The 557,617-nt window shown below is 39.1% G+C and overlaps 10 protein-coding genes and 2 long non-coding RNA genes across 25 annotated transcripts; 5 read left to right on the forward strand and 7 right to left on the reverse strand.

The window, feature by feature from the left end:
* Positions 1–14,556: 14,556 nt before the first annotated feature.
* RCL1 (RNA terminal phosphate cyclase like 1) lies at positions 14,557–47,763 on the reverse strand. Its single transcript, XM_071425091.1, has 9 exons — positions 47,418–47,763; positions 44,663–44,734; positions 43,688–43,863; positions 37,550–37,624; positions 36,179–36,303; positions 33,569–33,694; positions 31,894–32,050; positions 22,319–22,422; positions 14,557–16,183 (listed from the first exon to the last, which is right to left on the reverse strand). The coding sequence occupies exons 1-9, from the start codon at positions 47,563–47,565 to the stop codon at positions 16,033–16,035; spliced, it is 1,134 nt and encodes a 377-aa protein (XP_071281192.1). The 5' UTR covers positions 47,566–47,763; the 3' UTR covers positions 14,557–16,032.
* Positions 47,764–56,770: 9,007 nt separating this feature from the next.
* Positions 56,771–69,481, forward strand: AK3 (adenylate kinase 3). 4 transcript variants are annotated; one of them, XM_071425096.1, is made up of 6 exons: positions 56,771–56,914; positions 57,326–57,636; positions 61,818–61,937; positions 64,822–64,994; positions 66,664–66,782; positions 67,550–69,116. In XM_071425096.1, exons 2-6 carry the CDS (start codon positions 57,489–57,491, stop codon positions 67,653–67,655), a joined length of 666 nt encoding a protein of 221 aa, XP_071281197.1. In that variant the 5' UTR covers positions 56,771–56,914; positions 57,326–57,488; the 3' UTR covers positions 67,656–69,116. The 4 variants fall into 4 exon arrangements, with proteins under 4 accessions (XP_071281197.1, XP_071281195.1, XP_071281196.1 ...); XM_071425094.1 differs by lacking the exon at positions 67,550–69,116 and adding an exon at positions 69,128–69,481 and having other exon boundaries at positions 56,776–56,914; XM_071425095.1 differs by lacking the exons at positions 56,771–56,914; positions 67,550–69,116 and adding an exon at positions 69,128–69,481 and having other exon boundaries at positions 57,299–57,636.
* A 3,190-nt stretch (positions 69,482–72,671) lies between these two features.
* On the reverse strand, positions 72,672–81,888 carry CDC37L1 (cell division cycle 37 like 1, HSP90 cochaperone). The gene is made up of 7 exons (XM_071425093.1): positions 81,670–81,888; positions 80,100–80,381; positions 77,707–77,797; positions 75,637–75,752; positions 75,247–75,369; positions 74,229–74,384; positions 72,672–73,288 (listed from the first exon to the last, which is right to left on the reverse strand). The coding sequence occupies exons 1-7, from the start codon at positions 81,772–81,774 to the stop codon at positions 73,187–73,189; spliced, it is 975 nt and encodes a 324-aa protein (XP_071281194.1). The 5' UTR covers positions 81,775–81,888; the 3' UTR covers positions 72,672–73,186.
* Positions 81,889–95,152: 13,264 nt separating this feature from the next.
* On the reverse strand, positions 95,153–98,294 carry LOC139589058 (C-type lectin domain family 2 member B-like). Of its 2 annotated transcripts, XM_071425103.1 has the most exons (6): positions 98,109–98,294; positions 97,341–97,439; positions 96,884–97,024; positions 96,290–96,444; positions 95,963–96,072; positions 95,153–95,549 (listed from the first exon to the last, which is right to left on the reverse strand). In XM_071425103.1, exons 1-6 carry the CDS (start codon positions 98,176–98,178, stop codon positions 95,381–95,383), a joined length of 744 nt encoding a protein of 247 aa, XP_071281204.1. In that variant the 5' UTR covers positions 98,179–98,294; the 3' UTR covers positions 95,153–95,380. The 2 variants fall into 2 exon arrangements, with proteins under 2 accessions (XP_071281204.1, XP_071281205.1); XM_071425104.1 differs by lacking the exon at positions 96,884–97,024.
* A 2,371-nt stretch (positions 98,295–100,665) lies between these two features.
* On the forward strand, positions 100,666–103,663 carry LOC139589061 (C-type lectin domain family 2 member B-like). The gene is made up of 5 exons (XM_071425110.1): positions 100,666–100,723; positions 101,639–101,737; positions 102,428–102,600; positions 102,944–103,050; positions 103,450–103,663. Exons 1-5 carry the CDS (start codon positions 100,666–100,668, stop codon positions 103,661–103,663), a joined length of 651 nt encoding a protein of 216 aa, XP_071281211.1.
* Positions 103,664–104,046: 383 nt separating this feature from the next.
* On the reverse strand, positions 104,047–106,573 carry LOC139589059 (butyrophilin subfamily 2 member A2-like). 3 transcript variants are annotated; one of them, XM_071425105.1, is made up of 3 exons: positions 106,428–106,573; positions 105,303–105,405; positions 104,047–104,976 (listed from the first exon to the last, which is right to left on the reverse strand). In XM_071425105.1, exons 2-3 carry the CDS (start codon positions 105,376–105,378, stop codon positions 104,468–104,470), a joined length of 585 nt encoding a protein of 194 aa, XP_071281206.1. In that variant the 5' UTR covers positions 105,379–105,405; positions 106,428–106,573; the 3' UTR covers positions 104,047–104,467. The 3 variants fall into 3 exon arrangements, with proteins under 3 accessions (XP_071281206.1, XP_071281207.1, XP_071281208.1); XM_071425106.1 differs by having other exon boundaries at positions 106,422–106,556; XM_071425107.1 differs by lacking the exon at positions 106,428–106,573 and adding an exon at positions 106,272–106,404.
* A 12,174-nt stretch (positions 106,574–118,747) lies between these two features.
* LOC139589056 (glutamine-rich protein 2-like) lies at positions 118,748–125,459 on the reverse strand. Of its 3 annotated transcripts, none has more exons than XM_071425098.1 (17): positions 124,913–125,456; positions 124,513–124,599; positions 124,193–124,297; positions 123,666–123,768; positions 123,474–123,580; positions 123,256–123,347; positions 122,985–123,093; positions 122,655–122,822; positions 122,286–122,408; positions 122,017–122,079; positions 121,510–121,674; positions 121,211–121,329; positions 120,490–120,555; positions 120,058–120,159; positions 119,535–119,631; positions 119,292–119,364; positions 118,748–118,948 (listed from the first exon to the last, which is right to left on the reverse strand). In XM_071425098.1, the coding sequence occupies exons 1-17, from the start codon at positions 125,252–125,254 to the stop codon at positions 118,899–118,901; spliced, it is 1,971 nt and encodes a 656-aa protein (XP_071281199.1). In that variant the 5' UTR covers positions 125,255–125,456; the 3' UTR covers positions 118,748–118,898. The 3 variants fall into 3 exon arrangements, with proteins under 3 accessions (XP_071281199.1, XP_071281201.1, XP_071281202.1); XM_071425100.1 differs by having other exon boundaries at positions 123,474–123,577; positions 124,913–125,455; XM_071425101.1 differs by lacking the exon at positions 121,510–121,674 and having other exon boundaries at positions 124,913–125,459.
* A 2,768-nt stretch (positions 125,460–128,227) lies between these two features.
* Positions 128,228–179,035, reverse strand: SLC1A1 (solute carrier family 1 member 1). The gene is made up of 12 exons (XM_071425102.1): positions 178,723–179,035; positions 165,275–165,415; positions 148,804–148,896; positions 147,108–147,222; positions 145,234–145,276; positions 142,998–143,105; positions 141,514–141,698; positions 139,399–139,506; positions 134,570–134,692; positions 133,850–134,044; positions 133,223–133,357; positions 128,228–130,343 (listed from the first exon to the last, which is right to left on the reverse strand). The coding sequence occupies exons 1-12, from the start codon at positions 178,811–178,813 to the stop codon at positions 130,097–130,099; spliced, it is 1,584 nt and encodes a 527-aa protein (XP_071281203.1). The 5' UTR covers positions 178,814–179,035; the 3' UTR covers positions 128,228–130,096.
* Positions 179,036–187,469: 8,434 nt separating this feature from the next.
* On the forward strand, positions 187,470–200,235 carry LOC139589064 (uncharacterized). Its single transcript, XR_011678926.1, has 3 exons — positions 187,470–187,576; positions 199,061–199,140; positions 199,873–200,235. It is a non-coding gene; the product is annotated as an uncharacterized lncRNA (long non-coding RNA).
* Positions 198,796–230,707, reverse strand: LOC139589063 (uncharacterized). Its single transcript, XR_011678925.1, has 5 exons — positions 230,390–230,707; positions 214,515–214,671; positions 212,715–212,897; positions 201,102–201,143; positions 198,796–199,110 (listed from the first exon to the last, which is right to left on the reverse strand). It is a non-coding gene; the product is annotated as an uncharacterized lncRNA (long non-coding RNA).
* Positions 229,956–385,858, forward strand: GLIS3 (GLIS family zinc finger 3). Of its 3 annotated transcripts, none has more exons than XM_071425112.1 (10): positions 229,956–230,286; positions 266,306–266,513; positions 270,962–272,078; positions 341,454–341,615; positions 343,031–343,141; positions 358,475–358,616; positions 366,023–366,182; positions 373,600–373,778; positions 380,211–380,390; positions 381,590–385,858. In XM_071425112.1, exons 2-10 carry the CDS (start codon positions 266,383–266,385, stop codon positions 381,724–381,726), a joined length of 2,319 nt encoding a protein of 772 aa, XP_071281213.1. In that variant the 5' UTR covers positions 229,956–230,286; positions 266,306–266,382; the 3' UTR covers positions 381,727–385,858. The 3 variants fall into 3 exon arrangements, with proteins under 3 accessions (XP_071281213.1, XP_071281214.1, XP_071281212.1); XM_071425113.1 differs by having other exon boundaries at positions 366,026–366,182; XM_071425111.1 differs by having other exon boundaries at positions 229,980–230,108.
* A 56,552-nt stretch (positions 385,859–442,410) lies between these two features.
* On the forward strand, positions 442,411–551,265 carry RFX3 (regulatory factor X3). Of its 4 annotated transcripts, XM_071425115.1 has the most exons (18): positions 442,411–442,811; positions 492,089–492,278; positions 493,576–493,700; positions 501,918–502,015; positions 510,574–510,832; positions 523,108–523,182; positions 527,213–527,394; positions 527,955–528,074; positions 530,556–530,677; positions 531,915–532,027; positions 532,819–532,934; positions 533,513–533,667; positions 538,056–538,153; positions 538,424–538,573; positions 540,056–540,264; positions 541,234–541,387; positions 543,468–543,510; positions 544,416–551,265. In XM_071425115.1, the coding sequence occupies exons 3-18, from the start codon at positions 493,584–493,586 to the stop codon at positions 544,652–544,654; spliced, it is 2,250 nt and encodes a 749-aa protein (XP_071281216.1). In that variant the 5' UTR covers positions 442,411–442,811; positions 492,089–492,278; positions 493,576–493,583; the 3' UTR covers positions 544,655–551,265. The 4 variants fall into 4 exon arrangements, with proteins under 4 accessions (XP_071281216.1, XP_071281215.1, XP_071281218.1 ...); XM_071425114.1 differs by lacking the exon at positions 492,089–492,278 and having other exon boundaries at positions 442,412–442,811; XM_071425116.1 differs by lacking the exons at positions 442,411–442,811; positions 492,089–492,278 and adding an exon at positions 442,824–443,118.
* Positions 551,266–557,617: the final 6,352 nt, after the last annotated feature.

A 557,617-nucleotide genomic window follows, 5' to 3' on the forward strand; every position in this document is an offset into this window, starting at 1 on the left:
GGTCCTTTAAGGACAAAATCTAGGCCATTTCAGAACTGGAAATTATATCAGTGGCTACGTTGCTTTGTTTTTATTGAATGTGCAGTGTAAAGAATACCTGGTGATTTTGAAATAAAGTCAATTACAGCATGTTTTCTTCGATAATACCTAGTCTTTCATCTCAAATAAAGTTTCAGTGGTATTACGTTCTCTAATAATTTGCTTTTCATGTTTAATGTCTCTCCTCAGTTTACAGTATGGAAAACTCACACAAACATGCTGCAGCGACACTGGAAACTTTTTCAAAGCAGAGAAAAGAAAGAAACCCCAAAATAAAAATATTCTGATGCCTCCTAAACATAATTAACTTATACACCACTGATATCCAGACCACTCAAAAGATAAGGAGAGTACTGTACTACATTGGTTGTGCTCACTGCATGACATAAGACTTTGCTCATCAAGATTTCTGTAGACAGACCCCTGCAAATGCAAAAAATTTAACTTAAATAGATGACAAATCCTTATATTGTTAAGTTTCAGTAGTTTGTCAGGGTCAGGTGTAGTTGGACCTGCAAAATTTCTCAGCTACTGGAGTGATAAAGCACACCATCACTTGCTTAGATTTTGAAAGTCTAATCTGTGTTAGGACTCCAAACTTTATAGCTTATCTAGTGATACCTGGTATTTTTGTTTGTCTTCTATTATAATTAAACGTGTTTTAGTATAACATGGCAAGAAACAGAATTGTCCTATGAAATATCCTTTTTCTCTGGTCTGTTCAGCACTGTTCATAACTTTTCATCAGAGTTCTTGCTACTATATCAATTTTTAACAAATCCTTTAAAAAGCATCTGCACTCAAAAACTGTGAACATCTCAGGCTTGCATCTAACTGCCATTTAAGCACCCCCCTTCCCTTTTTCTAAATGATCATACAGTGTCCATGCATTTGCATGTTAGTATGCTTGGACACCAGTGTCAGTCTGTGGCAGGGAGCTGAAGTACCGTTTTACCTCCACATTGTTCACACATTTCATTTTGCGACTTCACACTCTGTGAATACCCTTGTGTGTAGGGCGTAGTAACACAGGCATAGCCAGAGAATCCAAAAACACGGATGCTAAACAATAAACTTAGTAAATATATGCCCAAATAACCGACAAAATTACCACTAATTATACAAAAAATATTATTTCTACATGTGGTGTAGCAGCTTCAAATTTAGTTTGCTTTTCAAAGCAAGTTATGAACTTGCCTTCTGTGCAAAAGGCTTAATTTTACTTACTTGATTACTTCTGTGTTCCAAATTCTGATATTAGTGTGCTGGCCAGGATACAGGCTTTGTTTCATTTTCATGTTCAAAAAGCTGAAAAGTACAGAAATAGTTCTGTAGTGTTTCCTTCAAAAATTCTCATAGTTGTCCTTTGATTTATCATTTTCATCTGAAATTAAAATCAAAGCATATTCTCTGTTCAAAGGTAGGGAGTTATTTGCAAAACCTTTGCAAATTGTAACACTAAGGAAGTTACTTATTTTAGTCAAATCCATGCATGTATTTCACTTTTCTTTCTACTTTTGTAGCAGGATATGAAATCCGTACTGTTTAGTAAGTACATATGTCATCATGTTTTTTCTTGTTTTCTTTGTGTAGTAGGCTCTGCCTTGGACAAAAATATATTTTGGTTAAAAAATCATGCTTTCCCTTTAAATATATGGTGCAAAGAACAGTCTTAAAAGAAATGTTTTCATTTTTTATAGTCATTCTCTGAAACCTTTTTCCTGAAGTTCTATGAGTGATTACCTCCTTCCTGGAGGAGAATGGAAGAAAAAACACCTGTAAATACAGGTTTGTGTATGACTCAGCTTGCAAAAGGACACACTTCTAATTCAACTCCTTTGGGAAAATATAACTTAGGAAAAGAAGCCATCTCTTGGCTTTGATGGCCCCAACAGGAAGCGCAAGATTGTCCCCTTCCAGACATCTGTTTGATACTGTTCCTCTGAGAGACAGTAGAAAGTACCTAAGAATACCTTCTGTAATGCATTTCTGCAAAGACAGCTTTTGGAGCATATACCTAAGAATGCAAAAGGCACTTCTCCAGGCACTAAATTGTACCTCACTGGAAGATGCACTTTGTCAGCTCCTTCTCCAACAGCCCAATGTGTTCTTGATCGGATACAAAATGCTGCATCATACAAAAATCCCATAGGAAAAAAATTGTAAAAACCCAACAAACATAGAAAAGCCCTACAAGAACAGGCATGAGTTCAGTTGCTGAGCAAGTAAAAAGCACTCAGAGACTACAGTGACTAATGCAGGACGGTGACTTCTATAAACTAGAGGAATGGAAACAGGTAATGCTCCCTGTGTGTCCAAAACCGCCCTGTTTCCTTTCCCAGAAGTTTCCAGAAGTTGGATAAGCTTTCATTTTCCAGCAGCTCTCTGGGATTCCCTCCAAACTATACAAGGAGAAGACAGAGAAGCCTGCTTTGTAGGCCACAGTGATCAGGAATAGTTCTCTGCCTGACAGATTTTATGAGAGATGGGTATGTCAGATGTCCAGTGGCATTAAATCTTGGATTTAAAAGGATTGCATAACAGTATTGCTGCCTTTCTTAATCAACATTGGTAGCATATGCAAAAGTCACACACATGTAGTGCATGAGATTTCCATCTGCACCTTTCAAATTTAATTGTTCCAGTTTTGTGGATTTCAATAGTTTCTGATAGGTTTTCTGCAAATAAAGATCAAATAATTTGGTTGTTTACTGTTTAGTGAAGCTAATTGCCTCATGTGAGTAGTAAGGTCTGCACTGATCTCCATACCACTTGTGGCTCTCTGAAATGTTGAAATCCTTTGAACGCTGTCATCCATGTGGCTCAGTACAGGTTGGTGTGGATCTGATACAGAAATGGAGTAAATTCCTTTCTTGCCAAGTTAGTTGAGTCACAACAGAGCAGCAGCATGGGATTTCCTTTTAAGGAATATGTGCCTTTCTCTTATTAGAGGATAAAACCTAGTGTGCAGCCAACAATTTAGTAGCTGGAAAAAGCAGGCAGGCAAGTAAGCACAAGCAATTGGTTTAACTGTAAAACTTCAAAATAAATTTTTGAAATGCAGTCCACTGATGGGAAATGGCTTGGTATAAATGGTATTACAGGGAACCACAAATTTACTGTCACCCTATGACTTTTTTGCTCAGTAAACATTTAGGTATACTAATACTACACAGTGAGGAAAAGGGTCAGTAAGTCTGAATTTCTACTCAAAATCTGCTAACAGAATGAATAAAATTAATAAAACTGCAGCCTGAGTCTGAAGGAGAACCTTCAATCACTGAAGACTCAGCTTGTCTTGAGTTTGTTTGTGGCTCTGCTGTCAAAAGTCCTATTGATTGCAATACAAATGCTTTGGGAGTCCATCAGTGTGCCAGGACTCCATCAAGTGACTGTTTCCTAACCAACTTTTGCTTGCATAGGTTCTGTTTTGCTTTGTTTTCCCTTTCATCTTTAAAGCAGGGTATCTTCTGTGCTTAACTGGTATCTAAATGCAATAACATGTGCATTTGTCTTAGATTTGCATGGCCAGGTTTTGGTAGTGGGCGAGCTACTGGCTTCTGTTGGAATATGCTGGAAGCATCCTCCATGTCTGCTAGAGCCAGTGTCAGACACCTTCAAGACAGACATGCTGCTGGCCAAGGCTGGGACAATCAGAAATGATGGTAATTCGTTTTGGTAACTTATTTAAGAAGGAAAAAAAGTTATTGGGTAGATGTAATTGCAGCCAGAGAAGAGCAGAGTGAGAGTATGTAAGAGGAACAGCTCTGCAGACAGCCAGGTCAGTGGAGAAGGGGAGACACAAGGCAGACACTGCAGCTGGGATTCCCTCAGAGCACATGGTGCAGCCCATGGTGGGGCAGCTGTGCTCCTGCAGCCCATGGAGATCCACAGGGATGCAGGGATCCATCTGCAGGCTGTGAAGGAGACACCCACCAGAGCAGGTGGATGCCCAAAAGAGGCTGTCACCCTATGGGAGGCATATCCTGGCAGGGACCTGCAGACCCAGGGAGAGAGGAGCCTTCACTGGAGCAGGTTTCCTGGTAGTACTTGTGATCCTGTGAGATCTCATACTGGAGCAGGCTGTGCCTGATGGATTGCACCTGTGGAAGAGTGCAATCTTCCTGTGAGATGAGCTCACACTGGAGAAATTAATAGGGAACTGTCTCCTGTGGGAGGCACCCCCCACTGGAGCATGGGAAAGACTTCTCTCCCTGAGCACTGGGAGAAAAAATGTCTGATGAGCTGACCATAACCCCTGTTCCCTTTCTGCCTGCACCATTGCAGGAGGAAGTAGAGCTAGGAAGGAAGAGAAGTGGGGGAAACTGTTTTTAAGATTTGTTTTACTTCTTGTTATCCTGATCTGATTTTCTTGGTCCTAAATTCAACTAATGACCAAATTCAGTCTGTTTTACCTGAGATGGTAATTGGTTTACCAGTCTCACTGACTTTATCTCAAATCATGAGCCTTTCACTATATTTTCTCTCCCATGTCTAGTTGTGAAGGAGAGTGTTAGAGTAGCTTTGTTGGATACCTGGTATCCAGCCAGGATCAATCCTCTACTGAATTCAAAAGGTTTTCAGTGCGACTGTTATACAAATTGTATTCATATTCATAATAAAGATGAATTAAAGTGCCTTCCTAGGTCTACCTATCAATAGGAAAATAACTTTTGACAAAGAAATTGTCTTTGAAAATCCCATGGGAATAGGGAAGTCTACTAGATTGAAAACCTCTCAAAATATATTTTGAAGGGCCCAGGGTCTGTTTTTTCTTTTGAAAAATCAAACTAAAATCACCTCGGCCTTTCTTATCTTAGGGAAATGTGGGCAACAGCCTGCTTTCCTCATATACACAAACTAGTATTTCTCTATTCATTCTTGGAGTTTCCAGATATTTAAAGGGACTCAGAAATTGACCAAAAGTACTCTAATGCACACTTATAGGTTTCCAGCCCAGTTCACCTTCTTCAGGACTTCATTGTGTACAGTGTTCATGGCTGTGTAATGACCTGGCATCAATTTGTGGAAAGTAAGATTGTTCTTTGAATTGTGTTTTCACATGTATATATATTAGAATTTTTTTCTTCTATCTCAATACATGAATGGAGATTTAGATGAGAACATTTGTTATGGCTTTTTAAAATTAATATTTCTAGAAGTAAATGATGTACTGTTTAATAATGTCTGATTTTAAATGCAATGGACTGCAGCTCCACCCATATTCTTTTATCATGCATTATTATGGCAAGTTAACCTTCCTGAGCTTGTTTGGCAGCAGTTATCTATCTGTGAAAGCCAGGAAGCTTCAAAAGTTAATGTTTATGTAAATTCATTTCCATCAGTAGTGTTTCATCCTGTTGGGTTTGGGGTTTTTCTTTGCGTTACTTAACTGTTTTGTAATTTCATCTGCTTTAGTATGTAGCAGGATGTGAGCGTGATACAGCTAGAAACTAAAAGGACAAAAGACAACACAATGGGGTAACAAAAATCCTGTTATGGTCAACTGTTGAAGTTTTTGAATTTCCTCACTCGAGATCTCAACCTTTATTCTTTTTTTTTTCATTTTGAAATACATTTAAGATACAATTACTAAGCTATACTTGGATGCTATACAGAAATCAATGTCATGAAAGTGAGCAAAGTGTATCTTGCACATTTTCCTAACTGCCTTCTGTGCTCACATCAATCACCAGAGACCTTAATGAGGGTTCTTGGGTTAGGATGGGGAAGAGAAGGCTTCAGGGAGAAGTCTTCAGGGAGACTTTATAGCAGCCTTCCAGTTTTAGCAACCTTCCTGTAAAGGAGTCTTACAGGAAGACCAGAGAAACACTTTTTACATGGGCATGTAGTGACAGGACAAAATGGATTTAAACTGAAGAAAGTAGGTTTCGCTTAGATAATAAGAAGAAATGCTTTATTGTGAGAACACTGAGGTGCTGGAACAGGTTTCCCAGGGAAACTGCAAATGGTCCATCCCTGGAAAATGGAAGATCAAAGTTCAAGATCAAATTGGATGTGACTCTGAGTGACTTAGTATAGTGGAAGATGTCCCTGCCTATGACAGGGGCATTAGAACCAGATGATTTTTAATGTCTCTTCAAACTCAAAGCATTTTATGATTCTGTAAGGGCAAGAAACTTTGATATACACACACAAATATACAAACAATCACTGTGAAGTGATTCTAGAAGTCTCTAAACTACTTACAGTAAACACAAAGTGAAAAATTTGTTTGTAGTTAATTTTTTCACATAGTATTCTCATTTTAATATTTCACAATGAAGTTAAGACACTGAATTTCACTTTTGTTTCTACTCAGTTTTACTTCAGATTAGTACATAGGAGCAGCAAGTTGTGTTTTGATTCATAGTTCTGGAAAAGGATGAGCAGAGCTTAAAATCAGAAACCTATCCAGTCTGAAATACAATTATAAAAATATGCAGTCTGCTGATTCTTCAAATGTGCTTAAGTAATTATTGCTCAAGTGAAAATAGATATGAGACCTATTGCTTTATCAATATTTCTGAAAAAGTTATTTCAGGAAAAAGCTAGATATCAATGTTGGTATCAAATATGCACACTGGCAAAACTGTAATACTAAAATATTTTATGTTAAAAACAAATTATTAGATATCTTAAACATAGTTGTTTTGCTTTTGAAACTTTGGACCAATTTTAGTTAAAACTAGCAAGTGTATAGGGTTTTCACAAAGAAGTGAATTCCTAGTCTAGATTCAAAAAGGTATGGACCTCTGCAAACCAGCTGAGAGAGGCTTGTCCCACATGCCACTGCTTTGATAATACAGTTTTAATTAATTGATTGTGGGATCAAAATTTACATAATTTAACCACTGATTTTCACTATTTCTTTGTATTTACATTGGTACAAAAAACATCAAACCCATGTCAAATTGCTGTTTTCTTCTCCTCCCTTATTTCTGAATTCCAAGATCAGTTAAAGATCTTTCTTTGTAATTAAAGCAATAAATCAAATTCAGCTCTTTAATTTCCTATAGAAAAAGAAGCACCCAGCAACTATTAAGTTTGAAAATATTGATAGCTTGTGCCACTCTTTATAGCGTAATGGAAATAAACTACATATTGGAGCTCTCTGGGACAGCATTTCAGGATCTAGAAATAGCTTCCACTAACTCCTTTTCTTAGAGGAGGAAGATTTTAAGATAAGCAATTCCAGTAAGTATTCCCTGACACTGTGGCACACATACAAAATAAAGCAAAAAAGCTCTCCCTAGGGCAAAGAATACATATCACTTGCCATTAAGCTTCCTCAAAGCTTAGGTTATAAAAGATATTGTCAAGGTAGCTGTACCTCGGGCAGAAACAGGAGTTAACTTGATCCTTCCAGGGAGTAGCTTCGGAGTGTGTCATTCCCAAGATACCTTTCATGTATTTATCTAATTGCTTCAAAGAGCAGAACTAGTTCTCATCTACAGAAATTAAGGAAAGCTAGATGTCGTGGTTTTCAATCAATGCCAAGCAATGTTGAATCTGGCATTCCCAGGACCAGAGAAGCTGCAAGAGTTCCCTGAAGCCCTGGCACTGCCTTCAACACAGCTAGACCTGTGGAGGAAACCCAGTCCTCTGAGATGAGTCACAGGGTGTCCAACCCTCCTGGTTTTGAACCTCTTCTATTCTGCCTCCTCTGCTGCTACAGAATTGAGTCAGCCATAGATGGAAAGCCTAGAGCTACCAAAAAACACAGACAGATATTTTTGGTTACCAGAAATTGTGACAACAGGAGCCAGTTTGTGCTTAAGAGATGTTGCAGCAGGCAACATAAATAAATAATCTACTGACCTATGGAGAGGTTACCACTCAGAAAATGGCAGAGGAAGCAAATTGAAAAGATTTCAAAGGGAATGGCTTTTACTTGGAACTGCCACTGTTCTGCTTACCCTCAAAAGTGAAACTAACAAGCCCCAAACAGAGCTGTTTGAGTTTAATATTTAGCTAGCAGCCGCAGTAACACCAGAAGTGGATTGTCATGAGAGTGGTTGGTGAGATGGAACTACTGAACTATTATGGTTAGCATCTGTGAATTTTTTTATATGAGCTAGTGCTGCAAAAATATGCTGGCAAGGGTTTGGAATGTTTTTTTTAATTCCCAAGAAAATGCTAGTGGGCAAAAGAACAATATTTTAAAATAGCTTTATGCATTTTAAATATAAACAGACAATTGAAACAGTAGCACAGTTACATTAGTTTCTTCAACTGCATGCGTCTATATATTCATGACTTTTATTCCCCACACTGCTTCATTGAAAAGCAAGAAGCTAAAAAGTAGTATCTAATCCTCAAAGCTCCTTCTCTTAAGCTAACCTTGTCTTGGTGCTGGAGATAGTCTTTGCAGTAGCAATGGTAGACACCTTATATGATGAAATGCGGTAAGGACCAGTGGAAAGTTAATGACAGAAACTCCCACAGTATTGATAAGCAAACACAACAGTAGGGTGGCTTCCTTAGCAGAAGGTCTTAAAATAATAAAGTATTTCAATTTCATAAGACAGGAGCTTTATATCAAGATTTTATCTTGTACAATTCAGTTTTAAAGCAGGCCATACATGTTAGTGCCAGTCAGCAAGAAACTTTGATTTTGGGTGTTAGGCTTAAGTTCCTTTCTTGCTGCACTTTTTTCGAAAACTCAGAGGATTCAGCCAGAGGACTATTACTTTTCAAAATGGCAAGCCTTCAAGGAGACCTCTGAGACAGAAAGATGAGGAAAATGCTTTGTTTCTACAGCAGGAACTACTAGGGCAGATTTAGTTAGAAGAAATCCAATCTGTCTCTTCACTCTTCTATTTCAGAAATCTTGGATGAAAATCCCTGTAGTGAGACAGATCAGTGACCAGTGGAAAAAAGAGAGGAAGCTGTCTGGGTGAGTGGCCAGGGGAGAATTCTGTGTGCATAGAGGGAACAGAGAAGTGAAATTATGTAGCAACTCAGAGTCCCACTGCAGCTTAGTGGGGATTATTCTTCCAGCTTGTACAATACAGCAAAGATCATGGATCTAACAGGAGTGAGAAGAGATCAGTGGAGAAAGGGATCTATCACAATGGAAAGCTTTCTCAAGTAAAGCTGGCAAAATTTAGTCTTTAGAGGTAAACAAAATAAACCAAACAAATTCTGTGAAAAAAGCAAAGCCAAGAATGTAAACTTCACCAAAACAAACAAACAAGCCCCACCACCCACAAACCAAAACCAACATTAAAAAAGAGCAGAAATAGAATAGGGAGATTCAGGCTTGTAGAGCCCAAAGAAGCTTATAGCCATCATAAAGTGAGGCAAATGTTTGCACAGATCTGAGGTTCTGTGAATCTTGATATTTTCTAGTACAGCTCTCTGTGGGATAAAAATGAGTAACTTCATTCTTCTCTACCACTGGCACAGAAGAAGTTCTCCAAAACACAGACTTTGGAACAGAGGATAAAAATGCGTGAAGCCAAGAATTACATTGCATGTAATGCAAAAAATGTACCTTTTAATATTTGTATGCCTCTGACTTGGGAATAACAATTCAAATAGTATATTAATTGATTGTTATCAATCAATTAATATACGATTATTGCCTGGAGAAGATATAAGGCAGAGGAAATCAGTGAGAGACTTCCCTGAAATCACACTAAAAGTGTGAAAAGAGAAGTTTCGGACAAGTTCTTTCATAGCAGCTCTTTGAAAGTGATTCAGTGAAGAAATTGCCATGAGCATAAAAATGATTAAGTTTTCACTCCATGTGTCAGGCAAGTGACAATTTTGGTAATTTCTTGTATTTTCCTTACAATGTCTCAATAGCTATTCAACAATTTCAGACAAAAAATTGCTCTTTTCTGTGCAAACTTGTGAGACTGAGAAGGGAAAAGAAAGGTAATAGAATTCTGCAATATCCTTCTCCTTGGCTGTTAGTTATACTCTCTTTTTGCTTCTTACTGTAAATTTCAACTTTTAAAAAAATATGCTAACAATGTTTATTTAACTCTGCAAACTGAAACAGATGTTCATTCTTTATTTGTACTTTAAACTAAAATGAAGAATACCTTTTTAGGCAGCTGGCACACCCAGCCTCTGGTGATGCAGCTTTAGACTAGCCCCCCTCACCCTCTTGTTGAGTAAGAAACTCAACTGTGCCTTGTCTAATAGCCTGCTCTTCTAAGATGCTAGCATGGAAAAAGACAGATCTTTCAGAACAGCTCCTCTCTTTGAATGCATACATCATTGCTTAAAAAGGTCTAGAGCAAGATCTTGACACTGTTTCAAGACAAAACTTGCTGCTGACATTAATGGTGAAGGATGAAGAAACAGTATTTTTACTAACAATCTGACAAACACATTCCAAAAGAAACAGAAATACCTTTTCCTAGTCTGTCTTATTTAGCCCTGACTCACTGTGGATGTGTTATTTGAAAATATATTATGCAGATTACCTATGTCCAAAAAACCAAGTGAAAATAGGAGATAATAAACTTGTGGCATGAATTATTAAGTAGATTTTTACAATCAATCTCAGAAACATTCTGCAATAGAAATTCTTTCCAAGTCACATTCTGAATGTTCAGATGTGTTTCTAAATAAAAATACTTTTATGAATCTCTCAGGAAGCCATGCTGTTTCAGGCACCTTCTGAATGCTGGCACACAAACAAAACAGTATGGCTGTGGTTTTCTTCTCTTTTTTCCCCATTTTCATGATGTTAAAAATAAAAAAGAGTAAATAAACAAAATTCATGCATATTTTGATCTAGATGCATCTTGCAAATTTTTAGCATATTATACAGAATCAAAACTTATTATCAGACACACAAAATTGTTTGTCTTTCTGTGCTGAGGGATGATGATTTAGAACCATAGTCTTAACTTATGGAATATATCCACATTCATCAAAGTTAAGAAAATATACCTAATTTATGCAAAATTTGCGAAAGCAGTTTTTTTTGTTGTCCTTGGAGACAGTTTAGGATTGAAAAAAGATTTAAGTAACTTTCAAGGAGCAACATGGCAGCAGGTTAAAAATGCAGTGGGAAGGGGTAAGGCATTTGTTCTGAAGCATGTAACTTCTGAGGCATCCTGCAAAAATAAGTGCCCTCCTGGGCCTGTTGCATTTTGTAAAATGGGATGTGTCATTGCCATGTAGTGATGATCACTGGAATCAAGCCCTTAATCCTACTAGTTCATCTGTAGTTAAGCACCTTCAAGGCCCTACAGATTTTCACCATGGGATCACTGTTGAAGGAGCACTGATGTTTGTTGTATGAGCAGCACAGCGGAGGCTGCCAGGGAAGCATGGCCAACTGGTACTGAGAAGACGGAGTGACAATGTGGCAAACATACAGCATGAGGACAAATATACAAAGACACAGCCTACCTCTGTGTGCTCAGTTGTGCAGAGCAGTTGCTACTTCAATTTCCATGGGCACCCAGCCACTGCTCACCCTCATGTAAAGAATTTATTTTGGCCTTTGTTTTCTTGTGGCTACACCCTTAATCAATACCACCTTAAACCAGGTTTCTTCTCTGGGTCTCCTTATTGCTACATACACGGAATATTTCTATACTCTCTAATACACAGGGAGCACAGCTCTGGGCACTTTTCTTAGTGTATATACATAATCTTACTATTCCAGGAAAGAGATTAGCACTAACACCTGACATCTATTGCTACAGATTTACTACAAATCATCCTAATAATTCTGTCTTGTAGCAATGCCACAATTCAATTTATATCTAGTCTAAGTGCTATTTGGACATTGTGATGCTGTGACACAGAGCATGACTTGCTTCTGTTACTCATCCAACGCCATCACCACACAATTCAGCCCACACAATCTCTTCCCTGCAGGACTTTCTGTCTTTTTACCCTTCTCACTGACAACAGGTTATAGGTGTTTTTCAGAGCTTGTCAGTGTTGCTCAGAGGCAACAGGCACAAGGAAGACACTATAGTCCCCATCGTCAATGCTCTTTTAAGATACAGCTTACCAGGACCTAAGCAGTAACTGCAAAAGATGCTCCTTCCACATTTTTGTTTAGAGTTGCTGTGATGCAGTTGTGTGTCTCACTTGGGATCCCTTAGGAGCCAAACTAAATAGAAGTGGACACACATAAGACACACAAAATAAAAGCATGGAGATGGCCATACAGTATTAAAAAAAAAAGAAAAGGGGGAAATTAACTCATAGACAAAATTATGCATCCTGAAAATTGGTTTTTCTTGTTTGTCTTTTTTTGCCTCTGTTTTCTCAAGAGTATGATTGAGAAACAGGGAAGTAAATGTCAGAATTTGCAAGCACAGAATTATGCCTCTGTGGATTGAAACAAAATCCGTATCACCCATGGGGAAGAGGAAGAAGAGAGAAAGTATATATGCTCTGGCAGTAACAAAACACCATTTTGAAAACATTACCCAAGACAGCCATGTACTTACTGTTTTGGCCCAGCTAAATTACCTACTGTATGCTTCCCCAGACAGTTATTACACTGGCTTCTAGCCATATGCCTTTGATAAAGTGCACTTGGAATGAAACAATTTTGCTTCCAATATAATCTCTTCTACTCCAGAAACTGTCCTACAGCAACTTGCTACAGCAAGTTAGCATGGATTTTCTGACATAACCACAGAAGGTGCAGTCAAACTACAATCATAACATCATAGAAGAAAGTTTGACAACAGGTATTACAAAATTGGCAGGAGATGCAAGGTAAAGGCATATCTTACAAATACTTTTCACATCACCACTGTGACTGCAACTCTCATGGGACTGCACCTGAAGTGGTGCATTCAGCTCTGGGACTCCAAAATAAGACCTGGACCTCTTGGAGCAAGTCCAGAGGAGGCCCACAGTAAAGATCTGAGGGTTTGAGCACCTCTTCTCACGAGGACAGGCTGTGAGAGTTGGGTTTGTACAGCCTGGATGAGATTCTGTGGAGACCTTATAGCACCTTTAAGTCAGTACCTAATGGAACCTAAAGGAAGGCTGGAAAGGAACTTTTTAAAAGGGCATGTAGTGACAGAACAAGTGGTGATGGCTTTAAGCTAAAGAAGGTATGTTTAGATTAGCTCTTTGAAGAAATTCCTTACTGTGAGGGTAGTGAGCTGCTCTAACAGCAGCTCAGTGCTCAGTGTAGCTGTGGATGCCCAATCCCTGCAAGTGTTCAAGACCAGACTAAATGGGTCCTTGAGCAACCTGGTTGGGGGGATCTAGTTCCACCTAGCAGGTCTCTTCCAACCAAAACCATTTTGATTCTATTATCAGAGCTGTTCACCCAAAGGGATTAACTAAATTACTGATGGATTGTTCAGAGCACAGGATTATTTATGTACAGCTAATCACTTCAAATTTAAGTTACCTGAGTATTACTCTGCTATGGATGGACTGAGATGAAAGATGTGTCTCCTAACTATCATCTTCACCATAAAGTCTGTGGTGACCAACACTATGAATTTTTTTCACCAAAAATGCATTTCCTCTGTCCAGCTCTAAAATTAACTATCTTACTGCTCGTGTGATCAGACCACCAAAGCAGATGTCAGTTGCTGTTTTGCCGATAAACAAGCTTTTATCTGCAGGATTTCCTTCTAATAAGTACTTTTCCCAGAACATGAAGGCCATATAACTTCAAGACAGTTCTAACCTAAAACCTCCTCTGGAATTGTTAATATTTCCCCAAAGAGTGACTGTTCTTGAAAAACTTACCAGTTTCATATACCATTCCTTTTTTCTGTAAGGCAACAAGCAAATTCACAGGATTTGAGTTGTTGCAGCAAGTGTTCTGCTGTAGAGCTATGCAATTTGCAGCAGGGTTAAGGCTTACCAGTCCAATTTTAACACTGAGGTTAAGTACAGGTAATTGTGTAACATAATAACTGCTGCTTGGGCAACTTATTGCCATCTCTATGCCTGGTGCAACTGAACATTTGGAAAAACAGCTGTATAGTTAAGCTTAAAAAGAATAAAGCTTTTAATTTTTGAAATTGTGACAATACTTGCAAATTTTTATTTAAGCAAATTTTGGAAATTGGACCTGTGGCACAAACTTGGATCTTTAATTAATGTAAGCTTTATATTTTTATTCAAGTGGCTTTTAATTTTAGTTTGTACATTTCACCTTTTGGATCAGTAGTGACTTGCATTTTGGGTAATTTTAATTTATGAAATTTCTAGTTTTTTCATTACATAGCAACAGAAGGGAGCAAGGTAAATTCTTTCACGACTATATTCCTTCTTCTAACTTAAAATGTAAAAAATATAATCAAGTTATTTTACTTCACATCCTATTGTTTTATTTAGGATTTCCTTAGCTGCAAGTCAAATTTTGGAAAGCTAATAAATTACAGGAATGGCTTCACCCTTTCCCTTCCTCCCTCTCTGGCAACTCCTAAAGTTATTTTTTTCATGTATCAGTTCAAGATAGCCATTTATGTTATGAAGGGCTTAGGAAAGACTTCCAGGCTTTTTTTTTTTTCCCCAGTTGTTGTCTGTTTTGCTTCAAAGGGAAATAAAACCTTATTTAGGAAAAAAACCAAACTTTATTTTTTCAAATCATGTCTGACAGATTGCAACACAAACAAAGTACAATAAAAAAATTACTCACACGGCCTGCAAAAGTTAACAAGACAGTAATCAAATAATGAACCTCTGTCCAAGTCCTTTTTAGGTCCAATATACATTCTTCATACATTACAGAAGTAATGCCCACTTTACAGTGGCATCAGATAAAGTTTGTGAAACCATTTTAACACAGTCACTGATATCTGCTCTCTCTATATAGCAGCTTTTGACACAGTTTTATATTCCTCCAGACACATGAAGGATAGTCTGAAGTCAAATATAAATTTCTTCCCTTGTGTCAAGAGTTCAGCATTAACTTCCACAGGTTTGCCTGGAATCTACCTGAGGCCTTTCATGAGTAAATATACAACCTGGTAGAAGCTGTTTTGCATCTGTCAAACCATCCCATACAGCATTATTGGCACTTTAAAAAGGGAGCAGATGCACAAAATATGATGTTGGAACTGAATAAATTTTTCTTTCTCAAAGCCTACAGCAATTTTTGCTACTTTTAACAACTAATTGTGAGCCACGTGTATAGCATGCCAAACAAACCTAAAAAGAATATATGTGATAAATCAAAAGATGCCATAGAGGTTTCTCCTCCCATGCCCATCTTTGCAAAAGAGGCTAAAATAAGTCAGTATAGGCTGTGATCTCCTCTACAGTATTCTGACATTAGAAAAATAATAGACAGATATTTTATTCTTCTTTGAAGCTGCAACCCTGAGATGAGCTCAGCTGGTTAAAGCTCAGTGCTAATAATGCCAAGGTCATGGGTTTCATCCCTGTATAGGCTATTCACTTAAGAGTTGGGCTCAGTGATCCTTCTGGGTCCTTTCCAACTCAGACTATTTTGTGATCTGTGAATTTAGTAAATGTAAACAGGAGTGGAGCATTTGACAAATTCTACACACACACAATGTATAAACAAAGAATTGCTGCCATAGCTTTAATTTTCATGCCAATATTATCTCTGCAATTACCTCAATAATCTAATATTTCCATTGTGATCATTTGTTTTGCAATGCAAAGCTTGTTTTTCTTTTCCCTCTCTATCTAAACCTTTCAGAAAAAGCTACGAGTGAAAGCAGTAAATACATAAAACCAGAGCACTCACCTCATTAAGGCCTGAGAGCACAGTGACATGAGGCACTTGTGTCCCATTCAGTGGAATACAGTGCAAAGAGTCCCAAGTCAGCTGAGACTCCAGAGAGCCTCTCCAAGCAGAACAGAATACTGGCATTGCATTTATAATAGCACAGATCTAAATACTCTGAAGTCAGCTTTATTGTTTTTGTGCAGTGAGCTTGGGTAACCCTACGCTGGAATCATCACAGGTCTACCTGTGCCAGAGTAAGTACAGAGACAGGTACGGTTTATTAGATCTTTGCAGCATTTTCTGTCTTTCACAGAGTCTGTACATGTTTTTTATCTTATAGTTTTACTGAGGTTGCAAAATCCAATGCCAACACAGGTCATCAAAACTTTCTCCCCGCCCATGTGCTCTTCCTCAGTGGTCTTTGTTTCAATTTTAAACATGATCTGGAAGAAGCTTCTGAGGTGTCGCAGAAACTCAATTCTGAATGAGAGAAAATAATACTGTTTAAGAAACAAAACAGAACGTCCAATAGCATTATGTACTAACACAGATTCCAGCAATGAGCATGTGAACGAAATAAGAAAATATTACTTAGTACATAGAGAAACAGGGCTACAAGCTCCAAACACTGTTCTCATTGTGTTGTAGAAGTTGCTAGTGACCCTTCCTGAAACCTCTGCACTCTCTGTAGAAGCAGAGAGAGGAATGGCTGGTAACACAGCAAGACAAAATGGTGAGGAAAGAAGAAAGAAAGGAGAGAAATGTAGCTAGGCAGGTTATTTACTCCTGATGCTGACTCTTCATCAGGGCTATATGAACCCCATACCCCATACCAACCCATGATTCTCCTTTCCCCTGCCTAATGTTTAAAGTAGAAATAAAACATAAACAGGCATGGGTGCATACTTTAAGAGAGATCCCAAAGCATGTGTTTGATTTCTGACTGATTACTGACTTCTCCACTTCTCAGTTAAATGTTTCATTAGGATTATATTCAGACTTAGAATTCTTCCTGTTTTCTCATTTTCAGGAAAAAAAAATTCCTTTCATCATTTCAGACAGAAAGGCAACAAAAAACTGAACAATCACATTGATCCTAAACAAACACTGACTGGAGGGCGAGTAACACGAAAAACTATAAAAAAAGAAAAAAACCAAAAACATCCAAGAAAACATTTTTGCTGGCTTCTCCAAAAGAAGGAACATGCAATTGCACCAAAAGACTACAAAAGAAAACTTGTAATTGTTTCTGACAAAAGTTTGGACTCTTCCAGTCATGGCCACAAGCAAGTCTGCAGTCTTGAACAAAGATTTAATCTCCTCCAGCAACTGGTATGCACCTTTCTTAGTTCAAAGAAATGGAATGAGGATATCCAGTTCACACATTAGCTTGTCTGCTCTACATGCTGAAAGCATAACTGCAAGCTAATCACACATACATCATTACAACAAATCAAGAGTAAGTATCCACAAAATGGGAAGAAGGAGAACAAAAGCCTAAGCCTGTCCCCACTGTGGCATCACGAGGCCTCTAAAAGCCTCTTGGCAGCTCCTATCCACAGAAATTGTGAAGGAGTACAAGGAAAATTGCAGGAGCAAATTGCTTTATACACTTCAGCTGGGCATGCTGCTGTTTCTGCACTCAGATATATGCATGGGAGAGGAGGAAAATGGCAGGAGCTAGAAAAAGAGAGGCTGTGCCACCTACACTGGTGCGTGCTTGGGATGATCTCACGTATCTCTGGGGCAATCTGCTAAATACCTCTGCAGGGTGAATGTGGGAACATTGCTCCCAATGTTATGTATCCTTTCTCCTGCACTTTCCTGGACTGATAACTTGCTTCAGCACAGACACCAGCTTTCTCATCTCTCAAATAAACTAACAGTTGAAAGAAAGAACTGAAAAGCACCTTTTCTTCCATGCCTCCCCAGCTGCAAGGTTTCTCATTGCAGCTATAGTAGGCAAATGGGCATATGCTGGCACAAATGCTCCAGTAAAGCTGACAGACCACAAGCTCTGTATCAGCCTTCTCCTTAGCTGGGTCCTTTCACAGGCTCTGGCAGTGTGACAAGAAAGCAGCCAAGCCCAAAACAGGGGAAGTGGACTGCAAGGAGACACTGCAGAATAAACTGTAAAAATGACAGAGGCCATGTGGAGCCAGAGACTCAGGAAAAAATCCTAAAAGGTGATCAGGAAACTCTGCAACATGTTGGTGGGATCAGTTCAGCCCATACCTCTCTGGGCTACCCTGCATCTCTGCATCTTTTTCCTTTTGAATAAAGGCTGAGTGAGAAAAATATCAGCCCCTACATACATGGGAAAGGCTCTCTGGGGTGTGAGCAAGGGGAAGGCTTCCTGGGGACACCAGGGGAAAATGCATAAGCACCAAAAGGCCAGCTTTGTCTTGTAACAGTGGAAGCACAAGTGGTACAAACCCTGAAAATAGAAGAGAAAGAGGCAGGAAAGTAGAGGTTTGTGACAGAAAGCAGCCTTGTATTAGCTCCGAGGTTGGTCTGGGTTGCAAGTGGGCACCTCAAATAATAGCAGAGGGCACTCCAACCACACAGGCACAGGCTGCAGGACTGAGGGAGGGGGTGAAAGGTACAAAGAAGGTTTATTTGGTTGAAAATTTACACTCTGTGTTCAGGCAAGAACAAGGCAGCAGCTGAACAGAGCTGCTTCTTAGGTGCAGGGACAGCTACATGAGCCACACTGGAGGCCTTGTAGCCAAAACCAGCAAGAGTAAAAGGCCTGTTTATCTAAGTGCTGTCTTTTCCCCAAAGCCTGCTAAGAATTACAAACAAGTACACAAGAACTTCACATATTGAGCAAAGCAACCAACTAACAGAGAGAGCAGTGTGAGAGAAGACCTGTGTACCAGCAGTGCATTCTTGGTTCAGCTGCACTGGGGCCTGCACAGGGCTTTGCCTGCTAGCAGCAGCAGCAGCCCCAGCACGGCTCTCCTAAGTCCTGCCACACACCTTCCCTGCAGGAGACAGACTGAGGAGCTGGGAGTGGGCATCCCCAGTCAGGGGAGAAACTGAAAGTGTCAGCTTGGCTGGGCAGAGGCACCCTAACTGCACCTCTTGAAGCCCCTAAACCCTTGCAAAGCCATGGATTGGGGCACTCGAGCTTTTGGGGCACAACAGGCTTTCCTGTTGCTGTCTTTCATGTACCCCTGGCGCATGCTGATCCACCTGCATGCAGACGGGTCTGTCCTGCCAGACTGACCTCTGTGAGTTAGTGGGATGGCCAGCACTCTGCATTTGATTTTAAGCTCAGCTTGACAGAAAGGCACTTGCTTCTGTGAAATACAGACACTAAGAAAGGGGTAACAGCAGCTGCTGGCCCTGCAGACTGTTAGCTCCACTGCCACTCAGGACAGCCCTGCTCATGGTGTTTCATTTCCACTCCCCATAGTTCGCTGAGGCAACAAATGTCTCCTGTGAAAATAAGAAGTTTCCTCATTCTAATGGACATGTTCCAAAGCATTTTGTCCCCATGCGATGCTCTCAGCAGCCAGCTGAACTGTCACATTCATGCTATATTATGCTGGACAGGGAAGCCAGTAATATAGCTTTTAAATAACTTCTGTAGGGTGAAAGTGTTAAATACAGAGATGTCACAGCTCTGAAAGAAAAGAAGGAACAACGACACGGAACATGACAATACTGCAATTTACTTCATAAGCTTGTGTACCCTATGAGTTGCTTGGGAACCAAATTTACCGTCCTTTATAAACAGCCCTAGTTGAGGGCATAAAAAGCCCTAGTTGTTGAATGCATAAAAAGCTGCATTCTATCTGAACAGATCCCATAGGATTGATGAGTCACAGATTCTCACAGAATCATAGATTTTAAAATATGCTGCTTCAGTATGTGTACTCCTGACCTTTATCCCTGCTGTATACACCTAGCTTGGAAGAAGTGACAACCCACCAACTTGAATTCATCCTGCTTACAAAATAAACTAGTGTATTTGCTTGATTTTCACAGAAGAAAAAAAGGGTAAAAAATTTAAAAATACTCACAATGACAAGTGATTGGATTGTCTCATATGCTTAACTGTGCACTTCAAACACTAATATCTACTCTTCTGATACCTTCCACAAGAATACTTACTTTATAGGGGATTACTTCCCCTTTGTGCAATGGGATACTTCCCTGTCTTCCCCTCAAAATCTGATGAATGTTGTTTCCAAGGTATCAGGAGTTGAGAAGAGCAGTTAGGTAATTTTTAGCTCTCATGTGATGGCACCACCATTCTTCAGTTATCACAGTACTGTACCTTTCACGTATACAGCACCGGTACCATGATAACCGAAAAAGGACAGTTCATGCTCTTATTATTTGATGCCATTGCCAGATAAACAAACCTCCCTTCATCTGACTAAAGAATAACTGCTCAGTCTCTAGAAATAACTGTGATCTATTAAATCCCTTGCAAGTCTGAAAAATTAAATTTTTGATAAATTGTTTTGATAAATTTGTTTTGATGAATTTTTTTTGATAATTTGTTTCCCTAACCAGTTTCTCCTAGAACTCAATTAGGCCACTGCTGTGAAAGATAATAAAAGGTGTTTTTATAAATACATTAAAAACTAAAGGAAGGCCATGGAAAATCTCCATGCTTTAGTGGGTGTGGAAGGGAACATTGTAATCAAGGATGAAGAAAAGGCTAAGGTCCTCAAGGTCTTCTTTGCCTCAGTCTTTAACAATAAGACTCATCCTAAGGGCAACCAGCCCCCTAGCTGGGGTACAGGGAGCAGAATAGATCTTCTGCAATACACGATGAAGTACTGAGACATTTAGAATTCTATGGGATTGGATGGAATTCATTCAAGGGTACTGAGGGTGCTGGCAGAAGCATTCACCAAGAAAATCTCCATCATGTAGCATCAGTCCTGGCTAACTGAACAGGTCCCAGAGGACTGGAAGTTGGCCAGTGTGATGCTCATACCAGCAGGGTCAGAAGGGAGGACCCAGGGAACTATAGGAATAGCCCAAGGCTTGGATGAGCACCCTCTTCACTAGGTAAAAACCATTTGTATGGCTGGGCCCAGAGAGTATCGGTGCATGGAGTTACATCCAGCTGGTGGCCAGTGACCAGTGGTGTTCTCCAGGGCTCTCTGGGGCCAGTTCTGTTTAATATCTTCATCAGTGATGTGGATGAGGGGACTGAGTGTCCCCTCAGTCAGTTTGCAGATGACACCAAGCTGGGTGGGAGTGCTGATCTGCTGCAGGGCAGGAAGGCTCTGCAGAGGGATCTGGACAGGCTGGACCATGGGCCCAGGCCAGTGGTGTGAGGTTCAACAAGGCCCAGTGCTGGGTCCTGCCCTTGGGTCACAGCAAGCCCAGGCAGTGCCACAGGCTGGGGCAGAGTGGCTGCAAAGCTGCCACAGGAAAAGGCCCTGGGGGTGCTGGTGACAGCAGCTGAACAGGAGCCAGCAGTGCCCAGGTGGCCAAGAAGGCCAATGGCATCCTGGCCTGTGCCAGCAATGGTGTGGCCAGCAGGAGCAGGGCAGGGATTGTCCCCCTGTACTGGGCACTGGTGAGGCCACACCTCAGATCCTGTGCTCAGTTTTGAGCCCCTCACTCCAAGAAGGACATTGAGATGCTGGAGCATGTCTAGAGAAGGGCAACAGAGCTGGTGAAGGAATACAAGTCCTGTGAGGAACACCCGAGGGAGCTTGAGATGTTTAGCCTGGAAAAAAAAGGAGGCTCAGGGAGACCTTATTGCTCTCTACAATTGCCTGAAAGGAGATTGTACAGACGTGAGGGTTTGGTTTCTTCTCCCAGGCAACAAGTGACAGGATTAGAGGAAATGGCCTCAAGCTGCACCAGTGTAGGTTCAGGTTAGACATCAGGAAGAGTTTTTTCACTGCAAGGGCTGTTAAGAATTGAAATGGGCACCCGTGGTGGTGGTGGAGTCGCAATCTGTGGAAGTGTTAAAGAAACAACCAGATCTAGCACTATAGTCTAGTTGAGAAATAGTGTTCAATCAAAAGTTGGACTTGATCTTAGACATCTTTTCCAACCTTGATGATTCTATGATTCTGTAACCTGTGTTTACAACTAGCAATGTAAGAAATTAATTTCTTTTCTATCCCCTGAACAACTACCAGCTACAGACAAAGCTTTAGTAAAAACTGAGACTGAAGGACCAGATAGGATTCTGCTGCCCAATAAAACCTTAAAATAGCACATAGCTCTGTGAACTGAAGTCTTAAGCTGTTTCATAGGAAGAATCACTGGCTAGCCATTTGAAATACAACATTTAATGACACAGCTACAGAGAGATCACCAGGGAAAATATAGTAGTGTACACTAGGCAATAAAAAGCCAACTGATGTACACATACATTCCACGTCAAGAACCATCAATAAACCCTGTCTCTGCAATTCTCAGAAACAGGAATAATATAGAACAGTAAGGGACTCATCTAACATGTAGAAACAAACCCAAGGCAACTTCACCACTTGTCTCATTTGAAGTCAGGTACAAGTTGTTCTATTTGTTACCATAGGCAAAATCTCCCATATATAAAAATAGCTGTGCAATAAAACTAGTGAATTAAAACAAGACTGTGTAAGTGAACTGAACAAAACAACTTACGTGTATGGAGACAAAGGTCCCAACAGGACTTTGGAAACATCCCGCTGTCCAAGGGTCATAAGGAGCAGAGCAAGGCTCTGATTTGTTGAATCTACACAGCCTCCCTGCAAACCAAAATGTTTTAATAATTAATCTATGTACAAACCAGCAATTGGGATGGGAGGAGAGTAACAAAGGCAAAAGATACACTTAAAAGGATGAAATACCACTCCCAATTTTTAAGAGCCAAGAAGATAAAAATCTAGATTTTTTTAACAATGAAAAATCAATTTCACATGGCTAGGAAAAGAACAGAACTAAAACCCATAAGAAGATCACATTAAATATCCCTCCTAATCCGTTTTAACACCTCAGAATATAAACACTGAAGAATTTCTTTCCAGTAAATTGAAAAGAGGTATTAGTTCTACTTGACATGCATCTGAAGATCCATGAATTCCAGCACTATATTATAATAGTTACATTTGGACAAATAGTTCAGTGTTAGCACGTGGAAAACAGCAAGTTAAAAGTTATTTAGCACTTATTCACAAAAACCCTTGCTGCCAACTTTTATGAGTTTACACCTGTAAAACATTTCCCCTCCATCATTAAAATAGAAGATTTTTTTATTGCTAGTGAAAGAGCCATACATAAAATTAAGCAGAAGCACACACACTCATGTACATATTTGACTGTAGTAAGTCATATGCAAGGTAAATTGTTCTGTATGTGGAAAATATTTACTATGATGCATACATTAATTAGAACTGGAAGACTAGAATTAGAAATAAGAATTGTTTACAAAGCTGGAATATAAATTTAAAGGGATACCTTCAGTCAAAGCTGCTGTAGAGACCAGCCCCATGAAATCTATGAATAGTTTTCTGCTGCATCAGGCCTAATGCTAAGTCTTCAGAATAGGCTCTCATGAAACCAAAACCTTACTTTTTTAAAACCAAATTCTCTAATAAGGTAAACTGACAGCTACCTTTGTTGACAAGGAAGGTAACCTATCATAATTTCAAGACATAACACTATCCAAGAAGGCAAGGGAGAAAATATATTTTGGACTACATAGAGTAAGAGAATCAGCCAATGTGACAACCTCAGCACATCTACTCAGTGAGAGGCAGAAAGGCAGAGCCTTTCTGAGAGGGGATACTGAAGACTTAATTTTCAAGATGGCCTTTCTTCTGTGTGACAAGCTGCAGCTCCATTCTTCTGAAAAAAAGTCTGTGCATTATATGCAAGGAACTATAGCACAGCAAAATAAGTAGCTCTATTGCATTCGCTACCATGACCCAACTCCTAAAACATGCTCTTACAGCAGTGCTTGCCCTCTTAACTATGTGAACTTGACGCACCAAAATGAAGTTCACATAACCTAATGCTGCCTATAGGACTGATAAAAATTTTGCTTTATCTTGAGTGAACAGAGTACTTGCAGAATTTGCTGGTGCAATCTAAAGCCACAGATCTCACCAGCTGTATTTGCCAATGAAACATATACCAAAGCAGATAAGAGTTTGGTAAGGATATTCCTGACACTGGACTTTCTGTAGTTGTAGTTTGATTAGTAATTCAAAATGCTCCTTCTTACTTGGATGAAAACTTCACATTTTCTGAGCTTGTTTTACTTCTCTAGAGGTGAAAACATTATAAAGTATCTACTTTTATAACACAATTTATACAAAAGCTTCAATCAGCATGGAGACAACCATGTCCTAAGAAATAAAACACAATGCATCCATCATGTCCTAACTGCTTACATAAGCTCCCTACATTGCTGCAGTGAGTCAGTCGTCCCCAGTACTGCTGTGCAGTAGCAATCTGCTATGCACATTTGTGGCGCTGTCCCCTTGAGCCACTCTACCATCTCCTGAGGAATTCTCATTAGACACTGACCTTGATTAATGGCTCCTGGGCAGTTAAGCTCCTTTTTAGCTTACCAGAAACAGTCTGCTCCCAGGAACTTCTGCCTAACAAACTGCTGTTTTCTAATGGACAGTCTTGGAACATTATTTTTGTCTAAATCACAGCACAGGTGGAACAATATTATTGTCACTGCACCTTTTGACAAAAATTCCGGTAACAACTGACCCAGATTATGGCCAGAATGGAGAATGACAGAAGGCTAAAGCCAAGCACCTCACAACCCTACTAGCAGCAGTACTAAGCAAGGGTCTTTGAGTTCTCCAAGGCTGCATCAGCACCTCCCTCGAAGTGGTACAGCTCTTGAGGCTCAACAACCCTCAAATCTTCAGTACTTAGAGAACAATCACCAAAAGCTGTTGACAGGGCCTGCGCTGACACACTCAACCCTCAAAGCTTAACCCTTCAAAGTGTTTACAGGTACAAAGCCATCTGACATATTTTACTAAACTTGAGGGGAATTTTCAACCTTTTTATATACATCTTTATGTCTATCTGTGTGCATGTATGAATTGATTTAAATATACTACATCAAGTGTAGTATGAATGTTGCCACCTCTTAATTTTTCAAATAAGTTGCTACTGAGCTTATAGAAAATCTTACTGAATACTTTTGTAAATACTAGTCACAGAATCACAAAATGGTTAAGATTGGAAGGGATCACAGCAGGTCAGCTAGTCCAGCCTCCCTGCTCAAGCAGGATCGCCCCAGAGTACATGGCACAGGATTATATCCAGACTGTTCTTGAGTTTCTCCAGTGCATGAGACTCTACAATCTCTTTGGGCAACCTGTTCCAGTGTGCAATCACCTGCACTGTAGAGGATATCTAAAAATATCTTCCTCATATCTAGGTGGAACTTCCTGTGCATCAGTTTCTGTCTATTGCCTCTTGCCCTAATGCCTGGCACCACCAAGAAGAGCTTGGATCCATCTTCCTGGCACACTCCCTTCATAAGGTCACCACTCAGTCACCTCTTCTCAACACCAAACAGGAGCAGCTCACTTGGCCTTTCCTTTTAAGAGAGATGCTCCAGTCCTTTAATCATCTTTGTCATCTCCTCTAGACTTGCTCCAGGAGCACCATGCCTCTCTTGTCCTGGACACAGCATTCCATATGTAGCCTCACCAGGGCTGAGTAGAGGGGCAGGATCAAGACCCTCAACCTGCTGTCAGTGCTCTTCCTAATGCACCCCAGGGCATCATTGGCCTTCCTGGCCACCAGGACACACTCTGGCTCCTGGACAGCATGTTGTCCCCCAGAATACAGACAGCTATTCCCCAGTGGTTCAGTTCCCAGCCTCTGCTAGTGCCCAGGTTATTCTTCCCTACATGCAGAACCCTGCATTTGCCTTTGCTGAATTTCACAGCTCTTCTCTGCCCACCTCTCCACCCTCTCAAGGCCCTTCTGAAAGGCTGCACGGCCCTCTGGGGTATCAACCACTGCTCCCAGCTCTGTGTCATCAGTGAACTCACTGAGAAAACATTTGTGCATTTGTTCAAGTTATTGGTGGAGAAGTTAAACAATAATGGACCAGTATTGAACTTTGGGGACACCACCAGTGACAGGCCTCCAGTCCGACTCTGCAATACTGATTACAACCTCCTGGGATCTCCCATTCAGCTGGTTCTTAATTCACCTCACTGTCCACTCATCTAATCCACATTTCCAAAATTTGCCTATGAGGATGTTGTAAGAGACAGTGTCAAAAGCCTTGCTGAAGTCAAGGTAGACAATATCCACTGCTTTTCCCTAATCAATTCATCTAGTTGTTTCATTACAGAAGAGAAGCAGGTCAGTCAAGTATGATTTACCTTTAATGAATCCATGCTGACAACTCCTGTTCACTTTCTTGTCCTCCATGTGGATAGAAATGGCCCCCAGAATCATCTTTCCAAGACTTCATATGAGGCTGACTGTCTGGTAGCTTCCTGGGTCCTTCTTTCCCTTTTTATGCCCAGTGTGATGTTTGCTTCCTTCCAGTCCTCAGGCACTTCTCCTGATCACCACAGGATCTCAAAGATGGTTGTAAATTGCCCACCTTGGTGTCTATCAGCTCTCTCAGCACTTGTGGGTCCATCCCATCAGGGCCCATGGACTAGTAAATGCCAGGTTTGCCTGACTCCAGCTTGGTCCTCCTTGGGCAAGGGAAAGTCTCCATTCAAGCCTTCCTTGTCCCCAGTCTCCTGGGTCAGAGATCCCTGAGGGCTGGTCTTGTCAGTGATGACCAATGCAAAGGCAGCATTCACTAACTGCCTCCTCTGGGTCCTCTGTTAACAGGGTCCCACTTCCATTTAGTATCAGGCCCATATTATCCTTTTTCCCTTTGTTAGAGATGTATTTGAAAAATCCTTTCTTGCTGTCCTTGACATTCTTTGCCAAACTTAATTCCAGGTGGACCTTGGCTTCCCTTGTCTCTTTTCTACATACTCTGACAATATCTCTATATGAATTCCAAGTAACCTGGCCCTGCTTCCAGTTCCTGCTTACCCTTGATAATGAGAGTAGTTCTTTATTTATCCATCAGATGTCTTCCCCTTTGCCCAATTTCTTCCACATTTGGAAGCCTTGTTCTTGAGCCTGAAGGAAGTGAACCTTGAATATCGACCAACTCTCTTGGACCCCTCATGGTCTCTTGGACCCTGTGGGGCTTGTTCTCATGGCATTCTCCAGGAAGATCTCCCTGCAGAAGCTAAAGTTAGCTCTCCTGAAGTCCGTGGTTGTGGCTACTTGCTGCCCTGCTTTCTCCTCATCTGGAACTGAGTTCCACACTCTCATGGTCACACCTCCAGCAAAGCCTTATCTGTTTGTTAGTATCAGTTGAGCAGCACACCATTGCCTGGGGGATCCTCCACTACCTGTGTCAGGAAATTGTCATCCCTGCTTTCCAGGAACCTCCTGGGCTGTTTGTGTTTCATTGTGCTGGTTCTGCAGCAGATGTCAGGGGAGTAAAGTCCCCCAAAAGAGCCAGGGCCTGTGACTTTGAGGCTGCTTCAGATGCCTGTAGATGGCCTCATTCACTTTCTCCTGCTGATCGGGCAGCAAATACCCACAACAGCAGCAAAGGGGTCTCCTCCTTCTCCTGCTGATCGGGCAGCAAATACCCCTTACTAGTCTGCTGTTTAATCCTGATCCATAAGCCCATCATCCTCATCAAGAGGACACTGTCAGGGCTGTCTCTCCTGAACACGGTGTAGCCCTTCATGCCAACATTCCAGTCACATGAACTATGCCACCATGTGTCTGTCACTGAAGTAAGATCAAAGCCCTGCGACTGCCTGCAGGTCTTTAGCTCAGCCTGTTTGTTCCCCATACTGTGCGTACTGGTGCTCATGCACCTTACAGAAGTATTTGATTGTGTCAGCCTTCCAGGAGTCAATGATTAAATGCTGCCACGTTCTTCAGACAAATTGTTGATCAAGTCTGAGGCTACATTTTGCAAGGGATACACTTTTGTGACCCAAAGGGAGGACCTCCCTTAACCGTTCTGCAGCCTTATCCTTTTCCATCCTCACCCTTTTTGCATTCCCATTCTCTGTATAAATCATTGTAGATTCCACTCTAACCCAATTTTTCTTTGCGTGCTTCAACTGTGTAATAACCAATAGTGAACCTTGCCATCAAACTTTGCAGCACGTCAACAAATTTATACAAAAACTTGCTTTTGACAATACTTTTGCCCATGATTTAAGTAATCTAAACCACTCATTTGCAACCATTCCTACAAAGGCAGTTCCCAGACAGAGATATTAAGTGATTGCTTGTAATCTAATGACTGAACAGTAACTTCTGCCAAGTGAAGGACTTTACATTCCCAAGGAGGCCAAGTTTTTTTCTATCAATCCACCTGCCACTTATTCAAGAGTCAAAAATTAGAAACAACCCTCGCAAAAGAAATGGGATGGGCAAAGTCAGAGCCAAGGTACATTTGTTCCAAAATAGCTGGTGCTCATTACCAATGTAGAATGCAGCTTCTACACTGTATTAATTCAGTCTATGGTAGTTTCTCCATTATTATTTACACTGACTACAGAGCCAGATCAAGCTAGTTGTGACAATTAGACACAGATCCCTTAAAATCCCATCCATTTTTAAATGTTGTACAAATACTAAAGCTGACATGTACATACAAATATCACAACTCCCCGTATTGGACAAAAGCGTTTCGAAAAGATTTTTTCTTTTGAGCTTGAGCCCGGCTTTGACTAAGTGTTAGTTATATTTTGGGATACACACAATTTCCTCCATTACCTGTGGGTACATATTTGCAGGATTCAGTAATTTGTTACGCAAAAAGTAACAAATTATTGCAGAGGGTTTGTATTTTGGTTTTTGGGGTTTGGGTTTTTCCCCAGAAGAATGGAGCAAAGCCTGACTACACTGAAGTAAGACCATCTTGAAAATTAAGTCATCAATGAAATCCTTCACACACTTTAGCTCTAGTTCAATAAAACAAACAGTTTTAGCCCTCCTGCCCCTTCGAGGTCCCCTAGCAACTCAGCCTTTCTTCATTAAAGAATTCAGCCTTAAATAGGTACACATACTCCCCTACTTTTCATGATTACAAAGAATATAAAAATTAAATCCTTTTCCAGTTCTTCCAGATTTTCCATTCTGCCAATTACTCTCTAAATAAAGCTCCCATAAACAATGTCTTTCAAAGGCAAGAGTTAAAACCCTTACTGGCCTTCTACAATTAAGCTTCAGAAAGAACTGCATATGGATTTGTAATGACAATGCTAGTCAGTCACTCCATTGCCCCCTCTTGCAGAGCCACTGTAATTAAGCCACTGTGCCACTTACTAGTCTATTAGCTCTGACATCTTTCCATCAACAAATGCGCATTAAAAAATCTCTGCTGATTCCAAGAATCATGCAACACAATATCTTTTTGAAGGCTTAGTAAAAGGACTTTTAGCAAAACTCAAATCCTTAGATTTTCTAGGTTTAAACTTTACACAATGGTAAACACTTTACAAAACGTCCCTGAACCCCTTTCAACAGTAACTGCAACTCCAGCAAATTTGTGGGTGATCCCAACACCTAAAGCCTTTAAACAGAGAATTGTCTCCAGTGCTCTCAGGGTGCCCTGGTCTGGTGAACCCTCCCTGGCTCCCACAGCATAGTACCTACTGGTAAAAACACAGATGGTGAAATAATCCCATAAAGAGAAGATCTAAAACCAGGAAAATAAATTCTCCCTTGAGCCCTGTATTCAACAAGTAGCTGGCATAAAAAGATGTGGGACTTAAAGATTGCCTGTTCAGAGTAATCTATTCTTGTTTTTTTAGATTTTTAGTTTCACTTAACATATTACCTAGGCAAAGAAACATAAACAACTAGTACATTAAACCTAAACAGGCACTGTGCACTTTGCAACATGTTTTTATATCCCCTCTGTGTTCAACACTAAATCAAACCGACCTAACAAAAAAACCAAAAAGACCAAACAAACAAAAAATCACCCCAAACAAAAAATAAATGTCCGAAAAGCAAACACCCTAAAAAAGTCCATCCCAAAACAAAAAACAAACTAACCCCCAAAAAATACAAAAGAAAGAAAATGAAGAAGAAACCTCATCTTTCAAAATTCAGGCTAGTACTGTAGGACCACATGTATCAAAGATAAATTCAAGTATGTATTATAAAAACTACATAACAAAACCCATCATATTGCCCATGATGGAGGGAGAGGGGAATTCACTAAATAATGACTAAGCATTGCAGTGAAAAAGTAGCACAACAGCCAAAAATGCTAGCAAACTAGAACTTTCCATAGTAAGCTGCTATAGTGAAGGACAAATAGTCTGTACACTGCTCAGCATTTTTCAGTCTCTCTGGGACAGAAGTCATCCACACATAAGGGAGTCTTCCAGCAGCACCAGCAGTACCATAGCAAGCCACAGCTAACAACCTCACTCACTCAGATTCTGATCTTCAAAGACACTGAAACCTGACAGCCTATTACTTTATGATTCAAAGACTTATCCAACCCTGCTGCCTCCTCAAACATTTTTCCTGTTGTCTTAAGAAACTCACTATCCTTTGCAGAACTTGACTCATCATATTCAAATGGCTGCCATACACTAAAGCAGAAAGTTACTTGCTTTAGGCCTTTTCAGTGCTCTTCATGTCAATTCTCTGACATCTGAGTCTGTGCAAAACATATTATCTGGACAAACTGCCTCACTATTTTTAATCTATCAAGTGCTAAATGGTTTCCAAAGGAAAAAAAAAAAACCTATTGTTGCTGATAAAAAGTATGTGTAAACTGGATTTTTGATGTGTCTGGACATATGACTACCAGAAGATCTTTTCCAAGACATTACACAAACAAATGTACCAAAAGATTTTTGCAGTTCACACCTGAAATAAAAATAACTACATGACATACATAATTGCAGAAAGAGATAGATGTTTCCACCACTAGCTGTGACTACATTCTCCACACAGGCCAGAGTTTCAAGTACAAGGGATCTAGATTGTACCCAGCAACCCAGGAAGAACATTTTGGGCAGTGGCATTTCCATGAGACAAGAAGCCTGGGCAAGAAAAGTCCCTTAGCAACATGATTTATATGCTGAATAACTATAGACAAAATATTAATGGAAGACTGGAAAAAGTGGCCAACTGGTAATTCAAACAGATAAAAGATTTGCAACAGGGAAAAATAAAAATAAAAATAAAATGGGCACAGATGAACAATCTAACACAGGGATGGATGTGATTTATGAAGTTGAGGGGCTTTTTTATATTTAACTGCATTCCCTAAAATAGAATCTCAATAATGGCAGTTTTAACACTTTGGGAAGTCATATAGCTTATTACAGTTCAGAGTAACTACTTGTTTTTTTAAATAATGAGCAAAATTTGTAGATGACTGCCTCCTAAAGGCCAAATATGTTTTATCAATGCTAAAACATAGTTATTTAAACATCTGTGGAGATAAAAAACAAAGCAGCTGGGAAGTTCTTTATTAAATCAGAAACTCATGTTTGCCAAATAATTTGTAACACTGAAAGCTGCTTATCCACTGAAATTCTTGCCACAAATGAAAATAATTTTAATAAAGAAAAAAATCTATTCTGAATAGAACTGTGATGCACTTAGGATTCCTAAGTAAACACCATCCTAGCCTCTTCCAACAACCCATTAAGACAATTCTTCATACAACCAGCAATTCTCAGCACATTTAACTTTGTTGTCATCATCATAACAAAGTGGTCAACACGAAGCCTTGACGAGTTTTTTTCCCCTTCTCCCACTCCTATGTTCTTCCACTCATAATCTCCCATTCCAACCACTAGTTTAGAATCATGGACTATGTCACCCATCCATATTATTTAGAAGAGTAACAGCCAATGTGAAGCTAACTGAATTCTGTTCCAGACAAAAAGCAACAGAAGAAGAATTTGCCACTCCCGTGATTCATAACAACACATATCAGACATTGGAAATAGCATGCCCCAGTAAGTCATTACACTGTTAAAGGAACCATGCAAAATCACTCTTTACCTGGATGAAAAAGACACTGGCAGCATCAGATCCTTTCTCCACTTGGATCTGAGTCTGTCTGAGGGTGTCACCAAACCACCTATCCTTTTACCTATTTTATCATCCCCTTCCCTTACATTTATATACAAAACATATTGGCCACTTACTCTGTAGACCTCCTCAAGCAGCAGCTTAGCACAATTCTGGCCCAGTTCCTCAGGAAGCACAGCTGCTCCCTGGCCCTGAGGGTTTGAAGCTAGCTCAGCACTGAGAATAGTGCCATTGATGGTTTCTGCAGTAAGGCACATGCCAAAACCTGGTGATCTGAAAGAAAGTGAAAAAGTACATTTGATTTAAGGACAAAATTGGAGTAATGAGCCAAGAACTTCAAGTCATAAACAGCTCCTCCCATAGGGTGACAAACGTCCTGTTTGATGCAATAGATTGACGCTGGAAAAAGAAAATTAACAACTGTACTTAAACCCAGGACCACAGTTGCCACAAAACCCTCTATGTTGGCTTTTCCCGGGCCAAACTCTTTAAATATGAAAATGAAAAAGAAAATGAAGAGCCATACAAACCTCTGAAATGTTTGGGGTTTTTTTTAATAGAGGAAGGTACTTTCAGATGTATTTAATTTGTGCTTCATAAATATTTCAGAGGTATCTGGTGTTTCTTCTCTGCAACATTCCAAACCAAAACTACCCTTCTTTACGGCTTTAGCTCTTTCCCCTGGAAGCCGCAATATTTAGCAAAATTAGACTAATTAGTTAGTATCAAGGATACTGCTATCATACTGGATTCATATTTAAGGTGAATGTCACAGTAGCATCAGAAACCCAGACAGCCAGGTTGAAAGTGATTCAGTTCCTCTTACCATGCTATTGTTTACCTCTCTGCATGAACTGCATGTAGTAAAAATAATGTTGCTGCCCCAAATCATTTGACTTTTTAAATTTCATAAACAGATGAAAAACAAAGTTGAGACCCCAAAACTACACAGCTCCCAGAAATATTTTTGCAATTCTGATCCTGTAAGCAGTTTGGAGCCATTAAAGTTACAATCCTGGCATACTAAATGTGATGAAGGATTGGAAAATACAAAAAATACTAAAAGTTTCTTCAATAATTTCTAGGTTCATAAACTTTCTAATCTAACAAAATTTAACAAAATATTTCAAAAAGCAGAAACAGTGAAAGAAAACATGCATGCCTGCATTTGAGCATACAGACAGAAAACTGTCAAATGAGTTATCCAGAATCTTTCAACCCCAAGGAAGAAGACATCAGAGATGACAGAGATGACAGATACCAGCAAAATTGTCTGAATCGCATCCACCACTTCTGTGTTCTGTCACTAAACAAAATCTGTGGAAGTACAATAAATTAATTTTCCAGTCCTCGCTAGTGAGAGGACAGTCCTTCAGCCATTCAGCAGAAGACAACCCATACTGCTTTAACACTTCCTTAAAACACGTCAGTCCCATCCTTAATATTATCATTTCCATCAGAAGGTGTACAGTCAACTTTGAATCTTGGTTTCCTGAACATATCATGACTCCTTGATCTTAATCTCTTCAAAGCAACAGACTTGGAAATGAAGGGAGCTCAAATTGCCTTTAGTGGCAGTAGTGATGTATTTCATTCCTTGCTTAAGAAAACACATCTATCCCTGTTATGTATCTTGTGAATCACCCGTTCTTTCTTTGTGAGAAATATTTATTTCAAATGAACAGAATAGAAGGTTGTGATCTAAAAACTCAGTAAAATTAGATCAGGACACCCTAGCAAATGAACAAATCAGAATAACATGTCTGTTTCCTGTAAATTCTGGATACTCACTTTCCAGAGTTGACCCCCTTCATATGGTCTGTGTAGATATAGATGTCTGGGAGGAATTTATTCAGGATGCCCCTTGCAGATTCCACCATTCTGTTTGCCATCTGTGGTGACACTCGGACAGAGTATCTACATTTCTGAGCTAAGAAATCCATTGTAATCACAAGAAAAAATTGAAAGCAGAGACTGACAAAAGTGAAGAGGCCCCAGTGCATTATTTCAGAAAACATGTGCTTTATACTGCTATTCATGAGCTTTTGTCCATGTGCCTGTACCTAGAGAACTATATGCTTTCTACAGTCTTTTCATTGATATACCTTGAAGTGAAGTACACACAACGTGTGCTGAAGAACAGATTATGACTAAGTAAACATCTATCTTGAAAATGCCATTCATCAAATTTAAATTGCTGTTCTGTCGTCTTGTACTTTTTTATGATGGAGGAAGTCTCACATGCTCTGTTCTTCATAGTTTATTAAAACATGATCCTGAGTGAAGTTTCTGTGAATTAGCAACAAAAAAATCCTGGGAAGATGAATAAGAAATTAAAGACAAATGTTCTAACAAAAAAAAATAAAAAAAATTAAAAGGCTCTAAGAAAAATATCTTTGCTTTCTCCAACTATTTTGCAGTGTTCTGAGGCTATCAAATTCACTAGCTGTCTAGTCATTTAGCATCTGAAAGTTCCAGGAAAGAACCTATCACATTACCACCCACATCGACCCACCTCCTCACAGTCCATAAGAGATGAACAGCCTTTCTGATCTTGTACTCAGGTGCTGCTGCTTCAGAAGAACTCCCAAAAGATCTTCAAAGGTACAAAGCACATTATGCTTTAAATTCCAGCCCAACTATAATGCAGACTCACCCTCTACCCATCTGCACATACATTCACACAGCAATGCAGAGAAATACACTCTCAAAACTCCTAGTTAGCAGGGAGGAATTTTCTTTTCTACAAATTTCTATAGCATCTTCTGTGAAGTACGCAAACTCAAAACTTTAGGACCTTAGAGCAAAATCACTAAAAAATAATCAGAAAACTGTTTGTTCTGCACAGTTGATGCACTCAGTATTTTGGAATATATAAAAGGCTGCTGTAATACAATCTCAATACAATACCTCAGCTGTGAGGAAGATTTACTCAGATGAATCTTGAAGAAACAAAAGAACACATAAAAAAGACATAAGGATTTATCCTTCCAGATGTTTTGTATTCTATTGCCTTGAAGGACCACTTAATAGCTGAACTGAGTCTGCCTCTTACCATGCTTAAAGGCAAACCTATACCCCTGAGAAAAGGCCCAGGAAAGCCTACAGCAAGGTGAAAGTTCAGAATTCAATCAGGTATATCAATCAAAACCTGAGCAAAGGCCCAGAAAAGCTTATAGCAAGGTAGAAGTTCAGAATTCAATCAGATACATCAATCAAAGTGGTCCAGAATGGTGCTGCATATTAATGTCAATTTAGAACAATGGCAGTAAAGTCATGATCATTGCTTCCTCCTCCACACAGAAACATATGTACTTACTACAGAGCAGAATGGAGGCATAAGAAAATTACTTCCTCCACCAATATACCACAACAACTATCACCAAAAGCACAATGAGCTGCTTTCCTTTCTGTTCTACAGCACATGTATCCAGTAACACAGCTCTTGCTTGGCACTGCTGCACCTACCTAAATGCTGCAATTGGACAAGGTAGTCAAAACATCCAGTTTATACACACAGCTGTGATGGCATGCCATAAACTAAAAGAAGAAATAGGCTGCAAATCTACACCTCTGGCAGAAAACGTGACCTCCTTCCTGCTTTCTTTTTGAGTAATCAATGCCAAATCATGTTTGGGACTCTCAAACACAAATTGAACTACATGTTGGCCACTGCTTAAGACAGTTTCATGTAAGGGATTTCTGCCTTCTTTCAATTACAGTAGATTCATGACAGACACCATACAAAGGCCACAAGAGAAAAATAAATTAAATAAGAAATAATCCAAAACATTGGCTAGATTTGCAGTTGTTTGAAAAAGTAAGGAGTTCACAAGAGTATTTTGTGCCCTTATCTCCAGGCGGAATAAAACCTCCTCTACTTCCACCTGCACTGGTACCACAACTTTCTTTCAAAACACACCAAAAAGCTCAGTGTGTGCTGCAAGGTGTAAACTGAACTAAGATTTAACTATCACACTAAACTATCATCCCATCTAACTTCTGCTAAACTAGTAACTGCCGATTTAATGCACAACTGAACTACATTGGTTACTACTGAATTTACGCACCAAGTAAGATTACTTTAAGTGCTCCTACATTATGTGATGGAATTTTAAGTTAAGTATTTTAACTTTTTCTTGCTATTGGAAAGCTTTTAAATAGTGCCATTCAGCTTTGAATTCATTCAATAGCCTACAGATGCTTTTTGAATAGCAATGTTTTGAACACAGGAGTTTTGAGGCACAGTCCTGAATATGACCCCTCTGTGTAATGTTGGCCTGTGTTACCTAGATACATGCTCAGAAAGGTGGGTGCACTTCTACAACTTCCAAATTAGTTCTTTTTAATAAGTAAACCCATTTAAAAGTAGAAAAACAGACAGACAAACAAAAAGGATACGCAGTTCCTCTGATGCGCTTGATTTTTCCAGGGTCTGTGAACTGAACAGGCTGCAAGACCTTTCTCACTGGGCAAGAAAATAGTATCTCTCCACCCCCTTTGGGAGGCATTCCTCTTCGATTGATCTAGAACAAATAATGGAAAAAACCAGGTTAGTAAATAGTACAAAGAATGTACTTATACACCCCAGAACTATGCTTTTATTTCTCAGAGAATAAAATGTTTTAAGTAGGGGCATTTTGTGAATACAGGCAAGAAAACCACATCCTAAAAGCAGAAATGGATTTTGCATCAAAACTAAAAGCAGGCATTGATTTCTTTGTTCCTCTCAAGTAAAGTAAAGCATGGCTTCTCAATAGGAAACAGTGCAAAACCAAACAAAAACATCTTTACTAAAACGACCTTGTCTTAAGTCTTGTCTCTAGTAGCAGATTGCACCTCGCTGCTGAGGAGACAAGAACTATTTGATTTGAGCTCAGCTGATTACAGCATGGTGCTGATAATGCCAAGGTCATGGCTTTGATTCCCATATGGAACATTCACTTAAGATTTGGACTTGATGATCCTTACAGGTCCTTTCCAATACAGAATATTCTGTACGTGAGGGACTAGAATGAACTCATTCCCACTAACAAGTCTGTCTAGCCTGACCCAGTCCCACCATTCCAAGCCAAGGATGGAGCTGGGACATGGGCCAGTGAGTGGGTCTGGGCAGGGAGGCCCACAGCCAGACAGGGCAGGGCTGTGGCTAGCTGAAGGCCAGCCCTGCTGCAGGGTCACAGGAGCAGAGGCTGACAGTGCCAGGACAATGACATGGGCACTTGGGCTGTGGGCAGGATGGGGGTGAAGGGTGAACCTTTGCAGAGCAAGGCACCAGCAGGCCCCAGTAGTGCAGCCAGACCCCTCACACATTTCTCCCACCTAAAAGAAACCCAAATATTGTTTTGTATCCAGATTTACTGGGTCTCTGAAGACTGTAGTCTTCAAGAAAAACTTCTTTCCTCTGTTTTCCAAACTGGAGACAAACCTCAATGACCCAAACACAGATTCAGCTCTCCTACAGGTGAAACAGGTTAATAATATCGTTTTTAATTCTTAGCCCCAAGCATGGGGCAGAATGAACAAGTAGAAATAAAAACATAATAAATGAACTGAAAAGCAACAAAAAGCAAAAAGATTTCTAACTCTTCTTTGGAGACTCAGAAAAGTCACTACTTACTCCTTACCTTATCACTGTGTGGCTCGTAGCCACAATGAATTATCTGTTAGAGACAGAAACCCACAGCAAGAACATGGTCCCACGCTTTTATGAAATTATGCAGGAGCATAATTTCAACACATGCTTGAAAAGAAAGGAACAAACTGTCTTACCTTGATTTCCAGACTTTCACCATCAATTCCAAACTTCTTCAGAAGGGGTAGAGCTGTTGCCTTAAGGACATCAACCTATGTGGAACACAAAATTTTAAGAACAGACTTTCTATAGGAAGTTAGGTTAGTCAGTAATTTAAAAAATCACTGAATTATGAGGTGACTAACAGAGACAAGTCTTCTTCATAGAAGGTATTTTATGGGAAAACATGGAAATGCAGCACAGAGAGCTTAATCTAGTTAGCCTACCACAATACATCGTTATTTAAAAAAAAATTCCTAGAACAAATTACTGGCAGATAGAATTTCCTATTCTGGCTTTCTTCCTCAGCCTGATTTTGAGTACCATTATGTAAAACACAGTACTTATTTCTCTGAACAGTGAAACATTTCTCTGAACATTCCTACATTATTGAGTAAATAATATTCTTCTGTTATTACTAAAAAATTCCTATAGCTAAACAAATTAATGCAAGGACCACTGCATTATTTCAATCATCACTGCAAAAGCATGCCCTTGATTTGGCAGAAAGATCATTCTATCAACAACTTCTTTTTACCTGTTTCTAAGAAACAGAAGCTTACAGGTAGCTTCTATTGAAGCACTTAAAAGAATCTGAAGAGGGTAACACATCATCAGTGTATTCCCTTTTAAGCCAGGTGCTCACCAGGTCCAGGTCTGAACAGAATTATCCTTGCCATTGCTCTTTCTAATTCCTAAGACTACAGGGATTGCCCTCTTTTTCCATCTTCCAAAACTTCAGTAGTGTTGCCAAACATGATATAAATTATTTAGCAGTGCAACAGCACAGGGAGTTACCCAAGACAAATAGCTGTGGAGAGACAGGATCAGGACAGCATGACCAAAGAAAAGATAAACACAGATGAAGGAAACAGTCATGAGGTAGACAGCACTTGAGAAGGCAGACAAAAAGCACCCTCTTTCCCATGCCTTCAGCCAAAATTCATAATTCTTGAATTTCATCTTCTCTGCTTTGAAGAGAGCGCAAGCCACTGACAAAATTGCAGCACATACCTCACCTACAAATCTGTGAACGTTTTGTTGGTGGTACCTGAGGAGCTATGAGTGTATGTTGTAGTTCTCAAATCCTGATCGACAATGTATCTCCTTTTTTACAGAAAGACATTTGGTGGTGTTTTTAGTATCAATATTTGAATGTCTACATTAAAATAAACAAAACTGCAAGCCAAGCCAATGCTTAACTTCTTTTAACTTAAAAAGTTTATGGTTTTTTAAAGCCAGGCTACCTTGCTTTGGCCCTTCAATAGTATTCATTAACTATACAAATTTGACTTTTGGAGTAAAGCCTTTACTAACATGCATGTGCACAAGCATGTGAATACCACTGGCAGAAATCTCAACAAGCTGATCTGGTTCAAATTAAAATTACACAATGTTTCTTTCTCCTTCTCATGAAACAAAACATACCAGTAAAAAATAAAAACTTTACTGTGTAGGTTAAGAACTCAAAAAACTTCAAGACTACTTGTAGTTTTCAGTCCTCAGAAAAATTCCAGGCATAATACTTAGAGGTACCAGACAGACAAATAATAAGACTGACTGTTCCAATTTTGCTGCCTATACAGAGGAGGCAATCAGCAGTATTTGAAGAATGGGAAAAGGCTGTTCTGCCTCCCAGGCAAGCAGGGAGTTGTGCAGGATGTGAAGCAGTTCACTGAAAATTACAAAACAGCAGCTGAACTGAGCTGTAAACCCATTTTTCTATCCTTTTGCCTATCCTCAGCCATAAACCCCATCCCTTAGCTCCCCTTGGAGGGCAGTTATTCCATTTCTAGAACAGACAGCATAACACCAAGTTGCACCTAAACAGATGCATCATACAACTGATGGTATACCTCACCACAAATGACAACATTCTAAGTCACATAAATATTGCTTATTTGCAAAGTTGTGTAAATGCAAATCACTTATCACTTCCCTTTAAATAAATCTACAGTAGCTAAGAAAAAGGTAGAAAAGTAATTTTAAGAATCCCTTATCCAGTCCAAAGATATTAAAAAAAAAAAACAAACACTGAAATAGAGAGCCTGCAGCACATGGATACCTGAGAAAGGGAAAAGCACCAGTTGGCCTGTATATCCATTGGTATTGCACTTACCATTGAGCCCACCTAACATACGGTGTTATGTTTCACAAAAAAGGGCCTAGACTGGGAGAAGGGGAAAATCAGAGTTTAACAGGGAAGCAAGAACCGTGGGAAGAAAACTCAGCAGGAAAAACTGCTTGTTTTCTACAGACAACTGTTGAATTCTGATTAAGTTTGACAATTACTGCTCCTAAGCTAAAATTTCACATACTAGTCTCATGTCAGCATGACAGTCATTTGAACTCAAAGCCCCCATGGTATAGCTGTAAAAAACTTTAACATGTGGAAACACAAACATCAAGAATGATTACTCTCAAACAGGGTACTGCAGCTATATCTAAATGTCAGAATAACAATACATAGAGAAGGAAAGGAAATAGGAGCTATCAATTGCATGCCACCTCCATTCCCTTCAAAAAGGCACCTTACAAAGGGCATCCTCTGTATACATAATCATTAGACAGAGAAACTTTAAACTGCCTTAACCCAGTCCCACATGATTGGTCCCACAAACTACCCAGGGTCAGATCTTGCCAGTGGCAGCACAGGAAAACACATTGCAGGTGTAGACTGCCAATGAATAGTCCAGGCTGGTATTCCAAAGGCTTATCTCTTCCTGACAAGTGAGAGCAAATAGTATTCCTTTCACCCATTCAGGATGTATCACTCACAAAGTAATACTGTGCAGTATTATCATAGAATGTTTTAGGGTTGGAAGGGACCTTAAAGATCACGTAGTTCCACTTGCCCCTGCCATGGGCAGGGACGCCTCCCACTAGACCAGGTCCCTGGCTTTGAACACTGCCAGGGGTTGTGGCATTCACAACTTCTCAGGCTGATTTGTTCCAGTGTCTAATGAGGCACCAAATAATATGGATATTAATAATGTCAGCACAGTCCCACTTGGAACTAGTGCATGTTCAGTGGCCACGGTCCTCTTTAGGAGTTATGCCAGTTGTCAAAGAGCTTTGCATTGGGCCCTGTTGGAGGGCTATAAATGTATGTAAACAAACACCACAGTAAACACATGCTCTTATACTCCAGGAACGCAGCCTGACCTGTGCCTCACTGAACTCAGTTGAAGTTTTCCTTCTACAAGATGTCCTTTAGAAACTCTTCCTCTCACCTGAATCTCTTCTACTCTCCTCACAGCAGGAGAGCCACCATATTCCCTTGCACGCACCTGACAAGGATGTCTCTGGTGAAAACTCAAACGACATAGCAATCACATCCCACAAATACTTCTGTGTAAATGGCTGTGTAAAAGCTAAGATATCAGTGCTGAAAGCAGACTTCACAAAGCCCAGTGGGTCAGCCTACCTGTTCACTGCCACCCTGAGAGAAAGGTCACAGTCCCCTGGTTGCACACATATTCCTGCTACTTGCCTCCCACTGGCTACAGTTCTTCAAAAACTGCTCCAGTGCAGATTCCCCATGAGTTCACAAGTCCTGCCAGCAAACCTGCTCCAGCATAGGCTCCTCTCTCCACAGGCCTGCAGGTCCTGCCAGGATTCTGCTCCAGTGCAGGATTCCCATGGGCTCATAGCCACATTCAGGCATCCACCTGCTCCACCTGCAGGGTGGGGCCCTGCACTGGCTGCAGGTGGTCATATGCTTTGCTGTTGGCATCTATGGGTGGCAGGAGGACAGCTCCCTCACCATGGTCTTCATTATGGGCTACAGGGGAATCTCTGCTCCAGTGCATAGAACTCCTCCCATTTTTCACTGACCCTGCTCTCTCCAGGGCTGTTTCTCTCACGCATTCTCACTCTTCTCTCCAGTTCCAGATTATTCCATTGTTCCACCCCCTCACTCTTCCTCCTTAAAGCTGTTACCTGAGCAGTGCTACCACCATCACTGATGGGCTCAGACTTGGCCAGCAGTGAGTCTGTTTTGGAGCCAGCCAACGTGGCCTCTGCCAGATGAAGGTGAAACTTTGGTCAGCTTCTAACAGAAGCCACAGTCTGTAGCATCCCAGCTCACAAAATCCAGCCATGCAAATCCAATACAACCTACTAGGTTGAAATAGAAAGGTTGCTACATGAAGAGCAGCAGGTAAAACACCTCAGCTTCCACACTGTAGTCACACTAGTTTGCCTTTCCACCTTTGGAAAGCAGGAAGCATACAGATAGATAAATTCAAGCACCTCTTTTTGGGCAAGCATATGTAATAACTGTTCACTGAGTTTATATACACCCTCTGTCTACTGAAAAATAAAAACCAAAATCGATTTAAAATCAACTTTCCATTTATGTAAGCATACAAATAAATTAGGGTAACACTTAAATTTGTGCTTTCAGTCTCAGAAACCAGCAGAGACATATGTTATACCAAACAACTTGTAGAAGTCTTCTAAGTACCTTATTGGTGTGCACCAGGATTAATGTTTACTCAGGCAAGTTAAACAGACATAAGCCAGGGTGAAACCAATTTTAGGACCTGGTATTCAGTTACAACCACTTAACAGCAAGCAAGTATGAGCTGAGTCACAGTAACTGAAGTTGTTACTGTTGTCACTAAGAACTAAAACGTAGTCTCTACTATAGCACAATGAACTTAAGATGTAACTCTTTATATGCATTTGATTTACATTCAGCATACAGAGCTTGGGAGTCAGCTGATGGATGCCAACTCACTTGTCTAAATTTTGGCAACAGCAAGCACCCTTCAAGAACAAAATGGCCTTAATTCTTGCACCCATTTGAACTAAAACAGTTTAATCTCAGGCCCATGCAACTGATGCCCAAAAGGAGGTAATTCCCAGAATCAAGACTCTATTGTTTAGATGAGTGTCCAAATTTACTTGAAAGTAATATGAACATACTACTCTTCATCTCCAGATTACTGCAAGAATTCCTCCATTGTGATTAAACAGTCAACAAAAAAGGACTTCTTTGATTCTTAATACTTACAATAAGTACTTTTAATCACTATGACTGAAAGGGTAGCAAAAAATACTTCCTCTTTTTTTCTAATAGTGCTGTGTACAACCCACTTTGATCATCCCTTGAGTCATGGGGATGTCTCACAGAGCCACAGGTGAGAGAGTAAGATTTTTAAATGAACAGAGAAACACAGCTGAAAAGTCATAAATTCGAGCAGGACTCAGGTGCTCGTGTACTATCTGCAGTTACACTTCACAGGTATTTGTATTCATTTAAACTGGTTACATTTTCAGATTACAATGTGTCCTTAATTTACTCAGAGGAAAACAGGCAGTGTCCAATCACCATTCAAAAAGTAAAGAGTAATGCTGTTCTCTAAAAGTAGAAGTTTATGTTTGGAGTTTTTGGAGAAAAATAAATATAGCGTGTGACCACTAATCATTTCTTCAGCATTCTGATCACGTCTCCCACAGCTCATTTCTGTAACAACACTGGTACAAAACAAAGGACTGCAGATAAGTAATAGAAACTAAGGCAAGCGTTTCATAGCCATTTCACCTACCACACTTTCTGGCATGTTTCTGAAGAACCAGAGAGTTATTTCATATTTTTGGTACTGTAATTGCCTAATCACCATGTGACTCCAGTTTCTAATAGAAAGAAGGCTTGAAGCAGCAGTGGTATGACTATGTCCAGAACCCAACAGAAGAGAAAGATTCCTTCCTTTTTGCACTCATATTTTGAAGACACTTTCTTCTTTATAGAGTAAATACAAATGTGGGGCAAGAGAAATAATCCATTGAAATTCTAAGAGAAGAGAAGAACCAAACCTGTGTTAGGGCCTCACAATGCATTTAAAAGGAGTTTGCAGGGGAAAAGACAGAAGCCACACAGAACTGAAAGTCAGCTCAGTCAGGGGGATTACAAGCTGAAGTTCAGAGTGTGATACACTCTAGTTTAGCAGGTGCTTCTTTGACTCAGTGAGTTTACTAATGCAGCAACAATGGACACTTCTGGATGTGAGGGATGCTAAAAATTCAACATGTTTTAGACACTTCTTCCCAATCTTGTTATTTTAGGGGGACAAAAAATCCTTCTCTGATACTTAAACTTTATTACTTACCGAAGGATCTACTTGATCATTTGTTACTCCCCTCAAGACAATCTTCAATGGGTGCTTCATGAAAGGTGCCAAGCAGAGCAGACTTTCCAAGTAATAGCCAATACCACGGCTGGGGCTGCAGTCATGTTCCAATGAGCCTCCGTACAGGAGACCAGGCTGATAGTACAAGGTCGTACCTGTGGAGCAAACCAAATGAGAGCACTGTAAAACACTGGCCATTAAAACAGCACAAAAATACTTTGTAACAACATATGAGGCAAATTGAAGACAGGAGACTATATGGAAGGCTAAAGCACTTCCAGCACACTATTTACATGTCTGCAGCTAATAAATGGGTCAACACATGAGTATCTGTCTGTCCTGCACACTACTTTCTTCCTTTCCCCTCCCCCTTAAACCAAGGATCTCTTAGCAATCTCCAAAATGCTGATATAAGCAATTATTATTCTCCACAGAAGCTAAACCTTCATCAGTCTTGGCATATTTGATGCTAATTCATTCGCTTTACTTACCAACTAAAGATCATTACAACCCTTAAAAAACCCAAAACCTCACACAGGTGAGTCTGAGGTTTCACATGAAATGCTTTTCACTCTAATCAAACTCTTTTCTAAGCATGAATAAGCAGGCAGTCTGGCTAAGAAGTTTGCCTCTGTAGAGGATAAATCTTCTTTTTCTTCTACAAAAATCAATTCTGGTACAGAGAAACCTTGCCCACTGTGAAATCCTGCATACCTAACAAAATACTAATTTTACTAAATTTCTTGGGCAATAGAGCTTCCTTAGCTCCCTGCGTTATGGTAGAGCATTGACCTTCTGGCATGTGATCAATTAATACAAAACTTGTCAACTTTGTTATTTCTGATCTTCTCAGTCAATCTTACCTGAACACCTACCTCTATCAAGACAAGACTTCCATTCTACTGCAGAAACTGATAAATCCTGGAGACCAAGCAGAAAAAAAACAGATCTCACCTGTTTGGTTTATTTCAATCCTTGAGCCATTGGTCACTTTGTCAATCAGGCGAATAAAACTTGCTTCAAAATCTAAGGAGTAGAGCACAGACAGAATTGTAAAGTTTCTTAGAAGTTCAACACCTTGCCTGTGCTTTTTTTTACCTTTTCCTGCCTTCCATGACAGTAAGGCTACTCTCACTCTTCAAGTTGTGCTGTAATGCCACCACATGTGAAAAGGCAATTCTCTGTAAAAACAGAGATGTTAACGTGAGCCTCCACACTTATAGGCATCTCAAATCAATTGAGATGCCCTCAGATGCAGCAGCTAGACTAGTCATACAGCACATAATAAAAGCGGATGTTTCTGACCACAGTGGCTTGAGGGATTGCTCTTGTCCAGGACAAAACCTTTGACAATTTACATTTTAGTCAGTACAAAGCAAAACAGACAAATCATAGCAAACAGGACCCCATATACTGAAGCTTGACAAGCTAATAACAGCTTCACATTATTCTCTGTAAAAGTGTTAGCTTAAAAGAAGGGGACATTTAGATGTGAAGTGCTGCTGCTGCATATCTGTTCCACAAACAAAATTAGTTGTTTGCAGACTCTAAAATTTTCCATTTCCAAAACAGTTTTGCACATACTTAGGGTAGAGAGCCACAAATCATCCCACTGCCTCTTTTCTTGCTTACTGTGTTCACTATACCGTAGCAGTTTGTGTGGAAATGATTCCTCAGTTTCTCACAATTGTGTGGACTCTCACCCAGAGACAAAGAAAAGGACAAGCAGATTTAACCCAACCTAAGTCCAAAAGTACCAACCAACCATAACCAAAAAGGAAATAACACACACCAAAATAAACAAACAAATAAAACACCCCAAAAAACAAAACGAAACCAAAACAGAAACACCTGAAAAAATTCATCCCAGGAAGAATATGCTAGTATTCTAATGCTAGTATCCCAATACAGTACAGGCTCAGTATCAAGGAAGATAGGTGAATATATGCAGAATTCAAAACCCAGTTAGTTTTAAGAGCCAACAGCATCTGCATAATTGTTTGTAGGCTGCAGAACTCGCTTAGCAATTATCCTGTGTTACTTCTTACACAGTAATCAGGTTTTTCTTTCTACATGTGATTCTAGGATGTAATAGATATTTAAACCACAGAGCTACCTGCAGAATTTACAGTTTGTCAATATTTGCATAATATGATTGATGCCTCAGTCACACAGTACTGGTTCTGCTCTCTTTCTAAACTATGACAGCTTATATGCTTACAAAGTTTATATCACTTTATAAGCACTGGGGCATCTTCCAGTGCAAGAGTGCATGTGAGCACACATTTCACTCTTGGAGAACACCAGCTGCAGAGTTTACAAAAGCTCTAGTCATGAAAAGCAAAAAGAGCTGCATGCTGAATTATCAACACAAATCAGGATTTATTGTTATTATTTTTCTGTTACAGTTATAGTTTACACTTGAACCCATACTTAAAAAGTAAATTCAAACACTCTTTAAAAAAACATGGCAATAGCTACAAACTTCATCACCACCAAATGCTCCACAGTGATAATAAATACTTTGGATCGTGGTAAATGTTAAGTCAAGCACACAAGAATGCTTTGGCAGTTTTTGAGTAGAATTTTTAGCTACACACCCAAGGCTTCTCAGGAGACAGAGAAGTATCTACCCCTGTTCTGAACTTCATAACAGGGGGTTATAAAGTTCAGAACAGGGGTAGATACTCCTTGCCCAAAAAATAACTGTTTCTTCCTCAAACTCTGTCCTATGTTTTATTACTTCAGTTATGATGGAATTCATCCTGGGATGCCAAAGGCTTTATACGAGAATGACGATGATACTCCCTAAGAAAGACTTCCCTTAAACAAAACTGCAGAAATGAGAATAAATTATTTCACCTCTTTCACCTTTCCTGCTTCGGTAAACCCTGACAAAAATCAAAACATAAAACGTGACCTATTCAAAGTGCATGAACGTGAGCTCCCACCCGCACAGGGAGCACACGACGCTTGGGCACGGGCACGCGGCAGGAACGATGGCCCAAGAGACAGGGAATTAATTCTGCAATCCCGACTGCCAAGGCACCGTCACGGGAACGAGAACCAGCTCCGGGGCTGTGGAGAGGCTCCCGCACACGCAGCGAGCCGGTCAGAGCCCCGCCGGGCGCGGAGCGAACGGCGCTGCCCCGTGGGGCGGGACGGGCAGCCCGGCAGAGCAAAACCAGCCCCGTCCCACCGGGGCGGCCCGGCAGGGCAGCGCCAGCCCGGCAGCCAGCCCCGGCCCTTGATGGCCCGCTCTGAAGAAAAGGCGTGACCCGCGAAGGCAGGGCTGCCGAGCCGAGCCGAGCCGGCGGGACGGGGATGGTACTGTCCCGTTCCCCTCTCCCCGCCCGCCGGGCAGCGAGGGAGGCTACGGCAGGAGCCGGCGGGTGTGTGACAGCCCCCCTGCTCCGGCCTGCTTCACTGGCCCTGCCGCTCCCGCGCCTTCTCTCCCCCAAGCCCCGCAACCCACGTGTGACAGCTACACCCGAGATGGCTGCGCGGGCGCTCAGGGGAGAGCGGATCCACGGGAAGACACCGGGACTCAGCTGGGTCCCTACTCCTCGGTGTGGCCCGCCCAGATGCAGCCCGGGCTGTCCCATCTCCCAGTGGGGGTCTGCCCCTGCCCGGCAGCAGGTGCCGGGCACAGCCGGAGCTCCGCCGCCCCCCGACCTCCTGCCCCGCGGCCGCCGGTGCCGCCGCTCACCGCGGAGGCCGGGGTCCTCCTCCTTGGCACGGATCTTGCGGATCTTCAGCGGGCGGCCGCTGAGCGTGGCCAGCACCAGGCGCTGCCGCAGGAAGTTGCATCCCGTGTAGCTGAGGCACTGCGCCTCGCCCGCCGCGCCGCCCGCCATCCCGCTGCCCACGTGGTTGGGAACCGGAAGCGCTGGGACAGCGGCGGGGGCAAAGGGCAGGGGGCGGGCAGGGCTCGCACCGCCCCCCGTGCTCCGCGCTCGGCGGCGGGGCCGTGGCGGCAAGGGCCGGGCTGAGTTTGTCGCGGCACGGGTGGCAGCCTGTGCCTTTTCCTCTGCTCTCCCAGCCTGCGTGTTTTCGGTTGAAACTTAAGGAGTGTGGAACTGTCGGGAGATGTGTCTAACCGGAGCCCGGCCCGCTGCTCCTCCGGGTGAGGTGGGCTCTCCTTCGGCGGGCGGGTAAGGACGGTCCAGAGCGGAACGTGGTGCCCGCACAAGGGTACTGCCCCCACATCCAAATGAGTCGGTTTCTGGGAACATGTTCCTTAGGTAGTACTTTTCAGTAATTTATTTCCTACTTTAAGGAAAACGATGGAGGAATGAGTCCTGCTTGCGGTCCTTGGGACAGCCTGTTTGCTTAATGATAGTGACAGAGTCCCGGTGTCCTGAAGGAGGAGACCGACTAAAGCTTTCAGTCTCTTACTTTAAGAGAAACATCGATTACAGTGGAGGTGTGACAATGTTAATTGTTAGGCTACACTTATGTGCCCATGAAAAGAAGTTTATTGGAATGGAATACTCTAGTTGTAGGGGATGTACAAGAATCATTTAGCCCAACTGCTTCACTTCAGGGCTAACCCAAAGGTAAAGCAGGCTCTTAAGGGCTCTGTCCAAATGCCCCTTACACATTGATAGGGTCAGGGCATCAACAAGCCTATATACACCCTCTCTGTAAAGAAATGCTTCCTAATGGCGAGTCTGAACCTCCCCTGGTGCAGCTTTGAACTATTCCCACACTGGGTCCCAGGGAGAAGAGATCAGCACCTCCCTCCCCACTTCCCCTCCTCAGGAAGCTGTAGAGAGCAAGGAGGTTGCCCCTCAGCTACTTTTCTCCAGACTAGACAAGCCCTAAGCCCTTAGCAGCCCCTCACAGGCCATGGTGTCTAGTCCATCCACCAGACGCCTTCTTGCCCTTCTCCAGACACCTTCCAGGACCTTCCCATGGTTCTGAAATGGTGGAGCCCAGAGCTGCACCCAGCACTGCACAGGAGGCCCTGCCCTAACACTGGACACAGAGGGACAGTCACCCCTTTAGACTACCACGGCTGGTGCACCCAGCATGGGGTTTGCTGTGCCCAGGCTGGCATTTGCTGCACCCAGCATGGGGTTTGCTGCACTCAGGATGGGGTTTGCTGCACTCAGGATGGGGTTTGCTGCTCTCAGGATGGGGTTTGCTGTGCCCAGATGGGGTTTGCTGCACTCAGGATGGGGTTTGCTGCTCTCAGGATGGGGTTTGCTGCTCTCAGGATGGGGTTTGCTGCACTCAGGATGGGGTTTGCTGCTCTCAGGATGGGGTTTGCTGCTCTCAGGATGGGGTTTGCTGCACTCAGGATGGGGTTTGCTGCACTCAGGATGGGGTTTGCTGCTCTTAGGATGGGGTTTGCTGCACTGAGATGGGGTTTGCTGTGCCCAGATGGGGTTTGCTGCACTCAGGATGGGGTTTGCTGTGCCCAGATGGGGTTTGCTGCACTCAGGATGGGGTTTGCTGCTCTCAGGATGGGGTTTGCTGCTCTCAGGATGGGGTTTGCTGTGCCCAGATGGGGTTTGCTGCCCCCCTGGCTGCCAGGGTACACTGGTGGCTGCCACAGAGCCTGCTGCCAACCAGCACCCCTTGAGCCCTCTCTGCAACCCCAGAGCCGCCCCTCTCCCAGTTTAGACTCGTGTGTGGCATTTCTCTATCCCAGGTGCAGAATCTGGCATTTTGATTTGTCATTTTCATGTCACTGGTGATTGCCCAGTGCTCCACTCTGTCCAGATCCCTCTCTCTGTAAGGCCTCTTGTCCTTCATGAGAATCAACAGTACCTTTCACAGCTGTACAGCAAAAGTCAGACAATTTTCCTTACAAATGATAATACTTTTTATTTTACTAAATTGTTTTCCAGAGACTAAAAGTTCTTTTTGAAACCCATTATACACACACTTTACAGAAACTGAAGGAACTAAGCCATCTATTATCAGCTCCTTGCTGACTTTTGTGATCAACATGCATGAGGATTTTTGTTGTGTTGATACACTGGCCTGCAAGCTTTGTATCACAGAAAAGCAGAATGATTTAGTTTGGAAGGGATCTTTAAAGATCATCTAGTCAACCTCATGCTATGGGCAGGGACCAGGTTGCTAAAAGCCCCGTACAACCTTGTTTTCAACACTTAGAGGTCCCCATTGGGCATCCACAACTTCTGTCAGCAACTTGTGCCAGTGCCTCACCATCTTCACTGTAGAAAAATTTTTCCTTATGGCCAGAGTAAATCTACCCTCTTCCAGTTTAAAACTCCTGCCCTTTGTCCTGTCATTATTTCTGGGTAAAAATTCTGTCTCTGTCTCTCTGATAAGCTCCCTTAAATACTGAAAGACAGCAATGAGTGCTCACCAAGGCTCTTTCTTCTCCAGGCTGATCAATCTCAGCTCTTTCAGCCTTTCCTCAAGAAGAAATTATTCCAGCCCACCAATCATTTTTATGGCCTGCATCTACACTGAATCAGGTCCATGTTGCAGAACCAGAGTCAGAATCACAGAATTGTTTAGGTTGGAAAATACCTTTGAGATCATCAAGTCCAACCTATGACCAAACATCACCTTGTTGCCTTGACCATGGCACTGAGTGCCACATTCAGTCTTTTCTTAAAAAAATTCAGGGACAGTGACTCCACCACCTCCCTGGGCAGCACATTCCAATACCCAATCAGCCTTTTTGTGAAGAAATTCTCCTAATATCCAACCTAACTATTCCCTGGCACAGCTTAAGACTGTCCTCTTGTCTTTCCTGAACTGAGGACTCCACAGCTGGATGCAAAAATCCAGATGGGGTCTCACATATGTGGAGTAGAAAAGGGCAATCATGCCCCTTGACCAGATGGACACACTGCTCTTTATGCTCAAGTCCAATTTTTCACATACTGTATCCTAAATTTCTTCTCCACTTAATCCATTTACCACACAGACTGTGCAGATGCTGTGGATTTCCCAGACCCAGGTGCTGAGGCAAAAAATCAAACCCAGAAAAACTGTGCATCTAAATCAAAAGACCACATCTGTGTAGAAACAAAGCCTAAGAAATTTTATTAAAGGAAGCATGTTGAGAAATTTGTGGAAAATGAGGATCAAAAAATGGCAGCAGTTAAACAGCATTTGATCACGTACGTGGTGCCCAAGATTTCTGAGATATGGGAAGAAATATCTAGAGCTATTCATGGTTCATGTGCAGATGAACCTCTCTGTATTTTTAGAAAAAGAGAGTTTGTCATGGACAGTTTAGTGGAATCAAAGAATTGTAGCTTTCTGTGTGTAAGAAATTAGTTGCCAGTTACAGCTCTGATCTAGAATATAACAGAAAATAGGGTGGTGCTTGGGCAGCTTAAATTCTTTTCTGTTATGCACTGAGCAGAACTAGGAGAAAACTGAGTGTAAGGTAAAGAACTACATATCTTCCCAGAGCTAATAAATCTATGTCCAAACTTCACAAAAAATTTTTAAAACTTTCTTGATAAATCAGTGGGTTTTTTTCCTGTTTACAAACAATAAATTCAGTCAAGTCTCTGCATAATTCCTTTGGGTTTCAGAGTTTGGAGGGTATTTTGGAATTCCAGAACAAACAGTGCTAAACTCCATGATTAATGGAGAAGAAGTCTGGCACTTACTGTTTCCTATTTTCAGGGAACAACTTTGTGTTCTTTAATTTCCTTCACTCACAGGCCTTTTAGACATAATTTCAGGGTAGTAGTTAAATAACAGTTTGCTGTGAGGTTGTGGATGTGGCATGTGATAGAAGATGAACACTCCCACTGAAATCAAGTGTCTTCTTCTGTGAAGACAGCTGTGTGAAAGGTTTTCAGGTGCTGCTGCTGGGACTATGTTTTTCACTGCATTGTCTGAACTCTGTGTCTTAGATTTGCATCAAAAATGTCTAGTCAACTGCGTCTACTTTGAATGAACTCTTTTCTGTGGTTCATTTCTCTTCCTTTGTGTACTCCCCTGGGCTCCCACACATGTATTTTTAGTTGTGTCCATCCTGTCCTTCTTGTGTGACTTCCAATTACTTGCTATCATCTGTTAACAATTTGCAAGTATCTGCTTTATGTCAAGGCATGGGAAAACAAAACTGGGAGAACAAAACAGAAAACAGTCTTCCCCAAAAATTTTTCCATTGGTAGTCAGAATTTTCTCATGTAACTGAAATAAGATACCTCTGTAAAAAAATCACTGCCATATATATTCTGCTGGTATAATGTAAGTATCCTTATAATGAGAGCTCTATCTGTCATAAAAATACCCAGTTACATAAAGGAGGGGTTTTGTTTCCCTGGGAATGCTAGTAGCTTGTTGTGCTAGAAGTTCAAGGATTTCTGGGGTCAGGAAAATTATTTTTATCAACTGCCTAGAGGTGGCACGGAGAGACTGAGTGGCACCTCAGAGATATATACATGTCATCATCTGGGCAGCTGTTACAATTTAACCTCAAAATGTAAAGCTATTACTGGCTTACCTTAGTACTCAGGGAAATGTTAATTTTCATTTGATCAGTGGTTGGAGAACATAATAGTTTAATCACTTGGGATAAATAATACAGAAAATGTCATTACAGAAGCTTCAAAAAGAGATCTGCCTTCTGCTAATCTATGGGGGCTCCAAGAATGCAGAAAGATAACACTTTTCTCTGAATTTCTGTTGGTTTACATACCTCCCAAGACTTTTCACAGAGTCTCAGAAACACAGCTATGTAACTTCTCTTTTACTTGAACTTAATTTATTTTCCTATTTATGTTTACTTTGAGAGATTTCTAAACAATCTGTGATGAGTGCTTTTATAGGATTAAAATTACAAACTCCAAATACAGCTCAAAAGAACCACTGAGACAACAGAAATGTTTTCCAAATAATTAAAATTCTGTATTTGATTATTATCCACTTGTGACTTGAACAAAATATTGCCATTGCTCGTAACAGGACATAAGCCTTGTACTGAGTTTCCAAGGCATCAGAACAGAAGCTAGTCAGATTTGCACTGTCTGAATGTTCTTTGAGCTGCTTGCAGCTTTGGTATGCTTCCTTTAATTGTGAGAGCAGTTTTGACAGGTTTTCTATGGGTAATTTATTTTTCTTGTATTTATTTTTTCTTTTCTTGGATGCAGACCTGGACCTGGACACATTTGGTTTAGCAAAAAAGACAAAGAAACTATCTAATAGAGGTGCAAGGTACTATATATATTAAAACTCAGATGTAATGTAGAGCTACAGACTAGTGAAGAAAAAGCAAGGTACAAAAGTGTGTTAGCAAGCATACAAAAACTACTCCAAGTGAGCCCTACAGGGATGAAGAAGAAACTGTCAACAGAAGCCTGGCATTCTTCCTGGTGAGGGAGTCCAGGTGCTGATGACTCACCATAACCCCACCACCCTCACCTGAGTGAGACCACCTTGGGGCCCAGGCAAAAAGGGGAGAGAGGTAAACACAACACCAGGAGAATGGGAAAAACTAAGAAGTGTGTGTGGAGCAATTAATTATTTCTATAATAAAGAATAAAACCTAATAATGGTAAGTTAGCAAAAACTTTCTGTAATAATTAATAATTCTTGAATGACACTGTTAAAGTTTCAAATATGTTAATAGATTTTTCACTTTACAAATAATGTGTGTTTTAGCTTTGTCATAAATAAAGTTTGAGTGTACACAAGCTTGGTGTGCAGGCAATGAATTTCTGTCTGAAGAATACACATTTCCTAGGAAACTAGGAGTTTCCTAGGAGTTTTGGAACAACCCGTGCTATGTATAAGTGTCAATTTGCTATACTCAGCCATCTGGGAGGAATAATTCATTAGGCTTTTTACTAAAGGTAGGAGTGACACCAGAAAAATGATAGTGTTTTAGCCCTCTTTGCAATAAAACACTATTTAAATTCAAATAAAAAATCACAGCTCTACATTTTGGGTTTGTAAAGAGTTATGTCTTTGCTACTTTAGAGGACAGTTCAACAGCAACATTTCATCCTCTGTATTTCAACTTATATCTAATAAAAAAAATCTGCTCCTCAAGTGTTCTTGATGGTATATATTTTTTGAGGGAGAATTTTCAGCTGTGTTGTGTATATATGTTAGCCTTCACTGGATAAGTATTTCATGCATTGTTTTAAAAAACATTATTAATGGGGTATCTTGTTTACAAATACAGCATCGCAGCCTTATCCAGGTAGGAATCCAGATCTGTAGCCCAATCTGTGGACCAAAGCAAGGTCAGACTGGGTTGCTCAGGGCTTTATCTGGTTGTGTCTTAAAAATGTCAGGGAACTGAGTCTACTTAAATTCCACTGCCTGACTGACTGAGTCCTACCACTCATCTTAATAAGCAGCCTGTCCCTGCCTTCTCAGTAACCTTCTCATGGGTGCTAGAAGGCTGCTGTAGGTATTCCTGAACCCCTCTTGTCTCCAGTTTGAACAAACATGGTTCCATCTGTCTGTGGCAGTATCTCTTCTCTATCCCCGATCATCTTGGTCACTCTCTGCTAAACCTGCCCCAACTGATCAATGCCTGGTTTGTACTGGAGGGCCCAGTACTGGCCACAGCACACAGATGTGGGCTAAGAAGTGCCTAATACAAAGGGATTACCGTTTTCCCTGATGCAGTGGCTACCCTCCTGTTAATATGGCTCAGGATGTTAGTGTCCACATGCTGGACGGTGCTTAGCTGGCTGTAGGCCGGTTCTCCCCAGTCTTCTCCAGCAGAGTTTCTTCCTTGCTGGTCAGTTCCCAGCCTGCACTGTTGGAAGCGGTGTCCTGGATGCAGGACTTTGTACCTGCTCTTGCTGAATTTTGTCAGTGTCCTGCTTGGCCCCTTTCCCCATCTGTTGTTGCAGAGCTCCACCTCCTGCCCCTAAGCCCATGTGCTCAGGCCACATGGTTTGGTGTTACTCACAAAACTGATGAGGGTGCGCTCTCTCTCTTCTTCCAGAGTTATTCACAGACACTAGATAGGACAAGGCACCAGGACAGGCCCTGGAAATACATGCTCATTAACAGCTTTTGGTAGGGTACATAACACTAAGCACTACAGTTCTATTCCAGCCAGACTTAAGCCCATCAAATTGTCCACCCCTCCACCAAATGAGGCACAAAAATTATGTGGGAGACCATGTCGTAGTACCATGTCCTGACAGCTAGGGTACTATGACTCCTTCCTCATGCAAGCCACCACTTCATTTTGATACAAAGTACAACACTTGGGAAGTAGTTACCCAACAGCACTAAAAGAATTCTGTATCAAACTCAGAAGAAAGGACTTATATCTCCAAGGAGCATACCTGACAGAAACTCTCCTGATGGTTTAAGGCTTAAAAAGCCTCTTCAAAGCATCTCTTATGTTTGAAAAAATGCTGAGTAATATGAAAGATTATTTATTAGTAAGAACATTTGGATTTGTTTGAAACAAGATTTTGATTACTAGTCAGTCACCATGAGGGTTACTTCTATACTCACTAAGCAAGAGTTTTTAATTAATTAAGAGTTTTTAAAACTCACTAACTTAAGTTTTTAATTTACACCGGTACATTACATGTGTGAAAAAGATTAATCAGAATATAGTGCAAGTTGTGTTACATAAATATTGACTACTCTGTTAAGATGTGCATAATTAAGTCTGAATGAAGATGATGAAATGTCATTTTCCAAACAATGTAATGAGGCTGTTAAAAAAACACTTGCATGTCTATAAATACAGAATAGCTGTATAAAGACTTGTATACAAACTAGTGAACCATTGACCCCATTTCTTCCATTATTTCCTTTTCCACTTCTGAGTATGTCACAACTACTCACAAAACTACTAGAGTGAGGTTTGGACTTCAGGAAAGATAGCCAAGGAAATGGGAACAATAATTTCTTTTACTACCTATTTTCTGTAATCTAAGTACCCACTTCAGTTCTGCAAAGGCCATAGGTTAGTAAGAACCTGTGTGTGTGGGAGAAGTGCCTTTCTATTCTCTTCCACCCCTTCCTCATGAATCTGTTATGAAGTTCAGAGAGGTTCTAAATAGTCTTTAACAAAGGGATTGTCTTAGCATTCCTGTCTAGATTTCTGAGCTGCTCAATAGGCCTGTAGAGAGGCAGAACCTCAGGCTTCCTTTTTAACAGGCAGATAAATTATTGCTGCTTTTTATGCATGGTGGCATTGTAGATTAGATTTAATGATCTCTCTGACAAGTCTAGTTATTTGATGGATATATATTTCATACAATACCTTCCATTTTCCCATATATTTGCTTTAGGAAGATTTAGCAATACATTTTATGGACTTCTGCCATTCAGAAATCTCTGAAGTGTGGAGCTTAAAATGAACTGTTTGGCTTCTAACATTTAATGGGCCTTTGCTGCCAAATTTTGTTTAAGACTGTGGTGCTTTGGCAGACTGACGTGTTGCCCTGGGAACGCTGCTAAAGCCCCAAATGTTTAACTCTTGGTGTCCTAGTACAATCTGGAATAGAGGTACTATCATGTTCATTTTTGAAGGTTCACATTTCTCAGGGTAATGAGACTTATGCTCATAGTAAGCTCTATGAGCTAAGCCAGTGCCTTCCTACTTAATTGTTAAGGCAATTAATTTTATTGACTGAGGAGTTTGGGGGCTACATTCCTATCTCTTTACTGTTTTAAAATACCAAACAGTCATTTGAATATTTTCTTACGGCTTTACTTGGTTCAGTGTAAAACTATTGAAATGAAACAATGTTTTAAACCAGGAAGTTGAATTTAATTGATATTTTGACTCTAGCTCTGCTTTCTGCTCACTTTTCCGTTGTGACCTTTCTGGTACAGTGATTGAGATCCATCAGCATCTCCAGAACCTTTAGCAGAAAGACCCACTTCTCCTGCTGTGGACGTGACTGTGAACACTCAGGATATGGGACAATCTAATGTTTTGGCCAAAATATTGTGTTCTGATGTAACTGAGAATCACCAAATCATATCTGTGGGAAAGGACATCTTGGTGTTTGGAAGAACACTACCCAGAACAAGGACAACCTGCAGTTGTTCACATTCAAGTATCATAAACAAAACTCAGGCCCAGCTCATTAAAACGCAGCTGCCTGCTGCTAGACAGTGAGAGCTTATTTGTGAGAGATCAGCAAGAGCAGGGCTGTTGCATGAGGGTGAGGGAGCACAGCACAGTCAGCCACAGCCTCAGGGCACCTGGGCAGTGCAGTGACAGTGCCAGCAGCCAAGCAGGCATCAGGTGACAGCCAGGTAAGGAGCAAGTCCCAGTTCCGTTTGGGAAGTGGTGGAGTCACCATTTCTGGGGATACTTAAAAGGTGGGCTTGTGTCAGTTTGGGGCATGGTTTAGGGATGGACTGGCAAAGCTGGATTACTTGTTGGGCTCGGTGACCCTTAAGGTCTTTTCCAAACCAAACGACTCTTTGATTCTGTGTGTCTGAGGGAGGGCAGGGGCTGACGGCTTAGGGAGCAGCCAAAAGGGGCCTCCTGGGCAGCGTGGTAGCTGGTCATGGCCGGTTGAACATGATACCTAAATGCGGCCTGATGCGACGCTCTAAGACGCAATTTGCTTCATTTATCTTTTTATTATCGTTATGAATTTATCCCTCCCTCCCCCCGTGCACTTACGTAAAGGATCTTTCCTTCCTGCCCCTGATTGACAGCCAGAGAAGCTGCCGCCGCCGTTCCCGGGAAGGACCGGCCCGGGCCGGCCGGCGGGGCGAGGCGGCGCTCCCCGGGAAGGCGGCGCTCCTGCCGCGATCCTGCCGCGATCCTGCCGCGCCCCTGCGCGTCCGCGGCCGGAGCAGCGGGGACAGCGGGGACAGCATGGTGGCGCGGCCGCTGCTCCGCGCCGTCATCATGGGGCCGCCGGGCTCCGGGAAAGGCACCGTCTCCGCTCGGATTATCAAGCACTTCGGCGTGAAGCACCTCTCCAGCGGCGACCTGCTGAGGGACAACATGCAGAAGAAGACAGGTGGGCGCGGAGACGCGGGTGGGGACGTGTGCGCGGCGGCGACAACCCCTCCTCCTGTCCCCGTCCCGCGGGAACGGTCCCCAGGCAGCCCCGCGTGAGACAGCTCCGCTCCCAAGGGAAGGGACGCACGCTCCCAGCACGCGTTCCTGCCCTTCCCCTCCGAGAAGGGAGGGCGCTTCCTTAATGGGGTTTGCTGCTCTCCACCTCCGTGTGCCCGCCGCGCAGACAGAGGTGGGGTGACTTCACACGGCTTTTCTGGAGGCCAGAGGCCACCGAAGCGGGCCTCATATCGGCAGCCCTGGGTCCTCCACACGCTGATACTTTCCAACCTCTTCATGAAAGAGGACGGGGTTGTCCTGTGTTCGTTGTTTTCTTACACCTCATTGCTTCCTTGTCTTGGCTGCTTTTTGTAATCACCCAGTGGTTTTTGTACGTGTTTCTAGTAGTTCTGATAGCTTCTCATGGTTTCTCCAGCTGGAAGCCTCTTAAAAGGGAAAAATATTCACATCTTCTAACAGTCAGGGCAAGAGGAGGGGTTTTGGACAATCAGACTTTTTTTTGTATGTTCATTGGATGGCTAGAAGTAGGGGTGCCTAGAATTGTTAGCAGCTATTCCAAAATTACGCCTAGTCCTCAGCTGGCAGGCATAACATAGTGGTGCTTTAAAAAAAAAAACCAAAACAACGTGCAAAATTTTCAAACTGCATAGCTTTTAAAATTATTATTGTCTTATGAGTTCATATCATGCTTAGGTTTCAGCAAGGTCTGTGTTTACATACAGTGATGCTTATACTAGATAAATATACGAATTATTCTTGCTGAACAGGTCTAGCTTGGCCTCTGGCCTCAGTTGAGATACCACAGTCCCTCTCTCTGGTGGATTTTTGCAATGATGGAAGGTTCCCTCCTGACTTGCACATCTGTTTTTCTATATGGTGGGGTGAAAAACCTTGTAAGAACCATCTCAGGCTGTGTGTGATGAAGTGAGAGTATTATTATTTCCAACAACTTCAAGCTGTAGAATATTCCATTCACTTGTAAGTATCACTGTAGTATTATGCCAAGGTAACTGGCAGTCTTAGTTTTGGAATACTCATAAGCATGTTTGAAGGTGAAGCAGCTGTGATGTGATTCCCACATCTTCACACAAACTTTGTTTACTCAGTAAGGATAATGACTTTGGTACAGTGACTGACTTTACTATAGTTGATATTTTAGATACTCTAAGTTAAGAATTTGCGAGGAGCACACCTGTGTAGACAGACCTGATCATATTCATGCTATTTCTATTTGGTTTCTATAATATGTTTTTATTTACAGAGGGTCACAAAACTGTTCTGTTATGAACTTTCAGTGGAAGATGTGGTGGGTAGCCATTCCAAGATAACAAAGGAAATGTTATTTTACCAAGTGTTTTGAGGTTTAAAATGTTTACTAAATACTTTCGGTTTTGTGCAAGACCACAGAGTACCAGAATCATGCTAAAGGTTGTGTGGGAAGAGGAAATTTCCAAGTGGAAATACCATATTGCATGAATTGAGGTGGGAGCCTGAAGTGATGCAGAGAAGTGATTACGTAAAGAATTCTAGGTGGGTTGGACAAATGAAGGACTGTGAAGGAGAGCAAACATGTGAAATGGAAGTTTAGCAGAGACATTAAAATCCAAAATAAGGAAAGAAGTAAGTGAATAGCTTAAGAGGTGAAGTTCACTCTAAATTAGCTACTGCAGAATTTACCAGAATCTGCTACAGAGTTTCTCATTCACTAGTAAACCCAGATGAAACTCTACTGTAATTTCATTGAAAGTCAGTCACTAGTTTCAGAAATGGTTCCCAGAGGGTTGAGATGAAGTATGAGGTAGGAGGACTAGGTAGTACACTGAAAATAGGAGAACAACTGAGAGGCAACTCAAACAGCCTAGACAAATTCAGTCAAGGCAAAGATCCAGGAGTTTTGACGACAACAGAAGAGTCCTGCAATTTCCAATTCTTTGGGAAATGAGTTACACTAAGATGGGCAGGTAAAGCCCTTGGAAAATTAGATATAGCTAACAGAAGTTATATGGTGCAAATTTTCTATTTGCTGTTTTGTGAAAATGGGCATTGTTGAAAAGTCCTGTTGAAGATGAGTGTCCTTATCATTCTGCAGTTATTATCATGTTCTTTTGGACAGTGGAGAGTCTGTGACCATTTCTCTAATGCTAAGGTAATTACTGTCTGGTTATGGCTAGAGCTTGACTGCTGTAATGTGGTTAGAACCTGCTGATCCTTTGTAAAGCCATGGGACATGGATACCTGCCATCACCTACAAAGGAAAGAAACCTGTGTTACCTGTAATTCTGAAGATTGCCATGCCTTTAGTGGTTTCAGACCCAACCTGAAGAAACCCAGAACTAAATAAAACCTACAAAACCCCATGAAATCCCACTCCCAATAGCAGGAATGGGGGGGCGGGGGGAACCAGCTCTGAGCTAGTGTATATATATGACTATTTGGGTATGGTTCTGCCTATTTTTTCCCCTCTGTAATAGCGACTTTCTAAATTACCTGAGTTCTGTAAAGGGAGGCAAAAGGCAGCATTTTTCAAGCTCTGTTGGCCTAATAATAGCTTGCCATGTTCTAAACCTTTCTGGGCCCAAAAACTCATGAATCTTTCCAAAGTAAGTTAGAATTGTTCCCTGTGAACCTTGTCTTGCAAATATTTTTTGATCATTGTGACTAAGCAATGCTGCAACATAAATCAGTAGCAGAGCCAAGCATCAAGTACACATTAAACTACCTAGACATGATTTATTCCTTCTCCCAACCCACTTTTTCAGGGTACATGGTTCAAAGCACACTAGAATAATAAAAAAAGGTATGAAGAAGGGAGGTAGGGAAGAGACACTTTGTACACAGACAGACTGTCATCTTCTTTCCAGTTTGTGATGTGCTGGAGGACTCAGGCACCACAGTCTGACTCTTTTCCATATAGTGAGCATGTTTTGAAGTCTGGACAAGGTGCACAGTGCCTATTTCTAAATGGTCTTTGTACTTTTCAAAGCCTGACTACAGATGTGAACAGGCAGTAAGGGAAAATTGTTCCTTTATTATTTTTTTTTCTCATCACCAAATGCAAGTCCTATTTGCATTATTTGGGGGCATGTACTGCTTTTCAGTTGCCTCATCTGAAGAAGGGCCTCTGTCCTGTTGCCCATTTCTTGCACTGAGTGATGTGACTGGCATTTATCATTGCTTTCTGCTCAAAGTGGTCATATCTGCGTGGGTATCTCCATCCATCCCATTTTCTCTTTAGTTTTCTGTAACTAGATCTTAACTGGTTGCAAGTAAAGGCTTCTGCAGACCCACAATAAAACCAGTCTAGCTGCAATTCTGGGTTACGTAACATAATTGGGTAATTGTTTTATAAGTGAAAGATAGGGAAAATTTGTGCCTAGGACACAACGCAGGCAACTGAATTTCTTCCTGGCTATATGCATGATTTGGGTGAACTACAGCATGCTACTGCCTGCCATGTAGGAGCATAGTGTGATAGCTGGAATGACAATGCGTGGATGGAATTTTAGTAAGCCAGTGGGATAAATGACTGGTACTAAATGTTAGTCAGTTCCATGCGAAAATACTAGTGTCTGTGTACTTCCATAAATGGTGTACACTATCTATAAACGCCCTCTTGCCACTCTAGTAATCATAAAAATACATACCTGGCAAGCATGTCCCACTGCATACTGTCAAAGGCATTTATATTTATGTTTGTAATGAAGCCTAAGTGTAAGTTAATAACTAGCCACTAAGCTAAGAAAATAAACTTTCTTTTCATGAAGTCTGAGGGCTGATATATTAATAAACTTGTATCCTTTCTATTTTTTATTTTGAAGACTCTTGGTTAGTGGCCTCTCCTCATTTTAGTTTTTGGAACTTCATATTTCAAATACATACTAGTAAATTTATTCAGAGGGTGTGTGTTTTGCCCTACAGGTGGATCTAATTAATCTGATATGTATTTGTATGGTCAGATCCTAGTTGATCATCTGGATATTTTTTAATTTTGGTAAGCATACTGTCTGTCTTGTTTACAACTTTTCTCTGTCACCCGATCAAAACAATTTTTTTTTCAGGTTTGTGGCTTTTTCTCACTTGCTGGAGGTCAGAGATAGTGTAATGCAACTTTTACTTTTGCAGAAGTGGGAATCCTTGCCAAGTCCTACATTGACCAAGGGCAGCTTATTCCAGATCACATCATGACACAACTAATGCTGAATGAGATAAAAGGTTTAGACCAGTACAACTGGCTATTGGATGGTAAGTTATCATGTTGGATGTCACTATATATGGACAGAAAATCTGCTCTGGAAAACTTGGGACTGCTTTGGTTGCTGGTAGCCAGCTTGTTGTGAAACTTTCAGCAGATAGTCTGCCCCAGTTTCTTTGGCTGACAAATGCTTTGGACGTACCCTGCCCTCAGAACATTACAGGGATATTTAACTCATGTTAAAAAGGGTAGTTCAACACTCCAGAAAAATTTCAAAACTGGCACGCTGGTATTTTTTATGATAATTCATATGGTATTTCCCCATTAAAATAGGCATTGAGAAGTTTCTTTTTAGAATATTTTCTTATTAAAGTCCTTGGGGAATGGAAAACTTTTGAAGGATGAGGCTTTGGAATTATCTAAACAGCAAGGTAGGAATGTGATGCAGTAACAAGATAAGTATGGAAAAGTACTGCAGCAGTGTGGAGTGTAATCAAAACTATTGCTCAACTGCCCTAAGAGGTCTCCTTCATTTGCTGTTTGGTTCTGTTCTCCAGAGTGAACTGTTTTGCAGTTCTGCAGTGTAAGCTCATTGCTTCAGCATTCTTCCTAGAGAGAAAATGCATTTGCTGTTGTCTCATGAACTGGATGGCTCTTGTTATTCCAGCCCCCGAGAGGACAGTTGGATGCCCAGCACAAAAACAGTGTCTAGGCTGGATACGTGTTTTTTCAGACTAGTCACAACCTGCCTCAGTAGATAAAAAAGTTATTGGTGTAGCTTTCTATTTAGAGGGAGTGAAAAATCCACAGTGGCCTCTCTCCCTAAGTGCTTTATTATAGTTATATTTGTATAGTTGCTTCTACATACAGTGATATGTTCTTGTGGCTTTAGTCACAGCTGGGCTCCTTCCTGAGAGAAAGGCTTTATTCCCACAGTGAACAGTACAATGAAACCTACACCATAAAGCAAAGAATGGCAGATATTGGGTTTTTTTCCTTTAGTTTCAGGTCCCATGTACACACAGTTCTAGTCTTGTGGATCTGGATGTGTAGCAGTATAGTAGTATAGTAGTATAGCAGTATAGTAGTAGTAGCTGTGCCCACTGGCAGCTCTCAGCAGGAGGATTGTGTCAAGACCATAAGAGAATAAATCAATTTCTGCAGCATGTTAATGTGCTTCTGCCTTTAAACTTATGCAGCAGAAAGTTTGTCTGCATCAGCATTTGTAATGAAACCCAGTGAATTACTCTAGGGATAACTCTGGCATAATGGGCTTCACAGGAACAACACTGTTCTGTTGAAATATGTTAACCCATAATCTTAAGTTTGGTAACTGCAATGCAGAACAAACAGATGGGGTCAGTTAGCTCAAACCAGAGCTGCTGAACTGATTGCATGTTCACTTAGCCAAACACTCATTTACTGCCTTACAATAGGTTGGTGGCTTCTGGAGTCATAGCAGATGTAGCAGTCTGAGTCGTATGTGTCTGTGGGTGTAATCCATTTAGATTTACATGCTGTATAATCTAGAGCACTTTTCTCTGTGTTCCTGGAATCTTCATAATTCATCACCTCTTGCAGATCTTTTTCTGTATAGAGAGAACACTATGTAGAAAATGTCAGTTCAATTTCAATGAAATGCTTTCCTAAAAGCACTTCAATTTGTTGAGGAATTTTCTCATTACTCAGTCCAAAGCAAACTCAATTTCAGCTGCATAACTTAGAAACATGGTGGCTGCTAATAGTAAGAAAGAACAGCAGTTCTTGAACAGTGTTCAACATCAGTGTTGAAGACCTGGCTCTTCCTCTGCTCTTACCATTTAGAAGCACTTTCATGCAATAATGTGAATGGGTGAGAAATAGGATGAGGGCAGCTCATGACTATGATGCATGCCAGGTGCAAAAGACTTAATGCATAAGCAAGGACTTGGTCTGAGTTAATAAACTCTGTCTTTTTGTAATGTTTTTCCTTACTCATGCAATGGACAGATCAACATTATGCAAGAGTTTCTTAAGTTTGTGCCTATCAGTACTTGCCTTTATGAAGAAGTTTATTTGTACAGTAAATGATGCAAATTAGAAGCTACTGAAGAAAATGAGACTACTCTAGAGCTTTTTGAGGAGAGGAACTGTTCCAGTGAGTATAGGACACAATAGCATGTTCTGCAGTAGCTTTGACCACTGAAGGTCTTTGCTCAATATTTCATTTCAAATTCTTTGTGGAGATGTTGGCTTTCTTGTTCTTTGTCCCCACTGCACCCCTCTTAAGTTCCACTAGATTATCTAATAGTTTAAGGCATAGAATAGGGTGCCACAGAGTTCATGGGGAAAAATTCAGCATCTCTGAAGTGAAGAGACAGGTTCCTGATCAGCCTGAGTGTTCTCACAGTCATCATATCTGAGGACAGTTTGATACACTAAAACTTTCACAAACCTTCTAAATCCTGTACTGCCTCTGGTAAATGGATTTGGCTTACTGCAACTGAATAAAACAGGTTTGTAATGGCCACCACCTTAAGCCAGACTTACACAGCTCTGAAAGTGAGATATATCACAAATGTTTCTAGGTGGTTCTGAGGGAAACTCTTCACTGGAGCTTTTATTATTCCAAATGTGTATACAGTGCTTTTATTCAGTGTAGTGGTATATGGTGTATATATAAATATAGGGTCTTTTTGCACTTATTTTTTGCACTCTTGGGAAGATTATTAGATGAAATGAAGAAATAAAAGCTGGGAGGCATTAAAAAAGTTAAAATGCCATGACACACTGAAAGATATTGGAAAATCTGATGTCTCTTCCATCTTTATAGAACATAACAATGCTTTTTGGTTTTTTTGCTGTGTAACAATTATTTTCTTTAATGACTCAATCCAGGTAATTTTTGCTATAACTCTGCTTTCAGAATTTTATGAAGTTGTTTCCTTTAAAAAGGTTTCCCCAGAACAGTTGCTCAGGCAGAAGCGCTCGATAAAGAATGTCACATAGACACTGTGATTGACCTAGACGTGCCATTTGAGACCATAAAGGGTCGGCTTACAGCACGCTGGATCCACCCTGCCAGTGGCAGAGTCTACAATCTCGAATTCAGTCCTCCCAAAGTGCAGGTAAGCAATATGCATTGGTGTTGGCACTAAATAAGTACTGCATTGTGTTTCCTAGCTGCAGTAAAATATTGTTTGCATAATGTGTTTCAAAACACAGCAGCTCAGAACAAAAAGGCTCATCTCATTTCTTGGGAGTGCAGAATCTCTCTGTAACACTGTGCTGGTATGAGGGTATGTTAGTGACCTGGCAGAACTTTAAGGTGTTGGACAAAGTTATTTGTCCCCTGCAGAGCAGAACACCATGATGTTTTGTAAGCACTTGTTAAAGCTGTTCACTGATCTGGAATACTGTCTGCCTTGTGCACTGGCACAGGATCTGGGCATGGTCTTAGCCTGTTTGCAGCCTGTACAGTCCAAAATGTAGATTTCTTTTCCTTCCTCCAGAGGAGTAATGCTTTATATACAGGAAACACCAAACCAGCAGTCAGAGGAATCCACTTAATGCTTTCCCTGTGTTTATATTTAACCAAGATGGGTATTTTCAAGGGAAGAGCTGCTGTACTGCAAAACTGGATGTAGAAACTTTCAAGTCAGGGAAGCTTTTCAACAGATTAATTTTTAACAGATTTTTATGACTTGAGATATCCTAAAGAGGAGATTGAAGATAAAGACTGTACATTGTTCCCTTAAATTTTTTCAAGAACAATTTGCTTTAGTGCAACTCAGCTAAAACTGTATTTCATCCTTAACTCTAAATAACTTAGCTGTTGTGGCATCACATTTCACTTGGAAGCTCTATTAATTTACATCAGATATAGAGCAGGCCCTGTAGCTTTTGAATTTTAGTGTTGCAGGAAAAGAGGACAGCTTGAAATACCAGGTAAGCACTGGAAGTGAGCAACTGAAAATATTGCCTTTGTTTTCTTTAAAACAAGGTGCTTAAAGTCATGGTTATTTTCAATTGCAGAAGAGCACAGGCAAGATGGAACAGAGAATTCTCAGACTTACCAGAGTAGGCTTCAGCTGCCAGAGCTTTGCTATTTAGGATCTGTCTTACCTTTCACTAATTAGCAGACTTACCACAACACAGTGGACTGCAATACTTAAATTGAAAACATGGAATAGAGCTAAACAGGTGAAATACAGTTGTCTCTATTATCTTAATAAACCTGCAAAATGCTTGCTTACTTAGTAGGAACATTCACACATTAGGTCCCTACCTCTGCAGGGAAAGCTTCAGCTGACTCTCATGCCATTTTTTTGTACAGCTGTTGTTAAATAATAACTCTTCCGTTTTGTAACTTAAAAATCAAATGGCCATTAACTCCTTTGCCCATTTTAGTATTGTCAAATGAAGGTCCAATTGGTCTCTTATTTCTTGTTATACAGGAATATATTACCAACAGTATTGTTTTCTCTTGCATGTGAAGGTTTTGTCTTCATATTCCCCATATTCTATGAATGTTCCAGAGGACAAATTAGTCAAGTTACTATGATCTAATATTCACTGGCAATACTGAGAAAATATTTTTAATTGACAGACTGTTTTACTGGAAAGTCAACAACTTAACATTCCAGACAAGAACACAGGCAGCAGCCTCTCTTTATAAGCAGAAATCTACACCCTGATTAAGTGGAAATTGATCATAATTTAAATAGAAAATGACATAAAGCATGCTTAAAGAGAAGTAAAAAATATACTCTGGTATTTGCTTTTAACCATGATTAGGGAATTGATGACATTACTGGCGAGCCCCTTGTTCAGCGTGATGATGACAAGCCAGAGACTGTCAGCAAGAGGCTCCAGGCTTATGATGCACAAACAAAACCCGTCCTAGAATATTATCGGTAAGTAGTAAAATCTGTTCTTCCACGTTCCAAAATCTTACTGTGCATCAGCATAGTGAGGAACAGATCTCTCTGCTACAGAATATATTATACCACAACAGTGAGTGTGGTGTGAGTAACTGTGTAGCTTTCATGAACTCAGTCAGAAATCAACCCAGCAGAATGAGTATGATTTTCCAGGGCTGCATGAGACCTTCTGGAACCTGTATGGTAAAATAACCTGCCACTGCAGCCAGCCACATTTAGCTTCATAAAGAATGCTATGCATTACTCAATACATCATAGTACTGCTATGAGCAACAACAGCTCTGGTGGGTGAGGTAACAGACAGTTCCTTTTTTTGCAAGAATTTACAATATTTTGTTTTCTGGATGTATAAGTAGAACTCTGCTAATAAGTGCAAGGGGTCAAGAAGCCATACACAAATAGAGAAACTGTTAATGAGGATTTAAATGTGGCTGTTCTAAGAACAGGACTGTGACTGGAACCAACTAGCAAGACTCTTTAGGAATAAGTAGCTAATTCAGAATTGTCATTTGCATTGTGGAGTGGAAATAAATTACTAGTTCTTTTAAGAGTCAAAATTAGACACAATGTTTCTCCTAATGTAAAGCTGCAAGCATCATACTGCTGATATATAGATTCGTAGGTCACCATGTAGAGCTCTACTCTTACCTTGCCTAGACAAAGAAATCAGACTCTTGACAACATCAATGGTTGTCCTTTCTGTATTTCCATATTCACCACCCTTCATTGTATCCTTCCAGGACTGTTGAGCAGAAATCAATGTCCAGCCTGCACTTCTGTGGTGGTTTGACAGGAAATGTGTTTTTTGGGATGCTGTGTTTGGGCCAATGGATATTCAGACTTTAATACTGGCATTTAACATGGCCATTTAGGACATGGACACGCCTCTGAGAACACGGGGTTAAAAGCAGAGCTCTCCCCTGGGAGGGTCCTCTTGGGTTTCCGGCGGGAAAGAGTTCGGGTCTCTCCCCCGGCCCAGCTGCTGGCTGGGCAGGGGGAGGGGAAAGCCATGAGGCCGGGAGAGGTAGGCCTGAGCCCCGGGGTGGAAGGGTGGAAGAGAGAGAGACTGGGAGCCATCGAGCAGCCCCAACTGAGAGACAGAGAGACAGAGACAGAGAGAGAGAGAGAGAGAGAGAGAGAGAGAGAGAGAGAGAGAGAGAGAGAGAGAGAGAGAGAGAGAAAGAGCCGCTGCCTGGGACTGTAACCTTGAGACTGGATAAACATGGGCCTGTGCCGGCAGCACGGCTGGGACGGAGAAGAAGGGGGGGGTTCAGCCGGCCGCTTGTAGGAGCTTTTAACCCCTTTTTGGAAAATGAGAACTTTACAGATCATTGACCTCTCCTAGAAGATAGAGTGGAAGATGAAGAAGGAAATGTGCAAGTGTGAGAGAGGTCTGGGCGAGCGAGAGATAGTGGAAGAATAGAGAAGAACCCTAGTGGGAAGAGATGATGGAGTGGCTTTTGCTGGACTCTTTTTGTACAGCCATGGACAGAACCATGTTCCTTGTGACACAGAGACTGCATTCTAGGGGGAGGCAATGCCTCAGAACCAAGAGGGTTCAGTGTCGGTGCCCCTCGGCCCCAGGGGGTGAAAAAATATGGGGGGGACAGGTGTCCCAAAGGAGAGATTGTGGGGACAGGTGTCCCAAAGGAGAGACTGTGCCTTTTTTTGGATCGGGACAGAGCATCCTTAAAAGACAACCCTAGAAGCAGCTCTGGTCCATGTTCAGTGGTGAGAGCACTGGACATGAAAGGAAGAGGTCACAACGGCAGATGTACTCCGGGCAGTGCCACGAGTGACACGGAAACACACGAGGCTTCAGCTGTGTTTCCAGGGGAAGCCCATGGCACAAGAAGGACTCCTCTCCTCTTGATGAACTGAGGATTGATTGTCTAAAAGGTGCTGCTGGACCGAGAGTTGGTGATTTGAGGATCAAATGTATTGTGTTGGAAATTTGGTGGGGGGAGGAGGAAATGTATTTGTGAGGTTTTCATTTTCCCTGTGTGTGTGTGTGTGTGTGTTCCTTTATTTGTAGTTGTAGAGTAGTTAATAAAGTTCTGTTTTCTTTCCTAAGTAGGAGCCTACTTTGCTTATTCCTGGTCACATCTCACAGGAGCTACCAGGGAGAGGGTATCTTCATGGGGCACTGGCATTGTGCCAGTGTCAAACCATGACAACTTCCAATGCTACAGCTTTCTTGGTGTTACATCACATGCATATTTTCACACTCTTGCCAGGGTAATCTTCAAGTGAGGTGGAGATTTTGGAACAATTAAACAATTTGACATCTGTAATGCTTTTTTCTTTTTCTTCCTTAGGAAAAAAGGGTTATTGAAATCCTTTTCTGGAACAGAAACCAATAAGATCTGGCCACATATCTATGCTTTCCTTCAAACCAAGTTGCCAGATGTGAGCCAGAAAGATGCTACCAACCCCAGGTGAAAATGGGTCAAACTTCTGCTTATCTGTCATAGCTCACTCCCAATTACATGAGATTCTGCAATCAAGGATTTGTCCAAGTAGTCTACCAGACTCATCAATAATTTAAGTCCAATGCTGTCCTTAACTTACACTATGGTAGATTTTGTTGCCTGTGGTTACCACTTTAATGCTGTATTTTTTTATATTAAATATACCTAATTTCAAAAATACAGTAACTGTCTTTAACAAAAGCCAGTACTCTTGTGTCTCTTATTTGGAAAACACATTTGCAATATTGATTGATGAAGGAAACACATTTCAGAATACATATTAATTAGAAAGCACATTGACTGATTTACTCAATCAGTAAATGAAGCAATGACAAGAACATGCAAGCACATTCCTTGAACATGTGCCTAGCTGGAGCTAGCCAGAAGCTGCAAAGAACAATGACCACTGGTCTACAAAGAGTCATTTCAGACCAGAGCTCCTGTGTATGGAAACTGAACTTATGGAAAGGTTAGCTTCGTGTTTGCTTACACAGATGTGACTTGATTTTGCTCACCATAAATTGCACTTGTATCAGGGCAAATTATCTAAGCACGTATTATGTTTCTATTTCTTCCCTCAGAGCAATATTTTGCAGGCATGGGAAATGGAGTTTCAATGATGTGTAACACATTTGGTAAAGCCTCTGTTTTTGTGTGACCCAGCAAGACTTTATCAGTAAAAAGATATTGAACAGATTGTAATCTGGTAAACCTGTAGCTAGATAGCTAGATGATCTTGACCAGTGAATGTCTTTTCTACTATCTTTCAAGACAAGTGCTCACTGATACTAGTGACATGATTTCCAGTGGTCAAAATACTAACGTTGGCATATTACTGTAGCAATTTTTATTGTACCAACTGGACTGGTTTTCATGATGTTCTTGTCTCTGAGCAGCTCTTGTGTTAATTAATTACACAACTGGAAATACAAACGTCCACAGTTCTTAACAGTCCAGGGACTGCAGATACTGCTATTTTTCAGTGAATCCTCCCAGCCCTTTTTTAATGCTTATCAGAGTGGGAGTTTCAGGAGTCAGCAAAATCTGAGGAACAACACTGTCTAGGTAATGTCTGAAGTAGCTGTGTCCTAGTAATGCAGGTTCCAATCTCCTTTAGCAGCGACTGTAAACAGCTACAGAGCTGGGGTGTGGACATACCTTGGACTGCATCTGCACATCCAGTTTTAGCATTATGAATATTGAGACATATTTCAGTCTAAAAAGAGATAGCCATTGTAGAATTTGTGAAGTTTTCCTCCTACTATAAATGAACAATATAAACAGCAGCTACCAGTACAGTTTTCCTTTCATTTAAAGAAAGCTTGCCAAGAAGGTTGACCACTTGTACTGTCCTCTTGAGGAAATGCCTACATACTACAGTGAGAAACCCTGATTAGCTGCTAGTATTCTTACATTTTGATTTCAATAAAAATGTCAATTTTTTTTCACCAGCATACATAAATTTCAGTGAACCAGGAGGAGGAGGGGGGGAGGAAATCTCATTATTTGACATTTATTTCTGCACCATCCAGTTTTACCCCCTTAGAAACTCAAGAAATAAGTTCTACTGTGTAATAGGTTGTTAGATCCACTGCTAAGGGTAGCAAGTCACTGTGCTATATTGCCCTTACTACCCTTGTATACAACATTCAGTTAAAAAACAACCTGAAGTTACTTGTTTTCCTTTAAGTTTCCTTTAATATTTAACTAATTATTAAGGAGGAGGCAGTGTTTACTTTCCCTTTCCTGGAGTATTTGTCAAGTTTAACCAGATGCAGTAGAAATTTGTATTTTTTGTCTCAAATTTGCATGTGGAACTACTCCTTGCTCTTCAGTCTTCAGACTGTTTGCAAAAGAAGGCTAGTGAATAGAAGTCATATGGAAAGCTACTTCTATGAGTGTATTTGTTATTGCATTGGTACTAATATTCTGGTTTATTCTGCAGACTTGGCTGTAGGCAAAACTGAAAAATACTGGAATCTATTTCCCGAATCACATAATAATTAAGGTCGGAAAAAAATTCCAAAACCATTGAGTTCAACCTCTGACCATCACCACCCTGCCAAATAACTCACAGCACTAGATGCCATGTCTAGTCATTTCTTAAACACTCCGAGGGGTGGTGACTCCAACACTTCCATGGGCAGCCCATTCCAATGCTTGGCAACCCTTTCAGTGAAGGAAGTCCTCCTGATGTCCAACCTGAACTGCCCTGACCACAGCTTGAGGCCATTTCCTCTTGTCCTGTTACTTCTTAGCAGGGAGAAGAGCCAAACCCCACCCAGCTATACCCTCCTTTCAGGCAGTTGTAGAGAGTGATAATGTGCCCGAGCCTCCTTTTCACCAGCCTGAACAACCCCAACTCAATCAGCTGCTCCTCACAGAACTTGTGCTCCACAGTTACACCAGCTCCACTGCCCCTCTCCAGACACGCTCCAGCAGCTCCATGTCCTTCCTGGAGTAAAGGGCCCAAAACTGAGCACAGGATTTGAGGTGCAGCTGCACCAGTGCTGAGTACAGGGGGACAATCCCTGCCCTGCTCCTGCTGGCCACACTATTGCTGGCACAGGCCAGGATGCCATTGGCCTTCTTGGCCACCTGGGCTCACATTCAGTCACTGGCCCCAGCACCCCCAGGCCCTTTTCCTGTGAGCAGCTTTCCAGCCACTCTGTATCAGCTTGTGGCACTGCCTGGGGTTGTTCTGCATAAACTAAAAACTGGAGGTAGGCTATGAGCACTGAACTTTTGAAATTAGTATGTCATCCAAACCTACATAAAATCAGGGCAATTCAGTAATGGATGAAGAATATGTACGGATACCATTACCTGAGGCATAAGCTGTCATTGCTAGTCTTCCAATTAAAGTATACATTTTTATAGACAGACCTGCTGTAATAGCAGCAAGTTAGAAAAGCACAGCAGAGTGCTGGAGTGCAAGATTCTGTTGTCTAGAAAATGTATTTGGATTTCCAGCTTCTTAAACAAGAAGCTTTTAATGCTTTTCCACTTAATGTTTGAGTTGACAATGTCAGAAACCCACTTTGGTTGAACAGCATATGAAGTAACGTGCATGACACTTCCCTATGTGACTTGTAACAAAGCTTTTTGTTTAAACTGAGGTCTTAGCCTAACCCTTGTACAAGTTTCCTTCCTCAATGACTTCAACCACAACAAGACTTGGGTTTAAAAAAATAATTCTGAAGTTAGCCTGATGAACAAGAAGAGAATCAGACTCCCAGAAATCATACAACCCAGTATTCATTTGTAGACAAGTGTTGTTATGTTTTAGGATTAAACCAAGTTATGTTTAATGAAAGTACAATATAACATTTATATCCCCTTAGAAGAGGTAGAAAGCCAGTGTTTTAATCTAATCCATTCAGATCAGAAATACTGATACCAGATACTAATTTATTGCTATTAGTGATAACCAAATTTGAGAGCTTCTACTGTCAGCAAGGTAGCATGAATACAGTTGCAATCTCCAATATTCAGAGTAAAACATATCCACATCTGTAGTAAGACAATAGCAGATTCTACCAAGAATCTGCTGCTTCTTGTAAACATTGTATTTGTGCAGATGTTTAATTTCTAAAATCATGAAAGGCAAGGTTAGTAGCAGAAAACACATCCAGTTTCACATTCGGCAATATAAGAACCCTGCTCTTCAAGGACAACTAAAAACCTAGCAGCACATTTCAAACAATATTACAAGGTTTTTCTTAATTACCCACCCTTCAAAGTCCCTCCCCACCCCCCCAAATCAAATCAAAACAACAAAAATCTGACACGAAAAATAAAGTGCAGTACCCAGAAAAATAAGTGTCAAGAAAATAGCCATGTTTGTTTCTTTGGGGAAAAAAAAAAGGGAAATAAAAGAGTACTTGGCCTCAGTCTTAAAAAGTACTAAAATGTGTCCATCATTTTGGATTCTTCTTCATCTCTTTGTATCACAGAGTTGAAACTGCAGTCATCTGTGTTTATGGAACCTTGTAGATCTCCTGTGTTCTGCAACAGATGAAAAACTGACAGCTTAATGCTTCATAATTATATAGATGGAGGGAGAGAGAGAGAGAAACAAAGACTGTTTCCATTGTCCATCTTATGATGAGACAAATTTACAATAGAAAGGAAGTAAGATCTGAAAACATCCTCCACCCCTATTTTGTCACTGTGTCAAGAATTTTTTAAATTTGCTAGCATAGCTTGTATTTGATCTTAATACTTCTAGCACCTAACTGCACATTTATATAAAATTCAGCTGTTTGATCTACCTCCGAGAAGTACTTTAATCAAATTATTTCAAACAAGTACTTTCAATTGTGACTCCTTACTAATACATAATTTTTGACAATCTTTTAAGTTGTTTCTTCATTACAGAATGTGGCCATAACTGGAACTGCAAAAAACACCTAAGCATACCCTTTTATAGGAAGACTTTCCTTAAACTTGACTTCTCTTGCCCAGAGAAGTTGTGAGGTCCCTGGTAGTGTTCAAGGCCTGGCTGGATGGGGCTGTCTGGCCTATGAAAGGTGTCCCTGCCATGGCAGGGAGTTTGGAACTAAATGATTTTTAGGGTCCACTCCAACTCAAACCATTCTATGATTCTGTAACTTACTTGACTGATCCCATGATTTTACACTGCTTGTGGTGATGACTGGGAATACAGTTCTAAGATCTGATCAGATTTATCATGCAGTGTTTATTTTAGGAATGAAAATGTAAAGGCAATGAACAAACATATACTTTTGACCTTTTGCTGATGCTCTGAATTCCAGCAAGTAAAAAGAAAGGCCATAAATGCCTTGTGTATTAATAACACTGCATGATATATCCTAAGCACTAGCAATTCAAGAAATAATCCTCTTTATAGCTCAGAAAGGTACAGCTTCTCTAGTAGGACCTAATCCTGCTTTAGTTAAATTAAATTTTGGAAAAATAAACCTACCTGGAAAAAAGATGTCCATTCTCCCACACAGCCAGGACTGACATTGAGATCATGGAGTAACATGGTTTGAAAGCCATGTGATTGTGACCAGATTCTCACTCTCGCCTTGAATGCCTCAAGTTCACTTTTAAAGGCCTCAAAGTAGCCTTCTCCTGTCTGCAAAGAAAAAAATTAAGTATTTGTTCTTTAGTCATTTGTTCTTTTGAATTGTAAGCTTACACAGTGCTGAAAAAAATCCAGGCAGTAATGACACGTTATACCTTTTGGGGAGTAACAACTGTGAACAACTCAGGGATAGAGTTAGTCAATTTAAAGTTATGTTTCATGCAGATTTCTTTTTAAGACAATCTGTAGCATTTATATGCATAAGTAAAGTAGCTGATTTATCTGAGAACATGTAAAACCAAACCTAATTTGAGCCTGTAATTTATTCCAACTCAGAAGGTATCCTTACAACAGGTGCTTGTTGAAGCCCTTAGATCAAAAGTAAAGCACAAACTAACCCACATTTTAACTACACTAGTTTAGGCAACATTAAGATCCATTAGAGTCTTGAACAACTGAACAGTCTATAGCAAATCACAGTTTCAGTTTTCCCACCTTTTTCCTACGAAGCTCTGGATTGCCCTATTTCAGTCATGAGAAAGGGACACTTTATATAGCTGCCTCACAGTAAGGGGGAGACTTTGAAAACGTGTGTAATTAGTCAATAGTCAGACCAGTTTAAGATCAGTTCGTGTTTGCTGTTCTTACTTAGTTATTACTCGTCTGTGACACACCTGCTGTCCTCCAGCCGCATCTTGCTTTCCACCTACAAGCAAAATCCGCTAAGCTTTCATTAGCGGAACCAGAATTATAACAAAGTGTTCTATCTAGAAAATAATTGCTATCAAAACTCTTTCCCATAAGCCTAAATCAGTCAAAAATTTCTTTAGCCTCACATGGTTGGGAAGAAATCCCTTCTAAAACACTTGTATCGTATCAAGAGTTTCTCACATTATTACCCAAGTTGACTTACTTTGGCTTTTTGGAAAAAGAGACGAAAACATCCTCTTGGATCCACATTGCAGCTTCTGGCAATTTCTATAATAAACTGCATTACAACTGCTTGGTGTGCTACTTGCTCCATCAGAGCTCTTTTCTGAAAAAAAGTTAAAGTCATGATTTAAAGATATATTTCTAAAATTCAGCAGAATTTCCTTTTGTTCCAGTTCCTAAGCAGATGTGAACTGATGCTTACAGAAATAAGAGGACTCATAGTTAGCTATAACTAGACATAAATGTGACAATGCACTATCAATAAAGTAGAGAGGGCTGGAAGAACAGTTAAACAGCTAATGAATTTGGTCACATTTCTACTGTGCAAATAGGAAAATGTGTGCTTCCAAAGATTTAAACATCTTCATACCTGTTCAGCTTCTAGATGAAAACACCACAACATGAGATATCTAGATGTTTCTTCACATACAAGGTATGGGTGATCAGACAAAAACCTTTGACTATCATCCCATCTGCTCAGCATGCCTAATAAGAGAAACACAGTTAAGATATTCTAAACAGATAAATGATTTAATGCAGCAAGGAAATTACCTGTATTGGTACCAAGTATACATAACAACTTGGCAATTTACTAACCTCAGAATAACAGCATGCAGCTAAATTTGGGGGTTTTATTTATACATCTATCAATGCTGAAAGAGCATCACTAGAAGGCATAATTAGTCTTTGAAGATACTAAAAGCAGATTATAACAGTCATGCACTTCTAGTAATGCTGATAATTTATTTTTAATCAGTCCTCACAAGCTAACAAAGTGGTGCAAATATCTGTTAATTACAACACCAAATAGCTTAAAAAGTTTGTGGGCAGATATTTACATTAAGTGATTCTAACAAACACAAATCCTCTAAATGTTTGCAAATAAAAACACAAAGAACAGAACCTGTAATCTGTCAAAAATTAAAGCATATAGTTTGCTAGACTTTTAGAGAATTCAAATTAATTATACAAACACCTTGATCTCAAAAAACAAACCCAGTATTTCCAGTATTGGAAAGTTAATTAGAACTTTGAATGGTAGTATCATGGCACTAGCTTCAAGTAACAAGCCAAATGTAAAAATCAGAACTCAATACTCATAGCACTTCCAGTTGTCCTATCTCTGACAGTCATTATTGGCAACAGGTACCAGATGTACAGCTTCACCCGTCTATCAGCACGTAAGTATAACAGGGCTAAAGATAATTCAATGGTAATGACCTGAGCTAATCTTAATTCTAGCAAACAAATGCTGAAAGAGAAAGCAACAGGTTGTATTTCTTTTAGACTATTTTCAAGTTACTCTGTGCAAGTTCTTCATTGTTTTGAAGCCAGAAGAGGATCCAGAAGCAAGACTCATGCAATATAGCGGAGTCCACACTGCCTCTTGGCAGAGCTAGCATGGAACAAGTGACTTCAGAAAGCATTAATGTACTGTGGCTTTCTACAATGGACTTATGTATCACAAATTAAAATAATAACATGGCTTTGAACTCAGGAAGTATTAAAAAAAATTACCTTCTGTAGTAAGGTTGCTTCTTTAACAGTCTAATTTGAATTTAGACAAAGAGTAATTTTGCCCAACTCTCAGCTAGGAAGCCTACAAGATAGCCTCTTCTTTTTTTACCTGCTGAAATGCACAGCAGGAGAGATATTTTCTAATTCCAATATCATTACACTGAATAGTTAAGGTACTTAAGAGAACCTGTGCCTATTACTACTATTTGCATACTCTTGACAGTGTTGTGCCTTTACTTGATACTTGAAAGGCTTGCTAAGGTTAACAGGGCTCAAAGCCCTTTCTTTAAAACCGCTTTAAGTCCCCCAGAAGCCAAAAAAAAAAAAAACGTAAAAACAACTTTGTAAGAACAACTGAATTCTGCCAATCCAGTCTTATTCTTGATTGTTCCAGAATTCCAAATATGGCAATACTATACTATAGCACGAAACCAGCCCGAATGGCAAGCACTTCAGAGAACCATACAAATTTTAGATTACAAGATCAGCTTTGTGCTCAGTCGAGTTTAACAATTACGATAGAGCTAAAGTGACACCTAGTGGAAAACTAAGTATAGTTTTAAACGCACAATCCTGAGCACACATACTCTCAGTGTAGGTGTTAACAAATATGTCCATTTAATCAGCCATTACCCTTATAAATTAACAGGTAACAGAAAATCATTTAATAAAAGATTTAACTTCATCTCCTTTAAAAAAGGAGAGAGCCATGGATGACCCATCCACTTATATATACATGACTTATATGTCTAGGAATGTCCCCGTCTTTTCCCACTGGTGTGGAATATCCCTGGAGTCCTGATAAAATAAAACTGAACAGTCTGTCATTTAGGTCTTTCATTTATTAGTATTCATTCTGTACAAGAAGGAGCAAACCAAAAAATTCTGTAGGAACCACAAGATGTTGGAAAAGCAGACTCACCGAAGTGTCTAATCTTTTGTTCATGTTTTTGCATAAGTGGTTCAGACACAGACTCATCTTCAATTTCTTTTCTTTTTTGATTAATAAAACTCTGAGGAAGAGAAAGATTGTACTATTACATAAAATCCACACATACTCACATACCGTTTAGTGACATAAAGGAGTTATTATACTTTAACATATTACTATTTAAATGGCTATGTTCTAATTTTAGAGTTGTATCATATTTGAGGAGGATTTTTTTCAGAAAGTGTCTTACCTAGTAACAGAATTTCAAAGTTTCCTTATAATCTCTGAAAAACTTCTGTTTTCATACAGGAACTTACTGATTTGTTAGTAATGAGAATCATGTACATTGCAGTCTGGATCAGGAGAAATTAGGAGATGTGATAGTGATGAGAAACTCATTTTTGCTTTTTTATATTCTTCATGTCTATTTGTAGCTGTGTAGCCTGTTATTGTATAGCTATATAGATTCATAGCTAGAATTTTACCTACTTGGTTAGCAAGAAAGACAAAATACATTCCTAAAACCTCAATCCTTATCTAGTTTCTTCTGAAGCCAAGGACAACACTCTACCATAAAGCAGTGGAGAGGAACTGGGGCTTCAGAAGAGGGCATAGTACCTCAACATCTGTGTTTCTAATTAGACATTCTTGTCAATTATGCTAATTTGCTACCCTTACAAAACTGTAGTTGCTCTAGGTCACATATGCACCTTCAGTGCATTTTTCAGCGTGTATTTTGGGACCCTTCACAAAAAGTTAACCACATTTATCACCTGACTGTGTCTGGCTTGTGACTTTAGGGCTCGGTAAAAGGCAATGATAGCTGTTGAAATTAAATTGTGAAATCAAAGATAAGATCCTACTATTAAAAAAAGCTCATGCTAAATAATTTGTATTACAGTAGACAGTATTAGAGGCAAACTAACACTTTCATATTCTGGGTCGGATTGGACATTTAAAGACCAATGAGTTTCAACCATCCCTGCCCAGGCAAGAACATCTTCCACTGGATTAGGTTGCTCCAAAACCAGTCTAATCTGACCTCTGTTGCTTCTAGGGATTGGGTATCTACAGCTTCCCTGGGTAACTGGTTCCAGCATCCTGATATCATAATAATAAAAAAGAATCTTCCTTACATCCAATCTAAACCTACCATCTTTCAGTTTAAAGCCATTCCCTCTTGTCCTGTCAGCACAGCCTGCGATAAAAAATGTTTTTCTCCCTCTTTCTTATAAGGTCCCTTTAAATACTGAGAGGTCATATGAAGGTAAATTAGGGCTTCCTGGATCCTTCTTTTCTTCAAGCTGAACAACCCCAGCTCTCCCAGCCTTTCCTCATAGGAAAGGTGTTCCAGCCCTCTGATCAGCTCTGTAGTGCTCCTCTGGAGCTGCTCCAACAGGCGTCCTTCTTGTATTGGGGACCCCAGAACTGGGTGCATTACTTTGGGGTGGGTCTCAGCAGAGCAGAGGGGCAGAATCCCCTCCCTGGCCCTGTTGCTCACCCTGCTCTGGATGCAGCCCAGGACACGTGTGGCTCTCTGGGCTGTGAGTGCCCATGGCTGGGTCATGTCCAGCCTCTCAGCCACCAGCACCCTAAGCCCTTCTGGGCAGGGCTGCTGGGATCTGTTCATCCCCAGCCTGTGCTGAGACTGGGGGTTGCCCTGACCCAGGTTCAGCACCTTGCACATGGCCTTGTTAAAACACATGAGATCCCCGTGGACCCACTTCTGCATCTTGTTCAGGTCCTCTGGAAGGTTTCCTTCGCATCTAATACTGCACCACTCAGCTTGATATCATCTGCAAACTTCCTGAAAGTGCACCCAATCTGTCTGTTTAATTTTAATAAAGACAATAAATAACACTGGTCCCAGTACAGACCCCCGAAGGACACCACTGGCCCCTGGTGTCCATTGGACTCCGAGCCATTGACCACTACCCTTTGCATGCCACCAACCAACCACTTCCTTATCCACCTAACAGTTCACTCATCAAATCCGTCTCTCTCCAGTTTAAGAGAAGGATGCTGTATGAGACCACATCCAAGGCTTTGCAGAAGTCCAGATAAATGACATCTGTCACCCTTCACCTGTCCACTGATGCCATCACCTCGTCACTGATAAGGCCACTGAAGAATTGGTCTGGCAGGACCTGCCCTTGGTGCACCTGTGCTGTCCTGAACCACCTCCCTGTCCTACGTGTGCCTGAGCACAGCTCCTAGAAAGGTCTATTCCATGGTATATTCCATGACCTTCCCAGGCACAGGGGTGAGTGACATATTGTGTTTTTGTTCTGTACAAGACACAGAAGACACTCAGAGACTATTAACAACTGGAATGAACAAAACAGGCTAGCACTTGCTTCCACGCACAATGATGTAGGTCATACCTTATTAAAAACTTCTTTACTAACAGGATCTGTGTTCCATAGATTCTGTCGTTCCCTCTGGTTTAGCGCTTCTTCTTTTCTTCTCCACTCTTCCTCCCTCCATCTCAACTCGGCAGCTTCAGTCCTTGCTCGAGCAGATTCCTGATCAGAGGATTCTGAATTATGCAGTGCTAAATTACCAAATTTTTGCTGGGCTTCTGCTAGGTTCCATGTGCATTCTACAGAGTGCTTCACAAACTCTCTTTCTTTTTGGCAGGCTAATTCAATCCCTTGGCTGTATGTCTGTGAGGAAAATCAGACATGGTATTTATGGAGAGAAAATTGTTGATTTACAGTTTCTATAGAAGCAGACTGGCCTAAATCCCAAAGCTAATAATAATGCACCTGGAAGGCACCTTAGATATGCAGCATTATAATAGCAGAAGTGATGAAGCATGGCAATGTACAGCTATGTCTTCTAGAAAGAGATTTCCAATTCAAGTCACCCTAAGTTTATTAAGTGTATTTGCAGAATCATGGATCATGTGCTGCTATCAGTAATAGTCTCCAGACTGCAAAAATACTTTTGACACAGCTGAAATCCCTCTGGCTGTCTTAGGGCTGGAACATTAGCAGCAGCCAAGTGTGAGAATACTCTGAATATACACTTCTGATAAGAAAGTATTGGGCTTACGATGTCAGATCACAACAGTAAAGTAACTGCTGCTCCCTGCATTTCAGTATTAGTACCCAAACAAATGGCCAACATCTTCTCTCGAACTGACACAAGAAGTGGTATTTAAGTTATAAAGCGGCCAAGGCCCAGCACAAACACATGCTCCTTCAGGTCAAATCTGTTGCGGATGTCACCACTCATAACTGGGAGAGAAAAGGGACATCTTAAGCAACCCTATTTATATTATTTCCAGGTGTGTGCTCAGAATTCACACTCACTAATATGCCAAGCCTTTCTCACCAAGAGTGAAGAAAAATGCATCCATATGCATTAGTTCCTCAGCCTTCCACTGCCACGTTATGAAATCTGCAGTGCTGATAGCCTCTGGTAGGGGCACACGAAGGACAATTTGTGAAAGACTATCTGAAGGAAACTTTAACGCAAGTAAATCAAACTTATTGTCCCAACTTTGTCTGAGAACTACAGCATTTTTATTTCTGCAGTAACAAGAAGAAAATTCCACCGTTGGAAAAGTAACGTCATGGCAGCTGCTTGTGAGACCACACAGAACTCCTTACAACGCGTTTATAAATCGCCGCCTCGCCCTGGCCAACAGAGAAAAACACCGCCTACCTATCCGCTCCTTGGGCACGGGGACGCTGGGATAACTCAGCCCAGCTCCTTCCGCATCGCCTGCCCGCGGTGGAGCTGCTACCAGGGCGGCCCGCCAGACCCCACCTGTCCCCACCGGCCCTCGGAGCCCCGGCGGGCGCTCCGGCACGGCCCCGGCTCGGCACGGCGACCCCGCTCCCGCCACCGCCCCTCCGCGGGCCGCGCCGCCCAGCACCGACCCGCACCGCGCCCCCGGGCGCCAGACGCGGGGAGAGGGGCCGGGGCTGCGGGGCACGGGCGTACCTGCACCTCCGGCAAGCGCTGGCGGAAGGCGGCAGCCTGTGTCCGCTCCTCGTCCTCCTCCTCCGGGGCGCCGCCGTCCCGGGAGCGCGGCAGCCACAGCGCCATGCCCGGTGCCGTCCCGGCGGCGCGACCCGTTCGCCGGAACTGGGGTAGCGACACTTCCGCCGATGGCAGCGAGGCCGGGAGCACCCGCCCTCGGCACGTCGGGAGGAGCGAGTGGCGAACGCGCCTCAGGGGCGGTAATATAAAGGCAGCGGGGCCGGCGGGGCGGGCCCTGCCGCGGGTCCGCCTCGGCCCCGGCTCCGCCCCGGCCCCAGCTCCCGCCCTTGCCGTGGGTGGCGCCTCTGTCCGTGCCTCCGCCTTTGTGCCTGCTTCGTCGCGGTCTCTGCCGCTGGCCCTGTCCTGTGCTGTCAGCTGTCCCTATGCCTTTCCCTAATCCTGCCTTTTCCGTGCCTCTGGAAGGCCGCTCACCTTCCTGCAGGCTGCTGCACGGCACTGGCAAACAACCACGTGTGTGTGTGTGTGTGCATATATATACGATCCTTCAGTCCTAAGAGCTCCTGGGGTGCTGTCTAGGGTGTTGTAATAGCTTGGCTCTCATCTGGGAATGGAAGTTAGCGTATAATGAGGCCATACCTTTGTGATAGCGCCGCTGCAGAGATTAAAATGTGCCCTCGTTGTAGCCCTACTTTTTTACCCATGGATTGGCTGTTTAGCTCTTCCTCCAAACAGAAGGTGCTGACTGATTCTTTGGGGGTCGTAGGTGTAAAGTTTGCCAGAAAAATACACCAGGAACTTCAGATTAAATGGGAAGGTAGGGGACCTGTTGCTGTGTGTTGTTTATATAACAAAAGGATTACTGCTGTGGCCAAAGGGATAATACTAGTATGTTGATCGCAACAGTCCTCATCAGATAGAAGAAAAAGAAAATTCTGGTTTTCATTCAATCATTTTCTTGTAATCAAATGTTTCTGTGAAATGCTAAGGCCTATGACATTTAGTCCCTGTTACATGGGACAATAAAAGCCAAAAATACAAAATGAGAGAACTCCCAATGATAGCTCTTAACCTGGCATTTTGAGGTTATCAGTAATAACACCAAGGGCCACTGAGTCCGTTCTGAGATAGGGTCCTGCAGACCTGGACTGGTGCACATGCCTAAGACTAGACCAAGGAGTTTCATGTGAAAGTATTCTTTTCTTTCATAAGGGTACATTTCCCGGTGTGTTTCTGGCTGAGAAACCAAGATATTTCTCAGTTTGTGCATCTTGGATGAACACAAAAAGGCAGAATGAATGCCTTCCCCCTGTTACTCCTCTCTTGTCTCATAAGGTGTGCTTTGAAAAGGTGTCTTTGGTTTGTTGTATGTTTTGGGATAGAAACTGATGTCTCAAGTCTTGTATGAGTTATAATTCAGGTGTAATGTTATTTATCTTTACAAGTGATAAGTTATTCTTGTTTCACATGTATCTCAGCATAATAAGATGCATTATTAGGCCCATTCCTCAAATGGAACTGTACATTTCTTTAAGGTTTTATGATCTGGAATGTTGACATAAGTGATAATGAGAGGTCATCTCCAACATGGACAGTTTTTACCTAATATTAGTAACAGCAATAGTCTATATGAGGGTAATTGAAGTTATTTTGATTCAGATATGATTGATCTGGGATCAATATGATGCCCTAATTATAATATGGCTATCATCTGTTGAGCTTTCTGTCTGTATAGAAGACATGTGATGTAAATGAAGATCTAAATAAATGATGGACGAGTGGTTTTAGTGCACTTTTACATGTCACTCAAACACCTGGAACTGATCCTAAGAGGAGTGTCAGTGTTTTTCCTGTACCTTATTGTATGTTAATGCATGTTGTGTTTCAAGATTGCTTTTTAAAAAATGGTATAAGACAGCATGCCTGTGGCTACTGACAAGCAAGCCCATGCTGAAGCCATTTGCAAAACAGGTATGCAATAAGTTTAGAGGAACAGTATTTTTCTTATCTATTTGATCCAAAGTCTTCTTGATAGTTTTCCAAATTACTCCTACTACCTGTATGTTTCTCAAAAAATGTTTACATCTGGCTCTCATGAGGCTTTTCTTTGAGTAGCATGATTCCTTTTCCTTTCCCCTCTGGTTGTCCTTGACACAAGTGGAAAACCACACATGGAAACTAAACTATTATTCTCATTAAGGCCTTTTCGCAGTCTCAAAACAGATGCAACTCTGAACACATAACTCTTTGATCTCTATGCAATGGAACCCCACAGCCATGTTATGACCAGAAGTGGGAAATATAACCCACTTCCAAAGAGTAGTTTCTTATATGTTTACTTAACGCTAAGTAATTCACATGAAGTAGGTCTTGTTAGATAAGTTCATCTTTTTTCTTACCACACATTAGGGGTTTTTTGTGCCTGTCACCTTCATTAGTAGGTGTTGACAAACAGTGAAGTAGCACATTTTCTTGGAGAAAACATTGCTTAGGTCAGCCCTCTTTAAGAAAGATTTGCTAAAATATTGTCTGAAAACACTGTCGTCATTCAAAGAAGGACGTTAATGCCTTAAAAAAAAAAAAGAGTAGCAAATATTAATAAAACAAGAGGAATGCAGCTGAATGCATCTTCTCTAAATAGGTAGAATGTCTGACTTTTGTGCCCAAATAAAATCAGTGGTAAAATTCCAATTTACTTCAAAGGGGTCAGAATTTCACTCCAAGGTGTGCAAAGAGCATTTGAATAAGACATAATTCATTGTAGCAAAATAGACAAGAGCTAAAGGCAGTCAAATGCATTCGAATTTGTTTCTTAAAAGGTATTTCACACGTGATATCTTAACTGATTTTGTTTTTATAAAACATTCAAACACACTTTACATAATACACAGAAACATAAAGGAAAACTTCCTTACATTTTCTCATTTGCCCATAACCTCTGTGGAGAATTACTGTCCTTTAAGGTGTTTAGAGTTACAGCTTTTAATCTTTTAATTTGGGATGTGTCCTGTAGGATTGGCCAAGAATTCAAGTGTTTTTCAAACATATATTTCCTAATTGTGGTTCTTCTGGTTTACAGTTCAAAGAATTTTACTCAGGGTACTGTAAACCTGATATTTTTTCCCTACAAATTACAGGCTGTTCTGAAGTCGATGCCTATATGAATGAATATGAAATTTCAGCTTTGTTTTTTACAAAACATTGTGTAACTTAAAAAATGTAAATCATATCCTAAAATACATGGTAACATATAATATTAGCTAAGTGTTTTGCTCAGTGGCTGCTTGGCAAAAAATATGAGAATTATTTTGAATAGATATTGAAGTGTTCCTGTGAATGCTGGTTTGTTTAATGAGTGTTATAATTAATTTATTTGCTTCTTACTGTTTTCCCATAGATGTTTGAAGGTGCTTTAGCTCCTGCTGAAGAAAGCAAAATACAGAAAGTGTGATATTTGAATAGGTGATAATTAAAACTGAAAAAGTAGATCCATGTATTCACATAATGAGTCTCTTTCTCTGACTGTCTTTCCAGAGTACATGACCTGGTACATATTGGTCCCCCTTTATGTTGCACTTATTTGAGCCTTTTGAATGTCAGCCTTTATAAGCAAGCTGCCCTCAAATGAATTACATCATTTTTCCATTCTTAGGACAGGCTGTGTTCTGACACCTAGTGTGATACACTGGGCTAACTTGACACTGTGCTTTTCATTTTTCTATCAGCAATTTTGCATTTTGAAGTCTGACAGGTCATGTCACATTTAATGGTTAGGCAGTCTTTTAAAAGTCAAAATCTATTGCTTGTAAGGGGATATAGGAGAGAAAAAAAAATTATTTACAACAATGGCCTGTCTACATTCTGTTTTGCCATTGTAGTAAACTTTCAACAGTCAGTCATACCTACAGAAGCACATGTTTAGTTAAAATATTTTTATTTATTTATAAAATTTTATTTTTATTTATTTATAAAATTTTAATTTAAGGTATTTCCTTAATAGCTATTTAAGCTATTTCTCTTAGCTTTAATTCACTTGCAATTCCTTTGTCTTAAAAGGGTTTCAGGTTTTTGTCCTTCTGGAGCAAGCCATTCCTGTTAAAATCAACAGAAGCTCAAGCAGAAGCCACTGACTATCCCATTATCCTGATGGATTTACAATCCATCAGGTATCAATCACAGAGACCGACTGTCCTGATAGTACTTTTATGTGTGTATCTATTAATAATGAAAATAATATTAGAACAAATACTTAAGGAACCAAAGTAGATAGTAGCTCTGCATCTATCTCCTTTCTCATCTATCATTTATCCACTCTTCTCATTTCTTTGCTGTTCTCCCTCCATTCCTTTCTGTATGCGTAGCTTTTGATTACAGTCCCAGGTGTAAACAGTACATCTATTCTATCATTCAGCCACCCTACTATATTTTATTTTTCATCTATCACTTAATGTAATAAAATTTGAATTAACTCATCTTGTGTCTTCAGGTAATAGGCAAATAAATATAAATATTCTTCTATATGCTAATTGATTTGATACTGTAAAGGATATTAGTATCAGGATGCTAAGGATACTGGTGTTAGTTTTATGTCATGCACCCTAGCTTTCTCTCCCTTATAAATTTAAGGACCTCCTCCACTGGTATTTCTTTCTACTCCATAATTTCTTGTATATTGTGGGTACACATTTGAGTAAAAAAAATTCTTTTCTGATTTGAATATTTTGAATGATTTGTTAAGATCAGTCATGATGCTTTAGTTTCTTCATCCTAATCTTCTTGTTTTTGATAGCAGTCTAGTTTTCTGGTTACATTCAACTAGAACACAAAAATGTAAAGTTCATCTTGTTAGATAGTCATCTTCAGGCTTCATATTGTGTGTTCTTGTAAGATGGGAAAAAGGCAAATGGACATGGGTTGGCAGGTGAGTGCTACTGTTGAGGTCATGGATTATGGAGCATTCATGTATGTTCCAAAACTGCAGGCTATTTACTAAAATTGGTTATTATTCTGTTACATCAAATTAAAAATATACTTTATGTTCCCCATGTTACAAATATTTCCTGTACATTTGGTATTTGTTTTTCAAGATATTTTGCTTGAGATAGTCATCTTTCCCTTTCCTTTTTGCTTTATGCTTTGAAGAGTTGCTGATATATTAAAGGGTAATTTGTGATACTGTTCCTGGTTCAAAAACCTCAGTGATACTGGAGAAGGATGCAAAAACTAAATTGAGATAATCTGTTATTATTATCTCTACATAAAAGCCTAAACAAGGGGAAAAAAAGAGGGTGATCTAGCTTAGTACAGAGAGTGCTCATTTTCTTGTATGATTACTTTCATGCAGGCTTTGTGGGTATCATGCTGATAACTAGGTGTAGTGTATAAAGTTTGTTTGTCCCCTGGGCATAGCATAATTTTTCTGTGTGTCAGGACAGAAAAGACTGATCAGTAATACCTCTAAAAGGGATGAGACTCTTTTAAGTAATGCCAAAGGATTTAGCAATATCATCAACATATTTTTGCCATTTAGAATATCTGTTCTTTATTCTGCATAGTACTGACATACCCTTCATCCATCAAATGCCGTCTGTTTTCATTCTTGTTGTTGTTTGGCTCTGCAAAATTATGGAGCTTTGAGATTTGGCTTACTTATTGTACTGTGGGATATACTATCTTCTTTCAACTTTTTAAATTTAAAAGATATTGACAAAAGCAAAGTCTATTCCTCACAAGAGGAACCAATGCCTACCTATGTCCTTGGTACAGCAGAAGTCAGACCTCATATGGCAAAACTTAGTATTGCCTTCTTTTCAGAGTGCCCAAAGCTCACAAAAGTTTTTCTTGGTTGTTGTAAAGCTGGGATCCATTAGAAAGGCAGAAAAGCAGTGTGACTAAAAAAGATGAAACTTTGCCTACAATCAAACATGGTAGTCTCATTATTAACTTCTACTGAAAATTGTCAGCCTTGTAGCATGGTTTGCAGGGTTTGTTTTTCCTCTGATTAGAAGTGAACATGTCCCCGCTTCTGTAAAGACACAGAACCTGTCTAAGTGAAGGGAGCAGCAGCTTTTTTAGCAGAATATCTATTGTGGCCATCTTAGGGTCACATCTCAGGAAGGCAAAACCCCTGCTATGCTTTCTAAGCCAGATACTTGACAGTGTGCCATATAGCTTTCCTCCTGTGCTGGGAGCTTATGTATTTTCTTTCTCTGGCTGTGCCACCTGTATGGAGCAGCACTGACCTCCTTTACTCAGAACACAGTTAATAGGCTTCTGAAGGGAGAAAAGAGCTAAAGACAAGTGTGGTGTAGGGCTTGACAAGACTTTGCCATGGTAACCCAGGACGATTCACCTCCCTCATCCAAGTACGTACAATCCCAGGTACATCATATCTGGTCATGGTAATCTGGGGTACCTTACTTCTCTCCATCCGCATATGCAGACTCCCTCATATGCTTTGTGTTATAAAACATAAGGCATGTTTTATCTTGTGAAAGTAGCCAGGATCGCTTGCTTCCTTCATCACCTGCACTCAACTTTGCACAGCTACCAGTGTGATGACCAGCTCCCAGTCTTGGAATTCAGACAAAAGCAGTGAGATCCCTGGGGAACAAAACAGAACTTTGCACATACGTGTAAGTAAAGCCAGTTAATCAGTGCAACTTTTATTATCTGCCCCTGCAGTGCTATCCTTTGAGCTGTACTCCCATGCAGTTCCACTGGTCCCCCATTTGATTAGGGTTTGTGTACTGATAATGCCATGCTTTCAGCAAAGCCAAAGTTGTTGACTGTTGTGCCTTGTCCTTGAGAGACTAGCATCACCTTTTTGCTTGTAATGCATGGTTACTTACACCCTCAGTTTGTAGGACACTGCTTGCATGCTGTATGGCTTGTTGGCCAAATTACACAATGTTCATTTACTACATGCTGGCTCTCTGGAGGAAATACATTTTGAAAATTATGGTGATTGTCTTTTAGCACTATTTTATGATGACACATATGCTGAACAAACATTAAAGTGTTGTAATGTCATATCAAAATTTTTTATTTTATTCCTGCAGTAGGTGGATTAGAATATTTAATTCTTTTCCCTGTATGAGACAATTTTTAATTGTACTGAAAACACTGAAAAATCAAGATCAAGATTTAGTAATCTGTGTATAAACATATGCCTTATACATATTTTATAAAATATGCACTAGCATGACATCCTCTATCACAGCTGTGGATATTCTCTACAACCTAAATAAGTAGTCAGCCTTCAAGTCTTGTAGTTGTGTTCATCCCCAACATACTTCTCTTCAATGCTTTGAAAGTTAATGACAGCATCAAACTCCAGGACTGCTCTGCTAAACCAAATCTTTCAAAACCAGTGCAAACGTAAATGGTTTCCCAACCTCTTACCCTCTTCATTTCCTGTTCAGAAAACAAAGTAATCAGCTGCAGCAAAGTAAGAGTTCTGGGGATATATTGAATAAGCCATTTTCTGGAGAAGTAGTTATCTTTTAGTCAAGCAGGCAGAAAACCCCTGATGTTGTTGTATTCTTTCCTATATACAAATACAGGACCAAATGGTTTGGGCTTGCTGTATTTCTCTGGTTTTGTTTGCTGTGTTCAGGAATGCAAACTGAAATGTTCCCTGACAACAGAGAAGGACAGTACGCTGATTTCCAACATCTGCAGGATTCTTAATCCTGCTAAATATGTGCCATTCCTGTACCACGCTTCCTAGGCCCACTAATGTTCCACTACCACCTGCTTCTGAAAGCATCACTATGCGCAAGACAAGCATCATTCTGTCAAGACCATTCACTCATTCATTCACATTTATAAATTTATGAAGTTTTCATTTGCACAGCAATGACAATTCTATATAACAACCCTGACAGCTATTTTTAATAGGTGTCTCTTTCTTCTTTTAGTAGGGGATGACTGTGCATTTTATGAAGGGAGTACAGGAGACTTTCTGTTCCCAGAATGCAAGCTGACTCCTGCCTGTTGTGGTATGGATAGAGAATTAGTGATGACAGTTTCTCCTTATTTTCTGGTAAGTTGCCTGAAACTAGTGCTTATCATACCTGTCTGAAGAAAGGACTGGAGTGGTAGTGGCAATTTTGTGTGGAATGGAGTTTGACTCTCTCTTTGATCCTCTTGAGCAGAGGGGAATGCTCCTGCACACTTTTGAATATAGAAGTGCTGAGAGAATGTTCCAAGTACAGCCATCCTAACAATTAAATTTGTAAGTCACACCCTGTAGGCTGGTAGAAGATCTAATAACAAAACATGTTTAGCTATATGCCTTCATCCACAGCTGGTGTGAAAGCTCCAGTCACTTAAAAGATTTTCAAGATTCTTTGTACCAGTGGCCTTTGGGGATGCCAGATTTCTGTCCATTTTCTTTATCTCATGTACGTGCCTTGTTTTTTTCCCTTTGCCTATTCTAACTCTACTCTTGGGGGTCTTTTATTTTTGTAAGGCCTCCCACTGCCTATTCTTTCTAGGGTTCATTGTTTCCAGAAGGAGAAACAGCAGCCTAGAATAATTATATTTTCATACTTCTCACTACATTATGGATTAGATTATGCAAAAGAAGCAATGAAACTGACTTCAGTTTTATTAATATGAATGTATTTCAGCATACAATAGCTTTGAACAGGGAGGGTCATCTTTCCTGTGAACTCAGTTTTGCACTCATTCATTCATAAGGTTCTTGTGCTTACTCTACAAACTAGTAATGGCATCATTTCACATCACAAAATCAGGTATTATATATAAATTATATAATATATTGCAAGTATAGAAATACTAGACTTAAAAAAAAATCTGTTACAAAGTTCTGCCTAATACAGGAATACTTTCAATACATTTGGAATAGAAATTTAGAAATATATGCTCAGGTTAACTAAACATTACTTTGTACAAATCTTTAACTTGGTCCTTAAGAACCTGATGAAGACAAAGAAGGTGGTGACATATTTTAAAGGAACAGGTGATTCAGGGGTACCCTCAAACTGGCTTAGATCCAGAAGGAGAAATGGCAGCATCACCTCATTTCTCTGGCTGGGTCTGGGCCAGCCAGATGCTGCACTCAAATTACTAATATGTCATCGTATTTCCTTCCAGGTGTACCTTATTTCTTTCCTTCTTTATCACTACTGCTTATATTTTATCCTCTTTGCATAAGGGTAGGGGCAAATGAAGTTTGAAGGTACCATACCATGATTTCTCTGTCATTCTTGTAGAAGAAAGAGACTAGCTTCTAGAAAGGCACAATTCAAAGTCTAAGATAAGTGAACAGCTGTTGTTTTTGTTGTCAGGCATCATTAGTGTCCTTACAGTATTTTTCATGGCATTACCTGCCTTGAAAAGCAAATCTGAATTTCTTTTTCACATCACTTTAGAAAGTGTCCTTTGGGTTAAGCTAGTCCACCTCCACCACTCTACAAAAGGAGCTGCTACTTACACATTAAAGAACTGTATGTATTTTTTGTAGATCAAGGGTTTCTATTCCCCTTTCTTCACAATACTGGCTTTATGAGGAAGTGTCAAAGTCACTACCAAGTGCCTGGGTCAGTGCCTCAAGCGTATGTTTGGAACACGCTGACCTTGTGCATCATGTTCCTCTTCTGGTACACTTTATACCAATTAAAAGAGCAGACTAAAATCAAAGTGCTGCTTTTCATAGGAAAACTCCTTTGCCACTGTTATTTGCTGGTGAATTTGCTGTAAGGCTTCTTTAGCTAAAGTGCCTCCTTTAGTCACTTCTGATTATGCAGTTTCAATGGAGGTTTTGAAGTGTTCTGATTATAAGAGTGATGCATATGCAGTGATTAACAGTTATTATCAAGGGAATAACACCAAAAATAGAGTTCTGCATGAAGACAACTATTGGAGAGCTTCCACTTCAGTACAGAAGGAAAAATTAGGTAAGCATTTATGGTAAGGATGAAGATCTGGTTCCAATTTTTACAACCTGTTACAGAGTCTATTTGAGTCTACATTTACTATTGCATTTGTATCTAGATATCATAGACAAATTTCTGGTGAAAATCAGGTTAATGAGTTAGGAATATTTAGGAAAGGAAAAGATATTCCTGAATTTTAAATTCAAAAGACACAATAAATATTTTTTTTAAGCTTCTCCTTTTATTTTGGACATAAACCAATCCATACATTTAAATATTTGTTAAGGATTTAATGAGCAGGGTTTTTTCATATTTTTGAGCTAGGCCTTCTGCTTCCTTCTGAAATCTCTGGGCCTGTTTGCACTTACTGATAGGCCAAGTAGCCTGAGGCACCTGGTGATATGGCAATGTTTGTCAGTCCCCCTGGTTCTACTTGCATCAATCAAATTCTTTTTTTAGTCATTGAAGTTAGTGGAAAAGGTTTCTGGGGTTTCATCTGTAAGCCTTTGAGTTTAGCCAGTGGGGTGTTCCATCTGAATGTTTCAAAGCACTAAAAATTACTAGGACAGTGTTCTTCTGACTATTTATATATATAGAGGAACATATCTCAAGTGATAAGCATTTCCAATCTAAAATGATAGCTAGCTAAAGTAACTTGGCTTTGCCTAGGTCCTGGTCTTGTATTCCTCAGTATGCATGTTTTACCAACCCTATATTTAAGTCATGTGTATTTTAAGTGCTACCACAAATATGTTGAGCTGTTATGAGTTACATTCTTTAAATCCAGCCATGGAGAATCATGAAATGCTTCAGCTTGAGATGGACCTCTGGAGGCCACTTAGTCCAAACTCCCCCTAAAGCAGGTGCAGTTAGAGTGAACTGCTTGAGGCCTTGTGTGGTTGAGTTTTGAATATTTCCAAGGACAGAGAATTGATAGCTACTCTGAGCTGACCACCACCATGGTAAAAAAAGAGTTTTCCCTCCATCTAATTAAAAGTTACACCATTTATTCTTGCCTGAAAAAAAGCCTGGCTTAATCTTCCCTATATCCTCACATTGGATAGTCACAGACAACCACACAATCTCAGAATAACAGAATTGTTTCTATTGGAAAACATTTCATGAAACCAACTCTCTTGCTCACACAGGGTCAGCTAGAACTAGTTACTCAAAATCATGCCCAGTTGTTCATTGAATGTCTTAACCTTTCTGGGCAATGTGTTTGACCAGCCTCACAGTAGAACAGTGTTTTCTTGTGTTCAGATGGAATTCCATGGTTTTCAATTTGTGCCCATTGCCTCTTGTCTCTGAGCAGCACTGAAAAGAGCCTGGCATTGCACTCTTCATTCCAACCCCTCAAGTATTTATACATGTGGGTAAGGCACCCCCAAGCCTCTCTTCTCCAGGCTGAGCAATCTCAGCTCTTTCAGGCTTTCCTCATTTGGAAGATGTTCCAGTCTCCTAGTCATCTTTGTAGTCCTTCACTGTTCAGTAAGTCCATCTTGTTTTTGTATTGGGGAGCTCATAGCTGGACACAGTGCTCCATGTGTGGCTTTAGAGATGAGTAGAGACAAAAGACCACCTCCCTTCACATTGCTTTCAGTTCCCTTCCTAATGTGGCCTAGGAGGCTGTTGGCTGCCTTTGCCATCAGCTTGCATCACTATCTCATGGTCAGCTTGTTCACCAAAGTCCTCAAATCCTTTTCTGGAGTGCTGTTCTTTAGCCAGCCAGGTCACAGCATGTAACAGTGCTATGTGTTTTTCCTCCCCAGATGCAGACATCTGCATTCATCCTCATTGCTCTTTAAGAGATTTCTCTCAGATATCCTTTTCTGTTGGACCAAGACCCTCTGAATCTTACCTTATCTCTGATCTACAATCACCTTATAGATCAGCTAGTCCTTCTAGTCGTGTACTGTGTACTTGCTGAAAGATGTACTCATGGTTATCAGTGAAGATGTTTAACAGTGCTGGTCCCAAAACTTGGATACGCCACTAATCACTTGTCTCTAAACCAGGGATCGCAGCACTGTGGGCTTGGCAGGTAGGCCATTTTAATACACCTCATTGTATGCTTCTTTAACCTGTATTTTGCCAGCTGTTCTGAGTCTGTTAGGGGAGCCAGTGTCACAAGTCTTACTGAAATTGATGTAAACAGCTTCCACTATTCTCCCATCATCCACCAAAACAGTTACATCATCCACATTGTGGTAAGTTATCGGGTTAGTCAAGCATGGCTTCCTCTTCATAAATCCATGTTGACTACCATGTTGTGCTTCACCTGTTTGGAAAAATGGCTTCTAGGATTAGCTGTTCCTTTATCTGTCCAGAGATTGTGGTGAAGCTGCTCTGCCTGTAGTACCCTTGATGTTTCATGTTGCCACTCTTGAAAATAGAAGTAACATTTTCTTTCCTCCACTCTTCAGGAATCTTTCCCAGTTGACATGACATTTCGAGGTAATAAAGAGTGGACTTGCAGTGGCATCATGCAGCTTCCCCAGCACTTGTGGGTCCAACCTCTTATGCTTCATGAATTTATATATGTACAGTTTGTTGAGGCTCTCTTTAATATATTTTTCCTTTTGTGGAGGGTGAGGTATGTTCCAAACTTTCCTCTGTTTTCTGGGGCTTAGGATTCCTCAAGGACAGTTTTACCAGAAAACACGGAGGCAAAGAAGGTATTGAATATCTCAGACTTTTCCATGTTCTTTGTTATCAGCACCTCTACCCCATCCAGGAAGGGTTTACATTTTCCCTAGCTGTCCTTTTATTCCTTTTGCTATTTGCTACAACTACACATAGAACTCTCTTTTGTTACCCTTCATGTGCAGAAATGTTGCTAGATTCCTCTCCAGGCTGGCCCTGGCTTTCCTGGTGCTATCACAACAGCTCTGTATCCCTCCTGCACAATCTTTCCCAGCTTTCACTGTGTTTCCTTTTGAGTTCAGTAAGGAACATTGTCATTCTAGTCTCTAGCTGCCTTTCATTTCCTACTTGTTGGGATGGAGCTTGTTGATCTTGTAGGAGGTGATTCTTGAATATCAACCAAATCTCCCCTCCCCTTCCCAGAACTTCCTTTCCCGGAACTTCCCTTCCCTTCCCTCCAAATCCGGAGCTGAAGAAGTTTCCCTGCCTCTTGCACACTTCTCTACCATTTGAAGGAGATCAAAGAAAGGGAGGAATTTGGTAAAAACAACAAAACCAACCAAACAAAACCCCAACCCACAATCAAAATAACCTCAAAAACAAACAAATAAACAAAAACCAAAACAGAAAACCTCTCCAAAACAACCGCAACAAATAACCCTAAAACAACGACAACAACAACAACAACAAAACAACTCAGAATAAAAAGAAACCCCTCCAGATCCTCAAAACTTGAGCAAAACCCAGCTGCCTGCATCCACCCAGCTACCTGCATCAGTGTGCTGACAGTCAGCTGTGCTTGGAGAGATGCATACAGGTAATATCTGTCACTCACAAAAGCTTTTTTGAGTTGAAATTTGCAATGTTTATATATGAACTTTGCATGATGTGCCACTTGTGCTCTTGTCTGTGTTATTTCAATAAATTGAAGCAAACCAGTTTGATAAGCTTTTATTGATGCCACAGCTCTATCAACACTGTGCCTGAGACACAGGCCTTTCTGATCCTCCAGCTCAGGGGTTCATCTGTGCCCCCAAAACTGGTAAGAGGATTTGCAAACCCTGAAATCTCCTGCAAAGCTGTAACTGTGAGGATGGGGCTATTCCACCCCAAATATTGGCAGCAATTGTCTTGTGGGATGGGCATTCTGGGGTGTGTGTTTGTCAGATGGAGGCATCGCTTTTCTCTCCATCTTCTGCTGTCACAGAGCAGAGAAGGAAAGGCTTTTTTTTGCAAACCCACTTGTGTTCAGCATCACATCTTTTAACTTCAAAGTCCTTGGCTCTCAGTGTCCCACACCCTTCATCCATCTCGTGCAGAGAGGTGCCAAGCCTGTAAAACAAAAATTGTATTGCTGAAGAGGAGGAAACTCTCCAAATCTTGCAGAAAAGGAGATGTGGGGTGGGGTTGTTCTGCCCTTTTCCTGCACTGTCTCACTGTGCATGCATAATTTCTTGCTGGAGGATGACCAGATTTGAGGAGAGTTGCTGTACCTGCAGTAAGATCTACAAGGGGCATGTGTGGAGCACGAAAAGCTCCACACATTATTGCATGGGTCTGGTGGGAGCTGTGGGGTTACTGTGCTCCGGTACAGTTCCCCAACCTTTGTTCTACAGAACTTTGCTGGGGGGAATATGAGACTCTTGCATAAATTCCAACATCTTGGAGAGATGGGTCAGAGCATGAATTGGGTCTGGAATGGAGCAAAGCTGCTGTTTACACCAACAGACTGTGGATACACTCACATTTTGGGGTTGAAAGGTGTGTTGTCTACCCATTTCCACACCTTCTGATGTGACCTTAATCCAATCCAAACTGGTGGTGGGCTCTTGCCTGAAACAGTCTTGATGTGCTCCTGGAAAACAGAAGTGATCAGTTGCTCCCAAAATCTCTCTCTGGAGGTTTCATGGCAATCAAATTCACAGAGTAAATCTGACTCCCAAATTCATGAGACATGAATTTCCCCCATACTTTGTCCCCAAACCCTCCTGTTGATAGGCACTTTTTTCTTCCCTGCCCACCTAAAAATCAGGACTTTTGTGTCCTTTTTAAGCCTTCTTCTCCCTATTTACCTTTTCTTTCTTGTCCTGGAGCACCACCAACTGGGAGTCCTGGTTCTCACAGCTTTTCATGCCTTGAGTCCAGTTTCCCAATTCCTCAGAAAGCCAGTAGCATCTTTCCCCGTGAAGCTGCCAGTCCTGGGGACACAGCTTGCAGCCAGCGTAGGCTGAAGGGGAGAAAAAGCCATGAGACACTCTGAAGGGCTATCAGGTTATTCCCCAGCCACCAGCTAAAGGTACTGAAGGTACTCCATCCCACACCCCAGCTCTTTCCCCATTGCTGGGTTTTTCACATCGATGTGGTTTTACCAGCCACTGGAGAGAAGGAAGGTTACTGAGGCTGGGTGACCACAAGGACATTATTGGCTGGTGGAGGTGGAGGAAGAGTGGCAAGAAACCTCCTCCCTAGGGCTGATGCTGCTCCTCCATGGAGGAGGGATCAGCAAAAATTGCATGGAAAAGAGGATTCTTCCTTGCAAAACTCCTCTTTGCCAAATAACTCTTGTGGTCTCACAACCCCAAGGGTCTCTCTCCTTGCAGTAGAAGACCCCCACAAAAGTCTCACCTGAACATCTCCCAGCAGAGTCAGATTGAAAGGGGGATTACCTGTGGGGTTGTCCCCTTGGGGCTTGCAGAAATACCGCACCAGGGATGAAAACATGCACTGCTCCACTTGGTTCCTTCCCTGGATCCCAGTGCCTAGCTGTGGAACACTTGTCACCACTGGCTGTGGGAACCCCTGAAAAACTTGGAGCAGTAATCTGAGGTGAGAAGCTGCAGCCGTTTGGGGATAAAAACCACAAACCCTACAAAACCGGGTTTCATTTTCTTATACAGTTGCTTAAGCCAGCCTGAAAAACATGGCTTGTATTCTTCACCCTTGTTTGATAGCTATGGGTATAATCCAGGTTTACTCAGAATGGGCTTATTCTTGATGGGTGATGTCGCATCTCTACAGGACAACCTTGTCCCCTCCAAAGACTGAAATGCTGAAATAAACCCCAATTTCCCCTCCCTGGCTGCTCACTGGAGTGTGAGGTGTAGATAAGAGCTGGTTACTCACCCCGCACAGTCAGCACCACCACCAGGACCAGCAGGATGAGTTGCCCCAGCCCCCCGGCTATGAGAAGGAGCCTGTGCCACCATGGACAGACGGCAGGTGCTGAAAGAGGCCACATTTGCTTTAAAAAATGAAAGATGAAAATACTGGGGGTTTAGAGGGAAAAAAAAAAGCCCCTCTGTCAAGCTGGTGAGTTTGAGCAGAAGTTTACAGCTTCTTTGCTTCCTCCAAAGAAGTAAATCACCACTGATGTGGTCTAGGGTGAGGGTGGTTTCTCAGGTGGAGGAGGGGCTGCAGGAGCCTCAGGAGCATCCTTGGGCACCCAATGATGGATCTTGGGGGATGGGAAACCATTCTGAAATAGGCTTAATTTAGAGCTCCTGCTATAGCTGGGAGTTAATGAGACAAAGGTCACTCCAGCTCTCATCTCCACTAGGATTCCAGACAGGATCTCAGCAGCATTCCTTCCCACCCAGGTGTGTTGGCTCATGTTAGGTTTCTTGGCACCCATTTTGCCCCCCAGGTGAAGAGTCTCAGAAGCCAAATGGCTTCCAGATATCTGCCACCCTCTCTCATCCTTTCCTTTCTCTTATTCCCCCTCTTTTCAAGCCAGGATGCTACCTTAGAAGACATTTAACCCACAACAATGTTCTCCATGGTCTTGGAAACCTTAACATGGAGATGAAGCAAGCAAGCAAACCTAAAAGTAAACAAATCCAAAAATCTTCCCAAAATTTGAAACAAGCATTTTCTCCCCAAAATAGCAGTTACCACGATTCTTCTCAGCAGAAGAACTGTCCCCAGGATGCCTTAAATCAGCATAAACAATTTCCCCAGCCATGGTTGCTCAGAAGGTCCCAGAAGCAGCCCAAAAGTGACACTGTCCTCAGACAACCCCTTGCCTTGTGAACTACGCACTCACAGCTGCATCTGCTCCAGGAAATGGTATTGGCTACGGCTTTTATCTGCTTTTCAGTTTGTACATATGTACATTTATATATGTGTGTGTGTGTGTGTGTGTATTCTACACCCTTCCCTTGTAAATGGAAGTTGGTGAAGAGGGAATGGGTGTCCTGCAGCCAGGAAGAGGCGGCACACCTGGAGGTGTAGAAACATCTGTGGGTTTGGTGGTTGTGTTAAACATCTATGGAAGCAGAATTAATAAATAATCATTTCAAAAAGCCTTTAAATAAGGTTTTTGACTGTGAGGGGGTAGATCAGTGTGACCACAGGCAGGTGGGGAAGAGATAGGTGACATTTGGTGTTTCTTCCCCAGAGTATGGGCTGGGAGTGACTTGAAATGCCTTTTGCTCCATGTGACTTATTCTGCTGGTTTTGATATAGTATTTGGTCTCTGTTTTATCCTGGGGCAAAGAGATCCAATGTGGTCAAGGGTTGCTCAGCTCCTGCCCAGGATGAGGTAAGAATCTGGATTTCCTGCTGCCTGCCTGCTGCTAATGAATTTTATTTTGTTACTTTATTTTATTTTGACTTTTTCACCTGCAAGCCCATCCTCCCACTCCTGATGTATCCTTTTACACCATCTAGACCTGTGTTTCCTCCAGGTTTGGGAGTCTTTGACTTCTGCATGGAACAACCAACAATTTTCAGCCTACAGTAACCTTTCCCCCTCCCTTTTCTTAGGGTTTTTGGTGTAAAGCCCAGCTTTTAGTCAGTGCCACAATATCCCAAAGCAACACCTTTTTACAGAGGCAAAAATGATGTTTTTTTCCTCAGACACCCAAAAAAAAAAGGCACGCAAAATGTAGAAATTTGCCCCAATAGCTATCACCACACAGAAATAGGGTAAATAAGAAGATAAACCCAAAGGCCCCAGTAGGAAAAGCACCGTGTTATTTTATTTTGAAATTATTTTAAAATTTTTAGTTAAAGTAAAAGAAATACTTTTATTTTAAATTTGTGTTTATGTACTTTTTATTTTTGTTTTTTTTTATCGTCTCATGATTATTTTTAGTTTCTTCCCCCCCAGCCTTTTCTTTGTCACAGAAAGTTTTTGTGGTGAGCTGCTATCAGCCAGCCTTCCTGCCCTCTGCAAAGGCAGCTGCTCCAGTGGTGTGTGACCACTGATTACAAAAAACCCCGAAAAAATACAAAATAAATTAGGTTTTAGGGTAAAACCTGCAGCTGGGTAGCTTAATTGCAAGAACAATTATTTTTTTTTATATTTTTACAGTAAAAAACCTTATAAAATGTGCTGAAAGGAACTGTACTTCTCCCTTGTAGAATCCCCGAATGCTGTTCTGGGGTGCCCTGACATCCTGGAACAGAGTGATGTCTGGCCGTGTTTCCTCCAACTGCACACTAAAAAAAGCATTTTTGGACTGTCCATCTCCCTAGCTGAGAAAAATTTCCAGAAATGCTGGGAAAGAAGGTGAAGTGTTGCTGGGTGGAGCTGGAAGGGAACCCCTGGTTCTGCGGGTGGGCAGGTGGCCCTGGGCAGGCAGCCCCTTCTTCATTGCCCTCGAGGAGGCATGGGAAAATCCCTAAGAATACAATAAAATAAACCAAACCAACATTTTTTTAAAAATACTTTGTTTCTCTTCACAGGAGCAGGTTGTACCTCCGCACTGGGCTTGTTCCCGCAGAGCAGACACAGGTGACAGGGTTTGGGATGGCCTGGGGGCTGAGGGGAGGTGGTCTTAAATTTTGACTGGAAGAGAGAATTTCAGTTGCAGGGAGAAGTTTTTAATTGCAGGAGAAAATTTTAATTGAGGGGATTTTAATAGGGGAAGATTATTTTAAATGGGGGGAGAAAACTTTAATTTAGGAGAGAAAACTTTAGTAGAGAAAACCTTAATTTTGGAGAGAAAATATTAACTGAAAAGAAGATATTAATTGAGGGGAGAAGGTATTGATTGGGGGAAAAACTTTAATGGGGAGAAAAATTTACAGGGAGGAAAATTTAATTGCAGCAGAAAATTTTAACTGCAGGGAGAAAATGTTACCTGAGGAGACTTCAATTTTAATTTTTAAGATTTTAATAGGTGGGGAAAACTAATTTGGGATGAAAGTGTGATTGCAGAGAGAAAAATTGACATAGAGGGAGAAAATTTTAGCTGAGGGGAGAAAAGTATAACTAACCAGATAAAACTAATTAGGGGGAGAGGAAATTTTAATTGTAGGGACGAGATTTTAATTGTGTGGGAAAATTTCAGGTGGGGAGAAAAATTTAAATATGGTGCAGGGAGAAAATTTTAAATTGTGAGAAAATTTTAATTGAGCATGGAGAGCCTTTGTGACACCTCTGATAGATGAAACTTTGCTTGGCAGGTGAGGCAAGAGCACCTGTAGAGGTGGAATCCCAAAAATGGAGGAAATAAGAGTTTATTCCGGATTTTTGGGCATGGAAAGGAACAAGCGGGCAGGTAACTGTAAGGCAGTGAACTGTAGAATCACTGGGTTTGGGTTTTATTTTGATACTTCTGTATTTGAGAATCAAACCCAGCTGAAGTAAGGTTGTAGGGTAGAAAAAGCTTTTTCCCTTAAGGGAAAATTTTTGTCACTCAGCAGATAGAATTTTTGCTCTAAACAGACCAATTTCAGACACGATGGGTTATTCAAATTTAGCATTAAACTTTCCTGAGGCTCTTGAGTAACTGATTCTTTTCGGTATATTTTTTTACCCACAAATATTCCATTTTTTGGTTGATTTCCATTTGTTGATTTTAAATTTTTTTAATATATCTTTTTTTTTTTTTAATATTTGGCTTCTGACTTACTTTCTAATATTTTTTCCAGGAAGAAGAGGGGAGAGGAGGGTTTTTCCCATGACATTTGGTTCATATGATGGAAACAAAAAGGGAAAATCTTAAACAAAAAATGGGAGAAGTCCTACTGGATGAAAACACTAAGATTTTTGTATAAAACCCCTAGGAAAGAGAATTTTCTTTGCTCATGGTGAAGGAAAAGTGTATATTCTGGATCACAAGACACAGAAATGGAGGTCATGACCCAAAGTGTCTTAGTTTAGGTGGAGAAAAAACTCCACTGAACTTTAATAATGAGGTAAATCCCAGAAATTAAAGCAGATTTTTAATTATGGTACATTTCATGAGTTTGCATCTGGAGCTGGGGAGGAAACTGTTCCCCAAAGAGCTCCCATAAATAAAAAAATAGCTACTTTTGTTCCACGTGAAGAAGAATATTTGGTGTTTCTCACACAAAATGACCGCAAGTCCAGTGCCATTGTCACGAGGCCAACCCTTGATCCTGGCATGGCCCGTGGCGTGCTGCTGCCCTGGGAGCCCCTGCAGAGGCACTGAAGGTCTGTTCTCCTGCAGGTCACAGCATGGAGATGAAGCCAGAGGCACGTGTCGCCTGCCAGGTGATGCTGGCAGTGCTTTTCACAGCTCTGCTCATCACAGCCATCGCTTTTGCAGGTGAATGTCGAAGTTTTAGTCTCACAGGTAATGTCTCTGAGATATTTTGGCTTGTTGAACTTGTGACAGATTTATTTCCATGTTCCTGCGGAAGAAAAAGCCCACCCAAGTTGCTGTTCTCTCTGTGAGAAGGACATTTTCCAGCAGTCTTTCTACAGAAGAACAAACCCATCCCCATGGTGTGAGAACTGATGTCGTCAAGAAACCCTTAGAAAATCAACAGGAAGAGCCATTTCAGGAGTACAGTCACACAGAAGTATTTTTTTCAGAGAAGAAGGGGCCTGGAGATGTTGGCATGAGTCCCACCAAGTCAAGAAGTGTGCAGGAATAAGAGGACATTTTTCCTGTAATTTTCACTACTTTTGCATTAATGACAGAGAGCAACACCCAAGGCCATGTTTAGGGATAGGGCTACTCTGAAACTCCTCTTTAAAATGTGCTTTTTGAAGTCTGCCACCCTATTTTCTTCTTTGAAGGTGCAGCACCTGTATTTCTTATCCAACATCACAAGCTGGGCCATGATGAGCTTATTTTCTCACAGGATCTCTCCCAGTATCTTAATTTTTCTCTTCTCCTACAGTTGAGGAAGGTGAAGACTTTTGGAAGCCATGGGGTGGAGGATGATCTCTCCACCCCAGAGAGGAAAGGGGAAGGTGCTGCTTGTTAACATTGTTCTATTCTTAATGACAGTGCAAGCTTTTCAGCCTCATGCCCAGCCCTGCTTTCAGTGCCCCTTTGACTGGATCAGGTACCGAGGAAAATGCTACTATTTTTCTGAGGTTGAAGGGAACTGGACATACAGCCAGGACAACTGCTCAGCACTTGGTGCTTCCTTGGCCATGCTGGACAGCACGGAGGACTTGGTAAGGAGACATGAGGAGCTGCTTGGCATGGGGGGAAAAAAACAAAAGCGCTGTATTTGAAACCTTTTGGTTTCTGTGACTGCTCTTCCAGAATCTGTTTTGAAGATCTGGGGTGAGAATTTGGGGAAAAGGCCTTGAGGGTATGTCATCATGGGTCTCTTCAAATTCCTCACCAAAGCCAACTGCTGCAAGGACTGTAGGGATAAACTCCTGTTTCTAGATGACACTTTCTGATAGCAGATTGAAATGTTCAAGCCCCAAAGAAGCCCTAAAGCAGCATAAGCAACTGGCAAAATGGAGGGTTTTGGTTGGAAGAAGGTAAAAATCTTTCCCTCTCTTTCAGAGCTTTGTGATGAGGTACAAAGGCATCTCAGAGCATTGGATTGGCCTTTTGCGGGAGGATGAGGAGCAGCCATGGCTGTGGGTGAATCGCTCACCTCTATCTCACCTGTGAGTCCATGTTTTTCATTATTAAGGTGTTGGTTGGTGTTTCCTCAGCCGCAAAATGTGCATTTCTTCTTGTACTTGAAGTAAATCCAGAGGTAGCAATGGGACAATGTTTGGGAAGGGCAACATTGCATCTGGAACTGCTCTTTGTTTTCCCCTTTGACCTCAAAGATGGGAGTGGTATATTTGGTGAGAAAATCCTAAGTTTGGATTTTTATTTTAAGTTTGTTTCTCTCTTGCAAAGCTTTGGGTTTCATATTGGAAATAGATCAGTGTCAGTGTTTTGGCATGCTGGTGCCCATGAGGATGCCTGAGAACTGAAGCTGAGGGAGGCCTATGTGTTACTTTTCTCCTTTTTCCTGCTGCTCCATCTGAAATGGATTATGTCCTCTGTACTTCCAGGTTTCGGATCCATGGTAGTGGGCTCTGTGCTTACCTGGATGACAATGGGCTCAGCTCCTCCCACTGCAGCACTGAGAGGAGCTGGATTTGTAATAAACATGAGCTGCAGAGCTCAGGCAAGGGCAACAGGATGAGACGGCCTCCAAACCTCTGTGTCAGCTCCTTGGGTGCTGCAGGGAGGCCTTCTCACTCCCAGGTATCTGGTGCACCATAGGGACATGAAAGAAAATCTCAAAAAGATTTTGAAACCCCTGGGCAAGGAGTTAGGCGTTTCCAGAGGCCAACAAAGTGTTTCTGGGACAAGGCAGACTTTGGGGATCCACATGAGATAGTTCTTAAGAATCTGAGGGAGTGGGGTGGGGTGGAAGGGCAGCTCTGGGGGCTCTTTTTCGGTTTGGGGCAACTTGGTGATGGCCTGAATACAGATGCCTTCTACTTCTTAGAGAAAAAGAAATTTATTCTATCTGGAGCATATTTACATGCTAAGTACTTGGAAATCCATCTCAAGTGTAGGGAACAGCAGAGGAAAAGAGTGGGGACAGTGGATGTGAGCACATCCTTGTGATAACAAGGGGATTTAAATGATATAAAACAATAGTAAATGATAAGTTTTAATATGAGGAATAGCTGCTGGTATTAATACAAAGTCTGCAAAAATCAAGATTTTTAATTTTTGCTGGAAGCCCAGCCAATCATAGGCACTGAGGTCAGCAAAAGGAAACTTCCAGAGGAAGCTGTATTTGGGAGAAAAAAATGAAGATTTTAGCTCAAAACAAGCTCATGGAAGTCCAGCTCCTGTTAACAAGCTTTGCATGAATTTAACAACTTAAGATGAGCCGTGCTAAGCTCAGACCCAATATCATGGCACAACCCAAAACAGAGGCATCTAAGATGAAGGAAGGACCATGAACTGACTTAGAAATTACTCCAAGACTTGGAAAATTACAGTTGAGGAGCATCAACCAGCATTTCCAACCACTGTGATGCAACCAGCTTTTGGGAGGATCTTTTCAGGGCATCAGCCCTTGGGGGATAGTTTAATGGTTGAGAGGAGCACGCAAAAGTAGGGGAAGACTCTCTCCCCACTGAAGGAGGCAGGCAAAGTGAAGATGCGTTGGCGTCTGCTGACAGCGTAGAAAGACACCTGTCCCACCTCATAATCCAGGTAGACCCCAATCTCCCCATTGAGGAGTGGGACAGAGGTGTGGGAGGGAGCTGTGAGGGCAACGCAGAGCTCATCATACTTCTGCAAGCCCCAGATTTCAGTGTTGGGCTTGAAGAGGACCCGGCCTTTCCTCTGAACTGACTCACGGGCCACCCCCACGGCCCAGAAGCGCCCATTGGCCTCCACCTCCCAGTAGTGCCGGCCCGAGGTGAAGCCCTCGCTGCCCAGCATGCACGGGTCGGTGTCGAACCGGCCTGGACCCTCGGGCCACTGGCATCGAGGTCTGCCCCAGGTGGCTTCCTTGAGGTCCTCAGAGAGGATCACCTCTGGGCCCACTGTGGCTGGATCCAGGGTTACATCCACTGAAAAGCAAAACAGAGAATGAATCAGAAGCCAAATTTAAGCCTAGAGAAAATACACCCCCAAAATGCCTTCACTGGTGACTTTTCAAAGAGAAAGGGAGAGGAAGGGTGAGGCTGCAGATGTAAGTGTGAAGAGGTGGAAGTAGGAGATGGAGGATATATATCCAGTTGAGGCTGGAGATGGGAGAACAAAGAGATGGAGGTTGGAGATGGAGGCCCTAGGGAGACAGAAGGTGGAGCTGGAGAATCTCCAACCCCATTGAACATCTCAGCCCAGAAAACACAAGGAATGGGTACTTTGCTCCTTTCAAGCCGCCTCTGATTACCTTCAAACTGTTTGGCGGTGTGGTAGTCCAGGGCAAGGTCCCATGTGCATGGCCGTGGTTTGAGGAAGAAAGCCATTGCACCCTCAGAGTCCTTTCTTCCTGACTGGAGGCACAGAACAAGGAAAGAAAGGATAAAATCCAATTATTATCCTTCATCACTCTCTCAGCTTCTGCCCCTTTCTATGTAAAAAAATGTGTTTAAACCACTACATTTAATCAAAGTACTTCAAGAAAATAGCATTATTTTTATTCAACAGTTGCAACAGAGCTTGGTTCATTTATGGGAAGACCCTTGGAGATGGGTTAAATCAATTAATTCCCTAATTACTATGAAGGGAACATGAGTAGCACATTGGGATGAACCCATCTCCATTGTAGATATTATTATACCCCCAAATCTCCATTCCTTGAGCTGGCTGAAGGCTGAATCTATCCATCTTAAATCCATTTCTGCCTCCACCATTCATCAGTCAAATCTGACAAAGTTATTTGACTGAGGAAAGTCCCTAAAATTGAGATAAGCCACCTTCACCTCTCACATCCAGAGAAATCTTGTTAGAGGGGAAGTTTGCTATTGACCTTGGAGAAAATGTGTATGGGGGAGATAAGAGCTGGCACCAAATGGCTTCAAATTCATCCTCTGGAAGTCAGTGTAGGGTTTTGCACACAAACAAGGAATTGCCCACGCTAAAGGGCCCTGGGCATGAGTAGTAAAACCCCAAAATGATTGAATAAACCATGCTGTGACAGTTGAAAACAAACAGGTTGCTTATTTTCCATGTGTTTTTGTCTGCAAATCTGCAGATAAGGGGATTAAAGCAGCGGGTAATGAGTAAAAGTGAGAAAAAGGTGAGAAAATCACCCAAATGGAGATAAAATCAGGAGCCATGCTGTTTCTCATCCAAATTCCCTGGCTGGATTGTTACAGGGAGAAGTAAATTATAATCACGACCCTCCATTGCAAAATACCTTTAGATCCTGAGACCAATGCAAGGGTAAATCCCTTCCCTTCTTGAGTTCATGGGATGGGGAGGGGACTCAAAATCCCCTTTCTCCCCCCCCCCCCCAGACATCAGGGTGATGTAACCCCCCTATCGGCACTGGGATTTTCCCTCTTACTCAAACCTTCTTGGTGTTTTCCTTGCTGTCGCTGGTGCTGTATTCGGGTTCCTCCAGATGGTTTTCTTCTACTGGCTGCTTCTCCACTGAGTTTTTTCTTCTTGGGATTTTTTTCTTCCTCTCTCTGGCACAGGCTCAGCCAAAGCTCAGTCCTGTCTCAGCCTCTGCCAGCTTTTATCAGCCAAGAAGGGAGGAGCCCTCCAATCTCTTGCCTGCAGATGGGGCCATGACGTGCTTGGACACCTGCACCATCTGATTGCCCCTTTTTCCCCCATATCAGGGCCATTTATTTTCTCAACACAGGCACTGGGGAGGAAAGGGAGGAAAATTAAAGCACTGCAAAAAAACCCATTATTGCATGGCACCACAAGGGAAAAATCAGTTAAATTTTGCCCCCCTAGTTCCCCAAATCTGACTCTGGCCCCTTACACATGATGGAGGTGAACAAGGCAAAGTTGGAAGCAGCTTCCAGGTGAGGAATGTGACAGCAATGCCTGGAAATAAGACAAACTTGTGGATATAAAATTTGTTTAAAGACTACTTGTGGGTGATGACGTTTGCTTTTCCAGCTGGGGCAGCTTGTGCTGGGAACTGAACACAGGAACACCCAGGGGCGGTTCAAGGGCAGGCAGCTTCACCCCAGGCCACAGCCAACCCCCAGCACTCTTTTCTCCTTGCCAGGAGGGCAGCATGGCCACAGCAGCCACAGAAAACCCCTCTGCTGACACTGGCCAGAGCTTCATCTCTTGGTGCTGAAGGGACAAAAACCCCTCAGGAGGCAATGGGTGAGACACCACAGGCTGTGGTCATGAAGACTTCTGGAGGACCAGATGAAACCTGTGAGATCACCTTCCTGTGACCCATCAGTCCTTCCCCCTCTCTCTCCCCATGAAAAAAGGTGCAAAGTGAAAATATTTTAATTTGTTCTTGGGAAAGCAAAGCTCTAGTGCCTGCTCCTAGCTGTGGGAAAAACACAAAATTAGTTGATCCCTGCTTTCCAGGGAAGGCAATGAGGGGGCTTTTTTAGGGAGACTATTTGCTTTCCTCCCCTGAATAATGTAAGATTTTGAAGGCAGGATTATACAAACAAGCTGTTTGCTTCACTTGTGGGTTGTTTTGTTGTTTTTGTTTGTTTGTTTGGTTTTGGTTTGGTGGTTTTTTGTGTGTGTGTGTATTCAGGAGAAAATCCAGTCTCATGTGCAATCCTTAAGGAAGGTGTTGGCAGAATTTCTGGACTGGAGAGCAAGTGAAGAGAAGAGACACCAGGACTACCTGATACAGGTTATTCAGCAGTCTGAATGAGTCTTTGGGTATTTATTTTTCCCCAAGCCCCTCTTGAAGAAACAGGTGGGATCATATCCAAGAGGCATCCTGGCACCCTGTAAAGTCCTACATCCAGTTGGAGTGGTTGGTGCAGATCCTGGGCAGGTTTGGCAAGCACCACCTCCATGTGCAGCTGCTTATTATCCACACTTTAAATCAATGTCATGGTGCTGCTTATTTTCATCCCAGACTGAGTCATAAAGGGACATTTGTTAACATGGAATTATCACTCCCCCCTGCTTCTCAGGACCTAGATTGGTTGGACAGAATATAGAGAGGAATGGCAACAGGGGAGGGAAAAGGAGAACCACGACGTGAAGTACATAATTATCCTGCAGTCGCTAATTAGCTGCATCCCCAGCCCTGCCCCAGTGTTACAGCCCCCCTGGCTACAGCAGAAGCACTTTTGTCCTTTAACTCAGTAGGGGAAAATTCAGGTCTGAGGGTTGCATATGGATTTCTTGTCTCCTCCAGGAGATGAGTGAAGCCGAGCGGCGCTGCATCGAGGCTGAGTTTGAGCGGCTGCGCCGCTGCTGGCGGAGCGGGAGCGCACCGAGCTGCGGTGGCTGGCTGAGCTGGACGGCACCTTCACAGCTACCCATGCCAAAAAATCATTGCGGGTGGCCGAGGGGGTTGCACAGCTCCACAGACTCATCGGGCAGCTGGAGGCCAGGTGCTTGTCCCAGGTGAGTGCCTTTCTTACCCAAAAGCTGTCCCAAAGTGCTGCCTATGGGGTCTTGAACTCCCCTTTTTTCTCCCTTTTTCCTTTTAGGATGTTGGGAGGATCGTAAGCAGGTATGTGGCAACTGGTTGCTTCATGTCCCTATCACTCCATCTGTGGAGAGGTGCTTGGCTGCTACATCCATCACATAACATCTGTCCCTCTAATTTCTTTTCCCAGCTTGAGTGAAATGAGGTTCCACCTCTCCTCGGGGCTCCCCAAGCAGCTGGATAAGAGCCTGAGCTCCTGCCACCAAAGCGATGCTCTGTGGAAGGCCCTGGAGAAGTTCAGAGGTATTTGGGTAGATATCGGATATTTTAGGAGAATTCGGAGGCTTTGGGGAGGAATGCAGAGGTATTTGGGATAATTTGGATATGCAGATATGTTCAGATAATTCAGATATTCGTCTGTATTGGGGGGAGGAATTCAGCGTTATTTTGGGAGCAATTCAGTTGCATTTTGGGATAATTTAGTTATCTGGGGAGAAGTCAGAGGCATTTCAGGAGGAAGAGGAGCTTGTCCAAGGGAAGGGCAGCAGAAAGCTCTGCACCTGCTCACTCCCCACCTTCTTCCCTCCTCCCAGACATGGATCCCCCCATGGGTCTCCCCACAGCAAAGATGATGCTGGAGACTGGCATGACTCCTCTCCTACAGCTTTTGGCAGAGAGAAAAAGGGTGTGGTGGGATGAGGAGGAGGAGCAGGATGAGGGCAGAGAGGCCTGCTGAGGCCAGGAGCTGGCCTAGTAGCCGTCAGGGGGTCATTGCCAGGAGATGCAGGATGCGGACACAGTAGATGGACTCTGCAAGATGCCACCTGTGCATCCTTATCCTAGGTGCTGCACATACTCCTAGGGAGAGAAATGGTTTTATGAAAACTCCCCTCCCAGCTGCTATAATTAGTAACCAATCTTCTGTTGCTGCTCATCATGTAGGTCATGAATTAAAGGCGAAAAAAACCCCAACAAACAAAAAAACACCCCCGATTTTTCTTTTGTGCATGCGCGTGAGCGTGTTCGTGTGCGTGTGTGTATGCATAGGCTAGATTTTAAGGTATTTCTTGGTTCCGCTGGGCTAGGGAGAAGGGAGTAGGCGAGTAAGGGGCACACACGGGTCCCGGTTCCCGGGTGCGGAGTGGCGGACCTGTCTCGGGTCCTAAACTATACAGCCTTGACTGAGAACAGCACGTCCCGCTCCTCCCCGCCGCTGGAAGCGGCTGCCGCGGCTCTGGCTGTCGCCTGCCCTCACACGATAAGCGGCCACTCCCCGCGGGACAGCGCCTGTCTCGTCCCGCCGTGCAGCTCTCAGTGGCCATCCCCCGCTGCGGCTCTTTAATTCTATTTATTTTATTCTGCTCTGTACATTCCATTCACATCTCTTCATCTCTCCCCCCCCCCCCCTCCAGTGCGGCCCCTCTGCCGCCGCCCCGCTCGGGGTGCAGCTCCCGGAGCCTGGGCAGCGACCAGGGCGGCTCGCACCGCACCACCCTCTCGGTGCGCCTCTGGTAGAGCTGTCTCACCCTCGGGGCAGCTCTTGTGGTGACTCCGGCACCGGCACGGCTCGGTTCGGCTCCGGTATCGCCGCCTTGTCCCGCGGCGCAGCTCTTTGGGACGCGGGGCAGCGGCCGCCCCGAGGGGCAGCTCACACAGCACCGCCACAGCCACCCAAGGCAGCGGCCACCCCCAGAGGCAGCTTTTTTCTTCGCTTCGCCTCGCCTCGCCCGCTCTCTTCGTGTAGCCCCTTCACCGCCACCTCACCCCGAGGAGAAAATTCCTGGGAAAATATTTATACCTAGCATATTCCCGACTTTTCTTGCTGCTGCAGAATCCTTATGTAGGCTGAGATTCTCCTTCGAAAAGAACAGTAAGTGCCTGAAATAATTAAGAATTAACTAAGGATTAGGTTGGTCTGCTGAAACCAAAGTAATTTTCGGGTGTTTCTTAGCAGTATAATTAAAAAAAAAAAAAAAGAAAAAAGAAAAATGAGGGTTTGTTTGTTTTATTTTGGTCCTTTTTTTTTTTTTTTTTTTTTTTTTTTTTGCCCCGAGACATCCATCTTCGTGTTTTGTCTAGGTTCGGTTTCGCAGTCACGCCCTGTCCCGCTCCACACACGGAGGAGGCAGTGGCGGGACCGCAGAGCGCCGCTGGCCGAGATCCAACAATGACAAGGAGTTTTCCATGCGCCCCCACCCCTCCGGCAGAGGGGCAGAGGCAAACCTGAGGCTATAAACGACGTTTTTCTGCGACTTACAAATGCCCGGTGCGTTTTTTTTTTCTCATAATTTCTCCCTATTTTTTTTTCCCCGTGAAAAAGCCAAAGCTGATCAGTTTTGGGTCACAGCGGATTTTACAACTGTTTGGGAACATCGAACTGCTTTTATTGTTTTATCTACCTCATTCATAACTACAATTCCTGATTAGTATTTTAAACATTATAGGTTTCTTATTATTTTTATAGCTCTATAATAAAATTTGCATTATTTTTAAACATATATATGTCTTATATTAAAATGGGATATAGTATATTGAAACTCCGTTAACGTTATTATAGTTAAAATACACACAGCGGTGGGGTTTTATTTCACCCTAACCCTCCCGCTCCAAGCTGGTATCCACATGAGCTCCAGGGAACTCTGCTCACTCGCCACATTCCTGCTTTAATCCTTGTCTCCTGGAGCCCCCTTCTGGCCTCACTCTCCTTCCCTCGGCGCAGCGGAGGGGTGAGAGTTCCCCGTGTCACTGACTCGTCCTGGGCCCCAGCTGCCGCTGCCTGCGTTCCCTTCTGTCCGTAAACCAGGACTGGCGCTGGCCCGAGGGCCTGTTCCATGCCTGAGGCGGTGGGAATGTCGGACCAGCCCAGGATTGCCTTTGCTTGGGAGGCTCCGGACGCCGGTCCCAGCGTTCCGGCCCGCCGCCGCCTCAGGGGCACCGGGCCAGGCCTCTTTCCGTGCGCGCCTCCCCGAGCGCGTCCTGTAAACAACCACGGCCGCGGGAAAGGCCGTCAGATTTCAGGTTTCCTCCAGGAGGAAACCACCTGTCTGCTGCGCTGCTGCGCCGTCTGCTTGGATTTCTTCCGGGATCCTGTCACGATCCTGAGCTGCGGCCACAATTTCTGCCGGCGCTGCCTGTCGCTGTGCGCGGCGGGCGGCGCTGCGTGCCTGCAGTGCCGGGTGCCGTTCCCGCACGGTGGTGATGCCTCAGGTTTTAGCTTTTAGCTTTTTTCGGGTTCTGTACTGCTTTAGTGTGTAGTTCTGAGCTTCACATTAAGGGATAGTTAGCTGTCTTCACAGAATAGGTGGACAAAACAATTTCTTCTCTAGCTGGGGGCCAAGGAAAACTGATCCAAATCTCAGACCCAAAAGCATAAACAACAGTGGACCGAAGAGAAGAAAACAAGAAGGATGTGGCTTCCAAACTTAGAGCTATAATTGGACAATTAACTCAAACATGCTAATGGACTAGAACTTAAAAAAGTGAGAGATCTCGTGATCGGTCATCCATTTTGTGACTGTTTTGGTTTGATCTTGGGTGTAGCCCTGGCTGGGCTCTTGTACTGCCCAAGGCGTATCCACTGAGGCCTTTTAATAAATACTTTATTCTTTAATTCCGTCTAGCTTCTGTTCTAGGTCAGCCTTCACAAGGCATCAGTGGCTTCTGCCCCAACCTGCAGCTGGCCCAATGTGGTGGCAGCCGTGCAGGAGCTGGCCCCGCTGCTGGCACAGGATCTGTGCCGCAGGCACCTCACTGTCTTCTGTCACTGTGATGGAGTCCTTGTCTGTGCTGCCTGCACGAGCATCATCCCCACCCCACTCTGCTGCTCAAAGAGGCCGCTCGCTGCTACAGGGTGAGTGGATCCCCATCTTAGACACTCTTCCCCTGCCGGAACGACTCTAAGTTCCCTTAAAACTCAGCCCCCAGAATATGTATTTTTAGCAGAGGCAAGGCTTTTCCCTGTCTTTCTAGGGGAAAAAAGCAATGCAAGCATCTAGAAGCCAAAACTGAGCTGAAATGCTGCAATTTGGTGAGGGTTAAGTATGAAACGGTTAAGTATAACGGGTGGACCAAACCAAAATATTGGAGATTCCAAACTCCTGCTCTCACCTGGCACCTGTGCTGTGGAGGGCTCATATTCCACTTCTGGGTGCAGAGGGGAAATAGAGGTCCCCAAAGGGAGTTTTGACCTGGCTGTGGGTGGAAGGAGTAGGGGAAAGGGGATGGAAACTGAAGGGTGGTCAGAACTTTTTAAGATCTGGTGGCAACTTTTTTACAGGAGACCTTGGAGAGGTGGGATATCCAGCCTGTCTGGGAGACTTGTAGTGCCCAAGTATCACTGTGTGTTTGCATAACTGTATGGATAAGGTGAGGGTGTGCATGCAGCATAACTATGAAGTTCATTATAACATGGGTATGAATGTACATATCTGCTTCAGTGCAGCTGCAGAGGAGGGTGAGGATGGGGCCATCTGCACTGGCCATATCCATGGTACTTTAGGGGTTCCAGCTCTCTCTCCTTCTTTTCTTCCCTTCTCCAGGAGTATAAACCCCTTTTCCCTGCAGAAGCAGTTTGAAGCTTCCCAAAAAACCCTGCAAGAGGAGGACAAGTGACATGCTGGGCTGACTGAGGCAGCATAGGAGATAAGACAGGAGATGCTGGTGGGTAGTGCTGCCATCTGGGTGCACCATGGGGGCCACACTGCTTCATTCCCCCTCCAGCATCCTCCTCCTTCTCCTTCATCCCCCAGACTCGAGGCAGGGCTGACAAGCAGAAGCTACAGGCAATGCTGAAGGGGCTCTGCTGGGTGCTGAGTGACCAGGAATCACAATTTCTTTCCTGGTTCCATCGTGTGTGCTGGAGGTTGGAGGAACAGCAACATGGTGAAGCTGCCGAGATGTCATGGATCCAGCAATGCCATGCAGAGCTCCAGGCCAAGTGCCAGCAACCAGATGGTGACCTGCTATGGGTGAGACAAAACTTAGCCCCAGAATCTGTTCCCCCCCTTTTTACTTTTATTTACAGGAAAGCAGCCCTAAGCATCTTTCTCCCTTCCTCTCCAGGATGTCTGAACCACCTTGAACAGGTATTGGAGCCAAAAACATCACCAGTTTTGGCCCCAAGCCCTCCATTTTTCAGATCTTCTCTCCCTGTTCTTTTCCTCTGGGATTTTTGCTTTGGAGCTGGAGGGGGTTGATGGTTAATCCAAAACTTGGTGATGATGGGGGAATCTTCCATCATATCTTGCAGGGGTGGGAGCCTTGCCCACGTGAGTAAAGATGTCCCGGTGGTTTTCTAGCAATGGGGAAAGGAAATTTGGCATTGAACAACCCAATTTACTCCTCTCGAGGTGCACAGAGAGCAAGGTACAGCCATCACTGCTGTTGATGTCAGAGCAGGAAACAGCTTGAGAATTTTACTTGAAAAACCAACATGCTAGCAGAGGCAGTGACAATTTAAAGGTGCTTGGAGGGTAAAAACTGGGAAAAAAAGGAATTAATTAAGCAAAAATGGGAAGGCAGATTTGGCTGGAAAGTGAAAGCATCACAGATGCTCATTTATTTAAAAGAAAATCAGGAATTTATTCCTGATTAGCCTTAAGGGATAGAAGACTGAAGGTGGGAGGTGCAGAATGCTGTTGATGCTTAATTAGCACCCAAATTAGGACACTAATTATGTGTGGAGAGAGGTGATGCCCCGATGAAGGGGGTTGTGTCTCCCACCTCAGGTGGCCTTGCCTTCTCTGTGCAGCAGGGTGGGTATGGGAAAGGTCCAGGGCGAGATCCAGAGGTAAAAATCTTTGGGGTTGTCTTCTTTTTCCAGACGTCTTGGCGTGCCCTCTGGAGGAAGACTCAGAGGGGTACCGGAGAGGTGAGTCTGGCTTCAGGGACTTACTGAACTCCCATTTGGGTTCAGTGCCTGGAGCTGATGCTCTGGTGCAATTTTTGGAGGTGATATTCCAATGCATAGAGGCTCATGAACATCCCTCTCCCTGCCAGCAACCATGACCCTGGATCCAGCCACAGCTCACCCCAAATCCTGGTGTCATTGGATGGCCAGACTGCAGGCCACCAGGAATCACCTCCAGCTCCTCTGCCCTCAGGAATGGAGAGTTTTGAGTCTCTCTGCTGTATTTTGGGTCAGCAGGATGTTGTGTGGGACTGTCACTGCTGGGCCATGAAGATTTGTCCTGCTCCTGACAGGGCACTGGGGGTGGCTTGGGAATTCGTGTCCCATAAAGGCTGCTTTGGTCTCAGCCCCAAATGTGGGGTTTGGGCCATGGGGCAGTGCTGGGGCAGCTGCAGGCTCTCACCTGGCCCAGCCCATGTCTCTCCCCACAGCCACACTGTCCAACACATGGAGTGGTTGTGGATTACGCTGGCGGGCGGGTGGCTTTCTGTGATGCTGATAGTCAGACTGAAGTCTTTGCCTTTCCCCCACCCACTTGAGGTGGGGGAGATGAGGTGAATGACTCTGGCCACTGCTCTGGCTGGGCAAGTGGCCAGCTTTGCTCACACTCTGTCCCTGATTTCCCCAAAAATCCCCTATGAGCCTTGCAAGTGCAAACACTTCCACCACCCCAGCAAACACTCCACTCAACAACAAACAGCCCCACTCTTCCCCCAGACCCATTTAATTTTCCTTATAACATCTAATTTAACAATCACATTTCACTCTTTTGCTTCTCAGTGGGAGAACAGAGGTATTTTCAGTTCCTCAGCTGTTTGTCAGTGGAAGCTTGGACCAGAGAAATAGGGAGAATGTCCCTAAAAGCTTTTCAAAAACTCATCTTGAGGAAGAAAATGGGCTTTTCTCATGCTGCTAGATGTCTCATAATAAGGTTTTGCAAGTGGAAACTTTTCTGCTTAGGATTTGCAGAGAATTTAGGGGAAGTGGGTTAAAACCATGTTTCATGTTTCTGAGGATCACTCAGGATTGGGCCTTTTCAGGGCTTTGTATTCACTATCAGGATGTAAGCAGGGAGAGAGATGACAGACAGAATTTCATCCCCCATTTCACTGCCTGCAAGCGAATAGAAGGGGAACAAAACTAAATGAACTGGTATCTTGAAGCAGCAGAAGGTTGTTGTTAGGGTTCAGCCATGGAATAAAGTGCTGTTATCAGCAAGCCCAGACAGGACTGGGCAGGTCTCTGCCTCTTGCAGTCCCAGTCACTCCTTTGCTGCCAGAATTGCCTCCCCATCCACATGCAGTCTTCAGCTTGGTCTGAGGAAGAGGAGAAACTACCAGGAAAGGCAGCAACTTTTATCTTTGGGACCTAAATTTTAGACAAGGGCCCTGACAAAATACAGGTCACAGCTAAACCCACATTACAGTCCAGTTTTATAATTAGTTTTTTCCCTGTTTGGCTCATGGTGAAGTTGGTCTTTCCTTGAAAGACAAGGTCCAGTGATGTATAAAGCAAAGCACTTCTTTGCAGCATGCTGCTCCAACAGATGAGCTTGCAACACTCCATCCACTTTTTGTCTGAAAAGCTTTATGGATATTTAATTTGAAAGTCCATACAAAAAAACCCAAAACCCCCTGCCTTTTTATGTAACTCAATAGCCCCACAGCTGGCTCTCTGGCATTGGGGTGGCAAGGAAATCAGCCTCTTTTTGCTCAAGGGCAGCTCAACAGCATCCTGTCAGATGGGAGGCAGATGGTTGGGTGTGGAGGGTGCACAGCCCCCACTCCTTGAGCAGAGCCAGCAGATGCACCTTGCAGCCCTGCCACCATGGACCCTTGGACCCCAAAACCCTCCTGGTGTGGCAGGCACACCTCATACCAGCCCATGAAAGAGGGGAGTTGCTGAAAGTTTTGGGTTTTTTTTCCCCACAGGAGTCAAAATTTTTTCCACAAAGCTGGAGCCCAGGGTGCATTTTGCAGGGATTTGGGGCTTGAGGATGAACATTCTCGGGGGGGGGTTTAGCCACTGCCTCCTGCTTCTCCCCATGCTGCTCCTCTTCCACTGACACCTCAGGATCAGACCAAGTGCGAACTGTGCATCCAGGGGAAGTGCAGCAGGCATGGAGGGGCAAACCTGAGTGAGGACTGCAGGCCCTCCACGATGGTGGGAGTGTTAATCTTCTCCTGCTCCTCACTGAGGTCCAATGTAAGCAGAAAGAGGTGGATTTTGGGAGTGGGTTTACAACTGTTTGACTTTTTATCAACTGTTAATAATTTGTTGGTGTTGATGGGTGCTTATAAAAATGGAGATCAAAAGGCAATTTTAAAAATCAGCAGCTTGTTACATCCAGAAGGCAGAAAATACAGCTCTAGTGCAACCGGGGGGGTCTGTGTTTTTAATCCTCTGGTTTTGGGTATGTTTGCTCCATTTTGGGCCTTCTCCCCAAGGGAGCAGCTAGCACTGTGGGAGATGGGGATTTTCCACCTTGAAACAATGCCCAAAGGGAAGAAGTCCCCAAATTAGAGAGGAACTTGTTAAAGAAATGGTGGCCTCTGCACTGCTGCCTTGAGGAGAAAGTGCTCCCCAACCCCTTTGTTTTTTTTGGGGGTTGATAAACGCCCAACTCCTTTGTTTTTGAGAAGACTGTCCCCTTTTAAGTGAAAATAAGACTTGTTGTTTTCAGCACTAGCAGTGGATATGGGGAAGAAACAGCTCCAAAAATATCTGTAAGCCCTTCCAGAATTAACTTATATGCTGCTTGGGTGGGAGGGGAGGCTTTAGTTTTTCATGTGTCACCAGTTTGCCCAGTTCCCCACTCCAGGGGCCTTTTCCCCATTTCTTACCCAGTTTGTTGGGATAAAATTCATAATTTCATTTAATTTTTTCCATTTTATAATTTCTCCTACTCTGAGAAGAGGCTTTTTCTCCCCAGAATGAAGCAAAGCAGGATGTTTCTCCCTCCAAGTCCCTTCATTGCTCAAAATCCCCTCCAAAAACCTACATCTGAGGGCTTACTTAAGCTAAAAGAGGCCTTTTTTAACATAGGATGAAATGCTATAGTGCATTATAGGGCCTCAGCAGCATGAATAGAGCTGATAGCTGAGTTGAGCAAAAAATATCTGAATTTTGGGTAATTTTTAGTTTTTGCCTTCTATTCTGTAAAATTGTCACTCTGTATGCACCCATGCTTTAGACCTGAATTTCCCACATAGAGGAACTTCCCCCTGGAGCTATGGTGAGCCAGCTGTGCTTTGCTGCTCACCCAAATCCTCCACACAAAAACTCACCAAACTCCAAAAAACAAGTATGAACTGAACTTTGTCTTTAAATAAACTGGTTGAGCTCAGTGATTTATTGTGTCACTCATAACCTGGAACTGGTGTCTTAAACAAGGTGGTTTTGAGCTACACTGCAGTGTTGCCCCAGGTGGGACCCTCCAGGGAATGGGGACAGCCAGAGGTGAGGATATTCAGGGAGAAATTGATCTGTGAGAACAAAGACATCTAGGCTGGGGGGTTGAGGACTTAGGGGGAAAGGGACCTCCGTGACTGGCTGGGGACCCAGGGAGGCCAGGGAGCTCTGAGGCACGCAGATGACATGCAGTGTTGCAGGTCAGGCGTGGGTGACGTACCCACGATGAGCTGGGCCCCTACCCAGCTCCATGACCTCTGCTCCCCCTGCACACTTTGGCAGGGTCAGGGCCAGAGTTCACCACTCAAGTCTGTCCTCAACAGCCAGCCCAGGGGAAGAATGAGCTTCTTTATACTGGCACTTTTGTTTGACCAGCAGTGATTGATGTGACTGCTGAAGTGATATAAAATAATGATGCCAAGAAGCAGGAGGACACTGATAGTTCAAAGCAGGTCCAAGCCCACTGTAAAGACCAGATTAATGCTGTAAATGCAGTGTCCTGGGAGGAGCCAGGAAGGTGCACTCTGGTTTCCAGGCCACGAGGAGGTGCTCCAGTTCACTCTTCAGCCAAAGTGTAAATCATGGATGATGATGATACTAAACCCTGCCCTGAGCCTGATGCGGGAGAGGGAGCAATGCTTCTTGGGCTCATCTCAAGTTCCCCCAAGATGTGTGGCGCTGCTGCAACCTTGCCAAAGCTCAGTTCAGGGGCACCAGCAGCATGGGTGGGGGGGCTACACCTTTTGCACCCCCACAGCCCAAGGGTTGGGGCACCCCCAGCCCCTCCACCTGTCTCAGGGACACCCCCCACATACCCACATGACCCAGTCTGGGGCCTCACCCCAAACTCTACTGCTCCTGGTCCCCAGCAAAACTTCGCCCTTCCCTGTGGCACCTGTCCAGCTTTAGGGTAGCAGCTCTGAAGCGAGAGGTTAGTTTTGAAATCAGTGTTGCTTAGAATATCTCAAACACAGCAGGTTAAAATATTTTTATTAACTTGAAAAGAAATCCCTTTGGGCAGCTGTCCTGGTCCTTTATTTCATGCAGGGCTCCGAGCATCCAGTCACATCTAGCTGCCTGGCTACTAGTTCCATCCAGGGGGACTGGATTTGCTGTGCCCAGGATCAGTGTTTGACATCTGAAGCTGGCTGGTCCTCTTCTAAGGTGGTGGGCCCTGGGCACAAAGGACAGAGGTAAGCACCTTGAAGCCCAGGGGCATCTGCATGGCCAGTGACCCTCAGGGACAGGGTACTGCCCCTGCCCTCCAGCATATGGGCTGTTTTCCCACACTGGCCAGTGCCATCTCCACACTGCACTCCATCTTGAACACACCCAAGGACCAGTTGTCCCATCCACCAGTCACCCCCCTCCATCCTGCTTCCACCTCTCCTCAGCCTGCCTCAGACCCCAGACCCTCCCGGCACCTGCCCAGGTGTGCAGACAGAGCCCTGCACACCCATCACCAGCAAACAGCCGGTGCTCTCTCCCCCCAGCACTGGTGCCCTGACAGGCCATACCCAGTTTATCCTGTGCCCTCTTTTCCACCTCATCCACGCAGTCATCTGTGCTCAGCAGCTCAGTCACGCTAGGCTGGGAAGGAGAGAATGGCTGGCTGCAATGTGGGGCTCAATTCAGCATCCCCAAGCAACACTCCCCACCCATCTTTCCTTGAGGAAACTGAGGTAGGGTGGCTTTCAGATGCTCAGCATCTTTCTCCCAGCCTTGTTCCTCCCTGATGTTCTTCCCTTCACCATCCCTACCTTTTTGGAGAGGTGTAGGACATCCTTGAGCGGTGCACTGGATGTGTCCTGACCCTTGCAGCTCTGTGACTTGAGGAACTTGCTATTGACCAGCTTCCTGAGGGATGGAGCATGGAGATGCTTATTGTCCAGCACTGAGCTTCATCCCACTGTGCCAGAGAGGGGGGTAGACGGTGCTCCCTACTGACACGTGTCCCTGCTGACTCCCCAACAACTGCTGTAGGAAACCCATGCCTGTCCCACTGTGCTGAGTCCCCACCAAGCCTGAGGTCAGGCTGAGACAAGATACAACTAATAATATCTGGCTTCAGTGCCACTGAGAGCAGGGCTTGAGCAGTGCAGTAGGGGCTTTAAAAGCCCAGACACCTGGGGCAAGTACAGCTGACCCTCTGCTCCCCTACCCTACCCTGCCCTGCCCAGGCTCCCTGGCCCCCTTTCCCCCCATTCAGGGCAGAGATCTCCCTTGCCAAGGCAGGACTATCCTGCATACCAGAGGCCAGTGATGGGTCCCTATGTCCCCTACCTGTGACTGTGCTGTTGTGATTGCTCCTCTGTGGCACTGGTAGAGGGGTGTGCAGCATGGCTGCAGGGCAGCGATGGAATCAGCGGCAGTGTGTCAATGTGCCTGGGGAGGGCAGGAGCCATGGGTGGGTGACAATGGTGGGTGACAAGGGACAAATAAGGGTCCCTTGTCCCCCCCAGCTTGGGGCAGAGCACCAAAACCCATAGACTTGTACCCCACATCACCACTCTGCCTGCTGCCCTCAGGGAGGTGTTCCTGGAGGGAACAATCCACATCTGAAAGACATGGCTTCAGAGGGGGCTCAGCAGAGTCAGGCCCCCCAGACCCCTCAGCAGAGTCAAACCCCTGTGCCTGAGACAGCAGGGCACAACTACACCCATCCCTGTCTCACCCACGCAGCCCCCCAATGTACCAGTGTTGGGTGCTACTCACGGGCCAGGCACCTGCATGTTGAGCTGCCGGTCACAGGACAGGCACTTGAAAGGGACCAGCAGCTGCCTAAGGGAGAAAGGGCTGGGTGAGCTCCTGACAGGGCTGCAATGCACACAGCCAGCAGCTCACAGGCAGCAACAGGTGCCAGGCACATTGCTGCAGGGAGCCTCAATGTTTGCACAGGGAGCTGTGGCATGTTGGGCCTGGTTTTCTTCCCATCCAAGGGAACAATGAGATAAGCTTGCCTTGGCAGGACTGGAACTGCTGAACTGTGTCTGTGGCCCATAGCTGCCCAGAGCAGGCAGGGATATGATAGGAAGGGGGCAGGCACCCACACTGCCATCCAAACCAGCTCTTCCCCTGGTGTCATCGCCTTGTCAGTGCTCACAACTCCCCTCCATCTTGCCAAGGTGGGCAGGTCATGATTGAGGCCTGTGGCACCATGTGTTGCACCCCTGCCCAGGCAAACAACGCTCTGTTCTCCATCCTTGAACCTCTGCACCCACACTCCAGTTCTGGTTTGCACAAGTCTGTTTTGCAGATGCCCATTCTTGTGCCTCCTTTGATGTGGGGAACCTGATACTTATAGGTGAAGAAGGTGCAGCTGCTTTGTCAGCATCCCTGCGTTTTGTTGGCTACATTGTTCTGATGCCAGGGTACCATACAGGAAGGAATGAGGCCAGTGCTGTTGCCAAAGCCAGTACCATCCCCTTGCACTCACTTCTTAATTCCAGCAGCGTCATCAATCTCTACTGTCAACTCATCCTTGAGATCCTTAATTTTCTTTGCCCAGTTATCCTCTAGCTGCTTCTGGAAAGGCCCAAGCTCCAGGCGATCCAGCTATGGACAGATGCATACCCTTAACCAGCTGCTCCAGGATGGAACATGGTAGTCCACAGGGAAAAGCCAGCAGAGAAGGCTTTTTTTTTTTTCCACAGGGAAACCTCAGAGGGAGGCTGCCTCAGGCTGCAAAGCCCCCAAGGAGCCAGTTTTGTACTGTGAGAATAAGGCACCCCTCACCTTGGAGTCCAGGGCATCACTGAACCGCTGCTGGGCCTCCTGCCAGCGCTGCTCCTGACCTAGCACCCGTCTCAGCAACTCCCGCATCCTCTCCTCCAGATGCTCCATGGTTTCATCAAAATGGGCGCAACTGACTTTGCTGCCCAGGGCAGCTTTGTCCACTTTCTAGCAGGGAGGAAAGGCAGGAGAGGGGTGGGGACAGGGCAGAGGTACAAGAGGCAGGGCCAGCCTCTGTGTGTTGGGGATAGAGGCAGAAACATTCCTGTGAGGCCATCGTGCCCTTTTCAGGGCTGTGTGGCCTGCTTACCCGATCACCCCCATGGGGTCAAAGGGACTTAAAGAGATGGACAGAGTGACCTGGCAAGGGATCTGCAGCCAGTCTAGAAGTGCTCACACCCTCCCCCTTACCCATCCAGCCAGTTTGCCATTGCATGCCCAAAGGGCAAATTGCATTTATCACCCTGCCCAAGATCCCCTGGGCTGAAGATGGACCTCTCAAGACCATACCAGCAGCAACAGGTCCTCCTTGTCTGCTTTCTTCTCGAGACCCTCCAGGGACCGGAACAGAGCCTTCCAATGCAAAAAGCATCTCATGACACCACAGCAGGGTCAGAGCTGTTTTCTGGCCAGCCAGGGCTCCCTGCTCTTTGGGAAAGGCCATTTGAACCAACAAAGGGCTTGCGAGCAGGTGGGCAGGGGATCAGACCTCTGTGTGATCAGACCAGCCTCAGTGTGCCTGGGGGATACTTTGACCCTCTGGGGGTCCAGCCACCAACCTCAATATCTCTCTGATGCTGGCGATGGTCATCCCGGAGGCTCCCCGTGACATAGCCGAGCTGCTCGCAGTCCCCTTCCACCCGCACAACAGTGGCCTGGATGCTCTTTAGCAGCTCCTCCTCCTGCTCCAGGGAGAAGGATGACAAGATAGTGTCATGCAAGGGGTATCTGGCTGCCCTCAAGGACAGATCTGGGTTACTTGGCTATGAGCACTCAGTACCAGCTGGACATTTGTATCAAGGCTTTAATTTCCTGCCATACTGCTGACCTGTCCAAACCAAGCTGGGGGGTAGCAAGGGGCTGCTCTACATTACAGTGAGCACAGACAGAGGGTCCTGATACAGCCCTCCATATTTCCAGCTGCCCACCTGGGTCTTCTCTGGCAGTGACCTCTGCACCTGCTGTGGCACCAGTGAGTCCACCTGCTGCTGGAGCCTTTCACAGCGGTGTAGGAGCTTCCTCACAAGCTTGTTGTCCGTGTGTGACTCTCCCTGCTGCTGCTTCCCAGTCCCCATCATTGCCCTCAACTCATTCAGCTGCAGAAAAGGGAGAAGGAATAGATTTTGAGATAGAATGGATGCAGCCAGCAGAACCTGGTGCCCAGATGGCCCTGACCAGGCAGGGAGTGTGGCCAGGAACCCCACAAGGAGCAGCCTGCCATTCAAGACAACAGTTGGAGTGCTGCCTCCAAACCTCACCTGATCCTGAAGCTGGTCATCTGTAACCACCTGCTGCAGTATGGCCTTGGTAATATTCTGTTCCTGTCTCAGCTCCTTCTGCTCCTGCTTAATCTCCCGCAGTGCAGGCCTAGCCAACAAGATGAGGGCACAAGGCAGGCTGAACCTCCACAAGGCCACTTGGGAGGTGAGCTTTGCTCCCCAAATCTGATGCTCCTGGATTGCCACACTCCATACCTCCCGGCTCCCCTGCAGCCCCGTAGGATACAAAATCCTCTCCCCATCCTCTTACTCCAGCTGTAGGGGGATCTCCTTGGTGCCATCCACGTCGCACTCGGCTACAGTCACAGCCAGCTTTCCAAGGGCATCCTGCAGCTGTCTGATCTGGGAAGGGTGGTAGTGGCAGAGTCAGAGCATGGACTCCATGGTCTCCTTTGCCTGCCTCTTCTCTGCCAACTCCCCCTTAGGGACTGATTCTTGCTGCCCCCTTAGGGACTGATATGGGCTTACCTTCTCCTTCTCACCCTGCAGGTCTCTGACCAGATTCTGCAGGGAGGACATCTGGCCCTGGAGCTCAGATAGGTCTCTGAGGATGCTCTCCATAGTTGGAAGGCCTGCTTGGAAAACAAGCTGTGTCACAGTGGTGCCACTTTGGGCACTGGAGGGTCTCTGTCTGCATCCCAGGGGTGGTGCTCTGCTTACCAGGGCTCTGCCCCAGCTTGTCCATGTCTGAAGTGTAGGGCTTGGCAGAGGCAGGCTGGCCCTGGAGCACCAGTGGCTGGCCAGCAGCATCCTGGAGGTTCCCCTGGAGTGGAGTGAGAAGAGGGACTGCAATCAGAACCCCGAAGCATGCACAACTGAGCTTGTGCCCAAGCCAGAGAGACCCTGGGTGGGCTGTGGCTGCCAAGTACTGGTAGATCTTTACCTTCTTTCTTTCCACATTTTCCCTTTTTTTCAGGTCTGTTTAGTTCAAAATGCCTCAGCAACCCTTTGGCTGAGGCAGGCAGTGACCTCTACTGCCAGGTTGATCTGCAGGCAGAGGTGGGGGTCTCCTAGTGGGCAAGGCTGAGTTTCCATGCTTCCCTCACAGGATACCCTTCCTACTCTTCCCTCCCAGTAACCTTCACAGTGGGTGACACCCATGGACACAGGGCAGGGGTGGCAGGGCAAGATCTTGAGAGGAAGGGAGGCAGGGAGGGCCCAGTTCCCTCCCAAAGGCAGCAGCTCACCTGGCCAAGTGCTTCCTGGATCATCCGGATGCCTTCTCCCATGCGGGACTGTGTGGCCTTCATCTCATTGATCTCCTTACAGAGATCCTTGCAGAGATCTGTGGTCTAGGAGAGGTGGGTAAGGGGGATGAACCTCATGGCAGGGTCCCTGGGGACCTGCAGGACCTTTACCTGCACCTGGGGGCACAGCCAGATAGCTGGGCACTGTGGGTTGCACCCTCCATTCATCTGGCATGGCCAGATGCAGCTGAACCTCCAGTGCACAGAGAGGTCACTGGCTGCTGTCTCCCACCTGCAACATGCTGATGGTGGCAGCTCACCTGGCCAAGTGCCTCCTTGATCCTCTGGATTTCCTTTCCCATGTTGATCTGCATGGCTTTAATCCCAGCCATCTCCTTCTGGGACTCCTGGGGGAGAGCAGTGGCTTAGGAGAGACACGTGATGGGGATGAGCCCCAGGCAAGCAGCTCCCCAGAGACTCCCACGCCTGCCCTGGAGAGCCTATGGCACATCCTGGCTCAGAGGGAAAAGACCCAACATGGGAAGGACCCAAGGCACCCCCAGAGCAGTGTTTCAGACCCAGATTTTCTCTCCAAATCTCCCTCCCTTTCCCACAATGAAAGTCAACATGCTGCTCAGAGCTTGGGCTTCAACCAAACCCTCATATAAGGGCACAGACCCCACGGGAGGGGGCGTCTTGGGGGGTGGGAAAAGCCTCTACCTTGGAGATGCCACTCTCTTTGGCATCAGTCTTCTCCATCTGTCCCATGTCGGCAGCCCCCGAGGTGACAGGAGAGCCGCTTCTGGTCCCCTCCAGCTCATCCTCCCCCGGCGGCTGGGAAGGCTGCCCTGTGTCCCATGCCCAAGCCTCGGCGGGATGGCTCTGCCCCGGGGCGGGCGCGGCTTCCTGGGCCCCCTCCTGGGGGATCACGTCCTGCAGACCCAGCAGGCTCAGGTGTTCCAATATGACCCTCAGCAGTCTGCGGAGCGCCTCCAAGTTGACGTTGACTTCGGGCGTCCCGATGGCTTCATCCAGCAGCTGAAACAGGCTGCCTGAGGCCATGGCTGCTGCCCTGCCCGAAAACACAGCACCTGTCCTTCCTCCGTGCTCGGAAGGAAGCTGCAGCTAGGAATGTGGGCAGCCAGCACCCTCCTTCCTCCTCTTTCTCTGCCTTCCAGAGCCCCAATCGCGGGTCCCTGTGTTTGTGGTGTCGCTTGTTGCCTGGTAACGCCCGGCCCTGGCAGCCGGCTGTCGCGGAGCCATGGAAGATCCCTTACGGAGCAGAAGGGACTTCTTACAGATCATCGAGTCCCATGTTTGCAGCTGTGGTGGGCCAGAGACTCCTGGCTGAAGGGGTCCTCCCTGATGGCCCCTTGTTCTTCAGCCACCCCACCTTGGATTGGGGGAACATGTGGTTAGGAACCCCAAAATTCCCTTGCTCCCCTTGATGTCCATTCCACCTTGGGCTGGGAGGGACAGCAGTGGGGGTTTCCCGACCCCCTCCGTCCCCTCAAGTGTCGCCCCCCCTTGGGCTGCCCCGGTACAGCGCAGTTGAGGGCAGTGATTCAGCTGCCGCCGTGCCTCGAGCCACGGCGCCGAGCACGGGTCATGCTGGAACTCGAGTGCTTCAGAGGAAGTCCTGGACACACACACAAGGACACATGGCCTGAGTTAGGGACCCCCTGCTCAGTCTCAAAATCCCGGAAAGACCCAGGCAGCTGGATGTGGGGGCAGCAAAGAAAGGTGGTTTTGTCCACACCTGCTCCCTCTTTGGGCTCTCAGAGACAGAGGACAGGTAGCACCCCAAAACACAAAACTCCCAGGTATTTGGGGTGCCCACCACAAGCAGGAGGGGACATGTATCTGGGCAGCTCCCCAAAGAGATCCAGATTTTGGTGTGCCCTCCCTGAGATGGTCTCTGGATAGGACCCAGATGCTCAGATGGCCCCCCAGGACAAGGATGGGATGGTGTCTGGGCGACCCCCTGCAACCAGGAGGAGATCCATGTGTCTCGGGTTCCCCCCAAGGCCAGAAGTGGAACACTGGCATCCAGGCTGTCCCCTCACAACCAGAAGAGGACCCAGGCATCATTTGGGTTGCCCTTGGAGTTGCTGTTATCCTGAGGGGACTCCCACTCCAGCATCACATTGAACTCCAAAACCTCCTTCACCTCCAGTACTCAGACATGGAGGGGGACAGCTATTCTGTGGGACAGCCTTTGCTCCATGACCCTTAGGCACCCCAAACAGTCCTCAAAATCAGGCCGTGGCCCACAAATATCCACAAATACTCCCCCAAAATGCCTGGCCTAGCACATCCGGCCTCTAAACCACACCCCAAAACACACTGCTCCTATTGCCCCCAGCACCTCTCATCTCAGTGTGGCCCAGTGGTCCCGGTACCCTCAGCCCAGTGCTGCCAGTACCGCTACACTAGGACTCCCAGTATAGCCCATCTCCGTGCTACCAGTGCCCACTGAGAACACACAATGAGAATGCCCTCCTAGGCTGCCAGCAAGCATGTCCTACCTAGCGCAGCCTGCCCAGCTCCCCCATCCTTGTGCTTCCAGTACGCTCAGTTCCAGAGCTCCCACTAGTCCCTGTGCCACTGGTGACATGCAGTGGGAATGCAGCTGTGCCTAAGATCTGCTTTGACACAACCAGGATTTACAGCTCAAATTTTAAATAAGTCCTCCAGCTCCTCTGGTGAGAAACTTGTGAGTGATTCTAACACTCTGGCCCTGACCCTGTTCAGCAGGTTCCTTTGGGGGGAGTAGAGGGCCATGGAGCTGGGAACAGGGCCATTTCAGTGTGGGGATGTCACCCACCCATGACCGTCGAATGGCATGTCCCCTGAGAGTCTGAAGGTCCCTGACCTCACAGGAACCCTCCTATATGAGCACCCAGAAGTCCCCATCTCCACTGGAGGTCTGCAGCTAGGAGCAGTACCCTGAGATGGGGCTAAGAGTCCGCATAGGTCTGGGGCAGGTCACCAGGCTATGGGTTCTCATGGGTCACCAGGCACGTTTAAGACCTTGACACTGTGAGGGGCAAGTGATGCAGAAGGGGTTTGTGTGGTGATGGCAGGATGAGGCCACAGATCCCGTGGTGTCCCAGTATGGGGGTCCACTGGCTGCCTCCTCCCTGCCCATGCACCACTGGTCAGTTTCTGGTCATATCAGAGAATATTAAAGAACAAGTGAATTGCATATGTCATGGTGGTTTTTATGCAATTTTAGATCTTGTGGATCTGATATAGCTGACCTGCGTGTGTTGACAGACCTGTGTATGTTTATGTGCAAGTGCTTTCCTTGTTCAGAGTTGAGTCAACTAAAAGTCCATGAGTATTTTGACAGGGATGGTGTGTGGGTAACCTGGTCCTCCAGGTCAAATTAAATTAAAGTCACAAACACTATTCAAAATGCAGAGTCCAATCTTGTGCTAAGCTTCTGCAGCCCCAAAACCCCTACAAGAACATAACAACATGGTGTAAAGGGCCAAAATCTGAAGATGCCTTTCTAACACTGATTCTTCGCCACTCTTCAAATCTTCCAGACCAGGAGACTGTGGAAAAGAGGAGACGTTGCTGAAGCAGGGTGTTTCCACATATGTAGAAGGTACATACTTTCAATACTGTGTCAAGAAAAGCATCCTCGGACTTAAGAGGATCTTCAGCATATGCTTTGGTCTCTTGGTTGTAGATGTAGTAGATAAGTAGATGGCAAAACAATACCATCAACACCTGCTCAGTTGAATCTGATCCAGATAAGTAAGTTATAGGTAAACAATCACCTGCTTAGCCTGTGTTTAATAATAGCATACTTCGAATCCAGGTCATCTGTAGTTAGAGGGGTTTCTTGCAATCTCAGCACTCTGCTCTTAAGCTTCTATTTTATTGGAGGAAGAGAGTAATTCTTGCCAAAACTACAGCTAAATCACTAGAGACAATAACATAAACCCTGAATTTCTTGGGGTTTGGTTTTCTTGTTATAGCTAAAGGAACTCTTAAGGAGAAGATAGTAGGCTAAAACAAGAGTAAAGAGAGAAATTATTTATTTATAACACATTAGGAACACTTTTCACAGTACATCATTAACAGGGTGGCTAAATAATAAAGTGATCATAAAAGGGTGACTTAAAAAGCTGGTTAAAGACAAGGCAGAGATTATAGGCTAGTCATGGAAACTGGTAGGCTAATTGGTTTCCTCCCATAAGCAAAGCTGCACAAATAAAGACTGTCTCATACTATTTCTGCAAATGTAAAAGATTGATTTACTCAATCTGTACATTTTCTTTTTATTGTATAAATTTACCAATACTTAGATTAACATTTTCATATAGTTTTTGATGTTAAATTTAAATACAGTATTATGTCTCATTAATTTAAGGTGCAATTTATCAAAATCTACAGTAAATATTTTCTTCTTAATCAGGTCTCTTTGGCACACTTCTGGTCTGTCTAAATACAAAAGTGTAGGATTGAATCGAGTATATAACACTGCAGGTATTTGAAGGGTTTTTTGTTAGCAAATGAATGTGATTTTATGCTTACCACAAGCTTATTCACAAAGAAATAACTATATATGAATTTCAGTTTAAGTTATATATAAAATGGCTAAACTACTTCAATGTGCAAGGCAGAAAAAAAAATTCTTACAGCAACTCCTCCCTTGAGAGAGTTGATTTTTGCACCATGAAAATCTTGTATAAAATGTTATAGAAAATGGAGATTTTTTAATGAGGAAGTTCTCGGTGCTTCTTATCTTCCAGCAAGCCACCTGAGGACATGATTTTCTAGGTCCAGAAATGGTTCATAAGATACAGTTTAGCTGACAGGTTGGCACTATAGTGGTGTTGCAGCTATAAACTTGCATGTTCAACTGACGAACTAAACCAAAGAGCCAAAAAACCCAGCCAGTCTGTGTAAGGAGTTTAGTGAAAGTGGCTTCTTTCTATGAGAAAGGTCTCATTCCTATATTCTTGATATATGTATATATCTATCTGCTTTTATTGCAAGGAAGAAACATTTAGAATTTGCACTCTGCATTTTTGTTTTCATGATCTCTTCTTACTTTTGGGCCGACTAATATTTTGTTAAAATCATAAGTGGACAATAGTAAATGGGATTCTGTTTCTGATGGAAATGTATGAGGAAGCCATCAAAGTTGACCTAAATAGGTAAAGTATAACTTTACAAAAGCTCTTCAAGTGCCAGAAGAGCAAGCTCAGAGCAATTTATTTCACATCTGAAGGCCAATACCAGCACCTGGCATTTATGTGAAAGGTATGAGGAAACAGCTACATAAATACTGGACCTCTTTCAGTGACTAATTATTTCACAATTGAATAAAAACTAAACCCTATTCACAGTAAAATGTACTTATTTCAAGGCCCTTCTGGTCTGTTTTTTTCCTGAATCACGCAAGTAGTATCCCCTCAGCTGCAGAAATTAGCATTTTGGCAAATGATCAAGTTACAGTGCAACCTGTATAGAAGGCAAGGATGTAGAAAGGGATTTCATACAGGTACTTTGTGATGTGGTAATGTGTAAAATGCTGTGCTACTCCTGAGTAAAACACATTTTGGCTGTTCCCAGCTAATGACCCATTTATGAGCATGCTGATTCCAGAGAGGCATTTCACAGCCTCAGGAATAGTATATATTCAAAAAAAAAAAGTACTTTACAACTGCCTTTTTCTTCAGCCTATAAGTAAGGACTAAAAATGGTGAGTTCAACCTGTTGAGGGAGATGATGAGAAGGGGCAGAACTGGTAAGGAGAATCAGAGTCTGTGTGGTAAATCAGATGTAAGTGAGATGTAATTAATTCTCAATTTCCTTTTAGCTTTTTGAGATATTGCATATGGCCATGCTTAGTGCTCCTGTTTTATCTGAAAGCTATTGGATTTAGAACTGGGATGTCTGTGTAAAGGATATAGTATCAGATTTATCTATAGCAAAGCCTCCATTGATGTACGATTTCTTGGCCTGTGTTTCATCATTATCAAGTATTCCTGTTTCCAAGGCAAAAGGATTGACTATGTTGACTTCAGAGGTGACATCCATCTGCTCCAGCTCCTTTTTTGAGAGCTTCTCCACTACTCCTGTACCAAAGGCATCTCCCAAGACATTCACCATTGTTCTGAATCGATCCCTACGGAACAAAAAAGTTGTCAGACACACCATTCAGTTGTTTAGAAAATCCTTTTAGTAAAAGTAAGGTACTCTAGCTCATGCAACATTGTTTTCTTCCCAGTGCAGATTTGGGTAATTATTCAATTAAAAGAAAATAGTCTTTTAAAACAAGAATCAGAATTTTACCCACAGGTATTTGAAGAAGTCTGGCGTAACTTTCATGAGAAATTATTTTGTACAGGACATGCAAAACTGCAAGTCATGTCACTTGTCTGTTAGAGCAGTAATTCCACTGCTGTGGCATAGCCTTACAAAATGTTGGAAGGATCACCTCTCAGGCCCCTGAAGTATGCTACAAAGCTGGCTCCCTTTCGTAATGATAGATTGTGGGGTATAGCAGCAGAGTCTGCATTGTGCCTTTTGTCATTCTAACAGTCATGTCCTCAGCCAGAAGAGCACCTAGCCCAGTATGTCCAGTATTCTGGCCCAAAGCTGAAAAAGGGAAAGGCCTGTCTTCTGCTGGCTTCTCCTTATTTAAGGGCTGAAGGACAAACCTACACTAAAAAAGTCACTTAAAGGAATATCATACTCCTGCACTATTGATTTTTCTCCAGACAGAAATGTGACATGCAGGCCTTAAAAACCTGTTGCTACTTGGCAGAGGAACAACAAATCCTTGCAACGTAATAAAATTTGAAAATCGATGTGAAAGTATGGTATGGAGCGTGGAAGGCCATGCTTCCCTGTTTTTCTTTTCAGCTACCAAGCACTACAAAGGCTCTGTGGCAGAACAAGTTTCTCTTTCTGTGCAGAGACATTGAGGTGGATATATTTACAATATTTCACAATACTTCTGCAAAACTGCTGAATTCTAGTGCTAAAATAGTTTTCCATGTGCAACAAAAATATATGGTAGGGAAAGGAAGAGAAAGCAGTAAAGGTTCTAGTAGGAACTGTGTGACAAGTGAGGAAATCAACACCACTGGAAAATCATCTGTTATAACAGCACTATTCTATTTAATTTAATTTACACAGCAAAACATATCTTAGTCTGAAAAATGCCTTAATTAGAACCAGAAACATCTTGAATTATTTGTATGTTTCCATGTACTAATATTGTGCCTAAAACCCACAAAAGCCACAGACTTCTAAAGTGGAGTAAAAATCAGATCCATAAAGTCATGATTGCTCTGAGAAATAGGGTACTGTTCTCTTTCTCTCTCACTCCCATAAGGTAAGTAGAGGGCATCAAATGAAATTATTAGGGTGTAGATAAAACAAACAAAATTCAATTATATCTCTGCATCATTAGGATGTGGAATTCATCTCCCTAGGACGTGTGGAAACATGGGTCCCAAAGCAATGAGGCATTCATAGAAGAAGACAAAAATCAATTCTAACTCAGGAGCTCTCTGTTCTGCAATTTGCAGGAGGCTGGACAAATACTTTGGATAAAGGAACCATTATACATTTGGGTGTTCTTAGACTCTTCAGATACCTGCTCTGAGCCAGTGGTTTGTACTGATCTGCACAATCCTTAAAAACATTAAATGCCCACTGGGAATAGAAGAGAGCTGGAGAAAACAAAATTACTGTGGAGCACAGCAAACAAAACTATTAGACCCTGTTGCAGACAGCTGACTGGGAAAATTACTTGTGGATAGAACTGGTTCCTTTGGAGAAATTATGCTTATACATAAATTGAATTGATTCTTGGGTCCATACAGTGGACCTGATTTTCTGGAGACTGGCATTTCTCTCTATTTGAAAAATTGAGTTATATAATAAATAAATTAAATATATCTGTGAAATACATAGGTTGCCACCAGAAATCCTTCAATAAAATGACTGGAAAGGCCAGAGGAGGAACAGCAAGGCATTTATCTTGAATGTAAATAAACCTGAAGAAGAAATGCAAATACTATTAAATTATTAAGATCACTGCATTGATACCAGTGAAATGTCATTCATACAAACTGCAGGTGAAAAAGACCTTGGCCTGACCACCAAAGCTCACACAGTTTAGGAGGCAAAAAACCTGAAGTTATACTTGTTAACTTGTGAATCCTCTATATCATGGGACAAAACTGAGTATTGATAGCCTTCTGACCTCCAGAATACACTCTGTGATTCTTCGGGCTTTTGCAAAATTGGCAGAGATACACACCGGTGTAACTTGAACAGAAAAGATTTCTGTTGAAAAGGCTTCTCTCCAGAAAGAGCAGATGAATGTGACTGAGAGGTTTTGAAGTGTTCTGATATGGTTTGGATTAGGCATAAGAATCACTTTCCAAATTTAGATGTGTGCTTGTTGATTGAAGGCTGGGCCCTGGGTGCTCTCAGTGAAGAACAGTCCTAGCAAAGTAGTGCTGGCAGCACAGATCTGTGTACAACCTGCTATATGTGTGCACATGGAATCCAGGGTCAGTTTTGCTTTGTTCATGTTGTGCTCCACTGCCAGTTTATGGATATCATGTGCTTTGCAGCTTGTGGCTACATTTCATTTTTATGAATGATGTATGTGTTTAGCATAATGTAGTGGCATCTCTGACACTCTAGAGACATTTCTTGGTACTATTTAATTTGTCTGTCTTGAGGATGATGCTCATGATTTATTAGTGATGTGACCACTACTTTAAGGCAGACAGCATCTCTGAATGTGAGGTTATTCACTGCCATCCCATGCAGGACTTATCTCACAATCAAAGCCATTACTGCATTTAACTCTGAACAAGCCTGGCCATAAGAATAATCTTTGTCCATTTTCTGCAACTAAATGATTTTATTGCTTTCTTTCTCAGACTCACACATTTCTAGGCAACCTCTGCAAACATTAAAAAAAAAGATAGGGAAAAAGAAAAAGAAAAAAATATTAAATATGAGGTGCCTTAAACTTACAGAAGCCAGTCAACTGCAATGATCAGGGTAACATCCTCGGCAGGCAGGCCAATGGCACTCAGCACAATCACCATGGTAACAAGTCCGGCTTGGGGCACGCCTGCAGCCCCGATGCTGGCTGCTGTAGCTGTGACGCTAAATCCCAAATAAAACCCAGAAAAGGCATTCAGAATACATGTTACTCTGTTTTCTGGCACAAATAGTTTAATTTCACTGCAAGAAAGAAGCCTAAATGTTTCAGATTTCCTCTTGAATAGTATTTACTCAAAGTCTGGTATCAAGCTTATAGGACAAGCTATGTTCTGATGTACTCTTATGGTTACACTGCAGAATAACAGGCAACACATGTCTAGCAAGCAAACTGGATGGATCAAAGGTAGAGGCTGAGTTAGGTTTGCAAGTGTTTGCAGGGAAGAATAATGGCAATTTTCATAACAGTGTTGTATATCCTGATCCATCCTACCTCCCCATCGGGTTGCACTGGCTAGGCCTTGGATCAAGAAATGAGAATATTTGTTATTTCTTATGCTGTGAATGATAGCTTAAACTTTCCCATGGGGTATCTGAATGTACCATTCACAAAAAAGCTCACTTCCCACAAAATGCATGTGATGGCTTTAGTCTTACCTAATGGTAACTATTTGGCCAATATCCAGTTCTAAGTCATTCAGCTGTGCAATAAATATGGCTGCTACTGCTTCATAAAGAGCAGTGCCATCCATGTTGATGGTAGCTCCGACTGGAAGAACGAACCTTGTGATTCTTTTGTCAATCAAGTTTTTTTCTTCTGCACAGCGGAAGGTGACAGGCAAAGTTGCTGAACTGGCACATAATGAAACACATAAAATAAGTGAAAGCAACAACACACCATTTCTATTATGTTTCCTTTTGCTCAGAGCATGATTTGCTCTATGACTCAAAAGGAGATCTAAGGCAGGAAGGAAGGCCGCACCAGGAAAAAGCAAAGCAACTTCTGTTATACCTTCTAAATATTGGAAGAAATAGCTAAGTGTTAGTTCTCAAAACTACATGGTAAATTGCCATGGTATACGTAGTCACAAAAAATGTTCAACTGCTTAAATGCTGTCAAGTCTGTGGCTAATGAACTGAATGGCAAAGAACTGCCTCCTCCAGGGAGAGGCAGACTCTCATTTGGTGTAAGGTTAACACACTCTGTAGTGTCCTTTGGTTATGACAGAAATAACGATGAAAACAGTATTTCAGCCTCCAGGGGACTGAGAACTGTCCAGCTGATATCAGGGCTTTTTAAAAAGTAGCAATAAAAGCAGAGCACAGACCATGCAATACTACTAGGAGCATTACAGAAAAGATACTGTTTTTGTTTACCTGGAAGAGATCATAAGGGCTGTAAGAAGTGCCTGAGCCATCCCCATGGCAAATCGAAAAGGATTTTTCCTTACTATTATTAAGTAGATAAGCGGCAGAACTATACTGGAATGGATTGCAAGTCTGCAAAATAAAATCAACTAGTTAAACAAATAGATCCATCTCATTGTCTTTCTTTACTAAGATGTTGATAATAGGTACCCAGCTCTGTCCTCAAATATAATCATGAAACACTAAAGGTGTTTCACCTAGATGCAAAATTTAGAGAGAATGACACATTAATAAAAAGCAGACTAATGCTGTTCTACACTTCCTTTTGGAGAGAGAGACACCATATATGAATTGTCTCTCCTAAGCTGAGCAAGAATTGACTTGAAAAATTTTTAAACTGATAAAAATTAGAAGCCTAAACTAATACGTAATATTTAAAAGTGATGTGCAGAGGGTGATTTGAAATAACACTAAAACATTTCTCTTTTCTCCCAAATCCTTACAATGCAAACCAGAGACAAATCAGAAAACCAAGTCAAATTATTATTATCAGTTTGTCTGCCCTTATTACAGAACATGTTTTAGAAATAAAGGTAAATATGCTTTCCAGTCAGGGTCAGCTGAAATGCACATTTTTCTGCAGAATCTTCAAATATGGACCTTTAGAAAAATCCACATCTGCTCTGGGCAAAACTGTCTAAGCTCAGGTCTACAATTAAAATGTGGTGAGATATTTGAGACTATTTAAATGAGGTATATGTAGTCTAAGCATTTTTAATGTTGTAAGATGCTGAAATACTATGTTTTGAAACTATTAATTTTTAAAATTAGGTGGGTTGACTCATAGAAGATCAACTCGCTCTCTTGATTTTAGCAGCTCAGATGTATTTGCCTGGGCATTTGTATAGGTCTCAGGGATGAAATCATCTTTCAACCTATGCATTAATTTTGAACACTGTGCAGTAATCCTGAATGCACAGGAATGCAGAGCTTGTGGACATTAAGATAAAAGGTAAACTGACTGCTGTAAGTACGTTTGAAAAAAAATGTATTTGAAGGGTCTGTGAATATTCCCTATGTTCAAAGGCTGCAATTATAGCACATCCGCTTTTCATGAAAAGAAATTATCACATAGCCTGGAAACATAAACCCAAAAACTGTTGTCACCTATGACCTTGGAATTTTTACTCTGTCCTCACAAAATGTTCATGTGCACATTCCTGTGTTGTAATAATGCTTTATGGTTTCAGAGCAGTTGATAAAGATAGCAATAAATAATGGTACCATTTGTTCTGCCAAAACCAGAAAATTAAGAGACCAGTAGTCACAGTACAGAAATCCACAATGGCATCAAAAATCATCCACAAAACCTACATTCTTGTTTCCTTGAAAAATTATCTTTTCAAAAGGAATAGGCATTGAAGTTTTCATTCTGTATGGGAACATATCACAGAATTGTAGAATCATACGACATATTTAGTGGAATGTAAATAATAACACGCAACATGTCTTGATAAAACTTTGTAAATAACTCTAGAAAGAAATCTAGCAATTTATACATGCACCAACACAAGGCATCATTGTATAAATTGCTAGGTTTGTGACATGCCTGAGAACAAACTGAATATAAGAAAAAAATAAAGTGGTATGGGTGCCATTTGCTGTCTTAATAAAATGTTAATGAGAGTAAGCATTTCAAGTATGTCTAAGTCTAAAAGCATACTGACTTAGTTATTTGAAAAATTTAGATCTGCATCTTTTTAGTAGTAGCATGAACATGACATTATTCAAAATATTTTTGTTTATCTGCTTTGCTACTACTGGTTTTCCTGAAAAAAATTTTAAGTAATATTTATTTTTGTTCATAAAATGCAATTATCAGAAAGCAGCAGAATTTTTATACCAAAATCATAATCAGTAATTGAAAACAGAAATTCTAATAGCATTCATTTTTAAGTTAGGAAGAATCATGTCCCTTAGAATCCCAAGCTGCCATTCCATGTAGGAATATCTCTTACAGGGATGTAGCTTCCTTGCTGCATTCGGAAGAGAAAAAGGCACAGGCAAGGAGAGGCAAGGAATTGCTGCAGCTTTTTTCTTTTCCTTTCTTTCTTTTTTTCCTTTTTTTTCCTTCTCCCCGCCCCTTCAGTTTGAGTTCCCTCTGGCACTTAAATTATGTCTCCACTTTGACTTTCTTCTGCTGTAACTTCTAATATGTCCTCATCATTAATCGTGAGAGACTTGAGATACTTAGTGGCAAATTGTACCAAAGACACTGGGGGAAGTCTGTTCCCTCATGGTAACCTGAATGAGACAGAGAGACTGAGATGAGCTGCAAACAATGGTGGATGAGTCCTGGTAGGGCTGAGGCTATGAAAGATCATGAATAATTAAGCTGGGGAGAAGGTGAGCTGGTTAGGGAGATTAAAGGAAAGAAAGCAGAGGATAGGACAAACATCTTTAAAAGGAATACAAGAAACATTTAAGATAACCTGCTATTTTCAGGTTCAAGCTTAAAGAGGGGATGAAAAGCAGTTACAGAAGACACCAGTGAACAGAATACACTGCAGACAGGGTCAAACACGTAAGAATGAAAACCAAAATGATGGTGGGAAGAGCAATTTTTCAGAGACCCAAACAAAGAGCAACATTTCTCCTTTTTCCTGAGAGGTAAGAAAAAGGGTATTCTTTCAGGCTGAAAAATGTAGAACAAGCACCTTTTCCTTGCAGCCTATAGCCTTGTGTGTATGTGTCCATATCTGCTCCTGTGATCTGATTATTACATGCTCTCCCCGATGGTCAGTTTTGCAGAGAATACGCAAAACAGTGCCTTGAGCAGCACTCATGGGAGGCTGCTCTGCAGGAGGCAGAAATGCTGCAGAGATCTTCTACCAGAGCACCCATCAGGGAAAATGGTCATATTTGGAGGAACAGAGAATTTTTCTCTCCAAGGATGCAAATTAGTTCTCACTAATGTTTTTGATGGCACCTGGGGATCTACTTAAAATTGTTGTGCCTGTCAAACAAATGATTACCACCTAAACAGGAGGCTATGCAGTGGCAGGTTACTTTGCAATAAAAGTGCTTTGGAGAAGGCATTGTGTCTTCACACACATCTTAAGGAAGACTTGCCTTGTCACAATACAAATAGTAACGTGTAATCAGTTACTGATAGGTAAATAGTCATAAAACTTGCTATCACATCTAAAACTAAAACTTGCTATCTGATGTAAAACTGAAGTCAAAAGGTAGTAGTAATCCATTCAACATATTCCTCCTCTGAATTAACTGGAGTTAATGACATAGAAAACCAGCAGAAGTAATACACTGTCATTCTGTCAATGATTTCTATCTACCTTGTGGATGGGGTGTCATTTATAATTTCTATAGGAAATATTAGAGTCTTGATTTACCATCTCTTGGTAAATATCAGCTTCTGAAGCATGTAAAAATCTGAGCTATTTTCCAAGTGCAAAGAAATACTCACAAAAACTGCATAATGCATTAGATAAACATAACTTGTACTCATCTCTGTAACATTTTGAAGAAGTAATGAATCAGTGCTATTTCTGGAGCAGTAATTCTTATTTAGAAAGAAATTTTATCTCTGATTTTCAAACAGCTAGTCCAAACATACTGGCTTATGAATAAAACAAAACAACAACCTTGAAATAAATGTGCTTATCTAGCACAGATTAATGCAAAAACCCCAGAGATCCTTCTTGACTATTTATAAAGTAGTTTGCATTTAAGACTAATATATTACCATTCTCTTTGGCTGTCAGAAAGTGTGTGAATGACATTTGAAGAATAGCATGCAAATGCATAATGTGTGGGGAAAGAAACTCTTGAACAATTTCAGACTTAGCCTCTAGACAAAACACATGTAAGTCCTTAGTATACTGAAGGAATTATAGGAGTGGATGCTAAGGTAAAGGACCAAGACTGCCTAGAAGGCTATGCTTCACTGAATTGGAAACAGAAATTTAAGCACATTTCTCTTATTGGGACTGTAATATCCATTTATCTGACAAAAGAGTCCTTTGTAGGATAGTCTTCAGAGATAGATAATAACCTGGTAATATAACCTATCATTGGAGCAGTTAAGTTATTCTAAAGTTCCACTGCTGAAAGGTTCCACATTGTGCAGGTGTAACCTCCTCCACCCAGACTGTTCTAAATAGACAACTGCTAAGAAAAAAGAATAGAAAAAAAGTTCTGATGCTTGGCTATGTTATTCAGATTGCAACTTCTCTTTTTGCAGCCTCACCATCTACCCTAACCTTGGAGGCGGAATTAGCAAACAGTGCAATCCCCAGGGCTTCTCTTGATGTCAGCTGTCTGCTCAGTACTGGGGAGGGAAGGGATCAGTCTCTTTAGCATCCTTTATTGTGCACTGCTCTTACAATGCATCTGTATTCAGCAGGGAGTTCAGTCTGTGCTGCAAAACCTTGGGTCCAAAAATTCCATGGAGGCTCCCAACACAATCCACGTATTTGTATAAGTTCGATAGGCTGGCAAGCCCCAATAAGAAATAATTCATAACTTCACCTTTAATACAACAATATTTTCTTCAGCACAAGCTGTGAAGATGAAACAGTGAATACAATAAAGGAATTTACTTTTGGGTTTTGGTTTTTTTTAGAATGCAAGGCAGTGACTTTTTAAAACAGAACATGCATCCAGCAAAATGTGCATTCAAACCATCCTCACATATCCTCACATAATTTTCACTGATGAGAATTTTTGTCTCTGACCTAGAAGACTGGATGTGGTGGATAATTGAGTGGTAGTCAACTGAGCTCCAAAACTGCATACATCTTTAAGAAATGACATACCCACTTATTACTGTAGCCATATAAAGACCCAATTTACGAAAGATTTCCCAGTCCTCGACTTCTATTATCTTCCCAGCAATTAAAAACACGATACCAATTGGCATATACCTAGAAAGGAAAAATAAAGCTATCAAAAATACATTCTCAGACATACTGCATGCTTACCATGAAATAACTTCTCTCCCAGAGTAATTTTTTTAAAGAGATAAAAAATATGTTTTGATGTCCTATTTCACAACAACAGATTTTTTTTTCTTAAATTATCTTATACATTGGACTTTATTCATTTGCAGCAAGGCTACAACAGAGGTGATGAAAAAAGTCTGGAAAATAAAAGTAAATGTAACTCTACACGTAGTCTAGCTAGTATTGTATAACTTGGTGTCAAAGAATACACAGAATACACAGAAGTCAGGAAGGGGTATGGGCATATACCCTGTTACAGCAAATGTTTGTGTATAGCCACAGGCTCCCTGGGGGTGGAAGTTTGCTGGGTTGAGACCAGTGTCTGTCTAGTCTGCAATCACACACAGATGGGAAAGGTCTCCTGTAGTTACAGGAGCTGCCCTGCAGCACTGGGGGTTATATCTGTGTCACTTGCACAGAATAAACCTGCACAAGGCTGTGGCTCATGGATCTGAACAGCTGCATAGGCTATTGCCTACAGAAAATTCAAGGGAAATATCAGGAATTATGTTAGCACCAGCTCCATTGCATATTTTTTTTGGTTCCAGAGAGCAGGCTGTCAAAGAGACAAGTTATTACTCCAGAGCCTTGAGCAGTATAATTTAATCTATAAATTTGTGAATATATCAAATGTATCCATTTTAAAATAGAAATTATAAATTTATAAAATGTATGTGTGCTATCTCATAAACAAAATTGTATCTTACCCCTGTAGAAAGCAGGTATATCTAGTTCCTCTAAGCACTGAACTTGATGAAAACAGTACTAATTCCTCATACTTTCAGCAGAAAACTCTGTCTTGTTTCAAACAACAGCTCCCACATTTGTAGAAACTCAGGGAGCCTGTAGCCACAGCTTCTGGCACATGCAAGAAAATGGATAATCAATTTATATGTAAATGCCTGTACGGCACGTGCTAAGTCTGGAGTCTCATTGTTGGTAATTTTCTGCAGAATGAGGCAACCCATCTCACAGGGCTTTAACTTAGCTTGGGACTAAACTAGCTGCTTAGCACAGGACCAGTTGCAGAAATTAATTTACCTTTCTTTAAGGAAGCAAGAATTGTGCAAACAGATGTATGTTTTACATACATCTCAGTATGCTGGGATGTAAGAAAAACCCATGGAAAGGTCAGATCTGACATGGTACTGGTATGAAACGTGCACATGAGCAGAGTATTGTAATAAGTGGCACAAGGCACTCTGCATGTAGGATCAAGCTCTGGAAGGAATTGTGTGTATTTATAGTCCTGATCCTGTAACTGTGATTTGCACATATAAAATTCTATTAATAGCTGTGAAGTCCCACCAAACACTATCACACATGTTTCTGTATTTTAAATTTATTTTTCTTGTCTGAGAACATTATGAGAATGTAGTCTCACAAAACCTATAAGCAGGAGGTAAATGATACTAAGTTGTATTTTGCATACCATTTTTATTTTTTCTCTGTGCTGTTTCTTGCATATTAATTCAGATTTCTAAAGGAACTTAGATCCAATACAGACATCCTGTGAACATAATGTCTTTCAGTAAATAATGTTCAAGACTCAGAAGGGCATATGAGTGGTAATGCTTATCCTCAAAAGAGGCCTCAAATGACTAGTGCACTAGTTTTTTATAAACATCTAAAATATGATGTAAATATTGTAATAAAATTTTTAGACATGCAAGAATGTCTAAAATACTCAAGTTTCTTGGGAACCAATAGGACTGCTCCTTTAGTATATATTAAGAAGCCCTGTTTCCAGTTCCCTCAAGAGGATCAAATTCTGTAGAAAGGAAAATTTTTACCAATCCTTCTTTGAAAGCTGCTTTCTGTAAAGCACTATGCAAAAGCAAACATGAGGTTGAGTCTCCTCTTACCTCTTCAGTGACAAAATCCACTTAAAGAAGTTATTGGAAAATGCTAGTATGCCCTTGAACTTACCACATAATTATCTGAACTATTCTCATTGTAGCTTCGTTCAGCGCATTGAAGAAATCCATCAGCACTTGTCCTTTCTCTCCCATTTTCCCAATAACCACTCCAAAAACAAGGCAAAAGACAATCAACCCCAGCGCATTGATGCCGTTGGAATACATCCCCACAATTTTATATTCTTGGGTTTTGTTCTATAAATTGGAATCAAGAGAAAAAAATACTGAAAATAGTGAATTTACTTTAAAGAGTTCTAAAACGAAAAGACATTTAGATTTTTTTGAAAGACATGAAGCTCTTTCCCAGCCACTCTACTGGCTTTCTGAAATTGCCATGTGGGCAAGTTCAGGAATACACTAAACTGAACTTGAATATTTTGTATTTTAAAGCCATGTATGGATCTGACCAAACCTCAGCAGGGAGTAAAGCACCCCTTAATTTGTGCTGTCCTTTCTATAGACTTCTGACTTGAGTATGGCAAGGTCTAAGTATCCACAGTCATGCTTTCAAGATCTACTCCTCTACACTCAAGATTTACTCCCCACTGGAAAGCAAAACACAGATGCAGAATCCTTGCGTTAGTTTCTGAGCAACTCAAGGGTTTGTATCTGGATCTAAGATAAATTCACCACTGCCTAACAACTGGGACATCAGTGTAATTGCATAATTTATAGGAGAATTGTGTGCACATTGCATAAAAATCCTACTAAAGAGGTATTCATACATTCTTCTGTGCAGCCTGAACATATCAACAAAAGCGTGCAATTCTTCACTACATTCTGGTTCAGGATTTAATTAATGTCTCTTCATATAGCCCATCTTCCCATGCTATTATTACTTTGAGATGAAATTTGGAAGGAGTACAATAAAATGTATATTGATTTGGTATTGTTCATAGTTCTGCATTCACATTCTATTGAATTCCTTTCTCCCTCTCCTCCAGAGTAAGTCTAGACTTTATACACCATTAACACCCAAAAGCTTTCTACACCTCTAATGAAAGGCTTTTTAAACCTCTTCACTTTTTTTTCTGTACATTCTTTTTCAGAGTAAAAACTATTAATTAACATATGCTTTATATTGTTTTGTTTTCCATTAAAATATTTCTTATTATTTTCAACTAATTTTCTTTTTTAGTGCTTACAGTTACAGTTATTGCTACTCAAATATCTCAAGGTGATGTACATCTAGTCTTTCCACAGTGAGTGTTGAATTTTTCAGAAAATTTACAATTCATAAGCAGATAAAAGTAATCAATCTTCATCTGTTTTCTTTGGACTGGTCAATTACCCATGGGATCCTCTGATGTTCTTAATCCTACTGGAAGGACCTCTAAGCATTTATTAATTAACTTCTGTAGTCTTGCTAAAATCCATCTATGTGCTATTTCCAATCATTTCTTCATCACTAACCACATGAAATAAACCAAATTTAGTCTGTTCTTTCTTCCTACTTCATATATTATGAAGGAATGAAAGGATAAAAGGTCGTACCTCTGAAGCCTTTGCTGTTGTAGCTGTTGTAGTGGGTTCCTCTCGAAATATGGAGCTATTTTTATCCACAGCAGTTGTAGTTTTAACTTTTTCACGTTTGGTTTTATACTGGAAAGTTTTTAAAGAAAAAAATCCAGAAGAACTTATTTAGAAAAATGAGAAAACTGAAGAACAGACAAAGGCGCAGTAAAAATATGAGAAAAATTAACCAATTGAAGTGAAGGTAGCAAATATAGACAAACACTTTATTTCCCAATTCATGTGAGCCGTCAGGGCTCTGTTCCTCAGAAGCTGTAGATCAAACAAGAGGTTCACAAATAATATCCTATGTATGCTGCTCCCCAGGATCTTGGATACCCCATGGATGTGCTGCAGTCTTGTGGGGCATGAGCTAGAGCTCCTGACAATGGCAAGAATTTTTTGCTGGAACAAACAGTCTGGAGAGAATTGCTGACAGCCATGCCAGGAGAGGCCCTTGGTGATGTGGTCAGCATCACTAATGCCACTATGCTAGGCAAACAGACATTGTTAGTGCTCAAATGGGTTACATATTTCCCTCTCCCCTCATTGCCAGGTCTTCAAGGTCCTGTGCACCAAGCAGACAAACCGAACAGTCTTACTCTTCCGCTCCCTACTAGCCTCCAGATTCCTGGCACAAGGCTGACTACTCCTCTCCTTATTTGTCTTAAATGTTTCAGGCACCCAGCCAGACAAGCGATGTTGATGATGCAGTCACAGAACAGGCAAATGTAACAGCAGCAGGTACACTGTCCATAAAACCAAGCAGGTATAAGTCCTAGTGAGTAACTTGGACCAAAACTGCTGCAGGACAGTGAGACCTGGTGGTCAGGGATGCCTCCATCATTGTCTGCTTCCTCTGAGGACTGAGTGACCAACCTGCATTCTTTTATATGTTTTTCAAACATAGATTATGGTTGTTATATCGATACAGCAAATTAAGTATTAAGATTTGACCAAATATGCAGTGGCTCCAGGTGATTAGATAACAAGTTAAATTGTGCTACTATAAAACTGTTCTACACTGATTCTGTTCACAGAAATCCTGTGCTATTCTAAGTTCTGTGCTATACTAATCATAATCCATTAAGAAAACAAGACTTTAATAGTAACTACAGTTTAATGCCACCAGTATTCTGTCAAGGATTCCTAAAAGAGCCTGCCTGTCCCCTTAGTGTGGGGTGGCCAGTAATGATGACAAAAATTACATGGAGAAGTTTTATAAAGTGAGTTGTGCACAGCAGCATATAAATTTCTGATTTAAATTTCTGGGGGAGGTTAGCTGGTAAGTCTAATATATAGACAGAAGTTTCCTCTTTCATCCTGCAACACTCCCTTTTCCTGAAAGATGTCTCAAATAGACTACTAGTTATATGTGGAGAGCTTTTTGGATAATTGGCTAGCTGAGAAAGGCCACTTTGATGTGATACCGTTGGATAAGGATAGGGGAAACAAGCTGGGGATTAAGTAATAAGTGTCCAATCACTGACAGAGGTCATGGTGACCTTCGCTGAAACGGGAAGATGGGGGAGAAAATCGCTTGCCAGAAAATGAAGATAGCCTAAGTAGAGTTGCTATAAGAATGTAAACATAGAAACAAAATAATCATTAGAGCATAGAAGTAGGTGTGGTTGATCTAAGTGTGCTTTAACCAATAATGAGCTCAGCTTTTGCAATATGTATAAGCTTCATTAACACCAATATAAATATGTGTGAGCTATCAATAAACTTTGGGATTTGCTGTTCACGCATATTGTGTGCTGCAATTCTTCCGCCGTTCACGACAGTTATCATCCTTTTCCTTCAAAGGATTTGGTCTGGCAATTGATATTAGATGTGAGACACTTCAGGGTGAGGGCTAACTTACACAGACTATATCAGACACAGAGGGTTCTTAAGAACTAGGCAACTAATCCTCTTAAGATGATTCTTCTAACTCTTGTTGTCCCAAAACGAAACCTCTTGTCTTACATGCTGCTTGGTTTCTGCATCCAGGTCTTAAACAGTGCTTTTTTGGGACTTAATAGCTGATAGCAGAATGTTTATCATAATGGAAATGGAACCAAGATGCCTTAAACCCCCACCTTTTTATAGGAGATGAAGATATTCCTGGACTTCTCAGAAATAAGTCTTGCCTGACAACTTTTTTGTGACATATGAAAATAATTTGTGGTTAACAGTGAAAACTACAGAAATAAGGAGGGATGTGCAAACTTACCTGTTGGAAACAGGCCTGAACAAGGTTCTCTGGGAACATATTCCTGTTATAAAGCATAGAAGCATTTCAATACAACAGCATACTAAGGAAAAGTTGTTTGCTATAAAAAAATGATAAAATTTGATGCTAAAAAACAGATCATGTTTTGTTTCTTTTAGCAGAAAGAAGTATATTTAGCATCACCAGAGATAGATAGATAGATAGATAGATAGATACATAGATAGATAGATAGACAGACAGATAGATAGATTTTTTTTTTCCAAAGAAATTAAGGGTTTAAGAGTCCCAATGACTGTTTTCCTGCTTGCACTTGTTGAACTTCTGGGCTTATTTTTTAGTATTTGACATTTCTATTGGTAAGATACTAAACCCAGTGTATTTTATCCCTGCTACATTATCTCCTTGACTTGTGTAAGAAATATAGGACACACCATCTTTATAGGTTATGTCAAATATAGGCAGAAAAGAAAAATAAAAAACTTCTTACAAAGGCTGTGCTGTAAGAATAATATATTTGGTATGCTCTATTGTAGTTTTGAATTCAGAAATTAATCTTCGTTAATGGTAAATTCTCCTGTGTTATTCTGGTGTCAAGGACCATTTTCAAACACCAAAAAATTAGGAGATTTAGTGCAATGCAGTTGTGTGACTCGTTTCCAAATGCCAATTTCAGATTCAAACAGTTGCAAAAAGAAAGCATTAATTAGGTATTTGGTAAATATCCAATCCAGTGCAGAAAATGCATTTTATATATATAATACATTTATATACTGAAGTAGAAGTTTTAAAATCTCCCCTAAAGATCCTTCACAAACTCCTGCCTTTGGTTTTCAAGTTTTAAAAGCAAAATCTATTCAAAAGCAAAATCAGTTTGTTTAAGTGTGGGTTTTTCCTTCATCTTTACAAGACTGTCTTGTTTGAATCCTAAATCTATTATTTCTATCCATATTTTTTAATATAAATATATAGGCAATTCTAATTCCTTTAAAAGAGAATTTCAAATATTTTAACTGCTAATTTACAGTCTTCAACTTCTTTGCAAGAAGTTGAGCTATAATCTATAGCATATCCCCAAACTACTAGATATGTGGCAGTTGATTCTTACGTGACAGATTATGTAAAAATTCTACAAAGGCAAAATGGTGGGCAGGAATGGTGACCCAGAATAGAGACTAAATATACCAGAAGAAAAAAAATCAACAGAAATATTTTTGAAGGTACCACCTAGCCTCTAGCCTCTATTGGAAATGCAGCCTTTATTGGAGTTATTTTTCTTCAAATCCCTTATACACAGTAGCTCTGAAAACCTACACCTGTCTTCTGCAGACTTTTCTAGGGGTTTCCTTCTTCTAACCACTTTAAAATATCATTGTCCATGATGCTAATGGGGAAAGACACATTATACAGTTGCCTTAGATACTGGTGATGCAGCAAACTTCTTGACTGTGGAACCCCTGGAAATCTTGGCATACTGCATCTGTTACTCTGCATGCTGCCTTGCAGAGGGGAACCACAGCTCTGCAATTTCAGCTGGTTGTCTGTGCTGGATGACACAGGAGCTGCCAATCAGTAATCCACCAGTAATCCACCAATCCTTTATGCATCTTTTCCTCATAATAGATAAATCTTGCATGTCAGTTTCTGTGAAGGATGGATTTTTCATCACTGGTTTATTAGCTGAAGTCTATGCTGTAAAGAGAACTTCTAAACAAACTGCTTTGAGTAAATTTTAAAATGTCTAATTTGTTGAAATACTACCCTTATTCATCCAAACAGTATCAGAAAGCATTTTATTGTATTACATATCACAACTTAATTTGTGTTGGTTTGAACTTCTGCAAAGGGGATATGGAAACTAAAAATTAAAATCTCACCTGATCAGATCCAGCAAGGCGTCAACAGTATTGACTTCTGGGGTACTGCCCATTCTGTCAATCTCACTTGCTCTTTGAGTCACTCCAGGTTTAATGGTCACAACAAGGATAATCCCTGCAGAAGGAGAAGCAGAGCTCACTGTGCAAGCAGAGGCATTGGTGCATTCTTCCTCAGTATATCCTGTGTATCCAAACTCTTTGTGAACTCAACAAACACTTTCCCTGGGTGCTTCTGATAGTATGTGCAGAAAAGTCTGCAGGTGGTGTCCTTAAATGTGTGGGTTCCCCTAGTACAGGAGCTACTTGCAGGTTTGCCCCTAGACTTCATCACTTTAGCTTTGTTTTTGTATGTATCGTACTACATCACTACTGCTCACCAAGAGGGTAAATAACTTTAGCTGGCTTCAGATGAGTGTGCTGCAACTTTTGCAGAGTGAATATATTTAATTGCTTTTTCCCTTGTCCTTTATGTAGTCTTCTTTTTACTAGCTTTCAGAAATGAATACAAGTGTGCACCCCGGAGTCACAGGGTGTTTCATTAAAGTTAGGTAGCAATATAGTTATGTAAGAGAAGGCCTCAGAAAAAGAAAGAAATAAAAAAAAAGTAGATTAAGAAATATTAGATTTGACCTTTTAAATACTGAAATCAATGACAAAGTTTTCATTTACTTTAGTGGCTCCATTTTAAGAATTTTTGCTATTGTTATTCTCCAAATTCTCAAAATATTTTTTTCTCTTTTTTTTCCCCTTATACAAGTCCAGAGAAAGCCAAAGCAAATGAAACGACTAAATTTCAGTGAAGGGAGAAAGAAGGGAGAAAGAGCTGTTTGGATGACCCTTCAACCAGGCAGGAACAAGTCTTTCTAATGAATAAAAGCATTACTGTATTTGCATAGCTCTGCATTATGAAACAAGTAATGTCATAATGCCATGGAACAACAGAATAGCAAGGACCTTGGGAGATTGTCTGGTTTAACACCTCACCCAAAGTTGGAACAATTTCAAAGTTAGATACATACTAATATTAGTCTTTATATAACATTCCTTATGTATTCACAGAAATTACCAAGACATATGAGATAGATTGTTTTATTTTGTTTCTTATTTAAGAAGGCAGGCTGAGGATGTTTCTTTAAGCAAATACAAAACATGTCAATGTTGCTTGTCAGGAACTTCCTGTAACAGGAGATGAGAATTTTGGAGATCTAGGATTGGAGCCTGGCAGTCACAGAGGGGGAAAAAGCCTTTAAGAAAAGAAACAAGATGACAAAGGAACCAGTATTTTCTGTCATTCTTTCAGGTGTGACACACTACATATTTTCCAATATGAGAATCAGGAACAGGCTATCAGTTTTGCAATTGAGGAAATTCACTTTGTATTTAAGGTTGGTCTTTGACATTCATTCAGCTTTCTCACAGCTGGTCATTTTTTATCTCAGCAGACAGCTCCTAATCTTCCCTGAGCTGAAATATATGGTGAAATTGCCTGTGGCTTCACACTGGATATGAACACAGCCGAACCATGGACAGCAGGACAGCTCCTCTCTGTATCTGACTACAGGTAATGTCAGGTTGTCTGGTATGATTCCCCATCTTATCTCCACATCCTGTCTTGAGAAATTAGTAATGTCACAGTGCAGTACATTTGTAATTAGGCAATGTTGATGATTAAAAAAGTTACAGAATCACAGAGTACCTAATATTACAGCAATGACTGTTGTGCAGAAATAATATACAACTGCTCGCAAACCAATCTTCCCAGAAATGTTGGAATCCAAAGCAGCAACACCTGCAAAAAACAGCCACAGAAACAAAACAATAAAAAACAGTCTTATAAGAATGTTGTCATTTTTGTAGAGAGAAGTAATTACTGTCTCTTACTTCTATGCAGAAAATCTTTCCTTATTCAAGATGTTTCTAAATACTTAATTGACATTTGCCCTTCTGAAAAATATCTGTAGCTGACCAACATATTTGCTTCTGCTTCTTTTCAAAAATCTGTTTTCCCTTTCCCCCCACCTTTTTTCTAGAACAAAGACAATTGAGCTTTCTTGATTCCCTGATGTTTGTGATTAATTAGATTTCTTTGGTTTACAAGAACATGTCACAATTTATTTCCTTATTCTGTTAACTCATAGCTTCCCTTTTTCCAGATCTGTAACATTTTGGCTTTAAAGCTAAAAGCCATGTGAAGAGAGTTGCTCAGGCCTGTTATCCCAGGTGGCTCAAAGGCTTATCAGACAAGTAAGGACCATTTCTGGTCAGTTTGTCTTCATTAACAGGTTTACTGTTTTTAGATTTTTGACTAAAGCTTTTTCTGAAGTTTGGGTGGTCCACACTTTTCCACCTGCATATGTCATTGTCAAGAACTGATGGCAGATTTACTAATGAAGGTAGGGAAAGTGCTGAGACAGGTATTACACTCAGGTCAACTTAGCTCCTGGCAACAATACTAGATGAAACTTCTTGTGAAGTATTTATTAGTTGTTTAAAAGATTTATAAAACTTGTATGTGTAAAATCAGTAACCAGGGCAAAGTGAGCATTTTGACTCCAAAACTTGTCTGTTTATAACAACATTAGTTAATAATTCACTGCTCTCTCTTTATTATATATTTGTGATCCATTAATACTGGTTTATTGAGTCAGTTTATCAAAGACTGGCTGGATTCCTTTGTATACAAAAGGTAAACCATGAGAAGGATATTTAGCCTCAGAGAAGTGTGATTTTGCAGGGAAAAATAGTTTCAAATGTGAAGGAAGAAAAATCAAGAGATCTGACATACATGTAACTTACTGATCTTTGAGCTCAAAAAGGATCTTAGCAAGCACAGTTTAACCATGTGTTGATGTCTCATTCAGAAGTTATACTAACAGCACTGACAACTTGTGCCTAGAGTACTCATATAATGTCTTACTAGTTCTGTTAATTGTTATTCAAAATGCAAACAATACTCAGAGGGAAGAATGAAGGTTTTTTTATTTCATAATCTGATTATCTTGGGGTCTTGCATGGCATAGTGTACCATAAGATTGAGTACAGAAGAACTACACATATATACAGAAATCATAGTGCAAAGATTCTCTCACTTGTAAAGCAAATAAAGATAATCAATGAACTATTCATATGGCAAAGGAATACAGATTAATGCAGAGAAAAACAATGCCACAGCTATTACACAAAACTGTCAGCAGTAAGGATATTGTTTGAGGCACAAATAACAGAATGAACACAGAATCTGAGCCTTGATTTCCATTTCTCACCTTGGGAACTGGGGGGAAAAAAAGGTAGAAAGGAGGACTTTTCCATTGCTGTGGGCTCGGCTGTGGAAATCATGGCAGCAAGAACTCCTGAGAATGGATAGTTTTGGGAGGAAATGGTTAAAACTGGAAAATATGGGGAGCGGGAGGGAATAGTTTAGACCAAAGTGACCTTGCAGCTGGGAATGCTAAAAATGTCAGTGTGGGAAAACTCCATTTATTATGCCTAGTGTTGTTCAGCCTACGCCTCTTTTGAGAAGTGGAATTCCTGTGGAGAGATAACACACTCTCACAGAGATGCAGGAAGTCTTCTGTTACAGCGAGGCAGGCTGCAAGCACTTCCCCCACATTGGCCGCTAGGATGAGCCAAGCCTAAGGGAGCTCTGTCTCCATGTGCCTCGGCCAACCAGCATTGTTGGTGAGGTAATGAAATAAATCTACTCTTTGTGAGGTAATGAAATAAATCTACTCTTTGTGTTTCAGCTGTCACTTGGCGGTTCCCTTGGTTACCTGATTGTGTCAATTCACACCAATAATAACAAATAATGCTTTCTGTGGACAAGCCTATTTTCAAAGGCTGTTCAATGTTGAAACTTCTGCACCTGATAATTTAACTTGGAAGAATTCACATATTTTTTTTAAAAGAGAGCAAGTGGGTATTGCCACCATTCCATATCTTTTAATGAAAAGTTAAAAAAACTTGGAAATAATGGAATTTTATTCTAAAACTTATGCCTTCCTTTTTTTTTTTTCTCTGACAGTCTTGTTGACTTAGTTAAGAGCCGAATAATCATGCAAGGTTATTTCCCTGGAGTAGTCAGTTATAAAGATCCTACAGTAAATATGAAAGGAGATTCCTGTGACAGGAATTCTTCTGGCTCCAAATGAAAGCCCTTTGCAAACTATTATGCTGAGTAGAGTTATAGAGGTATAATAAAGGGTAAACTTTGCCCCTGCCTTTTTAAACTGAGTAATGATCCTGTTAGTGAGCAAGCTGTGCTAGGATCTAGCCTGTCCTTCCATTGTCATGTTGATGCTAGTTGCTGGTAACCATAAAACCACACAAATTATTGACAGACATGGCTGAATAAGTACAACAATGGTCTAGGGATGATAGGTGTGGGATTTGCATTTTTTGAAAGCTGCTGTACTCTGAAACCTGCATTCAGAATGATGTTTCCATTTAGAGACTGAAATAGCATTCACTACAAGTGCCACAGACACAGGTTTACACTGGGTGATGTATACTACTAAGCTCCTTTTTTTTCATGTTAGCTTGTCACACATAAGAAAATATGATATAGAATAATGGACTTCTATCCAGATATGTCCTACTGTCATGAGCAACTGATAACATAATTGATAGCTACTAGCCTTTTTCTCAAGAAAACTGAAATTAAGATTCCCTTTGTAGTTACATGACGGCTTTAGTTTCACCATGTCTTTCAGTTACTTTGGAACTGAAAGAGTTAATAGAAGATGTATTGAAGAAAGCACTAAACCACTACTAACTACAAAGTTAGTAGTATTAAACTACTACACAACACCAGTTTCAGTTCAGAAGAACACTAATTACTCAAACTAAGATGGCACACATGCTGCTTCAAAAGGAAAGTCTGCAGTGTCATTCAAAATTAGATCACAAAAGCAGTGTAATGAGGTTTGGTTATCTACTTCGGATTACAACTAAACTTTTCCAACTAATGTATTTGTTCTTTCTTCCCTCAATCTATCCCCAAATTTAAACATGTTTGAACAGATAAACTGGTAATATAATTTACTGTATAGAGTTTGAACAGGCACGATAGATTCTCCTCCGTCCCATGCCATTACAAAACTGCAGTTATTTCTGATTAGTCCCTTAAGTTTTCCTATAAAATATTTCCTAACTCAGCTGTAGCCACTGAAGCACAAAATGCAATTCTGTGGCTATGATACTAAAAGGCTTAAGAGTGAGATCATCACCAAAGACACTAAACTGATGTTAAAATCTGTTAATCTATCTACTTCTCTGCCCATACGATTTTAGCAGAACAGAGTTAAGGTTTTAATTACTGAAGTAAAATTTTGGAATCAATTGTCTAGTCTGCAATTCACCTCCCACGTTTTCTATGTTACAGTCTCCAGCTTGAAGCTCTTAGTACTCTTCTCTTTTTTTGCTCAATTTTCTCTTCTCTATTTTGTATGACATACACTTGCAAAATAATACAACCTAAAAAATCAGTGAAATGAAGTCTCTCCCTTCTACTCTTTCTTGTATAAGGACCTCAAAACCCTCCTAAAGTGAAATGCTGCACTGCAGGAATTTTTAAAAATTGTACATGTTTAAAACTACTTCCCTGAAATACTACTGGATAAAGCTATCTAAGGGAATAGTCTCATTTAAACAAAACTAAGTTTAAATATGAAACATGGTGTTCCAGAATTTTTCAGGAGTAGCCACTGAACATAAAATATGTCCACTTTAGAGACCTGTAAAGATGCCTATGTACAAATGGCCAAATGGCTTTGGTTTGAGGCACAGCACTGTAATTCCAGAGTTGTTCACTCTGCTCTTGTGAGACCAGTGCTGCGGTCCTGTGAGATCTGGGAGTAAAATGAGTTCTGTGAAGTACTGGAAACAATCACAGGGGTCTTCTGACTTGCCAGATATCATCTTCATAGTTCCCTACGGGATAACACCTACATCCTTAGAATTTCTCATACCATTCTACAGATTGGAATACATGCAACTGTACACACAGATTTATGCTTCCAGGTGCTTTTTTTCAGTACATCATGAGAGATTTAATCATAAATTTGGTGTAGTGGTTGACTCTGTTCAATAGAAATAATCATACCTAGACCCCCTGGTATTTTTTATTGCTGCTCTACAAACTTCAGTGCCATCATCAAGTCCATCTCTTGCAGTACTTAGCTGTTCTCAGACTTCCAAAGATTGGTGGAAGCTGACAGGATCATCACTTTATCTGCACAACACATTGATAATTATGTATAATCCATAAAAGGCTAGGCTGTTTAACTCCTTTTGCAACACAGCCACACTTGAGGATCAAGATGTGAGTTTTCTTGATGCCACTTAGCCAGCTTCTAGCACTGACAGTTGTTCTCCTTAAGTGACTCAGGGCCTGAAGGAAGAGTCTGGCTCAAGGTCCTTCCAAGTTCACGCTACTGACAGCCACATGGTATATTTCTCTATTAGTTTTACAGGCTAATTCAATTCTGATGAAAATCAACTCAAGTATGGTGCATATCAACTGCACACAATTCTCTCAGGGTTCTGATACCCTAATTCCCTATCTAATTCCCAATTGTAATAAAAATATAACAACAGAAGTTCCTGAAGAATAGAACTGTATGGCTTTTAGACCTTTTCAGCTATGACCACAATGCTGATTCAAAGGCAAAACACAGTTCTGAAACTGCTCCAAACTGCCAGCAGCCTTACTGACTAATTGAAGAACTTCTGAGATCACTAGATAAATCACAAAATTATTCTCGACTTCTCCCAGGTGTTCACACTTCATTTCTTCATGTCCATTTTGGCTTTTCTGGCTGCAATATGCGGCATCATATATATATGCGGCTGCAATAAACTACATCATAGAAATTATATGTAAATAAATTATATGTAATTAAATGAAATTAAATTAAATGATGGTGAGCATCCAGGAGAGCAAAAAGTTTTTACAGAATGTTGCATAAGACATAAAAAAATAGAAAACCATAGGCAACTCTTAAAATGCATACAGAGAATTTCAATAGGCAGTCCTTCTAAGGGGATCACAATGTCTTATATAAAAGAAGTAATGTTACTTTATTGCTGTGGTGAACTATGTTATGTGTTGTTGCAAAAAGGTAATATTTATTATTTAAAAGTACTGAGGAGAAAAACCCAAAAGAGTGCTGACACTCTCTTCTGAGAGTTCTCATTTAATTCACTGGTCATCACAAGGCTAGTTAGTGGTCAGGCCATAAAAACAATCTTAGATGCAAGTGAAAGTTCTGAATTAGTTGCCATCTTCTACTTGCAATGGGAAACACTACCAATGCTAAAACAGTATTTGGCCTTTACCTTCAGAAGACCAACGTGCTTTTTATCTGAGGAGTGAACACCAAATTCTAGCTCCAGTGTTGAGCAAGATTATTGCTTGCACAAGCAGTGTATAGCAAGCTTCCAAAGCCAGTTGTCCTCTGTCTTTTTGTTCTTGGCCCAATATTTCCTTTTGTTCTTGGTCTATGCTCACTTTTTGAAGGGAAAATCCTGCATACAATTTGGAAAATAAGTGCAGTGAGGGAATCACGGTGGTGAATTCAGAGCCTGTGCTTTACTGAAGACATTTTTAAGTCATCTATGATTTTTCCCTCTTCCCATTCCAGACTCTGAGCCCTTTCTCTCCCATTTTGCCCTTTTATTTGCATGATGTTGTAGTTAAGCCCTGACTGTCAATAATCTCCTGAAATGTCATTTTCTTCATATTCTCCCTGAAATTTCAGTTTCCAGACTACTTTAACAGCAATTTTTGTTGCTTCTTCCAAAAGATGAATGGTGAATATTTTTCCTTTTTTTCCTGATGCTCTGTGGAATTCTCTGGGAAATGTAATAACATGTTACTTGTGTTTGAACAAGACTATCAGGACTGAGTAAGTAATTCACAACTGTCTACTGAAATACCACCCACACACAAGACTTCAGACAGCACGAGGTACTGTCCACTGCTCATCTGAGACAAAGGACTCAGGTTACTGTTGCCACTAGATCATTCTCAAACATCTTTCACTTGATATGCATCTCATAATTTTGTTTTTTCCTCATGTTTACTGTGTCATGGGGCTTGGAAAGATCTTTTGCAACTAGTCTTTCCCCAGCTAACTGAATAACCTCTTTAGCTAAGTCTCATTAGGAGGACAGTTCCAAGTCATATGTTGGCTGAGAAGATCAGGTAATGAAAAAGCTATGGCAAATGGAAAGTGATTTGCAGTCTCTCAAATGAGATTTTTTATGATCTACTGTCTTTAGTGTTTTTACCAGAAGTCTTCCATTCCTATTCTGTCAATTCTTCTGTAACAGCAGTTATCCCGTCTATTCAAATGTCATTGTTACTTACTGTAAAGGAAAAGGATTTCTATGGCAGCAATTACCTTTTCAATCGACTTGATAGAAATTTCATTATTGCTCTTCTTTAGAACAAGTGATTGTTATCCCACTAGTAAGTTGTGTCAGTGCAACAAAAAAATGTCTTACAAATGAAATGAGAAAAACTAGCACATGACAGGGGCACAGTGTTAGGGAGAGAGTGGGAAAGAGAGATAGATGCATGCAGGTAATGCTTAAGCAATTGTTCTTGCTATTTAAATATCACCAAAAAATTCAAGTCAGAAAATTCTCAATTTTTAATTACATGATCTAATGAGACTTGGATTAACATGTCAAATATTGGTCTCTTAACTTTGGAGAGGCCTTGAAAAAATATTATTTGAAAAAAAATCCCAACAAAGAGACTAAAATGTGGAATATAGCAATAGTTATAACAGCCTAAATACTGAGAGATGTCTTGGTTCATTTAGGATGAGGTTGAAAAAGTAATTGTAATGAACCTTTCTAAATGCCAGACAGGGTGAAATGGCAGATGAACAGTTTATAGCAATGAAAGGGTTAAAGCAATTATAAAACAGAGGGAATTTCTGACCCTGGATATCAGTTTGCTAAGGGACTGTTGTGCTGTCTTCTTGGCAGCTGGCACAATCATTGTATTATGATCTTTCCCTACAGAGCTTATTGGAGACATGTGGAGAAAGAGGGTATTAGTGCTGCCTTCTATTCCTCACTTTTAGGAACATTTTAGTTTTTTCTCTAGAAAGCTCTTAGAGGTTATATAATCTGAAGTTAATGACTTTTCAGGAGAGATGATGTTCCTTGGTTGGAATATAAGAAGAACTTGAAAGGAAGGAAGATGACATATCTATCTGCCAAGATAGACAGGTGGACAGACTAACAAGATTCACTACAGAAATCAGATTCAGTTCAAGGATGCAGCAGAAATATAGCCCCTGCACTGCTGCTGGTGATACATGTATGGAGTGTATACAGAAAACTGTAGTATTGAAATTACTTGAATTCCCTCAAAATTATTGGTGGCAATATGTGTAGGTGGACAAGATTTAACTTCCAAACTATTAAAAAAGCCCTTTAACATGACACTGCATTTTTAATCAATTGTGATATCTGCTCATAGGGAAATGGAGTGTAAAAGGTGAACGAAATCTGGTTCATCTAGTTGTATATTTCCTGAGTATCTAGTTGTATATGTCCTGAACAGTTGTATATGTCCTGAGCTCCACAAGAGAACCACAGAAGACACCAACTGACTTTAGACCCATCTACAGTGGTACCACCAGCAGTGCCCACAGTGATATGGCTAGGACAGGAGGCAGTGACAGCTGGTACCACAAAATGGCTGTTCTCTTGGAGCTGTTTGCCCTTGAGAGCTGGTGGTAATCATGCTCCATGAACCAGAAGTGCACTTCAAAGTTTCATTACTTTAATTTAAAACTTTAAATAATGTAGAGGCTGTCTCAGTTGTATAAGGTACTGATATTGATGGGAAAGGAGTCGATGACTATGACAGAAGTAATCTGAAGAAGAGGGGCACAAAGTCTTGTCCATTAATAACTCATGACTCTGCCATCCTGCCTGCTTCAATGACTGCACATGGACAGCAAGGACAGAACTTCCAACATCCCTCAAGACAGCTGAAGGCAGAACTCATTAGCAGTACTGTAATGTTTTCTGACCTTCACACAATTAATGATACAGAGGGAAGAGGTGAGTCTCCTGTCTGAGCCCAGTTAACTAATTTACTAACACTATACAATGGATCTGATTTTCTTGGAAGCTCTTTTGGCTTAAGAAACAGCAAAGCATACAAAGAACATGCAGGTACTTCAGAAGACAGTCCCTGAGTATGTTAAACTGACCAGTAATTTCCCAAGGACTGTGCTGGTGATGCACAGGGCCTGTTAAGGATGCCTAAGGATGTAAGTAATGGAGCATCTCCCAATAGCTGCGCTTCTTGGACTTGTAGAAATAGAAACTGCTGAGGCAGATTTTTGGTGAAATCATTGCCTTTGTACTATTAGTAGCAAGTGCAAGTAAGAGTGTATATTTAGTATTGGGAAAAATGGAACTGGCATGATGCTTCAGACTGCAGTGGACCTGGAGTCAAAGCAGGCCCTGGAGTAAAGCAAGAGTTTATTTCTACAGTCATGGAAGCTTTATAGTTTTGCCAGACCCACAGCTCAGCAGACATTGTATTTGTAGCTCACTTACAGCTGCCCTGAGAGAGGTAATTGAGACTGTCTTTTTTCCCACTGTTCCTGAAGTATGCCATGTGTACCTGCAAATGCCTCATCAATGGCTTTAAGAAATTTTGGTGTTCCCCATAGCTGAGCCTGCAGAAATTCACAATGCAAGAAACTCCCATGCATCTGTTCTAGTCTCTTTGAAGTTGTCTGTGAAGGCTGAAAGTGCAGGGGAGGTCAGAAACATAAGAAAAAGCTTTATTAATAGTTTGTCAGGGAGGAAAGATAAGAAATGAGGCACAGATTATTGCAGAACTTGAAACAGATGTTGAACAGGTGATAAAATCATGTCATTAATATTGAGATCTGAGACATGGACCTGCTGTGCTATGTGTCACATGTTTTAACACAAAGCTAAAATTTCCGGTATTTATGGGTAACTCTGGAAACATCATCAAAGAAAAGGTCATTTATCACATATGTGATGTGAATTTTTTTGACATAATACATTCTAGCCGTGAAGAAGGATCTGCACATCAAGATCCATGGCTTACAGTTTGAAAATCAATGTGGCAGGCAGCATGATATAACCCCATCTGAGAGGGACCAATTGAAAAGAGATGGGAAGCAGACCCATGCTATTATCATAGTATCTGGATGTCTCTGGGATGTTGCATTAAGATCCAGATCCCCTGACACTAGCTACTAACACAGAACTTAGGTGCAGGAAGTAAGGCCAGACACTTTATGCGGACTGATAAAACTTCAGACTAGGCACGTAAGTTTCCTCAGCTTGTACCCAAGTAGAAGGGAACAACTGTTCAGGAAACTTGACAGTTGTCTCCAACCTAAGTTCTATGGGGATCCTGATAGAAAACAGATTTACAAACTTTTCCTGCTGTTGCATACTGTGTGAATCTCACTTCATGAAAAAGAAAGCTGAGGTGATTAAAGAGGACTAATCTGTTCAGTATGCACCCTTAATGAAATACACTGCACAACTCCAGGGAATTTTCATTCTCAGAATGAAATTAGAGTTGTGAATTTCTAAGACTTTCAAAGATACTTTATATGTCATAAGTACTCCCAAAATGATTAGATTTGTGTCAAAACTCCCATGAAGCACACAAGAGATTTCTCTCAATTCTTTCTCCCTACAGGATACCTAAAAATAACATATTTTTGTATTTGTCTAATATTTCTTCTTTTAGAGAATTACTTCAAAAAGAGTGGATTTTGGGTGTGGAGTATTACACTCAGTACAGCTGTAGTTCTGACATCATAGCAATGATCTTGAGTAACACTCTAGTCTTTTGATTTTCATTTTCAATTTTCCCATGTCACTACAGCAGAAGACAGAAAATACAAATAATTTCTTGACATGAATGATGCATTAGTATGCTATTAACCAATTTGAAGCATAGAAATCTCATAGGTAGACAAAAGAGCTCTATATATTGAACCAAATCATCAGGGGTAGACTTTCAGGTGAGAGTAAAGAATCCATTAAAATTATTATGAGAAGAAGAGAAAAATTAAAATTTTGCTCTGAGTTGGAGTACTACTCAGACTATTCCACCCCCAAAGCAAGGTTCTACTAACGAAGATTTTCAAAACAAATACATGCTCAGTGCTTATGCCAGTTTTCTGCTAGGCTACAATTATGCTTCTAGGCAGGTTAGTGGAAAAATTCCACAAATTGCAACTTGTACGCTAAATAAGTACATAAACAATGCTTTTCATCTCTTATCCTCAAAGGAGCTGAGTTTGTGAATGAAAACCACATTTTACAAAGCCTCCTTCTCTTCAGAGGGAGAATTTTACCTTTTGAATCTCAAAATAGAGGTAAGGGTTTTTCTGCTCTAATTAAAGCTCCAAGGAGAAGGAAGAAGCATGTTCCTAATTTAACTGAGGAAATCAGTGAGGGATTTTTTTTACTAAGATGGAATTTATTCCAACAAATTAAAATTATTTTTACTTCAAATTTTGCAGAAAATCCTGAAATCTCAAGGACTGATTCCAACCTCCACTCTCTTTGCTGTGGCTTGATTTACATCATTATGCACAAATGGATTGGGATCTGGTCATGGGACATGCATTTGTCCACAGCTCCTCATCTCTAAAGCATAAATTGATTCTTCTCAGGGTGTGACATTACCTTTTAAGACATTATGATGCTAAAAAAGAAAACCACAGACTGCATTTTCAAAAATGTCTTGGTGATATATTTTGCATCATAGAATCATAGAATGGTTTGGGTTGGAAGGGAGCTTAAAGATCCTCTAGTTCCAACACAGCTGCCAAGGGCAGGGACACCTTTCACTAGACAGGTTGCTGAGAGCTCCATCCAGCATGACTTTGGACAATTCTGGGGATGGGGCAAACACAATTTCCATGGGTTAACCTGTTCCTGAAAAGTGCCTCACAAACCTCAGAGCAAAGAATTTCTTTTCACTATTAAATCTAAACCTGCTTGTTTTCAGTTTAAAGCCATTGACCCTTGTCTCAGCACTAGATGCCCATGTAAAAAGACCCCTTGCAGCTCTCTTGTAGACTACATTAAGTGTTGGAAAGCTGGAATAAAGTCTCCCTGTCACCTTCTCTTCTGCACATTGAACAAGCCTGTGAACTTGCTGAAGAAGCACTTAGCTCCATCATTAGTCATTGATAAACTGTTAACCAGGACTGGCCCCAGTATTGAATCCTGGGGTACATCACTACTGACTTGTCTCCAACCAGACTTGTGCTGGTGATTGCAACCTTCTGGGTCTGCCCATTCAGACAGGTTTCAATCTGCCTCACTGTGCAATTCTTTAACCTGTATTTTTTCAGTTGATCTGTGGGAATGTTATGTGAGAGTGTCAAAAACCTTACTACTAAAGTCAAGTTAGACCACATGTCCTCTTTGAAATTTTGAATTTTCAGATCAAAAGCAAAATTCACACTTTCAAAAATTACTGTAAAGAAGCAAACAAAGAGGGGAATGAAAAATTTTTGGAAGATCCAGGATTTGTCTTTAGCTATGACTGTAAACAAGACAGCTCACTGTTTGCCTTACTGTTAGTGGAAGGCCACGTATTTCTGCATTTGGCAATGCCTTTCCCAGAATGAGACCCAAAAGCATTTTCCTCCAAAGAAACCTCATCATTCTTGATTAAATGTAGGATATGCAAGGAAAGCACCATAATCTGCATGCTGGCTAGTTGTCTTTGGTGGGACCAGACGTGTTCTGAGGATGTCCACCTCGCTGGAATACATGTATTATGCAGATGCCTATAGGGCCTGTATCTGATGATCACAGCTGTTGGACTTATGTATGTGTTCACATCCTCAGAGGTACTTGGGGCCATAATATATTCAAAGCTACTGCAGGTAAAGGAGTAACAACACTTCAGCTGGTCCAGAATGTATGTCTTTTTAGTTTACAAGTAAAGGGGATGCAATTATCTCACCATGAGAGAAAAACATTGTCATGTTATTGTGCCTTTACTGAAAGTGACGTGTGTGCACCAGAGACAATTACAATGGCTCATTTGGTACATTACTCTAACTAGACTGTGATGCTGAGTTCAAAGGTGTCTAGGAAGTTTTGATGCCTTTTGTAAATTTATGTCATATCAAAATACTAGATTTTGGTTACAGGTAACAGCTTTGTGCACGAATCACCAAGACAAAATTGGCAGCAGTGGCTGATGTATGAGATGGTTACATCGTCACTCAAAGGTACCTGCATGGGCTGGCGAATTTGTCTGAGGGAAATCTTCTGGAGTTCAACAAAAAAAAATGCAGAGCCCTACATTTGGGCAGGAATACTGCAGGGAACCAGTGCATGCTGGAGGCTGACTGGCTAGAACAGCTCTGCAGAGAAGGATGTGGGAGTCCTGGCAGACAACAAGCTGACCATGAGACAGTAAGAACTCACAGCAAAGCTGGCCAACAGACTCCTGGGCAACACTGTGACAAGCACTGTCAGCATGTGGGGGGAGGTGATCTCTCTAAACACATTTGTGAGGCCACACCTGGAGTACTGGGTCTAGTTCTGGGTTCCCCAGTAGAAGAAAGGGATAGAATTACTGGACTTAGTCTAGCAAAGGGCCACAACTATGATGAGGGTTTTGGAGCATCTCTCACATGAGGACAGCTGAGAGAGCAGGGGCTGTTCAGTCTGGAGAGGAGAATGCTCAGAGGGACCTTAGTCATGTGTATAAATTGCTGATGTGTGGGAATGAGTACAGAGCCAGGCTCTTAGCAGTAGTGCCCAGAAACAAGACATGAGACAATAGTCAAAAATTTAAAAACCTATGAGATTTAATCTGAACACGAAGACACTGCTTTAGCTGACCCTATGTGTTGATTTGACACAGCCTGGATTATTAGGTAACAGTGGACGGCCATAGAAGTGGCTTCTGTGAGAAGCTGCTAGAAGCTTCCACCATGCCCGACAGAGGCAATTTCTGATGGCTCTGAAGATGGACATGCTGCCGGCACAATTAGAGAGGTTGGTAACACCTCTGTGATGACATGTTTAAGAAGAAAAGCAAAACAGCATGTGCACAGTTTTTTCCAGTGGTGGCGATGAGCCGTAGCCGCCGCCATCTTGATGCGGCCTGCGGCGGGCCTTGCCTGCCTGGCCGCCCCTAGGCAGCCACGCCGTGGGCAGAAGGGCAGAGGCGGTGGTGGCTTTCCCTTCCCAGACTCTGCATGAAGGGAGATGTTAAATGGTGCCAACGCCATCGCAGCCATCACTGCCCGTGTCATGGCAGCAGGGTCACCTGGCTGGCAGCAGAAACACAACGAGTGACTTCCCAATGTGGAACCTCTCGGCACTGTGGGATCGTGCAGGAATCTCTGAATTGGTAGAACTTGTTGACAATGGTACCTGCACAGAGCAGTTTTTCTTCTTGTCAGAGAAGAGGAGGAAATGAAGACATGTGAGAGAAAACAACATGGTGGCATTGAGGTCAGTGATGCCGCAAGGGGAAGGAGGTGCTCCAAGTGTCAGACGTGAGATGAGGATTGTGGTGAAACAAGCTGTCCCCCCGTGATGCATGAAGTCCATGGGGGATGCAGAGATCCACTCGCAGCCCATGGAAGAAGTGCTCCCGCTGGAATGGGTGGATGCTGGAGGGGGCTGTGATCCATGGGAGACCCGAATAGAGAGGGAGGAACTCCTGCTCCCAGAGATAGAGAGAGGGCCCTTACTTCCAAACTAGAGCAGCCTGTCCTTAGAGGACTGCAGCCTGTGGATATATGACCCACTCCACAGCAGTTTTGGGAAGACTGTTTGCCTGTGGGAGGGACCCCATGGCAAGGCAGAGAAAAGATTCCTCTTCCCGAGCGAACAGAAAATCTCAGGTGATGAACTGACCAGAACCCCCACACCCTGTCTTCCTCCACTGTCAGTGGGAAGGAGGGAGGGGCTGGCAGGGGAAAAGGTGTTTTAAAAGTTTATTTTACTTTTCCTTATCCTCCTCTGACTCTATTAATAATAAATTTATTTTACACCTTCAAATTTGAACCTGGTTTGCCCTTAGAGTATTTTTCTCCCAGTCCTTATCTGAACTCATGAGCCCTTTGTTAATTTTTTTCCCCTCTCCGCTGCCCAACTACAATAGAAGAAGGTGAGTGAATGACTTTTGTGGCTATCTGGTGTTTAGCCAGTATCACCATGACATCCCGCATGGGCATTGGATTAGATAGTTTCAAGAGATCCCTTCCAACCTCAATCACTCTATATGACTCTGTGTAAAAGAAGAGAAATTACTAGTATGCTTCATAATCATTCACAGGTTTACTTGTTCAATTCAAATGTGCATTTCTGATGCTTGGAAGGTTAACATACCTGTTTTATGAGAGGCAATATCTCATTAACATCCTGAGGATGGATACGGGTAAATAGCATCATGCACCGACATTTGTGGTTCATTTGCAAAGCCCTACATACTCTATCGAAGTAGCTTCTGTTTTTATCTATCTTGCTTCCTTTCCCTTGCCTAAAATTCTAATATAGATGTGAAGAAAAATATGCCCTTACTTGCCAAGGAAATTGGATATACCAAGGTCAGAATCAGAGCATCTCATTCTCACCATGAGATGCCGTGATTCTGACCTTGGCATTTCCAATTATACAGTCATTTCTGTATTTGACTGTAATCTGCAATCTGTAAAATCCAAGCTTGTGTTAGCAGTTACAAGTGCAGTTTACTCATACTAGAACATTATACATTTAATGAGCACAATATTTTTTAACAGGATGATTCTTGTTTCTTGTTTCCCCTGTAAGTGCTGGACAGATAGATTTAAAAAATCATTAATTTCATGATTATCCTAATGATCCAATTTATTTCTGAAGACATGAGGCCAACTTCACTCACAAATAAAACCTTGTTCAAAAAAAGAAATGTCCTAATCTTATCTTGGCGGTTACATTTAAACACAATAAATATCCTGGATATTAATTTTCCTGGATAGCCTGACACCGCTGAACCTGAACCAACTAAGGTTCTCCTCACCTTTACACACTAACAATTGTTTATCCTTCCTTCATTCCTTTGGACATAATCCTTGACTATTTTATGACATCATTTCTCACTCTGCCTTTGGCAGCTTTCCATTCTGGATCTTGCAGCTCTTGACATTCTCCATTTCAATTCTAACACTGGGTTCCTCTCATCCTACATTACAGATATGAATATCTAGGCATGAATATGTTGTCAAAACAGAAGTTTTGTGGAGATGAAAAGGGACCAATGTGTCATGATTCCCTGCAAGAAGCTAAAAGAAAACACTCACAATCTTTGCACCCTCAGTAAAGATTTAAAGAATAAAGAGAAGTTTACTTGGCTTTCCCTTTTTTGAAAAAAGTTATTTCTAAGGAAAGGCTATTTGACGTTCAGTTCTGTCTCCTTGCTTTGGGCTTTCTCCACCAAATCTTTCCAAAGTTTTCTCTGTGGGTGAACTGTTAGCAAATTCTAGCATTTAGGGCAGGGTTCCAGCCAACAGCTTGCTTGCTTTTCCCAGAAGATGGAAGCTTTGCTTCTCTCTTCCCTTCCTGGTCACACAGTCTCCCAAGCACTCGCTTGGTTCAAAGGAGTTTTCAGTTTTGGGGAAGTACAAGGGGACTCACAGAAGGGTTCAGTGAATGCTAGACCTCATGCAAGGTACCTCAGGGAAGTTTGCTGAGACCAAGGAAGTATAGATCATGAATGTCCTCTTCGTGATAAAAGGCAATGAGATCAGCTCTCTCTTGCTTGTGAAATGGCATCATGAGACTGCTTACAACAGTTAACTCTACCTCAGAATATGCAGTTGCAGCTTTGGGCTTGCAATGTGCTTAACCCACTTCTGAAAATAGGGAGAGAGACAAGAATCTATAGATTTGCAAAGTTATTAGCTCACAGCTCTATATAATGTTATAGATAATAGAGCTGATCTTTCTAAATCTTTTCTCATTCTCATTATATAAAGAAATAATTTAACCTAAAAGTATGAAATCTCTATTTCTCAGTATAGAGTTCCATCAAGTTGTTTTTAGGGGTTATATCCTTTAGAAAAAAAGCTAACCAATGATAGTCCCACAAGCCAACAGTACATTTTCAGTCATACCTGTGATCATACTTGATATGATTAATGGCAGAATGATGAGTTTGAGCATTCTCATCAGCAATTCCCCAGGAAATGCAAAGTAGACCTTATCCAAGTTAGACAGACTGCCATATTCCCGTACCAGCACGCCAATCCCAATACCTAAAAGGGACATAAAAATGTTACACAAATTAGATGTAGTTTATAATAGAAACATGTGAGACAAGGAGAAAAAATAGCAGAATAAAAAGAGCAAGAAATAAACGTATTTTCACAACTCTGGTACAACTTCTAAATTAGGTAAGATCATATATTTCCTTTTCTAATAAGCAAAGTAATAACACATAATTCTGAAGCAGGATGTCTTTAGGTATGTCTTCGGAAAAATCTGATTAGGTGGTCTGATTATCAGTCCAGTCCAGTACTGACTTTTTACCCACCTTCACTAGTTCTAGAAGACTCATAACTGGCATTAAAAAATCCATAGACTATATAAACACTACCAAACACTAAAGAGAGATGGTGACATAAACACTTCAGATTATTTTTTTTTGGTGAAAATAAGCCTACCCATCAGCAACACTTTGAGTACTTGCTGCTCTACATAATTAGGAAAGCGTGTGACTGTAATCACTAAATTAATTTAATAACTTCTAGGAAACAGAACAACAAAAATATACTCTGCTCATTTCATACTCATTTCACAACACAACCGGCCTAAAAATACCAGATTATAAATTCAATCAGTGATTGAGCCATGGCACAAGGAACCTTTATACATCCTCTTATCTTTGGATTATATGAATTATCAGTTCCCACTTCTGAGACAAATCACAGATAAGACTTCTACCAAAAGAAAAAAAATTATGGGTCAAAAGACAAAATTCTTCAGTTTGACAGTTTTCCATTCCAACATGATTTTCAAATTAAAATGACAGTTACAGGAAATGTGTTGATCGGTGTCTAAAAAGCACTAGAACTGTTGTTTCACATAGAAGCTTGGTAATGCTTCAGTCCCGAATGAAAAGAGATCAAGAGATCCAGTTTCTAACTGGATCCAATGAAAGAACAAGTCAGAATTCTCCATCATCAAAATCAAGCTAAATGAAAATTAAAACAGAGTAAAAACCAAGTCTTTCCTGTTAATAGAGATGGAAAATTAACCAGATAACCTTCCAAGAAAATGAGCTGCTCTAGTCAACTATTAAGATTTCTGATCAAGGTGTCATCTCTGCCAGTGAATACAGACAGTTTGAATTCCTTGGAGCAATCTTAAATCTTAATAGCCTTGAAGATATTTGCAATATTATGCAAATAACCTTGATTAAAGAATGATAAGACACAATGATATCTACTTCTCATCTAGGTACTGAATAAATGAGTTGAAAATATTTACTCTGCACTTTTAGATAAGCCCAAGCAAGATAAAATTAGATTTGTAAAATGGTTACATGAGTTGAAGTTAGTTGCTAAGGCTTTGATCCTGAAGGTACTAGAGTAAATAGCTGAATCCAACCATACAGGTAATTTCCATGTCTTCAGACAATTCACGTAACTTAGGGTAGACATTTGCTTAAATTGCAGCAAGACTGAACTGCATGTTTATGGCAAGTTGTGTAATGCCACTTTACTTTCAGCGGGTATGACTAGGACTTGTTCTAACCATCTGCCTTTCATTCTATATGACTGTCATATTTGACCAGATGGAATTCTGATAATTGTATATTCAGCCAGATTGCTAGCAGGTAGAAAGATTCACCCTTGTTTTAATTCTTGAGGGTTCTATTTTCCACTTCTTTAGATTTCACTACAAAAACTTCCCACATGCTCTCAAAATTATAGCAGGGTTTCCTTAAGATGTTCCATCTATATACTTATACCAGTTCTGTTTGATTTTTTTGTTGAGGATATTATTTATCTAATGACAATAGCTGAGAACAGAGTTTCAACAGTCTCTTGAAATTACATTATTGCTCTCAATTCCTTATTCATGCAATTCCTTTACCAGGCAACACACTTATATCCATATTAACTTCTGTAGTATGCCAAACTACAGTAAAATGCAGCTACTTTTTAACTGCAGATAGATCTAGCATATGCTGCTTGAATATATCATGGGAATATAAGAAATTTTATTTTGTAACAGTAAAAGATAAGATTAGAAATTCAGCAGAATAAACTTGCTGTTGTACAGGAAATGGACATATGTAGAACTTTTTGATCCTCATCTCAATAACCAAGTTTAACTTGGAAATTTCTTCTGGGAATTGCAACACACAAAAAGAAGTGTGGTTCTGTGTCGTTACACATTTCACATGGTAACCACTGCTTTTAACATCACATTGATTATAGCAGCCCAAAGCAGAGACAATGTGTTATAAAAATCTCAATTTCTCTAGATGAATGCTACTGATAACTCCCTTACTTCTGAAATTAAAATCAACAATTACTTTTAACAACCTTAAAATACACTATAGGCTTCAAAGCTACTTCTATATATTAGGATTCCTTTCTGCTTATTTTTTTATTATTATTTTAATTTTAATTTTTTATTATTCTTTAATTTATGGAATAATTTGCTTGCACTTTTTGAAGAGAAAAATGTCATTTTTCCTACTTGCTCTCTTCATCTTTCCTGGAGGAGTTTCAACTACTCCACCTTTCTTCTCATCCATGATAAATTGGTTTTATTTCTTTTCCATCTCTTTTTGCTTTTCCTTCTTGTCCACATGGCTAAGTTAGGTTATGATTTTTACCACAAGAGCAAGCTCAATGACACATTCTGCTTAAGCTCCGGATTTCTGCAGTATTGGGCAGATGTGAAGAATGATGGTGGAATAAATGGTACAATCCCATACCTTTAATTTAAATTTTTAAGGAAAACATATCCTTGTAATGGTGCATAGTACAGCACATGCTGTATAGCATGGTGTCTACATTTCTTCTCCCAGCAGCCACCAAGACAGCAAAGGAAAGGTGCAGTTGGGTCCCTGAGATTGCAAGCACAATGAAGGCCACAGGACAATTCTCACATGGCCTAACTCCTTGTTACTATTCTCCCAGGTAACACATAAGGCTTTTTATAAGCTTGGTAACAGACAGAAAATCCTTCAAAGAAAAGGTGCAAATACAGACAAAGTAAATGAGGGGTGAGGATGAGAGGAGCAAGAGAAGAAAAACAGAGCAGAAGAAAATCACTGAATATAAGCACACCAAGTGAAACCCATTTGCACCCAACTTTCAGGGAGTCCCAGTTTAAAAAGCCAGAGGGAATGCATGTTTCCCCTCTATAGGATCAGCCATTTTTCATTGTGCTACCCAGAAAAAGGGCAGCAGAAAGTGCTGCAAGGGGTTACCTAGCACCTGCAACTGGCTCCACTGTACGACGTAGCACTAGATCCATTACATCTGCCAAGCCTGAGGCTTTACAGGACCTAGGAGATGATGGCTGTATGTAGAAAGGTGGCAGAACCAGTCTTGCCTGTGTATGTATGTTCGGTGAGTCCACCACTGAAATTAGGTAAAATGTGTCTTGGGAGACCATTATGTTGAAGTTTCTGTCTATCTGCAAAACAATTTCTGTGACATCTGGGTATCTGGTGAACGGTAATTTATTGCCATCTGATCTTCATCTGGAGTGTTTCTTTGCATATTGCTATTCTTTCTGAAATGTTATCTAAGGAAAAAGTAAATTCTTTGTATGGGAACGATTATAGGGCTACTACATTTTTCTTCAAGTACCTTGCTGAAGTTCATGGCACAGATTTGGAAATGAGTAAAAAACCTACACACATTCTGTTCAAAACATTGGCATAATCTCCATGCTCAGTTATACTAGCACACATGGGGTGTGTCACAGATTGTCCTACAGCTATTGTAAACTTGTAAAAATATGCTGGCCATTCAGAAGCCCACAAGCAACCCAACATGGAGACCATTTACAATTTTTCAGGAAGTGATAGCTAAACCCTGAACCCTTTTTTGTGAGGTCAACAAAATACAGATTTTGAATTTCAAAACTCAGAAACCCTGACTATCTGAATCTGTTCAGGATATGCAGTATGACATTACAGTACTTATTTGCTTTACATCATTACTATTGTGGGTTAGTTGCTCTTCAGAACCTGATTACATCCCTGATAAGAATATGGTAAGAAAGCATGCCCCTTTACCTTCACAGGTATAACAACTCACAATTTTGAAACAGATAACCTAAGTTCACATATATACATGACTGCTTCTGTTTCTCACTGAAAGAGAATATGAAACAGAAAAAAAAAGTTATCTAACAGGTGGGACTCCCTCATGTTATTTGCATTCATGGCTGAGAACACTGGTTTGGGATGCACAGTTTCTACTGACAGGGAGTTCTCCATCAGTGTGCATGACACTGAAGAAACAACATATCACCTTCACCTCCCACTGACTTTATTATGTGAATGATCCTTAGGAATGAACCATAAAGGCAATGAGAAAAGGAATCCAGCATATATTTTTGTAAAACTAATAATCTGTTTTGTAAAATTATCTGTTCTGTAGCACATGTATTGCTCTGAAAAAAAAAGCTGTGGTATTTATTTTTCCTGTTTTCTTAAAATTTCATAATTTGGAAGCTCCTTCTCACTGAAGAAGTTAGTGATCCTGCTGATGCTGTTAGACAGTGTGGGAATTATAGGAATTTTGCTTTGACACAGCACTGAAAGAAGAAAAAAAGTCACATTGTTCAAACCTGGTATTATTTAATTGTACTGTAGCAATATCTATTGTGCTATTAACTAAGTGATTAGGTTCTTCATAATTTCACATTATATGCTGCACAGATGTGACAGACTAAAACAATTACTTCTATAATTTTGGTGAGTCTTAACTGAATTAACCTCACAGCAGATGATTCATGGAACTGAAAAGGCTAGCAAACAAAGTTCACTGACTTGATTTCAAAAACAATACAAAATATTCAATATAAACATGTCAAACTGCAGCACAGACAGGAAGGAGTTTTGCAGTGTGATACATTCTCAGTCCTTTAGTAATATTTTATAAACCAATTTTTTCTGCTCTCTCCATAGTTTCTCTTATCACTGGCTGGCTCTTAGTGCAAAGAAATATAGTGCCAACTACAGAACACTAAAAGAGAGAGTGTGGAAGAATATATTACAAAGGCTTATAAACATATTATTTCAGCTCTTTTGCATTATTTTTAATACTTTCTAATGTTACACATTTTACTGTTTTACACTCTATCTTCCAATAAACATACTGATGTGGATTGAAAAAAGATGATTCTTGGAAAAACTGCAGGCAACCACTAAGGTATAAGAGTTTCAGGGGAATAATTACATTGTAACTAATCTTAACTCTATGGTTGCTTGTGTTAGCCAGACTACCAGCTTGCTTACAAAGACATGTGAAGAAAAGTTCTCTTAGAAATCTTCCAGAAGAGAGTTTCCGTATCAGCTCTTGATTTACTGAAGAATATTTAGTAGCAATGTATAAGAGAATGCTTGTCCTCTGCCATAGTGAGACCCCCTGATGCTCTCTGATTATCCTGTTGAGGGTCCAGTGGTTGTAAACTCCTTCACACAAGCAACACATTGTCATCTGACTGCAGTGTGAGAAAAGTTCAGGAAGACAGTGACTCCCTGTGATGGACCTTCAGGAATGAAGGCAAGGTGGAATGCTGGCCAGAGGGGTAAAAATCAACTATTCCAGTGTGGGTGTACTCCCTTTACTCACAGTAGGTTTGAAGGCCACCGCAAACAGCAAACACACATAACTCCTGCTACTTTCTGTGCTGCAGGAGCCTGGAACAGGGCTGATAACATAGGGCAGCCTGTAGCAGTCACCACTAACACAGAGCAGCCTCTCTGCTATGCAGCCCTGCACAAGGCACACCTCATCCTTCGTCAAACCAAGAGCAGTTAGTTCACTCACCCAGGAAAAGGGAAATAGTGGCTATTTTCCTGTGACTGAGTGAGCACAGTTCTGCTGAATCTGAACCAGTACTCCCCCAAACATGCAGAGGGCTAACCAGCTTGATTATTTAACAATGTCTCCTACTGGACTCTGGGTTTCCTCTCCTTTAGCCAAACAGTGTAGATGAATTCCACCTGCACATACCTTCCAAATATTTTCCATGTGCAGATGAAACTTCCTTCAGAAAAAGCCAAGAAAAAAATATACTGGTGAAGGAAGAAAAAAACTTTCGACTGTGCTTCATCTATCTAGAACTCTTGTAAAGAATCTACCACTAAAAAATAAACTAAGTCATACCAGAGATAAGATCTTTTTCTTTCACAGTTTTCAAAAACTTGTCAACTTATTATATTTATGAAGTAGTGTGCTTACAATCTTAACATAACAAATTTATTTATTTTATAAGCAAGGTCATGTCATAAACAAACAATCTGGGGAAAATGACAATTTTGTCCCAGCAGCTATGCAACCTATATTTCTTCATGGATTTGGATGTGTCCTGGTGAAAGCACCTGTTCTGTGGGGAAATACCGTGTGAAACTCATTAAGGTTTCAGGAAAAGCAAAATCAGTGTCAAACACACATGATGGAGGACTATAGGGTAATTTAAAAAAATGAAGAGCCTGCCTTTTGAGAGGAGATGAAGGAGCTTAGTTTGTCCACCATGGATGAGTGAGGTAGGAATATAGAAAATGGTTGAATACTAGTGATGGAGTAATATTTTAATTATTGGATGCATAGTGAAACAATACATTTATAGTGGAAATTGTAAGGCTTTCAACCATCAGATTGAAGAATACAGCTTCCTAGGAGGAGGTACAGCATCAAATGGCCTATATAGCTTTAAGATGGAGCATGGCATGTAACAGAATTTTATCTACAATGGTGCAACCCAAAGCAGCAAAGGCTAGATACGATAACCCGGGGGGTATCCTTCTATCTCTCTATTCCTGTGCTTTACAGTAAAATTGAAAGGTGACCTGACAACAGTAACTTGTCTTTCTTCTTTTGCAGACCTTCCTTATGACCCCTTTCATATATCACTTTTAAAACCATTACCCTTCTCCTTCATCTCATCCATCTATGATGTGTGAGCCTTCTTTAATTATGCAGTCATCCAGACATGTATAGGTCTTAGTGCTTCCACAATGTCTCCAAATGCACTACAATTTATAAAGCAGTGCTTTTGTTTAGACCCTTTTTCTCAGTCATTTCAGAAATTCATGTCTCAGTTGTAGCATCCAATGTTTTGCTTATATGGCCTGACACACTACAGTACCATGGGCACTATTAAAATGCCACACACAAAATACCAATAATTTCTCCCCCTTCCTTGTAAAAGCCCACTGATTTTCTGTTCTCTTTCCACAATGTTTTGCTTGCTATCCCAAAGCTGTATAAGCACCTTTGTATATGGATAGCCCAAGAGATATTAGCTCAGTAGAGCACATCAGGAGAAATGCATCTTTACTTAAGACCCCAAAAACACTCAAGAAACTAAATAGTTGGAAGCGGTATAAGAAAGGTGAAAGGCTAGTAACTGTAAATATCTGCCAGATTCTAAACCTTGTTATTACTTCATTCATCAGAGAAAAGGACAGTAAACAGGACATTCTGTTCTAGCTCTCCCCTTGCTGGAAGAGCAATGGAATGATTGTGACTGAGATAAGCAGATGGAAAGCAATTTAGTGGACACTAAAGATAGACAGATAGTAACATGCACTAACATTGTTATTCTGAAACTAATGAAGACTTCAAAGCCTTGAGAAATCAGATATATGATCCAGAAAATTAGCTCAGATTAAGCAAGGCCAGGTTGTTTGCCATTCCAAAAGCATGAAAGGACCACGAAATTTGAGACGCTAATTCCAATACAGCCCTGATCTTCAGATGTGATACAGATGTGTTCTCACTGGACAAGACAATACTGTGGGACTATAAGCACAAATGCCTTGCACAAATCCTATGGGGCATTTGTAGGAAAAAAAAAAGATTTCCCAACAGTGCAACTGATGTTTGCAAGCAGTCTCAACCTGAACATTATCTTTTTAATGGGGTATAGGGTATATAAGATGAAAGTGTCTTTATGCTTTGTTTCTAAAATGTAAGTATACAAGAAAAGAAATTTTCGCAATTACATCTTCCCTTAAATAATACTGGGAAATTGGACACAGTAAATATTTTGCTGATACTAATACTGGTGTTCTTGCTTCAAATGTAAAAATAATACCAGTGGACTTTGGTAGTTTGGGGACTTTTCAGAGTGTAAATTGACATTAGGCTCACCCTTTCCAAAGATTTTAAAATTCAGCTCTAGTGATAGTTTCACTTCACTCAGAAACACAGAGACTGGATTAAAACAAACAATAAAATTGGAAAATTTACATGCCAGAAGAAGAAATAAAAGATGGATTTTCTTTGCTTCAAAACAGCTCAAAAGAGGCATCATGCTTAACTTCAATTACCTTTGAATTCTTTCATTGTCTGACTTCCTGACTTAGAGCATTTTTGATCCTCAGTGGCATGTTAAACTGTCAGATTAAAGTATTTGTCACTACACATTTTACTTTCCATTGCTAAAATTAAATTCAGACATTTTCTCAGAATTGCTGTGTTTTATACATTTCTGAGGACATCCCATCCTATATCAATCTGTTGGCAAGTGTTACAGAGAAACACAGATATAAGAATCATCACTGTCTAGAGAGGCACAGAAAGTCACAAGTATCATCTATGCTGTTCTGAGGCACAGCAAGAAGAAAACAGTTTTCTTTGAAATTTCCATGCTACCACAGTTGATTCAAGATATCTGGTTTTCATTTTTTGTAAATTCCAAATTAATAAAATGCTATGCTTCAGAATTCAAGAAAGAAATTGAATGCTTGGCTTACATCTATACTTGTCAGAAACAAAGCAGTAATTCTTTTGTTTTATTATATTCTCCTTATTCCCCAAGAACTTCTTTCTTGCTGGTTTTGCTAGCGTATTTCAAGAGACTATAAATCTGCTTCATTGTTTGGAACGTTACCACTGTATTGTGCAAGCAAGAAATGGTACTGAAGACAGCCTAAAATAAACTAAGAGGCCACTTTTTGATAAGGGTACAAGGAGGGAGAAATGGAAAATTGTGAAACTTTACTTCTTTACTTCATATCAAGACTGGGCTTTTGCTATTTAAATTGTATTTGCTAGAGACAGAAGCAACTTACTGACAGAGTTAATAGGTTTTTGGGTTTAGAAGCTGCAGTCAACATCTGCAAAAAAACCTCAGGAATATTGAGCTCCCTGGATTCAGGTGGCCTTCTGCATAGGGAAAGGCCATCAACAGAGTGATAGGTTACTAATTGTTCTGTTGTTGTCTTCACCCTATGAAACATTCATTCTTGTACGAATGCACTGGTGGGCTTCCAGTAATGCAGAACTACTGCTATTAAAACCAGCTGTCAAGTCCCCTTGTCAAGTCTGATTACAGAGGGAGCACAGCCCTTCATTTAGCAGGTATGAATGGACCTGATTTGTCTAGAAACAAAGAAATATTCTTAAAGTGAGACATTACTACTTAATATTATAATATAATAACTTCCATTAACATTATAGAGAATAAAGGCATATCAGCTGCTAGGGGGTATCATAAAATACAAGCTAGAAGATTCAGTGGCTAGTGCACTTACCAAATCCTGGTAAATCATTTTAGTCACAACACTCAAAGTTTCTGCAATGCTGGTGTTACAACAGGAGCTATGTGTATTTAAATCTCACTCTCAAAGGCAGGGAGAAAAGGAGGTCTGACGCCAGCCCAAATCTTTCAACAATGGAACTGCACAAGTAAAGCATCTGATCCTGCAGAGACTGAATGAATTCACTTCAGAGGTGGAAAAGTCAGGTGTTTAGGCATGCTCCAGCCTCAATACCTGACCCCCGCCCTCTCTTTTACTCCACCCCTGCCTTGCATCACCGCTTGCTGCAGCTCGCGTTTTTGCGCGTTCTCTGGCCGCCCGGTCCCGGCTGTCGCTGAGCCACCTCGGACAGCTCCCGCCGCCCCTGTGCTGCCCACCCGGCTCCCGGCCAGCACGAAGGTTCCTTTTTCGTGGTGTCTGAGGCATACAGCGTAAGGAGCATGTACATATGTGAAGCAGAGAACGATGGAGAAGGTAATGGCAGAACACAAAAGTGTTTCTCGCTGCCTCTCACTGAGACTGCACTGGCACACCCCTGATGAACAAAGGGCTGAAGAAAGGACACCTGAGATTCACAGTCTCCGGTGCCATTAGCTTTCTCAGTATTGCATTTCTCACATTTCCACATAAATACCTGAACAATTTTAGTGTCCCACACCTGCGCTATTGAGAAAAGCCCAATCCCAAGGCACAGAGAGGTTTAGAGGTATCTTAAGTTCTGAATATGTTTAGGAAGTGACAGACACTCCATTCAGTGATTAAAAAAAAAAATTTGCAAATTTGGGTGAATTGAATCCCTCAGAATAATCTTTCCCAGACATAAAGCTGCTACCAAAAAAAAAAAAAAAGCAGCAAATAGATTCAAAAACTATCACATAATCAGCCTTTTCCTTTCATGACTGGTTTGTCTGCGTTGCAGCAGTGACCTTTTTGAGACAAAGTGATGACAAATAAGAAATACTCTATGAGAAACCTGTGAAGTGTGACTTAAACTCTCTGTATGCAATCGCCCTTTGGACACCTGTTTCAGGGTGAGTAATTTTCAGGGATATTTCCGGTTTATTTTGCCTTGATTGTATAATCTGGAAACAATGTAACTTTCTATAAAACGGGCTGAAGAAGCACTTGAAGCAAATTGACTTGTAAACTACTTTTCTTAACTCAGTTGCTTTGGGCTCAGTAAGGCCAGTAGAAGAAGAAGATGCAAGATACACCTCCTTTTGCAGATATTTGTGTCAGACTGCTGCTCTCCTGGTTACACATCTCTTCACATCAGCTTGGTGGCCTAAAGTTGACTCTCTTCTAAGGCAAGGAAAATAACCACTTGAGCCTCAAATTTTATTTTCTTTGAATATGCATTCAGGTGTTTTCACCCAAAAGACATGACACTCCAGATATTTTGTGTACAGATTGTAAATTACACCCCCCCACACACACATTGCTGTGAAAGAAATTCTGGTACTTTTGAAAAGGGAAAGGACAGGCAAAAAGTTGAATGCTTAAGATAATAATACTCTTGAAGGAAGTAGTGTTTGGAGTTTGGAATTCTGAGGGGTTTCCATTTCTGTCTCTTTTCAGAGCTGCACACAAGTAATCAGGAAAACTTTTCAACTTAGTAAGGGTACTAGAAAAGATAAGTATATTTCAATTGGATGCTGAACATGGCTCTGAGGATGATGAGCAAAAATCATGACTCCATATGATAGTGCAGGAATATCAGGTACTTTGCAAGACAGCTGGACAGCTTTCACAGCATATTTTCACAGCTTGATTCATTTATTACTCCCATCTTCTGAAAAGCCTATATTCTCATTTCAAAATGATGTGCCGCTCTTCTGCTCATAAATGCTAAATTGTTCTTCCAAACTAACTAGATTAACAAACCTCAGACCAATTTCCCAGAGTATATTAAAAAAGAATAAATACGTAAATTTAATTATGAAGGGTTTGTGGACTCTAGGTATATTACAAACTTTCCTCATGCTGTAGTAAAGCAATAATATATAATTTAACTCCATCTTTACAACGGTTTCACTGTTCTTCTTGTGTACCTTACTTCACCTTTGAGAGATACTGGAAATGCTGCAGATACACAGTTCCTTGAAAAGGTAATTTGGTCCAAGGCTCACAGAATTACTATGAAGACTCTCTATGACAGTATTATAGAGCTCCCCTGAGTTATGGACTGTTAATTACAGTGTAGCAGGCAGAGAAGTTGAAGGACACAGCAGGTGTTGGGAGACAGTCCTGTTACTGGGAATTTCTATTGGGTATTAGGGGAATTGGGGTCACTTGTCCCCACAGCTCCTGCATTGTCATAAGTTGTGGCTCTCAGAGAAATTTAATTTCAGAATGTTGCACCTGTGGAATCACATCACAATCTTTAATTCTAACTACAGACACTGAAGATAATAAGAAGGGAATATTTCTTAACCACCTCTGTAAATCGGAAATAAGTACGCCAACTTTTGGAAGAATACCTGACAGGAGTATGTGAAAAAGCAATCGTACACATGCAAACACAGACACATAAACGCATTCCTCCAGTTGTACAGTCAGATTTTCAAAGCAAGGCCCTTAGCACCTGGTATACAAAACTCACAAAAATATTTTTGAACAAAGTGAGAAAAATCCAGGGATCTTTCAAATACTGAATGTATTGTGGAAAACATGTATATGTAAGCACAGTTCTGATTACAGCTTATAAATAACTGGAAGGAATTCCAAAATAATAATTCTCTTCTGAACAAATTTGCACCGAAATAGGCATGGTCAAGCCAAAAGTCAAATTAGCAGAAAAGTCATCTGAAAGAGACAGCAAGTTAAGGAAGTATTTATAGCACCACTTATATACAGGAGAAAAAAGTGAACAAGACTTTCCAAATAATAACCAAGAGAAAATGAAATAAATAGGGCCAAAATGATGCCCTATGGAAAAACCTCTTCATCTAAGTAACATGGTGCATTTTCTTTGCCCTCTTTGCCCACTTATCCTTAATAAGATGGCGTTCAACTCGTTTTTCCTTTAGAAACTTATTGAGGTACAGGGGATAAATCCTGCTATCTTTACAATGATGGCCCTGAAAACCTCTCTGAAAGCCGGATGGCACTGCCAGACGTTTCACCCCCGAAAACCTCTCCAAAAGCTGGGCGGCATTGCCAAACTCTTCCAGCTGCACCGCTAGCTTGGGCCACCAGAAGCAGCCACCTCCATCGCTCTCCGGCCCTACAGCAGCTTCCCTCGGCGGGGCTGCCACCTGCACACCAGCAGTAGGCAGGGGCCGCGTCCCCCCAGAGCTGCAGAGGCCCCCCGGGGCACAGCCCGCCGTGGGGACCGGCAGCACGGAGGGCTCACAGCCCCCGGCGCCCGCGCGCTTCTCCGCACGGCGGTCTCACCCCGCCGATCACCGACCTTTGCCACACGGGCCGGACGGACGCGCGCAGAAGCCGGCCCGGCCAGGAGGGCCCCGGGCCCCCGTTGCCGACCCGGCCGCCCGGGGCTGACAACGCCGCGTCCCCCCGCGCCCAGCCCCGCTCCCGCCCGACCGCCGCGGCACCGCCACACTGCGGGGCTGCTCCCCGCGGCCGCGGCGGTGCCGGGGAAGAGCAGCCCGCCGCCCTCGCCTGCCTTTCGGGTGGGTCGTTAGCACGGCCCCGCGCCGCCCAGCTCTGCCCTGCGGCCGCGCAGCCCCCCTCGCCCCGGCGCGGTCCCCGGTCGGGCGCCGCGCCACTGTACGGCCCGGCAAGGCCGTACCGTGCCGGCAAGGCCGGGCGGGGGGCGGCGGCGCCCCGCTCCCTGTCTGCCCCCGCGCTCACCCGCCAGCACGGCGGCCACCGTGCTCAGCAGCAGCCAGTTCTTCCTCACGAAGCTCGGGCAGAGCAATTCCTTCTTCACCGCCTTCGCCATGGCGGGGGTCGGCGGGGCTGGTGCGGTGCGTGTCGCGTGGAGCCGAGTCGAGTCAAGCCGGGCTGAGCCGAGCCGAGCCGAGCCGTGCGGAGCCGAGCCGAGCCGAGCCGGGCCGGGCTGAGTCGAGCCGAGCCGAGCTGAGCTGAGCCGAGCCGAGCCGAGCCGCCTGCGTGCGCTCCGCGGGGCTGCGCGCTCGCCGCGGGGAGGCGGAGACGTTGCGCTTCACCTGGCAACCGGAGAGCCCGGCCCCCGCCCGCCCCTCGCTCGGCCAGCCCACCTGCCGGCCAGCACACCCAGCTCCTGCTGACAATATTGGGGACAGCAGGTACACAAATGTCTTGTCGGATTTCCCCCCCGGGATTTGACCCTGGTAGGCTTACATACCAAAATAGCCAAGAAGCGTTTATTTCTTGTGCATCTCACTGGCAATGGTCTCCTTCTCCCTCCCCACCATAAAGCTGATTAAAGCATATATAATATTTGGACCCAGTTCTCTGTGGGTGTATGGTTTTCAATATGTCTATAAACGTGCTGATTTTAATTGTCAAACCCGTAACTCAAAGGTAAATGCAAAGAGCAGCCAAGCCCAACCAAAATCTGCCATTGTCTTGCTGAATGACATGAAGGAGAGAGCAGAATGAAAGTTTATTTTATCTTGTTTAATTGCACTTGATATCATCGATTTCTAACCATACACTACTGAGGTTTACTTATTTCTGTCTATAACAACTGGGTAACTAAGGCCTGAAGGAGATCAGCAAAAACTGCAATTGAAACCTTGTCACTTCTGCTCATTCTTCATTCTTTCTTCCCATGAATCTGGCTGTGCTGTGTGACAGCCTGGAGAAAGAGACAAGTACGTACCTATTTAAATCAGGTAAAAGCACTGAAATCCACCTGCATGAGAAGCAAGAGCTGTCATCAATCTCAAGTGTTAAAGCCTAGACCTAGATGCATAAATTCATATAGACATACCTAAAATTGTTCATATTTTTCAGATGTGTAGAACAACTGCAGTAATTTGTTTGCATCTGTCATCAGGAGAATTAATTTAAAAAAATAAGAGGTAGCCCAGTGGTGGACAGGAAACAGATGAGTAAATATATTAGTTTAATTAAGCCATAAAATGTGTCAGACCTCTTAAAAGGAAGGCTGGCATGCATTACAAGCTACAGTAAAGCAAAACAAAAATAATTAATGCAAAGAAATGGTAAGAAACAACATGACTATGCCTAGACTTTGGTATGGAAATATCACAATATATGAGTGCCACTAAAGAGATACATGAAGAAAAAGCACACTGGGTTTCAGGATGGGCAAGATCAGGCATATCTTGTGTAGAAGAGCTCTGACTTTCGATCTCATTGCCACAGGGTATAATTTTTTAAAATTATTATTTCCTCTCATATATACTTAAAGTCTCAGATGTTGCTTTCAGTAAGTCAAATGTCTGATCTGCTCTAGGAGGGGGGGAATTGGTGCCTCTCTAGATAGTAAGAACAAAATGATTTGCAAGACATCTTCAGAATTTAGGCCATCCTTTAATTTTCTATCTATTCACCTTCTCATGTACCCCTTCTTACAACTTACTCTGCTTCTCTTCTGAGCTGTTTTGGTGAGCTAGGGGAAATTATTCCAATTCAGTTCCTGAAGACTAGCTAAAATAAGATTAGAATTTACTTATTTCTCTATTAAGGTTTTGTATTTCTCTTAATATTAAAACATTCAGTATCCTTTTTCACATTAAGGATTTCAGAGTACTTCTTGGTACATCTAGAATTATCTGCAGCATTCTTAGGACAGAAAAATGCCCTTCTGCAGGTACAAAACAATGTGATTGTAGCTGATATATTTCTTCCTGAAGCTTGAAATACCTTAAAAGAGTTGCACAACCTTCGAAAAAACATAAGACAATTATGCTTTACAACTTGTGAAGGCTAGAGACAGATCTTATTTTTGTGTTCTGCAACAGCAAGACTATATATATTGAATAATATTGAAGTCCTCCGTATACCTTTTGCTACAGTACAATGTTCTATTATTTTCTGCTAGTGTTTTGTCCCTAAAAATATATAAGGAAAAAAACATGCCAAAGTTCTAGGCTTTTTTTCCTTAATAATTTTCTTTATTTTTTTAATTTCATCAAAAATAATTCCACAGCCTTGACCTCAAAAAAAACTAAACCCGAACCCACAAAGTTGATAACACAACACCCATTGAAAATTAAAGAAGGGTGTAAAAAAATCAAGCCTATGAAATAGGGATGTTTTCAACATTCTGATGAGCAAGCTGTTTTAAATTTAATTTTCCTATTATAGAATGATGGACATTGGCTTTGATCCTGGATGTGGAGTCAAGCTGGCAGTTTCTGTAAAGGGAGCTATAAATTAAAAAACCCAACCTCACAAAAAAAGTTTCCCAATAAAATGGAAAAAGAAATGTGGCCCAAGCCCATAGATCATTCTTGAAATGTTGAAATTATGCTAAAAACTAATTAATCTATTTGAAAAGACTAAAAGACATAATGCTTTGCAAGACCACATGCTTGTACACCTAGTGAGTGCAACTACTGAGCAAACATAAATCTATATTCTATTTTAAACATTTTTTTATTTTTGTCTGATTTTGAGACATTGTGGAATCATTATGAAATTAATAGAATACATTTGTGAAAAAATATCAATACACTCTACCTGTAAAGATGATAAGAATATAATCTGTAGCTATATTGATCACTGTTGTCAGAGTAGATCATGGTCAGGATTGTATGCATGAAAAAATGCTTTAATTTTTTGTGCTTAATTTTTTTAATGTTAATGAAACATACAGAGGAATCAGTCTTGAAAATGTGAACACTGTCCTGGGAAAAAATGACATATATTGACCGTGTTTGGTTTTTTTTCCTGAAGGCTAAAATAATTCAGATTATTTTGTTGTCGAATTAGGAGTGTACATAAATGCACAAATAACCATTCTATTGACAAATTATTACCACATAGTGTCCTAATACTTACACAGCCATGTCTTAACTTCCAAACTGTATAACTGTCTTAACTACATTTTAAGTGAATTACTTAAGACCAGCGTAGGAATATTTTCAGCATTTTGAGGCATACGAATGTTTCAGTGCTGGGAGATGCTGGGAGAGCAGTCCTACTGGAGCATGTACAGTACAGTGCAGTGCAGAGCAGAGTGTAGCAAGTGGAAGCTTGCCCTTTCATACATCTTAAAAAAGATCTTCAGTGATTCTAATTAAGAAAGGAAAAAATCACTTCAGTTTTACTTATTTAGACCTTCAACTTTTTCTGCATCGGTTAGCTTACTGATATCATTTTTATAAGTTTTGGTGACAGTTGATTTGTTCCATAGGAAAATAATGAAGTGCCTTTTTCTTCTAGTTTATGGTGAGCATATAAAGGAAACTGCATCAACAGGGAATTAAGGAAATTTTGAGTATTATGTTTTTTAAAATGCTTTGATAAAACAACAGTATTTTAAAAATATTTCAAAAAATGTGTGCTAATAATCTACATAAAATACGGGTAGAATAGTTGAGGGTTTTAAATTTGCTTTTTTAATTTAATTTTGCTTTTTTAATTTACTGCCAATCCACAAGGTAGAAACTTTGCAATAGTTTTTTAATAACATAAAGCCATGGGTATATACAAAATCTGAAAACACAAACTGATCAGTTCCTTCTAATATCTCTTTGTCTTAATGAGAAAATAATGCAGTAAAAATTATAGCATTTCTAAGTTACGTGAAGTGCCAAGGCATGTGGAACAAAATGCACAAAGACCTTATATTTCTTATGTCTGTAAATACTTTAGTGCTACTGAGCACCCAAAATCACAGAAGTTTTCCTTATAGCCTGGAACACGTGCCTCCTGACATCTGACCTTGAAGTTTAACTTCCATATATGCTATATAATATAGCATATGTGATAAGAAAAAATATATTATAGGAAAAAAATTCCTCCACTGAGCTTTACTTGACAGATGCACTGATTGTCCCCAAGGGCAGAGCTGATGGGGGGCTGATTTTATATCTGGTGCCATGACACTGGTCTAATAGCAGTAGACTTTTCTTTCACAGTTGCTGTTTAATCCAGTGTAGTTTTAAACTACCAGAACTTTTATTGGTATATTTAATTAATCCAACCCTCTCTTATAATTTTAAAGTCACATATTTTTCTATTTCAGTAGCTGTTTCTGAATGCACAGGGGGATCCATCTAACTACATAGAACTTCCAGAATATTACCAGTAGGTGCTTTATCTTCTTTGCACTCGTTTCTCTACTCTTGCCAAAGATACCCTAAACCTTATCAAATTAGTCATTCTTCATGTTTTCTTCAACTGAGATTTTTTAGAATTGTTGAATTATGCTTAACAGTAGATAAAAAAGTCTGGATTTGAGCTAAAAGTAACAAAGAGAGGACATTGGGAGGGAGTTTTTTTGTTGTTTGGATTTTGGGTTTTTGTTTGCTTGTTTTGGGAGGGTGTCAGTGGTTGTTAGGGTTTTGTTTTGTTTTCCTTAATTAAATGAAATCCTATGCCAGATCAATGAGATTTTTATTGTTGTTGGAGTCAATGGGACCACAAATGGGAGGAAGACAACAGCTGCAGATGGGATTTTTCTTTGCTAGCTTATAGCCCTCTAATATTGAATATCTTTTTTTGCTACCAAAACTCAGTTTTGGTAACTATATGTTCTTTTATTAGCTATTTTTCACTGTTGGTATCAAAACTCATCTGTGTCAAACTAACATAAAAGAATAATGATGAAAAAGTATTAGAATTCCTTGATAATGGTTTACCTGTTAAGCTTTTAAAATCTTGGATGTGGAACTTTACATTCTAGATCACTTCTGGTTTTTTTAGTAAATTGTGTTCCTGGCCTCTGTAAAAATACTGTGTATATTGTCACTTATTTTAATGAAGTTTAGAAGATGTTGTATCCACATCTTACTTGGAGGAATATCTATCAGTGAGAAAGTGTGATTATTTTTTCTTGTTTCAAGCAGTGTAAATATTTCATACTGTGCTTATATGTTCTCCTGGCTGCAGACATTTTATGTTGTAAGAAAGCAGGCAAGCAGAGTGGGAAGGTGGCATCAAATGTGTTTCACAGATCGAGATTTAACTAGTAGTTATGTACTATTAACAGAAGGCTGAAGGAAAGCCAAGCTCTGAAAATCATCACAGGCAGACACGTTTTACAAAGTCACAAATTTCTCATTTTCCTAGAAAGAATGATGGCATATCTGTGAAGTGATCATGAACCAGCAGCGGTGTAAATCCAGGGGCATAGTGTGGTAATGATTTTAAAGATGATTCTTCCTTTTCTTAAAAATTCAGCCACTTAAGAGTCCATGAAAAAATCTAGACCAATATGACTGCAAATAGTTTTCCTTCCTAATTACACAAAATGGGTAAGTATGAACAACAAGGATAAGTATGAAGAACACATATTTCTTACAACACCCTTCTTTAGCCTCATGTGCGAAGGAACTCTGGTAGTAATAAAAAAACTAATTAAATTTGCAGAAAGAGTAAAAATACCTATGTTTCTGCAAAGCATTTAAAAATGTCTGTCAGAGAATATCAGCATGGCAGGGATGAGGTTTGTGTTGAAAGATGATGTCTTCATGGGCAAAATTATTCAGTAAATCTTTGTAGAGTAGACAGACAGATCTACTATCTGGAGTGGAGGTTTACCTTTTCACTTCTGATTTTTGTAATACCTTCTCACCTGCTGACTCAGAAATGAACTCTGCTTAAGGCAAATGACTAAAATAAATTTGAACTAGACTTCATATATATTTCCAAGATTTTTGAGCTGTGGATCAGGCATTATTGTTTTCAGATGTACCTTGATATTGAGTGTTGCACAGGATATATTGTTCTTTGGCACACTAATATGTACAAAGCAATTCCATCTCAGAAGAAGAGTTACTTCACAGCAGCACCTGCATCTGACCTCTAGGCCCATGTGAAAAGGCTGGATCTTTACTGTAGTGGCAATCATGTCTCTCAATCTTGAAAAATTAAGAGGTAAAACTGTGTTGAACAAATACCACTTTATTAGCATAATAATAATTTGTTCCCCAAGTGAAGATGATGATATTTTCTTGCCATATTGGAGTAACATCATTTAACCTCCATACTACACAAAGTACGTATGTATTAATACAAGGTAATGGTGAACAAAGCAAAAATTATAGGATAATATTCTACTGCTGCTCCAGCAACTCTGCAGGATGCCTCATTATGCGATATATGGTACAAGTAGCCACACAAAACATATGTAATTATAAAATTATTGATTCTAGCCGGCAGTTGCTTTTTACCAGTCTTCACAAATGACATAAATGAAATTGAAGGACACTGTTCACCCACACTCCATTTGGAGATTTATTTTAATGAAGACGTAATGAAGCAGAACGTTTTCTGGATAGAAGATAATGATAGCAAATGACAAAATTATTTTGGAACTCAAATCTCTTGGTAGCACATTGAAATGGATGAGTGAGTGAACACTAATTTAGAAAATGTTCAGCAAGTTTGAGGTAATATGTTAACTGAGATAGCCAAAGATCTGAAGAGCAAAGTTGAGAAAGGAATTCAGAATTATTGGCTATGCAACTCAAAAATGAATTACAGGCATACGATTTGACCTTCTGGGACATTTCAAGAGCTTGAAAATACTCAGTGCCCTTGGCATCTTTTCTAGGCAGAACTAAACAGTCATTGTATTCCCAATTTGTTCTGAGGAGTTTTATCACAAGATTTGGAGCTTTAGCATGGTCTGTGTCTAAGCCTCAGCTTTTTTAGTTGCCTGCACACATTAGAATAAAAACATCTAATTGTGAGCTAGGATTCTACTTCAAAAGAATGTAAAAAAAAAAGTGGAAAAATACCATGGTAATGCACTGTAAATGGTTCAAGGAAAGAACTCATCTTTTAAAATATTTTAAAATCTCATTTTATCTGATACCTAGCCTTCTTTCCAGTACTTTCCAGTACCCTACAAGAAAGATGGAGACAGACATTTTACAACAGCATGTTGTGACAGGACAAGATGAATGGCTTCAAACCTCAAGAGAGTAGGTTTATATTAGACATTAGGGTTTTTTACTGTGAGAATGGGAAGACAGTGGAACAGGTCGTCTAGAGAAACAGTTAATGCCCCATCCCTTGAGGTGTTCAAGTCCAGTCTGGAAGGAGTTCTGAGTGACCTGGTCCACTGGAAGGTTTCCCTGTCCATGGCAGGGGAATTGGAATTAGATGATCTTTAAGCTTCCTGCCAAGCAAAACTGTTCTATGATTCTAAATCTAGTCTCTGCAACCATTCACCCTTGTCTTCTCACCACATGCCCTTGTAAAAAGTCCTCTGGCTTTTTTGTAGATCCCTTGTAGATGCTGTAAGACCAATAGAAGTTTTTCCTTGAGCTTTTTCCAGGCTGGAAAACTGAAACTGTCTCAGCATGTCTTCATAAAAGAGGTGCTCCAGCTCTCTGGTCACTATTGTGGCCACTCACTTCAAGAGGTTCATGTCCTTCTTATGTTGGGGACCCCAGAGCTGGATCCAGTACTATAGGCTGGATCACAAGAGTGAAATAGAGGGGCAGAATTACCTCCCTCAACCTGCTTGTCACACTTCTTGTGCTGCAGCCCAGGACATGGTTGGCTTTCTGGGCTGCAAGCCCACTTTGCTAGGTCATGTCAAGCTTCTTATCAAACAAAGCCCTTGTCCTCAGGGCAGCTCTCTATCCATTCATTACTCAGCCTGTGTCCATGTTTGGGATGACCCAGCACAGAGGTAGGCACTTGTATCTACCTTGTTGAACTTCCAGAGGCCCACTTTCCAGCACAGGCTCACCTCTCCAGCCTGTCCAGGTCCCTCTGGATAGCATCCCTGCCCTCCAGTGCATTGGCTGTCTACAGACGGGTGTCATCAGCAAACTTGCTGAGGGTGCTTCCACTGTCCGTGCCACTGCCATGGATACTATATAGCGCTGGTCCCCTGAGGAGCACCATTCATCACTGGTCTCCACTTGGACATCAAGCTGTTCCCACAACTCTCTGAGGGCTACCACCCAGCCAATTCCTTATCCACATAGTGTTCCACCCACCAAATTTGTGTCTCTCCAGTTTAGAGACAAGGATGTCATGTGTGACAGTGTCAAATGCTTTGCACAAGTCCAGGTAAATGATGTCAGTTGTTCCTCCCTCATTCACTGTTGCAGTATGATTTCAGGGTTTCCCCAAAACCCCGGGTTTCTCCTCCCTCCTTTCCCCACCCTGCCCCCTGCCAAGCACTGTCTGTCAATCCTGGAATTCCAGAAGGGCGTCAAGTGATTGGGCAGATTCAAAAGATGCCCTCTACCCTCCAGGGGGCATTGGGTCATCCAGGTGTCCTTTGTCCCTTGAGACCTCCTCTCCCATACCTGGTTGGTGGGCTCCCTATCCCTTCCCTCCTCCCCTCCCCTGGGTAAAAGGGCAAGCAACCATGTGGTCCGGGAGTTCTGTGGGAGGAGTTGCTGGATTCAGAGGCCTGTGGGCCAGAATAAAAACTCTGGATTAAAACTCTCCATCAGAACTGACTCCTTTCCCTTCTCTACTGCCGGCAGAGGGAAACCTGAGGAGTGGACCGTCTACGAGAGGAAGATCCATCCCGCCACCACCGGAGCCCCGGCATGCCTAGACTTATCTCCATGTGCCCAGCTGCAACATCCAGCTAGCCAAAAGTGTCTCTGAGGTGAAACACCACAGTTGCCACCTTTCGGTTCAGCTGCAGGGGTGGACAAGCTCAGGCATGTCCTGTCCACAAAATTGGTAATGCCAATAATCCACCAATGCTATAATCCTTCATAGAAGGCCTCCAAACTTGTTAGGCAAAATTTGCCCTTAGTGAAGCCATGCTGGCCGTTGCAAATCACCTCCCTGTACCTTCATTCCAGAAGGATATGCTACATGACCTTGCCAGGCACTGAGATGAGATTGATAGGCTGATAGATCTCTGGGTGCACCTTATTTCCCTTTTAAAAATCGGGATTATAGTTCTGCTTTACCAGTCAGTGGATTGCCACAACTTCTCGAATATGATACATAACTTAGCCACTTCCTCCATCAATTTCCCCAGGATCTGCAGCTGTACCTCATCAGGGTTATCTCAAAATCCACCTGACCCTTGGAGCTTTTACTCTGTGTATCCTTTCTCCATGCTCTTAAATTTCTTCTAAGGGAGAATTTCTGCAAGAGCTGGGGAACGAAAGCTGTCAAAAGGTATATTAACCCAGGAGAAACACCATGGGTTACCATATCTCCACAAACATAGATGAAGTGCTGGCTGACAAATTACAGCCCTCCCTGAACTGCAATGAAATGTATGCCAAAATTTTAGCTGCAAGAAAAAAGCTGGTGTTATAAAAATGCCCATGATTTGGAGGCAATCTTATTTTGAGACTTGAAGCTTGGCCTTTGAGGTTAGGTTCAAACTGCATGGGAAGTCATAGACCAAATTTTCATGGTTGTAGGAAAGCCTTAGACAGCCAAGCATCTGTCTCAGTGCATTAACTGTAGAAAAAGCCTGCTAGGAGCAAGGAGGGGAAATGAAAGCAGTGTAGTGCAGAGCAGCCAGGTGAATGCTCAGCGAGTGTGGTAAGTAAATCTCATACACAGCTGTTAGTATACAAGAGACAATATTTTAGTGCAAATTATGCAAGCAGTTTGAACAGTAATATGGTCATTATTTCAATATATCATGTGAGGGATGTCGATGATAGTAGTTCATAGGAGACAAAGCACTTACTGTCATTCTTAGTGTCATCTTTTTTAACTTTTGACTAATTTAGTCCTATATGTGCCTTTCAGTAATTCAGTTTGTGCTGGTTCAAAACCCAGGGGAAAAATTAAACCCATTGTAGCTGCCCCCTTTTCCCCCTGTCCCTTCTGATAATGGGGCAAGCTAGGAGAAATTGTAAATTGGAATCACAACTTACTGAAATAATCACAACCATATTAGTAACAAAGAGTGTACAAGAGGCAGAGAGAGAGTTTTACCCACAAAAAGGTATTCACCGAACATCCACCTGGGCACCAATCAGCACACTCTCTAAACACAGGCAAAATAGAGACCATCACCACATGGCACTCAGCAAAACAGAGGCAGCATGCCAGGGCGGCTCCTCCCCAGTCCAGAAACAATGAAAAACAGGGACAAAACAAAATCTGGAAAACTACTTTTTCCAGATAATGATCTGTGGTGCAGAGATGTTGGCTCTGGTGGTGGCAGCAGTACTGGTGCAGGCTCTCTCTCGCTTTCTGCCACCACAGTGGCGGCAGTGCTGTGGGTGCAACAGTGGTGGCAGCAGCAGAGTGGCAGCCAGCAGCTCCTGCGTGCTGGCTCTGATGGCTACAACAGGGTTGGTGCCAGCTCTATCCTGGTGCCTAGTAGCAGTGCAGTCCGGACTCCGCTCTGGCACACGCCCTTCCATGTGCCCTGGCTAAAGATGGTGCCACTTCTGTTTCTCCCCCTAGCGTTTTCCTGTCGAGGCCACACCCCTCCAGCAGTGATGTGGGTGGTGTAGAATACACAGCACTGAAAGCTCCATCCTCTTGTCCCTGTATCCAGGACAGAGTTCTTAGGCCTTAGGATTCTTACTTATGACCAGGGGTGCAACTATTACTGGTAAGGGAACAATTAGAGGAGGTAATTCTAGTTAATTAATTACAGTAGCCAAAGGAGAAGACTTGAGGCTTTGCTTCAGTCTTCCTGGTAATTTGCTTCTTAGAAATTGTTTAGCTGGTGATCAGTAAACTCTATGGTAAGAAATAGAATTAAAACCATAAGAAATCACCTTCTAATTTTTTTTTTTATTTTAGATTTTAAAATGAATTTTTTGGACACAATATTGTCATGGAAATGCTGCTGGGCTTGTGGCAGCTGACTTTTCCAGCCTGACAGAAATTTGTGGTCACCAGTGGTAAGCAGGAATTCAACCTATCCTTCTAGCAAGTTTTATAATTAAGTTTCTGCAGGGCAGTTTAAGCATAATTTCACAGTTCTGATAGAAATGTCCTGTAAGAACAAACAACTATTTCTGAAAATAGCCTTTGGAGAGACAAAATCTCCTGAGAAATAGCTATAGAAACTCTTTGTCATCCAAAAGGACATAAAGTCCCCCTATGCATCAGGACTTAACTGCAGTACAGCAGATTTGCATGGTAAGGTTTTTGACTGATGAAATATGAAAGTATTTTAACAAGTGAGGAGGTTTGTGCTGTGCTAGCAAAAGGACTTCATGGAAATGACCCCACACTGCTGGTCAGTATCAGGAGCTTGCAGAAGGCAGCTCTTTTCTATGGCAGAAGCAGAAAATATTCAAGAAGCAATCTGTACATAAATTCAGATAGATTCAGTCCATCTGTGTGTATATTCATCCCCTTGCTTATGTCCTCTTTTCACCTGCTAAGGAACAGAGAGGAACTGGGGTCAAACATGTAGCGGAATATTGTATTTCAAGTTAGTAGATTCAGTTGTAGGTTCACTTTAGAATTTCCAGAGATGTCTCTAGCTCCCCAGGATCTCTCTATCTGGAGACCATACAAAAAGATGAATGTGATTGTTCTCATGCAATCAACCAGTAGGAAGGAGTCAAACATGTTCTTTGTCAAAGCAGGAGTCGCAACACAGAAATCATGTTGTATAATCTTCACTGTGTCAGCTGACAGTAGGTTACTTCTTTTCATCTAATGTGTCTCTGGGGTATTCCATTTGTGTTGTCCGTAGTCTAAAGAAAATCTGGTTACATTTAAATTCTGCTACTTTCAGATTACGACCACATGCTTTCTTGAAAATGAAAGTACATTCTACATTGAAAACTAAAATATAATAGCAGGGATAGAGTCTGTCGCAGCGCTGATTTTCCTGGTCTCAAATTTTGCGAATGTAAAAGTCAGCAGTGGTTAAATTTACTGTGACACCCTCCCAAGCCAGTGAATAATGTAAGGTTTTTTTTTGGTAGAGTCTGTATGTTGAAAATAACAATCAAAAATTTTCTTCCTTTGAGGTGAAAGATTATGTGGATATTTTGGGGCTGATAATCCTTTCTACCAGCTTGTTATGTTGCCTTTACAGGAAGGTAAGAAGAAACATACAGAGAGATATTTGCCCAGTAAAATGGTGTGTTGGTCACTCAGTTTTCAGCTCTAATGTCATGACATGTCTTCATGAGTTGCAGGAAACAGCAAAGAATTCAACCTGGACAGATCAAGGCACAAAATCTCAGAACATGTGATTTCTGAGTGTATGTGCTGAGAAATACAGAATCACAGAATCAGCTAATTTGAGAAAAAACATTTGAGATCATCCAGTCCAGCCTATGACTAAATGCTACCTTGTCAACCAGACCATGTCACTGAGTGCCACTTTTCTTTCCTTAACCATCCCCAGGGACAGTGAAACCTCCATGTCCCTGGGTAGCCCATTCCAATGTCTATCACCCTTTGTGTGAAGAAATGCCTCCTAATGTCCAACCTAAACCTCCCTTCAAGAAGCTTAAGACTATGTCCTCTTCCAATATTCATAGCTGCCTAGGAGAAAAGGTTGCCTCCCACCTGGCTATAACCTCCTTTCACGGAGTTGTAGAGGACCCCTGATACTCCTCCCCTCCAGGCTAAGTGATCTCAACTCCCTCAGGCACTCCTTACAGGACAAGAATTTCAGATTCCTCACCAATTTCACTGCCCTTCTATGGACTTGTTTCACCACCTCAATGTCCTTCCTGAATTGAAGGGCCAAGAACTGAGCACAAGATTTGAGGTGTGGCCTCACCAGTGCCCAGTACAGGGGGACAATCCCTGCCCTGCTCCTGCTGGCCACACCATTGCTGGCACAGGCCACGATGCCATTGGCCTTCTTGGCCACCTGGGCACTGCTGGCTCCTGTTCAGCTGCTGCCACCAGCACCCCCAGGGCCTTTTCCTGTGGCAGCTTTGCAGCCACTCTGCCCCAGCCTGTGGCACTGCCTGGGCTTGCTGTGACCCAAGGGCAGGACCCAGCACTGGGCCTTGTTGAACCTCACACCACTGGCCTGGGCCCATGGTCCAGCCTGTCCAGATCCCTCTGCAGAGCCTTCCTGCCCTCCAGCAGATCAGCACTCCCACCCAACTTGGTGCCATCCATGAATTTGCTAATGGTAGACTCAAGCTTCTCATCCAGATCACTGATAAAGTTAGTAAACAGGACCAGGACCAACACTGTTTCCTAGGGAACACTACTAGTGATGAGACTGAATATGCTTAACTAAAGGGATCAGTTAAATTCTGAACATCTCTATTGTGAAATTACCCTAACTGGGCAGTTTGCAATAACTTTTTCTAATGTAACATTTACTGAAGGGAGTAAGCAGTCACACTTTTCTTCTTTGTTATTTTTTGTTTTAATTTCTTTTTCTTTTTTTGCATATTTTTTTCTCAGTTTGAAAAAAACCCCAAACAACCAAACCAGCAAGTAAATTGTCCTGTAGAAGCCATTTTTTGGCAATGTGGTTTGCAATTCATAGTTTGAAAAGTTTTTCCAATTACCATCATATGTCACTTTAGCTGTGATTTGATGCTGAAAGTCTGTTGTTTGAAGTTTTCCTGAATTCTACAAAATATAATATAATATAATATAATATAATATAATATAATATAATATAATACTATATAATTAATATAATTAATATAATATAATTATGTATATGTACATTAGGCCACTTTTTTTTGGTTCAAATTTAAGTCTGGACAAAAAATCACTATAATAACAGCAAAAATAGTCCTTAAATAGTTAGGTTTTTCTATGCTAATTTTTTTCTTGCTATCTCCCTAAAATCACTTTGCTTGTATAATCTATTTTGCTGAATAAAAATATTCCAATAGCTAGTAAAATAATTTCAATGTTTTTGTGCAAGCATGAGATTTGTATCATCCTTTTTTAGGAGCTGTCATGTTAAAATAAGGTGACTTCTTATTGCTTACTCCATATCATTTAATAGACTTATTGCTGAATGGGACTCTAATAATTCAGTTTCTTGGAATTGTAAGTAGTTGGAAAATAGGCACCCAACTGGAAATAGTTCAAAATTGCTTTGGTTTTGTGCTCTCAGCAGTAAGTAGATGGATTTGGTTTTTGTCAAGCTATGTTTGCTTTTGACTTCCTCATCTTTAGCACTTTGAAAACTCAGCTTCAGTATCAGATGGATGCTCCACATCAAACTTTGGAAATGTTAGCCTGATAATTATGTCTTGGTCCATTTCACTGAAAGCAGTGAGGATCATCTTTAATGCTGTACTTTTCTCATTTCATCCACCCATGCCTATCCATTTTGCTTTCATTTGTTGCTTTGTTGCAAATGCATGTGGGGTAGTTTTCCAGCATGCTTTGCTTTGTGCACTTGGATCTGCAGGCTAAGCATGATGTATTTGTCTGTCATACTCTCTCTTTGTGCCCAATGGAAGTGTCCTTTTATCATCGAGCACTCGTTTCACCTCGCTGCATTGCAACACAGCTTACACAAGCAGTTGTAATACTAATGCTGTTCTAAGAATTAATTGCTGAAGCATTCATCATTAAAAGGAGGTATTTTCATCCAAATGTCTTAGGGACAAGGTAGTACTCTTAATTATGTCAAGGACCTTTGAAGTCTCTGATTTCAGCAAGCTGGATTATGCGGTGCTATTACTGTTGTTCTGCTCTCCTTTTGTGGCTGAGTGAGACACTTTTCAAAGGTCTAAAAATCCTTCAATGACACAGTGTGAAATTCTTTATTCAGGGAGACATGAGAAAGATCTTGAATATTCATCTATGTTATAAGCCACGTCTATATTTATTTAAGGTGATATTGGATATCTTGCATTTGGCAAGGTAGGAACATTACAGAGAAATTGAATTACAGAGGAGTTTATTTTCACAGAATGGTGCTTTCTTGCCCATTTTTATCCATTTTTGATCCACGTTGTTTTGGAAAGAGAGAGAATCTGACCATGAATTACCTGTGGGTTCAGTTACAAGTACTTGAAAATGGCATCTGATTTTAGTAGAAGATCTGATGTCATTTGTATGTGTTTCAGACTTGAAAAAGGTGGACAAGTGAGAGGAAATTATGTTGTGACTAATGAGTCAGTCATCTTACTCTTGTCAGATATATGAACTGTCAACTTTCTTACCTTGGCAATCAGGCTGACATTAACTATGAAGTCATTATTGCCTGTAATCTGTAGCTATTTCAAATGAACTCATTACACAATCTATAGACCATTGGTATATATTCCATATTTTCCATGTATGGGAATGTTCCCAGATTACAGAAATAGATCTCTTTGTAGAAATATACAATGCGCACCTAAAAGAAAAAAACCTTCTGGTTCATTCAGATTTTTCTTCCCATGTTCCTCCACACAGTGAGTAAACATCAGGGTCAGTCTAAGCTGGCTATTTTTCAGGTAAGCGTATGTTATCATATGCTGCCCTGAATTTTTCCTTGAAACTCTGTTAGGGAAGGGTGCTACTAAAGATGTGCCCAGAGGCCATGATCAATATGCACAGGGTAAGGTGTACGTTGCGAGCAGGTGGGGAGTTATTGTGCTTCAAACTTCCATGGAATTCTAGATGATGTTTCTAAAAAAAGGCAAATTTTATGTGCTTGCAGTCAGCATAAGTAAGCACAACCTTAGAAAAGCAGTGAAAAGGACTTTGTTGTTGTTTTTTTTCAGCTTGCTTACCAATTCCCTCTCATGGTTTAGTCAAAAGACTATAAGAACTATAAAGACTGGATGTGGCACTCAGTGCCATGGTTTTGTTGATGAGGAGGTGTTACCTTACAGGTAGGACTTGATGATCTCAAAAAGTCTTTTCCAAGCTAGTTCATTGCGTGGTTCTGTGATTCTGTGGAAAGACTCCACATCTATGTTTTCATATTACTGTGTCTCTTTTTTGAGATGTAAATAGACAAGAAAAAAAGGTATTATGACCTCCTGAGTACACTTTTACTGAACAGTTTTATTTGTTTGAAAAAAAAAATATCAAAAACTTGCTATTCATTACTTAGAGAAGTCAACAACACTCCAAACAAGGGTGAAAGAGGTGTAATGAAAGTTAGGTTATCATTACCAGAGTTGTCTTTAAACAAAGTTTGTTATGTTTTCCCTTGGACATAGAATACAGAACAACACTGACAGATTTTATAGCAACTGGATTATTTGGTGGAGATGGTGGGAAAGGAAAGGGAAAGGAGCAATCACTAAAGAAGATTTGAGAGTTTTCCTCATGCATCACCTTAATATAAATGAACTGTAATATATGCCATTTTCTGACTATATAAAATGCTTGCTGTGGAGGAAAGGAGCTGCTGTGGAGAAAAGGAAACGTTGTGGAGAAAAGGCAGATTGCCATTGGCCTTCTTGGCCACCTGGGCACTGCTGGCTCCTGTTCAGCTGCTGCCACCAGCACCCCCAGGGCCTTTTCCTGTGGCAGCTTTGCAGCCACTCTGCCCCAGCCTGTGGCACTGCCTGGGCTTGCTGTGACCCAAGGGCAGGACCCAGCACTGGGCCTTGTTGAACCTCACACCACTGGCCTGGGCCCATGGTCCAGCCTGTCCAGATCCCTCTGCAGAGCCTTCTGCCCTCCAGCAGATCAGCACTCTGGCCCAACTTGCCTGCAAATTGCAGGCAAGTAGCACTCAATCTCCTTGTCCAGGCTGTCAACAAAGAAATTAAACAGAATTGGCCCCAGTACTGAGCCCTGGAGAATCCCACTGGACATCAACAGAATTTAAGTTCATTCACCACCACTCTCTGGGCCTGGCCATCCAGATGATTTTTTACTCAGTGACGAGTGACAGCAAAGTGTAACTTCATGAAGCAAAAGAATGAAGTATTTTAAAAGAAAGATAATGGAAGGAAACAATAAACATATTTCTGGACACATGCAACTGAAGGAACCAAAATATTTAAACTCTTAATTAACTATGAGTAAATTACAATTAACCTCTTTTTTTTTCTGAATGTTGTGATCTAGTGAGGAATTCTTGTGCTATGGAAGAAATGTTGTACTTGTAAGCAGTGTTTAACAAGTAACTAGGACGCAGACAGAAATCCATGAATCCAAATCCTCTCAAAGGACACCATTAAACAGCTGGTATCATGGATTGGATACCTTACAAACAAGATGTAACAATTATCAAGAGATGAATTGAATAAGGCAAAGGAATGACAATTGAAAGACCACTGTGTTTTAAAGTATATGGAAGGGTGGATCTAAGATAAAGGATCTTTGTTTATTGGTACTTATGTGTTTAAGTGGGATAATAAAAGAAATTTATGCACTTATCACTAACAAGGAAAGTCAGTTTCTACAGATTCAGTTAGTTTATCTGTATCTTCAAATGGTAGTAAATAGTGTACTTCCAAAATTGTCAATTATAGTTATGCCATGTAACCTGACAAGCATTTTATTAGAGTGGCTTAGTCAATCCAGTAACTTCCAGGATTAGTTTTCACTTGACTTTGACTCCTTGCTTTTCCATGTATATCAGAGTCCTGACACTTATCATCATTTGTGTGGGCCAAGAGCATCTCTGGATGACCTGTGTCTCATGCAGAGCAGCTTGGTCTGCTGCTTGTTCAAAGGCTGAAGCAATGCCTCCCTGGCTGTGGCAGGTGTAGCCTGCAGGACAGAACCTGACAGCGTGGAAGCAGACATCGCTATCTATGGAAACAGCCTTAAGAACCATAAGTGTCTGGGATGCAGGGCTGATTGCAAATACATGTCTCTACAAATCTACTGAAGAACATAAGTTACCTGTAATTTCTAAATCATTATAATTTCACTATGCAAAGAACTAGCTACTTCAAATTTTCATTTGAATTCTTGACAAAACCTAATTTATGATGAACTTTATAATGTTAAGAACAAATGTTTGTTTTACAGCATCATCCCTTTTATTGCATAGAGAAACACAGTAAAATTTCAAAAACATACTTCCCTGTAGTCAAATTCTGCTCTTTGCTATAATCCAATTATCCTGAGGATTGTGAGCATGCATCTGAAATCAGACACTATGGCTCATGCTCACTGAATAATAGTAAATAGTGATGTAGCAAACTGTGGTCAAGTTGTTTATGTGGCATATTCAAAATTCCCTGCACTCTCAAAGCCTAGAATTGTCTTAATTTACTCCAGTGTGGCGAAAAAAAATTGTGGAACAATTTAGTCTAAGTTAATATTAGAAGGCATTTGTTATTTTCAGAACAGTAGAGCATGAAAAATACAACTACAGTGTAACAACCACAGAGTTAAGAAGTTCCAAGAAGTTCACAGAACAAGATGAAATAAGGATAGAAGAGACTTTGACAAATTTAATCCATTTCCCTTTTCTAGTTATGGTTGTCATCACTATAGGCATGTCTGTTGAATCTGCTGGTGAAAAATCTCCACTAATTGGAGATTACTGCATGCACCATGATATGCAAACACCATAGCTATCCATTCATTTATTTAAAGTTATAACAGCGTCAAAAGAGAAATCTGTTGTGGCCAATTATTCTGCCTTCAATGCACATTCTGATCTTGAACTCAACCAAGGGAGGACCTCCTAATGTACACAGGTCATCTGTCATGAGAGAGATTTAGCAGATACATGTCAATCTCCATAATCTGTTTTGGAGGGCATGGGAGGAGCAGTTACTGCTTTCTGCTAAAACTTTGTGCCTCATGTCTCTGTCCAAATTTGTATACACCTCTAGCTGGTTCAGAGTTGTCTACTCTCAACTGAACACAGAAATTACTTGTAATTCTAGGACCTATATCTTGTAATTCTAGGACTGTAATTACTTGTAATTCTAGGACTGTAATTTTTTTTTCTGAAAAAAAAAAGTAGCTGAAAATCGGGGCTGCTAAGTTTCTGATTTTTTTTTAATATAGAGAATGGGTAAATTAAATAAACATTTTTCTTCCAGCCTTCAAATGCCAGAACACTGAAAATTTTCATCATGTAGCAAAATTTCTTTTGACCTCCCTGAAGTAAGAATTCCTATCTAATATGTGTAACAATGATTCTGTGGTTAGATTTCCCTGCTGAACGTTCAATGTACTGATTTGCCATGGCTCTTTTGTCTCAAAAGGTACAGATTATTCTTATCTCTTACCATGCACAAAAACTTGCACGCATTGGTTTCTTCCCAATTTCAGCAGCTGTCATCTCATCAAGATTTTGTAAGGAATCACCTATGTGGGAAAATAAATTCTCAGTTCCTAGGTGGTGTGGGAATACCCATCTGGATTCATTAGGGCTGATGTTGTTTTCCTTCTTGCTGTTCTGAATTTGCCATTATAGTGATCCGCTCCGTGGTCATAGTTTAGTGATTAGTCTTGCTGTGTGCTGTTTCCTTCCTTGGCAGAAATAAACCCTTGCCTACATCCATCTGTCAGTGGTTGTGTTAAAAAACAGATATTACCATTCTGGGTCAAAGCAGAGGTTAGGCTCGTATCCTGTCTCTAATTATTGTCAGTTCCAGAAGCATCATGGAAATGAATTTACCTCCCATTCCTGTGAATTCTCTCCTGCTCTTAAGCATACAGTTGCATTACCTTCCAGTCTCTTGTTTAAATTGTCCTTTTTTAACTTGTCATCTTTTTTGGGTTTGGTGTTGGTCGGCTCTCATGCATAAGAATACATTTTGATAATAATCTTGTTTCTCAGTAGAAAAACCTGATAATAGGGGAGTTTTGCTATGATATATGTTAGTCTTTGACAATAAATCAAGTAATTGCACATGTGCCAGCAGTGATCTGCTGGTGTTCATAATAACAATGTGAGAAGACAGGTGGAAGGAGAGAGTTTTCCTCATGCATTCCCCATTACCATTGTTGAGGCAATCTGAGTAAGAATGTAATGTTTTGTTTAGCAGAGCTTATTTTTTAAAGTGTGATTTTAAAAGCATAGATATGCAATGTTTGTGGTCACGGGAACTTTCTATGAGTACCAGAGTAGTGCAAGGACCAAGCTTTATTCTGGCATACTAGGCAGTGCTGATGCAAAGGATGTAAGAAGGGAATCATGGAAGTAGGAACATATTTTCTCCCTTTGCTCCTCATATATTGCTGTTCATTCTTTCTATCTGCTTCTGATCAGATACTATTTAGATGGTGAGCAGTTAATTTGCTCAAAAATGAATGCAAGTTTTCTTTTATTCTTCATCAGTTCTTGTGAAAGATACCAGGCAGATGGATGTGGAAACTGAAGCCCTCCACCTACAACAAAAAAAGCATACATCAACCAGTGTAAGCAATCTTGTGCTGCCTGATGTGTTGGGGCAATGGGGAACTGAGTTTTCACAGCATTAATTTTCTGTTTTCTGTGACACCATTGTTTACATGTTATCTATTATGGGTCACCATTCATTAGGAATGGGGCTGGAGGCTACTAAACAGTTATCAGATGACAAGTGGACTAGGTTTTGATCAAATCAGTTTATAAAAGTTCATGTGTTTAATTTAATTAAAAGAGCTTCTGTGGAGTTTATCATAAGACCATTTTCGGTTACTCTGTTTCCTAGAGGAGGAGGTTTATCTGATCCTGCCTTCTTGCTTGTGAATGTGTTTGCATGTGTCTTTGTATGTGTTTGCTTCCCTCTCTTCTTGGAATAACTTTTGCACCTTGGGAATCCTTAGTTACATGCAAAGACAGTCTCAAGATACAAAATTTCTGCAAGTCACATGAGACAGAAAACATAAAAACCCTGCTGAGGAAATACTGTATGACACATACAGTTAAGAAAGATATTTCATTAGTTATTAAAATAATTGATTTTTTTGGTTTTTAATGTGTTCATTGAATCCTTTTATTTTCTTTGATGTTTGCTACAAAGAGGAGTCTCCTTGGTATGCAGAATCACCTTAGTGGTTTACCTTTAGAGAGGGTAATTAATGTGATCCTAGAATTGGGCTAATTTTTTTCTCCAAGTACTTGAAGCATTTTCCTTGAATTTGAGTTGTTTTTTTTTCCCCCCACAGAATCATAGAATGTCCTGAGCTGGAAGAGATCAACAAGAATCATCGAGTCCAACTTCTGGCCCTGCACAGGATATCCCAAGAATCACACCATGTGTGTGAGGGCATTGTCCAAACTTTTTGAATTCTTCCAGGCTTGGTGCTGTGACCACTTCCGTGAAGACCAGGTTCTTGTGCCCAGCCACCCTGTGGGTGAAGAACCTTTTCCTGATATTCAACCTAAACCTCCCCTGACACAAATTCAGGCCATTCCCTCAGGTCCTGTTACTCTCACCACAGAGAAAAGATCAGTGCCTGCCCCTCCTCTTCCCCTAACAGGGGAGGACTGCAATGAGGTTTCCCCTCAGTCTCCTCCAGACTGAATAGAACAAGTGACCCCAGCCACTCCTTGTGGCTTTCCCTCTTTTTTATTAAGTAACCATTATTTTTGCTGAAATTATCAACTCAAATCACTTAGACATTCAGAAACCTTTCTTCAGTATCAACATGTAGAATCCCAGTTTGTAGGAATGTACATCTATAAAGTTTTTCCAGTGAAGTGAAGTAAATAGAGTTCTTCAGGTAGTTTGCACAAGTAATAGTAAGCAGAGTTTTGCTTCATCATATGTTGACTCTGTCCTACCTTGCAAAACAACTTTGTCTTATAAATTTTTCTTTGTGTACAGAATGTTTACCATAATTCATGTTATTATCACTTAAATAAGATTAAATCATCAATATTTCTAAACTATATTGCCATCATGGAAAGAAATACATCTGCAAGTAAGGTCACTTAGAAATTTTTTTTTCTAATTAGTTAATGGATAGTATTTTTCCTTTCGTGTGTATATGAGGGGGAATATTGCTGATTTTTTGAATAGTGTTGTTAATCAAACACCCTCACCTATATGTATCTTTTTCCCTAAAAGTTTACTCTCTGTGCTGCTGGAAGTACTGTCTGCTGCTCATGGGGGGTGCTACTACCCATGACTGGCTCATATAGTTCCCACTTCTAGAAAAGACTGACAAAAAATACTTTCTACTAATGATACAGCGTAGTACAACAAAATTGGTGACTGAATTTGTGCTGTGAAATTAAGCTACACCTTGGGACTGAGTCTTTTGGTGGGATTTTTCTGAATGCAGATTATATCATGCTCTCATCTATGGCTGAGGACCACAACCAGTCTTTTTGTCTTTAATTCTGTTTGTGCAGGCCGACTTGGCATAGCAGGCTGGTCCATAACACTTACCTTCAAAGTCCCATTTTAAGAAGATGGCTACATCACACCCTCCTGCAAAGCGATGAAATGCAGGTCAGAGAGGCAGGAGAAAATACTGCTAGTTTCATGCAAAGCTGTTTGTGTGGGGAGTTTCTTAAAGTACAGATTTAATAATTGGGGCTTACATGAAGAGTATAATTCTTGATGTAACACTGGAAGAATTGAGAAGAGAAGGGAGGAAAATTGTTTTTTCTGAACTGGAGAGATGATCACCACATAACATCCCTGTGCAATGACAGCAGAGGAATGATTTGCTGTGAAGTGAGAGTTTGCACTGAGTAAGTGATGGTCTGTAGGGTGGTGGGTGATCTAGTAATACTTAAAGGTAATAAGAGTGTATATGGGAATGAAACAAATTATGTGAAACAAATACTGTGCGATTACAACAGGAAAGAAAGTAATACCAGGTAATGAAAATCAAGTTACCAGCCATTTTCTAGACTTAGAATCCAGTAAGTTGAGTAAGCACTAGATTTCAGATGTTATCAGTAGACTAAATGTTAGTTGAATTATTTTTTTCTTTTATCTAACAGTGATTACATACATCCTGTGAATTAAAGCCAGGTTATTAAGAACATGCAAACATTGACTGTGTACAACAAATTAGTTGTCCTTTTTCATAAAGGACAACTAATTGTCCTTTTTCATAAAGGACAATTTGTAATAGAGCAGTGTTAAGATGTAAAAGAGTCACACACCACAATTTTAAAGGCAATGATCAGATTTTTCTGAATATTTAGTGTACGAACTGAAAACAGTTTTTGCTGACTAGAGTAATTATGCTTTTCAATAGGACCTTACTGTCACAGTAACTAGTTTGCATGGACATCACTAGTCAAATAAGTTTATGTTCAGCCCTGTATTCAAACAGGCTCTTAGGTGTTTGATTTGCACCAAGAGTGGAGAAGTTATGTGTGCCTTTGTGGAAAGAACAGCGCTCCCAAAGCACTGTCTTTTAACAAGTGAGAATTTCACAATACAGGTCTGGAAAAAATCTGAATGGATCTGAAGGGTTTTCCCAGGAATGACTCTCAATTCTGGGAAGAGGAAACAGCATCGGGTGCTGATTATTCTTTCTGTGGTGGTTTAATCCATCCCTTCTTCTCTACTAGGACATCCTGTTGATATACAGCTGATAGTCTTGGTGGAGAATTCCTCAAAGAAGAGGTGTTGGGAAACAGACCGCATCATTTTCTCTGAAGGACCTATTGGTCCTTCATTTCAAAAACATTTTGAAATTTCAGAAGTTAAGACTTCTCAGTCTGCTAGCACAGTGCCCTTCAAATTCTTAAAGCTTCATATGGCAAGGACAACTTTTCAACAAAATGCAGTAGACAGAAAGAGCAGACAAGTATAGTTGCACATCTGGAGTGTGTGGACCATTTATAAATTTGCAGATTTGCTGTATTCAGCGGCCTAGATGCTTAGACTCTGAGCATGTCCATAGCATTTGAGATATGTTCTCAATATAGAAGTCTGTTCTTCTAAACATGCAGATGAAACAACTGTTGGAAAACTGAATTGCAGAGAGAACTCATCCCTGTGTTTAGCATTCCTCTACATCTAGATAGCAACAAGGGGACCCATTTTACTACATAATCAATGCAGAAAAATTTAGGCCCTACAGACAGACCTAAAGTGTCCTCTTGCCCATCACCTCTAATGAAGTGGCGCTGTAGAGAGAAAAAACTCAGTTTTAAAAACCAAATTAGCAAAAAACTTGTGAAGAACCTGGTCTGAAATGTCTGGGTGCATTTGCCTCTCCCAGTTGTGTAGACAAGAAGCATGTGAGGAATCCTGCCTAGTTCTTCCTTGTTTCTTCTGCAGCAGACAACAATCAAGCAGTACTACTATTTGGAAGAAACCTCCAATTTTGTATACACCTGCTGCTGTCACAATTCATTGGAAATTAGCCTTCTGTTATAACTTGGCAGTGCAAAGAGCAAATTAGATGATGTTACAATTGTCTTGACCTAGCTGCAGATGAAGAGAGTTTGTATGAAGCTGACATTTGCATTATAGTGTTAGTTTTGGCTAATCTGCCTCTCCTGCACTGGTTTCCAAACCAAACACAAAAATGGGAGGAGACATAATTGCTGAATAGCTCTGAAGGGTTTTCCCAGGCATTAGTGTCAATTGTGGGAACAGAAAACAGCATGGGGTGCTGATTATTCTTTCAAACTTTTGAATTAAAGCTATGCATAGATCTGGAGACTTCGCAACCTCTTAACACTAGGATGTTTTATGTGCTGTTCAGTGTGAAAATATGAATTTAATAGTCCACAAAGTTCAGCTAAAATGAAAATTTATCTTTATGGGGAGCCACAAAGCCAATAGTATATACTATGATTTTAAACAGTGAGTAACTGTTATTACATTGTAGGGACAAGTCTCAGAATATCTACAAATGCAAATATCTATAATGGAAAAATAAGAGAAAGGTAATATTTCCAGCAAAGGTTGAAAGGTAACCCTCGGCAAATATTGAAGGTTGCTTATTTGTTGAAGTGGCTCATTGTGGATCATTGTACCTTGTGCACACTAAAATATACAACATATTTGACACACTGGGACACTCCCACACCCACACCCACATTCTTGGAGGAGTGCATAGGATTTGAAAGGAGGCTGCAGTTAGGGGAAGAAAGCCAAGGTAATTTTGTGCCTTCAATTGCAGTGTGGATGGGGTGCTTTTTGTTGGTGTGGACATACACAGCAAAGGGAAGCAGGACATACAGATAACTATGTTCAGGGTATTTTTTACTTCTGATTACCCAAGATTTACATCAACCCTCCTTTTGATGGAAGGTTCTGTTGTGATTTCTACATTATAGCATTGTGTTGCTGAACTGGTATTGCGTGTCAGTCCAAAAAGACATGTGGGACCCGCCTTTAGACAGAAAACAGAAGAGCAACACACTGCACTGTGTCACTAACATTGCTTTGAAATATTCATGTCACTATCTTTGAAGATATGTTTATCACTGATTGTACTACAAAACTGTCTGGAACATAAGAGTTTACCAAATTCTTTCTCTTTGTGTTGATTAGCTCAAAAGTAGGGCAATAGCAGAACCCTTAGTAATGTCCTTTGTACCCCAGAACTTTTTATTCATAATATTCATACTTCAAGTTGCAAAATATAACCATGCAAATTATAGTACTGCCATATTTTCCCATGTATTTTTTTTAAATATCACTAAGATTTAATTCTGCATATGAGCAGTGTATGATAGGAAGGACTTAGAGTGGGTGACAAGTCTGTTCAGTTCAATGCAGTTACTCATCACTGTGGGAGGCTGCATTCAAGCAGCCTGGCATCAAGAAAGCACCTGGTCTCAAACTTTTCATCACTGTTTTCCAGAAACAGCTGCCAATTTAATTATTTATACACCAGCTTGAATTTAGTTATTTCCTGGTTTTTGAACGCTTGACTGTATGACCTGACATACTTTGTTTTTTGTAGCTCTATGTGTAATGTCACACCATTACAAAATGGTGCCTTAAGGCTGTGGGGAAAAAAAAAAACAAACAAAAAAACCTAGTTCTTGTTTCGACAATTTTTTTAATAAGCTTTGTTGTACAACCCATCTTTAAGTAGAATTTCATAAAATCTTGATGTACATAAGAAAAATGTGCTTTCTAAAATTATTATAATAAAGGTTGTCACTTAGTGGTGTACAACCTCAAAGATTAGTAAACTATCTGTATTTAACTCAACCCAGAATGAGCACATGAAAAGATTGATCCAGTCTTGGTACTGGACCACCAGGCCAGTGGCCTCAGGTCGTTTTCCCAGAATGGACTATGCAGTCCAGCCTGCATTTCTGCTCAGACAGATGTACACAGTACTGCAATGCTGAACAGGGAAAGTCACATTGCTTAGTTGGGGGTTTGGTTCACTTCTGGTTTTGATCCTATGTCTCTCTTCCTGTTTCTCCTGTACTTAATAACTTGACACACACTGAAAGTAGATCACAATAGCAGCACCTGAAACAAAGTTTGTAATGTAAATGTATGAAAGGGATATTGGGCCTTTTGTTTCACATTTTTTCCACATTATTTATTGCTAAGAAATCTATTTGGAAGACAGGAAATACTCTAGACTGAACTTATGCTGTTTGCAAGTCCCTGGGTGTGGTAGAATCTGGTTTAGCCAGGGACAGGGACACATCTGCAAATGAGCAGGTTTTTTGGAATGCTGTTGCCAGACATCCACAGGAAGTGTGATTTGAGAATTGTCTTAACTCCTTTACTTAGCATGGGACTGCTGAAGAAACATTGTGGCTTTTTTCATGGGCTGTGGACACAGGCAGCTTTGAAAGAAACTGTACTCTGAGTCAGAGAATTTGTACTCCCTGTCTCTATTTATTATAGAGAACATCTTTGAAGCAGAATTGGATATTGATATGAAATGGCGAGAACTGCTGCAGGTGACTTTAAAGTCAACCAGACTCAAACCCCCTGATTTCTCCCAGCTTGGGAAATTAACTGGGAGAGGAAGAGAGGAAGAAGCCTTTATATTTGTGCTGCCATGATGTCACAATAGGAGTTAAGGAACAAAAAATATCACACCCGAAAAGTGCTTTTCACTCACTGCATTTGTGTTTCATGGTAGGCCTGGTGTCATGACTATTCCCATTTTGTCTCTGAAGCCTGCAACAGACTTCAGGCAGCCCAATGTCTGAGGCTGTTTCCTGGTTTAACAATTGCTGGGACAGTTGTGGGTACCTTGCTTCTCCCTCTGTCACACATCTTTTCTTCACAAAACAAAGGAAGGAGACACAGCAGCAGAGGTATGAGGGCTGTTAGATATCCTTTTGTACTGCTGCAAAAAGCAGTAGGCACAACTAGCCTGCCTCCCTGTTTGTGCTTCTTTCACGTATTGAAATACAGATGTTCCCTCTGGACCTGAGGAAACACTTTTATTCTGTGAGGATGCAGAGCCATCAGCTTACAGCTCTTCTCTGGCAGACCAGTGAGCAGATGCTTTTCTTCCAAGCATTTCTGACAGACACTCACATAGGAAATGATGCTTGCTCCAATGTGGTCCCATTTTTTGCCAACAGTGGACTGCACTCATGGGGCAGTAGCCCACCAAACTTTTCCCCTGACCTGTGGAATAACTTCATGATGAGAAACAAGATTCCTGAGCTTACTATTCATTTAACTATTGAATTCAAAGGCAAATGAGGAAAGCAAGGTTGAAAGAGAGCAGAAGTGCCCAAACTTCCTCTGCACCCACAGTGTGTCCACTTTGGGGTGTGTAGTGACCTCCTTAGGTGTTCCCTGAGCCCCAGAAGTATGAGACAGAAAAGGCCCCATGGCTCCAGTGCCTCTCCCTCCTGCTGAAGCTCACATCCCACACATCCACAATCTGTATTGCTTTTTCTTGCCAGTCATGTGCTGTGGGATCTTCAGGCAGATATGAATATTTCTGGTTCTGAAGGCTCCTAATTTTTTCAGCTACTGCATTACTTATTCCTCTTTTAGTGAAGCTTCTCTGGCTTTTGACCTTTGATCATCTTCTCTAAATGGTTCTGATGCAATTTACCCCAGTTTGGGTCCCCCTCCCAAACTCACTTTTGTTTACATTTCTCAGGGCCTGAGGCGGCGAGGAGTCCTTGATTCCTAGGCTTAGAGAGGAATTGTTTTGTCTGACCAAAATGGGAAATCTGTAGCTAGCATTCTGTATGGAGTTCAGAGTTATACACTAAAGAATTGCAGGATTACAAATATATGAAAAATATAAAAGCTAAAATCCTAAGGCACCAGTTCACATAGCTATAAAATTAGGGCAAATATATCAAGGCTAAATCTTGATTACATTTCAGGATCATCACAATCATATGATAACAAAATCTTTTGAAATCATGTCACACAGCTGGCAGGGCAAGGACATCCTCTCTTGGTGTCAGAAATGTGTGTGACTGAAGGTGTGTTTGAGCTGCAGTGTTCAAGTGTCTTTTGGGAACAGTTTTTGTGGAAAATAATTCACAACCCCATCAGAAGTTGCTTTCTAACATGCTTTTGAAAGAGAACAATAAGAAGCAAAACCCTTTGGAGGAAGGAGTTTGAAAAGGTTTATAGAGATAAATGTGACTGGTTATGGTAAAGTATGAAAGAAAAGGAGTTTGGAGTCGATGTTGAACAGCAATATTTACATTCCTGGCAACTTTGTTGGTTTTGCCTACTTGAAGATACTGGTAGAATAAGAATGTTCTCCCTTAAAATCAGTTGATGAATCAGTGTTCTGGACAGAATGCAGTTTCTTATCTATCTGGGATCGAGTTACCCTACTTTCCCTATTTTTGTATGCGAACAATGATAAATGGAGATATCAGTCTCCATGGGAGACTAAAATGACATCACTGAAATAGCGATGATGTTTTTAACAACCTTGTAGATGAAACAAATGGGTACAGTTTTGACTAACATCTTGAGTTATCACAGCCTCACATCTTCATTACGTTGTCTTCTTTTTACTGAAACAATGTAGATATGAAACAATGGCAGATTACAGGGATAATGTATTAAACTGATGCAAACTATTTAAAATGCAAGATGTCAAGCAGTGTCTCCAAACATAGCACACATCATCTAAAAAAACCCCCAAATCAAAAAACCATAACACTCTGAAGAAAGCTACAAGAAAAGAGAAAGTCTTTCCAACTATGAAATTACTTTCCAAATCCTCCTAACTTAGAATCTTGAACATAGCCAGTGTTAAAGAAATTAATTCACTGAAAAAGCACACAACATGCAATGTTCAGGAAAAAATATTGGTTAGTCAGAGAACATCTCTGTGTTTCAATATTTAATTTTGAATCCATATTTTAAAAAGTGTTAAAAGTTTAAAACCAAACCAAAGAAACTGTTTTAGATGCAAGCAGCAACCACAAACCAAATCACTGTTTAAACCAAGCTAAAAAATTGGTGTAACACCAGTTACTTGTATGTATTATAAAAAATTTTGCTTTAACTGGACAAACTTTACAACAGTGGTGATTTTTATAGCATGTATATTTTGTAAACCAGCTTTGCAAACACTTCCTGAGTAAGCCTCTGCAATATTTTTGTACTTTCCTATATTTGACACTGGTGACATCTTGTGGTAGTTTTAGTCAAGGTAAATAGCAGCTGTTGCTTTTGTCATCCTTACTCTGCAGATTTGCTTACTGCTGAGTGATGGAGTCCTGCAATTGATAAAAATGCAGTGTATGACTTCATGGTGAGGAGATACTACATCTACTAGATTTTAATAAAATAAAACTAGCCTAGTTAAGTGTCAAATCTCACTCCAGCCACAGAAAGGAGAAAACAAAATCAAACCGGTTATAGCCGCAATTAGTCTGTACCAGAAAATTAATGATTCCTTCTGGAAAAGACTACACCCTTGCTGAAAAGGGCTCTTTAATAAAGTTATGGGACAGACGGGGAAGTGTGTATGTAACTCTAGACAATGGGGACTGCAAGTGTCACAGTCCTAAGCCTCCCCTCTCATGTGTGCTCAGACAGCAACAAAATGACATGGATATCTTGTCATTCCCAGAACTACAGTGAAAATCCTCTATTAAACAAGAACTACCAGTATTAGTACAGCACAAAGAAAACAACTGATGAATCCTATAAAAATCTGACAGTTTTATCTGCCCTTTTAACCCAAAATACTTTATCCTGTTCACTAGCAAGAAAGACAGTATCACTATAAGGCAAGTAGTAGGCCAAATTGTCAAGTGAAATTATTTCATGCCTGCCTTGCATGGTCTTAGTGACATGGATAGTCTCATCTGCCCTTGCAGAAAATACGGTGGAGGTTTTTATGTTGTAATTTTCCCTGACCCTTGTATGTTTTGTTTAAAGAGGGGTACGTTGCAGACCTAGGAAAGGAAACGGTCAGAAAAGGTACAGCTCCCATGAATTCTAGCCAAGGATATCTGATCCTGTGAATTGCTTAATACAAGGGCAAAAACCGTGGTTTTGAGAAGTTTTTGTAGGAGTCCCACATACGCATTATACTTAGCAATGAACTATAATGCCTGAAGCATGAATGCAGTCTTGGATTTCAGTTAGGTACTGAAACTTTGATGAGGACAACACTGGAAATTCCCCTTCCAAGGCACAGTCCAAGCACCCACGGCAGAACCAATGCAAGTGATCAGTTTTGGTGGAAATCAGTAGCTTGCACTGGTACAAGTAGCGTCACAATATTAAGTAAAGCACTGGTGCATCTAGGGCTGAAATTCTATAGCCTTACTAGTAAGAGGACTATGATGTCTAGAAACAATATGATGAGCAAGTGCCTCACCCTGCTCTGGGAATACCAGAAGGACTAAGAGACACATTTGCACAAAAGCTTTTACATGATCACAAGAAAAAGAAAATTAGAAAAATCAGGGATTTATTGTCTTAGAATTTGTGTGTAGAATACTAAATGTTTGAACTACCCATGTATTGAACAGTCTGGTCTAGGTCTGGTAGCAGGAATAAATAACAAAGTAAGGTCTCAGAGATGCTTATCTAAAATTGCATTGAAAGCAATGGCAAAAACATCTGATAAGCATTGTTAATTGCCTAATTCTGCTCTCTCATATAACACTTGAAATTGGCTAAAATGCTTTATCCTGCTTACTATTGGTATTTCACCACTTTAGAGGCATTTTCAGCAGGAGCATTATTCAATTTATCACCATGTAAGACCTAAATTGAAAAAGAATTGGAAGTTATATGTCATTTTTTTTGGTGAGATATACAAATGCTAGGCTAAATGAAACACAAAATCACAGAATGACAGAGTTTGGAAGGCACCTCTGGAGGTCCTGTGGTCTAACCCCTGCTGCAGCAGAGCCATTTGGAGCTGGTTGCCCATGACTGTGCCCAAATGGCTTTTGCAGATCTCCAGTGGGGGAGACTCGACAAACTCTCTGGGCAACCTGCACCAGTGCCCAGTCATCCTCACAGAAAAAAGGGTTTCCTGTTGCTTAGAAAGTACCTCCAGTGTTTCAGTCTAAGCCCATAGACTATGCCCTGCGTTTTGTCTCTGCTCCTGTCACTGAACACCACTGAGGAGAGCATGGCTCTCTTTGTTGCACTCTCTCTTTGGGTATTTGTAGGTATGGATGAGTTCTCTTTTCTGGACTGGACCCATGTCAGCTTTTTCTCATGGTAGACACTCTCCAGTCTCATTAACATCTACTAAAGATTATTGAGAATTACCTCACAGTGGTACAGGTGAGTTAATTCTCACACTCATGTGTGCATCCCAACAAGACTCTGGTATGTTCAGATGGCTTAAGTGATCCCTGACCTGATCCTCTTCCACCAAGGAAGAATTCCCTATGCATTTTTCTTTCTCCAATTTTTCATGTGTCTCTGGGTTTTCTGCAAGATGGAATTGCTAGTAAAGACTGAAGGCATTTTGTACCACAGTGTTTTCTGTGTCATAGAATCATGGAACATAGAATGATTTGAGTTGGAAGGGGCCTTAAAAATCATCTAGTTCCAACACTCCCTGCTGTGGGGAAGGACACCTTCCACTTCCTCAGCTTGCTCAGATCCCTATCCAGTTTGGCCTTGGACATTGCCAGGACATCCACAACTCCTCTGGGCAACCTGTTCCAGTGCCTTACCACCTTCACAGTAAAGAATATTTCCTGATATCTAATCCAAACCTACTCTCTTTCAGTTTGAAACCATTCCCCCTTGTCCTGTCACTACATGCTCTTGTACAAATGGAATGATGGAATGCCATGTTCAGCTGCTGTCACCAGCACCCCCAGGGCCTTTTCCTGTGGCAGCTTTGCAGCCACTCTGCCCCAGCCTGTGGCACTGCTTGGGCTTGCTGTGACCCAAGGGCAGGACTTGTACAAAGTCTCTCCAGGTTTCTTGTAGGCTCCCTTCAGGTACTGGAAGGCTGTAATTGGGTCTTCTTTTCTCCAGGCTGAACAAATCCAATTCTCTCAGCCTTTCCTCATAGGAGAGGTTCTCCAATACCTCCAATATCTCCAATATTCTGGATGCCTTTCCTCTGGACTCATGTCATTTCAGTGCTGGGAGCCCAGAGCTGATGCAGCCCTGCAGGTGGGGTCTCAGCAGGGCAGGGCAGAGGGGCAGAATCCCCTCCCTCCCCTGCTGCCCACCCTGCTCTGGATGCAGCCCAGGACACGTGTGGCTCTCTGGGTTGGGCATGCCCATGGCTGGGGCATGTCCAGCCTCTCACCCACCAGCACCCCAAGCCCTTCTCAGCAGGGCAGCTCTGCTCTGTTCATCCCCAGCCTGTGTTGATACCAGGGTTTGCCAAAGTTGCACATGGGGACCATGAAATTCCTATGGATCCACTTCCTGAGCTTGTCCAGGTCCCTCTGAATGGCATTCCATCATTCAGGTGTGCTAAGTATGTCACTCAACTTGTCACACTTCAGGTGTGTTAAGTATGTCACTCATCTGCAAATTTGCTGGCAGTGCACTCAATCCCTTTGTCTACATCATAAATGAAAATATTAAATAACACTGGTCCCAGTATGGATCTCTGAGGGACACCACTTGTCCCTCTTGTCCATCAGGACTCTGAGCCATTGCCCACAACCCTCTGGGTGCTACCACCCCACTAATTTGTTATTCACCTAACAGTCCACCCATGAAGTCCCTCTCTCTCAATTTTAAGGGAAAAGGATGCTGCGGGGGCCTGTGCCAAAGGCTTTCCAGAAGTCCAGGTAAATGATACCTGTCACCCTTCCCCTGTCCACTCGTGCACTCACCCCACCACAGAAGTTGGTCTGGCAGGACCTGCCCCTGGTGCTGCCATGCTGGCTTTCCTGAACCACCTCCCTGTCCTACGTGTGCCTTAGCACAGCTTTTGGAAGGGTCTGTTCCATGATCCTCCAGGCATGGAGGGAAGGCTGACAGATGGGTAGTTCCCAAGGTCCTCCTCTCTACTCTTTTAAAAGATGAGTACAATGTTTTCTTTTTCCAGTCACCTGGGACTTCACATGATTGCCATCACTTTTCACATATCACCAAATTAAATATCACCCAAATATGAGAGTGGCTTTGCAAATACATCAGTCAACTCCCTCAGGACTCAGGGATGACTCTCATCTTAGTCTTCTGTTACCTACATGCAGGTTCTTTTTTTTCACCAGCAGGATTGAGAACACCATCTGGGCCCAAGAGTCAAGTTTTGTCTAGCAGTATAATTTCCTTTTCTATGGAAGCTGAGCAGTGGTATTAGTCACAGAGCCAGACAAGCTTCTGCAGTCCCTACACATTGTCCTGGACAGAGGACCCAGCAGGCAGCAGATCTCTTCAATTGATATGTCAGGTCAACAGGTGGTTTATTCTGTACCCTGAACAGTGATTAATTGCAGCAAGGAGTCACCCACTGCAATGAATCACTGTTTCCTCCTGGTACTATTGCATGTGTTAGGGTCAGGTGGACCAGATAATTTGCCTGAAGGTGCATGAAGCTCCTACTCAGCTTTGAGGATAGTGAAGCTGCAAGCCTTTAGGTGAGAAAAGAGCCTTCCCCGTTGTGCTGTAAGCCACTTGTTTCCACCTCTTCCACTCTCCAGAGGTTGCACTTACCTTCATATTAGGGATGAACACTGCCAACTTCTCAGCTGCAGGTGGGATTGGTGGCTCTTCAAGCTGTTGAGCCTCAGAGAATGTCCTATCTCTCTTTCCTCTTCCCTTGTGCTATGCAGCCTGATCACTTCCTTTGGTAACTCCTCATCTTGGCAGCAAAGATCCTCCAAGACTTCACAGTTCCTACAACAAATTAAAATGAAACAACAGATTTTTAATGGAAGCATACTAAATGTTCAAGTAGAAGTAGCTGCTGAAGTACAAATGTCTTCAGGCTGAACATCCTGCTGTTATCAAAGAACTGTTTCATTTGCCAGAAATATCTTTCTCATATTAGGTATCTCCAACTTCTGCCACTGCTTGCTATCACTATTTGTCCGTACAGGGATCCTCCTTCACACCACATCTAAGGTGTAGCTCGGTTTCTGTGTAAAGGTAACTTATCTAACTTATCATCACCTCTTACACAAAGACAGCCTAGCCTTACAGCTATTAGTCAGTGCACGGCTTACATACAAAATTGAAACTAAGAAACAAACAAACAGAAAAACCCCTACAGCAAACCAGTGTAATGCAAGTTACAGAAAGTTTTTATATTAAATTTTTGACAAGTTACAAAGTTTTCATATATATCTGCTGCGAAAATGACCATTAAGTGTAAGACTCTCCCTGGGAATGGTGATGCTCAAGAAAAGTTCATAGCATTTAGAGAAGGCTTTCCTGCAGTCTCATGGGTAGCTTGAAGCAGAAGACAAACACTTTCTATGAAAAAAAATGTCTGAAACAACTCTTTTGAAACAACTTCAGATCTACAATATAGATATGATCAGGGTATGGCTAGGGGAACAGGCTTCAGATACTTGCCAACTAAGGCTTCAAATTTTCTCCAGGGTTGTAAGAAATGACTCAGAAGGGAGGATGTGAAACAAATGTGAAAAACTGCTGCAGGATTAGATGAAAGGTTATTCCACAGAGGGAATAACCCACAGAGGGAATTTATATTGTATATCTGTAGTAAATAAGTAAAGCATTGCCCAGTTTCAGATACCAAGTTCACTCTAAGCTCTCTGTGAAGCGCTCCTACCTGCAGGTTTTTTGAATGCCATAGGAAGAAAATCTAGTGCCTTCATATTTTTGTGTATCAGCTCTGCTAGGATAATATATTATTGGATCATTATTGCACTGATGGGAAAAATTATGTTCAGAGATCCAAATTATTTTCTCAAGAAACTGTTGACCTGTCTTCATGACTTCATTGATAGGAGCACATTTTGCTTTCAAAAAAGTAAAAGGGGCAGGTCTGAGAGCAATGTCTTGTGAAAATCAGTGGTGAAACAAACTAAAGGAGTATTTGTAGAAATGACTCGATTTCTAAATTCTGCTTCTTGCATTATTATATTAATGGGGTTTACAGATACTGAGGTTATGGCCCTGGACAAATAAGTATTTCTCTCTGCACACTTTTTCCCCATATCATACTTCCAGCCGAGTGAGAACAATTTATGCTGAAATTGGTGTCCCCATTTGAAGCTCCTAAAGTCTTTCGTGCCATACAGGGCATATTATGTGCCATAACAGGCATGTTGTTTTATGGCATATTTTCCTACCTCTACTTCATACTTATGGCATCCTTGCCATGCAGAGCTTGGCTGTTCCTGAGTCTCTTTTTTCAAACACAACCTGGCACATCCTACTCTACTGTCAGACCTTGTCTGTGAAGCCCTGACTAGCTTGTGAGAAAGTATGAGGAGGCATGGGCCTGTGCTTTATTCAGATATAAAGCCTTATTATTCAACTGACCTGGAGGTCTCCATGTAGGGTGAGCTGCAGCTGTGTGAAGAGTTTATTGTCTGTTCAGCAGTGGTGCAGTTGGGTGCAGCATCTTCTGCTTCCAATGGGAGAGTAGACAGGAATGTGCTTCAGCTGGGACCTGGACCTCTCTTGTCCTATATAGGAGCTGGAGACTAAAAAAATGGCATGAAGCAACTGTGTTCATGCAGCACAAGCCATGCAAACAGACTACATTCAGTGAATGACATTGTGGGCAGCTCCTTTGGTGGATAGTTGGGAGGTTGGAGTTGTATGGATGACGTAAGTCTTTGAGTTGTGTCTGTAATGTCTAACTGGGATACTGGACACAAATAAAAACACAGTGGGCTGTGAAATCCAGATTGTTGGATGCACTGTGCTGCTGATTGTAAAGGTATTGAGACATGGTTTGAGTGAAAAACAGATACATGGCCTTCTCTAACAAGATTCAGGCACTAGTTTTCTGTGTGGTGCAGGAAGTGCTTCTTTCTGGTATGTTCCCTATTCCTGCACCTGTTCCTGGTTTGGCAAGAGGGTGACTCAATATTCTATGTGAATAGCAATATCTTTTGTGAAGCATGATGATATAAACTTATAAGATAATTGCTGATACAAGAAAACAGCTTTTTCTGTTCCCACTGATCTTCCAGGTGACTGCTTAAGTGCTGCTCATTGGTAACATCAAGGCAAAGACCGCATGATTAACCTTAGGGCTTCTGAGAGAGGTTGTAAATACATCCAGGCTCAATCAGGCTCTTCATCTGTAAATAGAGAACATTCTTTCACCACCTGTATTGCCATTAATTGAGGTGATCTCCACATAAAAAGCACTTAAATACACCTATGAAATGTGGTTTTATTCAGCCGTGATATGACTTATTTTTCAAGAAAAATATTGTTTGAAGTAAAAACAAACTTGGTGCAGATGTCTCTGTTCAATACCAGTTTCTCAATTCATTGTGTCTTGATGGCATCTTCATGGAAATTGAGGGCTTGTTCATGGTCATTTCAGTTGGAAGAACTATAAAACATTTTTCTCTTATTTCTCTACAGCATCAGAATTTGTACTGCTCTCTGAAGCTTTTACAATTTAAAATCATGAGGCATATGGCATTTGCCAGTGAAATGTTTTTGTTCTGAGAGTCTAGACTTAGGAGCTCAATAGTTACTGCTTTTTGTTAGTTTGAGTTAAACAGCAGCAAATTAAAAAAAAAAAAAAATCAGTGCTTTCTTGGCACAATTTTGTGTAGAAGACAACTGAAAGAATCACAAGTGGCTGACCCCTCCAGCACCTCTGGACATCACTCTGAGCCTCATCATGGTCAACAACAGCAAGTTAATCACAGCTTTGAATAGGCAGACAGATTCAAAAACCTTCCTGTTCCCAGTGTTTAACTACACCCATAGTAAAAAACATTTCAATACTTCTTGCCTGAGCCTTTCATGCTCCAGCTTGGGTCTCTTGCTTTTTCATCTATTGATGTGCACTTCTGAACAGAATTTGTGTCTACCTTCCCTATATCCTCCCACGAGGTTGTTGAAGGTAAGAGGAAGTGTAACTCTCTGATGAATAAAACAAGAGATGAGGAGAAAGCTCAGGTACTCAATAGCTTTTCCCCCTCAGTCTTCACTAACAATCTCTTCCCACAGCTCTGAAGTGGATTGGGAGCAAAGTCCACCCACTGTAAGAGATCAGGTTCGAGACTACTTGAGAAATCTGAACAGACATAGTCTATGGGACCTGATGAGATACCAGAGTCATGAGGGAATTGGCTGATGTAGTTGCCAGGCCATTTTCCATAATATTTGGAAAGTGATGGCAATCAGGCTAAGTCCCCGGTGAATGGAAAAGGAAACATTGTATCCATCTTTTAAAAGGATAGATATGAGGACGCTGGGAAGTCCTCTGCTCTGTGCCTGAGAAGAGCATGGGACAGATCTACCTAGAGGAGGTGCTATGGCACGTGGAGGTGATTCAAGACAGCCAGCACAACTTCACCAAGGGCAAGTCTTGCCTAACCAGCCAAGCAGTCTTCTGTGATGGAGGGACGAGGTCAGGGGGCAAGGAAGGGATAAACATGACATTTATCTGGACTTCTGTAAAGCCTTGTAATGGTTCCCCAAAACATCCTTCTCTCTAAATTGGAGAGAGGAATTTGATGGATGGACTATTCAGTGGAGAAGGCTAAATGGCTGCATCCAGAGGGCAATGGATCCAGAGGTCTGTCTGGAAATCAGTGATGGATGGTGGCCCTTGGGAATCTGTTTTGGGACTGATTCTGTTTAGTGTCTTCATCTGTGATACAGACAAAAGGATCAAGCACTGTCAAAAGTTTGCAGATGACACCAAGATGAGTGGTGCAGTTGACACATGTGAAGGACAGGATGCCATCAGAGGGACCTGGACAAGCTCATGAAGTGGGTCCACAGGAATGTCATGAGTTTCAAAAAGACCTAATGCAAGGTGCTGGATCTGGGTTAGGGGAACCTCTGGTATTAACATAGGCTGGGGATGAACAGATCAGAGCAGCCTGAAGGCATTCGGGTAACCTTATTTGCAGCCCTTCACTACTTAAGTGGGCTTTATGAAGAAGATTAACACAGACTTTTTTTGGAGGGACTGAAACAACAGGGCAAAAATAGGAAAATAAAAGGGTAGATTCGGACTAGACATCAGGAAACATTTTTTACAATGAGGTGGTAGAACACTGGAACAGCTTGCCCAGAGGGCTTGTGGATGCCTCATCCCTGGGAACACCCAAGGTCAGGTTGGATGGGGCTCTAAGCAATCTGATTGAGGTGAAAATGTCCCTGCTTATTGCAGGAGAGTTGGACTAAATGACCTGCGAAGGTGTCTTCCAACACAAACCATTCTATCATTCTATGAAGTCAAAAAAGCAACAGATCTCCCATCCCTTTTCCCAGGTTGACAGAAGGCTAGGGGGCTCTCCTGAGCCTAACCGAATATATTAATCTTTTCCCTATATTATTGGGATCCAAAACTGGACACAGCAATTCATATCCACCTCATAAATGATGAATCATTAACAGATAAAGGATAACTTCCCTGGATCTGCTGTCTCTGCCTTTGCCAGTACACCCAAGCATTTGGCTGGGTTTATTTGCTGCAATACTGCTTCCCAGGTAACAGAGTAACAGAATAATTTAGGTTGGAAAAGATATCCAAGACCATCAAGTCCAAGCACTGGTCAAATACCACCATGCCCACTAAACCACAGCATGAAGTGCTGTATTTTTCTTTTTTCTCTGAATGCTTCCAAGGATGATGACTCCACCACTTGCTGAGCAGCCTGTTCCAATGCTTAACCACTCTGTCAGTGCAGATATTTTTCCCAATATCCAACCTGAATATCCTTCCTTGGCACAGTTCCTCTTGTCCTATTGTTAACTGCCTGGAAGAAGAAACAGATCACCATTTCATCACAGCCTTCCAGGTAGTTGTTCAAAGCAGGTCCCCCCTGAGCCTTTTTTCTGCAGGCTAAACAATCCCAGCTCCCTTAGCTGTTCCTCATAGGTCTTGTGCTCTGGAACCTTCACAGCTCCATTACCTCCTCTGGACCTGCTCCAGCACCTCAATGTCCTTCGTGTACGGAGGGGCCCAAAACTGAGCACAGGATTTGAGGTGCGGCCTCACCAGTGCTGAGTACAGGGGGACAATCCCTGCCCTGCTCCTGCTGGCCACACCATTGCTGGCACAGGCCAGGATGCCATTGGCCTTCTTGGCCACCTGGGCACTGCTGGCTCCTGTTCAGCTGCTGTCACCAGCACCCCCAGGGCCTTTTCCTGTGGCAGCTTTGCAGCCACTCTGCCCCAGCCTGTGGCACTGCCTGGGCTTGCTGTGACCCAAGGGCAGGACCCAGCACTGGGCCTTGTTGAACCTCACACCACTGGCCTTGGCCCATGGTCCAGCCTGTCCAGATCCCTCTGCAGAGCCTTCCTGCCCTCCAGCAGATCAGCACTCCCACCCAGCTTGGTGTCATCTGCAAACTGACTGAGGGTCACTCAATCCCCTCATCCATGTCGCTGATGAAGATATTAAGCAGAACTGGCCCCAGTACTGAGCCCTGGGGAGCACCACTGGTCACTGGCCACCAGCTGGATGTATCTCCATGCCCCACTAATCTCTGGGCCCAGCCATACAGCCAGGTTTTTACCCTGTGAACAGGGTGCCTGTCTGAGCCATAAGCAGAGACTTTCTCCAGGAGAATTTTGTGGGAAACAGTGTCAAAGGCTTTACTAAAGTTCAAGGAGAAATACCCACAGCCTTTTCCTCATCCTCTAAGGTTGTCACCTGACCATAGAAGGGATCAGGTTGGTCAAGCAAGATGCACATTTCACAAACCCTTGCTGCTGGCCCTGATCCCTTGTATTTCCTGAGCATTGGTGACTAGTCCTAAGGCCTGTAAAGGGTAGTCATGAAAAGTAATAATTTACTGCAGCTTTCTGGGTAAGTGAGTAGTATGAATCTTGAACTAGTCAAAGACACTTGGCTTAACAACACACATTGGAATTAATTTTGTCTCTTTGATTCAGAAACTTGGGCTGGGATAGGAAGTGTGTGAACTTGTAACTCAATGTTTTCAACTTCTGCTTTTTCCCCATTCCCCCATTTTTCCCTGGACAGGTAGACAATGTTGCTCTCTTAAAAATGTTCAAGAGGCAAGAGATCAAAATGCTGCACAAACTGTCCCTGTCTTGAAGCATAGTTACTCAAGAAATCATCCCAACAGTCACACTGAATTGAACATTCTGCAGTTGGTGGCGGTATCTCCGTGTGACAGGTGAGCCAGTCTGGTTGCCAGGAGATCTCTGTCTACTGCAGAACTTGAAATCTAGCAAAAATAGGTGGTTTCACAGAAATTACTTTTCAGAAACGAATCATATTGACAAATGGCACTAAGATGTCAAAGGCTGAAGGGACCAGTGGGGAGGTCACTACCACACTGCCACAGCATAACTGTCAGGCATTTTGGGTATCATCAGGGGCTGAAGGCCCAGCTTTTTATCTTAATATATATACACAGAAAATCTGCACTGGGATTCTGTTGAAGCTGCAGCAGTGTACAATAAAATTATGGCTTCTCAAAAAGCAAGTCTGGAGCATGAAAAGACCCTGTCTCAGGTCTGTCCTACAGAGGTCACTGCAAACCCACTTCTGAGAAAACTGCAATGCTGGTTTGCAGTACTATCACACTAACACTGAATGCAGGCTGAAGTGTCTTTGTCTATCACCAGTATCTATTTACGTCTCACATGCTTGCACCGTGACAAATAAAAATGTCATGTATCCTTTCAGACAGATTCAGGGTAACTTTGAGAGCAAGACATTAGTAAGCATTATGTTTTGACTTCTCTTAGCCACAAAAAAGAAAAAATTAGGACTCAAGCTCATCCTGTTTTTTAAAGATGGACAATCAACTCGAAGTTAGAATAAAACTTGCATTCTTGGACTTCTGATTTTCTCCTACCTTAAGCAGATTTGCATTTTCACAGATGCCTGTAACATTCTGTCTAGGATTTTTGGTGAAATCTTTTTATTGTTTGTTAGTATTGAAGAGTCGTGAAATAGAGTTTTTCAAATTAGAAAAACAGTGAATAGTACCTTTGAAAAACCAGTTTCAACACTTGGATTGAACCTCAGATTGCATTTAGGGAAAAGTTTTATGAGATGGTAACCCTTATTTAACAGCAAAATGATTATATGAAATAACAGGTTTATTTTTTTGATTACTGTTCAAGTGTTTGTGTGCAGTGTTGGAGTGCAAGTGGTGAAAGAAGATATAGTGATTCTTTTCCCCTGACACTGTTTTAGGAACATGGTTTCCAAACCACTGAAATAAGCTTCAGGAAAGAAGCCCAGATAATGCTTCTGTGTACATATTACATTACTATTTTTAAGGCCTAGACTAAAGGAGAACATGCAGGCTTATAGCTGAATTTGGACCTCAAAGAGTTTGATTTAGACCTTGATTCATGAACTTATGGAAGTTCCAGCTTTGGCTGTGGTGGGGTTCTGCAGCCAGTGCTTGGAAAGGCTATGTGTCCTGTGTTTTCCCATGGCATTAGAGCTTCTGCACCTGGGATGGGGCAGCCCTGGATGTACAGAAAAATTAGATGCTGGAAAGCAATGCCACAGAAAGGACCCTGGGAGTCCTGGCTTATGGCAAGTTGAACATGGGTCAGCAGTGCCCTGGCAGCCAGAAGGGCCACCCGTGTCCTGGGGGCATCAGGCCCAGCATCCTCAGGCACAGCATCCTCAAGCACAGCATTGTTGTCCTGCGCTGCTCTGCACTGGGGCAGCCTCACCTCGAGTGGTGGGGGCAGCTCTGGGTGCCACAATAAAGGAGATATAAAGCTATTGGGGACTGTCCAAAGGGCCATGAGCACGGTGAAGGGTCTAGAAGGAAAGCCATATTAGGAGCAGCTGAGGTCAGTTTTTCTGTTCAGCCTGGAGGAGACTGAGGAGAGACCTCATTGCAGTCAACTTCCTTGTGATGGGGAGAGGAGGCAATGGTTTTAAACTGAAATAGGGTAGATTTGCTTGGATACAAGGATGAAATCTTTTACAATGAGGGTGTTGAGACACAGGAACAGATGCTCTGATTAGCTCTGGATGCCCCATTACTGGAAGTGTCTAAGGTCAGGTTTCACACTCTGATCTAGTGAAAGATGTCCCTGCCATGGGTCATCATTATCTTTAAATGTCCCATTCTAACCATAGCCATGGTATGATTCTATATTTTATAGAAATATATTCTATATTTCTATATAATAAATACCACAGAGGTTTTTTTTTTTATATTTAAATAGTAGAATGTGTAAAAAACCTTGTGTACATAGGGAAATGCAGAATATTGAAAGAGGATACTTGAGTATAGACACTTTGTAACAACAAAAGGTCACATAGGAGTCAGCCATGCTTGAACATATCCGCTGACTTTATGACTGCTACTTGACCTACCAGCATCCTTTGTTGCAAAAACAGTAGCAGAGTTTCGTTAGAAACAGATTATTCTGGGGGTGAAACTGCGTTATAATAGCTGCTCTGTCTTGAGCTGAGTAATCATAAGAACCTAAAAAATCACCTAATGATCTTATTATGCCATGTAACAGAAATGATCAGAGGACTTGGGATTATAACAGGCAATTAAAGACAGAGGTGGCTGAGTTTTTTGCCCCTGCTATTTATATTACTAATTTATTAGTTAGCCTGAGGTTTAAAAAAGACTTACCATGGAACATTAATAGTTGGCCAACATCCAAAATTATCATCCAGACCAGAATGGAGAGTAAAAGTCTATTCTATTGAGACCTAAGGTGCTTGTGGTCTTTCGAAGTACAGGTTTTGAGGAGCTCCAGCAAGACCTGAGTAGAAAAATGTGATGCCAAGCTCTCAGTAAATAAGACCCAGTGCCTCATTCTCATATTTGGGTGCCCTTTTCTTACTCTCTCTCTTTCACAATATATCAGGGCCTGTAGGACAGTCCTGGCTGGGCAAATACATTTCATGGAATGAGCCACCTAAAAGAGAAGCTGTCTGAAGAGGCAGTCAGCAGTTTCCCCTCTCCCAGACACTATAACATCAAAGCTGGAAAGCACCTGGGAATGTATTAATGGTGCAGCGGTGACAGTTAATTAGCATCTACTTTAGAGATAAGGTTTTCATTTGTGCCAGTATACAAAGGCATATGCTCTGAAAAATCATTAGCTTGAGGAATGCCTTTCTGCCTACCCATGCTTTCTAGCCAGACAGTATTTCTTTTTGTATTTTCCTTCTTTCCTAGTGTCCCTACCTTGTGACATACTGAAAGCCATGTCTGCAGTCCAGCTAAACACTTAAAACTCGTTTAATTTTAAGTATTTTTATGTTTTTCTATTGAAATCAAATCAATTCAAGCTGTTGAAATGTTTCCCTGTAATAGTAACATGTTGTGCTGTGAAAATTCCAGAAAAAAAAAAAAGAAAGACTTTGGAATGCAACAAAAATGTTCATAACTATTGACAGTCATTACTAGCATTCAGTATTGTTTTATTTTAATGGGTACAGGTTTTCATCAGACATTGATATGATAACTGTTGCTTGGATTTTTGAGTTTATATATGTGCATATGTGTGTACATATATTCTCTCTAGAGATATGGTATCTCTTGCAAAAAAGAGATGATGCCAAAGTTCTTGGATGGCAACAAGAAAGAAAGAAAAAAAAAGACACAATGTGTTATAAAGATTTTTTATATTTAATTTTCCTGTTTCTCTGTGGTTAGGTTCTTCCACAATTTATATATCCCCATGTTATATTTTATGTTGTCAGAGTTGTCAGAAAAATAAAGAACTATATTAGCACATATGACACTTTGAATCTAACCCAGAAACAACAGTCTGAATTCAACTGCACAAGGAATAATTTATAAGTGTTTCTGAAAGTCAGGATTCAGTCTTCATTACAAGTGTGATCAGGAAGGTAGAAAAGGAAAGGAAGGAGATCTCATTAAGTGTCACAGCACTTCTCTGGAAACCTCAGAAGATTTTTCTCCTACAGCTAAAGCTCACTAGATTTGTTTGTCTAATCATTAGATTTAGGAATTTTACTGACAGTGTTATTTTTTCAAGTCAACTCCATTTGAATCCATGAATGCCAGAGATTTTCGTGGAACTGCAAACCCCTTCAGTTACAGCACACAGAAAATTAGTAAGTTGCTTTGAATTAAGAAATTTTAAAAGTGAGCTCCTTACAAAATACATTAAAAATATAAAAAGCAGCATTTTGGGAGGATCAGAATATGTTTTTAGCAATGTAAAGGAAATAGATAGAAATGTACCTAAATCACTTATGCTTATGGATATGTATTGTCAGGTTCACAGAAGTTAGTGAAGTGCATAGCATACCATAGAGTAGAATTTTGTGCAGTATAAGAAATAATAAGTAAAAATGCAGCTTATTAAAAAATTTAGATGCATTTGTGGATTTTTGATCATTTCTGAGACACTCATATGCCCAGAAAGAGTGGAACATGTGACTTGGTGTTATTCTTTTCTGTTTTGGGTTCTTTAAACTGGAGCAAAGAAGCACAATAGGGAATTGGCAACATTTTAAGGGTTTTTTTGTGCAATGTAGACTCTTACAGCTTAGAATAATTAATTCCAATGGAATTAAGTAAAATTGTAGTATTATATAGATCACCATAGCTGTTTTCTTATCCATTTTACAAATGGATGAAAAAAAGAAAAGTTTTTAACATTGCTTTACTTAAATTCAAGGAAAGACTCAGGAGATGAGTTTCCAATACACAATATCCCTGTAGTTCTTATAGAGCCAATTAAATGTGAAGATATGTTGATACAGTTATATCAGCTAGGCTGGGAATATGAGTGAGTACTGTTGTGAGAACAAAGTCAGATCAGTATTTTGATACTGATCTAGCTAGCATATAGACAACTTTCTTATTTCTTACATATGTCTAAACACAACCTTTCGAGAATTTTGTGTGAGCAGCCATTTATCTGGACTTTGATTTAATTTCAGTAGAGGCTATAGGAGTCCTTTCTAACTTCAAGTGGCGAAATACTGTTTAAAGGAGAAAATTCAATGGTGCAGAAGCAGAAAACATAGAAACATATTCTACCAGTGAAATATATGATCCCAGGAAAAAGTTAGACTTCTATTAGAATGAATTCTATGTAAAATTGAACAAGAACCACAGTAACATCAAATTATTCACATGTTGTTTTTAAATTTAACATCTTCTCATAACGGAAATATACTAAAACAATGAAAAGAAGGGAGTGTGGGTGATTTTCTTAAGGACATGGTAGAGAGTACAAAGTCAAGGTACCTTTTACTCAGGCTTCATGGCGACAGCTGTTGCCTTGTTACAGGTAATGGGCTTCCTGTGGCAATACTATGCATTCAACACCAGAGCTTCACCCATATGCCTCCCCCAGACCCCCTCCTTAATTGCATGTCACCCTTGAGAAGAGGCACACTGACTGCTGGAGACAGCCATGTTTGAGGTGAATTGTTCATATCTGATCGATTAAGGACCTACTTTTTAGTGTGTTTTCACCCAGTATTTTCTGAACTAAATTAGTTTCTTTTCTAAATTAGTAGAAGTCCAAAGGTACTACAATGAAGAAAGCTAACTACACACATGTCAGTATTTATTACAGGATATGAAGTAAAATTTAAGATTAAAAATCAGTGTTGAGGTGAGTAGGCACAGAAACAAGAGTAGGAGAAAAAATTGCAGTGTTATATGCATACCACTGAAGTGATTAATAAAATGCTTACTCTCCCAAACAAGAAAAGTGAGTTTCAACATTGTACTTATCTGCTGTTCAATCTAAAATTGCTGGAGCCTACAAAGAAATCATTATTAATATCAGAAGATCTTACTGTTGGACAAACAGTAGTTCCACTTTATCACAGCATTTTCTTCTAAGGTTTCTAAGTGGACTGTGGGAAATTTCCTTCTTTTTTTCTTACTTTGCCTTCAATTAGCATCCTACCTATAACAATGTTTCTAGCACTGTTATTCATCAGTAAGTATTAGGGAATGGATATCATGCTAGCCTGAAATCCCTCATAGTTTCTCCATGGAAATCAGACATGTTTGGTTTAGTATGCTTTGGTCAACATCAAACTCAATTTGACTTCAAATTTGACTCAGGCATGAAGACGGAGGTACGCAAGCAAATGCAGTCCCTCTGTTCTCTTCACCTGTTTGTCAATGTACATGATATTCCCACTTTGTGACCTGAACCACAGCATATGAAATACCTAGAAAAAGTGTCAGCTAAGTATTAATATATTCTAGCAAAACTCCACTGCTGATATTAAGTCTTTTCACTGATTATTTTTTTATGAGACTTGGGAAACTTATTCTACTCATCAGTCTCAGTTCCAGCTTCTTCAGGTGCATTGTAGGAATGTAGAATTCCCTTGCAATTAATTTTCATCTAATAATTTTATTTTCTGACCCTAAATAGATAATGACTGCATTCTTCTGTAAAGGTTCTGCATGTGTGTTTGTACCGTATAAAACTAGACTACAATTTAATTAAATGAATCCTGTTTACCAGTGCCAGCTGTGTTTGTGCAAGAATACTGGGGAATCAAACTCACTTTCTTTGAGGAGGTTAGTAGAATGCATGTATTTTTTTCATATTTATTCCACAGGCAGCTTTCTCTCCACCTGACAGCTTACATTTAAGAGTGGGAGTGGAACAGCTTTTATTCATCTCTTCAATTCACAGTGCAGGGTGCATTGCTGGAGCTGCAAGGAGAGGAACTGATTTGTTACAAGGATATCTAGATGCTGTTAGGAACTTTGAAGATCTTAGCAATATGCCCTTCGTAAGTGTTAGTTTCTTGCAGCGTGGAGGAGAAATATGTTGTCTCATCTCCCTCATAGCAAGTAAAACCCACTAAAAAAAGTAATATTTTAATATTTTTGAAATCTGGATATAGAAAAAGGAAATAGAACACAGAAAAAAATTCTGAGGCCCTGCTATGTCATGATGGTATCAGACAGCCCACCTTGATGTACTGTGAAGACCAGCTAAATGCAACTTGTGACCTGTGATTGGAAAGATGAAGAAAAAGGATCAAACCCCTAAACTTATGCCCATAATACCCTATTTTTTTAACTAGAAAAAAAAGAGGTATCAGCCCCGAGATGCTGGAGCCATGGATGATGGGAAACAGCAGAGGCCCCTTGCAGAGTTCCTTCTTGCCAGGAGTCAGTCTAAGCTAAGATGGGAGAGGTGCAAGACTTAATTTTACAGCTAAACCATGAAAACACAATTCAATTATATTTTGATATACTGGTGTCAGTAAAAGTATTCAAGATGGAATTAAAGAGCTTTTTTTTTTTGTCATATCAGCTTAACTAGCAAAAATATTGTTCTCATTTACACAGCAACTATGAAAACAGAATAGATATGAAATGGAAGATCTGAGGTAAAATTAAAGGATTAGACCAACAGTGTTAGTTAGTAAGATTTTTTAATCTGTTTCCCCTCCCTCCAAAAAAAAACAAACCCAAAACCAAACCCCCAAGACAAGCACATGAACCAAACCCCCCCCCCGAAACCCAAACAGCTTGAAAAAGCTTCTGCATTTCTGTTTGCATCTGAGGAATGGTTGTTCAGACTTGGGTTTGTTCAAATCAGCATGTCCAAGGCAACAAGAGACAAGCCCTCTTAATTCTGTTAGTATTCTCTAACCAAGTATCATTGTATTCTAGGTACTCTTCAGATTCTCTCTATTTTCAGTGGAATTTTGCCCTCCCATTTCAATTTCAAAGGTGTTTGGGTCAAAAATTTTTTCAGATTTGCTATAGAAATGCAAAATTAATTTGTCTTACAATCCTAGTACCTAGGTTTTTTCCCCTAAAAGGTGAGTTCTGCTGCTACCAGCATACAGAAGAAAGAGATAAGAAAAACTAAAACCAGCTGTATCTTCTGGTTGTCACATTCCTTATTCTCTGTTCCCTCTGCTACAATGGTTTTCCTCTGGACACTGAAAAAAATCTGAGTTTCCATACATGATGCTTCAACATCAAGAGAGTAATTCCCTTTCTCAAAAAGGCCTCCAAAATACCAATAAAGAAAATAAATTAACTCATCTTTATTCAATTTCTTTCTCCCACTTGAATGAGCTCTTTTCAGAATCTTTAGCCACTGACCATCTCCTGTCAGGGCTCACTTACAAAGATGGTCTTTCCCTGGGACAAAGGTGACAAGGATTTATGTGAGCATGTCTCTCTTTTCCTCCATACCTAGGAATAACATTCTAGGACAACAAACCAAATGACATAATACAAGAATCAGGCTAGGAAGAGACTTTGCAAGGACTAATGGGATACTGTGTTATTCCAATAGACTTTGGGACAGAGAAAAAGAAGAAAAAGGGAACTTTTTTTCTTTAAAAAAGAGTATTTTGAAAAATGCTTCTGTGTTTGATAGTTTGTAAACTGAAGCCTTAATTCAAAGTTCACTGTACCTTCATATAGCACGTAACTATACATTTCCTTAAGCAGTAAATAAAAAATTTTATTGAACTATGAAATGTAATTGGGACTGAAGTGACAAATATAAATTTTTACCCTCAGATCTTGGATAGGTGGCAGAAGAAGTTCACAGGTATTACTGTGGATTCAGACACATTTCTTGAATTTCAGAATCCACTAGCTCCATTAGATACATGCTTTTTGATAGAGGGGATAAAATTTGCAGTAGAGAATAAGTAGTAGTTTTCTGAAGGACTAAGACATAGCCTTTTCATAATTGGGATGTGTGCTTTATGTGAGGAGTGAGTATGGGTTCATACTGATGGATATGAATATGCAATGCTGTATGACAGGTATGAACATGCAGTTGTGTCACCCACTAAGAAAACTTTGGATGCACTTACTTTTAATGCACTTATTAGTCTTACCTGTCTTATTTTACATAAACTTTGCTGCTATTTCAGTACACTGAAAATTAAGAATTATCTTTAGATATAAGTTGCAGTTTCTAATGCTAACTTTGTTAATTTGAGGTTCTGATTGTCCTCTTTACTTCATATTCAGGACTTCTCAGCAGGCTACATCCATGGCAGTAAAAACTCTTATCCTCTATGCAAAGGCTGCCTATATCTTGTGTTTTAGACCATGTGTTTCTCAAGGTGGTACATTGATAGGATTCATCACTTCTTTTCATTTGAAAAACGGAGACAAATTACTTCCCATACATATAAATAATTTAATAAGGCAAAGAGATTTTTTTTAATGGTGGTTAGATTTGGTTTCTGATATTGTCAGGGCTTATTTAAAGCAATTTATTTAATGCAAACGCACAGCTTAAAAATACTTCTGCTTTGAATGTGCTATGAACAGTAAATTTACAAGTATCTCAATCTCTAAGTGTCCATACACTTAGAAAAAAATCCCAAAACACTGGAAAGCAATGAAACTTTAAAAGAAAGACTGAAGCCTCAATATGTCTGCTAGGTCTTCTGGGTATGTAAAGAATGCAACACTGACTTCTTGCGAACTTCAGTCACATTAATTGGATGCAATATGAATGAATGACAAGGGACCTTTAGCTTGGAAGAGTTTATTCAGCTAAGGATCAAGGCTGGCCTTGAGGAGCCCAGTGATGTGAAAGCATCAAAACACATCCCCCTCCCTCAACTCTCCTGCTAACAGCTCTCACAGCACAATAGGGATACAGGCTTCCCTTCACCTTGGAAGAAGCAATAATGACTGCCACAGTGTCATTCTTATTCTTGGAGAACTGGGATTTAAAATTGTTTTAAATGCAGGGTTGGCCATGCTTGGCATGAAAGGCCCACGCCTGCTGCAATCTTCAGTTGCCCAACCATGTTACTGGGCTCCCTTGCTGGAGACTCCCTGGCTGATAGGATGCCCTGCCATGAGGTCTGCATGCTCATGTGCTCATGCAGGTGGAGTGATTAGGCAATTTGCTGTTCTCTGAGCCTGGCTTTTTAGCTGCTTTATTCATCTCTAGCTTCAGCTCATTTATAGTCTCAATTCCCCAATTACACCAAAGGGGAATAAGATGGACCCAAACTGAAAGAACCAACATGTTTCAGTTGCTGGGCCTTATCCTACATGTGTAGGAGTCTTTTTGAGAGCAATGGGTGCTCTTCTCTTCATGGCATTTATCTCTTGGCTGCAACTGGTACTGCAAGAACTGATCATCAGCTTGGGGCCACAGCATCCCTGTGCTTTTGCTCTGAGTGGATACTGCCAACAATACTGCCAATGGCTCACACTATCACATTGCTAGTCCTGCAATTTCAAGTCAGATTTCTTTCTAATTGAGAAAGGCTCTTGCATGCATATCACAGCTTTCTACGCCTGGTGGTAAAATGCCAGACATTAAGCCCCTTCATCCTCTTTCCCACTTCCAAAGCCCTGTTCCTCTGGTTTACCTGCTCCCTGCCCGTGCACGAGAAAACCATAACGTTTAGGTCCTATCCAAGCCCACTTACAGCCTCCATGCAACCCCCCAAGCATTCCTCATAAAGCCCGTAGCGTGTGGCCCCCAGACTATCCTCCAGGGAGCCTACAGCCCCCAGAGCTTCTAAACATTCCTCCTGCAGAAGTGGTGCAGAACCGCAGCTCCCCCCGGTCCCGTTACACACAGACACAAAATCCCCCCCGCCTCCCCTGCTGCAAACACCTCTGGCCTCCTGCGCACCCCTCGGTTCCCTCATCCCCTCTAGCGTCTATGCAGCCCGTCCCCCCTTGAAGCCTCCCCGTCGGCATCTTCCAGCCCCTACATGGCCACGCCACCAATCCCCCTCCGCCACCCGCCGGAGCCCCGGCTACCCCCGCCCCTATCCAGCCGTGTCCCCACGCGTCCCCTGGGCGCAGGGGGCGCCGCGGGGCCGCTGCCGGTGGGACGCCGCTCCCCCCGCGTGGCGGAGCAGGCGCGGCTGCGGGGCCAGCCCGGGCCGCGGGAAGGGTTAACGAGAGGCGGCGGGCACATGACAGCGGGCACGGCCGGCCGCGCTCGGCGGGAGCTGCGCGCTGCCGGCGGGGCAGGCGGGAGGTGAGTGCCCGGAGCCCCGCGGCGGCGCCGCGCCCCGCCGAGCCTGCTCGCGCCCGGCGGCGTGCGGCACGGCACGGCACGGCACGGCACGGCACGGCACGGCACGGCACGGCCCCTCCGCTGCCCCGCTCGCCAGAGCCGTTCGCAGCCCCGCGCCGCCGGCCCCAGCGGGGAGAGGGTGAGTCGGCGGCTCACGGCCTCCGTGTCAGCGAGGGGAGGGCGGAGGAGAAGGGAAAGCAAAACAAGCGCTCTTGTGGTGCCGCCAGTTCGCGGTTACTCACCTCGCCGGCCGGTCCGCCGCCGGGATGGGGACGCAGCTCTGTCTGGAAGGACGGGACAGACACACGCCCGGGAGATTTGTCATGCTATTGGTGAATAAGCGGAGCTAGGTACCCGCGGAGGGAGGCTGCGGAGCGGCGCGGGCGGGAAGCCGGGAGCGGCGGGGGGTGCCGGCCGGAGTGATGCGCATCCCGCGGAGTTGCCGCGCAGAGACTCGCGGCTCTGATGCCGGGCAGTGTCCCGTCCGGAGCTTCCTCTCGTCCAGGGACTGTCCCCGTCCGCAAGAGATGTGTCGTGCTTGGTGAGGTGACAGCTCTCTTCATCTGCCGGCCTGTATGTTGCTAGCAACTCCAACCTCTTAAATTTAAAAGACTCGAGACTCATGGCTTATAGCTGTGCCCTCCTCCCTTGTTCGCTTTTGGCCCCGGCTGAAGCTGCTCATGCTTTGCTGCGAGATCTGTGGGGTGAGCCGCGGTAGTGATAAGGGTGGCCGTAGTTGCTCCCCGGGCCATCAACCGGGCAGTGTATGGTGGCCTCCTGCACTGCCCCACGAGGGTGGTCATGGCGGAGGAACCAAGGCAGGGCACGTGTCCAGGGCCCCATACCTCTGCCTCTGCATTGCCGTCGGCTCACACGGGGACATTGCTGGTGGTTTCCTACGTCCTGCATGGACAGAAGGTCTCACCATTGCTAATACTGCAGCATTGGTAACTGTGCCTGCACTCCTGGAAAGTTCAAAGCCTTTATAGGAAAAGTGAACAAGGCAGCATTGAGAGTAAAAGATGCATGAATCGGGGCTTGCAGGTACCTTTGTTTGCTAGGTGAGGATGCTGCGGCTACTGATGGCATGTCAGAAAGCCTGCCTCAGACTCAGGTACTTAGATGCCTGATTTGTCTCGGGTTTTTCAAGCACCTTGTCTGAGGGTTATAGGTAGCCCTACTGAGAATAACTTTGCTCCTGGAAAGTTCATGTTGTGTTTTTGGAGCAACCACTTGCAGTAGCACTGCTGTGATGTTTAAGGTCCTAGTAGAGAGGAAGCTTAAGAGATCTTAATTAACATAATAAGCTTGAGAAGGTTTCTCAGGCAGACTGGCAAAAATGGTAACTAAGCTAGGATATACATCATCCTGTCCACTGATCACGGCTGCTCTTTTGGTGGCAGTTGCAGCAGTATCAATGACTGTGCTCTGCTCTCTGTTTGTACAGTCCCTTGCACAAAGGCATTCCTTTCTGTGACTAATCTTCCTAGGAATTATAGTGATGCAAGTAATAAGTAATTAGTAGATTTCATTATACTAGCTCTGAGAATCAATCATATTTGGTTGGTTGCCTTGAGTGCTGTGGAAGATCTTTAGCTATCATTTGCCTTGCTTGTTCATGCTGTATCAAGAGGGCTTTCTGATGATGCGCGAGAACTGAAAACTATTCAGATTGTGTGACCTTTTCTAGCTTTCCTTGGCTAACAACCTGGGCCTTAGAAAAATGTGATATTTTCAGAGTACTGCAGTTTGGAATGAAGACCCCTGTGGTACTTCAAGAATTCTACTATCAAGAAATGGATACAAATGACCAAAACAGTGGATGCTAATACTATATATTTATTATTCTAAGTAGTGTCTGAGTTCTGAGCTGCTGGCAGACATGGAGGGTGGGGAAGATATTCTATATCAATGAGACAAAAGCTAATTTTTTAGCTCCAGTTTTGAAAGCACACTGTCTTCCTTTATTGCAGTTGGGATTCTTAATGTACCTATTGTTCCAAACCTAATTTCAAACTCTCAATTGTTATTTCTTGCCTAGTTAAATCTCTATGTGGTTTTCCTTTTCAAGGAGAATTTATTACCATGCTCTGTTCTGTGAACCAGAGCCAGATAACTAAAAACACTGTAACACTTCCTATGCATGTGTGCTCTATTTAGAAAATGCATGGTGGTTTACACCTGTATTAGAGTGTGTCTTTCTCACAAGTAGTTGTGAGACACAAAAAACTGAGGAGTCAGTGAGGCTGAGGTGAAGCATCCCTATAGCTTTTGGTGCCTGTTGCTTCCCCCTCTCCATCACAGTCCTGTCCACCCAGACTGGCTCATCAGGGGTGTGATGTCAATACTTCTGAGTATTTCGCTCTGGTGCCACTGAGAGATGATGCTCCAAAAACCATGGCCATGCATAGATGGAAGGGCTGATAGGGGAGAATAGAGCTCAAAGGGTAGGTAGATCCTTTGGGTGGCCCTGTGGCTGCTCAGCCCTGGGAAGAAGTAAACATTTCCTGGAATTGTGCCAAGGAAATTGTTGAGGGGAACGTGGTAAGAGTCTTGGCTATCCATATTCATGTTTGGGATGAGGACAGGCACTCACAGTCTTGGAATGCACAGTCCCTCATAAGGGGTTATGGTTCATGTTTGATTTCTGTAGTGTCTGGTAGCTGTGGTAGAGGTGAGATGTGTCCAGTAGAAAAATAGGCAAGAAAAATAGGAGGTTCAGTGCCTTGTCTTTCAGTCTCCTCCTTTGGGATAGTGCTTGCTACGCCATGTGCAAAATGCCAGTGTCTGATAACTACTTCCATGAAGGAATCTCCTGAGCTGGATTTACTATTCCTTAAACTCATCTCTGCAGTGGAGTAATTTAGCTTTTGTTGAAATTGAAAAGTATTTTACCTTTCTTTCAGTGGATGAAGCAGTAAGCCAACTCTGATTAAAACTCTCAGAACTGCCCTGGAAGAGTAGATGATATAGCATACTGTGCTACAGACATAGATTTGTCAATTATTCTTTTGTTTTGCTTTCTGAAGGATTAGTGTTTGGATTTTCCAAGGCTTCAGTTCAGCTTGAATTTAAATTTTATTTTTATGAAAGTGAATTTATGAATCATTGCTATGGATTTTGAGCACTTATGTTGTCATAATGTTATTGATGCAGAGTCATAGAACTTGGAGTAATGTCGGCTTAGGAAAAAGGAGATTTTTAAAGCAGTGGACATGAGTGTCCTTTTGACATCTGTGGTGGCACAAAAAGGTCACTACAGCATCTTACTGATGGACAGAAATATTGCATTCTAAGATGGAAAGTGCTTCTGTTCCTTTGATAGAACAAAGTAATTTGTCAGTGCAGCCATTCAGTTTCAGGTTATTATTATTTCTGGTGGGTTTTTTCGTTGTTTGGTGAAGGGATTGTTGTGCATTTTAACTTAACACATAAAATTTCAACCCTATTCAGGATTGCAAAGCTTATTTCTAAATAAGCCATTGTATTTGGTGCTGTACTCTCACAATTTCCAAGATCACTGTGATTAGAAGTGTATGGGGTTTTACTATTACAGGTAGTTATTTCTGGATCTGATGCAAAAGGTAGTTAGACTTTTAGAAAATAATTCATGTCCTAATTTAATTACTTATATATGATTTAATGCATCTCTAGATAATCTGGTGTTTTGGTCTCATTCAGTTTGGCCACTAATATGAGAAGGTCCTGATTTCCTGATGGAAATTGATATAAAAATATCACAAAATAATAATTTTTTTAATGAGAAGACTTACGCTTTCCAAGGTGCTTTAATATTTTAAAGAAATAATATATTCATTTGCATGTTAATGTTACATTATACATTTTCATGATATGATATGAATGGAGACTAGGGGAAGAAAATGCAGAAGAATGGCTTAACAAGTTCCTACTCTCATAAAAAATTTTGTTTTTTTCTGCTTGCAGGTCAATTGGTTCAAAAGACAGTTTGCTAACATGAGAAAGGAAATTGTGAGTCCAGAGGCCTTTCTTCAAGTGTAAAAACCACAACAAGTAGCAAATGAGAAAACATGATGGTATAGAACACTGTCATTCCTTGTAAGATATAATGTTGCTAGAGGAGAATAGCAAGGGACACCAGCATTATAACAACACAAATTGTATATCAACCTCAGTTTTATAAACCTTGTAGGTCTGTGTAACCTATGTAGAAAAATTCTGTTGATTAAACTAAAGGTGCTTTTGTTGAGTAAAGCTAATACATTCAGTATGTTATAATCTTTTCTTGATTATATTTGTACTTTTCCAATGTAGTTAAAATTGCAGACAAGAACTACAGGGAAGAATGATTTTTATTTGTAGCCAGTTTATAGTGATATGGTACAAACCCCTTGCCAGAAAAACATGCCTTCTTTTTTTTTTTCTTTTTTTTTTTTTTTGTTTGTTTGTTTGTTTTTTTGTTTTTTGTTTTTTGGTGTGTCCTTTTCTAAAGACTTAGTCACCTGTGTCCCTGTTAAGGTAAGGGACTTTCTGCTTTTAAAATGAACTCTTAGAATTTAAGAACATTCAGCTCTTCCTGTCCTTGGCTGAATTGGAGAGAGTGATTTATGCTTCATCCAGGCATGAAAATAAGTACTACTGACTTTTATTGTTGTACTTTACAATTTTTATTCCCACAACATAAATATGTAACAATCAAAAATAGTGTGTAGAGTAAGACTTTATGACCGTTTAAGTGTGGTTAAGACATATCTCTCATAGTGATTTTGCTCTTTCCTTCGAAGATAACATGCTTAGGCCTTTCATTTTTAGTGAATTTTACCTGGAAAGTGTGTGTGAATACTTCAGATACATGCATAGATGTCTCTGTAGGCATTTAGATGACTTTCAGTCTCGAAATGTGCTGTGAGTGCAGTTTTGTGAAATAAACAGGATGATTTGTGTTTTTTGACTGTTCACAGATGGAGAAAATGGAGACATTACAGAATCAGGGTAAGCAAAGGTTTAAGTATGAAGGTTTTTCGTTAAATTCTATGATGAATATTCTGATTGGAATCTTATTGGCTTCAGTGTTGAAAATTTTGTGCTGAAGATAAAGTTACAGTTCAGTGTTTTGCTGAAAGAAGAACATAACACTTCATTAAAACCTTAATGCACGTATGAATTAAAACCATAGTTGAAGCTATACTTCAGTTCTGTTGCTGTCAACTTAATTTGTTTGTCTGAACAAGTTAATTAGGCACTGAGTCTGTGATTGAACAAACTGCTTAAACGTGTGCTTAATGCTTAACAGATGAACCTAGTGATGAAAATTGGACCTGAGCTGTTCAGCTGAATTAGGGCTGAAATTATACTCCATCTGTATGATATCTTTGCCCAGTGACTTACTCTGACAAGTGCAGCTTTTGCCTAAAAATCTTCTTTATGTCAGGAAATGTTTATATCTGGTTGATTCTGCCTTGGAGTAGGTTGTGGCTGAGATGATCTCTCAAACCCCTTGCCAGTCTTGTCTTCTAAGATTTAAATAGGAAAACATAAGTGATGAAAAGTCGGAGTTCAAAATTTATTGGTATAATTGGAAAGAAATCCTTGAAAATTTGCTACTATGTGGCTGTATTTCAATTATGGCATATCTGTAGGCTTATAATAAGCATTCAGTTTCAAAGTGATTGCAGTTGTGTTTATGAATGCTTCTGTGCTGTGCTTTCCTCCAGTACTTCTGTGTTGTGAAGAGTTTCAGGGACCACAGAGGCTTTTCTGTGGTTTTTCTGTTTTCTCTTCATGTTGTTTTATGCATATCCTTTAGAATGTGAACTGCTATTTTTCCTGTTTTGTCATGTGCTTCCCTACTGCATGTGCTTTTCAGCATAGACTGAGGAGATGGCAGAAAAAATTGCAATAGATGAGTTCATCCTAATGACAATTCCCTATCAGAAGGTCTTTTTGATTCTGGCTGCCTTATTGTACTTGGTCAGCATTCACTTAATGTTATGGCTAATTTAGATTGTGAAGGCAGCTGACCTTTTTGGAAACTTCAGCTTTTTGAAGAGCAGAGAAAGGAAAAAAAGGTTTTCTTTGTGTTAGAGCTTAAGTCATTGCTTGGCTTTATTCTTTCTTCCTGAGAGACCATATAGAGCTTGTACTTTGTTTCTTGTAACCAGTAAAGTCACAAAATTAACAGTCATGTGCAGTCCTCTTTCATCTGTTACTTACTACAGCATAATTTATTTTTATTTATGTATTTTTTAAACACCTTTTTTAACACCGTTAAACACCTTTTTAAAAAAAGGTGTAATACACAGTGGATTTCTCACTGACTTTGGATTGATATCAGTCATAGCTGTGAGTCTGTAAAAACACCCTTTAATTACATTAACTTCTTAAAAAGTAATGGGAGGTCATACAGTATGAGCCATTGGACAGCAGGTATTCCTCAGGGATCTAGGATCATCCGTGGACAGTATATCTCACCAATCAGAATTCATGCAGGAGCACCCTGCCCATCTTCAAACAGCAGCACCCCAATCTCAGCTACTGGAAACTTGTCTGCCAGCCTGCACTTGGAGGAGGGATAGCTTGTCAGAGCAGCACTGTTGACAGTTCTATTCACTCCCCTGCCCTAAATTCCAAGAAATGTGTGGTTACAAATGAGAATGACCATTTATTACAGGTCCCACAACCCCCAGAACTGCCAGTCCCACAGTTTTTAAAGCCAATACAGCAAGAATTTTCAAACACTTTCTCCCCATGCTGAGGTGAAGATAATACTCATTTTTCTACTGCCATCAGTAATAGCAATTTTTTTTTCCAATCACACATATGCAGATGGTATTGGTTTAAGCAGATAGGGGCCAGTCTCTTCTTTACTTCTCTTTTCCTGCAAAGGAAGAGACACTGCAACAAGATGTCTTGATATTTTCCACGACAGAAACTCATCATTTGATTATGTTTGGGACTTTGTATTACACAGCAGTTGCTTGGAATCACTGAGTTGTCCTAACATTCTTTACAAACAGAATAACCTAACCTTTTGACTCAACAAATCCAGAAAGTATTTTTATGTTCTATGACACCAGAATTTTTGTCAGTGCTATCAGGAATACTCTGTAGATGCATGAACACACCTTTCCACTGGTGACTAACAGCTGCTTACTGATGAAAGCAGCAAGAGTCATGCTTTTTTAAGGTGTCTAGCTGGACATGCTGTAGAGTGCTTTGCCTTGACCATAGAATTGCAATGCATTTCTTGAAACCACTGTTTATGCTGTAGAAATTAATGATGCATAACACTCACAAAATTTGGAGTCTGGTTCTCTGTGAGTAAGTGCTTTTGCTTCGGATGAAAGCATAATTGACCCTCTGCTCTTAGGTCTTAGAAGTCAAAATGGAACATGTAAGTTTGCAATACTTCTTGACTCTGGTCATTCTGGAGATGAGGATACTACTTTGGAGGAGTTTTTAATCATATTTTCAAAATTTATTGCACATGGACGTGAGAATTTAATGTATAGAAAATAATTGAATGGTTTAAAATGAAAAAAATTAATTTAAAAAGGCTTAGGTTGATATCCAAGTGGAAGTGGAGAAAAGGAGAGAGACTTCCCATTTTATTACAAGTGTGTTGATTCTCTCAATTTCCTCTTTTTGTTCACTACTTCCATTTGACAATGTAGGAAGTCTGTCCCTCTTCCACAAGGCTTGCAAACTTGAACCAGTATCATTCCAGAGCTAGTTGAAAGTTAACTGCATGTTGAGTGCTCTGCTGAGTCAGACTGGTGGTAATACATATACATATTCATTGTGTGACCTCTGGGATCACTGATCTGGTGCTCAGAGTGGTGGAGGTGGTGGGTGTAATCCACAGCACACAGAAAAGAGGTGGAAAAAGAGGTGGACCCCCCCACATGATAGTTTTGGAGGAACATTTCTCTCTTTCACTTCAGGCAGAGCCTGATTCTCGCTGTCTTCAAAATTGTACATTTAAAACCGAGAATCCATACTGAGATCTTTAGAGTGGCCCTACATAACAGCTAATCCACCTACTACAGTATGTGTTGCAGAGCAGCATGGGAAGGTGAAGGGAACATCAGCCAGTTCAATGTCCCTGGTCTGTGCATTTTGAATTGGGATTTTTGTCTGCTGTGCCCAATTGCTCTGCTCCTAGATGCTGTCAATTCTGCTTTTCCTTCTTGGCTTAATTAGCTTGCACACCTGTGATATAGTCAACTTTTTTGGTAGGATAGCAAGTAGAAAATTCAGCTGAAGGGCTGGCATAAGGGAAGATTATGTATAAACACTGTGGACATGGTAAAATACTGTGGACTTCAGATACCAGCACTGGTCTTCAACATCTTTCATCAATGCAGCTCTTTGGGTAGAAGTTTTGTTAAAAAATAGTACAATTTTAAAAAGCCAGCTTTTAATTGAATGTTCTATTAAGAAAGTAATTTATTTTAAGGTATGTACATTTCAAACTGTTCAAATTAGAACTGTGATCTAGTGTAGTGATATCCAAAAGTTATGTATTTGAGTATTTAGTACCAGCATATTATGCACATCTGAATAGTAATTTTGTTTTTTAGGAAGTCTAGTAGCTATTCTTATTGCTTGTCTTGCTCATTCCTATGTGAAGACGATGGATTTGTGAGTGTGAGATGGACCATATTCAGGCATATCTCGAGTGTTCTCGTGTCTCATGTTGTAATAAAAATCCCAAGTCTTTCTGAAAACAGCACATGCTTTCTGAAAGCACCAGTATGTTCAATGCTTCTATTTGTTTCTCATATTCAGTCAATGAAAAGATATTTTTGAAGTTCATTGAGAAATATTAAAGATAAACATATCCCTGCTGGTGTAGGTAGTTGCAGGGGGTAGCTGTGGGAATAATTAGGGAGCTCACTTTTGATTTTTCCCTCAACATTATTGGTGAACACTATGGGAGGGAGGATCCAGCTCAGGAAGATGGGTCCTTAATCTGAATCACAGAGATTCAGAACATGTTATGACAATTCATTCAAAGTTTAGGAGGAGTAACACAGTATATTGTAGTCTTAAAGCAGCCTGGATTTGGCTGATGAAGAATTTTTACTGTGACCAAAATGCCATGCTGACATGGTGCTAGTGACACCAGTGCAGCTGCCGCACCTCCAGCCACTGCCCTCACAACCTGGTGGAGATATCCAACATGGACAGGGTGAGGGGAGAGGCGGCCAGAAAACCTGGGTTTTGGTCTTCCTGTGAATATGCTTTGAGCTGGTGTGTCTGGCAGGATTTTCAGTAGTTGTGAGCAGCTCACAGTTGTGAGTGCCTTAGCTATCTCCTTGTGTCTCCTGTTCTCCCTGGCAGCAGGTGACACCACATGTGGGAGGAGTTCAAGCCTTGGAACCAGTCTGGCCTTTTGTTCTACCTTGACTGCTCTACTAAAACCAGTGCAGTCAGCATGTGGGTGTGTGATGAAGACCGTATTACAGTTTTGAAGATTTGAAATAAATATGACTGAAATGGAGCTTGAGGAAGCAAATCTGGACATCTGCCCCTCAGATGGGGAACTTCAATAAGAAATACAAAAACTTGTGCAGATAGTAATTTGTTGTCCTTTTCCAGGCATTGAAAAGACAACTGTCATCCATTTCTGAGCTTTCTGTAGTATTGTCCATTCCTTGACATAAAGACAATACTGTATTTTATTTTCTGCTTTCTTGCATATGTGACTGGTATTTTTTTTATGGTAAAATCAGTCAATTAGCTCATTTGTTCATGTGTAAGATGAGCTTGTTTTCTGTTAGAGATCATTAGGGATCTTTCTTATCCTGGAAATAGGTGACAGACATCTTGGTATGTTGTTTGATTTTATTTTCCCTTTAGAGACTCTGGAATAAGAAACAGCTCCAGTGCTACTAAGCTGTGTGAGAACTGTGAACTTCGTCAGCAAGGATAATTTGTCTCCAGTTGCCAAAAGAGCCTTGTTTCACTTTTGAACAATAACCACACAGGTCTGTGAGGAGTGTTATATGCTGAAGTGTTAATCAGTAAGCAGCTTGAGCCACACTTGAAATCTCTTTAACATACTTATTTTGCTCTCTAGTACTTTTGTTTTTATGTGTCAGTTGGCGCAGTCTGAAAAAAAGACATTAATCAGTATTCTGTGCAGTTCCTTATGCAGAAAGCTTTACTCAAGACTCTTTTTTAGTTGTTTTCCATAATCAATAACCAGGCAGTTTTAAAGCCTGGTTATTGATGATATTTAAGTATAAAAATGTAAGTGATAATGATCTTAGTTTTATCCTGTTTGACATATTTTTCAGCTTTGCAAATCTTTTTGTGGCCTTGATATGTTTGAAAAAACAACATATAATCCATCAACACAAGGAATGCATTGGCATTGGAGCTCTGGGAGTTGTTTCTGGAAACCCATTCTGTAGACAATAAGGATAGGCCTTGATGGATTCTTTTCTCTTGTCTAGGACTTTTCAAAATGGTACAGCTGTGAACATGAGACTCCTTGAGTTTAAATCAGCAATTAGTTTTAGGGGCTGGATGACCAGCAGTCCTGGTTGGCCCTGAGCAGGTTCACCGCTGCTGTTGGTATGCCTCTCCTAGAACGTGCAAGAAGTTTACTTAACTTTTATGTAAAGTGAATCTGTTTTCTGCACAGATTCCTGTTGCAAGACACTCCTTTGGAGTGCTTATTTCAGGCTTATTTCTCTTCTCCCTTATCCTTCCTATTTCAGGCATGGTTCAACTCCTGAACACAAATGACGTTCAGGCAATTCTTAAACAGAAATGATGGATGTAAGGGAATGATTTACATTGACTCTGTACTTTTACAGTCTTTATCTTAAATATTCAGAATTATGTTTAAGAACAAAATGTTGAAGAAAATAAAAAAAGCTGGTGATGCCAAAACTGTGTGTTTTAAAGGCCTCAGGCAACTTAGAAGAATGCCCTGAAGAGTCTAAGGCTTAATGCCAAAAAGGAGCTACTTTACACAAGATCTGTAAACCCACTCAAGAGTATTAGGCATGTTGCCAACAGTTACCCATTCTGTGTTGAGTATATTTTAACTTCTCTCATACTGTGTCTTATACCCTTTACCCTCCACTTTGTGGACTTGGACAGATTTAAAATTAATGGCAGCAATCCAAAATGCAGTATAGCGAAGGTGTTGGTTCACTTTTCTTTGATTTTCTTAGTCCAAATATTATTCTTTCTGACTAGAGCAAACCCAATAAAGGGGATAGGGTGTATTTATCAATAGATTTCTGACACCTGGTTTCACTATCATGACAGCTTGTGGTTTTCCTCCATTGTCACTGATGCTTATTTATGTCATCCTAAAATTGGCTAATGAGTTTTGTATCCTCCAAGTCCACAGAGAGGAAAATTTGATGCCTCAGGTCAATCCGTTAAAAACAAGAAAACCAAACCAGATCAAACTATTATATTTTCACTTTACTCGGAGAATCTTCAACTCTAGTTAATGATTTTTCAGTTTTGTTTTATCACCAGGAGATGGCACTAATAAAATCTGTTTTCATACAGAGAGATGTATGTTTCAGCCACCCCTTATAGAGGAAATTAGTAACAAAAATCCAGTTGAAGTATGAAAATTCTGGAAGTTTTACACCTGAAAATTCCTGAAAACTGTGTTGAGGCTACCTGGTCCTCTGAGTGAATTAAGATTTCACTATTTTGGTATGAATATGGGTAAGTCACATAAATTTTCTGTGCCTCTATTCTTTTTGTTGGCAAATTTTGGAAAAGTTATTTTTTACATTCAAAAAATGATTTGAGATCTCCACATAAAGTGCAATTTATTGATGTAAACACAAAATTACTTTTAGACCTGCATATGCACATATAGAGATGGAATATAACATGAAGTCTGTCTATGCCTTTTCACAGAGGAGCAGGCTACCAAAAAGCTGTCCCGTACACACTTCAGCATAGAAGTGTGCAAATACTAAATTTTGCACTTGTATTTGGCATTTTATGTTCTTCCAGAACTATATTGCCTTTTCTAGCAGTACTGTAACATGATCTTCACCATTGTGATGTGTTTCTTTATTTGGTCCCTAGTGCTTCAGACCTGTTTGATGGTGCTGAACAGGAAGCAAAACCACTGTTTGCTTTAGTGTAACTGCTCTGTCCTACCACTCACCCACAGAAAACAATGAGAAGACAAGCTGCTCTTCTGGCATTTATTCTGAACATAAAATGCAAAGTTGTCTTTAATTTACTTTCAGGGAACTCATACAGCTATAAATGCATGGAACACTCCTGCAAGGAGTTCCGTGTTTGAAATTTAGCTTTGCTTGGACAATAAACTGCTTAACATGTACCTTACCTGTTTCTAACTGGGTTATAAACAGCTTGCATATGTCCCTTTGTCCATGTTTCTGTTCCTTTTACACCTTCCAGGCTAAATTTCATCTCAGGCCACTGAGGTGTTTGCAGGCATTGTTATACTTCAACTAGTGGAGCATTTCTTTCACTCCCAGTGGTAAGGGTGTGCACCATTTTTTCAGCAGACTTGAGATACCAGCTTAGTATCCACTGAGTGCAGTAGAAGGTGCACTGTGCCTGAAATAGAGTAATAAAGGTTTGCATTTAACTGTCATATTTGTGGGGCTAAGTCAAATACTGGCATTTTGTACTGATGTTTGTTAAATTCTGCTCATGACATAAGCATGGCCTTCTGTTGTTCCATAGATGTGTTTTGGAGAGATTCAGAATTGTTTAGGTGTCACTGGGCTACACGTGCTGCTGAAGCTGATTAGGTATTGAATTTTTTTCAGAAGTCAATTTTTTTCAGAAGTTGAACTTTTTCAGAAGTTGGAAATCAGCTCAATAATCTCTGCAGAACCAGAAGTTCTCCCAGAAGGGGATGTAAAGAACACATCTCACATGAAATGCAGGAGGGCCTGGGGCAGGAGTAGGGAATGTGCTTTTTCTTCTGTGAGCCCTTTGCCTCAGTCCTGTGACACAGGATACAGCTGAATACATAGGCCCTTGTGGGGAAAAAAAAAACAACAAAAAAAAAAACCCCAAGCAAACAAACCTTACCTTGGGGTTACATGTTCAGGCAATATTCTTCAGCTGCAGATCTAAATACATGAAATGGAACTTGAGATAAAAATCTCATTTCGTTGAGGTTTCATGTAGTCAATTCTACAGATACTATATGGTTGATAAAATCAGTGGCTTAAGTGGTTTTTCCTGGGTTTTTTAGAGAAGTCTATCCCTGTTTAGTCTAACCATTTGACACTTTATTAGTTTGGTGGCTCTGTGGGGATTAGTTGCTGGCTGAAGTTAAACCATGACACGTTGTTAGAGGTTTCAAATGGTGAGAGGAGAGCCTGTCTATAGTGGATTATTATGCTTTAATGAGCAGAGGCCACCAGCTCCTCAGGTTTTTCTGCTTAACAGTGACTCTGACATTTTTGGCTAAGGACTGTACCAAGCTGCGAGGTCAGTAGAAGAGACATACCTTTCCCAGCTTTAATTATTACAACAAAGCAGTTGCTGCATAACATTTCCCTTGGAAAACATCTGGAGAGAATTTTTACCTGACAGGTTTCCCTGGAAGTGTTCACATGTCAGGACCATTTTGTCCAAGCAACATCACCAGGGCACAAATCTTCTCTTGGTGCTTGGCCTGGTTGAACTTCAGCCAGTGAGAAGAACTGGTGTCTGGCTGACCCACAGTAGCTGTGTGCAATAGTGAGGAAGCTCTGGCTTTCCCTCTCCACTTTCCCCTTGCAAATGTGTCCAAAAGCCTAATGAATTTTGTCCCCTGAAATGATAATGAGTCATGCTCCAGGCAAATTCCTGTTGAAATCAACAGTGTACACAGAAATTCATATTTGGGCTCTAGAAAGGGATTTCTTTGCACATTGATGTAACTTATCTGCATTGTCAGAATTGTTCTACAGAGCTTCCTGTGGCTTTGAGGGCAGCTTGATTGGGTACAATGTTATTTTCGTTCAGAAGGCATTCCTTTGTGTTCAGAAAAGGTTGCTTTGTCTGACTCTACCTTGGTACTGTCCATGTTTTAATGAAATTAAGCCTTAAAAGTTAGTAAATTTAATTGAGATGAATAGGAAGAAGAAAATATATTTGAACAATTGTGAATGGATGCAGTACCTGGTAGACCAGGTAATCACATACTTTTCCATTTTTACTTCCTTTCAGTGTCTATCCCTTTTTTCCCTAAAATCAAGCAAACAAAATGAAAATAGAAAATGTGCTTTCTACTGCTGTCCAGTCTGTATCACATCTGCAGGGAAATAAGCTCCATCATATTGAATATTAATCCCGATATTTCCGGGTGGGACGTGTCTGGGCTCGTCTGGCCCTTGCTGCTGGACCAAAGGCAGCAGCTGTGGTGTTTCACCTCAGAGATACATTTGGCCAGCTGGGTGCTGCAGCTGGGCACTCAGAACAAATCCAGGCATAGTGGAAACTCAGTTTACCTCTGGTGGAAAAGGTTCAGGCGACGGTGAAGAGAAAAGGGAGAGGATTCTATCATAGAGTTTTAATCCAGAGTTTTATTCCAGGATGAGAGACCTCTGAATCTTGTAACAGCTCCCAACAGAATCCCGACCGCATGGTCCCGTCTCCTTTTAAGCCCGGGGACAGGGGGAGGGGAAGGGACAGGTGAGGCACCAACCAGGTGTGAGGAGGGGAAGGCTCAAGGGGTACAGACACTGGGACAGGCCAGTGAGCCCGGACCTGAGGGGCATCTTTTGAACTTCTGCCAGCCACACCATGACCCTGCTGGAATGTTGCCATTGATGGACAGCTCTCAGCAGGAGGGCAAAGGGGGAGGGGAAAGGAGAGGTTGGCACACCTGGGGGGTTGGGATAGGTGAAACAGGAAATGGCGTCACACTGCAACACATCAGATTAAAATCTCTTGCCTACTAAAGAAGCTATATTTGGGTCTCCAGTAGGGAATGGGATAATGCACTTTCCCCGCAGTTTCCCTGCAGGAACTGCTATCATTTGCAGGAGAATCCAGGTCTTTCTGCCTTTACAAATATTTTTTTGGTAATTCCTACCTTGTATTTAGTAAAAGTCTTATACAGAATTGAGATTTGAAGAGTTAATTACTGAAATATCTAGCAGTAGATTAAAACTAGTAGATTAAATAGCACCAGTAGATTAAAATTTACAATGTGGCTAAAAAACCACTGTCAAGTATTAGGAGCTGGCAAATTGAAAATGGCAAGTGTCAACTGGAAAGGCAAGTTTCAAAGTCACTTTTGCCCTAAAATGTTCTCTCATTTTCCTATTGATCAAAGATAGTACTGAAAATGGAAATAATTAAATTTGGCAGATTTTCTTTCTTCATCCCTCGTCCCTAACTGGTTTAGTTCTACTAAATAGTACTCAGAAGGTTTTGGAGATGGAATCTCCATGCAATGTCTGATCCAGTTCTCTAGTTGCTAGTGGAGGTAACAGTTGCTAATGCTGGTGGAGAATGCTGGTTGGCCTTTATAAAACAGATATGCCAAGCCCTATATAATTTTTCTAAATTAAGCTGTTACAAAAAATAGGATATCTAACCTAATTAGAGAAGAGACTAGAGGTAGATGTTAAGTACAGATAACATAAAAAGAGCAGAGTAAAAGCAGTAAGAAGAGAAATCAAAATGTTTATTCATAAATGCCCTATGGTCTATATATATAGAGTCCTTGCTGGCCACCAGTGCGGGGGTTTGGGTGCAGCAAGGCATGGTCCTTCCCAGTCCTTTGCAAAGTCTTTGTGTCTCTTTCCCCTGAGATGTGACTTTCTGTCCACCCACAGCCATGCTTCTGCCCCTCTTGGCCCTGTGTTGTACCCTGCAATCTCTCCAGCCTGCTCTCCTCCACTAGCCCAGCATCTGCCAAGAGCTGCCCAGCCCCTCTCTTCTCCAGGGGTGACCTTGGTGCTGTCCCTTCTAAAAGGAGCCTGTGGAACCCAGAACATACTGCTCAGGTCAAGCTGTCCCAGCAGCTGTAAGATAGAGGACCTTGAAAGCATGTTGGGAATGTTTCTTTCTTCAAGAAAGAAGAAATATTATCATGTCATTTCCAAAAAAGGTTTTGAGTTCCCCTTCAGAGAGGGAGTTTTGAGGCTGGATAATGTTTTATTAAGATAATAATTTATTCAGGTTACTGAAAAAATTTGTGGTTATCATCACCAAGAGTGATGATTTTGTATGAGCATAGGAAATTGTACAGGTTTTTCTGTTAAGGTAGTATTTAGTACTGACTGGAAAAAAGATGGAAAAATAGAAATGAAAAGTTGCCTGTCTGCTTTTTAGTATCCCCAAATCTTGGGGTTTTGATGAAAGATGTTTCTCTTTATTTTACTTGAATGTCTCTTTTCATTAATGTTGCTTGAGTACTTTCAACTAGTGTTATATTCTGCCTTTTGCATAAAAAAAGTTACCTTTACTTTACAGTTAAGCATTACAGTTTGTCTTATTCTGTCTGTTTCTGGGACTTGAATGAGATTTGGCCAGTGTAAAGGCCTTGGGGTTACCAAGAGTTTTACTGTGAACATTTTGAAAATATCATAAGTACGTGTTTAAAGAAGGAAAAAGAAATCTCTATATGCAGTTAAGTGATTTTTACTTAGGAAGTTAAAAAGAAAATAGGTACTCCTACTAAAATTGCACTTGAGAAAGCCCAGAATAAATTTATACTTCATGCTTATTCAAATACCAGTATATTGGTATTGACAATATGACAGGCAGTGATCATCATTGCTGACATACCACTTTGGCAGCTAAATACAGTTCTTAACTGTATAGCATACACTTTAACATGCTTGCTCTGTCCTCCTGAGACATTTTTAATGGCTTATTTCAGAGTTCAGTTGTAGCATATTTGACCTAGGTTGAACTTGCATTTGTTGTATACTACTGTTAGAACATTTCTTAATAAATCTGCAGTTGGCTGTCAAGTTCCAGCTAACCAAACTATAACTGGCCTGTCAATCAGTATTCACAAATAAATGTTGTTTGTAAAAAAACTATTGACCCAGCATTGATGTCAATTAATTAGTGAAATATATCTTCTAACACAATCCACTGTTTCTTATGAATGTTTTGATGTTTTGGCACTAAGAGAGGACTACTTGGATAATTATTTGCATAAACAAGTAGCTATAAATTTAGTTGAATTTCAAATATGAGGAAATGTTTAAAAAACTTCTAGTATTATAAGAGAAAGACTGTTCATCTTGAGACCTCAAGACAGCCTGATGGAAGATGGGTTGTCCATGGTGTACCTTCCCTGGCCAACCCACCAGCAGTGGGTTTGTTAATACTGCTCCATGACTTTTCTTTGTCCAGAGAGGTGCAAGGCTGGTGTGTTTCACTTGCTTAAAACTAAACTGGGATTCTTGCTAGATTTGCTGCACCGCCAGGAGTGGCTTTCTAGATTGACTTCTTGCTTTACCGTCTTGCATCTGCTTTCTCAACTACTTCCCCTCTTTGGTGTGAAATATGGTTACATCTTTGTTCCTTGTGAAAAGCCATTTGTTTTTGAATGTACCATGTGTGTTCGTAAGAGAACAGGGAAATTTCTGCAATAAGTACTTGTCTCTGAAATTACTGGGTTCATGTGATGGGAATATTCCTTCTGTTGCAGTGAATCGTTATTTGACTGCACTTGTTGTGCTGTCAAGATGGAAGAAGGAGTAGAGAAATTATACTGAATTTTTTTTTTTGTTCATTGGATAGCTCATCTTCTTACAGACAATGTCAACAGCAGTGATGGAAGAGGAAAACTAGCTTGTACAAAGACTAAGTACAGTTTTGAATTGTAATTTTGAGAGGTGGAGAAACTGAAACTTGGGGCTTGCAAAAATTCTCTCTTCCACTTGTGTGGGAAAACACCAAACTCCCTAAGTCCAGTGAAGAGTCTAATATGAAAAATAAGTCTGAATAGATATTGATTTTAAATTTTGCCTTTGGCAGATGTAAATATTATCTGACACAGGAAACAGAGACTGAAAACCTTTTGCCTCCTAAATATTACACTGTATGAAGTTAAGGGTTAGTGGAAGTAAAGGATCATCATCTGGACCACAGGAGATGAAAACGTCAGTATATAATAGGGCAACCAGGACTGGAATTACAAAGTGTAATTCAAATACAGATATAATTACTTACCAACACTACTCTTGAATCAAGCTTAGCTTGTGATTGTATTCAGTTCTTCTGTGGGGTTTGTAAGTCTGTTTTCATAGCTTCGTCTTAATATTCAAAAGACTAATTTAGACTTGTGTATTTTCTTATAATTGTGCACTATCATTTTTCAGGGGAAAAACAATTTTTTAAAAATATTTACTTCAACAGACAAATGGCTGAAGCCTTCAAACCTAAACCACAGTGTACAAATCTTCCTCCTAGTAAAAGGAAAAGGATCTTTGTGTGCATTCTGTAGAAGACTCCTGCAAACATCAATCACTATGGTACTAGAAAACTGTACTGAGGAGAAAATATGACTATCCATGGGCCTTGAGAGTGGGAAGATAAGCTCCAGTGTTCTCTCAGAGAGTTCTGAAAATACGATCTGGGAGGTTCTTTCTACACAGCTGTGTCCTCTGTTGGCCATGAGAACAGGAATTTTTTACATTTTTATTATCAGATAATATCGCATGAGTGCTCCCTGTCTCTATCATTAGTTTCTTTTTTAATCTAAAGATTTTTAAAATTAACCTCTTCCATTGAGAAAGGTGGTAGGCCTGTGCAGCTGGAAAAACGATTTCTTTCAGATTGTAACAACTTTTCCTTGTCAAAAGGTGAGATTGAAACGTTGAATGAAAGGTTACTGGAGCTGTTTATTTTTAGCATTTGTAGAGGAGTGATAGAAGTTTTATTAGAAAATGCTGGAGTTCTATAGACTATAATAGAAAACTATGCTGATACTGGCTGTTTCTGTGGAAGTGTTGAATGTATGGAAGAAAAGTTTATATTGGATTCTAAATGTTTAAACTGATTTATTTATTTTTAATTAAATCCTGTAATATGGAATTCCACATAGAACAGATTTTGTTGAAATTAATATAGTAAAATAGTGTTAAAAGGAAGCCAACAGAGTTTTGATTAAAACTGCCAAACACTGAGCATCAGTGTTTTCATTCATTCATACTTTGTTGTGAAAGGTGCAGTCTGAAGTTCAGATTACTTCATTCAAATTAGTCAGTTGCTGATGCTAATGAAGTACAAGGTTTAGGGTTTTCTTCTTAGAGTCTATTCTCATCCATTTTCCTGGTGAGTATTCTAATTATTTACACTATTTCTGCTTATTATAAATTTACATAATATATACAGTATATGTACATATCCTAACTTTACATGCTGTTATTTGTGTAACAAAAATTTGAAATGTTAGATGCAAATGTCCTTTATTCCTGTGTACAAATGAATCATATACTGTAGCTAACTTGTAACCAGAAAATAGTGGCTGCTAGTTACTGCTCTGTGTTTGTGATAATACTCTTGCCACGAAAGCAAAAAACCACATCGGCTTCCTTTTTTATACTGCAGTAGGACATGATGTCGTATTTTCCCCCATATATTAAAAAAACCCCAGCCTATGAAGTGAATACCTGCATTGCAATCATGTCTATTACCTTTTGTGGAAAACTACTATTACTTTCCCTTAACTCTAGTTTTGCTGCCTTCTCACTAGCAATTCCTGCTCCAGGTGCTCTGAGTTGTTGCCAATATTCTGTCAAAATCTGTGACTGTTATGGCACAAAACTGTTCAACTGCAAGTTAAAGAATTGTCTTAATATCTTAAGCATAGTGCTTGTGGTCATATCTCTCCCATACCTGTTACTTGCCTTCTATATGTGTCTTTTTGCCTGAAATGGACCCTTTTGATGAATGTTGATAAACATTTTCAACATGCTACTGAGTCTGATTCAAAATTTTACAACTTGATCCTTTGCTTTAAGCCTTTAATTGAATATGAAATGTGCATTTCTGGCAATGGTGAGTATCAACTCTAAGTTAGTGCACATCACAGGCATGATAACTCAGAAAAGACTCAGAAAAGGTTAGTAATTGTCATTTCTCACAATTGATAGTGCATGTCCGAAGCACCTTTGGGCAAGTGTCCTTTAACAGAGGCAGTGAACTCAGATAAGTTGGAGGGCCTAAAAAGCGTGACTTTTGCTTTTCAGCTCTATGATTGTGGGTTTTTTTCCAGTCTATCTTCCACCATCCTTGTTGTGCTCTAATTATTTATTTCCTCATCATTGTTGCCTTCTATTTTTAGACTTTTTGAAGCAATGTTCAAATCTCTTCTCTGTCTCCAATTTCTTTATAGAGTGATGAAGAGCTACTGTGACAGCACTCATGATAAGCAACAATGCTGTAGTGTTAAAAATGCATAGTTTATACACAACTACAGAAAGGCATACATACAGAGCAGGCATAGCTGCAGTGTGCAGTGTCTGCCACTGGAAGGACTGAAGTCTTCTTGCACAAGAAAGTAAGGTGTTGATGCAGATTTCATTGCTTTGCCTTTGACTTTTGGTAAAACCGATACTAATTGAAATTGTGTGTCAGAGCTGAAAGTGTGTGTAGGGATACCTATAGGAGGAGGAGGGAGAACAAAGTGTACATGCCCCATGTTTACTTAACCATAGTATAATTCTGCCAGCTGGACAAAGGGACTATGCTGCTAATTGCCCTGCTACAAGCCAAGTGGAACACCGAGGACCAAATCTGTGTAAATGACATTCAGGTTACTTGAGAAGTTTTGCAAAGCTGTTCTTCCTGAAGGAGAGACCTGAGAAGTATCGTGCCTCAGAGTTCACAGATTGCACTAGGCAGATGCAGTTCTGATTTACTTTCTTTTCTTTACTCTTACTTCACTATTACTCTTTTACTTCACTTCTGCCTTTTTCTAGGCCAACGCTGTAGGGTCAGCCTTGGAGTGTGTGTTGTCCTGTTGCTGTGCCCTGATGGAAGAATAGTTGTTTTAGTCTGGTATTACTTGTTTTTAAGCCTTCAGAAGTGGTTACACTTTGATCCTGGGATCTTAATTGGTGTAGGTGAATTAGAAGGTTTGCTGGCACTTTTGAAAATCTCACTTTATGTTTACAGAAGTAGAGGTGGGGACTGGTGCTGTGCAGGTGTAAGGAGCAGCTGGAGGTTGGGAGCTGGGCTGAGCAAGGTCCCTGCTGTTGCAGACATCATGGTAACATCTAGCTGTATTCTTGCACTGCAGAGGGTAGCTGAAACACCCTTGGTATTCTTATATCGCCAGCTGATAAACATGAACACAGCGTCCTTGGTGTTGGGCGTGGAGGACAAGCAGGGTCTTCTCAGTACCTTTGCCAGTCCTCTTTGGCTTGACTGTGAAAAGAAAATGCACATGAGTACATTTACTGACGGCTCTGTGGTTGAAAAATGTTGATGAATATCAAGTCACTAACACCATTTGAGGCATGCAGCACCTTCTATCACTCATTTTATGTGTAATAAGTAACTCAGCAAAAACTTCAAAGGAAAAAAAATGTAAAAACTATGTGTTTTTAGCAAAAGATATGTTTACAACCTATGGTTTTAATGTGGGGAAGAGTATGTTTAGAGTGATCTTTAACTTTTTTCCTCACAGCTGAATTTTATAAAAGTAAATTTGTTTTTTATAGGTGTTCATTTATAAGTAGAATTGGGAGTATTTAAGAGTATGAGAAATATATATTCCTATTCCTGACTAATAAAAATGATCCTTCAAGAGCTCAAGCAATTAGCCTGCTTTTGTACAGTCATATAGCAAATGTCAAGACAGGAATTCTGTGCAAAAATAACAATTATTTTTTTGGTGATCTTTATTTTGCATTTCTTTTTATGTTCAGTTTTAGAGATTCTGGTTCAAGAAAGATTGTGAATTCCTCAGTCTCTGAGGAGACTTAAAAAGCTTCTGTAATATATTAAACCAGAAAGAAGAAACCCACATTGATTGGACTAAAAAAAGAAAAGTGCTGCTAAACAAGAACAAATCGTAGTCATGAGCAGTTTCTTTCCACATGACTGCTCCTGTGAATTCCTTCACTGTATCCTAACCTATAAGTTCATTAATGGTCAAACGGAATGATTTGAATAGTTCTTTACCCACATGTGACCGTGTTCACAGGGGTTCTTTGATGAGGGAAGAGACGAGAATGTTGACTCCATGTTCAGAAAGCTTGATTTATTATTTTATGATATATATATATTACATTATAACTATACTAAAAAGAAAAAGAAGGGAAAGGTTTTCTCAGAAGCTAGCTAAGCTAAGCTAAGAATAGAAAAGAAAAGAATGATAACAAAGGCAGCTCTCTCAGACTCTATCCGAGAAGGCTTGGTCTTTGATTGGCCATTAATTATAAACATCCAAGATGGGCCAATCACAGGTGGACCTGTGGCATTCCACAGCAGAAGATAACCATTGTTTACAGTCTGTCTCTGAGGCCTCTTAGCTTCTTGGAAGGAAAAATCTGAAAGGATTTTTAGTGAAAAGATGTCTGCGACACCCACAGATCTCCAAAATGAATCTCTTAAATTAGATATTGGAATCTTTGCAAGGGCTTTGAACATTGAACATAATGATAATAATCTCATTTTTTCGTTCATGATTACCTAGCATGTTATAACATGACTAAGATTTCTTTCTTTCAAAAAATTTCAAAGAGAAAGAAATTATTTTTAAAGACTTGGAAACTAGAAGCCAGGGGCCAAGTTATGGTCCTAACAAAACTGCCCCCAGTAAAGGGACTTTAAAATTTCTATAAAATAGAAAACTTGGTTGTGGCAATTGAGATTTATATGATTTAATTGAAATTGCCAGGTTTTTCTGATTATAGCTGTGATCCAGTCCCATAAATTAAGAATTGACACAACTTTACTTATGTGAGACAGCGTATTCCCAAGTATTTACATCATTGCACATGGTCAGGCTGTTGGGTTGTTTATCTTTTTGGCCAACCACACTGTACTTTTTCAAACTAATATCACAAAGAACACAGAATCACAGAATTTTCAGGCTTGTAAGGGATCTTTTAGGGAGATAATTTAGTCCAACACCCTGCCAAGGCAGGGTCATTTGGAGCAATTGTCACAGAAACACGTCCAGCTGAATTATTAATATCTCCATAGCAGGAGGCTCCACAACCTCCCTTGGCAGCCTATTCCAGTGCTCTTGTTGAGGTGGAACTTGTGTTTTAGTTTATGGCCATTGCTCCTCATCCTGTCATGTGCACCACTGAAAAGTGTCTGGCACCATCCTCTTGGCACCTGCCTTTGAGAATTTATATGTATGGATGAGATCCCCTCTGTCTTCTCCAGAGTAAAGAGACCCAATTCCTGGAGTCTCTCCTCATAAGAGAGATGCTCCAGTCCCCTCATCATCTTTGTGCCCTCTTTGTGGCCTCTGCTGCACCCTCTTCTTGTCTGTCTTGTACTGAGCAGCTCTGCATCTCTCTTGTCCTGAGGAGCCCAGAACTGGGCCCAGCACTCCAGGTGAGGCCTCACTAAGGCTGAGTAGTGGGACAGGATCACCTCCCTGTGATAGCACCTGCTGGCCATGCCCTTCCTAGTGCCCCCCAGGATACAGTGGGCTCTCCAGGCCACAGGGGTGCTGCCAGTTCATGGTCAGCTTGTGACTGTCACTGACATACCCAGGTACATCTCTGCAGAGCTGCTTCCCAGCAGGTCTGTCCCCACCCTGTTACTGGTACTCGGGGTTGTTTCTCTCCAGGTGCAGAACCCTACACTCGCCTTTGTTGAACCTGCCCAATTCTCAGCCTATTAGGGTCCCATGGAAGGGCAGCACAGCCTTTGGGTCTATCAGCCATTCCCCTCGGTTTCGTATCATCAGCAAACTTGCTGAAGGTTCATTTGATCCCTTTGTCAAGGATGTTGGTAAACAAGTTGAATAAGACTGGGATAAGATTGAATAGTATGTTCAGTGAAGCACCCCTCTTTAGCCCATGGATAACCTTTGAAATATTGATAGCTTTTTCCTGCCCCTTAGCTGCAACCATTTGAAAGACAAGGTGGCAGTCTACTTAAAAATTTTGTAATGAACATAACAGGTTTAGAGGAGTAGAAAACATGGAGGAGATCAAAATATAGTAATGAAAATTTCAGACTTTACAGATATCTGTTTAGGAGTTGTTAATTTAAGACCTGTAGTGTCTTTTAAAAATTAAGTCTTATTCCATAAGCAGAAATGCAACACAATCAGCCTGACATAACAAATAGCTGTTGCAGTAATGATGTTATTGTTTCTCAGTAGGTATTACAGCTAGGTACAACTAAAAATGCACATGAAACAAAATTATATGGTTTTTAATCACACAAGCATGTTTCAACACCTAATGCATACATATGTAGGAGCAAAAGCACTATACACTTCTCTTCAGCTGAGCCTTCAGGATTCCTCATTTCTTGAGTTTCTTAGGCTGAAACATCCTTTTAAAAGAATACCAGCTGATTAAAAGAGCAACAACCTTTATGTGATGAAAACAGAAACTGGCTTTTAATTATTCAGAGTGAATAAAATTATTCAAATTCAAAGTTCTTGCTGTTTTCTGAAAGATGTAAGACATCCCTGGTTTTACAACAAATTACTTTCTTTCCTGAAAATGTAAGCCTTGTGAAATTCTGCAACTACATTATTTCCATAGAAAGCTGAGTGTTTAAGACCTATTCAATGTTTAATTTTCCTTTTTATCACAATGGGAAAACATTTCTCATTTCAAAATTATAATGCTTTTAGAAGTAAATTTGAATTCTGCAGTGATACCAGAAGTCTGGATATTCCCTGGGAAGTGCTTACCTCACTGAGCTGGTTCCCCATGTATTTTTACTTTTCTAGAGGAGTCTCCTAACATTTAGTTGGGTTTTTCTACAGGAAGTATACCGCATCTGTCTGAATCCAGTTAACTTTCTTTATAGCTGTCCATACAGTGCTGGGGTTTGCATTTTTGACCAGACAGTCTTGATAACAAACCAGTGATAACACACTAATGTTTTGGTTCTTGGTAAGCAGTGTTTGCACAGTGTCAAGGTTTTCTCTCCATGACCCTACTGAAAAAAAGGCCACTAGGAAGGGGGTGTGCAAGAGGCTGGGAGGGAACACAGCCAAGACACCTGACGCTGGCTGACCAAAGGGATGTTCCATACTGTATGATGTGCTCAGTCATGACAGCTGAGAGAAAGGAGGAGGATGTAAGGGCATTAGTGGAGATGGCATTTATCTCACTGAGCAACTCCTACACAGACTGAGGAAGTGGCTGGACACCTGCCTGCTGATGGGAAGTAGTGAATACATTTCTTATTTTGCTTTGCCTCAGCATGAAGTTTTTGCCTTTTATATTAAACTGTCCTTATCTTGACTCAGGAGCTTTTTCCATCTTTTCTTCTCCTGGGCTATCTGTGCTATTGTGGGTAGAGAGACCGGCTGGGTGGGCATCTCTCAGCCAGCAAGCTACAACATCTGGGCACTCACTGAGAACTCTTGCCAAACCAGACTACAAATACATACTCTTTCTTCACTCAGCCTGTCCATGCAGACTTGATTCTTGAATGTTGCTTGAGGAAGAGAAGCTAGTTACATAAAGGAAAAAGTACTATAAAAACTGTTTTGGTTATTGCCTTTTCTTCAATTATAAGGACTTTAAGTCTTCTCGGTTGACCTGATTTAGTGTACTGTAGCCTTTTGGAAGTGAATGGACTTTGCTTTGCATTTTTAGCCTGCAGTATGCATTGTAAGTACTTTTAACAGCAAACATGTTCTTTAACATAGAATTTCATGAACTTTAGAATAGAGTGTGAATTTCAGCATTTTTGGGATAAAATGACAGCTGACTGTAAGAGATTATCTCATTCACATTAACTTCAGGGAATTGCAGTCCTTGAGTTGCGGGGAATCAAATCCCTGCAATTTAATGAAAATCACACCAGAATACTAAAAAACCACACACTAAATTGTATGAAGAATACATGAATACTTGCATATGACAGAAATTTGAAAAATTACATAAGCAGATTATAAAGCCAAGTTCTGTTTGGAAAAAATTATTTATGTACTTGTGAATTTAACATCACTGAAATTCACTAGGATGATGTCCTCAAAAATCATATGATCCATTTTGAATATTTTACTCTTATCTATATAGCACATTCTGTCTCTCAAACTAATATGAAGATAGGTACCACTCGATTTTTTTTAGAGGTATGGAGGAGAGATACACAGTTGGGTTGACCAGCTTCCTGAAATGATTTCAGTGTCCATCAGGACATTTGTGTGGGTTTCCACCCTTGAACAAAGGTACTCAGCAGAGCACGCAAACACTTGCCTTTTTTATGCCTTTGTCTGTGAGCACTTCTTTCCGCCCTTCAGGTGGCCCTTGCAGACACCATTGCATTGGGATACCACTGTGGTTTCCTGTGTCTTTACCTCAGACCTTAGTCAGGAGCCAACTTTGGCTGCCAAACCCTGCCAACACGGCAGCCTCCTCTTTGCAAAGTAATAGCTGTGGTTAAGATGTCATTCTTTGCAAATCAATTTTGGCAAGGATGACAGCTAAGGGCAGGAGCAGGACTGGTATTTAGGGGCCTAAGCCATTCAATTGGTCTTAATCCTCCCTCTTATTAGCCTGGCTTTGTGGAAGGTAGATGGACTCACTTTAAAAAGATGAAACAAGCTTTCATTTTGGTCTTTTCTTTTTGATCACAACAACAAAAGACCTGGGAAACTGATTAATTAGTATGGCTTGGGCTGATGAAAAGAATAAGGAATAAAGAATAAAATTGAAAGAAAAATGTCTAAAGCTTTGAGAGGAGTGGAAGCATGTAGTGCCAATACAGATTTTAAATACTTCTGTCTGTTTGTATAATTTTCTCAGGCTTTGCCTCTCATTGACATGAAGAACTAAGGTGGCAAGACAAGTAGAGGGTTTTGTTTGGACCATGGTGGTGCTGATAGTGGCCTCCTCTAAAAGTCAGTTTGAATAATAAGAACCACTGTCATTCTATTATTGCAATGCACCTTACTGGCTGTATGTTTCATAGAATGGGATTGCATGTGAAGATAGTAGTAGAAATTTTCAGAGAATTTGTGGTAATCATGCAGGTGGATTTGCAAGGACTAATTTCACAGTCTAGCAAATGTACTTCCAAATAGCTCAGACGTATTCCTGTATCTTGAATTGAGAAAATTCATACTATGCATAAGTAAATGAACCTTTCTGGTAGGATAGATGTTCTCTTAACCACAGGAGTTTGCTTTATGAATTGCACTTGGATTTTGGTTTCTACATACTTATAAATATTAGTTTCATTGGTCTTTATGCTTCCTTAAGGACATGATTTTCTGACTTTATGAACTGAGGACTTTTGGCAAGGTAGTTACAATTACTGAATCCAGGGTATGTTTTAGCTGATTACTGTGAAGGTGGAACAGCAAAAGATCAGTGTGAGAACTTTTTTAATGATGAAAATAAGATGTGTCAAAATAATTTTCTTTTTTCTTGATGAAGTACTTTTGTTTCAGCAAAAGCATTTTTATTTCCACTGTGTGTGGGGAAAAATTTGCATAATGGTTGGAGATATTGCTACTATAGCAATTCAGATTTTGCTGGTGTCTGATAGACATGCTTGAAATATATACATTAGTTAAGAAGATTATCACTTGAAAATACAATTGTATTTTTACTGAGAAGTTTTTCTGAGGTGATAAAATATATTGATATTTAATGAAGCATGAAAGACTTAAATGAACCATGAAAGCAATAGTTAAACTAATTAACTGAGTATAAAGCCTCTTAGAATATGTACATTATGTGGGTTGTATGCTTGTTATTTCTGCCTGGTTAACTGACAACTAGGGTAACATTCTTACCTTTTAGGAGAAACAACCTTTAACAGTATCTTGTTTTTAGTGTGAGGAAAGAAAAAATGTGCTGCTCAGAATCTCAGGGACAATACTGTTTGAAAAATAGTAGTGTCCTTGAACAGTTGACTTTATCTGGGAAACAAAAACGTACTGAATGTGTCTGCAAGCTACTTAGATTCCTGATTCCATACTGCAGTTTCTGAGGTTCCTTCCATGTTAGCATTTGTCACCTGTTTTAAATGGGTATCACTATTAAACAGGTTGGCCTTTTTTTCCCCCCTTTTTTCTTTTTCTTTTTCTGCTTCTTGTACATTTTGGTGTCTCCGAGGGGGAAAGATGTTTTTCTGAGAAAGAGCAGTCAAATGCCTTGGATTATCTGTAGAGATTTAGAAAGGGAGCCTCACGTGGTATTAGAGTTTAACATTAAACAACATCTTTATCGCATGCTTTTTTTGCTGAATTCATGCTATTACTGGAACATGACGTGCAGCACAGTCTGGCACTGACGTATTAGGTGGCAAAGACTGAGGGCTGGCCCATGCTGGAGGTAGAAAGCAATCTTCTTGCTCTTCTCTGCTCAGGACTCATGCACACAAGGCGGCAGGCTTTGCTTGGAGGATGTTGTCATAGAGCATTGGAGTTAAGGCAGCCTTCATCTACTGAGAATCTGTCTCCTTACCCTTGGTGCTCTGCTGCATCCCCTTTTATAAGTGAGTAAAGGAGGCAGAAGGAGCCCTCCCTTTGCCTGGGGCCTGGAGGAAGGAAAGGGTCTTCTTCCCATCACTGCTATGCAGGCAAGCTGACAGGAGACACATGGATAAAGTGTGCAACAAAGATGATAGATAACAGTCCAGTGAACACATCAAGTCAGAAATTATGTCTGAACAGGGGGTACATTGCTGTGCTTATTTGCTTTGATATGTGGAATAGAGTAATGGATCTACATGTGCCCAGAGTTGCAGATAGCAAAGCTCCTATGTGGTATTTTCAAAAGACTAAGAGCATTTCGACAACAGAAGCTATCTGAGCATGTTTTAATTAAATTTAGGGAAAAGAAAATCAAGAATTAATGGAAAATATTCTAAGAATGTATTTCTAGCATGAAGAAAAGCACAGATGTGAAGGGAATGTTGAACAGTGCTAGAAGTTGTTGTGGCAGATGAAGTGTTACCTAGTACAGAGAATTATTTTTTCTAGAATGTTTTCTTGTTGCCCCTCCATAGTTGGCTGCATTGCAATCAGATGGCATCAACAAAAAAATATTCTAACAAAATTGCTTGAATTAATTAATTTATTTTGCAGATGACTGCAATATTGTTAAAATGCTGGGCATAGTGTTTCCCTATTGATTTCACTTGTGTCCTATAATTCACAATATATGAAGAAGTTTTAAAAATATAGTTTTTTTATAAGTAATGCCATGTAATAACAAATTCACATGTAAGTGAAATTGTAGTCTGTGCTCTCACACACATACTGATAAATGCTCTGTGTTTATTTAAGTCAGATTCAGGCAGTAATTGCCCAGTGGCACTGCAGCTGGAAGGTATTATCTCTTATTACCTCTAATTCCAATACAATTATCTTCTGTTCATTCAAATACTTGTAAATTTCCATTTTGATTATAATAATACTTTTCTCATTGTCTGTATTGTAGTGGTATTCTAAGAAGCTGGCCAATTCTGAAACTTAAAACAGGAAACTTGTTGGGTTTTTTCCCCTGTTAGTATTCACCGATATATACATATATTGCACTTTTAATAGAGTTTCTCTTGATTTGTACCAGTTATTTGATTATGAGGCTTGCACAATGTATTAATATTTCAGAAATACAAACTAATTGTCAGGCTAAGTTTTGTAAATAGAAACTGGTTGCTAATACTATGGAAAAGTAGTAGCACAAACCAAAGGTGTACAGCTCCAAGTTTTCTGCAATAAAAAAGCACATACCATATGAGCCTAATAAGGACAAAAGCAGAAGTCATCTAATGTTACTGATAACAAATAGGGAGTTACCCATTCCAGCTAAAACATTTATATTTTAGTTCAGTTAAACATTAACTTGTGTGTGCACTAGTTAACTGATAACGTTTTACGCTTTATGCAAAATAAAAAAAACAAAGTAGCTTTCTAAATAACTTTTTTTCTAAGTGATAGGTCTTCCTGATATAGATAAAATGGATTCAAAATTAGTATGAGATATTACAGATGCTTGTAGATCCAATTGAAAATCTTTGTTTTACTGTGTTTGTGCTTTCCTGGAAGTTTCCTGAACCTGACTGTTTCATAATATATTCTTAGTTTAGTCATTACAAGACCACTGTTTTCATTTGTTTAAATTTAGTGGTTAAAGTGTTCCATAGAAGTAGGTGATATCATTGCTGTCTGCTCTAAACCAGCTAAGTTAATCACCTGTGAGGTATTGTTTTCACTGGTTGGTTCTGGATAATTTTTTACCTTGGTTCCAGTTGAAGGGAGACATTGTTTTTCATTGTGCTTCGTCAGTCTCTTTTGTCTCAGTAGAGTTGCTGAAAGTACATGCTTGATTACTTCATACAAAGATTGCAAGTAACATTGGAAATTAGTGCAAGTTAATTTACCAAATGCACCCTGATAGTGAAAAAGCTGCCTTTACAAGATTCAAAGCATGAAGAATCTTTAAAGTGCAAGATCATGCCATCTTATAATTCTGTTTAGTGTATTTTCTTGAGATTATTTTTATTGATTGTAAAGATTAGGTCTCTGTAAACAGTGAAGAACATGGGTTGTCCAGTACTAGTCAGATTAATGGTGTGCCTATCTTGCTGTTCAGAGTGGACACTGACACGGGATTTGGAGAAAATCTGTTACTAAATTTCATTGTTGAATGTGTTAAGGAAACCATAATCTATGATCATAACCATAATGTTAAAAACAGTGAGCTTTTAGGATCTTAATTTCAGGATGTTCTCTCTAACTACAAATCCTTGGGTTTGTTTTGTTTTGTTTTTAAAGATAATAAATGCTAAGAATCACTGTTTCACTAGTGTGTAGTGACTGTGTGGTGTATTGTAGTTGAGAAACTACAATATTTTGTAAGACTTGCAACACAAATGATAATTCAGCAACTTTTTGAGTCATAGTTTAATAATTTACTTGTACTCTGAAAAACTCCAGCTTACATGCTATTAAAAAAAAGCTCATACCTAATAAACTTGTGACTGAGCTTTTGTCTAGTTCATCTAGAAACTTCAAGGTCTTCCAAAAAGATCTGGACTCCGAGTATGATGCTACTTTGATGGAGCCCAGATTTCCAAATCAGTAAAGATTTTATTTGATCATATGATCAAAGAGGCAAATGACAATATTCCCTCTAGCCTGCCTTTTAAAAATATATTTGCTCCCCTTTGAAGCTTCAGTTTAGCACACTTAAAGAAGGTTCGCAGGGGTCTGATATCCATTGCCCTGCAGCTGGTGTCTCTGTCTACACAGTTGTTGTGCAACAGAGTTTCCTAGGTGGCTGTAGAAACAATAGAAAAGTGGCCGTTTAGTTTAAGGGCAAAGGGACAAGTGCTAGCTCTCTAGCAGTCATTAATAACTGAAATTGCTGCAGGGGAAGCCTGAAAACTTTGGCAAGCTCAAGGTGAGAGGGACTAAGATATTACCATTGGGAAGCAAGTCTTCTATGCAAACATTTGAGTTTTTTGAGTTACCAGCCACTGTGAAGCTCCCCCTGCTCTCCCCCCCTCCCCCCCCCCCCTCTCCAAATAGGGTGTCAATGACCGGGCAGATATGGTGACAGACAGTAAAGGTGTAGGGGCTGCAACATCCAGAGGATTAAATGTGTTGTGAAAAAAGGCCAAACGTGTTTTCAAACAGCCGTGGTGAGTTTAATCTATGTGAAGAATACATTCACACAATCTACCTTATTCCTATGGTCTCTGTCCTCTACCGTATTTATGGTCTTACAACATGCTGTTTTGCTTGTGCCCTTTTCCCCCCATTTTGGTGAATAGAGAGTCCACAGAAACAAGACTGGAAACCCAATACAAGGGAAACATTAAAACCAACCACTTCTAAAGCTCTTAACACATACATTTTCTGTGTATGTGTACACAGAAAATCCCCTAGGGAAATTCACTTTTGCTCTCTTATTATAATTCTTTTATTTCTAGCTGTTACTCTAACAGTAATGAGAGAGGTTTTCAGATCAAAGCTACTTTAGTAGCTTTGTTTCATGATGATTAGTTCAGTAACTATAGAATTTATTAATCAAAGAGATGTTTGAATTTGATCTGGTGTTATATATTTGATATGTATGTAGTGTGTTTCAGAACACCTGATAATTAAAACTGGTTTTGCTTTTGTATGTTTTTGTTGACCATGATTTATATATGGAAAGCATAGTTTACAATTTCAAAGGTTTGGTGAAGTAGCTTTTTTTTTTAAACTGAGATACTTGGACGAATGAACAAATGACTGCTCTTTACATAAGGAAATAGGCAAAGAAATTGGTTGATTTCAGTCAATATCTGATAAAAGAAAATGGTTTTTAAGTGAAACTGATTTCATATCGGATTCTTTCTCCAAAAAGTAAGGGAATTACATAAATTAAGAAAATCTCATCTAAAATTCTGTGTATCTAAAGCAGTTGTATTTTTCTGCATTCTTTGAGTGTTCTTCAGAAGATTACAGTGAAATAATTTTGCATTTCAAGGTTGAGTGAAGCTTAGCTGTTAACCAACTATAGAGAATAAACACGGAAAACAGGCAGCCCAATGAATGAGGAAGTGAATAGATTAAAATATTTCCATAATTTTTTTTACTGTTTCTACTTGTTAAGTATTACTGTTATATGTTGATAAGGAGCAGTTTTGATTTATGTGTTATTATGTTTATTTAGAATAAAGCACCTGCTCTGGTTAACTGTAACTCTTACAATGAGCTACTGCAGGACTGATTCCACCTCCTTAGTTCCTGTTGGCTTTATTGGACTGTCTCCTGATCTATATCCTAGTAGAAAGGAAAAGAAACTACTTCTTTGGCTTATTTAAAATATTGGCTTACATATTTTTCTTAGAATTTACAGTCATTTAAACCTACTGGCATTCTCCTGAGAGTTTCCTGTTTATCTCAGCTGGTGTGGATTCAAGGCATCGAGGAATTTCTAGTTGTCCTTACACTATCCAGACATTTCCAGGCTTCAGAACAATGATACAGGGAACCTGGACTGGCACTCTGGGTATGTGATACCATATGCTGATGCTGGAGATAGCATTCTGATATTTATGCAGAGCTTTTGAGCACACGTTCTGACAGCTTGCCTTTCAGCAGCAGGCTCATGACAGGCCAGGTCCATGTTGGAACTAGCCTGTTTAACTTTAGCCTACATCAGATGTGGTCTGTACTTTCGTAGTGGGCTTGAAGCTGGCATAAGCTTCCACTCTTGTGCTCAGACTTAGTTCAACATAGCTGCTGCCTGATTCAGATCAAATTGATATTGTTCAGTGACCTGCAGGGCATGGGCAAGCTATTAATGATGGTCTTTTGACACATTTATGCCTATATGAAGCAGCTGATGAAATGTTATGTCTTTGTTTTTCACAGCAGCAAACTTTTACTTTGCAGTCTCTTTCAGTGGTGGGAACTGATGATTTATTCTTCCATGATAATCTTCCCTGCCTTTTTTCAGTGGAAGAATTGTAATTTTTTTGTCATAACAGCAAATGCTTGTCAATGGTAAAAAGAAGAAAATCTTTTGCTTCTGTTTTTGCATAAGAGAAAAGTCCAAACAAATGTTCCTGAGGACTAGAGTCTTGCATAACTTTTGTTTATCATTCCAGTAATACAATCTCCTCAAAGTACTTAATTTCTTATGTTTTCCTTTCAATGGCTAGCAACCAGGCCATTTTTTCTCATCATCCTTACCATAACACAGGAAATTTTCTTACCTGCTGTTGGCATCCCTGAGGTACTGTTTATACACAGATGATAATAATAGCAGACCCTGTAATTGAAAGGGAAACCAGGATGCATTAAGGATGCAACTTTCTGTATTTTACAGCACTGGTTTGGCACTACTCCCTTTTCTGGTTTTTCTGCTGGGATTTGTTTTTTTTCCCCAACATGTAAGCTTCAAGCAACTCAGATTTAGTAATGAGTAAACAGTAATTTCACTGTATCATTGCAGATTGTTATTTGAGATGACATATGGCCTTTCCCTAATGGAAATCTGACAAATACACAGTCCTTGATTTGCTGATATGATAAAGCGGATATTATTGTTACTACTGAAATTTGTTTAAAGTGGCCTTAAAGTAAAGGCTGTTAATGGCATCATCCAGGAAAAGATCAGTATATATTTGGTACATTTTCTCAATGCTAATTAGTAGGTTGATGTATTATTAAGTATTCCATACATGCATATATACATACACACACACACACACACACGCACGCACATATATATATATATATATATATATATATATAAAATATATATATATATATATGTATATATGCATGTATATATGTATGTACATACACTCTCCAAGCATTACAACTGTATTTCAGTGTCAAATCCTGTTGGGTTTCCTCCATTGTTATAGTACACTTTTATATAATTTGGTGCAGAATATCTTTGATTCTACATACTAAAGGCACTTTTCTAAAAAATACCTAACTGAACATTTATGGTACACACATACATATAGGTATATTAAGTTGTATTATGTATTTTTTATAGTGTGAATGGAGCTTGTAAATTTATTTCACCCCATCCAGGGTTTTGCTAAGAGGAGTAGTATTCATGTTATTATCAGAGGCAATTTAAATTTTTTGCCTAATGTTTGCTACTGGTTCCAGTTTAACTCTCTGTAACATTATAAAATCAACTGCTGAGAAGCACATTGATTCAGTTTTATTGAGTTCAAAATATGTACTTTCTTACTTCACAGGAAAGAAATTGAATTACCTTCTCTTTTTCTTTTGATTTAATTGAACATCTGTAGTGGGAACAGACTGTAATCCTACAAGAGCTTAAATGCTTTGTTGTGGTGTCCACAGTGGGGATCAGTGTGGGGATCATTCTGAGTGCAGAATCAGGAATTCTCTTAACATGTTTGTCCTTGAAAGTATTTGATCTGGAGGGAATTGAAGGATTTGGATTTTCTTCCTTTGACGGGGGGAGCCATTAATGCCTTAATGTACATCTCTTTGCAGTCCGCAACCCATCTGAAGAACCTGGAGAAAAAGTTGTGTGAGTTGTATGCCCGCTTCAAAAGTAGATTTAATTTAGGAAAATGGTTTACATAGAAATACTTTTCACTGTTTGTCCTGATGTTGCTGTCCTGCTTTGTGGAGTATTCTGAACAGGGAAGCAGCTAGAAATGTGAATTGTCTAATTATTAATTTTCAGCTGTGATGAGAATTTGCTAATGTCCAAAAACTTCCATATTATGACATGCATTTTAACTTTCTAATCTCAATGTGTTTTAATGGAGGCAATTTTGTAAACTACCATCTGTGATCTAAATCACAACAGAAAGTACACTGACACTGGGCATTTTGAAGGTATGTCCCGGTGGCCAGCTACCTTTTGTGCTACTCAGGTTGAGTCATGGCAGCAGTTATTAAAAGCAGACTGTGGCCTTTAAAGAAAGTCCAGAATGCTTCTCAGTTTGATTCAGATGAGATTCCTCTACCTAGACCTCTGAGGAATGCTGGGTCCAGCTTGAAGAATGCTGGGTTCCAGCTGTAACTCTCTCCTGCTAGTGAAACTACTCAGCCAGCACTGCAGTCTGCATGCATATCAGAGTCTCCTTGCTTTATGCATGGCTAGTGGTAGGAATGATGGAAGGACTTGCTGTGGATTGCAGCTGCAGGATTTGGTAGGACTCAGGGCACGGTGCTCTTCTGGCAACCTCCTTGGGTTCTCCCTTCCTGTCTTCTTCATAGAGAGCTGTCCTTCAGCTGAGGGCTTTTTACCTGGGGTGCTTATTCTGATGTTTTTCCATCATGCCTGGTCTTTAGTATATGTACTTCAGCACATGTTTTACACATGCATAATCTATCAATTCCCCTGTAGAATATTGCTATTTATATTTTGAGAAGTTCGCAAAATTCTTGTGTGGGTCCCCTGTTTTGTCCTCATCCGAAGATTCCCATTACTTTCTGGAGTTTGCAAAGTGATGTGATAAAAATGAGGGAGTTAGATGACAAGAGTTCATGCGATGCTACAATGCGAGTTCTGTGCCTCATCATGGATTCATGAGAGAGAAATACTAACCTGCTTTGTTTATTTTAGGAAGTTTTGGTTATGGACACAAGGGCAAATCCATTGGAAAAGGCAGTGGCAACAATGCAATAGTCACCAGCAATCCCATGACAGTTCAACAACTGAGACCTCTTTCACCTTCAGCGAATCAGCTTTCAACAGCATGCAGCCAGATCAGCCCTAGCTTGCACAGGTCTATGGATGCTTCCAGCCTGAGTGCCTCTCCATCAGATACAAGGTCCTCAATTACCTTTTTACATTTAATACTTTAAAAGGAGGGGGTTTTAATTCTGCTGTAATTGCAATGCAACATTTCTGGTTATTAAAATCAGAAAATCATTCTCTGTTATGCCATAGGAAATTGAATTCCATGCAATTTAATTCAGATCAACTATAATCATGCTTCATTTTTGGATCATTCAAATAATGGGTGAAATTTGGCCACACAAAATCTGTGTATTATAGGACTTTTTTATTAAATAAAGGCTGTTTTATAGTCACAAGCTAGATTTTTGTACTTGGTATAAGAAGTGTTATGGAGGATGGAAGCAAAAATAGTCCACACGTTACATCTCCATAGTGCTAAGTGCGCTGTGTTAGTGTCTTTCAAATAACATCAAGGACAGACAAAAAAACCGTAAATGCTCTGCACATGTTCCTCTCTCCTCATTAAATGCACTTGCTTTCAAATGGCTTGTTTACCATCTGATAATTAATCAGAACAAGTGTCCTTGAAAATTTGTTTTCCTAGTTCTGTTATGTAGGTAAAGAAAACAATGACCACTTCCTGTAAATGTTGCCTTTTTATATCACTACCCCACAGATAAACATTTATTAATTAATTTTAAATGCTTAAATAAGTTAGACATTATGAGTTTGAGTTTTGTCAGCAAACATTAATTAGAGGAAAACAGGTTTTTGAGAACCACCCTATAAGTACATTAGGCACATACCTGGATGTTAAAAATACAGTGAGAAAATATTCCAGTGTATTATTTTGGAATCAACATTCCCCATTGCCTATTGAGTTGAAATGTAGTTTTTATTTACAAAAGACCATAAGAGTCTTTATTCTCAAAGCAGTTTAATTTACTGTGTTGCTTTATTACAAGCCAAGAGACATTCCTGAAATAATTGAAATTGGCACTTTGCAAATGGAATAAAACCTCCCTTTACTCTTAAGATAATTTTTAACATTTCTGTCACTTTAGTTGTGAAGACTGAGCCCCCTCGGAAAATTTAAAAAATTAATTATGCTTCCTATGTAGACATGTCAGCAAAAACCATTCAGTGCTAAGATGATGACAAATGACAAATCCAAATAGAGATGCCTTTCAGATCAAATAAAACTGATGCTAGAAAAATATAATTACATACATCCAATTGTTACATACTTAAGTTTTAGGTGTGCCTATGTGGTTCCAAACACTGAATGTGTGGTTGGATGTATCATGTCAGTACTGAGTTATACAGTTTTGATTTTATTTTAAATAAACATTTACTAAGGGCAAACTCAAGTTGAAACTCTGTCAGAATCAAGGCTGTGGTGTCCCTAGAGTACCTTTTAATGATTTATCAATGAAGGTGTTATAAAATAAGTTTATCATACAAAGAATGTCAATTTCAGCAGTTTTTACCTCAATTTGTTTGATAGGGCAAAGCAAGTTTAAAGTCAGATTCTAACTCACACTGTCAAAACAGTGTGGTGTTTTTTTTCTTTGTTTGTGTTTTTTTGGGGAGGTTGGTTATTTGTTGTTCAGTTTTGAGCTTTTTTGGGTTGTTTTGATTAAATTTCTTGAACTATGAACTGCTTTTGCCTAAGTGAAGTTGGCTGGTTCTTCCTGGGCAGAGTGCTTTCTCTAGATTTTATCTCTCAGGCACTATGAACTATGTTCTGGCAGCTCAACCCAAACCAGATTATTTGTTGAATTTACCAAAGCTGAAGTGAATTTTCTTGATTTTTACTGATGGAAGAAAGAAATCAGTTGGCAAAATGAGAGTTTTGCTACACATAGCATCAGATTCTGGTGTACAGACCATGGGGGATAAAACCTTCCCCATATTTTTTGAGTTTCTGCAGACCTGTTTTGGAGTATTCAGTTGTGTTGCATCAAACCAGATGTGTATGATAGGACTTTTTTATTAGATAAAAGCTGTTATATAGTCACAAACTAGATTTTTGTACTCAGTATAGGAAGTGTTAATGGAGGATGAAAGCAAAAATAGTCCACATGTTACATCAATGACATTTGCTTTGATTCAAGTCAGAAAAAGACCTGGGAAAGAGCAAAGTGTTCTTGGCTAGTAAATAGAAGACCATAAAAAGAGAGAAAAACATAGTTTTCCCTCTTCCATGTTTATGTTCAGGATTCTGATTATACTCTCACATTGTGGCCTCTGTACACAAAGGGAGAATACAACGTAATTGAAAAGTAATCTCTTGTAAATGTTAATGAAAGATCTGGTCCAAACTCAAGCCAGTTTGGTTTACAATAAGCAGATGCACCAATTAGTACCATCTGAGATTCTGGCACCCTGATAGATCTGGTCCCTCATTTTCATATTAGGTATATTTATCTTCCTCCTATTAGAAAACTACTCAGTCACAGTGTTGGCTGAATTTTAAAGAAATCTTCATTTTTTAGGGAGCCAGAATTTTTAGTATTTTCTGAATTTAGATGCTGAAGTGCTGCAGCTTTTTCAGATTAGCTGGCTCTTACTTATTGTATACTTGAAATTCTGGGCCAGCTTTTTATTTTTGTCCTATTATGATGAGACTTCTAAAAACCAGTTTTTCTTCAGATTCACCAATGGATATGCCCCTTTGTGTTAGGCATTAACAGCTTTTTGTATGACACTGGCCATACTATACATCTGCTTAAAACTCTTGTCAGTATAAAAATAGACTTTTATTAATGCACAATTTCTTTTTCTTTATTTATAGAGGAGAAAATAAAAATTTAAAGAAAAATAAAAATTTAAAGAACACCCCTACCCTCTCCTTGTATTTTCTAGGTGTGAATGGTAGCATGGAGAAATCAAACCTTACTTACTTGTCTTGCTGTGTTGAAAACTGTGGATCTGTATTTGGGGTCACAACATACTTGCATGATTTAATCGCCCTATAATGGACTGTCCTTTAACAAAGCCTGTTGACAACAGCCCAAACCAACTTTTTCACAAACAGTCATCCCTTTAGATCTAAGTGGCACACAAGGCTGGCCTGATAGAGCAGTTTCATTTTTCTCATTTCTCCCAATGCAAATTGTAGTCAGCAGGCTAATTTTGCTTTCTGTCTGTAGTCTGTTTTGCAAGTGCCGTTTAAACCCTCATGGAGTCACGTAAGGTCCATGACAGTACCCTGCCCTGACATTGAATCAGAACAGGACGTTTCTTATTCTGACACAGCAGATCAACCATGCATTACAGAGCAAGTACCTTGCGCAAAGGGGCGTTTAACCATCTCTCCCATTGGTCACCACAGCAAGGCTTGCTGCTCTTTTAAGCTAAATTTTCCCTGTTTGTGAGCTATCTTACAGCACCTGCAAACTACTTCCTCTCTCTCTCAGGCTGCGCCAAGCTTCCCCTCCAGTGTCCTTGATCCGTCATTGAAATTTTGTGCTTCTTCAAAACTGTGTCGTTAAAATAATAAACCAAATAATTAATTCTCAAAACATAAGATGTAGAGGCTTCTGGGAGATTGTCAGGTTTATCTAGATACATAACCAGTTCTTTCTATTGTAAGAGCTCCTTAAAAATAGAAATTTATATCCTGATAGCACCACTAGCTGGTAGGAAATCCAAATCTGCCTGGGTGTGAACTGGAAACAAAGAAATAAATCCCGTTAACCTTCAGCCAGCATTTACAGCTATGACTCAGGGCCCTTGATGCCCCTTTTATTTCCTTTTTATCCCTTTCTGAAGAAAACAATACTTTTAAGAGCCTATATATTGAGGGTTTTCAAGCTATTCAAAGAATATTTGCAGGATAAAGAAGTTCCATAATATCTCTCTGAAAAATGCTTGATAACAGCAAGATTACACTTTTGTGAAAAATTTTGATTGCTGACTTGGAGGCATATACCTCTTTAAATCAAATCTAGAAAACCTCTTCAACCAGTTCTCCTACATTACTCATTTATTTTGTTTGTTTTGTAAAGTTAGATATTGTCTGTAATTGTAAACTTGATATATAAAACTTCTGTATGGAAGTACTTGTATGTATTACAATTGACAAAGTCATTGTAATACAGGTTGAATATCCATTCTCTTTGGATTAGCTTTCTTTCTGTTTTTTTCAAGCAAAAATAATAGATGACTTAAATCATTATGGGTTTCATAGAAGGCAGGAACATAATGCTTTGGCTTCAGAAGTCCACATCTATTTACACCACAACTGATGAAAAGACATGCAATAATTTCTGCAGTGGTGAATCAAGAATCTTTACAGTAACTTTCTTTAAAAATCTTGAAGTTTTAAAGTTGGCTTCCTAAGTGACCTTTTTACATGTATATTGCCTTTGTATAACTACTGGTACATTGACTGAGTATGCTAAACTTGAGCACCTAGTATTAGGGAGAGCTTTTCTCACATGAAGCCTTTCCTTAATTTTAAGCATGCGTGTGAAGGTAAAATATCTACTTCTGAATTGTCTAACTGCTTACTTTATTATACCTTTATTTCAGGTCACTTTTGTCATGTGAGACTCTGGCCTCTACAACATTAAGCTTGTCAGAACGTCACTCCCCTCTGAGTGTTGAACAAGAGTGGTCACATAGGTACAGGACACTTTCTTCTGTTCCTCCTGACCATGGTTTACAAAATGGCAGTGAGCTGGGGGACTTAATAAATTTTTTGCCTGAAGCATCTACATCCAGTGACTCATTACCATCCTACTTATATGGCATGGAAAATAAGAATTCTCCTTATTCTAGTCCTTGCCAGTCCTCAGTCTGGTGTCAATCAGCCCGCTCCAAAAAGAGAGCACTCTCGGTATCTCCTCTGTCTGACGGCATTGGGATCGAGTTCAATACAATCATTCGTACGTCCCCAACTTCTCTGGTGGCCTACATCAACAGCTCCAGGGCATCGCCAGCAAACGTCTCCCCACAGCCTGAGGTCTATGGACATTTTTTGGGAGTGAGAGGAAGGTGTATACCACAAAACTTCTCTGTTTCAACTGCCCAGAAAGGCTTCCACATGGCGAGTGGCACTGTCACTTTTCCAGGATATGTTGAGAACGGGAGAGGTGAGTACCAGCGGATGCAGCAGCTGGAGCAAGCCAGCTTGCAGATGGTTGCCACAAATAACATGGTGATCCAGCAGGGTGTGCTGCCCATGGACAGCCAAGCAATGGGCGTCCTGAAAAATGAAGAGCTGGGTGACTTCTCGGGCCCTATCGCTGACATGCCTCTTTCAGCCCTGGTGCTGCCACCGCCTCCTCCTCAAGGGCCGCCCCCGCCATACCATGCTCACCAGCGCCGGCACCTGCACACCCTCCCCAGCCACGTCCCCGCACTGCAGGCACTGTCTCCTGCCCCAGGCACCCCGCTGGAGGAAGATGGAGAGCTGGAGGATTTCAATGGCAAGCATGGCTGTTGCTGGGTTGACTGTGGGAAGCTGTATGACCATCAGGAGGAGCTTGTGAAGCACATAGAGAAGATCCACATAGACCAGAGGAAGGGAGAAGACTTTACCTGCTTCTGGGCAGGGTGCCCTCGAAGGTTCAAGCCATTTAATGCCCGTTACAAACTGCTGATTCACATGAGAGTCCACTCAGGAGAGAAGCCGAACAAATGCACAGTGAGTCTGAGCTCTGTCTTAACAACGAAAGGCTCTCTGTTACTTAAGAAAATAGAGTGAAGTTGTAATTTTGCCTTTGCTTCTCCCATTTAATGGTGCACTTCTTGAACTAGTCTGTGAGAATGAAATGACTAGTCTGTTCCATCTTCCCACCTAAACAGAAAGGAAAAGTGTTTTTTAATTTGGTACATAACAACAGATAGGATTAGATGAAAAAACAAAATGTGTTTTCTACATTTATAAACTTTTATTGTAGACTGCAACAAGTAACATGGTAAACCTTCATAATGCAAAACTGAGGCACAATCAGTACTTAAGTATTTGCATGAAGGATGCATGCAGGAAAAGTGCTGCAGAATAAATGTCACAATTTATCCTGAGAGATTCTTGCATCATGTGACACCTTTTTGACTTTAGGAATTTTCAAGATCTTGCATAATGTTACCACAAGAAACTGAGAAGAGTTGAGCATTTTTTTAAGGCAGTTGTTTGTTCTACTATGAAAAACCAAATCCACATACCTGTTTCTATTAGTACATTAGGAATAAATCCCATAATAATTTTTGTTTTCACAGATTCTAGCAGTAAGCATTCAACCCCTGATGTTGTATTTTTCTAGCAAGAAAGATTTCTTAGGGTCACTGCAAATCAGTCTAACACATAGGTAGTCACATGGGTTAATAAGCTGGCTGTAATCAGTTTGTGCTTGGTCTCTAGTGCACCACTGTAATACAGATTCTTGAATTGCCTTACATATAGTCTGTATTTTGGATGACCATGAGCTTAACCTTACTAAGTGCTTATTTAGTGTTGTCAGACAGCAACCTCAGTTTTGAGTCTGCAGCATAAATTATGATGAATATATAATTCGTTGGAATAACCGCTGATTAAAAAACATGTTTACATGTGGTGAAATTTAAATGAATGCTTGGAGTCTATATCAGTGTATGTGTTGTTGAATAATTTTTCAGCATGATGTAGATGTTTGCTTGTAGAGTTAAGAGAAAAAGTTTGTTTCTTTTATTTTTCCAAGGGCTAGTGATCTGCAGGATAGAGTGGATATCTTTCCAGATTTCCATACTGCATTTAAAGAATCTAGTAGAGATTGTGTTGTCATGCTAGAAAGGCTTTTTATCCTTCCCTTTTGTCACACCAGAGCCTTAACGCAGGCTCTCTGCTTTCTGAATATTTTTTTAAATTCCATAGTATTATTTTTCTGCTCTCCGCATATATTGGATCAGGGTATACCATTAATTTCAGTTCTTCCTCAAGGATTTCTCATCACCTTTATGGGAAGAGAGAGAATGAGGAAAAAAAATTACTGTGAGTCAAGAAAGTATTTTTTCAAGGGAATATCACATGTAATTAAAGATATGAAGACAGACATCAGTGGATGAGTAAGAACAGACAACAGGATGAAGAAAGAGGGTAGGAATGATGAAAGAGCAATGAAAAAGAGTAAATCCAAGAACCCAAGGTCTTTATAATGGAAGAATTATGATGAAGGATCCTGTAATACTGGGGAAAACACTGTGTTGGTAACACACACTCCCTGCTCTCCCTGTTCAGAAAGGGTGCTTACAATGACCTCCTGATTATAAAGCCTCCTTGAGGCACCCTTAGCTTTGAAGATCATTCACTGATGATTAATAATGTGTGAGTGGATAAGGTATTTCCTATGATAAAGTTTTTGAGATTACTAAGCCAAAACTAAAGTGCACACCAAGTCTTGCTGTGTCACCAAAACATAAGAGGTGTCTAGATCAATTTCTCGAAGAGTGATTGTTTTTTGAAGTGTGTTTAATATTACTGGACTGAAGCAAGCATTGCTGGATAGCTCCAAGAAGTTTGTGTATCAGAAGCAGTGCCCACATACTTACTTTTCTTTCATGCTGAGAATTGTAATTAAATGTAGAAATACTGAGGGTGATATGATAACCTTCATAACATGAGTGCAAATCTGGAACGTACGTCCCCTTTCTTGGAATAAACAAGCAGAAACGGCATTCTTTAGCATGGTTTGAATGAAACAACTTGATGCTTTATTCCTTTACCATTTCACAAATGGTGCGAATTTGGAAAAACGTATTTGGCTTTCTAATGTCCAGCAGCCATACTTCCTTGATATATTTAGAAAATTTACTTCAGACAAACATCATACCTTTCTCACCAAGAAGTGAAATTTACAATCGTATCCATGCCATGTAAGGTTTCAAACTGAGATTTTAAGTGAGGTATTTGAGAGAACATTTTGGGCAAGATGATAATGAAGAATGACTTCCAAATTAATAAAAAAATTACACTAAAGAAATCTGAAAATTTTCACTAAACCTCTACGAATTTATGCTTTTAGGTACAAAATCAAAACAATCAAATTTAGAATCTTTTTTGTCCATCTAGAGTCTTTCTATAATTTATTTTCTGGTTCTAGCTGTAGCATGCCTGTTTCTCTGAAATTACTGAAACTAATAGTCTCTATGTCCACTGTATTTTGCAGTCTAGTAAGAGGAAGTCCAGTAGACCAAACAGGAAAAGGGAAGGAAAAGTGGCAAGAATACAACTATTACATTAATGAACCAGATTTACTGTAAAGAATGTAACAGAAGTAGTAAGCCATGGGGAAGAGCCATCTTAATGTAATCTATCAAGATATCCTGTAATCAAAGGCAGGTGGTTGCACCTGTCATCGTACTGCCATCACACTCTAATCTTTGTGTAAGCATTGCACATGTTGATGGTTCAAGAACAACAGTTTGCAAGACACAATCTTCTCATTGAGCATAAATTGCAATGGGTCCTAGGCAATATACTTGTCATGTCAATATATTTACTTGTCAGTGTTGTTTATCTCTGTACTGCTGAGCATTGAAGGTGTATTGTTACACATTCTGCTGTGCATCCCCAAGGACTGCTGTGATATACAGTGATCTTTACATCAGCAAGATTCATGAGGTTTCGGTAATATTTAAGGTGAAGGTTACTTCTATGTTGTATTGTAATAATAGTAGAGATAACATGAAATTAGATACCCAACTTCATAAACTGAACTTCGTAACATAGTTTTATTCTTCTGTGTTATTGTTTTGTGCCAATGAAATCACGTAGTTCAGAATAGACTTGCAGAACAGCTAGGACTTCAATACTTTATATGCTTATCTTTAAAACCAGAACCATGCTTATAGTTAAAATCAGAGTCAAGTGACCTCAGCATTTGTTTTGCCACATCTGAGTTAATATATATTTATCTATGTAACAAAAATTTAGGGCAATTTTAAACTAAAGCTGCAAGTGATATTTTACTGTTTAGTTCCTGCTTGTTCTGGATGAGCTGTCTTCTTTGAGTCTGGAAGATAAAAGTGTTGAAGGGTAAATAATAATCAAATATCAGCACATAAAAACATGTGACAATCAGGATAATCAGATCCGAACTTAAAGAATTTGTTTGGAATAGCAAGTCTTTAAATAGTTGTAAAAATGCATTGGGCTCCCTTACTGATCATTAAACATCTTGCATGTTCTATTCTAACTTACATCACCTGGGAAGCATTCTTCTTTTCAGTGACCTGGTTTAGTGACTAAAAAAATTATTCATGACATAATAATAATAGTAATAATAATAATAAGAAGAAGAATAAGAATTTAGTGTCTGCTCCTAAGCTTCTTCATATAAAGTAGATACAGCATGTTCTAATGTGTTGTATTTATCTATTAATCTGTGCATTAGCTTGTACTTTGTCGGAATAAGTCAAAAAAGAAAAAATATGAAGAAAAGTTCATATTGAAGTGCAAGTAGTAAGTACAACAGTGGCTGAGATATAATCTGTAACATTTGATAGCAGTTATCTCACATTGGCATTTGAGGCTTCCACAGATTTTGTTTGAATTAGGAAAAGGCTGAATTCCCTTTAGCTGTTGAAACCTCAGAGTAGCAATTGGCAAATGCTGACCTTTGTTCTCTTTGTCTCTACCTGTGAGCTAATTTTCTACTCAGGTTCCCTTCTTTTATAGTGAACATTTTTACTTTTTAAGTTCAGCTTCAATAAGAGCTATTTAATTAGTCTTATTGTCCTGCTATGCAAACATTAAACTTAACACTCTCATTCTGATGTAAGCAGCCACAGCATGATGTTAGAGATAAGTTCAAAGCTCACATTTCACAGCTTTATTAAGATGCACTAAGAATGCTTCCCCTTTTGAGTCTGTTGCTTTTCACACCTGTTGCTTTCTGTAAACTCTGAGCTATGCTACAGCCTAGTGCCTTTAGTATTGATAGTACTACATTACCACATTTTTTAGTGCAGCTATTTGATGTCATATAAACCAATAAAATTGCTAGTATTCCTGTCAGATTTGAAGCAACATCCATTTAACATTTGCTAAATACCTGAAATTATCCCGCAACACGTCTGCAAAGAATGTAAAAGAGAATGTATGTGAAAAAAAGAACATTAAGCTTAAAATACTTTTTTAATGCTTTTTTTATGAGACACAAGCAAACTTCCTTGGGTGAGCATGAGTGCTTGGATGGATGTGTATATGTGTGCTGTTTGAAGAACATGTCCTTGGAAAATGTGGAAATTTTGATTAAAACCAGAAATGCATTGTGTAAAAATGATTGGGATTTTTTTTCTATCTTTAGGCCTTAGCATTGTGTCTTCATACGGTATCTTGTATATGGCATGTGCAAATATTTTGATTACAGTATATGCCATGTTTCTTGATAAGACCATATCACATCCTATATTGCACTGAACTCTTGATAAAATAGAAACTATAAAAAAAATTGAATTCATTTTTCCTTATATGCTTGCAGAAGACCTTTTCACTATGCTAAAGTAGCATTTGAGCACTTTGTCTTAAACAATGTCACAAGAACGGTAATTCAATTGCTGAGTCAATTTGCTGAAAATTAGAAAGAGCTAAATTTACATTTGCCTGTTGTTGATTCTTTCCCTAACTCAGTAAACAAACTGAAACAGAAATAGCACAGAAAAAGCAGAGACGTATGATTAATTAGACTATATCATGGTGTATGGATACAGAAAGTTGGGCTTTAGCTGTCTGTTATAGAGCTAAGCCTCTCTCTAGCTCTCCCAAGTTTAGTATTGCACTAATAGTGCAATATTAGTGATCTTCTTCTGGTCATGGTTATGATGTCTTAGCTGTTTAAAGAAAAAGTAAATTATGAATTCTGGGTGTGCCTCTCCAAACAGCTCAAGCTCATGTGATCACATCAGATGGCAGCTAGTCCAAACTAATGAGTTTTGCTTCTCGGCACTTGTACTAATGGTCTTTCAGTATTGTCCTTTCAGTAGGAAATATATACTGTGTTCATAGTTCAAAATGTAATGATAGATGCTTTTTCTTTGGCTGCTGAAGATGCACAACTTGCACTTGAGTCCAGTGGGGACAAGAGAGCTTCTGGTACTCAGGGTACTGAGCCTCAAGAGCAGAACATCTCTTTAAGCAATCAAAAATTGCAGAGCAAGCTCCTTTCTACATGTAAATGATGACAGTGAAAAATGGTAGCCAGAGAGCCCGTGTTTTAGGTTTCAGAATAAAATGTTTATGAAACATCTAACTACTTTTTTTTCTTCTAATTAATAATTGATTTTCATGTTAAGTATTTGAATCAGCTTTTTTTTTGCCTTTTGACTTATAGAATTGAAAAATTTAAAACAGAACTTGAATGAAATTTTCCAAACCGACATATTTTTAGCTTCATTGTAATCCAGAATATGAATGTGAAGTATCCCAAAATAAAAACAAACATTCCTGATTGCAGAAACACTTATGTTTGTATGGAAGGGTTTCTAATTTATTACCTCTCTGTTTGTGGATAGGCACAAAAACACATTTTATTTATTTTTATTTTCCTGGAGCATAATTTTAATGAAATATAATTTAGATATTTTTCATTGCTGCACCAAACTATAAATAAATGGTAAACTTAAAAAAATGAAGAACTCTTAAATTTCATATATATCAAGTAAGGAATCCTAAAACATAATTTACATCTACCAAAATTTCAGCTACAAGAAATTTGGAGGGTGTTTTGGTGTTGGTTTTTGGTTGGTTGGATTTGGGTTCACATTTTGTGTTTTCGTTTGTTTTTTAAACTTAGGTTTTAAACTAGAAAATTAGTTGAATTCAAAGCTGAGAGGGGTGGGGGGAAGGAGGCTAGCGTTACTGTTGATGGTTTGGAGCATCTTTGTGTGAAGATTGGATTACTCTCCAAGTCATGAAATCTTTATAGATAACTTCTGCTCTTTCCTACTAATTTTCTTTTGCCTTTCCAACATCCCTGTTTGGTTGGTGACTGGACCTCTATCAGAAACAGAGTCAGTAAACTTTGAAACTTTCCATTTAGTGATAGAAAAGGCTAACAATATCTGACAGGAAAACAGAAAATGCAAGTTATGATACGGTTACAATAGCAAAAGACAGGGATCTTTCCTATAAAACATGATTCTGTTTTAAAGCAAGGAAGAGGGAAGTAGAGGGAGCTAGTTAATAGATTGTGCCATCCACTGCAATGTTACTCCTTCAGAAAGGAAATACAGCTTTACTTAAAAGTAAACACACTGTCAGCTTTATTCAGGTGATTGACACTGATTTCCTGAGGATTAGGGGTTTAATTAACGCTTCTGGTGTTCGGTGGAAAACTTCCCAGACATCTAAGTCTTATGGTGTATCTGTGAACATAGGCTTTAAATACAAGAGCTGAGCATTAAGCTGCACAGAACAATCATTGGATTACTTGTACGAGCAGTTAGGAAATGGAAAAATGCCAAATAGCTTTTTCACTAAGTATGTTCAGTGCACTACATATGTTCAAGTAGGTTGAAAGCCAAACGCAAATGTATGCTGAAGCGTTTGTACATCCTGAGGCACTCTTTGACATTTTTTCATTATTCAGATTTAGTATAAGATACTGTTACTGGCTTAATGCTTGAAGGACTCAAGGGAAGGGACTGGTTCTGTTTTAATGGCTAAGTTGCAAAGCAACAGTCTTATAGACTTCAGTGAGATTTGTCCAGGCAGAATCATGCTCAGTTCAGTGATTCCACTCATTTCTATGTCGTGTCTTGAACCACAGAACCATTTAGGTGGGCCTTTAAGATCACAGAGTCCAGCTGTTTACCCAGCACTTGGGAGACCAGAACAACCCTCCTTCATTACAGCTTCCTTTTGGAAATTGTAGAGAGCAATGACTGCAGCCTCATCCCTGCCGCAGCCACAGGAGCTGACGTGTGCCGGCCAGCCGCTCCCAGAGTGGCCCGAGGAGACCACGAATTCCGCCACTCCCAGGTTCTTCGCAAGAACCCCGGGTAGCGGTGCCGTCTGCGGCGTGGGTGGCGCAGGCGAGAGCGAGACTACGAAGTTCTGAGGCGAAGGAAGGAGAGAGCGGACACTCGTACGGGTGCCACAGCGCTTCATCGCCCCAGGCGGCACCAGTGACGGTGCCAGGGAAGGACCGTTCGGGGAGGCACCGATAAAGGGGATGGGCGTGACAGGAGGAGGCACGAGGGAACCAATGAACGAAGCCCGGGGAGGAGCGAGGGACACAACTGAGCCAATAAGGATTGCACAGGGGAGGGAAAAGGCTCAGGAGGCAAATCATATCTTAAGTAAGGGATAACTGACATAGAAGGTTCTCGAAACAAAGGGGGCATGGTTTACAATGATGGACAGGGAACCTGGGCAGCACCAGGAGGGAGGAGATAAACTTATAAGGACATAAAGGGAAGGACTAGGGGATCGGTTACCTTGACAGACAGGCCACTGGCGGGAAAACAAGGGACAAACAACTCAGGGACAAACCATTGTGAGGGAGGAACATGGGGGGAACCACGGATCAAACCATAATCTCAATTTATAAAAAATAACCAACTTTACAACAAAACCTGTATAAAACACACAATGCTACAAATGATGTCTCTCCTGAATCTCAAGCACAGTAATCCAAACACTGAGAAGACAAGATTCATCTTGATTCACTCTGATCCCTGAAGCAATTCTCTCTTATTGCCATTATAGTCCCAATTAGCTGAGGTGGCATTTAGCAGATGCTAAAATCTTGTTTCCTTTTAGAGATACCTACTTGCAGGGTAGGTTTCCAGAGAACTTGGACTGAATAAGGATTAAGCACTGTTCTGGACACGATTGTAGTAGGATCTCCCTGTAAGTGGTTGAAACAGGCGCCTTGAACAAGGATGTTACCAAATACAGCCAGTGCATTGGAGTGCTCTGTTACAGAAACATGGTTGCTGTTCATCTTAGGCTAACAGGGTTTGAATAACTGTTGAACAAACTTTTCTGAGCACGGTGCATGGAAACAGGGTGGCCTTTTTAGAGCTAGTCACTGTAAAGATTCTGTCTGTGTCAGTGTAGAGTGCTGGACTACTTAAGAAAAGCAAATTCAGAAAGGAGCTAGTGAGGATGCTGTTGTGTCTAGAACTGTAGTGGTCTGTTGTAGCATTAGAGTTTGCTACATGTTTTTATAGCCACCTGGTGATTGTTTTCTGATACCACTCAGAATGTTTATTTTTCCTGTCAATTAAGGACTGTTTCAATTTAGGGTTGACATTTTCTTACCGTTGTTTTTCCGGATATACAGCAAATTTATTCCATGAGTATTCAGCTCTTGAGAATTAACACTCACAATTGCAGAGTTCAAGGTCACAAGTGAATCATTTTAGAGAAATGTCACTGTGGTAAGAAATTTTTTTATGTGTTGTTTCTTCATGAAATGTTGAAATGTAATCTTACTCAGCTGTCCATGAAACAGTGTGCTTGATAAATAGAGTAGTTGTAAATAATTTCCCACTATCTCTTTTTCTCTTTTTGAATGCTTTCTGTTGGTCATCAACTGGCACAAGCTCAAGTCAAAATCACGGCACGCCTTTATGTTTATTCTCGGTATAATTCTATCAATATGTTAAAACAAAATTAACATTCTTTTGCTCTTTACTGTATTCTTTACTGTTAAACATTTGCAGAATTGCCTCCAAGGTTAATCAGATGTTAACATCAAGCAATACCACTTTTCTTCAAGGTCTGCTGTACTGTCAATGGATGTCTTTTCCTAATAACATTCAGATTTCTGTTTTAAGAAGTTGCAGCTATGCAAACAAGCTTATCTGGGCCAACAATAAAAAATAATTTATTTTAATTAGGATTTATCACATAACAGAAAAAGACAAGGCTGCTTTTGTTCTATGAAAAGCCTGCTTTGCCTGCTTGCAAAAATGCATGGATTTCTTTCCAATGGCTTTACATAATTGGTATGACAAAGGTTCAGTCCTGTGATCCCTAAAGTTTCCAAATGATTCAGACATACTTGTCCAACTTTGTTTTATGTATTTGATGGTAATCTGTAAGTTGGTAGATGGCATGAACATGAGGTCTGCTTTGTTTGTTTAAAGGAGTGGGATAAGCATAAACTGAATTAGAGAATATTTATGTTGAGACTGCTGAAATTATTGAGACCACATTTTAAAAATGAGCCACTGTTGAGAAACAAGGTTGCTCAGCTCTGACTGTGTCACAAGGACTCTTGAGTTTTCAATGACTCGATAAATGTGGTCTGAATCCATTATGTAAATTAACAATGTGAGCTGCTAAGTTGTGCCGCTGATTTTATGCCTGCACCAGTGAAGCAGGTCCAGTGTCACATAAGTTGTCAAGGAAACATACAGACTGAGCAAATACTGTAGGAATCATTATAATTGATAGCCCTGTGAGCACGGTAACTGAAAATATGCAATACCTCCCCAATCAAACTCTGGCTATTAAAGTTAGTTAAATGAATCTCTGTGAAGCCTGGGTTGGGGAATGTGGCATTTCACTGAATCAGTGGAGAGTTTGGCTCCAAATTAAAAGCAAGCTGTTTGAAGGATTGTTGACCTGCTTTAATTGTGGGAAGGTTCTCAAAAGTCTATGATGCAAATTTGTGAGAGATGACATTTTCTCCAAAGGCAGATGTTCGCTGGTTCTAGTTCTGATTGTTACAGTAGCTGAAACACCACTTAATGCAACACTCATCTTGAATACTAAGTCTGAATCATCATGCATCTTGAAAAATGTTGATGGCCTCTTTGGACATTTATCTCCCATCATCCTTCAACTATCTACAGTGAAAACTTTTAGATAGTATTTGTAAGGCTTAGAAGACAGAAGAAATAAACGTATCATAGCAGGTTCTGTTTACTAACTTCAGTTCTTATACTTCTATCATCATAATAGTAGTGGAGTACCTTATTTTGTTCCTTTAGGAAAGGAGAGATGGGTCACTGAATCCATCAACATGGCTTTTGCAGCTGAATTAAGGTTAAAAAGTTAACATTGTGTTATTTTATATTGTATTTTGCTGGTGTGATAGATCCTCTGTTACCATCAGGCAAAAATGGTATCAGCAAGGAAGTGGTATGTCTGGACACTCTTTGAACCTGAGGGAGATAGAGAAGGCTAAAGTGACCTGAATAAGGAGAATTGTATGATGCTTATGTGGAAGAGGACAGTGATCATCCAGCCCTTGAACACTTACATGGCTGTGAAGTTCTGATACAATTTTATGTCTAAGATATTAGGAATATTTAAAGAGGAACAAAAGATAGAAATGAACTGCTTTGGTAAGGGTAAATGAGAACTTATTCCAGTGAAAATACAATCTTTATAAAGGAAGGAGAGTGAGACAAAATAGTGCTCTATTTCTATTCCCAGCTGACGAAAACGCTAGTAGGTTATCCATCTCTCTGGCATTACCTTGAGATAATGTTTCTTTCTTTAATAGTGTGTATGTGATATAACTGAGAAGCATGAAGCCTTTAGTGGCTCAGAGAATGCAAAACAAGCTTGCAGCAGGGTGAGGCAGCTGCATGTTTCAGAGGAAATGGTGGAGTCATGTCTTGGGTATGAATACAGAGAGCATGTCTAGAAGTGTAGGGATGAGGGATGTTGAATATTTTTGCAACAGACTGCTTGTGGCAGAGGCTGGAAACATGCTGTGATGTGTTCTCTTAGATAACCTGCTGCTTGCATGTGGTATTTCTCCTGCTACTTGTTTCTCCAGAGGATGAGAGGAAGGACATAGTTGAGTAGTTTGACATGTTGTCACAAGGAAGAGGAGAAAATTAGGCTACCAGGCTTTACCTCATGTGTGATGAAGACAAAACATGAATTTGAGGCATTTGTGTTTTATGCATACTTGAAATTTGCATTATTTTTCTCAATTTTTAACCCTTATAGACAAGATTCAGTCACTTTTGTACTAGTTGCAAAGATTTTCAGTCCTTGTACAATTCTGTGTAGAGGAAGCAGGCCACAACGCTAATCCTGGATATGTGGTATTTGGATCTATTCTGGCATGTATCTAGCAAGCTCAGAGTTTAGGAAGAGTCAGCTCACTTCTGTCTTTTTAAGACTGATAGGTACAATGTTAGTGATCCTGACAGCCTACCGCCGTGTACAGATAAGCCATAAAAACAACATCATCTTTAAAATGGTGGAGGAAATCAAAACACAGTTATTTTGTTTTACCTCTAGAGTGACTCTAGAGGTAAAACAAGCAAAATTCTGTTGATGCTTTAGAATCTGACTCATTGCTGTGCATTTGGTAAAGATGCTGTGTATTCCATCAGTTTTCATTCCTCCTGAAAGACTTTTTTTTAAAAAGCAAGCATACCCAAACCCTACTTTTAAAAATCCCTTTGTGTGGAAAGAGAGGGCTGAATTAAATAGCTTGAACACTCTAATTTTTGTATGGTACTTGGGGTTCTTTGCATTAACTTACACAGTATTTTGGTTTCCTTGGCCAGTAGGTTTCCCAGAAACTGAACAGTGCAGGTGAAGTAACTTTATTTCTGAAGTTAAATGTGTTGGCAAAATGCAATTTCTCTAAATGAAATGGGGACCTAGTTTACTGACAGGTAGCCTTTTCTTTTAAAGTTGATTAAAATCTTTACAAAGAAAAATGTTTTTACTTGAGTCACAGAGAAATAATTATCCATTCTATACATTCACAGTAGTTTAAATTTTTCAAGGTCATGATCCCATAAAACATTATGTCATTGCTGTCACACTCTCCACTCCAGTCACCACTTCAAAAACAAATGTAGAGGAAGAAAATAATTTAAATGTATTATTTTATTTAAAGTTGCACAGGAAGTTGTGAAGTATTCAACCAGATTAGAAAAGGCACATATATTTTGGAAAAGCTAAAATACTAAATGGAGCACATGTGTCCCTGTTAAGGAGCAGGCACATTTATTAATTAATTCTTTATCTTCCTTTAGTATCTTCATCTAGATCTGCCTGCAGGGTAAGATAAAGTGCTCTGTTCTGAGGTTCTGTCTTCTGATTGTGGTCATACAGGTCTGCTAGCAACTTTTGGTCATTCAAACTTGTTGATATGAAAACCTGAAGAGCAACTTCTTAATTTAGGGAAAGTATTATAGTTTTCTTCATTTGCTGATAGCCTTATGTGCAAGATTTTGTTGTGTGAGAAGGTGATCTAATCTACAGTTATGGGCATTCAGTTTCAAATGATTGTATTACCTTAGCTTTGCATGTTCCTGGCCCCTGCAAAGCCATGGTAAATCATAGTTTCTGAACACTTAGTCTGTTACAGCTCCTGAGTTCACAAATACATTTTATTTCCCTTTTGGAATTTATTTCCCTTTTGCTGTTTGTATACATATAATACACAATAATTAGTAGTTAGTAATTTGTGAAGTGTTTAGTACCTTTTTGGTTTTCAAGTGTACCTATTAACTGTGTAAGAGAAGGAACTGTCAGATTTGTATAACATCCTCTGTGGGATTCAGTAAGCCTGGTCTCTAAAATACTTGTAGTTCACAGAATCACAGAACTGGTCAGGTTGGAAGGAACCTCAATGGGTTGTATGCTCAAGCAGGGTCATCCCAGAGCACATGGCACAGGACTGTGTCCAGACATTCTTGAATATTCCCCCATGAGGGAGACTCCACAGCCTCTCTGGGCAATCTGTTCCAGTGCTCAGTCACCTGCACAGTAAAGAAGTTCTTCATGTTCAGAAGAACTGTGCATCAGTTTCTGCCCATTAGTCTATCCTCTTGACACTCTCCCTTCAAATACATAAAGACATTAATGAGATCTTCTATCATCCATCTCTTCTCAAGGCTAAACAGGCCCAGCTACCCCAGTCTTTCCTTGTAAGAGATGCTCCAGTCCCTTAATTATCTTCATTCCCCTCCACTAGATCTGCTCCAGGAGCCCCATGTCTTCCCTGGGCTGAGGAGCCCAGGACTGGGCACAGCACTCCAGGTAAGGCTTCAGGAGGGCTGAGCAGAGGGAAAGGATCACCTCCCTTGACCTGCTGTCAGTGCTCTTCCTAATGCCCCCCATTGGCCTTCTTGGCCACAAGGACACTGCTGGCTCATGGACAGTGTGTTGTCCACCAGGACATTCAGGTCTTTCTCTACAGAGCTGCTCCCCAGCAGATCAACTCCCAGCCTCTGCTGGGTTATTCCCATGTACAGGACCCTGCACTTGTCTTTGTTGAATTTCAGACAGCTGTTCTCTGCCCATGTCTCCAACCTGTTGAGGTCCCTCTGAAGGGCTGCACAGTCCCCTGAGGCCTGCTGCTCCCAGCTTTGTGTCATGAGTGAACTCACTGAGGATGCATCTTTCCCTTTATTGAAGTTATTAATGGAACTGGACCAATTTTGAACCTTTGGAGACACCTCTAGAGACAGACCTCCTAACAGACACTGTGACACTCATTATGACTCTCTGGGATCTGCTGCTCAGCCAGTTTTCAATCCACCTCACTGTCCACTCACCTAGTTCACACTTCCTGAGTTTATCTTTGAGGATGTTGTGAGAGACAGTGTTGAAATACTTGCTAAAGTTGAGGTAGGCAATATCCACTGCTCTTCCTTCAACCCTCCATATACTTGTTTCATTGTGGAGGCAAGCAGGTTGGTCACTGTCATGGTTTTGCAAAACCACTAGTGACCTTTGCTGTGAAGACTGGAATGACATTAGCTTTCTTCCAGTCCTCAGGCACCTCTCCTGATTTCTACGACCTTTCAAAGATTGCGAGCAGCCCCACAATGGTGTCTGCCAGCTCTCTCAGCATTCATGGATGCATTGCATTAGGGCCGATGGACTTGTGGATATCCACTTTACCTAGGTGATCTCTAACCCAGTTGTCTTTGACCAGGAGAAATTTTTCCTTGCAAAATTCCTTGCCCTGGTTTCCTGGGCCGGAGATTCCTAAGAGCTGGTCTTGCTAGTGAACACAGTTGCAAAGAAGTTGTGCATCATTTTTGACTCATGTATGTGATTAGCTGCATATTTTGGTGAGAAAAATTTTGAAGCGTATTATAACTGATAGAAGAAAAGCAATTGTTGAAAACTGGGAGTACATTTTCCTAGTGAATTGTGGCCTGGAATCACTCAAATTTATACATTGGTCCTTATGGTGAAAAAACCTGAACCTTAGAATAAATCAAGTGTTTGGTCATGCATAAGAACTTTTTGACTGATGTGTGAAAACAGAGGGAAGGGTAGGGAAGCAGCAAAGAGCTTGATCACTTTCCTTGCATCAAAGATACCCAGGGCATTTTTATTGTGTTTTCTGTGGGGCATTGAGCATTTGAAGCATTGAGCGCAGAGAAATGCCCCTCCTACTGTCCTTGAAGCTGGCCTCTTAGGAAAAATATCATTATCACCTGGAACAATTTACTGGCTATATTCAGGAGGTCAGGTGGATTTTATCATACCATTGTTTCATTATTTTAGGGAAATTAATGAGATGCATCCTGATAAGCATCCAGGTGTATGGTGCATGGCCCATACACCTATATCCCAGGGTATGCATCTTAGGAAATGTGAAGTTTTTACTCACTGGTTTTCCCTGAGTCAAGAGATAGTTGCAAATTGCATTCTTATGTAAAGAAACTGTTCAAAACATGTTTTTGTTAGTTTTGCTTCATATTGTGTATATAAACAGGCATTTTGATTTTTGAGAATTCCATTTTTCTGAAAGCCTCATTTTTGCTTGTTATAAATATCTCTTCATAAAATATCTCTTGTGTAAAACATGCTGGCTCCCTTTACTACCTGTTAGAACAGCAAACTAAGTATCTCAGTCTTGGCTACTTGACAACTGTATGATCTTCATGGCTTGTGGTAATAAAACTATGATAGCCTTACTGTGCCCTTTGGTTTAAGTGGTGCTGTATCAGAATACCCACATGATAAGGAGAATCACAAGTTTCTTTCCTATCTGTTATGAGGAATTATACTATCTGACGTGCATGACAGAGCATGAATTAGATTGCTAGAGGTATATTGCAAAGTAACACAAGTTTGAGCCATTACAAAATAGTTAAGTTGCAAGACTAAGCCTTTCATAGATAATGGATTTCTTTTGAGAAATTTGGGTGATTCAGAAATATTTGAACAGAAATCAATCAGAAGTATCACCACACCCTGTAAAAATAGCTAAAGCTGATTCTGCTATGGCTGTAAGCAAGAGTCTTATCTGGCTAAACTTGTATCAAAATTCCAGCTGGTAGTGGGAATTGTATATTTTAAATGAAGCCAAGTAACAAAACAGCATATGCTGTCCTGTCATTTGACTTTTTCTAATAAATATGGCTGTTATTGCTTAACATACTTAGGTTTTTATACTAATTCTGGAGTATCTGCTTAACAGCTCTTCATTTATTAAGATATTAGGCATATATTTTCCCTTAATTGAACACCTGTCATCAACAATGTAATAGCACTCTGAAACATGGGTACGCTTAGCATTTCTGTAAACACTGTCAAATGTTTTTAAAATGCCTTTTTAAGTCAGTTGTAAATAGAAGAAAATACCTCTGTGTTTCAAGGGCTGATAGCCTCTCAAAGAGAGACGAAAACAGACTTCTCACTTCAAGCAGGAGACCATTGATGGGAATGACAGCAAAATGCATGATCAAGTTTTCCTGACCTGCAGTGTAGAACAGGAGCTACAAGGCTTGGCTGACTCTGGATTAGTATTGATTGCTGACTTTTTTTAAAGGCATGTCTGCATTGTGTTTTGTCTGTTGAAATAAGCACTATTAAAGATCTTAGTTTGCAGTCAGTAATCTCCTAAAATAATTTATTTGCCTGATCCTGTTGCCAGATGCACTATCCAGGTACAATCACCACTTTTTGTGGTGGCTAAAGAGACTTAGGTGATAAAGCAGTTTGTTACGTTTCTCTGCTTTAAAGTACGTTGATCTTGCTCATGGAAAATGTTAGTATTCTCTCCTTTGTTTGAACTGTACCTCTATGTTTTCAGTAATTGTTGTCTGTGACTTAGATCTCATTAGGATTATGCCAAGGTCACTGAATGGCATGTCAGCCTAATTACAGCGGCTTTCAAGCTGAGCAGTTCTGACTCACAAACAGGAATTCACAGTTAGGTAAATGAACAATCTGAAATCTCCCAGCCATATGCCATACAATGCATAGCTACATGCAGTAAGATGCTGAGTGAAGACTGTATTCCTTGGCTCCAGAGAACAGCAGATAAATTTAAAAAGTCCTTGACTTGAAATGGGACTGAGCACCCCAAGGGTGGGCTGTAAATTGCAGATTTTAGCTGCCTTATTTTAAACAGGTTAAAAACAAACAGTTTGTTTCCCTTATGTCCTCCCAGCTGGAAAGTCTTTCAGCAGCAGTGGTGTGAGATGTGTGGTACCCTAAAGGAAGGGCATCTGCTAGCAACAGAGTGACTTGTTCATTGCAAATAGTGAACTATTAAATAGTTCTAAGCTCATCACAGGGAAAAAAAATAAGGACCATGTATCAGGTTAAAAGTCCAGTTCTTAAAAAAAGGCATAAGCAGCCTGTACTCATTTGCCCCAGAATTTTTCCATTTGCCCCATCTCATTTTTCCACATGTTGAAAACCATATTATTGATGAAAACCTTCTTATAATTATGTCAGAGTATGTGTCATTGAATATGTTTTTGCAGTAAAATCTAATATATTTCTGCAGCTGAATGATTCATGAGAATTCTGTTTGCAATGAGATACAGTTCCCGTTGTTAGTGTTTTGTGCTCTATGTTTTACCAAACTGACATCCACATACCTTATAAATCTGACTGCCATATGCTTATAAAATATAATTGGCTTTATTTTGTACTTCAAAGTTCATTGCTGTGGTGCCTATCTACAAAGATATCAGATGCATCCAATAAAAAATGTCAGAATACAGAGGAAAGCAGAATATAGCAAGAAATAGAATCTTCTTTCATACATTCCCAAGTAGATACATCAATAACTTTTATCATTTTGCTTCTAGTCAGTGTTTATTGTGATTAGATAAGATTAACTCAGATGTTTTTGAGTACAGGTGTGACAAGACAAAAGTGCATTTTGCAGTTAAAAAAATAAAATTGTAGTGTACCTTTCATGTTATCCCTAAAGTTAAAATAACTGAAGTGTCTGAGAAATTTCTGTAGACAATAGGTATGGTCAGTTCTAATGGCCAGACCTAGGCAATAATCAAGGGTAGAGTTGCATGCTACCATCAAGTAAATTATGGTCCAGATCAAAGAGGCCAAGAAATTCACTCTTTCAAAAACCTTATCAAGAGCATCTGGCATGCATTGGCTCAAAGCAGCAGTCAGAAGAACCTGGGCAAAAAATTTAGATTTGGGCTAGACTGGAAACCTAAGCAGTCCATGAGTAAATGGTTAAAAAGCAGTAGCTATAACAGAGAACTAAAGACTAGTGATTTTTATCAGAATACTGGGGCAAGATTTAAGATTGAACAGTCAGTGAGGATCTCTGCTGTATCCTAGGGGGAGTAACCTGGTTGTTCTGGGCTACTCTGTCAGCTTCACGGTCTTGCCTTTCAGGTCCTGGAGTACTAATTTATGGAAGCACAGAAGTGGCCAGGTGCATCTTGGTTATTTTATTTACTCTGAACTGTTTCTAAATCAACTGTTCCTGTCAAAGAAGAACAATTGACATGTGGCTTTGTGTAATTGGTTGCCTGTCTGGGACAGATAATGTCCTGAAAGGGAAAAGAACTTCTTGAGAGGCTCTTAAGTTTTGTGGCAAAATATAGCTTCCACCTTGGCCTCAGTTATTCAAGATGTCTGAGAATTGTGCTTTGCTGCAGTGGTTTGCAGTCTCTTAAGTGACTAGTTAGGGGAGAGTGAAGAAGCCCCACAGGTCATGTGCCTTATCCATTTTAGAATGTTGTGCACATTTTTGTGTATTCTGTGAGATGTATAGAGTGTGTATACAGAACAATTACTGAACATAGTAAAAATACTAGGCCATTTTAATGGAGGGAGAAGAATAAGACAGTGGCTAAGTGTTTTTTTTTTTAACATCTAATTTGTTCAATTCATTCTCTCTAATTAAACTCCCAGGCTGACTATAGAATGGAAAAGACGGATCATAAAATAGAAGTAATGTGACTTTTAATTTAAAATGTGCATGGCTGTTGACGCAGATATTTAAAATACAGAATCTTTTCTAGTTAGTTTGAGATATGAGTTTTGAGCTTCTCTTATGAAACCAAAGTGAACCACTAACACATGAGTCATTACAGTCTCTTTTATCACGATACTATGGCTTGATTTAATTTTCTATGGAAGTACATTGATAGATGAAAAGCCTCACAATTACTTCAATACAAATTAAATAGCTAAACTCCTCGTTAGCACATCAGATATGAATGGTTATTAGTGAATATATTTTGCTATGGTTGACTTTGCAATTGACAGCAGCAGTGCTTGCATGTATAAGGATAATGGTTGACCCCAATCAGCTTGTATAGTCCACAGTGACCTGATGCTTCCTGGGAGAGTGATCAAAGTTCTGTGGCTCTTTCTAATGCAAAGAGTTACTCATTATACTCCCCAGGAAATTCTTTGAAGATTTGGGATTTCTGTAATAAACCTGAAGCATGCAGAACAACCACTGTCAGAGGTGGTAAGCTGTTATTCCTTCATGATGGTTTTAGGAGACTAGTACTAGTGTTCCATGGAGATATGGGACATCTTCATTTATTTTACATTAATGTAAAAGTACACTACATTACTTACATTATTGTAGTAGTCTATATTTCAAAAATCTATGTTCAAAACTTGGTATCTCAGTAGTATGTTTCTGAGAGTTCCACTATGCAAAGGTATGGAAGAGGCAAGGAGAAGTAGCTGATATTCATAACTGTTTTCCTCCTCTGTGTTTATGACTCAGTGTTATGAAATATTAAGACAGGAATGAACATTGCTTAAGACAAAAATCTTAAATTCTCTGAAATATTGTCACTAGACCATTTGGTTGGACATGGTTGGCTCCATAATTTTCCATCTGCATAAACAGAATTATTTAGAAGTCATTGTGCAAGTGTTGCAAAGAACAGGATATAAAATTTTTTAGAAACTCTTCCATACTTTTAAAGTACTTAGATTGGCTAAACACTAGGCAGCACCAGATGATGACACTTGAGGGGAAGATCCACTGTACACCTCACATCACTGCAAAACTTGGGTAAAAATAGATGGGTTTTTAGCATACATCATTTTCTCTGTCATTCTTAGAATTTTATATTCCAAGTGAATAGAAAATGGTCTCTCCTAGGAGGCAGGGAAGGAAAGTATTTTGAATAAAACTTTGAAGTTTTATTCATATGGGTGAAACAATGACGTTACAACTGCACTACATACGAGGTAGTTCAGCCCTGCTGCCGCAGCTACTCCTTGAGATCTGAAGGCAGCAGTCTTCCCAGTGGAAAGAAAGGTTCAGAAAAGAGATCTGTGCTCATTTGTAAGCTCAGGGAATGAGCACATCTCCCTTGAATGACCTATAGACAATATATAAAATTTGCACCCAGGAGTCATAGTCTGTCTCCTTGATGCTGCTTAACTCTCTGAGAGGGGTTTTGTCCCTCAGACTCTAATGAGAGTCTTTTATCCGCAAAGACTTCTTTTGTGTACCTCACAACCAAAACAAAACCAAACAAGATATACCATCTCTAAGTAAAATCTTGCTCACATGCTTGGAAGAGCCTGAAGACTATGTTAATAGTGCCATCTGGTGACATTTTATGTAGCCCTATGCTATTTTTGAGACCATTCTATATTTTAACTTTTTTTTTTCCTATTTATATGAAAACATTTTCAGACATTTTAATGAAATTATCTGGACTAGATCCTCAAACAGCTTTTCCTCTTTACTCTCGTGACTGCTTTTGAGTGAGTTTTCTCCTCTTGAAGGCAGTTCTTTAGACATGGTGACGTGACAATGGATTGGCAAAGTTGTTTTGGCTGGGGATTCCCCATTGTGAAAGGGATCTCCGACAGTATCAATTGGCAAGTGCTATTAAAATAAAAAAAAACCTGCAACCAAACAAAAAAAAGTTTCTTGTAACTATTTGCTACAGTATTCTATTCTTCAATTCTATTTAGTCTTGTCCTGGTTCTAAGCCCAGCTGGAGATAACCTAGCTGTTACAGTGCTGGATCAGTTCTGTGAAGAGGAAGCCAAAGAATGGATGCTTTACTCTGGTGGGATACATCAGCAGAGATGCACATGTAATCAAAGATTCCCAAGATTATAAACAGCACTAGAGAATTTGCAATGAAGACACAGCATGAAATTAAAACCAGATAAACTGAGAACCAGTGTGCTTTTAGCACATTTTTTTGCTAATACCTACTTGCCTTCTAAAGGTCTTATTTAAATTTGCAACAGCATTAAGATTAAAGTCTGCAATTGTACCACAAAGTGGAGAGAAAGGAGAAATGCCTGAACTTAACAAACAGATGATTGTTGAATAGTATTCCTTAATGACTTTTTTTTTCCCTAAAGGGTTCAGACTAAGTTATGTTTCCAGACTGCTGAGTGTGTATTATGCTCCAATGGTCTAAAAATCCCCACTTTAACATCTGATGGCATAAGAGCATAACCATCTGAAAGTATAGAAGGGGGTAGAAATTGCTCTTTATGTTTACATTTCTCCAGTATTTGAAATTATTACTCTCTTTAAGTGCATAAGGAAGGCTATAAATCTTTACCATGCCTTGAACAGGCCTGTTACTGTTAACATTCAGTGAAACATGAAAAAGTTTCACCAACTATGGTTTTTTGTAAGATCGAGACTTCAGCCGATGTGCTGAGTTCTAAGTACTGTCTCTGTGATACAGGCACGATTTGCGTGTCTGAAGCAATACAGCAGACTCTTGAATGAGTAACATATTTTGAAGACCACAGGACAAAAGAGACATGTCTCTTCTTTTGATGAGAGGGACTTTATTTTGAGATGCTCTTAGTCTGTTAAACATTTAGCCCTCTAATGGGGACTTTTATACTTTTTGCAGTTAAACTTTGAACTAGTAATTTATAATAATTGAAATATCCCTTACAGAAAGATGTCTAATCTTGAAAACTTCAGGCAGGAGGAATCAGTAGTTATGCTAATAACTCATTTGCATGATTAATTAAAATTCCATTTTTAAAATGTGCCCTTTTACTGATTTTTGTTTGTATAGTTTCAGCTTTTGAGCATTAGATTAATGCTTTTCTACTACTAAATTGATCAAATAAAGTAGTAAGCCTGGTGTCCTTTAAACAGCAAATACTTAGAAATACTTGCAAATACAAATACTTAGAAAAACTGAAGACCAAACAATAAGCATTACATTGTGTTATCAGTCCTGTATGATGTAGCTGTAGAAAAACACTTCTCATGCTTGCTCAAATAGTGACATAAAATAAATTTCCTGAGGAATATAAAAAATCAAGCTGTTAGCTTCAATTAAATAAAATGTGTGGGCTACAGTCTGTAATTAAGAAGAGTGTTTCAGTTATTCAGGAGGGATAAGTGTTTTCTGTAATCTGTCACTGCAGATATTAAGTTGGATTCTCTTTTACTTGCAATGGTGTTCTGCTGAAAATATTGGAACATCTGTCTAAATACCTTCTTTTTAAGCATGGTTTAGCAATGTTTTGTCCTTAGCTATTACATGAAGTTGAAATCTAATAGTTTTAAAATGCTTTCACCTCTGAAACAATAAAATAGTTTTTAAGTGTTTGTAACAGGTTTTAAATGTTGAAGGAAAAGCTAAATGATCCTGAGGTGTACTTGTAAACTGTGTCAAAGATACCACTTTTTTTTTCTATGTGCTGGAAGGAATTGTCTCATAAGAGAGTTATACAGGATATGTAGCTTAGTGAGATTTGTCATAGGAATGAAAAATTGCAAAATCTTGACTTGAGAGACTAAACATGTTGATTCTCAGAGTCAGATCTCTAATATGTTGTTCATTGTTCTTGTAGAAGGTTGATCTGTACCATGGCAGGAGGTGGTATTTATCTGAAGGACAGGGCCCTTATCAGCTTTGCCTTAGCGTTCTCTAAGAGGTGGTTTAGTTTCTGTACAGGCTGTACTCACAGCCTGCCTGTGAGGTGGCTGGATCAGCACGGGGCCTAATATATATTATATATTATATATTATATATTATATATTATATATTATATATTATATATTATATATTATATATTATATATATTATATATTATATATTATATATTATATATTATATATTATATATTATATATTATATATTATATATTATATATTGAGAATATATCTTGTAATTATTCTCTGTGAATATCTGTCTCTGCTAGCACATCGAAGCCTTTGTGGGTCATGCTTAAGTTTTTCATTTAGAGGAGTCTTAGAGTAGTTTACCAGTATTGCATATAGAAATGGTTTGCTACATTTCATACAAATCCCATCTCTAATTATCCACAATCATAAAAAAAAAAAAAACTATTTCTGAGCTGAGTAATTTCCAGACTTCCTTGACAAAACAGAAGGCACAAATTGTAGATTTCTGCTAGAACTCTTTGTAGTGCATCTACACAATTTACTTTTGCTAAGGATGGTCCTGCATAAAAAATAGGAGCTTTCATCTTGGCCTTTCTCAGTTTGCAATGAGGGAATTAAATCAAATTTTTAAGGTGAGGTAATTCTTTGATACGTATGCATCCCTATCTCTTGTTAATGAGCAAGTAATTGGACACTTAAGACTCACTTCCTTTGTGTAGTATGTTAGAAACCAATGCAAAGATGACTAAATGCTTTCTGTAAACATCTAAGTCTTAGTATATGTTTGAGGAGGTAGAACAAAATTATGTCTGGTGCTAGAAAATGCTAGAGAGAAATTGAAATTATGAGAAGACAGACATTAAAATTTATTTAATATGAATCCAGGAAATTTCAAATAAGAATGGGCAAGGCAACTTGTGTAGTTCACTTCTTTAATATTTAATACTGCAAGCAGAGGCACTTGCTCTTAGGTATGGCTGCTTCATCTTCCAAAAAGAAAGAAAAAAACCCAACCAAATCTACCAACCAACCAACCAACCAACCAAACCAAAAAAACACCAAACCAAAACAACCAACCAACCAACCAAAAATCAAACCCACCTAGAAAGACATGGAGGAATGGGTAACATACAAGGGAGAAAATAATGTGAATCTTGAGAGGAGTCAGAATAGAGTCAGACCTTGAAAAAAGGTTACTTTCTTTTCCTGAAAGATCTTCCTTACCTAGAAAAATTGTCTTTCTCATCCCTGGAAGTGTTCAGTGCCAGTTTGGATGGGGCTTTTGAGCAACTTGATGCAGTGGTATGTCTGTGCTCATGGAAGGGGGGTGGACTAGATGATCTTTAAAGGTCCCTTCCAAAGCATTCTGTGATTTTATGAAAGGCATGGTTGTTTCCAGTGATGCGTCTTACTAACTGAAGCATTGTAAAGTTTTTATCGAAAAACCTAATTGTTCTTTTTAACAGTCTGTTTTATTGTGTCCTCATTACTCTTTTTCAACTTTCTATGTAATTAAGCATACCAACATAGATGTACATCCTAAATATTCCCTTTTATTCAGTTACTACATTTATCTCCTGTATTTTGCTTTTTGTATCCTAGAGGATGTCTTCTTTCTTACCAGTTCTAGGGAGACAAAACATAATTTTTGCATAAGGGGAAGGGCAGTAAAAGCTGAAGGAATTTCTGTGGCACTGTTGGCATTTTGTGGGCCTCCTGCAGTGAGTCAAAAGGATAGAAGCAGGAATAATTATGTGCTTGTTCATGTGCAAATGGATAAGTATTTTTCCATGGTTCAGTTTCAGAGAAGCAGCACTCCTCAGGATGTTGGGGCATGTGAGTAAAGCAGATGCTTAAGTGTTTGTTGCAGCCATGGATAATCCTCTAAATAAATAGGAATTGCATAGTAGAAATGAACTATTTTCTTTGAAGATTGATTAACTATTTCTACTTATAAAATTTAGAGATATTCACAAAAGATATTCTCAAAAATTTTTGTAGTAACATTTCTGCCTGAAGACTTCTGAGGATAAATTAAGCGCCATACAGTAGGATGAAGATTTATGGTTTGACTATAAGTCTCTGCAAGGGCCACTCTTATACCAAGAAGCTGTAGTTGTCCCATTTGCATTAGCCAGTCTTGCCCCAGCCCTGCAGCACTTTGATTTTCTGTGATTTCAGTCTAGGATGCATCTGGGGCACATTCTAATTTCTCAGATAGGAGCCAAGGTTTCTCTCCTGGATGAGAGATCAGGATCTGAAGAGTGCTCATCTACCTTTGGCAAAGCTTATTCTTGTGGTTTACTCTCCTGTTGGCATTGAGGAAGGACAAGTAATGCCTATGGGTTTTTCTGCCCTGGGTTTTCAGCATCTAACTAAAGCATCTTTTAAGAAGCACTTTTTTAATCATAGGATCATACTCTTGCCTCCTGGAAGTGGGGGTAATTTCTGATAACTGAAGCTGGATGACAGAAATCAGCAGTGACTCTGGGTAATGTTGTATGATTTCCTGCATAGAAATTCCTTTATTCTGGTAGTACTAGGAGCAATCACTGTGTTAATGTGGCATCTAGCACACTATGAAACCATCTAAACTTGTGTTTTGTATGCCCCTGGCTTACAGTGAAGCATATCTGAACTGTTGTTCATTCAGTTTTCCTACTTCCCACCTCATTCTTTGCTAGCTCAGACTAGGTGTGACCTTCTGTGTAGCACATTGCTCCTGCCCCCCAGCAGCAAAAAAAAAACCCAGCAGCAGGTAAGACTGCTTTCTCTTGCACATTTGTAGATAGTATATGCCAGTAACATTCAGCCCTTAAATATGTTTTGGACTTTTTAAATTGAGAATTTTATAACTCTCTACTGTATCTAGATAGTCCTTTTTCGTGTTGAAAATAGAAAAATAGAAGCAGAAGGAGTGGAAAAGTAGGAATGGACATGAATTACAAAAATTCAAGTTTTTCTGAAGCTAAATGAACTTTCCCAATTTGAGGCCCTCAAGGAAACCAATGTAATCTTTGGGTTGATGAGATGAAGCAGTTTTTCAATCATGTCTGATGGAAATGAATAATGAATAGGCCAGAGAAGGAACGACCCTTGTTCCTTCTAATGGATGCTAGTTCAAGCATGCAGAGGCAGCAAAATAAATATGATAAAATTCATCAGTGATTGGAATATATCTAGTATGGTGAAACATAGTCTTTTAGAATCTCTGTTTCTGATTTCTGATTTTCCATAATGGAATTTCTGTTTTCTGTAAGGATTTTTTTTTTTTTTTTTAAAGAAAGAAATGTTTATTCTGTTTCCTGAATGAGGAAAAAGATTCTGGTATTTCAAAATGTAATATCAAATAGTTGTTCCTTTATTATTGAGTTGTTCCTTTATTATTGTTCCTTGAGTTATTTCTGCCATTAAAAGTAAATCTTTTTGTTGAAGCTAAATGCCATATCTGGTTCTCAAGGTCCAAACTAATGATATAAAAAAACATTGGTTCAGGATGGAATCATAGAATTATTTGGGTTGGAAGGGACCTTAAAGGCCATCTGGTTTCAAACCTCTGCCATGGGCTGGGAACTTCTGATTAGACAGCTCAGAGCCCCATCCTGCCTCGTCTTGAACACTCCCAGGAATGGGGAATCCGCTCTGCAGCCACTCTGGGCAACCTGTTCCAGTGCCTCACCCCCTTGTACTAATTTCTTACAATATCTACCCTAAAACTACTCTATTTCAATTTGAAGTCACTGCCTCTTGTCCTATCACTATGTGCCTTGTAAAAAGTCCCTCTCCAGCTTTCCAAAGGTAGGCTACCTCTGGGTACTGGAAGGTGCTAAAAGGTCTCCTTAGCCCTTCTTTTCTGCAGGCTAAATGATCCTGGCTGTCTCACCTGTCCTTGTAGGACAGTTGCTCCATTGCCCTGTCAGCTTAGCTGCCTCTTCTGGACTCGCTCCAACAGGTCAGCATCTTTCTTCCGCTGAGGGCCCCAGAACTGGAAATGGGTCACACAAGGGCAGTAAAAGCATAACAGTAAAATCAAAAGCTTACAAAGCAGAAAAATATATATTTGTGTGTGCAATAAGGGCACTTTTTTTTCTGATCAGAATATGCCCTTTTTTTTCGTAAACATTGGAGGGATACCTTTTTCAAAAAAGATTTTTAAAAGTCTATTCAATACAATGCTACTGCCTTGGGGAATGTACCCCCAAAAAAAATCTGATCTTTTTTTTGGAATCTAATCACTTGTTTTTACTTTTCATCATTATTTCCTTTGTAAATAGATGCTTCATGTAAGACATGAGTAAATGGCTGGGCATTACACTTTTCATCAGACATTATCTCTTCTGTGATAACTTTTTCCAGTTTTCCTGACTGTTGATTTAGTTGTAAACCTCCATTGACTCATGTAATTAGAAGTTTCCTTCAGTGTTGACAAAAGTAATCTTTATTGCTTGGTAACAAGCTGTGTAACTCTCTTTTGAACTTCAAGAGAAAGAGTGACTGAAAAAAAAAACATTTGTGGAATGCCAAAAATGGAAGATACCATAGTAATTACTTCGACAGAAAATACTCTTATGTATAATTAGATTATGAAACATCTCTTTATCTACATGATTTATTAAAATCTCACTTTGAGTCTCACTTCCAGATTTGGACTGCCAAGAATATTTCTGAAGGCTTTTCTCTAGTCCCACAGTCCTATAGGTACAGTGATGCTTCAGCTGCTGTTGTTTTTAGTCAGGGTTCTGAGCATCAGCAGTTACAGGCTTCCACTTCCCCAGATTCCATAAAACATGGTTAGTGTTCCTGGAAAGCAAGCTGGATTTAGCAAGAAGCCAGTGAGCTGTTGGGCTTAATTGTGTGGTAACCAGTCAGACTGAGTGCTGTGCCTGCCCAGGCTCCTGGTAAGTTAACCGTATGTATTTCTGTTTAAAGTGAAGCAGAACTTGTTCTGTTTTCAAGTGCACACTAGAATGTACAGCCTGTCAGCAGTAATGGAAAGTATAATAAAGTTTGCAAAATTAACTCTGTGGCTGGGGATGTAGAAGCACCAAAGCCTGATTTCTCTTTAATGTCCTCAGGAGTGAGGGATAGAGGGATATCTGCATGGAAGCCTGTGTCTCAGCAGAACCACTCAGATGTTATGAAAGTAACATTTTTCCATATGTCTTTGTTCTTGCCAGAAGTATATTTGAAGCAATGAATCACAAAGAAAACAGAATCACTTTCTCTAATGTTCACTGAATTCTGTATTACAAGAGGTAGTACCAGAACTACCAGAACTACTACTGGAAGGTAGTAGCCATTGGGGGACTAGACATTATTTTTTCTCTGTGTGATTGGAAAGTAATCCACAGGCTCTCCTACCATATTAGATTTTTCTTATCAGTTTATTTAAGTTTCAGATGCTGTCTCAAATTTGAATATATTTGTAGTATATCAGGCAAATTTCAAATGAACTTAAAATGTATCTCTTAAAATATATTCTGAATAGCAACATCATGTGTAGAAACAATACTGATAGTATTTTTAAGCTACAGAAATGTGTACACTTTGGCCTTTCTCCAAAGCAAATTTAAAAAGTACAGTGAATGATCTCGGAAGGTCCTTTTGGATCACTCTTAGTAGACAAATCTTTCCTTGAAACAGCCTGAATAGGACTATGCTTTCAAACTTGTTTTGTATGTTTATCATTTTTATTCGCCTGTGCAACTTCTTCTGTGCAGTTGATAGCAGCCAGAGCTCTTTTATTATACAGATATGGAAGAAAACTTCCATGAAGATTTGGGGTCTGCCATTTAGCACTTGGTAGGTGTTCTTGCCCTGATTTCTGAACTCCATTGGTGGGATTTCACTCTCCTCAGGAAGTTATCTAGGCTCTTCAAATTCTGTGGAGGGAGACACACGGGCAGACACAAACATTTCCAAAGGGGCCATTCATCTGACCCTAAATCAGTTGCTGGATGAGATATCTCAACTTTTCTACAGTGTCTCTAATAACTTTTTCTAGGAACAGATGGTTAAAGGAGATGTTGGCTGCTGTAAACCATTAGCTTTTTTGAAGTCACTTGTTGCTGTGAGTATGATAAAAAAGTAACTATTCACTGGACACTGCACTTACAATGCCCATACTCAGACTCCTGTAACTTCTTATCTCTCTACTGATGCTTCTGTCTTTTGGCAAAGGAAAAGCTAAGAGGAAAAGTGCTTTTCTGTTCTAGTCCCTTGCTCTTCTAACAGAGCTCCCATCCAAGCTGGGATTAAAATAATCAGGAGAGATTTTCTTTCCCGTCTTTTCTTGGTCGTTGTTAGCTGATGGTGTGATTATCAGTTTGCAGCTGCTGCCAGCTTTTAGAACTTTTTTCTTAGTAATTAGAACATCAGATTTAGAGTGCTGGAAGTCTCAGAACAGCATTTACCCTTTTCTGACGGCTGCCAACGCTTACAACAAGGGCTAATCTGGGGAAGGCTGAGGTATAATGTGAGTCAACAGCACATCAAAAAGCTCATTTTTATATTCTGATTCAGTCTGCAGAGGGGATTTACAAAGGGAACATTCAACCCTCCCTGACCAGTTGGTTTGATACTTCTTAGTGGTAACTGAATGGGGGATTGCCCTGTTAAAAGGCATGAGCTCCTGCAGAACTGGGTAAACATCCAGCTCCTCAGAGTAAGGGCTTGATGGTCCCATTTCCTTTCCAGTGCAGAATAGGGATCAATAGCTGCAATGAGTAACAAGATACTGATTTTTGCTTGTTTTGCAAGAACATTTTTGACTTAAAATGTATTTCCTGTCTTAGAAATGTGGAAGAAGAAAAAATCAAGTAAAATGTGAAACAGGAAGTAAGATGAGATGAAATATTCATTTGAAAGGAAAATTAACCTACAGTAATGAAGATAAAAGTTAGAAGCTTGAGATAAATGTCTTCAAATAAAGAAAATTCTATAATTAATGCAGAAACCAAATAGGTTTTTTAGAACATTAACTAATTTAGAAAAAAATATTAATTTATAAGTAATTTTCATGTCTTGTAAAATTTCTGATGGATTGGTTGTAAATTGCCATTTTTCATGTATCATTTCATTCTTTAATGTATATGACTTTTGCAAGTGTGTGTCTGTGGGGTAGATGGTTATAGGCTCCCAAAGGTTTAGTTTAGGATTTTTTCAGGATCACCTTTTATAAGTTGACTGTAACAGAGATTTTAATTACTGTACTTTGTTCAGATGTAAAAGGTTTTCTCTCTACATGTAAACATAAAACCCCCCATTAAAAGCTCTGTGCAAACTATTTTCTGCAAGTGCTGCATCCCTTCTAAATTGAGGGAGATGTTTATTAATTTGAAGTCTCGTATCTTCACCTACTTTTTGCATCCAGTGGCATTTTTAGCTCAGGTGAAAGGAAATATAGGCATGAATTTGTTATAGAAATAGGAATTTTTACTTCAGGTAGAAACAGCTGGGTAGTTGCTTGCAGTTGGGGAAACAGTGAGGTTATTCTATTCTTGTATTACTTTGTCTAAGTATATTTTAGTCTTTTGCTGTTTGTCTAAACCTAGTCAGTGTGTGAAAGTTTTGGGGTTTTCTATGCCTCTCACCATTTCTTCATGTGGAAAATATGTGCAGTTTATTTATACATAACTTCTTCAATTTTAATGTAGCAATAATTAGTACCCCATTCACAGGACTGGATTTATCTTCTGTCTGTCACTGTGTAATTCAATAACCAGAGAGTTAACTCCTAAGCATGACTCATGAAATGTCAAATTTAAGTACCGTAATGGAAGAAAAGGTAGGGTGGAAGTTGCTTTTCTTTTATGGATTGGAAATGCTGTATCACCTGTCAGAAGAAGAAACCCCACATCCCCACTGGCACCAGAGAGCTGTGAAATTCCTTATTGAACCTTATTCCTTATTACATGGCTTTGGGCAGGTCCATAAGCATGCAATTTTTTGAGCTTGAAGTCCCATGGGCACCTGCAGTTCTGGGTGACAATGTGTGCAAATATTTGGTGTTGACAGAGCTGAGTGACTCAGCACAGTTTTCATTCTTGACTCCCAGTCAGGTCATAAAATAGTTGTCTTTCTGTCTGTTCCTTGAGGGCTCAATGAAGCTGGCATTTTTGGGAAATACCAGTCATATTTGTGTCTGATGGAAAATATGATGGCAGTAGCTTCCTTTGGCTCACTTTTTTTCCCTGTGCCCTGCATGCAACAGAAAAAGTCCAAAACTTAGCTTTGTAATTGTTAAGGTATTTATGTCCCTTGTTGAATTTAATACTAAGTGACTTTCTCAGTGTCCAATAATATTTTGTTTGCAAGGCAAGGGTTGACAAGATTCTGAGTTTTGACCGTGCTTTCAATATCCAATTATGCCGTCTCTGACAAACTTCTCAAATTCAGCTAATGACCATTTCTGTGAAAGAAAAACATGCTACAGGATATCTGAGATCTTATTATTTTTAATTGATTAAATGCACTACTCTGTCTGATGTACAGCCTTTATGGCAGATGGTCATATTACTGCAAGTGAAATGCATGACAAATAGTAACCATTCAAACATAATATGGGGTTTGTTATTACCTAGGCTAATATATTTCTCTCAGGCATAGAAAGTTTTACTAAGAGAGTGTGTGACTTTGAAACACCCAAAAAAACCCACTTCTGCATGAAACAGTATTTCCTGAAGAGTGAGAAAAAGCTCTTGTCTATATCCCCCTCAGCACTCAAGACTAGATAACATGACTGTAAGAGCAAGCTCATGTGTGCTCTTTCTTCAACAATAGAAGTGTTGCTCGTTCAGAGCTGTAGCTGCAGATGATACCCCAGAAAATTTCCCGAGCTTCATTGTTCACCACAGAGACTTAATCAATCCTTCCAGTGTAAGTGTTTCTGTGTTGGTTGTGCTATGTGACCATCTGCCATCTGGTGATGGGATTGTAATGGCTTTGAACAATGTCATAGTCATCAAAACCCTCAAAGAATATGACAAATATCGAGTGGCAGTATTGTCCAGTGTTTCACTTAGAAAGAAAAGAGTGATTTAGGACTCCTTGTGTGGGAGTTTTAAAGTATGTACAGAACCACATAATTTTCAGGAAGGATGGGCTGTGCTTGAGTTGGGGGCAGTATAGGCGATGCTGCAACCCACATTATCATCTTCTGCCTACATTTTGCTGTCTCTCAGAAGAATACTTAAGCACAGATTTATTTAGGAAGGCTTAATTTGGTCATCCATCCTCCCCGTCTTTAATCCTTTAAATGTGGAAAAAAACAAGCTGCAACAAGACATCTTTATTTCATATATTTTGCATGAAGGGGTAAAATGACATGCTAATTAAAAGGGTTTTTCCTGAGTTTCAGGGTGAACAGTTATTCACAGATTTGCTAATAGGGTACCTGTTTCTGAGGGTTTAACCTGTGAGTAGCAGCACAGAAGCACAAACACATGCTTTTGTCTTAGCCATATTCTGCCCAATGTGACTGGAGAGAGGCTATGCTGGAGTGACAGGTAACACGGGGCCACATGAGGAGAAGAACCAGAGGAAAAGAAGGAAGGGCATTCTTCCTAGGAAGACACAAGGAAGAAGATCCTAGAGTGATCATGTCTGGCAGTCTCCTGTTGTGCACAGGGGTGCCACAGGACAGGCTGAGGTCAGGGCATGCTAAACACAGTAGTGAGCACAGATGCTGGTGCACCCTTGGCTGAGCAAAACAGCCGTCTGCACTTTGATGGCTGCACAACTGTGCCCTTTAGGTTAAATGGGAGATTATCCTTGTCCCTGTGAAAAACTGACTATGATCCCAGAATATTTGTCCCAACTGCACCTCAGATTTTCCCATAAGAAGGGAAGGGGTGGCTGAAAGCAAGACTTAGATGGCCCATAACTCTTGAGCTGAGACCTGTATGCAGCTGTTTATGGGGTAAGGCTTTATTTTTGTATTCTAGCTTTGCAAACATATTTTGTTTAACTTAATTCAGTATCTCTAAGCTGTCACAAGAAGTACAAGCCAGTAGTTTACTACATATGTGTATGGAATTGATCAGTAGATATTTGATGAGATATTCATTAAAGTTAAGATAAATTGATGAAGACTAGTTACAACTAGTGGTTGTCTTATAGGATGATATTGCAATTGAAATCTAACCCCAAAACTTGACTTCTCCAGCATGTGCAATGCATTTATTTTACCTTCTCTAGAACTCTAGAAAATCACTCTGAACTTTGTAGTAGACCTATAGGTTCTAGGGGCTGAGTATTACCTTATGTCTGCCGAAAGTCTAACAAGCCTTCGTGTATCATGAGCTCTTTCCCAACAACTAAAAAGAGAAATAAAACCTGCAGGTTCAGACCGAAGTGTCAGAATTGAAGAGAGGTGTGATGTAAGAGTGGCCTGCAGCACTGCATTCTTTTTTTTTTTTAATGTGGAATTTGTTTTCTCATCAGGACAGCACCTTTTAAAGGTTTTTCTAAGAGGTTTTTGGTGGTGTCTGTTTCAGGTAGGATAAATTAGCATCATACAAAGTTAGTGAATACTGACTTCTTCAGTGCTTGATTGTGATTTCTGTAGCACCTAATATTTAACCTATTTTGCAATTCTTAAGCCATCACAATCTTGCCAAACTCAGGGATCCTAACATTTGTTTTTCCTTAGCAGAGTTTGCACACATGGAAAAAAATGCTAGGAGTCTGGGCACAGCAGAGCCACAGCTTCAGAGGACTCCTCCTGGAAACCAGATTTGGGCAGGGAGATCTAGCGCAGGGTATGCTTCTCACATCCCCATCTTTGCCAGATATAGTCAGTGGTTAAACTGGTGTTTCAGTCCACACCTCTGTCAGGATAAGGCCCTGTACTTAAGTCAGGAATGGAGCTGTCTGTCTGCTCTTTGATCTCTCCTGTTGACTTTCCAGACCAGAGCTGTCATCTTACTCATGTTCTTTGCCAGACATAACTTACAGCAGCACAGTAGCTATGATTAGCCTGCTCACAATTTGTGGCTGAGGCGACAGACCTTATGCAGTTTAGCCAATATGATTAGGTATGACATGGAAATGTAACCTAGAAACCAAGAGTACATGTTCCTTACACAAACAGTTCAGTACAAAACCTGTTATAGTCTATGTCAGACCATTGCAGATATATGTTTTTGCCGAACAGCTGTACCTGAAGCTTAAACAAAACATTTGAAATTCAGTAAATTGAAATGATTTTAAAGTTTTAAAATTTCTTTTCGTATTCTTATTTAGATGTATAATAATTTTATAGATGATAGTTTTATAGAAAAATGCTGCATGAGGATATGGAAATAGTGTATTTACAACTGGAAAAATAGGAGTTTCCACCTGCATATTTAGTCAGACCTGTTTATTCTTGTGAAAAATTTGTTTGGGTTAGCTGGCTTTGCCTAACTGTTTATTCTTCAGTTTTTCTGACCAGCCTGGTTGCAGCATGAGATACAGCAGCTGTGTTCAGAACATGTTCAGCATACAGGACTAAAACACAAAAGAGACCATCCTTTCTAACTAGCCTTTTCTATTTTCCTATCAGTGGTTGTTTTAAACCAAAATGTACCTGACTATAGTTAGCCCATATTTTAGAGTTTGCTGTGTGAAGAGGTCATTCATTTACCCACCCACACAGCAGGAATTTCACCCAGCCTGTACTTGAAGGCTATATTGAGGCTCCTGCTGGGAAGCACGGTTGAGAGAGAAGGCTGAGAGAGGCAGAGTCCTGCAGCCTCCTCACTGCAGCCAAGACAAGCTATGCTGTTCTGGAGTGCCCTGGGTCTTCTCATTGTTTTAGAGGACACAGGTCTCATTTGAGATTTGATTTTTTAAAGAAAGACAAAACCAACCAAACAGCAGAAAATAGAAGTTGGGTGTTTTGGATGTGTGATTCACTTCAGGGAGGCCAGTGCTCCTCTGTGTTGCTGGCAAGGCTGCAATCAAGCCTGTAATCACAGGCTGAGGCAGTGCACAGGCTGTGCCCCCTCCCACAGCCCTGTCACCTCGTCCCCATGCCTGGGTGATAGCTCTGGGGACTGCTGAGGTGTCCTTGGGGTGCAACTAGGCTTCCCAGATCCCGCACAGGATCAGTTACTGGGGAATATAGCTCTTGCATGAAAATCTACACCTTGCTGTATACCTTTCTTGCTTCTGTGTATCATGTTAAAACCCGTGCATGCTCTGGGCAAAATTCTGCAGGGTTGACTATGAGGTAACAGGCACTTTGTTTTTATTTGTGGCTGTCTAACCTTACACCCTGCATAGTAATGTAAGGAATAGGTATGTGCTTAAAATTTCTCAAAATTATCAGCACAAATGCATAGATGAGACTAAGTTACAGTGCAGATTTCAGACAAATCCCTAGAAAATGACAAATTGCTTTTTCTAAGCTTTGTGAAGAACTCACAGAGTTTGGATAATGCAAACTGGAAAACACTGAAGATTGGAAAAGCTCAGTTAAGCAACCTGCATATACATAGTGCTGTTTGTGGGATGTCAGTACTTTCCTTGAACTGCTCATTCCATGCTTTGAGTTTATAGACAGTCATTATAGAAAGTAGCCTGTGTGATATGCTGGATCTCATGCCTTTGCTAGGCATTACTGCCCATTCATGATATTTGAATTATAGCTCAATGACTGCTTCAGTCATGCTTTTATTTCTTTTTTTTTTTAATAAAATTTCTCCCAGCTCTATGAGTTTTCTAAATTAACTTTATTAGCACTTGCTATAAGCTCTTTTCTGTGTATGCCTTTCGGTGTGGACTAATCTATTAAGATCATCTTGGAGAACTGCAGTTCTCTGCAGTTGCTGTCCTTTAATCTATGATCTGCTATGACTTTGAGTTCCACTGGCATTTTTCTTTAACCTTTAAAAAATCCTGTATCTGAGCTTGAGGTCTCTTCTGAATTAACTTTGGAATAAGTAATTATTTAACTCTCTAGAAAACTGCATCCTAACTGCTTGATCTTCAAATTACTGTTGTAATATATTTGAGGTTCTAATGTTTAAAATATGGGCCTTTTGACCTTTGAATACATAAAAATTACAGCTTATTTGAATCTCACAGGTAGAGTTTTCCAGCTCTTTTACAGAAGATGAATTGTCTCCTGAGTGTGCCCATGGTTTGTAGAGGATCCTGTTTAGGGGTGCTGACTATGGACCCTTACATCAGTGAGTCATGTTGTACTGATTCCAGCTGTAAGCTGTTTGCCAGGATAGGTGCTACTCACCAGCAGTCAGCTGCAGGTTCAGTATATCTTTGCTTCTCACAGTGTGATTCACAATTTATTATTGTAACACGTAAAAACTACCTGGATAAAGCCCCTAATAGCATAAATTTAGCCACATTCATAAAGCAGTCAGGAACAAAATATTACTTTTTATAAGGACTGCAGTGTAGAAAATGGGACTATAAACCTTGCAGTCAATTCTGAACACTGTCAGTGCTGGACTTCAACTGCAGTCACTTTTCACTTTTTCAGAGCTTGCAGGTAGCACCTGTGTTTGATCCAAGAACCAAGAGTTGGGAGAACCAAGGCTAAGAAAGATGAAGAAATAGAGGGTTTAATACTTTCAGATTGTATGCTTTGGTAAAATTTTAAAAAACCCTAACAAAATAAAACAAAACCAGTAATCCAAAACCAAACCAAACCAACCAAAAAATCTCAATAAATCTAAAACAACCCAAAACCAGCCCACAAACACAAGCCAAACAAAATCTCCACTATTACTAAATGATTGAAGGTTTAAAAGTATGCATCATCACATTTCCTTATGCTGAAACACAACAAGGGACATCCACTCCAGTCTCACGCACCATTGTAAAGTTATGTCACAGGGAATAAACATGGATATATTTACCACAGAAATCATAGTTTGCCAATCAAATGCCATTTTGTTGTCTACTGAAGGTTTTCTTTGTCTAAGGGAACTGCTGATCTGTCAGTCTCCCATCTGTGCCTGGGAAGATCATGGAACAGACCCTTCTAGAAGCTGTGCTAAAGCGCAGGGAGGTGATTTGGGACAGCCAGCACAGCTGCACCAAGGGCAATTCCTGCCTGATCAACCCAGTGGCCTAGGGTGGGGTGACTGCATCAGTGGGCAAGGAAAGGGCTACAGATGTCATTTATTTGGACTTCTATGAAACCTTTGACATGGTCCCCCACAACATCTTTCTCCCTTAAAACAGCGAGAGTGATTTCATAAGTGGACTGCTAGGTGGATAAGAAAGTGGTTGGTCTGGTCAGCCAGAGGGTTGTGGGCAATGGCTCAGAGTCCTGATGGACATCAGGGACAAGTGGTGTCCCTCAGGGATCCATACTAGGACCAGTGATATTTAATATTTTCGTTTATGACATAGACAAAGGGATTGAGTGCACTGCCAGATGACACCAAGCTGAATGGTGCAATTGACGCACCTGAAGGATGGGATGCCATCCAGAGGGACCTGGACAAACTCATGAAGTGAATCTGTGGGAATTTCCTGTGCTTTAACAAGGCCATGTGCAAGGTGCTGCACCTGGGCTGGGGAAACCCCCAGTCTCAGCACAGGCTGGGGATGAACAGATCCCAGCAGCCCTGCCCAGAAGGGATTGGGGTGCTAATGGGTGAGAGGCTGGACATGACCCAGCCATGGGCACTCCCAGCCCAGAGAGCCACACGTGTCCTGGGCTGCATCCAGAGCAGGGTGGGCAGCAGGGCCAGGGAGGGGATTCTGCCCCTCTGCCCTGCTCTGCTGTGACCCCACCTGCAGGGCTGCATCAGCTCTGGGCTCCCAGCACAGGAAGGACATGTGAATCCAGAGGAAAGGCATTCAGAATATTGGAGGGATTGGAGCACCTCTCCTGTGAAGAAAGGAATTTCAGACTGTTCAGCCTGGAAGAGAGAAGGCTTTGAGGTGACTTAATTGCAGTGTTCCAGTACCTGAAGGGAGCCTAAAGGAAACATGGAGAGAGACTTTTTACAGTGGCATGTAGTGACAGAACAAGGAGGAATAGCTCCAAACTGAGATTAGTTTAATTGGATATTAGGAAGAAATTCTTTACTGTGAGGGTGGTAAGGCACTGGAACTGGTTGCCCAGAGAATGTGTGGATGCCCCATCCCTGGAAGTGTTCAAGGCCTGGTTGGATGGAGCCAGAGCAACCTGATCCAGTGGGACAGGGGGGATTGGAACTAGATGATTTTTAATGTATGATCTTTAATGCCCCTACCAAAGCATCTGAGTTTTTAATTTCAAAAACTCTTTCTTAGAAACAAAAGAAAAATTCACTGAAAATGCATGGAGTCCTAAAACAGGCTAGTAATTGTATGGGTATGCTTTGACACTAAGTGAAAATAGAGAACTTGACTCATGTACTTGGTCACTCTGGATTTAGTCAGACATTGGATTTTGAGGTAGGAAAAATCCTAATGGCATGAATAATGTGCCAGCAGACTAGACAGACAAGGAGGCAGTAGAGGTTATCACCAGAAATACGTAAATAGAGTTGAGATGAGAGTTCAGGAAAATACAGTGAGTAGATCTATGGATAATGCCCAGCCAGGCAGAATGATTCAAATGATTCCTCCCTCCCCGAATTCCTTCATCGGTGAGTCAGTCTGTGTAAATAAGGACTACAGCCAGACAACTGAATAAATAATTTGGATTCTTTCAACTGAGCAAAGACATGTTCATGACATCATCTGTGTTCTCAAATACCTGTTCTGTTATTAAAGGCTCAGCTTCATTCTAAAGAGCAATTTCTTGTGCTGGTTTTAGTTTATATGTGACCCCAGTACTCCTTATTAGAGGAGACTTATGAGTACATAGATATTGTGACTGTTCTTTGTGAAAGCTTCTGCTGCTTGCACATGATATATATTATAAGCATTGGAGCAATGTAGTCAGAACTTGAGTAATCAAGTCCAGAATACAAAACTGTCTTTTTTTCTTCTCCTTTTTTGGTTTTTTTTTTGGTGGGTGGTTTTTTTTTTTGGTTTTGTTTTTGTTTTGTTTTGTTTTTTGTTTTGGTTGATATCAGTAAGAACAATAATAAGGGACTTTACTTAGACAGTAATAATGAACCATGTAGGAGCTTAGTAACATTGGCTGAGTAACAGATTTTTCAGGGAAAAAATAATGGTCTTCAGGCTGAATATCATTAAATAATTTTGTTGTGCTGCAAATGAGACTTTTAGGACACAGGGATTTGTAGGTGGTACTACTGTCTGTATAACCTGAGATACCATACTTAACTTGGTCCGGTGATAATCTCTCCAGTTAAACACTGCAGTTCAAGTAGACATGAACTAGTTGAAAAACCTCACTCCTAGATACCAAGAAGTAAATGTACCATTTTGTGAATGATCAACAAAACCTAGACAATACGCAAGGGCTGTGTTAGCTTTAGCTAAGGAATAGAGTACTGAAGAAGAGTTCTTGTTCAGTCCCCCACAAATGTAAAGCAGCTTTTCCAGGCCAACTCCGGCAGAAAAAAATCTAATATGCCACTCATTATAATGATATAGAAGTTTAACACAGCCTGAAGGAAAATGCTTGTGAAATACATGTTTCTAAAAACACTCCTTGTGGTGGAGAGAATGAGGCAGAGAGTATGACTTTTTCACAGAGAGAAAAGAGATTGAAAGAACAGACCTGAAAAGAACATTAAAATGTTGCAAGATCACATCCTGCAGTTATCCATATAAATGCATATTTGGATAACTCAGCAAGAAAAATCTAGCTGACGAAGTAAAAATGTCATTTGGGTTAACTGAATCTATGGAAGCTAACACTAAATGAGTCATTAATGTGACTGTGAGGATAAAGGTGATGAAATACTTTACCAATGACTACTATATCTTCCAAGAAATACAGATTTTTAAAACCACAATTGGATAGCTCTCTGAAAGATATGCCTGTTTCAGTGTATAATTTTCTGGTCTTGATACACAGGATAAAGATCTGTAGACTGCAGATAACCCAAATGGTTTTAAGATGTATGTAGCACAAATACAGGAAATCTGATACAAATAAAAGGTGAAATTTGGGATACATAATATGAAGTAACCTTAAACAAATCCAAGATTAAACTGAACTTTTGATCCTTTCTCTCAACTTTTCTTCTTTTATTGTTTTCTTCTTTTTGCTCTCTCCTGTTTGGTAGAGAAAATCCTTCCCTATTGCGGTTTCTGTCCATAAAGAGAAACAGAGAAGACAGGGTCTGTCCTGAAGTGCATCTGAAGTTCCTGTAGCTTGTGTGAAAATTCATAACTTGATTCAGTAGGAGCCTAGATTATTACTTCTATTAAGGGAAATGCAGTTAAAATGCAATCATTCAGATTGGTGGAAACTCCCTGTCTAGTCAGTGCCCTTTATTCCAACCTTGCTGTGTCATAGGTTGCTGTTTGTCCCACCAGTGGCAAGGGGCAGATCCCAGGAGAGAGCTGGAGTTGCAGGAAGGGCTGAAGAGGCAAGGCAGGGTGGATAGGAGGGGGAACTACAGTGATCGCAGGCACAGGAAATATTATTGCAGTACTGAGAGAAGGTAAGGGGAAGAAAATAAAACCTGCGTGGAACGTCTTGAAAAATGAGAACACTTACTTACAAAAACACTCTACTGGTCTGCCTGTATGGGCAATAATTTTTTTCTGCTGTGCTGTTTTCTCCACAGTCTGTACTCCTGTGCTCAAACAGGACACTTGTTCTTTGCACAATAGCTATTCTAATGTCTCCTGCTTAAATTGTTACAAGGCCATGAAGAATTACTCCTTTTTCCCCATGAAGTAATTTTTCTCAATTGTATGAGCTAAATACAACCTATGAATTGATGATAAGATTGTATAAGATTATAATTCTAGCCCAAGATATGATCAAAGATATTTTATCACTAAGCTTAACTATGGAAATTTATTGGGTTATTCACTTTACTTTACAAATTATACTTCTAATTGAAATACTATTTACTTTTAAGCACAGAGTTAGCCTTTTATTAGTCTGACAGTGGCAAACCAATTACTCACCTGAAGCAAAGACATTAGAACCTCAATGTCATACCATAAATATAATCTTTAGTTTTTCTCTTTCTTTATGATGAATAAAGTGTTGATTTGTGTGCTTGTTGAATGAATTAAATTAAGCTGAAGAATGCAGGTGCTATTTTTAAATTTTATACGCATTAAAGATATGAAACACAAGGGCATCCTCAGCTTAGGATTTGGAAGGAAAAGCTACACATTTCAGCTCTTGGCACTGAAGCAGGTTAGTTTGAACTAAAGTCTTAGCTTTAGGTAGCTACTAGAGAGATTCTTGGGATGCTAAAAGTAACGTGAATCCAAACCTGATGCTTACAATATTCACACTAACATGTATAATGTACCACCAACAAAGTCTTCCCAGAAGAGAAATTCCTCAGTTGCTTGGAGGTTTTTGTTGAGCTTTTTTCTTTAATTATTATTATCTCCTGAATGGGTTTTATACCATGAGTGGACAGAAAGGCCCTCAGAGCAAATGGATAGATTGCCTTTATTCTGTATAAATGGACACTGAAAAAGAAGAGCGCAATTAACCTATTAGTGTGAAAGAACATGTCATCTTGCAAAGGTTTAAACCTTTCACTGCAAGAACAAATGGAAAATTGAGATGCTTCTGAAAGTGGTCTGTAATTAATATGCTAGTCTTTTTTTTAATTACTACTTTAGTAAGCATTTTTAGTTATATATGCAGCTGTATTAAAATTCAGAGGAGTCTTACCACATGCTGCTAGAGGCAGAACAAATTATGAGAAAGTGCATTTTTGAATGTCATGTTCTTTTCTGTAAGTAAATAGAATGGTTCAGCAACAAAACAAAGGAATTAAAGTGTGCTAATCTGTAAAGTAGTAATGAACTCACAGATGAAAATTCAGAGTAACTTAGAAAAACCCCCAACATAACAGTTATATTGTAGTTGAAATAAAGATTCACTTTCTTACATGAGCCTAGTAGTACTGATTTTGAAAGCCGGGTACTGGAACAAAACGGAAATGTTTAAATGCTGATCCTTCATGGATACCAAATGGAAAGCTGTTCTCACACATGGTATTTTGAGAATGACTGAATGTGGAGTCTGTTCTTATTCCAGGGCTGATTTTGCTAATCACAGTATCCAAGTGTAGGATGTTTGTACCAAAGTTAGACCTGTATCACTGACTTTTTCCATCCATGAAGACAGTACTCCATTCATGCGGACTGTTTGCACCCGAAGTTTGGTTTATATTGACCCTCTTTTTCCACAAATGCTTCATAAATATGCAAAAAAATAAAACCGTTGTGTTTCTCTTTCACTCTGTCTCAGTTATAGTCAGAATTATGTTAAAATGAAAACCCATCCATGATGTATCCTATTCTAATAATGACCCAGGAAATACACTGGAAGCCTGTGAAGGTTTTTTTTGCTAAGCATGACTGCAGAAACTGGTTGTATTTGTCCTCTCATGGAGTCTAAGTATCCTGACCAAAGAGTAAAAATGCTCCTTTTTCCAAGAACTCAGTATTGACATAAAAGATTAATAGATAACAATATCATGCATTTGTATATAAAATTTATCCAGAAGAAATTATTTTCAAGTATATAAAGTGAGAACATTACTGTGATTTGATAAGGTCTGCATGATACGTCGCTTCTGCTGTCTGGTTGTACTTTGAACAGCACAGTGTAAATAAACCTGTTGCTTTCAAGTGCAGTATATTAGAAAGAAAAGCTGCAACTTAGCAAGCTGCTTTTAAAACTATGACAATCACAACAAGGACCATGAGCGAAAGTTTTATGGCAGGCATACCACTAAAAGAACCAATTTTATCTGTTCAGGAGCATGGGAGCTCATTCCGAAAAGTAATTTAAAGGATTATAGCAGAATCTGTGTAACAAGATGCTCACAAGCAGAACATGTAAAAGAATTAATCCTGTAACTTCTCAGGTATTTATTTAGAGAAGCTGTAAGATCTATTTCCATTCCCAGAAACAACTTGGGGGGACATTGTTTACTTGTAGTGCAAAGAAAAAGAAAGAATTTTAAGGATTAAAAAATCTCATTTGTTGAGCTCTAAAATTATTTGTATCTAGACGTTAGTCAGATCCTTTGAGACCTGAAAATGGTAATGTTTACTTTCTTGAGAAGGTTCTAGTTTATGAATGTTAAAGTTGTGGCTATTCCTTACTCATAAGTATGATTCTGCTAATGGCATAAGAGCCTATAACAATTCATAAGAAACTTTAGGACAATTTATCCTTAATTGTAGTAGGTTTGTTTATTTGTGTTTTTAAATTTCATAAATATGCAAAGAAATCTGACTAAGAAATTGGAAGTGGGATGTTTCTATTGATTATTCTATCATCTTAAATTCCCATTTTTCTGATATTTTAGAGATTTGTGGATGGGTTCCCAAGGAGCACTGTTGAACACCAGGTCCCACTCAAAAACTGTAGGCAGCATATCTGGTTGGGTGTATCTGTGAAGTATTAAGAGATGTGATGTGAATGTGGACGCTTCCAGGGCTTGGAACTTAGAAATGTGGTGTCTGAGGGCTGCAGGGTCTCCAGGTAAGTATTCCCTAGGTTTTCTACCTCCGCTTAGGTCACTGGTAATAAACCATGGCTCAGGCAGTGTTGTCTTTGGCTCAGTTTTGCCATCTAAAACCATCTCTGCAGTAGACATATACCATTACTTTGGGAATGTCTTTTCTCCAAATTCAGTTTAGAAAACAATTTAAACAAATGTAGTTCAGAAAGCAGTTGCTTTCAAATACTCAACCTGATAGAAGCATCTTCTGAAACTACTAAAAGAAAGAACCTTTTTCATAGAGCATTTTCCCTGGGTTTTCCATGCCCTGCCCATAAATCAAAAGTTTCCTCCACTCTTCCCCTCTTTACCTACATTGTTGCTCCTTTACATTCTTTGATTTTTTTCCTCTTTAGCTTTTCTCCTCACTGAAGCTTTTCCATTAACTGAAAAGCATAACATTGACATCTTTGCAACAGTGGTGTTTTTTGTTAGATATGTCACCCCCTTTTCTTTGTTGCTTATTTTCTTTATGGCTAGTACTTTCAGGGGCAGTTAGCTGCCCTTCTCCTACAGAATGAAGTACAATGCCAACCCATGTTTTACTGAGCCACTGGGCAGTATATGCAGAAACATGATGAACTTACTTCAACTGTAAAATGAGAACTTCTCTGATGGTTGAGCTAGGAAGCTGGCAAGAGTCCATGGAGCAATCACGTAGTACTCATTGAAATTCACTGTCACCACTATGGTATTTAATTAGCTGAGTGGTTGGAAACCAGCTACAGGGAAGTGAGAATAAAATTCTGAAAAAAGAAAGCAAGAAAAAAGAGAACAAAAGAGCCAGACAGTCTGTACTGATTCAGACAGAAGATAGGGTCAGTAGTACTTTTTCCATTAGCCCATTTTCAATAGCCTTGATTACAGAATTTGAATTAAGAAATATTTCCTACTGAACTGGTGCACAAACACTCCACAAATTTTTACAGAACCCTTCTATTCATCGATATCAAGTAGAAATCATGTTATGATTATGAGTCTAAATAATACTCTTATTCTCTCCTGTTAAAGCAGAGACCCTCATTTTTCATTCTAGCTGAGGTGAGAGTTAAACTGCTGTTAAATAAGATGTCTTCATGAATTTCCCTAAGCTTGCATGCATAATATATGCTAGAAGTCAAAAATGTATTGTGCCGAAAGCATCTTTTTATGAAATTTAAACATTTAGCTTGCAAGATTATATTCTTTTATATAACTGATAACTTGAAGAACATTTGTGTTGTGATGCTGAATAGGCTAGGCTAATTTCAGTTTAGCTACGTCCCAAATGCTTTGTAGCTATGAAGCTCCTACAAGATCCTGAATACCCCACAAGACCTGCCTAATGGATGAGGGAAAGGCTGTGGATGTTGTCTACTTGGACTTCAGGAGAGCCTTTGACACCATCTCCCATGGCATTCTCCTGGAAAAACTGGATGCCCATGGCTTGCACAACCTGCAATGTGAGGTTCAAAGCTGGCTGGGTGGCAGGCCAGGAGAGTGGTGGTGAATGGTGCTGCATCCAGCTGGCAGCCAGTCACTCGCAGGGCTTCCTGGGGCTCAGTGTTGTGGCCGGTTCTGTTTAATGATTCTTGATGAGGGGATTGAGAGTATCCTCAGTATGCTCACAGACAGCACTAAATTGAATGGAATTTTTGATCTGCTGGAGGGCAGGAAGGCTCTGCAGAGGGGTCTGGGCAGGCTGGACCGTGGGCCAAGGCCCAGTGCTGGGTCCTGCCCTTGGGTCACAGCAAGCCCAGGCAGTGCCACAGGCTGGGGCAGAGTGGCTGCAAAGCTGCCACAGGAAAAGGCCCTGGGGGTGCTGGTGGCAGCAGCTGAACAGGAGCCAGCAGTGCCCAGGTGGCCAAGAAGGCCAATGGCATCCTGGCCTGTGCCAGCAATGGTGTGGCCAGCAGGAGCAGGGCAGGGATTGTCCCCCTGTACTCAGCACTGGTGAGGCCACACCTCAAATCCTGTGCTCAGTTCTGGGCCCCTCACCGTAAGAAAGACATTGATGTGCTGGAGCATGTCCAGAGAAGGGCAATGAAGATGTGAAGCGTCAAGAGAGCTGCTCCTGAGATGAATCTATGGCACCTTATGTATTCTCTACATATTTATTTTTCACTTGAATAGGAAAGTGTGCCTCTATTTCTGTGTTCTATGGATTTCTTGGATATTCAATTATATGAGTTCATGTTCAGTAAATTTTGCTCTTCCTTGTACCTATTTCAGATTACTTTGCTGGTTGTGACCAGAACTCTGCATTTTTTAGGTTTTAGTCTCTGTTTTGTGAATCAACGTTGTTTATAATTTTGAGCTTTCAACTATTCACATTTTGTTTACTTTTGACTAATGATAATTACCTAAGAATTTGCATTTTCAACTCTGTGGTTTTGTGTGTGCAATTAGTGCCCAAGAAACAGGTGAACTTCATTGTGAGAGTAATTTTGATAATTTCAAAGGTGACAGCTGTTAGTATGAATTTACCAAGATTTCTATTCCTTAGGTTTTACTGGATTTGAATGAAACACAGCAGTAGGCCATGATTTCTGAGAAAGGAAGGAAAATTTGTCTAAGAAGTGAAACAGTGAAAAAACTGAATATAGTGCTCACAGCAAAGAGCAGGCTTATTACAAGTCTGTTCTTTTTTGTTACTCTCCAAAAGCTGAACTGTTCACAAAAGCATCCTTTACTGCCAGTACCCTGACAGCCACATCACAATATTGAACCAGATTGAAACAGACAGAGGTGAGTCAAAGATATCCTGATGTTGTCCACAATTTTTCTGTGCCAAAGGTGTGGTGGTTGTGGTAAGCTGTTTCAACTCCTGATTTCTATAGCAGCAGAAAAAATAAGTCTAAAAGTCTACAGAAAGCTATGGGCTTTTTTGTTTCCTAGGTCTGCTAAGCTTTCACAAATGCTAAAAACTTTCTTGAGATGCATGCAGAATGTGTGAAGTCTTTAAAAGTGCCAAGCATGTACTCATGTGGAAAATACAATTCATACAGATAAGGAAGGTGCTTATTCCTAAAAAAATATTGTTAACATGGCTACAAGCACCCTAGGAGGAGGTTTCCTACCTCCATGGTCAGCTTTTCCTGCAACAGGTGGGAGAATGATGATGTTTTCAGCCTCCTTCCATTCTATTTAATTATCATGGTCTTCCTCTTTATCAGCTCATGAACTACTTGTCCCTTCTTGTTCTTGGGCATCTATCTTCTCTTTGTCCTTTGAAAATCAATTCAGTCATGAAAAATGAAGTGGTGAGGTAATTTTAAAAACTCATTAAAAAACTCATTAAATTAAAAAACATTCAAAGAAGTAAGTGTAAAATAAAAAGTTTTGAAACTTTCTGTATTAAGTAAGATAAAACAATTTTAGGTATGTTTTAGTAGCAGAAATGCATTTTTGAATTGTTACTTTTGACATATTCAAGATTAAAAATAACATTTGTTGCATTTTAGCAAAAAATTTAACACGTGTTCATGCTTTTCTTGCAAGCAGCCAAAAGAATTTTTAAAATCAAGATTAAAATTTACAGGCTTTGTTTCAAACTAACCAGTGGCCCCAGAAATAAGCATACTGCTGCATCAAGTCTAAAGGGAGAGTAGGAGCAGTGTCCAATGTGACATCTGTGTGAGGCTCTGGCAGGCTGTACCTGTCACTCAAGGTATTGTAAATATAAATTATTGTACCATGCTTTGTGTTTAAATAACTTACTCCACATGGAATATTTTGCAGCAACTAACAGGAATGCTGTTTGCTGTTTTTCTCCAGCAGTGCCACATAACTGTAATAAAAGATTTCTCAGCTCATTTTTAAAGAAATTGTGCTTTTCCAGAGACTGCCCAGCCAAATCAGGCTGAAAAATGAGACAGATTTTGCAAAACTCATCCACCTGTTAATAACCTGAGCATGCACAGCCATAAACCTTGGAAGAAACTGTTTCCAGAAACTCTGTGCATCTGTAGGGGGTCATAAAGATAGTGGTGGACAAGGAAAACCAAGAATATTATTTGGAGGGACAAGACTACATGTCTTCCATCATCAGCACTAACTTGTGGAGTTTTAGCCCAGTTTTGTCTGCTAAGTGCTGTATCTTTTTTCCATTTAGAGTAATTTTTAATAGCTGAAATGTACTTGATCAAGAGTTCATAATCCTTTTCTGTTACTGGGCCCTTACTTCAAGTAAATACCCCATTGCTTTCTCATTAGAGGGAGAAAATAGTGATTTGTAATCCAGCTCTGTGATGTAGCTGGCTGTAATTAGAAAATTCTTATGAGTCTTTGATCTCTTGCTTGTAACACAATGTAATTTGAGGAAAATAAGATGTGTAAGTTATTATAACTCTGTTTTTGAAAAGTTAATATAGCTTGTCTTAGTAATGATTTTCCAGTAGTTTGACATTGAAAAGACTGGAAAAATATACACTTAATTTTTCAAGTAAAGAGACTGCAATTAATTTACCCTAGGCAAGGTGAAATTGTTTCAGTAAATTAGATCATTTTGCTATTTATGTCCTTGGATTTTATTATGTCAGACATATTAAATCCCATAAACTGATATTCCAAGAACTCACTCACCTGCAACCTGCACTCTAGTTTTCCATACAAAAAAAACCCCAACCAAACGAAACAAACTAACAAAAAAAAAAGGGTTCTTTGAAGCCTTATAAAAAAATCTTGTCCTAAATTCCCTGTGACTTCCTTTACATGTAGATAAAATATATGCCAGGAAGTCCAAAGTGATTCAAATTTATTTGTTTTTCTTTTTCCACTTCTTCCAAGGAGCCTCCTTTGGAATCTTGTTAACTTGTTTATTTCTACTCTTTAGTGCTAGAGCATTGCTTGTGTTTAATGTCTTACTGGGAAAAAAAATGATGAATGTTTTCAAGCTACATTAACTAGCATTCTCTTTGCATTTACAGTAAAAGAAAATCAAAATTAAAGTTGACTTGCTGGCTCCTAAAGAAAGCCAGAGAGGGAAATGTTGATTATCAAACATGAAAACCTATGGTAAAAGCATAGAATTTCAACATCTAGTGGCATTTTCATAAATCTTAATCATGTTGATCACTACTTTAAAGGTGAGCATGTTGATCACTTAAAAAAAAAAATTAAAGCAGAAATTAATACAATTGAAGTGGAAAATAATAATGAGATATGGATTCTGTGCGACACAACTGGAAACCCAGTTAATATTAGTATATTAACTTCTGTTTATACAGGTTAGAAGTGTATAAGTCTACCTCATGCACTGGAAGGGAGGGGTGCAGGAACAGCAGAGATCAGTGGGCACTGTGGCTGTTGCACTGGCCATGGAGACTGGGGATGAATCCTAATCCTACAGGAGTAACAGGCAGTGCTCCTGAACTGTGGCCTGAATATCAAATTGGTCACTACTTCCACTGCTGGAGAAATTATGTTGTGAAACTGGGATGTCCAGTAAGTAGAAATATTCAAAGAACTCCTAAATTGGACTTCAACACTTTTTGTTTTGCTCAGCTTTAAAGGCTGAAGACCTCCTTTTCAAAACCCTGTCATGCATGTCAAGAGCTCTTGTCAAGAGCTCGATATTTACAGTGGGTAGGTACCAAGTAATTTGTTTGCATACACTACCTGTATATTGAACACTACCTGTATATTGACTCAATATTGAATGTTTTTGTTTTGTTTTGCTTTGTGTTTTTGTTTTGTTTTGATAATAAAGCAGATAGGACACTACCAAGCCAATAATTAGTCAAAAAATAACTGAGCTTTGACACAAAACATTGTTAAGTCATGCAAAACATTGTTAAGTCATTGCATACAGGTTTAACCAGCAGAAAACACAAAAACCTAGATTCATCATTGTCTATGGCTAGGTAGGAGGTCTAGAGAAGAGGATCTTTGCAATAATTTCACTGCATTGATGATGCCAGGGTCCAGCTTTGAGTGAATTAGAATTTCTCTGCTTATTTTTTTAAAGATTACTTTTGAGAAATTCTCTTTTGTATTTGGATGAGTGAAAACTTAATAACTTACACTGAAACCTGAGGATGAATCTTAGAGTTTCCCTGGAAGGAAAATTTGCAGACTTCTCATCCTCCCTCACTTTTTCTCCTTTTGTTATCATCTGTAGAAAGATACCTGACATTCTAAAATGCCTGTGCGTGAAGCTGTAAATTCACACCCACCAGAAAGTTGATGAAAAGCTCTTCTGACCTTGTCATTTGCTTGAGGAGGCTCCACTTCAGTTTTTATAAGCTGAAAAATTGTTGGAAAGCATGTGACTACAAAGTACTGAGGAACAAATTTGTATTCCTTTGTAATACAAGTATTAACAATTTGAAAAAAATCCAGACTACTCAGGCACAACCATAGATACTGTGCTTTTAAGACAGTGAAATTGCACCATACAAAGCTTTTCCCAGTAGCTGGTGTCTGCTGGCATTTATTCTTCCTCTGTTCTGCTGGCTTTGAAAGTTGCATAGTAGCATAGGTTTCCCCTAGTCGAGTGCTTATTTGTTAAGGCTTCTTGCTAAAATACTAATGATCAAAACAAACCTACCTGACTTTATGGATGAAGGATCACTGCAACATCATAGCTTCCATCTGAGGTGTTGGTGGAGCAATTAGGAGACCATTTGGCAGCAGTATGCAGTTAAAGTTGGAGTCACCTTTGGCTGGCACCAGTACAATTTGGTGACCTTATCTCACTGATTTGCTCCATATATGTCAATCGAGTGAGAACAATGTTAAAAACACCATGTTTAATTAACTAGCAAAGTATGTTTTTGATTTAAACTAGTCAGCTGGTTTCATAGTCATAGAATGCTTTGTGTTGGAAGGGGTCTTGAAGATCATCTAGTTTCAGTCCCCCTGCCATGAACAGGGACCCTTTCCACTGGAGGAGGTTGCTCAAAACTGTATCACACTTGGCCCTGAACACTGCCAGGAAAGTGCAAACAAAACTTCTCTGGACAACCCTGTTCCAGTGCCTGACTGCCTTCACAGCAAAGGATTTCTCCTAATACCCAATCAAAACCTACCCTCTTTCAGTTTAAAGCCATTTCTGCTTTTTTTTCTTTTTTTTTCTCCTGTTACAATATGCCCTGGACCTGCAATCAGCATCTCTTTAAAGAAAATTTTTTCACTGAGACCTTTAACCATTTTTCTGTGCAGGTCACTACTAAATGATTGATAATCTAAAAAACTCAGGTCTAGTTTTTCTTCTATAGCTAAGAACAGAATGCCTTGTAAGCGTGTCTATTTCTTCTTATTCATAGAATAGCTCATTTCTATAGCACGTGTAATGAAAATGAATGCAAAATGCCACTTCTTCTAGAGGTTCTTTTTTATCTTATTCACATTATTTTCTCACTTGTGAAATTCTCTGCGTAACAGAAATCAGTAGTGTCTCACAACCCTTAACTTATGTTGATGTACTGATCCTAACCTTTTTCATTGAGGCCTTTATTCTAAATCTTTATATTCTGATTGGGTACACAAGCTGTGTTTTATTATTTAAAGTTATTCATGTTCTTGTACAAACAGCACAAATATTTATGAATACACTAAAAGTGTGTTTTCCCTGGATAGTCATCAATGTTGGTTTGAAATCAGTTTTTATAAAAGTGTGCTGAAATATGTAGATTTGCAGAATGCTCAGACTGAATAGACATGTATTTAAAACTTGATTAGAATCAAAACTTGGAAACCTAAGTCCCAGTCTTTACATGTAGCTGTACTGTGCTGTCTTTCACAACTTTGCGATCTTAGTCAGCTTCTGTCCATTTTAAGATTTATAAAGCATGATTTCTGATAGAAGCCAGATCCATACAACAGTTAAGGGGATAGTTTTGTAGAAATCTCTAACACTGAAAAATGTGCTTTATTCCCATGAAGAAAAAACAAGTGTGTTTCTACAGTGCAGAAGGTCAGTTAGGTGGAGCAACCTGACCTTGAATTTTAACCTGACAAGTCAAGTTCTGGGATGAATGACTACTCTGAAAAGCTACTATCAAAATGCAGTTTTTTCATTGCTGCTGTACTTCTCTCACTCTGCCTTCAGGAGTCAAGGGTCACAGATTTCTGGTTGAAATTATGAGTAATCTGAAAAACTCTGATTCTTTCCTGTTGCTTCCTGAAACAGTTACATGTTCTGGGCACATTAAAGGAATTCTGAGAAGATGACATAGGATTATTTACATGTGGATGAGTTATTGTGTACTTTTTGCATGGTACATTTATTCCTTTTCTTTCTGACACCTATTATCGTTCTCTGACACCTGTTGGTGATATAAAGTACCACTTAGTGTGGTAAAAATCTGTGTTTGGTGGGCTTATTTCTTAGTTTTTCAGAAAATAAAAACCATATAATAATGGGTTTTTTTACCTATTCTTTTTGATGAAAATCCTTAAAAAAAAAAAAAAAAGCTTCCCAACTTAGAATCTTTGTGGAACTGTTCATATGCATTTAGCCATTATTTTTGTATTGAATTTTACTGCTTCAGGCTGCTAGTGGACAATTATAAAAAGTTCTATATGAATCTTTCCTGATGTAAACTAGGAATACTGAGTTTGGATATTTACTTGGCCCATTCAACACTTTGACTCTAAAATTTTGAGGTACCACACATGAGAGCAAGAGTTTATCTGGGTGTTTATCTGGAGTTATCTGCACCATTAGAGTAAATGAAAAGAAAAAACATTTTTCCCCTTCTTCTACATATACCAACGCTTAAGATCAATGTTGTTCCATTAAGTAAAAACATAAAAAATAGTGTAATTTGTTTTCCATGAGGAGTACTTCACTCTAGAAGTGATCAGCAGTTAGGAAATATGAAGAGTTTCATACCCATTTCTTTCCCTAGTCTTATTTTCCCTCTCCTGTATTCAGATTGGTTTCACCCCTGCCTGATTTTAACAACAAAACTTGCTAGTCAAGGAGTCTGCATATTTTAAAAACTTTTGTCTGCAGTGCTTGGAAAGTTGCAATATTTGTCATTTCCACAACTCCTCATACCACAATGACCATTGCCTTTTTTTTTTTCTGCCAGTGAATATAATAGTCCTTTTTTACAACCCTATCCCAAATATAAATTAAAATTAGCTCAATAAAATTATGTTAAGCACAACTTTTCATATCCAGGGAGAAGGGATAGAGAAGGCTAGGAACAATTTAAGATTCATGTCCAATCTTGGCTTCGGATACAGGGCTTTGTTAATGTTGAATTTGCTTTCTTGCTGAAAGGAGGAAAAAATCCCTTCTTGTCACCAGAAATTAAATACTGAATGACATCATTAGGACTCAACATAATCCTGGGATCCTATGAAGCACTGCTCTGCTTTTCTTTTTTCTTTGTCTCTTTTCCTCTTCTTCTTTTGTTTTCCTTTTTTAAATGGGAACAGTGATGTTCAAAGTCATTACATTGCTGATGAACCACTAAGTCACTCAGCCTTGTTTAAATAAGTGTATTTCACATAGACATACAATCCAACAACAGTTATTGTCTCTTAAAACTGGATCCTGTTTGCTGAGCTACATTGCATATGCCTGCTTTCATTAAAAAGATATATTTCCAAAGACTTAGAAAAATAACGGCTTTACAAAAAATATGGAGAAAATGTGATGGGATTTGAAGGCTTCTAGGGGGAAAACTGAACACATCTTGCTGTCACTGTATTTACAGAACTTTTCTTGTACTATAGGGTAGCATACAGGTGAAGGTCCTGACTCTGCGAAGATTTATTTATGGGATGAGCTTATGGCAGGGCAAGTCATCTCAACTGAACCAAGCAAGAGCTCTTATGGTATTGGGAATAGAAGCCCTTTCAGAACTGGTGCCTTGAATAGTTAGGAATGTGATGAGAGAAAATATTCCTCTGAAACTTCTCATTTATTTCTCTTCTCCTGTCAAATACCCTATAGCAACTGAAGGCATGGTGCTAACTCCAAGTTACCTTATTAATCTGAAAATAATCACAGCAGTGAAGGAGTGGGTTATGAATCATTTGCCACCAAAATAAAGGGATATGGATAATTAGGCTGTCATAAGACTCTCACATCTTGTACTTTCAGTGAAGCAAATTCTAGGTATATGTCGGGGGTTTTATGACAGATTTTACCCCACTGTAGTAAATATGGTCTGATATTAAGTATTAAGTGGTTATTATTACATCAGATGAGGAACCTGCCACTGGCCTGATTCAGACATCATTTGGGTGGCCAAGAATATAGAGAGAATTATCTAGTAATGATCTGCTGGATTGGGCTCAAACTGCTCTACTTCCAGCTGCTGTGTGTGATCAACCTTCCAAAAATATGGTCTGAGTCAGGTGGTAACTTCTTTCAGAGAGTTTTATTTCAGATTAAGTGACTTGCATCATCTTTTAACTAAAATGAAAACAACCCAATGCTTCACTATCATACATGTAAGTCATATACTGCCTTCAAGTATTCCTTCGCTTTAGCTGTTGAAGCTTTATTTTCTTATTCTACAAAATAATTAGTGGTGTTTGTTAACCTCAAGTAATTTAGTTGGTACTGTTTCCACCTCTCTTGGTGTCAGAAGGGCATGCTGTGGCATATGGTCAGGATGCTTGGTGGGCTCTGATCAGTCATTTACTTTCTTGTAATGCAAAGGCCTCTTTAGTCTGACACTTGTGCTGCTGTCAAAAGCAATGAGGGTCAGCAGTTGTGGTGACAAACTAGTTTTGACAAGCTTAATGACCCCAATAAAGAAAAGTCTGCAGCTTGGATAGCAACTGCAGGATAATTGGTTAGCTCAGCCAAACAAGAAACATGTTAAAATCCCAGATCCTCTTTGGCAGGCCAATTACACCATTCAACAAGAGGTGGAAGGTTGCCATTAGCTTCTAAAGTGATACAAAAGCATCAGTAGGCTGTATTTCAATCAATTTAGTTTGCTGTGATGGGATATCAGGAAACTGAAGGAAACAACAGCCTTTCAAACAGTGTTCATGCTATACATTGTAGAAACCAAAGACAAATCTTCATAATAGCCTTTAGACTTTTATGGACAATAGTGTCTTGCAACGTTGCAGGTAAGTATGTGTACGTTGATTCAGCTAGATGCAAAGGACTTATTCAGGCTTTCCCTGGGTTTTCAGACTGTAGGGCAAAGCAACCAAATTGAAGAAATTAAGTAATGTAAATAACAAATTACCAGCTGGCATGCTGGTAATGGAGAGTGGTAATGTTTGATCTAAACATATCTTTTTATAAAGAGAACACAACCACTATAGGGACACAGCCACAACATCAGCATCTCATAATTACAGTGTATGCTGTTAATGAACATCAAAATGTCACTGCTAGCAGAGCTAGCAAAGGTTATCAGATCTGCAGGCTTCTTTTAAGTAAACACTGATGCAGGAAGGAAAAGAATCCATATGGCCATCCTACCAGCAATATTATCATCACCAACATTCTTCTTCATTTCTGGGTTCTAGTTCCCCCTCTGAGTAGCAATGTTGAAAGTAAATAAACGAACCCCTCACTTATTCTGCAAATTGTCAATTTTCTAGGGGATGCACAAGTTTCCAGTTCAGTGCACCCTCTTTGAGTTATCTTCAAGGTGTGAAACTCAATTATCTTCAAAGATAAACCATTCCAGTTTCAATGCTTTATAAGATAGAAAAGGAAGAATACAGATAAGACAGGTGTTTTCCACAGTTCTGCTGGTATGACTGGAGACAGGAAGTGTTCAGTCCAGCATGATCCATCCTGAGCCTGCCCATTCACTTCAGCTTCTTGGTTCTTCCAGATCTCTAAACCATGCTAGTTTTCCCTCACTCTTCATTCCCTCCTTCCCACACACTCTTCTTGTTACCTGAAGGTTCTTCAGGTTGGTACCTGAAAATAATCAGGCCTCTCTATTTATGGAGTTATTAATTACAAATGCTTATCAAATTTATCAATCCACTTAATATATTTGTAATATAAATACCAGATTTGCTTACCCTGCCTTTGGACATCTGTCTAGCAAAATGGTAACCTTTTCCATTAAACTTACTTTGAAATAGGAACTCCAAGGAGGTGAAGTGCAATGAAGCTCTTCTGCTGTGTTTTTAACTGATTTTCTGGCATACATCAACATGCACTTTTAGCATTGCACTTGATTAGGAAATGAGCATAATCCAGGCTCAGAGTTAGTATTCTCTTTCAATTAGCTCATGTAAGCTTCATCTGCTATTCATTCCCAATTAGTTCTCATGTTGTGTACTTATCTGATTTTTTATCATCTGGCTTTGTGTTAATGGTAAAAACAATTAAAATAGAAAATATGGTTTGTATTTTCAGTTAAGAAAAACCAAGCACAGTGACTTTGTTCAACAGTGCAAAAATAGCTCTGCTATCTGTTGTAGATTCTCTAAAACATCCTTTCACTGTGGGAAAAGATTAATTCAAAGACTACTGAATGCTGTAATTATTCACAGGGAATGAGGTAAATGTTAAGTTGCCCTAGGGAAATACATATTAAGAAGAATGTAAAGTCCACAAAAAAGATGAGAAAATAAATGCTTAACTTCACAAGGATAGTTACTTACTGAGTCATCCTTTTATTTTCCTTTGATGAATTTTGAAGCTTTTTTATCCTTGTTGTAAGAAAATTGCACAGCTCATCCCTTGTGCATCTGAATCTGCAGATATTTGGGTTTTGTGTTCTCTTTGGCTGTACTCACAAAGCAATAAAACTTAGGCACAGTCTAAAACATCCTCTGGGTGTTCCACGACCAGTTGTGGTGTCAGACAAAACACTTAAATGAATCAAGTCTAGTAACTCACTGATTGAACACTTCACTTGAAAAAGGGCATTTGTACTTACCCTTAGCAATTATGCCATGTGTACTGATCTTATTTTTCTTCCTGGTCCTGTTTTGTGCATCTTATTCTTCTGCTTGGCCCTGCATGTTTTGGACTGGCTTCTCTCATCCTAGCTGTGGATTCATTCCCAAGGTGTTTTGCTTCTGTAAATCCTTTGAGACTTCCCTTGAAAATTATCAATTTCATGATAGGAACAAAAGCATTACATGATATTAACAAAACCATTGCATTTATCAAGGCTTGTGATTATTCCACTGACACCCTACATTTATTGCTGAATTCCTGTATTCACTCTTTCTTGCCCTTCTTCTCTAATGATCACCTAAGGTTTATTACAACTGAAACCTCAGTTACATGGTGAGAACCACTTCTGTGTAAGATGTGTAAGACCACATCCCTCAACTTTTTTATTAGCTTATTCCTCAACTTTTCCCATATTAAATTTTTCATTGTTGAACAGCTTTTTTGGCTCAGCTGAGGGAACTATTTTGCATTTATTCCTCACAGTCCCTTCACCACAGCTGTTTTGTCACAAGGATTTTGTTTGCATAAGACAGCATCTCAGTAGATGGGACCAAAATCCCCTGTTTTATGAGTGACTTAAACAAGTACAGGGATCCATGTAGTTTTGCATTACCTTGTCTTCTGGTTTTGGAAACTTGAATCTTTTTGTACCATCTGTGTGGCAGAAGAAATAACCCTGTAGTGAGTCAGAAAATACTGGCACTGGCATTTTCTTGAGCCAGAAGCTGTTGGCTGCTGAGCTCTTTAGAAAAAAAAATCATATTGTGCCCTAACCAGAGTTTTACAAGCAGCGAGTGTGTGCCAGCAGCTCTGCAGAGCACAGTCGAGCTCCAAGCCTTGCCTGGTTGTTCAGACTGTGTTCTGTGTACTCAGCCTTGCTCTGAGGCCCAAGTCCTGCCCCTGGTAACCAGACACATCTGCTGATTTAGATACAGCCCTGCCTCCTTCCAAACCAAGGTCTAACCCAAACATTTGTGCTCCCAGATTCTGCATCACATTGTTATCTCAGTCATCAGCCTTAACTCACTGGGGACAGTCTGAATGAAGTGGCTGCATTTGTCCTGAGCACAGCCATGGTCCAGCCAGGCTTGTGGCCCTACCCTGGCCAGGCCTTGCCTGCAATACAGCCCCAAATACCTTCACAGTGTGATTTCTGCTGACTCCAAATGTTTTCCGCTATCTGCTGTGAGGGCATATCTGCAGGAGGTTCTGGTGCATGTAAATTGACTTGCAGGTGGTGCAGGATGTACTCAACTTGATGGAACCAAGGGATGAACTTTGCTGGCATTAAATGGAATGTCACAAAGCTGTAAACTCTAGCCATTACATGAAATTCATGGTAATTAATTTCTATGTTGTTTTGGGGTTTTGTTTGTTTGTTTGTTTGGTTTTGTTTGTTTGTTTTGTTTTTTCTTTTTTTGCATTGAGAGGGAGGAGGAAGAGGAGGAGCAGCAGCCTGGTTTTCTTTCCTGTTGTATGTACATATTGATTCTTTGCACTTGGGTACACTGCACCTAAAGGAGGAAAATAACATCTAAGGGTACATATTTTCTTTTTTGGGCTGTTTTTACTGTCATGGGATCTCAGCAAAAATCTTTCTTAATTTGACAAGGCACAAACAGGCAAGAGGATTTGGTATCCTCGAAGGAAGATGGTGCCTATTTCTGCTATTGGCATTCCTTTTGATTTCTGTCTTTCCCATCAAATTATCTATTAAATCCTTTCATTTTAAATTCAAAGCATAATATTTAGATTTTAATAAATGCTCCTGCAAAGAAAGAGTAAACAGTAAGCAACACTTATACCTTGTCCAACCTTTAGCCTCTTCCATTGGTTTTCTTATCCCTAACTCATACCCATCAATCAGTTCTGTTGGTTATTTTGAAAATTATTTTGCTTATGAAGCCACACCACACTGAAGAACTGCATTGCCAGTACATGAAGTCTTGTCACCATCTTCTCACAGTCATGGCTTGTTTGCTTCACATTCACATGGCCTTCTGTTTTGCCCTTTTGAATCTGGAGAGCTTGCTCACCAGGTGGGTTTCTGTAAGCTCTCCTAGTTCTCTTTTTAATGCACAGGCTTATAAAATGTGGGAGTATTGTCTGAATTGTCATGAATTTTGAGATTTAGTCAAAAGCATATCTTCCACTGAACAAATTCAATGAAGCAAAAAAGCTTCTTTCTGCTTTTATTCTTATTACACTTCCCAGCAGGGCAGAAGATTAAGGAATGCATACTCCAGATTCGAAAAGAATTTCTAATTTATGTTCTTTCTCAATAAAATACATGGTTTAATCCTTTCTTTAAAGCTTTATTTCTTTCTTTCTTGCCTTTTTTTTAACTAATTGAACAAACAGGCCCTAATTGAAAAAAAGCTGAGAGTGTTAAGCAGTCAAGAACAGAAAACAGTTACTGGTCTGAAAAGTGCATTTTGAATGTTGCTGGAATTTTTTATGTGATTTACTTGTGGGGCAAGAAATAAACCTCTTTGACTGTTTCATATTGTGATGGACCCCTGCTGATTAAAATGCAAGCACTTTTGCCTTATTTTCCACAACTCAACTGTTTTTTTTTCTGTGAGTGGTTTGTGTTTTGCCCTGAAAAGATAGCTGTGTAAGTAGCTCTGCTCAGAACAGGAAAAAGTGAGGATTTTAAATGTTGAATTGTATTATTGATTTCCCCTTTAGCAGGGGACAAAGAGGGAAGAAGAGGTAAGGCTACATTGCTAAACAGCTCAAATACATTTCACTCTAATATTCTGGTTTTTTAGTTTAAATTACCTATTACATATCAGAGTGCAGAGGCAAGTTCTTGATATGACTTTTAGTCTTTGATATGACTAGTTCAGCAGAATCCTGCTGTTAATGCCCTTAAAGGTGCTGCAGAGCAATTCAGCCAGCTACATTATGAGTTAAGGCTTTATAATTATCTTGGCTTATGACCTAAGGATTAAGAAACTACTTGTAATTCTACATTCCTTGCATATTCGGAATTCTCACTGACTTTAGTGAAAGTGGGGTATATTTAAGTAATGCAGAATTAGGACCTGGTTATTATGACAGAACTGTTTGAGTATGGGCTGGCAGTAATGCAGCCGTGCTAAGATTGTTTAAGAATTCACCTTTGCCCCATTTTAATTTGCTTAAGCTTCTGCTGAATAGTAGATCTTGCGGAGTTTGCTGGTCCAGATTTTTTCAGTAGCCATAGATACTAATCTGGATACTTTTCAGTAAAGCACCAATTAATCTGATCTAAAAGTAATGGAGTTGTTTTAAAAGGTTCTGGAATTCAGAAAATAAGCATTAAATGTGAATTTTCTTTACTTTCTAATTATTTAGCTTTGGGGTTTGTGGAGTGGCTTTTAGGTATTACAGAGCATATTTTGATTAATTATGCTTCCGAGTGTTCCAGTGAGTGCATTACAACTGTAACCCCAAATTAGCCATTTCAAGTACCAGAAAATGTTGAATATTTACTGATGTATATAGCCTTGAATGTATCTTCAGTGTGATTTACTTGCATACGAATAGTTAAAAGTATCACAAGGTAATATATTCTTGTTTGCTTCTTATGTACAATTATCAGGATTAAAACTTCTCATAAATATCTGTGAGATGGCATTATCATGGTAGAGGGTAAGTATTAAGAAATAGAGGTAGAAGAAATAAGTATGCTTCATGTCTCTTTTCCTTAAGGATGGAAATTTGAAATTAGTAATATAGTTAGAGGATAGCCAAGTAGTTCTTATAGCTATGTATACAAGTATACTAGATGGCCATAGCTATAAAGATTCACGTGTTATATTTTAAGGGAAGAAAAACTGCTAAAAAGCAGTGCAATAAGTAAAATTTTGAAATACTACCTATAAAGTTTTGGTCACCATGGCACATTTGTTATAAATTATAATTACTGGCAGAGGTTCTGCCAGAGTGTAACAGAAACAGTCCTTTCTCCATTATGAACTGAGTGGAACATGAATACACCATGAATTGAATAGTTTGAACTTATTAATTCCATAAGAAACATTCTAGAAGCACTATCTCTTTGATGGAAAAGAGTCAAATAAATTTTGACATATGAAATTTGCAAAATATTCTGTCCCCTGATGAGGTTGTTGTTGCATAATGGAGAATATCAGACTTTTTGGTGCTTGAAATCAAACAGTGTGCTTCCCATGTATACTTATGCAAGAGCATACTTTGAGAGAGGTGCTTCTCAAACCGTTAATACTAGCACAGTTTAATCCTATTAGGTATTCTACTTATATGTGTAAAACTTTTGTTTATGTTGGAGGTTACATATGATTGAGCCAATTTGGCAGATGAAAATAGTGCAGCATGTATGTAAATATTGTAGTAAAAGTAAGATAATTGCCTTTTTAGTATATGGTTTGCTGCATTTTTTTAGTGAAACTTAAACTTCTAAATTCAAGTCCATGTTTGGCCATGCAAATTTCCTTCTACTAATGATGCCTCTTCCTGTATACATTGTGCTTTTTGTCTCAGGCGCTTCAAGCTGAACATTGCTTAACGCAAACAAGTAACACATTAAATTATGCCTTATGCTTTTGCTTTAACAAAATCACTTTAACCAGGCCCTTTAAATTATGTCAGTGTCAGTTTGCCAAAAGTGGAGCCAGTCAAGTTGTTTTTTTTCCTGGCATAACAGACGTACATCATTTCTTTGCACATTAAGTTTGCATTTGCAGAGATGTTCCACTGTATCCTGGCGTATTTTCTACTGTATCTTTGGCATGTTTGCATTTGAGTGCAAATGCTGCACTTGGGAACTATCAAATGGATCTCTTACTGCCCATTTTGCTCTTGACAGTGATCTAGTAGTTTTTTTAATTAAAAAAAACCCCAAAAAACAACCCAAACTAAGAAAGTTAAGGTTTGACTATTTAAATAATAGAGTTTACCAAGAGACCCTGTGCCAGATAGCAGCTGGCCTTGTGTACATTTTCTGGGACTAAAAAGAACCTCATACCCTGATTTATAGAACACTGTATTGAAAGTTTTACAGTATCAACTGTGAGCTATGCACCATAAGTGAGAATTTACTGAGAACTGTCTTAGTGCTTTTCTGCCTATGGTAATCTTTATCTCTGAAAAAGTGGCAATTTGGTGTTAATATTTTCAAATAACTGTAAGAAAAAATACTTTGTTAGTGTCTGTAGAACAGCATGCATGTTTGTTTCAGTTTTTCAGTCCTGATATGAATGTTTATAAATAGGATAGGACAGGATGGGATGTAATGGAATACTCTTATTTCTATGATAGAAATAGATATTTGTATGATGTTATTATTTATAGAAAACAGAATGAATCATATATGATAATCTTGACATGGAGTATGGTGAGGAAGAATCCTCAAAACAGTTTATTTCCCATTTCAGCTTCCTGGTTTCAGAGCTTCCTGGTTACTTATTCCTTTTTTCCCTAGTGTAATAGAGATCAGATTTTAGTCCTTTGTGAAATTCACAAAGAGCAAATTCTAAACCTACAGAATCTTCTCAGTGAGAATGTGATTTACACTACTTCATCTCCATATTTGAAAGCCTATGGTCTCAATTATAGTGTATCTCTGACATGAAATCCTGTAGAGAACAGAACCACAGAAGTGAGATGTAGCTACATACCTGAAAGGAAATAGCTGGTTTTTTAGTTGACAAAAGGTTATTTAGTTTTTGCATGTCTATATGAAGGAAAAATTATTCAAATGCACAGGACTTCTCTGGGGCTTAATGATAATAGTAGCTACCTTAGCAGTGAACAACTTTTAATAGAGAAAGCTGCATGATTACAGATGATAGCTTCAGTTACTTGAGACTCAAAGACAACCTTTTAGAAAAGCCAAAGAGGAAGAGAAAGAAAGGAGTAAAACCGGGGTGGGGGTAGGGGGAAAGAAAAAAGCAAGCACATTCTTCTAAAAGGAAGCAAAGAAAGAATTCCCAAAATGTTCATTTTTCCTCTAATAGTTTCCGTACCATATGGTTTTTGAATCAGTAGCAGCTGATGTATTCAGTAATAGTTCCTTTTGAAGACACTTGTCATAATATTTACCTTCTCTACAGCAACAGAAATAGCTTCTGAGACTGAAATGGCCATGCTTAGTAAGACTGATGAAAACAAGAGACATTACCATGGTGAATGAATCTCTTGACACCATTCTTTCAGGGATAAATAACATCAATTGCACTGTGTTTAATTTCAACAGAGATATTTGTATCCTTAGGCATAGTGTTACTTAGAAAATAAGGTTACATTGTGCCACAGATCTCTAGAACATGAAAAGTATGAAGGCTTCTGGAGATCTGATATGAAAAGGAAAAAAAGAACATGCTACATTTATCAAAAACACAAGAATAAACAAGCCATCTGTAAAGAAATAGTGTGGTAGGCAGGGACAGTTACTTACTCACATACCTCTTCTTCTTGCACTGCAATTTGATGCCATCCTTTGTCCACTGTCCTAACAGACCTGACATCAGAATACCGATCTCCCTGTAAAGGAGATTAAAAGTAAATTTTATTGAGACTCAAATAATCTGTCTATATACTGAAATAGTCAAGTGTGTGCAGTGTGACCAAAAAAGTGAGAATTCTTCAAAGGGAATGAAGAAACTAGCCTCTCATGTGCATCTGTCTGAAAAAGTAGCCTGATTCAGTTTCCCATGTGAACCATCTGTCGATTTTTGATCTGTACTGATATGTCCTCTTTTCCATTGATTTCATTACCTGTATAGCAGCATGTGACTCTTCTTAAGAATACCTAAAAAGATGGATGCATTGGAAAACAGAAGTCAGATTAGGAGATAGTCTACTAATCTTGTTCAATCCCTCTACACACACAAAAAAGCATTATGTCATGCTGCTTAGTCAGAAGCTCTTAAAATGTGAGCCTTATAGTTTTGTGCACAGACTAGTCCCATAAGTCTTACATCTGAATCTAATCATATGAACTTTATTCTACATCTATTGAGTATAATAAACATGTTAACTTAAGGTAGGAAGTACAACGAAGCTAAATAACAAATTACTTTAGATTTTGTCATGGTCTGTAATTATCTTTTGTTCGCATTTATATTTATGCATGCTGGATCATAAAATTTAAGGAATCTACCAGAAAAACATGAAGTGAGGATATTGTGGTGAAAGGAACCTTTTTTTTTTTTTTTAAGAGGAATGAAAAGGTGAGTAATTACCTATAGACCAAATTGTCATTGAAAGACTGGGTAAAGAAATATCTCCTATAATCTGTGTAACACATATAAACATAATCTGTCATTATTTACTGGAACAATAAATTCCAAGACATTGAATAATTTCATAAGTCTAACGATAAAAGCAAAAATAAATGCCAGGCTGTGCATGGTTTTGAGGAAAATATATTACTTTATATAAGCTAGTGCATTCACCAAAGCATTCAGATACCACATTAATGTTCTAACACACCAATGTGTTCTTTTCAGATAGGCACTAAGCTGAAGTGCAGCTCTGAATGCTACATTTTCCCCATTTAAACACTTCAAGGGTTAAAAGCACAATACTCATTTTGCTGTAGATGAACCTGGGCCTTTAAATCTCAGCTGTGGCTGCAGCCTCCTTGTCAGTGAGTGCCTGATGTCAGCAGTTTGAATGATGTCTGACACTAATTATGTGCCATTCACAAGATTGCTAGGCTGGAGAGTCTAGGGATATAAAAAGCTTTTTAAAAGGTTTTCACATGAGGTCTTACTCTCATTTTTTTGGAAACACTTCTTTTGCAGAGCGGCACCCTGCTAATACTGTTGAGGAAGGAAAATGGTTACATGGCGATTAATTAATGCTTGAAATGCATTGTTTTTGTTTGAAAGCCCTATAAGGAACAGCTTTTACATCTGTTTTTGTGATAAATACAAAGCTGTGGAGAGATACCTTGTCCTTGTCATACCACCTGCCTTGATGCTGACACAGAAGAACCTATATGGTCAGCATTTCAAAGCATTCAAGATTAAGTGGCAGATGGACATTGCTAAATAATTAATATGCCTTTTAGCTGCTAATGAATCTTAGAAAATGCTGCATGGCTATTGAGTAACTCAAAGATTTGTTTTGGGACCTTATGTATACACAACTCTAGATTTATTTTTTCCTAGATAGTTTTTAAGAATACCATTCCTTCCATTTGCACATATGCATTCATGTATGACAGCATTTCCTGAAATCTAGGAATGGCTTATATTTTTATTAAGATATCTCCCTTCAAAGTTTAAGATTTAAAATTTCTGCTTGTCATGCTTATGGTCAGTTTACGAATATTACAAAAGTAAGCAAGTCAAGCAGCTTGTCAAGCCAATCTCAGACAGTGATTTGCATGCAAACCAGGTATGGATCAATACCTTATATGAGTCAGTACAGTGTTCTGGGGTGGGTGTCCCTCTCTTCTTCCAAGTAACAAATGTTAGAATGAAAGAAAATAACTTCCAAGCTGTGCCAGGGAAGGATTAAATTTGATATTAGCAAAAAATTCTTCACTGAAAAAATTGTCAAGCGTTGGAAGAGACTGCTCAGGTCAGTGGTAGAGTCACCATCCCTGGAGATAATAAGAAGACTTGTAGATGTGGTGCTTGGTGACATGGTTTAGTTGTGGACTTGGCAGTGCTGGGGTAATGGCTGGGCTCGATCTGAAGGGTCTTTTCCAACATAAAAAAATCCATAGTTCTATGATTTTAAGTTTTTTGTATTAAATTTCATTAGAAGGGCACATACTAGATGTAGAGTTTACTTGTTCTCAGAATAGTGGTCCTAAGTAGTTAAACAAAGTTTGTACTTTTAACATGGACTAGTAGAGCTACAGATACTGAGAATATCCCATTGACAGAGATGATCTCATTGCTTTTCCTAGATTATCGCATTATCAAAAGGCACATAGTAAATCAGCCAAATTCAAAGAAATGTAAGCAGAAATGAAGGCATATAGCTTATAATTACAATATGAGAAATTGTGCCTAGAAAAAAGACTGAGTTGGAATTTAATCCTACCAACTGTAACCAAAACCCTCTGCAAAATGTTATGACTTAAAGAAGGCTAGGATGATCCTGGAGTAAGTGAAAAAGGGAGTTTTATTCATGTTACCTGAACACCTAACATTGATAGGTCTCCACTGAAATATTGATAATGTATTTTATATCCCAGGTGCATGCAGAAGTAGTCAGAAGGGGACCAAATCATATTGTGTGAGAAGTTTTTAGAGCATGTGTCTATGTGGTCATGTGCAATCAGTCCTGCATTAATGTGGGTTTCCCATGCATTGACTGGCAAAAAAAAAAAGAGCTGGGTCTGATTTGAGCTGTATATCTTTGAAACTGCTGGTTTTCTTACCTGTGTGGATGGAAGGGGAAAAATCCAGTCCCACAGTTATGGTGCCATGTATCCTTGGACACCGCTGGTGTCCATTGCGCTTAATGAAAAAGAGGTATGGAAGGTAGAGATGTGTATTATTTTCTTTTGGTTTTTCATGGAAAGTATTTTTGCTAGGTTAAATTTTCTTATCTTGTTGACCTTTTAAAATCAGTGAGGAATTCCTCCCCTCTGATATGTATCTTAGTTTCTGGGTGCACATTTTTCTTCTCATTTTGCATCATGAAAGGTTCCCCACGACTGACAGGTTACTAAGCCAAATGAGCTGGTATTTCCCAACTCTGGGCATGCATTTGAACCACTTGGTTAATATGTCCTCTGTGTGTACTTAGGGTTGGCTTGACTTCCCCCAAGTCAGATTGGCAGAGATTTGAAGAGTTCTTCACTCCTCCATCAAGCTCTTGCCATATCAAACTTTCTGAGGTCATTTGGATGTAGCTCATGTGTTTCCCTATACCAGAGCCTTTCGAAGGGGCTCTCAGTCTCTTTTGCTTCTTGCCTGAGACATGCATTCAGTTTTACTGAAGAAAAAATAAATTCTGTCCCTGAAGTATCTAGGTTTGTTACTGAGATTTTGTGTGGACAATAACTAGCTCTTGTACATAGAAAGCCAGCTGCTGCAATTTAATGGTTATAGGCAGACTAATGTTTAGCAAAATCAAATTTAAAAAGGAAAACCATCCCTCTCCCAGTAAGCTTAGAGACAGACCAGATGAGGAACATGTAATTAAATGTATTCATTGTAATATCCCATAAATATTTTCTCACACATGACAATGGAGAAGGGAAATGCTGATTCTTCACTGTCCAAAAAATAAAAGATGATCCTTTGCCACAAACAGTGATGCTTAGAAATATTTGCAGATCACTGTATAACTGTTTCAGATGAAAAAAGATATTAAAAGCCAAAACTTGAGGAGAGTAACATTATATTGTATACTGGATTAAACATTTCTGTAAAATGAAGTATTGTTCAGGTGTCAGTATTTCTAAAAGTAATTAATTTCCTTTCATTTTTTGGAGGTTTGGAATCAATTTTGAAGGAAGTCTGAGAAAGCATTGTATATAGGGAGAAAGCAAATATTTTTGATATGTATAAATTGTTTAAGAGAAGGTTAAATTACTTGATAACAGAAAATACCTCGAATAAAAAAAAGTTACTTTTTACATTGCTTATAATGTTAATACAGCAGAAGAATGACAAAAGAAAATATACTGCCTTGGTGCTGAAGCAAAACCTATTCAGACAGGAAAACGTGAATATATTTAATACCTGATATTATTAGATACTGGATTAAGAAGAAGCTATGTTGACTGTGTTTCACTTTTATATGAAGGCTGCATACTTTTCAGCAAATGTATCAGAGCTCAGACAGATGTCTGCCAGAACAAGTTCTTCAATCCTTGCTATACTAGTGATCAACTGAGATAATCAGAACAGTTCCTTTTGCAGAGAAAACAGACTAATTTCTTTGTCACTTGGCCACTGACTATCTGCTACTGAAGTACTCACACAGGCATTACCATGCTGTTCTACAGTTCAAAAGTCTAAATGTATTACATGAATTCCAGTAAGGGCTCAGAAATGCATGGTGCATCCAGCAGGGCTTTTTGTGTTGCACAGATTATTTTAGATAACCTATGAAATTATATTGTCATTTTACAGGAGGGTTGTTTGGTATGCTGAACATCATCTCTGTGTGAACAAGGATGAACAGTGCACTCGAGAGAACATGAATGTTTTAAAGTCATAAAACTGTGATTTTTTTCTGTTAATATGCTTTACCGTTCCCTTTAAATATATTGTTTCTTCCTTTTCATAATTGTCCTTATAAAAGGAGAAAGTAAACATGAACATATTTTAAAAAGGACTTTAGGAAGTACAGAAAGGAATTTTCCATATGAGCTACTTAATGGTTTCAATTTGCATGCAGCAGTAAAAATAGAAGCTCAGTAACTGATTTCTGTATTGCAGTTTAGGAAAACATTGCACAATTAATTTCACGTAAGATTTGCAAAAAGTCTGGTTTAATCAGGATATGTTTGGGACTGTTAAACAGATTCAGAATGCCAAGGTATGCCATATACTTAAGTGACTACAACAGTTAATACCTTAGAAAACTATGAGTCCCATTTCTAAAATATTTATCAACTGCCTGACTTTTTTTCCCCCATAAGTGATCCTGTCTTGTCTGCTATACTTTCACTGAAATATTTTTATCCAGATAGAGAGTATGTTCTGTGTTGTTGAGAAGAATATCTTTTCATTCCTTTTGTCTTAAGGACCCAAGGCTTTAAGAAATTTGATTTATAGAAGAAACATTCATTAACTGTTAGTAAGGATGGTTGTCTTAATAATACAGGCTTGTAGATTGTTTTGCTAGAATGACCTTTCCAGCAATACACATCTATATATTGCCTTGTGAATATGCCAGACAGTAATTTAAGGCTGTGGGGGGAAGAGAGAACTGTCCTTTCTTCCAATTTATACTGAGCAATGCAGAAGTCTTCAGAAATAATAATTCTTAAATTTGTATGTTAAGATTCCCCAGTTCTGCTTACTTAAACATTTCTGCCCATCTAAAATTAATGGTAATTTTACAGCCATATAAACAATATTTACATGTTTAAATTCATTTACATACTTAAAAATTCAAAGTTTAATAACCTGCAAAATAAACAAAACAGAATCATGTTTCTACAACTTGTTCTTTGGTCTGAGTTGTACCCTATAAAATTAATGACTTCTTGAGACACTAAAATTATTCTCATAGTTACAGTCATTAGAATGTATGGTTGTTCTTTCATGATGTTAATACAAAATAATAACTTGTCTGTATAAGATAGGCTAATCAGTAGATTTCTTTCTCATTTTAACAGATGTGGTCTTAAATTATTTTGGTTCTTGAGGGTCAGTTTTTGAAGGCTCAAAACTGAAAGAGTACAATTTTATTAGATGTTAGGAAGAGATTTACTGTGAGACCCTGGCACAGGTTGCCCAGAGAAGTTGTCTCAGCCCTGGAAGCATTCAAGCCAAGGCTGGATAGAGCATTGAGCAGCCTGTTCTAACAGGTCTACCTACTCCTGGCAGGGGGGTTGGAACTAAAAGATCTTTAAGATCCTTTCCAACCCAAACCATTCTATAATTGCATAGCTTTTGTGATTAATTTCTTATATCTGTTTTTTAGCTCCCATGTTTTTATGCCGTCTCCACTCTTTACTTTTTCCTAGAAAAAAAAGTGATGCTTTTATCAAGGCAATTTTAAGATATATTGGTGTATTTTATTTTTTTTATCCTGTAATATTTTCTAAAAATATATCCTTAAAAGTAAAAATATTTCTACTGTTGCAACAATGTTTTGTATGCATACTATAGCTCTGTAAACATAAAGGTGACACTATTTAAAAGCATAATTTAATGTTCAGTGATCAAAACTGGATCATCCAAAAAGCACTGGTTTGTTTTGGATAAAGGGATGGAATATAAATAAAAAATTTCATGGGTCGAGATATTTTCTGAAGTGCATGTGTAGGAAGGATAAATTACAATTATGGTATAGCAAGCGTGGTTCATCCTCTGTATCAAGCTTTAATTTCTTAAGCTTAATTTTAATAGTGCTGGTTTATAGGTAGTGTGTTATACTTTATTCTTCAAACTTGTAATGCTTTTTTTGCAGTAATCCAAAAGATGTGCTTAAAATTAAGTGATCCAAATTTTTTTTCGTCTTTTTTTGAGGATGTTCTGTAGGTTGGGCTGGTTCTGAGAGATGCCTCTGTTATGCTGAGTTGCTAATATCCAGAGAAGCCTGGAGCTGACACAGGGATAGCTAGCAGTAGTCTTGAGAACCTCACAGTGACCATTTTGCTCTGTGTGCCGCAGGGAGGAGATTCAGCTGGTGCTGCCTTTCCCAGGCAGGTGCTGCACTCTCAGCTGGCTGGTCCCTTTCAGTCTCAGTGTGCCATCTGCAAAATGTAGGACATACCCTCCTAATTCAGCCACATGCAAGGAGGATAGTAACACCCACCCTGAGAAGCCAGGCCCTGCAGAGCTACCCAGCCGTAGCTGGCTGGAGGTCTCTGCATGCCCTTCTACCCTTCTTTCTGTTCAGTGTTTGCTGTTGCAGTTTACTGTGTGTGCTTTCCTTCCAAATAATTTCTTTCTCTTTTCTAGTTTGAGGGTTGCAAGAAAGCGTTTTCCAGACTAGAAAATCTCAAGATCCACTTAAGGAGCCATACGGGTGAGAAGCCGTACCTTTGCCAGCACCCTGGCTGCCAGAAAGCGTTCAGCAACTCCAGCGACCGTGCCAAGCACCAGAGGACACACTTGGACACTGTAAGGACACAGAAGTGCCATTGCAGCCCTCTGAACATTAGAACAGCTGCTCCTTTCCTCCAGCTTGGTGGCAGCAGGTAGCCCATGACCTTAGAGGCAGGAGGGTGGACAGTCTGATGGGGCTGTTGGAGCTGCCTCAGAGGTGACCCAGTCATCTAAGCATGCAAGAAGATGGACCCAGGCAGGTTGATAAAAAGACCACAGGTTCCATGGTCTTTGCTGCAGGTAGAACAGTAGCTTTCTCCCACTTAGTTGATCTTTAGGGAAACTGAAGCCCTCTGCAATATAAGGTGCTTTTCTCTGGTGAAAAGTTAAAGGTGGGGCATGTACCAGAAAGTCAAGAGAGAAAATTATTTTGTAAATTTAAAAATTTTTGTGCCAACAGATTGTCCCTTGTAAATTTGAGTGATGGCAGAGATTTGTTTTAAAACCTCTGTTTCAGAAAAGAAATTTTGTGTTTTCTCAGAGATAGTTTCCAAAGGTCGGAAGTCCAGAAATACGATTAAAACAATGCTATTTGAATTTAATGGTTGTTTAAAAAAGTAAATTATCCATTTTGAATAGTCAAATCTATGGCTGGCAACTTAATAATTTGCACAACGTGTTTTCAGAAATTCTTTATAGAACTTAAGTGACTTAATTGCTGAATAGCTACTTCCAGGAAACAGTTGGACCTAATGTTCATTTAATACTTAGTATTGTGAACCTACAAGACTTCAGGCAAGACAGACAGCTTAGAACAGGCAATATGAGATATTTATATGAGTTAGATTTATTGGGCATTCTTTTAAGAAAACTATAAAGATATTACAGGGTATTTTATAGGTATTTTTCTAAAATGAAGTATTATTAGAAAATGCGAGCTGAAGGAGTTAGTCAGTACTTCACATTAAAATGGGGGTTTTTTGTGTAATACTTTTGAAACTTCAGTATTCAATGCTTGGTTGGGGTTTTGCTTGCCTTCTTTGTAATATAGTAAACTAACACTTTTTCTTGTTCTCTTTTTCTGAAGCGGATCCTTCTATAATCCTAAACAGTCTTTCCGGGCCTTTACTGCAGTTTCTTTACCTGATTCACTAAAGACTGTAATTTCTGATTAAGTCAAAGATTGCTCTGAGGGTGGAAAAATTGTAAGTATATCTAGCAATATTCATTGTACTACTAAGAAAAAAAAAGGTAATCATGAAAGGTGCTGTAATGAAAACTTTCCTTTTGTTTGTCTTCCTTTAAAACTTTACTTCATCCTTTCCTTTTCTAACAAATTGTGAAGCTTTCTGCGCGTAATAATGTACAATGTTTCTGTTCTGTAGTAATGTGGTTTGCAGCATCCCAAGGCTCAAAAAGTATTCTCTTGAGTTAAAATAATCTGTGATATAACAGTAGCTTTATCATTTTTTTCCTTTTTTTTTATTTAGAAACCTTATGCATGTGAGATTCCAGGATGTACTAAGCGATACACAGATCCCAGTTCCCTGAGAAAACATGTGAAAGCCCATTCTTTCAAAGATCAACAAGTCAGGAAAAAGGTGATTTTTCTGCTGTCTTGACCAGTTCAAAGTTTATGTGAAGAAATCAGTTATAATATTAGATGTTTCAATGCATCTTCAAGTACTTCGGTTGATTTCAGGCTTTAAATGATAAAAAAGAGCGAATAGATTGTTGTGGTTTGTATGTAGATAATTTCATCTCTGACTTAATGGTTTAATGCTTTATGTTTTCTGCTGTAGTTGTTAATCACTTAACAAACACAAGGCAAGCAAAAATCATTTTTGCAAACATAAATTCTTGGTTTCAAATTCTGCCACTTGGTAAAAACACAGTATTACAAAATAATGGCCAGTCTCAGATGGAAGGATGGATTTTGAGGGCAGCATGTGGGACTAAACTGTAAATTGTATTTCATTATTCCAGATACTTCCAATACTACCAAGATATTTCACAATGCTGATTCCCTGTGGTTGTCAAGTCCATGAATCATCAACTGTTTATATGTATAAGTGCATTTCTAAGGAGCTGAGTTGCTACCTAAGGAAATTCTTTTTGAGCATTTTCATCATGGCTCCTATTAATCACTGGCATAATGTTTGCAAGGTACAACATAGGTAGTTACTGGACCTTTGTAAAGTTATAATTACTAACTAACATTATGCTTTGGTATTTGAAATATTTCCTGACAGTAATAATTATGAAAAATAAGAACAACAAATTTTAATGAAGAATTAAGGTTATTTATGGATTTAATTAAAAGTGAAAATTGGCTTAATGCCAAAAAGGTAGTTATGAAAATGTGAATTCATCAAAAACAACCATAAAAATAACCATAAAAATTCCATGGTGATAAAGGCACAGTGGACTAATACTTCAAGCCCTAGGGATCTTTTCTGTTGAAAAGAATGAAACCCTTTGCTGTCACACCCCGTTAGTCATGGATTCCTTTAATATATCGTGCCTGACTGGCTTTAATCCTCTGTTTAACCTCCCTCTGCATACCAAGTGACATTATTGTGTCATCTTAAGTTGCTGACTCTCCAAGACTGTACCTGTAAATGTATCTTTGATGTTGCCTAGACTTAAATAACAGGATGAAGTATATTTGTTAGAGTAGGATCTTATCTGCTGTGCTAATATTTACACTGAGTCTTCACCCTGGATTCTGTAGATGTTTCTTCAAAGATTTGACTCTTTCCTTGGCTCTCTAAGATGGGATTATGCAATGGGATAGAGGTAAATTTCCACCTCTGAATTATTTTAAGCAACTTCTGTTGGTATGTGTCTATGACTCACCATACAAGGCAAAATTATTTTTCTGGAAATCTGTAATGCAGCCACTGTTCCCCTTCACTTGCCAACCCTTAGTTATCCACTAAATACTAAATTTAATTGGGAATCTGACCAGGTAATGGCATGAAATCCAATATACCAAGAAGATACCAGCACAAATGGATTTATTAAAAGTAATTTATTGGATACAATAAAATTTCATTTACTCTTCAAAGGAAAGCAGAGCCATGCGAGAGTAAAGATAGTCATGCCTGCTTTAATCATCTTCGTGTATTTTAAAAAATCATTCATAAAAATTAGGGCAAACATCTACACAAATACCATGCAAATATCTGGGAACAGATGCTGAAAATATTTAGTAAAACATTTTAGGTATAATCTCTATGCATCATAATATTCTGTCTGTCATTTTAAAATATTTTGGTGGGGTAAAAAGCAGTGTTTGCTATCATAGTTTTAAAAGGAAAAATTGCTGACTCTGCCAGGATTTCATCTTTTCATTGGGAAGATAGATGCAATTTCATCTAAGGCAGGAAGTCACTGAATGAAAGCTAGACAGCTCCCAAAATGAGAGATTAAAGTGATGCTGAGAGGAATGTTAATGTACAACATGCCCCTCAACTACAATTACTTTTGAAATGTGTTCTCTTTTTAATCTTGTTCTCATTTCAGCTTTGAAAGGACAACAATTTACAAGATTTTTTTGTAAGCTGGCTAGACAAGTAAGCCTATTTTCAGTGGCTACACTTTTTTGATTTCAGTAAAGCACAAATGTCTTTCATCTGTGAACTGATGGTAGTGTATTGAAAATGAAGAATCCATAGCTCTTTTAGTTTGTAAAAACTAAAAACTTTTATTGAAGATAATGAAAATGAAATTATGGAACATTGTGATACCACAGCAGCTGAATAGAAGCTTTCTAACATAGTTTTGAGTATTAGGGAGCAGGCAGTTGCTGGACACCTGGAGGATCCTGTCTCCAATTGAATGCCTGCGTGTCGGGTAAACAGGGTGTTTATCTTACAGAAATGATCACATATGCATTAGCTTTCCCCCCTTACTGGATGTATCTGTTTTACTTTATTTTACGTAGTCTCATCTCTTGTCAAAAGTCCTCATAGTTTCCTTGGGGTCTGTCTTCAATGTCCCATGTCCTCTTGGGCTGTTCCTCAGCCCCCATTTTTCAGTAAGTGCAATATAATTTTTTTCATAACTTCAGCTTTGTTAGCCTTGCAGAGCTGAGCTGGCATCCTGCTTGTGTTTTGCATGGGTTCTATTTGTGAAGTCACATCCTTAATCTATTTCTCCAAGGCTGTGCTGTTCTGTTCTTCTGTCCTTGATAAGAGTAAAATGTTGCTCTGTTCTACGCATATCCTTAGAATAATTTTACTCATTATCTTGTCCATATTGTATCATTAACAAAATCCAGATCCCATGCTGCTGGATCACATAAGCACAGTTTGGAGGGGGCCACAGTGGTCATCTGGTCCAACCTCCCTGCTCTGTCATCCCTGAGCACATTGCACAGTTCTTGAATATTCCCAACGAGGGAGACTCCTTGGCTTCTCTGGGCAACCTGTCCCAGTGCTCAGTCACACTCACAGTGAAGAAGTTCTTCGTGGTGTTCCTGGTGTGGAATTTCCTGTGCATCAGTTTCTGCCTGTTGCCTCTTGTCCTATTGTGTGGCACTGGTGAGAAAAGCCTCTGACACCCTCCCTTCAGAGACATACAGTGTTGAACAGATCCCCTCTCAGTCATCTCTTCTCAAGGTGAACAGGCCCAGCTCCCTCAGCCTTCTTTGTGAGAGAGACCCAGGGGTTTGAAGTCTGTAAAGAAGGTCAATACCACTGTTATGGTCTTCATGAAGATCTATTTGTTGTGTAAGATAGCACTCAGCCTTGTACAAGTATGGCATCATTGTCTTTTCCATTCAAGTATACCAGGAAAAGTAATTTGCTACTTCTGTATCAGTCATGCTGAAGAAATCTGTGTTTGTAAATCTGAAGAAAATATTTAATTCACTTTCAAATACTGAAGTGCAATTTCCACTGTGAATGGAATGGAATGGACTCTCCACTGGCTTTGTAGATCTTGTCATGAATATCTATTGCCTTTCTTAAAGGTTTTCTCTTTTTAAAAAGTGCATTTTCAAACAGATGAGAGATAATTTTAAGAGGACAAAAAGTTCTGAATTTGTGCAGCTGTTAGGCAAAGATAAAATCAGTTTAGTAACATTGATCTCCTCAAGTGAACAATGCAGTGGCTATGCTTTTGGATGGTTTTAATTTTATCTATACCAGTGAATAACCATTGTCATATATAACAGTACTTTAAGGCTATCTGTCCTGCCAAAAAAAACCCCTGAAACTGACAGATTTAAAATATTGTTTCTTTGAAATTAAAAGAAAGTGAAATAATTAAAGATACAGCTAGTTAGCTCCATCTTTGTGAAAAAAGGAAGAGATAATTTGAACAGTTGACATAAACAAGACCAGCTAAAGGGAGTGTCTTAGCAAAGTCTTAGTCTGGACTTTGAATTGAAGGATGATTTATACCAAATAATTTCTTTATTCAGCTGACCAGCTTGTGATTTCTTGGCAGTTCTAAGTGACCAGATCATGTCCTGGTGCTTTTATTTAATTTATTTATGGGTCAGATATATTACTTAGACAAGCTTTGAACCCTTTGAATGCTTACCTGACAACTGTCTCTAAAAGCTGTCTGTCCTGTAAACCTGTACCATCTTAGATCATTTAAATGGGTCTGGAGGAACCCATACAAAGATTCAACTGACCAGATAGGTTAACACCTCAGCGGATACTCAGCGATACTCCTATGTCACTACTTACTTTCAGCCTAACACAGGAATTATGTTTATTTTTCTGGAATTTTTGTACTCTCTCTGACAGAAATAAAATATCATAGAGGCATAGCTTCAGGAAAAGCGGTCCAAAGGATATTTCTGAAAATTATCTAGACATGATCAAGATTTTTACAAATTGTAGTTTACATGGTACATGTACCAAATCACTAAGGAATGGAGGGAGTGGTGAGACTGAAGAAGATAAGAGCTATGTGCTGGGCTTCTAGATTGATTTATTTCTTCCTACATTGGTCAGTAAATGTGAAATGATGTCTGAAGAGACAGTCTCGAGAAGTTAGCAAAGCATTATCCCAATCACAAATCAAGATGGATGCTACCATCATTTGTTCCTATGATATCTGACTGGAAGGAAGTTTTTTCAGGTGTTATTTTTCTGTGCAGGAATAAAGCACAGAAGGCAATCAGAATTTCTCTAATCCTGGTGCTATTTATGCATTATTTCTTCCCTGTTGCATTTATTGCTCTTCCAAGATTGATGGGCTAGCAATGGTAGGAACTTTTCGGAGTACTATTCCTGATTACAATAAGAAAAATGGTGATAGACTGCACTGCTGAGATGAAGCAGGCAGGATGACACCTCAGCCATATCCACTCCTACTTCACACTGTGATAGAGGCCAGTAGCAGGGCAGACAGTCCATACTAGGTGTGAAGCACACTCAAAGCAATGGGATAAGGATTTAAATCATCTGGCCAAAGCAATTACTGGCATTCCCTTTCCAAGTGGTCTCTGCTGAGCTTGATGAGGGTTCCCATCTGAACTGAGGGGGCTTTACACCTTGCTTATAAAGATGTTATAGATATTCTTCTTCTCTCACTGTGCAACCTCCATATTAGCAAAAAGGGAATATAAAATCCTCACCTTTAGAGGCAGATCTTAATAATTGAATTCTTCTGAAGCCTAGTTATTTTATATTCCTTTTCTATAAGTTCACTTTTTCTCTCTTAGAGGCCTGTAACACATAATGCATATAGAATATAGAATGGTTTGGCCTGGAAGGGGCCTTAAAGAAAATCTAATTTCAGTGCCATGCCATGGGCAGGGACACCTCCCTCTAGACCAGGTTGCTCAAAGCCCTGTCCAGCCTGGTCTTGAACTCTTCCAGGGATGGGGCGTCTACAGCTTCTCTGGGCAACCTATCCCAATGTCTCACCACCCTCACAATAAAGAATTTCTCCCTGACATTTAATTTAAACACACTTTCTTTCAGTTTTAAGCTGAAGTCACCCTTGCCTATCAATACAGTTCCTGAAAGAGTGTCCCTCTCCAGCTTCCCTGTAGGCCATCTCCTCTCCTCTCCTCTCCTCTCCTCTCCTCTCCTCTCCTCTCCTCTCCTCTCCTCTCCTCTCCTCTCCTCTCCTCTCCTCTCCTCTCCTCTCCTCTCCTCTCCTCTCCTCTCCTCTCCTCTCCTCTCCTCTCCTCTCCTCTCCTCTCCTCTCCTCTCCTCTCCTCTCCTCTCCTCTCCTCTCCTCTCCTCTCCTCTCCTCTCCTCTCCTCTCCTCTCCTCTCCTCTCCTCTCCTCTCCTCTCCTCTCCTCTCCTCTCCTCTCCTCTCCCCAGCTTCCTCAGCCTGTCTTTGTAGGGGAGGTGTTCCTATCCTCTGAGGAAATTGGTGGCTTCCTCTGGACTCCCTCCAGCAGGTCCATGTCCTTCCTGTGCTGGCACCCAGAGCTGATGCAGCCCGGCAGGTGGGGTCTCAGCAGGGCAGGGCAGAGGGGCAGAATCCCCTCCCTGGCCCTGCTGCCCACCCTGCTCTGGATGCAGCCCAGGACACGTGTGGCTCTCTGGGCTGTGACCACACAATGACAGCTCATGCTGAGTTTTTTGTCAACCATCACTACCATGTCCTTTTCCACAGGGCTGCTCTCAAACACTTCTCAGCCCAGCCCATAGTATGGTATATAAACCTGTCCACCCTACAATGAAAACAAGAAATGGGAGAAAACCCAATTGTTTTAAGACATGATTTTCTCCTATTGAACAATATTTCTCTGGAACTAAGACATAGAGGTGTTTTCAAAAGGTTAACACGGGAATTTCTATAAGGTTTTGAGAGATTTTCTGGCTTCCTATTATGGGTTATGTCAGCAATTATGTTATTCAAAATAATACAGACCTCTTTGCCTCTTACAGAGCTGCATACCTCATGATAGTTCATTTTTTAATTCTTTTACAGCACAGTAGAAACAGGGTTTTTATTGTGACTACATACTGGTTTTACCACACAAGGGACAAAGCTACCAGTTTGCTTAAAGATTCTAGAAAAAACCAAAATTTTATACCAGTCTTTAGATTTTGTGAATTACACAAGAAGAAAACAGTGTCTGGGGATTTTTTTTAGCTAGTATATTTTGCTAGTATATTTTGCTATATTTTTTAGCTAGTATATTTGTTTGTTAATTTAATGACAGCTTTCCAACTTTTTCTTTCTTTCTTTCTCTGTATTTGAACTAAGCTTTTTTGCAACTCAAGAAACATGGTGCTTATTGTGTTTCTTACATGAATGAAATTATTTTTTTTTAATATTTTTCTAACTCAGAATGTTTAATTGATGAGGAATGTGGGAGCCAAGGAGGGTTAGAGCATTACACCACTGGTGTTTCAGGTCATTCAGGCACTAAGCTAATTACCAGTAACAGTTTCCATTATGTGACTATATTAATCTGGAAGACCTGCTCTGTTTGTGAACACCTTCCTCATGCGGAGCAAACATACTACCATATGAGATAAGTGGCTTCTGCGTCTTTCAGTTTTTGCTTGACCTTCTTCAGACTCTTTGTTCAGATTTCACTGTTTAAACTGCAATCGGGAGAATGGGTTGAAAGAGAAGCAAACCTATTTTCTTGCTTTGAGAGCAGTTGAAAATAAGGACATTTTCCCTCATTTGTTCTCTATGACATCCACTTAAAAGATGTCACCAATGCAAAAAGAAGTGTATTCAGGGCCACGGGGTCAGTGAGCAGTGCCCATGGCAACTAAGAAACTATTCTGCAGAAGAAAATGCAGTAAGGAGTAAGTGTTTTAATCCCTAACTTCAATCCCTTTACTTCCTGTCTTCAGAATGAAATATAAATCAGACACCATGGCGTTCAGCAATTTTTCATGAAAGGCATGTTTGCAAAAAGGGATTATGAATGGGCAGCAGTGTTTAAGGAATTTAATCATAGAATTTGCTGGAAAACTGTTGAGACTAGGAGTGACCAGTTCTTTTGAGCGTGGTCAGTGAGACACAGGAAGAGAGACTCTGAAAGCTGTGTACCCCTGTAGCAGCAGCGGAGCGTGCTGAGGTGGGATGTGCAAGGCATACTTCTCAAGGAACATCCATTGTGGGGGACATGCTTTGCCAGCACTACATTTAGAACTTTGCTCACCAGGGAGAAGGAAAAGTTGAAATCCTCCAGTGGTTTTCCTGGTGTTCTGACATCTGTGGCTGTTTTATAACCAGGAGATTGTTGGTTCATTTTACTTATTGGTTAACGTTTGTTTTTCCGTATACTGATTCCTTCCTGCACTTGGTTTCTGTCCTGACCTTATACTCCTGTGAGCTCTGGCAGTGTGACATGTTGAAAAGTGCATAAGAAAGAAAAACTAAGTGCTCTCAACCTTATTACGTTAACACCCATGACAGAAAAAAAAGGAAACCAACCCAGATTGTCTCAAAATTCTATAAACAATTTCATGCTCACAGCATTTCATGTTCTTCAGGTCCATTTTTGATATCAAACAATATCGTTTTCTCTATTTCATTGTCTTCACTTCCCTGCAACTCTATATGCATGAACATGGTCTTGATAGAGCAGAAATCTTTCTTCTGGTAGAGAGACTCCGTGGTTGGGCTTGGCAGTGCTGGGTCTACACTTGGACTTGGTGGTCATACTGGTATTTTTCAACCTGAATGATTCTATGATTCTCATTAGCCTATCAAACTTCAGTCTGGGCTTTGAATGCATTGTCCTGTTCATTATGCTCCTTAAGCAACACCAGGGTCTGAGCAAGCAAGATTTAAACTGTGCACAGGGTACCTAGGAGGTTGCAGTTCAGCACCCTGATACCAGCATATTTACCCTTCAAGTCTTTAGTACTGTCCTCAACAAGGGTTCCTGTTCCAGGGTGAGATGTCTGTGATTTCACACTGATGGATCTGGATTTGGGCAGCTGCATTGGCAGGTGCTGATTATGGAGTCCTCAGTACTGCTCCTGAAGCAGCCATATATTGGCCTCGCTTGCAGTGCCCATTTGATGAGGGCTGAATCATGGCTTTAACAACAACAAAAAACCCAACCTGACACAGAAGTGCCCCACAGTAAATCAGAGACAGTAGAAACTCAGAAAGTTAGCAGTGCTAGCCTAACTAGCACTTCACATCATTGTCTTGCCTGATAAAGACAGCAGAACAGAGCAGCATTTTAACTCTGATAAGGAGAATAGAACAACACAGCCTTGGAGAAATAGATGAAGGATGTAATTTAGGCAAACAGAAGCCACACAAAATGCAATCAGTATGCCACTGAGCTCTGCTGACGAAGCAGAAGTTATGCAAAACAATGATATTGCACTTACACAAAAAAGGGGGTCGAGCCACATAAAAAGGATATGGAACATTGAAAACTGCCAAAGAAGGTCCCAGAGAGCCTATAAGGACTTCTGATAAGGTGTAGAGCTGTGTAAAATAAAGTGATACATAAACATCTAGCCAGTGGGGATAGCTGAAGAATGTGTGATTGGTGTGTACAATAAACACTCTGTTTACGTGATGCTCAGGACACTCAGCTGGAGGAAGAATCTCCTGAGTGACCAGCACACTGCACTAAAGAATGCCTGCTCTCTAATAGTCAAATCCATGTTAGAAAATTCCCATCTGGCTGCCATGTAGCACACTAAACAGACAATTCGCAGACAATGAAAATGTACAGGAATGCCTTGAAGAATCTTTGCAAAAGTAGAAGTCATATGGCTGAAGGCTAATGATTTTGACCTCTTGAAAGCAGAGTAGTAGAGCTTTTCAGTTCTAATCCTAGACTCTCTTCAAGAGATTATTTTGAAGACAGTATTTTCATGTATGACCTGGTACATGCATGCATTTACGTTCAAATGGAGATAAATACAGAATTCAATATTTAAAGTGAAGGCCAGTGTTATGTAAAGGATGCTGCAGTTAAAGAAAAAAAATTACAAATGTATATTTGTATAAACAATCTTTCTGTATAAACAATCGTTGACATTATCAATCTACAGATTACCATGGCAATTTTTGGTAATCTGTGATAAGGAGAAAAATATGTTTGTGCTAAATGAAGAACCTGGTGGATAAGTATGTGTTTATTTTACACATTTTTCCTCTCATTAAGTGAAAATTTACCAAACAGATGTATTTTTAGTACAAGAAAGCAAATAATTTTGCAGTAGAAGTATTTTCTTTGTCAGACTGCATTTACTTGGAAAAATGGATGCTTAGCAATATTGTATAATAGCTATATTCCCGAATCAGCCTGGCACGAAACAGTAGGTTTTTCCTGCTTTTTGAATTGAACTGGTCAGCTATTAGACTGATGTTCACATATAAAATCAGCTACAAGCTTCTTGGAACTGCCTGAAAAAGAGGATGAAATAAAAAGGGCCATAGGTATAATTTGTATAACATTTCAGATTTGATACAACTTGATGTGGGATAGGAAGAGAGGTAATATATGTGTGTGTTTGTGTGTGTGTATTTGTGTGTGTGTGTGTGTGTGTGTATGTATTCAAACATCTGTATGACTGCTCTTCAATTTTCAACTGGACTGTGGCTTTTTTGTTTATTTTAGAAAAAGGCCATTGCACTCACTCTAACTGTACTTCCCTTTTTTAAAGTAAGATTTGCAGGGCTTTTTTTTTAATTAGAAGTTTCCTTTCAGATCTGTCCCAGCTGCAATTTTTCCCTTCTTGGTAGTCTGTATTGTTTTAGTAGAGATTTAATGCAAAATATTCCTCAAATTAGAATAATACTAACCAAAAGAAAACTCTCTTTTCTATACATAATAAAAGCAGAATTCATTTTAATATTATTAATCTTAATGCAACAGTGTTTTCCTCTTATAATATTGCTTTAAAATCAGAATTTCTTTTTTACTTGAAATTTGCCAAGGTTACCTAATTGTGTAGGTTTCAGGTCTTTTTGATTTTTAATGCAAGACGCTGAAAAACATTTTTTATGTGTTTTCCTGATTTATGCTAGAACATGAAGATGGAAACCATTTTTATATTGAACTCAAATGTTCAATATAGTAAAACTTTGAGAGTTGCAAAAGTAACTATTTCTTGCATAGAACCTAACGTCACTGCTGTGCAGGTGGGCTAGTTGAGCTTGATTTTTATTGTTTTTTCTGGCCAAATGTTTAATTGAAATGGGATCTAAAGGCAGGGAAAAGTAGCGCACACACACACACACACACAGATGCATATCTGAAAGCTGTGGTAGACAATTAGCAGAACATTTATTTTTAGAAGTCTTGCACAGATGACTCCCTGAAAACAAAGGGTACAGAGAAATCCCTTCTGTCTGCATTGCTTCATTGCCCCAAGATATCTGTAGACTGCAGAGGCAAGGATTAGGACAATTTTTATTGATTCTGTGTCAGTGTCTGTTGTCAGAAAGGTTTAGTACTTTGCAAGAAAGTGCTGGACCTTGAAGCTGATCTTTGTGAGTAAAAGGATGATCTGTATCCAGCAAGAAAAAACATAATATGAGTAAACACTGGCTTACAGCATTGCTTCATAAATTTAAAATTTTCTAGCAGTGACATCTGTGTACTCTCAATGTCATGATACCAGCAGGACATAATTTTACTCTAACTGTACAAGTAAATATTAAATTACAGGTACTCCTACAGAAAAGTTAGTACAATGTGGCCCTGTGTAGATAGGTTGTGCTTTGCTCTCGCAATGACAGCTTAAATTACAGACAATGAAAATGAGTAAAAACTACCTACTTTGAACTTGACATTAGTAAACTTAATACACAGACTATGTGAATAGCAGAAATTCCTCCTTGTCTTTATACACAAAACAAAAACAGATCTATAGAACGATTACAGTTAGTGTAAAAAATTCCTGTCAACAAAACATACCAGTATTTAGGGGTTTTTTTTGCTAGTTTTAGACATGGCAGACACACATCTAACCTGCATGAAAATAAATAGACTATAACTAATGCCTCACTTACATATGTAAATACTTTACTCAGTATTTGCACAACATGCATGTATATTAAGCACATGTTTATGTAAGCAAGACTTAAAATGTTATGATTTGATGAGATAACTGGCATGTTTGAATGACTGACAGTGTCTAGACTTTACTGAAGAATTAATCGAATTAATCTGAATATGTACAGGCAGGTTTTGAAGTTACTGAACTTTTTTGTGTGGTTTAGGATGTCTCAAGCTATACTGCCTCTTTTCTTATAAGTGCATTCATAAACACACCTATCGTATGTTCTCCTTGATGGTGTTTGACTTCTCTTATACAGGAGCAATGCTGAAGAAACTAGTCAGGTGGTAAATAAACATGCAGATCTCAAATGAAACACACATTAGTGAGAGAAAAATTTTTTAAATTATCTTTTCTTGTAAGGAGACATTTTCTCTGGGATTAAGTCATGCATCAAATCAACAGCATGCCTCTGCTTTTTGAACTCAAATGTAATGCAATTGAAAACTGAGGAATGAGAGTCTTACACCCTTCTAATTATTTGTGCTTGGTTCATTTAATTTGGGTAATTGCTTATTCATATACAAAATGTACAGGAGTAGAACGTCCATCCATTGTTCTGAAAGGCAGTTAACATTAGCTGATTTTCACATAAGTAAAACAGTTGTAAACTATGACTGAAATATTATTTGTTTTGTATATTAGAAAAAACTTCCACATTGTGATAATGGAAGGGCTTCTGTATTCCCAAATACAAAACATCACAAGTCTTACCATAAATTGAGCTATTAAATTCAAAAACTATTATTTGGACCAAATATCAAATACAGGGGAGTTTTAGGTGAGTAAAGCAATTGATTGTTAACTTGCACTTGGATCAGCCATAAATTTAGGTTACATTCCAGCACACAGAAGGTGGCTGTGCCTACCATGTCAGACTTGTCAGTTATTGATTTCACCAGTCAGTGAGGTAACTCCATGGCCATACAGTTCTCAAAAACAGATTGCCAAGTTTTCAGTCCCAGCATGATTGTACTGGTGCTCAGCTGAGTGATCATGAAAGAGCAAGATGGTCATGGGGAAGTGACGTATTTCTGTCACAGTGCTGGGAGATCTGTGCTGGGGTACAATTCATATAGAAGTCAAGGAGAGTGTCAGCTTCCTTTTACACACTTGGATGGTAAGTCTGCAGTCCAGGCTGGAAAAGAAATACAGTGTTGTTAGAACAGAGCAAGAAATGGATGGCAGCAGTTATAGCTGGTCAATTATTATTTCTCCTTTATAGCTTTTTCAACTGAAAAAAAAAGTTTTACAGTTGCAGTGAATGGTTTGTGGTTTTTACTTGGTTTTAAGATAATTAGTCTTTTCATTGTCGGTTCTGTATTTCTTGACACATTAAAGAAGAATCATAGCCCCAATTTCCCTGCATTTGTCACAATGCAAGACATTGCTTTCAGTTACAAAATTTAATTAAGTTTAAAAAATTAATAAGTTTTCTGTGAAATATGTAAAACTATTTGACTGGTATAGTGTGTTGGATTATGCCCTTTTCTGACTTGTGATTGTATTTCTAGAGCTTGTGATTGAAAATACTAAGCAACCATAGCCAATGCATGAAATAGGAACTATCCTCAGAAATCAGATCACAGCTGTCTCACAGTGTTTCTTTCTCTATTTTTGGTATTCTGTTGATGATCCTAGGTTTTCTTCATTTTTATAAGTTTTGAAAAGCCAGAAAATTTATGCCAGCACAGATTGTCATGATAGATTTGTTCTAAATACCAAAGAATATGCAAATGCAAGATTCCTGAGCAGTGCAAATTAGAAAAATCTGTAAAATAGGTGGTTGCATATTTTATTTTAAAATAATTACTTAATTCTTGTAACTAATGTGTAAATACTTAACTCTCATTTTCTTGTTTTTCTCACTGTTTTATCTGTGAGTGCCATCTGATATAGAAAATTTATCTGTTTCCTAAAATAATTCAGACAACTTTACACAGGCATCTTCTGTGATTGTGTATTCTGTATGATAGAATCCTGATTCTTTTATAGAAGTCAGATTTTTCATATTATATTCACTTTAGATTCCCTAGAAATTTAAATTCACATAAGGCTTATTGATAATGTAGTGTAACGATTTGAATGAGGATATATTTGACATTTAATTTCACAAGCATTGAGTTTAATGAGAAAAAGCCATGTTACTAGTGATAGCAGGAAACCTAGCACAATTACTGGATAACAGCAGAAAATGGCATGTACCAAAGTGGGAGAAATGTTTCTGCTTACAACAGATTGTAAATATGGATAATAAACACAATCATTTGTCAGGGTATTTCTTCACTTCTCCCTCTTCCCCATCCATTCTCCCCCTTCCTACAGTTCTAGAAGAGCAAATGTACCTCACAGAGGTAGTGTACCTCTGGGCTTAATAATGGCTGGTTAAGTTTTTAAGAGAAGAAATCTCCAGCATGCAGAGTGTATGCATAGGTATCACAGGCTATCTCCAGCTACAGGGCTGGGTGTTTAGGAGGTGCAAGACCAACTCTTCACTCAGTTGCCATGGTTTTACAGTAGTGCATATTATCAAAATATTTGGTATATTGAGTGTTTGTTGGTAATATTTGGTAATTTGAGTGTTTATCAGCACTTTGTGGCACAAGGGTCATCTTGTGGCAATGGGTCTTTTTATAGTTGCGTTAAGAATCATTTCCTCTTACTTTTCTTTCTTCATTTCCTGGCCCTGAGGTGTTCAATGCAAGGTTGGATGGTGCTCTGAACAGCCTGATCTAGTGGAAGGTGCCTCTGCCTGTGGCAGGGGCACTGGGACTTGGTTCCTTCAAATGAAAACTATTCTGTGATTAATTTCTGAGTATAATATGTGCAGAAATTTGTCTTTTGGTTCCTCTTCCTCCCCTTAGGAGTTGTTTAGATGTGCTAGGCTGTCTTCTAGTTAACTGTTACCTGCTCAGCCCCCATGGCACCAAACAAGAGAGGAGAAGCCTCAGTGGCCTCTGTGAGATTTTCTTCTTGGGAAAGTGCAGCACATCCAAGTGCACTAGGTCAGGGTTTTTTCCATCATGCTGCACGAACCTGGATGACGTGACAGGATATTTATGGGCATCTCAGCCATTGCAGTAGCCAACATGCTTGTAAGCACAGACCTTCATTTTCCAGGCTTTTAAATGGAAACAAAATGACTTAAAGGAACAGACAATTTTTTTTATATATAACATTAACATCAGGCAGCAGATCAGGACAGGCATCAGTCCCAGCAGCCTGCAGCAGCATCCATAATCTGTCCTAAACCTCCAGGTGCAGTTTGGCAGTACAGCCACACCATCCTTGTTAGGGTGCTGCAGCCATGACAGAGCACTCTCAGTTCTGCAGTAATGTGAAACAAATATAGTCCTAGTCTGTATAAGAATGGTGTCTCAAGACAACTTTAGTCCATATTGAAGTGGTCCTATTTCCACTTGCCCGTATATTATCTCTCCTAAGTGGTTTCTCCCAGTCACTCATTTCCAGTGTTATGAGCACCTCTGCTCATCTGGTCCTATGGTGAGGCAGTTCAGGGCATTAAACCAGCATGAAAATATTTGTATCCATTATAGGACCCCTCTGCTGGTACAAGCATGTCAGACATTTGATAAATCTTCAATACTCATTATCTAGGCCACTCCTCTCTTTTGCAGTCTGTGACAAAAGACCACTGAAGTCCTTCTGTGCAAGATCCTACCTGTATAAGTAGTGCTTGTCCTAAGTATAGTCTTGTTAAGCATCTGGAAGTGTTTTCTTCCTCAGATTCAAAAAGTGCCTGCTAGATTGAAAGAATGGTATTAATGATGATTTAAAAGGGAAGGTTTCTGATTGTGCTCCATTTCTTTCTCCAACCTCAACATTTCTTCATTTTAATTTTTCACTGTCTTAAGATTTTTGTGATTATTTCCTTTCTTTTGTCCATGTTTAGTTATAATTTCTCCTTTTTATCTGTTGTTTTTCAGTTGCGATCAAGCTCAGAGATTGGCCAGGACATCCTGAATGACTGTCTTGCAATCCAGCCCCTCCAGCCAGTCCTGTCGCCACAGGATGCTGTAGATAATACCATGGGACACTCCCCAGGGTCTGCTTGTGATATTTACCCAGGTATAAAATAATACAGATAAAAAGCTGCTGTATTATTCCTCACTTAATATTAGGGATCACTTTGTAGAGTAGAATGTACTCTGAAATGCATATCTATCTCAGAAGAAGGATAGAATGTGAAAAGCAATATAAAAAAAGATTTTGAACATGTTTTTGTGTTTTTCGGAGGGAAGGAAAACCAATCATACTATACCCATGAAAAGACCTAATACAACATAGATGGATATTTTTGTTCTATGGGCATTTGATTATGCAACCAATTTACTTCTACCATTCCTTGTAGACATCTTGAATACATTATTTAATTTAAAATCACAATATTTTTCCTCTGCCTTATTTATGGATCACATATCAATTTTTCAATTGATCTACATTAAGAAACTGAAATGCTGCATTATGAGTATAAATATACAATTGACTGTAAATAGACAATAAACACATTTACACTATGAATGTATGATCCTATTGTATCATTTCAGTTAAATATCTGAGATTTTCCTGCTAAAATACCTTTGTCATACCTGCCTACAATGTTTTTGTTAACATTTCAAAAAATTTGAAACTCCCAGTAAGTTATGATGATAATAAATCTTAAAGCTCAAGAGGGCAATGGTCAGGATGTTAAAATTTTTAATGCAATATTTTAGTAGTTGTGAGGGCCTCTGTTTTTAACTTTCAGGCAAAACGCATTACATCTTTTATCACTTCAACGTTTAAGTTGAATAGAGAACCAGATGTAGGAAGTGAACTAATTGGCTTCATTTATGTTATCTGCAGTGATGAAAATGACATTATATGAAGTGGCCACTTCAATAGGTGGTTTTATTTTACTGAGAGGTTTGTAAAACTAGCAATTCTATTTCATGCTTTTGTCAAGGCTGCTGTGAGTCACACAATAGTTAGTGATGATGTAGGCGTATATGACAAAATTTAGGACGTTTAAAGCTGTGATTGATTGTATTCTAGTTTATCAAGTAGTTGGTATTATTTGTATGCTGTTAACTTTTGAATGCCTGAGTCTGAGTACAGACTGAGTGTGATATTTACTATGCGAAAGAAAAGGGAAATTTCAGATTTTAAAAATGTGATTTTGGCCAGAGAAATTCTGGGAACATGTAATTGGTTATAGTTGTTTATTTTACATTGTGCATTGAGAGGGAGTTGGATAGTGAGGAATGTTGGGGGTTTTTTTAAATTATTTATGGTTTTACCAAGTGTAACATGCAAAACTGAGAGATAACAAAGACTCAGCTTTTCCTTTTCTTTTCAAGTTCCTAGACAGAATGGAAGCTGGGATGGGACAGTGTATCAGATTCCAGAAACTGAGGATATTCTCACAAGAGATGGCCACAGCAATCTGTTGGGCACTCCTCCCCAGCTTCCAGGCTACGCTTAAATGTCCAGCTCTGTCTGCTGGGTCAGTCCCAGCACAGGCTGACAGTGGCTTGAGCAAGATGCTGCCCATGACAAGCTGGGTAAAGCTGCTGCCTCCAGCCAGCCCTCAGCTGGCAATTGTCTGCCATCATGGTGTTTCATAGACAGCTTCTGAGACTGAGACATTACTTTCTGTAGTCTCATTTGTGCACTGTCTTTCAATACTTGATGTTTGCAGCACTACTAACTATGAGCCTCCTTTGATATAAAAATATATTTTGGTAGTTTCTTTCCTGGCACTGCTTCCTATTGTATAGCAATTTTTATGGTAATTTAATTTTTATGGTAATTAATCATGGTACTCTTATCAGCATTAATTTCTGTGTAAGTAATAATCTGCTTTCTCTTACATGTCTTCCCAGCTATCCATCATTTGGCAAAGTTCTTGTAGTTCTAGTCACTTGTGTTGTTTCACATCAGTTAGAGGGTACTATGTCAGGCATAGAGCAGTCTGTGTCACTCCATTTTGACAACTACTTGATCCAGTTGAAATAAATTTTTTCATTAAGGACTCATCAAGGATGCTGCAGGGTGATATACTATGTGAACAAATGAGATAAATCTGACAGGCAGGAAATTATTTTATTGAAATGGCAACATGAAAATTATTCATGTCCAATTGAGAGAAACGTAAAATACACAAAAACCTAAATGTCTTGCCTCAGAGAAGCTACCCTTCAAAATTCACTTAAAACAATTTTTTTTTGTAAATACAGCTTTGAGACTTTGGAAAAATTAAACACATTATTTTTACTGGGTACTGTTTGAGACAGCACATTAGCTGAAATGTCTCTGTTCTACTTTTAAAGTAGAAGGAGGAATAGATTTTCATACTTCCAGTGGTGTCCAATCAAACTTTTCTTACCTGAAGGTGATTTCACTTATTATTGATGCACATTTAAAGGTTTTTTTCTTGTAGAAGAATTCTACAGAATAAATGTTTGAAAGCAAACTATTAGAAATAGGTAAGAAATGCCAGAAGTACATGTTTAGATGCAAGTCCATTTTCACTCACATAGTAGAACACCTGTAGTGACCACTGTATAATTTCTCAGTACTGATAAAATACAGAATCTATAGACACAGACACATTTAAACAAAGTGCAACAATAACCTTTTTGATTACAGATCTATTACTTGGAGTTAAGTCTTCAAAAGAGCTTTTTCTTATCTTGTAGTTTTTGTAACTTCATAGAAGAAATCCAAATGACTATTATCTTATTAATACAGTGAGGTAGCATTACAGCTTCTTTGCTTAAAACTAACACAAAATTACATTTATGGGTCTAAAGCAAACAGACTAAGGGCTAAGCATTGTGATAGTATCTAGGTTTAAATTTTGAACAATACGAAGGCATTTTGGTTTACTTGGTTCACAGAATGAAGGTGAGAGCAATACACTCATAATAACATGGGGATGATGATTTTTCCTGCTGTGAAACAATATGAACTTACTTTGTATAGAGCAATCTGGAACCACTAAATCCAGAAGAGTCATAAATAATGCAGCAGAAAAAAACCCCATCTTTTTACTGTGCTGTTTGGATAAAACTTGACCATTTCATATTTATGCATAAGCCAGAATGTGTAATTCATTTATGAGTAGTTACTGAATATCACACTAAGTTCTGCTCCAGAGCAAGCAAAGGATCCTTCTAAAGCTTGTCAACTGCATAATTTTCTTTGCAAGTTGGAATTTAAAAATTGTATCAGTAAAGTTACAGAACTTATTTGAATGCTAAGTATTTTTTAAATAATGTCTTACACTATATTGTGAAACTTTGACCAAACTACTTCTATGTGTATACTTTCTGTGCTTTGCTTGAGTAACACTTTTCTTTGGATTTTTTCCCTGCTGAAATTGTACTAAGCTGGGTGCTCTGTGCACATAATAAGAAAAAATCCAATCCCCCAGGAATTTGTATCTAAGGTAACAATAGGAAAGTAGGCAGGTACAACAAGCAGGTAGAGGTTAAGGACACATACAGGAATAGATTAATGAAATTATTAATTAATGAAAGAATTTTATTAAAGAAATTGTCCTAGTCAGTCCCTAAGAGGTGTCTGAAAAAAAGCAACCTAGTTTTCTTTTTTAAAAAGACTGTTCTTTTCTTTAAAAATAGTTTTTTAAGGGTGATAGGCTTGGAAAATAGTTACAGCTCATTCCTGTTAGAAAAAACAAGAATGGGAAGGAAGAACTGACATATGAATGGCCCTTGCTGTGAAAAACAGAATTGTATTTGATGTGTAGGGAATGGATGCAAAAGGAGCAGTAATGTAGGACTACCAATAATGAAGAGGATCTCTGTTTTCACCTTTTAGGCTGAATTTAAGTATTGCATACATGTCTAGACCTCCTGCTTAATGTGATGTAGTCACAGGTAGAACCATTCACACATTACAGGGGGCAAAAAAGTGTTAATAATATTATCTTAATTTAAGGAGGATAGTTTGCTTCCCCTCAGACTTGCCCTTTTATTTACCAGTTTTACTTATGAGTTTATAATTTCTATTTTGTGACAATTTCATGGTTCTCCAAAAATTGATGTAATGTTTGGGTACACATTTTTAAGAACATTTACCAATGGACTGCTACAAACATTGTGGGCAACACGGCCACTTGCACCATTTGTGGTTCCATTCATCATGATGAGACTGAACTTCAGAAACTGCAATCCACTAAAAGAGAAGAAAATGAAAGGCAGGGATGTGATCTAGAGATGCAATTTCAGGAATGGCTTAAAATACTGGTCCAGACCCTGCTTTATTCTTCAGTACTTTAATGTTTTCCAGTATCTATGATCTGCCTGTAGAATACCTGAAAAGGCATAGAAAGGCCATCAGTGCAGGTGGTCCATGTGAAAGGCCAGCTTTGGAGACAGACTTATTATCTTGAAAATGCAATTTTTACTTCTACTGTACTTCTTAATGCATGATGGCTTCTTGAGTTTCATGTTCTCTGGAGACTTCATATTTACAGATGAACTGAGGATAAAGGTAAAACAGAAAATAAGTTTTTCATTTGCTGGGCTTACCACTTAAAACTCAATACAGCATATGTCCTGGCTACAAAATCCGGTGGAGTTCCTAGGGGAAGAGAAAGAGGGGAATATATGCAGGTGATGCTTACAAGTGCAAAAAATATTTCATCTATTTTCTTCTGTGCAATAGTAAATCCGTTATTTTCAGGGACCTCATAAATATTCCTTACAGAAATAGAAGGCTATATTTAGTAATTAAAAATAAAGCAACCTTGCAAATGTAGGTATGTAACTAACTGAGCTACAAAATTAAACCTTCACACTGTCTTACTCTATATGGTAAAAGCTCTCAGCCCTACTCTAAATTCATACTGTCAATAATTAGAAGAGAGTTATTTTGGTGGCAGAAATTGTTTTTAAGAGTGCTGGTAGTAAGTCCAAGAGGCTCTTCAATTAGAGCATTTTTTTGCAATAATGCATAATTTGCAAATTTCTGCATTTAAATATGTTCCATGAAATTACAGGTTTCTGACTCCATTGAAAAATAACTTCTTTTTGGCCTTAGATTCTGTGACACTTTCAATACTACTTTTTGGCTTTCTTTTTCTTAAAGAAACCTTATTCAGGATCATCCTTTTCTCTTGCAACCACCTAAATTTTTCCTATGCATTGTGAGGTTACATATGAATTTAGCTTCTCATAGAGAACTGTTTGCAGAAATATTCTCATGGAAAATTCTTATGTACTGATAAATGGATATGTGACGAGACTCCAGAAAAGAAAACAAGACTCCTTCCTCTTTTTGGCTGAAACTTTGTCCCTGTTGAGGTTCACAATCTGAGGTTCATAGTCGGGACTAAGTTGGGACTAAGCTATAATCACCTTGTAAAAAATGTTGTAGCTTGGACTTTTTAAGGGATACAGAGGAACAGCACTCATGATTCTTTGGCTTTTATTGAGGTTTTTTGGATTTTTTTCAAAATATCTGAATATGTTTAAAATTTCTGGTTCGTTAAATATTCTCTGTTCTTTTGCTGTCAGAATGTGTGCTTGGTTATTTTTCAGTATTTTCTTCTGTGCTGTATGTAAGATAAAATAAGAATTTCAAAAGTTCATTCCTTTGTTTTTATCTTCTGAACTTGTCCTGATGCTGCGCTGAGAGACAGACATGGAAAACGTAACTTTTGGGGTACATGAGCAAAGTGGGAAAAAAAAAATTCCCCTCTCTTACTAAGAAAATGTCCTCGACTTCTTCTTTGCAAGTTATTCTGCTGTTTTAAGTGATGTCTCATCTTCCTGTGGGACCTGCCTCCTGTGTTCCTCTTTAAGGTTTGGGATGTCTTCTGCTGTCAGATGTCTGTCATCACTTGGGTTGTTATTAGGAGGCTCTGGTCCACAAACAAGTTAGCAAAGAGCAGAGCCTGGCACCAAGGCACTCCTCCACCTTTGACCACCAATGTCAACTTCCCCTAATCTTTGACATTACCTCTACAGCATCTGTATTGGATGCTTTTATTCACAAAGTGGTTTCCTGTCTGTCATCTTGCACTGTTTGTCATTTCCACCAGCTGAAAAATGTCCAGGGCTGCTCCTTAATGGGGCTACAGTATAATTAGACTCCTGAGCATTTTCTTAACTCTGTCTTAGCTTGGTGAATATCCAGTGAATATCCCACTGAATATCCCACAAAGGTGGGCTTGTAAGGATCAATAGAGTCTTTCCAAGAACATGCTGAGGCTTTGGGAGACAAGGTGAATTTTCACCTTTTTGATCTTCTGTAGCAGAATTCACACTTGTGAATGAAAAATGATGACCTGTGAAATCATTTCCTTGAAGACTGATCTGTGGTGAGACTACCTCTAATGCAGTCTTTCTTCTGCTAGGATTGCAGCATCCATGGACATATTTCAGCCTAGAAAGGTGTTTTATTAGTGACAGTGCCCCCTGGGGAACTGGTTTAAACTCTAGGATTTTATCATGAAACTCAAATCATTAGCATATTCAACATATTCACTAGCATAATGTAAATTTTATAGGTAGAAATTTACTCTGTAACTAGGCCTGAACAATACCTTTTTTTTTTAAGAGACAGATACAACAGACAAACAGGAGAAGTAATTTTTTTCTTTTAGACAGACTATCTAATTCATTCTCTGGGTTCATAAAATATTTAAGAGGATGCATTTGTCTGCCAGTCAACATCAGCATAAGCTACTTGACACAAATGTCAGAAGAAATAGTTGTGTAACAGGATTTTCAGAGATACAGAGATTTATATTTGTCTGATTTAAATTTTTTTTTTAAAGGGGCTACCAGAAAATAAGGTTATAGGATTTGGGATGAACTAATTAGGACATTTGAACAAAGTCCTACATTGCTTTTTGTTTAGTCAGTAAGGAAACAGGCAGGAAATTTTCCTTATTAGAAAAAATCCAAGAGAAAACACACAGAAAATTATTAAGCTGGTAAAGATGGTTTAAAATTTTTGTATGTATTACTGAGGAATCTGGGCAAATGATAGTAATAATGCTCTTCAATAAATTTGTAATTTTTATAGATGAGGGGAAAACGTAGAAAGCATTTCACACTTTATGAAACTGTTCTTTCTGTTCACTAGTTCTAAAAATACAGATCTTAGGAATATTGACACATCTTCTACAATAGAAGAGTATAGAAGATTTGCAGCCTTATTCAGACAAAAAATTCCAAGACAATGAGCCTGGTTGTGATCATTCATGACTGGTTTTATGGAAATTTCATTTGGAAGCAGCAAAGAATACTTACTTATTTTCATGTGGTTCTTCTTCTTCTCTTTGTGAAAACAACACATCAGAAAACCCTTAGTTTTCTTAGTTCCTAAGAGCTGGCACTACTGCTCGACAGGAGGGGTTATATGTTGGTGTTTGGTCATTTATCAATATTATTGTTGTTTGGTCAGTTGTCAGCATTGTTTCCTGCCTGATGAGCATTATTTCTCTCTTTTACTTTCAGCAGCTGTGATCCCCAGCACACAGATAAATCAAAGTGGAACAGCAGCTGGGGCAGTGTCCTTGTCCCACCCCAGCAGCCATTCTTCCCCAGGACAAAACATACAGGGCAGTCCTCTGCACCCTCCCCAGGTACCTCTTCTCACAGCTGCTGACTCAGAGAGGTAAGAACCTGTGCTTCCCAGCTTGAGCCTGAGGCTGGACTGTCTTCAGAGCTGCCAAGGTGGGGGGAAATACAGTTGTTGGTAGGCACTGGTGGCAGCCCTGGCCTAACAACTGCCCTGGGTAGGGGTTTATCAGGAGGAGAGGTGAAGTGGACCATGTTATTCCAGTCCGAGAGGGAGATTTTCCATCCATTTCCATTTCAGGGACTTGCTCCAGTCCCTTCTTGATCCCAGTGGAGGGCCCAAGCAAGGAAAGTGATACCAGCTGGCACACTGAACTTCAGATGACCACAGCCATACCTACAGTATGGGGGCCCTGAGATTCATGTTTCTGTTTACTTGTGGGAGAAGAGTCATATTCTGTCAATATTCTCCCAATAGTAAGCATTTCTGAAGGAAGACCTCGCCTCTATTTTTTAATTGCCATTTTATGAAGAACAACAGATAATGAACAAATTTTCATTTCACTAGTTTTTGAGTTTGATTTATAGTCAGGATTTGTTTTATGACAGTTATGTATATTTTTATATATGCTGGTTAGGTATGGTAAATTCTATGATTTTAGATATCAGTGACACAAAAATCAATTGCTCAGATGTGTTTTGATTTTCATCATTAGACATTCCCTAAATTATTTTCAGCACTCTTTCCAATGATTTAGATAGTGTATGGTACTGTAGATGTAGAAATCTACAGCTCATTAAACCAGAAGTCTACCAAATCACAAGTCTGAAGAGGCCTAAGTAAATGTTTCTTAGTGGAAAAGTCAGGAAGATAACATCATCCCACTAAATACTAAACTGTCACTATCTGCTCATGGATACTTAAACATTATTTTTAAAATTTCTTTTTCAGTGCTCTAAGTGATAAATTGCTGTATTTCACTAATGTATTTCAGAGTATTTAATTTCCTTGAGTGACAGATATGACAGTAATTTGAAGAGTACAAAATCCCCAATGATAAACCTGAAAACAACATTCTCTAGATTTCAATTACTGGTAAATGAGCATAATTTCTTTGGATGAAAGCAATATTCACTCTGCCTTGTATCAGGAAGATAGGAGAACATGTGGCATTGAGAAATTAACTACAGGTGAAAGTACATTGTTATTTCAGACTTCACATGTGAATTCAGCCAGTTCTGGAGCCACTGGAAGTTGTTGAGCTTTTTGTGCATCAGTCTGAGATGGAGCTTACTGCCTCATTATCACTGGAGCTCATCTGCTTTGTTCCTCCCTTCCTCCCCACTCCTGCCCCCATGATCCTGGTCTTTTTCTGTGCTCACCTCTGTGATCTCTGGCCCTCTGTGCTCACCTCTGGGACTGTCCATGCTCTCTTGCCTGACACAGAGGCTCTTCTCTCCCAGTATATATATATATTTTCTCTTCAATGCATGGCCTGTCCATCCATACCCAATGACTGCCAGAGCACGAGGGGATAGGCAGGGACACATTAACAGTTGTTATAGGTATAAATGTAATTATAAAAGACAATGATCTTATTAGGCTATTTCTGAGGTTCTTCTGCTGTAAAACCATAGCAGAGGTGCCTAGAGTGAGACTTCCTTCATTCAATTCATTGAATGCATTTCATACATGAAGATAATAGAGTACTCTACACAATAATAAAAAGCTACCATATTATATTCCTTTTTCATTTGTTAAGTGTATACACCCTCTCTAAAAAGGCTTTAAGTGCTAATTCCCATGTGTGGAGCTGCTTTGGGTTTAAAAAAGTTCCAATGTCTTCACTTAGGTAGTGTGACAAATGGCAATTTAAATTCAGAAAAGGAAAAAAGTATTGCAGCAGTGTTGGTTTAATTACAATACATAGGGCAGAAGTTAGGGGGAATGTTTGAAAGAAGAATTAAGGCAGAATCTGTGTATTGAATCTAACAGATCACACTTGCCTAGAGGCCTTGCAAGTAGGCTGTCACCTCACTTCATCGGTGTGATGAGAATGGTGAAAATGTGAACAAACCTTCAGCAGAGAAAGTGACAGAGATAGTGTCTTTAAAAGGCGTGAATCATCCTGTTTATTTCAACCTCACTGTTGAGAGGACTGCAGGATTTAGGGGTGCAAGTAGAGCATTTGTTGCCCCTCATTTCTAAAGACTCTTAAGGCTGACGAGAAGAACTTAGGGCCAGAGTGTTCGGTTTAGCAGTACCATTATGCTATAATAAGTTCTGCAACAGTAATTCTTTTTGCTAATTTGAGTGTGTGGTTATATTCTCTTTATGATTTCACTGTAAAATAGTAAGTAGCTCCGAGCTAAACTTCCAGAAGCAAAATCATCTGCATAGTTCTACCCAAGAAGCCAAGACTTCACGTTACAAAGCCCTTTGTATGTGTTATACAAAGGGCTGCCTCAAAGAAGGTCTGTAGTTAATAGTGTGGTTTTGAAATAAGTACATCAACTTCTTTCCAGGCGTGGGGTACTTCAGAGGATTGCCTGAAGTTTTCTTTTTAATTTTCTTTTTAGTGGGCAAACAACACCTATAAATGACAAATGCTTGTGTCAGAGGTATCAGTAAGGCTAACCCTGAACTTGAGCCATAGAGTCACAGAATCCTAGAATAATTTAGGCTGAAAAAGACTCTTAAGACCATCAAGTCCAACTGTTAACCCAACAGTGCCGAGGCCACCACAAAACCATGCACCCAAGTGCCACACACACATCCACGTGTCTTTTAAATACCTTCAGGGATGGTGACTCCACCGCTTCCCTGGTGAGCCTGGTCCAATGTCTGCCCACCCTTTCTGTGAAGAAACTTTTCCTGTTACTCAGTCTAAACCTTCTCTGGCACAACTTGACGATGTGTCTTCTTGTCCTGTTGTTTGTTACTTGGGACTTGTTGTTACTGAGTTCCACCTAGCTACAATCTCTTTTCAAAGCAAACCTAGCAAAGTTTGGAATTTTTCTCACACTTTTTTTTTTTTCCAAAGGCATTTTTTCCTCTTTGACACATTTGCAAGAAACTTAGTTCTCTGATACAATATAGGCACAGAAAATACTGAGAGATTTTATAAAAAGTTACATAGTCTCCCTCCAGGGAGTCTATGTATTGAGGTACCTGCTCACAGCTCTCTTCCTTTAATTCCACTTTAAATTCCACATTCTCCTTTCTTCTTCTCACCAAAGAGAAGATGAGGTACTGGTCAGAGGATTTGTTTGTTCTTTCTACCATCCCTTCTTTCATCTAGATTTTGGTTTTCTTGCCCAAAATATTTCTGTTATGCAAGAAGATTGCATTCCTTAAAAAAAAAAAAAAAAGACGACAACAACAACAACAAAACAACACCAAAACAAAACACAAAACTACAAACAAACAAACAAACAAAAACCCCCAAAACCAAAGCACCCACAAAACTTGTGGCAGAGAAATAATTGGAGAGAAACATGCATCATAGGTAGGTAAAAAATTGAGCTTTTATTATTTTGGTCAAATGAATATATTCGTAACTTTGGGAAAAACATCTTATTTGTTCAATTTTGTTCCTGGCAAAAGGTATGCTTTCCTTAAATGTGTTATTAAAACATGTTTATTTGATTGTCACTTTTAAGTAGCCAGACTAACTTACAGTGCAATATGCTGGGTTTCACAAACTGTGTTACAAGAGAATGTTTCCTTCACTGACAGCAGACTGAGGATCTGTAAAGACACAAAGACACAGCATAAAGTGTGAGTTCAAAGAATGTGAGTTCACAGAAAGAATGTAAGAGCAGAGAATGGATACACCATCTCAGATTTTTTGGACTTTTTTAGAAATAAAATTCAGGCATTCAGGAAGGAATGATCATGGATTTTTCTTCATTTAACATTGTCCAAGAGAGCAGCAGTGTACAGCACACTGTTCGAGGCAGCAGCCTCTTACAGGGAGCTTGTTCAGTCCTCTGTCCAGCCAAACCTTCAGCTCAGCCAGATGAAAGCCTGATCACCTTACTGTGTGAACTGCACAACATTTGGGTATGTTCCCAAACTGCTGAAGCCCAGCAAAAATGACTCAGCCGGTTAAAAGAGCAGCAACACAATAAATAGTGTTTACAATTTGTAAGAAGAAAACTATGGCCTCTGAAGAAAAAAAAAAAATCAGGGTTTTCAGCTTTAATGTTCAATTTCCACTTCAGCAACATATCTATAGCAACCATAAAGATTCATTTTGTCTGAATGGTGACAAATGCTTTCATTTACATTGCAAAGTTGAGGGGAAAAAAAAGAAGAATGAAGACAGAACTACATCCAACTTAGTTACATAGTTACTGTCTCAAATATTTAATGTTAGTAGCAATTTCTGCCATAGTGTAGCATGGATTAATGGTAGTAAATTATGTCTTTTATATGCAGGTGCAGTTTCTTTTCTTTCAATATATGAAGAAAAATATTTTTAAAAAATTTAAAAATACTTGGTTGCAGTGAAATAAATTGAGGAGTTGCAAAGCACATGGGTTTCTAGGTGAAGAAACATCTTATATATATTTTTGCTACAGAGACATAAGAGGTTGTTTCCCCACTCAAAAAAAGATTTATTTGTAGGTGGCCAACCATGATAAAATAAACTAAATTAAAGCATTGTATAAATACACAATCTATACTGTATGTTATGACTCTTTGATTTTCCTCTTCCCTTCCTTTTCCACACATTTCTTGGGTTGTGCATGTAGTTGTAGTGACTGTTTACTGGGCCAGCTCCAGTAAATTATGTGGCATTGTATGTGGCATTTTAACTAATCTCATCAAAACAGATAAGCTTTGGTAACTCATTCATCTTGCTTACTACCAAATCTAGTCATTCTCCAGCAAGACACTTTTTCACAGCTAAAATTGGAAAAGAAAGATATTCTTGTGGCTCCAGAAACATTTCTGCTTGGATTTTACATCAGGCATAGGATAGGGCAACTTTCTGCAAATCTGGCTGGTTCCTGATTGAATTGACACCTGGGCTTGACTATAGTTCTTGATTACAGTTTCCAAGTGGTATACAAACTGGACCTGAGTGTTTCAGGAACACAATTAAATTAGCTGTTCTCTCAGGAATATAATGAGATTTGTTCAGAGATAAATCTGGGCTGTGACAAGTACAAGTTTCTCTTGTTAAGCAGAAGGAAAGAAAAAGTAGAAAGCTATAGTCATGGATATGGGTAAGCCAGGTTGATTTATAAATAATTATAAAGATCATGTCTACTAAAAAGGAGTCCTGTCTGCCTGTAAAATATAATGTATTATTATTGGGAGGATGTTTTTTGGATGTTAAATCAAAGGTAAATCTGTAAAACTGTGCTTTCCACTTTCAGTTTTGAAAAGGATTTTTCCCATTAGCGGCTACTGGTTAAAATAATTTTTCAGAAATTAATTTTCCTAAATTAATCCTGAAAAGACAAAGGATGATATTCCATGATTTTTAAAATAATCATAATATTTAAAGACTGCTTGTGCTTGGCTCTCAATCTCTGGCAGGAGATAGCAGTCTTTCTATGTGACTCCTATACAAAAAACTAACTCCAGTTTTTACTCAGGAGACATATAACCAGGTAGTTACAGCACTTTTTAAAAACCTCTGATATTTTTATCACAATATAACTACTGATTTCTGTTTCTAAAAAAAAATTGTATAATAGAATTATTGTGAAATATGTGCATGCTTTGTTCTCTTCCTCCCTGATTTGTCTTTCAGTCTACTTACAGCAGTTATCTGGAACAATTAAATATTTGACACATTACTCAATGGCTCAGTAGTAACATTTTTATTTCCTCCATCCATATAGCTTTTCTGAAGTAATATATATTTATGAAGTTAATATCACATCAGCACCAGGACCATCCAAACCCTACCTAATATGCTTAAAAATGTGCTTCTCACAGAAAACTGAATAGGCAGGATGCCATCCAGAGTTCATCTTGAGACTTCTTACACTCCAAATGTAGATTATGATTCACCAGAAATGTAGTAAATACCTTTCAAATTAAGTCAAAACCACATAGAGATAGCATGTGGCAGATACAGATTCTGAGCTGCAGCATAAAAGATCTCAAGTGACTTTTATTTAAATATAGTTATAACCTGTATGATGACCCTACCCAGAGGTGTTCTGTAGAGCTGCTACTGGAGTTGCACTTTCTGTGATATTCAGGGTGTGATAAAAACTTCCTTGACACTTCTTTAGGAAAAACATGCCTTTATATTAGGGAGAGGGGGGGAAATTATCTAGTATATTGAGGCCCAGTCTCAGGACAACAGGGACCAGATTCATGGTTTAGAACACCGGCAGACTGTGTGAACTGCAGGCACTGATCCCTCCTAGCAGCCACTGAGCACACAGAGAAGGGTATTCCTCCTCAGCAGACTTACAGCTTATTTTTAGTGGTGGAGAGACAGGCTGATCTGCAACAAGATTTGACATGTCACTTTCCACTCACCTTCTTGCAGAAATGTCATGGTTCTTTTTTGGTGCTTGGGAATTTTTCCAGCTCTCCTCTCATTGAAAAAAAAAGTGGCCCAGAGCCATTCCTGAGCTTTCATTAAGTAGCCAGATCCCATCAGTCTATTGGCTGGTTTGGGACACAAACAGAATCTCTTTAAAAACCTAGCTTTCTGCCTACAAAAAAGATTGCATGACCTATCTGTAATGTACTTTGAGGTATGCACTTCTAAGGAAATGCAGAAAAAAATCAATAAAAAGTTAAATTCCATAAAACTCTTGTGTAAAATCTTCAAAAGCATTGCATATCCTTGTGGTGCCAGTTATGATAGAGCTGTGCAAAACATAGGGGATGAACCTCTGTGGCAGCTGCACCACCAGATTTGTTCTCAAGCATTCTCTTTTGCCAGTCTTGTAAGTTTGTAGTTTGAGTCCAGATCAACATTTTGATGCGTTCAGATTCTGGAAGCAATTTAACTCTTGCCCTTACCTGCTTTATATTGACATCAGATTGTTTATTTTCAAAAACCTCTGTGTAACATACGAAGATTTCTAGAGTCTGAAACCTGGGCCTGAACCTAATATCTAACAACTCAGTGGCCAATGACCTGAACTGACCTCTCACTGTCAGTGAGCAAGACCAGCTATCTATTGATAAATAAAGTTGGTACAAAGGCTTACAATAAACTGCTGGCAGTAGCTCCAAAATCAGGTCCCCCTTGAGACATGTCCTCCAATTATGGCTTAGACACACACACAGAAGGAGTGGATTAAAAGTAGTTTTCCATGATAAGGGGCAATTCAGCCTGCTAATTTCCCAAATGTCAAGTCTAATGATACATCACCATTTAAAAATATGTCATCTCTATTTGGGCTGCACACTGTTATTTTGGAAGTCTGTATCTAGGCAAATAACTAAAGTGATCTAAATAAAGTAAAAACAATCTTTAGCTCTTATGTGTTGGAGATCTTACAGTTTTGGGGTTTTGAACTTCTAGGTTTGTTGCTCCAGCTCCTTCTCATCACATCAGCCCCCAGAGAATGTCCATTCAACATCCAATGATGCAGAGACAGACTCCACAACCTCCTCAGCTTCCACGGCTTGCAGGGATGCCTCTGAAGACATACCAACAAGCAGAAAGCCCTTCTTTTCAGCCAAATGCCCTTCACATCCAGGGTAAGAAGGAAGAACCTTCATCGCTGATGTCAGCTGTTTGTTGCTATTGCAAATATTCAAAATAAATGCTTCAGGGATTGGCACTGATATTGTTAAGGTACTCTTCCTTGAAAGACCCTAGAAGGTAGCCTTCAGGACCCTGCCTTCAGACTTGCTTAAAATATTTACCTTAGCTAGTTGTTATTCATCCTGGTACAGAGTTACATGTTTCTCTTCATATTGATTTTCAGTGCTGTTCTTGACACAGAATGGCAAAAAATCATGGATGGCTTTTAATTTTCTAATGTTTTGCTTCTAATCCCTCCTGATTTAGCACGTAAGTATTAACTTGCTTTTCAAGAGGTAGGATATTTTTGTCCCTTGCACTTGTGGGGAGATGGAGAACTCTTCCTGTGTAAGCATGGATGACTCTTGCAGCTGTGTTCCCACTTGTGCTGTGTAATCAACATCTACAAGACCTCTCTCTCTCTCTTCAATCCTGTATATTTCTTCTGTAGCCAAAGAAAAAATCATCAGCTCGTGGGTTGTTTTGTTTGTTTGTTTTTCTTAGCTGGTAGAGATTGAATGCTAATTACTTTAACATTCCAGGAGTGTGTTGACAGCAGTATTGTTGTTTCCTCTCAAGTGTTTAAATGTATGATTTGCCATACTTATAGACACAATTACATAGCAGACTGGACTTTTAAAGGTCTTAGGAGTCTGCTTATCGATCAGGCTTCCTGAGTATTATCATTGTAGATATCATATGAAACATCCTAGGAAGAGCAAGGTATATTGGTTTTGCAGTTTGGTTTTTGGTAGCAGAGGGGCCACAAAGATGGCTCCTGTGAGAAGCTGCCAGGAGCTTCTACCATGTCCAGCAGAGCCAATCCGTGATGGCTCTGAGGATGGACATGCTGCTGGCCAAAACTGGGCCAAGGAATGAGGTTGGTAACACCTCTGTGGCAACATATTTGAGAAGAAAATCAGAACAAAGTGGGCACTTCTCTTCTCTAGTCAGAGAAGAGAAGAGGAGGAGGTGAGAACATGTGAGAGAAGCAATATCTCAGCACCAAGGTCAGTGCAGAAGGAAGGGAGGAGCTGCTCCAGGTTCCCAAGCCAAGATTCCTCTGCAGGTGAAGCAGCTGTGCCCCTGCAGCCCATGGGGATCCATGGGGGATCCACCTGCAGCCCGTGGGGGATGTGCTCATTCTGGAGTAGGCGGATGCCTGGAGGAGGCTGTGATCCAGTGGGAGACTTTATGGGAGAGAGAGGGCCCCTGCTTCCAGGGTGGAGCAGCCTGTCCTTGGAGGACTATGCCCCATGGAAGAGTGACCACACCACAGCAGTTTTGGGAGGACTGCCTGCCCATGGGAGAGGACTCACGTTGCAAGAGGTGTGATTTGGCTGCTGCTCATGAGAGTGGACCCACAAAGAGAAGTTCACAGAGAACTGTCTCTCATGGGAGGGACCCCACAGCCTCACAGGGGAAGAACTCCTCTCCCTGAACAGCAGAAGAAAATTTTAGTGATGAACAGACCAAAACCCCCATGTCCTGTCTCCCTGTGCTGTTGGTGGGAAGGAGGAAGGTCTGGGCAGGAAAAGGTGTTTCAAGACCTTATTTTACTTCTCATTATCCTCCTCTGATTCTGTTAGTAATAAATTTCACTTTGCAACCTTAAGTTGAGCCAGTTTTGCCCTTGAAGTGTTTTCTCTCAACCTTTATCTCACTCATGAACCTTTTGTTAATTTTTTTCCTTTTTTCCCTCTGCTGCCCAGCTATAGCAGGGAAGGGTCACCGAGTGCCTCTTGTGGGTGCCTGGCATTAGGCCACTGTCAAACCATGACACAAGGCTTCTTCTATTTTCTTCCACTCATGTAACTAGTCTCTCTCTTGGCAAAGAGAGGAAAGATCTTCCTGAGTTCCCAAATGTGAAGGAGAGAAAAGAAAGTGCCAATCCTGTTACATTCTTCATATTGTACTGGCCACAGAGAAGCAGGATCTGAGTCTGAGGCAGGTGGTTTTCTCCACAAAGTAGTAATTCTTTACAGCACTGATCAGTACTAGAAGAACATGAAATTTACCAATGGACATAAGCAGTTATAGTTGGCTTTCTATATTCTCTGATAGACATTTCACTAATAATGTATAGCCAACAGAGTACAGGGTGAAATTTCCTAATATACAGTTCATTGTCAAATGACATACATGAAGGAACAGGTCCAGTAAATTCCTAGTGCAAGGCTTGAAGGGGTCAGGTTAGCCCTTCTATTTCCACAGTACAAAACATTTTACTTGATTCCCTTTTTTGTTGAACATTTGGCAAGAAATCATCTTGAAAGGCATTGAGACATTAAGGTTTGTCTTTCTGCCTGGAGCAGAAATTGTCTTTCAATTATACAGATGGCTTTACCACCTTCTTCCTTTCATGGCAATGGGAGTTTTATGAGTCCTAGAAGTTGAGAGCACAACCAGTTGCTCCAGAGTAGAAGACTTTCCAGTGAGTCCTGCCTCCCAGGGATTCAGAAATCACCCTGGATTAATTGCTACTCCACACAGGACTTGCACTGCCTTGTGCAGCAACCTTCATATCTCCTTGGGCATCTTCTCTTCAGGGCAGGCCAAAACAATGCTACTGTGTTCCCATCTCCCTCTCCTACTGTCCAAAGAGTATTTAAAAGGATGAAAGATGTAGGTCATCATTCTTTGCAAGAAGAAGGCCCAGTAGAGACCCTTATCTGAGTGAATGTCACATTTGAATTGAAGCCCTGTTACATGTCCAAATTTAAGATACAGTTTAATACTATCTTCTGAGTTGAATTTCAAGGGCTTGGACCTTAAACCTGTACCATACTCAATCCCATGTTATCATTACTGTGTCTGCTTCACTCTCCTAGGAAAGCTTATTGAGAAGCTTTCCAAAGCCTGTTGAAAAGAGACACTGCTGACAGGAATTATTTGCACACAGATAACAGCTCAAAGTTCAAATTCTAAACAATTTTGCACTTAAAACTAGTAAAAAGACAATGTAGACTGAACTCTTAATTCTTTTTTTTTAGTCTTGAAACATACAGTACAGTGCAATTCAGTACCCACAATGTGGGTATTAAATGTTTTTTCAAAGATCAAGTAACCTATCATCACTGTACAAGGTATTTGGTCAGAATGTACTCACTCCAGCTTAAGCACAGCTGTCTCATCCTATATGCTACACTGAAAGCATTGTCCTGTGTGCCTTAAGGGCTTACCTAAATTCTCTCTCTCAAAAGCAGATGTTTGAAGAGTTTATGTTTTCCCAGTACCAATACAAAGATTGCTGTCTTCCTTGGTCAATTCATTGCAATGCAGAAAAACACCATGGAGTTATCTCCACACCATACTATTATGTATACAAGAAGTGGCTGTGAGAAGTTCTTTTAGTTTCTATCTCCTGCAGTTCATAACCTGCCTTTTCAAGATTTAAAGTGCTGTAAATATAGCCACTTCAGCTCAATCTGCTAGTAGACAATGGTGACAATCTGCCTCAGTATGTAGTCTTAAACTTGTCAGTTACATGTAAATTTGCTTTATCAAGGAAGAAAGAGTTTCATTGCCCAAAAGCTTTTTGAAGAAAATGAGTTCTAAACAGACACAATTTCTGAAAGCCTGAACATCTTAAAAGATCATGGTGATCTCAGTGTACTATCCTTTAGAGAGAAATATTTATGAGATCCAAGACTGACAGCCTTCTTGTATCTAATAGCTACTTGTATTGTGAAATGTCTTTTCCTTGTAAGAACATTGTCTACAGTTCAAGCTCCATTATTTGTTCTGAGTGATTTTCAACACACACAGTAATGTCAGAGAGGGCTTTCTATTGCCTCAGTTATTACATAATTGACTAAATATTCCCTTTTCTTGCTTGTGAAATTCCCACTATCCTTTGCTGTATGGAATGTTCAGAATTGATGTTAGATGCCTCACTGAGCTGTAGAAATGAAGCTCTTCTTTTCCTTTCATTAGATTGTAGTATCTTTTACTGTATTACCATAAATCTGAAACTATCCTGACTTGAAGACTGGAACTTCCCAGCTAGATGCTTTTGTATGCCAATGTAATATGTATTTATAGACAGAAGACAGTGCAGGTGCTGGAAATCTGCAACAATTTGTCCAGCACCTGTATTGTATTGGTGATTCTTTTCAACCATGAAAAACTACTCTCATGAGAGGTGTCTGAAAACACAGGCAGCTACAGTCCTCAGGCAGCTGCCAGAATATGGTATTGCTTGCTCTGAGACAAGCCAGAAGAGATGTTCTAGCTATGAAAGGAAAGACAGCAACAGAGGCTCCTTCTTCACAGTAGAGAGAATTTATTGTGCTGTGTAATATAGAGTAAGGTAAAAGTTCTTTGGGCATGGGTAGAGCTAACTTGCTTTTAGATGATACTATAAACATTTTTGCACTAGAAATCTGGTTGTTCTTAAAAATTGTGTCTGTAACTCTGTTCACATGTCTTTATGAGTTAAGCTGATGGCCAGAGCTGTCTGAATTATGGAAGAAAAAAAAAAAAGCAAAGTATTCATTGAAAGAAAATAAAAAGTTGTCATTTCTTTAAAAAAAATTGTTAGTTTATATGAGTTAGTTATATTAGTAGCTCTATTCAGACAGGTCTACTAGTAACAGCTATCTTTAAATTAAAAATAACAAGATTTTAATAAACAGAAACATTTCTATTTTTTCACATTTGAAAATCTGTCTGTTAGTACAGTATGTGACTTGGATCTCTCTTGTACTCTTCCTTTTGTTCTTCCCAGCCAGATAGTACCACATGATTACATGGTGTTCATGTAATTTGCCTACTGGACATGCAGAAATAGGTATATTTCTGCATGAAATACACCTATATTTCCACAAAGAAACGCTATCTTGAAGTGTTTCAGACCAAAGACAGCTGGAATTTTTACATGCCATAGAAGCAAAGACTACTCAAGCATGGCATATATTTCTGAATGGCAACTATAATGATTTTCTTGAGAAAATATTCTCTCTTTCTTTTGACAGGCAGAGAGATGACTGAGGACAAAATAGATGTCCATCAGAAACTTCCTACCATATGGAAATTATAATTGTGGCAGTCATTCATTACATATCTATTATGAAATCTTTGTCCACAACAGTTCAATAGGATAAGGACACTATTACAAATATATGTGGACCACAACTGTATGAGTGAATTTGAGCTGAGCTGTCTACCAGGGTTTTTAGCATGAGCCTTCAGAACAAGGCTCTTTATGTTATTAAAAAACAAGAACTTCTTGCTTTTAGAAGCAATTCTTACAGCTTACACATCTATCATATTCAAAAATATTTCACTTTCCTAGGGAAGTTATGCTGTCATGTCATAGCTGTTTGTTCTGTACCTTGACATCATGAATCTTGGCTGTAGTGTACTGATTCAAAGAAACACAGCTGATGTAACCTTGTGCATGTGTGTGTTTTAAATAGTTTAATAAGAGACAAAAATTTACAGTCCAGAGTTGCAGCTGAAATGTTCAATTGCTGGAAATTTATTAGCCAACCTGTTTGCCTTTTTTTTTTTGTTTTTCAAGTGCTGCATGAAACACAGAAAACTGATGGTACAGTTAGTTCCCTAACAGATATCTAAAGTATGGTCAGGGTCTGCTGCCTGAACTGGATTTGGTTTCATGTTATCCTACATTCACCCTTATTGCAGATTATCTTGGGCACGACACTCTGTGAATAAAGACACCAAGTTAGGAGATTTTGCTGTGTCGTGTTGGACTCCAGTTCTAAGACTGGCTTGATGCACTGCAGATGCTCACAAAGACATTTAGAATAGTGATAAATAACTGAGGGGAAGAGAACCACATATGCTTATTTCTTGCTTATGACTCTCTGTTCTAAAAGATGGATAATTGACACTGAATTGTGAAAAGAACTTTTACCTAGGAAAGTGACACTACTTTTCTTGTGCTCTCTTTCCATGATAAAATTTTTTTTTCTCAGAGTCTCTATGCATGACTCTACTATCAGCCAGCTGTCTTGGCATCAATGATAGATCCTTGGATTTTATTCAGACTTTACTTGCGTAATCTTCTTTCATTTTGAATTTAGTATTTTCTTAGATTTTCAGACAGATGCACAGTGTGACTCTGGAGAATACCAGTTCAGACACAGGATTGTGCAGTACAAGGAGAAATTTCCTGAAAAATTTCAGCTTCTAGCCAGTCAGTTCCTCTCACAGGTCATGATGGAATCAGGATGTCCATGTAGTAGCAACCTGAGGAAGTTTTAGGGAGCATCATATCAATATGCTTTATTTGTTTAAAATTATTGAAGACCTGGTGATAGGGCAGTTAAGGTTTTTATCATTCTCATGGCCATGGTTCCATATACTCTCTTTTTTATCTCTGTCCAGGTCTTTTTCTGATGGCCTTCTTCTCATTCTAGGCATTTATGGGCAGCTTCAGACTTTCTGCCCTCCGCATTATGCTGACACTCAGAAGAACATACAAGACAGTGTTTCTTGCAATATGGTTCCTCCTGTTGACGGCTCAGCTCTCCCATCAGCAGGCCAGGGAGGGCTTGGCATTTTCCATGGAAGTTTTTCAGATCATTCTGGTATCAAAGGTAAATAACAGTTGGTCACTCTATGTATGATTGTGTAGAGTTTGTGAACTTTGGCAGATATGCATGAGCTGTGTATTTGGGTGGGACATGGCCTGACAGATTTGACTTTTACAAAGAGGAGAGAGTTTTCAGACCTTCATGGAGCAGTTGGTGTTGGGAGGCCAGAACTTGCCATGGGTGACAGTAACTACCGGCCTGTGTGCAGTCTGAACACTGTTGAAGGCTTCTCAAGATTATAGCCTGTGGGGCTTACACAGCCTCTGGTTTATGTATTTGAGCTGAAATAAGGTCCATTGAGCCCTCTGTGATATTTGTGCAGCCACTTCTTTCCACTGCACATATTGTGGCAGGGACCTGAGATGATTCAAATTGCTGATTTTGCTTGGTGCATGTTTGGTTTTTATCAGTCTTGAATTTCATTTATTCGTGTTTCAATGACAAAAACTTCCTGGATGCACACTCATCTGTGTGCACATAACTTAGTCGGTGCCTAGATAAAAAGTTCTTAAGGGGCTTGCATGCTGCTCTGGAAGGCTGAAAGATCTCTGTGCAAAGGATCAGTTCAAGACAGTGAGCCTACTCTTAGTGCTCAACTAATGCCCAGGTCTTTTACTGTCCTTCCACACAGGATGAATCCACTTAACAGTTATTGTTCTTTGCAATCCCTCTTATGTCTTGGTCCTTCAGAAGTGTATTGCAAAGCCAGTGCACCTGTAATTACAAAGAGGAAACACAGTATGTAAACATGTTATCCAAAAGATGGGAGTGTGTCTGCAAACAGTTATTCTTGGGCTTACTATTACCACTTGTAAAAGGCAGTAATTTCTGTGCCAGAGTCTACTTTATGGCAATATTCTACAATATTTTGTTGCCTTTTATCCTGTGTTCAATATGATGAAATGTGTTAAACAAGCATGAAGTTTATTTTTAAAATTATCACAATTTTAACACCCATTAAAATGGGGAGGTTGGTTGCAATGAAATCTGCTCTACTTCAGACTTGATTCCGAGAGAACTGAAAATTCCTCCATTGGTAAGCAGTAAGTTGTGTAATTAATTTCATACATATGTTGGCTTGTTTAATTTATTTCTGTATTTGATTTAAAACAATTTCCAGTTCTATGCATAAGTATTAGGACATCATTGTATAGTTATCCTACTTATTAACTGGGGCTTTTTTGTTTTGTTTCTTCTTCCAGTGTATGACTTTTCAGCAGGGTCTGTAGATATCTTTGATGATTCAGCTTGCAGCATGCCAGAGGACAGTAGTTTCCTACAAGTAAATGCAGTGGATCATTGTTCCAGCCAGCTTTCTCCTGTATACAGTGAAGGCTAAGTAATGTGTATCTATTTACAAGAACTTGATTCTGTTTCATCTTGCCCTTCTGTTATTTCCCTACAAATTTTTTCTCTCCATGAAACTGCCATGTATGTATGGGGATATGACTAGATATACATACATAATGGAGAGGAAAAAAAACAATTACCAAGCATTCTTCATTTAATCAAGCAGCCAACTGGGAAGGAGAATGTTTGGAGAAAGCAAGCTTTGCCAAAATCTTAGCAATTGTTTATTTTCTTCTCATCTGTGGTACAGCAACTATACTTTTAAAATTATTTCTTCTTTTCATTTCTCAAAGGGAATTCAGAGACCAAATAAGAAAACTGGCTGTTGCCTGTAATCCTTTCAAGCGGAATGGGTGCACTTGCAGAAAAACACAGCTTTAGAAAATTCCTTTTTCAAACAAGGAAAAGAAACAAAACCAGAGCATACTACAAACATTTCAAAGGCATAAAGTTTTTGCACAACCTGTCTGCATGTGATAGTTCCAAGTTTAACACACACCAGTGTCCAAAAGGGAGAGAAGTAGACATACATATAGGCACTACCTATTGGAGGCATTGATGTGGCTTCTTTTTGGATCAAAGGTTGTTGGTAGAGAATTTCTTACAGGCCTCATGTTAGGTGTCCTTTCCTTCCCTCTTTATTTTAAGCCACACAATACAGCTATTCTTATTTTAAGCCACACAATACACCTATTCTTGTTTTCCCAATATTCATTCTGACCTTTTAAACATGAATAAGATTATTTAAATATACAAGAAGTTACGTGGGCTTTGTGGCTATTTAGCAGATCTACCAGATAAGCATAAATGCATTTTAACTTTCAGTTGCTTTTTAATTAGATTGTAGAGCATTGTTGCTGTCTGTGCTATAGTCTTTGCCAGGAAGGTTTAAAATCTTTTGTAGGAAAGAGTCTTCCTTAAATTCCACATTTTTTAAAAAAGCTATCTGTACCGATTCAACTAAATTTTGGTTGTCCTAATCTTTTTCCATAACACATTTTCAGAAAGAAGAACTACTTTTAAGTGTACTATGATTCCTCTGATTACTTAGAAAGATAAAACTATACTGATTTGGTGGTTTTGATTTTTCTGATCAATGTCAGATTGACATTGGTCCTCAAATTTAGTCCAGGATGCAAGCAAATTGGGTTGTAAAACATACAAGGTTATGAGTTAAAACCAGTATTTTGCACTGGAGACACTATCACTGTGATCCTGCATGCCTTGAGAACAGCTCTTACATTAGTAAGACGGAGTTTTTAGGTTTTAATTTCTATTCATACATTTTGTGGACTTCTTAATGTGTAGTGTACATCATAATATTCTCATGACCTGATAGACTAAGGACAGAAAAGTTCATCCTTGCAGGCTGGACCATAACTATGCTTCAGAAATAACTCTTCCAAAAAGATAAAATAAAAAGGTTTATACAACCTTTTTTTTTTTCCTGGCAAACTTTTGAGAGTTGTTAAGTCCAATTTGGGTCCAATTCATAACTTAATCTGCAATTATGTGGAACAGATGAATTTGTGTCCAGATGTTTGTGAACATTGGCAATCTTTTGAGGTTTGTATTCATGAAGTATATTCTTATGTGCAGTTATATGCTTAAATATTTAATGGAAATATTTTCATCTGATACATAGAATATATGGATAAACCATGCACATAAATGAAGTACAACAAGAAGCAAAGTGACTAAAATGTAGCTAATTCTGTGCTAAATTCTTCCCCCATATATTCTGCTTCTCACATCACAAGAGAATGTGTCCCTCTGCTCCTGCTTGCACTAAGAGGTCTAGATGTTACCATATGTGATTTGCATTGGATTAAAAGACAGCAGGCATTCTTCACAGCTATGCATAGGCAATCAAAAAGACAGTCCTTTTGCATAATGTGCATTGACTGCAAGTTTCACTTTTTAATAAAGCTTTACTTTTGTACTACCTTAAAGCCCATTCTGTGGTCACTGCACAAATGTAACTTGGTTTAGTAGGAATAATTAGTCACACTGAACACTTTAATTTCAAATGTGTGGAATTGTGTTTTGTTCCACCAAAGTCAGCAAGGGCAGGATCAGACTACGTGTGGACACATACGTGTACCTATATACTTCCATATATATAAATCCCTTAAAATTCTTTTAAGCACATGATTGTCTGAAATTTGTCCATTGCTGTTTACAAAACTGAAATATTGTTGCTGTCTTCAGATCTGTACCGCCTTGACTTTTAAACTTTTTGAAATATTTTTTCCTAGTATCTGAATGTACAAGTTGTTCTGTAGAGTTGAGAATTATACTTTTTGAAACATGCTGACCAAAGGGAAAGTGGGAGTACAGAATTCAAAAAGGGCATTTTCAGCTTGGGGGTTCATCATTTACATTTAAAAAAGGAAACTTTTGTTAGTCATTAATTCATTCTTTCACATATATATGTATTTACAACCCTCCATGAGCCCTAATCCTAAAAAGAAGGGCCTAGAGAAGAGTCAAATCAAGCACATGAATATGGGCTACCAGTCTGTAAAAAGGTAGGCTTATGTTTACTTCTCATTCAGAGACAAAGAGGATTCTTCACTATTATTTCATTATTCTCTTTGGAGTTGGACTGACTTTGAGGCATCAATTTAATCACTGAGGGCAATTGCATAAAAAGCCCCATTGTAGCTCATGTATATTGGATATTTAAATAGGGAATCCTGTTTGTCACAATAAAAAATGGTGCTTGAGAAAATACAATTTCGTGGGTTATCTGCATAACTGAGTTATTTGCAAATACTTGTGCCTCCGTGAGTTTTGTGTTGTTATTCTACTTGCTGTATTGTTAAGTTTCTAAAGGGATTCATATCTAAGAGATGAAGTTATTTTAGACTACAGACATTAAACAATATTGAAAATAAATTATTTACAATTATTCTTTTATACAATGTAACTCTTTCCCAGCTCAGTGGTCTATTTATGTCTGCATTAGAAATGGTTCTACACTGGAGTTTAAAATACAGTTTCAAAGTGCATCTGTACAAGTGGAAGTGTATGAGAGTGCACATGTGGATTTAAGGCTCCTTTTCTACATGTGTGGACACACAAACATGTAGGCATTGTGGTTTACTACTACCAGATGCTGAACAGTGGCAGTGCTAAGGCCACCTGTCACACTGTATATTGTTTTCAGCTTTTCTTGAAAAGGCGTGAATGAGTATAAAAATTACATTTTGACTGTTTATTCCCTGTTATCCCTGTGTAATTTTATAGCAGAATTTTCAAACAGCACTTTTTTCTTGTCTGAAATTTTGTTCTTGGTTTGGGGCTTTTTGTATATATATATATGTATATATATATATGTATTTCCTTGAAGCAGTTAAAGCAAAAGACCACAAATGAAAATTAGCTGAGTTTTTATTTAAGAAAAAGAAATCCTTTTGTTCTGTACAGAAAGCAGCATCTGTACAGAAAGCAGCATCTTGTGTAATATTTTTTACACAAAGCACTTTGGTGAGGAGAGAAAGTGGGATTATGTTTTTCCTAAAGGTTACAGAGTAATCTACATATTTATACATGCTTACATATATACATATGATCTTAATTTGCCATACTGTATAACTGGCTGATATACCTTGCTCTAAAGAAATGTCTGTTGTATGTCACGAAAAAAACAAAAATTCAAACAAGTTACACCTTTTGCTCTACTAGCATGTGTAGTTTTGTGATTTTTTTACAGTTATTTTTCATACAATCGTAAGTTATTTTTGTTCTGTTTCATAACATTCTGTTTTATGTAAAGTGAAAGGTGTATGTGCATGGTACAAAATAAAACTGGAAAATTGTAATTCCATTACATTACCTATAGAACATGTTATTGTGAGATGCCTTTAAAGAGAATTGCTCCAGGCACTGTCGTTCACCATAAAACTACTAATATTTGTATGGATTCATAGAATTAGAAAGAGAAATAGGAAACAAACTCTTGGAGATTTCTCAAAAAATCCACTCAACTCAGAGTTTTAAGTCTGGATTTAATTATTGTTTTCGTGAGGCTAGAGATTTGTAGAGATAAATGAATGCCTGGGTGTGTGTTTACACCCCAGGTGGAGACACAAATAAAAGAAGAAAATTTAATTACATTTTTGTGTTGTGATAATTTTTAATTTTTATGGGTTTCTTTGATCATGTGATTTGACAGTACAACATGTCAAGGTATTTTGCTTTTTTTGGTTATTGTTTCTAACATACTCAAGGAATTAAACTATGTCAGAGCACTTAATATAAGGAAAAGAGCATTTTTAAACTCCTTTGGACAAAATGGAAACAAAAGGCAGAGACAGAAGTTGATGCATGCTTATGTCCAAAATACATCCTGAAAACCCAACATGCTTAGGAGATAAGATAAATTACCTCATACCACACCCACATATTGGACTAGAAATCAAAAGACAAAATACAAAATAAAATAATTGAGTGGAGAAAAATCCAGTTGCAGAACTGTAAAGAGACCTTTGAAAATAATGGTCCTAGTTGATCTCACTATGAAATTATTGACATGGTTGCCTCTGTGTCAACCATGAGCAGACAAAAAACTACTAAGCCCACAGCTGCTGACACATATGTGATCCCATAGAGTTTTGCTAAAAATAAGCTTTGCCCAGTGCAATCTTATTTACCCTGCATCTTAATTTAATGTAGGAAATATGATCCATGGTTTAGCGCATGTTGTTAGTGAATTCTATAAGCTACCATGAAGAACTGAGAGTTGCTGAATTCAAGTGTTCCAAAGTTCTTTTTTTTTTTTTTTAATGGAGAGCTCTTAAAATGAGAAATATACAAGAAGTATACAAGATCCATATGCAGTGGAAAGTAACATGGCTCAATATACCTCAAAGCCATGTGCTTTTTCCTGCGTGCTTGAGCTGGACCAGTGTTTCATGATGTCCTGAAAACTATCCTATAGAAAAATAAACATTATTATGTCATTATGTGACAGGCATATTCCTCCAAAGAACAATACTTTCTGAATGAAAGTTATCTAAACTTTTTATTTTATAAAGTGTTGGTGTTTGGCGTTTTCCTATTTCAGAACAGAATCATTTTTGAAACATCATAAATTCTTACAAGATAAAAATTTGGGGGGTGGGAGAGATTTTGTCAATTCATTGTGTTCACTCACAGCTGTGAGTTCTCCCATGCAACTGTGCCAAAGCCCACTGTATTTGTGAATTCATATCTTCTCTGCCCTAATGGAAAATACTTCAATAAAGCTTTATGTACAGCAATCTCCTTCAATAGGAGGGGAAAAAAATAAACATAATTCTTCTGTTCTGAATATGTATCTACTTGTATTTACTGCACCTAATAACACAATACCTTATATTTGCAGATAAGAGGGAGGATGTCTATATGAAAACAAAACTGACCATTTTCCTAGACCATGTTCCTCAGGAAAATTCTTCCCATGATCCTCAAGAAAATACTTGTCCTTCAAACCTGCTGTTTCCTACCTTGGATCACTTTGTAACTCCAAGTATCATATATGTTTTGAATTCCCTGATTTTTAGACTGTGTCTTTACTCACTGTAAATATGACTTCTTGAAAAGCAGTTTTCAAATTTTTCTCCCATAATGGATAGTCTTAAAGTGGACAATTTGTGCATGATTGTGTATACTCTCTGCAACAAGAATCAGAATGGTAAAATTAATCTTACAGAATGAAAAATGTTAGCTCTTTTAAGGTTCCTATGTCTTCTTCCAAAATGTTAGTTTATATTTTTCCTTCACCTTCCTTAAAACTATAATGTTCTCATTTAAAAGCTAAGTATGAAAAATCATTCTACCACATCTTCCCATGCCATTTATAGATTTACAACCAAAGTAAATTTACACAGCAGTCAGTATCATTAATGATTCACAAACAAGATGGGTTAGTTCAGTGAACTGTAACAAAGAACACCTTTCTATGTGTCTAGTTAAACACTCCAACATTCCTTTGTTATAACTAAAAAATGCAAACCTTATGCATGATTGCAGCTAGGTACACAGGATAAAGCATTACAAATACATCTAGGCAGACAGAACAAAATATAACCATTTCCTCAATATTATACTTTTTTCCCTTTTGATCAAAAATTATCAAACATCAAACATCAATAAGTGGGCAAACTTCAAGCTTGGCTGCATGTAGATCATCTAGCTTCAGCTATTCCAGGAATAGACATAGTGAAATTGATTAAGCTCAGGGAAGGGTGAGCTGGCCTTCTTTGTTCCTGAAAACTCTGGCTAAAATCTGTTGGAAAAATAAAAGCCAAAGTGGCTTCTGCACCTGTGACTGCCCTATTAGACTGGCAGCATTGTGATTTCACTTGTTAAGCCACCACTTTGCACAGCCCACAGTTGAAATTAAGCTGTAGTTTTCTTTGACTGGAAGAAGAGGAAGGATACTTTAATGGAAGTTATATTAGTAGTATATGAGGGAAGTTCCTAGAGAAAAAGTTAAAACACTAGTACTGAGCCAGCTTATCCATTGAAAAAGTTGGAATAATGTTACATGGCTCCATTATTGCACAAAACCTTTATGCAATGAGGAGTTAAAACAGTTCTTAAAAGAAATTGGAAGTTTTTACCCTGGAAGTTTAAAATCAGTGAAGGCTGCATTCCTATCATTCACATTTTTTTCCAACCCTTCTGTAGAAGCCTAAAAATGCTTGCTAAATTTTCTAGTTCCAATGTCAATTTTCTCTTTTGTGACTTTGTTAAGACAGCCCACAAAAGCATTAAATACAGTAGCAGTTACCTAGATATGTGTAGAAGAGAAACCGTATTAAAATTATTAAACTGATTTTAGGAAATCTTCTAAAATAGAATCTGCACAAAGCAGAACTGTGCAGATTTACTCAATATCAGAATTACTCAAACCAAAGCTGAACCAACATTTATAATAAGGTGATTTTACTCAACTGATGGAAATGCTGCTAAAAGGTTGAACCAGAAAGAATGGCACTCATATCCACTGTGGTACTCTTGTTGCTACACTTTTTTTCCCTACTTGCAGCTGTGTGTCTCAGATACTCGAGAGCCCATTCAATTGTTAGGTGCAGAGTTTGTGCTGGCAGCTGGACTTTTTGTTTTGGTGGGCCTTTTTCACAGAAATCACATGCTATACACACTGCTGAACAAACATAGTTTGAGTAAAGGAGGAGGAAGTTTGCATCTAGCTAAAAGGGACTTATGTAATAGTAGCTTCACTGCATTTACTTTAAACTTTCTTCTTTGATCCTTACCCCTAAAATGACAGTCAAGGAGGCTACACTTAATGGCTCAAAGGACTAAAATAATTGATCATGCCAATTCTATTGTCCTTCACTTTACTTTCACATCACTATGTGACCTCTAACAGAACATTTACCATACAGGAACAAGCAGTAGCCAGAATGCTTGTCTGATCAGTTTTTCATGCCTTACTGATGAAGTTGTTACTTTCACTGTGTGAATTATGGCCTTACAAAAGTCATCACACACAATGAAGGCTGTTAGCAGATAAACAAGGACCTTAAAGGAAAAGATAGCTAAAAGGAACTTGATGGTCACTTAGACCAAGGGACTACAAATGCTGCCTGGTGATGTAAACTGGAGGACTCTGATGGCAAAAGGTTCACTGAAGCAATTGGAGACCAATTTGGCCCACAACTGACCACAGCTTGCACCTCTCCCAAATACACCTTCTGCAAAGGTCCGTGGTTTTGGTGACTCTCGCTGCTTGAGAATCCCACCACAGGAAGGATTCTCACAAAGCTGGCCAGCTGCATTTTATAGTGGACTTGGAAGGATTATGGTTATTGGGCAACACCAAAGGCACTGGATGTCATTCTGGCTGCCTGTCCTAGAGAAAAACTGGAGCAGAAACCTAATATAGGGTGGTTTTCCAATTAATGCAACATATAGCATCAAATTAATCCCCATTAATACTGTCCTGTTATTACTGCTGTATCTTTTTGTTTAGTGGGTTTAGCATACTTTTTCAAGGCTAAAATCAGTACTAAGAAAGGAGAGGGGAAAAGTCTTTTTTCTGTTGTTCTCTCTTCTATATATTTTCTCTTTTGTGTTCAGAAAGTCTTCCTGAAAAAGCACAATAAACATTTAAGTCATTTTGGGGCTGCATAAGTGTGAATGAGGGTAAATTTACCCCTTTCTCTTTGCAGAAAAAGGTAAGTAGGAAAACTGATGTTGTATATCTTGCTTGAGAATCATACACAAGTCTAAATTTGAATTTAAGTTTGGATTCAAAAGCAAAAATAAGTCAGAGATAAGTCCAGGAAATGCATCACTGAAGGACATGTGATATGTGAAGGAAAAAATAAAAGCAGTCATAGTACAACATAGTATGATATATCTCTATATATGTACAGAGACAGAGAAAGGTCATATAAGAGTTGATAAAAGCATTTTCCTTTCAAAGCTCTCAAAGTTTTTTCCTAAACCAAGAGAAAAAAATGCATCATTCACCTAAATTTTAGTTGCCAGTGGCACTTATAAGACTATAGATTACATATTTTCAATCTAGGTAAAGCCATTGCCAACATAATCAGAAACAGAAATCATTGCTTACTAGAAGGCATAGGTTGCTTACAACCTGGAAAACCTTACAGTGGTGGGTTTTGCCTCCTAATTTTGCCTTACCTTGATTTTATGCCCACTGCACTTAAAAGTCTTATTTCAATTCCATGTAAACCCTTGAGCAGATTCTCAGTGGCACTTTACTATATGTACCTGTTAGTAAAAAGTGGCCATTTTCACAAATACTATATCATCATTTTGGCATGGCAGAGTTGTACATCCACTCTTCCCTGACACAACCAACTGCATAAACTATACTACAGAGGAGAATTTTGCATGCACAGATTCCTGATCTTTTATTCCTCTATTCTTTTGTCTCACATTTTTTGAGAATACCAGGTATGCAGTCTTCCTTGGTATTTCTGTGGCACTTACTGAATACCCTGAGATTCATTTGTAAGACAAGTGTGCCTATGTGGGAAGTACAGAAAATCTCATCCCAAAGTCAGGAAGAACCTCTGTGATCTTCTCATCCAGTTTTTTGTTGAAGGGGTTGAAGGGGGATAATAGAAAAGTCTATGAAAGAGTGACATAGAAATGTTAACTTTAATCCAGGCCCCATTTGAACTGAACAAGAGTGATTATCCTACAGTCTATAGTGCGAAACCCTGTAATGAACATGAATACCAAATCAAGCCTAGCAAGTGCCACACTAAAAGCTCATCTAAATTTCACATACTTGGGTTTTGGTGGAGAGGAGAGAAAAAGAGAGTAATCTACTTCTTTAGCCTCTCAAAGCTGCTACTTGCTAAACTATGTGTAGGTCTGTAAATGTTGGAATTAATCCTGTAGCCTTACCTCATCCCACAGGCATTTAACAAAGGCAGTATTCTTGAATGCCGAATTTCAACTAATTATCAGGAGTGAGAGAAAAATGGGACAAAGAGCACCTGACATGATGCCATGTTAATAATTCACTGAGACATCTAGGATAACATGCTTTCAGTACAACATTTCATGTGCTCTAGAAACAGGCTCGCTCTTCTCAGCAGAGGAGACAGAGCACTTGCTGAAAAATGGCAGCTAATAAGTGTGCCACCTGTTTGTACATCATTTAACCTGTGTAAGTGTGTAAAGGCTTGTTGCAGCAGGGTTGTATTTTACATCAGGGTTGTATTTTACATTCAGGAATTGGGAGGAGGTTCTTTGCTTCTCTGAATCTCCTTACAGCCTCCAGTTAATTAATCCTGAAAAATGTATGTGGAAATTTCAAACGTGCATCTTTGCACAGTAAGAAAATCTAATGGTGTGAAAGGGCACTCCAGAAATGGTGAAAAATGTTGCCTGACCATGTTTCTTAAAGGGGTCACAATCTTAATGAATGATTTGAATAACATAATTATGACAGCCCTCTAAAATATATGCGCATGGCATACCTTGAAAAAAAATTGAAAAGAAGAATCAAGTTATGCCCCAGACCAAATTCAGAGCAAAGATAACACCCCACCATCCCTGCCCCCTAAACTCTCCTTGATGAGTGTGCATTTTCTAAGTAAGGATACATTGGAAAGATGCATTGCCCAGATTATCTCCTGGACTTGCTGTCTTTCTACAAGGTCATCACCATCGGGCATCTCTGAAAGTAACAAATTTCAGTGTTACTCATGGTATTACAAGGTGAGCACATGAGGAAAACTCAGGGATATTGGTGAGCCTAACTCCTCTTCAGCCAAGGTGAGCGAGTTCTGTTATGGAATAACATGTTGAGACAGTAAAAGCTGCTATCTAAAATGCAGCAGTTGAGTGAAACAATCTTGAGGATTCATCCCTTTTACCTTCCTCTGTATGCAGCAAGAGGAGATGCTGATAAAAATAACAGCAAGTTCTGCATTTGCTCTGCATTTGCTGAGAGATCTAGGCCCCACACCTGCCTGTTCCCTTGGGGTCACAGGTATCTAGAATATTCTTGACAATGTCAGGGAAGGTCTCCTCATGCCTTTTTGAACTCAAGGGATTCTTTGTTGTGTAAAACAATTTACAAGCATCTAGAATGAAGAACAAAAGTTGTTACTGGCCACTGAGTTATTTCAATACCAAAAAGTAAAATCAGCAAGAGGCGTGTTTCAAGCAGCAGAACAACTGCAAGCATGTGTTTCTTCTACTATTCAAGAGACTTTTTAATCTGTATTATACCAAGAAAAATTATGTGCACAGACAAAAGCAACAAAACAGAGGAAAAAGTCTCTATTTGTTTCAGAGCAACAGCCCTGGTAACACATGTGGCAGTTGCACAAGACAAGTGAAAATATACAAATTGTTAAAAAAATCCAATCTTATGCCAACCCAAATAATGTTGTTGAGTCACAGAATTCTAAGAAACTGTGCCATCACTCCTGTAACTGCTTATGTGCCTCATTCAGTTGGTATGTGATATTTCTAAATTTTTTCAGTGTCTCAGTCCTATGCTTGACAGCATTAATTTTGTTCCACCTCCTTTCTTTATGTTTGATAGTTATGGTTTTGAGTTAAGTTTCTCTGATTTTGAAGTAGTGTCACTCTTTTTCCATGGAATTAATTTTATGCTGACAGTGGGAATACACAGAATGCTTGTGTGTAGCAGAAATCGGCTGTGTACTTAATTGATGTTTGAAAAGTTGTGCTGATAAAAAGATTTGGGAAGTTAATACAATGCCTATGACACTGAAACAACAGTTTTCTGTACAGTGGAAAATACAGTCAAGCTTTAAGAGATACCTTAAAATGAGGATTTTTTTCTGTTCTGTAGGAAGCTGGTACTGATCAGATATGTACTTGTGGAATGATGGCAGTCATAATCCCACAGCAGTTTCTCTGAAATTCCTGGAACTAGATTGACATAACTCAGTATTGGCAGAGTCAAAATCAGGTATTCACCCTTAGAAGGTGACTGTGCTGGGAAGTGCATGCAGATCCACTCCCTTGGAGCCCTGACTCTAAAGAACACTCTACTATAAAAATATTTAAATGACCTTTGGTTTTTAAGACAGCTGGTAGCAGGTATATTTTGCTCCAATATCTCTTCTATGATGTTCTAGGTAACAAGAGAGGTTATAAAGAAACTACAAATTATTTGCAAGCAGATGCATAGAAATTTGTCATTGGTGTCACATTCTTTACTTTTCAAAATCAAATCTGCCACACATGTGGCAGCATAACGTGTCCTAAAAGTGAATGAAGTGAGAAATTTATTACTTAGCAGTCTTAAAAAGCGAGATGCAGTGTGGATAAAATGGTCTCATTTCCACAGTCAAACTACAGTGAAGTCAGGATGTCTTGGTTTGAAAAGACAGGTGTCTGCTAAGGAAGGCAGGGGCCTCCCTTGAAATGGAGAACATAAAACCCTTCCCTCCAAATTATTATAATTTTGAAATTAAGGGGCTGTCAGGCAATATCTATGGGAGTAGGAATAACAGTTCTTTATTAGGGAAAAAATAAAAATAAAATAAAAATGCAGTAATACAAAACAACAGAGTCAGAATACAACCTGGCACCCTGTTGGTCAGGATGTCGGTAGCAGTCTGATAAAATGGTGGCTGCAGTCCTGCAGTGACAGGTGTGGTTCTGTAGAAGCAGTGATCCTGTAAAAGGGTGTAGTTTTCCTCTGAAGGCCCAGTGTAGATGGGGCTGGTCTTCCTCTGTACTTTTAAGGGAAACACAATCAGCCTCAGTGTAGAGTTTGGTACCAAACTTCCAGTCTCTCACTTCCCACTTTTGATACTTGAGTTGTAAGGAAAAATTTGCTGAGACAGAGTTTGGTGTAGTAACAAACAACAAATTAGGAAAGACATTTTGAGTTTCCTGATTAATAGAGCTTTAAAATAAAGAATCCAACAGCTATTAAACAAGTAACAAATGAATCTGAAATGTTGCAAACAGCAGAACAATGTTTTATTAAAAAAAAATAAACAAATCCAGTGGAAACTCAAGGAGATTCTAATTGAAGTGCTATTTAAAAGCTATTTAAAAGCTAAGAAACATAATTGCCATAGGTTAACAGTAAACTATCAGTCAAAGTCATTTGGGAGGAAAAACCAGCACAAATTGGAAATGTACCAATTGCAATGATTACCTTAAATTACAATTCATGAATAAACTCATGATCTTCAATTCTAAGTGCATTACTGCCAAGAAACTAACTCAGGAAACAGATAGGTGTCTAAATCTATTTGAAAGAAAATGCCTCAGAAAATTACTTCTAAATCAATTTTGAAACCTTTTGATTTGTCAAGAGTTCAACACCTTACTTAAAGTTATGTGGGAAAGATGGTAAGGATATATAATTCATGTGAAAATTTTCTGCTGCATGTTTGCCAGATTGTTAGCAGTCACCTGAAGGAAATCCAGTACCGTATAGCATTTAATGAGGGCAACTATATGGCACTTCAAGTAAAGGACAAGCAGAAAATAGATGGCAAAATTCATAGCTGGAGTACTAAAAATCTTCTCAGCCTTCCTCTTTCTTTAAAACCTATGAGGAAACTTTCAAGCCAAAGTTATAGGTTTCTAATGGGTAAAATGAACCCATTAGAAATCAGAGGATGTTATAATTATTTCTACTAATAACACAGGAGAAAACAAAGCCAAAATTAAATAAAACCAACAGCATTTTCTTGTAAGAATCAGCAAAAATGGTGAATGGGAAATAGTACAATGACTACTAACTGTTTTGTGCTATCACACTTCCTACTGCTGTTGCTTCTATCTGATAATTAATTTTATCTGGTTAGTCCGCCTATAAATTTCAAAAGGTTTGGCTTCAGTATATCTAAGTTCTCCTCATGTAATCCATCCATTTACAGGAATAATAGCCTATAAAGTTGTTTACTTTTAAAAAGTAAACTTAATCTTTTGCTTAATCTGTCACACTTGTTCAAAGTAACCTCCTTGTTGCAGACATCTTTTCATGAAAATCTTTTCTTTAAGATTTTTTTCTCCTGAGAAGCTGAGAGGCCTCAGGAACAAAATGTAAACAATTATTATCTGCTGCTGTGGAATGCAACAGGTGCATCTGTGATTGGCCCATCTTGGATGTTTATAATTAATGGCAAATCACAGCCCAGCTGGCTCGGACAGAGTCCAAGACAGCAGCCTTTGTTATCATTCTTTTCTTTTCTGTTCTTAGCTTAGCTAGCCTTCTGAGGAGAACCTTTTCTTCTATTCTTTTAGTATAGTTTTAATGTAATATATATCATAAAATAATAAATCAAGCCTTCTGAAACACAGAGTCAGATCTCCATCTCTTCCTTCAACATAAGACCCCTGTGAACACCATCACACCCCCCTCACATTTTTTTTCTACACATTTGCATATAATTCCAGCAATTAATTTAGAGACTGTTTTTATGCTGTTTCCTTACAGTTATGTTGTTTCTCCCAGGCTAAAAACAAAACACAAAATAACACCCTCACCCCAAAACCAAAAGAACAACCATAACCGAAAAACCAGAAAAAACTACTTATATGAAAAATAAAGTTGAATAATTTAAAGCCACGCTTTTGATGGCTGTCAAGGACAACAACATTCTTAAAAACAATATAAAATTTCCTGTCTGAATGGAGTTTAACTAAGAAAGCTAAACATCTTTATGAAATGGAAAAAATGAGCAGAAGATCTAAACAGCATTATTCTATCTGCAGAGCAATTTCAATTGTATTGCTCTTCTGCAAGGCATGGGAAGGTATGGTATAACAGCTGTTTAATTAGGAGGAGTCATAGAATCACAGCAAGCATTATTCACTGTTACAATCATAATTTTCTTTTTCTTTTTCTTCCTTTCTCCAGCACAGAAACATTTGTTACTCTGGGGAGTGCACAGGGAAGTACATACTAGCACATACATTTATGAGAGGACAAAAATGTTACTCAACTTTTTACAGTTCTTCCAAGTAGACTGAAGAAAGAAGTGAATACTGAATCAATTACATCTATTCCAACAATGGCAAAGGATGGCAAAGTGCATTCTCATACTTCAAACTGTCAACTTCAGTATTATAGCACTCCATATTTAATGGAGTCTGCAACATATCCCACTGTTATAATTTCATAGATAGCACTGATAGCAAACCAGTGTGCTACTTTTGACTCTTGCAGTTTCATAAATGAAAGACAAGTAAAGATAAACTGCTGTCAGGAAACAAAAAAACCCACAGCAACAAAAAAGAAAACACACACTCCTACTCCTACAGCAAAAACTCAGATGACCTGTATATTTGTAAATTAGGAATGTTTTGTCAATGTCTATACTTATGTTAAATGAGTATTAATGACTTGCTATATATTGCCTCCCTCCTAGGAAAGTGTTATGATCTAATGATGCCTCTGCCTAAATTAAGGAGCAAAAAAGACTCTATGCCAAAGTCAATGGTACAGAATTTGTTAATAGTAAATGTTAGGTGAAGAGAGAAAGAAATAGAAAAGAGAGGACGGTAGGGGGAAGCGAAGGGAAGAGAGACAGATTAAGCAGAAAGATAATTACCGCCCCTCTGGATCCAGTGGTGTGCTGTTCATCCTCTTGTTCTGGTCTACTCAGTAGTGATGGTGTCCCACAAAACAGAGTTCAAATGGGTTCCTACATGCTCAGGTATATGTAGGAACACCCAAGCATATTCCCTGTGAGTGTATATTTGGGCTTCAGTGGTCACAGATTTTATACTCTTAGCCATAGCAGGCAAAATCCTTTGGTGATATTTACAGTGTTTAACAAAGTTATGAGAGGCAGCACTTGTTTTTCCAAGTTATTTGTCTCAAAGGTGGTTCCAAAAAGTAATATTATGTTCTGTCTTTGCTAAAAGATATTTCTAATAGTTGCCGATTGTCAATATATTGAATATAAAAAGAGGTGAGAAGGGAATACTTTATTGAAAATGACTGTCAAGAATATTGTGCAGCTAGGCTCAGAGAAAAACTATCATCCATTATACTTCTGATTCTGAGAAATGCTCTTCCACAGTCCGTATGGGAAAGAAGTTAATTTCTTTCACATAAAAACTTTCTTAGGTCCAACAGAAGGAGTCAGACAGCACAGCCCAAGTCTGACAGACATGTTAAATGATGAAATACAGTTTTGGTTTTGCTGAAGACTGGCACTATAGTAAATGTGGTGAGCCTAATGCTGCAGCCTGGCATGCATGCATTTCTGCTCCTTATCTGTAGAAGTTCTTAGTGCATAAAATGAGATGGGGAAAGATCTGAGATGTGTGCAGATGCACCAGCAGCTCATGGCCTCCTGCCTATCCCAACCATCACAATGGAAAGTTGCAAAAAAGGTAAATCAATTACTTCTCCTAGGTGAACCAAGCAAGGCCTGCTTACAAAAAGTTACCTATCTATTTGCTATAATTTTTCCTCAAGAGGCAAAATTGCTTGACAAGTGTATAAGGAGTATTCACACTACTTGAGCATTTTCCTTGGTGTGGCCACTTGACAATTTTGAGATCTGTGAGATAAAACCAGGTATAAGACTGATAGCAAAACATTTTTTCCTGGGTGTAATTTTGGAAGAGTCCACTAGTCTTCTCTTAGTGTTACTATTGAAGACACTTAAACTTACAAAGATGCAATTGTCTAGCAACAAAGAAGTATCAAAGAAGATAACCACAAACTCTAGACAATTAAAGGCATTAAATGTACATTAATTTGTGCTTTCCTGTTGGGAGTAAGAGAATGTATTAGTTCCACATATATAGTTGCTATGTATGTATATATATATATGTGTGTGTATGCGTGTGTGTGTGTGTATGTATGTATGTATGTATGTATATTATATATATATATATATATAGTGTTTGTATATATATATGTGTGTGTGTGTGTGTGTGTGCGCGCGCGCGCGCGTGTGTGTGTATTTAAAGCACAAGAAGGAAATTCAACACAGGTAAGATGGGGAAAACTGTAAATTCTTAGGGCATCGTTATATACATTGAATGTATTTCATGACATGCCAATCAGCCAGAAACTGTATTTGCTGAACACTTTCTTGCTTTAACCTTTAATGATACACATTTCATACTGAGACAAATGAAATCACATTTAGACAATCTATAATTTTTAATTTAAATGATCTTTCATTGTCCTTCCAACAAAGGGATTATCTGTTGGAAAATTTTATTGAAATTGGTCTCAAAAAATAAGTATATAAGTGTTGGCATTTCAATCACTGTTGTTTTCTACTTCAGCTTCCTTATTCTTGACCTAGACTATTAAATAGATACTTTTTCAAAAAAAGCAGTTAGTATTATTAATTGTACAGATCTACAAATCCTTTATTGAGTTAGGAATGGCTGGTCTAAATCAATACTGCTGCATTAATCTCTGCCAAAGCATGTACATTTTCTGTCAGGTTACCTTCAGCTCACAAGGACCATTGTGATGGTAAATCAGATATGTATTCTTGGTAAAACAGAGTACATCAGAGCATGAAATCTTTTTGAGATTTCAAAAAAGGCCATAAGGCAACTTACGGAACATACAGAATCTGTGGAAACTGTTAGGAAAGAATATTTTTGTTGGGTTTTTTCCATATTTTAAGTATTCTTTTACAACTGACTCTCTTATGTTACTGCTTTAATAATTTCTTTTCACCTATCAAGCTTCTTATCATAAAAGCATTTGGAGATTTTAGCAATATATGCAGTCAAAAATACATACAAAGACCCAGATAAGGAGATAAAAACCTGAAGAGCCAAGCATTTATAAGGTAATTGTCATGAACGTGTTACAAATGGCAGCACAGAAGTGCAAAAAAGATGGACACAAAAATTCTCTCTCAGACAATGGTGTGGCTGTGCTAGATGTCTCTTTCCTAAGGATATTTTCTGGGAGTAAAGGCAACAGTATGTTTTATAACTTAGCTATCTCTAAATATTTGTGTCAATCAAGTCTCCTCTGAGCATTTTTGAGTGCCTTTGATCAGTTTTAGCAAATGTGACACGGGTGTCAATGATAACAGCTCTTGCAGATGCACATAAAATAGAGCAAAGAAGAGAAAACTAATCAGCACTCCAATGACTAACTGTCAGGCTGCAGCATGAATGCAGTTTGCCTTTAGAAACTGAAAACATACACAGAATTTTTCTCATTACAGGACAAATTTTAATATGAGTGCATCTAATCCAGGACAGAGAATAATACAAGCATGAAACAGAAACCATAGGAAATAGTGATTTGTTGCTCATGGAGCTGGATCTTACAGAAATGTGGAAATTCTGAGGGTGGCTAATGTATTGGGTGGAAGGTACATTTTAAAGAGGACTTAGAGGTCCTCTGAAAAAAGACAAATCCATGTGCCACAGGTCTAGTATTTAGTCTAATGAAAGTGAGGTGATCACTAATACACCTACCATGGGAAGCAATAATGAAGTTGAGAGCACACAGTAGGTTACAACAGACTTTTAGGCATGATAGAGTAATGCCAGGACATTTATTACTGTCTGAACTGTGGTTTGTTGGACTCAGATCTATCTTTATCTACTTTATCTATCCAACATTCTAATACACATGCTTTAATTACACTATCTGACTATCCCAGCCTTTTAGAAATCATTTTCTGTGCAAAAAAAATCCCAGTTTAGGGAACTGCCATTATTCACTAGCAGAAACAGTATGAAAAGCACCTCAGACTCAGTCTGAGAAGCTGAAGTTGCTGCTTTTGCTACTGCCACCCAGAAATTAGCTCTCACTGACTCTGTTGTCAGGCTTGGATTAGGAAGTACATCCTAAAGTGCCTGGCAAAGTGAGTTAAACTGTTTCCAGTTTATGTCTAGCTGAAGTTGATGGAGAACATGCTTGATCTGGTAATTCAGCATCAACAAGTTTGGTTCAGCAAAATACATACTTCCTCTGTAGTGTTTCAGTGACAAAAGCCTACAGGTAACATAACTCATACTGACTTACACTGCACTGTTTATCCCCACCACTACACATTTCACCCAGAAAAGGAGTTACCAGAAGTGTTTCATTAGAAAATATGTATCTGCTTTCTTCCTTGTTGCTGCCTTTTGGAGACATTATAAAGCCATCAGATCTGAAAAGTAACTTTTCTGCTGTCAAAACAGTCCAGAATTCAGAGTAAGATCAAATTTGTAGCTAATGCAAGCATTGCTACCTTATCCCATATTTGCTTTTACAAATACTTGCAAGGAACAAAAACTGTTATGGTTCCTGTATTTTCTAACAGTCTTATTTACACTATTCAGTAAGAGAAAAATAATACCACATAAAAAAGACTCTTGAACTAAGTTGTCTGCCAAAGCAAACACTGTGGTCTTAGATATCTGAAATAAGTCTTCAAAATGCATTCTATAGCTACAACAGACTAAGCAATAGAGCTGTAAGAGGGTGCATGAACATTTCTAAATGCCAAGTCCTGAAGAAAGCTGTGAAATGTCATCATTCAGTTCACCTCAGCAGACAAAGAAAATCCAGACCTTTGATGACCCCTGCTGAATAAACTAAGCACTGCATTTAAATTATAACTCAAGATGTACTTGGAAGACTAGTTCAGTGCTCACTATCATAAAAAAACCAAAGAAAAGCAATACAAAAAGGACTCATTCTTTTATGACATGCCAAAGAAAACAGCTTTTTTGCAGCTGGACTAGCACCAGACGTGAGAGATGTACAAGATAGTGTAACATCTTGAACAGGTTTAATCTAATGAACTGTATTCCTGCATCCATTAAAAAAATAGTCAAGCTATCAATACTATATTTCTTTTATGACCCAGAGAAGAGGAATCTTTAAACAGTACAGCAATCACAAGGAGAATCCAGACACCCTCCTGCACTGTCTGACATTGCTTAGGGCACTAAGAAGGTTCCTACTGTTCCTTTCCACAACAGCTCTTTCTGCAAACACTCTGTGTTTTGGAGTCATGTACTAATGATGGGAAGCCCTTCATCAAACCAACTCAATGACTCTGCACTTCTCTGGAGAATAATTAAGGGAGATGTAGCATTAGAGAATTATTTATCTCTTTTTCTTTAAATACACCAAGTCCTACAATGACTATGATAACACACAATATAAATTGCTCTTGAAAAGGACAGCATGATGTAGGTTGTTGCATCAAAACAGCCATAAAAAACATTTGGAATTTTTTTACACTGGGTCTGAAATGTTATACTAATTTTTTTATATTGTTTTAAAGAAAGAAGCTGGAATTTGTGAATTAATTGCTAACAACTGTTATTTCATTATGGGTATGCATATAAAGTAGAAAGTGTCTAACTTAGACATATGCGTAAAAGTTATGTCTGTTTTATAGCTAAGATAAATAATTTATTACAGGTAAGCAATGTATGTACAATACAGACCAGCTGTAGATATTTCTCTACCATTCCTGGTCTTCTGGCAGTGAAATCTAGCACATGTGTGGGAGGCACAAGATAACTGCAAACTTAGAGCTGAAGTGAAGGACGTTTTTACAACCCAATGAAAAGGGAAGCACTAAATCACCAGAGTTTAGACATTACACTTCTATTAATCAGGTATAAAATTTACCAATAACATTCAAACTATTGAACAGAATGAAGAATTTCTTAGTGTAGTGTGACAGTGTTTACAGGGGTTTTCAGGATGGGGAAGAGACGTAGATCTGACTCCATATTTCAGAAGGCTTGATTTATTATTTTATGATATACATTACACTAAAACTATAATAAAAAGAATAGAAGGAAAAGCTCATCTCAGAAGGCTAGCTAAGCTAAGAATTGAATGGAAAGGAATGAAAACAAAGGTCTGTGGCTTGGACAGAGCGAGAGCCAGCTCTGCTGTGAGTGGTCACTAATTCCAAACATCCACACGAGACCAATCACGGATCCACCTGTTGCATTCCACAGCAGCAGACAACCATTGTTAACATTTTGTTCCTGGAGCCTCTCAGCTTCTCAGGAATAAAAAATCCTAAGAAAAGGATTTTAATGAAAAGATGTCTGCGACAGTGTAGTGTAACTTTTTTTGCAGGCAATTCTGAGTTTCACACATGGTTTAAATTTCCCATCTCTCTCTTCTCCATCATCTTAGACCTCGGTCTAACAAAGCCAGACAAATTTATTTCTCACCAGGAATTTCAGAAACGTTACAGAAAACAAACTATTTCTTGGAAAATCATGATATTAATCAATTTGTTTAGAAAAGCAGGACCTGAGAAAATTGAAGAGTCACTGCAAAAAGCCTGGAAGATGCTGCTTTCTTCTACCTAGCAGCTCTTTTCAGGAGAAGGAATGCAGGCAGAGCTGGGAAAGCAACCATCTCTGAAGTGGCAAGATGAAAGCATATTCACTTCTAACTCTGCTGAACCACAGAATGTGGTGTCAGGACAGCAAGACTCCCACATTTCCTAAGGAAGCTAGGCTTGCTTTGCACATTTCTTCTAGGAGTTCATCAATTAAAGGAGGGCAGCTCTAGAGAACACAAGAATCTTTTATTTCTTCAAAACTTATTACAATACAGCATTTTGGTCTCTGTTCTAAACAAAAGTGGTTTCAGATTCAGAAAACCATGGCATCAAAAATTAACACTCAACCCAGCTACAAATATAAAAGAAACTTTTCTCCATTCAGCTAATCTGCCAACTTTCATTAAGGAAGAAGGACCATCATGTATTCTTCAGTTGTGAGGGACAACTCAGAGACAGCCTGTGATACTATATATATATATCTTGGGCTGTCACTTGAAATTTTAGGCTACAATTACATGTGATCCTGCTACTATGTGTGAAAGTGCTACAAGAAAACCCTGCCACTGTTCTGACGAACAAATCAATAGCATAATATGGGTGATGAAGAAACCTCTTGTCACATTTAATGGTTGTTTTTCCAACCTAAATCAGTACATTATGTAACTGAGAGCACTGACCTAATAGCTAGCAGTGCTACTAACATAATGAAAGGGGAAAATAAGGGCCTCAGGAAAGTATCCTTTCAGTCAAAACACAAAACTGCGTTATCATCTGGTCAGTGGTTTAGGATATAGATACACCACAGAGAATATGCAACCTGCATAATTAATTTACATTGCTAGATATTGGGTCACCTGAGGATGCCTGTGAAATCAGTGAAAATACAGATCTTTGCTGGTTTTTTTCTACTAGTAAAAAAAGGTAAAATACTTCCAGATACGTACATTGGAAAAAACGGAGGGATCCAACCAGTTGTCATTGCTGTCCTCACCAAAATATTTCACCACATTTAAATTAGGTAAGCATTGCAGCCTGATGGCATGAAATAAGGCCTTAAAGACTGGGTAATCCTCAACAAAAACCATGTATATTTGGATTTGTATCTGTATTAGTCCACACATAAAAATTTTCTTTGTGCTCCAAATACGCTGTGATCTGACTGTTATATAGACTGTTATACAAACCAAAACCTGTTTTGAGTTTCTCTGAGTAACAATTTGATGCTTCTAGAAGGAGGACTTAATATTATCTGATTGCTTGATAAGACAGCCATTACCCTGAACAGACGCTAGGCAAGAGTTTTTTTGTTGTAACTTGACAGTAGGTTTATTGAATTAAATGTGTCTAAGATACAAGGTATTTGTGTCACTTCATATGGCTTGTGTAGATCAGTTTTAGTTTTTTCTCTTTGTAGCCTACTGTGAAAAGAATAATAGCGTTCCCTGAATTTCTTTTATAGTGTGCTCTTCTTGGTGAAGCAAAGTAGAATATTTCAATCACATGGACAATTCCTTTCTCTGAAATTTCTGAAGAATCAGAAGTGGCAAAAACATAATTTTTGCAAATGGAGATCTACTTACCTTACTAATTGTCAGCCATCAGGGCAGTGTGAAAGATCTGTAGGTGTAAGAAATTTCTCTGCCTGATTGCAAAAACTGAAAGGGACACTGTCAGGCTAAAACCTATGTTTTAAAATATCTTTTATAAAAAACTTCCATTAAAAAAATCCCTTTTATGTGGACCCATTTTTGATGGGTCTCTCTTTTTCTTTTTTGTTCAATTATAACAATAAAAGCAGACCATGCAGACTCATTTTTGGGTGCATTAATTTTAACATGCTGTTTCATGGTAATACTTGTGGATACTGTGGCATTGATCTGAAATCTCCTGCAGGAATATGCTTTCTTTCAATGCACTCTACTGTACAAAATGTTTACAAACATTTTAAAACATTAAATATAACTTATAATTAATCCCCATATGTTGATGCAGTTTTTTTTACAAGAGTCATTGATTATCCTTTAAACTAACAAAGAGAGAAAGATTCCTTTTCACTATTGTGACATATTTCATCCTAATTTATTACCCTAATGCCCCTCATTTTTGGTATCAGTTTTTCCTGTTAATGGTATAAAATTTGTACAGAGTACTTTAAAAGGACAAGAAAATGTTATTGAAAAAATATCCTAATTAGAGGTTTGCTTCAGTAGCTGCTTTTAGTACAAAAAATTACTTCATGTGTTTTCCCTTCTTCCCCTTCTTTTTAAAGCTTACTCCCTCTCGTGCCTTTCTTAAAGTATCTGGAATTTTTTTACATACTACTTAAATGACAACAAGGTTCCAACAAGACAGACATGCAATGCAACTAAATGAATTTTGGAGTATCATGATAAGATCATGATGATGACTTTTTTTCCTTATTGTCAGCTGCAACATTCTACTTGCAGCTCCAGGACAAAATCAAAAGTCAGTTGCAAGTTATTCCAAGCAGATACAGTAAATTTGCATATGCCAAACAATACAGATGAGGTCATTGCTTACGCAACAGGCACCTTAATACTCACATGCAACATTCTTGGAATACAGATAATAAATGGTCTTGTAGATCTCTAGGACATTGTTATTATATACATCAGTGAGAGATCATCAAGTATGTGTTTTCATGTCATGCACGCCAATTTTTAAGTCAGTGTCCTCTATACATTATCTAAATGTTTTTCTGAAATCAACTTTGAAATTTTATGAGATTTTTTTTCTGAAGAAAAAACATTCCAGAGATGCAGAGCGATATTCCAGGTAGATGTTTATTTTTTAGGTTGGATAAGATCTTGAGCCACCTGGTTGAGTGGAAGGTGTCCCTGCCCATGGCAGGGAGGTTGGGACTAGATGGTCTTCAAGGTCCCTTCCAACCCTTAACATTCTATGATTCTATGATTTTGTGATTTAGAAAAATATCTAGATTCAACCTTAAACCCACATAAATCATTCAATGAATAACAATGCTTTCAAATGTCAGTTGCTACCATTCAGGCTAGTTTTCATGAAGTGTAAACCTACAAATATATGGCAGACTGTATGCCCAGTCTGAGAATTCACTACAGACCTATAGACTGCAGAATGCCTCAGATGCTATTGGATCACTGATGTCCATTTATCAGTATTAATCTCTATAAATTTGACCTGTAAAAGAATGGGAGGATGTGAAGACTGAAGGTACATCTCGTGGGTGAGACTAAACATCTTGTTTGAACCTCCCATTAAAAACTTTTTATCAATGAAAAAGCAATGTTCTAGATTTTAGGAAAAAAAGCTAACCAAACCATGACAACAAATTTAGAGATATCTGTGTCTTCTGAAGGCCAAAGGTGAGGTGGAAAAAGCATAAAAGAGAGCAACGATATAGTAGTATTATTGCTTTGTTTCACCCTGCATAGAATACAACTGGGTCCCAAATCCCTTCACCGTTGTTTTCTTCAAGAAGAATGAAAATTTAATTTTTCATTCTTGTTTCTCTTTTCTCTGATGTCCCTTGAAGGAAAAAGGACCTTTTAACTTAGACATTGCTATTGCTTTATCACTTGTGTTTTTCAAAAAAACTGTTTTAACAATTTTATTTAAATGGCTGGAGAAAGGAGCCAACAGGAACCTCTTGCAGTTTAACAAAAGGAGATTCCAAGCACTGCACCTGGGGAGGAAAAACCCCATGAACCAACAGCAGCTCACCCAGGAAGGTCCAGGAGGAACCCGGGCCGGTGGTGAGCGCCCCAGCTCCCTGCCAGGCTCACTGGGAGTGCTGCCAGCGGGACACGGAGGGATCCTGCCCTCTCCCCTGCCCTGTGAGGCCACACCTGGAGTGCTGTGCCCGCTCTGGGCTCTCCAGCCTACGAGAGATGAGGAGGTACTGGGGAGAGCCCAGAGAAGGGCCACAAACATGGTGAAGGAACAGGAGTTTCCCTCTCCTATGAGGGAAAGCTGAGGGAGCTGGGTCTGTTCTTCCTGGAGAAGATGCAGCAGCACCAGACTCACCACAGGACCTGACAAACTGAGGGGTTTTAGGCCACCAAAAGACGTCTGACACGTCTGAGTGGGGTCTTTTCCCTTTGGGCTGTTTGTTGTGCTCGCCGGGCAACAGCCGGGTGCCAGAGGCTCCTGTATTCGCACACTCGGCCCAGTGTGCGGCCTCCAGCAGGACCCAGGCCCTGTCCTGGCAGTGCCCCACAGCACCACTGAGGGCTCCCGCCACTTCCTCCGTCTCCCGGACGCCTCCCGCAGGTACCCTGTGCCAGCCGAGTTCCACTGGCTGGGCGGGAGCAGAGTGGAAGGGAGATTTCTCCTGCCATGGGGGGCAGCGTGCCTGGGGGAACGGAGGGGGAGGCAGGCGTCGAAGGCAGCTGAGGGGCTGCTCGGTCACTTTCCAGTAAAGTCTCCTTTTCCTGCAAGGAGACCCTTCGGGAGGCCCCCGTCTCCCCTCTCTGCCCACGCTCTGGGCCTTCTCTGCTGCCCGGCTCCCCAGAGAAGCTCTGGCTCCGGGCCCGTCTCTCGGCAGCCCATGGCGCGCGGTGCCGCCGAGGCTCTGCAGGAGAGCGGCTCCGCCGCGCCGGCCGCCTCGAGCGTGGGGCAGCGGGAGGCGGCGGCGGCCGGGCTGTGCCCCATCTGCCTGGGCGACCTGGACAACGCGGCGCACGTGGACACCTGCCTGCACACCTTCTGCTTCGCCTGCATCCGGCAGTGGGCTGCCGTGCGCGCCGCCTGCCCGCTCTGCAGGCAGCGCTTCGGCCGCATCCTGCACTCCGTCAGGGCGGACGACGACTACCAGGAGTACGTGCTCGGCCCGCCCGGCTGCCGCCAGAGCGCCGCGCCCGAGCACAACGCGCTCGGCCCGTCCCCGCACTGGCGCTACCGGCTGCGCCCGCGGCCCCGCCGCCATCCCCCTGCCAGGAGAAGGGGGCGGCCGCCAGGGGCCGGACGGAGAGCTCCAAGAAGCTCCGACACCTCTGCCCGATAGGCTCAGGGCAGCGCCCGGCCCGCCCCGCCGCTGGACCTGCCATCCTCTCGCACGTGCTGGGGGCGCGGCTTACGGCCCTCGTGCGCTTGGAATGAACACCCAGAGGATTCCCGGAGCACGCGTCTCTCACAACCCCTTGGTACACTGCATATGAATACACTAATTCGGTGGAGGTGTTATTTCATCTCTGTCTCTCTTTTTCATTACTATTATTATTAGTCATAATAGTATTGTTATTTTTTAAATTATTAAAGTGTTCTTATCTCAACCCAAAAGGTTTATCCTTCTTTTTCCAATACTCCTCCCCAGTAAGGAGAGGGTGGTAAGTGGGTGCATGGATCTCAGTTCCTGGCTGGCGTTCTCCAGCTGGAAGAACCCCAGCTTCCATCGGTGCTGGTGCTGGAAAATCATTGGCTTTGGACACAACAGAGATCCAGAAGCTTTTCAGAGCATGATTCCCTCAAAACCAAAGGAAGCCACTTCAGGCAATGCTTTCTAACAGTGCCTTGTTAGTGTAGGATAACAAAAGGCAGAATGGCCAGAACATGCTGCAAACTTCTTTATATAAATGCTGCAACAGAGCCTCTTGAACTCCCAAAGCCTTCCCTCTCCAAGCACCACAACATCGCTGCCTGTAGTAGTGGGGAACAAAGTGACACTGACCCCCTTTATGTACCTGAAGGAGATCACTTTATTGTAAAAATTGTCCCCTTTTTATACCTTTAATCTCTACCTGACATAACTGAAACCAAACCAAGACTTAACAGAATTTAACAGAAAGAAGGCACCCATTGGCTGGCTCAGCTGCTGTGCTGCTGTCCACACGTGCAATCATCCAATCAGCTTCCTAGTCGTACTCTGTCCACGCGTTTCTCCAGCCAATCACAATCTGACTTCCAACTGTCACTCAACTGACTCTCTCTTCACTCATAACTGCCTCGCAGCCCTCAACCGACTTCAATCGGCCTTCTGGTGAGCCTAAGCAATAAGCGCTTTAACAGTTATAGCCCCATATCCTGCAGCTGCCCAAGCTCTGTGGCCGTCAGCTGGAATGCCTGACCTGAAGCAAAGCCAGGTCCATGGACACAGGCCACGCTGACAACCCTCTCCCTCCTGGTGCTTCCACACCCAAATGGATTCGGTCATTCCCCTGTCACAGCCCTCTGAGCCTTCCTCTGACCCTTCCCTACAGCAGCAGCCCAACTCCTCTGGCCCAAAGTGGCTAAAATGCAGGAGAGAGCTGGTTTCAGGCTTCACAAAAGATATACTGCTGGGGACCATCTGTTGACCTGCACCCCTTGCCTTGGTGTTTTTTGCAGAGCAAAGCTCTAAACTCCAAACATACCAGAACTTTGGGAGCCACCCAAGAAGCAGACTGACATGCAAGCAAAGCATATCTGTGCCAGGGGCCAAAACATGGGTTCCCCACCCCTCTCTGTCTCTGAGTCTTACTGGGCCCATCCCAGTCCCCACTTTCAGTCCTCTCCCCAGATACACCAGCACCATATTTGAACATTTTTACGAGCTCCACACAGTCCCCTTTTGCTGGGGCAGCCCCACAAACTCTTATCCCACATCCCACATGGGTCCTCAGCCCTGCTGGCAGAGTTCCCATTGCCAGTGAGGCCTCTGCACAGCATTCCTGTGGGATCCATCTCCATTGGCAGGGAAGGGTCTGGAGGTCCTGGGGACATGAACATACAAATGACACTGGTGGTGTGCCCTGTAGCCAAAGAGGCTCTGGGGGGGAGACTGCAAGTGCTGCCAGCAGGACAGGGAGGGATCCCACCCTCATGACCCTCTTCTCTGCCTGAAAAATGTGCAAAATTCCATTGTGCAAAACACCAGATGAAGCTTTTTACTGTGGTGGTGACCATAGACTGGGATATTGTTGAATAAGTTGTCTATACATTTAATTGCCATCTTTATACCTTGGAAGCAGAAGGTAATCTTCTTCCCTCTACCTGCTCCCTAGGTACTTGGTTGTGCAAAATTAACTGGTCAAAATAAGCCAGGAACCAACTACTGGGCCTCTTACACTGCTAAGAACAGCTGTGAAGAAGTTATCACTAAGTACAGATTATCTTCTATAAAATATGGACGAAAAATGCATTAAAACATAGCATGAAGCCAAATTACAGTTCTTGGATGGTGTGTTGTCTCTAAGTCAATGTTGTCAAGCCTATGTATCTAACCCTGAGTGGGACTCAGCATAAGTTCATGTCTTTACTTTGCAGAAAAATCTAGAAGCTGACTCCCACATATCTACCTTCCAATGTCACCTTAATGCTACTATGTCTGGGCAGAAAAACTTTGTACACAACTTAGCACAGGAAAGTAATAGAATTACCATTTTGTGCTTTAGGCAAGTCAAAAAATATTTTTGCTTTAAATTCAGGAACTCTAATGCAATCACATAATTAGATACTCTTTTCAAGTTTAAAATAGCCAGTGATCTCTGTATGAGGACCCAAAATTAATTTCCTTCAAGTGAATATTATGAAGCTTCAGAAGAGAAAAAAAAAATCAATGCCCAGAATTTGTTTGAAGTGATACGTTTTGTTTTTAAAAATGGGAACCCCTCCATATAGTGAAAAGATCAGGAGAAGGCATGAAAGATTAAGTGGCAGATGAGATAATAGACAAGATAATTGCAGAGCATTAAAGACTCAGATTTATTTTTAAGACATTCAAGTTCTATTTAGAAAAGCTTTTTGTTAACTTTTGTGAATCTCAAAAGAATTATCCTAACATGTTGAACAATAATAGGACTAATGGTGTTAAAGCATCATCATTTCCTATTCCAAACCAGCCTATACAGTAACTGGCCACAGAGTGTTTTTGCAGCACAAATAGAAGATAACAAGACTAGAGGAGTCATAATGCAGCAAAACCTCAATATGCCACAAAGAGATTTGTCGTGCTCTGTGCTGGGGTAAGTGACAAGTCCTGAATTTTCTCACTGAGCTACCATGCACAGGGAAGTTGAGCACACTTCCCCTCACAGGCTCACAGGCTCTCAAGCACCATTTTGTTTCTGTGGCACCAGAAAGGTCATGCTAATTCAGGGTGAGAGCTGAGTGTGTGAAAGCTGAGCGGACAGTTCCCTGAAATGGAGCTGCACTAGTCGGATAGAGATAAAAAGAAAAGCAAACATAAATCTGTGTTGATAAGTTTACAGGCAAGCAAATGTGTAGCTTAGCAAAGAAATAGAGAACTGATTTCTGTATTGGTTTGGTCTTGAGACTGTGGAGCTGTCTTGAGACTCCCCTGGTTTTATTCCACCTTTCTGAAACAATGAATAAAGAAAAAAATGCTGCCTATTGTCAAAGCCATCTGCATGCCTTCTAGTGGTATTACACTTCTGCATTTATCACATATTTTCAAGAAACTCCTAGACTCTTCTGTTTAGGAAACCTATTCTCTGTGCTTTTACAGAGAAGATTTTCTAAAGAGCTACAGAAAGTGCTTTCCACCTATATTTTTCATCTCCTCAGATTAAAAAAATATTAAAAATATTCTTAAATTATAATTTTAAATATATACATGGAAAGGTACATGTATTTTACATATATACTCATACATACACTTGCTTGTTGATAAAACTACATACATGCATAGATGTGTATATATTACACAAAGCTATAAATACTCATGCCTGACTAAACACTATAGATTGCAAAATGTGGACACCATCATAACATATGAGATGATCTGTTTCCCTTCTATTACTACAAGCCTGAAATGACACCAGAATATAAATAAACGTATTTAAGTGCATTTTTAAAACTATGACTGACAAAAAACAATTCTACAGAGGTTTTTGAAGATGTTCTTAGTTCTATCATTACACTTACAATAGAGATTATTTAACCTTAGATAGTTAGTGAGTTGTTTCTTACCTTAAGGAAGTATCTGAAAATGTTTATTTGTGTGTATAAATTACAGGCAACAAATACTACTACTATGGACAGATTAGAGGAAGGAGCCAAATTCCTGAGGGTGAGGAAGTAAAACATGGGAGGTAAGACTAAAAGAAGACATAAAAATGAAAATCAGTATTTTATGGTTGGTGAAAGAGAGAGAAATTTCCAGAGTGCAGCAGGGCATGTGTAGGTAATGAAAATCACAGTTTAGTGACAGTATGTTTGCATTAGCATGCAGAAGAGCTGTAAGTGAAACATTTTGCTTTGCTCAGAGATAAAAGAATGTTGACATAATTACTGTTGAAAATTAGGATGGCAGCTGAGCCCTGAAAGACATTTCTTATTTGTGTGGATAGATTAGAAAGACCTTACCTCAGATTTCATTCAGGAAGTTCATTCAAACATACAAGAGTTTCTTATGGCAAGAATTTGGGGATCTAGGCATAACGCTGTGTTGAAGATGATGCAACATTATACACTTGAATAGCAGTCAGTGTGATCATTTGTTCTACAGGAAATAAAATGTGCATAAAGAAGTGCTTCTCTTCTGAAAAGCTTCAATAACAGTAAAAAAAAAATAGAATTACCATGGCGACAATGAACAATCTTACATGCCAACATGGAAAAAATAAAACAGGGAAACAAAACAGAAAATCAATTAAGAATTTAAGCGATGATAAACTGCACAGTTTATCATCACAGTCTGATTCTTTATCATGTATTTCAAATATGATTTCAGATTAAACAAACTATTTTCATGTTGCTGGTAGTTTAAAGATCCTCAAGAAACTGAGGCCAAACAAATTGGATGTAAACAATAAAACCATAAAATCTTATGTCTTTTGTGGAGGGAAAAGAGGCAGAGAAAACAGAAGCAAATTGATTTTTACAAAACTATGCCGAAAAAATTTTTATACTCTCACTTTCTTAACATGCCAAAAAATAACTCACAGAAGGTAAACTTAAAAGTCCATTCTTTTGCTCTTTTCCCATGCTAAATTTTCACCAATTTCGGGAATTTCTCAGCAGTTAATGACATGATGATGTACTACCCTGAGTCTTTTTTAAGTTGGTAAATGAAGCTGCTGTGGACAATAGACTACTGTCCTCATTTTCATTACAGTCCCTAGCAAGGGGTCCACATTTTCTACTGGAGCAGTATCTTCTGGGGCTCAGTGGACCTAGAGTAACTTATCTCATATTATGACTTCATAATAAAAGAACATATGCCAACAGCAAAATTCAGGTTCTCAAGGCAGAAGAGGAAATAGAACAGTAATATTGCACAAGAGAGGACAGGGATAAATAACTGGAAGAGATATGAGGCAGAAACCAAATGAGAAATATCAGGGTATTAATTTTTCACAAAATAGTGTGTCTTGGAAAACATGCTAATAATCATATCCTTTATTCACGTAACAGGGAATTTTAGAGATCTGTAGAAGCGTTTTCTGTATAGATCAAAAACTAGTGACACAATTTGGTAAGTCTTGGTGAAAAATATTAATTAAACTATACCCCTGTATTGTTGAGCAGTAGTGTTAGCAGACTCTACACAGACAACTTCTCTGGGAAGGAGTAAAATTTTGTTATTTTATGTCTAGATCCATGTTTTTTTACATAATTTTGGTAATCTCCCTGTCTGTCATCAATCCTCCTTTCTAGAACACTCATTTATTCCTGTGTTTCTTGACTTGGATCCTTTCTGAAATTATCTGAATATCAGCCATGAACCTGTGAAACTGTTTTAAAAGCTTGAAAAAAGCCAATGCTGTCTTACTCATCTGAAAAGGAAGACCTTAACTCAGTGAATTGAATGCATTTATTGCACAGTTTTACAACTTCATTACAGAGGAGTTTCAACATGGTTATGTTTACTCACCTAACAAACAATGGAACAAATTGTTTTGCCTCTGAGAGCTGTCATATGGAGCTCCTGAAGCTTTACATTTACAACATGTGTAATGTGTCTTGAAAAGAGATGGAACCACATCTTCAGTGGTAACAGAGAAATTCTAAGGGTCAGTTTTATACTATTGAAATACTTCTGACCTTGGGCCAAAATGACCTTGGGCTCTTGTGCTGAGCACTTAGTAAGTTTTATTCCAGCATAATAATGAAATAATGCACATAAAGCTACTTAGCAAGAAACATCAGACATCATGTCCTGTGTTAAAGAATAGTTAGGACCCTAGGTTCTGAGGCAGAGTTGGTTTATTTCAGCTTGAGCTGTGTGCCTTTGGAAAGGCAACAACCTACTTCTCTGAGGCTTGGAAACAAGTGTCCTCTTCCAAACTTGGTTTTCAACAGCAGCCTAGGTGGACCATTTGCATGCTAACCTGACAATGGTTGTGATACCTCTCTGATAGAAGTGCTGGTATATTTACCTCTTCACTGTTAAAATTAGCACTCCTAACTGCCACTGAAACCTATATGCAGGCAAAGCAGCTTTTTCTCATATCTGAGATACCAGTTTCTGTGTCAAAACTCCATAATTTCTCAGATATTGGCTGAAGTTACTCACTCAATAACATCTTCACTGCTGCTGCTAGTGAAGCTCTCAGGCACCTGTCCTCAAGCCACAGAGCAGTTTGCAGTTTTGCTATTTATATATAGATTCAGTCTGAAAACCAGTCTTTTTCTACATGGAACTGAGCACTATTCTAGTGATAAAACCCCCATATTAGTTTTTACAGTCAGGCACCACTGTTTTTCCAGCTAATACTTACACCACCAAATCTGCCCCTAAGGTACTCTCTTGTTTCTGCCTTTGCATGTCTTCACTGTAGCACACAAGGTTCTCTTGCATGTTGTGATCAATATTCCTCTACAAGTTGCTTTTAGCTGACTAGCCTTCTACTGGATATGTTAAGGGACTGACCAGTTTTTATCACTAACACTGGATAGGCTAATTTTCACTTTTGTAAATGTGAATCAAACTAGGGGGAAAAGCCTGAGTTAGTGAAAGGGAATACACAGGAAACAAAGTCAGCAAGGCAAGATGGTTTGACTTAGAAGTTTACTTTTTCTAAGTGAGTGAATTAAGCCAAATTATTCAAAATTCTGCAAAATCTGGGGGCAAAGTTGTGCCATATAGAATTTTAAAAAAATACTTTTTGTAAGAATCTGGGATGCATGTGTATTTGACATCTTCCGTTCCCAGAAAAAGCAGAATAAAGGTTGTGTAAATTCATTTCCCATCCACTCAGTCAGTAGAAATCAGGTCAGCTCTACTTACGGCTGCATTAGCATTCAGATCAAGCTCACTTCACTCACATTTCCACCCAAACATCTCATTACAGCAGTCAGTCTAGGCTGTTCAGGGCACAACAGATATTTTCATCTTTTCCACATCTGGCCACTTGAAAGGTGTGCTTTCAGTTTCTCTGACTTTAACTAAAGCAGTTAGAAGCAATCTTTGTAAGGTCATGGACCAAGTTTTGCTCAGAAGGTGTGACTCATCCACTTCTAAATCCTGATACTGTCCAAGTGTTGTTTGCCTCAATGGCATTGACCATGCAGTAGATATTGGTTCTGATGTACCAAGTACAGTAATGTTGCATCAGAAACAAACCTGAAAAAAGTTTGCTTTTTCTTGAAAAATCTTTTGAAAGACCTTTGAGGACTAATATGTTCTAGGTTGTGAAGATAAATATTTGAACACCTGCAATACAGAAAAATATGAGGAGATCAAAAGTGAAGAGATAGACTTATGCTGTATCAGGAGAGATCACAGTTAGTGTTGAATTGATATCTCATTTTAAGTGTGTTAGGGTACTGCTTTGAAAGATCTCATACTATCAGAAAGTTATGTTTTAAGTAACTGAATCTACAGAATGATTGAGATATCCTAGGAGAGAAAATACACCCCAGTGTTGACTGCTAGATTTACAGCTCAGAACTTAGTTTCCAGTGTTTTGGGAACAGCATTTCCTCTGGGAAATGAGACTAGATGCCACTTTTAAGTAATCCCTCCACCATTAAAAAGCAGACAGACAGAAATGTCAGTAGGTGGAGCTGCCTTTCCTGCAGTCAATAGAGAAGTTTCTCTGCAGAAATTGCATTTGCAGGCACCCAGTCAGCTTTTCCCAGTCCCTGGCAGATGGTACTTGAACAAAATATGAACGTGCAAAAGTGCAGCTTTTTTACATCATGTTACCAAAGTGCACAAGTCAGGAGAAGACGGAACACAGAACTGACAATATTTGTCAGCACAAGCTGTTTATTTTTTCTTCTTCTTGTTTTTTTGGGGGGGTTTTTTTCTTTTGTGTGATCCTAGTCATGATGAATAGCATTATTTTACAGTTATATGCTTTTGCTCCAGAGCATCTTGTTCACAACAGTAAAACACCCTATAATTCATACTTGGACTGAAGGTAATGCTAATGTAAATATGTCTATTTTCATCATCTTCAGCGCTGAGGTACATGAAGTACATCTTTGCAGATGATAATCAGGCTGACAGTTTTTCTTTCATTATTGTTCTAGTGAAATAAATATGCAGTTCATGTATTTATTACTAAAGAGTACTTCCACTTCATCTCTCAGCTTGAAGATGTACAGTGTAATGAGGGCTGTGATCAACCCATTGTCTTTATTTTAAAAGGAAGATTCATGAATCTGATTAACTGAAAGAATGATTGTGGTATAAAAATTTCTCAGAATCACTTATATGAGGTGAAGAATAATCATGGTACAAATTTGTGATACATGTCTGAAGATTGGCTTATGTCATATGAAGAATTTCATGTCTGCTTTATTTCTGAGGCCTTGAATAAGTATGGCAAGGAAGGTTCTCTGACCACCATCTTCAAGTTTGACATTCCTGAGTAACTGGTTCATGTTTTTTCACATGGCAGGCCACAACCCAAAACATTAATCTTAAAATGAGTAATTTTGGTTGTGAATGAAGAGTTAATGCTTGCCCTGATAGTCCTAGATATCACAGCAAAATCAGCTCCTCTGGATGTTTACAAAGCACACAGAACATACACCATCTTCTGATTTTATGCACGTCCATATGGCCTTCTTCAGCAATCCTAATCTCCAATCTTTTTTCCAATATGCCTAAAAAAACTAGCTCATACATGGGGTTTAGCCCATATATGTCCAGGTGATATGCTGGACAAAGGTAGTCTGTCAAAATCTTTGAAGAATTTTTCTAGCTTTGTGGTAAGGGCGAAATGCAAGAAAAATTTTATTTTGTGGTTATGGTGAGGAAAATATGCACAGAATGGTATTTGATTTCACTGTGCTGGTAACAGGTGCAGTGCCTTTGGGCTCATATCTCCTGATACCTTTCTCATTTTAAATTTCTAAAATAACCAAGAAAGACACTTCTAATAAGGACCTGATTTGCACATGCAGATGACAATAGGAGGTGCTTGAAAGCAGCTCTGAGCAGTAAGGCACTTCAGTGTTCATTAGACGCTAGAGAAGCATGGTTGATATATTTATCTTCAGAGTGACATTTAACCATTCATCTGACTGTAAGATCTTGAAGTAATACACACTCCATCCCCAGTTTCTGTCTGGCCTTCAGATCAGAAGGTGGGGACAACAATGCAAGCTATATAGCTTTGTTTACTTTTTCCTTTCACTTTGTCTCAGTGAAAGGAAAAAAGTCCTCCTGAGCTACAGTTCCATGTACATTGTCACAGGTAATGAGCACTGTTTTTATATTGTCTTAATCTTAACAATCTTTTAAAATCATATTAGGTTTTAGCATCTCTTATGAATGCCGCAGGGTCAGGGCCCTTGCCTCTTTCAGCAAAGAATCTCTAGCCAGTGCTAATTTAATCAAACATCAAGAAGATCAGTAGTTAAATGGCTGATGATTCCTTCCAGCACATGAGATAAAAATTTTTGTTTCCATGCATATACCAAGAGTTGCACAATTTCAAAAAGTAACTTCTTTTCCTCATTTAAGCTTGATCCATCTGCTAGTTACTAGAAAAGTATCAACTAAATAAACTGAAGATGGTAAGTCTATAGCCTCAAAGCGTTGTCTTGACCAGGAACAAGTTTTGGTTTTTAAATTTATGTGGATAATCTGTAAGTGATATTTACTTTAATTTATTGCTTGGCTATTGGTTAAGGGTGTATCCTGGTGAACTGAGAATCCTGAAGTAATGGCCTTGAAACTATTAATCTAAGGCCAGCAACAATTTAGAAGAAGAACATGGTGGGTGTTTTTCTGTATCTTGCAGTTTCCTCTTCTAGGAAGAGGTTGGACTTTGCAGCATTGCCCATCAGCTGATAACAAGATCTTTTGGAGACATGGCCCAATCACCTCTGTTACACTGTGACAATACAAAGGTACAGGACGTGTTTAGGCTTATGTCAATTAACATCTGTATTACTGAAGACTAATCTCAAGAGAATAAAGTTTGCAGGGTGTAATCACTACTGAGAGAATTTCAGATCAATAAATTTTAAATTAACAACACAAAAATGTTTTTTGCGAGGCAAAGTTGTAAAAAAATAATACTTTGTTCCTATTCAGAGTTGTAATTTTTATTTTAACAATTGGAAAAGCAGATAGGGAAAAGTTTGGAGCCCTTTATTCACTATTGTTCAATAGCCAAGATTCCTCTGTAGAGCTGCTGCCTCACCAAAAGTAAATTTTAAATGTGTATATTATATGTTTCAGTTTTATAATGAGAATTGTCTTAAACAAGGGTGATATTCTTTAATACCAGATTTATTTGCCTTCCTTCTGTGAGAGTTTTTGATATGGCAGGATTGTAAGATCAAAATAATGCAGTAATGTAGAACCAAGACCATCATGCTGAAAAACTTCAGGTAAATTTCATGCTGATATCACATAGCAGCAAGGATGGGCAGAAGGAACAGTCCCATGAGATTTCCATTTTAGTTGTCTAGCTTTACTGCATTAATACAAAAGCCTGATTTCTTACTCTATATTCGTCTGCTTATATCCCACTTTATAGTGAATGTTTTACTACTATAATTACTATTACTACTACTATCACTTAAGGTAAAGAGATAGAGTCTCCTATCCATTGGGGTTTCTTACCTTTTCTTTAGCATCACCATAAGTGGAGATCATGACATAAACTGAAAAAAAAAAAAAGAGAGAGAGAGATTTGACAGAGAGGAAAGATAATGTTTACTCTTAACAAAACATTCTTTAGCTTGGAGTTACACATGCTCAAAAGTATAGTGCGTTCCAACTGTAGCCATACTACTTCGCCTTACCTGCCATTAATTAATTAACTTTTGTCAGGAATTAAGTTTGTTCTAATGTATTTAACCTTGATTTTCTAAGTCTTCATGTCCCATGTAGAAGATAGATAATAATGTGAGGTTAATAAAGGTTTCAATAATTTCAGTTGGTATGTGTGATGCAGTAATTTTAATGAATGCCTAAGCAGATTGCATCTAGTCCTTTTGTATAGTTAGGAATAATTAACAGTAATGAAAAAACTATTAGCTAATCTCTTAAAACAGTTTTAGATTGTACCTTTGTATATACACATCCTCCAAAATGCCTCAGAAATTCTTTAAATTCCTATTACCTAGAAGTGTGTTTTAAGATCAGTTCCTTATAAGATCAGTCCTTCTATATATACTGCACAGTATCTTTGTTGATTTAACCATTAGAAAAGTGTAAAATAAGTTTCAAAATTTTCATCACTGCTTTTTGAACAGGTAAGAAAAAAACATGATAAATAGATATGGTAGAACAGATTTCACCTAAACAAACAAATTTCAAGTAGAGCCAGATTTACCTATTCCTTATACTACAGAGTATATTTTAGAAACTATACCTATCTCAATATATTAAATGCACAAGAACTTCAGATTTTACCTTTAGGTCCCTTGTAACAAAGCTCAGAAGTATTATCATATCGTATAGAGGAACCCAATCCATGTGAATATGTTTGGGTTTTCAATATCAATTATCTAGATTCCCAGTGAGGACTTTTACATTTTATTTAACTGTCTTTTTGAGACATACCTGTATATAGTGTGAGTGACTCTAACATGTATTTCTTTCCCATATTTAGTTTTGTTTGGGGATAGTTACATGAACTAGGAATAATATGGTGTGTTATGTAAAAAGTGAACACTTTTTATGAATATGATACTGTAAATTTTAATAGAATTGAAAATTACTATAAATATTTCAAGTATAATTCTAGAAACAATTACATATGTCCAGCAATAAAAGGAGTTATACTTAGGCAGGGTATACTTAATGACTGAGAAAAAAATACAATCTACTTTAGCTTTCTTTACACAGGATGGATGGTGGATCATGGTCTGTTACGAATAAAACAGCAATCCCTAGAGAAAGCAATGGTTCCATCAGGCCAAACAAGGAGATTAGTAAAGGTTAAAGGAGATATTGCTTCACTTAACTGGTAAAGTTCCCAGTGATTGAAAAAGGGGAACATAATTCGCATTTTTAAAACGGATTAAAAAGGAAGACCCAGGGAGCTGCAATATGAGACCCAGTCAGTTTCACCTAGGTGCCTGGCAAGATAGTGGAGCAAATCCTCCTGGAAACTATGGTGAAGTGTATGGAGGACATGGGAATGATGTTCAATTAAATCAGAAAAAATGATTGGTGACAGCCAACATGGCTTCACTAATGGCAAATTGTGCCTGTCTGATTTGGTGAGCCTCTTAATGGAGTTACAGCATTTGAAGATGGGGGAAGAATGACTGACATAATCTACTTGTCCTTGTGCAAAGCATTTGATGCTGTCCCATACTATATCCTTGTCTCTGGACTGGGGAAACACTGATGGGTGGAACATTTGGTGGATAAGGAATTGGCTGGATGTTTCACTCAGAGAAATGCAGCCAACAGCTTGATGTCCAGGTGGAGACCAGTGATGACTTGGGTTCCTCAGGGATCTGTACTGAGTATTATTTAACATCTTTGGCAACATGGACAGTGGAATTGAGTGCACCCTCGGCAAGTTTGCTGACAGTGGCAAGCTTAATTGATGCTCTAGGTGCAGTTGATATTCTAGAAAGAAGGAATGGCATCCAGAGGGACATCTACAAGCTTGAGAAATGGTCCAGTATGAATTTTACAAAGCTCAATGTGGCCAGGTGTTAAGTCCCGTACCTGAGTCAGTCAATCCCAAACATGGATACAGTCTGGATGATAAATGGACTGAGAGCAGTCCTGCAGAGATGGACTTGAGTGTGTTGGTAGATGAGAAGCTCAGCATGAACCAGCAATGTGCACTTGCATCCCAGAGAGTCATCTGTGTTCTGAGCTGCAGCCAAAGCAGTGTGCCCAGCAGGGCAAGAGCGTGGATTCTGCCCCTCAAATCTGATCTCATAAGACCCCACCTGGAGTGCTGCAGCCAGCTATAGGACTTCTACAGGAGTAAGTCCAGAGGGCCATAAATATGAGGGCTGGACCAAATCTTCTCAAGTGTGAAGACACGCTTGAGACAATTTGGGTTTTGGGACCATTCTTGTTCTTTAGAATATGCTTGCCTGAGGTTTTGTAGGATTAATGACAGTATTGTCATGAAGCTGTTCTGCAATGTGAACTCACTGGATGCAATGCCAGCTAGCTCACAGGTGCCACAGAAGACTGTGCAGGTCAGCTTGTGCTAGCTGGTAGCAACTAGTGCTTAATTGCTGCTCTCTGTTTTAATATCAAATCATGGCCTTTCCTCTCAAATACTAAACTAATTTATTTTATACTCTGAGGGAAATGAAATAAGGTCTCTCCTAATTATTTCATTACTGATTTTACTTCTGTGGCCAAACACTTTCCTAGCACATAAATTCAATACTAACTGTAACACAAAAATTATTGGAAAAGATCAGACACAGGCTGCACAGGTCCCCCCGACTTGTGGACCAATGGGCTGCTGGAGGGGTTTTGCCTTCTCAAGCTTCTCAGCTCCTTCTGTGCATTCAAGGCCAATGCAGATAAATCATGAAGGCTATAAATCATAGCTTCATCTGATCCTTCTCCTTTCTGTTTTCTCAGACCCCCAGCAAAGCCCCACTACAGAAAAATGGAAATACCTGTGAGAAACCTCATTGAATACATAACTCTGATGTGCTAGGATTTGTTGGTTGTACTAAAATCTCTCCTATGTGTCTTTAGCCATCTTCACCCTTCAGTCATTTCATGTCATTATTTCCTCTATTTCCACAGGAATGAAAGAGTAAACATGTATAATTTAAAACATAAAGGAAAAAAATCTAATTAAATTTGTGTATTGGCAGAATAATGAAATCAGAGTATTCCCACTTTTATCTGATTTTGCTTTGTCTACCTCTCATCTTTTGGTCATGCTTTGGCTTTTTTTAGATCTTTGTGTCAAAGGGACTCTTTTGACTGTTATGAAAGGACTGTGGTTGAGTACTACTGCAGTAACTGTACTAAACCAAGTAGAGATTTTTATTCTAGTGACTCCATATACTCATTTCTTGGAAGCTAATGGCATTTAATCTAGCTGTGAGTGAACAGCAGGCTCCAAAGCAGCCTGTTGATCCCCAAGTCAAGCTCAGCTGATAAGCCATTCCCTTTACATCTAACAGCTGGTAATAGATGACATAAATCAGATGCTAAGGTAACCATTTAAACTTTAGTGAGCCCTAGCAGGGCTTCCTCCAATGTAAATTTATACTGTCTCCTGGTATGTGGAAATCACTTTGTAAATATTTTCTGTTCTGAGCTATTTTAGTACTGTACTTTGGCCTATATAAATGCTGTCATTTATGTCATCCCACAGTCTTACATAATCCTCTTCAAAGAGAAATGGTTAAATGCTTCTTAGCTCCATCTTGATTTGAACTTAAAAATTCTATTATTATCATTAACTATCTTTATCTTTACCGTTATTATTGTAATGCACATGGTTTGCACCTGGACAGGTTCCAGCTTTGTCCAGGGCATTGTAGGAAATGTATATTATCTCCATTTGTTACTTTATTTATGTTAGCAGTAATGACAAGCCTTGGTGTGTATATTTTGGCATGTAACTGGTAATGTTCAGCAGTGTCCTTTGCCCACCCAAAAGTCCATGTGTTTCCATTACTTTCTGCAGGTCCAAAGTCAACCAGATAGACTCTTTTTTTTCTCTAAAATTTGTATTTGTTTTCAAATTAATTCATGTAAGCTAGTACAGTTCAGTGGAAAATTCAGACTGAAAAAATACCCATGCAGGTTACATATACATATTAACAAAAACTATCCCAGGTTTAGTTGATACGTTACAGCAGCAGCCTTTGAGCTTTGATATCCTGATATTGCTCTGCAAAACAAAGCATTGCTTGCCCCAAGTCAGAGAATTTTCATACACACATAGGTGTGTAAAATTATTGCAGAGTTGAATTTTCAGTAAAACAGGCATTCTCAGAAGTTAAGTTGATGCTAAAATGCTTTTTGTATGGATTTTTTTTTTTTAAGTAAAAACCAATGTTACCAGGATTTGCTATCATTCTGTGTATGAGGGGGATAGTTGATTTGATCAGGGGGCACTGTGAAATGCTGCTTAGAAAGTGTGAGAAGCAAAAGAGATGTTGGAAAATGTACACTAGAACCCTAAAGTGAGAAGAGAAGGTAAGTAAATGAGATGCGGGAATACAGAGAATAAACTACAAACTAATTGGAGGCAAGATGGAATAAAATGTTGTAAGACACGAATCATGTTTAGAAGGATGAAAAGGCAGGTTGTTTGTCTTGTAATGGCTGGGGGTTAAAGTAGTTATCCTTATGCAGCTAGAGAAAATATCTCACACAAATTTAAGGCTACATTTTGACCTTTCACATTACTTCATTTTAGGAACATGTGACTCAGGAAAAGTACTTGTCAAGGTAAATACAGGCAGAGCAAGTATAGTCTCTTTAAAAATCTTAAGAATTTCAAACAGTATTTTCTGGAAGTAGTAACTAGTTATTTTCACTTGGCTACTTTGGCAGTAATAGTTTATCCTATTAGTATTAGTATTAATGAATACCCATGAATATAGGTATAAGGCTGAGAAACCATTTCCTTACCATTTGTTTCTTTCATTTTTTTTCTTCAGTTTGAGATACGCTGTTACTTCTGTGGAAGTGGAAATTCTACTACTAAATTAAAGTTCTCCTATAATAGATACCTTCTAACTAGTTTCTACATTAGCTTTCCAAAGGTAAAAATAGATAAAATGGTTTTAGCAGCATCATGGCTATTCAATTTTAGGTTCCTACACAGTTTTGCTGGGAAGTATTTAAACATTTTGCTGCATGTTTTTACCTCATAAGACTGACAGATAACTTTTTGAAGGTCTGTAAGTGTGGCTATTCGGGACAAAGAGTGGGCTGATGGTCTGTATAAACACTTACCTGCCAGGCAGCGGGTGCGGCATTGCTTCTGGCCCAGACAAACAGGAAAGGTCAGGACAGAGTTTCCTAAGAAGTAGACACAGTAGAATCTGTGTCTTTAGAGGCTGAAAGAGCCATTAGCAACCTTGTTTTGGTTGGCATATTGTTTTGATTTGTTCTTTACTCTTTTGATGGTGCTGGTCCCAGATACTGTGGCAGTATTCTTTTGTCCAGCTCTTTGGGGAAACTGACACCTTGACAAAATTGAACTATGATAGCTCAAAATGCTTGCATGGCATTATCTGGTGTTCAGCTTTACTACTTCCTTGGTGTTTTTCTAGTACTGATATGTGCTATATAAATATTTTAAAATACCAGAAAATGAGATTCAGTATTTCCTTCCTAACATGCACAGAGAATTTATAATCTGAGTTGGGGTGTGTAGGGATGATCTTTTCAAAGTTTTATAAACAGCAGAGGCAGGATTGACAGAGACCAACTGTGTCTTTAAGGGCAGTTTTCCATTCTTAAATATTTGTATGTAACGGAAGCTTGGTGCAGAAAGCTTGACAGTTTTATCCTTAGTTTTCTCTTGACTGCTGTAAGGACTTAAATTTTCTCATACTTGAAAATTTACTCTTAAGATTTCAGAATGACTTTTGAGAGAGTCTCCAGGGGAGGCTTCTTAAAGTGCTGAGCTAGCTTCCTTCCAACGATGACTGATTAGAAAAGGACTTGTGTGCTCACACAAGACCATCACACAGGAAAAAAAAAAAAGAATATTGAGGCTACTTGCTGCAATAATGCACTCAAAATTTCAGTGCTTTTTTTTTGCTTTCAGCATGCCCCACTGCCAGGCAGACTTAGTGGGGCAATGAAGGAGAATAATAGAATGACGCTTTCCATAAACTATCAGCCAGCAATGGTAACAGCAAGCTACCATCTACAGTGCATCTTGTTAGCCCTGCAATATCACACAGGTACTCTCCTCTTCTGCTTTTAATTATTTCTGATTAGTTCTTGAATGCTACTCAATCTCTGCCTTCACTGCAGTCACTTATATTTGGGTTACTATTGTCAAAATGTCTCCTGAGAAAATATACATTCCAGTATACAAATGGAAGGCCGAAGAGTAGTGGATAAAGTCATTGCTTGGCATGCTACCTTCTGCAGTGGGTACATGCATCCTAAGGTGGTTCCCCAGATATTTATTCCGTATTGAAGCATAAAAAAACAAGCAAACACTGCAAAACCCAGGCTCTTTCTTTAATCCTTTTTTTTTTTTGGGCAAGTGGGCTCTTCTCTCAGGAGGAAGTCCTACAGTGCTTACATGCACCTGTGAAGGTTTGTTTTTCTTCCTCTCTTGTCTAGTTCTTCCCTGTCACTCTCTTCTTTAGCTCTTCCCCTGTCTCTCACAGTGCTTATGAGATCTCCAGGGTTCACATCACATCTGTCTTTTCTGCATATACAGATTCCTTATCTAATAAAAAAGGTGTCATATCATGAAATAATTTTTCAGATAGGGTTGGACGTTAATTATCAGCATAAACTGGAATTTTTTTTGGTGAAAAGTGAAAAGATAATATTTTGAAATTAACTATCACGCTAAGTAAATTAATAACTATATAGATTAAATAAGCATGGAGCCTAGAGACTTAATCAAATGGGCCAGTACAAGAGAAATTGCTTTTCATGTTTTGATTAAGTCTATTTGAACCCTGACAAGAAAAGTGCAATATATATTGAGGGAAGAATCCAACAGAATACCATTGATTTTGCATCATATATTGTATTAAAAAAATACAAAATGGATACAAAATGTGAAATAAAAAAATGGAGCTGCAATAATCTTGAGATCTCCAAGGAATTTACAAAAAAAAAGAAAAAACCAAAAAACCAAACCCCAATCCAAACCAAAAAAATCCCAAACAAACAAACAAAAAACCCAAAACCCCAAACTAACCCCAACGCCCAAAACAAAACAAAAAACCCAAAGTAATTCTAAAGGAAGAACTATTGTATGAGAACTTGCAAAAAGAAAATATTCTAGTATTAAAAACATAATGCCATATATTTATAAGGAAATTACATATTAGAATTAATATAATTTTAATAGTTTCATTCTAGAATCCTGTTTCTTCAACTAAAGTCCACAAACAAGTAAACATTTTTTTTCAGAAGGCAGCCTCTCCTGGCTCTTTGGGTTTGTAGACAGCAAATTACATATAATCACGTGTGAGTATTCTAAAAGTTGATAAGAGTCTAATTGGCTATGAATGACATGCCATGACAGAATTATCTCTACTGCTGATTCTTTTAACATTCCCTACAGAAAAAAAACAGGTTGAAAGAATATTAAATTTGTGAAGTTATGCTTAGGATTCCAGAAATGCCAGAATCAAACTTTAATTTTAAACTTGGAGCTGCCTCAGTAGTTCATCTTTACATGCAAAAGGAACACCAAACACCCCATCATTTAAAATCATCATAACATCTTTGCTGTCTGCATCAAAAGCAACATGCAATGCCTCCATCCTACTACTAGGGGGTACACAGCACAATGGCACCACGTACCAAAAGAGGTGAAGGACAGCAAGCTGCAATAGGCCAAAAAACATGTAACATAATGAATTTTGGTATGTTATTTTCTTCTTTCACTATCCTTGAACTTAACACCTACTAAAAAATTGTCTGTCAAAATGCTCACCTGCTGCTAATACTATTTCTTCCTGTCTGCTTTTTGGCCTTGTTTTAGGACATATTCTCTCCTTCCTCCTACAGGCCTCTTCATTCTCACTTGCAGAACCAAGTACCTTCATGCTGCTTTTCTTCCCCTTCCCAGGATTTTGCTCACAAATACACAATGTGTAACAGAAAGTGGGGGAATCAGAGCCTCATGGCTCTGCTGGTATCTGTCCATGGGCAAATGAGATATTTTAGGCCCTTGGGATAAGTGATTAAGGGATCAGGAGCACAGGTAGTGTTTGTTCTCTCACCTGCCACTTGCAGGCAATCGTGAGAGAAGAAACAGGAAGGTAACAGACTAGGCTCTGAGCTTGGCTCTGAGCTTGGTGTCTCTGGCAAAATTGTGGGTTCTCTGGTCATGCATTGGTTTACATGACATCAGGCCTGCTGGCAACAGATGGTGTACACCTGTCTCAAAGGAGGAAAAGGAACTTGCACAAGAGCCAACAGGACTCATTGAGAAAGTCTAGGGGAAAGGGATAAAACCAGGACTGCTAGAGATAAGCCTGGGGACAGCATGACACTGAGAGGTTGCTTGTGCAGCCATCTCAATAGATGTAGGGTATTGAGACCATGCAACAGCAAAGACGTGTGGGCTGTTGATGCCTTAGAAACCAGATGTGCCTGAGAATGGTGACATAAGCAGTAGAGCTTCTCTCCCTGGAAAGGTGGCAGGATCAATATCCCAAATGAACTACTTCTACACCATGCTGCACACAGCATGGAAAAGAAATGGAGGAGCTGGAAGCCACTGTGCAGCAGGAATGCTATGACATAGTCAGCATCACAGAATCATGGTGGGATGATTCAGGCAACTGGAATGCTGCAACAGAAGGCTTTGAACTCTTCAGAAGGGGTAAGCAAGGGAGGAGGTAGGGTAGTGCACACTTCCTGTGTGCTAGGAAGTGTTCTGATTATGCTAATAATTGCTTAATAATTGAAGAACTTAAGAACTTAATAATTGTGATGATGGCTTTGAAGGTTTATGGGTAAGAATCAGGGGGAAGGCCAACAGAGCAGATATCCTGGTGGGCTTCGGTTACAGACCACACAACCAAGATGAAGAGGCAGATGAAATATTCTGTAAGCAGCTGGGAGCGGTCTCAAAAGCATTAGATCTTGTTCTTGTGAAGGACTTCAATTTACCAGATGTCTGCTGGAATACAACACCCAAGAGATTTCTGGAGTGTGTGGCAGACACAGCTGTTGAGTAAGCAATCTAGGGAAAGCATTTGCTAGAACTGTTGTTTGTGAACAGAGAAAGACTGATGGGTGATGTGATGGTTGTCTTGGGCACAGCAATCATGAAATGACAGTTTTCAGTTCTCAGAGAGAAAACAATGAAGGTCAGCAAAACTGCTACCTTAGAATTCTGGAGGGCAGACTTTGACCTGTTTAGGACACTGAGTGACAGAAAGCCTTGGGAGGCAGTCGTGAAAGGCAAAGATGCCAAGGAAGGCTGGAAATTCTTCAAGAAGGAAATCTTAAAAACACAGGAGCAGGCTGTCCCTATGTACCAAAAGACAAGGTGCCAGGGAAGGCCAGTCTGGCTGAACAAGGAGCTTTAGCTGGAGCTCAAGAAAAAAAGATGAGAGTTTAAGCCTTAATGGGCATACAACTCAAGTGGACTACAAATAGGTAATGAAATTATACAGGGAGAAAATTAGAAGGGCCAAAGCCCAACTAGAACTTGGTCTGACTATTGTCATAAAAGACAATGAAAACTGTTTCTGTAATATATTCTCAACAAAGGCAGGCTACTAGATGCTGGGAGAATTATAGTGACAAAGGATGAGAAAAAGGCTGAGGTAATTGATGGCACCTTTGCCAGTCTCTAATGGCAGGACAAGGTGTTCTGAGGGTACCTGGCCACCTGGGCTGGAAAACAGGGATGGAGAGCAATCCCTGGAAAACAGGGATCACACAATCCAGGAGTAAACAGTCACTGACTTGCTACACCACTTAGACACACAGGTCTAGGAGACCAGATGAGATGCAACCACAAGTACTAAGGGAGCTGGTAAAAGTGCTTGCTGAGCCATTTTCCATGATTTATTGGCAGTACTGGCTACCCAGGAGGGTCCTAGCTGACTGGATTGTTACTCCCATCTATAAGAAGACCTGGAAAGAGGACCTAGGGAACTACAGGCCTGTCAGCCTGACCTTGGTGCCATGGAAGGGCATAGAATAGATCATCCCAAGTCTCATTACGTGGCAACTGTAGAGCAACCAGGAGGATCAGAGCCAGTCAGTATGAGTTTGTGAAAGTCAGATGCTGCTTGATGAACCCAATCGGCTTCTGTGACAGAGTGACATGCTTACTGGATGAAAGAAACACTATGAATGTTGTATACCTGGACTTGGTAAAGCTTTGGACACCATTTCCAACAGCATTCTCTTGGAGAAACTGGCTTGGATCGGTGCACTGTACACTGTGAAAGCAAAATGGCTGTATGGCCTGGCCCAAAGGGTGATGGTGGATGGAGTTACATCCAGCTGGTGGCTGGTCACCAGTGCTGCTCCCCAGGGCTCAGTACTGTGGCAGTTCTGCTAAATACTGTTACTGATGATCTGGACAGGGAATTGAGTGCACCCTCCGGCACTGTATGGATGACACCAAGCTGGGTGGGAGTGTTGATCTGCTGGAGAGTGGGAAGATTGTTCAAAGGGATCTGGACAGGCTGGACCATGGGCCAAGGCCAGTGGTGTGAGGTTCAACAAGGCCCAGTGCTGGGTCCTGCCCTTGGGTCACAGCAAGCCCAGGCAGTGCCACAGGCTGGGGCAGAGTGGCTGCAAAGCTGCCACAGGAAAAGGCCCTGGGGGTGCTGGTGACAGCAGCTGAACAGGAGCCAGCAGTGCCCAGGTGGCCAAGAAGGCCAATGGCATCCTGGCCTGTGCCAGCAATGGTGTGGCCAGCAAGAGCAGGGCAGGGATTGTCCCCCTGTACTCAGCGCTGCTGAGGCCACACCTCAAGTCCAGTTCTGGGCCCCTCACTCCAAGAAAGACATGAAAGTGCTGGAGCATGTCCAGAGAAGGGCAGTGGAGCTGGGGAAGGGTCTGGAGCACAAGTCCTCTGAGGAGTGGCTGAGGGATTTGGGGTTGTTTAGGTTGGAAAAAAGAAGACTTAGGGGAGATCTTATAGCTCTCTACAACTCCCTGAAAGGGGGTTGTAGGAAGGTGGGGGTTGGCCTCTTCCCCCAGGTAACAAGTGATAGGACAAAAGGAAATGGCCTAAAGGGTGCTAATGGAGGTTTTGTTTGGATATTAGGAAAATTTTCTTCACAGAAAGAGTGCCCAAGCATTGAAACAGGCTGCCCAGGGAAGTGGTGGATTTACCAACTCTGGAGGGATTTAGAAGGTGTTTAAATGTAGAACTTGGGGACAAGTTTAATGGTGAACTTGACAGTGTAGTTTAATGGTTGGACTTTATGGTCTTAGAGGTCTTTTCCAAACCAGATGTTTCTGTGATTCCATGTTGTTTCTATGTTGTTGCTCTACCACAATGAAAGGGTTAAGAGCACAACACTGTGAACAGTGGATAGCCTGAAAGCTAAATGGATTTGGCCTTCATAAGGGACACTGAATCCTTCCTACCAATGTGGCAACTAATCTTACTGTGATCTTCATGGGCAGTCAGGACCCTAGCTTCTGCTTTTTGGTAGATACTGTATACTCACTTTTGCAACAAATATGTTTTGGGGTATTGAGCTGAAAATACCTACCTTTCCACTACAACTCCCTTTCTATTGCCTGGACAAGATCTGCACTAATTTTAACCAAATTCCTTCCAGTCTTGTCCATAGTGAAACCATGAACATACAGCTTTTGGACTGCATGCCAAAACTGCTTCTTGTGTGTCTGCAGCCACCAACCACAACTGACAGATTGTACTCTCTGAATGGACATAGACATATGGAACATATAATACAGTGTCATTAAATTCCTGGGTTTAAATTGTACTTTATGAACTTGTGTAATAGTTGTTTAGGTATCAGAGAAATAAAATATTCTTACCAAGATGCAGAATATGAGGATGCAAATTTTTTGATCTGTTGGTCCAGTGTGTGAAACTGGAAAAATCTTCACACTTCATCCTGTTTCTGTCCTCTTATCCTCAAAAACTGTCTTTGTATTCTTTTGGATGGTATCGTTGTATCTGAATAGACACTGAATTTGGCAGTAAGCAACTTGCACAATATAGATCTTACTGTTCCCCCTACAGCTTGCCAAAAATAAAAGATAAAACATGCTACAGTTACTTGAAATAACTTCTAATTTGTGATACATCCACTTAATCATGGTCATTTAAAAACACATTCATTTAAAATCTTAAATTCTGTATAAGAGATGACTAAATTCAGAAAATATACTCTTGACTTTTCTTAAGAGTGATGTAAAGTAAAAATGCACTTTTATCACATATATTGTATTTAGATTCTTGGGAAATATGGTCCAAATACTGAAGTACAATAGGGTTTCTGTGATTCACAAAGATTATGAAAATATGTTAGTCATCATGACAGTGACAGTTATTTAGTGCTTAAAAGCACCAATATACAGCAACTATAAGGCCTGGAACAAGATGTGGTGATCAGAGAAAATGCTGGGACAGCTCACAGAATGGGAGAAGTGAAATGGGCAGATTCAGGGTCTGCAGGAAGGACAAGCTGGGAAGATGAGGGGGGACATAATCTTTTATGTGAGAGAGCAGTCAGGATGCATGGGCTGCTCTGGCCTGGCTCTCTGCCTCAGGATGGGTGATGGGATGGCTGGGTCCTGGTGGGTAAGGATTACAAGGCAAATCCTAATGTGAGGAGAGATGTTTATGAAGGGTTAGGAAAGTTGACTCTGATAAGGGATATGGGGAAAAAACCAAAGCTTTCTACAGGTTCCTTGTTGGGAAAAAGAGAAGGGAAAATGTGGGCTCATTGCTGAATGGTCAGGGATCTAGAAGTAAAGGACATGGTAAAGGCCAAGTAGTCAATACCTTCTTCACCTCAGTCTTAAGAAATAAAGCTTTTCCAGTTCACTAAGACCACAGAGAAAGACTGGGGCAAGGAATACTTATCCTTGGTGGAGGAAGAGCAGGTGAGAGAACATTTAAATGTCATTAATATGACTCGATATTCATGCATTCACAGGACTTGACAGGTTGTACACATGAGTGCTGAGGGAATTGGCCCTTGTCTTTGTGAGGCCACTCTTGAGTATCTTTGAATGGTCACTGCAAATGGAAGAAGTTCCTGAAGACTGGAAAACAACAAGGGCACAAAGGGGATTCATAAAACTACAGATTTATCATCTTCACTTCAATCCCAGGCTCAAAGGATTATGGTAGTTTGCACAAACACCACCTAGTGTAGAGTGGTAACTACTGATATGCTACAGGGACTGAGACTGGGTCCACTATTGTTGAACAATTGCATTAAGGGCCTCGAAGTGGTGGGACAAGAGTGCAACCTTAGAAAATTTGTAGATGATACAAAACTGAGATGAGTGCTGCTATGCAGATAGATCTGGGCAGGCTGGAGAAATGGGTCAACAGAAACATCAGGGAAAATGCCAAGTCCTGCACTTGGAGGAAAATAACCATCTATGTCACCACAGGCTGAGGATCGATGAGCTGGAAAGAAGCTTTGACCAAAAAAACATCTGGAGGGCCTGGAGGATGAGTAGACCATGAGCCAGCATCATGCATTTACAGCAGAGGCCAACAGCCTCCTTGTCTGCGTCAGGAAGAGTGTTGCCAGTAGCCAGGGAGATTTCATCTTTCTCTGCTCAGCCCTGATGAGAGACACCTGGAGTGCCGTGCACAGTCCTGAGTTCTCCAGCACAAGTGAGACATGAACATATTGGAGTGAGTCCAGCAAAGGGTCACAATGATAAAGAGATTGAAGCATCTCTCACTGAAGGAAAGGCTGAGAGAGCTGTGTGTGGAGAAATCTCAGGGAGATCTTATCACTGTATGTAAATAATCTGATAAGCAAAGTAAAGACAGAACCAGAGTCCTCTCAGTTGTCCCCAGTGACAGAAGAAACAACAAAAATCAAAATACTTAAAAATTCCTTTCAAAAATAAGAGGAAAGTTTTTTTACAGTGAGGGTGACTGAAGGCTGAATGAGGGTGGTTGTGAACAGGCTGCTCAGAGAAGTTGTGAAGTCTCCATCCCTAGAAATACTCAAATTTAGTTGGATACACAGCCCTAAGCAACATGCTGTGGCTGATTTGTTCTGGGCAGGGGTGGGACTGTGTGTGCTCCAGAGGTGCCAACTAGCTTTGATGCTTCTACAGTTCTGGAGCTAGAATCTCCAGATTTAGACCCAATGGTAGCATAGCGCAGTAATAGGAACAAAGACTGGGCACACTGTGCTAATGTCAATATTCTCTCAACAAGAAAGAACAGGATCTGAATTTGTATTTAGAAAGCACGAGGGCACATGGAGTAGATCTGTAGTCTTTCATTCTATATATCACATGCTTTAAGAAAACAAGACAGCACCTCAGAAAATTTAAAAAAAGAGGGTTAAGCCTTAAGAGGGATGAAACCCAAAATTTGTTTCTGCCCCTGTCTTCTAATGGCAGTCTGTGCCCTGTTTTTTGACCATTCACCTTGTGCCTTGAGTCTTGGCCTTTGCTATTCCTAGTTGCTGTGGCAGAGCACATGATATCCTGGGCTCCCCTCTGTTGACTTACCTGTTGTGCTGCCATGCCATGCTCCTGGCCTGGCAATCCTGTGACCCAGCAGCCTGGCGAGGAAGCTCTGCACTCACAGGATGTCCCTGCTTACCCTGGCCCACAGTTACCCATCAGATGGTCCTGCACAGCCCAGGGTGGCTTGCTCAGGAAACTGATGTGATGCTCTTAACAAGGAAGGATTTCACGCCCATGTTCTTCAAAGAACTAGAGCTTGTTTCACCCCTTGAGTTAGGAGCCACAGCTATGGAGCAGGTTGCTGGTTGCACCTGCCCTGATTACCATACTCTCACAAATAGTACTTCTGCTCTTCCTGCCTCCTGCTGCTTTAAACAAGCACGAGGCAGCCCAAGTCTCCCATCAGCCTCCTGGGCCAGGCCTTTTGGGCACTTGCAGCCCACGCTGCTTGACCACCATTGCTGTGACAGCCCTGTCTGCCTCCATTTCACAGCTCTACAGCCACCACTCAGGCACACAGACTGCCTTGTTCTGCTGTAACATCAGCTTCCAGGAGAAGTATCACAGACTCTGAAATGAGCTGGAGAACCCCACAGAACTGCAGTCAAGTAAATGTGACTCTACCTATGTGTAATGGCACATACATTTTTTGAGTCTTTCTACATTATTTTAATTTTAGATGCTACTAAAACTAAAATAATTAAAGCCCAAAATAGCAACAAATTTTAAACTTTAATATGTAACAGATTTTGAATTTGACAGATTCGATTGTACAAATTAGGAAAGAAATGAAAATATACAGAATAGGCTTGAATAAATGTTTTCTCCAGGCTCACTGCAATGGGTAAAAAACTCTAGTGGAACTCTAGCCTTCAAAAGAAGGCTATAATGCCCCTGACTGTACACCACAACTCCCACTCATTTTCATAACATTGTATGTGTTTGGTTCGCTGAATCAACATACAAAGCCTTATATCACAAACAAGGGCTGTTGTTTACAGATGCCAAGCCTACTAGAAGACCCTAGATTGATCTACTCTAGCCCAGCCAGTGAGGAAGTATCCCCATTTGACTTCAGCAAAGGAGCCAAATCTATGTAAATAAGTGGATGATTTGGTTTATAATTGTATGCTGAATTTAAATTAAGATCTTCTAGGCATATGTTCTTCCGGGTGGATATTTGTATTAGAGAAGGTCTCTACTAGATTCTTAAATTTCATCTGCAGTATCACCCACTCATGGAGTAGGCAGTAGAGTTCTCACAAACAGTACTCTGTGCTGCATTCATTTACTACTTCAGGTAGTCTGAAAGTTGTTTTTCTGGAAAGGACAATGCTCACTTGGTGTTAACAGCAGTTATGAAGTCCAGCCACACTGTGATGAAGGCAAGGACTTGTACTAATTCTGCTGGACACCAGTGTGCAGAAAGTGGCAATTAATTACTTTATTTTTTGTCATTGTCTGTAATGGATTAATTTAATCAGAATAGATCAAGAGGATAATTCCATCCACCCATGCAAAGACTTTTCTGCCATTGTATTTGAGCATAAAGAAATTTTAAAGCCTCATCTATGGCCAGCCAGACAGATGAACACCTCTGGTGTCTGCACAAACACCACTGCTTAGACTCAGGCCCTGTGTCCGACATCACCACACCTACAAAAATCATCAATTTGGCACCATTCCCTGACATTAAAAATTTGGAGTGAAATTATTTTTGCAGCAATTGTTTAAATTACTATCCCAAATCTGGTTAAACAACTGAAAACCCCCTGAATTCTATAATCAAAGGAATTTCTTTCAGGATATGGGCTGAAAATTTTTGTAATTTTCTGAAAAGAAATACAGATTCTCAGTGGATTCTATAACCTCAGATTTTGCATGGCAACCAAACAAATCTGTATTTCTTTAGTTCAGATACAATGTGGCATAATATATGCCTACTAAAAGTATTTCACATTTTTAATATCAGATACTGAAGAAAAACAAATGTCTTAGGCTGCACCTGGGTTATTTTTACTCATTATAACAGGTAGAAGTGCTCTAGGAACATATCCCAATATAATTTTTAAAATAGTTACTGACACTTCTGTGTATGATACCTGTTTGTTAAAAACACAGTGCAGCCAAACTCTAAGCAACTTTAAATCACATGAGCACAGAATCATTAGGTTGGAAAAGACTTCTAAGATCATTGAGTCCAACCTTTGACCCATCACCACCTTGTCAACTCAACCACAGAACTTAGTGCCACATTTGGAAATTTCTTGAAATCCTCCAGGAATAGTGACTTCACGAAGTCCCTGGGCAGCCCACTCCAATGCTTAACAACCCTTTCAGTGAAGGAAGTCCCCCTGATGTCCAACCTGAACCTCCCCTGGCACAGTTTGAGGCCATTTCCTCTTGTCCAGTTACTTGTTGCCTGGGGAAATAGGTCAACCCCCACCTGGCTATACCCTCCTTTCAGGCAGTTGTAGATAGTGATCAGGTCTCCCCTAAGCCTTCTTTTCACCAGCCTAAACAACCCCAGCTCCATCAGCTGCTCCTCACAGAACTTGTGCTCCAGACCCTTCCCCAGCTCCACTGCCCTTCTCTGGACATGCTCCACCACTTTCATGTCTTTCTTGGAGTGAGGGGCCCAAAACTGAGCAGAGGATTTGAGGTGTGGCCTCACCAGTGCTGAGTACAGGGGGACAATCCCTGCCCTGCTCTTGCTGGCCACACCATTGCTGGCACAGGCCAGGATGCCATTGGCCTTCTTGGCCACCTGGGCACTGCTGGCTCCTGTTCAGCTGCTGTCACCAGCACCCCCAGGGCCTTTTCCTGTGGCAGCTTTGCAGCCACTCTGCCCCAGCCTGTGGCACTGCCTGGGGTTGGTGTGAACCAAAGGCAGGACCTGGAAACCTTGGCTCATGATCTAGCCTGTCCAGATCCCTCTGAAAAATCTTCCCAATCTCCAGCAGATCAACACTCCCACCCAACTTAGTGTTGTCCACAAACTTATCAAGGGTACACCTGACACCCTTGTACAGGTCACTGATGAAGATACTACACAAAACTGGCTCTAGTACTGAGCCCTGGGGAATACCACTGGTGACCGGCAACCAACTGGATGTAAATCCTTGCACCACCACCCTCTGGGCCAGGCCACCTGGCCAGATTTTAACCCAGTAAACAGTGTACCAGTCCAAGACACAGGCTGCCAGCTTTTACAGAAAAATGCCATGGGCAACAATATTGAAAGCTTTGCTAAAGTTCAGGTAGACAATATCCAGCAGCTCTTTCATCATCCATTAGGCAGGTCACCTGGTCTTAAAAGGGGATTGCGTTGACCAAGTAGGACTGGTCTTTCCTAAATCCCTGCTGGCTGGGCCTGATCCCCTGGTTGTCCTGTATGTGCTGAGGGATTACAATCAAGATAATCTGTTCCATAACCCTCCCCAGCAGTGAGGTCAGACTCATCAGCCTGTAGTTCCCCAGATCCTCCTTACAACCTTTTTTGTGGATGAGCATCATATTGCCCAGCCTCCAGGTCTGAGACCTTCCCAGTTAGCCAGGACTACTGGTGGAGAATTTCTTGGTGAGTGCTTCTTCCAGCTTCCTCAGTACCCTTCAATGAATTCCATCCAATCCCATAGAATTCTGAGTGTCTAAATAGCTCAGTACTTCATCATGTATTGCAGAAGATCTGGCTGGTTGCCCTCAGGATGAGTCTTACTGTTAAAAACTGAGGCAAAGAGGACATTGAGGACCTCAGCCTTTTCCTCATCCTTGGTGATAATGTTTTCCATGCCCAATAAAGGATGGAGATTTTCCTTGGCCTTCCTTTTGTTAAGGTATTTATAAAACCACTTTTTATTATCTTTCACAGCAGTGGCCAGATTGAGTTCTAGTTGAGCTTTTGCCTTTCTAATTTTCTCTCTACATGTGCCAATGACATCTTTGTACTCTTCCTGAGTTACCTACTTCTTCCAAAGGTCATAAATCCTCCCTTTTTATCTCTAAGTTACTAATTATACTGAAAATACTGATTAACATGTCAAGCTTCTGAATTATCCATGGATGTGGTACTACAGCATTTTAGTTCATACTAAAGCTCATACACTATCAAGGCAAATCTATTACACTCTGTAATATGCTTTGATTCCCTTCATGATGCCATTTTTGTACATACAAACTACATACAGCTTTTCAAAACACTTTCCAATTAACCCATGGAAGGTGCATTCCATGAGTTCACATAACATGTTTTATTTGCTAATGCAGATGCAAGAGTCTCAGCTCAGTGATTAGGCTGCACCCACTTAAGTCCACCAGTGTATAGCAAGCACAGAGGTAGGAGTAGAAAGCTCTCAGTATGCACAGCTAAGGCCATACCCTGCAATGCTTTTCATGCACATAAAAGGCTAGGTGTTGCCAGTTTTACACATGCTCTTTATGATCAGCATTTATGATCAGTTCTTGCAATCTTGCCCCTTCCTCATTCCTGCAAATGATGGTATTGCCCATGACTTGTTTCTCGGAATTATCAACAGTGGTCCACAAAGAAACCTACAGGGAATCCAAGAAAGTGCACTTCTTGTGTGGACACAGTTCATAGTACAAGGAAGACACCAAACTGATGGTCTACTAGTGATGTCTCATCAGCCACTGATGAGAGGACCAGCAGCAAGGACAAAATATAATTTAAGAAAATCAAGTATTTTCTATATGGAAAAGGTATCAACTTATCCTCATCAAAACCCAGGACTTGCAGAGCAGCATAGCAGTATAACAGAATGCCTAGGCAACCCTAAAGTGTACTGAGTCTCCTGCCCAGCAAAGCAGTGAGGCCATCTGTTCCCATCCCCAAGGTCAAACTTGCAGACTGCACAGGCATTTGAGTCAGCACAGGAAAGGGAGTCTCAGTTCCTCAACTATCTGGTACAGATGGATAGAGGAATCCTGATGTACCTGAATGATTAACAAGGGAGGTGGCTGTCCCCTTTACTTTGCTCTAGTGAGACTGCACCTGAAGTACCACATCCAGCTCTGGAATCCTTGGTAAGACATGGACATGAAAGGACATGGAAAGGAAAGACATGGACCTATTGGAGCAGGTTCAGAGGAGGGCCATATGACTTAGACCTGGAGCACCTCTGATATAATGAAAGGCTGAGAGATTTGGAGTTGAGCAGCCTGGAGAAGAGAAGGCTCTTGGGAAATCTTATTGTGCCCTTTTAGTACTTATAAAGGGGACTTACGAGAAAGATTAACACAGACCTTTTAGTAGGGACTGTAGTGATAGGGACTGACCCTATGGACCAAGACAACTTCACCTAACCCTATACAAATCCCAAAATATTAGTAGGCATTTGGAGAACATGTACCACATATAGCTGGACTAAAGGTATGCAGATCACCAAGTAAGAGGGAATATTCCCTCCATAAAGGGAATAAGCATAAAATACTCAAGAGACAAGTGAATGACTTGTTATGGCTGTAAGATAACAGAAGAGAAAGATTGTTATATGTCCTACTGTTTACCAGAAAGGTAAGGAATAACTAAGTAACTAACTAAGGTAGAATTGTTTAGCCTTCTGTATATTTACAACAGTATCCAAAAGAATCATGCCCGGCAAGCAATTGGACATTGGAGCGTCTGGATCTGCCTAAGTTGCCTATCCTTTAACATCAGCATCTATACATACTTCCTTTGCCTTTTTCCCCCACATCATGAGCACTCTTGAGAATAAAAATCACAAAAATCAATGGGACTAGACTTCCAAGAAAGCAAAAGGGCTTGTTTCCTGATATAACAGCTTCCAGATGGTTGGCTTTTCTTGATGAAAGATGTTGCAAATGCTAAGTTTATACATGAGTTTAAGGGGTGACTAGCGAAGTTTTTGGAAAAGATTCTCTGATGTAGATGAAAAGATTATCATGCGGAGTTCAGAAAACCATGAAAATGGACATAGGTTGGAAAAGTTAAACAATCAAAATGCACTTATGCTTCTTATTGCATTTGTCGAGGCACTAACTTACACTATCTTGTCCAGTAAGTATACCCATGGTCTGAATCAGTTGGATTGCTCCTACACACTTTTCTTTAGTATTTTGGATTGTCTTCGTACTGCTTCATAAGATAGATAGCTACTGTGTTCTTGACAATGTGGCTGGCAGGAATGACTTATGGTACGTTTCAGAAATGCAACAAATGGCAGAACGTATCTGAAAACCATTTGGAAATGCAAACAAACTATGAAATGGACTTACGTAAAAAAATGGGCAATGTTATGCGAAATTACTAGACAGGCTAATTATGACTTTATAGGTAATAGCAAACTGTGTAAGATTCTGTATTTTGGAAAAGTTCTGAAGGATAGCAATGTAGCTCTGTTGAAAATAAAACACTTAAAGTATTATAAATCTAGTATGAAAAAAAGGAATTCATAGGAATTCATGGGAACAAGAAATGGGATAGTTTTCCATTACCATTTGCAACATACAAAATTGCAGTAGAAATTCCTGCATATGACACCAGTTATTTTTTCAGAGGTGTTGAAGATCTGAATCTGGCAACAGAAAGTGATAATTTTTAAGGTACACAAGCAACTTCTGTCCAACCACCTCTTAGTAAAAAAACATTGATTACATTCTGATTATTCCTTATCCACATAGAAAGGTATAAAATTACTTTGAAATATGCAGCATATTCTGCATCTAAACACAAAACCCAAGGCTTTTAGCAATACAACCACTTTTAATCAACACTGCTTTCATATTTAAATTTGGCAGGTTGTTTAATGTCATTAGTTACAAAAATTCTATGAAGGGACTGGATGTTTTAGGGATTGTCTTGCAGCGAATAACTGTTGTATAAGTTTTTAAAAAAAGACTTCATAAAAAATGAAGTCTTTGATAAAGATCAAATTGATAAAATGCTAGGATACAAATTTGCAGAAATTTATTTGAAATTCTTTGAAACAGATTCCATTAGGTCCTGACTGATCTAAGTGGGCACATCTGCAAATTAACTACATAGACAGAAGCATAAAAATATTGAAGTGATTAAATAATCTTCCTGTAACAAAAGTAGCCACTTCCCTTTAACAAAGAAATTGATCATTTTCCTATAGACTGAAATGTTGTTATAAATTCAAATATTCTCTAATGTATAGTGATATTTATAAGTATATTTTAAATTTCTGCCAAGACCTCGATTTGTTCTTTTCATACAGATAGACACATAAAGTTCCATGATTTCAGGAAGAAAATCAACATCCCAGTGCTTTTATCCTCCAACTTTACACATTCACCACAGCTCATCCTACTAAGGTTGCCAAGCACATAACAATGCAAATGACAATTGACACAACAGAAAATATCCAGAATTAAAATACTTAATATCAATGCTTTCTTTAGCAACATAGATGACATAAATGTTGCTAAAGCTTTACCATGGAATTAGGTCACATCACTTTGGCAACAATTTTCGGGTAAAACTACTCAGTATCTGACACCTCTTTTTGGTTTTCCACCAAACCAAATAGTATGAACCTTGTTCATATGAAATTTAAAATTGTATGAAACACAAATCATAAAAGCTTTCCAAGTACAAGCTAAATTAAAGCATCTGTATTTGCTAGATAGAATGAAAGATACTTATCAAAACATCTTTTACCTTTAATTGAATGCATTGCTATATATTTTTATTAAATTAGATTGCTTATAGTTGTGTCTCATTTTCGTGTTTTTGAAAAGGTTAGTAATGTGAGCGTGACCTCTTAAAACACCCAGACATCCAATGAGGTTGAAGATCTCAGCTGAAGTTACTAGTTTAGCATCTCTCAAAAATCAGGTTCCACAGCAGAAATATCAAGACATAGCCTCAGCTGTAGAAGGGCTTTAAATAGTTTTATTAATTCAAGATTGTTCTGTTATAGATTTAAATCTCTGTCAATCAAGATCTTGTTTGTATATACTTAACCCTATTTCCCAGTATTTTTTAGTAAATAGTTGCCATAGCTTAAGATGGTTACACAGGGCCCTGAAAATCAGAGTGAATCTACTAATGTAAGAGCAATTTCAGTTTTTTTCTGTAGGGACAGGTGGAGTAGAATTGGTTGTAGACCATTCCACACAAATGTCAGGTGCTCTTAGCAGGAGTATTAAAAAGATATGACTGGTAAACCATAGGGTGGTAGAACATGTGAGGACACAGACCAGTACATAGATAAAGGGGGAACTCCACAGTTTACATGGATTATAGCATTACTGGCAACACAGACTGCTGCCACTGTGTATAAAGCTTCAGAGATACTTTTCTGGTTAGTAACAGGCTGCAGATGGCGATGCACGGGACTACCGGGAGACACAGTAGCAGTCAGTAGATGCAGGGGCACTGTACGTAGCCTCGACATATACACACCCACTGAAGGAACTTCCTGAGTTTGGCAAGCACTGGGACAGGCTGCCCACCGAGGTTCTGGATATCCCCTCTCTGAAGACATTCAAAACCCACCTGGACATGTTCCTGTGTAACCTGTTTTGGATGACCCTGCCTTGGCACGGAGTGGGGGTTGGACTAGATGATCTCCAGAGATCCCTTCCAACCCTGTGACTCTGTATACACCTGGAAGGAACAGATACAGCCTGTCAGGAGAGCATCCGGTTATCTCCCTTAATGCTAACCTCCTTGGAAGTGTTTAAGTAAAGACTGGACGTGGCACTCAGTGCCGTGTCTAGGTGACATAGTGGTGTTTGATCACGGATTAGAATTGGCGACCTCAGAGGTCTTTTCCAACCCGATGGATTCTGTGAGTCGGTGTGCCAGCTGGGACAAGGGCCCAACGCACGTACTCGGGCCAGAAGGCCACGTGGGTTGAGAGCAGCCACCGGGCACTCCGGGGCCTTGGCTCGGCCCCCCGCACAAGTCCGGGGTCGACAGGGCTGACGCGAGGCCACGGGCGAGTCGGCGGGACAGGAAAGACGACAGGCATAGTGGCGGCAGCGCTTCCCTTTCCATCGCCACTTGCCGGCGGCCCACTCCTCCTCCTCCTCCTCCTCCCCCCTCGAAAATGGCAGCGCGGGCCACGAGCGGTGGGGGAGCGGCCCGCCCGCCGCCATCTTGAAGCGGGAGGGACGCCGGCCGCCGAGCCCCTCCTGCCCGGCCTCCTGCCGGAAGTGGCGTCAGGCGGCTCCCGCGCGGCCACACCCCCCCCGCCGGGCCTCGCGGGGTCGCCGCACGCCCCGCACGGCGCCGGGCCCGCCGCGCGTGCCCCCCCTGCGCGGGCCGAGAACCGGGCGGGCGCGCGCCCCGGGCCGGGGCGCCGGGGAAGCGCCGCGCGCCAGCCGTTACCGCAGACCCCGCCCCTTCCGGGGCGCTCGGCCGCGCCGCCGCCCCCGCCTCCCTCCGTCCGCCCGTCGGTCCCTCCCTCCCGCTCCCGCTCTCCTTTTGTGAGTTATAGCAACCGTTGCCTTGTGAGTCGAGCGCCATAGTCACCGTAGTCCTGGCGACTGTTACCCATCAACAACAGCCGCTCCGCTCCCGCTCCTGCTCCTCCTCCTCCTGCCGCTGCTCCGCACCCCCTGCCTCACCGTCACCCACCACAACAACAACAACAACAACCGCAGCCGCCGCCAGCAGCAGCAGCGACAGCGGGAGCGCCGCCGCAGCCCGCCCCGGCACAGGTGAATGCGCTCGGCGGGCGCACCCCGGCCCTCCCTCCTCCTTCTCCGTGAGGCATCCGGGCCCGGGCTGCGCCTTCGGGCTGCGCCCGTGCTCGCGGGGCGGCGAGGGAACGCGGGGCTCCCCGCCGACCCCCCGCGGCCCTCCCGGGAGCGCTGTGCGGTCGGGGGGAGAGGGGCGGCGGGCATAGACGGGGGTGTCGGGCGGGAAGCGGGGCCGGCCGCCGTGCGGGCCGAGGAGGAGGAAAGGCTGGGCGATGCCGGGGACGCAGGCACGCTGCGGGACCTCCAGGACAATCGCTGGGATGCGGTGGGTGTGCGTCTGAGTTGGGTCTCGTTTGTACGGGTCGGGAAATGGAGAAATCAGGGAACGCGCTGCGGCCGCAGTCAAAGGTTAATGGCTTTAAACCTGAAAAAAGGCGTAGGGTTGAGAGGAAAGATGCAGCCGGAGACAGATCCTGTAGGACAGCAAGAGCAGGGGTTGATTTCCCTCTTTCACTTAGAGGGGCCTTGTTCTGATTTGATTTGGCTACTAAATGACTAAATGTTGCAGGTTTTTGTGAACTTGCTATATCTTTTAATGATACTCTCGTACTATCGATCATATGAACCCCCTTTTACTTTTTGTGCCGTCTCTGTGTAATTTTTTCTTTTATTCATAATTAATGTTGCAGTTTGTTTTTGTGCAAGCTATATTTTCTTTGTATTGTGAAGTGGGGTTTTGTTTATTCAATACCCCCACTAATACATACATAGAGTAGCAGGTTGGGTTTTTTTTCTTATTGCACTCCTTCTGCAGGGAATTGTTTTTAAATTATGCTTTCATAGTGACAGTGTAGCATGGAACAGTGCCTGTGTAGGTCTAGTTTATTGCACAGTGAGTTACGTTCGTGTTGAGAGAATCCATTTGTTTCCTTAAACTCTCCACGATGAAGGAAATTCAAGATACTGACTATGGGTTTCAGTGCTAAGCAGCGAAGAAAGGAGAAAAGAACAGTATGAAAAAGAAGTCTGTGTGATTTTGTTAGTGGTACTGCTTTTCAAGAGTACTTTTGTGAAAGAGGGAAGGGGCAGCTATTTACCCCTCAAAGAGATGTAGGAGGACTCATGTTATTAATGAGTATGACTTCCTTCTTAGTTTTAATCCAAAATGCTTGCTTTCTTCATCCATTTTGTGATTGCTTATTAAGATCTATCTTATTAAGATTTGTGTTGTCATTGATGTTGAATCATACTTCATATACTTTTTTAATTGTTTGTTTGGATGAAGTGAATTTTTGGCATCTTTTATGGCAATGAAACATTTAACATCTTAACATTTCCATACCCACTTCCACTCTCCCCTTTGACTTGTCAAATCATGTGTTGTTTTGGTAGATCTGAAGTGGTGACTTATTTATTTCCTTATTTATTTAGTAATATAATTAGGAAAAATAATGCTCTTGTTTTTAATCTAAACCCTACATATAATTGTGCATACATCTTTTCCATTTTTATGTCCTTAGATATCCAGTGTAAGATACGGGATTTGTCTCACATTGGAACTACCAATGAGTGTGACTGGGGCAATTTTTTCAAGCAGGTATTAACTAAAAAATCTGCTAAGTGGTTAGTGCATTGTTTGATACTGATATTCTTTGGAGCAAGGCATATTGGATCTTTTTTTAAATGTGTTTTAATATTTCATAGTTCACAAGAACTTAGAAAATAAATTATTTTAGATAATGACCAAAAGCCCCTACATCATCATCTTTTAATTTTTTTACTCCAAGATGATACCACTGTGTGCTAGTTTTGTCGGCCCTGGTGTAAATAAGTTCTAAATACACTAAGAATTTTCAGTGTGAGTTCTTGTTGGGTATCAGTTATATGGCATATCTAAGTCCTTATGAATTTGTTGTTAGTTTTTGTGATTGATTGGTTTTGAAATAATTCCTGGCATCTACTGTTGTTGAAAAGATGTCAGTTCTGCACCATACCTTTCTTGAGAAGCTCTCTTAGAGCAGGACAGAATACTGCTCAGGATGGGATTATTCCTGGGTATTGAAATCTGTCTTTGCAGAACATATATCCAGGCCACTGGGTAGCAAAGGAAAAGTGTGTGCCTGTGTGTGAGACAAAGTTTCTGTTCTAATTCTGCTGGGTGATATATACAGGTGTTTCTGAAAAATCGTATTAAAAGCACATTTTTTTGTCTAAAACCAAAGACCTTTATAGTACTATTTGGCTGCATTTTCCTTAGCCAGGGACTACAATTTGGAAAATAATAAAGAAGGTGTAATCATGCTTTTAATATTATGGACTTCACTGTGAAAAGTATTGACTCTTTATTCTCTCTGAGATACTGCAGTGATCACAGACGAGATCTGCATTATACATTCTGATTCCCTAATGACCACAGCTAACAAAATAGTTGGTGGCTATAATGCTAACTAGTGTTTAAAAATGACTTGGCTTGTGATATTTATTTATTTATTTATTTTAAATCTATAGGTTTTCATGACTTACAGAGTGTGACTATCTAATTTTGTTTCAACATATCCAAACAAAACAGTAAGGATCAGCTGCTCTATTGTGTTACTAGTAAACTAACCTACATTATGCTACTTTGGAGAAATCCTTTCAGTAAGGTAGTGTAGGTACAAGAAATCAGCGTCAAAGATACTGTCAAAAGCTGTTGAAGATTTTAAAGACATGGTGCTTTATTAGATAATTAGGTTCAGCTTCGTTAGGTCTATCCCATTTCTTGTTCCTTCCTGACAGGGTATTGTTAATCAAAGACTGCCTAGAGAAATAAATGTTGCACTTTATTTCCATTTACTAAACTTTTGAGAAGTCCAGCTGCTTTTGTTTGCTTCTCTTACTTGAAACGTAAGCCAGTGTCTAAAATGCAATAGTGGTTTATCATTGTAGTTCCTTTTAGTGTTGTAGCTAGTGTTTCTCATTTTCATGCTTTACTTTGAAAGGCTTTCTTCCCTCTGAAAATATTCTAGATTAGTTTTATTTTTTACGTGCAGTCTTCAACAGCTTACCACCTGCAGGTATGTGTCATGCAGAATGCTTAAAAAATGAATAGGCTTTAAAAATATATATATGACTATTAAAATGGTTTTTAAAAATCATTGTCAGTTGGAAAGGCATATGAATGCTCTACAATACAGAATAAAAAAGGAGCTTTCAGTGGCAATGTCGTGTCTTGTAGTTGGAGTTCCATTTCAAAATTGAGCTCCTTGTCAAATTTATGTACTAGAATACAAAAAGAAGAATGTTTTGAAATTATCAATGAAAATTTTTTGGGTTTTTTTCTTTTTTTTTTTTTTTGGCCAAAAATTAGGGCTGAAAACTTAATGAGGCTTTTAAAATGAATAACTGAAGTTTAAGACCTTTTATTTCAATTAGCCACAAGTTTATTGTCTATGTATTTTGCCTACAGTTGGTTGTCAATCAAAACAATACTTCTCTTTTCTCTCAGCTAAGACTTTGATTTTTAGATTTGGCTAAATCTAGTTTGTTAGGGACAGATGGCTGATTTAAACAGGTGTCACTTACATTTCTTGTGCCTTGTGTTGAAACTTCCAGAGGTTTACAAAAGAGCTTCCTAAAGCAGATGGTGATCTCCACTTCTGTGATTAGAAAAATGTACTTTTGTAGGAAATTATTTTCCCAGTGACTAGGTGTATTTTAATAGTTCGATGTGTCATATTAGACTTTATGCTTTAATAGTTAAAATGTCAGCAGAGTTTGAAATGTTTCATATAATACAATAATTTAAAATTTTTGTTTTCTCATTGGACTTCTAAAGGAGATGTGAGTATTTTGGTGTGAAATTCAGCAGCTTGAGTGTGTGGATAGCTGTAGACCTAGCAGATATATTGCTTGGTGTAACATTTTGTTCCACTACCTTTTCTACTTAAAGATTATTTCTTTTTGGAATATTTTTTAATAAAAATGAATTACTATTAAGAACACAAGGTTAGTGTGAAACAAATGTATGTTTAATTTTATTTTTCTGGCACCTTGATGTATTATCATATCTGCAGGTTTCTTTTCTTGTAAAATTTTTTATTCAGTACTTATAATTTCCTCAATTACAAAAGATTTTAATAGGGAAGAATGAAATTGAAGTTAGTTTTCTAATAATTTTTGATATTTTTGTTTTCTAAGGACTCCTTTTTTCTTCTTTTTATGTTGACTTTTTTATCTCAATGACTGGTGTTTATTATTAATTGTTTTCTTTTTCTAGCAGATGCACCAGAGGGTGCTGTGCTATTTGAAATACAAAAAGGAGAGAAAAATCCTAAAAGTTTGTTCATTGAAATGCATTGGTAAGGCATATGAGACTTGAATAAACATTACTGAAATTTTTACACTTTTCTGTGCAGTGCAATATAGCAAACTTTCTGTTTTGACAATATTATGTTAAAAATCATAGAGTAAATTGGCTGTTCTGGATCGGATTATGTCTGTGTATGTAGATTCACACACTTAAAATGCAATTTCTGTTCATCAAAAGAAAACAAACATTTATATGTAAATTATGTCTGTTTAACATATAGCTAAACCTATATAAGCTGTATACTTATTGAAGTACTACATGAATTTATGTGAGGCACACATGCATTTTGGGGTGACCTTTATTGTATGTTATATTTTTCATTTATTAGTCTACGTTCACATTTTATATAGCTAATTTGCTCATATGTGAACTCTTTTTAAAAAATGTATTGCTGTATATAAAATTTTTTTTCCTTTCTCATCTTCCTAGATGAAACTGAGGTGGGCATGGGAGGGTATGTACTTATGAATTGCAAAAAGGACAGGATATTTTTCTCTATTGATCAGTAGTTCTGGGAAAGAAAGCCACCAACCCACCTCCCCCTCACACCCTACCCCCACAAAAAAAACCCTAAAGAAACAACAGCAATCAAAAAACAAAACCAACAAAACAAACAAACAAAAATAACCCAACAAAAAACCAAAAAAAGTGCCCAAATCAGCCCCTGCCTCTACATATTTATAAGTACTAAGTTTCATTTAATAAAATTCTCTATGGATATATGAACCTGTCAGATTAGAAATTAATTGTAGTAACTTCTGTAGTTTAGTAATATCTATTTTTTATCATACCCCATAAAATTAATAAGGTAATATTTTTTCCCTATGTGTAGTGGTTAATGGTGTTGAATTTAGTGTAATTTCCTTTTGGAAACATGCGAAAAGATGCAGAGTGTAGCTAGGGTAGTACGCCTTAAATTGCTTCATTTTGGACACTGTTGCAAACAATTTAGTTGTTCTACCTGTTCCACTATTATAAGTTGTTTGGTTAGTTAGGAACTTCAGTTCTGGTGTCCTAAAATCAAGAGGTAGTGGATGGAATATATTGTGAATTCTGTTTGATAAAGAAATTTCCCATTTTACAATACAAATTTTAGTGAGACTTGGTAGGTTAATTTCTAGCAATTTAGAGTTCCTCTTTGAATATCTAATTTATTTCTAACTTGTCTTCTTTAAATTCTTGCATGACATTCATAGCAATGCTATGAGAATGCCAAATATTGTACATGAATGAACTGAAGTGTACTTGTAGCATTTATGATTTTATTCATTCATCAAAGAGAGGAAAGAGCAATTTAGCACTATTTTTAAAGGTCATTTCATTCACCCAGAGACCCAGTATTTTGAGTCCATCTCAGCTTCTTAGACCATCAGTGAGTAAACAGTATATTTAGTTCTTTCATTTCTTGTTATTGAAGACTGATTTCAATAAGTTTATAAGGCCTTTAAGGCAAGGACCACGTATTTAGATTTTGTTCAGGCTTTGGATGCTGCTACTACAACTAATGACTCAAAGCCATGTTTGCTGTTTATGTACCAAGTAAGTGGATTCTTCCTTCTGTTTTACTTCCTCATTATATTTAATCTAACTATGCCTTCTCTTACATACCACCTCAGGGATTTTTTCTAAACTCTGAAACAGTGTAGTTAAATCAAGCAACATTGCAAAGTAGAAATAGAAAGCGGCGTGTCTGTTAAAAGGTGAAGTATGTCAGTTTGCAGGTGCCATTGACTCAGATTATTCTACCTCAGTTAAGGTGTTCTGGGGTTTTGGGTTTTTTTTGTCTGATTACTTTTTTATGTGCTGTTAACTATACATCCTTTACAAGCAACTTTAATAGCATAATAGGATTCTGTGACAGAACTATTTACAAGACAGTTATTAATGTTATAGATAGCTATTTATTTATTAAAAAATACATTTTTGGCTCCGGTGAACCAGTTTATGTCTGCTAAATTTTCAGGTGATTCTCTAATACCTTTGGTCTGATTTTCTTCCCCTCTCCCCAAAAGTTCCTAAATCTGGGGTGGGAAGAAAGGACGGTGGCAAGCAGTCTTGCTTATGAATCTCTCTAATCTGACAGTGATATTGGAGGTTTATTGAATTTCTGAAGTTTCCTTTCTAGTGGATTAGATGACTAGGACTGTCAATTTGTACTATTGTCTTTTGGTGTGATCTCTTGCAGATTATCCACAAAGCATTTTGAAATGTTGCTGTTGTACTGTGTGGCATCATCTGAAGAAAATTAGTCTTGAGCTTTTTCTTCCTTGCATCATGGTAGCATTCTGCACTGCAAAGAGCTGGGAGTGAAATTAGCAGTGAAACTAACTGAGTTGAATGGTAAAAAGTAACTAGCATTATCTAAAGAGGACTTAATCTATTCGTTTTTGGTATGGGGAAAGCAAAAAAAAAACCCCAAATAGCTGTAGTTCTCATGCTGTTGGAAGCAGTGGTCAATGTCAGGATTTCTGTCTTACATTAAATGTCTCATAAATTTGAAGACTTATTTTCTATTTAACTGCTGCAAAAAGTATTCAAAATTCTCCATCCTCATTGTTTTGTTTTCCTTGTAAGATATCTGCTGTATTCTTACCTCCTTATTGTTCTGTGGCTTGAGAGTAGATACAATAGTTACAGACTTAATAAAGGAAGAATAAATGTTTCCTACCTCCCGTTTTTGCTGATGAGATGCACATTGCAGTTCTTCCATTAGGAAGGACATGTGGCTATACACAAAGGATTGTTAATTTGTCTTTCTAGTTAATATTTTATATATTGTGTTTATTATTGGAAGTCAGTGTTAATTACTTTGTATCCCAGAGAATTTAGAAGTACAATAAAAAAATAACCTTTCTTTAGAACTACTTTCTTTAATTAAAATCCCATTCTTCCTTTTCAGTGTTTTTAAGAAAAATAGTTATTGTATAATTGCCATTTAAAAACTAAATTGTCTCAAAATTTCTGATTGAAAAATCTGGAATAATTTAATGATCATCTGATATGCATTTTACAGTTAAGTTATATAAAGGTGTTGTTTAAATATATATAGTTCAAGAGACTGTTACAGTCATTTATAAAATACATGACTTGAAAACTATTACAATACATGAAAACTATTTATACTTCTATAGGAAGTATAATATATATATACTTCTATAGGAAAGCCCAGCTGTTTTCAAGTTAAATTAGCCTTGGATAGTGAGGAGCAGTTGAGCTACCTGTATAGTAGCTGATTTATCAAATTGACTGTTAGCCATGATATGAGTTGACACACTGTGGTAGCTAAGCTTGAACTATCATATCAACATTTGTATTTGTCTTTAGCATTTAGTTCACTCCTATTTTGTTTTGTCCACTTTCTGTTAAATCAATTCAACTGAGTTGCACTTTGCAGAGGAATTGATAAATAACTCTTCCATATTCATTGTATTGTTTTCCTGTCAGATTTAGTAAATGGAGAAGTGTAGAATCCAGGGTGTTTCTAATTCCTCACAGTTGAAACTGGGTAATATTAATAGCAATTCCCTGTAACTTCTAGGAAGTTTATTCATTAGACTTTCTGAAAAGCATGGAAGCTCTTCTGTGAGCTACATCATCCTTACAGTTGTTTAGAGAGTAGAACCTGCTTAGTGTTAAACCATAGATTTAATGTAATTTAATATAATTATTATTTAATAATAAGTGGAGGTAAGTAGGACAGAAATATAGCTTCATTCCCTTATTTTGTAGAAAAATTTTTGAGTTGCAAGTCTTGATTTTGAAGTGAGGCAAGAGTGAAGTGAGGCAATTAAGATGAGAACACAGCTCTTCATTGTCTCTTTCCAAGTGCTTTCTGATGCAAGGTTGTCCTGAGTTGCTCTGGCTTTCTCTAACTTTGAAACTCCTTTCTAGGGTAAGGAGCACAGTCCTGAGAGGGTATTGCATGGAACAGTAGTGAGCAAGTAAATGTATAGAGAGTTCAGTATGCTGGGTCTGTAGTGGTGTGGAGATGAGAATGGCTTACGGTTTTGCAAACCTCAGGCTAGTTCACAGGTTTTGTGTCTGAAGTACCCTTTGCTAGCAAATTTAAGTCACGCTGAGGAAAGGTTTATTTGCAGTAACTCAGAATTAGAGATGGTCCTACAAAGCAATAGCATAATTTATCATGTAAGTAATTATTCTGTCTTATGAAGCAGACCTTCCAGTGTTTTAAAAGTTGTGCGTTTACACTTACTCAGTTGCATCTGTTTGGTGTAGTGGTTTTTTACTGCTGTTGTTTCAGGTCATTCAGATGGTCACTATAAACTTAGGAACTTGTGTCGTCTGGAATATCCAGACTTTATGTTACTGTTTTATAGCCATACTTCCTGTGGAGGCAGATTTAAATTTCAGATATTAAAATTTCCTGCCATGATCTTGATAAGGGCCACTGAGTCAAATTTCCTGTCCTTAATAGGGCTTGAAGGTCTTCAGTATCTTCACTCCTTGGCCTACTTTAATACTTATTTCTACTTATTGAATGCTGAAGAAACTGACATTTCTTGAATTCAGGGAAGAGCTGGACACAGGATCATGATTTCAGTGCAGTGACCAACTTTCATGACCTGATGAAGATGGATTCTTAATGCAGTCTCAAATCATTGGTTACAAGTTTGTTTGTCACAAACATATTTCAGGCAACTGAGATGAAGAGAAGTTTTAGGATTACTTTCCATGTGAAAGATTGACATATAAGGGCACCCACTGCTTGATTTCAGGATGAAATACTAGATTATTTGGCTACGACTTGTAACAACTCAGTGCTGTAAATCTCAGAAGCTTTTAATGGCTTGTGTTCTAAACACAGATGTAAGTTTGAGATATTCAGAAGTTCTTGTGTCAGCATAGTTCTATTTTCTGTTACATGCTATGTAGGATGGTAACTCTTCATACACAGCTGAATTTCTTGAAAGCTCAACATCAACAGACCATCCATCTGCAGCCTACTGAAAAAAGGGTTAAACTGGAGCCAGTAGTTAATTTCTTTTCCTGTACTTAATAATAATTAATATTTTGAAAAACTACGAGCATTTTCTTCCCATATTTTATAAAATGGAAAAAAATAAAATGTCCAAGTCAGAAAAACAGGTGGATCTGGCTGATAGGAAAGTAGAAGTTATGTTTTTGTCATCTGTGATAAAGAAAGCTGTGTATGTGTGTGTAAGTCTTGGTCAGAAATGCTTTAGTATTTGTCCCAGAGTTTGTAGTGTAAGAATGGGAAAGTAACAGATTTCGGCCCTTAAAAATGGCTTGAAGATGTAATTGTGTGTTAATAGGGGGAATTGAGATGTTGATTCATAATGTGTTACATCCTCTAATAAAATTACATGTGTCATCTCCATAAAACAAACTGCATGGTCACAAGTATAACTTTGTTTTATTGCTATGCTTCTGACCTCCCATTGATCTGTTCTCTCTTAATATTTAGATTTCGTTTTTAAAAATATGTTCATTCCACATGAAGTACTTCTGTCTTCCATAGACTGATTCAAAAGCATTTTATGTGCTCTAGTTACAGGATTTAACTTGCTAGTATGGAAATGGTTAAGTTTACTGTAATGATGCCACAATGATTTTTGCTTTCTTGTTTCCTCCTTATATATATTTTTGACTATATTTACACTACTGTTGTATAGTTATATTGTTCCTAGCTAGCCCCAGTACTTTTCTCTACCCTGATGGACAGAAGGACAAAACACATTCCTGAAGCTCCAAGCCCCAGGGGTCGAAGGCCCCTATCTTGTCTTGGTTCTCTTTGGGAGCCAAGGTTCAAACCAGCTCTTGGAGACACATCTTCATAAATAGAGTTTAGTGCCTATCTAAGCTGGGGGGGAGTTCAGGAAAGGGTAGAACCAGGGGGAATTACCTCATCATTTGTGCTTCCAATTAAGGATTCTTTTCAATTATGATAATTTGCTAAACTTATAAAACTGTATTCACCCTGTGCAGGATTGGTATTTTTACATACCTGCCCCTTGCAGGCCTCCAATAAAGACCAGCCTTTGTATTACCTCCTATACTAATATTGTCTCAAAAGTGTATTGCTCATTTCTAGATCTTTAAGGCATCAATAAAACCAAAGGAACAGGAGATGCTTAGGATACTCAGTGTAGTATGGTGTGCAGTTTGTGGTTGGTTTGGTTGGTTGTTTGGGGTTTTTTTTCCTTTAAGAGTGAAAGAAATGTGGAAGATACTTTCATAGGAATAAGAATCATCTAGCAAGACATTTTATTTTAATCTGGATGGTTCAGCTTGTCAAATGGAGTTACTTGTGTTAGAACAAATGGTAAAACTGTTGGTTTTTACATCACTGACTGCTATGTCATTTCTGTATTGAGCATATTGTCTCAAATAATCTGCTAGCCATCCTTCACAGGGTGTTAGAAAGCTTGTCTTTTCTTACAGCAAACATACAGATTACCTATTATAAACATAGTTGTTTTAGTGAAATCTAGAACAAAAGTGGTCACTGAAAAAAATACTCTTTTAACCTGCTTCTGCAAGAATCTTCTGGACAAAAGAGAGAGAAATGCCAGTTCTGTGAAGCTCTTTAGGACTTCAGAGACCTGTAGCTGCAGATTGCAGGCTGGGGACAGAGTGGCTGAGACTACAGGCTGGATGAGACCCTGAGGTCCATGGTTGTCAGGTAGCTGAATATGTACAAGCAGTGTGCCTGTCCTGTAGGAAGGATAAAAAATGTCTCTTGGGCTGTATGGACACAGGTATAGGCAGGGAATTGAGATCAATGTTTATCCACATCTCTTCTGTATTTATTATACCACATTCACATGCATTTCTTGCTTTCTGTCACTCTTCTGCAGTTGTGGGAAAGATGTTGGTTGGAGTAAGTGCAAAGGGCCACTAAGATGGTCAGGAACTAGAGTGCACATCTGTGAATAGGTATGGAAGGACATGGACTTGTTCAGTCTAGAGAAGAGAGAGTTACAGGGGTCCCAACAGCAGCCTTCCCTGAAAGTGCACTTCCTATGGAAGTGTGTGGTGAAAGGATGAAAGACAATCACAAGACAATTAGATTAGACACAAGGAGACCTTTTTTCCCCATGAGGACAGCCTAACAATGCACCTTGGACTAAGTGAGGTTTTGCCATTTCCATCTTTGGAGATTTTCAGCTTCTGACTGGATAAAGCCCTGGGGAGGTGGTCTAATGCCAAATCTGAACCTGCTTTGGGAGGGAAGTTGGGCTTGGCAGCCCAAGCTGATATCTGTGGCAGCCCAAGCTATACTATAATTTTACTTGGGATTCTTGCTCTACAGCAGAAGTTCCTAGACGTGATCTAGTTTGACTTCTAGTCTTGTTGGCCAGTTCAGTTTCCTAGGACTGTATTTAAATCTTCACATCTGGAAGTAAAAGTGGAGGGATAGAGCTAGAGTCACAAAGTTGTCCTCTTGACATATATCACAAAGACCTAGATTGGGTGCCCAGGAGATGATCTCCTTAACAACACAACTCTTGGGTTCCTTTTTTCTTTGGTGTATTACATTTTTGTTATTTTGGTCCATTCATTCTACGACACTTCATTCTATGGATTCTGCAAACTTAGGTCTCGACATAGACTGGACTTCTCACATTTATTTATACAATATTTTAGATTGAAACCTTGAGACTTTTCACTGGAGTCCTGCAGAGGGAAAAAAATAAAAGCAGTAGCAAGAAACCAAAATTTTTTAGGTCTCTCAAGGAAAAGACAATGATGAACAAAGGGTTTTATGAAAGAAGAAGGGACCTTGGTTGAATACCTGGCAAAACCAAACCCCACTTGCTGATTTCTGTGGACAATTTTGTGTATATATCAAAGTCTTAATTTGCAGTTTTTAATTCTTTTGTTGTAGCAAAAGAAAAGAATAAACTAAAAGTGGAAGAACTGCAAATGACATTTTTATTGGAAATTATTCAGAATTTTAAAATAAACTGGATAATTTCCTTTCTTTGTTGAAACAAGTTCAGGGGTGTTGATGAAACATTCTATATTTGGCTTACTGCCTGGTGATTTGTAAGTGGTGTTCAGTGTGCATAACAGCCAGCAATCTGAAGAGGGTATCAATCTTTTTTGTAAGGAGGGTACCTAAAATATTTTCCGTGTAACTTGACTATATCTCTGTTCACTTCGATAAGAACTGGACTGTGTCCAAAAAAAAAAAAAGATTTCAGAAGGAAGCACGATCATTTTTGAGTGTATGTAAAGAGATGTTTGTTTTAGTAAAAGTATTTGCTTTATCATATAGTTACAGATATAAAATTAATAGCAATGATAGAGATCAAGAGCAAGGATCTAAAGAAGTATGTATTGCAGTAACTATTATTGGTGAAATCAGAAAAAATGTATTGATAATCAATGCTTCTGTTGACTGAAGTGGTTCTCTTTGGGGGTCTTTTGGTTGTTTTGGCTGGAGTTAATTATGATGGGACATTCAGATCCATAGCAAAATTAATGTGCTTTGATTTCTCTTACTCTTATTTAGCACTGCTTGAGGGATAAGCACAAATATATGTATACATTACTAATTATGATAAATGTAGTCTTGATAATCATGGCAGTATTAGAAAGTAATTCTTTTATTTAAATGGAGATGTTTCATATCAGCTAATAAGCTGAGTTGAATGGAATAATTAAGCCTGGATAAGCAATACATTATTTACGATGTATTTTTTTTTTATTCATAATATGTTAAACTTACCTCTGTCAAATTTGAGAATTTAAGTTAAGGAGGGGTGTAGGATATCCATAAAGTGTTTCCAGTGAATTTTTTTCCAAGGAAAAATAATTTTTCTGATTGAATAAAGTACATGAATGCACAGTAAAACTCAAAGTACCCTAAATGATCTAACACCATGACATAGTCAGTACCTTTTTCAAGTACCTCTATTCTAATGTGCTACTATTTTAGAATGTTCCTGTCAAGTCTTGCCTGACTTTTCAAAGTCAGTGATTAAAATGAATAGCAAGAAATTCAGATAGTAGAAATCCTGGTGGGCAAAACAAAGAGCTGCAGTAAGGAAAACAATAGAAATAAACTTAAACATATATCAAAATTTATATAATTTGTGTTCAGTGTTGTTGTGTCATAGTTTATATTTCTATTTTCCATATTATAAATGAGATAGCTAATGATATCTGTTTATTTTTACTGTTACTTGGCAATATGGAAGAGCAATGAAAGGGTATGTTATATAGTCGTATATCTTTATCTTAAGACTTAGAAATCAAATTCAGTTTCTGCTATTCATGACATAAATCTTGCATAAATACTGTGGCTGAATGTTCTTTATATTTGAATTGGTTTTTTATTCTCTAGAGGTGCAGTAGGCTGGAGCCAAATTAAAAAAAGTTACCAAATAATTATAAAAATCAGTTACCATCACCTTTTGTCAAACTATCTTTTGAAAGTAAAATTATTTAAACTTCCTGAGCATCAAGCTTTTTGTCAGATTATATGAAAATTTCCATTAGGAATGTTTTGTAACATTAGAAGCCAGAAAACAAATAAACAAACAAATATGCTTTGGATCCAATTGTGCAATTCTCAATATTCAATTTCTCAATATTCAATTTGTATAAGTACAATTACTGTAAACATAGAGATTAGTTAAATACACACTGTTGTACAGTTCTAGTCATTGTCATTGATTAATGACATTCTTTCCTCTTCTTTTTTATACTTAATTAATTTCCCTTAAATTTTTACTTTTTTATTATTTTTTATTTTCATTTATGTGTGCTGGTATGCTTTTCATTATTCTTTACTTCAGTTGAGTTTTACATTGTACTTAATTTTTTTTAACTCATTGTTTTTTATTTGAGGGCAAAAAAGCCATGCTAGATAAACCTAGCTAAAATGATTCCTTATGCATGTTTTCATTTTACAATTTCATGTTTTCAAATGCTTTCTACAGTCAATCTTAGCTAAGAGCTTAGAGAACTGTTTCTTTGTGAGAAAGCTAGTGGTGACTAAAGAGGGTTTAATAATTTTAGGATATTGTTTATAAATAAATGCCTGTAGGCTGAAAATGTAAGTTGAAATGGTTTGTTCTAAGTCACACATGGAATAAAAATAAAATATTGGTATCTATCCAGGAAATACAAGCTGTGGCTTGCTAAATCACTATCTTTTCAGGTGCTTGGTACTGTTAGGTTGGAAAAGCAAAACAGAATGTGCTGTGGAACTGAGTGTCTTTTACAGTGAGGTCAACAAAAAGCCAGGTGGAAGGGTTTTTTGTATGTTTGGCTTATAGGATTTTTTGGTGGTTTTGTTTGGGGTTTTTTTTTGTATGATTTGTATGTATTTCAAATGTTAAAATAGATTTCATTTCATGCGACGTCAAAAGCAACACTGGTAGTAACAGTGTCTTGTGAATAAATACCTGCTTGTGAAAGCTAATGTGTTGGGAAGGGTCACACAGGAAGGCAAACAAAGTTATAATTAATATCTTAAATAATGTTGTCAAGTGTGATAGTAAATTTCAAGCATGTTTGGTAAAATAGTATTTTTGTAGTGAGAGGTTTTTTTGTTGTTGCTTTCAACATAATGCATTTCTTGTATATTTCCTGTGGAATTGCTGCTGCTGAATTTGCTCTTAAATTGAGTATAAATTTCTTAAATTAAAAAAAAAAAGAAAGGACTTGGTAAACATATTGAAATTTTAGTTTTCTTGTTACAGTTACAGTACTTCAGATACATTGTTACAAAGCTAAGTAGATTTCTAAAGAGATACTTAAAATTCAGAGGGTAGGGCAGGGTAAAGGATATCTTTAGGACATAAAGCAGTATTTTATAACGAGACAGCCTTCTTTAAATGGCTTTCTAAATTTCTAAGTTTGTAAATGTTCCTTTCTTTCTTTTAAATTAAAGTATATGCCAGTCTTGAGGTTTTTTATGTCAGCATTTTTTCCTTCCTTTGTGTTTATAAATGTAGTTCTTTTTTTTGCTGCTTTATTATATCATCATTAGTAACAGTGATATCTGCTTACATATATTTTGCAATTACAATTATTTTTTCAGTACTTTTCTGGCACTTACCTTTACTTATTAAGCTCTGCAGTTCAGTATCCACAGTTTGGCTATTGTTTTTTTTCCCCTGTTGTTGTTGGATGCCTGGCTTGGATGTGGTTTAATATTTAACAATTTACCTGAGATAGTGGGGTATGACTAGTCTGCTAAGCTTCACACAGGGCTGACATGGTTGTAGGGATTGCCTACAGGTGCTGAGATTGGTTTTCAGGGACTGCCTGATTTTTTTTATTTCCAACAGCCACTTTGCTTTCATGTTTGCTAATCTCTAGCTTTCTCTCAGTGTGCTTTAGCCTGCTTCATGGCAATGTATACAGAATTGATACTTAAAAATATGTTTGGAAGAACATTCTTTTAGTCAGTTTGATGTAATTGGAAATAACTTGAATTGAGAAATTCAAAATCTGTTTCTTTTAACGGCTACATGAAAACAGGTAAATCTCCAGACCTTCTAGAAAATAACCCAAATAATCCCAATAATCCCAAGGAGTGGAATGCTTGAAGAATATCTTAAAACAAGATCTTGAGTCATTTGGGGGTTTGGGTGGAAGGGGTATATTTGTTGTTGTTGTTTCAGTAAATTCGGGAGCAGTTGTATGGACCATGCATTTGGTCTGGTCTAATTGTGGTGGTAGTGAATTCTATCCTAAGAATAGGATTCTAGAATTATGAGAGAACCATTACCTTCATAAGAAATTATACTAATCTGGAATTGTCTCCTAGAGCCAAGGGAACCTTCAGCTTGTACAATTCATCTCAATGGCCAGTTTACAAGCAAGTTATCTTCTGTAATAAAGGATGAAGGAATCTTAGGCTCCTCCTTAAGCTAATTATAGTGAGATTCTGGTCAAGTTACTTTTACTAAAGTGTCAGAGAAGACAACCAGAGTGTCTCACCAGACTGAAGGCATCAGGGCATGTTTTGTGTAAAAAAACCACTGATGTCTGCTGATCTAATTTCCTTCAGTAACATTAAAGTAAATATACTTACAGAAGAACATTTAACGAAAAATGGTGGATGGACGTAGCTTTGGATCTGTTCTCTTTGTCAAAGTCCTCCTTTTCTCTAGTAAATTCTTGGGCCACACAAAAGTATGTTACAAGCTCTAACAAATGCTGAATGCAGAACTTAATTTAGATAATCAGTACCTACTTTTTAGTTGTAAACCTTAGGTACTTTTACAGCATGACATTCTTACTTCTCTAGCTGTATCTGGTTGTTGGTGTTGTCCAAGCACCCTGTCATCTTTGAGGTCATGATGTCCAGGCTAACATACTACAGTGATCCTTTTTTAATAACATCATAAAAGTAAACTAGCAATGGTGGTTATACACAGCAATTCTTTAGATTTATGGATTTGGTTAGAATGTGTTTCATTCTGGCATTTTGTTTTAGACTCTACTGGATTTGTGGCTGTCAACTATTCCAGGCTAAATCCCTCAAATACAGGGACTTATGCAGGTTTTTTGTTGTTTGAGTGTTACCTGACACAGGTGAAAAGTTCAGTTTTGCCTTTGAAATAGATTTTGCAAACTTAAAAATTCTGGAAAAGTAAAAAAGTTGAACTTGGAAGAGTTTGAATTCATGAATGCATTCTGCTGATATTTGCTGTTTTACTCCCAATCATCTGAGATTTTTGTCTTCAGAACACACTTCATATTTGTTATTGTTTTCATGGTTCCCCTAAAAAACATCCGCCACTAAGTAGTACAAAGCATTTTGGAAAGGATAAACCCTAGCATTTCCTTATATTACTGCTAGAATCAATTTTGTGGCACTGTCTTTTACATCTAGATAACTGATCTTAACATTTCCAGTAACTACTAGGGCAGTGCGTTAATTTCTTAAATTTGTACTCTTAGGAAAATAAATTTGGTTTGTTGTTTTTTCGTTGTTTTTTTTTTCTGATATGCCTGTCTGTCTTATTCAAAAGATAATTAGTAGTTTCAGAAAAACATAGTAACAAAATAATTAGCTTGAAAAGGTAAGAAACCATAGATGCTACCATTGAAGAAGAGGCATTTGCAACTTACTTTTCACTCCCAACGTTCTATCCTATCAATTCACTCCTGACTGGATAGTCAGGCAGCAAATACTCACAATCTAATCTATAGTGTTGTATGGATCCATTTAAAGGACCAAGCTGGAGGAAATACTGCTTTCTTAATTCTGATGCCATGGAACAACTTGTTCTTTGATGCAGACTGGAACTGCCTCAGATAATTAAAAAGAAAAGCCATAATAATCAGCTCTTTTTCATGTCATTTCTTAGCCATTCTTCAGCAGATTTACAGAAATATTGCTGTAAGAAATTAATCTGTAGAGATTTACATAGATCTCTAATATGTAGAATGTGTAAAGGTGACAAAGACACACAAAACTAGAACTCACTTGGAATCTGCTTAGAGGTTTGTTGGACATCTTTTGATATAGATTATAAAAAAGAAATATTCTGCCATTTCAGAGTTAATTAAGTTGGGTTTTTTCCTCCAAGTTCTACATTTATGATCTAGAGTATGAAAATTGTATGAAAATGTATTGTTCTGTCAAAAGTTTATTATAAAATATCTTTGCAGAGCATATTTAGCAACTCCATTATACTATCTGGTTAGTATGTGAAGGTTAGAATTTGACAGGGTTTGGAGTTAACAGATTTTAGCTTTGCTAATTTAAATGATGGATTAGAGGAGAAATACTGCTGTCTGCTTTGTTGTAGTGTGCGGTGTAGGTTCTGTATTGCTTCTTTGTAATTTTTTGGAGTTTGTATTTGTATACTGTATTCAAACCTGTCATTGTAACTTTTTTTAAGGGTATGTCTGGAATTGGGGTTGACTAAGGAAAGTGTTAATCTTTTTAAATAAACTGGTTAGAGCCATAGGAGAGGGCCTGTGGTGTTTTCAAGGCTTCTCAGCCTGAAAGTGCCGCATAACCCTTTTAGGTTGCATAGCAACAGGCTCCTAGCAACAATAATAGATTGAATTTCCAATAGTGACCAGGCCGGATGTAATAATAAAGCAAGAGTACTATCAGTTGTCATGGTTTTCTTTTCACAGTAAACTAGTGTTGAATTTAGGGAGATTCTGTTTCTCAAAGTGGTGAACCTCTTTGGAAAATGAAAGTAATTTTGAAAATTGAAGTACCAAAACCCTGACAAGGTGCTTAAAATGAGTGACTTTGATGTCTAGTAGTTCAGAACATTGGAGAAAACAAAGAAACATTGAATTAGTTGTTCACAAAGAAGAGTTAATAAAGAAGAGTATTTAGTAACCACTTTACATTGCTTTTAAATCCCAACTTCTTTTATAAATGGACCTGTACTGGATCTTCATAAAAACCCCTAGCTGTACTGATAAACATAGTGTTTAGAAAAGTTAGGAAATACATTGTCAGTATACTGTTAAAAGGTAATGAATAAAACTGAGTAACAGATTTGTTTCATGGCACTAATCTGTCAGTATTTCAGGACCTGTTATGTGTGAAAGATAGAAATATATGGATAAGCAAGTGACTCGGAATGAGACAGAAATAATCTCATTAAATAGTAATAGTTGTAATTCCAGATGATTACATTTCAGTTTTAATATTTTGACCTGGCTAACAGTTGAAAATTGTTACACTGGTTGTTAAATAAAGACGTAGATTGACACTAGATTACCACCATTTTTCAGTTCCTGTATGTGGCTTTGGGATGGTGTTGAAGTGTCACTGTAGTATAGGCCAGTTACCTTAACAAAAAAGACAAATTAGTTATTTGTAATCTGCTATATTCCATTAATATGGCACTCTTTGTTTTCTGAATAGATGAAAACTGCTCTAAGAGTATAAAACATTCATCTTTAGTTACTGATAACAGGGGCAACTCTGGGGGCTGTACAATATTGAAGAAAGGACAATAGAGAACAAGAAGTTTGGCAAAAAATCTGTGTAGTCCATTGGGCTGTACATTTATCCTACTACTAAATTACCACAAAATGTAATGCATTGTGGCATGGCATGGCATTGAATGTTTAATCCTATTTTGTTTTAATTAGTGCTGTTGATATGCAAATTTATTTTCAGAATTTTCCATTTCATGTAAACATATTCTATTCTCATATTGTTTTATTGTAAGAACAATTACACTACAATTTAGTGTAAGAAGTCAAAATGATTGTCTTTTTGTTTAACATCTGTAAGTTGAAAACTGTAGTTTGGAATAATTTACCAGATACCAATTCTGAAGCAAATGTCTCATATGCTTTCTGTTTATTTTTTGTAGTGTTGTCTTTCTTTTCTCAATACACTAACTATGACTAAAATAACAAATACAAGCAATAATGTTGGTTTATATAGTGTTAATGAAATGTTGTAGAAAATTACAAGACGTTTAAAAATGCAGAATTTTTTTAATGGGTAAAGAAACAGGCAGAAGTAGTGAAAGCTTCCAAGAAAAAAGCTATATTAGCATTAAGTATAATTCTTGTGTGGAAGACTACAAGGTCTAACTAATTTTTTGGACTTAACTGCTATTTATATGCTACTGGAGTATGTATTATATTCTTTCATAAATTTACCCATGTACAATATTCACTCTTTGATGGTATACTGTTATTTATGCCACATTTATCTGCCAAGAAGAGTGAAGAATGTCAATGAGATGTTTTTCTGCTTAATTAAATACTTAACACTCAACTTAATAGGTCTACATCACATAAACATAGCTGTTAATCAGATATAAGTACAGAATGCTGTTTGTGCATTGGACCTGAACTTGTGTGTTCAGTATCTCTCATTTTGATTCACCCTTGAAGATCTTAAAGTTACTTGTTTTGGAAAGAGAGGTGTAGGAAGCTACTGTGCAGAATTCCTGGGAATCAGACCTGCTTTTTTCTGGAGAGGACAAAGATGGACAAAAATAATCTTTGATGGTGGCCTTTTGAAGAGAGAGATGGAATTTTCAGGTTATTTAAGCTGTATATATAAGATTTATGTATTTTTATATTTCTGGAAAGTAATTCTTCAGAATGCTCACATTTTCCTTTTTTTTTGTGAGAGTTTCATGATTGAAAAATTCCAGGCTGCCTAATATTTACGGATTTTCCTAGGTATTTTCCTATGTATCTGACAATTAAGGATCTAAGATTTCTGTAGTATTCTGAGAAAAAAATACTCTTGCCATTTTTCTACTAAATGCATTTTATGTTGTAGTAAATAGGAGAGCATCTAAATAGTATTGCTAAGTATTACATACAGCTTTACATTATACTTACATGTACTAGTTCTTTGTGCTTCATTTGTCTCATATTTTTAATAGAATTTTTGACTATTCTGAAAATGCTGACTATGATCATACAATCTTCAATGTAGCCCTTGGGGCTACCTATTTCGTATTACTTACTTATGAGAAAGCTGTCGTTAAGGACTTCTCTTTTAAGAAATTTACAGATATATGTGTGAATTGCTGTCTCTCATGATTTAATTTTTGAAGCATACTAGAACAAAAAGCCCAGTGTTTGGAACTTGGGTAATTTCTAGGTCTTTCTAGAAGCAGAGAAATTTTTTGTTACAGTCATGGAAGGTGCCAACCTATAAAGCAAATCTTATATTTATTTTCTCTTACTTCATCATGGAATATAACTACCAAGCCAAAATCAGTCAGTATCATCAAGTTATTCATGCCTTGAGATAATATGCCATTCAGTTTTTAAATGAATATGAGAATAGTGGTGATACCACCTTACAGTCATTTGCCTCATTGAAATAAAATATATTAAGCCTCTAATCATTAGATAAATAATACTGCAATTACTTGAAATTTCAGTAGCTAGGCCTGTTTTTTCCTTTTCTGTACTGTAGAAGACAGTATCTTTTGAACTTGAAGGTGTTTTGACATAACAAATGTGACATTAAAATCCGTGTAATTCCTTTGAATAATTAATTGACATGCAAGTGTTCTTATAGAAGTGGCAAATGTAGGATGTATCTGGTGTTGTTATTTCAAAATAGTATTATTTTATAACTGTAGTAATGCTCACTGTAAAAACATAGTGTTATAGGTTCAGACATACATCAGTTCTTTTAAGAAGTTTCAGTTCCTTAATGTGTTTAACCAGGTAATTTTATCAAAATTTATTAACGTGTCAATTGTGTCATGTATTTGAGTTTGGGGGGAAGGTGGGAAGGGGATATTCCCAAATGTATTCTAGTACTATTCAGCTTTCTTTGATATTGTTGTTTTTAATATCTGAAACAAAACCATTGTAGTGTTGAAAAAATATCTTTTACCAGGTAATGATGCCTTAAATGTGGAGAGTTTGACTCCTGGCCTTTACTATTACTCACTTCTGGCTGCACACTACAGTTCTTTCCTACACTTTTCACTTCCATTCTGTATTTCTTCTTCAGTATGTGAGACAGATGGGTAATGAGAAAAGCAAGTAGTTTAATTTTGAGATGAATCAACAAAATATCAAACTGTATGACTAAAACCATTGTAATGTCACAGTCTTGCATACCCTGCAGTGAGTTGGATCACAAGGGAGCAGCTGATCACTGTGAAAAATATGTTGCTATCAATGCTCTCTCTGGGGATTATTTAAAAATAGAAATGTGTGGAAGGGAGAATAGGGACTTGAAATGTCCAGAGAGTAATTGAAAATGAGTTCTCTAGAAAATGAAATTTGGGGCAGATTTGGTAGAAAAGGACAAAGGCAAGGTACCCAAGGTACATTCTTCACCTTGGTTTTTATTGGTAAGAACCTCCTAGAGATGTCACAGGTACTAGTGGAAAACTTGTGGATCATGGAAAGTTTTCCTTCTGTGAAGGAGTGTCAGGTTATGATGATTTAAACAAACATGACATACAAATTTCCATTGATTCAGGGAAAATGCACACAGGAGTGCTGAGGGAGCTCACCAATGCCACCAGGAGATCACTCTTGACTGTTTGAAAGGTCATGGTGGTCAGGGGATGTTCCAGATGTGGGGCTGGGGATATGTGTTTTTACTACATTTCTGATCCATGCTTCTGCCTGTAGATAATTACCAGTTGTAATTATATATATTCTTGTTGTTTTATATATATTCTTACTGTAAATAACTACACAGTCTTCCACATGTGTTACTCCATTTTATTAAACCTTTTTTTTGTTTTTCAAATTAATAGAGATCTATGTAGTGTTCACTTTTGCTTAAGATTGTACTTTCTTTTTTGGTAGAATACTGACTAAAAACAGATACTAGCACTAGATAATTAAGCTATTCAGCTACCACTTTCAGAACATTTATTCTGAATGCAACATGATGTGATTTAGTTAAAATACTTTCAATGCTGTTTTGCTATCTGGTTTATTAAAGATGCTTTAGGATAGTATAGCCTCTACTAGTAAAAGACTAATGTAAGGAAGTAATTAAAGAATAGAATTGTTCATGGTGAGTTGGATTTCATTAATTTGGTCAGTTAAATACCTTAATTAATTAAAAGAACTATTGAGCTAAATCTGAACTAAATGCCAGAGCATAGTGATAGTCTAGATGCTAAAGTTGCATAGAACTATTCCTTGCTTTTCATTAATGCTGGTGTAATTAAAAAGATGCCATGTCAACATTCCTATGGCTTTGTCACTGTGTAACTTACTATGTGATCTGCTGTTCGGCAATGAGCTTATTCCTCATTATTTGCTTTTAAACAGGAAATCTAATTTTTGCAAATTATACATTTGCTGTCAGTGTCTATTGTTCATCTGGGAATATTTGAATTAAAATGATTAGGTATTTGGGAATTTATTTATTGATCATAAACATTAGCCAGATCCTATATCTGTAGGATATATCTCAGGACTCAATTGTTACAGTCAACAGTTTCAGTCCTACAAATGTGTGAATAATTATTTTTGTGCTGTATATTGCCATTTCTTTACTACTGGAAGTTACTACTTCAGAGATAGGAAGGTTGATGAAGATGATTGAATGGTTGAAAAGGCAAAGAGACATATCAAAGATCATGAAAAAGAGTGTGGGAAAACAGTACTGAATTTAAAGATTCTCAGCTCTTAGACAAGGATCTTCACTGCGTGGGCCAGGATGCCTGAGAGTTGTTTTGGTTTTTTTAACCTAGAGATTATGTAGGGAATGAAACATCTACTGGATATATTGAGATTTTTTTTTCTATGCTTAAGTCAGTGAAATACTTAGGACATGCAAAACAGTAAATGGCTATATGGAGATAAATGTTCATTTTGTGTGTATTATTAGAGTCTAGAGCTTAAGAGACTCAGTTCTGCTATGTCATGGTTTGACGCTGGCACAATGCCAGTGCCCCCATGAAAATATATGCTCCCTGGTATCTGCTGTGAGATATGACCAGGAATAAGCAAAGCAGGCCCCCCGCTTAAAAATAAAGAAAAGAAAACTTTATTAACTAAACTACAACTCTAAGTAACCAGAAACACACAGGGAAAATGAAAACTTTCAAAAAACATTTCCTCCTACCCGACCAAATTTCCAGTGCGTCTGTCCCCCAAAATCACCAACTCTTGGTCCATCACCACCCTTCAGATAATCAATCCTCAGTTCATCAAGATGAGAGGAGTCCTTCTTGTGCCATAGGCTTCCCCAGGAAACACAGTTGAAACCTCGTGTGCTTCCATGTCACTCGCGGCACTGCCTGGAGAACATCTGCCATCGTGACATTTTCCTTCCATATCCAGTGCTTTCACCACTGCACATGGACCAGAGCTGCTTCTAGGATCATCTTTTTTAAGGATGCTTTGTCCCGTTCCAAAAAGAGCAGAGTCTCACCTTTGGGACACCTGTCCCCCCCAGATTTCACCCCCTGGGGCCAAGGGGTCTCAACACTGAACCGTCTTGGCTCTGAGCCATTGCCTCCCCCTGGATGCAGTCTCTGTGTCACAGGAAACATGGTCCTGTCCATGGCTATAACAAGAAGAGTCCAGCAAAAGCCACTCTATCATTTCTTCCCACCTAAGATTCTTCTCTACTCTTCAGACATCTTTCACTTGCCCAGACCTTTACACTTGCATATTTCCTTCTTCCATTTCATCTCTATCTCTCTTCTAGGAAAGGTGTACTCTCTCTCTCTCTCTCCCTCTCTCTCTCTCTCTCTCTCCCCGGGGGGGGGACTGCCCGATGCCTCCTGGTGCTTCTCCCACCCGCTGTCCAAGGCCCGTCTTTCCTCACCTGGCCGCATGGCTCCCCTACCCTGGCCGCATGACTCCACTACCCTGCCCAGCAGCAGCAGCTGGATGGGGGAGAGATCTGAACTCTTTCCCTGCAGAAACCCAAGAGAACTTCCCACGGGATTGCTCTGCTTTTTAACCCCTGTGTTCTCAGAGGTGTATCTATTGTCCCCAGTGGCCACACCAGGTGCCAATATTCAAATCTGAACACCTGTTGGTGACCACAGCATATCCCAGAAAACCTACTTCCTCTCAAAGCATGGCATGCTGCTAGCTCTGAATTCAGCCCTCTAATAAGATCAATATAATCACTCATATATCACCTATTACAGGGTTGAATTCTAAACATTCTAAAAAGGGGTGAGAAAAGCAAAAGGATTAGTACATTAGTTGCATTTTGAAGAAACTGGTTAGCATCACCTGAGATTTATCATGTTGTACAGCACATGCCTTCTGTAATGATTTTACACTTTTTCAAATCAGTAAATGTACTCAAGCCGTGTAATAAGCCACCACAATTTGTACTAAAATGAAGTTAGTAAGCAGCCAAAGTAGAGCTTCCATGGACTAGAACTTCTAGGATTAGCTGCAGCTTAGGAACATTCTTAGTGTATTAAGGATATATTCATAATGGTATTTCAGAAGCTAATGTAATTTTTGAAGTTTATGTTCATTCATGACTGTAAAATAATAGAGCTACATTGGTTTATCAGTTTGTCTTCAATTATACTGTTGGAGTTTACCGAATAACATCTTCATTAACTGAATTTTTAAAAGTAAGTTTCATAAGCTCAGTCACTGTAGGGGAATTCTTAATGTAGTAGATAAATATGATCTAACCATCAAGTCAGATCTGACCAATAGTATGAGAGATAACTACTCAAAGCATTTAAAATGACATGTGGGTAAGAAAGATCATGCTAGTGATTATATTAATCTTCATTACATTTCATTAATTTCAGATGTTTCATGTTTTAAAGAAATTTCTGCATACTGCAACAAGAAAGATTTTTAAAAAAGCAAAATTAAATAAATACCATATGGCTTCAAATTCTCTATAGGTATCAGTCAGTCTCTATCAGTAATCATAAGAAGGTGGGAAAAAAATTAGGTAATGGATTTCTCTGAGGCATGCATTTGGAGTTAGAAACTATCAGGTGTGTGCAGTATTTCTAGTAGGTGCTTGTCATAAAAACAAGGATTGGTGTCTCAGCCTGTTTTCAAATATCTCTACAGTAGCTAATTTTATTTATATGCACTTGGTGTTTAAGGTTTCAGGGAGTTTAAAGACTTCAACTTCCATGCCATTAGCTGTTTAAGTATGATTATGTAAATAATTGTTTTGCTTTCTTTGTACTGCTTCTGTAGTTATATAATTTAGATACTATGGCAGTAGTAGTGATGGGCATTTTAGTTAGGAAATGTTAATTTTTTATGTCTGGGGTTTTCTTTGACCTTGCTTGAAAACATGCAGACCCCTGTCCTGATTATTTTTTTAGGCTGAAATGAAATACCACTATACCAATGGTATACTGGAACAAAAACTAAACAGCATTCACTGTACTAAAGATTTATCAGAAACCCTGGAGTACATGAACACGTTTTTTAACTTAAGGGTAAGACAGAACACACTTTGGGAAAGAACTGTGCTTACTAAACTGCATCTCTAGATACTAGTTCTTGTAGAAAATATATAGGAAGTATTCTTAAAATGCACAGTTACAACATTATAATATACTATTTACCTAGCTTTCCACATGATAAAGAATGTGTAAGAAAGGCATGTGAATAAATTGGTACCTTACCTCATTGTTACACCTTGTGTGTGTGTGTGTGTCTTTTCTGTCACCCTGTGGGCCGACTTATTTTTTTCTAGAATGAGTTCTTCCTTTGTTTCCTGGAGAGGAACAGTTACATTTTTTCTTACATGGATTTTTATGCAGTTGTTTTCTACTAATTTTTGTTTTCTGAGCTGAAGTTGCACAAAACTCCTCCTAGTGTTTTAAATTCAGCATTAACTCTCCTAGGAACCTGATCACTTCAGTTTCTACTGCCAGTGACTGGAATTTCTCAAGATTCAAGCAACATGTTTTTTCTTCAGCTCACTTCGTAGCACATGGTGTCAGTTAAAAAACAAAGATGTTAAAAATGGCCAGGAGTTTCAATTTTCAGATTGACAATGTGGTCTTTTTCTCTACTTGGACACCTTTCTTTATGGACGGTTGACTGTTATAGCAGTTTCTAAATGGAAGATGTTTTTGGAAAATCAGATTTTCTGCAGGGGAATCAATGCATTTGTGATAGCAGACACAAAGAAGGGTGAAGCCAGCTGGTGACACCTTGACTACAGCATGGAGGATTGAGGAAGCATGTTGTAATAAGAATGTGCTGTAGATGGAGATGGAAAAGGATCAAGACATTCACCACAAGAATAGGGAAGGAAAAGTTTGAGAACTATTGCAGCACAGATAGGTTTTTATAAAAGATAGTAATTTTTAGTTTTTCAAAAACACATAGTAAAAACTAAGATTTCATGAAAGCTCTAGAGGCAATGACTTCTGTACCTTAAACAGTTAGAAAAACGAGGACAGAAAGTACACTTTTCATTCTTTTCTTCCTGTCTATCCACCACCCCTTCCTTTGCCCTTGCTTTCTCCCCTTTTCTACTTTTTTCCCTTTCTTATACTTTGCCAGACAAGAAACTGTAATAGAAGAACACAGTGAAAGAAGAGAGTTTTAAAGCTTCACTTCATGTTAAGTGTCCTTAAAATACATACTTTAAAAAGACTTCAGATTTCTCTTTGAAATATGAAATTAAATAAAAGTTGCAGTATTTTCCATTTTTTTGTGCAATATCCAGCCTTTCTAGTCTAACGGCTGAATAATGCCACATAAAGTTTAAACTTGCAACCACTATTCTTGCTGTGATTTTTAGATTAAATTTTTTATACAGAATGATTCTTTACAACAAAATTTTAGATATGACAATCAAAAAATGAATATATTTATTTCATATAGCATATGCATATTTAAAATAATACAGGAAATTGTTTATTAAAATAAATTATTCTAGTTTTTATGCCTAATGTGTTCACTCTTTTGTAGATAATTATTGTTTTGTAATAACATCCCAGTTTCCAGAAAGGAGGAAGGGCAGGGGGAATGAAGTTTGAATGTAAAATATATTTTAGCTTCTCCAAAGCTTATGTTGACATAAACAGGGCTAGGTCTTTATGGTTGGTGTTTGCAGTTAATTAGCTTTCTCTTCCTTAACAAACAAAGCAAATGGAGTCACAAGACACTTGTTACCTTTTCTGTCACTCTAATAATAATTTATGTATTTAACTTATGCAGGTTCTTCAGTTGTTTTTAGTGCTAACCTTCCTACATTACATGTAATGGAAGTGATAAGTAAAAGTTGCAAAACATATGTGTTGCAAGAGAAAGCATGACTGACACCTACATTCATCTCTACAGAAAAAAAAAAGCAAGCGTGTGGTGGAGCCTAAAGAATGTCCTAAATGTATAAACCTTAACACTTCAGGTTTCAGAAGTTAACTTTGAAAAATGATTGCTACTTTGGATTACTTTTAGTACGGAAACAATTGTTTAAATATTACTTTGAAAACAGTGTTTTGTTTTATTGCTTTTGTTTTTTTGTTTTTTTGTTTGTTATTTAATTTTTGACAGCAGTATCAGTAATAGAAATTACAGAGAAAAGAACATTTATCTTATACTCTGAAATAACATTTCACTCCATTTGAAATAAACCAATGTCAAAACTGCCAAATCCAAATAGGTAAAGTGGAAGACACAGGAAAAGAAACTAATATGCTAAAAACATACTCTTTTAATGTGAAATAATGTAGGATTTGTGGTTATACTTTGTGAGAGATGCCTATGAACTACAAAAATGTGTTTTTCTAAATTGAAGGCTTACCTCTAGAATCTGTCATGTCTGTTGAAGAGGAAAGAAGATCCAGAAATAAGGGTGTTAATCTGGAAACTTGCAGTCTGTCCCTGTGTTGCAAATTCTGTTTGTGGTCCAGAATGAATTGTTTAGGCCTACATACCTGAAGGTGTTCATGAATGTAATTCTTCTTAGCTGATCCTTAGTCAGAGTTTCTAAGTATCAAGGTTTTTTTGGTTGCGATATTTTTTCTTTTTTTTCTTAAAAGTGTAAGATTTTTAACATACTGAGATTTAGCACCTAGGACTAGAACACATGCATACTAAAGTCTTTGAAGCTCTGAAACATGTATTTGCTGATACTGACATTTCAAAGAGTCCTAAACAGAATTTAACAAGAGAGAGTTGTGACGAGTGGCATGAAGTTCAGCAGGTGGCCAGTCCAGTTGCAAGGATCAATAGTGGATACAGTACTAGGGGCAGACTCTCTCTTGGGTCTTAATGTTGCACTTGTATGCTTGGACATACTCAAAGTTGTGTGGGCCCTGGTTCAGTGACTGGTTCATAAGGGTTGCATTACAGGCATTGCCATGAAATTCTTGCTGCATGTGTTAGGTTGGTTATAATCTTAATTCTTTTTTTTTGCAAATCTCATATTTCAGCACTATTTTTTTATTTTCCTGTAATGATAGTTATGTTCCAGATGACACTATAGTACCAGGTTTCAGGTGTATCCCAAAGTAACTGTATTGTGGTTTTGAGCAGGAAAGGAGGAGAGGATACTAAATCTTTGGGGGTTTTTGACACATGAGACTGTAATTATCCAAATCCATTTTTTAAACAGATTAGACAACAATCCTTTCATTAACTTTCCTTGGCTTGTGCTTTCATTAGTAGTAGTATTCTTCCCTTTGCTTTTGTATTGTATTATTAATTTATTAGCTAGTTTTCTAATTTACTTAAAATATTGAGTGAAATTACATAAATCCTGCTCAACTTCCCTTATTTCTTATTTTAAAGCTCTCTCTACAGCATGTGGCAATAAATTGCAAATCTGCATGGGTTTTATCTTTGAAAACAACTAGTCTCAATAAATTGCTGGTAGTGACCAAATACCCTATAAACTTGATGACAGAATCAGCGCTTAAGCTATTATATTTTATTAAGGTTTTATTGTGCTTTTGTGAAGACCACTTCATGTTCTCTAGTCCATGAGAGAGGTTGCAGATTGTAAAGTTGCTAGTTGTGTTGTTTCAGAGTCTGTGTTTGTTACTGGTTATTACCTTCTTCCATTTTGTCAGACTGGTTTCTGGCTCTAATAAAATAGGGCTTCAAATAATGTGCTGCTTATCCTAAACTAAGACACAACAGATTTTTCTAATATTTTGCTTATCATGAATATACATCAATCTTCATGCAAAACTTAGACAATAACTTTTAAGACTGAAATGATGAAGTGCTAATATATTGTAACTTTGATGTAATATATTAACTCCTGAATGTACTCTTATCTGACATTTATTGCAGAGTATGCTAACAGTAACAGTTTATGACAGCCTGATAAAGGAAGTATACCCTTATTTGTTTGAGGTCATATTCAGCTTTTGCACTTTGTATACTGCTTGTGTACATACTTTCTGTTAAAATCATCCTTTTCTTTGGTGATACATATCGCTTGGGATTTTCTTTGTTGTTGGGTTTTTTTCCTTTTACTTGCTTAGATATATCTAGAAACTTACTAGCATTTGTTGGAACCCTCATAAAAACAGAAAACAACAAAATCCATCTTCTTGTTAACCTATACAGCTTATCTGTATAAGACAATCTAATACATGTCAAGGAATGCTGATGTAAAAAAAAAAAAAAGAAAAAATGGACTGTACTTTTGAAATGTAATTCATTTCAGTACCTGCAGCACATAGGAAGTTCTCTTAAGAAGACAGACTGAAATTCTTGAAAATATTAATATGCCCCCTAAAAACTATCACAGCTTTAGCTCACTCCTCCTTTTTGTCCCTGGGAGCCACCATGACTCATTTTAAAAGGTGCAGAGTATGATGGTTAGACCCCAGCTGAGAACCAAGCACTATGAAGCTGCTCACTCACTCCCCTCTCCCAACTACTGTCTCCCTGCACCCATCCACTGCAGGGGAGAAAAGTTAAACTTCATTAGTTAAGGAAAAAACACTTCATTAATTTAAACAAAATATAATTTATGTTATAAATTATCAAATCGGTAGCAAATTTATGAAAAATTTAACAAAGATTTATTGGATCGATAACAAAAAATAGAATTTCGAAAAAGAACCACCACAGCCAAGACAGCGTCAGCCCCGGGTGCAGGCGCTGGGTGAACCGAGATCCGACTGACAAAGTGTCAGCGTTTCCCCAGGGGTTCACCCCGAATGCTTCAAGCAGCCAGCTTATATACAGTTTATTCTGCCTGAGGCAGGGATGACCGAACATTTCTTTGTGTCTCTTCACATGTAGAGCGGGATCCATACATGTGCAGAAAAAGACAAAGACGAATCCGGAGACTCAGATGAATGTCTGAGTATCCAGGCAGAAGCTGTATTCACGTGTAGTAGGGTGATACCAGTTCCTGAGTACCGCAGATGTAATCATGCCCAGGTGCAGGTCTTGTGAGTTTCTTGAGACATTCCATTAATCATGGTCCAGGAAGGTCTAGATGGATCTCCCAGGTGCAGATGCCAGGGGAAATCATCTATGATGGTCCAGGGCTGTCCCATTCATACGGTAACAGACCTGATATTATCTTAACGCTGTCCGGGAACTGGTTACAATGAGAATAGAACTCTGCTCCCAGCCAGTGTGGTTAACTTTGGACCTTCACAATATTTTATGCACACATATATCTATCTATATAGCACGAATTATCTCTACAATATATTACAATTTACTACTACTAGTAAAGAAAAAGAGCGTGTAGTATACCAAGGGGTTGTGAGAGACGCGTGCTCCGGGAATCCTCTGGGTGTTGATTCCAAGCGCGCGAGGGCCGTAAGCCGCGCCCCCAGCACGTGCGAGAGGATGGCAGGTCCAGCGGCGGGGCGGGCCGGGCGCTGCCCTGAGCCTATCGGGCAGAGGTGTCGGAGCTTCTTGGAGCTCTCCGTCCGGCCCCTGGCGGCCGCCCCCTTCTCCTGGCAGGGGGATGGCGGCGGGGCCGCGGGCGCAGCCGGTAGCGCCAGTGCGGGGACGGGCCGAGCGCGTTGTGCTCGGGCGCGGCGCTCTGGCGGCAGCCGGGCGGGCCGAGCACGTACTCCTGGTAGTCGTCGTCCGCCCTGACGGAGTGCAGGATGCGGCCGAAGCGCTGCCTGCAGAGCGGGCAGGCGGCGCGCACGGCAGCCCACTGCCGGATGCAGGCGAAGCAGAAGGTGTGCAGGCAGGTGTCCACGTGCGCCGCGTTGTCCAGGTCGCCCAGGCAGATGGGGCACAGCCCGGCCGCCGCCGCCTCCCGCTGCCCCCCGCTCGAGGCGGCCGGCGCGGCGGAGCCGCTCTCCTGCAGAGCCTCGGCGGCACCGCGCGCCATGGGCTGCCGAGAGACGGGCCCGGAGCCAGAGCTTCTCTGGGGAGCCGGGCAGCAGAGAAGGCCCAGAGCGTGGGCAGAGAGGGGAGACGGGGGCCTCCCGAAGGGTCTCCTTGCAGGAAAAGGAGACTTTACTGGAAAGTGACCGAGCAGCCCCTCAGCTGCCTTCGACGCCTGCCTCCCCCTCCGTTCCCCCAGGCGCGCTGCCCCCCATGGCAGGAGAAATCTCCCTTCCACTCTGCTCCCGCCCAGCCAGTGGAACTCGGCTGGCACAGGGTACCTGCGGGAGGCGTCCGGGAGACGGAGGAAGTGGCCGGGAGCCCTCAGTGATGCCGAAGGCCCAAGAGCACTCTCAGGAGCTAGAACCAAATGCACTGGCTACTGAAGTGCTGTGAGTTTAAGGCTGTTTGCCCCTCAGTGATAACACATACGTCTCTGGGCCTGCGCCACAACCAGCACCTGAGGAGGATAGCAAACATTCAAGGGTGAAAACCCTTGAATCACAGGATGTTTATCCTGTTGTGGTGGCTTTTTGAGCTTAGATAAGTCTCAGTCTCCTCAGGCCCCTTGCTTGTGGTAAGAAAACTTCAGAAGTGGAAAGTAAACTCTGGAGGGCATCTCTTCTAAACCCCTGCTCAAACCGGGGCCACTTAAGAGACAGTTGCTCAGGACCATGTGCAGATGGCTTTTGAAAATCTTCAGGATGGAGATAGCACAAGCAGTTCTAGTGGTTTTTCAACCTTGCAGAAAAGAAAAAGTTTTTCCTGATATTCAGTAAAGATCCTCCTGTATTTCAGTCACAGGCTGCAGAATGGGTATCTGCTCCATCGTTGACTTCTCTGGGTTACAGGGGCGCAAACCTTGTCACCATGTTTTTTTCCACAGGGTTCAAGAATCTCTCTTCCAGCACCTGAATCACCTTCTTCTCCTTCTTCTAACCTTGATGTCTGCAGCATTGCTTGTCTTTTCACGTGCTGTTGAATGGCTTTTTTTACCTTCTCTTGATTATGTTATCACAGGGGCATTGCCACCATTGGTGTTCAGCTCAGCTTTGGTCAGCAGTGAGTCTGTCTTGGAACCAAGTGAAAGTGGCTCTCTCTGACATGGGGAGAGTTTCTGAAAGCTTACCAAAGCTAACCCTGTAGCCCCCCTCCTACCCAACTGATACAGGAGCCCAGAATTGGACACAGCACTCCAAGTGTGGCCTCACCAGTGCTGAACAGAGGCCAGTGATGACCTCCCTTTTCTTGTCTTCAATACTTTGTGTAATGCAGCTGGGGATTTTTGTAGCAAAATACAATCTAGCTTCTTTCAAGGAGGAAAATTCAGGATGGAACCTGTTGTGCATTTATATGTGCATATCGATAGTTTAAACATGAAAGTGTTTCCTTGGCACATGAATTGCTTAGGTTACGTGGCTGTAGCAATGTAACATCCAGCTGTAGCAAGGTTAAGTTTAAATATTTGGTGTTTTGAAGATGGTTCTGTTGAGCATATCGGGACTATTTAGAATTAGTTAGAGACAGCAACTTTAAAAATACCTTTATAAATGTTTTTGTGTTGTTTTTAGGTTAGGCAAGTATATGTGTATACATGTACATAAAGTTGCAAATTATTTCTTCTATCCTGTAGGTCAGGAACTTACTTCTCTTATGTCTGCACAGAACTTCCTGGGTTTTTCTTTTTAATATTTTAATATTCTGTGTAATACCTCATTATATTCATGGCATGTAAAATACATGAAATTTGTTTATATTTTAAAGCAAATTTCTGGTCCTAGAGCAAAGTCTTAACAGAAGGATTTTAACTTTGTCATATACACCTTGCACTGAGAACTTCAGACACCTTTCCTTTTATTGTGCTGTGTCTTGTTAGGTGGTAGTTGTATAATAGTTTTTTTGTTTGCACCATCTCTAAGTGAAAACCACGCAAATGCTGAATTATTTATCTTGATATAAAATATGGCATATTTCAAAGTGCAAACCTAATGCATTTTTAAAGGTTTGTGTTAGGTGGGAGTAATGTGCAGGTAGTCTTCTGCAGTGTAGAGAACTTTTGTCCAGGAGCTTGAGGATCGTGGGAAGGTGTGAGGAGACATAGGAAGGGAGAGAAGAGAAAAATAGCAATTTTTGTAAATATCACAAAACTGAGTTAAGGATACTGTTGTGCCTTCCTCTTATTCTAGGAGATACACCATCTCTCTTCTAGTAAACAAATTAAAAGAAGGGAAGAATATTTCATTAGTATTTTCTTAGGTGTGGTGTGTGGTAACTGTGCAGCTTGCCCAGGTGTTCCAGATGTGTGTAATTTGTACTTCATAGGGAAATTTCTGTCTTGTCTGAAGTATTTAAACACTGTAGTTGAAAAAAGTAGCCAATATGACTGGCTTCTTCATTGATTAGTGAGCAGCCTTGACATTTCAAATGTGAGTAGACCATTTAGATTGTACTTATTTGCAAATATGTTGTGAAAATATAGTGGATACAGCAGGAATTGGAGCAAAATCTGTCCATTTTTCAACTCCTGTAAGTATTGCCACTGATCTTACTTTGTATTTGGTGTGACTTGAACTACATCCTGCCTTTTCAAAGCAATTGAGGTAGTTGTGTCATTATCTTGATTCACCAAAAATGGAGAATTACTTGGGGGCATACCACATTTGGACATTTTAACTGAGTAAGTGTTTTAATTATGGTTGTAGGGTTCTGTGGCTTTCTGGTTTTTTTTTCTTAGAATGAAGACAAAATAAATACTTGGTTAAGTGGGCAATGTTGTTTACATAGAAATAACAAAATATGACATAATGTTGACTCATTTATAGAGAAGATAAATCTTGCAGTAGGTAGGCACATTTTTCTGCTTGGTATCAGAAACTTGAAGTACAATGTACAGAATTAGAGGAAAGCTGCTCTTTACCAGAAGTAAAAAATCAGCACTTATCTAAGCATGATGTAGTCAGTGTGATACCTGTCAATTCATGTCAGATATTAAATGTAAATATAATAGCTGCATTGGCATATGTGCTGTGAACAGTAACACTTCAGCAAACTTGTTTAAAACACACAGCTAATTTTGTGGGGTCTGACAGGTAAGTTTATTTTGCAGTCAAGGAACTTGCCTTACTATGATTGATAGTTTTTGCTTGCTTTGTTGAACTGTAGTAGAACTGCTGGTAATATTTGTCTCTCCATATGCTAAATGAGTGAATAGTTGAGAGTAGCTCAGGCTTTCAGCTCTTCATGCTACAGTTGTTCTCCTAAAGTTACCAAAAAAAAAAATCAGTACTGATTTGTTTTGCAGGTAAGGTAAGAACTATTTGCTGTGAAATTGTAGACAGACTTGGAATATTAGCTCTATAGCAGTAAAACTTTTTTATATTTAAAGGCAGTATATGTTTGTTTATACGGTGCAAGTTCCAAGTGTTGGCATCAGGGTCCTCTCTTTCCATGTGAAAAGAAACCAGCATTGTAGCACCAGTGTAATTTTTACAAAATGAGTAAGACTCATAGTATAGGATGAAGCCTTGAGAAACAAAAGCTGTAAGAAAAGCTGCAGTAGGTATTAAATAGTTTTTTTTCAGTAAGGATAACAAGCCTACTGCTGTAATGCTACAAGGATGTGAGCAGTGAAAGAACAAATAATTTTTGTGTCTCTTAACTGGAGACGGGGAGGTATCATGCTGTAATCCAGGCAAATAATAATGTTGTGTATGGTGAAGTTTATTCTTAGTAAGCCAAAGTTATGTGAACTAGGAAGTATGTTATTTCTTACACCTGACCAACCATATGAATTAAATCTTACTATTTCCGTCTGTCAGTTGGTGGAGAAATTTGTTTCTTATTTCTGTTCTTATCTGAGACCTGTCTTTTGATTGCTTATTTGTGAAGATGATGTACAGATCCAAGCTCATTCTTAATAGGAAATTTTCTTACATCAAAAACCTACATCTTTTTTCTTATGTATAGTGTTTTAAACTTCATCTTCCAGTCTGCTTGCATTGTTTTTGGGTTGCACTATTCTTTTGTGTACAACGACAGTGGATCAGATGTAGACTGTTGAACCTGGAACCATACTGTCAATACCTTAGTTTGATTTGAGTCCATTCTTTCTTGTAGTCAATTTGTCAGTTGCTGCAGACAGTCAGTATGTTTTTTTCACTTTTCTATGTACAGACTTCTTAAATGTAGGTGAACCTATCTGTGAAAAACTAAAACATTCTAGTTTTCCTATAAAAATCTTTGCACTTTTGATGCCTGGAAGATACCGGTAGGTAATAATGTCTAGTTAAGCTGAATATAGGTTAATAATTTGGTAACTACTGATTTACTTGATTTTTTCCCCAAGATGTTCAATATTATCTCTCTAAGAAGAGATAAATGAGTTATGGGAAGAAGGTTGTTAGTTTTTCTTTAGGTTGAATTAAGAAATCCAAGCACTCTGCTTAAGCCTTCATTTTTTTATTTTTTTAATGAAGGTTTAGGTTGTCTTAGAAAAACTACTGGATTACTGATTTATTTGTGCTACAGCATAAGCATCATCTTTAGCATTTAGAACACAAGTCATCTGGAAGTTGGCCACTTCTAAGATTGAGTGTGTGGAGAGGCTATCTCAGAGAAACACTGGTGATCATATTAACCACTAAAAGTATTTGGATGTTTCTGAAGTTATAAAGGCATGTCATGAAATTAGGGAGGCAATTTACCTGTGGGTCTTTGTTCAGGAAATGATATGTATCTGAACTTTATAAACTTCTTTTATTAAGGCTGAACAAATCCTTTCTGATCTTCTGGTCTGCCTTTCCGTCCACATCAAATATAATTGCTTTTTTCTTAATTTCTTTTTTCTTCTTTTTTTTTTTTTTTATTTTTACCTGTAGAATCCAAAGATGGATAGATGGATAGAGCATTTCAGATGGAGAGAGCATTTCATTACCTCCCGTCTAAAGTCTGGAACTGAGGCACTTGTTACAGTCAAATCTGCTGTTGGTTGTCTTTACTGAAAGGTTATATCAATCTACAGTTCCCATTTTCTTTACTCCAGTTGTGTCTAAATACTTAGTAGTTTTTAACATGTCAACACTTAATATGTGTTACAGTGTATTGTTGTTTAGGGAGATCAGAAAGACTCATCTGAAACAAGTTAAAGTTATACATAATTAAAGCTATCAGCACAAATAAAATATATGTGAATATTTTTTCTACTACTATTATTAAAATAGAGAGCACATAATATGCTGGGATTTTTACCTTTTAAAAATTGCAGATATAAATTAAAATACATTCCACTCTCTGTTCTTTAAACAGTTTAGTCCTTGCAGATTCTTTTTGCAATATAAAGTAAAGTTATCAAAGTATTTTGAAAGATGGATGTTCTACTATACCAAATGCTGTCAAGACAGGAACACTCTTAAGTAGTCTCAGGAAAAGAGAGGAATGTTATCCATTGATACACAAAATATATCAGATGGTTTAAGAGCCTACAAGCCTTCTGGTAAGTCAGAAATACTAAGCCACCAACTTGTGGTTGATCTAGGACCTGAAGTTATTAAAAATATTAAATTTTAAAAAAAAATTTCCATTGTAAGTTCCATATTTTCAGGTTCCACACCTTCATGTAAATTATTTTATCAGTTTCTAGGTCTGAAAGTTTAATGTCCTTGAAATAACTTTAGAAATTTTTTTCAGTTTAAGGAGTTCAGAGGATAAATCTGCCTGGTGTTGTGCAGACCATGATGAGCAAGCTATGCCAATGTTCAGGGCTGACTGAGGCTTCAAGGCAGAGTTAATTACTCTGATGCTAAGGAAAAGTTTGCATGCCTTGCCCAGAGCATTCTGCATAATTTATGGCTGAATGTGATCAGTAAAGAAGCTTTGCACTGAAGCGTTCAGAAAACTTGGCTCTTTCTTCATGGTTTCATTGTCAGTGCTTCTGACAGAATACAGAAGCACTGCATTTTATTCTTTGGAATATTTTTAGGTTTAAGTATGGTTTAAATTCATCTGGCACCTAAATCCCATGCAGGTGCTCAGTCACTTCCTCATCAGCAGGATGGGGGAGAGAATTAGAAGGGTTATCCCTGTGATCAGTTGAGGTCAGCTGTCCTGAGTGTGTCCCCTCACAGCTTCTTGCACACCCCAGCCTACTCACTGGTAAGGTGGTACAAGAAGCATAAAACGCCTTGGTTCTGTGCAAGCGCTGTTCAGCAATAAGAAAAATATCTCTGTATCATTAATCCTGCGTTCAGCACAAATTCAAAACCCAATCCAATACCAGTCACTATGAAGAAAATTACCTCTACCCCAGCTGAACCCAGCACATTCCGGCCCTTATTTCCTGGCATTTACATCATGCTCGGGTGCCATACTACTCGGTATGATCTCATTAACTACAACCCACTTTCCATTTGATGTAATAATTTTCAGTTTGATATAATACACAGATAGCATTCCCTTAGTCTGAGAACCACCTCAGCAAGATGTTCATAAAATGTCTGCAAAAGGTCCATTGAGTTTATTTAGTCTGTGACTTTGGGCTCCGTCGGTTCTGGTGGTCATTTGGGACAGGGGGAGTGGTGTGTTGCATGGAGTAACTGGGCACCAAAGCCAGCTCAGGTCAGGTCCCTGCTGCACTGGAGCTCCTTCTTCTCTTCCATTGGTTTGGGTTGTTAGTGTCATGGTAATTCCTGTAAGATGCAACTCAAATCATGGCTTACAGCAACAGTTTAAAGGTATATCAATTATGAGCTCTGTCCCTCATCCTTTTGGGCCAGGTTTGTGGCTCAACATTGCAATGAACTCCTTCATTTGTTTCTACCCTGCCTACCAGCAAGGATTTCCTGCTGTGGTCCACCATGAACCCTCCCTGGGCTGCAGAGAGACAGCATGTCCCACCATGGTCTTCAGCAAAACAGGCTGCTGGGGAATATCTTACCCATCATGGGGTACCACCCACAGGAGACAGTTCTCTATGAACTTTTTCAGCATGGGTCCTTGTCACAGATTGCAGCTCTTCATGACCTGCTCCAGCCTGAGTCCCTTCCACAAGGTGCAGTCCTTCAGAAACAGCGTGCTCCAGCATGGATCCCTTACAGGGTCACAAGTCCTGCCAGCAAACCTGCTCCAGGGTGGGCTTCTGTCTCCATGCATTCACAGGTCCTGCAAGGAACCTGCTCCAGCATGAGCATATTGCGGGGTCCCAGCTGCTTTCGGTTATCCAGCTACTCCACCGTGGGGTCCTCCATGGACTGAAAGTGGATACCTGCCCCTGCATGGACTCATCCTTCTACTCAAGTTCACACTGGTGTTGCAGCCTCTCCAGTACAGCATCACATAAAACTGCCACAATGCCCTGGCCACCTGCCAGCCCAGGCACTTTGCCATGGCTTTTTTTAAAATGCTCTCAGGCACAACACAGTGAGGTGATCAGCAGCACAGCACTGCAGCGAGCAGCAAAGACAACAGGTGGCCACTAATGAGCACTAGACTCTAGTATTCAGTCAGGCAAGCAAGCTCCATGGCAAGCACAGGAGACTGCTCTTTACTAGCTAAGTGGCATTAGCTATAAATTTGGTCTAGTACATTTGAGTCAAATCTGATGTTATGTTGAACTCTTTGTGCTTCACATTGGCTACCAAAAAGGACTCTTATGAATTAACCCCAGCTGCCAGCTAAGCCCCATGCAGCCATTCACTCACTTCCCTGCCGCTGGGATTGGGAAGAAAATTAGAAAAGTGAGAAGACTCATGGGTTGAGATAAAAACAGTTTAATAGGGAAAGCAAAAGCCACACACATAAGCAGAATAAAAAACCAAGGAATTAATTCAGTGCATCCCATGGGCAGGCAGGTGTTCAGCCATCTCCAGGAGGACAGGCCTCATCACACATAATGGTGATGTGGGAAGGCAAATATCGTTGTTCCAAATATCCGTCTCTTCCTCCTTCTTCCCCCCCCATTTTACATGCTGATGTTGCAGCCATGTCTCCTCCCAACCTCCTGTGCACCCCTAGTCCCTCACCAGCATGGTAGTGTCAAAAGCAAAAAAGGCCTTGGCTCTTTTTGTAAGTAGCTTGCTCAGCAATAACAAAAGCAGCTGTATTTTATCAACCCTGTGTTCAGCACAAATCCAACACGTAGTCCCACTCCAACAACCGTGAAGAAAATTAACTCTATTCCGCCAAAATTACATCATGACCAGAGACTTCTTTTTTTCTTTTTTTTTTTTTCTTTTTCATTTCTTTCTTTTTTCTTCAATTAATCCTCTTTCAGTAGGAACAAAAGCACGAGTAAGAATAATTTAGGATAAGAGGGTAATTTGGGAAAAAGGTATAAGGATAAGCAAGGCTTGTTTGGCTACACAGCTGCTAGGTGCAGAATGACAGATGTAAATGAGAATGATGAAGTTCATCTGGACACTCTGTTTCCTTATCATCTTCTACATTCCCTGCTGTTGACATCTTAATTATTTTCTAATTGTATTGTATTTCAGAATTATCTTGCATTTCCAGCACTTTCTTCTCCACTTTATGTGAGTTGAACCATACCAAGCAGAGTCCCAGTTGCAGCTAAGGTGTGAATTATTGCAGCTATTATTTCTAGATAATTGGGACTGTTGTAATATTCTGAGAGAAACTGATCAAATCTCCAAATTCCAGGCACACATTTTTTATGCTCTACTTCTAGTCTATTACAAGCTAAGAATCAAGCACTAATCAAATACACTGGTCTTCAGGTTTCTTCTGAGGGTTGATACCTATTTTCAGACATCTTTCCATTCATCTGTTTCTTGCAAGTAGTTGCAGACTGGCATACAAGCCAATATGATAAAATACTGTACTTGTGATTTCTAAGTCATTCTTTTTAGGTGTCTGGGTATAAGGTGAATAAGAATTTATTCATTTTTCTGCTTTAAGCAAGCAAGGTAATGTCTCAGAGCAAGAATAAAATGGTATGTTTCACAAATAGACCATCTCGGTACAGGGAAGGAAAGATCCAAGGAAAGATATGCCTCAGATGATGTCTCAGTCATTAGCAAAGTAAAATAGTCACTAACTTGTCTCTTGACATGCATGATATATATCCTTCTCTTACAAAATAAAATTGCAGGTTGAGAAAGACAGGAATGGGAGAAACTGGTGAGATTTTATCCATTCTGTTCATTGTTTAAGTAGATTACATATAGATATCCCTGAAGTAATCCTGCCAATATCCCAGCTCTAAGACTATTTGCATCTTTCCCTCATCAACATAGAAAAGATTTGTCTTAGCTAGCTTGCTTCTTTGTTTTAAGGCAATCTAGTCCTTCCTAGTGGCAGAGTTATAATATTCTTGTTGAAGTCTTGTTCCTTGTGCTTTCATAGATAAAAGAAGCTGTAGCTTCTGTAGGTAGTAACCAAATGGATTTCACATCTGGTCAAGAAAGCCATTGTGACTTGAATCAGCAACAGTGTGGCCAACAGGAGCAGGGCAGGGATTGTCCCCCCATACTCAGAACTGATGAGGCCACAACTCAAATCCTTCAGTTTTGGGCCTTTCAATATAAGAACATTGAGGTGCTGGAGTGTGTCCAGAGAAGGGCAGTGTAGCTTGGGGAAGGGTCTGGAGTACAAGTCCTATGAAGAGCAGCTGAGGGAGGTGGAGATACTCAGCCTGGAGAAAAGGAGGCTCAGGGGAACCTTACCACTGTCTATGACTGCCTGAAAGGAGACAGTGCAAGATGGGGGCAGCATCTTCTCCCAGGAAAAAAGTGACTGGACAAGGGGAAACTGCCTCAAGTGGCCTAGAGAGGTTCAGATTTCATATTAGGAAACATTTTTTGACTGTGGTTAAGCATTGGAATGGGCTGCCCAGGTCACTGGTAGAGTCACTATCCCTGGGAGTGTTCAAACAATGAGCAGACCTGGCACTTTGTGCTATGGTTTAGTGGCCATGGTGGTGTTCGATTGAAGGTCAGACTTGATTTTGGATATATTTTCCAGTATTAATGATTCTACAATTCTGTGGTAATTTATCATCATTTTTCAGAGCCTAAACCTGAGATGTTTAGAATATATGTCTCCAAATAACTTTCAGTGTGTCAACAGTATTTTTCACTAGGATTCTCAAATCTCAGAACAGTATTCTATATCTTAGTAAAGAGAAGAGTATCACACAGTAGAAACAGGAGCTGCAGAGAATATATGTCCAAAACTTGGTATAGTACTGCCAGACAATGTGATACCTTTTTTAATTTAAACATCTACTTAACATATACATATTAGTAAATTTTTCTAGCATAAGTTTAGTTTTGTTGTGCTCTACTATCAAAACACTTTCTGTTAAAATAATTTAAAATTTTAATTGTACTGTAATGCAATACTTCCAGCAAAAATACAAAATTTCATCTTACTCAAAGGTGTTGTATACACAGGGTGCCATCACATAGTTATCTGCTTACTGTGGTATGTATACTAGGCACTTAAGTATTGTGGGGATTAGGATTGTATCAGTATCCATACTGTCTGCTTAAAATCATGTCAAGTATGTGTGAGCCTGTAACGCTGTTTCCAATGTTTTGAACTGCTTCAGCTTCTCAAAAACTGAAATATTAAGATTTATGCATCCTAAGTAAAACTACCAAAACTTTACCTATTTGGAATCTAATAATTTTGTGATATATGGATTTTGAAGCAAACTTTGCTGTAGTTCAGAAAAAGGGAAAAGATGCCTCTCTTCATTTTCTTTTTCCGTAGATGCACAATCTGGCATTAGAACTGTTGTTCTCTAATATGATGTAGCAAGACAGGATCATTCTGTTGAACCTTTTATTCTGTACATTTTCCAAAATTTAAAGATATTTTAATATTGAACCACTATTAGTTTCTAGACTACTCTAAATAGCCCATTAAGAGCTTTCATCAGTTTTTATCCTAAGCCTTCTTTCATATCCAGTGACTGTAAATTCTAGTTTGGCAAATGATATTGGTGATAACCTAAATATGATGATATGATGTGGTAGGCTGTTATTGGGTGAAACATATGTCTCTCCCTCTACATTCTCTTTTTTTTTTTCTCTTCTTTTTTCCTTTTTTTTCTTAATTGGTATCCCCCTGTCCCCATTCATAGGGGAACTGTATGTTGTCACCTGTCTCACCATCTGTTTAGCTACTGCTAAGGTGATGGGTGAGGGAAAAAATTATCAATACAGCCATTGGGGCAATAATTGTGGCATGAATTTTTTCCTTCTTCTTGTACTTGGTGAGGAAATGGCTAACTCTGAAGCATTTGAAAGTTGCCAGTGTATTAATAATACCATTACTTTTAAGTGTTAGGTTATGACATGGGTTAAAGCAGATCTGACTCTTTTCAGTGGTGCCCAGTGTAGGTACAAGAGGTGGTCCTCTCTCAACCTGAACCAAGGTTTTTTCTGTGAGGCTGACCAAAGATGGGCACAGGCTGTGCATAGAGGCTGCGGAGTTCCTATTCTTGGCTGTATTCAAAGTCACCTGGACGTGGTCCTGAGTAGAAGGTAGGTAGGGTAGCACTGCTTGAGCAGGTCCCTTCCAGTTCTCTGGGACTGTTCTGTCATTTGGTGAAAGTCCAATAGTAAGAATCACAAACAGAAAATTTGTGACACAGAGGTGACACATGGAGAACATAAGCTATTTCTTCTAATACTGCTCATTCTGTTAATAAAGTAGATTTTTCCAGCTATAATGTTTTCACTTTTTCATTTTATGTTTTGATCTACTGAGTGGTCCAAATAAATATAGTCTCCATTTTGACATTACTTTTTCTCCCTTTATATTATTATTATTAGGTACATACTCAATCTTTTGATGAAAGGACTGCAGCACAGTATCATACTAGAAGAAAAAAACCCACCCAAACACCTGTAACTCACTTCTTAAATAACCTAGAGATCTCCTTTCTCCATAACTGTATAAGTTATGCAGATACAAAAAAAGCTGTTTTGTTCAGGTGGTTCTCCTGCTTTCATGTTCTTCCTCAGAAAGTAATCAAAATACATTTTGTTGTCAATAATTTTGAAAGGTGTGAAGAAGTAGCATTATACATGTTAGACTTTATAATTAATTCTGCTGTTATCATTAGTGCCCTAGAATAAGATCTTGGCTCAAGCTAGAAATTTCATTTGATATTGTAACTATTATTCTGCATAGAGATATTTTTGGGAGATTGTGAACATGCTCATTCCAGCTCATGACAATTATGCTAATATAATAAAGACAGATGCCTCAGTATCTGAAAAGTACCTGAGTACTACTAAAGATGGATAATGCTTCATTAAGTGTGAATTAAAAACCATAATATACTAGACTTAGCAGTGTAAATAGCAACTTAGAAAGCACACTAAACTTGTAAAAATGTTCTGTAATAAAATTCTTTATCAAAACTTGTTTCTGGTTAAACACTACAAAATACCATCCCAACAAAGAAGTTCCTGTGAACTTCATCCTAGATTCCCGAAGACATTTTTACTTCTGAAAAAAAAAGCTGTAAGGTTAGATAGCTAATGTCCCTCCATTGCTGCCATTCAGTCATGTTTGCTGTCCCAGCACATGGCTGTCATCTAGCTAGGTGATAGTTCTGCAAGTGCACAGAGGTCTCTATTCCTCGTTTTTATTCACCATGCTGAGTGTGGGGCCATTGTATATGCCTTCACATATGAGCTCTTCAGACAGGCACTTCAGCATGCTGATTTCTGAAAGACGATCTGTGTGACTTCCTCATAAACATGCCTCTAAGCTACTTCCTTGCTCATATGCACATGCTAGAGGTGACCCTGCTTAAGCCTCATTATTTGACTATGTGTTGCCTTTCATTCATATCACCCCAGGCCTTTGCTTGTCGAACTTGTCCACCACTCCTTCACTGGGCTGCTGGAAAATATTTTCTTCCCCATACCTCTCCTTGCTCCAGTCCCTTCCTACCAGGTCAGCTATCATGCTGGCAGAAATATCTCTGCCCCAATTAATGAGGCTCATCCCAGGTCTCCCAAGCTGTTAACCTCAGAGAAGGCTCTATAGTCATTAAAAAAACAAAGTCCTGTTGCTAATGCCGGTTCTATAATCAAGTGTTGACATGCAATATCGGTGCCCTCTTCCTAACACCCTTTCACCCAGGATGAAGGAAAACACCTCTTGGACTTTTCTACTCACAGACTCTCTAGTGGACAAACTAATGCTTTAGAATAGCATAAGTGTAATTGTTTGATGGCTTGCTAGTTTTCTCACAACAAAAATTTTGAGAAGCTTTCGCCTGTAAGTAAATGTAATCTTGGTGCTAGTGTGTACTAATGGGTAAGGCTGCTGTGTAATACTGATTAATTTTCGAGCAAGAGAAGATAGATACAATTTTGATGCTTTTGAAGGTAAAATTAGTAGGTAGATCAAAGTGAGAGTGTCATGAAGTAGTCATTCTATCTAAGCACCCATGTGCTGTGATCTCCTGGCAATATGGGATTTCATTATGACTGTTGTTGGCTAGTACTGTACCATTCTTAGGGATTTAGTAAGCAACTGATCATCAAGACAATGCTTTTTTATATTATGAACTTTCTTTGAAGGAGTTACCAGGAGTTTCTACTTGCACAGGTCTCTTCCCGTGTGCATCTCTGTATCTCACACTTCTGTTTGTTACTCTTTTACAGGGTTTTACTACTCAGAAGTAGTTCTGTAAATTCAGAGAGGCAGGTTCTAAACTTCATTCTGTGCCATTCAGTTAACTGTTACTCCTCCATAAATCTGTGACAAGCTGAAAAAAGAGTAAGGAAATTTGTATTACTAACTGCAGTATTTAGCAACTAGTACCAATACCAGGTAGAGTCCAGCTGCCTACTTTGGTATTCTCAAGAACCTTCGGAGAAGACAAACAATCAAATAGTGTTTTAGTAAGACACTGGGGTTCTAACATGAAATTACATTAGTATCTAGAAACTATTGTAATATTCTGTTCATCCTCTGTGAATAGCTTGTGTAATCTGTCTTCTGCTCTGGGGTAACACAACACAGTTATGAAGTCAATTATTCGTAAAATTTTTGTTTATACAAAAATTGAAAAGGAATGCTTATGTGAAACTAGTATATTACTGAAAACTGTTTCCATTTATACTCTTGTTCAGGAGCCAAGCATTCTGTATTAATTGCTGAAACAATGTTTTGAGTTTTCCTTTATAGTGAAACACATTATGTTGCTGCAAATTCTTAATTAGTATATTGGCTATTCATCATTATAAACAGATAAGATTTTGAGATTAGCTGTTTATTCTGACTATTAAAAGCTTACCATTACTGCATGTGATTATGAGATCTAGTTCAGTTTATCTTCTGTGATGTTTTGTTTAGGCTTCTAGAGGAGAAAAAAGAAAATTCCTGCTGCACTTGAAAGTAAATTATAGGCTTTCATTTTCTGCATTGAATTAAAACCTGCTACATTATTTGATCTAGACAAGAAAGCATATGTAGTTGAACAAAACTTTGCAAACTCTGGTCACTTAAAAAAGTAAATTAGTTCAGTGTGAAGTAGTCCAAGAACAGAATAAACCATAATCTGACACATTTTAACAATCCCTTTTGATAAGTATTAGAACAAGTTATACTCTTAAATCATTCTGTCTTCATATTTCAAGTCTCAAAAACAGAAGGATTCCAACTGAGAATTTGGGTATATTAAAAAATCTTTAAGAAATTTAACAGACAACATGAAACGGTACAGAATATATAGGAAAGGAATAATTTTCAGCTTTGCCTAAGTTCTGCTTATTATACTGAGGAAATACTAACCTTGTTGCATTCAGCAGCTGGGTCCTGACAGTATCTTTTCCCACTTGGATGGGATAATTAGTCTTCTTTCAGAATGCGGCCTTTTTAGGTTATATTCACATCGTGCAACAAGCACTGGCTATACAAAGCAATACCATTAACAGATGGGTGTGTCCAACTGCTTAATTAGGCAGAATAAAAAGGACCTTGCCAAACATTCATCTGTTGTTTGTCATACACCTGACAGTCCAATTAGGCAAGGATGACGTCTTTTCTGCTCTAATATTCACTTCCTTTACTTAGGTGGAGTATCAGTGAAAAAATGTGAGAGTCTGCGTTTAGATTATTTCTTTGGCCTTAATCGTAGCCATCGGCCAAGCCCCTGCAGCCACTTGTTCTCCCACTGGTGGGGTTGGGGAGAGAATCAGAAGGGTAAAAGCTGAAGAGCTCAGGGGTTGAGATAAAAACAGTTTAAAAGGGAGAGCAGAAGCCAAACACAAGAGAAAGTAAAACATGGAATTAATTCAGTGCTTCCCATGGACAGACAGGTGTTCAGCCAGCTCCAGGAGAGCAGGGCTCCATCACACATACACACTGAGCATGATGTCACATGGTCTGGATTATCCCTTTGGTCAGTTTGGTTCACTTGTCCTGGCTGCATCTCCTTCTGACCTCCTGAGCACCCCCACTCTCCTCCCCAGTGTGGCATTGCCAAAAGCAGAAAAGGCCTTGGCTCTGTGCAAGCCCTGCTCAGCAGTAACAAAATTATCTCTGTATTATCAACCCTCTGTTCAGCACAGCCCAGTGCCAGCTTCTATGAAGAAGGTTGATTTTACCCTAGCCAAAACCAGCAGTGTGTTCTCAATACTGATGCAATGTAAAGGAATTACACTGACTGCATCATTGATGTGATGCTAGAAAAACTTCCAGTAAATAAGAAGCTGCTTTGGTTGACTGTCAGACCATATCGTATGGCACCTAGGGGGAAAAATGTTTACAGTGTACTGAACTATAATAAAATTTTGTGTTTAGGATAGAGACTTAAACCAGAACAATGAAGCAGTCCTGGCTGAATGCCAGGTGCTTGCCAAAACCACTCTGTAACTCCTCCAGTCCTCAGCTGGACAAGTGAGAGAAAATGTGACTAAAAGCTCATTGAGGAAGATAGCAACAGGGAAGGATCACTCACCAATTACCATGACAGTGAAAACAGATTCAACTTGAGGAAAATTATTTGAATTTATTGCCAATCAGATCAGTGCAGAATAGTAAGAAATAAACCTAAATCTTCAAAAACCTTCCCCTCACTCTCCACTTCCTCCCAGGCTTTACTTTATTCTTGATTCTCTACCTCCTCCCTTCCAGCAGTGCAGGGGAATTCAGAATGGAGATTACCATCAGTTCTTCACACATTTTTTCTGTGGCTGTTTCCTTCTCAGGGGGTGAACTCCTCCCTCACACTTTTCCTCAGCTCCTGTGTAGGGACCCTCACACAGGAGATAGTCCTCCATGTATTTCTCTGTGAGTCATTCCTGTGGGCTACAGTTCTTAAACTGCTCCGGCATAGGTCCCTCACATGGGGTGCAGCCCTTCAGGGCCAGGCTGCTCCAGCATTACTTTCCCCTGGGGTCATGGGTCCTGCCAGCAAACCTGCTTCTATCTCAGCTCAGATACCTTCTGAAGCCTGCTCTTCCATTGACATGTCTACAGGTTCTCTCACATACTCTCACTCCTTTTTTCTGTGATTGCAATGTCCTTCTGCCCAGTAAGTTTTTTCCCCCTTCTTCAATATGTTATTGAAGAAGGGGGGAAAAAAGTAGAGGAACTACCACTGTCACTGATGGGCTCAGGGCTCAGCTTTGGTCAGCAATAGTTCCATCTTGGATCCAGCTGGCACTGTCTTCATCAGACACAGGGGAAGCTTCTGGCAGCTCCTCAGAGAAGCCACCCATGTAGTCCCCCTTGCATGCTACCTACCCAAGCCTTGCCAGACAAACACAATATATAATACCCATCTCTCCTTCCTCACCTGTTCTTTCTGAGCAGCCTGCACTACAGGCGTGGGGTTCATCTCAGCAAGTTTGAGTAATCACACCTAGGTCGTAACTTTCTAGCAGCATGGAGGCTTCCGACTCCTCCATATTTATTGTGTGAACATCCATTTTAATTGTTAAGATTTTAACATATAAATGTAATCTGAAGTTCTACTTCTTTATTCTTTTGTATGCTGATTTTTGTCAGGTGTGCTGGGTCCTGAAGTGCATCCCCTGCTTAAAAGTACAGGGTTCAGTTAATGTGAGACTCTGAGAGTCTGTTGATTCATCTGAAATTAGTTTGATCAAGAATTTATCAGTCTTTCTGAGTATTTAAGAAGACGCATTTAAATCAATCAGGTGTTCCATAGGCATGGTTTCCTGGAGTTTAAACCAAGAATGGTCCCAACTGGCAAGATCCTTGCCCTATTGCCTGACCTCATACCAAATTTACATACCTGTTTCCTGCTTTGCAGTGGCTACATTTGAATGCAAAGTGAACTAGAGACAGTTGGAGGGACGAACTGCAGAAACCCAGTCTTAAATCAGCTTAAACTGCTGTGGAACCCAGCCTTGAAAGGAAAGTTTGATGTTGACACCTGGTTCTGCAAGAAGAACAATGAATTTTTTTTTCATATAGTAATTAATTCCTCCTGTTATCTAGTGGTATGTCCCTCAATATTTTTGTAACAGTTTTGTCTAAAAAAAAAAATTGTTGAGTTTTTGGAGGAGCTAGTTATTTGGTGGTGGTGGTAGGGATTAAAGTTTCTTCAGTGTCAGCCATCTGGATTTCATGAGTTGAACTGAAAAAAATCATTTGCATAGGTCATTCTAAGTATGTATAATTTTTTTCCCATATAAATCTCTTCTATTATGCATGATAAAGCTACTAATTTTTAGTGACAGTGGTTCTCAGATTGCCCAAGTATTTTGTAGCTAATGTAGATTAATAGAGACTGAGGGCAGTAAAAGTTTTCACAGAACATTTGGATTACAGACTAGTAATTTGTGTTTGTTCACCGTAATTGTTCACAGACACATACACTCTTCTGTTTTGAAGGTACCAGGTGAAGAAGAACCTGCCTCATCTGTTTATTAGTTTCACTGGTTAATCTACTGCTTTAAAAAATTTACAAAGAAAAGGAAATAAAAGACTGATTCACAATTTTGAATTCGTTTTGGTTTGTCATCATTAAATTGTCATTTTGGCTGTGCAAATTTGAGGAATCTGCAGCTCACAATCTATGTTTCATATGAAGACATCATTCTTGGTTGTCTTTCTGATAAGTTTTCTTTGTCAGGCATTTTCCTTGATTCTTGAACCATTTCTTTATTCTACCCAAATTTTGTTGTTTCCTTAAAACATCAGGGTCATGATCATAGGCATTTGTCTACCATTTATATATTTCTAAATGGTTTTAGAGTAAAAAAAATTTCTTAATAATTGCTTTAATGCTTTCTACTGAAGAAGGTTATTTGAGTGTTTTTTTCACTGTGACTCATTAAATGCTTTTCAAAGGTTACTTTCCAAAGTAGAGGCCTTTGTTCTGTGGCCTGCTTCAAGTTCAGCTTTGAATTTGAATGTATAGAGATTTTAGTGTAATTCAGTAAGACAGAGAAAAAATGGTTTTGAATGCTGACCAGTTATTTACAAGCTGAGAGAAGATCTGCTGCTGATTTTTAAGTTATTCCTAAAGGGACAAAGCTCAGATAAGTGACACATTTCTTCATATGTAAGCAAAAGATATTTGAAATATAAGTAAGATAAAAAACCATAAAACTCTATTTATACAAACACTTGTGCTAGTAGGGGAAAAAAAATCTTTGGGCTCATAACAAGATTAGTATTAGCTAATTTTAAAATATTAATAGAAATAAGGGACAAATTAGTGTGCTAATGTAAGTGGCAAAATAAAAACATTTATGCACTAACTTTTGGATTTTATATTTTAATTTTATTCAGAGATCACAATGCAGACATCAGAGACTGGGGCGGATACAGGTTCAACTGTGACTTTACAGACATCTGTGGCTGGCCAGGCAGCAGTTCCCACACAGGTAGTACAGCAAGTACCAGTTCAGCAACAGGTATGTGGCTGTTAATTTTAAGATTGAAAAAAAAAATCCTAATAATAATTCTTTACAATATAATGAAGAACTTGGTTTTGTGCAAGACTGCTAAAGGAACTTTGGCTCTGCTTTTATCAATTTTATTTTGCTGGAATTAAAATAACCAGGGAAAAGCAAGCTATTTTCAGGATCTGTTCCTTAACTAGAGCATCTGACAAGCTCTGATAGTACTCATACATGATTCTAGCTGTTATTTATTATATAATTCATGCAGTAGCTTACAGAAATTTGCTTTATGTTATTGAATATTTACATTTTTTCCTTTAAATAATGCATATGTTTCTGAAATTATTGACTATATAATTTCTTCATCTGTTTGGATGTCCAAGTAAATACAATACAAATGTAAATATGAAAAGCGCTGTTCTTTGCACTTCTAGACTTCAATGCGTGCAGATATATGCACAATGTCATGAAAGTTTTTGTGATATGACAATCAATAACTCATAATCTAAATTTGACAGGGAAGGAAGAAGATTTGTGTAGCAGCCAGCACAATGCACTGTTCTGTTACATGAGGTGGTTACTCCTATGCAGCACCCATGAGCTTTAGAAGAAATGGAGGCAGAAGAAAATGGGGAGCTAAAAAGGAAAAGTATGGAGGTAGAAAATGGAGATTCAGTGTGAAAGCCACGATAACTGTCTAAGACTTTTCCAGAAAACACAGAAATTAGCTGTCCGGTGATGGGTATTCTGGATGATATTTGATGTTTTTCATTAAAATCTGACTTTCCATTTTCCAAATCAGTAATAAGAGAACAAGACATATTTTATTAAACAGTGCCATTCATTTCTGTGCTGGCAGAGCACTTCTCTCTAAATTAAACTCTTCAGCATTTGTTAAGTTCTTAAATTCCAGTGCATTTTCATATATGTGTTTCGCAGTCTCATACATTTCAGTTATATTTTTTCCTGTTGTGTAGACTCAGTTGTAGTGCCTTGTAGTTCCATTACTATAGTACGATGACTGATCTTAGCTACACTTTGTAGGAGATTTGTCTATAACTCTTTTGTAAGATTTCTGAGTGAAAGACTATTTTCCTTTGTGAAATACAAAGGATAATTGTTTGATTTATATTTTCTTTCATGATGACAGATGCTAATACATGTCATTTATATGACTTGTTCCTTGCTATTTCTGTATTTCACTTTTTCAGGTACAAGATGACAGTTGGTAGTGTTAGATGGTTGCTTGTTTTCGGCATATTACATGTACATACAATGGTCTAATATTACTGATAAATATTACTAATATTACTAATATTAGTAATATTTAGAATTAGTAATATTTAGTCTAATATTGCTAATAAAAATACTGAGTTTGTGAAGCACTGGTCAGTGTGAAGGACTGAAAACTGGTAAACTGGTAAACAAAAGGTTTTACCGGTAAAAACTGGTAAAAAAAAGTTAGTGTCATATAGGATACTTTATAGCAGTTCTAGTATTTGTATTGATTGAACTGTAAGGTCAGGTTCTATGAATTTGTGTTCTACTCCTACAGAAAAATGGAGAATGAGCAGGACTTTGGTATTTGTAAACTTTGTTTGTACAAAGTTTCTACCTTTTTGAAAACTTCTAGGATAGAAGTGGCTCCTTGTTTGTTAAGTGGAGCCACCTACTGAAGGAACCTCAGGCCCAGCAGTTGAAGTCTCTGCAATGGGAGTGTGACTGCCAGAGAGTCTCATGAATGGAAAGACTGGGAATTTTCCTTAACATATTTTCTCACATAAATAATGCATTAATCTTTGTCACCAACTGTCTATATATTTTCTAAAGTAATGCTGGTTGTCCATTAATAATGTTACATGTGTGTCAAAATACAGAAGCCAAGGATGAGATTTGGTTTTTCCTTCTTTGTTTATACCTTAATAAGACTGGCAAGCAGTATTTTTGTTGCCCTATCTGAGTGTGTAAAATTGTTTCTCATCACCTTTACGTACATCTCCTTTAGTACTGGTACTTCTGAGTATCACCTTGTGTTGAATGCACCATCATCATACTGGAATGTTTTTCCCTGTAGACATAGTAAATTATATTTTTCCAATTGACTCTTAACGCTGACTGTATAATCAACATAACATTTGAGAAAAGAAATAGAAAGGAACGGGGATTGAAGATCCAACAAGAATATTCGGAAGTCCAGTGCAGACAGTATTGCAGTGATTGAAACACGTATGTATGGGAGATATGTGTATAGAGAGATGATTAGATTATGGAAGCAGTGAGGAGGAAGGGAAGAGTGAAGATGTGACTATGGTATGCCAGCAGGAAATGTGATGAAGAATGTAGGTGGTATAGGTGATTTCAATTCCAGGGCTGAAAAAAAAAAGAGCAAATATGAAAGGAAGAGCAAATATGAAAACAATCACTGTGTTGAGGAAATTGCAGGTATGATCTGTCCTGAGGAATTACCTGTGTATAAATTTCATTGGCATAAAATTAATATTGCCTCTATGTACCTTTAGTAGGAATAAGTCAATTTGCGTAAAGAAAATTAGGAGAAAGAGCCATTATAATGACTATTTTAATAAAGACATTCTTTTGATGGCAGAGGAAGGACTTACTATTTCTGCACATTCAAAATTACCAATGCTGAAAGCTGGAGAGAAGGTTTTAGACAAGAGTATATAAAATATGGGGGTTTTTTTTCTATGATTTGTAATGGACATGCTTGATGATTTCAACTGTATCCAAATTATGTGTGAATATTCAAATTTCGATTATATTTTCTTGTGAATGTACATTGCTAAAAACAATGGGACACTTCTGGGATTTTGTTAAATTCAAGGATACTGTAACATAGTTTCCATGTATACAGAACAATTTGGTGTAAGCTGAAACTTACATATCATGTTTTGCAGTAATTTATTAGTACTTTCCAGTGAATAATGCAATTTTAGATTAATTTGTTTTTAATTCATATTAAATGTATAGTATTTAATTTTTCTAGGGAGGTTTCTGTTTCTGAAGTTTCTATTCCTATATGTATGTCATGTTTAAATGACATTGCCTGAATGCATTAATTTGGGCTTGATTTCATGACATCATGTTTCTTATATGCACAAAAAATTTTCATTTTTTTCAAAATGAAATATTTTTGCCCTGAAGAAGAGCAAGCTGAATAAGTGGAAGAGCAAACTAAGAGCCTTTTCTCTTCAGCTGTCTTAGTACTCAGGCTTCCTGTCTTTTGAAAAAACAATCAACAAATTAGTAACTTTTAATATTTCTAGCTAAAACAAATCCCTCATTTCCATATAGCTGGTATTAATATGCAGCTCATAAAAGTCTGCTGTAATGCTCTGAGAATAGGAACAATAAAGGTACCATTTATGAAAACCTGGATTTTTCCTCTTGCAGAAGTGGCTTTAGTAGCAACTGGTTTCATGCAACACAGCAGAAGTCACTGTTGAGATGGGATAGAGGGGAATAAGAAGCAAAAAGCAACAACAGTAAGACCAAAATGTGGGAGTGTAATTAAATTTTGTTTAAATCGCCTAAGAAGTTCTCTTTGTCTTCTGTTTCCTTGAATAGTGGGATTTTTCATTAATATATGATTGCTTTTTCAACAGGCAGTCTTCAGTTCAGTGCAGTAAGCTTCTAAGGATTCAAAATTAAACTAATTTTTGAGTTTATGCCATGTGATATGGAAGAATTGGGGAAAGAAAAACTAAAATTAAGCTATTTTGTAAAAATATATCCATGCAACTCAAGTTGGGCAAAGCATTTCTTCACAGTCACTGAATTCGGTGGCCATCGCAGTCACAAAGCATTCTGTCATTCATTAACTGGAGATGCAGACTTCTGCTAATCAAAATTGCTCCCAATGCAAAATCATGTTTAGCATATGAAACACGTAATCATGAGCTGACATTAGCCATTATATAAATATGAATGTGCTTAGAATATTACAGCATGTGCTATTTATATATTACTTGCCAAAAGTAATCCATACTAATGAAGGAAAAAATTATTTTTACCTCCAAGGACAGAAAATGTTGCACATACAAGCTGTTTGCAAAGACACAGTGGATAATTATATGTTCTTTTTAAAATGGAATTTAAAAACCCTTATATATATATATATATTGCTCTGTTGTTCTAGTCTTTGCTTAGTAGTACTTGGAACAGAAGCACTTTTTATTGGAAATCAAAGTTCACTCTTATATTTTGATTCATGCTTCAGTGTAATTTCAGCATTTCAGTATTCTTTCATATGCTTTATTTTGTTGACAAATTTTCATAGATAAAATATAACTTAGTCCCTCATTTGTTCCTCTGAGGTAGTATAATTAAGAAGACTTTTTTTGCCTTTTTTTTCTTCTTCAGCTAGTAAATGTAACTACACATGTATATTGAAATAAGTTTTCATTCACCTCTTGTTGTCCTGCAACATTTCAGCTGCTTGCTTCTGATCCTATTCCAGTTTTTTATTTCAGGATAGAGTCACTGAGGCAAGAGGAATGAAAGCTCTACTATCTGTTGTTATTTAACTCAAAAATTGCTAAAGTTTTTTGTTAATTTTCTGTTTTCCAGCCAGAAAATAATGAAAATTACCATGGCTAGTTCACCAATCCACCCTAGAAGATAATTTTTAAACATGAATACTGTTGCTGTTTCATAAATATTTTATTGTGTTTTCTATTTTGAGCCCATTTCAATTAATTATTGGAGAATTTTTTAATATAAGAAGGCCATTTAGTTTTAGGCCTCTGGAAAGCACTGCAAGAATAGTCAACAATTTCTGGTCTGCCCCAAAAGCTACGTGACTTAGCTGATACCACTCCTTTAACAGCTTAATAAAAGGTGAAAAGATAATGATAAATAAAACAGTTGTGAAGAAAAAACTGACCTTTTTAATATTTTCCACAATTTTTCATGGTGTTTTGTTTCCTCCTAACCAACGTCTCTCAAATAATTTTGTGCTCATAGAGAGTAAATATACACATCTAATTTATTTCTGTTGAATATTAAAAACAAGATTCAGAGGCACTAGGTTTAATTCTCATTAAAAATTTAAAGATTAAATAAAATAGGAAATAAAATTAGTATTGGAAATATCATACAACAAAGACTTTCATCATGGCACAGGTTTCATATACAAGGCCATCCTAAAGGCTCCTTCCTTATTTTATTTGTCAGAGCTTGATAGGAAAAACATTTGCCTCTAACCTTCCCCACTCTAAAGTTCTTAGTACATTGCAATACCATGTAGTGACTACAGTCTCCTTTGGCAGGATAATGAATTTAACTGTAGCAGTAGTGAGTTTCAGAGAAGCTGATGCAAAGCAAGTTTTTTTGTAAACTTTTTAAATTACTGTATTGAAAAAAAAAACAGTGGCCCTCTTTGTATTGAACTTCAGTGTTAAAGGAAAAACATTTTGATTTTCAAAAGTAGGTAAAATGTTTTAATAGCACTGTAGCATATCCATTCTTAAATGTTGGTTTGAAAAACAAGTTACTTTCTATGCATAAGAAGTCCTGATGTTTCTAGTAGTACTCTATGTTAGGCTATTAAAGAACTTAGATAAAAACTGCTGGAAAATTGAATTTAAGCAATGAAAGTTTTAATTTTAACAGATATTGGTATTTTGTTTCATGGTAAAATAAATTTTTGTTGTTCTTACTCCATATTAGAAGAGAAACACATTTTGGAATTTTTCAGTTTCCTGTCCAATAGTCAGCAAACATTGATGCAGGGTGTATACACTTTGTCCCTACAGTATTGTCTCAGTTTTGACAGAAAGGTCTTGCACTGTACTGAATCTGATGCTTTTGAAATGGGTAGCAGCTTGTATTCAAGAATAATGTGAGGATATAATAATGCCTTATATAGAAGGGGAACGTGACCTCTCTATTTTAATGCTGTGTTTGTACACAATGTAGAGTTCCATTTTACCAGTGTATGCAGGTTACGGGGAGAAAACCGTGTCTCCTTTATTAACAGCAAAATAGTGTGGGTTATTTTTAATATGAACTAAGCCATATTCAGTATGTGTGAATATGGAGCAAAGTGCATTTTGGGAGTAGTTGGGTGAGAAGATGGAATTGATACTGACAACAGCATCATTTCCACAGTGTTTCCCCAGCTGTGCTACTGAGAGAGAAAATGGGGCATCTCCATTACATGCCAGGTGACAAGCTACTAGTTTTAGGAACAAAGCCCGTTTTCAAGATGTTTTCTCACAGCATAGGTCAAGTAGATCAGTTTGGTGTTCTGTAATAGACTGATCAACAATGACTCCCCTTCTCCCATTGATTGAAGGGAATAGAATTGACTCACCCAAAAGGAATAAATATGCCTAGACTTAAACTTTAAAAATAGCACAACAGTAAGTTGCATATATGTTTCACAATAAAGCACATATATATTTTGGCCAATTATTGTGTGAGTGGGTCATTTTGTCAGAGTTTGGAAGATCTAAATTTTGAGTGGTACAGATTAATAACAAGGTTACAGTGTAACCTTTCTTACAGTGGATTTGGATCAAGCCTGTTCCATGAAATGATGATTTGAATTAATTTAAGTTATGAAGTCAAAAGTGATGGAAGTAGAAATAGTTTAATTTTGGGAGATGTTTGCACAATACAGCTATTTCTATTTTTTAATTCAGAGAATTTTCTAAGGTCGTAGTAATGTGCACAATTTTGATTAGAGTTTTTGTGATTACTTTTGAGAACTGAACCTTCCTGTTAAATAACTAAATATTGTTAGGACAGTTACCTTGCCTCAATAATTAAGGAGACATCTTCAAAGTATACTTTTTGAAGTTGAAAGATTGTATTTCAGGTGTATTTCTCAATTTATGTAATGATTCATATGGAAATCATAAAAGTATAGATTTTAATAGATACCTTAGCCATCATATTCTGTCTTATTTCTGTTAGTGGACAGAAGCATCTGATTTTTCATCATGATAGTATAGCTGCATTCTAAACTTTGGCTGTTTTCTCTTTTTCAGACTTTGGGTTTTACTGTTAACCTAAGGGAAGGTTTCTGTAAAAATCTAGATTTTTGTTTCAAAGTCAGAGTCAATACTATGGAAAAGTAGGAAATGTGTTTTTTTGCAGAATTTTTAAAACATAACACAGGTGAAAGTATTAGATTAGGATATTTTTGAAGATCTCTTGGAGGGGGCTCATCAAGTGCATGAAACCCAGACTGATCTGGGTTTAGGTATTTGCAGTCATTAGAACCAAATGGTTTAGACTGAAGTAGCCTTATAGCAATAAATATGAGAAGAATTATTGTCACCTAATGTTAAATCTATTTGCTAAATAAGTGCATTGATACTTTCTTGATTCAATTCCTTGGGTAAAGTTGTGTCAATCTGTGAAGTAAGTCCTTTAGAAGGTTTTAGATTCTGGACTGCTCTTGGATCAAAACATGGCTTCTCTGAAAACTGGAAGGTGTAAAAGTTGAAGTTCTTCATCTTTACTGTGGAAGAAGACAAAAAATTAGGATTGGAGAGAAAATTTGCATGACCCGAAATATTCCTACAATAGTATATGAAATAAAGGAGTTGATAAGTAACTGTCCTTAGTGATACATGTGAAGATAATCCATGCCTTACTGCCTCTTGCTGTTTAATTCATTGAAGTAAAACTAGTTGTGTTGGAATTTTTCATAGCTGATAATATTCTTGGAAAGGGGTTACTCAAACTCGGGGTCTTGGCCCATAACTGTACACCACAAAAAATAGTGTATCACTGTAATTTAACTGCAGTTAAACAAGAGCTAAAGCATCTTAATGAGAACATTTATTTCTAAACTTACTGCAACATATTTGAGCTATGATTTTAAGGCTTGTACTGTTTACTACTTAAACAGAATAAGAAAAATAATAAATGTAATGAAATGATACTTTCTTCTGTAGTAAATGTAGTTCTTCAGCTTGGTGCAAAACAAAGTTACATTTCATATCATCTTTGTGTTCTCCAGTTTTGCCTTTGACACTGAAGATGTGTATGAGTGTGCATCTTCAGTGTTAGCCCTCTGTTCGCTGAACTTACAGCACAAATATTGTGTAAGAACAGTAATTTTCTTTGCTAGTGCTGTGATACACCTTTAGCAATTTTGAGAACAGAGGTATCCCAAATTGTTTAGAAGCCACTAGGTGCACTGGAGCATTGGTACTTCTTTATGATATCCCAAACTTTTGGTTTTCTTGTTTTCAGGTACAGCAAGTACAGACTGTGCAACAGGTACAGCATGTCTACCCAGCCCAGGTTCAGTATGTGGAGGGAAGTGACACAGTCTACACTAATGGAGCTATGTAAGTTGGAAAATGGTCAGAATTTTAATGTTCATTAAAATCTGAAGTTAAATACTTTCAGTTAAATATTTTCAGTTAGATTCTATCAACTACTGTATATTAAATTAGAAAGAAAAAATATTCCATTGCAGTTCTTCCAGTGTCAAAATAGTTTTTTGGATTAAAATGTGAATTCACACTATTTGTTTTTATTAAGGCAGAAGTTTTGTGTAAGTAGAATTCTTGTAATTGTTTTAGTTGCCCCCTGTATGGCATAGTGTTGTTTGAAAAAGTATTTTCTAATTCATGGATACGTTCTGTCTGAAAGACATATTGTATAGCTTCTGTCCTCAGGACAAAAGCCAGGGCCTTCTTTCTTCCTGGCTGCAATCCTAGTGGCAAATGATAGAAAGATGCAGCAGCTGTAATTACTATCTAGTAATTTAATTTCATTTGTGTGTTTGATAAAATGAGATCAGGTTTTTTTTTTCCAAAGGAATGAGGAAAAGCAGAGGAAGAAAATTAACAGTCTCATTTGCTGCTTCTTTAACATCTTGTTTTCACATGATTGTGCATTTCCTGCTTTCCTGAACAAGCGTTTTCATCATCAAGTTTCTTTCTTCAATATGCAAGCTAAGTAAGACTAAAAAAAAAATCTAGATTTGATCTGGCCTCTGGACAATACCTAGTCTAATAACAGGCTTGGAGCAACACCACCTTTGAAATTGGCTCAAACTTCAAAGTAGAGTGTGTTGCTTGGAAAGGAGCTTCTCAATGGTATTTTTTCATTTACCATTTTTGCTTTCTAACTGGCTTTTTGAAGAAGTACAATTTAGAAAGCTTATTGATTGTCTGAAGATATTTATTGATGGTAATCCAAAAGCAGTTTAAAAGACTAGTATTATTTGGATTCAGAGACTTTGGTTGCTGACGCTGACAGTGTTCTTTGGTCATTTCTACTAGCACATATTGATTTATTAATTTTTCATGTACTGTCTTCTCTGGTTTTCTTCTCACTTATAAATGCTAAACAATGTATTTTAAATATGCATTTGACTTCTCTGTTGTACTGATTTTGTCTGGGATAGATTCATTTTCTTCTAAGTAGCTAGTAAACCGCTGTGTTTCAGACTTGTGCCACAAATTGCATTGATACTATCTACTGTGAAGAAAGTAACTCTACCCCAGCCAAAGTCAGCACACATGTACAGCACCATAATGTCATTGTGATCATGATAGAACCTATTAGCCTCCAAAAGAGGTCATTCTTAAATATGCTATTTTTCAAGTTTCTCTTTTCATTACTTTTTAATTCTTATGTGTGCTGTTGGGACTTCTGGCAGTTATAAAAAGTGTACTACACTACTTATTACAGTCCAAGGGAAAAACAGAAGCAGACACTGACTGGTATGAACCTTCAGGTTTCCATTATTTTATTATATTTCTGTGTCTGAATCCCTCTGTCAATTGCTGCAAAATCAGTCAATAGGATATAAAAGAAGAAAGCGCTTCTTAGCATGTGAGCCAAATCTAGATTGTTTTTCTCTCCTACAGAGATCTTAACTATGTTGTTGTGAGCAGCAATATAGTGGACAAGGAGTTTGTTGTTCAATCCTTACAGGAAGATTTGCCTTTCTAAAGATTGTAATTTTATTGATGGAGAAGGTACCCAGTCTGTGTTTCTAGTCAGACTTTTCAAAGATTCTATATAGTGAAGCACATTTCCCATATACTCTTATACACCAGATTTTGGGTAGTCTTCCTATGATTATGTGTTTGATATATTTATGATAAATCAAAATCTTAATTATAACTCAAAATTGGATATAGGATGTTTCTGTGATCTATCAAGCAATAGTACTGCTCTGGCAACAGAATAAGAAGTCTGCAAATCATAGTTAGGCTGAAGACTTTAATTCATACAGGAATCTCTGTAATAAATTGTCACAGCATGCCTGATGAAAGATTGCCTTCTACTCTGCTCTCATGAGACCTCACTTGGAGTGCTGTGTCCACTTCTGGGGTCCTCAGCAATTAGAAGGACATGGACCTGTTAGAGCAGGTCCAGAAGAGAGTCACGAAGATGACCAGAGGGCTGGAGCACCTCTCTTATGAGGACAGATGAGGACAGATTGAGGAGCTTTATTGTAACCTTCCATTACTTAAAGAAGGCTTACAAAAAAGGTAGGAGAGGGACTTCTTTTACAGGCAGATAATGATAGGCTAAAGAGGCAATGGTTTTAAAGTAAAAGAGGAGAGATTTAGATTAGATGAGACAGATATGATGAAGAAATTCTTGGCTCAGAGGGTGGCAAAGAAGGTTGTCCAGAGAAGTTGTGGATGCCACATCCCTGGCAGCATTTAAGACCAGGTTGGATGGAGCTTTGAGTAACCTGGACTAATGGAAGGTTTCACTGCCCATGACAGGGGGAATTGGACTAGAAGATCCTTAAGGTCCCTCCTGACCCAAGCAATTCTACAATTCTGTGAAAGAATTATCCTTTATTTTAAAATATAGCACTTGCAAACTACCACTGATTTAAATCCATATACAGTAGCAACAGAGGATGCAGTTACAATACATATCAGGAAAAAGTTACCTAATTCTTTGCATTATAAAACTAAAAAGTTTGTCAGGTTTCACATTCTTTGTCAAGTGTAATTGTTGTATTCCTGTAATACAATTCTTCCCACACATTTTATATCATGATTTGTCTACACTTAATAATTATTTTGTTTTATTATAATTGGAGGCAATATAATTATACAAGGGGTGTAGCCTACAACTTGTCACATACATTGTATGATATGAGAATATTTGAATTATGTTAACTGCATTTGTCTCTAGTTAGCAACAGTTTTGCTTGTCAAATATGTCACTCCATCCCGAAACAAAAGTGCATTGTTGTTGCAATGGCATGTACAGGCTTACCTGGCTGTTCAGAATATATTAAGACTATTATTGCTACACCTATGTTAAGAAGTCATTTGGTTCCACATACTAAATGTGAACTTTCTTCTTACAGATTGTAACAGATTAATAAAATGTAGCCATTTACCCTGTAGTTCTGATGCAGCAAACAGGATTTTAATTGCTGGTATTGTGCAAGGATTGATATTGCTGTTGGATCCAAACCACATTCTTCACCAAATTGTACAATGATTTGTGGTGTTTATGTTGGCAAAATGCACCATTTATGCAAACCCAAGAATTTACTATTGCCTTAATTGAAATCTTAATGGTTAAATAAAGTAATTATTATCAACATAGTTGAAATTGTTATCTTCCTACTAATTACTAGTATTTATCCCTTTTTCTCTGACATTATCCTTTTCCTTTTACTATCGTTATGCATACTAAGGTGGCTCCTGTCTGAGTTAGAGAGAGTTACAGCAATTTACCACTAACACAGGTGTTATGTGTAGGCAATGTATGATGGGTGGTGAGGGTGGCACAGTGTGTCCACTTGCAGCTATTTTTGTGTTCTAGCACAGTATATACCTTATCCATATCAGTGTATTCACTGGTTTCCATTTCCATAGTTAATCTGAATTTGTTTTATGTGGTCTGTTTTTGCCAGAATGGATACTTCTTCAATACTGTTATCCCACCTCGTGGTTCTCTTTGCTACAATTTTGATCTAGGGTTATTGTTTATTCTGTACAGAATAGCTATTTGATATTAACATCTGTTAGAGCAATGCCTCAGCATTTTAATTATAGGTTTCATACCACACAATCATAGAAAGCTTAGATAAAATGGAAAAAGATTAAGTAACATTTATCTAATTGTTCAGTAATCACTACTGGAACAAAACTCTAGACTAAGACAGAGAAGCCTAGACAAAGAGAGCCTGACAAGCCCAATTCCTGACATCTTGCAGATTTAGTATGTACCCTTTGACATGTTCCTAACAGTGGCAATACCGTATTTCTTGGACTATAGGTCTGCTGTACTTAATCAGAATTTTAGAAATATGTAATTAATGTTTCTTTGACTGTCTAAATTACAGAGAATAGAATTTATAGAATGGCACCTTTGTTTTCATTTACTGTGTGCCCCACCTTGCCTGATTTTCTGTAGCTGTGCATTGTGTGTGCTTTTATTGCTTTGTTTCCACATGGAAAATGGTCTTGGACTGGGTGTTGAAAATCTCAGTTCTTTTTTATGGCTAATAAATGCCTCTCTATTATAATTAAATGGCTGTATCATGTTGTCTTGTGACAGTCTCAAGGTGTATGGCACTTCCTTTTCTTCCCTTTGCTTAGGATACATCACCACCAGTATCTGGCTATGGTAAGGCCTTCCCTCAGTATTAGACAAAGGATTCTGTTCTCTCTAATTTCTGTGAAGCTCTCTATTAGCTTAAGGACCACAGAATTATCCTAAAAACTTAAAGGAGTTTGAGGATATTGTTCTGACATGAAAGAATTTCTTTGTTTGGAGGTTTTATAAGGTTGAACACTTGTACATAGTGGTCAAATGAATTAGATATTTACATAGAATCTGATCATAGGTGCAGATTGCTATAAATTATTTCCAGTGTGTGCATATGTGTGCTAAAAACTAAGGGAGGACGAGAACAAGTTTACTCTTTCTGTGCCATTGTTCTGTTTTTTTTCTTTTCAGAATGTCAGTATCTTTGAAGAGACAGAAGTGTCTGTAAAAGTTGAGCTCAGTAACATTATATTAGAGTCTGTAATGTAGGGTAAGACATTGCAATTGATTTGTGTGGTAATGCTGGCACTTAATGAAATTAATTATTTTCTGGTTTCATGTGCAAAAAAAAAGTGTTTTAAATGATTTTTTACTACAACTCCATCTCTTTTATTTCTAACATTATATTTTGTAAATCATTATAAAATGTATGCAAGCAATCAATGAGGCATAATGGGAAATGCCTTGGATTATTGTACCTTGCAATGCTAGTCTGACTCTTGCTGGTATTGTTAATTTCTAGTGTGGCATCTTAACATCAGGCACTTACTCTGTGCTTGCTTAATCTGAATTCACACGGTGCCTGACTTTTTGTTGCTTGCTCTCAGGGTAAACATGATCTAGTTTTCACAGCCGTCTGGAAATTAGGATACTGCAGCCTAACTACTTAGACTTTGAATTTACTTGTAACTGGTAAGCTTTCTTCTAATGCCACATTCTAGTAAAGCACTTCACAGTGTTTCAGTAGTAGGAACTATCAGGTTCTTTTGCCTTCCTGCTATCACAAGCAAGAGTTAATCATCAATGTGTTCTCATAAAGAGCAAGAAAACTTTGAGATTACTCCCTGTGTGATTTTATATGCTGCTGTTAAAGAAGAGAAGAGCTAGGAATGCTAGAATGCATTTAAAACCTTTGCAGTGGGAAAGAACTGACTATGATATGTGTCAGGCTATTTAAGAAAGTATAATGTATTTGTGCTACAAGTGCTGTGGAGAAATAGAAGATCACTTCCTTATTTGAATTTATTTTCCTCTTTGCTGCAACTTTATTTTAAAGGGTTGTGTTACCATGTGCAATGACCTTAAAACAATTAAGTCTGCTTTCTAAAAACATGGTTTCTTAAAACTGCTTTCTAAATCATCTTATTCAGCTGCATTTTTAATTTCCAGATTGAATAATTTTGATTAAATTAAATGTCTCTTTGCTAAGTTGCAATCATTACTGCATGTAATAATAGTTTCTCTCACTTTCAAGTACACCGTTGATCTCTGTTTTGAAAGGTTTGCTAAATCATCTCCAGTGACTGGGTGTTCTAGAAAACCTGGTTGGCTGTTGGACCAAACAGAAGAGTGTGTTTATTTTGGAGTCAGACCCATTGATGTGTGTCCCATTGAAACACTGATACAGAGTGCTATTATAAGCAGAAATAGGTGCTCTGTTACAATCAGTCCTTATTTAGAGACTGTGTGTGATATAGCAGTCTACAAATGATACATATGATATACCTTAACAAGGTAAAAGCAAACATATATTTCATCTCCTGTTCCACAGCAAGTCTGTGACTGAATTCTCTTCAAAATTGGAAGCATTCTCTAGGATTTGCATTGCTTCCAATATTCAATTCCACTTTTGCAGGTGAGAGTTGTTCTCCTTGCATCTTTTGTACAGTGTATTTCCTCTAGCCATGTCTATTTTGCAGTATTGCAAGAACTTGCAGCAAGAACTTGCAGCATTGCAAGAACAATGATCTTATCCTTTCATTACTTTCCTTACTGACAGGTGATACCGAGATTTTCCTTTCCTCTTGTGAGAGAAATTACAGTGTCAGTCACTTGGTGATCATTTCCATGAACTGTTTCCCCTGAGCCTACATCACAACATTTCCCTACATTCGTCCTCTGCTGCATAGCACTGTTCACAGATGTAAAGATAGAGGCAACATCCAGTCTGCTAGTGGTTACTGTGCTCATCACAAGACGACTGACCTCAAGGTGCACCCAGGGACACTTTGGTTAGACATTAAGAAAAAATTTCTTTGCTGCAAAGGGTGATCAAGATGTGGAACAGGCAGTGTGGGGAAGTGATGGAGCCACCATCCCTGGAATTGTTCACAAAACATCTAGATGCACATGGGGAGGGATGAAGATGGCAGCATTCACTCATTTTGTTTTTTGCACCTTAACAACTCAGTAGAGCTTTCCTATGGTTTAAGATAAACAGTATCCCAAAGGTATGACAAGGTACCACAATGATACCTTGGCTTGAGAGAACAGATTAAGCAGGACCTGCATAGTACCTCAATACATACATGGGTTATTGCAATACAAAGATCAACTGATTTTAACTTTCAAAAGAAAGGTTAATAGATTAAATATCTGTTTGAGCATTAGTCCCTCAAAGAACTATTTTGCTTTGTTTTCAGCAGACTGCAAAGCATTTCTTTTGGATTAGCTTCAAGGCTTTTTGCAGCTGATCTTGAGGCTTTTGAAATAATCAAAATAAAATGGAAAGTGTTTAAGTAGCTTAAAGAGGGGTAAGAGGGAATAGGATAGTATGAGGCTTATGAAACATTTCAGATTTTGAAACTTAAGTTTGGAGATTCTAGAAGTCTCGGCAGGGGAAGAGAGAAACTGTTGTAGCCATAGTTAACAAAGCAAAATTTCTGACTTTGGTTGTTGATGAGGTACTATTATGTTCCTCAATCATTTAGAAGTAATGCTTTTCTGAAGGTAAACAAGAAATTATAATTTCTGTGTTTGTGGTTTACTATTTTATTGTTTGTTTATTATAAGTTTTCATAAGTAAAAAAGAGTAAATTGCCTTGACTTTTTCTCTATATTAATTTAAAAATAAATATTGTATAGATAAAGGGGAAGAAAAATCTGACTCCAGGTTCTTGCATATGTGTCTTGATCATCAGTTTATTGCATAAAACATGAGTGCTGCATCCACTTCTTGTGTTTCTGTACAAAAGTGTCTGGGGTTTTGTTGTTTGCTTGTTGTGGTTTTTTTTAACTTGTTTAGTTACAAGCCATATGAATTGATAATGCTTGTGGATTACAAGAAATGTTACAGATTTTTATGCTTAAGTATGAAAATTAATGGTTGGGTCAGCTGACTGATTTTTACTTGTTATCATGCTTGACAACATACAAAAATCCAGTCTTTGAAATAATTAATTATATTTATTATAATTTTGAAATATATAGAGTTAAATATAAAATTTAGTTTGTGGGAACATATGCAAATTCAAAAATTATAAGTAGATTATAACACATGAAGAATAATGATTCAAAGTAAGTAAATAAGAACATGAAAGACATGACAGAAGGTTTCAGTAGCTGAATAGTTTATTAGGGTGAAATGTTTTATGTTATTTAATAGTTATTTAGGGTGACATGTAAATGATTCACACTTGATAATTATTTTTAAAATGTTACTGTTGCATTCCTTTAACTTCTCTAATATTTGCAATGTTTTTACAAGTTATAGTTCTGTTTGGTTTTATTTCTTGAATGCTTTTTTTATCATTACATTAATTCATGTCTAATTTTGAATTTGCCCTGTAAAAATAACGGCATTTCCCAAAATACCAGTAGATTCAGATTTTCAAGCTTCAGTCAAGAGCTTCAGTGAATTTAAAAACAATAGACAACAGAGGATTCTTGAACATTGGACTCAGTTAGCTGACATTTGTATGAATTGTTTGTAACTTTGCAGACTACACATTATGCAAAACATATAGCATCCAACTTGAAATTGAAATTCTATTGTCAAATTAAAAAAAAATGTTGATGCAGTCGGAGCTTTGTAGATTACTTTGCAATATATTAATAATTAGATTAGCTCTATGTGCCTGCCTTAAATTTTTGTTGTTCCTTTCTCTCTTCCTCTTCGTGTAAGACTGACATTTTTTCTATAATGTTCAGTGGATAATTGGCTTACCATTGACACCGAGTTAGTTATTTAAATCTTTTACTTGATTAACTGTTATTCTCTGAGGAGACAGGGATTGTTTGCCAATCTTATTTTATTTGATTTTAGTTTTTGTAAATCAATTTCTAGAGTTACAACATTACCCTCAGCTAAATGAAATACAAATAATGTATTTTCCTTTTCTTTTATTTTCTTTTCTTGAAGCCGATCAACAACTTATCCTTACACAGAAACCCAGATGTACAGTCAAAATACTGGGGGAAATTATTTTGATACTCAAGGAAGTTCTGCACAGGTGACAACAGTGGTCTCGTCTCATAGCATGGTGGGCACTGGAGGGATTCAGATGGGCGTAACAGGAGGACAACTCATTAGCAGCTCAGGAGGGACCTATCTGATTGGCAATTCAATGGAAAATTCTGGTCATACAGTGACTCACACAACGCGGGCCTCCCCAGCGACAGTAAGTATTTCAGACTGATGCAAAACCTTTGAGACTAGTCTCTTAGTCACTCAGATGTTCTTGCAGACTGACACGGTTTTTGTGACAGAATGTGTTGTGGTAATATGTTGTCAGAATAAGGACTACATAGTACTTTTTGTGAAAGAAGCACTATATAACTTATAAGATACAGGAGTAAGAATACTGTGAAAACTTAATCATGAAGGCATACCTTTCCCTTGACAGCTTGTGAATAATTACATTTCATATGTTAAATTTAAACATTTGTAATTTTTCTGAAAACGTAAGAAAAATACAGTATTGTTGAGTGTAACTGTTAGACGTAAATGTTAAATAATGTAAGTTATAGATCAGTATATCTAACTTCCCTGCATTTAATCAATTTGTTTGCCTGATATTAGTATAGTTTTGGTAGCTTATTTCAAAAAATTTCCCATTGTTCAGAATACCAAGGTAATATGTTTTAACACTTCATTCTTACTTATCTATGGTATGTCTCTAAATTGTGTTCAGATTAAAAGCTCTTTTGGGAATGTCTGACAGTGCAATGGGAATATGCATTCTGTTACATCTGTGGTATAGAATATTGTGGATACATAAACATGAGCATGGTGAACTTTACCTAAGAACTTACTCAATCAGCCTATATTTCAGTTAGGAAAATGGGTTTATACTACTCTTACCTTTGCTTCCCTAGGGAGTACTTTTACCTCATGCTTCTGAGTATTCTGGTCTGCACATAGAGATTTGAAAGTAATGGGGAAGAGAATTGTGAAACATAGGATAGCAGCAGTTTAAAGATATAGAAAGGAGATAAAGCATCAGTAATAATACAGATTCATCAATATTCAAAAAGGCAATAAAGTTAGGGGACTTAATTTTTAGGAATGAATGTAAAAGCATTGGATAATTTAGATGATCTGAAAATTCTCTCCAATTTGAATCTTAAAGTGATTGGTATGAATAAATACAATTTTTGGTACCATGCAGGAAATTATTACTTTATCCAAAAAACCCATGCAGTATTATTTCTGGAAAACAAAAATTGTGAAGAGTCATAATTCATGAATAGTATAACTATCCCACCTGGACATAAGGGGAGCTTTCATAGCAACAGAGAATTTTATACTTGAGTTATGAAAAAGAGTGTATATTAATATTTCCCTGTATTTTGCATGACTTAATAGAAGAACAGAGTTTCTGAAAAAAGTGTCATTCCTCTTTCAGATTTCAGATGCTTAACTGACTGTGAAAACAATTGAGGCTTAAAGGTATCCAGTAAACACAAATGAAGAGTAGTAGAGTTACTTTGAAGCTGAAAATCCTAGAATTATTTGAATGTCAAAACTCCACACTATATTTTGCAAATTAAAAACAGGTTTGATTTTTTTTTCAAAAATTAAAAGTAGAATTCACCAACCTTGAACAGAAGCTAAAGTTCATGGCTTCAGCAGCATTTTCCTCTTTCCCTGTGTGTCAGTAAAATAGCCTGTTTTAGTTGCGCAAAATAAATTCTATACTGCTATATCAGCTCATTGTTAAGAATAGGAGAAAATACGGCTAGTTAAACAACAATTACTAAATTGCATTTTGTCACTATAATAATTTCCTGTTTCTTAGTGTGTTATTTCTTCTGTATAGTATACTTCTATAAGAATGATACATTAGAGTACATTGGAAGTACATTTCTTGCTAAGGAAGTGGGACATAACATGATTTTAGATAATAATTTTAGGCTAAGTGTGTTCCAGCTGAAACATACAGGAATTAATTGAAACACTAAAGGCTTGGTTTAAGCTCACTTGAAAGCACCGTGTCTCTTTTAATTTTACTAGGTGGCATAACTAAACTGAGTGAAATAGAGCAATGTAATACTTTAATTGGATTGCACCTTTGATAGATAGAGCTTGTTTCAGTTGTGATCCTCATTTGATCTTTACCATCATAACTTTTTTCATTCTTGTGTACAGAATATATTGGAGCAATCAATAACAGTATACAGACTGTTTTGCTAGAATAATATGCAGAATTTTTTTCCCAGTTTTGAATTAGTTTGGAGTATTTTCATATAGAGAAAAAGGATAGAGAAATTAATAAGAATTTATTTATTAATATATGTGGTTATCACAAGTTCTCTTTATTTTCCCATAGAGGTACTAGTTCTGTTTACTCTTTTCAGCTGGTAACTTCACTTGTTTTGTCATTTATCACCCTCACTGATCAAATCATTACATTATCTAATAAGCAAATTATTGTATGAATGATGTTAACTCTTTCTGATACATTTAGTTTAAGTTGAAAGAAATGAAGAAACAAGAGTTTCAGGTTAAAAGTCAAATATATAAAATAGGTAAATTTTATTAACTATCTTTTAGATAAGTTGAATTTAAAATCTAATTTACTCTTCAGCTGGTAAGCTATTTGTTTTATGCAGATTTCAATAAAAGATAGACTTTTAAACTTAATTTTATTTTCACTTTTTCTTTATGATTTAATGTAATTCTGAGTTCTGCTTCAGAATTTCAATAAAGAGCTAATATTTTGGTTGTAATATCTAATTTGTTTGATTTTCTGTCAAACATTCATACAAGAGAGCAGTCCTTATTAAGCTACAGCCTGCAGTAGCACTGCTTTTATAGCCAAAATATCAAGACTTGTGCTCTCTCAAAACTATTCCAACATATATACAGAAAAAGTTTATGTTGGTATGCATGAATAACTGTTGTTAACTTTTTCTTTACTTTTTTCTTTTCCATTGGTTTCACTGCTTCTTTCCATTATATCCTTTGCTAGCCTATGAAACTACTTTCTCTACATGCTGAAAAGGTGGTTTTTTTTGATAAAACCAGAAAGGCATTCAGATTATAAGAACTTCTATATAAGATGCTCAGTAGATAAGTAGATTTCCAAAATTATCATTTTCATGTGAGTATCTTTGTGGATTGGTCAAGAATGTGTGTGACTGCATTGAAGATGAACTGGTTTAGCCTAGCTGGATGTCTGTTTAAAACAAAATTGCATGTTGAAACCTACATGAAAGAATCATCTGTTTGGTTTACTGGCAGCTCTCATTAAATAGGAACCACTACATTTAAGGGATTCTCCAAAAAATTGGATTGATTGCCATGTAAATGAAATATAAATCACCTTCCATTTTTTCCCAATATGTAAACACCTAAGGATTTTTCTTGTGATGAAAAAAGGTAATCTAATTGCCATATTTCATAATATTACAAGGTTAAAAAATTCTTACAGTTTCTAGTAATAAATTTGTTGTTATGCTTGTCCGTCAGTGAGAGGCTCCCATCTATTAGTCTTGTTTGCTAACAAGCTTTGTGACTGATCCTCAATTTACAGTTGTCATTCAGCAGTCATCACCAGCCATAGGAGGTCTTCACTCATGCTGTTACAGAAATTCATCCTATTTCAGTGCAAATCTAAATCTGCATGAAAATAAAACCAAAATTTATATGTTTATAATGTATCCCCACAAAATATTAGTTCTGCTAGTAAACACAGCATGCAAAGGAATAACTTCAAGGAAGGATGATACCTGATGAAAATATGTTGTAATTATTGGAGAGAAAACAACAAGAAGTAAGAAGGCCCAATGCAAACACCATATCCTGATAATACAATTCCAGTGGAAGTCTTATAACTATTTCAGAAAAACTAGCACATCTTACATAAGGGCATAAAAGTTATAATTTGGATTTAAGTTTGAGGTGAGATTTTATGTATTAATTTTCTTCTTGGTACAGGAGTTTTTCCTCCTCAATTTCTTAACTTTTGTGGTAGTTTTAAGGTAGCTAAATAGATTTTAGCATAAAATAAAACATTTCTGATCAAATCAAAGGTGCACAGACTTTTATGCAAAAAGGATTATTAGATCATTTTGTCTGACATCATAAATAGGCAAGATATTTACTTATCATTTCTGCAACTGACTACAGTGGTTTTTGTGAAAAAAGGGTATCAGGTGGATCTTGTGCCTTGATAAATCTCCTGCTTTGGTTTCTGCTTCAGGCTATGGAGCATCATGGCTTCTCCCCCTCTCTTCCAGAGGTTTCAGTGTAGCAATGTCACCAAAATAATTTGTATTTCTCTGTCCCTTTGAGTACCTTGCTGCTACGCTGTAAAGTCTTGCATTGAGATTATGCGATCTTCATAAGAAAAGGAATGTGGGGAGAAAGGGCGAATGATTGCTACTAAGGTCAGGCACACCTACCCCAACTAGATTCTGGCTTCATCTGTCTATGCTCCTTGCTTCTCCTCTGATACAGACTGGCCTCATTGGCTTTTAGTGTGTCTTCCCCATAAAAGCCCTGTAGCAATTATAATGTTTCCAATTTTGGCAGTTTAATATTTATTTCTGGTATTTGTTTATCAAAAAACCGAGTTGTTGGAAACTTGATTTATTCCAATGCAATATTCCAGTTTCTGATTTGAAAAGATTTTAAGAAATGAAATTTTTTCATCATAAGATATCAAAAATAGGTATCTTTCAATGCATGGGAAGAGTTTGTGTTAATTCTTTTTGTTTGAAAATGCATAATAAACTGGATGCCAGGAGACTTGACATGATGATGTTCTCAAAACAGTCTGGTTGTCAATGGCATAGATGCATCATTTGTGATGGACTACAGGTTTTCTTTGGTTTCAATTAAATAAACATTTGTCCTAATATGGCCACCCTCTCTGTCTAAGGCTGTCATGCCATAAATGTTTTCAGATTTGATTTTAATAGTAATCTGAGTTGAATTTTCTTTTTAGTTTCTCTATTTTGGTTCTCTGGTGTGAATAACTCTGATGTATTTACATGTGTTTTTCAGTGTTAGGTGGAATGTATATGTTTTAAAAGTCTTTATGACAAGCTTGAGAACAGATTTTTATATGGGATTTTTTGGTTTGTTTTCCAAATGTGGGGAAAATGACCACAGAGAAAAAGGTTTAGAATATTTTTAAAGATGTATATAAGGTGTACAAATAACTGGATGATCTAGGGAAAAGATGGTAAATTAGTCAGTTTGACCCTATGTTGGAGAACTTCTAGCAAAGAAGATAAACATAGAATCATAGATTGTTAAGGGTTGGAAGGGATATTAAAGATCACCTAGTCCAATGTCCTCTGCCATGGACAGGGACACCTCCCTCTAGATGAGGTTGCTCAAGACCTTATCCAGCCTTGCCTTGAGCAGCCCCAGGGATGGCAATTCCACAGCCTCTCTGGGGAGTCTGTTCCAGTTTCTTGCCACCCTGACAGTAAAGAATTTCGTCCTAATATCCAACCTTTGTTTCTCCCCTTTCAGATTGTACCCATTACTCCTTGTCCTATCACTGCAGTTCCTGATTAAGAGTCCCTCTCCCCCTCTCCACCTTTGCTGTAGGCCCCCTTCAGATCCTGGAAGTTGCTGTGAGGTCTCCACACAACTTTCTCTTCTCCAGGCAGAACAGACACAACTTCCTCAGTCTGTCCTCATAAGGAAATGCTCCAGTCCTCTTATCAACCTCATGCCCTTCTCTGGACTCACCCCAACAGGTCCATGTTCCTCCTGTGCTGGGACCCCAGAGCTGATGCAGCCCTGCAGGTGGGGTCTGAGCCGACAGAATCCCCTCCCTGGCCCTGCTGGCAGCAGTGCTTTGGATGCAGCCCAGGACACGTTTGGCCTTCTGGACTGTGAATGTGCATTGTCAGCTGTTGTTGAGGTTTTCCTCAACCATGAACCCCAAATATTTCTCTGCAGGGCTGCTCTCACACTTCTCCACCCAACCTGTAGCCTGGGATTGCCATGACCCAAGTGTAGGACCTTGCACTTCACATTATTCAATTTCATGAGATTTGCATCAGCCCTCCTGAATTGTGTCAAGGTCCCCTGGGACCTGGGTAATAACATTACATTTGAAAATTTGGGAAGGAAAAGGTAATTGGATTTAACTCCAAGCATTTTTTATTTTTTCAGTCTGTGACTGCGAGGTGTGCTTTTTCTCCCTAACGAAATGTGTTTCTCCCTACATGTGTTCTTTTATAATCACTAGAGAACATGCTGTATTCATTAGTCAGGATGCATGCTTTATGTACCTGTAGACTACTGGTAGTGTGCATTTGCAGCAGGTGTTTTGACCCGTTATGTATATTAAATTTTCATATTTACAATTTAATCAGGGGAGGTTTTAGAAATAAAAAAAGCTCTTCTTTTTCTAAGTCTTTAAGGTTTATCAGCATTCTTTTAAGGTCAGCTTTATGTAAAATAACGCACTAATTTTACATCTTTTTTTTTTCTTCTTCCTTTTCTGCATATTTACATTTCTTTCATTCCACAGACTTAAAGAAGTATCTTTCTGTCTATTTTCATAGTATTGTTTCAATATTTTGAGCAAAATTTCACAGAATCTATTTGCAGGTGTTGCTACAGCTTTTTTTATTGACAGGAATGCAAATCTTTTAGATTTAAGTCTCCCAGCTGTACAGACTAGATTGGAGTTCTCCTCACATGGTCAATATAATTTCATTTTCAAGCTTGTTTCTTGTGAGCAAGCTTGTCTGCCTAACACAACCCTCTGGCACAGGTTTCAGAAAGCAATATTATATACATGAATACTCTGTCCTGAAATAGTACTGAAAGCCAACATGAACCATGCATGTTTGTGGCATCCTAAAAGGCTGAAATTGTCACATTTTCAAAAAGCCTGTGTCCATTTATCTTGTATTTTCAGATTGGTTCTGCCTTATTTAGGTAGGCACAATTGCCACAAGTACTTAGGACTTAGCTAGCTGTACCACCAAATCAGCCTTTCTTGTATACATATGATGAATTAGTAATTCCTTCATAATGGAGCATTGTGATAATAGCTGCTTTAGAATTTCACTTCCTTTAAAGCCTGAAAGGGTGAACCTTTGGAAATGGATAAAAAGCATCGTGAATGAGCGGTGCCTGTGGAAAAAGAGACAGTAGCTATCTTTTTTCAAGATGTTGCAACAATGTATTGAATACTAAGATACCACCTGCCTGCCCTGCTGCTGGTGTACAGTGGTTTGCAAATGCAAACAGATAAAAAAAAAATTATAGGCTACCCAGATTATTCACTAAACGTCAGGACTTCAATTTCTGCACATTGTTTTCTTTTTTTTTTAATTCCTCAAAGCAACTTATGATAACATTTTGTACTAATTGTGAAATTGTTAGTTGATCGTGGAAATGGTTAGCTGAATCATGTGGAAAAACACTGTCTCTTTCTTCTTCCTAAGAGGAAGGGAGTTTTTTGCAAAGTGGGTTTGGGATAGGTGTTTGCTATGTCTGTGCTATATGCATCTTAGACTATTATGTGTCATTTCTTTATCTAGTAACATGTTAATGAATACTGAGACATAACCTAGCAAAAACAGTCAGTAACTTCCAAATCAGTAGATCATGTAAGGGTTACATTGTAGATGCACATACTGGGATCAAACTGCTGAAGTTTTTAACCCCAGGAGAATATCCTTATTCCTTATTGATTGTGTCTGAGTATATGGCAGTGTTTTAGCTCACTAACAAAGTAAATTGAAGAAATTCACAATCTATAATGCTCTTAATTTAGTGACTGCCTATGTTTGTAACTGTACAAACTGATTAGTCTTCCTACATGTAGTGTAACATCTAACGTGGTTTAGTTGGAATTGCAGTGGGAGCGATAGTGTGTATTTCAGTTATCAGAACTTTTAAATAAATTATTTTAGTTTATTAAGACAAGAAAAAGGAGAATGTGTGACTGATCACATATTCAAATAAGTGAAATTCTTCCTATTTAACATATCAGATAAATATGTAGGAAGTTGTGCCTAGAATCTCTCACAACTTATTGTTAAAAATGGAAGGGTATCAGTCTTCCTTTTGCATTTTTACAGAATATAATTTTAAATGTTATAATTACTTTCATCTGTAAACAAAATATTATGATAATACACACTGTATAACCTGTGTAGTTATTCCATGTTTGTGCTTAAGTGCTATTTGAATAGAGACGTACTGTTCAGTTTTTTACAGCCTAAATAAAAGTCCCTGGCCAGAATTTAGAACCTAAGAGCTTGAAGGAACAGATCCTTCACTTAAGGAACAGATCCTTCATTTAAGGAACTTTTTACTTGGGTAGCTTCTATTTCCTGTACATGGGTGTCACATAGAGCCTCCTGAAAACCCAAACCCTTGGAATAGCAGAGTAGAAGAAAATATTCAGCTGTGGGGGGCCTACAAGAATTATTTAGCCCAACTGCTTCACTTCAGGGCTGACCCAAAGGTAAAGCAGGCTCTTAAGGGCTCTGTCCAAATGCCCCTTACACATTGATAGGCTCAGGGCATCAACAGCTTGACCACCCTCTCTGTAAAGAAATGCTTCCTAATGGCAAGTCTGAGCCTCCCCTGGTGCAGCTTTGAACTATTCCCACACTGGGTCCCAGGGAGAAGAGATCAGCACCTCCCTCCCCACTTCCCCTCCTCAGGAAGCTGTAGAGAGCAAGGAGGTTGCCCCTCAGCTGCTTTTCTCCAGACTAGACAAGCCCTAAGCCCTTAGCAGCCCCTCACAGGCCATGGTGTCTAGTCCATCCACCAGACGCCTTCTTGCCCTTCTCCAGACACCTTCCAGGACCTTCCCATGGTTCTGAAATGGTGGAGCCCAGAGCTGCACCCAGCACTGCACAGGAGGCCCTGCCCTAACACTGGACACAGAGGGACAGTCACCCCTTTAGACTACCACGGCTGGTGCACCCAGCATGGGGTTTGCTGTGCCCAGGCTGGCATTTGCTGCACCCAGCATGGGGTTTGCTGCACTCAGGATGGGGTTTGCTGCACTCAGGATGGGGTTTGCTGCTCTCAGGATGGGGTTTGCTGTGCCCAGATGGGGTTTGCTGCACTCAGGATGGGGTTTGCTGCACTCAGGATGGGGTTTGCTGCACTCAGGATGGGGTTTGCTGCTCTCAGGATGGGGTTTGCTGCACTCAGGATGGGGTTTGCTGCACTCAGGATGGGGTTTGCTGCACTCAGGATGGGGTTTGCTGCACTCAGGATGGGGTTTGCTGTGCCCAGATGGGGTTTGCTGCTCTCAGGATGGGGTTTGCTGCACTCAGGATGGGGTTTGCTGTGCCCAGATGGGGTTTGCTGCTCTCAGGATGGGGTTTGCTGCTCTCAGGATGGGGTTTGCTGCACTCAGGATGGGGTTTGCTGCTCTCAGGATGGGGTTTGCTGCTCTCAGGATGGGGTTTGCTGCTCTCAGGATGGGGTTTGCTGCAGCCAGGCTGGGGTTTGCTGCACTCAGGATGGGGTTTGCTGCACTCAGGATGGGGTTTGCTGCTCTCAGGATGGGGTTTGCTGTGCCCAGATGGGGTTTGCTGTGCCCAGATGGGGTTTGCTGCACTCAGGATGGGGTTTGCTGTGCCCAGATGGGGTTTGCTGCTCTCAGGATGGGGTTTGCTGCTCTCAGGATGGGGTTTGCTGCACTCAGGATGGGGTTTGCTGTGCCCAGATGGGGTTTGCTGCACTCAGGATGGGGTTTGCTGCACTCAGGATGGGGTTTGCTGCTCTCAGGATGGGGTTTGCTGCACTCAGGATGGGGTTTGCTGTGCCCAGATGGGGTTTGCTGCCCCCCTGGCTGCCAGGGTACACTGCTGGCTGCCACAGAGCCTGCTGCCAACCAGCACCCCTTGAGCCCTCTCTGCAACCCCAGAGCTGCCCCTCTCCCAGTTTAGACTCATGTGTGGCATTTCTCTATCCCAGGTGCAGAATCTGGCATTTCGAGTTGTCATTTTCATGTCACTGGTGATTGCCCAGTGCTCCACTCTATCCAGATCTCTCCCCTCTCTCTGCAAGGGTTTTCATCTCTCAGGAGAGTGAACTGCACCTCCCAGTTACAGCACCTCCCAGTTTGATAACATCAGCAAACTTACTAATGGTGTGTTCAACTCCTGTACCCAGATCATTGTTAAAAATGAACAGAACTGGCCCTAGAACTCAGCCCTGTAGGGCACCAATAGAGTAAAACAAGAAGCAGCCATAAGTTTTCAGAAAGGGCAAGTGAATCATTTAGTGTCTAAAAAATTTGTCTTCAAATCAATCATATTTTATGCTCAGAAATAGTTAAAGTAATTTTACAACCTATATGCAAAGAGGGTTTCTGGGATTGTGGAGACATCTGTCAGTTAAAGTTCATTTTATCAAAATATTATCTAAAAATGGTGAACAAAATAGTAGAGAAAACAATTTCTCTTTAAGCTTGTCCTAGTAGGATGTGTGGAGACTCATTTTTAATATAGATCCCATTTCTGAGCTTGATAAAGTAATTAACATGTTTTAGTGGTGACCAGTGTTGCTTGGCTTATGTGATGTACTAAAAGTGAACACAAATTGTGTGCCTTCAGTGGCCATAGTCATGAAATCTACTAAAAGAAACTCCAGCAACAAAAATCTCCCAAATGATGAAAAGCCCAACAGTTACCCCATAAGCCATGGAATCAATATGGCAGTGAGAAGTCAGTGTCATCTGTAATGCCACTTTTCGAGTGAAATTACTAGAGATGCCAATTTTTTTAGCAGGTTGGTTCCCTGAACAAAGAAGACCACAAGTTGCAGCAACAAAATGAGAATAGGGCAGTAGTGGGAATGAGCAGCAGGCAGTGTAACCCTGGTGTACAGTACTGCTGTGTGTTAGCACTGTGGTACATCTGACCTAACATTCAGATTTAGGTTTTAAACATCTGTACACTCTCAATTCTTTGATTGTATTATTTTTTTAGGAAGGGAAACTCTCTGGCTACAATATATAGTAAACTGACCTTATGATGATCTTTTGACCTTGTAGTTTTTTTCTTGAAGCATGTTTTTAAAATTTGATTTTTCCTGTGTGATTTAGTAATTTGACCTCAGGTTTTTTCCACTGGAGCAAGTCAGACTGTTAAAAGAAAGAACATTATTGCCAAGCAAGAATGGTTTTTTTTACATAGTAATCGTATATATTTAATAATGTACCTTTTTTTAAAGACTTGCAAAGCTAATATTACACAATTAAAAGAAATTGCTCTGACAGCTAATATATTAAAATACTTGTCAATTGCCCTCAAAAAAAAGGAGAAACTAGTTTTACAGGTAAATTCAAATATCAGCTATAGTAGTTTTCCATTTCTACTATACAGAGAGTAAATTCAGCCAATATTGATAAATTATGTCATTAAAATGATAATTAGTACTGTGGTATTTGAAGTACGATAGACAGGGCTCATTAGGAACGTTTGCAGAGATAATTATAAGTATTTTTTTAAAAAGTTTAAGTGGTGGTTCCATTGCTTTCATTTCGGCCATTTATTGTAGCTAATAATTGTTGCCTTTTCTTACTGTGCATTCCATTGTCTCTGTCATTTTCACTGTTGGTTTTTGCTCTTCTGGCCCCCCAGATAAATTACCCTTAGGTTTTTTCTTTAATGTTGTTTCCAAACTGATCAAAATCAAAATATCCATTGTTAATTAAAAGGAAAAGAAAGGAAATGGACATGAGAGTAACCATACATTTGAATTTGAAAAAAATCTACTTTGTATTTTCGTTATACTGTGTTTTCTTTTCCTTTTTAAAAGCAAAATTATTGTGAAAAAATCTGCTTTTCCAAAGGCTGGATCCTGCAGTCTGTGTAACTCCTGACTTTCCATTTACTTTGGCAGCTGGGGATCTTCAGAGGGTACTGGCAGGAGTAAGGATTGATGTCCTGTCCCAGTGAAGCTAATGGTGTAAAGCCTATTGAATTACTTTGGTTTGGGATTTGATTCTGTGATTTCAGATAGTTAAAGTTTTGTTTCTAATTCAATTCTTATTGCAAGCTCTGCATGTTTCTTCCTGGTATAGTTGAAGGGAAAACTTGGAGGCCTTCCAGAAAATCGTTTAGGGATTTTATTTTTTTTTTTTAATTTAGTGATTATGTTTTTGTTCAATCTGGGTTATTTTTATTTCAATGCAGCTCACCAGTAATTCTACTTCTTTGAGCTCATTCTGAGCAGTTTGGAAGGTAAAATGAACTTTGAGGCTGTGATCCTGCAGTATACATGCTAGCAAAATTGGATATGTGCAAGGACTTTCTGACCTCATTGAGGAGGCTTGTGTTCACTGGGACTCTAGAATGAGGCCTTTTAATAAAATATATGCCCTAGCCAGGAATAAAGCAGGCATTTCTGTTGATCTGTAAGGAATCTGTCAAAACTTCTCTGATCAGGCTTTTTTACTATCCCATCTTGAGTCCTTTTTTTAATGACATCTATTATCAGATTGAAATGGCGATTGAGACACTGCAAAAGTCTGATGGTCTGTCCACTCACAGAAGCTCTCTTCTCAACAGCCATGTAAGTTGTCTCTTCTTCACATACACTCTCTCTTGCTTGTTCTGCATGCTTAGCCTGCCTCTAAATGTTTGTTTTATTTTATTATTACTTTTTGCTCTTAATCTTCCCATCTTAGTTGCTTGTAATCTTCTACTACACCTCCCATGGCTTTATTTTGTCAGATTAAATGTCTTTATGGTATATTGCAGAGTGTTACCTGTTTCCTATCCTTTACACCTGTGTTAGGATGAGTTAACACATTTGACTGTTTTGCGGGTTACAGTGTAAATGTCAAGCTAAGGTTCAATTAATTCTAAATTAGCTGGCTTTTGGCATTTTAAATACAATTGTCTGCATCATAAGAACTGTGTACCATATACTAATTTTGTGGCATGTGAAGAGGAAGAGAAGAAAAAGCACACCTAAATAATATAATTAGGTTCTTGCTAGGTGTTTCTTCATTTATTCTGACTAGTGAGTTTATTTTGAAATTACTTATTTAAGAATCCTAAGGATCCTTCTGATGACCTGGTAAAAATTGAAAGCAGTGCCTTAATTTGAAGTACACAGAAATGTCTTATTCATCTGCCTTTTACTTTGTTCTTACGCTGCAAGTCTAACGTTTCATAGACAAAGCTAAAAGATATTTGGGGAAAACATGATCTCCAAATATAGTGATAAGTTCATTATATAAAACTTTAAAATAAAGGAAAAAGACCAAGTTAATTTTAAACTTATTATATAAATAATGTTATTACTTTGTAAGTTGTTAGTCTTTCTGAAATGTTGGGGTTTTTTCTGTTGGTTCTTATGGTTTTGAATTTTGTATTTTTGCCATGTTGATTGGTTTTTTTTTTCCTTCTCAGCTTTTCTTATTATATAAATTCAAATACCATTATTGCTTTACAGAAGAAATTGAAATTTAGTTTGCAGTCTGAAATGTAGAATATGATAGTAGAGATTATCCTTTGGAAATAAAATTAAAAATGTGTGCTTTAGAAGGTTTGGGTTTGGATTTGGATTTTTTTTTTCCTGTAGGGGTCTGGTTTTGTTGAACTTAAAAATGTTTTGTGGAGAATTTAGGCAAACTTTTTTTCCTTAAAACTAAAATTTAGAGGAAAACTGTATCATAAAAAGTTACAGGAAATTATATACAGAAAGAAAATTTAAATTCCACCTTTTGTGCTTACAAAAAATTATTTTGAAGATAAAGTGGTATCAAAATTATTATTTAAATAATAATACAAATTATTGGACTAATAATATCAAAATGATTGTTTAAATGTAATTTTTAACAGACTGTAACTTTTTTGGGAATTTTTTAGAACTATCTAGAAAGACTTAAAACACTAGAACTATTCTAAGTTTGTGTTTAAACCTGTTAGGAAGTCCATAGTCTTTGTATAAAACTGAGAAAGATTACAAGATAAGCTGCAGTGCCTCTGTAAGCTGTGTTTCACTCTTTCCTAGTTCTAGGCACTGTTCACAGTGTCTTCCCAATAACAGGATTGGTACAGAAGATCACAGTCTTTCCAGCTGTGAATACTTACCATGGTATTCGTGACTGTGAACACTTTGTGAAAAATACTGTGGTAGGGATGTATCTTTGACTCTGTGGGGAAAGAAAAATTTAAAACAACCCTTGTACACATTTTTATGGCAAAAAGTATTTCCTGCTTTTGGTCATTTTGAAAAAAATTTAAAATCTAGATCAAGCTTACAGGATGTTTTGCCTGTTTTTAAAGCAATGCTTATTGTCTTTAAACTCAAGGACAGTGTAAAGGAAGTTTAAGTGTAGATGTACACTTTGTCTCTTTAAACTTTTCTTGAATTTGCCTTCTAATGGTTTGGTTTGGCATTTATTAAGTAATTTGCTTAACAGATTTTAAAATAGAATCTAAATTGCGTTTTTAATTACCTTATACACTTAGAAGGTGATAAATCAATTTGTGGAAATATTTTAGTTTGGGATTTAAATTTTCAACCTTTGATACCTCAATGAGGTTTTGTAGGATTTGTTTTCCTAAATACATGAGTTCTCATTTCAAGGAGTTTGTCATTTCTCCTCTGTTTTTTGTTTCTTGATATATTTCTGCATGGGATCAACTTATTCAGCCTATTCATAGCTGAGTGTTTTATAAACGTTGCAGATTAATTGAAATCACACTCAATTTAACAGATCTGGCTCTGTGAATATTTCATACCTTTCCCCATCTTAGCATTACATTATGGTCAGTACTACAAATTCATAAGCCACGACTCAAACCTGAACAATTTTAGAATTGTGTTTCAGCTTGATGGAAAAGTGTTTGGGTTCTTTAAAAAGCTGTTTACAATAATGTTTGGATTCAATTTTCTCTTAAAATCATGAATTAACTGCATTTTTTCTTCCAGGCTATAATCTATGAAGTAAGGATTTCAAGGCCTTGCTACTAAGTAACTCCTTCCAAGAGCAAAAATTCTAGTATTGCACTTAACTTTTGATTTGGCTTTTTGTGTGTTGAATAATGCAAGTTAGGTTTGAAATAACATCTGTTAGAAATTCATATAATTAATGAAGTGCACTCAAAGTGATTAATAATAGATTAGAAACCATCTGGAGGAAAATATCTTTAATGCTACATACAGAACTTAATTGCAAAATAATTAATTTTTTGTTTGTCAGTCTTTTGGGATTGACAGAGTTTTTCCCCTTGGGGAAAGCAGAAGTACTTCAAGTTCTGTATCGTTCTGATTTGATTCTAGATGTAATAATATATGACAAATGTTATATAAATGTATTAATACAAATAGAAATGTAATAACAGATTTTCAATATGGATAGATTGCAACCACTGAAAGTTATAATTACCTTTGTAAGCCAAGACAGGCTTAGGTCAGATCACTAATGAAATAAGTTTAATACATTCGCACAAAACTCAAATATTAACAATTATACCTTTTCTTCAGCTATATTTCAAAATGACAGATGCTCAGTTTGGAAGCACTTGTGAATGTTAGTACATATAAAACAATCATAAATCATGATTAACTGTACTTCTTCATTTTCTTTATTTGAAATGCAAAATTGCCTACAAACCAAGCTAAAAATCTTATGTCTTGGAAGTATTTGCATCTTCTTTCTGTATTTTTCTAGAGGTGAGAAAATTCTAGCGATCCATGACAAGTACTGGGAAAAATAACGAAAATGTTGACTTATCAAAAAACAAAACCAGTGAAATTTAATGTATTCTCAGACTATATTGGTTTTGCTGTATTTTGTCATTTTCCTCTAATACTAAATCTAGGAGTATTAAATTGTCCTTTGAACATTTTTTTGTATATTAGCAACAGCTAGAGGTGTTTCATGAGTGTGCTGTACTTAGAACATGCAGTGATGTTACATAATGTCTCTTCTTGCATGTTTTTAATTATCTACCACAATTACATGAAAAGATTACTGTTTTTCCAAGAAACTCATTCTGTTCCATTTGGAAGTCAAAGGCAAGCAGGCTACAGCTAAAAGGGTTTGTATCCCTAATGATTCACAGATGTACCAATTATTTTCGATGTTACCTAGGTAGCTCTCTGACTTTTATGCAGTAGCTTTTTTTTAATCTGTGTCTTAATGTTTTTTAACAACAAAGAGAAGAGTATCATTTTCTGGTTTTACAAGTAGATTAATTAGCTATTGTGCCCAAGGAGTTTGTTTTCTGCAATTTATGTGTATTACATTCATGATTCCTTTATATCTTTGTGGTACTAACAATTTGTCTCCAAAGCATAGATACCTTTATTACATACTGATGTGTAGTACTGAATCAAAAATATTTTAAGAAAAGGGCATTTTCCTGAGGTCACAAGTGCAGTGAATTCTGCTATTCCCTGGTAATTCTGAAGATATTAAAGCATTATTGTTTAACTAACATTTAAAGACACTCTGAGGAAGAAAGTAATTTTTAATAGACCTGAAGAGTGGTTCCAACTTTCAGAAGTTAATGCTGTATGGCTACAATATTTTCAATAAAGTATATAATAGGGTGGGTTTTTTTCTGTTTTGTATGTGATACAGCTTCAATGGCTTTTAGACAACTATGAAACTGCAGAAGGAGTGAGCCTTCCAAGAAGTACCCTTTACAACCATTACTTAAGACACTGTCAGGAGCACAAGTTGGACCCAGTCAATGCTGCCTCCTTTGGAAAACTCATACGGTCAATCTTCATGGGACTACGCACCAGAAGACTTGGAACTAGGTTTGTGCAATTGAAATCCTGAATTATAATAAAAAATAAAGGTAATAATTATGGATAAGAAACTAGTCTGCTAGGAAAAAGAATACATAAGACCTGCATTAAAATACTAGTGTTTTTCTGTCAGTTCTATTTCTTCATGTTGAACAGTTCTATGTTTTTTCAAGATGCTATTATAGTTTTATTTCTTCTGCTTTTGACAGTTAATGTGTTTATATTTTGGTAACTACACTTCAGATTTTTATCATTACAAATAAAACATAACTTTCTATTTGGAAATCACTAAGAATACTATTTGCCCATACTAGATAAATTGTATTTATTTGCATTTTATTTTTCTTACTGAAGTGGAGTGCAAGTTAGTATGCTGATAATATTTGTTTAAGAGAGTGAGTTAATTTCCCAAAGGTAGTAAAATGACACTCATGTAAAACAGGTATGACAGGAGAGCCAGACCTGATTTGTGTGTGTTGTTTTCCAGTCAATGTAAATTTTAAAGTAAATGTAAAGAAAATACGTAAAACTAGTGTTACTGCTCTTTTAATGCTTGCTCTTCCATAAAGGGGGAACTCCAAATATCATTATTATGGGATTCGGGTCAAGCCAGACTCTCCTCTTAATCGACTACAAGAGGACATGCAATATATGGCCATGAGACAACAGCCCATGCAGCAGAAACAGAGGTAAAGTGTGAAACACAACTATTCACACTATTTTTCATTCATCAAGTCTTTTCCTTACATGGGCAAGTTCAAATTCCTGTTCAGCTTTTTTGCTGTGAAAACAAAAGTGTGCTGAATACCCAATTGATGTCAAGGATGTCAGGCACCAGTCAAAGTGAAAGAATATTTACCTAGAAATTGTCATAAATTTGCAGAAAATAAATAATGATAAAATTACCTATAATATGAACAGATTCTTCTTAACTATATTGAATTCTTGTCCCACAAGATGAATAAAAGCAGTAAGAGCTTTAATTTCAAACATTCCTGTTTCTTTTCATTGTATCATTTTATGTTCATACTTCTTATCGGAGAATTTACAATTAAGTTGCTTGGAATTTATTTCATGTCCCTGTGAAGAATTAATATGACCACAATGGTTTGCCTCCAAGTAAATGTAAGTATATTCCCTTAGTATCTGTTTTTCCTGAGGAACCTGTGAAGGCTCAGAAGTAGTTGAAAACTGCGGCACAGGGCTGTACAGGGTGTTGAAAGAATGTGGGAATATGCATATTAAAAACTATGTTAAACAGAAAATTAATTATCTTCGAAAGTTAATAATCTTTGAAAATTAATTTTGATTTTACTGGTGTTACTAGCCAGTCATATTGCCCTAAAGTAAAATACATTAGATGCATAATTTCATGACACTAATCAATAGAAGAGCACCTTCTTTAGAACACTTATTCCTCCAAAAACCTTCAGTTGAATGAACAGTTTGGTATAGTGTACCAAGCATATTTTGTGTCCTTGTACACAACTGAAATATGGAAAACACAAACTTTTAACTTCAAACTTTTCAAACTTTACCTTCAAACACAAAGATCATTTTGATCTGAAATGATTCTGTCATTTCCAGACAGTACAGATTATTTACAACACTAAATGGAAGCTCATGGTAAGATATATGGTCTTAACTGTCTTTTGCTGAGCATAATACAGGAGCATGAGATGTCTCATAATAACATCATGTAGAAAATGCTTATTACAAAAACCATGGCAGGATTATATAGTAAGGAATGATGATAGATATTTACAAAATCTCCCAGCAAGCTTATTTTACCCACTCAATCTCATTCACTTAGACACTTCATTCACTTGCATTCAGAACTACATATGTGCACCAAAACATATGGTCTAACTAGAATTATTTCTGGAAAAATGATGCCAGTCAGCGAAACATTGTCACGTCTCTTGTCTTCTTCGTGATTCACAAAGAAGAAGTGATTTTGGAATTTCATTATATAACTGTTAGGACTGGATATTTCTTTTTGTATTATTTGCTTGATTATTTTATTTAAGACCACTGTATGTCTTACATAGTTCCCTTATTTCCCTCACCTAAATATGTTTGGCATCATTTTCTTAACTTTAAGTCAGTATGTTCCTTGATTATATAGCAACAAAATCACACATATGGCACTGTGTGCAGTTAGTGCACACTTCTGTGCCCCATGTTTTGCACTTGCACACATGTACCTGCACCAACATGCACCCAATTCAGGCTCAATTCACACCAATCCTAAGCTCTGTGGCAAGAATCTGTAATGGTGTTGATGATGGGTGGGAACTGCAAGGTACCATTATGCACAATAGGTAGCTGTTACATGGAAAGTACTGTGCTATAAAAGGCTTAGTATTTAACTACAGTGTTTCATATATAACAGTATGTGTTCTTATCATTGTTATCCACATGTATTGAAAAATTCTAGCAGGATTTATTAAGAGAGAACTAAAAAACTGAATATTGTAATTTTCATGATTATGGGAATATTTCTCTTTCGTCAGTGTATTAATATTTCTAGTGGTTCTTTTGTCTTTTAAATTAGTGGTAAATTGCAGTCAATATACTTTTTTTCTAGGTAGTTATACCAATTCTACCATCTCTTTCAGACACATCTAGTTGAATAAATACTTCCAGTTCTCTTCAGCAAAGCTGTAGACTGAATGTATGCCTCATTTTTCTTCATTCCTTTTCTTAATTTGGGAACCATGAAGCTTTTGGATTTGCATAACTTCAGTATCAAAAAGTGCTTGCTTTGAAGTCTTCATTAGCGTGAGACAGTATTGTTGTTTCCTCTTAAAAGTCATGAAACATTACCTTTGTTTTACAAAATTATGTCAATCTGTGTGGAAAGGGAAGGATTTGATTTTTTTTGGTATAAATTTGCTGGTGTTACAATATGCCGTTACTAAGCTAAATTCTAGCAGAAATTGAGAGTACTGCTGGAATATCACCTTTGTGAATTCTGTAATGCATTGTTAACACTCTGGCTTCCCTTAGTGTGTTTTTCCTTCTGTTTTTTACAAAGTAAGTAAGAATCTCCAAATGCTTTTGACACTTTTCCTGAAAATTTTATTTTGAGATGGAAAAATCAAACTCAGTGTTCCATTTATGAAGAAGTAAACAGAAAGGATAATTTTGTACTTGATATTTTGCAGGTATAAGCCTATGCAGAAAGTGGATGGAGTTGCAGATGGCTTCACAGGAAGTGGTCAACAGACAGGCACATCTGTTGAACAAACTGTAATTGCCCAAAGTCAACATCATCAACAGTTTCTAGGTACAAAAGCAGGCTTTATACTGCTATATAAATAAGTAAGATGAACTTTGTTTTCACAGTGAATATCAAGCCAGACAAGTAAAATAGTTACATCTGAAGTTATCATGCCCTCTGTAAAATCCTTACTCTCAACAGAACCAAAAGGCACTTAAATTACACTTTATGTAATTTAAGTTTTATGTAATATTTAATATGCATAATGTAAGTATAAAAGGAAAATAAGGAAAAACAGTGTGAGGTACACTTCATATTACATAAATATGAAGTTGCTTTGCATAATTATATTAAATGTGCATATTGAAATTCCTGCTATGAAAGTTGTTTCCTTCATGTGCATTATAGTGCATTTTATTTTGTAAAAGTTGTCATAGGGGGATGGCAGTGCACTACTATGCAGGTTAGCCACTCCTGGCTGTTTTGAAAGGGTGTTCTAGTGTTGTGAGTGGAAAAAGACAAATAGTTTCAACTGAAAACTCAGGTTTTCAGGTCACGTTTAAAAATATCCAAATTGTGGATTTGTTGACCAGTTAAGCATGTACTCCAGTCACAGAAACAAATCTTAATTTAGTTAATTGTTTATGTAAAAATAATCCTTGGCTGTGTAGATAGAGTGCGCTATTAGTGTAGGCTTATTTGGTTAGGATTTTCAGCCACCAAATCCTTTGGCTTGATTTTGCTATTACTAAAACCATTTGGAGCATAAGGGTAGCATTAAAATGTTTTGAATCTTCTTTTCCAGGTATCTTTCAGTCCAGTATTTTTATCTTACCATCTTGTCTCCCAGAAACATTTGTGGCAAATAGTAAAAGCACACATTGGCTCTACTTAAAAGTCTAGTAAATGTCAAGTAAAAATGTATATTGAGTTTATTAAGCCCCATCACACCTTGCTGCATGGAAGCTCTTCAGCTGAGCAACAAAAAAATTATTGAAGGATTAGTTTCTCCTGCACTGACTCTACATATTTTCTTTGTAATAGTCTGAAAAAGCATATGTTAGGTTCTCCATATATGTATACTATATACATGATAGCATTGTAATCTATTCTAGTATAATTTTGTATTTATTTTTTACTAAAAATTATTAATGTATTTAGTATTTTGGCATACAACAGGTATTAAATCATTTGCCTTTTGAATATAATGACCTTTTGGAATTTATTTCTTTGTATAATCCTTAGATATTTTTTTAACTATACTGTAACTGGCACTTCTTTCATTATGTTGTCATGACAACAGATGCATCTCGAGTACTGCCAGAGTTTGGAGAAGTTGAAATATCTTCTCTGCCAGATGGTACTACCTTTGAGGACATCAAATCACTACAGAGTCTTTATCGAGAGCACTGTGAGGTATTTCCTATAAACCATTTATTTTCAAAATTTTATGACTTTTACTGAAGGCCAGTACAGGAGAATAGTGTCCAATATATTGTAGCCATGATAGTGGCATGTGACTTTCCCCACAATATTTTACTTATCTCAACGAAAACAAGAGCAAAAAGGGTTTTCTGAATGATCCCCTTTACAGGGGAAAGAGTAATATGTAATAAATACTGAGAATAAAATGTTGTTACATGTACATTATTCAGAATGTTAGACTTTAGATTGTGTATGGAGATATTTGGTTTAGTCAACAGCAAGTGTAAATCAGGTTTTAGATTATAATTTTCTTTTATTTTTAAAAGCAGTAACATTTTTCTTGTATCAAAGAAACATTAAGACATTTAAACCACATTTGATACTTAACAATATGTCTTTTAAAATTATTTTTGAAGGTGCTTCCAACTTAGAAGGCATTATGAGAAGGAGTAACGTGTCAGGTTTACTTTTCTATTTGCAGTAACAGTAAATATTTTCTGTGCCTAAACTACTCTGATATGTTTACATAGTAAACATAGGCCATATTAGCTCCCAGCGGCTTCCATGCAAGCCTTATGCAAGTCTCTGTGCACAACAGTTTATAGTGCTGGATAATTTATGGGTATCAAAGATAATAAAACAGGTACCATTTAACTTGAGAAATATACAGTTTGCCTTGATTCCACTTTGTAATGAAGGAAAAGAGCTGTAGATATAGTTGGAGTTGGGAGTGGAGGGATTCTGGATAAAAGACAATATGATCTCATCTTTCATTTTTTCAGGCAATACTGGATGTGGTTGTTAATCTTCAATTCAGCCTGATAGAAAAATTGTGGCAAACTTTCTGGCGCTATTCTCCTTCTGCTCCACCTGATGGCACTCCTGTTAATGAACCAAGGTCAGTAAATGTTTCTCTATGTTTAATGTGTCTCATGATAGTGTAAATGTGAAATTATAAAAATCATATTAGTTTTAACATAGTAATTTTTTCTCCTATGATTATTTTCCAAATTAAATTTATGTTGTCTGGCAGTTTTGTATAGCCTGGGTGTATGCCAAAGGTCAGTCTTGAAACAGTTGTGTCATCCATGTCCATTTTGCATGGACAGCTAGACTGAAGTTGTCTCTTCCCAATATTCAATCCACCACTTCTAAGCCAGAAACATCATTCATATGTCTGCACTATTTATGAGCTTTAGGAGAATTATGGAGACATTTCTTAAATCCATTTCCATGTGAGACATGTAAATAAGTTATATTGGGTGCAACTGAGATATCTGTGACACCTGTATAAAAAAGTACATTTTAACACCCAGGTTTTTACCTGCTGTAAATCATGGAATCATAGAAACTTTAGGTCAGAAAAGTCAAATTCAACTGTTAACCTAGTACTGCCATGTCAGCTGCTAAACCATGCCCCTAGTTGCCATAAATGCATTATCATGTATTAATTTGCTGCATTTTTTTTAACACCAGCAATCTGAGCGAAATAGAAAGTCGACTTCCTAAAGCAAAGCTGATTACTCTGTGCAAGAATGAGTCTATTCTGAAATGGATGTGTAACTGTGACCATGTGATGTACCAGGCTTTGGTGGAGATTCTCATTCCTGACGTCCTTAGACCTATTCCTAGTAAGTTCAACATCTGAAACATTTTGTAAAGATTTTTCTTTAAGCATGTATATGATGGAAGTCTACTTGTGCCTCATAGGACAGCTTAAGAAAAAATTCTGAAAGTTATACAAAAAGTTATACAAAATACTGTATAATTTATCCATACTTTTCTTGTGCAAGGAGTTGTGCTGGGAAATGCCTACGACACATATTACTCTTGGATTAGTCTGAAGAGAACTGTGGTCTTTTTGATTCCATGTTTGGAGACGTGGTCCTTTATCCCTAACTGCTGAAATCAATTCTAATAATTGTTAAGGCTATGAAAAATTCCTACTCCAATTTATTATTCTAATCTACTATTTTTCTGTCATACATCCTGCAGGAAGTAGTGAGTGATTGTCCAGTCATATCATCATTACCAGGAGTAGAGCTTTCTTTTCAAATTTAATTTTACTAGAATCTGTCATTGCTCTAGCAATGTATTTTTATGGCTATCTTTGGTAGAAAACAAATTTATGTGAAGTTGAACTTCATGAAGTATTTATTGTGTCACATATACTGTCCAAATGTTATACTGAAATCATGTTAGCAACCCACTAAAACCCTCATAATTCCTATGTATTATCTTCTTCCAATGAAAAAAAACCACAGTATTTACTTCAAAAAGTTGATTTTTTTTTTTAATTAGGGCTGTAAGTAGTTTTGCAGGTGACACCTCCTCTGTTATAGTGAGTCCAGCAGTAATAAGTGCTCAGTAAGAATATTTGGTGGTAGTACCTTGCAAAAAAGTTTTATTGTCTTCTTGCTTGCCAGTGGAATATAATCAAGCTCTAGCAAATTATGTACAATACCAAAAAAATTGAAACTGGAAATGTATAAAATACGAAGGTTTGCCATTTACAATGCACATTTTTACCTTTTGTTTAAGGAATGAGTAAGTTCTTGGTAGCAATTGGCATAATATGTGCATCTATATAGCAGAATAAAGGAAAAATGTTTTTGCAAATACATGCAATTATTGACAACTTTTACTTGTGTAAATTATTTTGCATTGGTTTATATTTAAGGTAATGACAATATCATTAGGTAAGATTTTACTGTAATATAGTGTATCACCAACAATTAGTTAATAATAAAATCTCCCACAAATTTAATTATAATATTTAATAGGTTGAATGAAAACTCTCACTTGCAAAAGCAAGTTAGTTTCTGAATAAAAAGGTGGTGCAGGCAGTTTTTCATTAAACTTGATCCTCTCCTTTTCAGTTGCTTTTCCTGTAAAGCCTGGCAGTCTCTAGAGAGATGTTTAAATGACAACATGCTGTCTTCCTGCTTTGCTTTGTAAAATGCATTGGGCATTGCCAATACAGGATTTCAAGAAAATGGGCAAAATCAATTAATATCAATAACTAGATGCATCGTGTCCTTTTCATGCTATTTCTTTCTTTCTAGAATTACCAATCATATTTGAATAATTGATACCTACTGTGTTTGACATTCCTGTTTTGGGGATGGTCATCAAACTGTTGGATTCAAACACCTCATCTGATCCCAGGACAAATTCATCTCAAGAGACTTTTTGTGAACAGTCCAGTGTTTTTCTGCTCAGAATTGCACTCACTGAGCTACCTTTAGAAGGCAGCTAACACATTATCTTACTTTAACCTTTAGGACCAGCTAACTAAATGGCTTTTTTTTAGCACCTTTCCTTTAAATGGTGGGCCATCCAAGTTTCTTCTTCTCTGTTAAATGGTTCAAATATTACGATTTTTTAAACTCCTGCTTTTGAATAAAAGCATTTCCAGTCATTACAAGAGACTAAAATAATGGGTTAAGGTTGAATATAACAAAAATGCAGCTGGGTGAATCATTCTCTGTGGGAAAATAGCAGTTTGTAGGAAAGTTTGGACTCTGTAGAGGTGCTGGGACTATCAATGCTTCATTAAAGGCATGTTCATGATTTTTTTTGAATAAATGGGAAGATAGCAGCAGCTGCTGCTCAAAACAGGGAAAAATATTAATTTGAAAAGGGCTTGAAGAAAGCCCTTTTTTTGTTTAGATCTTTAGTATTTTTTCTTTTAGACAAGTCCTATTGTTGATACATATTACTGGACTAGAAAAAAAAGTCTGTTGAGGAAAAAATTGTTGTATTTTTAACCTCTGTATTAAATTTATCAGCTGAAATGTTTTGCACCCACAGAATGAGTGAAGAATTGCTGGGTATAAAACAGCAAATTCAATTTCCTAAGAAAGTGAAATGCTGTCCATTGGAGTAAGGAATAAAGAACATAATTATCTAGTGTCCTGTTATGTTTTAGAGTGGACATCTTGCATCTTCACATATGGCAGAATGGACTGAAACAAATTTGATTGTGAGTTAATTTCCATGATAGGTGGAGAATTTATGCAAAATACATTTCCATGCCATATTACACAATTCCAGACAGACAAAATATTGAAGTACTGGAAAGACTGTAAGGCTCAGTTTTGTACAAGTCAGGGGGGTTTTGGTTCAGAAGTCAAGCTTTTTAGGTGCTTATGCAAATCAAACTTTCTGTAACTGCCATTGCCACATCCTTTAGTGTGTGACTAGGAATACTTAATGGTTTAGGCCCTTTGCACCAGGCTTATCATACAAAGATTCTTTGAAAGGGTTCAGATGAACTTACAAGTTAAAGGATATAGGTGCTTATGGTTTTGGTAATGGCTACATGTGTACTTAGGGATATGAGAAAAATTCTGTATTTAATATATCTCCAAAGGTCATTAGAAATTCATGATGGCTCTATACAGTACTGATGCCTGATTAGCTACTTTAGCTATTTTATTTCTTCAGAACTTAGAATTCCTTTTATTTGTTCCTTTTTCTTTCTAGTTAAAGGCCTTTCTTAAGGCCTGAGCTGCTTTTCCGTACTTATTTTTAAAGGAGATCAGCATAACAGTGATGCAAATAATTTTTTAACATATATATAAATACACTTGGGTAAAAAAGAGTCATGAGAACACTCGAAGTGAAAAAATGGTAATGTTTTTCTTAAATGTCTAAGTCCTATTCATACAGTATTTACATTATTACTTCCATCTTGTCTGGTAGGTAAGAAAATGTGAATGAATACATAGTCAATTAGTAAGTGCACAGAAATAATTTACAAAGCAACACAAGTGAACTAGGGGATTGACAGGGTTGAAGAAAAAAGCTTGTTATTCACATGTAAACCTGATACTATAAGAGGGCTCAGCTAACACAGATATTTTGTAAGATCAAATTGTGATCAGCTAAGCATTCAAAGGTGTGGTGAATTATAAGAATTACCAATATAGATTTTACTGCTTCTGACTGCAAGTTTAAAGACACGTGAAAAAGATATCACAAAAAATATAGTTTTTCTTTTAGTAAATTTACATTTCTGGTAGAAAGCTTTATTTTAAAAAGGTATTATCAAAAAAAGATATTACTTCCTTAGGTTTTTTCCTCTTCACTTTTGTAGTTGCTTTCATTCTCTAGTAGTCTTCAGAAACCTTTAGTTTTTTCCTTTTTTTGCCTATTTTTTGCAACAGTTCAAGTGTAGTGCTGTTATGTCAATGTGCAAGGTTTAGGCATGGAAAAGCTGGGTTTCTATCACTCAGAAGATACGATTTTATTTTTCCAGATATTCTTCCTTGGGACAATACTTCCTGTCCTCCTCTTTTGAAAAATTAAAATTTTTGGTTTTAGTAATGCAGAGTGCTATAGGGGCTTCTTCAGTATCTCTCTAAATCTGTCAGCCATTCAGCATTTCTGTGGATGCTATAGAAAAGAAACAAAATGCACACAGATTTCACAGTCATTTGAATAATTTCACTTTCTGTCAGTGAAACACATTCCTATATCTTGCTTATTGATGATATCCTTAAGGACTGCATGTGAATGGAATTTATTCTTTAAAACTCAATTAAGCAACAGTATGACATAGTTTAAGATTAATTTGGACTTACTATAGGAAACTGCAATATTCCTATAAGTGGATTTTTCCCCAGACTTTTGCTTTTTTGAAAGAGGTGTCTAGGTAAAATGGAAAGCTGAAAATTTGTGATGGAAAATTCCACCACAACTGCTGCAATTGTTGTTGTTCTTGTATAGGAGTGCCCCCAACAATGCTGCTAAGTCACAAATTTCTTTGAAAGATTGTCTGGTGAAGAAGTCAGAATATTTATTAAACCAAAAGTAAAAAGAATTATTGCATTATATTATTAACACATTATTGTGTAAACTTTATCTCAGTGAGGCATTTTGAACCTAGAGTAGATTTGTCTAATAAATAAATGCAGCAGACCTGAAAGTTGGGTAGAGAGCTCTGGGGATGCAAAGCATTTCAGGATGGGTGTACTGCTTTCTTTTCATTCTGTTTTTATTCTCCAATGTGCAGGTGCCTTGACCCAAGCCATTCGCAATTTTGCAAAAAGCCTTGAAGGCTGGCTTTCAAATGCCATGAACAATATTCCACAGAGGATGATACAAACCAAGGTAGATGAAACTTAAACAACTATTCTTGCAGTGGCAAACCAAGTAGGCAATAGCATCTAAAAGGCGAAGCATTTTAACATCAATGCTAAATTTCATGTTTAGCATCAAGCATCAAGTAATGGCAGAGGAAGTAATATTATTTGATCTGCTACATGGTATAATTAAAATATGAAGACCCATTAATATACACTATTAAAATGAAAGTCAAGACTCAATCTGTAGAATTAATCTTTGGAGCACAATATTTAAAAATAATAAATTTCTTCATAGGTTGCCGCTGTAAGTGCCTTTGCCCAGACTCTGCGAAGATACACATCTCTTAATCACCTGGCTCAAGCAGCTCGTGCTGTGCTTCAAAATACTTCTCAAATCAACCAAATGCTCAATGATCTCAACCGTGTTGATTTTGCCAATGTTCAGGTAAAATTTAGTTTTGAATAGCAGGGGTTTTTTAAGTTTGATTTCTTCTATGATTTTGAACATTATTGTCAGGCATCATTCGATCAAGAAAGACAAGTGCTAATATTTTGCTCATTCATATACATTGTGACTCAGTCCAAATGTGACAGCTTATGCTTTAGGAAAGTCAGAGCTCAGAACCATTACTTGTTTCAATTTGCTCTCTTGAAATGCACGTATTCTTCCAACTTCTATGCAAATGTAGAGCAAATACCTTCTTAGAATGGGTACTATGAATCGTGTCTCACTAATAGCAAAAATTATATTTTAGGATTAGAACTCAGTAGCGTATCTTCTGAATGTCTCTAAAGTTATTAAATGCATAGCATTTTCAGTAGAGACTGTCTCCATACATTAGTATTAAAACCCCATACATTAGTATTTTTTTTCTACGTGCTTCTGCCTAAATTTACAAGATCTCCTGAATAATGGATTAGATTGGTATGGTTGGAACCTATAGAGTATAAATTCATGTTTTTACTAAGCTTAATTTTTCCAGATGTTTTTGCTTGTCTGAGGAAAAATAGTTTTGTCCTTTCGACCAGCAAAGTGAAAGGTTTCGGATTCTTGGTAGTTCTCTGTTTCTCTTAGTTGTAAAACAGTGTTTTAATGTACTTGTTAACACACTTAACAGAAATCTAGTCAAGAGTTCTTGACCAAAGATACATTATATTAAGTACAGTAATATGTTGACATGGATAAAGAGTCTGTGAATGAGATATTAACTTGGCTCATGACGACTAAAGTTTAAATGGAAATGGCTTGCAGTTAGTGAGCTGTCATTTTTTTCTCATTTTCTGAATTTAACAGTTAACTTTATTTAAACTTGGTAACACTGACTAAATTGCTGATTGCTGCATAGTGTGTTTCTCCACTTGTATGCAGCTTATGTCGTCTTTAAGCAATATGTAATCTATTACTGTGTAGAGTCAGCAAACAATCCTTGTTTGCATACAAAGTTTCTTTTATAAGACCATATAACAGGATTTGTCTTTAAACTTAACTTCTTCAGAACAAAAGGAATGTTGCACTTGATTTCTCTCTACTTTTTTTATTACTTTAGTCCCCTACATTTGACTCTTCTTCTTGCTTGTCCTGCCTGAAATCCCAGAAAAAAATTACAAGATATAAGTATTTCAACAGAAAAATTACAAAATTGGAAGCCTTTTTTCACAAATGAATGTGGGAAACAGGAAACTTTTTTGTTTACATTGTTTGTTCTAATTTCTTTATTTGATGTCTGATCTTTCATGCTATACTTTTCCCACCTATTTGCTTTCAACAAAATTACAATAGATGTAAAATAAAAAACACTTCTTAGTCTGTCTAGTAAGTGGGTCCAGTCTCTTTCATCCATTGAACAGCTTAACCTTTGAGATACAATTACCTTGTGTGTTTTGGCTTATGTATTATCAATTCAAGAGCTGCCATGTACTATAACAGGAGCAGGCTTCCTGGGTGTGCCAGTGTGATGACAACATGGTTCAGAGACTCGAAACAGATTTCAAGATGACTCTTCAACAGCAGAGCACTCTGGAGCAGTGGGCTGCCTGGCTTGATAATGTAATGATGCAAGCACTGAAACCATATGAAGGAAGACCCAGCTTTCCTAAAGCAGCACGGCAATTTCTGTTAAAATGGTCTTTCTACAGGTAACATTTAATAGATTTTAAAACATTCTAACTATCTATTAATTGCTGAATTGTGCATTGTAATGAAGTTGATAAATCTAATATCAACCAGTGGCTTGGTACATCATGAAAAACATGGGGGTTTTTTTAGAGGACTTCTGTTATTAACCTTGAACTCAGGGCTATCAGCAAATGAACAGGGACCTAAATGGCCCTAGTTTATTATTTAAAGGCCATCTGAAAATGAATGCAGGTGTAATTTTGTCCAGAGTTAGAAACATACTATGAATTGTTTTGGTTAAAAAACTACGCAGTTATTAAGTCACTGTTTTTAGTATTACTTACTAAAACATTGTGGCATCAATGTTTATTAGATAAGAAAGGCAAAAGCTGTTTTTAATATATGAAAATAACATTAAGACAAGCATTTCATGTTAGCTGCTTATTGAAACAGTTATCAGAGTAAACCTTGTTCTTTGAACCTGACTGTAGCGACTTCTTGCTGAAGATATGAAGACATAATATGAACACACAATAAGGCTATATTTTTTTAATTTTAAGTTTCAAAACTTTTTAAATTCTGGCAATTAAAAGCATTGCCATAGAAAGACTGACACAACAGACATTATTTAAGCAACAGTTTCTTTAAAAACAAATCATTTTCTTGCCATTTTAGTTGTTTATGTTTTCAACAAAGTTTCTTTCAAGTTAAGTTTTACACTTGTTCAATTAGTGGTAGTTATGCATAGGTCAATACCAAAACCAAACCAGTCTGGTTATTTCCTATGTGGTGGTCAACAGTATGTTCTGAGAAAGGAGAGAAGCAAATGATTGCCCTTTCCTGGTCATCCCATTAAATCAGACATTTGAGGATAATGTTACTTTTGAGAATATTGGTTTTGAGGTGAAATGTCTGTCTACATGGGTAAATGTTAAAATGGCTGTGACATACAATACATAAACATATATATATTTTTTATTTTCAAATAGCTCAATGGTGATTCGGGATTTAACCTTGCGCAGTGCTGCTAGCTTTGGCTCTTTTCATCTGATCCGCTTGCTTTACGATGAATACATGTTTTACTTAGTAGAACATCGTGTTGCTCAGGCAACAGGAGAGACACCTATTGCAGTTATGGGAGAGGTAAGATAATATGTAAGAGACTAGATTGATAGATTTAGTGATGATTGGAGAAAGTGTTTCTGCACATTTTTAGGCATGTATGTAGAATGATCGGATGTTCTGCAGTATTACAATAGACTGAGTTACAAATATTTACAGTGGTTTCAAATTTGTTTAACTGGTTCATTGTAGGAGTATTAAAATAACGTTGAATTCTTAAAATCAGTTATTTCTAAATGAACTTACTCTTTTATGAATCTGCACACAGATTCATATGCGTAGTTTAAAAAACGTTGATCAACCTGCAGCCGTTTTCCACTTTTTGAGATCTGAATATTTTATGTGAAAATAAAAAAGGGCATAGTAATAGGAAAATGTTACTTTTGTGGATCTGTTTACATGCATTTGCACACATAATTCCCACACAAAATGTATACCCTCTTTGACATAAGAAGGCTGGTTTACATGCAGAATTTTGGCTTGTACAGACCTGTCCACATACCAGTGCAGACAGAGAGGTTTGCAACACATTGGATTTTCATACAGTTGTTTCAAAGACTATTGGCTTATTAAAGAAGATCTAGAGTCTCAAAGCACAACTATTTTTTTATACTCAGCTATGGCATTTGCAAGGCAAAGTTTCTCTTATCCCTCTTCTTTTCAGTAGTTCATCTGGCCTTTTATTTTGAGTGAGACAGTAAGGAAAGCATGAACTGTCCCAAAATAATAATGTTTCAAAGGTGCTGGAAAATGGATATGAAAATATGCTAAATCATTAATAGGAAGGATTTGTTACATTTTTACACTTGCAAGTCACTCTATCATGTTCTGTGTTACCTATAAATTGCAGGTAATTTTGCTAGTTGAGTTGTCATTTTTCCCACAAGATATATTGATAGGCTTATTAAATATTATAAAGAGGTAATATACTTTCAAGAGAAGTTGGAAGGTGTCTCAGATTGCTTTGTCAAATTATTTTATATCATGTGTCATGACATGTTTCAGAAAAATTAAATAATTTTTCTGCTTAGTAGAAAGACCCACCATCAGTATAGATGCTCTTACATTTCTTGTCTTATATTTGCAGAAAGTACTACACAAGTATGCAGTTACTACATTTTTCCTGTCTCAGCAGACTTTACATGATAAAGACATAAATGTAGCATAGGGCCTCTAAAAAGTTTATGAGACTGAATATGGAAATACTATGAGGGAGTAAGTATTGCAAAATTTTTGGAGGTGAGGGGCAGAATAGAAGTAATACATGAAATGAATGTCTTCTTATGTTTCTGTGTATTCAATGGCTGAAATAAAATGAGGAAGTCCAACAAGCACTGTAAAACAGTATAAACTGGTTGCAGCTGAGAAAAGCCTTCTCATACTTCTCCCTTCCTCTCCTGTCCTACCTTGGACACAGGTGTTGGCAAAATTCTTCTGGAAAAGACTAGTATCATCATTTATGGCTAGAAATGTATCTATGTAAACAATGTGCTTTTCATTTGATATCCACTGGTGGCATTTTACTCTTCCAAATTTCACACAAGAGAAATGGAGGAAGGAAAGGGAAGAAGGTTTCTAACTCACATGCAGCTTCTTTTAAAAGCTCTGGATTTTGATGTAAATCAGTTAACAGGTTAAAAACCCTTTCTCAGCAGTGCCTTTCATCTGCCTTCCAGGTAGATTAACAACACTGTGACATATTTCATTTTGCTCAAGCACAATTAAAATGGTGCCTGGGAAATTTTAAAGAGAGTTTTTTGTTATAATATTGGCAGTTCAGAATGAATATCCACTATAATTTATGGCCTTATAAGACATAGAAATAGCTCACTTCAAACAACAAAGGCCCTGAGAAGGCAATCTTTAAAAAGGTTGTATTTCTCCATTCTAATTTTTGAGGGTTTACTTAGTGATAATTGTCTTAATAAGCACAAGACTGAAATGGAATGAGAAATTGTTCTGCTATGGCTATGGCTGCAGCTAAGATCATGCATTTGAATGAATGCATCAAACCAGTGAAGCACAGATTTCCTACATCATAGATATTCTATGTCCACATTTGCTTAAGACTGTGTCCATTTTTTAATTGTTTATTTTGCAGTTTGGTGATTTAAATGCTGTGTCCCCTGGAAATATGGATAAAGGTAAGCATTTCAGTATCTCCAGGGTATAATTCTGTTCAGAGCTAATGTGTCTCTGAGCAAAATAAATCCTTATGTTTTAAAAACACAAGTCAAACAGAATTTAGAGCTGTATCATCCTATAAAGTGCATGTATATGCTGTATGGATACATTGATATAATACAATAGCTGTGTCTGTAATGTGCCACATGTAATAATGACTGGAATATCGTAGGTTTGTTTTACAGTAAGAATATTTTGAAGATGTTTATTATTGTCACAAAGAAATACTCAAAATTTTATGCAAATTTTGTTATATCTAATAGGATGCAGGAGGGTAACAGCTGTGGAAAGAAAGACAAGAATAAGCTTATGGATATTTAACTGTAGTGAATGTTTTGCTAAGTCAAGAAGCAGAATTGTATGCAAGTAGTCAGGGAAAAATTAGTTCCTTAAATTCTCTTCCTGCTCTATTTTCACATGCATTCTTATACTGACTACTTGAATGATTTGGGGTGATTTGACCTCAGAACTCAACTAGTGAATATAAGAATGTTTGTCAAAATTTGGGGTCAAGTGACCACAACTCTCCTCACCTCAGTTTCCCTATCTATACCTAAAAGTAACAACTCTTGTTCATCGTGTTTAGGAAATGAGACATTTTCCAATATGAAGTTAACATTATTTGTTAGACCTTTTGAGATTCCAGGTTTTTTTTTCACATTAAAAGTGTGTAGCTCAAGTGATGAAACCTGAATCTGTTTATCTATTTGAGATAACAGTTGACTTCTTTTCCATTAAAATTTTAATTTTCAGTTTATGCTTTATCAGATTGCTCCCCTGTATTTCAACTATTACTTACAAAATAAAGAGCCTTGTATTAGAAACTTCTCCTTTGTGGTAGTTACATGCTGGTTTGTTTGTGCAGATGAGGGCAGCGAAGTTGAAAGTGAAATAGATGAAGAGCTGGAAGAAAGTGGAGAGCCACAAGCTAAGAGGGAGAAAACAGAGCTAAACCAGGCATTCCAGGTGGGCTGCATGCAGCCAGTGCTTGAGAGTGGAGTACAGCAGAACCTCCTGAACCCAATTCATAATGAGCACATTGTTGCAACTACTCAGACTATCAGACAATGCAGTGCTACTGGAAATACATATACTGCAGTCTAATGTGAAACTTCCTCTGGCCTCCAACACATGCCCCATTGCATTAGCTGTTTAGGTTTAATATGAAAAAGAAAAAAAAAGAGAATAAGTCCGAAAGTTGACTGTTGTCAAATATAACTGTTCTGATCATTATTTTGTTGGAGTTGTTGAATGGAATGGGTGTACGTATTTTGCCAGGTCTGTTTAGAAACAAATTTTTGTAAACTAAATCATTTTACTTTGGCCACTCAATATGAAGAGGTTTCTTTGTATCAAATGCAAGGAAGATTTTTGCAAAGTTTAATGTTAATGTTTTGTCCTCTTATAATAATTTAATTTTTTTCATCATTTTAAAAATATTTTAATGTTAATTATTAGTTATTATGCTGATTTCATATAGATAGGTTTTTAATTAGATGCACTTCTGTGAAATATCAAAAGAACTGTTTTCTTTGATTTACACTGGAGGCATACTTATTTGACAGCAGATGTATCAAATTTGTTATAAAAGGTGCTTTTCATCGTACTACGAGAAGACACTATTTTGATAAAATTGTGAGTATTCAGGGGGATTTTTTGTAATAATGCTGGAGGGTTGAGAAGATCTCCTCGTTTCTTCCTGTGAGGAAGAAGCTGTTTAAAGACAGAATTGTATCAGAATGTGGTAATCTGTATGGCATAAATGTACCTAATTATCTGAACATGATGTAAACAATGCAAGCTTCATTTAAAATCAACAGTTTCAGATATTATTTGCATACCAGTTCCTCTGTTTTGAAGACTACTGATTCTATATGTGAGGCCACTGAACTGATGCTTTTGATTGTTCAGTGGCACTGTAGTTGTTAGAAACTGAAGCTAAAAAAGAAGTGACTTGATTATTGTTAATTTTATGTGTATGTGCTACTTATGCTGAACTGGACATACAGGAAAACATTCCATTTGGATGACTTTCTTCTATTCCAGGTCTTTTCCTACTAGTGGTTCAATCTGCTGCTCTTAGAAAAGATGATTTATAGAATGCAAGGAATGTAGCAACCTGCATCATTTTCCTTTCAAAAACATTTCCTTGTTGTTAAAGTGGATTTAAATTTTTACAAAAATTAGACAAGGCAGTGTAACTGGCACACCTCACTTGTACCTATTCCCAATTGTGTAGAATTTGAATAGGTGGCTAGATGGACCATTGCCATTTAAGAATGTACATCAGGGATCATTGTACCTCGGCTATTACATGGTGCCTTAAACAGAACTGAAGCTAAGACTTAGTACTTTCTGTTATTCTTAACTCTTAAATTAATTCAACAAGGTGTGCCTGTCATTTTCAAATTCCCTAAGAAGTAAGGACAGGTTACACAGCCTTCAAAAGAATAAAAGGATTTTTTTATTATTAAATAATTTTAATATCCCTCTTAGAATGACAATAGACCTATTTTTTCTCGTTTCTAGCTGGATTTCACTTTAATAGAAATAAAATTTGCTTGGGAATTTGGAAAGCAAAACTAGCTTTAATACCAACTTCAAATGTCAAAATAGATTGACCATAGTCCCAAGCATGATTATATATTTTCTAAACCCTTGCCTACTTTTAATTTTAAAAACTAAAAAGAAATAAATGAGCAGGTACATAATGCAGTGCATGTTTTCAATTTCTATATTTTGTGGTGTATCAGCCAGATATTACATTTTAATGGTTAAATAATATCAGTTTATAGAGACCATATTAATTGACATTAAAGAACTCAAGTTTTTCTTCAAAAACATGTCATTATGCAGACACATGAATTTACTACAATAAAGTAGAAGAATTAAATAAGAAAAAAAATCCAAAAAGTGAATGAGAACACAAAAAGATCAACTTTATAGGAAAGACTGTGTAAAAAAAAAATAGGATTCTTTTATTCTGGTTTATCTAGTGTGTCTGGAAATGACTTTAAAGTCATATATACCAAATGGGAGAAGAGCATGTAAAATGGAAGTTTATTTATAGCAAACAAGTTTGTTGCTAGAGTTTACATATGCTCCAAATACAGCTGCACATAAACTAAATGTCCTAACATTACTGGTGCACAAAAAAAAAATTTAATTCCTCTGCAGAATTGTGAACCCATCCAGCTCATTCTGTGTAGGCTTAATTCCTACCAAGGTCAGTAGATGGCTTTTGCCTCAGTAAAAAGTAAAAGTGACATTTATATTCATTATTTCTAAACTCATAAATGCACTGAATCTCATTTTAGATTTTGTTGTCACATATATCACTCAGTGTGTCCTGATTTTTCCTTAGAAATCAGCACATCTGTACCCTTCACCAAAAATGCTAAAACTAAGCTGTGATAAATATTTACTCCCCTTCATTGTGCATTATAAGATGTTTACAAGTAAAATAAAGTGAAATAATTCAACTTTTTTTTCATTTTCAGCTTTTTTTAATACTGTAGTAGTTGTTTTAATTTTTGTGTTTGTTTGTGTTTTCTTATTCTTTCTTGGTTTAATGTTGAATTTGTTGTTGCTGAGAAAAGAGTACAATTGTAAAAGGTAAATCTAGATTGCTGAATATAGTGGGATTTGAGTATCTTTCATTGTTTAGCTTTCCACTCCGCTCAGTTGTTAAATGTCATCAAGTGAAAAACAAAACTGAACAAAAATCTGAATACAAAAAATGGAGTGTATTTCATAGCTTCTAAAAACAATGAATTATCAAAACAAATTGGAACTTTCACAGGTTCAGAAAACTGACTGGAGTCTGTATTCTTACTCTTAAATTCTAAAGATTTTACCAAGGTTTTTTAGAGCAACTATCTTACTGTGTTGTAAACTTACAGATTTGGGAGTCTTTTGTTTTGTTCTTACTGAAATTTCAATCAAACGCTTAGATAAAACATTTTGCACACCCTTGCTCTTTAATAGCTGGGTTTTAGTACTTGTTGAAGTAGAGAGATGCGAATACCTCAGTGTGTATTCTGTAACGTGTAGCGTGCGGCTGCATTGCCACACCAGCTCTGACGTCTCTGGTCAATGCTATGGAGAGGTGTAGTGTGTGTCCACAGGGTAGACATTATGAGAGTTGACATGATTTATGTGTTTTATCTAATCTTGAAATGGAATCCAGAATAATTATTTTAGAGGCATTTCCCCCATTAGCACAAAATAGCACAGTGACAGTGTGGGGGAAGAGGTCTTGTTGAACTACCTTTTCAAAGCACAGGGCCCAATTTTCAAAAGTTTTACATATGTTAAAGTGTTTTGTTACATTTTCATCTTTCTTGTGGTAAATCAGTTTTAAAACTTTTTTTTTTCAGGTTTGTGGTTTTTTTTTTTTTTTTTTTTTTGCTTGTACTGTAGTATGCTCAAAGCACCTTCATTTTTTAAAAGTTCCATAAAAATTTGGAAAATAGATGTTAAATTATTTGCCTATAAAATGATGATTTTAAAGGCATTACTGCCTTTAGTTCAAAAAAATAGGAAAATTAAGTTCTGTCTTTCAGGAATGCATAGGTCTATATATAAATTTAATTTAAAGCAAGGTATTTTTAAATATCTGAAACATTTTTTGTTTTATCTTGGTTTCCCTAGGAGAAATGATCTGATATCTTTATCATTCTCACCAACTGACATCTGCACTGTTTAGAAAAAAATCCATGTTAGAGATGTACTGCAATCCAATTTAATTCAGAATGCTTTTACAAAATAAAAGCAACCACTGAGAGCCATAAATGTACTGTCAAAAACCCCAGATTTATTAATAATATAAGTATACAACAACAATTTCAGAGTTCAAAGTACAAATCTGAGAGAGCAAGATGAATTTCTGAAAATTGGGCCCTTGTCACACTAACAGGACATGCTCTTTGTATACGGTTTAAAGCAAATTGATACATGGAATTCTAGTATCTCTGCTAATTTGTTTGGTGATTTAACAGTGACAATAAAAACTGGAATAGAAGCATAAACACACAGTGCTTAGTTCTAGTACTAGGAAATTAATTTGATATGATGCCTTGCATTAACCCTTTGAGCATTGTAAGTAACGTGATGGGAACAAAGATTTTTAGATAATTTAACTAGTTCACTGAGCATATACTTTGAAATAGCTTATAGTGTTGTAAATCTTTTTTTACTTATGTCTAAAGTAAATACTTGCATACAATATGGGGATGTTTTTTATTAATAGGGGCCTCAGTAGATGTAGGCAAAATATTCATTGCCATTTATATGTACTGTGTAATATAGAACAGTACTTCAGCTCCCTGGTTTTCATAACTGCATATATATATACAAAGAAAATCAAACATGATTCTACAGATAGGAAGTTGTCTACTTTAAGATTCCTTTAGAAGATAAAGGTTCAGAAAATATATTCAGCTATTTTGAAAATTTCCTGAGATAGATTAGTATTGGAATACTCCAGTACTGTAAAAGAGAAATCTTTAGGATTAAAAGAAGGTTTAGTAATAATAAATTTTGCAGAATATTTGAGGTGTTTGCATTGAAATTTTTGGCAGTGTTTGTGAGAAACAGGAACAAAAAGTGCACAATTATGTTAATATTCCTTTTAAAACTCAGTCACTGCAATAATGACTAGCTAGAAGATGAAGGTATTTTATTAAATTTCACATACAAGGGTACAGTTTGGATGGCCCTTCTTGAATGTCAGAATTTTAAAAGCAACTAGAAATTGCACGAGCAAATAATTTTAAAAGCCCCTTTGTTCTTCAAATTACTGCTTACAGGAACAAGGGAACAAGTGTAGCAGCAAGTAAAGATTCTTTTAACTTAGAGATACTGATGCCACCTTACTAAGTGAGAATACAGTACATTTTCTACTGGTTCCTTGCAATATCATTCAGCAAACACTAAAGCAGCTTATTTAAGTCTAGCTGAGGGCAAAGAAAAAGGGTATCATTTAAAGTTATTTAAGGGAATTACGTCAGTAGTATAGTGCAAGTAAGTTGTAAACATTTTTAGTCAGTTAATGCAAATTAATGCATAATTAATTAACATAAATGCAATACTCAAAGGGTTTTAATTTAACAACTTTTTTTATTCATAATTTACTGTAAATGCTTCTGAGTTTGCATGCCTTGATCATTGCTGCTAGTGATTTTATGTGCCAGTAGACCTGAGTTTAATTTACCAGTTTAACTAAGAAACAGTAAAAGCCACTTACAAAGTGACTGCCTAGTGTTTGTTTGGAGTAAAATATGCCTTCGTTTGAAAACTATCATTTTAACTCTTGTTTTATTCTGATTTTTTTCTCCTTTTCCTGTTGAAAAAAACAAATTGAATTTTGGGATTGGAAGCCCTGAGTAGTTAAATATTTGGTAAGAATTATTCTTGGAGATTGCTCATTAAGGCTGAAATTCACTGTAGAAAACAAGGCCCAGAAAAAGCCTATGGGCATCAAATGAGCCTCACTTAACACTAATTCAGGAAGATGTTCTTTGTATGTTCTTAAGCACTTTCTGGTTATGGTGCAAACATCTTACAGGAATTTTCAGTTCTAGATTAATTTTACTCTGAAATAATAAATGTCTTTTTAGGAGGAATTTAGACTTCAGAGGAGCAACCTTGAATGGATTGGGTTTTAACAGGAACTCAGTTCAATTCTTTTTGACTCACTGATGCCAGCAAAAGTTTTTTACACAAAGAATATTTAATGGGTTCCCCAAGTAAAGTTTCCTTCCATACAATATTAAAGTGACTGCCTTGTATTTAAACATTAAATACCCATTTTAAAGTAACCCAGTTAAGCAACTTAAAATATGTTGGGAAAATATCACTTTTGTACCAAAGCAAGTTGCCCATTTCCACTCATACCCACTGAAAATTTGGATTTACAGTTAATAACCAATGAGGCTGTTAAAGAAACTTCGAGTGCCTTTCAAAAACTTGGAAAATTGTGCCTGAGGTGGTAAACTTTAATTAGGTTAATTCTAGAGCTACCAATCAGTAATTTTATCATCGCTCAGGGCTTTCTTACCTTCTAGGAAACTTCCCTTGTTGCATTTATTTTATACTGTATTTTTTTTAAGTGCCATCATTTAAATTTCACTTAGTAAGTGGCAGATTACATTATCCAGTCCCACAGCACAGAAACATCATAACACTAGGACATATTCAAATTCTTATTTTCCAGTTGACTGAATATATTATGTAAATGAGGTAAGCAACTTTTTGTAGATTGTATGTGTGAGATAATGTAATGTTCTTTTCCAGTTTTTGGGCTACAGTTGAATATACTTTTTAATTATTTAAAGAAGACATCTTTACAGAATAACGTGATGGTTTTTTTTGTATAATGTATTTGATTTTGTAAATACGTATTTCCTGATGTGATTTTTGTGACAAATGCTAAATCTTTTAGTATATAATGTCCTCTCAAAACTGGCAGGAGCTAAATAATAGTTTGTTGGCAATTTGTATTGTGTACTGTACAATAACTGGGGACCTTTTATAATTATAAAAATATATATTAACTTTTAGTGTGTTGTATAAAAAAATGACTGGAACATACTAAAGACAGTAGGATTTTTCTGAATATTTCAGACTTGAACTCAGGCTAGCTTTCTTGTGTTTTTCAAAACAAAATTGTGTCTTGTCTTTTAAAATCAATAAATTTGTTTTCTTGTTACAAACATACCTGAATGGCTTCAGTTCTTGTATAGCTGTTTTGGACTGTTGAATGGTTGATTTTGAGAAAAAAATTACTGCACTTACACTTTTGAAATAAGACCACTTTTTTTTTTTATTTAACAACAACAGAACTAGGTAACAAGTGTGTCTCAGATGGCAAAAACCCCAAGTATTTTGAATCACAGAATTACAGAACTGCTGGGGTTGGAAGGAACCTCTGAAGATCATCTAATCCAGCCCACCCTGCCAAGGCAGGATCACCTAGGAAGTGTCGGTTCAACTTAGTTGCTGTCATACTCCCAGTAAATAGAGACTGTAATGTACTTATTAATTTCAATGTTCACAGTAATTTCCCATTACAGATTTATGTAGTTAACAGCTAACAGTGAGAGGCATGCAGACTCTGGCCTCCAGGAATTGGTGGTGTCAGTTTGGTACCAGCAGAACCTACTTCTGCAATTTTTGCTGTAAATATTCTGCGATATGGTAATGTGTTAGATGTTTTGACAGTTTCACAAAACATAGTTGAAAGGCAAATCTTACCTGTTCACATATTCTGTGGGTCTCAAGTATGTGTTGCAGGCACCATATATATTTCATATTATATTTCATATAAAGAAATACTGAATTTTATTTTAATGTGGAGGACCCACCAAGTAGTAGATGCTAGAACATATCAAATAACTATTGGATACCAAGATTAAAACAGGTATTTCACACAGAACTGTGGTAAAGGCAGAAGAGTTGCACCCTAAAGCTTGTTTTTCTTGGGATGTTCAGCCATAAATTATGGTCCAGTCATTGCCTATTCTTTAATTTCAAATGAAGACCAAAAACTTAGTATAGTACAGTATCAGTGCCTGCATTGCATAGTACAAGACTACAACTACCCCAGTGACCTGCTGCAGCTAAAGAGTCGGGAAATTGGCAAGGTTGGAACAGACCTTCACGGTCACCCATTCCAACTGTCTGCTCAGCACTATCCTTGTCACCCAGAGACCACCAAACCACATCACCAGACCCAGATGCCTCTTGAACACCTCCAGGGACAGTCAGTCTACCACCCCTGTGGGCAAACTGTTCCAATCTCTGACCACCCTAACAGTGAAAAAAAATCTCTAATACCTGAATCTCCCCTGTCTCAGCTTAAGGTCATTTCCTCTTGTCTTCTCACTGCAAGCACAACCCTTACCTCACTGCAGCCTCCCTTCAGGCAGTTGTCGAAAGCAATAAGGTCTACCCTGAGCCTCCTCAAGACTAAATAAACCCAACTCTCACAGATGTTCCTCTGTTAATGTCCTAAAGCTTTCACAAGCTATGTTGCCATTCTCTGGACATGTTCCAGGAATTCAGTGTCTTTTTTAAAGTGAGGGGCCCAGAACTGGACACAGGATTTGAGGTGTGGCCTCATCAGTGCTGAGTACAGGGGGACAATCCCTGCCCTGCTCCTGCTGGCCACACCATTGCTGGCACAGGCCAGGATGCCATTGGCCTTCTTGGCCACCTGGGCACTGCTGGCTCCTGTTCAGCTGCTGTCACCAGCACCCCCAGGGCCTTTTCCTGTGGCAGCTTTGCAGCCACTCTGCCCCAGCCTGTGGCACTGCCTGGGCTTGCTGTGACCCAAGGCCCCAGCACTGGGCCTTGTTGAACCTCACACCACTGGCCTTGGCCCATGGTCCAGCCTGTCCAGATCCCTCTGCAGAGCCTTCCTGCCCTCCAGCAGATCAGCACTCCCACCCAGCTTGGTGTCATCTGCAAACTGACTGAGGGGACACTCAATTGCAACACCCAGAAATTGATAAAGATGTTCAACACAACAAAAAGAGCCCTGGGGAGCACCATTGGTGACTGGCCACCAACTTGATTTAGTTCCATTCACCACCACTCTCTGGGCCTGACCGTCCTGGTAGTTTTTTTACCCACCAAAGAGTCCACTCATCCAAGCCACAAGCAGTTTTCCTAGGAGGATCCTGTGGGAGATGGAGTCAAATGCATTTACTCAAGTTCAGACAGACAACAACCACAGCCTTCCCTTCATCTACTAAGCAGGTTGCTTTGTCATAGAAGGAGATCAGGTTGGTCAAGCAGGACCTGCCTTTTGTAAATCCATGTTTGCTGGGCTTGATCTCCTAGTTGCCCTGCATGTGCCATGTAATGGGCTTCATGCATCTCTTCCACAGCCTTGCCCAGAACTGAGGTAACTACAGCCCTGCAGGATCATCCTTCAAGCTGTTCTTGCAGACAGGCACTACATTTGTTGATTTCCATTCTTCTGGAACTTTTACAGTAACCAGGACTGTTGGTAGATGATTGAGAGTGGCTTGGCAAGATGTTTTACCAGTTCCCTCATCACTCTGGGTGGATCTCACCAGCACCCATACACTTGTGAGTGTCTAATTGGCACGGCAGGTCACTAACCATTTCCTCCTGCATTATGGGGGCTTCACTCATCTGCCCATCACCAATTTACAGCTCTGGTAATTTCTCAAACTGGGTATCCCAAGGACAAGTGGGAATGAAACTAAGACCAGGACAAAGAAGGCATTAAATACCTCTGCCTTTTCCTCACGCTCTGTCACTCACTACACTGCCCTCTGCATTCCACAAATGCTGAAGACACTCTGTCACCCTCTTTTTGCTATCACTGTGTTTATACAAGCCTTTTTTGCTGTCTTTAACTGCTGTGGCCAAATCAGGTTCTAGTAGGACTTTGACTCCTCTAGTCTTCTCCCTATATGATCTTGCAACATCCTTACAGTCCTCCTAAGTTATTTGACCCTCCTTCCAGAGATGATAGATTCTCTTTTCTCCCAAGTTCTCTTTAACCAGTCTTTTCCTGATGACTTGTTTTTCTAGACAAGGGGACAGCCTGATCCTGAATATTTAATAATTCCTTTTTAAAGCACATCCAGCCTTCCTGGACTCCTTTGTCCTTCAGGACTGACTCCAAAGAGACTCTGTCAATCAATGTCTTAAACAGGCCAAAGTCTGCTAGATGGAAGTCCAAGGTGGAAGTTCTGCTGGTGCCCCTCCTTACTCCACCCAGTACTGAAAACTCTAATATTTCATGGTCTCTCTGCCTAAGACAGCCACCAACCATTGCATCATCCACTAGTCTTTCTTTGCTCGTTGTCATGGTTTAAGCCCAGCCAGCTGCCAAGCCCCAGGCAGCCACTTGCTTGCTCCTGCACCAGTGGGATCAGGGAGAGAATCGGAAGGATAAATGCCAGGAAACTTGTGGGCTGAGATAAAGACAGTTTAATAGGGAAAGCAAAAGCCATGCACAATCCAAGCAGATCCACTTGCATTCTAAGCATGATGTCGCAGGGTCTGGAATATCCCTTTGGTCAGTTTGGGTCACCTGTCCTGGCTGAGTCTCCTCGTGACCTCCTGAGCATCCCCCACTCTCCTCCCCAGTGTGGCAATGCCAAAAGCAGAACAGGCCTTGGCTCTGAGCAAGCCCTGCTCAGCAGTAACAAAAACATCTCTGTATTATCAACCCTCTGTTCAGCACAAATCCAAAACACAGCCCTGAAGCAGCCATTATGAAGTTAACTCTACCCCTGCCAAAACGAGCACATACATAAAAAACAAAAAAAGAAAAAACCCCAAACAAACAAAAAACCCAACAACAACAAAAAAAACCAAAAAAACCCCCCAAAAAATAAAAACCAAAAAACCAAAAAAACCCCCAAACAAACAAAAAAACCAAAAACAACAAAAAACAACAAAAAAAACCCCCAAACAAACAAACAAACAAAAAACAAAAAAAACCCAAAAACAACAAAAAAAAACAGGTCTAGCAGGGCTTCTCCTCTGATAGGCTCTTTCACCAGCTGTTCAAGAAGTTCCCTTCCACACAGTCCAAGAACCTCCGGTCTTCTTTGTTTGTGCTGTGTTCTATTTCTAGCAGACATTTGGCCCAGATAAAATGGCAACCACGAGACTTCTGGCAGCCACTTGAAGAATGCCTCATGTGCCTGTTCATCCTGGTTGGGTGGTCTGTAACAGACTCCCACCATGACATCTGCCCTGCTGATCTTCCCCCTGTCTTACCATAGGCACTCAGACTTGTCATCTTCATCATAATCATCAATTTCAATACAATCAAATCACTCCCTAAGAGTACTATTCTATGTTTACAGAATACTCATAATTAGTTTGCTAATTGAGTCGAGGCTTCATTTTCTAGCATGTGTCTTGCTGAGACTAAATAGGCTTTTCTCTTGACACATACATGGGAAAGCAATGTGTAGAGGACATCGTCCCTAGAGGGATCACACATCAACCAACTCCTGAAAGAGCCAACAGCCTACATTCCTCAGCTCTTTTCTACTGACAGTACTACCAGGAAGACCCTGCAAAATTCAACCTCTGTTGCTGTTCATATTTGAACTGATTTTATTATGAAAGTTTCATTCACAGTAACACAGATCCACAGATCCAGACCTCTAAGTGTGAAGTACAGGTAAAATGTGGGAGAACTTGAAAATACTGGGTATTGTAAGAAAAAGGAAGTAAGAAAGGTAATAAATTATTTCTATTACTTCTATAAGGTAATTTTCTGCACAATGTTATTGTCAAATAAGTAAGATACATTCTACATCTAGTTATTTTAAGTCTTTTTAATTTGAGTTACCTAAAGCATTCACTTTAATTCTGTAAAATCACATAGAGCCTGCAGCAGTCCAGTGTGCATCAGTTGTTTAATTCTGTGTCAAGGTCTATGCCAAAACCCACATGCAATATAAGCCAGTTATTTTTCCACAAAAGCATCTGACCAAGGCAAGTAAGAAGAAGAAGAAACCTTGATTTATTTTTGGCACTGTTAACAGTATGCTAGAGAGAGTTTTTATTCTGACTTGGCTCTCCTGTTCTCATTCAAAATTTTTCTAAATCCCATTGTACATGTACTTCCCCAGTACATTAACTAACCTAAACATGTCGGACTAACTGAAACAACCCCTTATTGACTGAAATATGCTACTGCTGACATTTTATTCTAAATGTTTTATAAGCAGAACTGTTCTAGTAAAGAGTGACTCTGTGTATAGGCATTTGCCACGGGCACATGGTACACAAGATCTGCTGCTGCTTTTATGATCAGAGTTCATAGCAGATGTGGTTGGTCAGTACTTATCTAGTAACCTACTTGTTAGTCAAACAGACACATTTTCAGAGCTCTAGATGGAAGAGGTATTAAAAAACTGCTGTCCCAATGCTCTGCAGCTGGATGTTACCTTTCCCCACAATAAGTGATGTCCTGGCAGAGGGAGTCAGAAAGAGCTGGAAAAGCTGCAACAGTGACATGTTGAAGTGAGGATCACGCATTGTGTCATTGCAACACAGGCATTGAATTTAATGGTCCATGTGAGTAACAAGGTGACTCTTACTCAGAACAGTAGTAATCACTTCATCAATTACCCTGGTCTGCAATGGTTTGCAATGCCCAAGAAAAATTTAGACTTCCCTTCTTCCTCCAGGTTTCACTCAAAGAAAGTCAAACAGCCAAAATCAAAAGCTGCAATTATTAAAATTGCAAGAAAATGGGACAGCCCGAATCATCACCACATAAATGACCACATTACCTTCCTGTGAACTTCTTGGTGGACTATTCTGTGTGTCTTTGGGAAGCATAATTCTTCTACCTGTAGGCTTTACCTCCATCCACTTATTATGGCAAATTCAAATCCATGCTCTATTACACCAACAGGTAGACAAAAAAAAACTTGGCTTTGGATGTTTCTGCTGACAAACTGGCCAGAATAACTAACAATATCTATGTTGAATAATGCATCCCAATCAAGCTTTTTTGTCTTTTTCCTATTAAAGAGAATTTAATTGATTTAAATTTCTTTAAAGTGGGGGTGGACTTTTTGTTAAAAATAAAAAAGTGGTCAAATAGGTAATCCATTGTAGACAAATCCTGTTGTGATGTCTGATGGGGAAAGAAGTGGTCTCATTTAACACCACTAGATCTGATACCTTTAAAGCCACTAAGCAGGATTGTACCTGCTGTTGCTCTTGACTTTAAAGGCAACAGGGCTCTACAGAGACAACAGTCCAGCTGGGAAAGACTGTGACATTCAAGCCCAATTCTGTGTTACAGCACAGGGTACGTATAGTAGCAGGCAAACCCCAGAATGGAAAATCCATTATTCAGAAGGGTGAACAATTGCTTTGTTAAGCTATACTGTATTATATTATACTATCCCAAAACTATACTCTACTACTCTATATGAAACTAAAGAAAAACCCATCACCCCTTACAGACAGTAACACCACAGCTTTGAACTAACTGGTCAATCAATCCAAACAACCATCACCAGTGTCCAGTTAAGAAATCTCTCTTTG

This window comes from Agelaius tricolor, unplaced genomic scaffold (assembly GCF_023055355.1).
Source record: "Agelaius tricolor isolate 1412-34295 unplaced genomic scaffold, bAgeTri1.0.p SCAF_4, whole genome shotgun sequence".
NCBI classification, from domain to species: Eukaryota; Metazoa; Chordata; class Aves; order Passeriformes; family Icteridae; genus Agelaius; species Agelaius tricolor.

Bases quoted from the DNA above. Each gene is read 5' to 3' on its own strand.
- LOC139589059 (XM_071425105.1), bottom strand. From the start codon at position 105,378: ATGGCTTTCTTCCTCAAACCACGGCCATGCACATGGGACCTTGCCCTG. The intron at 104,977-105,302 runs GTAATCAGAGGC...TTTGCTTTTCAG, and splicing joins CACCGCCAAACAGTTTGAAG to TGGATGTAACCCTGGATCCA.
- GLIS3 (XM_071425112.1), top strand. From the start codon at position 266,383: ATGACAGTTCAACAACTGAGACCTCTTTCACCTTCAGCGAATCAGCTT. The intron at 343,142-358,474 runs GTGATTTTTCTG...GTTGTTTTTCAG, and splicing joins ATCAACAAGTCAGGAAAAAG to TTGCGATCAAGCTCAGAGAT. The intron at 380,391-381,589 runs GTAAATAACAGT...TTCTTCTTCCAG, and splicing joins AGATCATTCTGGTATCAAAG to TGTATGACTTTTCAGCAGGG.
- RFX3 (XM_071425115.1), top strand. From the start codon at position 493,584: ATGCAGACATCAGAGACTGGGGCGGATACAGGTTCAACTGTGACTTTA. The intron at 493,701-501,917 runs GTATGTGGCTGT...TCTTGTTTTCAG, and splicing joins AAGTACCAGTTCAGCAACAG to GTACAGCAAGTACAGACTGT. The intron at 538,574-540,055 runs GTAAAATTTAGT...GTACTATAACAG, and splicing joins TTGATTTTGCCAATGTTCAG to GAGCAGGCTTCCTGGGTGTG.
- SLC1A1 (XM_071425102.1), bottom strand. From the start codon at position 178,813: ATGGCGAAGGCGGTGAAGAAGGAATTGCTCTGCCCGAGCTTCGTGAGG. The intron at 165,416-178,722 runs GTGAGCGCGGGG...TGTCCCTTTTAG, and splicing joins GGTGGCCGCCGTGCTGGCGG to GTATTGGGATTGGCGTGCTG. The intron at 134,693-139,398 runs GTATGTCATTTC...TTTATTTTGCAG, and splicing joins ATGGCTACAGTAATAAGTGG to ACTTGCAATCCATTCCAGTA.
- AK3 (XM_071425094.1), top strand. From the start codon at position 57,489: ATGGTGGCGCGGCCGCTGCTCCGCGCCGTCATCATGGGGCCGCCGGGC. The intron at 64,995-66,663 runs GTAAGCAATATG...AACCATGATTAG, and splicing joins TCAGTCCTCCCAAAGTGCAG to GGAATTGATGACATTACTGG. The intron at 66,783-69,127 runs GTAAGTAGTAAA...TTTCTTCCTTAG, and splicing joins CCCGTCCTAGAATATTATCG to GAAAAAAGGGTTATTGAAAT.
- CDC37L1 (XM_071425093.1), bottom strand. From the start codon at position 81,774: ATGGCGCTGTGGCTGCCGCGCTCCCGGGACGGCGGCGCCCCGGAGGAG. The intron at 75,753-77,706 runs GTGAGTCTGCTT...TTCTCTTATTAG, and splicing joins ACAAAAGATTAGACACTTCG to GCATGCTGAGCAGATGGGAT. The intron at 74,385-75,246 runs GTAAGTCAACTT...TTTTCTTTGCAG, and splicing joins TCTTTTTCCAAAAAGCCAAA to ACAGGAGAAGGCTACTTTGA.
- RCL1 (XM_071425091.1), bottom strand. From the start codon at position 47,565: ATGGCGGGCGGCGCGGCGGGCGAGGCGCAGTGCCTCAGCTACACGGGA. The intron at 44,735-47,417 runs GTGAGCGGCGGC...TCTACTCCTTAG, and splicing joins GGAGGACCCCGGCCTCCGCG to ATTTTGAAGCAAGTTTTATT. The intron at 33,695-36,178 runs GTATCCTTTTTG...TCAGAAATGTAG, and splicing joins AAGCGCATCAGAGGAACTGC to ATACTCTGTCCGAGTGTCAC.
- LOC139589058 (XM_071425103.1), bottom strand. From the start codon at position 98,178: ATGGCTGGGGAAATTGTTTATGCTGATTTAAGGCATCCTGGGGACAGT. The intron at 97,025-97,340 runs GTGAGTAACCAG...TACTGCTCCAAG, and splicing joins GGTGGTGCTGACTGTGCGGG to TTTTTCAGGGGTTCCCACAG. The intron at 95,550-95,962 runs GTGAGTGTATCC...TTTGTTTTACAG, and splicing joins ACACCTTTCAACCCCAAAAT to GCTTGGCACCTCTCTGCACG.
- LOC139589061 (XM_071425110.1), top strand. From the start codon at position 100,666: ATGGAGGAAATAAGAGTTTATTCCGGATTTTTGGGCATGGAAAGGAAC. The intron at 101,738-102,427 runs GTGAATGTCGAA...TCTTAATGACAG, and splicing joins CACAGCCATCGCTTTTGCAG to TGCAAGCTTTTCAGCCTCAT. The intron at 103,051-103,449 runs GTGAGTCCATGT...CTGTACTTCCAG, and splicing joins CGCTCACCTCTATCTCACCT to GTTTCGGATCCATGGTAGTG.
- LOC139589056 (XM_071425098.1), bottom strand. From the start codon at position 125,254: ATGGCCTCAGGCAGCCTGTTTCAGCTGCTGGATGAAGCCATCGGGACG. The intron at 124,298-124,512 runs GTGAGCTGCCAC...CACCTCTCCTAG, and splicing joins TCAAGGAGGCACTTGGCCAG to ACCACAGATCTCTGCAAGGA. The intron at 120,160-120,489 runs GTGAGTAGCACC...TGCCCTCCCCAG, and splicing joins AACATGCAGGTGCCTGGCCC to GCACATTGACACACTGCCGC.